General features: G+C 40.0%; 10 protein-coding genes and 2 long non-coding RNA genes across 29 annotated transcripts; 6 read left to right on the top strand and 6 right to left on the bottom strand.

Annotated features, from left to right (window-relative positions):
• Positions 1–10,936: 10,936 nt before the first annotated feature.
• nr0b1 (nuclear receptor subfamily 0, group B, member 1) lies at positions 10,937–12,897 on the top strand. The gene is made up of 2 exons (XM_056389354.1): positions 10,937–11,832; positions 12,321–12,897. The coding sequence occupies exons 1-2, from the start codon at positions 11,136–11,138 to the stop codon at positions 12,560–12,562; spliced, it is 939 nt and encodes a 312-aa protein (XP_056245329.1). The 5' UTR covers positions 10,937–11,135; the 3' UTR covers positions 12,563–12,897.
• A 4,606-nt stretch (positions 12,898–17,503) lies between these two features.
• il1rapl1a (interleukin 1 receptor accessory protein-like 1a) lies at positions 17,504–262,194 on the bottom strand. 7 transcript variants are annotated; one of them, XM_056389348.1, is made up of 12 exons: positions 261,807–262,194; positions 154,591–154,693; positions 106,669–106,954; positions 101,048–101,234; positions 99,644–99,797; positions 69,962–70,036; positions 31,418–31,550; positions 26,984–27,129; positions 23,177–23,320; positions 21,563–21,733; positions 20,572–20,616; positions 17,504–20,013 (listed from the first exon to the last, which is right to left on the bottom strand). In XM_056389348.1, the coding sequence occupies exons 1-12, from the start codon at positions 261,858–261,860 to the stop codon at positions 19,292–19,294; spliced, it is 2,220 nt and encodes a 739-aa protein (XP_056245323.1). In that variant the 5' UTR covers positions 261,861–262,194; the 3' UTR covers positions 17,504–19,291. The 7 variants fall into 7 exon arrangements, with proteins under 7 accessions (XP_056245323.1, XP_056245322.1, XP_056245327.1 ...); XM_056389347.1 differs by having other exon boundaries at positions 23,177–23,323; positions 261,807–262,192; XM_056389352.1 differs by lacking the exon at positions 261,807–262,194 and adding an exon at positions 175,914–176,706 and having other exon boundaries at positions 23,177–23,323.
• Positions 262,195–294,100: 31,906 nt separating this feature from the next.
• LOC130177845 (uncharacterized) lies at positions 294,101–296,252 on the bottom strand. Its single transcript, XR_008829074.1, has 2 exons — positions 296,029–296,252; positions 294,101–295,223 (listed from the first exon to the last, which is right to left on the bottom strand). It is a non-coding gene; the product is annotated as an uncharacterized LOC130177845 (long non-coding RNA).
• On the top strand, positions 295,648–329,638 carry cmss1 (cms1 ribosomal small subunit homolog). Its single transcript, XM_056389827.1, has 10 exons — positions 295,648–295,771; positions 326,127–326,260; positions 327,425–327,496; positions 327,621–327,756; positions 327,855–327,914; positions 328,005–328,107; positions 328,199–328,259; positions 328,362–328,449; positions 328,538–328,626; positions 329,331–329,638. Exons 1-10 carry the CDS (start codon positions 295,732–295,734, stop codon positions 329,412–329,414), a joined length of 867 nt encoding a protein of 288 aa, XP_056245802.1. The 5' UTR covers positions 295,648–295,731; the 3' UTR covers positions 329,415–329,638.
• Positions 297,364–314,792, bottom strand: LOC130177846 (uncharacterized). The gene is made up of 3 exons (XR_008829075.1): positions 314,629–314,792; positions 312,731–312,909; positions 297,364–297,491 (listed from the first exon to the last, which is right to left on the bottom strand). It is a non-coding gene; the product is annotated as an uncharacterized LOC130177846 (long non-coding RNA).
• Positions 300,790–305,283, bottom strand: LOC130177843 (filamin A-interacting protein 1-like). The gene is made up of 2 exons (XM_056389826.1): positions 305,168–305,283; positions 300,790–303,727 (listed from the first exon to the last, which is right to left on the bottom strand). Exon 2 carries the CDS (start codon positions 303,406–303,408, stop codon positions 301,159–301,161), a length of 2,250 nt encoding a protein of 749 aa, XP_056245801.1. The 5' UTR covers positions 303,409–303,727; positions 305,168–305,283; the 3' UTR covers positions 300,790–301,158.
• A 439-nt stretch (positions 329,639–330,077) lies between the features above and the next one.
• tmem30c (transmembrane protein 30C) lies at positions 330,078–333,715 on the top strand. Its single transcript, XM_056389316.1, has 7 exons — positions 330,078–330,398; positions 330,643–330,759; positions 331,096–331,203; positions 331,669–331,759; positions 331,854–332,000; positions 332,106–332,318; positions 332,455–333,715. The coding sequence occupies exons 1-7, from the start codon at positions 330,201–330,203 to the stop codon at positions 332,640–332,642; spliced, it is 1,062 nt and encodes a 353-aa protein (XP_056245291.1). The 5' UTR covers positions 330,078–330,200; the 3' UTR covers positions 332,643–333,715.
• dcbld2 (discoidin, CUB and LCCL domain containing 2) lies at positions 333,699–350,936 on the bottom strand. The gene is made up of 15 exons (XM_056389315.1): positions 350,581–350,936; positions 348,234–348,458; positions 347,372–347,509; positions 343,018–343,069; positions 342,854–342,926; positions 340,008–340,141; positions 339,717–339,757; positions 339,277–339,489; positions 338,107–338,231; positions 337,445–337,592; positions 337,209–337,358; positions 337,018–337,111; positions 336,889–336,938; positions 336,656–336,790; positions 333,699–335,782 (listed from the first exon to the last, which is right to left on the bottom strand). Exons 1-15 carry the CDS (start codon positions 350,681–350,683, stop codon positions 335,364–335,366), a joined length of 2,100 nt encoding a protein of 699 aa, XP_056245290.1. The 5' UTR covers positions 350,684–350,936; the 3' UTR covers positions 333,699–335,363.
• A 14,476-nt stretch (positions 350,937–365,412) lies between these two features.
• On the top strand, positions 365,413–387,728 carry col8a1a (collagen, type VIII, alpha 1a). 2 transcript variants are annotated; one of them, XM_056388549.1, is made up of 3 exons: positions 365,413–365,534; positions 383,225–383,528; positions 383,818–387,728. In XM_056388549.1, exons 2-3 carry the CDS (start codon positions 383,234–383,236, stop codon positions 385,752–385,754), a joined length of 2,232 nt encoding a protein of 743 aa, XP_056244524.1. In that variant the 5' UTR covers positions 365,413–365,534; positions 383,225–383,233; the 3' UTR covers positions 385,755–387,728. The 2 variants fall into 2 exon arrangements, with proteins under 2 accessions (XP_056244524.1, XP_056244525.1); XM_056388550.1 differs by lacking the exon at positions 365,413–365,534 and adding an exon at positions 374,036–374,126.
• Positions 387,729–388,316: 588 nt separating this feature from the next.
• jagn1a (jagunal homolog 1a) lies at positions 388,317–390,697 on the top strand. The gene is made up of 3 exons (XM_056389487.1): positions 388,317–388,431; positions 389,188–389,288; positions 389,407–390,697. Exons 2-3 carry the CDS (start codon positions 389,200–389,202, stop codon positions 389,867–389,869), a joined length of 552 nt encoding a protein of 183 aa, XP_056245462.1. The 5' UTR covers positions 388,317–388,431; positions 389,188–389,199; the 3' UTR covers positions 389,870–390,697.
• Positions 390,698–390,791: 94 nt separating this feature from the next.
• Positions 390,792–406,219, top strand: tfg (trafficking from ER to golgi regulator). 4 transcript variants are annotated; one of them, XM_056390058.1, is made up of 8 exons: positions 390,792–390,922; positions 393,050–393,263; positions 393,498–393,581; positions 396,421–396,567; positions 397,462–397,629; positions 398,909–399,052; positions 405,496–405,573; positions 405,683–406,219. In XM_056390058.1, exons 2-8 carry the CDS (start codon positions 393,080–393,082, stop codon positions 406,081–406,083), a joined length of 1,206 nt encoding a protein of 401 aa, XP_056246033.1. In that variant the 5' UTR covers positions 390,792–390,922; positions 393,050–393,079; the 3' UTR covers positions 406,084–406,219. The 4 variants fall into 4 exon arrangements, with proteins under 4 accessions (XP_056246033.1, XP_056246032.1, XP_056246031.1 ...); XM_056390057.1 differs by having other exon boundaries at positions 405,680–406,219; XM_056390056.1 differs by having other exon boundaries at positions 405,496–405,588.
• Positions 406,220–425,805: 19,586 nt separating this feature from the next.
• Positions 425,806–452,634, bottom strand: LOC130177738 (target of Nesh-SH3). 8 transcript variants are annotated; one of them, XM_056389666.1, is made up of 23 exons: positions 452,252–452,634; positions 445,048–445,227; positions 444,839–444,907; positions 444,603–444,735; positions 443,979–444,169; positions 442,731–442,774; positions 441,918–441,966; positions 440,632–440,697; positions 440,349–440,426; positions 436,975–438,819; positions 436,371–436,448; positions 435,784–435,960; positions 434,961–435,026; positions 432,264–432,326; positions 431,025–431,147; positions 430,563–430,652; positions 430,190–430,399; positions 429,543–429,648; positions 428,755–428,834; positions 428,176–428,205; positions 427,909–428,067; positions 427,373–427,495; positions 425,806–426,995 (listed from the first exon to the last, which is right to left on the bottom strand). In XM_056389666.1, exons 1-23 carry the CDS (start codon positions 452,358–452,360, stop codon positions 426,880–426,882), a joined length of 4,185 nt encoding a protein of 1,394 aa, XP_056245641.1. In that variant the 5' UTR covers positions 452,361–452,634; the 3' UTR covers positions 425,806–426,879. The 8 variants fall into 8 exon arrangements, with proteins under 8 accessions (XP_056245641.1, XP_056245640.1, XP_056245642.1 ...); XM_056389665.1 differs by having other exon boundaries at positions 434,961–435,029; positions 452,252–452,633; XM_056389667.1 differs by lacking the exon at positions 440,349–440,426 and having other exon boundaries at positions 434,961–435,029; positions 452,252–452,633.
• Positions 452,635–454,757: the final 2,123 nt, after the last annotated feature.

The following is a 454,757-nucleotide window of genomic DNA, read 5'->3' as shown; positions in this document are numbered from 1 at the left end:
TACTGTTCTTCACTATCAAACAAATTTGCAGTAAAAGAAATATTCATATAATAATTGCCACACAAAGAACCTGAGGCCTTTGAGCCCCCTGAAAGTCTGGGGCGGTTGTTACAGTCTAACTTGACTGTTCTAAATACATGAATTTTTATTTGAAAGTCTTGAAAATATAGTGACTAAATACATGTTTAAGACCTATGCTGCCTGCCAAGGTAGCTCGGCAAAAAAGTGCCTTCTACAAACAGGAAGTTCAACAAGCTCAACAGGCATTTAGTGGAGGCCTTGGCCTTGGCAAAAGCAAACATATTTGTCAAGCAACACCATGAAAAGAGAGGGAAATTACACTGGTACAAAGAAATTGTGAAGAGGAGGCAGAATGATGTGCTAAAGCAATTTATCCAGTTAAGGAAAGCCAATGGATGGAACTTGAAAGGGTAGAAAGGAAGGAAGCATCACAGGAAAGAACCTCGTTATAAAAGAATCTAGGAGTAGATTAATAAGGGTGAAATGTGACGCTTTAAAACCTCTGTCAGCTGTCAGAGGTGAAGAGCCTGCTATGCTTTGTTTAGACACAATGCTTACAGCATTCTTGTCAGGAAGGGTCATTATACTCATATATAGACTTCTAATCAACAACAAGTTAAGCTAAATGTGACCTGTTATTGACCTGTGGTCCAATACTCCATATGTGAAACTCACTGTGCAAACTAAACATAGAAAATTGAAGATAGGACATCTGAAAAATGAATCATATGCATACTGAAATAGCAGGCGAGGCTGTAAAAGGCAGGAATGTCGTGGCTTTGTTCGGCCTCGCCGGTCTGTATAAAAGGTATGAACACTGACAGGGCAGACAGTGTTGTTCCGGAGGTAGTCACAGAGCCTGATTGATGTCTGTTGCACCTCATGCGTCTGATCACACACTGGGGGCAGCATTGTGTTGGCTTCATTTGATTCAGTGTAAATAAGCAACAGCGGCATAATGAGAGGTCTTCTTAATGACAATATAGTGAAATCTCTGTTTAAAAGGGGCTATACTTTGTCTATTGATGCAACCAGCGGTGCTGGCATCAAACCTGTGTCCACTTCTGCCTGTGATGAAACAAACTGATTACTTAAGTGGCATGTGGGCTGTTCAAGCCAGTACAGCACCGTCAAAAAATGTGAAGTGTAGCTCTTTCTGATTCACTCGCTGTAGATGTGCTTGTGTGTGTGTATATGAATATGGTAGTTCAACATTTGAGAGAGCTGTAGTTCCAAGGGAAAGTGTTGTTTTGACGCGAAGATAACGTGATGAAAATATTCTAAACTAAGCTTACATTTAACTAATATTGGATTGTTTCGGTGGATGTCTTTTAAAATTGTCTAAAACACGTTTTTTTTCTGCTGGCCCTGTGCACAGTAGCTCATGGCTCTACTAGTGTACTGTGTTCCCTGCTGCCTCCCCTGACTGGCAGCACACTGATCTGAATCTACTGCAGGTAATACACTGACTATGCATGACTACCTCACACAACCCCACATCAAATAAGCCGAACTATCGATTTAAAGCACAACAATTGTACTGCTAGATAACACAACCAGCCAGCAAGCACCAAACCACACAACTACTGAAATCTAGAATCATCCATTGTTCAACAGGGGTAAACCTTTAGTGGCTGCAGTAAATAATGGAAGCATGCAAGCAATCCATCCAACTTTTTTACACCTCATTTTCTCCTTTAAGTATAATCACACTGGCTCACATGAACTCCTACAGTCTACAGTCCTAAACTCCACTAGACAGGATGGTAATGGATTGACTGCAGCAGGTTACATTGTTCACACACTGCTGCCTCCTGGCCTATATTTGCTCATTTACTGACAACTTCCTGTCTAGCATGAGGGGGAACTACAAGACTGCTATATCTGGTCTCCTGAGGGTGTCACTGCTGTTTCCTGAGCTAAATACAGTCCAGAACAAGAGTTGTTTGAACAACAACATCTAGGCCTTACCGTTTTATGAACTAGGATGAAATGTCTGCCTGTGCACAGTGATGACACCCTGTAAGTTTGATGCTTAGTTCTACTCAAAAAAATAGAAATAAAGTGATTTGTTCAGTACAGAACAAACCATTGACCTGGCTTCATCTCGATGAACATGGGCACTGTTGTTTATTTTGAGTCAGTCTCACATGCGCCATCCGTCTTCCAAAAATATTCAGTGGCAAACCAAATCTACAGCTGAAAATAGTCCCCAAATAGACTGAGGAAAACTGTATATTCATGACCTGTTTTAAAGGATTTCTGTCTTCATTAGGAACAAATGTGCTTTGGGCTGAGAGCAACAGACAGTGTAAGGAGGTCAGAAAGTACATTCATTGTTTATTTCAGTCTTTTCATGGGATTTGCTGACAATAAGGAAAACATAAAAAAATCATTCATACACAGTTGAAAGAAGCTCTTTCCCACACTTTTCACAAGTATTATATATCCAAAACACTTCAAATCAAGGCGTAGTGTTGTAGTGAAATAAGTTGACCATACTATCTGTTGCAGGAATCTCTGTTCTTCTTGTTACTGATGATAGATCTTAATGACTCTGGCTGTGTGTTTTGATTTGTTGTCATGCTCCAGAATGAATTTGGGACTGATCAGACGCCTCCCTGATGGTATGTGTGATGAAAATCTTTATCTACAAAACACCTGCTAACTAAAACCATCAGATAAAGAAAATGGAGAAGAAATATGAAGAAATTAAATTGTACTACCCTCTGACAAGTGGTAGACTAGAAGTACTATATACTGCACATAAGATGCACAAAATAATTGTACTTGGAAGTGATTTCACAGCATTTCAAATGAGAATACTTTCACGTTGGCATATTAAAATATATAAAGCATTGCAAGTATGACTGAAGCAAAGCCAGACAGCATGACTCATAAGCCTGCAGGCTAATTGCTTACAGTCTGAAAGTGTTTTTCTTGCTACTTCAGGTGTGGAAGTCTCGATGAAAAATATCTCACTGAGTCATCTTGCAGCATTTTAACTAAAGAAAAAAACATTTGTACTCAAAAAATTAAAAAAAATTAAAAAAGGGAAATGATTGAAATTTCTTAATATCCTTTATTTTGATTCTAAATGTGTGTTACAACCACAACTGCCTCACCTTTCTGTTTTTCACTCTTCACCCCTTCACCCTCTCCCATGTCTCTTCTTGTCATACCAATGTTGTTATTAATGTCATAATTTACCTCCTTATGCAAACATGACCCTGTCCTCGATATGCTGAAAGGCAAAATATTCATACTGTAGTCACTGTGAGACCAATAAAGAATGAGATAGGAGGGACATAAATTATTCTGCCATAGCTACAGTATTTCATATTTCACTCAGTGGCCTCACCACACATCACACAGACACTGCATTGCATGTGTGTCTCACATGTGTTTCCAGTAATGGCTATACATATGAAAAAGGAACATTATGTCATCGTGTGACACATATCTGGATAAGGTGAATAAATCAGCAAGGGTAAGCAGAGAGGAGGCGAGGAAAAGAGAGATGAAGGCCCTTAAATGGAAAATGCAAATAGGAGTCAGGTGAGGCAATCTGCATTTTAATCGCTGTTATGTCTAAATATATTTTTACGACATGACTGTTGAGTAAATCCTTTGTGACTTCCTGGGACGACACAGACAGAGTGAGATAACTGGAATGAAGATGTGTGTTACCAAAGTGGAGATGGTTTTAAACAGTGAGGACACTAAACTGAAGTGAACCCATCAGCGTGGCACCGGGGCACTACTGTGCTGCATGGATTCGGTAGCACATACACCCTGGCGGGTTTGACCTTGGCAGCCTCTCCTCCCTCCATGTTAACGCCCCCCCCCACCAATCCCCCAGGGTCCCACTCAACCTTGGCTAATTATTTCATGTCCCAGTGGCATATGTTCAACACACAATTTATCCACAACAAGGACATTACAACTGCAGTGTCCCGCCTCTGCACTGCCTCCTGCTCACTCCCTCATGTTATTGGCATTCTGTTGTAGCATGGATTGGTCTATGTACAGGTATGACACAGGTAATAATACGTTATCTTTGATGCCATAAATCTGACTTTGTGTGTACCTGTTTTGTGTCACTTAAAGCAGCTATAATCAATACTTTTCATATTAACAATGGGTCAAAAAACTATTTGATGTGATGATGTGAATGGTCAGGCTCATAGTGATGAACATAAAGAATTATCACCCAACTCAGCAGTTCTCCTCAGCTCTTTTTAAAAGCTCATGATTTACAGTGCAATGAAAATCAACATGTTCCACAGTCGCCACACTCACGCCACACATCCAGTGTGTTCCTGGCCTTGAAATAGTGCACTTCACGAGACTGGGACAAGCTTTAATATCGCTCACTCATCACTACTTTTAAGACAAGAATTTCCCTAAAATAAAGTGTGAACAGTGTGAACATACAGTACATGCTCAAATACAGTTTGCTCAGATGCGGTATAAGAGTTTAAAAGCCTTGGCCTTTAGTCTATTCTTCTCCTCACAAACAACCAATGACAGTGACTGTGTGACTGACCCACCAACATTATTGTTCCTATATCCTCCATAGCTTCTGTGCTTCCAAAGAGCCTCATAAACCTATCCGAGTTTCTGACATGATTTTGGCTGTGTTCACAAAACCTCTGAACGTCTGAACTCCTAACTTAATATCAAAGATTTTAAAGACTTTAAAAAGACCTCTCAACTAATCCTTTAATTCAGTTTAGATCACTGAGCACCCGTCTGCCTCATTACAAGGTTAATGTTAAAATGAGTCCTTTGATGAGAGCACGGCTGGTGCACCCATCTAACCAATCTCAGCTGAAAATGACCTGCAGATGAACTGCGAAGATCTCAGTCATCCGTGGGTAGAACTCCATGCTACAAACCCTAAGTACCAAATCTCCCATAGGTTTTCACTGTAGATTTTTTAGCTAAATAAATGAATGAATAAATAAAACCGCAACCTGGATTAATTGGTGTTGATGTGACAAACACTGCACAATGAAAAGATGAAAATAGTTTGACACCCTGTGAAATACAGTGTCTTTACACAGGTGGTTCTTGCTGGTAGTTGATTGCCAAGTGGTCTGGCTGAGTTCAAGACTCCCGTGCTCAGTTGTAGAGTGACCCAAGGGTGCAGTTTGAGGGGCATCATGCCCCAGATGTCAATGTGTCTCATCACTCCTTGTATTTAACCTACAACTGGGATCTGAGTTAAAGGCTCCCTTCATACTGAGCAGCAGGAGTTCCTCTTTCTATTATGATGTACTGTGTGTTAACAAAATTTTCACTCTTTGAATGTTTTTTTTGTCCTCTCTAAGTAGCCAAGTTGAATGCAGCACAAGGTTGTTATACTGTCATAAAATTTGTGACAGTATATTGAGGGTTGTGACGTTGACAGGTGTGAATTTTATGAGAGACACTCCAGTTCACACACCTCTCATCCCAATACAACCATGTAAAGACATAAATACAAATAAAAGGTAGGTTACGTGTGTGTGTGTGTGTGTGCTGTCTACCTACATCCAGTGAGATGTTGACAGCTGACATGAACAATGAGACAAGCTGTGTTTGTTCATAGAGAGCTTCTCTGCATCGCTGAGTTGTTTCACTTACTGATGTTGTTACTACATAACACCTACTACACAACTGTTAAAGAACATCTCTGAACAAAGGCAGTGGATCCCCCACCCTCCGCTATATACGATCACGTATCATCACAGTGTGGTACTTAGATCATGTGAAGACCATGGAGCTAACTCCGTGTAACTGTCTCCTAGAAAATATGTTTGTATACAGGTAATTAGCAAATACATTTTGAAAGAAACATAATGCAGACTGGATTACATTTTTTATTAATAAATATATCTGATTTAGAAATATTATATCCACTTGTAGTGACTGCAGCATTATTAAACATTTTTATGACTGTCTGGTTAAAACCAGCTGAAGTGGATCTAATTTATACTATTCCCAAATCACAAATTTGTATCCAAGGCTTAAAGGGTATTTACACAGGATATGATTCAATAAGACAGAACAGACAAGCCTCTGTTTTAATCAATACAGATGTTTACACTGATTGTGCAATGACTTGTGTCTGACTCACACTTTACATGTGAACCATATGTCCATCATTCAGGCTTGAAGATTTTCTTTCATCTTGTGCGTGTACAAACAGTGACTGTGCATCGGGCTGTGAGGGTACGTAACGGAAATACAAGGCTTGTGTAAATCCTAACGAGTATGACCTTGATACAACAAATATGATCAATGATTTGTGTCTCAAAAACAAATAGATGGCAGTCAAGAAATAAAATACTAAAAAAGTAAGATACTTGTTGACATCATATAAGGCTGCATCGGCAGGGTCCCGAGATATTCTAGCCACTGTAGTTCATTTTGAGTCAATCCAACATACACCATGTGCAGCTATATTCACAAGAATAAAAAATGTGTATTAAATCAGAGCTGAAAATAGTCCCCAGTAAATGCCAAACATATAGGTGAGCCGAGTTTAAAGATTTATGTCTCAGGAGAAGCAAGTGGTCTTAATGCTGACTAACGCAAACAGGGGAGAGAAGTCTGAACGTTTTTAGGAACTGACTAACACTGGATTTGTTAACAGTAATAAAAATATAGAATAACATGGGCCTTACCCTCTGATGTGAAATGATATGACTTACAAGACTTGTAGTGATCACTTTACAGCAGTTGACACCATTATAGGAAAAGAGACTACTGAGATTTCTAATATGACCATCATTCTTATTATTTGTCGTGCTGTGTTGTCTTTTCACGTTTTGATTTTTGGATTCACTTCAGTGTTTGTCTGTTTCTGTATATGCATTATCTTTATTGTATTCTCTGATTCACAAAATAAATCAAGACAAAGTAAAAAAAAAAAAAAGAAAAAAGGTTTTTTACCTCACTTTTTAATCCAGCACATTGAAAGCAAACTTGTCTTCTTTCTTCCTATAACACACAAACCCACTCTCACACACACACTCATACACTTTCACTCTGCTGTAAGTTGGTGACATGAGTCCTTGGAAAGTGCAGTATTCAATTTGTAACTATTATGGAGACAAGGACACAGTCCTTTATGTGAGCAGCCACAGAGAGAAAATGGAGGCAGTCACTATAGCAACCGCCAGAAGAGCGCCCAACAAATCAACAAACAATGGAGTACAAGACTTTTCCAGGGGAGCCATTTAATGCAAAGCCTTGAATCATACAAAGTTGTCCTCTTAAGTTTCTGAGACCTGTCTTGGAGTGTCTGTGGGTATCTAAGGCCCGAGTGTTTGGTAAAAAACCTTGTGTTTTTCTTCACACTTGTGTTTCAAGGACATCTTGGCTGAATTTGCCAAAGAGCTGTCTTCTTGGGTCATGGCAACCTCAGAGTTTCATTTGTGTGATCAGCCTTCAGGAAATGCTCACTGTTGCAAAAGTACATAACATAAGAATACTCACTTATTGAAAACACTTTGTGTATTTGCCTGAGCAATCTCCACATATTGAAAAAGTCAATGGTTGGAGTTTCAAAGTAATAGCTGGAAACGTAGATTAAACATCGTCAAAAAATAAGTTTGTCTTTCCTGTAGTCAATTCAGCTAAGAGGCTTTGAGAAATGCTAATGGATATTGAGACAAATTTCACCTTTTAATATTGAGTTTAATCTTTAGAATTTACTTCGTCTTTTCTTCCCAATTTAATTCTCCTTGTTGCTCTTACATTCCCATGCCCCTTGTCTGAGTGGCTTCTTTGGTTCTGACCTTGCTCTAAATTTCAGACACAAAGCTGCAGCATGGCTGATGCAGTCTGACTCGGACTGTCTGGGTGTCACAGCAATTAGTTTGAGAAGTACAGATCACAGACAGATGAGTGTGTGCGTGTGTGTGTGCGCGTGTGCGTACATATGAGCAATTAATTTGTTTTTACACTTTTTACTACTTTTTTGAATTAAAAGAAAAGTAAATTCTTTTGGTGTGCTGATATTTGAGTGCAGATCAGTCATTGATTTGAGTCAGTGATGCTGGAATATGATGGTTTACTAGTTATAGACAAATACAATGTTAACAGGGTTCTGTGTTTTGTAAGAAGCAATGCTCATATCCTTAAGGTTATGTGATAAGGCTGTGAAAGGGCCTCCCCATGCAGAGCCTTTTTAAACTGGGCTTGGGACCAGCAGGCACAAGGCCAGAGAAAGAGTCTGCTCCATATCACAGAAAATTAACAACAAATTGGACTTTTGAAGCTGATATCATATCTCTGACTACTTTATTTGATGGTATAGCTTACTGAAACAAACTTTTTTGGCAATGAGTCCAATACACAGTATGTTTTTGATGTTAAATCTAAACTTTCTGCCAAAAAAATCATAATCTATTCGATTTTTTAAGACATCAAACCTCGGCCATTCCAATGAACAGGATTCAGACTGGCTACCTACATGAGGGATTCACAAGAAACAATACCTGCATGTGACCCAGCTCATTTTTATCTCTCTTATAGCAGCCTCCTCCTGCACTGTTATTAAGTGTTTAAAATATGAGTGTATAAAATCCTGATCTTTACAATTTTTAGGTCTAAACAAGACATACAAATGGGTGTCATTGCTGTAACAATGGGCAAGTGTCAAATAGCATGACGAAGGGGTAGCAGATACAAACTGAAAAAATAGGTCGTATTAAGATACCGCTGATGCAAACATGAAACAGTTAAACTAGTAAAACACAGGATGGTTTTGAATATGAAGCAGCCACAAGACACACAACATATTTGTCATTGTGGTTCTGCTGAACATGATTAGATTTAAAAATGTTTCTGTAAATTAAGACAAGGGTAATTTCCAGCAGTTTTCAACAGCGGAACATTTTTAAATGTTGTGGGGAGTAATGTAGTCTCACTTAGGTACACCTATCTCCACAGCGCTGTCAGCGTTGGAGAATGATGCTGCACCCATTACCTTTCTGCTATAGGTATTTCTTAAACCAATCACAATTGTTTTGGGTGGCGTCGAGCCCAGGATACGACGACGGTTCTCCTGCAAAATAGTATCGGGGGAACTTGTTTTGGTCAAACATTTTCATGTGAGGAGACGAGGACTGTCATGGCTAATTCCCCGCAAAGCGCAAAGAAAACACCACAAAAAGTAGCAAAAGATGAATGTCTACTGTGATCACACCTTCATCAAAGCTTGAACTAACTTGACTGCGCCCTCGTCTTGTGTGGAAAACATCTTGCGTTCTGCATAACACAAGTCCTCCAAACTAAGTGACCATAAGCCGAATGTGCACGTCATGAGACTGGCGTCAGTGGAGTTTTTAGTGGAGATTTTTAAAAAATAGACAAAAAGACATATTTTATTTGGTCTGTCAGAGGGAAGATGGCGGTGAGCTACTTAAGAACACTTTGTGCAAATTTGATACATAAACAAAGGAAGAAAAGGAGGGCCCGTGAACAAGACAAAGAGTGACAGAGCACTGTAGCTGTCTTTTCAACTCTGTGCTTTTGCAACAAGACATAATGTAATCTCTCCTTGAGACGGAAAGATTTTTATAACCTGCACTGGCTGGGCCTTGAGCAGAAGAAGAGACAGGCTGAGTGAAGGCTGTTTATCCCACGCTGTCCTTGATATAAACATGTGAAAAATCTCTCTGTTTTCTCTCTCAGCTAAATCAATACAAAGACATTTGGCCTCTGAACAATGTTGTAACACTACTGCAAATGTTTTTCATCCTGCCTCCATTCATAGCCGTGTCCTTCAGCGAAAGAGAGCAGGGGACACTGATGTCCTGCTCACAGCTATTTCATTAATGTTGCCATGCACTCAATGTCATCCTTTCTTTACACCAAAGACAACCTTCTACTAAGACCTTCGTGTGACAGTGTGACGGTATTTGTTAGGTGGCCACACCAGAGTTGCATCTTTTGAATCTTTGGACCTAAAGTCAGGAAATTTGCTCGAAACTTCTGCATTATTCTTGCACAATTTTCCTCATTCTGACAATGTCTGTGCTTGGTTTCTTTCTGGTTAAACTCCTGTGTAATCACTTTTGATTTTCCCAGAGCCCTCTCCCTCTAGCAGTCAACCCTAACCTGTGATCCCTCTTAGGAGAAATTAAGATAAACCTCTAATTCATCTGCTTTATCCTGACCTGTCTTTCTCAAGTCTCTCATTCACTGACCTCCACTCCTCCCCTTCTTCAAACCCCCCCCCCACCCCCCTTCTCTGCTGCTTCCCATCCTCCTTCAGTGACAGAGGCAAGGAGAGCATTGAATCATGACATCATAATTCACCAGCTCCTGTTTTCACGGTTAAATCAATATCAGTGTGTCCGAGTCAAGGTTGGAGGCTGGCCTTCACAGCTCAGCTCTTCCTACTTCTTTCTCATAGAAAATCATATAAATTGTCCCTAAAATAATTAAGCCTTCAGATCTGTCGCTGGCCTATATTTTTTACCAGCTCCTGTCTGATAAACAGCACTGCCAGAGAGTCAAGGTAATGCTGAGAATAGAACCGGGCTCTGATTCCTTGTCTGTCTGTGCCTCTCTCTTCCTTTTTCCTTTTCTCTCATAATCAGTTTAATTAACCCAGCCTATTCACTACTGCTGTTCACCTCCAGTGTTTCATTTTACACTTACACTGTGCCATCAGGTTGAAATGTCACATATTTAATATTTTATTTGAGCCTTTATTAACCTTTCACAGGTGAGCAAAAGATAGTTGGCTGATTTTATATCATTGTCTGTCTACTGTCTTGCAAAAATGTCCTTTTATAGGGCTGTGTATTTAATATGTGAGAGAACTGAAAGGTGTGTGTGTGTGTGTGTGTGTGTGTGTGTTTGTGTGTGTGTGTGTGTCAGATAGAGAGAACAGGAGAGGAAGAGGTAGGGAAGGAGGAGGTGCCTGAGTCTGGGGAGGCGGAATATGCAGAGAGTCTGAACAAGCTCGGCAAGCGCAGGGACAGACGGGAGCTAATATAAATGTGCTGCCCTTCAATCGGGGCTATCAGGGGCTAAGAAAACAGCGCTACCTGTGTCACTGACCTCCGGCGCTTCAAAGAGACAGCGGGACGCGCCTAGCTCCAGCGGCCATGGCCACGCTGGATGGCTGCCGCTGTCGGGGTGCCAGCGGCCGAAACAACAACAGCATCCTCTATAGCATTTTAAAAAGTGACAGCCTTGCGACCGCCGAGGAGCAGCAGCAGCAGCAGCAGCAGCAGCAGCAGCAGCAGCAGCAGCAGCAACAACAACATCCCCAACAACAACAAACACTGCAACACTTGTTCCACAAGACTTCCTCTTCCTCCTCCTCCTCCTCCTCAGCCCCAGCCTCGCTGCAGGAGCTCCGGCAGCAGGCTTGCTCCTGCGGCTCCACACGGCGCCGAGGTGTCCTTCGCTCCCCGCAGGTGACGTGCAAAGCCGCGTCGGCGGTTCTGGTGAAGACGCTGCGGTTCGTGAAAAACGTCCCCTGCTTTCGCGAGTTGCCGGAGGACGACCAACTGATGCTGATCCGAAGCGGCTGGGCACCCTTGCTCGTACTGGGGCTCGCACAGGACCGAGTGGACTTTGAGACCACGGAGACCGTGGAGCCCAGCATGCTGCAGCGCATCCTCACGGGTTTACCGGACAGGCAGAGCGAGGCTCTGGCCGGCCAGAGCAGCAGAGGAGCAGTCGGGGTCTCTGTCGTAGATATCGAAGCTATCAAAGCTTTCCTGAAGAAGTGCTGGAGTGTGGATATCAGTACGAAGGAGTACGCGTATCTGAAAGGAGCCGTGCTGTTCAACCCAGGTAGGTCAGGGTTTTCATACCTGTGCATCAAACGTCTTTAACACAGGTGACACACACTGACTTATAAGTGCAGACCGTCAGAGCATTATAATGGCTATGTCATTAAAATATGCTTATTGATAAGCTATTATGCGACTGTGTCAGAAGTTTTGTTTATTTGGAAAGTATTGACCTAATATTCATGGACAAGATGAATACTTACTTATTACTTAATGTATTCTGAAGTTTTCTATCAATAACTTTGTATCATTGAAATTGATAGAAGGTGCCATTAATCCACACAGGCCTACACAAGTCCACATGTTGTCATTTCACATGTAGGAGTTTAGATAATAAACAGGTTTCACCTCTTACTGATATTTGCTTATATTTACACCATGCTGTGTGGAAACCATACTGAACTTTCTCCACATTCTCACTTTCATCTCCCTCTCCATTACACTTACTCTCCTCCCCCTTCCTCTCGCCTCTCCTCATGCTGACCCCAGACCTGGAGGGCTTGCGCTGCCTCCACTACATCCAGTCTCTGCGTCGGGAGGCGCACCAGGCTCTGAACGAGCATGTCAGGCTGATCCATCGCGAAGACACAACACGGTTCGCCAAGCTGCTCATAGCTCTGTCCATGCTGAGGGCCATCAGCCCGCCGGTGGTCGCCCAGCTCTTCTTCAGACCCGTCATAGGGACCGTCAACATAGAGGAGGTGCTCATGGAGATGTTCTACGGGAAGTAGGTCACAGTCCATAGAAGTCTGAGGTGAATTCAGCAGATTCAGCTGCCAGGTGGACTGAAATGCTCCAAGCTCTTATTGGGTAGGGGGTGAGGGCAGATGAAGAGAATATTAGTGACTGAATTTGCAACTACTGTGTGTGGAAGATCTTCAAAGGCTGTGAAAGGACCAACACAGGCAAGAGACTGTGTGTGTGCATGTGAGAATGAAAGAGAGCGTGATGAGGGTAAGAGATGTGTTATGAGAGAGGAAAAATACAAAGCAGCTGCTGGAATTCCTAATTTATTTGTTTTTATATATAATATTTTTCTATAATAAAAAGAATACTCTCTGAGCTGTTTATTTGTTATACTGTACTTCTACCCTTGTGTGTGTGATCTCAGCTCTAATTGCAGACACACTTTCCAGTGAAGCAAGTGTGAAATCAGACCTAGACAGAATCTTATGTAGAAGATAATAGTGTCACCGCGTAAATCTGACGTATATCACCTTGTAAAATCTGACCTCAACTGATTCATGTCAGCTACTGTTTACAGAAGTTATTGACATAGAGTTTTATTACGTCAACTAAGATGAGAAAGCCGCAGTTTGGTTATTCACACCAGCTGTTCACTGTCCAGTACAGCAGGTAAGTCAGAGAGTTCACGTGTTTGTGAAGTCTGTATTCTAGTTTTTCTAAATAGTAGCGACAGGCCAGGTTAGACCAGAGTGCAACAGTATACCACAGACATCACCCTCCACACACACACACACACACACACACACACACACACACACACACACACACACTGAAGTAAAAAGCGCCTCAGGTAATGTTCTACCTGTTCTCCAACTCTGGCCACTGCAGTGTAATTTTGTGGATACAAACTAAGATGCCCTTAGCGTTAAGTATCTAGGGAAAGGATGGAGGACTTTCTCATGAGAAAAAAAAAAATCTATCTATAACCTGCAGAGGAAAAGCGTCTGGAAATTGCACAAAAAGGCAACGGTAGTTAGATTAGGCTTGTGGTATCATCATTATACAGCATTTGGTTACATTTATTCTATAAAGACTTACCTGATGAAACACTGTACAACGAGAATATTCACCTTGGACAATGGGGCAAAGACTTCCTGCTGTTACAGTACACACAGTCTGACCAAATGGTTTTATGAAACTGAGTCCCTGGACACCTGATTCCTGCTTCCAGCAGGTAGAATACTTAGTCACTGTTCAAAGGCCAGATGGCCTGTACCTGTGCTCGGTCCCTGTGGCTTTGTTTTGGCCCACTCTGACAAAATAACCTGGCCAGAAGGTTAGTATTTTACATTTAGATATGCCATGCTCTGCCTGCTTTAGGATTAGGAAGTCCTCAGGTCTTTTAGCAATACCACAATGTAGAAACACTCTGATACAAGTGCTGCATTCAAAGTAAAAGTACTGATGTATAAGCTTAAAAATATACTGAAAGTACCAAAAGTAAAAGTGTTTTTTATTAGGGATGCCACGACAAAAAGCAAAAGACTGCCACACACACACACACACACACACACACACACACACACACACACATATATGAAACTATCAATTAAAAAAGTCAGTGTTATATATTGACAGACTGAGTGGTAATGACCCTGCTAATGTTGCACCCTGCTAACATTAGGAGCTGTAGCTAACTCTTAGCCTAAACAAGCTAACGTTAGCCTCTGTGAACGTTGTGTGAAACATGGCTACAACAGATGTCAGCTCTCACAATTCACAAACAACAATGGTAACAAGTCAGGACATTAACACTTTGACGACACGTTGTTAATACAATTTTAACAACTGAAACTGACTCACCCCCGAAGTCTGTGTACAGATGCGGACGTCTGTCTTTGAGCTGCTCAGATAAGTTTGAGCAGTTTCCTCCTTTCATTTGAAACGCTCTGTAGCACCGTGTTGCAGACTGGACGTGACTCCTGCTTGACTTTAACTTCTCCCTGATGGTCCGAGTCAAATACTAAATATCTCCATGCACCAGCCTTGCCGTGTTTTTATTTTTTTTTATTTTTTTTGTTTACAAAAGTAGTGGTGGACCTGTTGCTGCCATTTCACGTGTTGTTGTTATTGCTTACTGGGCCTGCTTTCTTCTTCTCTTGAAGTTTGTTGTCAGACCTCGAGGCCTGTGCGTCTATTATACTGCCCTCGTCAGTTGGAGAAGAATCACACCGACAGTACCTTTGGTACATCGACTTGGTATCAAAGTATCGGTTCTCGTGACATCCCTTCTCATTATGCAGAATTTCTTATTTCAGAATAATGTGTATTATATTATAATTATTTATTTATTTATGTGAGCGTCACTTAAACATTGCAGTTAATAACTTTATATAGCCTACTGCTGGGTAGCGTGTATTATCATCTCTTAATTTCTAATGATACGTCATAATTTATTTGTTGATTATATTTTGTATAACCTATCTGAACCTGCAAAGTAACTGCTAACCATACAATTAAATAACTGAAAATAAGGAAAGTAAATAAATTTAGTGGAGTAAAAAGTACAATATTTGCCTCTAAAATGTAACGGAGCACAAGAGGAAATACTCAAGTAAAAGTACAAGAAACTCGCAATTCTACCAAAGTCTAGTACTTTGTTACGTTTCAGCACTGTACAACAGAGGAAGAAAAAATGAAGTAATGAGAAAGAGAGACATACATCTTCTCTGCTGAGAGGAAAGTTAGAGAAAGTTTTCTCTCTCAGTCAGAGAACCACCGGATCATGAAATGGCCTCTTGTTTCTGTGTAGACATTAAAACTGGGAGCATTGCCATCAGTGGCTGTGCAACAGCAACAGCATATGGATGCTGACTGTGTGTGTGTGTTTGTGTGTGAGAGAGAGATAGAGATAGAGAGAGAGAGAGAGAGAGAGGCACAGAGTGAAGGGCAGGAGGAGGTATATTGTCACACAGTCACATAGCAGGAGGGTTTCAGCAACAGCCTTATTAAACGCTCTTTGATGTGGAGTGAAAATGAGCAGTGAGAACAATAGTATCATCAGCCACGTTCCTGTGCCTGACGGGGGGGGGGGGCACAGCCATTAACCAGTGTTGTATGTTTATCAGCTAGAAAATCGTCTGTTAGGACAAATGAACAAAATAACAAAAATTAATTGCCAGCAATTTCATCAAATTGCCATCTAGTTTTTCAACAAAAAATCCATGAAGAGATGTTTACAAGAACAGTAGGATCTTCATGTGGACCTCAAAGTACCAGGCTTTGCCCCTGGCCTATTTTTGACTCCAGTTCAGCACAGACTAACCACGTGCAATGGAAATGGAAAGGCACTGAAACAAAGGAGGTGCAGACACAAATAAGCAGGGCCATGAAAAAATGAAATACCAATTGATCACACACCTCCTGGTGGTCTGATAAGACATTGCAGGAAAAGATTAAAATGACACACACACACACACACACACAGACACACACAGAGACAGAGACACACACACACACACACACACACACACACACACACACACACACACACACAAACAGAGAGAGACACACAGACACACACACACACACATGCCACTGTGGACTTTGCTCTGAAGACATTCTTATTCCTGTCTGCCTCCTCTATGTGTTCCCTTTCGATGGGACCTATTTTCTCTCCAATTAAGTCCTTAATTGCTCTGGGTAATAAAGACTCTATTAATTCTGTGTCTGCTAATAAAACTCCAGCTGTCTGGTTCAGAGGCTGCCAACATGCAACAGTCACCAGCTCCAGTTGCGGTTGACAACATGTTGTGTGTGCGTGCATGTGTGCATGCCTCCAAATGTCGGCATCATTTATTAAAAAAAAACAAAAAAACACAGCCAAAGTAAATTCCAGAGGTTGTGGTTCAATTATTTTTCATTGATGCTGCTAGCACTGTTTTTTTTCTTTGTGTTTGCATAGTCTGAAACCATCTTAGCCCCTCTATGCACCCTAGCACGAACAAAACTGTCCATCCTCTTTCTTTTATGGTAACAAACTCAGTCTTCATCCCTTCCTCTGCCTTTAACTCTGCCAGTGTGTCCCAGTCTTTTTCCTCTGCCCCAGTTTCTCTTTTTTGCTCTTCTCTCCTGGGATTGACAGAGAATCAGTAAATCTGCTTTCTGTTTCTGTGTTTACCCCTTGTAGGTAGTGTTTATCCCCAGGAGATGGCAGTGTTTGGCAGCACTCAAACACTGTTGTGTTTTAAAAAAAGAAAGTCAGGCATCAAATGAGATTTCTTGGCTTTAAGCCAAAACATATTTGGCAAATATCAGTCTATTTAAAAAAGAAAAAAGAAAAAAAGAGGTGATCTTTTTGTGTTTTCTGCTGCTATCTGGCAGGATGGAGAGATACATGGGGAAAATGAGGAGAGAGTAACAGTGATGGCACGTAATAAATGTGCCCAGCCAGTAATGAACCAAATGAAACGGCAGTTGTATGATATGTGCTCTAGCCTACTACGCCTCAGAGAGTTATCAGCACATTTTAAACAGTCAGATTCCTATCATAAGCTCCATTATTACACACTGTGCAAATTATGACCTTTCTTTCTTCGCCCACTGTATTGACAGTCTGCTGTTAAAAGGGTATGGTGTTATGTTATTTGTTTCTTACAGTGAAAGAATAATTGGAAGAACACACACAGTCCAAACATACATATGGACATTTGCTCCTTCTTCTGTCCTCTGGGCACAGTACAATATACGCTCCATGTTGTATTGTTTGCAAAGAACATTTCAAACTGTCCCCTTAGACGTTTGTTTTCGGTGTCTGGATTTAAATTAATTCACCTTGTGGTTATTTAAGAATATAATCAGAGAGAGCAGATGGCGTGAAAAAGTACATACAAGCACACACAGTTTTACGCATTAGCCACCACAACAGCAGTTGGCAGTTGTAGGCGCAGTTTTGTTGTGTACTTTTCAAAGGAATTTCATCAGGAGACAATGATGCTTCTTTATTTTCCCAGAGTCCAATCACTGGTTCAACTGACAAACTCACTTTTCAACCCATTAGTTGATGATCATAGAGATCATAAAGCCGTCATAGAGTGTGATGATTTTTCCATTAATGTGCCGGCTGAGAGAGTAATCAGATGTGTAATGGGTGTTAGAAAATACTGACAACAAACAGTCAAAGGTGGACACAAAAGAAAAACATCAAAAGGAAATCAATGTTTTTAATGTGCAGTGAGAAAGTAAGGGCAACTGATAATGATTGTGTTTCTATAAAGATAGACATTTCTTTCCAAGTGAAAATTGTGTTTATATATTTATATAAATATCTATATTATATATAGAATACATATCTATTTGCTATGCATACTCAAAAATCACACCTTCAAATATATTTAAAAAGTCTTTCAAAACACAAATGTTTTCTTTTCTTTCCTTAAACATGAACTATCCATATGAACCAAAGTAATTATCAAGATGGGAATAATATTGTGTTTTAAAAACCAAAACATTGAAAATGCTTTACTTTTGAATCTAGAACAGTAGAGGACATATTTTTTCATGTTGGATTCAAAAGCCACCTTAATCTCTTAACAAACCAGGAATCACATTGCAAGGATACAAAACCAGCATAACACTTATACACAAATCCCCTTTCTATGGTAGATGAAATGCAAATAAGTATGACTTTTCAAGCAAACTCTTTTCTGTTATAAAAATAGAATTCTTTTTAAAATAATCTACAGATTTCTTTTTAAGGTGAGGCATTTCACTATCACTCTAAAACAGCAAGGCTGTTTGTTTCAATAGAAAATATGAAGCTTTAGAGAGAGATCTGCCAGTCTATCGGTCTATCTGATTGGAGAGGACCAGCACTGTCCCCCAACCGCTCCGCCTTCTCGCTGTCACAGGACGGTGTGTGTTTGCCAGCTCCTCCTTCTTTTTGCATATTCTATGATTTTTTTTAAAAGTGAGTTTCCTTTTAAACTAGATACACCTTTTACAGGTAAACAAAAAGAAGTTTCAGCTCCTTGAAGCTCCTGAAATGTCCAGGCAATTCCAAAGGTGTTAAAAAATGTTCTCTTAAACTACATAAAGATTGAAAAACAAACAAACAAAAAAAGAAATACAACAGCGCAGGTACATGGACATACTGGTTTTCCAAACAAGCGCATTGAAATAAGAATAAAAAACAAACTAAAAAGAGAAAACAATAAAAAATATACAACTCTGTATAACAAGGTAAAGCAAAGTCCTACAGTAGAGAAGGCAACAAACATGATTGAAAAAAACAAAACAAAAGAACAAAACAGGAAAACACTGATGCTACAAAGAAATTGAAATATATGTACAAGACCCTGTTTTCCTTGTGTTTGTATGTATGCACATTTGTGAGTGTGTGTGTGTGTGTGTGTATGTATGTGTGTGCGAAATTGCCATAGTGTGTTGGTTCTTTAATATGGAGTCCTTGCAAGTCTGTCTCTTGCTAGTTTGATGAAACATTGTTTTCTTAATATCTCCTGCAGTTTCACATAGAAAACATCCCCTGTAACACAGGCGCCGTCCTCTTGAAAAAACAAGGGTAGCAGTGTCCAAAAACCGGCTGCATCTCCGTGACTTGCTGCTAGTTAACAACAGGTGGAATCAAATGGATCCAAAACACTTTTCACCAAAGTCATGAGCATGAACTGTGTTCCACCGTGTGTACCAGACTGAGCCCAGCCACGTCTGACCCTGACTGATCCTCCTACAGCCGATGCTGAGCCGGGTCATCATTACCAGATGACGCTGGAGATGCTGGTTTCTCTTGGCAGCAGAGGGAGCATGGCGTTGTTAGCATGTGCCTCCTCCAGGCTGTGCTCTCGGCTCTTCCCAGGAGGCCTCTGTCCATTCAGCAGTGTTAGAGGGATGTTGCAGTAGGTGTGCTGGTTCCCCAGAGAAGAGAGAGGTGGCAGGGTCCCGCCTGGGGGTATGTCATACTCGTAGCTGCGGTAGTAGTGTTTCTGCCTCATGGTGGTGTGGTAGGTGTTGTGGAAGGAGGAACGCAGCTCAGGGTGGGCGGTGGCCATGGCGGTGGAAGTGGCTGCTGCCATGGAGATGGCGGAGACGGTCTGCAGCTCTCCGAAGGGGCCCTGCTCGCTGACGTCCAGCGCCGGCTCGTGGGTGAGCATGGGCACTGTGCGCCTGAACGGCATCTCGTACTGCAGCTGCTTCCAGAACTTGGAGTTGAGCTTGTTGCTCTTGGGGCCACGCCACTTGATGACGGTGAGGGTTTTAATGGTATGCTTAAGAGCCTCTACCTCCTGGTAGTTCATGATGCCACGCAACTCGGCGCATTCGATCAGGATGACTTTGATCTCGCCAGTCACCAGCATGTTGCGCAGCCGCGTCTCCAGCTCAAAGATGCTCCAGCCTCGCCGCACCACATAGTTGGGTGTCATAACTATAATGAGGCGTTTGCTCTGGTCGACACAGCGTGCCACATCCTCTATGTAGGCTGAAGGAAAAAAAGAAAAGAAAAATAAAAAAGGCATGAGAGAGGCAAGAAAGTTGAGTAATGTGCATTTAAAATGTTTTGAGTTAAAGATGTTAAATGAGTGCAGGACCACAACACTGAACAATGATAGATGAAGACACAGCACCAAACACAAAACACGAGACAGTGACAGGTGGTTATTTTCTAGCACTCATTTTAGTCTGTAGTTTATAGTGTGAACAGAAAGACAGCAACTGCATATGTGTGTGTAGACACATATCTAAAATCATGGTTCTTTGTGAAGTTGAATATGTCTTTAGCTCTAAAGCAGTGTAAAGTATTATTCTATGTATTGTAATCAATTGTCTGAGTGGAGAGCAGCCCCAAAGACCAGTGCTGCGCTAAATAGCGTCAGATTGATAAAGCTACACAGTCAATAAGACTAAGCTGAGTTGCTGTCCATTGAAGTTGGCCTGATGTTTCAGATCACAACAACAGAGCCACTCTAAGTGTCTTTTTGAAACTGGAGCAGGTAAATGACAGCAGCTGACAGGAGAGGAGAAGACTGAGGGCGAGTACCTCCAAAGAGTCGCGTGTCATCCTGGTAATGCTCATTGGTGAGACCTAAACATAAACATTTTCACATTCAGGTCACAGGCAGAACACAGTACACAGACACAGAAACATACTCAACACAGTCGAGAAAGTGGCCGCCTCTCCTCTCACTCATCTTTTTTATTTCACATATGATTAATCACATTCCATGTTTCCCTGATTGGACATTCATCTACAACGATTTTGCTTGGCACTGATGCTGGCGGCAATTTTCTTTTGATTAAAGGAAAGGAGGCAGCTCAGTCAGCAGGGCTCAGAGCCTTTGCACATTTCCCACTGATGTTTAATTCTGTCTAGGACGTGTTTGTGTTTTATCAGTTCCACAAGAAGCCTACAGTACAAACACACAGCATCACTACTAACTAGAGCACACTGTGTACCGCTGGCACAGACTGGCACTACTAAGCAGAGTTAGCACGCATGAGAATATGTTCAGACAGAATTTTCATGGATTTATTAATGCATGGATGAAAATCAGGGAGGATGATAAATTTGTTCAATACAGCAGCTCTCGGTACACACTACACACTGCGTTCCAATATCTGTAGTACATAGCCTGCGAAGAGCCAGTGAAGAAATACCATAATCTTCCCATTTCATCCGGAGAGGTTTAAGGGGATACAAGAAACACAGTTCTGGCTGACAGTTCTGGGCTGATTGTGTTTGATTGTTTTCTCCCTTTTGCCTTAATTTGGAAATCTGGATTAATCATCTAGTCATCAACTGTGAATATACTCAGCTGGAATCTGCCCTACGAGCACAAAACACTGAAACACAAGACAGTGACAGTGAGAAACAACACTGAAGACAAACAACACACAACAAACACTTAAAACTTTGGCAAACACTACAGCAGCTACAGCAGCTGTTAATGCCCTCACACTCCACTACGGTATGTTACATGAACATACAGTATGTGTGCTAGCGTGTATACACAGCCGGTCACAGTGCTTACTTCCTGTTGGAATCAGGTCTCGATCTGGGATGAAGAGTTTGTAGCCGTAATGTTTCTCCAGGACGTCAGGGAGGATCTCCAGGGCAAAGCGTTCCTCCTCCCTGGTCTCTTGACTCCACTGGTCCGGGTCCACTTTGGTGTAGGACAGGTACGCATCGTAGTCTTTGTTTTCTGAAAAACAGAAAAATCATTTACTGAATATCCTGCATCCCTGTCTGACTTTACAGCAGAGTTCATACGAGACAAAAAGAAAATTTGGATGTAACTTCACTCCATCAGTTTATTTCTCCTCTTCTGACAAAGTTTGTTTTTCAACAAGACACAAAACCTTCGGTGTAATTTAGATATTACTGTAATATGCCTCTATAAAAGCCTCAGGTCAGGGCTCTGTGCAGGCCAGTCGAGTCCTTAACAGGAACAAAGTGACCTGGTTCAACAAATAGGCCCAGACCAAGAAAAAAAAAACCATTTGTGGACAGTGGTGTCAGTCTACTTTTGTCCATTCAGTTTATATGAGAAACAAATTAGAGTAGACACAAAAATACCCAGATCATGATTCAAGCAATATCCTCTTCCCCACCTCAAAATGATTTCCCAGAGGAAAGGGGGAAGAACTGAAAAAGCAAGAAGATAGACGATGGGGAAAAAGCTCTACTGGTGACATGTTCAGTAAGCCCTAGTCATTATGCTCTGTAGAAACTGGAATGTGGGCCAGCCAAAAAGGAAAGAGAGGGGCTTTTTCACAGAGTCTTTGAGGAGCGCATGCAGCTTTGAAACTCACTGGAAAGGCCAGGGCTGTGCTCAGAAAGGATCCAAACATCAAACAACGCTTTCAAATTAGCAACCAACCTTGCAAATTAACCACCTAGCAAACTTGGAAAATCAAAAACAGCTTGTATCAGTGGTCCCTGACGGTATGACTTAATCATGTGGAAGTTTGAGTCAACAAAACAGTGTGTAATAGATAATTCATGCTACTGTAGAAACAATCCAGTGATTTAAAAATGAGTTCAGTCTTTCCAGAATTTTTGAAAAGAAAACAGGCAAGCTCAAAATACAAAGCAAAAAAAGAAAGATACTGGGATATAAACAGACAAATCCGTTACTGACGCTAAAGTTAACTATGTTCTGTAAAGAAAACAAAAAGTTGCCCTCCAATTTCAGGCTGTTTATGCTCCTATTTGCCGTTCAGGGAAGGAGCTTCGAGCCTATCCAGTCCCCTTGTACCACAATCTGGCCTTTGACAGCAAAGAGTGGGCATCATTCCATGACTTATTGAGACTGATCTCTTTTTAAATGGGCAACAAATTGAAAATCTGTCTCCGCTGTTCCCTATGCAGCCATTGTAGCAACGTACACACACCATCACGTGCAGCAGGAAGAGACACACACACACACACACACACACACACACACACACACACACACACAAAACCGTATTCACACAGGTAAACAGATAGACACACACATTCACACACATGAAAACAAACCAACAAAGGCACATACACAGTCATCAATGCTTGCATGACATTGAAGTTTGGACAAGAAAGACCCGATGAAGAAAAATGGGCCTCGGGCAGAGAGAGAAATTTTTTTAAGACGCTCTGTCTCTACCTCCATCCACGTCCTCGCTGCCAAAGTGCCTCCTATAGAAAAGCATCAGCTCGATCTTGTAGCATTTGTAGAGGGAGATGAGAAAGATGAGCAGCAACAGGATCGCTCCCAGCCCTCCTGCCAGCTCCACCGTGTACATGAGCTCTGCTGAGGACAAAACACACAGAACAGAAGATGTTTAAAAATGCTGAGACAATCATGGGTCGAACTTCATTCACAGTTACGTGTGTTATGAATACACAAAAAGAGGTTATTGATTCGGCACCAGGTTGGACTCGAGAGTTGTTTTTTTTTCTTATTCCTTTTTTTTCTCTCTCTCATTAGACTCAAAGAATGAGGCAGTTAAAGAACACATTTACATTTGCGGGGATGCTGAACGATCATCAGTACTTTCAGAGCTCAGCTCAAAGTGAAGGAGCATCAATCTTCAGTGGGAAGAGACACGAGGCTCATAATGAGTTTGGGAAAAATGAGAGGGCACAGTGCAGGGAGACGTGGGGGAAAAAAAAAAAGATTATGAGAAATTGGATTCATTTCTTTGGAGCAGCGCAGCAATGACACAGATCTGCACCTTGGCTGTCGTCCATAGTGGGACTTGTGACAATTTTGGACATGGATGGAGGCATTTTCAAAACAAGAGGCTTCAGTTTATTCATCTCACTTACTCTTCCTCTCTCTCTGGCATTTCCATCCCTCCCTTCTCTCTCTGTCTTTCCATTCATTTCTCTTCTCTATTATCTTCTCTCCATCTCCCCAGAGATCTGGCTTGGGGAAGGATGAGTTATGGTGTGTATTAAAGCAGCATTTACCTGGTTGGCTCAGCTAGAACAGTTTCACCTTATATCTCTGTCACACTGTGGGCTGGAACCACGCACAGCTGCCATAGCAACTGCCAGGCACTATCTATACTATCACAGATTATGTACCTTGTACAGGTAGGTATTTTTACAAATTATAATTGCATCAGTATGAAGTCAAGAAATATATATAATTATATTAAAACAAGTTCAGATTGCACCAGGGTTATGAGATATTCTCATTTGTTTTCAATTTTACTCATTGTTATTTACCTGAAGTAGTTTCATTGTTATTTTCAAGATATCACAAAGAAAACCACTAAAACATGAGGCTGCATCAGAAAGAAGTGATGTTAATCAATCACACAGTCCATTTTTTGTTGTTTAATAAACAGGTAAAGATTTATTGTTTATCTTTACCCCAACCAGGTTTAATGTAAGACTTTACATTTGACAAAGTAATGACTGTGTTAAAGGCATAGTTCAAGATTTTGGGAAATCTTGTTGCCAGCAGCTAGTTAGCTTAGCTTATCATAAAGACTGGTAACAGGGCAAAATACGTAGCCTCGTTCTGTCCGCTGTAACAAAATCCACAGTTCAGCACATGTAAAACTCAATAATTTACCTTGTTTGCTTAATCAAACAAAATCCTAAGTGTGGAAATGATATGTTGTGGTTTTACAGGGGGTTATGTGCCCAACTATTTCTGGACTAGGCCATGTAACTTGTGCTAAGCTAAACTAACCGGCTGAATGTGTTAGCTTCATATTTACCCAACAGACATGAGAGTGGTATTGATGTTCTTACATAACTCTATGCAATAATGCCAACAAGTACAGATATTCTGGATGAGTTTGTGTAAAATCCTTGATATTTTTTCATAAACTAACACTGTCTCAGAAAGACAGCACTACCGTTTAGCCCTCTAATATGCATTTTTATTGGCTCTGTCCCTAACTTTAATGCTTCTAACTAATCAACAGCAATCATACTCAGTCTCTGAGTTGTTTATGTTCCACTGACCACCACTTCCCTTCTGCCCACTCTCTTTCCATTTTTCTCTTTCTTCTCAGATGGAAGGAAAGGCAGCCTGCAGGGACATTCATAAACCTGCTGCAGGGCTTATGAGTGATGCATTCTGGGAGGGGAAACATGAAATAAACATGAGAATAATGTGGCAGAGAAAGAAAGACAGACAAAGAGAGAGAGGGGAGAGAGAAAGAGAGACAGCGATTTGAAGTCTTTCTTGAAGCCTTAGCATCCCTCTCCTTGGAAATGCTTCTTTGACAGAAAGTTAAATGAAGCTGTCTCCAGTCTACAAAGACCACTCAAAAGGAATTGCGCCGTCTATAAAGAATGGTCACAGAGACAGAGATTAAAGTGGGGGGACAGACAGATAAAGACTTAAAATGTAATTGTATGCTGAAGTTATTGGCCTGTTGGGAAAAGCTGAGGACCAATTTGCTGTTTAAACAGCCTCAAATTACCTCTCTTTGTAGGGTGACAACCAGTGCATGAAAAGAGCTTCAGACAAGTCATGCTAGAGAGCCAAAATAGCTCCACAGCTGCAAGGGTACATGTAGAGAGGAACAACACAACTAAATGGAGCTTGAGCACAGATTGTTAACAGAAGAGTGGATGGGAGAGGAAATAAAAAATGAGAAACGCAGAACAAGAGATACTGTTTTACAGTTTGCTGTAATGTCTGTGCCCCTGCTCATGCCTGTAAGTCAAGAAGGGGGGGTCATATGTGACGTTATTTAATCACACAGCTGACTTGATGTTTATTTTACTCCCTAATTTAAGACTTAATATAAGACTAAATAATGACTACATTAAAGGAATAGTTCCACATTTTGGGAAACACATGACTTTGCTTTCTTGTTGATAGTTAGATGAGATAATCATTCTTATATCTATCTGCTTAATATGAAGCTACAGCCAGCAGTTGGTTAGCTTAGCTTAGCATAAAGAGTTAGTTTCCAGTCTTAGAGAGTTATATCGAGTAATATATAGCTTCTTATATAACTGTATGCACAATGTGAAACTAGTCCTTTAAAAAAAGACTTGGCACATAATACCTGACATTTTTTCATAAACACTGTGTCTCAGAAAGACAGCGCTGCTGTTTTGGCCCTCTAATATTCATTTTATTGGCCTTTTAAGGTATGCAGGGGATATATAAAGTCTTCCTTATCCTGTTAAAAAAAAATCCAAAATGTGATATGTTCTTAAAGAAACAGACATGGTTGTAGTGTGTACACCTGAAAACTTTTGACAGGCAATAACTGATTTTTTTTTGGGCCATTTCGGGCAGTAAAAACAAGCTGTAAACACAAAATGTATCTCTTTAGAAGCTAAATGCTCCACCTTTGATCAACAGCTACTAACTACTAAGACTGACTGTGTGTCAGTCACAAAGGTAGTGGGTTCTTACAGCTTTTTATCTGAGAACACTTTCCTGCTGTTTTCGAGAATGATGCTGATGAGTGCAGTTAGACTGAAACCACAACAGTAAAGTTGAGAGATTCAAAATGAATACAAAATAAAAACACTCCTTAGAGCTGAGGAGAACTGCACAGTCAGAATTCTCTGTAGGATCGTCACTATGAGCAACTCCTTTCACATTGCACACTGACTGTTAATATGAAAATATTGATTATAGCAGCTTTAACCTTTGACACACTGGTCAACAGAAACAAACACATGCTGTGCAGCTAAAGTTTGCTTAATTTACTGGAAATCTCAAAGTTTCCACAAATGCCAAATGTGTCAGGCTGAATAAATTATGTACAAGACATCTAGAATATTTGTATTTGATGAAATGGCGCAGCCAGGCTTTTAATCTTTCATTCATCATATAGCTTTAATGAAGAGTTGGAACAAGCTGATACAGAATATATATATGAGGCTGTCAGACAGTGAGGAATAAGATGATTTTTCCAACCTTAATGCTGCTTACAGTAAAAGAAAAATGCAAAAACACTCCTCAATGTCAAAGAGCCCTTACCCCGCCTGAAGAGCTGGATGGTAGCTTGGCGACGGCCGTTACCATTTTCCACATAACAGGAATAATTTCCCAGATCCTCCTCCTCCAAAGAGTCAATAGTCAAGGAAATTGCCACTTCCTGTTCACCAAGATGCTCTTTGACCACCCTGCAACACAAAAAAACAAACATAAAAGAAATGCAGCTTGTTGACTTAAGTTCCCCTGACCTGTATGGATATACAAGAACATGCAATCAGTGCAACTGAATGTGATGGCAAGCAGCATTTATGAGACGTGGTTCAAGAGTCATGATCCTGAGTGCAGCAATCACAAAACATGTGTTACAATTCAATATGATATATGTGATAGAAATGCCCATAAGCAGCGTCTCTCTGTACACCACATGTATTTGGATGAAGACCCTTTTGTGTTACTGCAAGTACTTCATGGTATGTTAATTTCTTTCGCTGCGCGCAAAACATATGAGAAATAAAAATCAATAAGGACTCTTCCTTGGCGTGTGAGGGAGGGAAATCAAATAATGGCGATGAGAGGAAAATCTTTTTATAGCGGCTGCCATGGTAACGGAGGGAAGGAGAGAAAGTAATATTCCATAAAGTAAATGAGTGTCCCCCGGTGGGCTGGTTGAGCCTGATGGAGGAGGAAATGGGGAGATAATGCTCCCTCGTACCTTAGACACACTACTTAGCCCACTTTTACAGCACCCTCAGCACAAATGACACTTTGGAGGAAACAAAGTGCAAATTATAAAAAGATCACCTCTGTCTGGCCGTGTGTGTGTGAGTATGTGTGCACGTATACGCATCATTTACAGTACGTGTTAATAACAACTATGTTTTGAGAAGGAGGAGTGGGATGAGGAAAGAGGAAAGTGACCGTGTATGTGTGTGTCTGTGTGTCTGTGTGTGTGTGTGTGTGTGTGTGTGAGAGAGTATGTGTTTGAGTGTGTAGGGGTATAATGACTCTCAAGCATCTCTCTTCTCTCTCACTTTCAAGCCGATAAACTGCGCATAAGGACAGCTTGTTGGGGAGATTTGGCATCAGTAAATGAAAGTGTATCATGGGCTTTGCATAGAGAGGCTGAGGCAGTGCTGATGATATTTGTAGTTTCTGCTGAGTTTGTTGTGCAATGTGTTGGGGGAGGTTTGAGTCGCTGAGGGAAGGAGGCAGGGGAATAATTCATGTGTCTCCAGGGAGTGGTGGGTACTTTGAAGCCTCCCATTTCACATTATCACACTATATGAGCTGGCACAGCTCGCTGCCATACAACCTGATGGATAACGACCACCGTTGTACAACCTGAGCCTCAAATGGAAATGATGAGGACCTAAAGTTAAAGTAGGTGGATAACAAGGTGCAGGTGAAGCACACAGATACAGATGAGAGCTGAATGACAGCTCATAACACACACACACACACACACACACGCACACGCACACACACACACACACACACACACACACACACACACACACACACACACACACACACATATCAACAAGCAGCTAGGCTGAAGAGTGAGCTCGACATATACCAGACCATGACCATGGAGGCATCTAATGCAATTTTCCTGCTTGTCTGAATCAGAGTCAGATCTGTAGAATTCCATGTAAATCTTTGTAAAACTCTGTAAAATCCTCTGCTTTCTTCTGGGTGATTGGGTTTATTGATACAGAGTTAGCAGAATGAGTTAATCGTGAACTCTTTCTCAAACTATGGCTGCTGCAGGCACTTTTTCTTATTCTTCAATATTCTTTCCCTTCCTCATTAGCAAAACCTCTGTGTTTGCTCATTTAGTGATCAATTTCTAACTTATTCATTCTTTTTATCCATTCACTTCGACGTGCACCTGCAAAACACCAACTGAACTGGGTCAACAATGTATTGATCACCTCCTTTATTATGCTGAGCCAGATCTGTTTTGCTAATTTATTAATCTCTGCATGCTATGCTAATGTCCAGTCATCCGTGCTATGATAACAACAATAGCCCTGTCCCGCTGGCGCAAATGAGAATTTATGGGCTTGGGTTACCATAGAAATGAACTCCTCCAAATCAATAGGCTGCGAGTTGGGTAAATAAATGCCTGAAGAAACTGTGAGCCCGATGTATGAGTGCTCTTCTCTGAGCTCAAGTTTGGCTGCTGATGCATTAGTAATAAAGCTAAAACTGTGTGGGTGCCAGCCTGAAGAAGGAGGTAACCCTTATAAACATGCCCACTGTATCTGTCCACTCTGGTCTAAATGGGAGGCTTGGCTGAAGGGTGAGCACAGATTTGTTCATGTTTAGCTTCTCCTATGCTTACTCTCCATTTCTCCCCGTCCTTGCCCGGTCTGTATCCCTGGCTGCCTTCATGGAAGTAAAACGAAGGCTCTGGCTGGACCTGAACATGGCTGGGGTAGCAGCATCAGCAACAGAGAGTGGATGATCAAATACATTATTGATCTGCTGCATGAAATATTGGTATGAATTATTGAAAAGATAACCCCTCAGCTAGTGAGTGGGGGAATCCTGGTGTCAGGGAGTAATGGAGGAAGAGAGAGAGAGACAGAGAAAGAAAGACAGGAGAGCAGCGGTGATGGTTAAAATTAAATTTGTTTCTGTCGCCTGTTCATATCTGGGCACAAGCAAACTCACTATTACAGATGTGTCTTCTTCACTATCCTCCTCAGTGACTTCTACCATATTTCTTTCTCTTTGCACTTCTTTCCTGTCTGCTCCCTCTCTCTTTCTCAACCTCTCCATCTCTTCCCCTCCTACCCCTCCTCCTCACCTCCCCACGGACCATCTGCATGCTGCTATAGGTGGGTGCAGCAAGGGAGATAGCGATAGTGGCGGCGGTGTGAAAAATGGCGGTTGTTAACCATCTGACAGGGCTGTCTCCCCAGAGCTGCAGCCTCTCCAAACAGCCCTAATGGGAAACATGCACATGGACCAGCGAATGGACTTGTTTAAATGTGTTACATCAGTAGGAGGGAGAGACATGGAGATGAGCTTGTTTTAAATGTCTTTAGAGGCCTGAAAGTCTGACTTGCTGGGTAAATTTTACAATGTTTCACTGAAATGAGACAGAAAGAGAACATTTAACATTTAGTACATTCATGTGTGGTGCAAAATTTTAATGTGTTTTAGTTACATGTATGTTATTAATACCTACTTAATAAAATATTTGATACAGTATTAACACTTTATAAATTGAATGCACCATACAACATATTTTACTTTTCTTTATTTTTGTATGTAGTTTCTCTGTTTTGCAGCTTTTGTTTGTTTATGCTTTGGCAGCACAATTTCTCAATGTAAGTGTCACTGAAGCTGAAAAATGAGAGAGAGCACGAGAACTAGACCATCGGCCATGACAGTTTGTAGAGCATGCCGTAGTTCATGACAGCCAACAATTTAAAGGACAGTAGTGAACCTTACATAACGACTGTGTCGGCTACAAGACTGCGTTGGATAACCCATCGTGACACACAATTCAAAAACCTTTATTTTGAATTAATTTTCAGATCGTTGTCAGATGATTGTCAGTTGTAATGCAGCTGCACACAAGCACCGGTTTGAAAACTCTCTTTTTTGGAGTGTCCAACCTGATTTCAAAGAAACAAACCTTTTAATACACTGTTTTTTTTTGTCTTGTGACTTGATTTTTTGACAATGTAGCTGATAAATGCAGTGAGTGGCTTGGGACAAATAATCAATAGGGCAGTGCAGCATGATACACTACGCTGGCATCGATACTGTGATATTTTGTAAAGATACAGTAGTGGTGATATTGAAGTGACACTGTTCAGAACTCAGAGTTGCTTGACTTTCTCGCAGTGCCGCAGACCTTTAGTAGATGCTTATACACGAGAAATGTTGATGTGTGTGTGCTGAAACGAGCCTGCACACTTTGTTTTTCTGAAACTGAAAGCATTTCATGAAGCAGTAACTATAAAGTATTGCTCCTGCAGTTTAAAGGGTACTTTGCCACTTTACAGCCATATGTTCATTTTCAGTTACACAGATCCTGTGATGTATAATAGATGATTATCATGCCGTGTATGTGATGCATGCTGTTCTATTGTTTCCTTGCACAGTGTGGAACATTATGAGTCTTCTTGTCTCCAGGTGCATTTTCACAAAATTTAAACAAAAGACTTAAAGTGACAAAATGAATGAGTGATGATCTAAAACAAACCTAAAGTCTCTGCATGATGTTCATACCATAGAAAAATAAATGGAAATCAGCAGCTGCTTGGAAGGCAGCGGATAAATCTCTGGAACATGGTTGGTGGAGTGTATGCAATTTGGAGTTAATGGACTAAAACATGCAAAACCATTGGTATCGTCCTTTAATATTCTCCAGTGAATTTATCCACAGCTGCTATTAATTCCTCATTACTGCCAAGTCCGATGAAATGATTTCAACTCCAGCAGTGTGTGTCTTACTTGATGTCGCTCTCCTGGACTCTTTCTTCGTCCAGGTCCTCTATGAACTTCTCTCCCTTCATCCAGTAGATGAGCGGGCTGACGTCACCGCTGTAGCCAAAGAACGCCCGGCAAGTCAGGTTCAAAGCGCTCCCTGCAAAGACAGAAGATGATGTGCTGTCATGCTTAATTGTCCTGATGGCTTTTTTAAAGATATGTATTTTATGTGCACAGCCCGAAAAATGTATCATATCATACAGGCGCATTCAGAGTCACTCAGTGACATCAACAAAAAGGCTACTTTGTGGGGACATGTGCATTCACAGTTCTTTGTGCATCATACACACATATGCTAGAGCAACATTAATACATGTACACACATACAGACACACACACAGATACTTGCACAAAATTCATGTCAAAAAACGGTTCAGTGAGGGAACTTGTAAGTTGGATGCTTTTGCGCCCTCAACAAATCTTCAGGGACGTACAGCTGTGATTAAAGCAGACAGTCTCTCCTTTCACACAGACTCAAGGGGAACATCTCTGGAAATGTTTTGATTTGTTCATGTCAACAGCGCACACATACACTATACTGATCTGAAAGCAAGTAAACAGTACTGAACACATGAGGGCACTCAAGAGCTTCCCAAAACGCCCCTCGAGACCGTGTGTCCATGAGAGAACAGAAGAGGCTGACACTAACATTATTTTATTTAAGGCTGCTGCTACGTTTGAGGGAAGGTCAAGAGTCAACATTTGCAGTTTACTGAGAGTTGATACGTGGAAGATGAAGTAATTGTCACCGAAAAGCCAACAGGGTCTTTGTTCCATGAATTGATGGATTATCTCCTCGGTTTATCCGAGAGGGAAAGAGTGAAACTTTCTGCACCAATGTAAAACACCTTAATTTCAATAACGCAGGTGGTGTTACTGTGCAATGTGAGAACGATTCATAATCACAGAAGAGCTAAGAGCTAATGTTACATGTAGTCCTGTTGTGAGCCGAGGCCCTTTTTTAGCGCTCATGCAAGACCGCCAGTGTCTAAGAACTATGCATGTATTAAGCCGGTGAACATAAAGATAGAGCATATACTATGCATATGTTTAGTTTGCATTCCTCTGAAGTGGCATTCTCAAAGGCCAGCAATCACATGCTGCTGCCTCTCAGTGAACCACACAGCAACATGTAAACAACACACAGATCAAGAGGAGGGGAGGGTGGGGAGGGAGGCTCATTGTACAGCACATACTGTAAACTGTATGGACATTCCTCTTGGGAGAGCCGGTGCTGTGACTGGCTCCGAGGTGTGTGATTTTGGGAAGCACGGGGAGAAAAATGCATGAAGGGGATGATGGGGGTGAAAGAGATGTCAGTCCCTTTCACAGCAGGATTTATGAGCAGGGGAGCAAAGGTAAACTGTACTGGTATGGGGGCATGTTTTCATTAACGTTGCTTAGCAGGCTACAGCACCATGGACAGCTCCCCACAGTCGAGTGCAGGGAGTAGATGGTAAACTATAGCTTTACAGCTTAGAAAAAGAAATACGTTTGAGTCAAATATTTTCTGACACAGTCCAAACTAAATGCTTAAGTATTTATAGCAAGACTGTTCTAGTGGATTCAATTACATTTTACAAGGGTTCATAATTTTTTGGTCACTCAGTGTAATGAATCTTTGAACACCACACCGCTTACAACTCCTTTTTTTCACACGCCGTGACCGTGACTGTGACTGTGACCGGTGGCACACGTCTTCAGAGTGAAACTGGCAAGGTTATTTTTGAAAGACTGTTGCGTTTGAACTTAGAGCATGTATCCTATGTATTCCCTCTGCCCAACAACCCAGCCACAGCTTCAAAAGATTTCAGTAGGTCACTCTCAGCACAAGGAAAGTTATATGGCGTGCAGGGAAGGAGGCTGGGAGGACACCCAGGAATGAACTGATAGTACTGTCAGTGAGGAGCAGTGGCTGACATTTCCAAAGTTCAACAGCCACTCTCAGATTGGTATTTGTGCACAGCCGGGCCCTATAAAAGCTACATGCTGTACCTACAAAACAGGAACCTTCTGTGTGTGCTGTCACACACATGCACACACACACACGTTGTGGTGCTGTAGCACTTCACTGTACAGTCACACTTCAGTGTGAGTAGCAAATGTGGAAAGTAAGCGTACTGTGCAAATTACATAATGTACAACTATATATGTGTCAGTGTGATCCAATGCTTCCCTTCTCCTCTGTTTAGAAATCTCCCCTGTGATGTTAGTTTATTCCACAGATCAATTGCACACAAGGAATGTCATGCTGCCAGCAGCTAGTGCCTGGAGAGGAAGTTTCCACTGAGCTCCCTGGGAATCACAGGAAATTGTTGAAGGCCTCATGCTGTCTCATTCTAATCCAAGTGCAGCACTCCCCCTAATACTGTCGCAGCCACCTTTGTTAATCAGTAGGTAGTGTCACATCTGCAACACCGCCGTCACATTCAGTGATGCATTATGGGAGCTGGACATTGTGTTCCTTGATTGTGGCCATTCACGTTGGGAAAACAAGACCACAAGGTGTATTATCAGCCTATTTGGAGCTTTGTATCATATCACATAATCTTCACCTGCAGATGGAGTTTGGTCAGTTATCATGACTATTTAGATTAAATTTGCATCTCTTCCATTCATCTATGTTGTCTTAAAAGTTTTGATGATCAAGATTGCAAGTTTATTCCCGAGAAGAACAAATGAAGAATGTTCTTGAGACCTAACGGACCTTGTGTTGAGATTGTTTTGCAAAGCACTGTTTCCAAGGTCAAAAATCTCAAAATATAATTTTTTGAAATAATATATATAGTTGCACTAATTATTCACATTCAGCCACTCAAGATGTTCTGTCTACAGATTAACAGACATGTCTTTTACAATGGTGGCCTACGGGGAAAATGATTGTTTCGTATCTGTGCCACGGCAGGCAAAGGGGATATATTTTGGCAGCAACGTTTACACTGCTGCACTACTACAGTATTCATCTCTATTAATACATCAATGGTCACAAAACGTCCTGTCCCTGCATTTACTTCACCTCTCGCGAAAGAAAAAATAAGATGTTTTTTCTCCAGGTGTTACATATACAGTGTTTAAGCAGAGCTGCAGTTTAAAGTGACAGGCTGAAGAGCATATGAATGACTGTGTTTGCAAGGCTGTTGAAAAAGATGTATAAATATTAGCCAGGCATAGAGAGGAGACAGTTTTACATAAGGCTGGCATGACTCTGTCATTAGCCTCTGAGCCAGCAAACTACTATGATGTCAAGCCGGTTGAAGTCTGAACAGATGGTGGGAAAACTATTAACAAGGACTGGAACAATGAGGTGAATCATTTGCACACTATCAAGTTACAGAGGAGGAGGAGCAGCTTTCAAAATCCCTCTGTTCTCTCCTGCTGTCCAATCTCACAGCAGTGTCGTTGTTATTATAATCTATTATTATCCTCAGAGCAGTCTGTAACCCTTGGTAACTAACAAGAACGATGTGAATGTGTCTGTGAGACCACCTTGGGCTTCATAACAGAATAAACACATACAATCCTCAGGTAATTAAAAGCCCACTGGTCCATTTAAAAGAGGAGTGCAGTCAGTTGCAGGTAAAAACACCACAGAGGGAAAACCAAAGAAAGTTAAATAATGAATTTAAATTCGGAGACACTTTTAAGAAACCAGCATGAGAAACAAGGACAAACTCGACATGTAATGTTCCAGCAAAAACTGTAGACGAGACGGGAATATAAATATACATATACACTGAACAAAAATATAAATGCAACACTTTTGTTTTTGCTCACATTTCTCTTGAGTTGAAATTGAAGATCTAAGACAGGTTTCTCTCTCTCAAATTTTCTCCATAAATGTGTTTAAATGTGTTAGTGAGCAAGATAATCCGTCCACCTGACAGGTGTGGCATATCAAGATGCTGATTACACAGCATTATTACTGCCCAGGTGCCTTGGGCTGGTCACAATAAAAAGCCACTTTTAAATGTGAAGTTTTATTTAAAAATACATTTATTACTGAACTGGTACTGAACTGTGGATTTCACACGACATGACACCCATGGAATTTTGTACCGCTGCTCTTCAAAGGCTGTGCAAAGTTGCTGGATAAAGGCAAGAATTGGAACATGCATCCCAAACTAGCTCAATGGGTGACATGTCTGGTGACTACACGGGTCATGAAAGAACTGGGATGTTTTAAGCTTCCAGGAATTGTGTACATTATGCTGCAATGCTGCTGCAATGGCACAACAATGGGCCTCGGGATCTCACCATGGTATATCTCTGTTTGTGGTGTGTGTGTGTGTGTGTGTCTTCTGTGTTAATAGAACAAGTCTTAGATCTTTTATTTTTCAACTCATGAAAAATAGGAGTACAAACAAAAATGTTGCATTTATATTTTTGTTCAGCAGGCCTATATACATACATACATACATACATATATATATATATATATATATATATATATATGTATGTATGGTGTGTGTGCTTCCCCTGCTGTTTTTAATTAGTCTATTAGTCACAAATATGATTCAAGCGGCGCGTGGGACTTTTACAACTTCAAGCTCCTGAAACTCCAAACGCTTTCTGTCAACCAAAGCAGAGCTGAGAAAACGAGCCTTTATCCATCTTTAAAAAAAAAAGAAAAGTGAAGGCCAAGTGAAAACATAACGAGCCAAACGAGTCGTTTCCAATGTCAGCACCAAACCAGTAACATTCAGAATAAAACACACACACACACAATGTTTGAAAATAGTGAAAAATGTCCTTCACAATTTCTTAGGCCAGTAAGATGTCTTAAATTTGTTTTGTCTGAGCAACAAGCATTAAGCCTGAACAAGGTCATGTTTGGCAGTTTGCTTAAAAATGACATAAACATTAATTCTATTTTCAAAAGAGTCTAATATTTTTTTCCTCCTCTAATACATTTGCACTGAAATTTGAATGTTTTGAAGCAAATAACTGGTAGTTTAATATTAAAAGCCCTATAAACAAACAAACAAAAAAAATTTCAGTTGATTTTATCTTAATTTTCTTGTGGTATTATTATCATGACGTTTTTCTTAATCATTATAATCCTTCAGTAAAGCTTAATATTGAAACAGAAAAAATAATATGAGCTCAGCAAAGGAAGATTTGACAGGGTGCCAGCGATATCAGTTCATCTGCCCTTCTTTACATGTGATACCTCCTTGCCCCTCTGTCTGTGGATTAATATGCTACCTGCCTTTTGGTAAACACTCAAAAATTCAGGTCTGTGACTGTGTCATTTTTTTGATGTTCACAAATAAATGTGCCATTACAAGACTTGGCAAAACTTGGTGTGAAAAATATTCCCCGCTGACTGAATGTGTGCCTTGAACAGCACAAGAGCATGATTAAGTGTTTTCATGAGTGTGTGTTTCTTTATATGTGCACATCTTTGTGAGTTGTTTCTGCCTTCACACGTGCGTGGGTGTGGAACAAATCCATGTAATCTGAGTTATTGACATCCTCCCCCCAGCTGAGCACTGGTTACAGCGCCTGATGGAAAGGAGACTTCAGATCCGCCCTTTCTTTTATTTCTGCTTGCTCTTGAAAGCTAACAAAAATAATAAGTCAATAGACATTTTGGGAAATATGTTTATTTGCTTTCTTGCTGAGAGTCAGATGAGAATATTGATACCACTCTGATATCTGTAAGGTCAATGTGAAGGCACAGCAAGCAGCTGGTTAGATTAGCTTAGCCTGGAAAACGAAGGGAAACAGCTAACCTGGCTAAGACCTACAATAACAAATCACCTCCCAGCACCTATAAAGCTCACTAATTAACACGTAACATCTTCTTTGTTTGGCCACTGTGACTTCCTGGAGTCTTGTCATCACCTTGACAGCCACTAAGCCCATTGATCTTCTAATCTAACTCTTGGCAGGAAAGCAAACAGACGCGTTTCCCAAAATGTCAAACAATTTCTTTAAAGAGCAGCTGAAGATCCTATTTTTGTTAATATTCACTCACCTTGCTGCAGTGATGTTTCCACACTGTGTTGGTATACTGTGACATCACTTTAGCCTGTTTTCACAGGTGCTCCTGACTTTTAACCAGAAATGCTGCGTTTCACTCTGGTATTAAATTACTCTTTAAAAGTGATGAATTGTTCAGTTTTTGCAGTTGTAGCTGTTATGCTACGTTACATGCATTTGGCAGATACTTATGTCTAAAGTGACTTACCATAACTAAATGAATGAGGTTACTGAATGCACTTCTCATAAGTGCATTCAGGCCAAAAAAGGATATAAGCAAAAAAAACAAAAAAAAAAACAAAAAAAAAACTGCATTATTCTTTCATATCATATTATTCTTTTCAATCATAAAATAGGCCCTCGGTTAGAAAATACATTCAACAGCCAAATCTAGTTTAACACAAGCAAATGCTGACATGGGGCAGCTCTTTGGCTCTCTTTATTGCATGGCCAGATGAATGAGTGGGTGAGTAAATGACTGAGTGAGTGTGAAGTTGATTTGCATCAACTCTTGGTGCATGTTTAGCTGATTTCACAGTATTTGGGATAATTAGGCTTCACAGAGCTGGCACTCAGATTCAGACAGAGGAATACTTTCCAAGCCAGAGGAGAGGAAAACAAACCTTGCACAGAAAACACTCTGCAGATGCTGTCCAAATTCAGCACAGACGCACAGAACTCACAGTGAGATTGACAGATATGCAGACAGAAGGGCAGATGAATGAACAGACAAGCAGAAAAACAAAACAAAAAAAACAAAACAATAAAACCATGCGCATACAAACATGATTATAAATGAACAGACACACACATGCACATCAATGTCATTTCTGTCTTTTCTGTCTCATCTTTTTCTCCTACAATCCACTGAATAGGACCCTTGTCTTTCACATGTCACTGCTTGGAACAGTTGGTTTGTGCGTCTTTTTGTGTGTGACAGCCACCACCATGTTTTATTTGTAGAATAAGCTACAATCTGGAGTGCTTTTTGAATAAGTCATAGTCAGTGTGTTTGATGTTTCATAACACTACACTTCTTCAGCACAACCCAGTGTTCTCTTAGTGCTCTATTTTCAAGGCGGGGGCGAAGCCTGGCACAAGAAGAGATACCACATGTTAGAGTTTTCCTCACCCTGAAGTGAACTTTGCTCAATGTGCAGGAGGGAGTCATAATGAGCTGGGAATTTGATGTGAACCAAGTAAGTTGAGATTTTGATAAAAATAAATAAATAAAAAGAAATCACCAGAAGTATCTATTCAATTTTCATTTAAATGTCTCTGATTTTGGAATACTATCATTATTCTAATTATAATACACACATGATAAGTGTTATGGAAATATGCATGTCATAACAAAAAGGCTGGATAATATGAGTGCTCAAAACACTGCAACTTCACAAAACACACACAATCGAATACAAAATAAACCCAACCAAACACAAATGTGTAAAAAGAAAAGCTTTGACAAGCAGACACAAGTAAATAGGTTTAATGCAACTAGGATAAGAATGTATATGGATATGTATGGAAGGCTTTAGTTTCAGCTTATAAAAATCTCTACAGTGTGTTTCATCTGCAGATACTAAACACCAAAACACAGTACCTTCACTTACAATGATTAGCTACTTTGATGAAATCGTGCACCACAAAAACACACCACCACAGTTTAACTCAATAATCTCCAAATTCAGAGATGTTTAGAGCCTGGGGATACAGCACTTGCAAAAAGTTTGCACAGTTGACAGTGAAAAATATTATAATTAGAAAACTAGTCTCCTGTTGCCATCACATCACATCCTTGGGACTGACTGTTCCCACCAGTCTTCTCTCAGTGTACCCATCCAAAAACATGAGGTTACCAGGGGAAACAGCACCGTGCATCATCTACTTTTTAAACAATCTTGTCTGACAAAAGTACTTGTTTGGTGGTGTTGGCTATGTGGTTGTGGACAACAGGCTTAGTCAAGACCAGGGGCCTGATTAAGCCCCTGGTCACAACCACTTTCCATTGGTTGTTGCAAGTGAACCATAATATTAAAAACACATAATTTCCACTTCTTTTATCACAGACATTTACTTGATGCTACTTCTTAATGTCTGCCAGTTTGCACCCACTCAGGTTTAGTTAGGATTCTTTTTGGAAAGGTGGGGCTCAGATGATCAGATTATACTGGTAGAAACACACAGAGACGGATTTTTGGTAAAATATTCTTTGAATGTCACTGTATTAAAACAGAATAAAGCTGTCTTGTTTCTAGCTTGAATTTATCCAGGGAGATTTTGAGGGGTATTCTAGTTCAATTTAAGGCCATAAAAACCTTCATCTGAGGTGAAAAATCACCAAAATTTGAGTTATTGTATGAGGCTTTCATGCAAAACAGTGATATTCTACTCCCTAGCTTTTGACAGAGACTTTAATTTCAGAGTTTGGGTATTTTAGGCATTTAATTAAAATGGCCAAGTAGAAAGTGCTTGTGTGTGCATATAATATGAGTGTGTCTGTCTGAGAGAGAGTGATGGAGAGAGGGAGAGATGGAGAGAGAGAGGGAGATAGAGACGGACAGTCAGACAGACAGAGAGACTGTTTGTGAAGATTTCCTGGGGATATCGCTGCAGGAGAATCTGATACAAGTCCTGTCAGTCATGATTCTTCCCCCACAAGGTGTGAAACAAGCATGAAAAAGTGCACATGCTACTGTGTAATCCTTTTTCCGCACATAGGAAGGATAAGAGAGCAAACAAGACAAGCAGTAAATAGACACTCTCGTCAAGGGCAAGAGAGAGCGAAAGAGAGAGTGAGAGATGAGTACAGAAGAGGCAGAAAGTGATAAAAAAATTTGGGCTTTGAGAAAAGATGGTGAATGACAGCTAGTCAGCATCAACAACAACCCCTAGAGATTCCTTGAAATTCTCCTTCCAGTCCCCCTTGCTAAAAATATCTGATCATGCTTCTTCGTCCAGGTTCATCTCTCAATGCAGGAGGGGAAGAGGGGGCGGCACCACCAGAAAGCGATACACGGAGAGGTGCGTTTGCCGTTTCCTGGTTGTATCAGGAGTGGGGTGTTAATCTCAGAAAAGTCCAAATCTGTCATTCCTTTTCTTCAGCCTCCTGCAGGTTACCATGACAACACCTACTGTGCTGGGTAGGAGCGGCTCTGCAGGCTCCTTCAGGACAAAAAAAAATAGAGTAAAGACAGGTAATGTGCCACATTAGGACCACTGTGGATTTGTGCCAATGGCAAGCAGCAATCTAAATCTGCTCTAATTTGGAGGAGGGCAAAAAAAATTAATTGTGTGCACATAACCAGAAAAGAGAAAGTAGTTTGCCTTGTTTTATCAAGCAGCTTTTAAAACAGTTTAGAACCACTACCTGCAACTAAACCCTACTGCATGTGATGGAAGAAGGAAGAAGGTTCGGGAGACCCAGAAGCATTTTAATGATGTTTGATGCATCAAAGAGAAGGATGAGCTCAGCTCTCCTAAAAACAGACAGTAAACTGCTGTCTAATAGTAAATGACATGTGAATGACCTGTGTGCTGATATTCCCTGAATAAGAGAAGACAAATGTAATGAAAGAAAATAGACCTAAAGCAGGAAAATTCCCTCACACTGTGTGATAATGATGTGGCTTTTTGTTCATGGCATAGAAGTGAGCTGATGTGAAACAGCGACGATGGGCTGAACTTTTTACTCTGCATTGCGGAAAAGTGCAGGTCGCTGTGAGACGGGGGAATTGGAGGGGTGAGAAGTACAGTAAAAATGTGGATTGGAGGATTTGGGCAGAGTAAGTGGAGGAATGAGTAAGGGCAATGAGAACATGAAAGAGTTGGGGCCCACCCCTCCACCACCTCAGCCTCTCTTCTGTTCTAATATTGTCCCCTCTCCAGAGACAAGCCCTTAATTACCATTACAAGCCTGAGAGCTTTTAACAGAGGAGAATCCTGCTTCTTTTCATCTCTGTCGCTCCTTCTCCCCATTTGTTCTGTGGCCCCAGATGATCCGTCACGGAAATGTAAGCCTTTAATTACCGGTAAAAATTACGGCCTTTGTGAACAGGTAGTTGGTGCCCTCGCTTTCATCTCCCCTTTCGTCTGCTAATCGTCCCTTTTTGATGACATAATAGGTGCTCTGTCCAAGTCAGTGGAAGACAGACTCCCATTATATCGTGAAAGGCATTGTGGGGGATTATATGATCATGTGATGATGAACTAAATAAACGCTCCTTTATCTTTCTAGCAATTTCACTTTGATTGAGGATTCAACGTAGAAAAAGTGCCAGTACCCGTCTTCCTCTTGACAAAACATCCTCATTCATATCCCATGAAAGTATGAAACTGTCCACCATGGGAATGGAAATAAAATTCCGTAACACACCTTGGCTCACCCATGTTGTGAACCCTTGCCTTTCTAACGTTTCCGCACACTTCAACGTACTTTAATTCAGACATTTAGAAGCTATCGTGTCTTGTTTTCTTAAAAAGAGTCTTTGTCACTCATGTCTTATCATTGCTGCAGGCTCAACAACCCTTTCTTTTATACTTCTTTCAATTAAAATGCCGGAGGGTTTGGGGACCACTTTTCTCACTGCTGTGGGTTCATGTGAAATCTCCTTTTATGGCCAAAATGAGACCAAAGAGAATGTAATTTTCCTCCGATGACACTGGGTGCCATGCTGCTAAAAACTGCTTTCCCAGCGACTTGAGAAAGCCGGGGAATTTTGCCCTCACATTGGCCAATGACCAAGAAAATTTTTTGAAAATGAGAATTAAGGCTTATTCAAGGGATTGTGAAAATGACAATTTGAAGGAAAAGAAAAGAAAGAGGTGGACAGAAAAATAATAGTAAGAACAGTACAGCTTAAAGACAAGTGAAGACATGCAGAGCATAAGAGAGAGGGAGCTGTAATTGGCTCTTGTCCAGGGGGCTGGAGGCCAATTAAATGGTGTGATTTGAACACTTGACGAGGAACATCGCTTTAACGGATGACCCAAGAGAGGAGTGGCTGCAGGCACTGACCCACTGACCAGAATACCAACTGAGCCCAGACTAACTCAATCAAAACCAGCGCTTACTGACCAAGACCCAGACAATCCACTATTAACCACATGGACTCAGAGTGGCCTTTATCACAACCCATTCACACACTTGTGTCATTTTACTTCTGTCAACAGAGAAGCTCTCTATTCCCTCACTACATCATATTTCCGAACTGAAATGGGAACAATATTTCCTGTGAGGAAGGTAGGCTATAATTTCATTCATTCATGAATGTCACACAGCTGCAGAAAAAAATATGAGATCAGTGTGGAATTATAAGGAGACTGTAATGTTCCTCAAACTAATACATCATTATTTCCACCATGTTTTCTAAATACTTTTTCACCTCTTTTGGGTTTCATAGGCGCACTTTTCATTACGTCATCTTTTTGCGCCCTCCTCTTATGCAGCAGTTTAATGGCACCTGACTGGAAAATTAGTGCCGCCAGCTGTTTGTCTCAGTGAACCAACTGCAACTGCTAATTGTCCTGCTTAGCAAAAACCCTTGAGTTCCTATTAAACACTCAACTGTGATCATCATAAAGGATTTATATCATGCCATGGCACAACACCTGTATTATGTTGATATTGTTAATACTCTGGACAACTGTGCTACAGACCTATGCAAAGCATTTGATGCTTTTGATAATAATATTTTACTAGAAAAATGATTTCAAATGTTGCTATAGGTGTTCCACAAGGATCTATTCTTGGTCCTCTTTTATATACAACACATATCAACATATACATAACTAATATTATCTCTCCTGTCCGAATTGTAATGTTATGCTATTGATACTGTTTATACATAATACAACAGTTAGTTCTGACCAAGTAATTGGATTGGACAAGAGGGATTCCATTAGTGCTGATATATAGTACAACAGCACTGGGACTTTTAACTACATGTATCACTCCACTTTACAGATGTTTATCTATTAACCGTTAATTAGCTTTACATTAATGGTTGTTAGCTACCTTTGAGAAATAACAATTGGTTAAATTATGTGTCAGAAGAGGATGAAGGAAAGAAACCTGGATACTTCAGCGCACACCTGAGGAAATGTGTAGACAAAGTAGCAAGCTAGTGTACACTGTGCAGGTCAGGAAAATGTTTATGTGTTGCTTAGCAATAGTCCAGTATCAGTCCAGTTGCTGAACTATTTGTGTTGGTGTAGCCAAATAAATGATGAAATCATGCTCGAGGTCATGCTGTTGAACTGAATTTCAGCATGGCTGTGATTCAGTCATAGGTACGAAACTGCAGTTTTGAGGTAAAGTATTCCCAATTCCACTTGTATTTGCTGCTCTTAATGTAAAACTCTAGTTAGTATAGTAAGTATAGTAAATATATATATATATTTATATGTTAAATCAATGACTGTGTTGTACTTCCTATGGAGACATGATATTGTTCATTCACTGGTGATACTTTGAGTCTTAGTAGCATAACTAATTAAGCATTTGATCTATACTTTTGTGAGCCAACTTATTACCCTAAAAATTCATAGTTATTATATCTTAAGTCTTATTCTTGCTTATGCTATCTGATCTTTTTCTGATCTGTATGCACTATCGCTGAATTTATTGTACTGTTTTCACAATTTCACAGCTGCTTCCAGTAAAAACTTCAAAGGCTAGCTCCTGCCTTCAACCTCTGCTGGAGGTGTGTTTGGCTCATTGCATAGCTGTGCACCCACATGCATAGTGAGGGCAGAAGAAATGATGTAACAGAAGATTAGAGATGTATTTTTGTCCTGAGCCCATTATAATTAATAAATGAGAAGAGGTATTTCAAAATCAATTCATTAGTGCAACTAGAGAAGATGGCGGTGGCAGTGGGAGGCTCAGCTGTGAAAGTGTGCAACGCTGTCACTATGAAGCAACATGTTTTTGAGAGATCATTAATGCATATTCAGTTAATAAGGATCCGAGGATCCATGTGCTGCTTGTTCATATACTTTAAATAAAGTAATAAAGTAACTAATAACTGTAAGACTGAAATGATTAACAATAACACTTATTAACCATGTCATAGGTGAGGTTTGTGTGCCAACCCCACCATCCATAATAAAAGAGAGATGTTTAGACATTCAAGCCAATTTGGACTAAAAGATGTTCATGGCTAATTTAAAAACATGAAGACATATCAAGCTAATTAGCAGTTTAAGAGCAACAAGCCTGTGCTATTTGTACCTAAATGTAATAATTTTATGCACAATTTGTGATTTATATTTTTTTGCACACCCTCTGGATCTTTATGCATACCCCTGGTTTACGCTCATTCCCTGTCTTGAGAATAGTAGATCTAAGGAATTAATTTACTATTTCTCTTTTATCTCCGCTCTCCATGCGAGAGATCACATTTCTTCACTTGCTAAAGAGAGGGACCCTCCGTATCTCTTCGTTATCCTCCAGATATGTCACCCCTAACCTTTTTCTGGGTGTTCCTATAGCTATTTCCTCCTACCAAAGCTTTGGCTTATCTTCTGAACATCACCCAAACCCCCCTTGTCCTATTTTTTTCTCCATTACTTTCCTTCTTTTTCTGTTCTCTGCAAAGTGAACCCCCCCCCTTGCCCCCCGCCACCCTCCTCTTTCTATAACACAAAGGAGACCCCCTCTTCACCTCCCACACCTCAGCCTCTTATCGCACCTCTACCATTCGCCACCCTGTCCTCCCTCTCACCGAATGGTTTTGTAACCAGACCCTCAAATCTCAACACATCACTTCAGCTACCGACTACCTACCCCAACCCCTCTTTTTCTGTTTGTCTCACACTTCACTCTCTTTCGCTTTCCCTCCTTTTCATCTCGATCTCTTCCCTATTTCAATAGCTGATTCTTGTTGCCCTCCATCACATCACCGTCACCCAATTTTCACATAAACCCTCCTTCCAAATCCAGCAAAGAGCATGTCCGGTAAATTCAGGGCTTTTGAGTGGGAGTGCAGATTGAGCTCCAGCCGCAGGAGGCCCATGTGTTGATAAATCTAAATCAAGGCTGACAAATGACTTGTGCCGAGTGGGCTGGAGACATTGGGACGGGGGCACCGGGGGGAAAACAGAAATGTTTACACTCTAACACAGGCTGATGATGTCCCCTGGTACTTGCCAAGCGTTGGGATAATTTCACTCTGGCAAAAATACCTGTGGGAACAGTGCAGAGCTGCCTCTTAGGGTGACTTCCAGCCAATCAGTGGCGACGAGGGAGCACGCTAGGATGTTAATTATGGCAATGATTTCCTGTGAGGAGCAGGCTGTTTGATTTGTGTGTGTATTTGCATGTGTGTGTCTGTGTGTGTCTACCTACAGCATATATATGCTACATCATAGCAGAGGGAGAGTTCAGCTTCAATCAGCGCCTCCTTGTCTCAGACAGATCAAATAAGCTGCACTGCACAAATCCTCACAATGATGACTCAGTTTCTGTTACTTTGACCATAATCTTCAGTTCTACTGCCCTCTTACTGTAATGATATCACTGGCATAAATGTAAAGGAGCATCTTCTTGATGATCCAAACTATGCCTGGACTCTATTCTGAGGACATCAAAACACATCACATCACATACATCCAATTTTCACTTTTCTCCTTTTTGTCCCCAAGGATCATTACTTTAAAAGAATACAATTGGGATCTGGTTACTATAGTAACAGAAAAGCTCACTTTGCCTTCAAAGCTTATCCACGAACAGAGAAAAACAGGCTTTTAATTATCACCAGAAAATTAAGATTGTGTGCATGTATGTGCTCATACACACATTCAAATAGACAATACGCCTGACTGTAAGTTAAGTCAACTGGTTAAGCTAACTATATTATGTGTCCATACTGTTTACTGTTTACACCACATGCTTGTAACTGTGTATTTCACCCCGCATAAAATTTACATTGTGTAAAATACATGGTGTGTGACATAAAAAAACAAACGTTTACTTTTGTGTAAGGCAGCTTGATGTCATGTCCTGTATTCATGTCTTTCATGACAGATTAAAGACCAGCCCTGTACAGTTTAGCTAAGTGCATATACTGACATTACACATCACATTTCCCCATGGTTGGCCTTCACCAGCCATCCTTCACATTTTCTAACAAACTCTTTGTTTAAAAAGCATTTGAAAGCCTCTTTTCCATCAGCATTTGTGCTGCTTCGGTGTATAATGATTTATAGGTCAGTGGCATATTTGTGAGCATTTTTAATAATTGTTAGGTAGATATACAAATCATGTGATGGGTCATTCTTTGACTTAAAAAATTATTTTCTTGTACTTTTATGAATATATATGCAAATCTTTTTTTTAAAACCAGATTTCATTTCCTGTCATATATCTGGGCTATGTAAGGAGGAAGTACAGTGGTGCCATGCAGTAAGACAATATCACAATGGAAATTAACGCTGCATTACCTACCGCCAGTCTCTGTTTGCCCTGTAACCATCATGGACGTACAGTTTTCCTGGATTAAATCTGTGACTGATGATTATGAGGCCAAATCTGAAGTCATACATGTTTTGTCTTTTACCCTCGTTGGACATGGGAGAAAGAGAAAAGGGTAAGTTTAACTGATTCCAGATATTTGTGAGTGATATACTGTGTGTTCCATTTTGACTGTTTTGACTCTAAGAATAAAGACCGCAATTTTTGACTTGACTTTGTCCTATGTACCATTACAGCAACCTGCTATTCTATTCTAGTCTTCAAATGATAAATAAGGGCCATTCCATCACTAAACTATACAATAGCCTAGATTTACCCATGGTCCATTGGGCTCAGAGAAAGAGTGAGTGATTATTCTCTGTGAGACAACAGACGCTGTGCCTTGGACTCTAAATGATTCCATAAAGAGACAGGTATTACCAGTGCGGCAGCATGGTAATTCATTTCAGAGACAAGTGGCTCTGAGATACACTCAGAAATATACACGGCCAGCAATCAAATGGTATGTGCATTTGCTTATGTGTGTGTGTGTGTCTGAAGCTGTTCATGCACAATACATACAACACAATACATGCTCAAGTTACATTTGAAGAATTACTGTATTTCCTACTGTATTAACACATTTGTCTTCAAGTGAGGCAGGTTCAGCTGGGAGATCAAATGTGAGTGTTGCTGCAGTCTTGACTCTCATAATATCTTTGGATTCCTAGAAAAAAAGGGCTATTTAAATGTGTGGTTGCATGATCGTGTACTGTGTGTGCACTTTTATGTGTGTGCTTTTGCAATAGTAGATTTGGGGTTATGAAAAGTCTTAGGTCTGACGTTCAAGCAGAAAATCTGATGTAAAATCTCTTCACATGCTAAAAGCTTGTTAAATTCCCCATCAACCTTTCTCCTGTATACCTCTGTTCATCCAAGGTAAACATGTTCTGTTAGCATTTTCTCATAATGACCATGACCTTGCAAAGGTAAGCACTAGTGAATTCCTTTAACCATAATGCCATTGGATGTGAATACACTAATATCAAGACTTTTAAATGTAAAATGTAACAAGTGTTAAATTAATTCTATTAAGAGTGAAGATCTGCACCAATGTCCAGCTGCGCAAACAGCTGAGATTATTATAAAGAAAATGCAGACCCCGATTTCCAAGCTGGTCCATGTGCTCATGTTATATTAAAGTTGTTAACTGAGTGGTTTGAGAGGAGAAAGGCAGGTTCTATGGCTGTTATATTTCATTCAAATTAAAATCCATGACGCATATAAACTGACGCATGGATTGACACAATGGATCTGAGAGTATCAAGTATCAAATCTCTTTCAGCATGCATACAAGGTGATTGGATCCCAAAGCCTCCATTGTGTGTCAGCCAGTCAGACAAACTTCTCTTAGTGCCTGTCTAGAGAGAAAACACACATGGTCTCCTTCAGCTATCACAGGCTAATCTCTGGCTGGTATCATTAGCAAAGAATTACACAAAATACTGTAATTACCAAATATTGTTACATTTCTGCTTCCTCTTCCTCCTCATGTCCTCTCTTTCTGTCTCCACCTCTCTCTCTGTCTTTCAGTCTTCTGGAAGTCAGATGATGTTCAAACACCAATATATTTAAATTAATATCCACCCCAGTTAAGCAAGTGTAGGCAGCGTCCACTCCGTGTTCAACCCAGATTGGGAGGAGGGTCAGGAAGAATGTTTTCCCATTCAGATAGATCACAGATTGACAACACTTTTTGTGTTGTGAGCCTTTATAACCAAACAATGCCTACTTGTCATGATTCCTGCCTTGGTCCTGTTTTTGTTGTCTCTGCCTTCACTCCTATTTTCACTTCCTCAGGCTCCTGCATTTCTCTGGGATTTTCTAGTCCCTGCCATTCTCTATCCAGCCACCAGACACCCCTGGACCTTCACTCCAATCCCCAACACCTGACCTTCACCTGCCTACTCACACACCTGTTACCCTATTTTCCTAGTCTGCATTCATACCAGTCAGTTACACCTGCTCTCTGCCAGATTGTGTGTTATTCTTCATGCTGTTCATGTTGTGGACTCCTGTTCTTGCCAACCTGCCTGTTACTTGCTCTGTTGTTGTTCCTTTAACCTAAAGCTGTTCCTGTACTTGCCCCTGATGCTCCACACAGTGTCGTGACACCTATTTGTGAATCCTCGTTACAGGTTGCAATTGTCTTTGAGGTGTGAACAATTCTATCAGAGAGTGATTCTCCTTCCCAGATTGTTTTGATTTAAATCGTTTTTAGAGCTCAGAGGTCGTACAACTCTCCACAGGTGCAGCAGATTTTTGGCTCAAAGTGTCTGACTCATAGGCCAACCATGAACAAGAGACTTAAGGATATTGGAGATTAGTTTGTACTTAAATGGACGGATATAAGGCTCATGTTACTAACACCAGTAGATGCTGTCGTGAAGCTGTTTTTAGCCCATTTATAAGACTTTATCAAAACAGCTAGATAGTTACATGTTTTCACAACTAACAGGAACGATGGCCAAAAAACCCTGGGTGAAAAAAATATAATTTTCCCTTAATAGCTTTGAGTGGGCCAGTGGTTCAGCGTTTCCATTATTTCCAACAAACCATCTGCTGCAAGCTCACACCCACCACAAATGTAAATCTGAGTTAAAGATTCAAGGCAGAGGCCCACTAAAAAGCTGTTAGCTAAACTTTGTAATTACTGCACTGATGTTGCTATCAGATCTTCTATCACACATATGAAAGCTGGAGGTGTTCTAAGAAACCTGGGACTATAACAAATATCAAAGGGTGTATCATAATTGAAAATAAAAAATAGGCATAAAGTGCCATGAAGCAGCATCTTGGTTGGATGAAAATGGTTCGAGGCTCTTCTGGTGTGCGGCGTGGAGAACTTAAAACCTCTGGTTGTTTGTCTGTATTTTGTGATTGTTTGATAGATCTCGCTCTGGCTAAAAAAAAACTCATAAAAAGAAGAAAAAAAATAAACCGATAAAGTTTAAATAAAATTCCTCTGAAGTTCCATATCAAGCCATCCAATGTCACTGTGGTGCAGGAAACTTCACAGATACCGCTCTCGTTCAATGCAGGGGTTAAGATGCAAATGAAGCCATAGTGTGAGGCTCCAAACACAGGCTGGCAGCAGGGCTCATCTTAAAAAACACATACAGCAAACACACAGGTCCTGACTCATGGTGAAAGCAAAAGCTGACTTTCTTTTCCACATTATTCAACCTTTTTTGCTTCTATCACTCACTCTGTCTCCCACTCTTATTTGCCTTCCTCTTCCCCATCCTATCAACTGCAGGCATTTAGTCTGTGTGGAATCTTGCTGCAGTACTCTCTCAGAATGCTAATATGCTGGGCTGATGTGGGTCAGGACTTAATCCTGTAGAAATGATTATCGCTGCACGACTGGAACTTCTCCTGTAGGATATCATTAGCATTCTGTACTTTTCCACTGCACTGCACTAACATTCCCACCACATCATTCCAGAAAACCTGGAACAATCAGAATGAAATGTATATGTTGTAGCGCCCTACTGGGAAATCTTCTTTCCCTTTGAGTATTCATTGTATAAATGTTTAAATATGCATGTGTTCATATGTGCATGTATGCTACATACAGCATGCATATCTGTATGTTAAAAAATCAGGCAAAATGCACTTGATGGCCTCCACAGATAAAAATGATTATGATACTAAATTACTGGATGCGGATGAAGGCAGGATGGAGCTGTGTGCATCTTTGGAGGTGAGACTGTCAAGTAAGCATGATCAAGGTCAAAGTATATGGAGAGAAAAGAGTATTAGTGTCATTAGCATTCTAAGTTTATAAATCTAAACGTTCGTTGTCCTTTTAAACGTCTGAAATATATGTAATTTGTTTCCTTTTTTCACAGATAGTTGAGTGTGTGCACAGATCACCTGTCTCATGCGGACTGTTTTTTTTTCTTTATATGGAATGTTCTGGTGTCATGTGGCTTTAATTTTGCCAACTTCAAATTCACTGATTGTACTGCTTTTGTCACATCAAGCATGTAGAGGCTGGATCTCTTTCCTGATCCCTACAAACAATGCTAATCAACTGTCTCATCAATTGAAATTGTGTTTTAACATTATCTTATGGCTAAATAGTAAAGGACAGGACTACTTTCTTTTCACAGAGTATCACAGAGAGCAAGCAGCTACAGCTAGGGGGCAGACTTCTTCATCTGTGGCAGGACATCCAGGTTGCTCCTCTGCAGTGAGTACAAGCTGAGCGATCACTTTAATGAAAACATGCATGAGTTTGCATATGAACTATAACCTTAATTTGTCAGGTAACATTACATAATGGTAGTTTAAGTTTGCTGCCCCACGTTTTGCCTTGTCTCACTGTCATGTCACCTCACTGTCATGTCTGAGGTGTTACACACACAACAACAGGGAGGAGACTCCAGGGACAGTCCTACAACACACTAGAGCAACTACTGTATATATACACGACCTGACATGGAAATGCCTAAGGATCCTGTGGAGAAGGATGTGTAGGAAAATGGGTCGACAGACAATCCATCAAACGACAACAATTATTCTCAAATTAGGCATGGCAGTGTGTGTGCCTGTTTGCATGCATGTGTGTGCTTCCTAGTGTGTTCACCAGCGTGTGCACTTAAGCCAAGCTACCTGCAGAGCATGGGGAATCTGGGTAATGGAAAAGTTATGTTTGAACGGCCACATAAATGAAGGAAGAGGGAGCCTGATACAGGGTCTGCAGAGCTGATGCAGTGCCCATATACACGGTAAAAAAAAAAGCTGTATTATCAATGCTTTCACTAACCAGCCACTGAACATTAACTATAGTCATAAAGCCAGGCCTATAGCATATTAAAAAATATGCTTACTCTTAAATTACTTTCAATATAAATATCACTCACCAGGGAGCAAGGTGTATGGAGGGAATGAAACAATTTATTTTTAATACTCAAAGGGAAAGTAACAAAAGAAAACATAGAGATTAACAAATCCAAGTTAATTTCACTGCTGAACTTTGCAGCAGCACAGTGAATAACACTACGGATATGTCTGCCTCAGATGAGGGTTGTAAATAATAATGTATGTATGAGGACTACTTACTTGCCACTTTGGCTTCAGTGAAAATTTGTTTTCACATATTTACTCTGGGACTGGGAATCGCGCGAGAGAGAGAGAGAGAGCGATAGAAAGAGAGAGATAAACTGAAAGGGTGATAGAGTTGGAGAACATATAGGCAAGAGTCCCAAACCAATGAGCAGCAAAGATTGTGATGAAGAGGAGCACCATGACAGAGTGAGAGCGACAGATTACTTGTGAAACACGGTGTGATCTGGAGGCCTGCGCTACTCAAGAGAATAAGCGATTAGGTCAGAGGAGTCTTTGTAAACTTGGCTACACTTGCACATATGTAAAAGGTGATTCATTTTCTCATTTTCCAGTTGAGGACAAAGAGTTGTAATGGCCCTCTTTGGCTGAACTTCGCAATGGAGCCCACTTTAGCCCCACATTATGCTCCACTTGATCCACAGCTGTTCTCAGTCTGCCTCACTCTTAAAGGTCACACAGGAAACTGCCAACAGGCAAAAGGTCATGTTATCTCTAATAGGGGAGTGCATGCGATTAGAAAAGCCACTGAGTAGAAGAAAATTTAAGTAAGAAGAAGCGAGACGAAGAGAGACGGAGATTAATACAGAAGTAAATCAGTAGAGTGAGCTTGCCAGTTACGGTCTGTCTAGCCAAATATAGAAAATACCATGCTTATATCATGATACTTCAAATGGGTCCATAAGTAGAAAAAGGCTTTGAGACAAAGAACGTTGAAATACTCAAATGATACTTTTCATATCTAAATACAAGGGTTATAACTTTGATTTTACTGATTTACACACTAATATGTTTTTAAAAAAAATGACCAGATAAGTATCAACTGATTTTCAACAAGATTTGCAAGGAGTTATATTAAACTCGGTTACAACGGTTATTTCAAACAGGGCTGCAAACTATGCACCTGTATCTGTAAGTAAAAAAATAAGTAAATAACTAAAAACAACAAATAATGTTCCAACATTGTAATCAGTACTTTTAAATCCCATGTTCACAGAGATTTTGCAGATTTTTTTTTTTTTTTTTTTGAAACCAAAACTAAAAATAATAAATCTATAATGCCATACAATGTCAACAGACAAAAATGTGGAGGATTAAAGCGAAGAGTCAAATTCAAACAACTCTGGCGGCCGTTGGACGTGCAGAGTCTACACAACAGGCAGGTTCTGGTGCCAGCAGGCAGCGATGGACAGATGGTGAGAGCTCTGCAGGAATTTAAAAACACCTCCTCTGAGTGTTGAGATAGACAATGACAGGAACTTGAGGTGAGGGTAAGAGAGGAGAGATGACAGGCCAGGTAGATTCACGTACAGTATGTGACGATGTCTTATGGTCAACATTAGACCTGGAGAAATGCCTTAAAATTCACTAACTGGCAAAAAAGTTCTCCTAATTAAATAACAAAACAGTTTATGTATTAGTTCCTTCCAAAATGATTTATTTAGCTATTCTCTTTCTTATCTGCCACTGCCATGGTTAGGATTTGGTTACATTTCGGCAACTAAAACTACTTGCTTCTGTAAGTGTTGCCTTCATGGTTAAAAGTTGACCATTGATAGGATATGAGACACAAACCAGAGTCTCAAGGTTCAAAGTAACATGCTTTACAGTAAACATCACATTTCCTCTGTGCTGGCTGGATTACATTCAGAGGACATGTTTTAAAAAAAATAATAATAAATGAAGCGTTAGATTTATCGATGGCAGCTGAGTCTTGAGAAGGTGGTTGAGGTGGATGCTGGGTCTACCAAGCACACGACTGTCACACCAGAGACTGGAGATCAAATCCAACAGTTCTGCCTGTGGTTAGGTTTAGGCAACAAAAGCACTTTGGTCTAAATAAGGGAAAGATGGCGGTTTTGGTTAAATTCAACTAAACATGCTTTGTTTGAAGTCACTGTGAACTATTTCTGTATGAAACCAGATCACAATCTTTCCCTGTTGGTGTCTAAACATCACTAAAAAAAAGTTTAATAACGCCATGGTCACTGTAAGTGAAAACTGGACGATCGGATGCTCAGTATCAACATATTTGCACCTTGAAATAGCATATCCTCATTACATTAACCTAATCCAGTCACAATTATGTGTCCTACAAAATGAGTTTGCCGTTGCAAATTAGTTGTTTATAAACATTATTTGTAGGAGACAGGGTTGATTTTTTGTTGACGACAGTATCCTAATTGTACAGAATAGCACGTAACTTTAATGTATGAGCAAAAATCTCCCACTTAAAGACACTGTTTCTAAACTCTCCCTGACAGTAACAGCTTATCACGATCAAAGCTGTTTATAGAGTTTTCTTACATAACACTGTGTGATGCAGCACTTGGGCTAAGGGTCTACTCGGGATACTAAATAGAGCACTTTCTGTTTTGGGTTGAATCAGGCATCATAATTGTAAGCACCAAACAGCACAAGCATCTCTCCACTGTGCTCCTGAAACACACATGCTGTTAGAAAGACAATTCAGATAAGGCTGCAGACATAGCTGTTACAGAACAGTTCCCTAGTTGCATTATTAGCAGGATTGATGCACATGTAATACTCATTAGATTCAGCCTAATATTGAGATTGAATGCCAAATTGTGTCAGGTTTTACGTTTGAAAACAGTTTAATTTGACATATTCAATTGAGTCACTGCATTCAGTGCTGCCAAGCACAGCTATCAGCCTCTGCTTTCCAGTATCCTATGACCAGTCATAAAAGGAATTAGTTCTTTTTTTCATGATAGAATTAACAAGAAACAATGATTCATTTCAGCTTAGCAGCTGGATAACTACTTGCAAAAAAGCATCATGAAAAGGGGCTGGTCCTTGATAAACAGGCTAAATAAGCATGTCTGTCTAAGTCTGTATGGATGGAGGTTGCTGATGCTGTATGAATCTCTAAATGTAACTGAGAGAGGGAAAGTTTGAGAAAGAGAAAACCGGTTTCAAAGCACAGGACTGTAGATGTTATTGGTAGAACTGAAACTTATCAAAAATGTGACTGGTTTGGTAGATTTTGTGGACGTACCTCATTTAGTTGAAAAGAGGCAATAAAAATAAAAGAGATCTTGGTTAAGAGATAATTAGGAAGCTTGCCCCCATTGTCACAGTCTGTAGCCTGAAACATAAAAATGAGATAAGAGCACAGAGAGGCAGAAGCCAAGGCAGTGTGAAAGCTGGCTTTTATCAAAACCAATCCATACTCCTAATCTTGCATACACACTGAGTCACCAAGATCAATGTTGGCTCAGTATGAGCCAGTTAACAAGTTAAGTGGTTATTAATGACAGTAAGTACGTGTTATTGTGACATGTGGCCAGTGTTATTGGCCTACAGGGATGGCAGGGACTAAAGGAGTTAAAGGATAGATTGTGATTTTAATATCGTACTCACATATGTTGATTGGCTACTGAATTTGCTGGATTGGTATTGGCACCAGCATTGACCTTATTTAGTGGATTGGGATTGGCCAGACTGTAATGACCAGATAGGAAACGCTTTCTTTGTGGCGTCATAGTGGCCTTGTGGTTAAGTCGCATACTATAACAGCAAGAACTCCAGTTGCTACTTGTTACATGTTGAACCCATTTCTCTCTCCCCATCTCTCCTGTCTATCACCTGTCATGGGCAGCTGGCAAATAAAGACAAAAATGCCTAAATACCTAGAAAATCTTTTAAAAAAGTCAATGTCATTTTAAAATTTCCACTTCACCTTGCATTGAGTCAGTCGGTAATGCCTTGCCTCATGCCGCTTTACTGTTCGTGATGACGTTGGATTGATTGGCAGAGTTGAGGTATGAGAGAAGAAGTTTGTTCTGTTGCTGTCATTTTTCTTTCTCTCTATAGTGGCAATGAAACAAAACCTTCTTAATGTTCCTCTCTCAAACTCCATAGTAAAGACATACATTCCAACATTCAGATGAAACTAACGTCAGGCTTAAGCTGTCTGGTTCTCTTGTTTTCCTACACTGTTCAGTTAAACACATCCTAGCAATCACATATATGTTTGTTGTTTTACATACAACACCATGAATGAACCCACGCTCGACTGCCGAGATCAAAATACCCACGTGATTTGGAACTTGGCTTAACTTAAAATGCATTTTTGGAATCATGGTTTTTGTCCCCCATTTTCATTTTAGTCTCGCTATGGAGGGGCGACTTCAAGACCAGCAACAATGGGCAGAGTGATGACATAAACTGCGTGGTGAAAATTTAGTGCTGTGTGGCGAGTTCGCAACACACACACACAAGCATATGCACGTATTCCATTACTGTCAATGTTAAGCAGAAACCTTGAAATCTCCTCCAAATCAATATTAAGGAATTATCAAAAATTACAGTGAAAAAAACAAATTGGTGTAATGGGCTGTGAATGGATTGTTTTGGTTTAGCTTTGGTCACTTGCCTCGATAAAACAAATGCAAGCTGTGAGTAAAGTGGAAAACACAAAACGCTGAAACTGAAGAGAAAAGGTCTGCAATCTGTAATGACATGTGCTCAACTATATATATGCAACAGAGAGAGCGCACCCACTCACAAACAGAAAAACACACACAATCCCAGCTGCACGCTTATTACCAGTAACCCAAGGAGGGCTTTTTCTTTTGTTTCAAAGGGGGTAATTATTACCATTGAGGGTAGTTATTAAGGAAAGTAAAGCTGGTACTTAAAATGCCTATTCTTCCATTGTTTAATACTAATAACACATTTCAGGGGATGAAGAGAGTAGTTAAGGGAGGAAGGAAAGAAGAGGGGAGGAGAAAAGAGCAGAAAAGAGGGAAGAAATTGCAAGGAGAGGCTAAAATAGCTAAAAGGAAATGAGGGTTTCTTACATCCTTCCACTGGATAAATTACAGTTAAAAAAAGGTTGATCTGTTTTTTTGTTTCAAATTTACTACAATTTCACTTTCATCCTAAGCAGTGTCCTGAGCAGTACTGAGAATAACAACCAATATCAAACAAAAACAACAGCTGATTGCAGCCGACTATACTCTCCCTCAAGCATCACCCCAGGGTTGCACGGCTGCTATTCTTGAGAACAGAGTCAGCAGCAGTCATTCATAGTCAATTCAATAATGTTTATGGTAATGACAAAATTGAAGATAATTATCCACCTAAAACTGTGTGTTTATTCATGAAATTATGCAGATAAGCACAAAACCACCTCTATACTGCTTCTGCTGTCACTGTGCTCTGCAGTATATGTTTACACGCACTGTGCAACGTTTGGCGGCCCTGTGGAGTTACAGAGAGGGATAGAGCGAGACTGACAGAGAAACGGCGTGGTGGAGTGAAAGGGAAACAAGAAAGACAGAGATAGGGAAACTCCATTAACCCACTTGTAAATGAGTCGCAACTATTTACCCCACGCTGGGCTTCTTGAAATACTGACTGTGTTCAGGATGTAGATTGCAGATGGCAATTAAAGATGAACAGCGCACAGACACAGACTAGAGAGTTGTGCACTGACGTAAGCTTGCATACACGCTCCCTAAGGCAGCAGTTTGGTGCAGATCTACTGATCTCCATAGCAACATTCACTGCCGTGGGCGACGGTGACATCATGAAGATTGATTGTCATAAAAAAATCAACAGTACAGCAGAAAGAGGGCAACATTAATATAGGTCTTAGCTAAAGTGCAACGGTGCTCCTCTCTGCTGGGTGAAGTCGTGGCCTCCAGATGGGGGGTCTTCTTTGGTTAATGAAGAACAGACATGTGTGAGGGGCCTCAGCTAGTCCCCAAATACTTGTCACCAGTGAGGATGAAGTCATGGCTTATGTAACACGGAGAAAGATAGAGAGCTACTGTAGATAGCTCTCTAGGGTTCAAATGATCCGCGTGGTCCCTCTCCTCTCCTTTGTTTATCTTCCCTCCTCCTCTGTTTCTCTCCTCTTTCTCCTTATCTTTTCCTGTCTGATCGCCTCCTCTCAACCCTCCTTTCTTGTCTCCCTGTCTTTCTGCTTGCTCCTTTACCCTTCACTCAGCACCAAAGCTTGGTGCAGCTCGGTGTCTAACTCCAGAGTCCAGATACAGCCACTCGCCTGTTGGAAACATCAGAGCCCTGAAGTTTGGAAGTTCTGTCTTGCCTTATTTTTTCCTTTCTCCACCCTGCCTAGTTTTTTTGGCACTTGTTTTTCTTCATTTTTCTGTTACGTAAGACAGACAGAAGTAGAGCAAGCTTCAAAGTGAATGGCAAAGCCATCTTTTCCCCTGCTCGCTTTGCTGTTCATGCATGTCATTCCAGTGCCAGCTCCCTCCCCCCCTTCCCTCTCTCTCTAGCCCTCTCTTTCTTTTCTCACTTCTCCATCCTTCCCTTCTTATTACTGTCCATCCATCTCAAACTGCCAAATGGCTCAATTACTCAATTTTCACTGCATGTAGCTCTATGTATGCAGTCTGTATGTCAAGTTGTTCTTTTAGATGATATCCCCTGACCTTGTTGTTGCCACCCTGACCAAACAGAGTCAGCTGTGACTGAGCAGGAAGAGGATGAAATGGCAGTTTCTGGAAGCAGAAAACCTCTGAAAAGGAGACAGATCTCATTATGTCTACTTCTTGCTCCTGTCTGCCCTTGTTGTATCAAATACAAAGTGATGCAGGGATGACTGGGGCGCTCCTTCTCTTTGATTACCTGTCAGTGAGTCTGAGCATCAGAGCAAGACAAGGTAAAAGCTACCATTACCTAAATCATTTCTCTTTAAAGACATCCCTTGGCTTAAAAGGTGGAGAAACTCTTATTTGTGACTGATTTAACACAACTGCTCAAGACCTCCTGAATAATGGTTATGTTAATACCAGCAAACACACAGAGACACGCATGCACAAACACATGACTGACATAGCTGAATACACACACTGACAGAAAGCATAAAGTTGAGCTCAGGACAGAGAGAGACAAAGCAGATCTGTTGTCCCTGTTGAGGGCAGATGTCATGGACGTGACACACCAAGCGGAAAGTGCTGACAAAAACTAACTGTGTCACCGCACGTCGCCACACATATTCTAAGTAGCACATGAACAGCTGCATGCATAATCTTCATGTATCTGACAGGAAATAACAAAATTAGTAGCTGGTGTTTTCCATCTCAAAAAGCATTACAGACAAACAAACGCAAAACATCACCTTTCACATCAAGTCAAGTCTTGCAAGAGCCATACACGCTTACAAATTACATATTGAGATTCACACATTGGTTGGTTAGCTGTACCTGGAGAGGGAGTGGCCTACGGCTATAAAAGGGTTTCTTTCCTAGAAGTATTTTTTTCCTTTTTGTTGTTGTTGCTGAGCAGCCAGAACGCCTTCCAGATGACCTTGACTTTAGATTAGTTTGCTTTTGTGTTATTTTCCTTTACTTCTACCACCCAAACTGCAATCACTGATGCCTAACATTCCCATATTTCATTATGAGTTGTTATGTTTAGTGTAATAAATACCTTTTTCACCTTTCATTAGTGTGTGGACTCTCTCATTTGTTACAAGTCCTGTGCCAGGTTTGTAACAAATGGGGGCTCGTCTGGGATCAAAGGATCTCTGGTATAGTATTTGATAGCTGCTAGTGCTTAGTATACCACTAGGGGTTTATGTAAATCCTCAGGGATTGTCTACTGTGGTGAGTACAGAGATAGTGACTGTGTTATTGTTTTCTGTGTATCTTTGTAGCTGTAGCCTAAAGCAAGTATTAGCATTGGGGAGAGTCCCACACACTGTGAAAGGGTGGTTTAAGTGTTTTCAGTTTTGTGTGGATTGAGGTTCAGGTTTTGACCATACCAGTAGCTTGGTGGATACCTGCCTGAGAAACTGTTTTTTCTTTGTGTTTGCATCTGATCTGGTGTGATTTATATATAGTTAGTGGATGTCCTTTTCTGATAGGCATTAGAAACGACATCCATTTGACTCGATGTTTGCTGTTTTAGTTTGTTGTTTTTGTTCATTAGTGTGGCCAGAGAATTCTGCTGAGGATACACCTCCATGACTGTCCAGGTGGGTCGCCAGCATGTCGGTTGAGTGGCCAAGTAATTTGGCTCATCTGTGTTTGCATGAGGACTAGGGTTGAGTCAGTCGGCTAGTTCTCGCGGTTCGGTAGAGAGCCAGGGGAGTGGATGTTCCACACTGTGGCTGTTACTTTGGGTTGGGGGTACACTTTTGTAGTCAGTGTCTTTAATTGGCAGGTTAGCCTAGTGTTTGCATTGTAGCCTTGGGTTTTCATGACAAGGTACATTTTTTTGGGTGTTGTGCTTTCTGGGTTACCGGTAAGTGTGGTTTGGCTACTGGTGCTTTGGTGATCATGTCTGAGTGAGAGTCTGCTACATGCCTCCACTAAGGATCAGTTGCTACAAGTGGCAGAGCATTTTGAAATCGAAATCCCGAGTCAGGGACATAAAGACTGTATTTTGGGTGTATTCAAGGAAAGCTTGATTCAATTGGGGGTTTTATCCGCTGTGGTAAAGGGCACTGACACTCACATATGACTTCTCAGTAAGATCCTTGATCCCTCAAAAGTTAGTTTTGGAACCTTGTGGGGGCAGCTCTTCAAATTTTGATGTCAGCAAAGATACATTTTTCTTGTTTGAAAGGGTGGCTAAAACACAGATCCTGCTGCTACAAGGGAAGACTTTTTTGTGTTGTGGTTGTTGTTGGGAAGGCTACTGGGAAGGCTCAAGAAGCTTATCCTGTAACAGACAGTGAAAAGTATCTCAAGGTGTTTTAAAAGCATATGAACTAGTACCTGTGTCATAAATTCAGGGGTGTAAAGAAATATGATAAAAAGACTATGTAGAGTTTGGGCATGAGCTGTCCACTCTTTTTGGTTGATGGCAGCTGGCCTCTGACGACTTTATGTGAGTTATGTGCGGTAATCTTGTCGGAGCTTTAAAGAAACTCTTTCTGAGCATATGGCTTCCTATCTGAGTGAGTGAAAGGCAAAATCTTTGAGTGAAGCAGCTGTCATAGCAGACGAGTGTGCCTTGACTCATAAAGTATGCGGGGACTATGGCCACAGAGCTAGCGCTGTTGGTGGTCATCAGAAAGGATACGGGAGTGAGCTTCCTTCTTACAAGTCAGGCAACAGTGGTGGCAAGCTGGATTTAGGTCGGACTTCTAACTATTACCTTGGTAAGGGTCATTGGAAAGCTGAGTGTCCAATGCTGAAATCAAAGCATCAAAGCACAGGTCCCAACCAGGCAACCACCCTGTAAAACCTGTAGCCCTTTCTGCTTCGGCACGATTGTGTGAGAACGCTGAGGCTTTTGCTGCAGTTCAACAACACAAAGTGAGCCGCAGTGGCTGTTCACAGTTCCTTGTCTGCCAAAGGAAAATCTGTGCCCTCTCCTGGGGAATCACCTGTGCTCTCCTCCTCTAAGGGTGGAACAAAATATTGATAGAGGAATATAGTGTATTGCTTCCTCTTGTGATAGGTCATCAATACAATAGCGCTAAATATCATTGTTTTTACTAAAACACGCAGGTGCTTTAAACAGATTACCCTGTCAGTTTGACTTACTAGAGTCACTACTTCATGACTCCTCATGGTGTTGCCTATCAAATGAATGAGTGTAAAATTGCAGAAAAGATAAATCTCATAGACAGAAAATGGTGGAGAGCCGGGGAAAACAAGTGAGGGACGCACCATCATCTTTCAAATCAAGTGTGGTCCCAATTCATGGCAGAAGTGATACAGGGGGCTTCAGAGGAATGGAGCCTTGCTGAAAAAGACCCAGTAGTCTTTACTGACAACACATCGAATATAACTGTGGCTGTTGAGCTGACTGGATATCAACACGTTTTGTGCATGTACTGAACCTCACATCATGTGAAACAGACAGCTGTTGCGCGACTGCTTGCCAAAGTTCGGAGGATTTCCAGCTTCTGCCATAGACTTCCACATGTGCGTCCACATAGCTGCGGACGCACTGAAGAGAAACCAGAGAGTGCTGGACCTTCCACAACACAAGCTCATAACAGATGTTGTTTTACAATGGAACAGCGCTTATGAGATGCTCTCCTGGTTTCTCGAGCAGCAGCTCGCCATCTGTGCTGTCCTTTTATCTCCTGAGGTAAATTGTTTATTGCACATTGTTTCTGACAAAGAGTATAAAAATCTATATGTAGCCTATGTATTTGATTTGTTTGTATATCATACATTCAATTTCAATGAGGTTGTGAGTGATGTAGCCTAAAACGTAGTGAGTGCCATCCTCTGTTTTGCATTAAAGCTTAGGTAAGTTGACTTTTAATATTGACTTGGTTGTTAATTATATAAAATATAAATTTAATGTATTTTGTTCAAGTCATAATAAAAAAAAAATCAACATATCTAAACTTTAATTCACGAACAGATCAGAAATTCATATTTTAGACTAGATCATTCAGAATATATACATTAAATCAATGTTTTTAATGAAAGTGCCATTCTTCTCTATTCTCTGACTAAAGGTGAGAAAGAGTGTCGCTGACTGAGACAGACATCTCAAATGTTGAACAGGTGTTGCGAGCCCTCAAGCCAGTGCAGGTGGCAACAAACATCATGTGCGAGGAGAAAAGCCCGACAATTTCAGTCATTGCTCCACCTCTCTGAACTTTTGAGTGACACAATCAGCACCATTGATGATTCTCCTTTTGTCAGAAAAATATAGAGCACCATCTTTAAAGCCTATCAAAGAGATACGACTCTGCAGAGGAGAGAAACTACCTGTACATCTCAGTACAGTGCTGCTGAATGGCATGACACCAGTGAGAATGGGAACAATCCTGCATTCAAAACAAAAAAGAAAAACCTCGCCCGGATGTTCATGAGTTTCACCTCTACCACTGACTGATGACCCCATGGTGGAAGTATCAGGCATAAGGGCAACCTCTGTTTGCCAAGCAAATGTGCCAGGCACAAATGTGTCCTGGGGACTGGTGTAGCTGCAGAAAGAATCTTTTTGACTGCTGGTGACATAATCACCACTCAAAAGAAATACATTTTGCAACTTTTTTTTCCAAAAAAGAACCTACCGAAAAATCTAGCGACTTTTTGCACAAACCTTCCATAGAAGAGCTGCCAGTATTGATCTGCATCTAACTTTGTCTCTGAGTGATCATTTTACTGATAAATATAGCCAAAATCACAAGACAGCCATTATCTTTTACTCATGTGTATGGTGAGTTTAGATGTGCGGAAGTGACTGCTTGTTAACACGTAGTCTTAATGGGCCTTGTTTTAGTCATTATTTCACATTGTTCCGTTGTCTGATAATAAAAACATAAATGAGGACAGCTTTATTGGGAATTCGGCTGTATTGAAATACTGTATATGTGAGCACAGAGAGCAGGAGAGACACAAAAAGATGAAGGGCTGAAACCAGCTGACACTAAGCAGAATGCAAATGACCTTCGACGCAGTCCAACCATATTCTAGGTTTTGACCTGGTCTTGTTCCGCTGTGTGGTTGAGGCAGCCTTTCGGGCCCTCATCTTTATGAGGGGTGGTGTGACGGTCTCTCTCTCGTTCTCTCCAGGAGTGCCAGTGTTAAGAGGTCTGTCAGTGTTCGTTGGCTGCACCTGGAGAGGGGGTGGCCAAAGGATATAAAAGGGCTGCTATCCTAGGAGAATTGTTTGTGTTGTTGTTGCTGAGCAGGAATATCACCTTCCACATGTCCTTCACTTTAGATTAGTTTGCTTTTGTGTTTTTTCCTCCACACAAGTTTTACACCACTGATGCCAAACATTCCCATAGTGCATTATGAGTTGTAATGTTTAGTATTTAGTTGCAAGCCCTGAGCCACACTATGATTCTGTCTTTAAGTGCTAGTATAAAGGTGCAGATATTTACATTATTCAGAACAGGTGATAGTGCCAGAAGACAGTTTTTAATGTGTACAAGTGAAAAGGTTTAGGAAGAACGTGGTGCAAGTAAGATGTAGAAAAGTCTGAATTCTGGATCAAAACAAGCTTTTGACTATTTCAAAGTATTTGTTATATTGGTAACAGCATGTAAACAGGAATACAGCATCATATCTGAGATGTAACTTTTGCATCAGTACCTGTCAAGTTGTAATCTAACCCTTCAAATAAACCCTCATTAAATCTTTCCCCTGCCTCCTGGACTTATGAGTATGCTGGTTCACTTCACAAGGAAGTTGGATTAATTAAATGGGAAACGAGTCAAATATAAGGCAATGCTTTTCAGACTAAATTGGACAGAAATGTGAATGTTTGATAAAAAAAAAAAGTTTGCACTGTCAATGTAAAAGTTTTGCTTTGCTTTGTACTGCTGTTCTTCGCTCTTCTGTCTGTGGGAGAAGAAAAGGCAAAAAAAAAAAAAAAAAAAAAACCTCAATGAATGGGTGAAATCACTGATTCCCTGGGCTGAATGGTGGTCAGACAGCCTCTTCTCACCATGTGCCTCTGCAGCTGATTCAGCTGTTGATAAGGTCTATTAAAACCAACCCTGCTAAACTACAGCTGCTCAGAGACAGCGCCTGACAGTCCGACGTCACTCGGTGCCACTGAGAAAAAATAACCAAGAATCTGGTACGAATCAAGACGGGGTTCATGCCTTTCTTGCATCTTCTTACCAGCCTCACTGGGTGTGGTGAGTAATGTCAAGGCAGCAGTAAACAAGCCTCTTTATGTGATGCACAGTGGGGTGTTGTGTCAGTCTTTATTGCCTGCTATGTGGTCCTGTTTCTGTCTCTCCCTTTGTGTATTTTCTCATTCCCTGCTCCCTTTCCTGTTCGGCATGTGTAGAGGCCGTCTTAGTTCATTTATCATGCTGCAGACTCCTGCTCTCAGCCCCGGACTCCATGATTAATGACGACCGTTCACACACTTAAACATTTAACTTTGTTTCGCTGACACACTAGTCACCACACTGGTCACCGTTGGTTACTTAACGCTGGGTCACCGTGGGACTGCAACCAAACTGAATGCCGACATACACACAGACACACACAGACACAGACACAGACACAGACACACACACAAATAGTTCACCCTATCTGCCGTGTGACCTTTAAGGGCTGGTTTCTCTTTGATTTTTTCCTTCTGTTAGAATATAAATATGTCATTTATCACAAGAAATTAACTACACCGACAAAGCCCAAAGAGCACAGCACAAAGATAAAAATCCTTTGTGGCTCTTGCCCCTTAAAAGATATAGATACATGTACTTGTTCAGTTCTACTCTCAATAGATTTGTTAATGAGTAATGTGATCATCAAAGCACATGATCTTGTCTTTTTAATGGGTTATCTGTCTGATTACCAACCCTGACACAAACTCAAATTCAAACATGTAAGTACACCACTATGACCATGTTTTTACCGATACCTTCACGCATGTCTGAGCTGGAAAAAAAATGTGACAGGGACTGAGGCAAGAGTGAGTGAGAGGAACTGTCGTTCAAGTGAGGAGGGAGTGAAAGAGTATGTGTGTTACAGACTGAAAGAGCAAACGAAAGAGAGAGAGAGAGAGAGAGAGAGCAAGGGTAATTTAGTGAAGTGACTCTGTGTTGACCTTTAGTAACTCTCCAGAGCAATGTCAATTTCAATTTCACCCTTCTCCATGGCAAGGTGACAAGACTGGTGTCACAGCTAGGTGTCCAAGATCAAGAAAGTGTTGTGAAAAGAGGAGAGGAGAGGAGAGGAGAGGAGAGGAGAGGAATGGAGAGGAGAGGAGAGGAGAGAAGAGGAGAGAAGAGAAGATGGCGGCTGTAAGGAGAGATGCGAGGTAAGGGAGAGGACGGAGGGAGAGAGCAAGAACATAGAGAGGCAGAGACAAAGAAAAAAAGTGAGGTTTTTCACCTGCATATCCATAGTTGAAATATCATAAGTCAAACTCCTCACTGCTTCACTATTTTAGCTTTTATGTAACAACATCAGAGTGTCAGTGTCCCATAAGCATAATAAGCCAATCAGTGTAGGTTACCACAGTTTATTCATGAGACTTAGTTGTACCATCAACTCTTGTCTTGTCACTGACTATAAACCATGCTGCTTCTAGTCTGTGGTGCGGCTTATACTCCAGCAGAGACGAGTTATATAAAATCAGATGGAGCATCATGGCTCATGTAATATCTTCTTAAACCGTGCACTGTCAGGGTCTCTGTTTCACCAACTGTCAGATTGTTTGTGGTGAAATCTGCGCATCAAAGTTCATTAAAGTTGATCCCTAGACGAAGCCCCCGCATGGATTCACTTTGCTTGAATGAGTGGATTCACTAATTGCAATGATTAAATTAAAATGAAATAAAACCCTGTCCAGTGGAGGGATGTCTGAAGGAAAGAGTGGGATGCCCACCCTGCCTGTCTATTTTTCTAAGCTTGTCAAAAACATATTGAGAAAACACTGGGAAAATCAGTGCCGTCAGCATCTTCCAGTGTCAGTCTATCACAGATGGCCACCACTGACCGTGTGCGGTGCGAGAACTTGTGCGTGTATGTGTGCAATGGCTGGGTTTGTGCCTCTATGCTGAAATGAAGTAGTTTGAAGAGTCATTTCCCTCTTGCCGCCCTTACCATGCTGATGGGCCCTGCTCTCTGAAATAATGGATTCTAATTCCTTTCCACTAGAGTGCACCCATCTGCTGGCTTTGGGGGACAGTAAAATCCTCTATCAGTTACAATTATCCCACGGTTACTGAGGAGTGCTCCGCAAGCATGTGTGTGACCTACCCATCCCAAGTGTTGTGGGGTTGTGCGAATAACTGTGTGTGTGTGTGTGTGTGTGTGTGTGTGTGTGTGTGTGTGTGTGTGTGTGTATGAAAAACAGGGAGAGCTAGCGAGACAGAGTGGAGTGCTGCGTAAGCATGAGTTGAATCTCTCCACCCTCTGGGACTGCGAATCCATGACAAATCATCCCGAGGGAATCAACACCAAGTCAGTGAGTCTGTGTGTTTTAAATCTGGAGCTATGTGTAATATGTCACAAAAAGTAAGTGTGTGTATTTTCCCTACACATAGACACAAATTCAATCCCCGCAATATGAATCATCCTCCTGTTCTGGAAGAAGTGGAAGTGGACTGCACCAACTCTCCACTGGGGGACAGCAGTAAATCTGGCAAAAGCAAAAGCGGATGGCTACTGACAAAATCCAAGGCACTCTACACAACCTTGATTTTGTCTCCTTTGGAAACCACATAGAAAATGTCAAGTTGTCCAGAAGTAATATTTGCAGGCCTGCTCTCTGCATGCACACATCCCTGGAGACTCCTGAGGCCCTGAAGCTTTGTGGATCTGTGATAAGAGCTACACACACATGCATGCACGCACGCACGCACACATGCACACACACATGCATACACACACACACACTATTAGTTGGTGGTGGAGTTGGGGGTTCAGTATGATCTGTAGCTGTGGGATTTTGGGCCTTCATCAGAAAGGGACACAGGCAGAAACATGCAAGGAGACCTAAGGAAAGCTGGAGAGGGGATACTCTGACAAGACAACCCTTCTCCTAAGACAAACAAACTCCCTCTGATGCTGCCGTCTCTTTACCCCCGTCAATTTTTTCCCTTCTTTTCTCTGACACCCCTTTTGCTTCTGTGACCACTCTGATGCCATCATTTTTTTTTTTGTTTTGTTTTTTTGCTTTCAAATTCACGGACATCTATGTTCTTCTCTCTGCATCATCCACATTGACGTTCCTTTACATCCCAACTGTGTGTTTTCAGTGAGTGATTTTATGTAACATATGTGTTTTATTTATGTCTGCGCGTGTGTCTGGTGCGTAAAGTTGTCTGTGATGGCAGCTGTCTGAGACCTCCACTGGTCGCCGCAGCAGAGGAGATAAAGTAGGTCTGTGTTTCCCGGCACTGCTGCAGATTTATCTCTCTGCTTACGGCTCTGATTTTACTGCCCATCCCCTGGCCTCCACTGGATCCCATCTCTTTCTCTCTCTCCCCAACTGCTTCTCTCTGTACACGTTCTGGCTACTATAAATCTGCCACGTTGCTCCATAAAGCTGCTTAGGGCATGACTCAACAAATATTAAGGAAGAGGAGAATAAATAAATAAAGCTAAATAAAAGAGAAACTCTCATCTGGAGGGAGAGACAACTTTTCGGCACACAAAATGGAGCCCGGCTGTAAAATATTTACCTCAGTGTCTCTGTGCTTTAGACTTTCTGCTGGGAGTCTGTGGAGGCTCACTACATGACATCACATGTCATTTTTCTTTCTCTACTTCTCTCCGTTGCCTGTGAGTCTATTTTTGCGGTAGCAGTGCCAATCCCTTGTGCACTATAATATTAGAGGGCAGGCTCTACTGCTTCTACATATCTCGATCAGTTTACAAGTCACAGGGAGCACCGACTAGTCTGTGTGGCTCTGGATCAAGATTTGTTGAGTCTAAAAAAAATAACCCCAGTGTGGTCACCTAGTTTATCCTGGCGTGGGCTCAGAGACAAACTGCACAACAGACTGGGGACATGGGAGTTTCAAAGACACGTGCATTTATCAGGCAAAGGGATGTTATTGAACTGCTTTCACAATTCTCTCTCTACTCCCTGTAGTCAGCTGACCACGGAGATGATTGGTTGACCAATCATATTTCGCCATGATCTCAGCTGTTGTTGCTGTCAAACATTAAATCTGCTGTCTCTTCTGCTTTCAGCTTTCATTTCAGGCAGATTGCAGTGACCCTCCTCCTCCCCTTTTACCTCCAGTCTTCATGTCCAGCGTGAAAGCTGAGCTCATCCTTTTGATTCATGACATCACAACGGGGTCTAACCACCAAAGACTCTTAAATCTCACTCAAAACGTCTCTCCTGATTGAAATGTGCATACATGGAAAACGTATGTCTTGGGAGATTGACGCACACCAGAGTCTAAAAGTCAGGATCTTCTGCCTCTGCTGCCCCGATTTACACCTTTCTTTATTTTAAAACTTTCTTTTACCAGTTTCTCAATTTTATGGAAACGCAACACTAAATCACTGCACAGTACTAAATGCACCAACCCTTTAATACACGCAGACACACATGCACGCTTCACACTACATGAAAACACTCGCACTGCAAACATGAGACCGAACTGACAGAGAGGCTTTAAATAATTGCGAGACAGTTTCAAAAGACGAGCCAACCCTTTCTTCAAAATCTCAGTGGAATCGAGATAGAGACAAACGAGACAAATAGCTGAAGGGCCTGGCCGCATTGTGCAACCTGTTCATGCATGGGTGTGAGTGCGCTGACATGCGAGGCTGCGCTTGTCAGTTTATCAACGGCAGCAATTTTTCACCCTTGATCAGCCAACCATGGAGGCATTTTAAATGAACTATACCTGGGTCCCAATAGCATCGGATAGAAGACAAAAGGTAAATGCTCAGTGAGTCATTGCGCCGTCTTTGTCTCTGTCCCCACCCCCTCGCTTTCTGTCACATACTCGTCCAATCCTTCCCTGCTTTCCAGGCCTCTCAGTCTTGTCCCATTGGCTTCACCATGACAGACAAATTAGCCATTCACAGAGCGGCAAGCACCATGTGGACAGTGGACTGTGCCCAGAAATCAAGCAATATGCTGTCACAGACAGAAAAACCAAACAAAAAAACAAACACAACCACAACCACATGCATATAGTCACCCACGCACGTATGCACACATGATAGGCCTGACGTGACCCCACGTCAAAGAAGACAAACAACGGCAATAGAAAGCGGCTGCCTCTCCATGTGGCGAGCCAGCGTATGGAACTCTATGGCACCATATGGGCTCTCCATTGTTGACAAAACAGCCTTAGGGACATTAACACCCACAATTTGCATATATGGAAAACACTTTTACAATTGTTTTTTTGTTTTTTTTTCTGTTCCTCCAGCAAATAAAAGTGCCATCATCAATCTGCATTCATCGCCTGGAGGTGTGTTGGAGAGGATTTGAAAAGTCATCCATTTCCTGTCATTTGGAAATGACACAGATAGTACTGACTGCAGTTGCAGGAAATCCTGTGATGTTCTTACCTAGCTGCAGCTCCATATTGCTAATCTTGTTTTCTGAGGGAAACAGGATCTTTGGCGGCTTGTCGGTCAAAGGAGCTGAAAAGGAGAGAAGAGACAATTTAAATATGATACAAGACAAACTGACAATACAGGCAAACTGTCACTGAAGAATAATAGTGAGAATTTCAAATTGTGCTATTTTTGCTTCCCAGTACTTTCTTTATATCCCTGTGTGCTTTACATAGATTTGTAAGCATTTAAGGAGAGAGCATAGACAGGCGTTACCTCTTACTTGCTCTCTAGTGTCTATAGATCTTGGGTTCTATTCATTTGACCTACTTCCAATCATAAATACGTCACAGTGTTAGAACAAACCTTCATTTAAGCTGCATGAGTGTTTGGTACTTGAACAGCCATCATGGAGAGTGTGAGTGTGTATGTGTGTGTGTGTGTGTGTGCGTGTGTGTTTGTGAGAGGGAGCAGCTGATACTCTAATGATGCTAATCATCCATACGGTGGATGTCAGACCTGCTGCTGAAGTCCCTCCTCTGGGGAATGCAGCAGTTTTATTGTTGTTGAAAGTCTTTGTGTGTTCTGCAAGAGAGGCTGTTCTCTTCAGGGTTAAAAAAACAGAAACAGGGTCTTGTATGTACATGACTGAAGACACACAAGGGGAGAGAAATGTTGAGGCTGTGTCAACATGGAAGATGAAATGTTTTGATCATGTGGAGCTTTATCTCTCCCTCAGAAAGACAAAAAAGGCTTTCAGACAGAGATGTTTTTTCTTTAATTTTGAATGTGTGTTTTTTTTTTTTTTTAAAGCAGCATCCGTCCTCACACTCACTTTGTCTCACAGCAGTGAGTTGTCCAGCAAAGCATGGCTTCATAGTTGGGGTATTGTGGGGGCGCAGGGGTGGAATAACCAAAATGTTCCCGCAACACTGACGTGAATGTGCCCTGGGGGTCCTGCAATCTCTGTGTTATTTTTCATTTGGTTGAGCTAATTAAACTTTCACTGCAGATGAGATCACTGGATCATAATTGAACCAAAATAATCATGTGACACGCAGTTGGAGGACAATAAAATAGGTGTAATTTCTAATATCCACAAAGTATACAGCTTGCACCAACTTTAAACAGCGTGATAATTTTGTGATTTATGTGGGTGTTATAGTGTAGTTCAGTACACACATTACGGTCTCTCACATTTTGGTACAGCATCATAAAGATAGTGTTTTTGATGGTACGGACTCAACTCAGCTTGACTCTACTCGCTTTTGGTACCAGGTACTTTGTTTTCACTGCAGATAGTACCCCCTAAATGCAATTGTTTCTGTAGCGATGACGCACCAAGCTATCATGATGTCATCTTCAATTTGACACACACTTGAACAATGGAGGATATCAAAGGGATAGCAAAAAAAAAACAAAAAACAAAAAAACAGTGCCAGGTATCAGGTACTATACACAACTTTTGCCTGATGGACTGGAATAGATGAGTAGAGTCGAGTTGAGTCAAGCCGGTACCATGCAGTGGGAAAGGGCTAACAGTGTCCTCAACTACAGTTATGTGGGGATTATTTTTTTATTTATTCATTTAATAGGAACGATGCAATTTCACAGTTCCAATACAGAGCGTGAAACTGATGTAGAGTTTATTGCTTTGACGAATTTTCAACTCTTGACCCTAATTGTGCTTTACATATACAGCGTAATAGAACGAACTGTATCAAAGTATTGTCGGCATTATTAAATATGCATAAATAAAAGAGCTTGAGGCCATCTTATTTTACCTTTATGATATATTTACTCGCATACGTGTTTTCTTTCTTGCATGTTCGCACACCAAGCTTTGTTAAATGGCGGTGCTGCTCAAAAGTCTGGAGACCACTCTGCAAAGTTTTCTGGACCAGAGCATGTGTTACTTTTTAAATGATGTAAAGCTATGCTTTCTTCTGTTTGCGCATTGCTAGCGTGATGGAATATAACCGCTATTCTTGGAGCTGTGTGCAATGTGTATCCGCCCAGTGCCAGTTTCTGTGAGTGCATTCACTTTGAAACTTCGGACCAACCATGGTCATTACCGTGACAATCATTTGAGACTGTAAGTCAGTGACGTGAACATTATTGCAACTGAAATGTTAACTAGCATTTGATGAAGTTGATGAAGGAAACAAAATTAAAAAGGGATATTAATTGATTTGGCCACAGTCCATCAGAAAACCCATGAGGTCTTACAGCAGCTGTTTGACCAATGAACACTTGGATCAGTGCCACTCACATTGAAGTCACACTTTTTGTACCAAGCTGCTAGGCACTTGTTACAGGTACACTGTGTCTCTATGTCAAGCCACCACATGTAGTTTTAGTTCAATTATAAGAATGTATGAAGTTTTTGTTTCATCAAGGACAATTTTTTGACTTCTGGACCTCTCACTTCATGTTCATTAGATATTTGCACATTTAACAAAAAACCCTACTTCATGACAAGTATCAGCACAACTGGAACCAACGAGACCAGTCAGACTAGCCTATACCTGTAGACTTATATTTAAATAGCTGCATATTTGCAGTGCTATGTGTGCTCCCATTTATATAAAAAAAATCAGTCATGCACATGTTCTTTCTCTGCGGATTTTAACACTGTGTTTGATTCAAACCTACAACACAATTTTCTGTTGCTGTACCATTACATCATGAAGAAAAATTGGGGCATGCTAAGCTCATTATAACCCACATTTCACTGCTAGTGAGCATGACATGTTTGATATCATCGCAGACCTTACAATTTCTTCATCTGTATGAAAATGAGTGCAGAACTTCACCATTGTAATTATAGCACAGTCAGAGATAAAGGCCGGAGATAAAGACAGTTTACCGGAATGAAAGAGGTTAGATATATAGGGAGCATGTAGGCCTGCAGGTATGTCTCTGTATATAGTGAATGTATTTATTTATGGTAATAACTCTATGCATTACATTTTACAGTAGGTTAGATAACAAGGGTATGACCTTTGACCACATGCACAGCGGCATACTACACAGAGACAAAGATAAACAAGCACACACACTGAGTTCAATCATATGCTCAGGGGGAAGCAAACATTAATTCTGCACTTCCAGAAAAAAAAACAACCCTTTATTGACTAAAAACAAAGGCTAATCCCAACAGCAGACCTTTCAGGCACATCTAATTATTTAGTGGTGAATTTGCAAAGGTGGCTTATTCAGGCCAGTCTATAGCCCGGTGCTTTTATTAAGACATTTCCTTAAAACTGTTCTCACAAGCCCTCTTCAAGCCTTTACTTTATTATAAAACCTCTCTAACGAGCTGTTTGAAAGGCCTGCTCTGGTTTGGTGTCTGTATCTGGGAGGAAGAAGCCATGCAATGTCGCTGTGCTTATTCATTCAGCACAAAGTGTGTGGTCTTGTCTCAAGTAAAGTGCGTGGTCTTGTAAAGCGCTTGGTTTAAGACTGAATGATAACATATTTAACTGCTCAAGCCGTCAGAAAGAGGTGATGTAGACCAAAGTGTAAATGTTTGATATGTGGGGGTCTGAAAGGTGTTTCCTTTGCTCGGATGTAGCACCTGCTGGTATGTAAATACTGACAGAGAAGCACAGTGACATCTATGAGAGGGGCGGTCATGGGCTTTTAGGCACAACTGTTTGCACTGTTAATAGGTAATCACACAGCACAAATTACACTGGATACTGATACAATTTTAATTACATATCAAACTGCTATACATAATTACACAATGGGTGATCCTATAGCTAATTATGCACAAGGCAAACAAATGAGGACAAGCTGTGGATGGGAGTCGAGAGGGGAAGCAGATGTGGTAAGGAGAACACAGATAGGATGCAGGCATCAGTAGACTGAAAAGCAGAGCTGGCAAAATGAAGAGAATAAAACAGGAGTGAGGATGGAAAGGAAAATTTATAAAGCTTAAGTGAACCAGTCAAGAAACATGCTTCCCCTCATTTCTGCATGCAATGCTTGCTTCTGAAAATCTCATTATCTTAATTACCAGTCCTTTATGGGAAATACATCAATTATCACGGTTCGGTTTGGCGGGTTGGGGTTGTTGGGGGGGGGGGCGGCATTTAAAATGTAGAGGATAGGAAGCAACTCCTAACAAAAGGAGAGAGTCTCTGCTTGCCATTACCAGTGGAATTAAGTAACCATAGACAAAAGCAGGTAATTAAACATGGAAATATTTGTAGTGCGCTGTTAACTTGGAAATTAATGTTTTATGTCTATTTATGTTGTATATCTTATTTCTAAAAGAACTGATTATATGCTATATATTCAAGGTTAGAATGAGGTTTTTAATTCCACACGTTTGGCTGTCTGCGATTTGTTAAACAGAAAAAAGACACTATTGTACTGTATTCATGTGGTGGTTGTAAATTCTAAATGGTCTGTACCACTTCCAGGTTGGGCACTGACTGATATTCATTTCCTGCATGGCAAATGGCAAAGTGACTGCACTCATACATCATTTTCTAACGTTGCGGACAAAGCGCTTTACAATCCGCCTCTCATTCATCCATTCACACTCATGCAAGGCGCTGTCTTAACCATCGGGAGCAACTTGGTGTTGCTGTAGGACACTTTTAGAGGAGGAGGAGCTTGGCATCAAACCACCAACCCTGCAATGAATGGACGACCCCCTCTGTCTCTGAGGACATAGGCCCCACCCACTAAATCATGAGCACAAATAAAATTTTGCAGAAACTGCAACTTTTCTAGGAGTCCCAAATGAAGTTCGCTCAAATGTTTGAGCTCTGGCAAGTGTCTCTTCATTGGCACTGTGCAGGTACAACATGGTTATCTTCGGGGGACCAGAATGGCTGGGCTGGTATGCTTGTGCAAGCATACTAAACATACTAAACACTGATGTCTGAGTATCCCTCAGAGCAGAAGAATTGTGTGTTCTCTGCATCAGAAGAAGGCTGAATTCATTTCAAGAGGTGACATTAAGTATCTCTGTAAACTCTGCATTCATTAAACCTTGGGATGGATGCTACATGTATAAAGTCACAGAACTTGTAACACATAGAGTGGAAAATGACTGAGCTTCTGCTTCTGCCTAATTGTGTGAAAAACGTAGCATAGAGTGTGTCATGTGTAAAGTAATTGCAAAGCCTAAGATTCTTTGACACATGACAGTTAGTATGAAATAACTACACTGCTTCAATGTGTGTAGGTTTTAAGTGCTACTGAGGAGAGACTAAGTCAAGCTTTGTGTGTACAGAATGTGTGTGTGAGAGTGTGTGTGTGTGTGTGTGTGTGTGTGCGTGTGTGTGTGTGCATGCAGGCCTACATGTTGATACATTAACACAGAGTGGGACTCTGTGGATATAAGCTTTGTGATCAGTCATCCAAAATCCCATTTCTGCTTGGTGGCGGAAAAGCTCACTGGACTTTCCAGATGGATTATTCTGGGTGACTGACTGTAGGGAAACAGCAAATTAATGAATTAAAGATGGAGCTGAGATACTTGGATCACTGGGCTTTCTTTCTGTTAGTTGTCTCATTTGTGGGGGTCAGTGTGGAGGATTTGAAAGGAAAAAATATGCTGTCGGCTAATTGGTGACAAAGGTGAAAACAGGAACAAATCAAACATATAAATTACTGCCACATGCAGTATATGGAGACGTAGGTACTTACTTACCATACAGGCATACAAATGGACTTGGGACTTGGTAGTCGCAGTTTTGGACATTCACACACAAATACATTCATGCATGGACTGACACAAGCAAACACATGCATGTGAAGTTGTGAACAAAGGTCTGCATTGTCCTTTGGTCTCAGGAAATTGGCTCCCAAAGGTTTTCAGTATTTTAGCAACACAGGCCGTCAAGCTGGAGAAGAAAGGCAAAAACAGAAGGAAGGAGACTTCAGCAAACACAAAGTCCTTGTGAGTCTCCCATGACTGCTAAGCTTGACTAGAGAAGTCTCAGCTCTCCTCTACGGCTGGTAAACTCCTATATTGTACTGCAGGAGATCACCATATATTAACAGTGACCTTCCTCTGTACTGTTGTCACCTTTGAGCCAGTTTCATTACATTTTTGATGGTGCAATAACCATCCTGTATGATTCCCTTATAAAGTCACCTCTGAGTATACAGAATTCAATTCCAGAACTGACCATTTCCCACATGAGAGAAGCTGAGCAGGGAGCAGGATGGTGTCATCCGGAGTAAGGTAATAAAAGCAATTATATTCATTCTAAACCACATCACGCTTCCCCACTGTGCACCACTGTTGGGCTCTCTAAGAGTTCTGCCTCTGGCAAAGCTGAAATACATCAAAGCAACAGGAGTGTGTGTTCTATCCCGCAAATATGGTTAGACAGGTTCCTGCATCATGGTCACACGTGCCGTTAAATGGCTGTCATCACCAAAAGTGAGAACAATTGGCCTCTTTTTGCCAAGTGGTCAGTCAGGCTTTTCTGACGAAGCAGCTCTCTACGAGACCTTCTGATAATGGAACATGGCAGCGATAACGCTGTTCAAAGCAGGGTTCCCGCTGTGAGGCCTCAATAATCCATATCTTTGTGAAATAATATGAAAGAGCACATTAAAAGCCAGGGCTTCATTTGAAGATGTTAGCTAACCAATGGGAACTGCATTTAACAATTCATTACCTAATAGCACTACATGGAGGCCAATTAGGGATGAATTTGACTAAAAGAGGAGAAAACTGTTCGAGAAAGTGAAAGATGAAGTGTGAGAGTGATGCAGAAATCGAGACAGCGAAAGAGACATAGAGTGAAGGGAGCAGACTGAGAAAATGTGTTATTGATTGCTGGAGGTTTACCATGATCCTGCCCTCTCAGCAGGTGTGTGTGTGTAAGTATGTGAGTGTACATGTGTATACTCATGCTTGTGTGTCTGTGTGTGTGTGTGTTCGACCACAGATCTTTACCCCTCATTAACGCTTGATGAAATAATCTCAATGGTGTCCTGACTTCAGGCTTCCCCTTCCTCACAAACCTAAACAGGCATTTTACCATAACTCCACGTGAATTAGTGAATTAGCCAAAGCATCTTCTTGAGTCAGGCTTCAAGTGGCTGCAAAAATTAATGCTCAGAAAGTATATGCCTCTGCACAATATAATAATGTATTATACACTACTTAAAAAGCTACCTAATTAAACTCGTCTTAATTTTTTTTTTTCCAGACTCTCAACAAGGATTATGCTTTCTGCAGGTTGATAGAATAAGTTGCACTGTGTTCAGAGCAAGTGGTTCAATTAAGCAGCCAGGGAATGTGAAGAGTGTTTGAAATGAATGAGGAGCATTTTATGGATCTGTTGTTTACGGAACAGAGAGCGAGGGAGTGTCAGAGTCGTCCTCAAGATTTAACGGTCTCTGCTGCGCATCAGAGTCAAGAAGAAAAATGAAAACGTTTGTATACATACGTGCATGTCCACAAACACAAAAAACAATAATTCATTTTAGAATTCATGGACTGTATGTAGAGAAAAACAGAGGGAATTTGATGACTGATAATAGGTGTCGTTGTCGAAATGAACTGACTTCGTCTCTCGGTTTAATGAAATGAAATGAAAGTAATCACACCGATAAAGCAGGTAAAGTACCGGCAAACCTGACAGTCTCCCTCTCTTCCGCTTCTCTCTTACATGTACACACACAAACACCTCAGCCACACACCAAACACACTCTAACAAACAACTTGTCCAATCATCTCTTCTTCCAGTCCATAGGGATCTGTGACGCATATGGCATGCTGCACTGCCATGTTACAGTATCAGATATGTTCTGTTCCAGCTTTACAGTTTGCAGACACTCTGTGCCAAACAACTTGCATTTGTAGCAAAGCCTGAGATCCGTAAGGCAGAATTCAAACCACATTTTTCTTAATATTTCATAAAATAAAGTAAAATATAGTAAGACAACAGAGATGACAGAAAACCCAACAAAACCGCCGCATTGAACACAGATTAGATTGTGCTTGTGTGTAAACTCTGCGAGCGAGAAAGCAAATCTGCATGTTCAAAACCCCATGCAAATGTGTGCTCGAGCGTGTGCACTCATGCATGTTTATGTGCTGGGAGAGAAGGCTGGCGTCTACAGAGAGAGAGGAACAAGGTGTGGGAGAGAGAGAGCACACACTGCTTGATTATGATCTTCACAGGGTTATGTGCCTGTGAGGAAACACAAAAAACAGAGGATGAGGATGTGATACGATTCAAAGTTCAAATGAGCATGAATAAATGGGAGGGCAAACCACAACAAGCATGTGTATGTATTTGTTTTGTGTCATTTGGCTGGATATGAGGTGGAAAGAAAAAAAAAAAGATGAAATTCAGGCAGAGGCAAGGACAGAAGAAGAGAAAAAATAAAGACAACTTGCTGGGGAGAAAACCGTGTCCTCAACCTGAACTTCATCGACGATATCGACACATCAACAATCGGTGTGGGTGTGGCTTAGCACAGTCTGCGTTGTGCCCTCTCTGAGCACAACAGCTCACTCCTTTCATCTGTCTCTGACTCTTAACCTCTCTCACTGGAGCATGGAGTGATATTTTTTTTTCATTTTATCTCACTTAGAAGTGCGGCCCTTTCTCCCCTCAGTTATCTTTTCTTCCTTTTGTCACTGTCCCAAAAATTGGCCCCACCACAGTTTTTTTTTTACCTTTCACTAAATCTTTCGGTTCTTTTCTTCAACGTCTTTTCCTCTGCACTCAGCTTACGCCCCTGCCTCTCCTGGACAGCTTGTATGTGTGTGTCTCTGCGGTGTATCTTGGATAATATCGCTGTGAACTTTAATGTTCCCCAATGGGTGGAGTGTACACTACACTGTTCTTCCATTAGGGCTCGGCTCACAAACAGCGTGTACACATTCAATAATGCAGGCCGGTGCTTAACGTCTGCCAGTGTGCAAATTCAGCACACAGCCTGACTACCTGGTGTTGCACAAATGCACGCACGCACACGCACGCACATGCACACACACACACACACACACACAGAAGCATTTGCACGTGTTTCTGTTGCGTACGTAGGCTGCTGATCCTTGCAAGCATTCTCACAATCTAACAAGCGTGCACAACACACTCTCACACAGGACACAGACTTTCCTGTCAGCCTCAGATAACAGAACCCAGCGGTGGGCTAGCGATAACGAAGTAATTCCTGCTAAATAAAAGAGTAAAATGTACAATAAATACACCTGTGTGGAGCTTATGCAGATAGGCAGAGAAGGGGACTCGACAAGGGAGACATGTGACACACGACCGGAAAATACAGACAACAGACGAGACAGATATTGACCATCAAAACATCCAGCAGCAAGTCCAACAGTAGGCAATGACAGGAGGATTAGCTCTCTAATCAGTGCCGATCTCTGCGGGCAATTCAGAGGGAAGCCCTGGTGGCCTGGTGTCCATTCTGTTGCTCTGTGAGAGCAGGAGGACAAGGCTAACCCAGTCAACTGCAGGGGAGAGCCAGAGCAGGTGGACACGCACCTGAGGGACAGGATTAACACAGTCCTGGCACATTACAATCAGCATGCACAGCGTATAATCCCACTGGAAAGGGGTGTTTGTCTGTGTGTGTGTGTGCATTTTTTTTCATGCTCTATACCAGCCTTAGGTCTATCCAGGTGTGTAAACACACTGGCAGTGCCAGTAAGACACCTGAGGTGACACATATAGGGCTACATGAAGTAACTGAGGAACAGATAGGCAGCCTGCAGGGTCACCTCACTGCCATCTGCTCCTTCAGCTCCTTTTGACCCATCTCCACAGCAACCTCGGCAGATCCCAGAATCCACTGCTCCTCCTCATCTGTGTATAATAACTATGTGATAAATGTGCACACTTAAACAAGACAAAAAACCCTTGCCGATACAGTAATTTCACTGTGCTCTGCGTGATTTATCTATACAATTATTTAGTGCATTTTGCCAAAGATAAAATATGTAAATGAATGAAAACATGGGGAGCCACAAAGTTTCCTACACTTGAAGTGGGGATGTCGTGATCACATGTATTAGTTCTGAACACCAGAACACCTGCACTTTATCATAAAAAACAGAATTATACTGGTCACTGTGTATACTAACCTGTTTTTGTTGTTTGTATTTATTGTGACAATGTTTAGATTCTTGAAAACCTTTTTTAAATTCTTTTTTTATCTCAATGACACATTTTTTCTGGTTAAATAAAGGTAAATTAAAAATGAAAATGAATCAAACTTCAGCTTCTTCATCAACATTAACCAGGCTTACGATCTACATTTAATTAGATTAGCAATTTGTTATGTTTCATGACTGAATAGATTTGAATAAATAAAATATAAGCTGCATCACAGCATTTCTTTAATGCTTTCCAATAACATTTAATGCAGTACCCTATATTATTTTCTCTGCAGTCTGTATTGATCTGTTGTCTCGGGGAGGTTTGGGCAGGATTTAAACAAAGCTGCTCTTCTGGAGGAATTCCTAATTTTTGACTTACCATTTCAAATATAACCAAAAGCAGTTTTAAAGATGAAAAACTTCAACGAGTGAACAAAGACATTGCGTCATTACTCATCATGGGAGAACTGTTTGTCAGCAGAAACAATTCCCTCAGCACACCAAATGATTTTTATATATCTCCCTCAGAGCGACTTAACGTGAATTGGCACCATGTTGGGTTTTTTCGATAGGGCAGAAAATGGATTTTGTTCCGGCAAAACAGGTGGTGATGTTCGACAAGCTGATGAGGACAGCGCGGACCACAGGCACCTTTCACTATGGGGAGGGTTAGCTGAAGAGCAGCACAGAGAGGAGGCGAGACAACTCGCCGGCTCTCGCTTTCTGTTTAATCTGTCAATCAGCACAAAGCTTAGAGGAGTACACCTCCATCTGACAAACACACAGAAATACTTGAGATGCAGTACATCAGTGGTGCAATATTGAATAATAAGCCAAAATAGTCACACAGAACATTTTGTGATGGAATAGCTGGGCCTCTGTTTCTTACGTAACACATTTGTCTTGTTTCTGTTGTCCATTCCACTGCAGAGAAAACTCCTACATACTGAGAAGATGCTGGTTAAAGACTATATTAAAGACTGTATTCTCAAGGAGAAAGACAGTGTCAGTCATTTCAGTAAGTGCCCCAAAAACAACATATGTTTATGTTCAAGTTACAAAGGCTGATAGAGAGGATGGATGGGTCAAAGAAACGTAAAACTTTAATACAGAAAGCAGCAGTTTATTTCCTATTTCCAGTCACTGATAGTCACTGTTGGGTTTTTAAAGCATGACCACAGTCATTCTTTGACCTTGACCATGTTTTTATTACTGTCACCATGACAGCAAAGCTCCTGTAACCTTAACCCTCTTAACCAAACTACGATGTTTCCCTAAACCTCATCTGCTTTATTTTTCAACAGTTTTGGAAGCCAAAGACAAGATCAGAAAACACCTCTGTGTGTTGTTGTAGAGGACATGAAGAAACAATGTATGTTTTTGTTTAATTCGGACGACTCATAGGACTTAATCAGTTTATCCAATAAAACAAAACTAACTAGACAAAGCAGAAGAGATGACATTCTCTTAGCCAGACAAAAACACGTACTGTGTGTGGACCCACTTATGCTACACACACTCCCTGTCCATGTTACAGCCACTATAGAGTGTCTCTAGTCTGTGCCATATTCTTATTAGAGATTCAGTAGCCTCATTTATGATCATAAGAGTAAGAAGTGCACATACATGAGCATCAATACATTCATACATTAACACAGACACACTTTCACACACAGACAAAAACCTAAAATAGACACTGGCATGCATACAGTAAACAAACGCACTGTTACAGGAGTCACTGGAAAGCAGCAATCATCAGCATGACACGACTGATGGTCTAAACTGTCTCTAAGCTGCATTTTACCAGCTGACTCAAATGAAGCCAGACACATAACACAGTGCCAGGGTGAGATCTGCAAATCATGTGTTTGTTTGCTTCCCCTTATTCCAAAAGCCTAACGATGCTCCCCTCTCCCAGCCTCCTAAGACAGATGGAGATCATTAGCTCCTTTCACTCCCCTCTCTCTTCCTTTCTCTCTCTCTCTCTCTTTCTCTCCATCCCTCCCTTCCTCCTTACTCTGTTCGATCTGTCATGTCTAAACCATAGGCGCTCCTTGTCTTTCCTTTTCACTCATCTCCTCTGTTTGGCCCTAACTCACTGTCTCTGTCCATCTTCCTCTACACAGATTTATATCTAAAGGTTTCAAACTCCAGCAGAATCTTACAACTTTAACAAGTGCTTCATCATTCTTGTCAGAAGTAGTTACAGGAGTCATGACACACACTTCCCAAGACAGGAGGAATTGATGAGAAGCCATTAGACTCTGCTGATCCTAGAGTGAACGGCAAGGCCTCCATCACTGTATTCCTCTCCTCCTTGACATAGAAGCATGGGCAGCTGCGGTTCTTTAGACACATGTCAGATGCACCATTTCTTAACAGACGTGCACTGAATTTCTTATTTCTTTAATTTTTAAATTTAAATTCAATTTTAATGAGGAACTTCACAGCCAAAGCATCTGCCAAAAGGTTCAGACAGCCATTCCCCAGTATATCGCAAATATGCCAGAGGCGTGAAGAATCTATTATTTGTTAACGAATCTCAGTCACTGATGGTGTTATTAGAAGACACGTGGCTAAATAAATAGCACCGAGTGTGGAGCGATGTGGTTTACTGTTGGCACGGTAACAGTTTTTACTGCGTGACTGCAGCAGTGTTGAAAAGTGTTAACGGAGCCTCTGCCTCGCCTTACTGCACTGGTGACCATCTGGACTGAATCCATCACTTTGTTCTGCACTTCCTTCACGGCCCCGGCTCCTAATTTCTCATTATGACACCGTGGTTACAGGACCAGCCATAGGAGGGGGCCATTTAGCCAGAAGCCGATGAGCTGACTGTCAATGTCATTATCTTTTGTCTTTGTGATAACTAAAACGTTTTTAAAATGTTATTTTCCTGATGAAACTGAAGTGACTGAAAAAAGTATTGATTGGAATGTATCCTTACACCATCACCACACAGATTATTTCCTGTGTGAAGTAAAAAAAACACCATACAATCGCCAACCATACAAAACCATTTGATCAAACATTGGTCAAGCTAATTTTAACATGCCCGACAGGTTGCGTGGGAGCTGATGATAACCTTTGTAGTGCTGACCTGAGGTTATTGCTGCTTGCAGTGGCAGGGAATGAACATCTGCCACATGCAGCCACTTGCTGTTTTGGTAAATTGAGGCACATGAGTGTTGTTCTTGGACTTTAATTAATTGTAATAATCTTCTACACTCTATACTCTCACCTATAACTATAGCTCTCTTATCTGAGGATGGATTAGGTCACCTGTTTTGCACTCTCTTGTTTATGAGATTTGTGTGAACTCATTCTAAAAAAATATTTGGCTACACACAGAGAGCTGCTATTTTAGCATGAAGAGTAACTGGATGCAACCACTGCAGATGAAAAGTTGATTCAGTTATATATTGCAATAACAGCATTTCAAGGTCAGACGTTAGTTTTTGGCTACAACAGTGATGCGTTAGCATTAATGAGATTTGCAGAAGGTATCTGTCGGTCTTCAGTAAGTGAACATGTGCTACAACGCCTGGCTTCCATGACGTATTTGTCTTGGGATAATGAAGCAGATTTTGGTGGATTGTCATTAAATACTTGGATCACAATTTGTGGAAGTCAGTCCCACGACCCTCCCCCCACCTTTCTTCTCTGCTCTACATTTAGCCACTGTATACAGTATGTAACAGGTTTATGCAAATGTATAAACCTCCACATGTATGCACAGGTGCATACAAGAAATACAAGGGTATACGTGCTGAAGATCAGACCAGCAGCCACCCTCTTATCAAGATTTTACATTGAATCCTAAGCTAATAAAAGTGGTGGAGCTGATTGAGTGCTTTGACCTCCCTGAGGGTGGTCGAGGTTAAACGGGTGCAGGGCTGGGCTCTCTTTCTGTGCTTTTAAAAGCCTGACATGTTCCCTGCAGGATGTCTGACCCTCTCTGACCACAAATCAACCGGCAATTACAAGCCTACAGAAACCAACTCACACACACAGAGTACACACAGGCGCACAAACACACACACACACACACACACACACACACACACACACACACACACACACACACACACACACACACACACACACACACAGTACTCCCTGACCAGTGCTGTGGTGTGAATCTGAAACAAAAAGGCAGGGAAACATATTTGTGAAAGAGGCAAAGTGTAATATCAGAAAAAAAACATGAGATAAATGAGAGTCAAAAGCATGAGATGTGAGCAAAGGAGAGGCCAATCGAGTATAAAGAGCTGATGGTTTGGCCACGTAGTGTGTTTCACCTCGTTATCTTAATTGTGATGGTAACATCTCTTTTGCGCCCATCAGTGTAATTCTAAAAGCCAAAAAAATATAGTTACCGTAGGTGTCATCCCTCTAATGTTTCAGTCAGTCTATCTAACTGTGCCTGGGATATTGTAAGTGAAGAACCAAATGGACTAAAAATGATTTATACTGCTCCACCCAAATACATTCATTGGCAACAAAAAGCACTGGAGACTTAAAGTCTGAGTGGCGGTCATGTTGGGCTGCTTTATTCTATGGCAGCGTTTTCACTGGTGTCTCATAAATAAGGCACGTCCCAGAGGGCTGGAAAGCCCTCCTAAGTCACTGCTTTGTTTCAAGACAAAGCCCCTTTTTATTTCACATGGAATAACTTGTCACAACAAAGCTGAACCCAAGGTGCCATCCTATCAATTTCCATGGTAACAGGGATAGTGGCATTGGCAAATGTAGAAAGGAGTAGAGTGGGCAGTTCTTTAGGACAGAGGCTATTCACTTGAGTCTCAGATGGAACAAAATAACTATTTTATTTTTTCATGTTTCATTTCAGATGCAAAGTGTTGTTTTTTATTTGAGTAGAACATCACTTCACACCAGTATGGACAACAACATTGAGTACAGCGATCAATAACTCTTTCAATGTACATATGGGCATGTGACTATTGTTCTTTGATAGACAGATAGATGGTTCAGCCACTAATCAAAAAGTTGGTGGTTCGATTCCCGGCTCCTTCAGTCAACATGTCGTTGCCCCTGATGTATCATTGGTGTGTGATTGTGTGTGTGATAGAAAAGCGCAGTGTCAACAGAAGATGTGCTGTATGAATGTGTGTGTGTGAACAGGTGAATGTGGCTTGTAGTGTTTTGAGGAGTCGATGGGACTAGAAAAGCGCTGCAGCCCATTTACTTACCTAACCTTACCTTTACTAACCCAAACCAGTCCCTTCAAGTCCCAAGAATCTCTCCTAGAGACCCTGTCAATTTACCTTTTCAATCAGATTGTTACTGTAAGTGAAGGGGCTCTGAACACACTGTGTTTGAACAGTTTTGTTATTTCCATATTTGCCTGTTTGTCTGTCAATTTCTCACTGATGGGCAGGACTTTCCTGGAAACATGCGATGTCACGTACCACCAATCAGATTTTAGCAGGAGAGGAGAGGAGTAAATAGTGAGCATACACAGGAAGATATAAACTGGTATGACATTCCTGACACCCACATCATTCTGCCATTTGAATCTAAATGCGATAACAGTAGTAATAGCCATCTTAACATCCTTCTGTGCATTTATAATTCACACAAAACCCCATGTGAAGTAAGTGTAACAGGCACCAATTTCTCCAGCTCAGATAAAAGGGAATAAAACAGTAAACATTAGACAGCCACTCCATACAGTTATGTCTAAGAGAAGAAGCACCATCATCACTATCACATTCTCTAAGAGCTAAGAGACACAGAAGGATGTAACAATATATATGCGTTATTTGCATTTTGGTTACAACAACCTGTTAGCTTCAAAGCATAGCAGCAGAGGGAAACACAGAGGCTTTGACAGTAATGACTAATCATGGACCAGCGATACAAAGCAGGCCTCTTCACAGGGAGCCTTTGATGCAGGTGAATCACATCCTAAACATACTTATTAGCTGGAGTGGGGGAGGAGAGTGAGGGAGGAAGGGCGAAAAGAAGGGGGAGAGAAATTTGTTCCGCACGTTAGCTGGCATGCTTGGGTGCACGAGAACAGAAGGTTGGCATAATGAATTCTGGCGTGCAAGTGGCTGTTAATGAAATAAAGAACCCCACCCACAGCAGAGGTGCGAATGTGTGTGTGCTGGAGTGTGTAAGCATGTGTGCAAAAGAGAGACGGAGGGGACAAGTCTGAGGAAGTTAGACAAGTGAGGAGAGGAAGAGATTGGTGAGTTTACAACAGTGAGGAAAAGATGGGAGAGAGAGGCTGCGAGGGTAAAGGAGAAGAAAAGTTTGCATGAGCAGGTGTTGTGTATTTGTGTGTGATCCTGTGTGGCTTTTTAAAGAAAAAACATTGTTCTCTTTAGCTTTGGATGTATTGGTTGCTTATCTCTGTAATATTTAGTTTGAGGGAGTATGGGGACAAAGAGAGACATGTACTGCACAGCATGAGATATTGGACTGCCATTGAAAGTTATTTTGCTCACGAGTGTGGTAGCTTCCAGAAAGAAAACATGCCAGGTGAAGTTGTATTTCTTTATGTTTTAACCCACATCACATCCAGAATCTTGCATATGGCCCCCTGTTGCAGATAGATCTGCAACAGACCACTTTCAAACTGAACATTATCAAAACACAGTCTTTTTTTTTTATCATCTGTTTACTCTCAAGATATGTATCATAGGCCACCAAGCTTTGTAGTGGCTCAGATTATAAATCAACGCTTTTTGCTAAAACGACAGAAAGCAGATCTTACTGGAACACATCAACCCTTTCTATCCCAGACAGAAGGAAGGATGAGAAGCAGACGCTAGGTTTGATATGTCAAAAATAAAGGTATAACAGCTGGAAAAAAATATAATTTTAAAAAAAGAAAAAGAAGATATTGTCGATATAGAATATTGTGGACAGAGGCATGAGCTTTAAGTTTGTATGGAAGTGAAATACAATATGTTCTCAGTAGGCCAGGTGGTGGATGAGGCTCTGATGTGATTTCTAAAGCCTCTGAAGACGGTCTGTCCCCACCCTCTCAACACGGGTTGCCTAATTGAGTGTTAATTTGGTGCTAATTATGTAACATGTTATCCCAGTGAGACGCCCCAGATGCCACGAGATGAAGGCGTGTGGAAGAGTGTGCAGAATCGCAAAGCAAAGCATTTAGGGAGACACTATGTGTCTGTGTCTCACGGTCTGCATCTGCTTCCTGAATTCACTGAGTCACAGTGCAGAAAAAAAAAAAACCATCCCAAATTAAGAAGCATTCAGTCAAGTCAAGATAAACACTGAGGATTGTGCGTTTTTCAGAAATAAGGCCATCTTCACATGACCCACAGCTGATAGTCAGTTAAATGACAGACAGTTAAACAAATACTCAGCACATTTCTTTTACTGTAAAAGTATTAAAGGCTGAAGCCTGGCTGTCTTTGCAGGCAGAAAGTGGCTGGGCTGGGAGAGTGCTGTGCCCCCCCCCCCCCCTCCTTTACAACACACACTGCAGGGGCATGGGCACCAGAGTGGGGTATTAGGGTTTAGAGATGTGTGTGTAGTGGCAGCTTATTACATGTGTGTCCATACATTTCGCTATGTGTGTGTTTGAGACACTTCAAATCAAAAGATATGGCTGTCATCTTCTATATTTTTGTTAATGTCAACAAAATCCATGAAAACACCAAATGTAGCAATACATTACTGTGTCTCTCAGTAGTTGCTGCTTTCTCTGTGGCACTCAGCCTCAAGCCAATTCTTATTATTCCTTCTTTTTTCCTCCTATTCTTTTTTTTCCTACTGAAGATGTTTTCATTTTAAAACACAAAAGGCTGAGTAATTCAATAAACAGCTGGCCAATGGAATTATTAGCCAATCTTACTCAAACAACAGTAATAGCCCATTTGTTGGTGACTATTTTCAGCTGTGGATGAATACTCATTAAGTGCAGAGTATCTTGAAAACCTGGATGTCGTATGTGTGTCTCGCTCATCACAGACTACCAATGTGCCCATGTTAATTACACCCACTGCAATGTTGTAGCCAAGGACTGTATGAGGGAAATTTAGTGAATGTTTAAAAAGACAAATTCACAGCAGTGGGGACATATCAGGTAAAAAAAACCCCATCATGGTAGAGAGAGGATGCAGATGAAGTGCAGTGCTGCCACAGGCCTTTTCCAAGACTTATGGAAAACACAGTGGCTGAATTCCATTTAGCTGCTTCAGGTTCAGGGTCCTGGTGTTATGTATGCTGGGTCACTGTCACACCGTTATGGCTCATGGAAACACTTGAATAGAACAGAGCCATTGTTATTGTTATTACACAAACACCTGAGCTTTTCCTGCTATGACCAGTCAAAATGTCTGCTGTGAAAAATGCACATTGACAGCTGGATGCCATATTGAAGTTATTGTATATTGATGGAGGAGCATATATCTCTGTAAATATAGGTACTGGCCCCTGTATCATCTGAGTCATGCTTTTATTGCATTAAACTAATCTGATACCTAATTCTTTTTCTTTCCTAATAGGTGTGTGTGAGAGAGAGAGAGAGAGAGAGAGAGAGAGAGGGACAGGGAGCACACCACTTGTTTCCTTGTGAATGCAGTAATGGCAGGGGAGATGACTGTAGTTAGTTCAACGCGAACAGAACTCAGCAATCCCTCATTCAGCACTGAGCCTTCTCTGCATTCACTAATAGATTTCCTATTCTTGTCTAATTAAAAAGGGAAGCCTTTTACCCCTGAAAGGCTCCCAGAGCTGTACCGAGAGGTGGAGAGGTCGCTGGGAATCCATCAGATGTGATGCAGTTAATCAGCATAAAGCCTGCTCCACTGCACTGCTAAACAACAACTGCAGGAATGGACCCAGCCCTCACAATGCGCCACACTGGGATTCAGAGCCACACAGGCACAGAGGTGAAGTCGATTTCTAAAAAAATGTATATACAGTATTTTCCAGATTTTGTCTTGAAACTTCAATACCTGGTAGTTTCACTATACTCTAAAACTGGTAATTAGAGCGGATTTAAAAATAACTACAGAGACAGTTGGAGAGAGCAAGGTAATGGGGTTTGTGGAAGAGAATAAAAAGAAAATGAGAGGACAGGGAAGCAGCCCTCGCCCACAGTAATTACCTGTCTCTACCTCCTATCTTTTTGAGCGACAACAAAAGAAGTTTGGAGAGAGAAGTGGTGACAGGAGACAGGTGAGAATGAAGGAGATACAATCTGAAGGACACCATGGAGAGGAGAGGAGAGGAGAGGAGAGGAGAGAGGAGAGAGGAGAGAGGAGAGGACAGATTCGTGAACATACACAGGAGGAGAAAAACTAGTACGACATTCCTGACACCTGCATCAATCAAACATCAGCAAACTGGGGAGTCAGTAACAATGGCTGACTCAGCCTCCTTCAGCAGTGCACATTTTACCTTTCTTTATGTTCCCCACACCTATGATTAAGGTACAGTAGGTATCAGATCTTGAGTTAGACACAGCGAGCAGCAAGGAATCATAGACTCATTTACTGAACACCCTGTAAAAAAACTACAGCTTCAGAATATCAGCTCTTCTTGGACGAGACAAGACATGGGACTTAAACCTGTGTGTCCAGAGTGGCAACCTGCTTCAGGGATGAACAGGTGGAAGAGAAACTCTGCCATCCATTTCCACTTATCACAGCAGAGCAGGCATGCATGGATGTGGATGTTCAGTATACACACACACACAGGTATGTACGTACAGGAGATGTACATTTGCAGTGATGAAATGCCCCCCCCCCCCCCAAACACCCAACAACACACACACACACGCACACACACACAAACACACACACGCACCCACCCGCACACACACACACGCACACACACGCACACACCCACACACACCCGCACACACCCGCACACACACACACACACACAACACACACACACACACACACACACACACACACACACACACACACACACACACACACACACACACACACACACACACACACACACACACACACAAGCAGAGGAACAGATACTGAAAGCAAACTGTAGAGGCTGAGACTGGCTTTCTGGACAGCCTCTCTAACTGTGCAAGGATGCCAGAGGAGAGAGAGAGAGAGCAAGAGAAGCAGCAGTGCTGTTGTAAAGACATCATTTCCATTGTGTACCAGGGAAAGTGGTGGCAACACAAAATGGTAATGACAGTTAAGGCGTTTAGTCACGGACTTACTGGAAGGAACTGAAAAAAACCCTCATTTTGACATAACTGACATTCTCTGAGGCATCGCTACTGGGTCCAAAATAACTACGGTGTAGAAGGACATACACACTGTATACTATTCAGTGCACCTGAAGAGAGTGGGCAGGATAACGCAAATAAAATGATGCGTGCACAAAAGCACATGCATGAACAGCACTATATGCACACAGTGAGGGCTTCTTCTTCTGCAGAGAGTCTTAACAGAGATCGCTTTGTGTCTCCACCCCAGGCCTGAGAGGCATTGACTGCACACTATATGTATGATTTAGAGTACTGAGTGACAAGGAAAGGGCGAGGGTTGCATCAACCTTCTGAAGGGAGAAAAAGAGCTGGGCGTGGGGGTTTAAGCGCCCAGACTGAGAGAGAAAGAAAAACACTTTGTGTATAACATGTTGTTATTCATATTCTAAAGGTGCACGTATACATTTGACCACATGCCTAAAACTGCATGCAAATATGCCCATAGATGCCCTTCATTAATTTCGACACTTCAGAGCTTGCTGAAGAGTGTGTCCACTGCTGCTTTGTGACTTAGATCAAATATATGAATATCTCTCTATTTTCTGTCACTGCCCTCTGTGGTTGTTAATGGTCACCTTCTTATCTTTTAATTGGAGGGAGGGTTTTTTAGAGTGTTCTTTTCTTAAGGACACTGTATAATAAGAGGGTTAGTTGTGGCCCTTTAATTGACCTTCAGCCTTTTCATATCCTGTCAGAGGACCATACTGCAGCTGCAAGTGTGAATACAACAGAACTGTGAGCAAATTTCTTCTATTGAGACGGCACCTACAGGAAGCCAAAGTTAAGTGGTCACTGCTGAGGAGAGGAGAGGAGAGGAGAAGAGAGGAGAGGAGAGGAGAGGAGAGGAGAGGAGAGGAAGGGAAAGGAAAGGAAAACAAAGGAAAATGTCTGCAGGGGGAAGTGACTCAGGACGAGAGGGGCCAATTACCACTGGACTGATGGCGTGGGGAACAGGGGTTGCAGAGAGATCAGAGTGACAAAGGCCATAACATGATCAGTGTCAACATTGTATTGTAACTTCATTAGTGGACATGTAAGAGGGAGGGAAACCGACAGAGACGGAGGAAAAGCACTAATGTCAGTACAAGGTTGTACTGTCACCCTCAAAACTTCCCTGCTTGTCGTTCAATTGAAACCTCACACTGAGGTCATTAGTGTTACTGAAGCTACCGCTGTGTTAGAAAATGAGACCATAGGACCGTACGAGCCTTGCTTTAAGGTACAGAACTTTACAGTGGAGACATGTAGGCTTCAAACTTTATGTGCACGGCTATCCCAGCGTGCAGTTCAAAGGGATTTTGTGTTTTCTGGACACAAAATGGAGGCAAAATTAAAGTGTTACAGAAGCTGCTTGAAAAGGCACGGTAAAGTAATGGGCTGCATACAAAGGAGAGAGAGAGACACGCACACAGAGAGAGAGAGAGGCAGAGAGAGAGAGAGAGAGAGAGAGAGAGAGAGAGACAGAGAGAGAGCAGAGACTACCTACACTGTTTCAGCTGGCTTGTATAAGCACCCACTCCTGTGTATAGAAATGAGACAGCTCTGACCCTGTTTTAAGGAACAAAATTGTACAGTACAATGTGACATGTAGGCTTTGAACTTCGTGTACTCCATTATCTTTGTGCACAGTTCAAAAGACCTCATCTTTCAGAGCAGGGACTGGACATTAAATTGAAGCAAAATTACAGCTTTACAGAAGCTGCTTGAATGTGCATATTCAGGTAATAAGCTACGTACTTAGAGGGAGAGAGAGCGAGAGAGAGATTTTTTCCTCTCCAGAGACAAAGGATTGAAAGTAAAATGATGCAGTAACATGGCTGATTTGTGTCAGGGGGACAATATATGTCAACAAAGGCTTTGTTTTTCTATTCACAAGGCTGGATGTACTGTACCAGTGAGTGGTAGGCTTACACCTGCAGGGTTTCAGCAGGCTTACTTGAGACAAGACAACTTGGCAGACAGCAAGCATTTTGAAATGCTTAAAAAACTAAGCTATTTTAGTTCATAATAACTCAAAACAAATAAAGAAATATTAAAAGAAATATTAGTGAGGCCATTATGAAGGATATTTAAATCATTCATCACTCAAGTTCAAATTCAATCTCAAGCATAATCTCACTCAAAATTAATTCCAAGTGCTTTACTGTTTGATTCAATTCTGGGTTTTTGAAGGAGAGGGCATTCTCGTGACCTGTAAACTCTATTGGGCATATAAAAATTAGAAGAAATAATTTACAATCGAGGGCCACATGATTAAAGGGAGAGTTGAATATTTAGGGAAATATACTTATTTGCCTTCTTGTCAAGAGTTAGATAAGAAGATTGATACCAATTTCATATTTGTGTGATAAATATGAAGCTGGAACCAGGGGACAGTTTGCACAGCTTAGCAATAAAACCGGAGGCAAGAAGAAATACACTTGTATTTTTACAGCGGGTGATGTGTAGGATGTTTGCAATGACTTCCTCGACTCATGCGGTCTCCAGCAGAGAGGTCATTATGCTCAATATTCACATCAGCATTAAAGTTCACACTGGACTTAATTTGTAGAGCACAATCATACAAAAATCCTTTTAAGAGCTGTATCCTTTGAGCGAACTCTTGAAGTCTGGGGCCAGACCATTACAACCTTTACAGATCAGGAGCAGAGCCTCAGTCTCTTCTGTAATGGCGAATGGGGTTGTTTAAAAACCGGGTTGATATGATCCTAGTCACGATACAAAAGAGCTGGAACTATTGAATTAATTTACCAGAACTACCAGTAAATAGGATGTAGCAGTGATCTAGGCTGTGTTTTTGAATCTGACTGGAATAGAAAGCATCAAATTTCTTTGGATTCACACTCAGCCAATAAACTCTCTAAACTTTTGCACCCAACACTAGAATTTCCATTTTTTTCTGTTTACTTGCAAGAAGTTTTGAGATATACAGACAATGTCTTTCCAGCAGTTGAACAGCGAGTCAAAAGTGCTCATGTTATCAGCAGATAGTGAAATGTAGAGTTGTGTATCAAACGCATATTTATGACAAGTAATGTCAAGTGCTCTTCAGCATATTTCACTGCTACAATAAATATCTCATCTCAACTGTGATGCAGCTTTTTAATGAGAGAGGAGCATTCCACTGGTCTCTAAATTATAGGCGTAAAGTATGTCTCTTCCAGATGTGCATTACCAGCCACACAGAGAGAGACTATTGGCCTACACTTCAAAAGGCAAGACAGAATTATAATTTTAATTTCACTCCAGCCCTATATGCCTAGATAATGATTATAACCAGAGACTGAGAGTGTGTGTGTGTGTGTGTGCGTTGGTGTATGGGTGGAGTGGGGGTAGGTCAGGCAAGATTAATTGTGGGGGATGTAAATTTCATTCGTCACATGCAGATTGGTGTCAATTTTAATTGAATTAAAACAATGTGAACCCTGGCCTGCTCACAGTCTACGAGGACAGCTGGTGAATAGAGATGAAGTGAGTTGGAGAACACTTGAGAGGCGGGAGGAGGGGAGGGGGGGGGGGTGGAGAGGTTAGGGGGCGAGGGAGAGAGACACGGAAAGAGAGAGAGATTAGTTAATGATGAGAGTGATAGTTGACCTTAAAGTAATGAGTCATTCTGCTCCACCCGGCGATGGTAATGCTCGTTTCATGAGTAACTCAGCCGCTCATTAAATTTATCGCCTTTAAAAATGTGTGGCTCCATGTGTCCTATAGATATCCTCACGCTGGACTTTCTACACAACGAACAGCAGCTTGTGTGCACTGGCACCTTTCGGGTGTGATTGATGTACATGTGTGTGCACACAGGTGCATACTTGTGTGTAGGTGGAGTCAGGAAAAATCAACTGCTAGACTAACACTTATCTCAGGTGTGATTTTATCATCATCTCCCCAAGGACATGTAGCTGAGACCTGAGTGTTTAGCGTGCACACGACAGGCCGGCACTTTGCAGGCGGCACAGGTGCAGCGCACTCACGCCAGGCTTAAGCATATAGACTCAGAGATGGAGAAGGTTTTGGTCGAGAGCAAACCCATCTCATTTTCTCACCCTGCACCTCTTATCTCGCCCCACTCATTCCACTTCTCCCTGCTCTCTTGGATAATATCAGCGCTAATCGTCGCCTCTCCATCCATCTAGCCATCTTTAGACCGACAGACAGGAGACCAGACGGAGGAGGTGTGGAAGCCAAAGTGTCTCCGCTGACTGCTTCTGCCTCCACCTTCGCCTGCAGTTTCACGTCCGCTGTGGTGAGATTACACCCGGCTGGCCAGGTAAAAGTCAAGCTATCGCCATAATAAATAAATAAGATAAAATAAATAAATCACAGTCCTGCTCACACATGTGCACACAGGCAGTAACATTTTATAAGGTTGTGAAGTGTTCATGCTTCTGAAGGTGACCCTATAGCCGAGGAACTGCAAGGAACCTTTTACTGCAATGAGACGATGTCCTGGATCACCTCCCCACACCTCAGCTCCTCATTACACGTGCAAACAACACTCTTTCTCTAACACACACACACACACACACACACACACACACACACACACACACACACACACACACACACACACACACACACACACACACACACACAGTATGCATGTTGTCTCAAATGTGAGCTCTAGCCCTGGAGAAGCAAGGGCAATCAGGTTACTGCGAACCTTGATGGATGAATCTTAAGTGTTGGGCGCCTGCTGAAGAATACATTCCGGTAGAGTGAGCAGGGACTAAAGCAAGCGCCACATGTAAAATAGACCAAACACAGTCACATATTTTATTTTCACACATACACAGTACATATTCATCCACAGTACATAAAGTGAGCTTCCCCCAGCATCACCCCACCCACTACCAGAGGTAATGTAAGGCAGATGATTCCTCTCCTCCCCTCGATTTCCTCTTGCCCTCTGCATCTCCAATTCACTGTGCCAAATGGTACATTTACATTGGCCATAACCTCAATCACCATGCTTGCAGGCTATGCTGAATGTGCAGACAGACATTTCTACAATGAGGGGATGCAGACAGAGGTATAATGGGAGCAATAGATAGAAACCCACGCCCGAGGCATCCATCAAACCAAACGACTCCATTACAGTAAGTCCGACAGAGGCAAACGGTAATGTGCACTGTGATAAACACTAGGATAATAGTCTGTTTATAGTCCTGGACACACTGTTTCTGCCGAGAAACACTGGCAAAGAATACAGATAAGATACAGGAGCAGCAACTGCTCTATCTTTTTCATTCTTTCTATCTCTTTTCCTCTCTCTCCTTTGCTGTTATCAGTCACTTTCACTCCCTTGTTCTCTTTATCCTTTTCAGCTCTCTCTGTATAATATTTTCCTTCCTACAGAACGCAGAGTGAGCTGCATACATCAGCTGAACAGAGCTTTTATCTGGTGTTACAGTATAGTAGCATTACCATCACAGTGTTGAAATGAGGCCTGGGAGAACCATAAAAATACAATAGAAATGATTCAGATGTTCAGACATATCACACCAGACACTTGTAGGTATGCATATATAACTTTAGGAAGACAAACACACAAGCACACACACAGAGCGGCCTGCACTGTACATGCATGTATCAGTTAGTCCTGGTTGGGTTGTGGTTTCAGCCGACGCGTTGCTTCTCGTGTCTCTGATAGTAGAAAGGGGGTAAACACAAGAGTAGACTAATCTGACCACGCTCTGTATTCCACAGAGGAACTGGGAAATAGCAAACCTGCTGCTGCTATGAATCAATTATAAGAGTACACAAAAAGGCACTCTCTTTACAGATGGGAGGTTGAGGTGAAGGTCTATGGAGGGGAAAGAGAAAACAAAATCTTTCCATCTGTTGATAATGGTGTTTTTATCCTCAGTACACACCACATCGCTGAACAGGCTCTACCTCCTCGCGTCCACATGCTCAGAATGAGATAAGAACATTTAAATGCACCTTGACATAAACGGGAAAGAGCATTAAAAAAAAGAGGCAAAAGGGGGTCGTTGTTTCTTTTACATTTCTATTAACCTGAGGAGCATCAGCGCTTGATTAAGGCGCTCCTGGATCAGCCTGATCTGGGCGAGTCTGTGTTTATGCCCATAGTTAACCTCTATTACAAGACTGACCTCAGTCCAGATAGTGGCTGCTTCTGCTTCAGATGGAGGCTGTTACATGGTGCAGCAGGGTCAGAACAGAAGACATACACAGACAGACACACACACACACACACACACACACACACACACACACACTGCCACACCCACACACACATTTGTGACAATCCGGGGTCAAAGCAAAGGCCAGTTTCTATTGCACTATATTTAAGATCAGTTAAACTTAATGACCTCCTTCATCCTCTTTGCCTATCAAATAAACTCCAACATTAGCCCTCAGATCTCAGACGGAGTTTGGCCTTTTATGCTTGCCGTCCAGGCAATGTCGGTTTTAACAGGATGTGATAAAGTGTGGGTAATCTCACGCCCACTTGAGGGCATGATGGTGTAGGTTTATTAAAGGAAATGAGCCTATGGTGAGGATGAGCTAATCTAATTCTAGCAGGATACTACAGCACTAAAAAGGAGGTACCCCACTGCTATGGTAATAAGGCAAAATGCAGTGGTAATAGAGCAAGCCGTATTTTTATAGCAGAAGCAGCACAACTGATGACACAGAAGTGGTGACTGAGACAGGCGCATATTGAAAACTGCTGCCAGCAGTTTTCTAATAAATATGGGACACTGGGTCAGTCACATTCAGTCAGTTTACAAGGGGGCATTGAGCATTGTCTTCATTTTGGAAATATGCTTCATGTAAATTATTTCATGTACTTCGAGAGGAGAAACAACTGTGGGATCCCCACATCAACCTGCTGCATTAAGGCTACACAGCATTGCTCCCTGTGTATCAAATAAAATTACTTCCTCCAGTTTGATGACTTATAGACATTTCATTATGCAAAACATGCATCAAAGTATCTACAGACAGTGTGTGGGTGTTTCTCTGTGGCTCGATACTATATGTGTGTACGCAAGCATGACTGAAAGGCATACAAGAAACTATGGGTGGCTTAGGAAGAATGATAAGAACACAGAACAATGGAAAATATGTTCAGAGTGAGAGATAATCAAACGTAAAATTACTTATTGCTTTTCTTCTTGCTCGCGGACTCACTCTTGTTCACAGGGTTGATTTTACCAAAAGCATTCAGTTATATATTTTCTAGTGTTATCGCTCCTATTGTTCAGCCAGGCACTTTGTGGATTCATACCTCACATTGCAGGTAACATGGAGGGCTTTCATACAGACTTGACCAGTGTTTCTTTCTCTTTCTTTCTGCCTCTTTCTATATATTTCTCTCCCTTTTCCACTCTCTCCGTCCGTCTGTATCATTAATGTTCACTGTGTATATTTATAACCCAATAAAGTTTTTATGACCATCGTCATTAAAGAACATCGAGGTCATGCTGACAGGCAAACAGACACACAAGGATACAGCCAAAGTACATACAGCATAGAGTCAACATGTTATTCACTTGCCAAACATACAAACTGTGTAACACACAATCTAGAACTATGTTTTCACATTACAAATAAGTTTAGCTAGCTACACTGAGCTATTCTGGGTAGCTCAAAAGGTAGAAGGGATTTACTTTGTCTTGCTCAAAGAATGAAAACACAGACACAACATCCCGCTAAAGTAGTCCACAACAAGGCATGTGGAGCACTTTGAGTAACTGGGATATTGTCTCTGGAAAAACACGCTGCTCCAGAGTTCTCTATATTTTTCAGTGCTGGGAGCACCACAGATTCTATTGATGTCTATTGTATTTGGTAGGTCTGATAAGTCTTAACAGTATATTTCTCAAAACCTGAGCAAAAAAGAAAGAAAGAAATGAACAAGAAACTGCATGGACAGAGATAGAGAGGAAATTATTCTTCCCCTGAAATGGGTGAAGTGACTCTTCAAACTGTAGCACAGAACCTCAAAATAGAAAAGGACCTAACTGCCTAACCCAATGGTACACTGGTGCTCACGTTATATGGTGATATTCTTCTCATGCATGTCGTGAGGAATTCTTCATTTAGGCTCCTTACAGGAAAATGCTGAGCACAGTAATATTCTACTCTGATGGTAACAGTGATGAAATTAAATCTAGTGCATCTACCTCCTACCTGTCTCACACTTACTGAGCCCCACTGAGGATGAACTGCTGACCCATCAATCACAAGATCAACCAGTCTCAGAGCCACACCTCACAGGATCACATTTTAGCCTCATCCAATAGTAAGCCTTGCTCAGGGTGAGGCATGTACGTATCTTTCTGTTTAATCTTTGTTAGATAGCAAACAGCCTTTGTACCACACACTGCTATCACCCTCATATCACACGAGAGCAATGACCAGCCACACAAATAAATACCGCACAAGATACTAATCAAATGCTAACACTGGGGGGGGGCACTTTTTTGAGCTCACCACCTCTAATCCATTAATCCTAAAGATATATATTTTCATGACACACACCTTCCTCTCAAACAGATGCGATGAGTTTTGTAATTATTTTCATATTGGTGGTTGCCATATGATTATCCCAAACTGGAGGTCAAGCAACGCTCATTTAATTTCCTAAAGCATCACTGCACCCAATACGTCCACACTTTTAGGCTTTAATTTTAATGATGTGACCCCAGTGGGCATAGTGTAATAGGTGGCATCAGAAAAATGTACACTAAAATACAATGAGTTGCACCATCGAAATTGTCTTGAGAGAAAAAAAAGGACAGAAAATAACTGGAATTGACCTTTTCATCAACCCTAATCAGAGCAGTTGACCTGGCACAACAGTCACTCTCATAAAGAACACATGAGGGCATTTATTTATGTGCTCACCTTGCAGGTGTACAAGGCAAAGACAGAGAGAGAGAGATGGATAGAAACAGAGAGAGCAGACTAAGTGTACTGTAAATCTCCTGACCTTGGTCCTGGCTCTTTAGCTCTCTGTGTGAAGGGGTTTAGCCCATAGCCTTAAATATTTCAACACTGCTTGGTTGGCGGGAAAGTGCTGAGTTAGAAGAAGGGAGAGAAGCCAGGCCACAGCATTCTACCTCCCCCAGCAATTAACAGAGCAGCAGGACACCGCTGCAGTGCTCAGTGGTGTGTGTGTATGTGTGTGTGTGTGTGTGTGTGTGTGTGTGTGTGTATTAGTTACTATCCATTTCTTTTCTGCAAGTACCTTTGACAGTTTCAACTGCTACAGTAAAAATTGTAGACACCTCTAGAAACTTCGGCATATACAAAATCACACTTTCTTGTGTTTTTTTTCCTCCAAAAAACTTACCAGTTACTGTCAGCTCAGTTGTCCTCCTCACAACAAAACCACCAAACTGGATTTCGCAGGTATAATTCCCAATGTCATCTTCCTTTACTTCCTGGATAGACAGAATGTCTCTCTTCTGGATGATGCTGGCACGCCACTGCTTTGGACGACACTCCTGTGCATTAGAGAAGGACGGGTAGGTCAAATTCAAAACATCAACCCAAAATTCATAATGGATTACATCCACAACATTTCAAATGGTTTGAGCTGGACACAAAAAAAGCTTTGAAATGTCATGTCAAATGTTAAGAAAGTGGATGGAGTGCTAGCGATGCATAGCTTGGCACTCTGACATAAAAATTCCATAAGGTAAAATGATACGGCTTAGCCATTATCCTACTTATCTGATCAAGATTTATTGCACTGAACTGAATATTCTCTATTCAATACTCCGGTATATCCAGAGAGGACAGAGAATGTTATTTACAGTAGTCTCTGCTGGCAAAATAAGTGTGTTTATGCTGCGTCTGTGTGTGTGTGTGTGAGTATAAGTATGTGCAGGCACAATGAGTGACTCCACGACATGATCCCCTCTCCAGCCCCCTCGGTGCTACGGTAGGGACAATGATGGCTCGGTGGATTCTATTCCACCATTGCTCCCGGCAACCTTCAAATTCAATCACGGTGGCTCCACAGTCATCCAAATAACTCTGGGTTCCAGGACTCCCAGTCATTACCCAAGCCGTAATTGAATTCTGGAAAAACCTAGAGGTCGAGCCCGGCCAGCTAATCTACTGCTGATCTGCCTGTGAATAGTCTGGCCTGAGCCCTTCTCCTGATGCACTGTGTTGTCCGCAGGCCGTGCCTGACCTGGGAAAGGCAAGAACCCAGGTGAAGGAGGAGAGGGCGCATGCTGAATAAAGATCAGGGACGAGGTGTATTTGGAGGACATCCACTCATTCCTCAGGGCAAAGAGTGACATTGTACAATTTTCTCCTCATACAAGATTTGTGTTGATTATAAAAGCCACCTCTGCTCACTACTTATTCTCTTGACTATAACTATGACTCCGACGGTGGCACACAGCAAACATAGCAAATATAGCTTATGTAATTCATTGTCATCATTTGCATCCATACATAATCTGCCTAAGTGATCTGGAACCAAGTTTCCAACAAGGCTTTTAAACATAATCAGCCAAGAAATTAGATGAAAACAAACCAATGAACCATTAAAGAATATTTCTCGGTTGTATAATCACAAAGACAGATGCCCCCCTTATTACTTTTGCCTGACACATAGCAAATACAAGTATTCAAGACATACAAAAAACACTGAACAGTGAATCTTCACGCAAATGTACAAATAATACACAAACCAAGAAGAGATACAATCACACATGAACTGCTCGGTCAGAAAGCCCACCTTGTACCAGGTGATGTCCAGCTCTTTGCCAGGTTCAACATAGTCATCTATGTCAGGGCAGAGAATGTCTTTACTCTTGCTGAGCTCAGCCTTCTCAGTTCTTCTCATGTTGGAGTTGTAGCACAGATTTGTGTCATTTTCCGCCACAGTCAGAGACATAGACACCTTCATGCAGTATGTTGAGTTCCTGTGGGCAGAGAACGAGAACAGTTTACTTGTCTGATAGTGGGAGTTCACTGAGAAAGCACCATTAAACAGTACAAATGTTACATAATAGAAAGCAAAACAGATAAAAGACTTTCTTAATCATGTTCATTCACACAAACAAAAAACACTGATACTCTTACTACATATCGTCAAACAAGTGTAATTTTATGTTCACTCCCTTTGATACCCTTTCAGTTATTTGTATCCTATTCCATCCGTCCTCTGTCTCCCTCCTCCTCTCATGTTTGTGGGGTTAGCAATAATGACGTGTTCAGCAGCTTTACCGAGTCAATGACTCACGCTCACGACCATTATTGGATTTATGGGGGGAGTCAGCCGGGCCTGGGAATGCTAATCAGAGAAGAGACAAACGCTGAGAGGGCCTCACGACATGAAGGATGGGAAAGCTGCTTGGTCATCACAAGGAGTTGGTCCCCATTGCACATCCTCCCTCGTCTCCCGGCAACCGTGAGCACACTTCACCTCTGATGCACACAAGCTGGCAGAGGTGAAGGATGCCTCTCTCTCTCTCTGTTATCAATGTTGTCGTAATCATCATCCTTAACCACCATCAGCCACCATCATTTCAGCCCCTGTCACCATTGACACAATGCCATCCCATTGCACTCGCCTCCCCAAAAGTGACTGTGACAATGTGTTCCCTTCCAAACTTACGCAACATGGCCAAAAGTATAAGGATCCCCACACAAAGTATGTTGACACCTTTGCTGCTTTGACAGCCTCAACTCTTTTGGGGAAAGTTTTTCCACTGAATTTTGGTGCTGACATTTGCTCTCATTCAGCCTCAAAAGCTTTACTGACAATGGCCCCTGATGTCCTGGCTTGCAGCAAGTGTCCCAGTTTATTCAACACTTCCACCTCACTCGCACTGAGGTCAGGGCTCTGTCATGTCAAACTTAGAAAACCATTTCCTTATGGACCTCACTTAGTACATTGGGGACTTTGTCATGTTGAAACAGAACAATTATTTCCGAATTATTGTTACAAAAGTGGAAGCATACTGTGAATAGGTGTAGCATTAAAAGAGGCTAGGTGGCAGGTGGTGGTGACTGTTGCTTGACAGGAGCTTCGGCCATTGTTGTGTTTACGAGACAAGAAGTTTTAATATGCCCACTGAGCAGCACTATGTCTTCAGGGCAGATGGGCTACAGTGAATTGCTATCGAAGAAGATTTCCCTTAATTGGAAGTGAGAGGCCTTACCCAAACCATGAACATCAGACCTAGACTAAAACTACTTTATAATGTAAGTCTGTCTGCGTTTTTAACCTCTGTCTCCTGGCCCAGCCTGACTGCGATCTGACTAGGTCAGCCAGTTGGTTGGTCACAATGGGAAGCTGTGCGTAAAGCCATATGGGCTTTCATTTCATTTCATTACATTACATTTACGGCTTGCCAGATGCTCCCATTCACTGTAAATGACAGGGTTTCATATGATCTACTCAGGTTATGGAAGCAATAAGGGAGTCACCCTCTCTCGTATAAACACCTCTGACCCCCTGGGGCCATAAAACACAGGTGCAGACACACACACGTGTGTGCACACACACATGCTAAAGAGACAAATGCTGCTGTGTGCAGCTGTGGAAGACTGTAAAGATAGCAATGAGGGGAGCAGAAACAGAATAGCAACTGGGAATGAGATAAAGAAGATGCTATATAGGTCTACTACATAGAAGATGACTAAAAGGGCATCTGGAAAATGCTGTAGGAAGCAAAAGTACGATGCAAGATATTGCAACAGAGTTATGCCCTCTTGGTGCTGAAATCTAACATTATCGACTCAATGCCTCCTATCTAGAGGGAACAGAGTGGGAAGATGCGATGCTGTAGGCTTACAAAGTACACTTGGACAATATATTTAGTTAAAGAAAAAATACAACCATGCAAACACACAGTCACTGATAGACATGTGGACACATAACATGCACATGTTGGCAAATTTCCCCACCTACAAAATCAACCCACAGAACACCAACCCGCTTGTTAACATAACAGGGGGATGATCAGAAATGACCTCTCACAGTAGTGCACCTGAGCCACTGAAGTCTCCAGGGAGCTGATAGGAGACATCTCTAATGTTTAAATATTCACAGCCGGCACCCTGTGGCATTGTGGGAAGGTGTCAGCAGTGCAGCTTGATTGATGGACAGCCGGGGGTCAATGCACAGTCCTGCGGTGTCTTTCACGTCTGTCACATTCTATTTGAGTGTAGCTGGTTATTAGTTGCAGATATTAGTCTGCGGCTCACGTTAGCTGTAATTCTCCAAATATTATCCTACCGTTGGATAATGTAATCATGGGAAGGAAATACACACGGTGTCAGCCACTCCAGAACACAGACTCATTACTAGAATTAATATAAAATAATTTATCCGGTCAAACATAGAGAGACTGTGGCGGTGTGTGTGTGTGTGTGTGTGTGTGTGTGTGTGTGTGTGTGTGTTTGTGAAAGAGCAAAGAAGACTTCAGACCTTGTGTGAGAAGACAAAGGAAAGGACAGGCGGAGGAAAGAGAGGCAGAGAAAGAGCAAAGAAAAAGAGAGAGAAAGCCAGAGGAAGCACGCGGAGATTGATGTGTAAATGAAGTCACCTTCACATGAAAACTAGCGATTAGACTTAAATTTCCAGACCGAGAAGGACAAAGATAACTATTCACACGCATGCACACAAAGAACGTACGCATACGCAGCACAGAAAGACACACACTTCAGTGAATCAGTGTGCCTCCATATCTCTTTCTGAGAAAAACATCTGGAGGGCGGCAGTAGAAAGCTGAACTTAACACAGAGGGATTTACCTACATTTATAGACATTATGCAACATGACCAGAGCTACTGGAAACTATCCTGCCATACATAAAGTGCAGTCAGAAGGCATTAGGGCATTGACACATTTTTAGTGTGTTGGCTTTTTGTACTTCAGCGATCACTGGATTTGAAATGAAACAATCCCTAGGACTTTAGAGTGCAGACTATCAGCTTTAATATGAGGGCGTTTACATCAAGATTAGCTTTAACTGTGATACAATGAAATCATTGAAGTAAAAACTGCAGTCATTATCGCTTCTAAATGGATCGTTGCCATCACTACCCCCAAATTTCTGGTATGCATTCTTCACGTTACTCATGCTGAAAACAAAAGCATCCTAATCTGATCAATTACAGTCAATGTGCTCAAAATATCTATGTATGTAGCCTTGGCATGTAGATTCATTTCTCAAGTATATTTTTTTGGGCTTTTATGCCTTTAATGGACAGCACAGTGGAGAGTGACAGGAAACAGGGAGGCAGAGAGAGGGGGAATGACATGCAGTGAAAGGCCGTCCGATGCGGGATTCGAACCGGGACCGACTGCAGCGAGGACTGTAGCCTCTACACATGGGGCGCCTGCTTAAACCACTACGCTACACGACGCCCCGTAGATTCATTTCTGAGGCAGTGTATTAGGTCCTGCATCATCCTTGGCAATTTGACCAGGGCTGGGGGGCCCATAAGCTCACCCACATGTTTATTATTGTAACCATGATGACAAATGCCTGGTACACCTGCTGCCGTAGGGGTGCCATTTCAGCCCTTACGGGTTACATCAGAGCGTCTGGAAAAGTACCATAGTGCCAGTGGCACTTTATGTTTTAAATTGCATGTAATAATGATGAGATTTTTACAACCGAATAACTCATTATGCTTTTGAATTGTTATACCCACTGAGCTGCAGTTTATTAGGCACGTATTAAGTGTATCAAATACCAAACCATTACACCAGCCCTGCAATAAAGCACTAACATTACAAATTTTATATATCCAATCATGTTACAGAGGTGTTGATTCAACTCTCTGGTCATATGGTTGTGTAATGTTTGTCCATCACCAGTAATGTCATTGGGGGTGGTTTTAACATTAGGTGTAATTCAGATGTCTACGGTATGGATAAATGAAGGTCTGCTGCATGTACTGTATGAAGTCCGACTGGGGCGAAGAGAAGATGAAGGCATATTTTTCCTGTCTTTGCCTGCGGGGAGTTTCAGGGGAGAGCGGTTGGGTCATATGTGCTAAAATGTGTGACTCAAAAGCTTACTCCCTAACAAAAAGAGAATTGATTTCAGCACAGAGGCAAATCTCTCGCAGTGTTCTGATTAGGGTATCTGAGCGGTTTGAAATCCCCCAAGCTCAACACGAGCAGGCTGAGAAACACAGACCTGGGGGCACTTCTTACAACTGTAGGGCTCTACAGAATTACAGCACGCCCTGAATTTCAAACACAACACTTGAATAGGAACATGGCCTTGTTAGAAGAAATGGTCAATAATCAAAGTCAAGCTTAATTTACAGTAAGACAGCATTACAAAGTATTTGTGCCAGATTAGTTCTACAAAGTGTGTGTTCATGAAATACAGGCTGGGATATCACTGCACACAAGCACACTCCCCCCCCCCCCAGGCACACTCCCAGTATCCTGCGAGCATCTCAGGGTCTTTAAAAGGCCTTTAACTGGGTTTATTAAAAAAACCTCTCTGAAATGAAGAGCTGCAATGAGCCGTTTATTGAGGGATGTTCTCCACTGTAAAGGTTAATAAGTTTCTGCCACATAATTATGCATCTTGTATTAGTAAGAGTCTCTCTGCAACGGTTCACTGAAGTGAGTGTGTATATGTGGGTGTTTGTGTTTGTGCTTGAGTTTGTACTCTGTTGTCTGTCTTTGTGGTTACATCTACCTTTGCCATATCACAAAAGGTATGTTTACATGGAGCCTAATAATCTGATTATAATCGGTTTAAAAGCCCAAACAGAGTAAAAATGTTCCATATAAACACCTCAATGAAGTTTAAACCTTTTCATAAAACAAACAAAAGAAAAAATTGTACAACGTAACCAATTTAACTTGATTAGTTTACTGCGCTTCAACATTTTGCGAAACATAGTTATTTGTTTTCTTTGTGTGAGTTAAGTAAGAGGATTACTACTCCTCTCATATATACTCACATGTCTTTTTATGAAGTACAGAGCAAAAGCCGGAAGGCAATTAGCCTGGCTTAGCATAAAGTACAAACTTTTATGGGGCGCTCTGTGTTGAAACTATTTCATCGATTCTTCTCATCACCTTCAACCAAAAATTGTTGTTTTCACATTTTTGTGTACAGATTCCATAGTGTTACACCATGTTCATTAGAAAGTGTTAGAGGTGCAGGTTGGTGTGTTTCTGAACTTTCCAGAGAGCAAAGGGAGCTACTTCCCCCTGACTCCAGTCTTCATGCTAAGTTAAGCTGTCCTCAGGCTCCAGCTCTATACGTAACGCACAAACAAGTGATTGGTATTAGTTTTATCATCTAAATCCCTGTAATAAACATTTGAGAAAAATCATCATCCCTAGTAATTTCTGTTTTTCCCTCCTCCTACCGTAAGACACAGGAGTAGAGGCCCACGTCCTGGAGATCAGCAGGTCTGAACCAGATGGCATCTTCCTCCTTGCTCATGCGCACCCCGTCGAAAGAGATGGGCTCCTCGAAGTCGCTGTGGCCAAGGCCAGAGCTGCGGTACCACATGAGGCTGAGGCCCACACTCTGCGCCTGGCTGTAGTTAGCCCGGATGTAACCATAGAACAGAGCGCACTTCAGCCGCACCGGCTCGCCCTGCAGCACCCGGTACTTAAGGTAGTCCACTGACCAGTCTGTACAGCCGTCCACTGCAGAGAAACACACACAGAAAGACACACATTCAACAACACATTACAAGGGTGTGAGAGAAAATAATAAAATTTGAATATAATATGAATGAGCACATATAGCACTGGTTACAGTGTGATTACTGCACATATAAAGAAATATTACATTTCCAGCAAAACAATACAGCAATATTATGCATCTTCAAGTTATTTTACAAGAACATATGAGAGGGATGAAGATTACCAGGTAATAAACCACCCACAATAATCCTCTTCTTACTTATTAGAAAACACTCTCTAAAATAGCTTTATTTGTAATGAGACACTAAGCTCTTTATAGTATACAAGTAGAATACTGCATGGAGATACAATGCATGGATATTAATGTAGTTCAGTTCTTTTGCCCAATATTGTGCTGAGTTTTATTGTATTTGAGCTTTTGGGTGATTGCAGTTTTACAGTGGTGGATCCATCTCCTCTCCCCTGTTGTTGTCTTGACGCTGCTCACACATTCAGGGCATGTGAACAACCTTTGGCTCTGCAGAGACAGCTTAGACGCTCTCCTGCAGTATCCAGACATGCAACCACTGTGACATTTGGGAATGAACTGTAAAATATCTCCATAAATGATGTCAGGCTCCTCCAAGTGCTGAGGATGCAGCACAGCTCCGGTGTCACAGAGTGCAAGGCTAGTTCATTAACTGGAAATACGTCTCAAGCCCTTCAAACATGGCATGTTCCTTGTCTAACAGATATTTTTCCTAAGGCTCTTTGTCTCACAGTTTTTTGTCCAGAGCTAACAGGTTAACTCAGCTAGCATCCAATTCATACGTACTACAAGCTACTTTACCCTGACTGGACTGAGATAGATTGGCCTACATGTCCAACTAGGTTAGTGTGCATACTACAGTGAAAGTCGAGTAGCTCATTTGATAGATAAAATCACAAGATAACACATGTAATACAGATGGAAACTGTATCTCCCAGCCTAATTTGTGAAATATATACTTCAGTTGCTACAGTATAACAAAGTGCAGAGGAGAAAAAGGGTGGCTAAAAGGACATTTGACAAAAAACAAAGACACTGGCACAGCCCCTCAGGCACACTCCTCTGCTCTGGATCAAGCAAGCAGATCTCACTCAGTTCCCAAGCTACCGAATGTTAACCCATGGCCAGCTATCAGTCTCTGACTAATTATCTACCATTTGTTTATCCAGCAGGTGTATATTAGAGAGTACATGTGGGTGCATGCGTAACCGGAGAGCTTGAGAAAGAGAGGTGGTGATGGTATGGTGAGATAAAGTAATAAGAACCCTGCTGCGTGCCAGTCTGTGAGTGATACAGAGCCTCATGGGGACAGCTATGCTTGTAATTAATACTCTTAATTACCAGGGAAGTAATGTGTGTCTTTCTGTGTGTGTATGTACGTGTGTGTGTGGTTCCATGAGTGTGCATTCCCTATACGAATGGCTGTGTGCCTAATTATGTCTGTTAATTACCAGTAGGCTTATCCACAAATATGTGTATGTGCTTACATTCGAATTTGTGAGAAACACAAAGCGTGTGTGCGTGTGCGGGGTGAAATGTGTGAAACCCTAATTATCGCTCCTAATAATGAGAGCAGAGCCCCCATAGATGCAAACACACACGCTCATATGTGTTCACATGCATTCCTCGCAACTTTAAACTTGATCGATCAACTGTTGAGCATCTAACTGATGAAAACTATTAACGGTGTAAGTCCTGCAGATAAACCTGTTTGTCAATAGAGATATATTTTTTCAAAATGAGAAAAAAATAAAACAACATTTTCCATAATTTCAAAAAAAAAAAAACACACAATCCACTCACATTTTGTGCATTTATCCTCTTTGAACATTTAAACTTTAAATCAGATATAATAATCAGGAAACACTAAACCACAGACAACTACTACTTCTCTAACATTAGTGTGAATTTCCATTGAAGGCAGCAGGTAACTTCTCTGCCCTCTCTGCATATCAATCAGCTAATCAGCAGGGACAGTGGAGGCTTCATTCAGCCTTTTCTTCATTCACCCTCTACACCTCTAATGGATATGACCTCTGCCTCTCTCCCTCACAGGCTCCATTTCTACCCTCTCTGCCACAACAAAAACAGATTATTCTAATGAGCTTGTATCCTCCGCAATGAAAAAACATTTCATTCAGTGGGAGACTGTCCTCCTGTACAAAAAAAACCCAAAAAAGAGCCTATATGTGGTCGGTGCAAGCCGCTCATGATGACCTTGTTGAGTGACCTCTAGTGAACATAGTAATGATAATGTGAGCAAAGAAGGGGGCCTTTTTGTGCCTGAACCTAACCAAACTGTTCCACAACTTTAATCATGTTTTTATTATTGTTACAGTGACGTTGGAGGTCCTACCCTCAAAGGTTGTAATCCAAGGGACAAGCGACCTTTACAGTTGTTTAAGTTGGAGTTGTCAGTGGCAGTGGTGTGCTGTCCGAGAAACAAACTCCACAGGCATGCGGGTATGGACACCTTTCATTCCTAACAGACCTCCCCAATGGGAGTTACCTAATATGGTGGCCTTTTGTGGGGGGAAACCATATTTACGTCTGAAACTTAAAACGGTTTTATCAACTCAATTAGAGGCTGACATTTCCCTCATCCCCACGCTGGGCTGGAAAATCAATGCTTCCCGCTGGAGGAATACTGCAGTCCCCACCTCTCACTCCTCCTGCTGACAATAGATTCTCTCTCTCTCACACACTCTCACACACACTCTCACACACACACTCACACACACACACACACACACACACACACACACACACACACACACACACACACACACACACACACACACACACACACACACACACACACACACACACAGAGGATCTCTTTGGTTTCCTCCCTGCACCTCTGGGACATCACACCTTTGTAGTGATTTTGTTCAGCCACTCTTAGACAAGCCCGTAGTGTAAAGGATGTTTTCCATATGGACACATTCCCACGTGGCTGTCAGACCGGGGGAAACTGACCTCTGCTCCACTGAATCTTACTGCAGCACTGTAAGCTGCAGTACTCCTTCACTGGCCACTGCTGCTCTGCTGCTGATGCCCTAACACTGCTACATCACATGACGTGTAGGGCATATGTATAGCTGGTGCAAGGAAGCAGCAAGGAGAGAATGTCAAGCTATAGGATATATGTGTGTGTGTGTGTGTGTGTGTGTGTGTGTGTGTGTGTGTGTGTGTGTGTCTCATAGAAAACCTTATTACTTTCTGCACCGCGGCAGACCTGTCCGTCTTAGTGTGACACTAAAGCAAGGCAATAAATACAGACCCCTGAGCTAGAATAAATTTACCCACATTCATGCATAAACACCCATGGAATCACACAAACAAGCAAACACACACTTGCAACAACCCAATGCACACACACACATACACGCAGTGGGCTACTGCTTTTGTTCCCCGCATAATCAAATTCCCATTATCCTTTCACAACAGTATATCACTCCAGTCTGCCTTGCTCTCCTACTTACATGTCTCTCACTCGCTCTCATGACGCTCTCAGTGGTCGGCCTCCTCTCTCATCACTACCTGCTCTCCTAATGAAGTATAATTATCAGATGTTGGGTGGGCGGCAGGGTTCTCACAGGCCATGAAGACATTCAGTGATCTATATGTGGGAAAGGACTCTTAATAACTTTCTGTCTCTCTCATTCTCTTTCTCTCCTCCTTAGTTTACACCCACTCTGCATACGTGACTCCATCATTATCTCCCTATCCAGCCGACTCGATCCCTCTAACTTGGCTTGGTTGATGATTTTCGTCCTCCGTGGCCTATCTTGTTTTTTTCTAACTGATTTCTAGAACAATGCTGTTCATTCTGTAGAATTTACTTTCACTTTGAAACAAACCATTACCTTACACAACAAACACCCTGTACAACCAGCAACGCTGGAGGCAAAGAAATTACCAACATTTTCCACTATGGAATTTCACCAATGTATTCTCGGCACACTATGGATCACCTTGATTTTCTGGCCCCATAAGTGCAGGTATTGTGGGAAAGAGCGTAGATCTCTCAAGGTAATCTTGCAGAATCTATAGTATATGGTTCACTGCGTTAGTAAGCCCTATAATCACCACCTATCTTCTGGCCAATTACATATGACTCTCCTGTGCTGAAGACTTGACTATTCTAAGTGCACTGAAATGAGGTAACACATGATGACTAGATATTCAGAGCAGTAAATGTGCAACAAAACATTCCTGCATTAATCTTCAAAATTGGCTCAGGTATCTTCTTCTCTGTTGGGCTCATTACCTTTCAACCTCAGTCTATCTCTCTACTTCAGCCTCAAAACTAATTAATCAAGGATCAACACAGCTAACTACAACCTGAGACGTACCCTGTAGCAGTAGAGTCCCGGCTGTCTCTGGAAATCACTGGCTTTGTCTTTTGAGCCAACAGTTCCGCTGTGTGTCCCTGTGTGTGCCCTGACTCTGAGTCTTTCTTGTGAGGCTGAGGCTTGTTGGTATCGCATTAAAGGTAGGTGTTTAAAGCGCCTAACCTCGTGTGTTACTTAAAAATGCGTTTCCTTCCATCTGTCTCGACATGGATTTTCAATCTGCACATGAAAAGACTAACTAATTCTAAAAAAAAAAAAGACTTGGCTGAGGTTGAAAAAGGTGTGTCGATAAAAACCAAATGTGTTATGGTAAATAAATTGTGACATACATGAAGCGTGTGACTTAAACATAACTCTAGCTTGAGTACACAGATGAAGAGACTGTAACATCCCTCAAATTTTACATGAAACAAACATTAATGCTATATTTCCATACCATTCCCCATGTTTTTCTAGTGTTTGACTGGCCTTGTCAAATGGTTTAATGGCACATGAGAGGGGAACCAGCACCATCAACCGTATATCTCAATGCATCAACTCCTAATATTTATATAACACTCGTTGAAGGAAATGTGGATCAATTCACATTTTTAAAAATCTGTGCTACATTTGTATGGAAATTGGAAGAGAAACTTGCGTTAAGGAACTGACCATGTAATAGTAACAGTAACTATAGTAATAGCAGGGAGGTTCAGGTTATTATGGCTGTGTTGTATACGTAAATGTGATTGGACATTACTAGTCAGCTGAGAGCCACAGCTGTGAATGAGTCAATGATTGTGAATCATGAATGAAACATTTGATGCTAATCAGCAAATGCAATCAGTGCTCTGCCTGAACTAACAAAATGCTTCATTCGTTTTGTCCTATGTTTGTTTTAGTTCTGGTTTTGTTTCCTACAAAAATGTATTATATATTTCTCATGAACATAATCATTCTTAGTCCAAATCATGAAGCTCATAAACAGGACAGTCAGATCCATTTATATAAGCGCTCCCGTGTTAATTGTCAATTGATTCAGCTCAGAAAAAAAAAAAAAATTGTGTAAGCTCAGTTACAGGCTGAGGCCTTTGAAGTTGGTGAGGAAAATCTGCTTCTGCGTCAGCCATCTTTGTTGACTAGGATCCACAGCACTAGAACTAACTCAGTTTATGTAGCCTGTTCCTGTTAAACCGAGATCTGGTTTAACAAGGTCTGACATGGTCTGAATGAACATTAACACCAGACCTTTTCTGCATGTGTTTTTATAAATTTGTGAAGTCTACATTATTACTAAACACACATACAGTATATGTTTTTACTGAAGTATGACTGTGTGTCAGAGAAACTTGCTCTCTTCTTTCCTGTCTTTCTCCTCATCTTTGTAACTACTATAAGAAACTTGATATGTGTCTTTTTAATCTCTCCCTCTGTGCTGTGCCACTCCATATTTCTGTCTCCACATCCATCTCTTTCACTGACAGTTCACCATTGTTCATTTATATGCAAATGCAGACCAATACAGATAATTTCTCACTACCTTTGCTGTTTATCCAAAAAACAGAGTTAGAGTGGAAACAGGACTCTAGTTGATATAAATCTGCCTTCCTCTTTATCTTTCTCTTTCTGTCATGATGACTTTAAATCAATGTTTTCCCAAATCACATATTTGATATTGTCAACATGGTACAATAGGTAAATATTTTATCCTTCTTTTTATTCTTTCAACTGATTTCACATCACGTGATTTTAATGTCACTAAATATTAATTTGTTTTTTTCTCTACAGCAGGAGTGTTTCAGGCAGCGGCACCCTGATATTTTGGGGCTGTTCAAGCAAGTGAATTTCGTCTCTTCTGCATCCAAGCAAATCCAATTTCCTAAAAAGGTTTCCTGAAATCATGTTACATCCCGATCACCGATTACTTAAAGGCAAGTTCGCAAGGAGGAGAATCATGAGGGCAGGTGAAGCAGTGCAGGCGTCACCTGATTATTACAGGCTGTTAAAAAGTAATAATTCATGTTACCAATGAGAAGTCAGGGCTGAAAGTAATGTTCAACCACAAGAAGTGGAAGGGACCAGTGATGGAGAGGATCAGAGTCAGAGTGCAGGACAGAATGAGGAGTCAAGGTGAGAGTATTCAGTTGCCAAGTCATTAGGAGCGTTTGAGGCCGTTTAATGCCACTTTTTATAGTCACATCTTACCTAAAGACATTTTAAAATACAAATCCTCCTGAGGCCTGGAATAATTAAAGTTTGTGTATTTTAGATATTGTTAGATAAAGACAACAATGGCAGAAAAAACGTCACAGTAATACTCAGTAAAATTTCAATAAAATACTCCTCCTCACTGTGAAATAATCAGACAGAATTTTGGAAGAAAACATAAACAAAATATTTTCATTCTTGATCTGTTGATTATCATTTTTCCAATTCATCATTCAATTTAGTCTTTAAAATGCCATGGCACTCACACACACTCTGAGTCATTAACCTGCCAAATCCGAACACACAGCCAAGTCATGGTACATACATTTCTAGATTCAGTGTGACTTACACTTCCTGAGGATATCATCATCCCCGATGTCCACGTCCCACGAACAAACGTCCACATATCCGCTTAGAAATCATGGAGAAAAGCTGCTCTGCATGTAACTCCAGATTACGCCAGAGAATGATAACGTTTTAAAATTTTCTTCAGTATCAAAGTAATCAAGTGATAGCTGTCTGTAAATCCATGCGTACACTGCAAACACAAACTGCTAATAGCTAATTCGGGATATTTTTTAATGATGCCTGGTTGCCAAAATGTTGAAAAGAAATACGCTAAAAAAAAAAAATGAGACTCAGGGTGCAGCCCACAGCCGAACTATCAACTCCATGGCAACACTCCTTTACATCTCCTTAAAAGCCTTAAATTGCAGTAACTGTAGTTTCAACACGTAGAGCGTTTTATCCCCTAAATAGAAGCAAGAAAAAGAATAATAATAGGTGTTAGGAAGTGAGCTATAAAATCAATTTGACCTCTGACTATAACTGCCCATTTTTGCTCTGATAATATCCCAGTACCATTCACGTTCTTGTAGTGTCCTATTACCTCAATCTTTTAGAAATGTGTTACCTCCACTTTGGCTGATTTACCGGTATTACAATTATCATTATGTTCTAGACTCTGGCTTACGTCTGTAACAACAAATCTTTCACTTGCTGAGCAAAGGATGCTATTTTCTGGCTTTACCACTACTGTCAATAATATAGTTTTATTCCCGATTTTAACACAAAGAAAGAGTCGCTTTTTGGGAACACTATATGTGTCACTACAAGGTTAAATAAGACCCACCCTCAGACTGTACGAGTAAATGTATAATAATGAACCTTCTTCGTGTATGCTGTAATAGCTATATGCGCTAGTGGCTGTATTTCGATGTCCACTTTCTTTTTGTCTTCTTCTGTTTATTTATTCAGATTTTATTTTTTTCTCGATTGTTGCTCTATATTGTTTCTATTGTGCCTCTAGTGTTTGGAGTCAAGTGGAAAATACAACTAAAATGATCACAACAATAAAACAAAGACAATGAATAGCTTATCACTGCTTCTATGTTCCTTCAGGCCATTTTCCTCATTCATTTCTGCTCAGAAATATATCCTGCCCATACCTGTTCGTGTGTGTGAGTGCGTCCACATTAGTACGACACACTCATCATATCCTACTGTATGCAAATGAAATCAGAGCTTCCACTTCTCCTCATCTTGCTTTGTTATTTTTTCCTCCTGAAATTATTTCTATGCATAGACCGTAAATTGTGCTGTAATGCACAACAGTGTTACGTTAAACCACTGAACCTGCACCTGAGGACCATAGAATAGGATATAGGAACAATAGGGAAATGAAGTAAATCTAATTTCTGGCAGTAGATGTTGACATTTACATACATATTGGCAGAGTAATTTCAAAGGCAGGATGAAGCTTTGAGAGATAAACCAAGAACAATACCTAAAACTGAAGCAAATCCTCAACAGTGAGATTTAAACCACACAGTCTAAGCAGGTGTTCAGAAGGAAACTGCAGGCAAATGTATCTGTGGCTAAAACTGCTACAAAAAGTAAAACAGGATGGAATCCGTAAGTCTACTGATTGACTACAGTATTAAAAGTAATTTACAGGCGAATCAAACAAACTTTCAAGTTTGCCTGAAGGTGACAGTCCTGTTTCTATTGTTTCATATGGAAACCAGGGTGGGTTTGTTGCCCTTGACCAAGTTCAGCTCACTCAGATCCTTTTAATAACTCTCCAATTGACTTCAAATTAACCAGAACCCGTTATAGAACAGAAATTTCCCCTGTTGTGTGAGAAAGGGTGTCACTGAGACATTAGCTTTTTGACTTTCCTCTCTCTCTCTCTCTCTCGCTCTCTCTCTCTCTCTCTCCGTCTCTCTTTTTCCCTTGCTCATCCTTTCTTCCTTTCTCTTGATGATAAAGGGCTCTTTTTAAGGAGAACAGAAAGCTTGTCAGGAATTGGCCAGCTGGAGAAAGTCATTTGAGGCCCAAATTGATGCACTCGGGACTCTCAATAGTATCTCTCCAATAGTGGGGGCAGGATAGAGGGAGATGTGGTGGCCGGGACATTGTTCCTCGTAAATGGCTCTTTATTTCATGGGCGAAGTTGGGAAATGAGCAGCACCGCTCATGGCTGCCGCCATACAGCGGAGGACGGCCATGCGTTAAATAGAACACTAAGAAACAGGAGCCCCTAATATCTTAACAACTAAAAAGTCTACGCCTCACCTACATCATGTGCAGTTTTACTGGCAATGGGAACACATGCAAATAAAGTTCCTATAAGTTATAAAGTCGAGACTGTGTGTGAACACCATCCATCATGCTGACAGTGTGAGGGCAGGCTACATGGACATGAATCCATGCACAGGCTGACTGGCTGAACAAAGCCCCCTGGACCATGACTAGGAAGAAAGGCCTGAAAGAGGAGAAGCATTTCAAATCCCAAATCCCAAATGTAAAGTGTGTGTGTGCATATGTTTCTTCTTTGGGAAAATCTGTGTCTATGCAGGTGTCAGTCTGCTATGTAGTACTGAAATACCAGTAATTTCTTCTCTCTCTTTCTGTGTTTGTGTGTGTGTGTGTGTGTGTGTGTGTGTGTGTGTGTGTGTGTATGTGTGTGTGCGTGCTCTCCATTGTGCAGCTGTGATCCATGAGATTCAGGCTGAGCTGTCACTCCGCTAATCTCCCCCAGTAGAAATACAGCTTGGAAAATGTCATCCGAACATTCCGAATTGTGTTTACACTCGCTGCAGGTTCCATCGCTTCTAATTTGACAAGTCATTATCACCCATGCTCCTCTCCCTCCTCCCTCTCGCTGCCTGAGAGACAACAATAAAGAGGAGGAGGAAGGATGAAGGAGAAAAAACAAGGGCATTAAATTCCACTCACAGACACACAATTGTGCTCTCAATAATCAGGTAATCCAAACACCTAGGCTAGAACAGGAAGTATTATTGTTATTTTCATTTATTAAAGAAAAACTTCACTTCACATCTTTCACAAAAATACATTCCCTAAGGCATGCTTATGTTTATAAAATATAAAAACTAGACAGGAAACTCTCATGGTGAAGCTGTTGGCTGCTAAAAAAAAAAAAAAAAAGCAGCTGGTGGCTTCGTGTGTATTGGGAGAGGCACATTGCTTTCAACACCCTGAGGCCCGCCGTAAAGTTAGCAATGACAAGGACTGCAGTACAGTGGGAATTCACACAACAAGTCCTCCAAATTAAACAACAAAATACATTGTTAGTCTTCCAGAATGACACATATAAGCCTTTTATTTTCCTCACACCGCTACTGACAGAATACAGTGCTGTTTTGGCAATGTGTAAACTCTAGGTTTAGGCACAAGAACAACTTGGTTAGGATCATGGTTTGGGTTAAAACAACCACCTGTTTAAGGTTAGAAAACAACCACAGTCATGGTTAAAAGAATCTAACATTGTGGCCTGTCAGTAGTTGAATGTCTGATGTTTAGTCAACCTATTCATCCACCCTAACCTTCATTCATTTTCTTTTCTCTCCTTATGTTATGTGTGATTTTATACACATATGACTGTGACCTTGTAAGGATGATGTCATTCAATAGTCATGCCGTAGCTTGATCTCTTTTGTAACAGATTTAGACAGATAAAAGCCGTCAGTAAACAAACTGCAGTGACATAAATCTTGCCCATGCTGAAAAAACTTTCTTTTCAAAAGTTTAGTGGGCAAGTGGATTTTGTATTCACAGGGTTTGTGTAAGAGCATTTCTCATGACCTCTATTTCCAGGCGTACAACTTACAGCCTGGGGGGAAAACTCTTAAATACGCAATCTAACTGCAGACAAGAACATACAGAGGTAATGGGATCTCGAGTAGACATCACCACCACTAATGGTTGGGACTAAGGTTCTGGTTGACTGTGCCTCTCCCAGTAGATCGGCCCTTTTATTTAAATTTGTGCTCCGTAGTGACTGTATCCAGTCGCGCTATCAATGATGCTGAACACTTGTGGATATGATGCGTTAGTTATTCTGATGCAGACCACAGAGTGCAATATTCATGGTTATATGCATTGGTCTCACTTGGCTGTCAACTTGTTTATTACTTTGGTCATCAGAGTGCATTTTTCATTATTTACCATGTTTCATAATACATTGGGATGATTTATTCATCGGAGACATTAAACATCTCAGTGATAATGTATGTATGTATGCAATGTCACTATAGAGACGTTAGGACGTTACGTTTACTTGGAAGTGAAATGCTTATGTCTAATTTGCTTCTTCAGTTTCTGACATCTGTTTTTGTGTAGAGAGGATATGTCTGGATGATTGCATGCTAGTTCAATTTTGAATTGTTTTATAGTTAAAACATGGCATAATGGATATGATGACTTATTATGCATTTTTCCTGTTGATAGGGGTTTGGTCTTTCTTTTCACACTGATATGTAAAGAGGAAACCTGTGTTCCAAAAAGAAAGAAAGAAATAAAATAATGTCCATAATAAAAAATGTGATGTTAAATCAAGGTGATAGCAGAAGAACTGTCTGCGAGAGAGAGGATGGGAGAGCAGTGGAGAGGCAATGACCCATCCATCCATCCAGTCAGTGGAGAGACATCTCCAGTGATAGCAGCACTCGGGGCCAGAGGAGTTAATGACACAGTGCCCTAGGCCTAGACCCGGGCACCATGCCCATGATCATAAAAAGACGCGCGCACGCACGCACGCACACACGCACACACGCACGCAAAACTCAAGTGATTTTTATTCGAATTTGTATTCTTTACTGACATGACCCAAAAGAAAGCAAACTGCCGTGACGGACTAGTACAACGTGAGAGTGAGGTCTATCCATCAGTCAACAGTGACATCATCTGATGCTGGTTATTGACTGAGAAAAACACAAAGTTGAACAGGTCAATAAAAACCTGTTTGTCATATTCCATATCATTCACTCTGCTCAAGTGATGCTTCGCTTCACTAGCCCTTAAATGATTTCTGCTTTTTCACCTCATCCTCTTTCTGTCCTGTCATCCCCTTTTGTCAATCTATTCTTACTCTCTCACTTTTCTCTTTCTTTTACCCCTCAGTTTTATCCACTTCCGTCTTTTATTATTTTCATTTTAGGTGCTTCCATGCATTAACAAGGTCAGAGGTCCATGGAGAGTGACTACTTAAGTAACAAGATAAAAACACGGACTAGCAACACACGCATTCACAAATATGTGCATTACAGCACTAAAAGTGTGATGTTGATTTGATAACTTTGGCTTGTTACTTAGATGCCTCCCCCTGAACTCTCCACACGGGGGATGATGAAGCTACGAAGCCTCCCGGACATGCGCCCTCCATCATGACTTTCAGTCCCTGGATTTCTCACCATGACATCTTCGAGCTTATACCTAACATTGATCATCAATCGACCTTGTGCTCCTCCATCAGTTAATCCCAACTATCAGGCTCCACCCCTCCCCACCCCCCACCCCAACGTCCCCCACCTTTATTCCAATAAATGGCATTGTTGTTAGTCTGAGAGCAGATACAGCCTGACCATCAAGTGACAATAAGAACCAGGTGCAAACTCTTGAAAGTTAGAAAAGCTGGACTGGGAGTTGAAAAGTAGAATAATGAAGATACACTGAGTCTTGTCTTTGCATGTTTATCCGTTTAATGTGTGGGTTGTGTGTATCAGTACTATTGAGTGTATATGTGCTATCTACAGTATATGTATGACACCGTTTATGTTAAGGGAGAGGATAAATGAGCAAGTGCTGAAGATGAAAGAACATTTTCAATTAAGATGAGTATGAAGCCTGGTTCATTAATAATGCAAAAATCATTACCCCTATTACGATAGCGCCCCAGTTTAAAGACACTGTATGTGTGCATGTGTGTTTGCTTGCCAGCTTCTGCTTGCAAGTGTGTGTCTAGTGTGCATGTGGAATAGATTCCTCAAGTGATTTGATGCCAATAATTCATCCCCCTTAATGCCCAAAGGAAAAAAGCCATAGAGCTTCTCAGCTTGTGAACACAGAGAGTGCATGCTTTGGTGCACCTCCATGCATGCACGGGAAAAGGCGGGAGGAGAGAAACAAAAGAGATGAAAAAGACGGAGTGCAGTCAGATAGGCAGACTTGTCCGATGCGCTCCTCTAAAATATTTATGTAGCTGGAGATTTCTGTCCCTGATTCTGAGTCCAATTAAAGCTCTTCTCTAAATGAATGTGCTTGTGCAGGAGCCAGGAGCCAGGAGAGGAAACAGCAGCCGTCTGCAAAAGCAGCAAACACAACACTGCAATACAGCCAGTCAATCTCACGGTCTATGTTTCATAAAAGCACACAGGTCCACAACCATGATACGTACATGCTGCAGTAACATACAGTAATACATACAGAAGAGATACAGAACAAATACACGACAAAACACTTTTGTCCATGAATGAAATAAACACTAACAATTCAACATCATGTGCTTATTTGCTATGCTTGCGCTGACATTATAAATCACAGCCTGCGTTTAATGCAACACACAAAAGTCCTGACATTAACTTGCCAGCCTGGAATTAAAGCAATCTCCTTTACATCTGAAACTGCTGAATTATTCAGCAGCTCGCCAATAAGGAGCGGTGCTGGAGAGGATAGGGCCTTTGGGTGGGCATTTCTAAGACAAACGACACATATGCTAACATGCACCGCTCTCCAGTGGCAGACACATTACTCTCATGAAGCTACCTCATAAACATCCAGGGAAGAATAGGAGAGGAGAGGAGTGATTTAAAAGATGAACTCAGCGACAGAAATGAACGGAAATTATACGGACTAACATAACATGAACTCCTTCTCACGCTCTTCTCGGCCTGGAGAGCAGGGAGGGCAGTGCCTGTGCGGCAGCTTTAAATAGGAATTAGCAGCATTTCATTGTGATTGTGATTGAGTAGGGGTCCCTGGGGTGGGTCTGGTCATTGTTACGAGGCTTTGTAAATCTACAGTAATCCTCCCAGTGCAAGCCAGAGGCACACACATACACACACATGAATATTGCACATACAAAAAATGCATCTAAGTATGTGTATGTATATTCATGCTTGTTATTTCCAACAAAAAATTATAATGACTGAATATAAAAAATAAAAAAATCATCCAGTAAGACAATTTCATTCACTTGCATGCCTGGCATGAGCAGGAGAGGTTGTGATTTTTAGATTCTGTACATCAATCACAAAATCTGATTCAGACTTCGGTACTAAAGCTCGTGTCTCGTTGTCAGAGTGAATATGATTAGAATAATTATGTTACCCAGAGTGTGGTTCTCATACTGACGACTGTCCATACTACTTTTCCTTAACATTTGGCCTCCACCCACTCTTCCGCCCGCACAAACATGCAGACACACGGTTGGTGAGACAGCCCGAGTGGAGAATAGCTCGCAGCCTGCTGGCTCTATCTCTTGCAAAGCTTTCCGCAGTCAGGGTTCACCTGTCTCTGCACTTCACGTATCTCTAAATCTTGGCACCAGTTTGTGAACTTCAGCCCTGCGCAAAAGATCACCGCAAAAGCCTGGTAAGCCAAAGTATGTAAGCACTTCAGCCTAAACTGGATAGGTGAGAAGAGGTACTTGTTCAGTGCACAGTGAAGGGAACGGCGACTTTAGAGGAGCAAAAGCCACAGTCAATTAAACCCTGCTCCTTGAGGGGTTGGGACACAGAATTAGTATTCCAAGCTGACACATTAAATTCCTCATATGCTTTCTGGGCTTAAATGTCTAAGTATCCCAACATAAACTGACCCTGAGGCTAGTGTTAACAACAGAAAGGTCAAGCGGGAATCGACTGTAGTTAATTTCATAATTTAAACATTGTAGCTTTGAAAATGTCCCTTCCGTGCATTTCATAAGCTACAGTAACTCTACAATCCAGAAGACCTACATTTAAAATAAGTAATTTAAGTAAAAATACAACATGTAATAGATATATGAAAAGCATGACACTTTTCAGTGTTATGTCATCATATGCATCATATAACTCTGTCATCATTACTGGTGGTTTAACGTATAAGCAGCATTGTAATGTTGCAGTTGGTAAAGGTAAAGCTGATTTTAAGTGCTCTATTTAGTATTGGTAGTTAAATCTGTAACAGTGCGTCATCTGTAATAAACTATGCATATGTAAAGTAACTCCAGCTGTCATAAATAATTAAATAGATAAATGTAGAGGAGCAGAAGTATAAAGTAGCAAAAAATGCAAATACTGAAGTCACTCAAGTTCCTGAAAATTGTACTTGAAAAAGTATTTGAGTCTTAGTTACATTAATATTATATGAACATATCCAGAAATTATTTAATTAAGTAATGGACATTGTTTGTTAATCCAACATTAGACCTATCTTTTTGTTAGAATAAACCACAATAATCCATTCTAACAGAAGAAAAAGAAGAAAAATGTATTGTATTATGTAGACCTGTGTAATATGATCCCAGTCGTTTAAAGCACAATATAATGCATTTCATAAAAATATGTATAACATAATAAATCCAGTCCCCATCTATTAGCTTGCCCTGCCCTCATATCAATGTGTACGGACACATCTGTGCCCACAGACACACAGAGCCAGTACACAAGCCCACACTGAGAAACTGTATCTGCTGCTCTCTCAGGCATGTACTTTATATACTATTTTCATATTTAAGTGCACAGTGGGTAAAGGCTCCTCTCCGGTGCACAGTAGGTGTTGTGGAAATAAATATTTTATACTAGAATCTAATTGCATTTTGTGGCCCTGAGCGCCCTACCAGACAATCTGCAATACCGCTCTAATGGCTATGCTCCTCAATGTGTGTTGGAGGGCGGGCACGCACGCACACACGCACACACCTTACAATCTGGTTTATGAACTCAGCATCTGTGTAACTCTCACACATCATACCAGCAGTCGCTCATATAGGTCTATAGGTCATAGAGCAGTGTGTGTTTATATGCATGTATGTGGGTCTGTTTATGAATGCAACAGAAGCAGAATTTACTGAATCCCTGACAGAGTCTGTGAAGCATACCGTCGTCTCACACAGGACTGAGTGCGCCGTTTCTGCTTCTGCTTATTGACCGGAATGGCCTTGTACATCCCACATGAGAGGGTTCTGAGGTTACACGTAAGCACATACACACACATATACATTCACAGACAAACTGTAATAGGCTAAACTTACATAAGATCATAACATGACACAAAATTAGATTAGGGTGTTTGTACACCAGTAAGGGATCTATGCATCCTAAAAATATCAACCATTCAGTTTTAAGAACCAACACAAACACAGTGATAAGTAAATCCTGTTTGCGCAACACAGGCCACAGAGATTAAGTATTGTCCTCCAATGATGACCATATTGACAATCGACAGAGCCAGACTTGTATAATCTGAGAGAAAGGCCAAATCAATATCCACTACAGGATCCAGCACACTCAGATGAGGGTTTAACCCACTCAAAGAGGAGCCTGGAAAAGCTCTATCAACCCTGGAGGCCACTATACCAGACAAATCCCAAGCCCTCAGTTTTAATAAGGGAATCAAAATAATCGTCAGGGTACAGGCTGGCCTTGGCTTTGTTTTTGCGTCTTTCAATATGGGCTGATGGAAAGTGTGAATAGTGGATGTCAGACCAACATCTCACTCCATACACAGACAGAGCAACAAACAGATGGTAATTTTCTAAAGTTCAAGCTGTTAAAACAAAACAAGTCAAAATATTTTTAATAAATACAGTGCACAGTGAGTTCATAGCTACTAAAGTCTGCTGCAGCCTCACCTGCACCCAAGCCTATGGCAGGACTGCAGACATCAACAGAAATCCCTTTAGGATTACCCCTTATGGCTGTATATGTATATTGGTGATTCACAGTCACAGGGTGGGCTCAGTGCAGCGCAGAACTCCAATACAGTTTTTTGCTGGCACACGGCCAGCATTTACATATGAATAAATATCAGGAAAAATCAAATAAATAAAGGGACAGCAGGAAAAAATAATCCTGTTAAAGATCAAACAGCAGGCTCGCTTTCTCCTCCTCCTGCCGTTCTCTCCTGCCACAATTTTTCTCCAATTTATACCTACATTCCTCAGCTCATCAGCGCTCTCACCTTTCTCTCTTTTTCCTCACTTTCCTCACTCATCTTCTAGGCTACTATGTGTTCACGTTTAATATTCATTTTTCTAGTTCTCCTCATCCCTCTTTCTCTCCATCGTTTCTCCCTCTTCCCCCATCCACCATCTCCTTTTCCATGTCATGGCCAACCATATCTTTAATCTTGCTCTTCCCCGTTTTCCCGTGTCCAACGCTCCCTCGCCGCCCTCCCTCCCTCCCTCCTCTCCAGTGCAGAACTAAATGGAGATTAATGAAGGGAGGAAGATGTGTCTGTCATCCAGGCAGTCTGATGCAGCCACAACCAGTAAAGTACTGGAGCTATTCAAAACACACCAGGGAAAGCTCTGCACTAATACTGCTCCAGCTGAGAAGAACTACAGATTAGCTCTCCACTTCTATTTAGATGATTTGTAAATACTAACCATACCACTGACGCATGCATTCCTTTTTACAGTGATATGAAGTATTTGGTATATGGGTTTTCTCCCCTCTCTCTCTCACTTTTATCCTATCATTGTAGGATATTCAGAGCACACCCCTGTGTCTCATTTCCTCCCTAAGTTTAAATCCTGACAACTGACGGCCGCTCGCTGCTCATACGCCAGTCAAACAGCTCTGATAAGCCCCGCAGGAAATTGACTCGTATTTTAGAGTTTCATCTCCCACATCACATCCTTCCACCACCCATCATGCCCTTGGTTAGAGGTCAAGCAGCTTTCACTAATCTCATATGCAAATTTGTGCATGGTACAGTGTGAACATGAGGCTGATGTCCATAATTCATGCACCATTACCAGTGACAAGTTACACTTATGTCTGAACACAAGTTTCTGCTGATATTAGCTTTCTTAGTAGTTAATGCTGGGCAGAAAAGAAGTTGAAAAGTAAGCTGTCATTTGTGTGTATAGAAAACATGTCTGTGTGCATTCAGAGGTGGACGAACAGGACAGTGTTGCATGCTGCATGAAATATTTAGCAAAGATGCCTTTAATGCTCTAGACTTGCCTGTTCATCCTCTTAACACATGCTAACCTGTCTCCCTTTATATTTCCACGGCATTACTATGCTGTCTTACTGAGGTGATGTCATACAGTGTATGTGTGTGCGCGCATGAGAGAACAGGGGACTGCGCTCATCTCAAAACATTACACGAAAGGCTTCAATTAAAAGTAAACATTCTGATGAAGATGATCCATTTACTCACAAGGTAATTACAAACATTAATTAAAATCATCCACAAACAGGCCTGTGCATGCCACGCTTAGCACTACAATCAGCTGCTTATACCCACACACTTATCAAGGCTCACATGGCCCGTGTGGATTAGCATCTGTTTATGTGTGCTATATATTCATCTATCTATTGTGTTCCTTCTCTCAGCCTGGCTGGATGGTGCTTTCAAGGCGCAGACATCTCCTCTGGAGCTCTTCTGTAGCAGTGTGCGCAGCAGTCAGCGGAACGCAGCAGGGGGACCGGGCTCATGTGACTCTACTACTGGTGAGAAAGAGGCAGAAAACTGACAGGCTGGCATACACAACTGGGACTGCAGTTAAGTCGACAGGAAGACTCCTGCTAAGCTGCTGGAGATATGCTTGGAGGAACTGGAGCTGAATTACATGAAAGCATCTGCCCAGTTAAAACAGATTCCGTTTTCCGCATGCTTCCAAATTGACAACAAAATAATAGCTTTATCAGGTAAGACATAGATGTACTTAACAATGCGATACCCTTGGATACCTAAGATGGTGACCCTCCTCCTGTTCCTTTTTCTTCAGAACGCGACAGCAAGAATCAACATCGTTAATTGTCATTGAGTGATCTCTTCACTGCATCCCCCACCTCCTGTTCTTTCTTTCCCTACAAGCCTTCATCCTGATCAGCCTGGGGATGATGCCTGTCAGGTTTACTCATCTGTGATTCTGAACATGGCAACTGCTGAGATCCTGCATCCAACTCATATACTGTATATTCACATTATCATTATCACATACAACTATATTACTGTATTGCAGTCTGGAAATACATGCATACATACATGCATATGTGTGTATATATATATATATATATATATCAACTTGTATATACAGACGGGTGACAGTTGAAAGGAAAAACCTGCATAAAACCTGAATAAATGTGGAGTGGAGAAACATAATGAATGCAGGAGCTACCACACAGGTGCACTGATTGGTACAATTAAGCAATTAACATCCAATCATGCTCTGTGGCAGGCAAAAAATCATCTTCACAAGAAAGCAGTTTATTCTGATTTTGTGTCAAGATGACAAGAGGTAAAGATCAAAGTGACTTTGAAAGAGGGTTCATTGTTGGGGCACAGATGGCAGGAGCCTCAGTCACAATGATGCTCAGCTGGATAGTGTTTCAGTAGGAACAGTGACTACAGTGACATCTGTATTTAGATCTATGGGAAAGTCGTCAGTATACAGGGTCTTTAGTGTGGTTGACAGCGAACATTTGATGACCCTGATGCTTGTGCTTTAGTGCGATATGTAACAAAAAACAGAAGAGCAACTCTTCCTCAAGTGACTAAGGAAGTGAATACAGGATGTGATCAGTCTGTCAGCAAGAACAGTGCGTCAACAGTTACATAGAGAGAGATATTATAGTAGGGTTGCAGTGCATAAACCCCTCATTACTTAGATGAGTGCACAGAGTTCAGAGTTCAGTGATGCAAAAACCATAAGCACTGGTCTACAGAGATAATGTGATATGGTCAGATGAGTCATCCTTCACCATATTCTCCACAAGGGGGTGAGTGCATGTGTGACGTACACAGGCCTGAATGCTTGACCCCTACAGTGAGGTAGGGTGGAGATCTACTGGCTCTGATAGTATGTTGTGGGGGGGCTTTTTGCTGTCATGGTTTGGGTCCACTTGTCCCCAGTGGGAAAGATCACTGCAAATCAATACAAAGTTGTTCTGAATGATCGCCTTCATCCAATGATGAAACATTTCTATCCTGATGGGAGTGGTCTCTTCCAGGATGACAATGCCCCCATCAACTGGGCACAAGGGGACACCAACAACACCTTTTGGACCAATGTCTTAGACTATTCACCTCCACCACCAAAACACAAAATGAGGGTGTATCTTTGGGAAGAATGGTGTTCATCCCCCAGTAGAGTCCAAAGACTGTCAGAATCAATGCCATGGTGCAGTGACACTGACTTACTCACTTTAAGTTGGGTTTTCTTCCATTTTGTAGTTATGGTAAGGCTTTATTTTTGGCTTAAAGGCTTTATATAAGATGAGTATCGCAGAAATGATTCAACACCAATACCTTGATTAACTGACAGGTATTTTAATAATTCTCCTAACTACAGTTCATTTCAATCAGATAATGAGCAATTTAACTCAATGCAAGTGATGAAATGTGGGAGTAATGAACCAAAGGGTAGAACATAACTCTCCGAACATGGCGAAGTTTTATGAATAGTAAAGGAACATTTAGGTTTGACATACAGCAGTTCTACACATTATTCCAGTTAAGTATTTTTAACACTTTACTCAACAACTTGATTACAGTACATCACTAGAAATGAACCAATTAGCCACAAGCATCTGCTGTCCGCTGAGGCAGAAGAAGACAGGATTGATGAACCTCTCCTCTTGTCTCAAGTCAACAATCTGCTATCATAAGTGATCGATTTGATAGTTATAAGATTCCCAACAATGGTTACAGTCGGATAGCTTTAGATTCAACAAGAGGGCTTACATCAACAGGAGTCCGAAAGCTAGCGTTAATGTTATCAACTTGCCAGCAACGTTTTGTGGAACAAACGTTGTGGACTTCCAGCTATCGTAAGGTTTCTGCACTTGTGTGCGTGTCTCTCTCTAGCTGCCGCTGTGCATTTGTGTCTGAGCTTCAATACACCGAGCTAACAGAGTGTTTATTGAGAGAAAGTAGTGGATTTGAGGGACAGGATCTTTGAACTACCACACTGTTGTCACCTCTCGTCACTTGGTAGCTTATATGAGCAGGTTGTGCAATGCAAGTGAACAAAGTTATCATTTTTTTAATGTCTTTGATTGCTTAGATTGGTTTTTTGGCTTGTATCTGTCTAAAAGAAAAAAATAATGTTTCAGTACAGTTTTGGGAAGGTGGTGAAAAACGTTCAGGCCCTGGACTGTAACTCTCATGGACTCTCAACAGACAAATGTTTGCCTGAATTATCTCAGTCACTATTGTCTCTTCTAAATGTCCTAGATGGTACCAAATCTAATCTAAAACTGTTACTCACTAGCATTAAATACACATTATGTTGAGTTGCAAAATATAACATTACTGTTAAATAAGTACTATATATCAGCCATCAGCCGCCCTGCTCTCTAAATATCAGAATCAGCCACTGAAAAGCTCATATCGGTCGATCACTAGTTTAAAGATAACAATCTGTACACCTTACACAAATCATGCCACTGCTTTCTCAAAGAGAGCAGGTGGGAGGTTCATCGACAGCAGAGTGAAATTAACGCCTCCTGTAGCCTCTGCAACACTCTTATCACCACCGTCTGTTCTCTAATCGGAGGATTAAACGAGGTAAGGCCTGCTGGCGTCACAGTCCAGCTCACAGTCTTATGCATGGAAGAACGGTACTGTCGGCCTTCTAATCAGGCAGGAAGATAGCGAGTAAGAAAGCAGAGAGGAAGATAGAAATGGCAGAAATGTCGCTCAATATGTCATTTTTAAAGTATTGTAACTCTGGGATACACTAAGAGTCTGAGCACATTTCTGTACTAAATCAGAAAGAGGCGGGGACAGCAAGTAAACACAGTCGAGGGAAATGTATGTGATGACCAAAAATGAAAATGTATCCTGAGGTGAATCCTATAAAACTGATATCTTCACTTTAGTATTTACCTCAGTCTCTCTGTGCAACCATAGTGCTCCTTCTTTACCATTTTATGTATCATAATGCTGTAACATTCCTGCTCTATTTCTCTTTCACGTAACACACAGTTCTGTGTCATTCATATGCTAATATTCTTATTTTCATTCCTTTTTTCCCTCCCCTTTACTTGCAGTGTTCACTTTCTCATCCACCGTGTTAATATCGGCATTCCTCTGATTCCCCTCCCCCCCATCCTCTTTCTCTCGTCTTCCCCTCCTCTTTTGATCTGTGAGCTGAATTATTCAATCTTACCCGGGCTTTTAATTCTCTTGATTGAGCCAATTACCTTCTGGATGGATCAATGTGGGAAAGGTAATGATTTAAATGGCTTCCGCATAAAGCCGCATAACCACTTCAGCTGGTGCAAAAGGAAAAGGGAGAGAGAGGGTGAAGAGAAGGAGGAGGAGGAGGAACGAGCAAAGGAAGGTGGTTTAACAGAGGGAGGGAAATGAATATCCTCTCTTTAACACAACCGTGCATGATTCAGCATGTACGTTTAAGTGCTTCATTTTGTGTCCCTGCCTCTACCTGCTGTATGCTACAATGTAAAACCATGCAGGAGAGGCAGACTGTGCAAACCCAGTTTCCTCAGGGATTATCTAAAATGTATGGGCTCTGTGGAAACTGGGTCACTCTGATCCTAAATGGTGCCATCGTAGCAGAAACCCACTAAGTCAATATCCTTCAGTATCCCACAGTCCCTCACTTGCTTGTCATCCTAACTCTCACATGCACCTCTAGTTCATGTAACATGTACAACCTGAATACACACATTTACATACTCTACATGTGCACACACTAACACACGCACGCACACACACACACACTTTGCCCCATCTTTGCGACTTGTCATCTCCTGTTGAGTGAGCTGTCCCATCCTATTTGGCCTTTCTTCTTCATCCTCCTATCTATTATTGATGTAATGGAGCATTGTATCTAAATGCAGCTCTGCCTGTGACAAGCACTTCAGCCCGGGGGGAACCGGGGAAGCAGGCCAACAGTTGTGAGCTCCTGCTGGGTTCGCTCTGGGGGCGAGTCAGCGAGGAGTCGGACGAATGGTTGGGCAGGTGGTTATCTTGGGCTTGGACTTGGCCTGACACGTACTTTGGCAAAAACATTTCCGCCTCATTTGTATAATCTAAGACCAATTTCAGACGGTGGAATATGTAACGATGATGGCTTCATCGAGCTGTTAAAGAAATGGCTTTTTATAATTCCAAATAGGTGTCTGTTATGTTGATTATCTAAATGTTCCTTATGGCATTATTTGGAAAAGAAAGAAGATCTACAGACAAAGCCACAGCTCGAGAGGGAGCAGGGTCACTTCTGAAAGACAGCGGTGAGCTAAAAAACTTGACATGAAGAAAGACCAGTGTTCTGAGTTCTCTCCCAGGCTACGACAGTCAAGGATTTTATAACTTATTTTGCTGTGTGTGGTACACTCGACCTGCCTCTCACAATGAACGCCCCTAATAAACTTTATCATCAATACCATCATGTATTACAGAATTGTGCTGTCTATCTAATAGTCTGTCAGTGCTCGAGCAGAAATGATTAAAAAAAAAAAAGTTGAAAATACAAGAACGAGGACAGATGGTCTGATTACTGCAGATATACCAAGTTGATTTTTAACCTCTTTTTCCTGCACTGTGAAGGAGAAAAAATTGTTTTATAAAACAAATCAAACACTGGACCAATCTCCTCAATGATTCACTCTGATAACTATCTGATACATTTATAGATTGCTGCTAATATGGAGAATGAGGCGTTTGTTTAATTATCCCCTGTGCATGATTTACCTTCTGCTGCTTCAGCCTTTAAATTGTTCTGACAGCATTCAATTCAGACCTGTTGTCACGGAAATATGACTATGTCCAACCTAGTAGGATTGCAGTAGTGGCATTTTGTTTTATTTAAGTAACTTCCTGGTGTCTCTGGCCAAAAAATACTTCGGCACAGAATCCCCTGTAAAATGGCTGTAAAGTAATTTTTACACTCCGGTGTCTGTTTGGATTAAACAAATAAGGTGTAAAATAACACTTTAATTCGTGAGTATTAGAGGTGGTGGAAAACATATTTTGTTACCTGAACCAGAACCACGATAGGGTTGTGCTGAGAGCTTATTCCTTTGCCAATGTCAAGACGATATCTGGCTTGTTTTCTCATTAATGAAATAACTAAGGCTATTATTGTTATTTGTAGTATTAAATAAATTTTTCATTTAATTTGCATTGCCGTAGTTTTATGTCGGCATCTCCGCATATAACTGATGCTTGCCTGCACTGTGATTAAACACAGCGGAGGAGATCGAGAGACAGAATATGTCACGTAGTTCAGTTTCTCAGCTTGCTTTTTATCATGGTTGTAAATAAAACTTTCGGCCGTAACAGGGAAGTGAGAGAGAGAAGTGAGAGAGCGAGCAATAAACAGCTGTTTCTATGCGCCTCCACCTGCTGATTGAGTGATTATTGTGAACACTCTGATTATTAAATGTAAATAATTAATGCTTGTTTGTGATGATAATTTTGTTTAGTTTTAACCTAGCCATAAAATGTATTTGTCATCCTACTGTCATCACTCAGGGTATCCGAGACAGAGCGACTCGACAGTCTCTCTCCCTCTTTGGTTGCTCTTTCTCTCTCGCTCACAGGGTAGCTGTGACATTATTTGCCAGACAGATTTGAGGGAGGTGTTGATCTTCTTATCCAATTCCCGACGACAAAGTGAATCAGCGTATTTCTCAAAATGTACAACTAGTCCTTTAACATGCAAGAGGAGAAAATTGGATATCAGCTCTTCCATCACCGCAGCTACAAACCAACCAGCAACCAGCACAGTAAGATATGAAAATTTAAATATGGACATAAGCTTGCAGATTGTTGTTCTCTTCATGGGGTGAGCGCAGTAATAGTGTTACAAGCGTATGACAGAATTAGCAGTAAAGGACAGAGGACTAATGTTTTTCCCCAAGATACACTGGGGCTAAAATAACCAGTGAGCTGCCAATAGCCGATCCTTATTTAATTAGCACTGTTTTTAATTACTTAAAGCAAATGCAAATTGATTGACAGCAGTAATTAGTTTAGTGCTCGATCTCTTGTGTGTCCCTTGTCTTTGTTAGTCCTTTTACTTCTTGTACAGTGTTTCTTTCTCACTGAAGTTTCCTCAGTAAGTTTGGAACTAAAGGCTTAGGATTTGTTCCATCTCAAATATTATTTTTTTACGATCCCAAAGAGACAGAAGTAAACAGCACTACTTCATACTTATTGTGTTTGGGGAAAGCCGCTCATCTCATCGTTCTACTCAAGGAATGTTGGGAACTTCAACTGGGATCCTGTCGCTTTTTTCTGATCACACACTGACTAAAGTGCAGCACCTCCGCGGGCCATTTTAAGTCCAAAGTCCATCTGAGCCACTTGACTGAGGACGAGGAGGCCAACAGCAGATTTGGTTGCCACAGCAACTAGAGACCAGTTCTGTCGGCGGGGTCAGCAGCTATCGGTTCGCTTCAAGGGAGATGATGTTGAAGAGGCAGTGGAGGCTCAGGATCAGTATAACTGCCTCTCCAAACCCTTCATTCTCTATCTCTGTTGAACAGGACTCTCTTTCTATCCAGGTGTATAAGAGACCGTAGTTCACCTCGACACCTTCTTCCCTTATTTTTATCCCTTTTATATCCAAACTCTCTGTTTCTCTCCATTGATTTCTTTAGTAGAACTTTGTGTAAACTTTTAAAAACGAGAAACACTAGTCTATACATCCAAATCATATTGAGGTCACAATGTATATTTCACTGTTCTGCATCTACTGCACATTCTTGCTTAATTTCTCTGCCCTCCTAACATGAAAATAAATAATGAGCCTAATTTTGCATGTGTATATTCAATATCTGCATGGATATAACTCACTTGTGAAATGCCTTCAGTGTATGTATAACAAGAATATGTACTGAGAACTTGACCTTTTAGTTACCCCTGGACCAGAACTAAGATGTGTGCAGAAGCAGCTTCTATGGAACAGCCTGCCAGAGGAATTTCTCAGCTCTACATTTGCATAATTACATAAATCAGACCAAGTTAAAGTAGTTTTTATTTCCTTGGAAAGCCAGTTGCTCTACACTGAATCATAAATAGCTCCCATGGTGCTATTTTACTTCAGTGGTTTACCGGTATTTGGTGATTAACAATGTTTTAAATGTTTTATTGGTTGCTTTCGTTTAAACATCATATTGATGTACAACATTTATGTTTTATGTGCATCACCCCTTGTTTGTGTATTTTGTTTGTGTTCACAAGTAATTACTTTTAGAAACTGCCTGCATTAAGTAATCTACACCAATCAGTCGCCACTTTTAATCAGTTACCGTTCTTGATGTTGTGGCTGATCAGTGTACGTGAGTGTGTGTGTGTGTGTGTGTGTGTGTGTGTGTGTGTGTGTGTGTGTATATATATATATACAGTATATATATACTGTATATAGGCTACTGAAGCTACATTCCATTACGCAATAGCAATGAACCTGAACCTTGAGCACTACAAACACAAACACACTTTCCAAAACCTCCAAAAGAGATTGACCTGTGACAAAAAACACCTATTACAACCCACACTTCCTGCTGTATGTATTGATTACCAACGAGCCAGTTCTCCTTATACAACTACAATCACAGATGTATCCAGAGTGTTCACTGCCATCAAAGCTGTTCACCTGCAGTGGACACAAGGTATGAGAGACCAGGATGATGTGTAAATGCTTTTGTACTTTCAAACAGAGTGCTACTGTAAGCTCATCTCCCCATGAATGTTGATTGATTTTTCTTAATTGAAAGTGTGCAGTGTCGTAATTAAATGATAACCTTGAAATCAAAATTCATACTTAATCTGAATGAGAGTGACAGCATCATTTAGTTGATCAACAGAAAATGAATTGGCAAATATTTCTATAATCAATTAATTGTTTAATGAAAATGCCAAACATTTGATGGTCACAACTTCTCTCTCTTCTTCTTTTTAATTCTTTCTCTTGTCTTAATGTTGTTGTGAACTGAACATCTTTAAGATGTGGGCTGTTAGTTGATGACATTCACTTTTTTTCAGTTTTTTGTTTATTTATACACTCAATTATTAATTGAGGAAATAATCAGCAGATTAATCAAGTATGAAAATAATCATTAATTGCAGCCTTAATTTGAATGTGTGCATTGTTGACATGTATACATCCTTAATATAGTGCTGAAAGTGTGACCATTAAATATATAGTTATAGCTCCTTCCTTTTTGTGAACAAGATGGAGCTCATGCCAGTGAAGTATTTAAAATTTAAATTTACAGGAGTTTGTGAATACATCACCCAACAATTCCTTTTCTTCTTACATGTGCACAAATTCAATTGTTTTGTTTCATTAATTCAGGATTCTTCTCTGTTCTGCATAATCCCTCACTTTTCTGTCCACTCTGCAACTTCAGGCCGTTCGCTCTTTTAGCATCGCTTTTCTCTACTCAGCATCCAATAATCCTGCAGTACACATACCTTCCCACCTGCCCGCATTCCAATTCTGCATTCTACCCCACTTCCCAGCTTGCCCCTCTCTGCTTCTCAGCTCCTGCCACTTGCCCTCAGATGGCATAATCCCTGTCATATTGTCACATTACAGGAGTTCAGATGCTAATGGCTGCACTGCTAATCCAGCTGCCGGCAAGCCTGGACAAGCGCCCATACCCGCTCTGCCCGGCTCTGAAACAGCTGTGCTTTGCTCAGTCATGCCAATGATGCACTGGGGATCACAGACAAAAAGCAGGCAGGCATGAGGTGGGAGAACTGGATGCTAAAATGGACATTACAGAGGAAGCAGGAGGCCTTCAGATATGGTATGAAATGCAGGAAAAGATATGTGCTGGACAAGAGGGGAGAGAAGCTACATGCGCTGACGGAGCTGAAGATAGTGGTTGGAGGCGGCAGGTCAGGGAACTTGAAGGTCACTGTGCAAAGGCTGCTTAGGGTGCGATAAGATGCAGGTTGTGGCCCTAAAATGACATTTGTAAGTTTAAACAAAAAAAAAAAACATGCTGAATGAGACATGGAAAGAGCAGGAGAAGGTCAGGATTCACTAGAGGGAAGCAGATACAACCAGTAGCTGATTGAGTTGTGGATGTGAATGAGCCTTGGCAGGCAATTATGGTCATTACTGTCTCTTACAATCTTTGTGAAATAGAAATTTCTCATTCCATGGGAAGCAAAGAATGTTCTTAAGCTCCAGAGCATTGTTTGTTGTGAATTTGTTCCAACAGTTCTGCCATCCATCAGCGGAAGAAAATCTGTTTGCCTATAATCAAAGTATAACAACACTTATCAAAAATTTAAAGTGAATTAAAAACTCCTCCTTTTCAATAAAACATCTGCCTGAAAGCATCATCCCATTAGTGAAAAGCGGGCATTCAGCTACTTCAAAAATAATTCAGCTAATTTGGCTGAAACCATGGGTTCAATTATTGAAACCCACAGTACAAGAGCAGAGGATGGAGAGGGACACATAAGTGGACTGAATACATGATCAGGGATGTGAGGGCTCTTTATGGAGGGGTGGTGTGCACGTGTGGTGAAGAGCTGTTCTTCACCCTTTCCCCTTCAACATTACACTCCACTTTCCCACACATTTTCTCTCTCACACACACAATAATGATGAGTTTTTTATGTGGTTGATCAAAAGCATCTCCTCTGACAGTAGCAAATTTTGTGTGTGTGTGTGTGTGTGTGCATGTGTGTGCGTGTGTGTGTGTGTGCGTGTGTGTGCGTATCTGCTGTTGTTGATGGCAAATGTCCTGTTAAAGGATGCCTATAATACATCAAGATCAATTCGCGATACCAGTGAGTTACGACACAAGCTGAACTGCTCTGTTAATCTGAAAATCAAACCTAAAACAGGGATGGGCAAATCAAATTTCAAGATTTAAACATAATTATCAGATATCATTAGTTATAAAATCAGGAAGCAGAGGCTCCTAATCTCTTACTTTGAAATTGGCCTGAGAGAACAGACACACAGCAGCCCTTGCATAAACACACAAACTCTCATCTCAATCTTCCAGTGTGTACAGAGGGAGACCTTTGACCCCCGTTCTCAAACAGAGCAAGGTTTGGAGAGTGGATGCACAGCCTGTGTACTCAGCTCTTGTGCACACAACCGTCCGTCTCCTGTCTGTGTGTTCATGTTGTTTACCTTCCATTAGACTAGGAGATGTGTCTATTACAGTAAGGGCCCTTGAGCTGCGAGTGGTATTCGCTTTCCATCATAGTTTACTCCTCACTACCAAGATTTAACAATATAACAACAGGATTTAAAAAGACACAATGCCAGTGGATTTGGACAAAAGGACAGATAATGTAATGTATGTGTAGAGGTAGGAAATTCTGCTATGGTTTTAATCCTGGTGAAGGAAAATCATTTTAAAGGTAAAATATGTGACCATTTCTCATTCAATATTCTGTATTTCAGAAGACGAAGAAGAAAAGAGAAACAACAGTAGTAGAATATATTAAGTGTCACTCTGCCTTCACCATTACATGAACAGCTCGTCATTACGTCACTATACAACATACGTTACAAGGAGACAGAGCTATGTAGCAGCTGGCTAAAGTGGCCAGTTTTCAGGGAAATTAGCTGTTTGTGATGTGCTCATTGCGTCTTTGTTTCGTTTGAACATTTTCCTCTTCCTGTTGCTCCAAGTTCATTCTGGACTACTGTGGGGGGGGGGGACTAGGTGATGAGTTCAACCCAGAGTGAGAGGGAGATTCAGAGGGTCTTTTCAAATAGAAAATTCCTGAGAAAAAAGAACACTGAGGGGAAGAAAAGGGGAGACTTGAGTTCTTTCCTGTTATTGTTCAGTCTTTATTCCGGGTTTGAAGAGAGTGTCTTGGGGTCAGAGTGGTCGGGAATGTGCGCTGAGAGGGCTGAAAGGAAGAAAAGCCGTCCATGATTGGCTGAGATTCCCAGAGGAAAATCGGTGAGGCTTGAGGAAACCTCTGAGGCTAATCTATCATTAGCATTCTAAAGGAACTACAGGGACTTGTGCAGAGAGACACAAACACACACACACACTCACACACTCACATCAACATTAGCCTGATTGCCACATTATGAATATTTTGCAAAAAACAAGCACACATGAATGTGAGCAAACATTATGCTGAAACAATGCTCACAAAACAGACATTTGAATAAATAAGTTCCCCATTAAACCCTGGGTGAGTCCACAGACGCAGTAATTTATTCAGTCTAAAGCTGCAATGAAACTATTTTGACAACGGCTAATTTTTAAAGTCATTTTACAAGCAGATATGCCAAACATTTGATGGTTCCAGCTTCTCAAATGTGAATATTTACAGCTTTTCCCTGTTTTACAGTATAGTAATTTAAATATTAGACTGTTGGTTGGAAGAAACATCACATCTGAAGATGTCCCACTGGACTCTTGGACATGTTTCACTACTTTCTGATGTTTTATTTTAACCAAACAATTAATTTAGAAACTAAAGGCAAATAATAATTAGTTGCAGCCTTAATTCAATAAATATAAACTAAACCCAGAGAATATTTATTCCAAATAACATCCGACTGAAAGTCTGTAGTAATGTGAACACAGTAAATCCACGACATGAAACAATAAATTAAACAATAAGTAAATATCATGTAGGGGGCAGGAGAAAATGGCTAAAGACAATAAGGATGATATCTTATTATGCACTAACACACACAGGCTGACAAATACACATGAACAGAGTTCCCACTAGTCCATTGTATGGTAAACACAGTGATGTCTGTTTCAGTAATGAGGGAACCCAGAGCTGTATTGATCACATGCAGTGGATCGCAGGACCTCTGTCAGTCCCTCAGAGCCCACTTTATACAGCCAGAGAACCTGACACAATCCCCTCTCATTTACCACTTTACATCTCTCCCTCTCTCTCCCCCTCTCTCTCACCCCTCCTGTCTCTGCATCACAACTTGTCCTCTTGATCCATTTTAGAGGTTCTGCCTCCTTTCTGCCCTTTCGTTTTTTACCCATCTTTTGTTGCCTCGTCTCCTCTCCTCTTTGCTTTCTCTTTTGCTTCTCTGCTTCCATGTATCAACCTCCTTATTTATGTAAATCCATTTGCTGTGAGAATGAAGCTTGTCTAATGTCCTGAACACTGCTGGATTTTATGCCATTTCTTCCCGGTAACGGTAGAATAATGAAAATGTAAATAGCGTTAAGCTGGGTAGCTTAAGACAACCTCTTAATGAAGGCAGAGAGAGAGAGAGAGCGAGAGAAAGAGAGCGACAGAGAGGGAGAGCATAGGCATTTTTAGCTTCAAAAGAGTCCCGACGTCACACGCTACAATATCACATACAGCAAACCAGTGAAGCATGTGTATGGGAACCAGCAAGAGAGGAGACGTTATAGGAATTCACGATGTGTGGTAAGAGCTGCCTTCAAAAAAAACCTGAAAGAATATCCTTTCAAGTGACATTTCAACTGGTATGCTCCAAACACCATTCATGTGTCTCTCACACTTGTTTGTTTCTTCAGGCTTTTCCTATGGTTGCCAGTCAATCTCAAAGGAACAATCCTGGACTGTAATCTTTGGAGATGTTAATCAGGCTTTCCTTTTTGCTTCACTCTGACACGGCTGTCCATTACAGGGATAACCCTAATATTTAGTAAGCAGTGATAATATCAATATTCCCTCTGCTTTGAACACTCACGTTGCTTTATACACATGCACTTATCCAGGAGAGTGAGGGGGAGGCGGTTATGTAAGAAGGGATCAAGGAGGGCTTCCCTTGAGCTTTGGATAGAAAGTGAAAGAAAAGAGCAAAGGAGATGAACATGGAGAATGTGAACGGAGAACAAGACAGGAAATGGGGCAGAGGTGCACAAAGGTGACCCCTCATGTGCTGCTGATGAAAAGATTAAGTCAGACAAGAAAGAGGGGGGAGGGGGAAGGAAACAGAATAAACCAGAATAATTAGTGATTTGAAACACTGATTAAAAGAGAGGGAGTCAGGCAAAGGGAAACAATAGAGGCTGAGAGAATAATTAAAATGCAAAATTTATTGAAGTGAAAGAGAGGTTTTGCTTTTGTTTCAGGAGTACTTTCTCAACCCAGATAAGTGTTTGCCGTCACCTCTCTAAATGTCCCATGCCTCTTTATAGATTGTGGATCTACATAGACCGCAAAACAGCATGTGTGTCCTTGCTATGCCGCTCAACCTTGGGATAACTCTGCATTAGCACATCAGGCTGTTAAGTCAATCCCAGAGCTACTCAGCCAAACAGACCATTGGCTTGATCTTTGATTGTAAAAGCCTGCCAGGCTGGCAAGTTAATCCTGGAGCGTAGTAGGCCAATCAAGTTGTCAGGCCAGGCTCACCGTCAATAACACATTTAGGTCAAACACAAAGGCACAGAGCAGACTTGATCCTCTAAAGACATACCTTCATCAAATCAGATATAAATATCAAACAGTCAAAGTATGTAGCTAAACATATGTGCAAAGAAGTATATGCCTTTAAAAGCTCCTCATATATATATATATATATATATATATATATATATATATATATATATATATATATATATATATATATATATATATATATATAAAGATATGTAAATCAATATAGGATCTGGAATTTTGCTGGACAACTTGTTACAGCTGCCTTTTTTATTGATCGCCATCTGAGCTCAGGCACTTGACAACGTGGAGCAGTAGAAAGGTTATTGTGCAGTCACCAGAACCACCCACATCTGCAGTGGCACAGAAAAATGAACTCAGAAACAGAACAACTAGACAGGAGTAGAGGAAACGGCAGCAGTGAAGGACAAGGGAGGTGCTGTGGCAACGAGAGGGGTGGAGAGAGCAAGAAATGCAGAAAAGGTAGAAAAAAATAGAGGGATGACGGAGAGAAACAGAGAAAGAAAAGACTCAGAGGCAGACAGGGAGACAGCACTATTTACGGTAGATTAGTTGTTATGGTGATAAGCAGAAGGGAAAGGAGGGGATGTAGTTGTCAGGGTGATGGGGCTGCGCTGGGCTACTAATGATATGTAAAAATAACTGCTCAGAATTCGCCCTACCTTTGAAAAAAAAAAAAGAATTGCCAACACACATACACACACAAACAGATGAATACACACAAAGACAAAGCAGTCTGTTGAAACAGGCTCCTCTCATTAGCATTTGGAGACGTACTCAGATTCCTCCCCCACAGTCTCAGCATGGAGCTCACTTTTTTGTAAGTTTTTGCTTAATGAGGGATGGTAGCTAGATACACACAAAAACTGGGGATGTGAGTGTGAGTGTTTGCTGCTACGTGTAACACTTGTACTTCTGTGCTTCTGAAGGTCTAACAATGGCAACTGAGTGCATATCACATTGACAGAAGGAGATGACAGAGGAATGCGGGTAATTGTAGTTCAAATGGCCTGAAGGGGTTTCTAGAACGCTGGTCCTTGTAGTTTTTGCTGCTTGCGGTATAACCTCTGGGTTTTTCAAAAACACCTGATGTCATGACTATCAAATAACAATCAAACACACCTTCCTATGCCAAGTGCCAAAAATAAATAACTTTAATTCATGTCAATAAGTAAGCATACTGTACGGTGTGGTGGAATGTAACTGTACAATTCTGAAGAACTTTTACTTTACTTACTTTAAACCTCCACTTCACAACATTTTGGAGTCAAATTATATATTTTTGACTCTGACAGCTGGAGTTACTTTGCATTTTTGGATTTTACTTACAAACGGCTATAAAATGTGGCATATTACTGATTATAGAAATGAACATTATAGTTAAAACAAACTCTACCTGAACAACTACAACTTTACATTGCTGTTTACACTCAACTAAGTAATACTCAACTAATATAATATATAATAAATTAACAATGACATGGGGTATTCCATTATTCTTGATACTAAATTAAATGTTGCTGGTAATACCTGGTGCTTTTACTGAAGTAGCATTTAAAATGCAGGACTTGTAAAAGAGCTTTTGTACTTTTACTTCAGTAAAGAGTCTGAATGCGTCTTCCATCACTGGCTGTGTCCAATATTAGACAAAACACTAATAAGAAATCTAGGAAATTTTAAACCCAGCAGGAGAAACTCAGTCGGCACATGAATTACATATTCATACTGATCAGTGAGCATAAATACAACAGTCACTTCTGGGTAATCAGATATCACAAAACACTTACAAACAGAGCAGACACCCTGCCGCTATATCACAACCAGTTAATGTGGGCTAAATTGCCTTGATGTCTATAAAAGCATCTAGTGGCCCTTCTCCTCATTTACCAATATTTAATTACCTGACAGTCTATTTCTGTAGTATATACTGTATAAATCCACTCACTTAAACACACTCACGCACCATTCACTGCAGTGCACATGCTGAATATTTCATTATATTCACTTGTACCACAAACACAAATTTTTCCCCTGCTATAATTGCAATCAATGAAGACACACATATATCACACCACATGTCCCTCTAATGGTCTGATCACTTCCTCCCTCCCCTGCACACTGCACCCATCACACACATACAAACATACAGGAAACACGTACGGCATCACAAATTCATACAGGGAATTTCCCTGAACTTACATTAACAAGAGGGAGTAACAGCCCAGGCTGTAATGGTCTTTAAATGGAAACCAATAGAGTGTATTTTAAGACCTACTGTTTAAGAAATACTTCCTGTTGTGGTTTTCTCAAGTGTAACCCCTCAGCCTGACTCTTGACAAAATCTAGCGTGTATCACTGGAAACATTTACACATTTCGTATCATTTTGAAGAACTCTTGCCTCACTTCCGCGCATTGATGGCTTTCATCAGAGGCAGACACCAGTAATCTAACAATTCCAATCTTTGACAGGTGATCCAATCAACTTTAGTAACCAAAATAATGAGGCAGTCAAATGTAATCCTACGCTATAACAATCATTGTATCATGGCTTGATGGCCTCTGTATGCTGGCCTATCTTCAGGCTCTGCAGCGTGTGTGAACCGAGCAAAGGAAACAGGCTTCATACGTATATACACAATGCACCATCCAGGGCCGGTTTGGCTATCCTCAAGAAAGCCATTTAATATCCAGTAGTCTGCATGTGATCAATCTCCCAGCACAGCGTTACTGCCGCACAGGCCATTCCTCATCATTTAGAGGGAGAGGTATTGACCAGGCCAGGACAGCCTCTGTGGTACATTTGTGTGTTGTGAGCCAACAGCAAAGAATGAACAAAATTGTCCAGTGCACTAAATACATCCGTTTTTTTTTTTTTTTTTTCTCCATTGTGTATTTGTATCTGCATGTTTACATGTTTATTAAATGTGAATGTGTGTATATCACAGGGGCAAAAACAACAGTCTAATAAATATTTATTTGTTTATGTTCACATATTTTCCTGTGAGCGGGCTTGTTTCCATATTGATGTCTTGTGGGTTGATACAGGTAGCCATAATGTCTATTTATTATCAATGCATCCCTAGTTAGACACCCCTGCTTAACGGCTCACATCAAGAAAACAGACACCAAGGACAAGCAGAGCATTGTTAAAGAGCATTAAATGCAACTGGCTTAGCAAAAAAAGAAAGAAGGCAGAGAATGAGACTACTCTTGAATGTGTAGCATCATTTTAGACCAATCAAGTTAAAGGCTCAGGGTGATCAATCGTTTAACATGGAACTGGCTGCCATCATACATTAGTGTGTACGGATGTCAATGTGGACAGCTGATCTGTCAATAAACTATTACACTCTTTTCCTCCACTAGAGATGAGAGGAATGAATGTTCAATACAAGCATCTAGGAAGCCTCGGGGGTATGAGACAGGCATGACAAGTAGAGACAAGGTCTCACTACATCTTATTTGTGTATGTCATTTAGCCCATCTGCTTGACAGAGGAAATGTATAGGCAGGCACATTTCAGTTTTCAAGTGTCAGAGAAACTGCAGCAGTATGATTTGTGAAATGAAAGGAGAGCGCCTTGACAAATAAATTAACTGACTGACTGGCTGGATTTTGTGTTCCTGTCCTCACACTTATCGTGGGGTTATTCAGGCGTCAGCTCCATGGACCTCATCCCCCACACTGCCTTGGGGCCATGTCAGATTTACAGTTATCCATGACGGGCTCTTATCAGGAATTTGGAGCGGGACTTTGCAGAGTCATCTAGAATACTGGCTGTATCGTTTTTTATCCCCGCTCAGAGAAACAGCAAGAGGCCATGGTTGGGATATCACAAGTCACATAAGGAGAAACATTCAGACGAACGCAATCACAAAGTGCGCAGACAGACAGACAGACAGACAGACAGACAGACAGACATTCCTGACATCTCCTGCTAGGATCATTGGGTAGCAGTGCCCTGCCATATCAGAGTATATAGACACAGGCTGACTGCAGAGGCTTTAGGGACACTATGCTACATTACACCAGCAGCTGCAGCTGGTAACGTTCTCTGCAGCAGTTTAAAGCAGGAGTTTGTTTTTTTTGTTTGTTTGGTTTTTTTTGAGCATGTAAATTATAGGTTTTTCACATGCATGTACTCTACTGCACAGTTCTAAACAAATAAAAGAAAAAATAGGTTTTATTGAAGTTATATTGTTTCATGATGTTAACAAACCTTTAAAACATAACAAAGTTGTGTCCAGTGCAAGTCCTTGTATTGAAATACATGACAATCAATCTCAGAGTTTAAGCAGGTTGAGATTTTGTGCAGTCAGGGCGTCCTTTTATTTACATTGTACCTTTAATGTAGTCAGTCACCACCAGGCAATTGAGCCATCTCAAGCATATTTACTCTAAGATAGTGCCTCTGCTGAGCTGAGTGTAGGACATAGTGAGGCTCCTATTCTCACATTTGAGCTGAGGGCAGAATGTTGTTTTCCACTGCAGCATGTTCACTCATCCCTGCAGGCTGTGTTTAAAAGACATTATTCCAGCTAACAGACCGGTCAGCAGGCCTTGGATGTGTTTAGTAATGTCTATTGTCTGGCTCTCTCATGACATTTGGAGTGCATAAATGGACAAAGTGTTCATGCAGCGTTTTATTTTTTGCCTCTGTATGGGACAGCAGAGGCGGCAAAGGCTATGATGCTGCAGAGGCGCAGCTGCAAGCAATTCATAATCAGGGCTATTGTTTGTTTATGTCCTGGCAATGAGTCTGGGCCAAGAGGCAACACACACATTGGGCCCTGTGAATCATCCTCATGATGATACACTAAACTCAACCTTTGACCAACTGACACTGATTGATGGGCAGGTGGTACACATCCCAGCGCAGTGCTCACCGCCTGCACAGGGTGAGCCATCTAGAAAACCTGTGGTGCCTAAAACGTGTAAAGAAGCAATTTAGGTTCCTGATCAGAACCCCATGGATTTTGAACCTAGTGTGTGTAAAAGACATAACTGCATCACAGCGCAAATTTTACACAATTCTGATGTGAGCTTTCAGAAATGTGGATGGTATAATTCTGTTCAGACTGATCCTAGATGTGTTTGAATTTAGTCGGTGAGTCACCTACTGTGCTTGCTAGATGCGACTGCTGGGCTAATGTAGCTTACCAGGTTAATAAGCTTAAATGTGGTACCTCCTATAATAACAAGATGAGAGAGGAATCTCATTCTGCCAATTTCTGGCCTGACCAGGTCTATTGAGGAGCCTAATGCTACTGAAATTTGGCTCAAAATTACACAAGTGGCCCTTTTGGGTAACATGCAATTATGCTGACATTGAAATTGCACACAATGACAGGTAAACACTGGCCTTCACAATGGGAATCAAAAGAGTGAGTTTACGAGCATTATTGGCTCTGTGATGATTTTATTATACTGGCCACAGCCTGAATTGCAAGTCATGTGATTAGTTGGGGCAAACAAGATCAATACAGAGGAAGCACCTGTAAAACAATGAATACCTTTATGTGTGTCAAACAAAAATATTGCATTATCACAATATGAGCCAATATGGTCAATAAAAAGTCTCAAAAAGTAATATCATGCCATGATATTTAAATGTGCATGGAATCAGGAATAAATGAGCTACAGAAGGACTGCATGCATGCAGCTGGCAGCTTTCACGTGAATACACAGGGTGCTATTATTTAATCCAGTTCTCCTATTTAATCTTAAAGTTTACAGCGCAGCTCATATAGCCCCCTGCCTTTTACATTTTTACCACCACGCCAAGCCATATGATGCTCATATATCATGACTACAACAACCTTTGGTGCGGTCATGCGCAAAAAGCCATGTGGCCTGAGTACAAATCCATCAAGGCTAAATTAAAGGCTTTTATTCAAACAGTATCAGTTCCAAGAGCCTGGTTAAGCCCCATTGTTACGATACATCATAGTCCAATCAGACTACACGGTTCTGTGTGTATTCCAGGGGAATGAATGAGGGGCTTTGATACCTCAGTTTAATAACCAATCAAATCGATCAGGCTATGCTAATTTTTTGGCCACTAGATTTGACCAAAGGATGCTGGAAAATTATCTGTGTCCTTTATCCCGCAAAGCTATTCCCAACTTAGTAAACATCCTTTCAGGTTTCTCAGATCCAAGTGCCCACTTTTCAAAGCCTGATGGATTTGCTCCTGAGTGCTTTTTCATGTGCCCTATCTGGAGAAGACAGTCAGGACTCAACCAAAAAATTGTGCAGATCGGAAAGGGATATTCCTTAGTGTTGAAAGCAGGTGTGTTTGAGAAGACTGAGGGAAACATTGTCTGCCCAAGGCCCGAATCTAAAGTGGAGATGTGGTTTATTCGACTGATTGTCTGCTACTGCCACTTCATCCCAAACTTCCCACAGTGATCATTTCTTGACTGATCTCTGCGGAGACTCTGATCCAGTCCAGTGGACAGAGCAGTGCCAACAGGAGTTTGAATCCACAGAGAGATACGCTTAGCTTTTTGTTTTTGTTTCCAGCAGTGGACTGGGAGCTAGATATTTTTCCCTGGATAGATAGAGAAAATAACAATAACAAACCAACATCATTTTCAGCACTTTCTGATTGTTAACATTTCGATAGGAAGCTCATAAATTTGCCTGTCATATCATCCATTGTACCAGAACATATTATTCTGATATGCCATCCTTCAACATTTAGTAAAATATGCAGAGTTGTATAAACAGCATGTTTGTCCTAAACATTTCTGAAACGCTCAACATTTGTCTTGTAAATCTGACAACATGGGACCAGTTACAACAACTAAGCAAAGTAAGTAAGTAATTCTAATCATGCTAGAGTGGCTGCTAAATGCACTTGGTAGAGCACCACTGCAAAGCCATGGTGGGCACACAGGAGAAGTGTTTGCCATGTATGACACATCAAAATACCTGCACCTATTGTTTTCCAACCCACGCACTGGCGATGTGTGTTATTGTGAGTTAACGTGTTTTATCACATTTGCTCCCCCAGATTAGCACTAGTCATCTACTGTAGCTTTACTGCTTCTTCTGTCTGTATGTCTCATCCAGTAAGTGCAAGAGGCGTCAAATTGAGGGGCACACTCCATGATGCAGCCGTCACATAAACACCTTCTCATTACACTCCTCACAAGGCCAAAGGAAAGCTGCAGGAGATTTCTGACTCACCAGAGACACTCACTGCTTCACCTGTACTTGATAAACTTGATGTGTACAATACTCTGAATCAATGAGTGGATTCTTCCTAAGCCACATCTTCTTCCTGCAAAAAAGTGGATAAACTTGCTCTGTGTAAAACTCTGTCAACTGTCTCGAAAAATTTAGTCCCACTCTAGTGTTATGTAGAATAGTTTTTCTAGTAGAATAGTTTTTATCCTCTATACATGTATGTAACTATTTTTGCCATTATCGATTGACTCGTTGTTTGTTTTTCAATTAATCAATTAACTTTTAGACAATAAAATTACAGATGTACATGGGGATAAATCTTACCAAAGAAAGAAGTCACTGTCAGATATGCTTGACATTTCTACTTGATAAACTGACTGTTGATCTTACCCATTTATTCCTTCAGCACTCTTACAAACAATGTTTGACACTGCAATGTGTTATGGTGTGAAGACCACTTGGTTTTTCTTTTTATCTGAAAGCTCTTACCCATATTTAACATTTGTCAGTGTGGCTTAGAGCCTGCTGCACACTGGTAGTTGGGTTTGAAGGCAGGCCGAGACACAAGTTAAAGAGTCCCTGTCTTGTCTGATTTAAGTCTGGCTCTTTATGGGCTGATCTCCAACCGAGAGGCTGGAATGGGCCTGCTCAGACTTGATTGGGCCAGGTTGGACCAAGATGGTGACAACTGGAGTCTGATGGATGGACCTTGACAGCTTGTCTCTGTCAGAGACCTGCTCAGAGTCCCTGCGAGTGAATCTCCCGTAGTGTCAGCATGGCCTTGGTCAGTCCACTGCACAATCACAGCGAGGTGAGAGGACATATTGAGCAAAGCGCCAAGAGTTAAAAACCTCATTTGCTGGAGCAGAGCATACACACTCCGAGATGTGGGTCAAGAACGACCGGCTCATCCGTGCATCTACAGACGAGTGCACACACATATCACCAATCACAAACCAACAACAGCAATCTACCCCAATTGATACCCAATTCTGCAGAGCTGCACTGGTCATTAAAACCATGAGCAGTGCCAAGCATGGTGCAAACAATGAGGGAATAAAAGACACATGCAGCCTCCGCACCTTTGGGAAACTCATTAGTCTGGGTAATACAGACCCAAGCAGACTCCACATTGAATAATTATAGGATTTTGGAGTGCTACAAACTCTGGGAATGCTGTCTGGACATCGGGAGGGAAAATCAATTGAATAGCTGCTTTATCCAGTGTCTCTTGAGGCCTAATCAGGCCCTCAGAGCTGATCCCTCAACCATAACTATTCAAGGTTGTGGATTCAAATTCCCAGCTCTTCCAGCAATCCTACAGAAACAACAGAGTATTCCCATCTGATACTGAAGGCTCCACTAACAATTCATTAGAACAGCGATCCAAACAAAGGTCTTGTTCTTTGTCTCAAACTTTCTTTTTGTCCCGTTGAGTTGGTTTGGATTCAACAATAATAGCAAGCTCCTACAAATGATTATGGCAAGGGTCAATGTTGGACACCAGAGGTGGTCATCTGAAGTTAATTTAATAGCAACCACGAGGGTCCAGCTGCTCCATCACTTTCATCTCTCAACACATGAAGACAAACGTCCCAAACCTTTGAACCAGAAAACAATCACCCACCAGGGGCTTTATCAGTCAATTAATCTTCTTTACTACTACATTTCATCTTTAACACAGACACCTAACGTCCATCCTGTTCGATTTGTCAGAAACTAGTACTGCAGAGAAGAATAAAGGGGGTAGAAAAATTATTTTGACTGTGAGTGTGGAAGGGCAACATCATTTATTGAAGTAAAGTAAAAACACCAGTGTTCACAGTATTCAAGGTTGTGGTACCTCCTTGTACATTTATAGGAACAGATGTAAACAGCAATTTCCTCAATTTAAATCAAACTTCAATTTCATTGCAAATAATTTGATTAAAATTAGCATTTTAAGTTGCCAATTCTAGCTCAATTTTTCCATGAATTTTTCTCACTCGGATTTAAAAAAAAGCATATATCTATTCACTGTTTTTTGTGTGTGTTAATTTAAAGTAGTAGTAATGTAAAGTGATGTAAATGTGGCCCCAAGTGTACAAGTACAGTAAAAACACATGCAAGAGAGAGAAAGAGAAGGTAACAGCATGTCCCAGATTACAAGCTTGTCTGATTTTGCACATGCCTCCATTTATAATCTTTCAGCTAGACAGAAGACAGAGAAGCCTTTCAAAGTGGTATTAAACAGCTAAACTACCCAGTGACACTACATCACCTTTGACCCCACAGTTGGGGGGTAATATTGACTTTACTGCTATCAATATTTGACTGAAAGACCCAGAGGACCCACTTGATTGATCTGATGTGTTGTCCTAGCTCTGATCTATATGGAAATCCTCCACGGACCAAAGTATATAACCACTCAGGCGCTCACGTGTGTGTGTGTGTGTGTGTGTGTGTGTGTGTGTGTGTGTGTGTGTGTGTGTGTGTGTGTGTGTGTGTGTGTGTGTGCACATGCAGAAGACACAATCACACGCGTGCACTTTAGCGACCACATATATTTGCACAAACACCAAGTCCGACTTAAACCATGACACAACTGATTTTACAAATACACACACATACACACACATACACACACGGGCTATAATTGAACAGAAATCAAGTTAAATTCTATTAAATGTGTCTCTCATTGTGTTATTGTATGCCATTACCATAAGGCAGAAAGCTCGTTATGACAGCTAAATGACTGGTATCACATACTGTAACTGAGGTGGATGATAATAATGCAATAGATTTTCACACACTGCAAAATTGCTGAATCAATTATATTCAATTGATTTTTTAAGTAGTCTGAGTAGCTGATTTCATTGACATGAGTTTAGCCTTCTGTCGAACCTTGTTTCACCAATTATTATTATCATTACCAGTTAGGTGAAATTATTGTCTTAACACATTTATTATAGTGCAACATCAAGTGTCAATGTCTATAAATCATCTACTTCTTACAATGTAGCAACTTTCAATGTTAACATTTCCAGATACCTGGGAGATATGACAACAGAGATGTACCGTAGAGTACAGCTTCTACAAACTCATAAGAACTTTTAAGTGTTCAAAATGTTCAGTTAGCGGCTAAAGGAGAGGGGATTTCACTGATCCACTGCCTTAAAGTAAAGAAACCGTGGTAACAGTACTTACATACAAAAGTGGAAGATTTGGAGAAAGGAAAGAAAAATTCCCACATTTGAAGAGCTGGGCCGAATCCTTGGGACGAGACCAACAGTTTGTCCAGGGGACCTTGTCTAATCCTATGACAGTAATGTTTCCTCACAGACTCCATCCTTGACTCCTGTCGGTGTTCCCAGTTACACTGGAGATTTATAGCTAAACAGCGAGTGCATATTTGATATAAATAGTTTGATGACCACAATTCTAATTATGCACATGTAAGTGTTTCATTATATCAATTATACAATGAATGAAGCAGCAGGGCTGGTTATGGCAACTGCAGCTTCTCTGTACGGGACTAATAAACTTCAGTTTTAGTGTTATAGTTAAGACCACTGGTTAGGCATGGCCTACAGAACAAACAGGATTATCATTCCATGTATAACACTTACTTTATTAATTTACTTATTTTAATTGTGCTAATCATTCTATAACTATAAACTTCTTATATATTCACAGAATTCATTGATTCATTTCATTGATTGATTTCTTTGCTCTGTTTTGTAGGTGCTTTCTTAACGTTGGCCTGAACATTAACTTAATGTTTGGAAATAGGCAAAAAATATATTCATTAACAATGCATCTCATTGTTCAGAGAACTGTTATTTTTTTCTGTACAGGGGAACTTCCAACAACACACCTAAATATAAAGAAGCAAGTGAGCCAACTGCTACAGCTCAGGACACGTCCTCTGATAAAGAGTACATTGATGCTCCACAGAATACAAGCAGCAAGGGCCATAAAGGGCAGAGTCAAGGCATCAGTGAAAGGCTGGTCATTCCTGGGGCTCAAGCAAAGAAATGCAAGCCCCCAACTAGTGTAGTGGGCAGTAGACTTTAGGCTTACTTGGCTCAGCAGAAAAGGAAGCTAGAGGAAACGTACGAAGCTGAGCAGAGACATCAAAAACAGGAATATGATGCCACTGACAGACTGCTGAGGGCACATCAGCATACAGAGGAAAGGAGAGTCCAGTCTGTGCAAGCCAAGCAACAAGCAAACTCTCAGCTAATAGGCACTGCTCTCACTGCTTTGTGTGCTGGTCAACAACAGAACACACAATGCATCACTCACCTGTGCCACAGCAGACCATGTCACCTATGGCCCAAGGAATGATGTCTACAATCCCCGTGTCTCAACAGCTCATGCAACCACCCACACTGAAGTGGCTCCAAAAACAATGCTGACATGGCAACCCATCAGTGTCATTTACATTACATAACACTAACACAAACCAGCATTTCTACAATTTGGAAATAGCTGGACACTTAATAATTGGACCAGTACCAACCAGTGGATGTGTAACACAATTAAATGTGTGACTGCCTCTAGCCAACACAGTCAGCAGTACAATAAAAGATTGTGCCATTGTTGAATCCTTACATTACTAAGCTATATCCTTAAAAATTAGGCGCACAATGCCGTCATCTTCATCATCTTTGTCATTGTCTCCCTCGTTGGATTGTGATCCTCAGAAAAGTCACGCGATACACAGCAGGTAGAGACAATGCGTCAGACAAGGGTAATGTCTGTCTCATTTTGTTTCAGACTCTCCCTCCATTACCCTCTGAGGTGCCCGGAGCCCCCTCTCTACAGTCGGCCAATAATTAATGTTGAGCTGTGCAACCGTTGCCCCTCTGGTTTCTGAAAATGGCTTCATACGCCAGAGGAGTAATGGATGGGCTAAATCACCCAGGATGACCAGCAGCACATCTACTCCTCAAATGTTTCTTGTTGTGCTGGTCTCTATCATGTAGCGATGAAAGAGCAAAAAACATGAGCATCACAGACTTTGCCAGGTTGTTCAACGTGTATATGCAAAAATGTAATGTTATTGTCGACCACGCCTTGTGAAATGACCGAATGCTGGCCCGCCCAATGGTAATTGTCTGCTGGAGCATTGGACGGAGCTTTGATGTTAATGTGTGTCACAGCAAATGGCACGAGCAATTTGTCCACTCCATTTGTCATGAGACCTTGTGCTATTGTTCTCAGCTCAGCTCTGTCAATATGATGCATAATTCATACACGATGGCCAGCAATTCAGTTAACAACTAGCCTACAGGTGGATTCAAAAGGGACATCCACAAACAGCAAAAAGACAATCAATTACTCTTGTCTTATTAATTATGCTCAGTATTAGCTCCCTTCTTCTGCTCAGTCACATGAAGACAGAAGACAGAAGTCAAGATGTTTCCTCTTATAACCTTCATATGTGGCATTCTGCTGCCCTAGGTTTGCCTGATAGATTAATGCCACTTGTGCTGCTGTCCAGTAGGGCTGAAAGATATGCAAAAAAAAAAAAACTCATTATGCAATTATTTTGGCAGATATTGCGGTTGTGATATGAGTGATAATTTCAGTTGGAATGGTAATTTTTGCATTTCATTTTCACTGAAAAAAAAAAAAAAATGATGACGTGATTTCTGTTGGGTCACGTACCAAAAAAGCCTGTTCCCTTGTTTCAAGTTAAACTTAGCCACACGAATTTGCTGTATTGACCAATAGCAAGCTGCCTTAACAGTGCTGATGTTTGGGAGAACATGGAGCCAAAATGGAGGACACTATCATAGCCTATTATCTTGGTTGCACCACCCAGCTTTATTTAACTTCCACTGTCAGAATATTAACTCTCCACAAAAAAAAACTGCTCCAATGAAGAGAAATGGGCTTACAGGCAGTTATGAGACAGGAGTTGAGGGCACAAATACATTGTGTGAACTTATTGTGCCATCAACTTACTGACAGTTAGAAGGCTTGTTAGTTTGGAGAGCTTTTTTCCCCCTTCAGTAAGTCTTTATTGGATGAAATGATGTGCAGTCCTGAGAAGAAAACGATTGGGAGGGAATGAGCAGCTCAGTACAGAGAAAATATGAAAATATCATTATTGGCTAATGCTAGTCTGGCTGGGTGAGCATGTTGGCAATTACCCCACTTGCCATTTAGCCCCGCAAATACTATACATCAGCAAGCTTTTAAAATCACACACATGAAAGTTTCTGTGCCACCTTTTTGGTGTAACCACGTCTTTAACACCTTTAACCTCTTAAAGCTGAGGTTTGTGTGTTTTCAAGTTTGTTTCCTGAGTATGTTTTTTTTTTTTTATTTTAGTAGGTGTATGGGTGAGTGTGTCTGTATTCTGTGTCAGTGACCATCCTCTTTGCTGGTTGAAGCACATAATTCATTGATATGTTACCCTTCTGCTCTTGTCTAGTGAGTTTGCTTCCTTCAATATAAAACCTTTAGCTAAAGGTCAGTCCTTAAAGCTTCAGACTCATGTCTGCAGTACAACACACCCAGACACACAGAAAGACATAAATCCTAGCATGTTAGGAGCACATGCACGCACACACACGCACACGCACACGCAAACACACAAAATAAATGTTCCTGTATGCTATTGGTATACAGCTCTTCCGCAACCTAGGTGGGTTTATTTATATTTGACGATGCTATTGAAAATAATGGTAAACATTAAATGTGCTGTGTATGTATGCAAATCCACCTGGGTCTAACATAATAAAATATACTTCACCTTTCATGACCTATAGCAGAGATGAAGGAAATGGAACTACCTGCCCTCTGACTGGACTCTGCTTTGTGATTGGACAGTCATTGTCCAATTAGATTCAGGCGTAAAAACAGGGTCAAAATCCATACTTGAAACTTGAACTTCAACTCTGAGCTCTGAGTTTTACACGCAGTTTTCTGCTTTGTATCTGTACAGAGGTGATTACAAAAGAAGATTGTTTTACAACTACAAACTTTGGAATTATTTGTGAACGTCACTTTACAAGCTCAAAAATCTTTTTGACCATAATTGGAGTCCATAGTGTGCAAGCAATGAATTTTAGAATGAATATGTCTCATGATCAAAAGACTGGCACATGATTTGTGTTAAATATAAAAGAAAATAATTTGTGAATACTGAATGCACAAAATGGCAACATATATTCTCTGTAATGGCCGTTTGTCTTCACAGTGTCTGAACTGACTGCTTGAATTCCTCTGTATTCTTGTCATGAAAAGTTTCTACCTTCAATCTTTTTGCTCTCCATTTTCTCTTTTGACCTTTGCATTCGTTCACAATTGATGTTCAATTTGCTGGCATTTAGAGCCAAAATGAGTTTCACATTAACCCTTAGTGAACCAGTCACTGAGAAACTGGATCATTTGGTAGCTGTCACTCTCTCTAGATTGAGGCAGGTCTAGCTAATTCTAAGAAGTACATTGTATATCTTTTCATTAATTCAAAATCTCTTCACCTAAGACGCAGGCCACGCACAGCACTTACAGCTAAATTGTTCAGCAGTGCTTATATTTTTCTGTTAGTCATTCTCACACACAAGTGGGAAGGGCATCATTTTTTGCAATTACCTGTCTATCATCTGTCTCAACAAACTTTTTTAAAGCACACACTGGAACGCACACACATCATACACACCACTGTTTTTCCAGTCGCACCAGAGGCCTAGAGAATAATTAAAGATTTTTCACCAGCTTAACAATCCAACAGTGACAATGATGGCAACATAAGTTCTAGGCGATTAACATTTAGTGCCGACAGAAGTTCACAAAACAACGGCACAAAAACGATTAAATTGCGTCAGTAAAATTCACCAGAAGTCCCCAAATTACATCAACAACAGCGCCAGCCATTGATGGTTGGCAGCTACCATGGTGTGAATAGGAAAACACTAGAACACACTCACAAGTGCATAAAAACAGTCACTGACGTACATGAATGTACAGAAGGGACATGTACAGGCTTCACACTGGAAGCCACATAGGAAGCGGGAGGATGCAGTGCGTGAAATACCTGAGCCTCTCTTAGAGACCACCTTCACACTCTTGGACAGCGTGATGTACAGCAGGATCAGAAGAGGGCTGGGAGGTCTCATCTTCCCCCCCTTCCTCACAGCCTGAAAAGATAAAGGAGAAGGAGGGAGAGGAGGGAAGGCAGAGGAGAAAGAGAAAAAGAGCCATCAGTCACTGCTTGTACACGAGATCAAGTGCCTCCTTGTTTCTGCTAGACAAGAGTAAGTGTCAGTGGGGAGGGATGTTCTGTAACAGCCCAACACTACAGCAAGCAAGCACACACACTACTGCACAAACATTTACACGCCCACATGCGCGCGCGCACACACATTTACTTGGACACTCACATCAACATAACAGTTTCCACATTCCCCTGGGGGACCTTTCTTGTAATGATTTTCTCTCATGATTGCAATTGAGACGAGTTATCATAGCGGGGGATATATTTCATGAGAAACCGTTCCCTAAGATGCTGACAAATCAATAAGGAAATAATTACATGTGTAAGAAACACCACTTTTAATCGGCAGCTTCATTAAAAAAAAGAGGGAGACCTTGAAGGGAATTTCAAATTATGACCTGGTGACTTGCAGAGATGTAGCAAATATCCCACCCATATCCCTTATCTACTCATATATCAAATTAATTGATGGAGGTGACTCATTCTCTACTCCTCATCTTCTCTGAGTAAATGACATAATCTAACATGTAGTAATTACCCCCTAATACCCAGCTCCTGAAATAGAGCCAGTGCTGCTGTAAAAAATGAGATGTTAAATGAAAAAAGATACATCAGTACTCAATAGAAGAAACAATACTCAATCAAAATACTCATCAAATAAACAGTAATTGCAATAACTGCAATGGAAGCTTCACACACAAAAGAAGACACAAATTAAGACATGACAAAGTAAAATTAGTAAAAGTTTTAAATGTTAGTCATGTTAGGGGAAAAGTTCAACATTTTGGGAAATATGCTCATTCACTTAGAAGATCAATATCATTATTACGGTGCCAGCAACTGTTTAACTTAGCTAAGCACAAAGACCGGAAATGGGGGGAGGCAGCTAACCTCTGTCCAGCAAATCCACCTACCTGCACCTCTAAAGCTCACAAATGAATATCACGATTTCTTGGTTGGTGCCAGTTACTTCCTGTACTCTCCACTGGTTGCCTAGCAAATGCTCCCAGCCAAGAAGCAATTTAGCACATTAGCCCATTTTTATACTTCAGTTTGTACAAATTAAACGAAGGAGATATAACATGTTAATTTGTGAGCATTAGGCAGGCTGGTATTTTGTTACCTTTGGTCAGAGCAAGGCTAGCTGTTTTCCCCTGTTTCCAGTCTTCATGCCAGCTGCTGGCAGTAGCTTCAGAGTTACCATACATACTTTTTTTCTTTAAGTTTGGTAGAGATCCATTGCCTTGTGATAGAGGAGACACAGTCAAAGCTCTCAGTCTACTACAGCTGCCAGTTTGGGTGGTTGCATGTCTGAGAGGTACCAGACAAAAGCAGGTAATAGGAGGAAAGGAGCAGATTCACCGCTGGTCGGACCTATGTTTCTGTCAGTCTAACATATAAGAAAAGGGGAACATAACACACGGCAAATTAACCCAATGAACCAGAAAGACGAAGATGGCACCGTGGCCTTAGGAGACAGAAACTAAGAGAGGCAGAGCCAAGAGGGACCATGGAGTCTGCGGCAAGTCACGTGCACTCCAGATTAGCATAGCTAATGAAAGGAGCCTCTCTCAGTGTGTTTACACGACACTCACGAGGCTCGCTCTGAAAAGAAGCCTTTCTCTCCTCTTCAATCACATTCTACTTGGAAACAGCGTTCAGTCGATAAACACCGCTCTGCCAATAACATTCTGGCAAATGCCACATATGAAGGATTGGCGCCTCTTTGTTCGGCTAAAAGGCATTTTAAAAACACTTGCTGATAATCTCGTCGGTTCTAAATGTGTTTTTAGCTGCACTTGTAACCCCTCGGTCAGTTCATGGTATTGTGCACACACATATCACCAACCAGAAACACTCTCAATCATCCAAATGCTTTAAAGGTCAATACAGATTTTTGGAGTCCTCAGTCCCAATGAACATCTCTCTCGTTAAACAAAAACACATCCTACACATGGTTTACCCTAGGATTTTTTCAGCAGGATCAGCCCCAGCGGGCTGGAGTTTGGGATGTGGGTTAAACTGTGGCTCATTTCAAAGGTTATGTAACCACTTTTCCTACGGTGGAAATTACTCATACATTAGTCGACTATAACTGACAACACGATCAAAAGTTAGACTTTATGAACAGTTTCGTCATTATTATTTATTATGCAGCACTCAGCCAAACATCTAGCTAAGTAGTATTATACAATACCATGGATGTAGAAGGGTGTAAATAGAGTGGCATTAGGCAAATGTAGGTAAATAAAAACAGGAAGTTTGTGTTTTGAATAATTTCATTTATTTACATGTGCTGAGCAAATGAAGCCGCATTTAAAACACCCATTCTCAGGAAAATTTGCAGTGCAGTCAGAGGTCAAGCTCATCTAATAGGTTAGGCTACGAAAAAGTTGCTGATGAATGATGAATGAAAGGATGTTTTGCTGCCTTTTCATCTACCTATTAATCTATTATTTAACGATGACTGAAAAGAACAATAGTTTAATTCGTAAATTAAATTAAAAGAATATTTGGTTTCCTAACTTCAAGAAAAAAAAGTGATGCACATCGTACCAGTGTGCTCCAGCAACACTACGCCGGTGAGCCGGGTCTGCGACCATGCACGCCGCACATTCTCATGTGCACCCCAAACGAGGCACACAGAGAGGGTTAGTAGAGAGACTGACGAACAAGGCCAGTAATAATTTAATGGATTATTTGACGGCCCACTGGCATTTTTCCCAGTATGCCCGATGGCTAGTCCATGTATGAAGTGTTTTGTTGTACCTTGGTAGAGCAGGCGTAGTATGCCAGAGGTCGGAGTGAAAATGAAAAGGTAATAAAAACCAAACTTAAGGTTAGCTAGTTAAATCTCTTTTTTTTCCCTCTTCCTTCTCTTTCTCCCCAGTCTTGCCTCAGGGATATGTCACCACGACTGTTTTATCTGTTTTTTCAAATTAAAAGCCCTCAGCAGAGTTGTGTCATTTCAACTTCATGACATTGCAGTGGAAGCAATAATGTATGTAAGCTAAACACTGCTACAACTTGCTGCAATGCTGTCACACAATTTTAACAAGACAAGCGTAATGGAGGGACTTGCACCTACCAAATACACGGCGATGAGGAAAAATTTGAAAAGTCAAGAAACGGAAATTTCACTGAGACCACATGCACACGTGCACAAGCAAAAGAAAGAGATAGATAAATATTTAGTTTTCAGTAGCTACTTACTGAGAAGCACTAGTGGGCAACGTTATTCCCTGCTCTATGTAAAATTCCTTAACCTTAGTACAGCCCTCTTTCTGCACCCGTCTACCCAACAGGCACCGGATGTCAGTGTAATGTCAGAAAGACTTTGGACTCTAACAACTTTAATGTCAGACAGACATTACATTTTGGTTGGAAATGTAAATCGGGATGACGTTCAAACCCAACGTTTGCTAACTGACATTGTGACGTATCGCAGATATTTCATATGTCAAGATGTCACTATTTATATAAATTATCATTGGCATTAGACGCTGCCCTGACACTGAATCTTGGTGCCCAACATCACAAACTACATTCAAGCAAATATAAATATCAATGTCTAACCATGTTGGAGGCCAACTGCATGCCAGCAGGGTAACTTTTAATTTATAATTTTCTAATCTAAATTAATCATACTGTATCACTCAAAATCATTTAATTATGAGGTGACCGGTAGCATAGGGTTTCAGACATGCATCATACTGTGTAATCACAATATCCCTGGTTCGAATCTGCCTGCACACCTTTGTTCCATGTCTCCCCACTCTGTATCTCCTGACACTGCAGGCTGTCCAATAAAGGCAAAGTGCCAAAAACAGATCATTTTCAAGCTGCTGACACAAGTTGATTTACTTAACATAACTGGATGATTGGCAGGTTGTGTTTCTGTGGCGGCAGGATGGAGCACTGCCCCCCCGTCACAGCCTGATTCAATACAACAATGTCAGCGACCCTCCTCTGTGTCCCAATCATGTCACGCCTTCACAAGCTCAGTGGGCTTTGGTTCTTGCCAGCCATGACATCACCTGCCTGCCATCCTAACTCACAGAGGGGCATTGTGCGCCTCACACGACCCCCACAGACAACCAACATACCTCGTCTCCCCTCACCTCTCCTCCCCCTGCATCCCCCGCATTCTCACCACACAGACGCTCCAACTGTGACAGAAAAATGCTCAAAAAAGTCAAAACCACAATGGCTGCCAGGTCAGACTGACTTCTGAGCGTACTCCAGAGAATAGATTGCTTGTTGATGGACAAATTGGAAGAAAGCATATCAGTCTGTAGACTCAGTAAAGCTTTTCAACTGCCTCAGTTTAGTTCCTATAAAACATGTAGCTATTAAGAATTTGCAGTAAGTAAGTGGAGAGTCAAGCTGTTTTTTTTTCTAACTCTCCATCACTCCACTCTCTCCACTTCTTTCATCATTTTGTTATGCTCAAGCAGAGAGCATACACTGTGTCTGAATAATGTACCAGTCACATTTAAGGTTTACCACCCCCTGCCAAGGCCAGGCCGAGCAAAAAAAGGGTCTGTCAAGTCTATTTAAACTATACAACACAAATTTCTCTTTGTATAATTGACTCATCTAACACTTGTCTGTCCTTGTCTAATAGTATCTCAATGCAACCAAGTTATATTGTTTCCAGGGCAACATGGCAAAAAACTCTAATTCAACCTCACTGAATAAAAGAAGGTGGTTGACTATAAAAGGAGTAAAAAATAAAGAGTATGAGTAGCACATACATGCCTTCTTTTTGTAATATAACATTCTGGCTTTGTTCGTGTGATTAACCATAGCCAAGCTTTTTCTCTGAGGCGTCAGGAGCAGGTGTGTCTGAGGAGGCACACACACAGAGGCATGGCGTGATACCCACGCTTCAGCGATGCATGAAGCTTGCACACATCACAGTAGCACACATGCCATTTGCCTGCTGCTTTTTACCAGAAAATGAGGGGCTTGGCCCAGCACTTCCTGCTGACTCGGCCTGACAAAGGGGCAGAGGAATTTACTGTCTGTTGCCATTGTTATGGGACTGTATCTCCCAGGATAGCTGTATCTCTTCCCGTCTTCCCCTAATGTTTCCCAAATTCAATTATCACCTCACGCTATTTGTTGCAAGCACACTCTGTCTGCTGCGTGCATGTGGTCTGTCTGTGTGTGTGTGTGTGTGTGTGTGTGTGTGTGTGTGTGTGTGTGTGCGTGCGTGCATGCGCACTTGATTCTGTGTATGTTACCAATTTTCTATCCCTTGAGACTGCACAGGACACACAGATTCACAAATTACAAGCAGAACCTAGCACCGAAAACATCGGCTTTGCAGCTCTGTTACTGTTACTGTAGTGTGCACTTGTGCCACCTTAAAACACAGAAAGAAAGCTCCGCCATCTTGGCATAGCAAGCTGTGGATGATTGATCATGTTATTTAGGGATTTAATCCAATTTGAAGGCAGCCTGTGCTGTGGTCTTAGGAAAAGCACATCTTCATAGCATTTACTAGACATGGCTCTGTGCCCTGACAGGACCAGAGATGCAGACAGTGAAAATGTGCATCTGAAAAGAGTTAATCTGAAACATCTCACTGATTTGTTTCAAAGTAGAAACTATGTCATTGTGTTTTTACTGTAATGAAGTAACTGTTTCAAGTAAATGCAGTATTACATGTCAAATTCTATTTTTCTTCAGAGTAGTTTAAAAAAATAAAACTGCTTCATTTCTTCAAGCACTGTTGAGCAGATTACAAATAGTGTATTTAAATGCATTTGTCTTGGCTGTTCATTCATCTAAGGATGAGGTTTGTTAGGACAAGCGCTTAAGGAGAGAGTGTGAGTGTCTGTATCTTAACTGTCTCTGCTGAATGGAAGGAGGATGATGGACTTAAGGTAAGGTAGCAGAACAGGGCCACGACTGTACCACTCCCATGTACACAGTTGTAAATACAAGGAATAAAAATTTCTCTCACACACACATGACAACACCAGTAGTGGTTTTTTGATCAATATTGCATGAGTAATAACTGCTGAATATTAAATGAGAATTCGGCAGGTGGAAAAATACTCTACAGCAATATTCAGATTATAGCCCTGGTGTCATGAGACTAGAATATGTATGTACGATATGTGTATACCATCCTCCATTCTATGAAATAATACATTATTTATATGCTCAAGAAGCCAGTGACTGCACAGAGTAACCTTTGAAGCTATCCACTGAGAGAGACACATGAACTAACTGATAATACTGAGCAGGTTCAACGCTGGAGTCAAACACTGCTATTAAACAGACAGTCAGAATTATTTAAAAATGGAAGTTTGTTCTGCAGATGCGCCTCTCTCACTTTCACCGTTATTCTTCCTCCACCTGTAGTTTTAGCTTTGCCAATATCAAATGCGACACCAACGTACAGAGCGGCCAGACATAAAGATAAAAAAGAGCTGTATAAACACCAAAAGCATAGACACAGACACACACAGACACACACACACACACACGCACACAAGTGTGTGAGTCATAGGTGGTTTTGTGTGTCACTGTGTCAAAGAGATTCATGCTGGGATTGCTAGTAAATGGCACAGCACACTGCAACTATGCTTACTGTATGTGTACGTGTGTGTGTGTGTGTGTATGTGCCTGTGCGTGTGCGTGTGATCTGCTGTTTGCCAGATGTGTCACAGTGTGAGTCAGGTCCCATGAATATTATTCTGCAGCCGTAAAGCGAATCACTGCCTCAGAATAAAAAAACATCAGCTTGGTGGTAGGCTGAGTGAGTATTCGTTAAAACACATTTGACCGCTTTTGACCATGGGCAGCCCTCGTTAATCTCCAGAGGCTGGCCATAGGTGGTTAGAGTTAACGAGCAAGGTGCGATGAGCTATGCCCTGCCTCAGTCCCAACATGCACCTCTTCACTGAGTGAGATTAATTACCACACGATTCTGAACCAATCCACACTCCTGTTGTTCTGCTCACCTCGAACACACACACGCAGAAACTGTACATGCACTTAAAGAGCCCATTCAAGCACATAAAATGCAACACTGTGTACATAATTAATTAGAGAGAGCTTGGAGGCAACTAAAGCCATTTGTACATGATTGGTCAAGAGCGGAGCTGTGGGTTGTTGCGAGTGAGGTCTGGGTTCAGACACATTCCACCAGCAGTGAAGCATTTTCCTCCAGTTGTTGTTGAATGCTTTCAGCCATGTCCCCCGTGCCCAGGCCCACTGTCAGCTGTCCAAGGATGACTGGCTGCAGAGACGCTCTCATGCTTCCAGTCAATGCTGCCTTTGATGGAGAGCAGGGACCAACACTCTCCTCACCCATTTAGTGTACACACCCCACTGGGGGCAGCCGGACCACTACTGACACACAGATAGACTAAAAACACTGTCCAACACAAGCACCCCCACCCACACACACATGCACAGACTGAGAAACATGTTCAGCTACACACACAACTTTCACATGCATTCAAAGGTTGGTTGCACCTTAATTTTTGTCTTTTTGATTTATATATATTATTATTCTTACACAATTACAATTCTTACATAATTCATCTAAACAACACAATATATCTTTTTTGCATAATTAGCTACATTCATATGTAGTTCTTCCAGTCTGTTATTACTCTTATTCTTAAGAGGCAGTTTAGCATACTTGTATTTGGTAACTGTTAATGTTGATTTTACATTTTATGTACCAGTATCATTAAAGTTCGCACTATAGTATCATGTATGATTTGAACAGTGCATTACAGCTGAACTCTGCTAAGGTTATGCAACATTTTGTATTATTTTCTTCCTTGTGTGCCAGACAACAGCTACATATTTTATTGTCTAGCGGTTATTCTGTGCAACATAATCACAAAATAGTTATATTACACACAATACTGCATAGATATATACATTTAATCACGTTACATTTGTGCTGTTTTACTGTAAATCACACTTACGGTAAGACATACTAACAGCAAAATAAATGTAAAGGGGTAATTGCATTATTACTGTAAAATTACAATAAAATGTCTAACAGTGTAGAGTGTAATAAGAAATAAGTCAGGTTGGTAATTGACCAGTATGAGATATAGCTTTGTTTTGGATAAGATGCACCTGTGTTACATTTAAGTGCTTTAAGTTCCTGATAATTATCCCTGATATTATTTTTATTAGTTGCAGTGGTAGTCGTATATACACTGCATGCAATATAAGCATATAATCTTATGTACAATGTATTCATTTCTTTTCTTTTTCAGTCTTTAAGCAGCCGGAAACATACTCCCACAACACACATGTGGGGGGACTGAGGTCAGTCTTTACGATAAAGTAAGTTCCCCTTTTGAAGAGAATAATGTATCCAGGCAACAGAGGCCGGTATTGTTGTAGATTTGCTAAATTGTGTCTTCCCATCAGCTTAAGTGAATAAAAAATAGCACCCAATGCTTATTGATTTGTTTAAATTGATTCTTATTCTATCAGGCATAGAACATAATGTCCTTCATTTGCCAAATTGCAGTGTGATATTGACAGCTGCTGTTAGAGGGCATCCAAGTGTTCAGCGTATTGCCAGCACACTTCTCTCAATATGTAACTGTTGTTTTCTGCAGGCAGAGACAACATGTCTCCATGTGTGCATGTCAATTCTAATCCTACCATTTTGTGAGACCAAAACAAGACTAACTGATGCCAGCTTACAAACCTTGTGCCCAAAATGTTGCTGCTTTTAGTGATGGGCATTTTCAGTAATTTCAATATAGGATTCCTCTCATTACCTTATGAACGAGAACTCGATTACTCATAATTTATATATGTATTTCATTTTATATAGTGTGTGTTCTATTTTTTTTTACCATTAAAAAAAAAGAAATACCGGAGGTCCTTCTCCGACCGGAAACACAAGCAGAATGTTAAGCTTGTCTTTCCCCGACCAAGCCTCCTGTTTGGCTGTCGGAGAACATGATATGCAAGTTTAACGCCACATATCTTGAACTGCACGTTACTGTCGTCTTTTTTATCAAAGTATTTCCAGACATCACTTTTCCTGGTCAGGGCTGCCATGGTGCACGTAACGGCAACTGAGTTGAACTATTGTAGCCAAAAACAACACGTGCGCAAGAAGTGAAATGCTATTAAAATAATGACGTCAACAACGAGTACTCGAGTACTCGTACCCATTCCTAGCTGCTTTGGTTTGAAAGTATGCTCATCCCTTCTGCACCTCAGTGTTCCTCCTGCATGTGCTCTGGTGCATCACATTGCTTCCCTCTCACGCCACAACACACAGATTTGTTTCAGGATAATGTCAACATAACAGACATTTCCAAATTGGAGATTTTGTTACTTCATTAGTACATGATTAGAACCTAACTGTAAGCCTGAGGGGAAACATGTGGTTCCTGGGACTCAATAACACAGTACAAAAGTTTCATCAGTTCAGTTTGATCATCACATAATGTGCCCATGTCTGCGATAAAGTGTAGCTGGAACTGCAGAAGCTTCCCTGAAACCTTTCAATCCTAGACAGAGAAACAGTGCTGTGATTGGTTGTGTACGCTGCCTGAGGTTTCTGACTGACATACAGCTGCTATAGAGGAGCGCAGTCCCCTGATGAGAAAATCAGCAGCCGCTGTTTACAGTAGGAAAAAATTGCCATATGTTGCAGACTGCACAAAAACTAAGGCAGCGATGAAAAAGTGAGGGGGGCACTAAATAGCATGGAAAAAAATCTAGCCTGTGGCTGTGAAATGTTACTGGTTTATGGAAAGGGAGTGTGGTCCATCCTCTCAAACCGACAGGGTTTTTTTTAACCAAAGCTCCCTGAAGACAAGAAATGCTGGCTTGAGATGTTTTCAGCTGGAATGTGCATTTACGCTTTGGTATCCATGTCAGAGTCTATCCTATTGTCTAGAAGAGCCATCATGGTCGCAATGGAGCCTAAATGAGGCCAATAATGGTTCTCTCCTCGGTCCCCAGAGTCTTGCCTGTTTAAAAATCGATTCTCTGGTTGACTAGGGACAGGCTGGGAGTAGAGAGAACTAGAAGAAAATGGAGAGGAAAGTGGCGGAAAGAAGAGGGGGGATGAGAAAGGTTATGAAAGAGAAGAACAATACCACAAGAGAAAAATCCAGCCACATGTTCAATTATCAGTTAGTTATTGTATCAGTGTTTCAGAAATGAAAACAAAGACATTATTTTGAAAAATATTATAAAGGGAAAACCCACATTTTTTAGCATGCAATAGGCTAATATACTGGTTATCTTTCCTTGTCCTATTATTCAAAAGTAAATATTCAAAATCCAACACTCTTCGATTGTCATCATTAAAACAATATTCGTGTACTATACAAATGTAAATACATCTGTATGTACATATACTTTATACATCATTAGATGGACACCTATAGTAAACAGTATATCATTGTACTACCCACACAGTGGTTACTTTGAAAATAAAAAAAATTCTCTGGATGGCACCATCTTACTCTGCAATGTATGTTGCCTGTGTGTCCAGGTCTTAAAAGTAACAACACTGAATGCTAACTATTTGTTGCAGGTTTAACTTTGTAGAAAAGACACTGAAAACAGTGAAGCAGAATGCAGAAGTTGAACTCCACCTCATGTCTCATCTCGGCTCTCACAATGTTTCTGCGGTTGCACATTAATATGAAACAGTGACTGGAACTTTATGTTCGTTATGAGCAAACTTGGTGGTAATTGGCTCCTACTGATGGATTACTTCTACCAACTCAATTAAACTTCTAAAAATGTTTTCACTGATATGGAGAAAATGAGCCCAGGAGTTTCGTAATACTACAGTAATTACAAAACTATCTGAAGTCATGCACTAAACAGCGTGGAGATTTACAATGTAAAAAAAAATTGCATATAATCAAATCATTTTTGAAATAATCTAGCAACACATCATCCATGAGAACGTCAGCCACCCCAAATAGTACCAACAACTCACTTTGTTAAAGCCAGACAAAGACAACACACACATAGCAACTTACCAAACTGAGGTCACACCTGACAGTATATAACAGACTCAAACTGAGGTGGAGAAGTCTTCCCTGCTACACTTTGCTGCCTACAAGGAGCCTAAGATGCTGTCAGTTTTGGCAGAGAAAGATATATAGGCTTCATCAGCTACTGAACCAATGAGAGAAACTTGTGGGTGTTGCAGAACAATAGCTACAGCCAATCAAAAGTCCCAAATACACACACACACACACACACACACACACACACACACACACACACACACACACACACACACACACACACACACACACACACACACACACACACACACACACACACACACACACACACAAAGAGATTTATGGGAGGTAAATAAAAGCCCTATCACACACATGAGGTCCTGTTGAGCGGACGGTATCACACACTTGCTAGAGACAAGGGGATGGAGGGAGGACGGGGAATCAGAGGATGTTTAATTCAACATGTGTTCACCTCGTTATCTGTTGCTCTTATTTACACCAGCCCTCCATCTCACTCCTGCTCTCCTGTGCATGAATCACAGCCCATAAGCACGTCTCAATGACCTTCAACTGTCTCCTGTGTTTAAACCTGACAAGCTCACCTGTTTGTCTAAACCTGACCCCCTTGTGTGTGGGACACAATGGGACTCTAAAACCGATATCCAGTTCAACTACAATAGACAATACACACCTATAGATTTCTTATCCTTTCGCACAAATGATGTTGAGGCGCAAACGGACAGGTTTTGCAGTGTGTTTGCTGAACTGACACCTTTTTTTGGACACACTGAACACCCAGTTGCCACAATGCATTTTAATTTTTTCACATTTGTTTCTGTATTTTTTATAAATGATGAAAACAGGATGCAGTCAAAGCAATCTGGCTTGTTTCAGTTAAACTGTTCTGGCCAGTCTGAATTCAGAAAGGCTGTTAAACTTTAATATCTAGTGACCACAATGGCTGGTGATTCAGAAATTGTATTTAAAATCCCGGGTACACAGACACACACTCACACACACACACTCAGTATCATTGATTGTTCTCAGACCTGTATCCATTCTACAGTGCAGCTGCTGTGGGTCTCAGAGACGAGAAAATGCCCTGCAGGGAGCAGTCCAGTTATCTCAGATGGAATCTTATTACAGGATTTATGTGAACAGAAAAAGAACTGTAAGACTGAATTGGTGTGTGTGTGTGCATGTGTGTATCCCTGCTGAAAGGATATCCAAGGTTTTGTCTGAGGAATGTGGAAAGGGCTTTGTTGATTGCTATCGTGGCCTGTGAATAGCCACAGTTCTTCATAGGGCATGTGTTCAGCATCTCTTGTGTGGCATGTTGTAATTGGGTACATAATACTACCATATTACTGTCATATGATAGCAAAGTATAGCAAAATGAGCCAGAAATGAGGAGGCGGACCGGGAGAGCCAGGGTGTACGTCCAGTCAGCTCTCTTTCTCTTTTTTTCTGATACCCTGCAAGGCCTGGGCAGGCTGATCTGCAATGGTGTGTGGATGGAGGGAGAAAAGAAGGATGGGAGGAGGGCGGAGGAGGAGAGGCAGCAGGAGAGACACAGAGAGAGAAAGTGAGGGGGAGAAGGGGAGGCATGGCAGGGGCTGCAGGACTAGGAAAAGTGCCAGATCACTGCTGGAGCCAAGAACAGGACTGACTGGGCCTGTGTGTCAGATCAGTGCGCACAGGCATACAGACACACACACACAAGCATATGCAAGATGAGCAGACACATAGATGTCACTGACCTTCGACAAACACACTGCAATGTCACAGCTCTAACAAACTGAGACGCTACCACTTTGTGGTCCTCTTGTAAAGACTCACATTTATTCATACCGCATGTTACCATGTTTGTGCTGGTTTATTATGAGCTCTCATATCCAAGAATATCAGATTTGAGCTCATCCCCTAACAAGGAAGCCATCTGCTGTTCTTAAGTTCTTGCCATGTGTGTGCGTCTCCCTGAACTCGAGCGGATGGGTGTTTAAAGACTTAACATTTGGCTGCGACTCGTACCCGCTCATTACTGACCAGTGGCACTAGCAGCCATCATCCTGAATACAATGTGCGCCTACATCAGAGACGGCTGTTCCACACAGGACAATATTTATTGCAGTCTCTACTCCTTGGAGACTCATTGCACCATACCACAGACCACTGCAGCTGACAAAATAAGAGGGCAGAGTGTTTCAGCTTTAGGAAACAACAGAAATACCTCTCATTCTCTCTTTTCCTCTATGTCTCTGTGTCTTTTGTCCTCTCTCTCCCTTGCCAATTCTCGCATGACCTCGTCTGTGTTTTCGTCTTTCCTTCTTTATAGCTCTGAGCTGGGACCATCTGAGTGGATTTCATAGACAAGTTGGCAAGCCAAGCAACAGAAAGCTGTGATAAAGTCTCTATCTCTCTCTCTCTCTCTCTCTCTCTCTCTCTCTTTTGTGGTCCAGTCCACCGAGAGATCACGGCTTACAATTTCACTGTTGTGAGCAAATCTGATCTTGAAAATTCTGACAACTTTCTTTACAAGTAACTGCCAGCTCGGAGATTTTCAACATCTACGTCTCCAAGGAATGCTACAGCAGTGATTTGCTTTCCACACCAATTCTAGAGGAAAAAAAAGGAATGATTAAATTACACCTTTAAAATGCAATTTCATCCTGTAAGACAAGGCAGTTATCCGAGACTAATCTTGTGTGTTTAAGTGCTTGTGTGTCACAGAGAAAGACAGAGAAGAGAATGCATTTCTTTATTTTACAGGCCTGCACTCTTTTCCATTTGTGTGTGTTCTGAATGGGCACATGTGGTGGGACTGTTCATATCTCATTTCTTACACACTCGCCCATGGGACATTGGCAAGATTTTCACGGAACCAATAGAAAGTGACAGCTGAGACAATGATTCTATTACTGCTGGTGAGGTCTAGCCTCTGTGTTTTATGAAAAGGCCGGTGGCAACATGTGAACAGTAAGAGAGAAACCTAATAAGAATAAGGTCAGAAGTACGATGTATTCTCGCTTGTTGGCTTGCCAGACATGATCGTATGAGAAATAATCAACACTGTCCCGAATGTTTTTTTTCTCCTAATGGGCTTGGTCGTCACTTTCACTAGGAGCGGAAAGGGCCTCACCTTGAGAGTCTCTGTGTGTGTGTGTGTGTGTGTGTGTGTGTGTGTGTGTGTGTACTAACACAGAGGTAGTTTTGAGTGCTTTGGCAGGGGTTTATGTCTTTGTCTCAACAGTTTTTGACGGAGTGTTGGCATCACAACCTGCAAGATGCAGTCACAAAACTTTACAAGTGTGCACTTGAGAACAAAATGAAGGGAGAGTTCAAAGATGGGTGTGGTCCGACCCATAAGTATTGATTACTCATGTAATAATTTAGTAATCACTGTTGAGTCTCTAGTTTTATCCAGTGTCTGAGAGTGGACAGGAATGATTGAAACTGGGACACAGGGATCGAAAAGTTACGCCAGGGCCATAAAGTCCTTATTTCCTACCCCACTACGTCCAGCGCCTTAGCTTGGACCACACCCATTTAGACACTCAGCTACCCACCTGTAAAGTTTTGTGACTGTATTTTGCACTGTTTTGCACACAGATTCTGTCCACAGATAGAAAGACCTACAAAACTACTCAAACACACCTCCGTGGTGGTTCATGCTACAGGAGGTGTCTTCAGGACTACATTTTGCCATAATGAGACAAAATCATAGACTCACAAGGTTGAAACAGTACCAGCCCCCCTGTCACGGCTGCTAAACATGCTTATTTATTTATTAAGAGTTTAATGAACTCATCACAAACCTAAACCAAAATAGCATTGATAGAAATAGAATATTCCCCTCAAACACATGTGCTCTTCCCAGTCTCTTCGTCTTATCCTTCGAAGTCTCACTCTCTCTGTTTTGTTTCGAAAAGACTGATTCAAAGCCAGTGGAGCAAATAAGAGCTCCAGCTGTACAGCAAATGAAAACAAGCTTGAGCACTTTCTTTCGGTTTATTACATTTCCTAATCCTCTCATCTCTGCCTCTCCCTTACTACACTCCACCCAACCCGCCTCCTTTCCATACTTCTTTTTTTCACCCGTCTTTAATCTCGATCTGCTTTCCTCTCTTTTTCCATTCCTCGTCCATCTCCTTCCCTCATTGATTTGGACTCACTGGTTAGGTTGCATGAAAGCTCTGCATACATATCTATACATAAAGGACATTCCCCTGGCAACTTAAGTGATTTCAAGCTAAGAAAGAAAATCAACACCACTTTAATCCAACTGCTGTAAATGCTGACAGGTTACTATTTCAAGTGAGTGAATTAAAAGGCCAGGCTTATGAAAGTGACTTTGACGGGCCCGACTTTGTTTACCACATCAACAGCCATCATGGTATAGTTGAAGAAGGGAGTTAAGTTTTCTGAGAAAGTGCTCCAGGGAAGACGAGTAAGAAAGAAAGAAGAAGAACAGGAGTGTCGGTGGAGTGGGATCTCTGCTGTGTCTTGAGTGAGCAATAGTGTCAGAGAGGTTATCAGTGGAGGTGAGTTCAAGCATCCATTGTCAAGTATCCTGTGGTCTCCTGTCTCCATCTTCTAAGTTTACAGATCATTGACTCCACACATTTCACTGTTCAAGTTATTTTCTGTATCTATCTCACTGTCAGCTTATAGAGCTGATATTTCAGGTTAGCTAGTAAACTATAAGTTAATTTTTATTTGTTTCTTTATAGAGCACGGTAGACATTAATCAACAAATATTAGCTAACAAATATTAGCTAACAAATTAAAGTCAATGTATAAAAGTCTCAGCTCATTCCTAATTACATAAGTGTGGAGTTTTGGGGGCGTCGTGTGGCGTAGTGGTCTAAGCAGGCGCTCCATGTGTAGAGGCTACAGTCCTCGCTGCAGCTGGCCCCGGTTCGAGTCCCGCATCGGATGGCCTTTGCTGCATGTCATTCCCCCTCTCTGCCTCCCCATTTCCTGTCTCTCTACTATCCTGTCCAATAAAGGCATAAAAAGCCCCAAAAAAATATACTTTAAAAAAAAAAAAAAAAGTGTGGAGTTTTGACCCTACTTCATGTTTCATTTTAAAGATGAGTGTAATTACACAGCAATTAAATTAAAGTTAAAATGTCCTCTTTTCTGATAGAAATCATTCCAATTATTAATTCCTTTACATAATGACTGGGTCAAAACTAATCTAAAATACAGTCTGTTTTAATATCTCACTCATGTCCAGGTGGGATGGATTGAGCAGATCAGCCCTGCACCTTACATCAGCGTTCCCAAGGAAACGCTATGATTCACAAAAATAAATAAATAAAGTGCAGAATAACAATTATATAACTTTATGGGATACTTTGGCAGTTGAACTTGGTATGTCTGTGCTGCATCTTTCTTCATCCCTCCCTGTCATGCCAACAACAATAGGATAGAAATTTTAATCTCAAGTCATCACCAAACTTGACCTGTGTGTGCTGTGGAGCTATTACTATTGTAATTGTCTACATTGCCTTGAATACGCAAACATTTTACAAAGGGGAAATAGGGGAAATAAAAGGTGTCAAGTGTTTCACCCCTCACTTTGCCAGTCTGCAATAACAGTGTTAATATAATGGACCAATAATGTTGGGGAAGCCTTCCCTTAACCACTGTACCATCAGAGGGTTTAACTCTCATTTGGATGCACTGTACAAGCACAAATGCCTTAAGAGTTCAAGCATGGGTGTCTTCAAACCTGCATCTAAATACTATCGTCCTAATTTGTGAGATGGAAACTTGATTTATTGCATATGTTTGGTTCTTCTGAAAGGCAGTTAATCAAGTAGTATTCTCTCTGTGCTGTTTATTGTTCCTTTATTGTCAATCAATGTGACAAGGAGGAGATGGTCTTTTAAAAAATGACCCTCTTCCAAATATCAATTCCAGTAGTTCAGCGATGAAAACAATGTGCATGCGAGTGAGTGTGAGTGTGTGTATGTGCTCCAGTGGGTGAATTAATGAATTAGCTGTCAGGCCCAACCTATCCTCAACCTTTTCCGCAAGAGGGCCACAAATCACTGACCTGTCCTTTCTGCTGTGATCTGAGGGGCTTCATCAAATGACAAACAGGCTAAAAGCTTTTATTCCCTGACATCACTCTGTATTCCACATCTGCGTGTTATTATTATGTGATTGTGTGCGTCTGTGTGTAATTGAACATTTTGAACCTTTGAGCCAATATGCCTCAAATGAATCCTCAGCTCCCACATCAAAATGATTATTTCTAAACAAACCGTGTTTAATCGACTGCGTGCCACTCTCCATCTGGAGGATGCTGCGTGACAGCTTCCCTTAAATTACAAATATCAATCTGCCACAGTGGGAGCTCAGCTGCCAGTGGCCTCATGGGGGTCCACGTCAAAGCAACCAGCCTTCAAAACAAAGCCATCAAAATGTCGAGCTCACTAGATGTTTTGTTCTCAAACAAACACGTCCGTCACAAGATCAAAGTTCTACTGAAATCACCAAATAACTGAGCAGCAAGGGCTTGCAGTACACAGCCCCAGGATGATGTGAAAAGCTCCTGATAATACAAAGACAATAAAAGTCTAAACTGAGCTGGATTCAGTAATGAAGCTGAACTGAAGTTGGCCCAGTGTGAGGTTCTGGGTCAGCTCTGTGTGGCTCCACCCCTCTTTCCCCCCGCTGCAGGGACCGACAGACGCCAGCACCAAGGGCTCCCAATCTGCTGTGTGATCAGCGGGACTCTCCCTAAGCGTGTTCCCCCTCCTCATCACCGGCTGTCTGCCCACGGCAACACTACCACTTACACTCCATCCACCCGCTTATTGATACACTTCACCGCAGGATCGCCTTCGAGTGCTCCTTGGGAAAGCAATGGGTCTGCAGGGTGGCCTAATTCAATCAGTGTTAGGGGAAAACACACACATCATTCATCACCAACACAGGACTAGTCCGGGAAGGCCCAGGAAGACTCTAGCAGCTCTTCCTTCTTACTAAATGACCATTAACACACAAACAAATCGTCTTGCTGTTGTCCCACAGGGCAGTGAGCAGCCCAGTTAATCCAGTACAGATTACATGAGCAGTGTTTTGTGAAGATATTTCATACATATTCATTCACATACATTGATATTGGGCAATAATAATCACAGAAATGCAATGCAGTCAATTATTAGGGATGTGCTAGTTGTCATGGATTCCCCAGGGTTAATTTGATTTTCACTTGGGCTGACTATTGTTTCCCGGACTATGCTTATTACAGGCATGGAGCGCACCCTGTGCATTACAAAAGCTCAAGGGGTTTTAACCCTTTGGAATCCAAACAGAAAGAGAAAATGATTTCAGTAAGCACAATCAGTGTATCAAATGTGTCTCAGTAGAATTTTACTTTAAGGCATATTAATAAAAATGCTACAGTATAACATGTGGCATGATATGAGCAACAGAAAGAATCCTTGAATTCAATATCTGAAATACTAAAAAAACTCTTAACACTGGCTTCAAAGGCTTTATGTATGTCTCATCATGTTTCACACACTACACACAACAAGAGCAAAAAATTCTGTATTCTATGATTGGATTTGCATTAATTATTAGCATGAAAGAAAGACTGAGAAGAAATTATTTCTTTCAAATAAATATTATATAACTGAGTAGCATGGGCTAACATAACTGGCCCTCAAGATATTGCAATTCTGTTTGTGATAATACTCTTTTTTATACTGTTGATATGCTTGATTTTCACAAAGCCGAATCTTACATGGCCAAGCCCAGCACCACTTCATGATGATCAGCTACTGGATTTTAACAACACTCAGTACCAATGCAGATGAAATTCAAAGTATACAGGGTTGTGCATGTCAAAACTAAAAAAAGCTTAGGGCACAGGATACATGACATGTGTCATTATACCATGAGCAGTGCAACAATGGGACATGTGTTCATTATGATGAGTAACATGTAATATGTAAGAAACATGCTGCTTAATTTACATGATGGTAGAATGAATGCCATTATCAGAAATTTAAAAAATAAAATATAAATGCAGCTCATTACTAAGACCCATTGCTTTCTTATGAATGCACTCTGACCTCATATGTTTACTTGTGACAGGCTCAGAAAGACATACATGCATGTGGCTCAGTAGTTGCTCAAATATTTAAAGATAAAATGCAGTGAGACAGAGTTACTGCAGCCACTGAACATTTCAACTTACAAAATCCGCCCAGAGTTGAACAAAGGAGCTGTCTGTTTCAGCACCACAGACAGTTCCTGTCATCTTCCCTATGATGAGGTGCTGCTGGCAGCAGCGACGGCCTGCCACTTTTATCTGCTGCACGTTGTAACATCAGACACAAGTGACTTTACGAATTCATTAATGCAAGGCTCTATGCTCATAAAATTTACACCAAAAATCCAGATTGACGCGGAGACATTTTCTTTCATGACTTTCTATTGGTTAACAATGTGAATTGAAGCTGTGGCTCACCTCCAAACGGCCTCTGGCATGTCGTCTCTGCCAGCACAGATAGATATAGGTCACCTGACAAACTAGAAAACACTGTCTGCTCTGATTAACAGTGTGTAGGCCAAGGCTTGGTGTCTTCTGAAATTGCAGTCCAGCGAGCACCGGTTGAGTTGTATTGAGTTTTAAGCAACTTAGACAGCCTCTATTGTTTATGAGTGTGAGAGAGACAGAGAGGGAGAAAGAGAGAGAGCCTACCTTGACACAAGCATGCGCTCACACACAGCACATACTCAAGATGAGCCCAACAGCCCCTGACCAATAGACCACCAACAATCTGTCCTCAAAACGACTTTTTGCTGGATCCAGCAAAGACAACATAAAAAAAAAAAAAAAAAAAAAAAACAAGAAAAAAAATAATGTTGACAATTCCTGAGGGTCTCGACTAAAAAGTGGAGCCGCTCAAAGTGCTCCAGCATTTCTGATCCAGGCGCACTTCCAGAAATAGGATCATCATCAATCACCACTCAGATACCTGCGTCATGCGTCGGTATTCACGGTTCCACCCAAGGGACCGCGCTGTTTGTCCCCATGGGAAACTCGTATACAGTCTAGGTCGAAATGGCAAGGGACCCGAGTCTGTTAGAGTACAAGCTGATGAAGCATAGAGCTGTCACTCTAATACAGTTAAATGACCGTAATTATACGGAAACTCTTAAAAAAAGATGACAGCGTGTGCTCGTGATTTGGCATCTCCTGTAGTCTGTGTCTCCAATTTAGACTCTGTAACTACAGTGACGCACTCTCTCACACGCGATCATTTCAAACTCAATCACTGTGAATGTGTGCGTGCACGTGACACACACACAGAAGACACACACTCACATGCACGCACACGCGCGCGCACACACACACACAAACACAAACACACAGGGAGAGAGGGAGAGAACGAGCATGATAAGTTCTTTTTTGTGGCGCAACCATTAAAAAAAACTTGGATCTATTTTGTTGTTGAATCGTTGCCTCGATGCCACCAGCAGCCTGTATCCACGGTATAAAGCCGGGATTGTGCTTATAATAAGGCTTACTGGTAGACTGTCTTCAGGCAAAGCTGCCGCTTCGTTTACACCTTTATCTAAATCCTCTCCTTAGTGAGCTCCAGTGAGCCCGGCGGCCGGTGTGTGAGACTGCACTGCAGAGGGCTTCTCCGGCATCTCAGTGACTGAGCTTAGGAGCAAACATATCGGGAGCCAAATATTCAGAATAGTGACATTCACTCCTAAAACACAGACATTGAGATCCCCTCTCACTCTGCCACACGCATACATTGTACTCTCATTTCTTCAACTATGCTTTCTGGATGTTTGTAGCCTCCAATGATCCGTGTTCGACCTAATATCATTGCTGCAACAGTGGCAGGTGCTGAAGTTCTCCTCTTTAAAGCATTAAATTGGCCCAGAGCCTTTTTAAACTGATGAGGATTAAATCCTCACCACCTCTTTTTTCTAGAATAACTGCTGCAAGTGTCCGACAGAAACCCAGTCACAGGCGATCGATTCACTGCCGCAATAGTCGAAGAACCAGTTAAATTGAGGTCTGCCAACTTTATCAAATAATCAGGGAAAAAGCCGTGTTAGGTCGGCAAGCCAAAAGGAAAACTGGCCTACCTTCAACTCGATTCCAAAATGGTACAACGCTGTTTGTCAGTCAGTGGGGAAGGCTCTGGACATCACAACTCCAAGTCAATAGAGAAAACACGTTTCCATGAAATGGGTGCAAGCCAGTGATAGTCTGTGTTTCTGCGAGGTCACCCATTCAGCCAATCGTCCGGTTTAAATCCAAACAGAATAATGGAGATCTTGTCTCTGTCTTTTGGGGAAGAAGTGCGCCAAGCGCTCTCCTACGCAGATGTGACTTTGCGCGCCTGAAATAAAACGATGATGGGTAGAAATGAAAAAAAAAGAAAAATACTACTACAACCAATAAAAAAATATATATCAAAACGAATGGGGGCGAAGCTGCGAAATGATCACCCCCCCTCCAAAAAAAAAAAAGAAAAAAAATCTGACAGCTGACTTTTGCGCAAATCGGTCTTAATTACTTATCCTCTCCTGGGGGCTTGACCATCCCAGACGCACTGGTTGGTGCGATCCTCTGCACTCAGCCGCGTCGCGGTGGAGATGGGAAAAAGAAATGTATGGATATAATGGCCAGATCCGATGGGGGGTTTCCTCCACAGCTCCGCTCTGTAGTTGCGATGCACACGACGAGAAGGATCTCTCCCCGGTCCTAGTGCACCACACACCGTCCCCTGCTGGATCTAACACACGCCGCGGCTGCACCTGCACTCTGTCATTTTCATCGATTAGACAGTGAAATGGATGAGGGGGAAAAATTCCAGCAGACACCCATAACTCAGCTCAAAGCTTCAGCGCTGAACAGAGCGAGAGGAGCAGAAAGGGTCCTCACTTGTTGGAAGAGAGGCATGGCGTGTGTGTATTTGTGCTTGCGTGCGTGTGTGCACGTGTGATGGTTGTTTGGGGGTGGGACGGAGAGGGTATGAGGCTTCAACAAAAGTCTGAATTCAAATAAAGTTTCATTCATGTTAAATGTCCATGCAAATTAAATGATTTAGTTCCAGACAGTGCTCCATGTTTTTTCTCCAGTTTAAATTGTTTCACTGCTGCAGTTCAAAAAAAAGAAAAGAAAAAAAGAGCAAAGGCAGGGCTGGATACTGTAGTCAGATCTGGGCTGCAGCATGTGGCATAAAGCAAAACAGAGGTGACTGATGAGATGAGCAACATGGAAATCAATCCAGTCAAATGTTATCATAAAGTTAGCCAGTGATCAAAGGATCCTGACAAAAACTGTGGTGTTTATAAAAGAAAACAAGATGTCAAAATGTGACCACTCTTGACCGGACTTGTTTCACTGTGGGAGTCATAAGAAGACACAGGAGAAACAGCTCTTTCAGCACATCTGAAGCAACATTTGAAGGCATTTTACTACGGTGTTGGTTGTGTTATGATCCTGCTAGAAGTCTATAACATGACTTTAAGATAGTCACAGATTGTACAGTTTATGAACAATGGGGCCCTGTGGGCACATATAAGATAGGATATCTGCTGCTCTATGGCCGGATTAACCTGTTGGGGGTAAAATGTGGTCAATATTGACCCCCACTGTGAATGGCAGTTGGTCACCAAGAAATACTCTACTCCTGAAATGATTAGTTAATTAGTTGATTAGTCAAGTGACAAAGATTAATTGTCAACAATTTTGATAATTCCATCCATGATCCATTGTTTAAGTCATTTTAGGAAAAATGGAAATATGAGAGTTTTATATGATAGTTAATTAACTAACTGACTGTTGGTTAAAGCTATTTGAATATGTTTACATGGGCTTCTTGGAATAGCGATGGGGCTTCTACCACTATTTTCTGCCATTTTATACATTAACAAATCAATCAACTATTATAGAAAATCATTTTCAGTTGTATTGACAATGAAAATAATTGCCTCACAGTTCTCCTATGATGGAATTATACTGCCTTGCACTAGGTTTTGTGAGTCTTAATAACTTGACACACAATTTGATAAGTTGACAAAACACTCTACTGCAAATGTAGGAAAAATAAAAACACTAACAGTCTAAACACTAGAATTTCACAGTGGATCTCTTTATGGCTACAAATTGGGGGATGGAGGACCCGTCATAGTTACAAAAAGATGAATATGTTTATTTCTTTTGTGGTTCATTCAAGACTGTCTCATCTACTGCATGGGAGACAGCCCCAGAAGCTCACAGAGAACTATTTGAAAACACTTGTTATAAAGCATAAATCTCACCCTCGTGTCACTTGTCTACATTTGTATTCAAGTGTGTAGTTGGCTCATTGTTGCCTCTAGTGGCTGTTGGCGTATTAAAAAACAAACAAAAAAACAAAAAAAAAAAAAAAACAGCGGTTCTCATCAACCGTCAAGTACCACAGCCTCAAGGGGCAGTGTAATGAGCCCATTGCTGCACGGCGCACCAGACCAAGGCAAAGAAGACACCACACTCGAAAACAGACTTGGAGGACCAACTGATTGGTTCTGCAAATGTTTGTCTCCCAAGCGGAAAATGAGACAGTCCCGAACATGGCTATTGTTTCCTATTTGGCCACTGAGCTATTTTGTGTGAGGGAAAGATATACACTGACGTTTGAGTGAGCCGATAAGTTACAAGCATCTACAGTTGCACTAAATATTTTAAAGTCTGACAGAAATTAAATTGCATTGTTTTGTCTGTTGCAGTCAACACCTATCAACAGCAGTAGGGTCACAGTTCAGTCATAGGCAGACATCATACTGTCTCACATCCAGACTAAACTCTGCTAACACAGCACAAGAGCCACAAACTTTGGAACAACTTTGGAAATCTTCTCCCACACCTTAGCTCATTGAAAAAGCAACCAAACATAAATTCATTACTAACTACCTCATTATAATGTTAGTTTGCAGGCTACAGCTAATTAGTAATTAAACTTACCTAGACCTGCTGCTGTCAATCAAACACAGATCCCTCCAGCTGAGAAAAGGAGCATTTTTGACATTTCAAATACTTTTTTTCTTCCTTTTAACTGAATCAAACTATTAATAATAATAATAATAATAATAATATAATAATAACATATTTTTGACCGCAAAACATGACCTTTTCTATGTTTACAATTTATGATATTGTCATTCTGATTTTCCATATAATCTTGCCATCTAAATCCATCTGTCCTGGAAAAGACCACTGGCTAATGCTGGACAGATTGTAAAGCCCCCTGAGGCCAATTTGGGATTGTTGATATTACGTTAAAGAAATAAAAATTGACTAAATGACTAAATTTAATTTCAGTTGGATTTTAAAGGCACTGCACACACATGGTGAAGCCACACAGGCGATTTAAATATTTCAGCTAATTAGACTCTCCTCTGCTTGACTGACATCTCGTTGACTCTCCTGTTAATTTGTTGCAGCTGTGAGAACAGGACAAACTATCTCCTTTTCAATATCTTATCAGGACATGAAGTCCAGTCATTTCACTTCATTTTCCAACATACTGTTGTCCCACGTTCAACCTGAGCAGAGGTCTACATGTAATCAACCAGAATAAGGTGCAAACACCTCTGTGGGTGCACAGGTAGAAAAACAATAGTGGATGATTCAGTTCTGGTGTTCATCACCGGTTGCAGATACATTGTTACCTCAACCAAGGAGGTTATGTTTTTCAACTTCATAAAAAAAATACTGAACCCAATTGCACCAAACTTGGTGGAGAGATGGGGCATGGGCAAGGGAAGAACCCATTAAACTTTGGTACGGATCTGGTAAAAGGGGCTGATCCAGGAACTTTTATCACTTTCCTCAACATAGCGAGTTAGGGCATTTTTCAACATTTTCGTCAATATTTCGCCTTGGCTGAGATATACAGTCTACTTGGTGACATTCCTGTTTTAATGAATGTCACTGCTGTCTGAAAAATGACTCTCTCTGTCTGTCTCTTAGTATTGTGTGTGTGCGCGCAGAAAATCTGGGAAAAAATTGTTTTTAAAACTTTACTTAAAGGATTATTTAGAGGTCTGAACCATGGTCAGGACAAAACCAAAACCTAACACAAACTAAGCTGGTATACAGTATCATATGGGTTAATAAACTAACCTCTGTTAGTGCTTGAAATTCATCAATCTAAAAACTTTACTGATTATTGCAAAGCATTTGAAACAGTAAATTATTAATATCCTCTTGATAAACCCTGGATGTAACTTTTTTGCCTCTATATGTATATGAGGCAGCAGTCTTCTATATGTAGCTGTTCAAGATATTTTTCCCTTTTCAAACATTCATCATCTACATGGCTTGCTAGAACTGAAATGAATATGAATACAGGTCTATTAACAGAATCTCTTTTCTTAGCCACTCTTTCTTTGGCAGAAAATATTGAAAAATGTTGTTGTATTAATTATGATCTCTTGACACGCTGCAGTGCAGGAAAGCTGCTTAAAACAAAGTCAAGCCGGTACCCTGTGAAATTTTCTTATGAAATAAAAATGACAGCTGAGAGAGAATATCCACTTTGCCATCCTAGGACTTTTGTTTTGGCTGTCAATCACTTAAGAACACATCAACCCTTTTCAAATGGCAGTCATCTCAATTGTAGGTATTATCAGTAGGTTTACATGTTATCCATTATAAGTAAATTACCACCAGACAACAGCCATGGTGGCAATGATGTTTCGAAAAAAGAAGACTGGAAAAGGAATACAAAATAAATGAATGTTTTCATGAGTCTGACAGCGCATAAGTACAAAGGAGTGCACATCAGACACATCAATATGAGGATAAACAACCCCTTTTATCACATCCCATCTGGATCTGTGGCATCTGTACACTAGATGGGAAAGAAGAGGGCTGTCTTGTATAACTGCACTTGCCCAGGGCTCAGGAAACTCGTCACAGACGTATCTGCCTCCACAGTTTTTCCTTTCAGAGTATGAGTAGGTACCTGACCGTTATCCGTCCTGCAGAAAATATAGAGGCTGACTGATATGACATAAATCCTCCTCTTCACTCTCCTTAAAAAAATCACTCTCTCACTCACTCACTCACTCACTCACTCACTCACTCACTCACTCACTCACTCACTACATTGCAGCCTTCTGAATATTCAGTTGATAAATGGTGCATGAGTGATGCCATAGAAACTGTTGGGAGATCACAGGACCCCATCACATCTTACTCCCACATCTCTTTTTTTTTTCCTGCTGCTGCTGCATTGTCGAGTTTCCTTCAACTAAATGGTTCTGCACAGCAGCTTCTTTGACAGTACAGTAACAGCTCCATATAAAAGCTCTCAATAAGTTCAAAAAGGGACCAACTTTGCTTTAAAAAGCAATATCTTGAATTAGCATCATGATGTCCCACTTTCCCACAGAGACGAAAATAGACTTTGCATTAGAATGCAATCAGATAAGGAAACAATTAATTCCTTGGTTAAAATTGAAAATAAGAAAGAATAATGTGAATTCTCACTGGAACACAGGATACACTAGAACAGACGTAGCCATGGCTTGTGAAAAATGCTGGTACCACAAGGTTAGACCGCACACAGAAAAAATTGATCCTAAGATAAAAGTGCTCAATCTGTTCCTTTCCTCTTGAATATTTTTTGAAGTTATGATCTACCTGGATAAAGATTTCCTCCTCACCACTACGGCTGCAGTTCAATACATTCAGATCCCCACTGAATACTAATGAAAAGTGGATGGATGCATATTCAGGAATGCTCATGCTAAGACATTACAGTTTATCTATAAACGAGCTATTTGTACTGTACTGTATCTGTTTACTACCAGTCTAGAAGAAACGTTGTGAGTCCATAATCAAACTTCATTCCTTTACTTGCCAAGATCTGTCTCCAGTGGTGGCAACTTCTTCTGCTTCTATTTCTATCACTTCTTTTCTTCTACTGAAGATAGGATGTCAACCAGCTAGCTCCGGTCTGGTTGGCTCGAAACCAAGTCACTGTAGCGTCTGGTCTGCACTGAAGAAGTAGCACTGCTCAGAGGACGTATCATAACCTCTTGTCTTAGCTGAGGCTCTTGGCAAGACTGGTAAGTAAACAGCTGTTAATGCTAATTCTGGCTATGTTGCAATAGCAAAATTTTATCTTGATTCAGACATGAAAACATCATTGGTTGTGTGCCCACTTGGGGCCAGCACAGTGTAAACACAACATTGACATATTGTCACTGTTTAAAGTTGTCACGGTAAAAATAGTTGATAAATGGTACAGTTTATATATTCTCAGATGGGAAGCCAGTGAGGGATCATGCCAATTTTGCTGCACTAGCGACTGCCACTGGTTGTTTGGGACACAGATGAGGCTGAAATCTAAATGCAACACACAACGTCGCAGTGTATCATTCTCAATGTGAAGCTCCTCACAGACATAGAGATACAACCAACAGGTAAAGGATCACAGTAGAGAGGAATAGGTTGTTCGAAATTGGTGAACTAAAAAAAATAAATGATGAATGATTTGACGAAATAGTACTTTCACATTAAAGTAAAACAGTCCATCAGTTTTGTGCTATTTTCTCTCAAAAAGGACATAGCTAATAATTTTGTATTTCAGTTTAAGAAAAACAATTCTGTCTCTCATTAACCTGTTTCCTCTCCGTCTGTCATTTGTCTGTCCGTCAATCGATATACATCTATCTTACTATGACACAAGCAAATATGTACCAACACACACACAATCACACAGAAACAAGCAGATGTTTCACACAGAGTGCTGACTGATACATGCCCACTGCCTAATTGCAGGTTTATGAAATCTGCAGGTTGCGAGTGCCAAGCAGTTTTCAAACGGATGCCAAGCAGTTGCTGTGACAGCAGGTCGTGACCTTCCTGTAATTGTAGAGATGATGCCATCTCCCCTGCTCATCTGGTATGCACATCTGTGCCAACACAAAACCACTGACAGCCAGAGCACACAACTGAAATAAAAGCAACACTTCAGAATGAGAATCAGTGAATGAATCCCTCAGAGGTTTGCTTGCAAAATTTGAATTTCCTTTTCAAAACCTTCCACTTATGCCTAATGTAGTCTTGCAATAACTGGTACTGATACTGCCATCATGTACATCTCTGACCTTTAAAACATAAAACACTAACCCATACAAGAGATCTGATAGTTCTGGGACATTTCCTTGTTCTTGATTATTTCATTGTTTTGGCCGATTCATCTCTTTGATGATGTGATCACCTCTGTCAGCAGCTGGAATACAGTTTTCCTTATCTGAGTGGCATCTTTTCGTATCACAGTGCTACTACCTTCAAGTTGGCCAGTCCAGTGCAGCTGTCTGATGTTGTAGTGTGAAATGGCATGAGCATTCAATTTCACTTGATCAGATGCTCATTCGGAGAGAAAGTGAACTGTCATTTTAAAATGCAGAACAAGAGAAGAGAGAGCGTTAAGGGGAAGTACAGGACTAGGACACAGAGGGGTGAACAGCTTGTCTGTCTGGGCTTTTTACAAGAATGCACCACCCACTGTTGGATGTTCACAATATAAAAACACTCATCATGTAACAGCTACTGTGGCACTTTGGTGAGATTTAGTTATAACAGAAGGTCTTTGAACATAGCTTACATAATTGATATTTGAATGTAACCCAAACCCCCAAAAATACATTAATTTTTCTCTCTTGAAAATGAAATTACATTTTCCTCTTTGAAAAAAGCCCTTCACTCTCTGTGTCTTCTGGAGAGTAAAGTTGTTTGTTTTTGTAACAAGACCTTGCAGGAATAACCACTGTATTGGTCTTTCACTGTCTTGTTATTTTATTTTGCGCTAAGAGTTTATGAGAAGCCAGAGTAACATTCAAGCCATTGTAAAGCTTACAGTAGCTTCATTCCGCATGCTGAGCACTGTTAAATATTTCAACAGGGAACTAGATTTTCTCCCTCTGCAGCTTCATCAACAAACCATCTCCAACCCACAGAAATTATCACAAGAAATAAAAACCAGTGAAAGCAAAATCTCTTCAAAACAGTGGGGTAGAGAGGAGGAAAGAACTCAGTGAGTAGCACTCTGAAAGCACTGCTTTGAAAATGCATTTGTGAGTGCCTGTGGTGGGAACTGCTGAGACACTTGGAAGGAGAACAGTTGTATGCACATCACACGAAGGTGCAAGGCTATTTGAAAACAGCACTGGTGGAAAAAAAAAAAATTAATGCACGCACACTGACTTCAAACGACAAATTCATTTAGATAAACAACACTGTGATCGCAGTTGGATTACTGTCAAAAGAAAATGTTTAAAAGAGGTTATCAATAAGCTGACAGGCTGTGTGGTGACAGTAACAATTAAACCATAGAACCTGCCCAGGGTAATAAACATGTCAAACAGATAACAATTCAAACAGGAAACAATGAAAATTGGTAAAAAAAGAAAGTGACAGTAGTACAAATATACAGTTGTGGGCGACATGAAAGGAAGCTATCAAAATATTTAACATTTCACAAAAAAAAAAAAAATATATAAACTCCAAAAATATTATACCTGAGTATCTTTCCACTTAGCTAACATATTTTGAGTTGACATACATCAACAAAAATGTATGTTATATATAAAGGTGAGACTATGAAACACTATCAACATGCAGCTGCACCATATATAAATTTAGCATATTCTTGGTTCAGATGTTTTGATGTTAAGAGACTGAAGAATTTGACTGTATGCGAGTGCAGTAACCATTTTGAAACATTTTGACCGACTGCTATGTTGTTTATCTAAATGAATTTGTGGAACGAGTGAGTATGCAGGCTTTTTCATCAACGCTGAGACACTTGTCAACATCATTAGCCAGTCTCATTAAGATCTCCCATCTAACCTGAATTATACATCAAGCAGCCTATCAAAAGCCTGCGTGCAGAGCCGTCATGGGAGCATTCCTGATGATTCCCAGTTGAGGATTTTCCTTTTAATCAGAAGACTGGAGCAGGATCAGCATTTTCCATCCAAAGGGATACAGGGAAAGGTAGAAAGGAGACAGAGGAGGATGGAAAAACAGGGGGACGGAGAAAGAAAGGGGGAGGTGGGGTGATGGAATCCCACAGGTGCAGCAATGTAAAACTTCATACATACATGCTCCATCTACATGCTCCCCATGTGCAGGGTTTGATGTGTGCATGTAAGTGGTGGTGGGTTTTCTAAAAGAAAATTCAAAACATGGCTTATATAATGATATCTATTGGTCCATTTTTTAACTATGCCGTCCTTTCAACAAATTTGAAAAAAAAAAATATGCCAACACCAAAAAGCAACAGAATAAAGAAAACAGTTTTATCAACGTACAGTTCAATTTAAAAAGAAAAAAAAATAAGTCTAAATTGGCTACATTTGTTATGTTACATACTTGTAGTGGTTCTTTAAGAAGAGAAACTAGACACAAACAAAGAGTGTGAAGTTCTTTTTAAATTAGCTGAATTCATCATGGTTGTAATATCGTCTTTTATAAAGATGTAAATGCTGGTAATGGAAGCTTTACAGCTTTGTTGATAGCAAGTTGTTAAAAAATCAGCAGTTCTCAGAATTAAAACTACAAGGCTGACTTGGACGTTTTTTTTCGACTAGGCTGCTCATAATTACAGTCTGAATGAAATCACATGAACGTGGAAACAAGAGATGCTGGCCAAAGCTGCAAAATATTTCAGGGCTTTCCGAGTGCTTTTCCACCGCATGGTACCAACTAAACTCGACTCCACTCTTATCACTTTTGGTATTAGGTACTAATACTAAACATGAGTAATTTTTTTTAAAAGTAATGAATATGAATAAGTGGGTCCTAGGGTGCACTTTGACCAGCTCCTTTCACAGAGGGGTAAGCAGGAATATACAGGGATCAGACTGATGAGAATGGAAAATAAGAGAGGAAGCAAAAGGAACCGTAAGAGACTTTTAGGACTGGAGATTTAAGAGTCCGTAACTTGTCACTATTTTCTTCTCGGATGGTGTTTGATTGGGATCTATTTGAGACAGTGTAGAGTTTTACAATACTTTAACATAGTTATTACAATAAATGCAATAAAATGACCCAGGACACATGAGAAACCATGCTAAAATACAGCAATAAAAGTAAACCATTTGAGGACATTTGTATTCTTACGTCTTTTATTTCTCTTTTTCAACACAAGGTTACTTAACAGTCTTTTAATCACGTAACTCCTCTTCGGAACATCAACTTTGTCTGAAAACAATTGTCAATTATCCCTGTCCCTCCCTATTGCCTCTAGTGTTCATTAACATAGAAATTGATGAGCCACAATTGATGCTCTAAAGCAAAGTTCAGACAGCAAGGTCAGCCAAGAATCAGTAATTAAGCCAGTCCTTAAAGTGTGGCGGATCTGCTTATTAGTCGTGCAGGCCAGGACTCATCCACATAGAACTGAAAATGGAAATAAAATCCATCTCATTCCCAGAGAAGCCCGCAGGACGTCAGCACTCAGTGTAAAACAATTACAGACTATTACGTAGGGCAGAGAGGGATGAAAGTGGACTCCTGGTCTCCTTGCCTCTAACTGCCTCACACCCTGTCTTTTGAGAGACACAAAGGCTCTCTCATATACACGCTATGAGTATGTATAAACAGTATGTCTGAATCTGTCTGTCTAAAGTTTTCACACAGACACAGTTCCATCATGCTCTATGAGAGAAATGTGCTATCTAATGATGTACCTATGTCCTAAGATGTGAAGTAGCTTACCTGCTGCAGCCTCAAAGCAACAGGAAATCCTCAACCCTGAGCCCCAGTAAGAACACAGTCTGTCTTTCGATATGCTACTTAGATATGCCCACTTACCTGCCATTTCAGGCCCGATTCAGGTCAGAAAGGAGGGAAAGAAACAAGAGCTCCTCTAGTAACTTTCTCCTTCTACTGGGTCTCTCTACCTTCTCTGCTCTTTCACATTAAACAGCAATAACAGCAAGAGTCTGAATGGTTTGAAGGACAAAAGGGGTGCTTTTGAGTGCAGCAGAGATGATTTATTCATTGTTTTAAGCTCCATTGTATCAGAGGCCCTACAGCAGGGGGTAGAGGCATGCTAGATGTGCACTTAAATTGTCCGACAGAGGCGTAGGCAGGAATACTACACTGTTATTAGCAGTTACCTATCTATTTGATCATATAATAAGTACACCTCTGTTCAAGTGGTTCTTATTTAGGCAGGTGAAGTCTGTACCCCTTGTCCCTCCAGTTGTGAGGAGCAGATGAACAGAGAGCAGCAGAAATATATTAAGAATTCAGTGACAAAGCAGGAGAAGCCACACAGCTATTTTTCCAGCAGACTCAGGGTCTGGTTACAGCCTCTAATATTGAGTCCAATCATTATATTGGCAATATTTATGCAGGATTTAATGTCATTATAGTGTGACTCGAAATATGGTATGTAAAAAGGATGTCATCTAATTTCATTCTGAGGAAGTGCATTTGTAGCCTAATTGTTGAGGTGCACACTGCATACCCACAATGACCCTGGTTTAAGTCCAGCAAGAGACCTTGTTGCATATCATACCTCTCTTTTTTAATTTCATTCAAAGTTCCTGGTCTCAATTTGATTTGACAGAAATGATTTTTCTTTAAGTAAACATTCAGACAGTTGCTGTTACAAAGCAATCTACCAGGATTGTGTGCTTACGTGTATTTGTTCAGCCGATGCAGCGCCTTGCTGAATGATGTCACATTGCGTGGCAATGGCAATGTGACCCATGGTCAGTTTTTTTGCTAGAAGCCCTTCGTGTTTGCACCCTGTCTGGGTCACTGGAGGGGTCCCATTCAGATGAATGAGGAGGCTCCATTTTTTCACACAAAATGCTTAAGTCGGTCTGAACTTGAACAAATTCACTGAAAACTAACCTTTAAACTACTCAAGGAACCCAACTTTTGAACTCAGAAAATAAGAAAAAAAAACCCCATCCCGACTGCGTTCATAGGCATGAAGCAAACAGTCCTGTGGAGGCATGCAGTTTTTCTCTGTGTTAGTGGCAGAGCATCTGAAGACAGCTGTTGGAACATCTGCTCACACTGTGTCACTCATGCATCAAGTGTTACTGGTTCATTCTGGGCTAATGGCTGAGAGAGACGGGCAAAGATACAATGTCAAAGCACCCGAGCTGCCAGCTACAATTTCAATAATTACAGTGGAAAGTAGTCGATGACACTCCTCTTTGTCAGTGTTCGGCAGCTTCATCATTGTGACACATTTCATGTGTCACTGTCATCGCCCTGTTTGTCTGGAAAGAAAAAGGTTGCAGATGTGGTTGAGACAACAAACATCCAGGTTTTTTGTCGCTCAATGTATGCGTGACCATTCCAATCAAGAGTCTGCTGAGCCACACAAAACACAATCAGGCTAAGCCGAGTGAGACCGACCGATGCCCACAGTGAGAGAATTCTCCACTGCATCACTGTAACAATGTACATCACTTGTTTTTAAGCGCACTTAATTACAACATTAATCTAACATACCTTTTTCTTCGTTGTCAGCACAGACGCAGTGCCTGAATCGAATCAGTTAATGTGGCTTCTTCTCTCTCCCTTTCTAAAATAAACAGTTAAAAAGAACCAAGGCACAGATGTACTGGAAAGGCGGAGAGGCGAGAAGAAAGCTCTAATCAGCCAACCGTAACAACACACACAGAAAGGACAAATGGAAACACAAAACCTGGTGCGGTAGCGGAAGGCAGCAAGTTATTGAAGGTCACAAGACAGAGTGAGCGAGAAGGACAGAGGGAGAGCACTATTAGCCTAGAGTGACAGAAGGAGGAGTGTTAGATGCTTGCTCACTTTATCATTTTGCTGTGAATGATTTTGCATGAATTTGTGTGATGACTCATGATACGCTGTGATTGATTTTCTCTGCAGCCAAAAGCTTGTAATTAGTTAGTGAACTTGGAACAAAAAAACCTGAAAGAAAAACCCACCATGTGGATGACTTTCTTGTAAAGGTTAAAATAGTTTCTTGTTTGTGTATCGCTCACGTCTTCCCTTCCAAAGTATTTTTATTCACCTCCCTCATGAAGAAAGCTCTTCTATTCACAGTTATAACAAATCTCCCCTTAATATGGAAATGTATTAGATATATACTTAATATTAAGGCATGTCTGGCCACTCATGCTGTTATTGTTGCGTTCATTATGGTGGGATGGAAAGCTAGAGTGGGTGTGTCATTAGTAGTAAGCTGATCCGGAGTGAGGGAGCAGTAGTCTCCCCCTGCCTCGCTCATGTCTGACAGCCAGAAGATTAGTATGAAGGATGTTCTTCATTTGTTAAGTGCTGATACTAATCCCATCTATCCACGTTATGAAGTGACACGCTGTCTTCATATGCCCTGGACAGCGTCTCCAAGATCAACACTGACGGAAATTAAAACCAGAACCTGCTGCCTCATTCAGCCATCAGTTATTCATGTCTGTGTAGTGTCTGCTGTGAGAAAGACGTGTTTTGTTTTGGCGCACAGGGATACATGTGCATAGCACAAGGGTTAAATTGAGGCCATGTAACTTTTGAGGGAAAAAATAGGCCTTTTTTTTTCTTGAAAGGGAACATTTTAAAAGCATCCTTACTCAGCTCAATAGACATGGAGGTTACAGCATTACTTGGTCTGGTATGACCAATAGCTTACTGTGGCTCAGCACTGTTAAGATAAATTTTGTTGTTATTTTACCATGGCCCCTGTTATCCATTACAACCATGAAACATATAACTTGCCAGGTATTATACCTTACAGAAGTGAAATTGCGGAGTCAGTTTGCTGATCCAGTGACACTTCTCTTCTTGTGCTACTATTATACTTTGGGTTAAAGGAGCTGTGCGGTTTGCTATTGCTACATAGCCAGCTTTAGCATTAACAGCTGTTTCCATATCAGTCTAGAAGAAGCCTTACGAGTTCAGCATCAAACTTTATTACTTTACTCGCCAAGAGCTGTCTCCACAGAGGAAAGCAACATCGATGTTAACTCAAATCACATCTTTTCTTCTGCTGAAGTTAGCATGCTAACCAACTAGTGTTGGCCCCATCACTTTCTCATAGTGACTCACTGTAGCCTGCGGTCTGCCCTGAAGACGTAGTGCTGCTCAGAGGGCGTATTATAACCTCTTGCCTTGTAAACGCAACAATGGCTGAAGCTTGTGTCACCACCTGCCACCACCTGCTTCCAGCAAGAAAACACATTCGGAAGGCGGAAGCAGAGAAAACTCACAAATTGCCCTGTAAAATTGACAGTGGCTTCTGTAGAGTAAAAGTTACAAAGTCTTTTCCTTTTTGTTGGTTGTTTTTCCCACTTAGGCATAATGGGTACGGCAGCAGTGTTTAATGTACTGTAGCTCTCAAACACTAAGTCAATAGAAAATGACATTTACAGTCTCTCCAATGTGAGAATTATCATCGTGAATGTAATACATTTGGCTTTTTAACTGTTGTTCAAACAAAATATGATGTAAATTCTAAAGACATCAATTTGGTCTCTCGTAATTGAATGCTTACATCTATCATAAAATTAACTGATAATAAAAAACAGATCAAACCAAAGTCATACAATGACAAAAACAGAGAAATACAGCAACTAAACAATGCTGTCATAACGCAAGACAAAACAGCAGAGCATCCATTACTTCAAAATGTTACAGTTCCGGAGGGACCATAATATTTAAGAAACAGAGGGTGTTGGGACGTTAATGTGCCGAGCAATGGAGGTGGGTTCATAAATAGTCTTGTACTCTGACACACTGAGCTGGCTGAGGAGGTTTGCAAGGCTGCTGAACTTGGAAGCTCCTTACTGAATGAAAGTTCAGAAAGTGGTAAGGCCCTCCTCCACTCTGCAGCCCACACAACCAGGCCTTCACACCATTTTATGTAACCAGAGATGGAGAAGAAGAGAGGGAACGAGAGGAAGAGAAACAGAGAGGTGGCAAAGAGAGAGGTAGGAAGAGAGAAAAAGATGGGAGTCATAGAGAAGAGAGAAAAGTATATATAGAAAACAATGAATAATAAGATGCACCCTCACTTTTCTTAACCCCACATGGTATGATCATCTTTCTTTTTTTAAATTAAAAGGGCCTAGTCATTTTCTAAAACAACTGGGTACTGTAGTTTTTAGAAAATTCACTCAAAATTACATTAAAAATGATTTGTTGGGGACTATTTCCTGCTGTGGATTCAAATTTATTTGGTGCACTATTAAAGCAGTAGGATGGTCTATTTGGGATTGGCTAAAAATAAACTGCAGTGCCCATATTCATTGTAATAAAGTAAGATGTCACCCAGTGAAATCTAATAATAGTTTCTATAGCACAGATTAAACATCGCTTTTTCAAGGGATGTCAACAAAAAGAAGATATAGACTGAAGCCTTATCCGTTAAAAGAAAAACAAAACCGACCAATTGGATGAAAAATATTGACAAATCTTTTCCCGAAAAGTAAGACGCACTGATATGGATTTGAATGTTAGACGTTACTGACAGTATAACGTACATCAACTCGTCATGTCCTCAAGAGATGAGCTGAGGATTTATGAAGTCAGTGGTCCGGTCATTTCCAGAGATAGGGAACGTTATTTGAAAGAAAAAAAAAAAAAAACTCTCTCACACGCGCACACACGCACGCACGCACGCACGCACGCACGCACGCACGCACGCACGCACACACACACACACACACACACACACACACACACACACACTCACACTCACACTCACATAGCCTAAGTTGTGATAGGGGTGTTAGGATTGGGCTAAATGCCAGGCATCTCTGCCTGAAGAGATAAACTTTTCTGCTCACAGTCTCTCCACTTACTTATCAAACAGTCTTAATGATCCCACTGTGGGTGAAGTGAGGTCATGTGTGTCTGAGTGTGTGTGTGTGTGTCTGTGTGTGCGGAAGTGGGTTAGGGGGGAATGCTTTGAGCAGCCGTGGCGTGTGTGTGTGGCTTGTGACAGTCGACTCTGACCTCTAAAGTTGAAAACACTGCGCAATGGGCTTCTGTCTACCAGAACACAATACAATAGAAATTATTTTTATAAGATTGTTATCCAGACTGAAATTATGTATATATAGTATATACAAAAAAAAGTTTTAATAATTTTTATTTATAATTTATATATTAAATTTAGTCTTCCTCTCGTCATTATGTGGTAAGGAGAAAAACGTGACTGGATACTCCTCAGGTCTCAGCTCTATTGCAATCTTTGACTCACTGTAGTCACACATCTCCATCAGTATTAGTGTTTTGATTGTGAGTCATAAAACGCTGTACCTAAGGCTAACAGTAATTTCTGGGTAACTGAATTGAGGCCCTCAGGCAAACCAGTACTTGATACTTATCTGTATTATGTCATCTACATACAAATCCAGGCACAATAAACCATCTTCAAGGTAGTTGGAGGTGGCATAACGTTCTTCCTCATGTTGCTGCTCTGTGAGGGATCCGCCCATGTCAGCGTTTTTAAATAGAGTCTGTTTTCTCTGTTGATACTACAACATTAGATAAGCATGTTCAAATTTGTCCTCATTTCCAAAAGCTTAGTTTTCTCTTCTTTGTTCACGTCTGCAGCAAACAGCGCTGCTTTGACAAGCATTAAATTTCAACTATAACTAAAAAGTAAGAGCTAAATAATGTCATTTCAGAAAAGTAATAGAAAGTACTAAGTAAACCTTATGTAAGAAGAGAAGGATAAATGTTGTTAAACCAACTTGAACCATGTTGACAAATGCTTAATGGGAGTTTGACTCAATTTTGAACACTACTTCTATGAATAATATTACCTCACAGATCCTGTTATATGTGCTTGTAAGTATGTTAAACAGCACTTTTTTGATGATTTTTACAACACATCAACATGCTGATGAGAACATTAGAATAATGGCTACCTCGAGGATCCTTTCTTACAGTTGCTATTTAATCAAGGCCTCTTGAAGCACTCTACATGTGGTTCTTGGGAGAGGAGCTTTATTCCCAACAACGGGGCATTCAAGCCCCTCTGCCATAATTAGGTGGTATTTTCCTGAGATAAAGTGAATTATATATGAGCTGCAACCAAAAATGAAATTCTTGACCAGGCACCAGTACTCGGGGACCAGTCTGGAGTTATGAATTAAAATATGGCAATTGGAAGAAATTGCAATTCTTGTTGTTACTGGTCATAATAATATATAATAATAAGTAGTTTACTGCAGGTCTAAGAAGATTGTGAGAGGGGAAGCTCAGGGACCTCAGGAGCTCAAACATCATCAGGCACAGCACGTACTGTATACCAAACAAAGGCAAACGTTCCTATATAATAACAGTTTCATACACAAGACGCTGGATTTGCTGGGCATGTTGACTGCACACACAGGAGTTAATTTAATAGCAGTTTCCACTGACTATCTGTAAGACTGGTGAGTTGTCGGTCCTCCATGGCTCAACCTTCTAATGCACCGTAAGCTTTGTAAAGTGGTTATGAAGAGCAGGAGTCATGGTTTCCAGTGCATGGAACAGAAACATTGTCTCCACAGAGCCCTAAAAATAGGTCATGCTCTGCTCTCTGATCTACTCCGCACTGTTACATAAAATACACTCTGCTTTGTACCAAAATCGCAGTTTCTTTTTCTCACTCTCACACAGACATACAGTACACAAACAGAATCCACATGTAGCAATTACAACACACACTGTATGATGCATTCATTATTAAGACCTGACAAGTATGAGGAATTTAAGGCAGGCCTTTATAGAAAAATGCACCATTATGCTTTCAATATTAACACATGGCTGAAGATGAGTGTCATTTTCTAGACTCTAAAATATCACAGGTATAGTATAGTATCAGAGGTACAGTAGGTTAAATGTATTGAAATGCATCGTCTACTTGTTCACGGTTATACCATGCATTTTTTTTCTTCTCATTTTTCATTTGAGGTAATGGGATAATATCAAACATGGCTATCCAGTGATGATGACTCACACTGAGAGCTAACAGGATCGTGATGTGAAGGGTTTCTATGGACTTTTGAAGGACCACAACAAAGGAAATGTTGTCATCAATACACCACTACTCTTTATAATTCACTACCTCTCACACTGTCATTTGTTTTCTGAGCCTCAGTGTTTTCTTGTCTTTGGGTGCTATTGTCCTTCCATCAAATAAGGCTTATACACTAATCGCAGCGGTAATTGGTGATAATGCCATTGTTTGTTTTCGGATGAAAGCCGCTGAGATGAGAGACCAGCTTAATACCACTGAGAAAAGATCATCTGAACCTTTCAACCTTTTCTATTGATTCCTGAGCAACATGACGCCCATTGACTATCAACATCTGATAAATAAACACAGTTTGACACCCCGAAACTCAAACACAGAGGAATTTCTTCACCTACTAAATGTTAAATGCTGTTGTTGTGTAATCTTAACTGCTTGGTTGAATATACATGAAACAACTTTTGCAGTTTTGCAAGTTGCTTCGAGGTCATCCAGCTGCAGGAGCCAGTTTAATGCCCGAATCCATTTGTAAGATGACGTTTGCTCAAATAATTGCTTTTATTTCTTGTCCTTAAACTATCCACTGATATTTAACCTCACAAACTAGAGTTGAATGTTCTGAAAACGACAAAACAAAACCGGCTCCAACTGAAAAAAAGAAAACATGTTAAGTATTCATGGAGTCCCATCTCTACCGTGGCAAGATAAGATTAAGGCTGGTTAAGAATCTAAAGTCAACATCCAAGTATAATGAAGAACTGCATCACTGCATGAATCTAATATAATATGTAATGTACCTGTATAATTGCATTATTTATTTGGTTCGTTGTGAATCATGCACCCTAGGTAAAAGTAGTTACAGAGCACAAACTCAGCTGAGACATCTTTGAAGACCTAAAATTTTAATTTATGAATACAGAATAGATTATGTAAAATAACATGTGGCGTGTTTGAAAATAATGAAGTATTATCGCAAAGGACAGACACTGAACACATGTTGTCCGTGACAGTTACCTTATCAGTTTTCTATTGCCTATGCCGCACTAGGCCATGTAATGTGACACATTTTCACCTGCTTTGGAAAATGTCTAAAGTCATAAGATATTGCTGGAAGCATGCAGCAAAATTAATGTAACGTTGTATAGACAAATACAATATCTGTAATTTCCAACCACATTTAAGGATTCATAAATATCATCATAAGTAGCCAGTAAATGTGTTAATGAGTTATAGTTAAGTACTAATGCCAAAGACAGAGAACACATTTGTAAACAAACCTTTATTGTTGATACACTGCAGAGCCTGTTATTTGAATTTGTGATCTTCAGAGGTATGAGGAAACATTTATGTGTAATTTACGATGTGATTTGCATCAATTATTCATATTGACAATAAATACTGTGTTTTGTTTAATAACTGATAACTTTGATTAAAAGTTTGCATGCATTCAAATATTGCTTGTGTAAGTGTGTGTGTGTGTGTGTGTGTGTGTGTGTGTGTGTGTGTGTGTGTGTATGTGTATGTGAGAAGGTGTGCTAATTTTTCAAGATTTAGTTGTTTTTGTGGGGGTAACAAAGCTTTGGACCAGGTCTGCGCTGTTTTTGGAGGCACGGGAGAAGATCTCTGACCTAAATTTACATTAAAATTGCATAGCACTTCTTTTTCAATCCCTTATTCTGTGCAAAGTTGAATATATTTGGCCCTTAATCTCAGAATATATACGCATTCAGAGGATTTATGAAACATACACAAAATAAAATAACCACAGCTGATAGATTTTTAAGAGCTGACTAATGTGAAAACTCAGTCCTACATTAGATAAATGCAGAATCTCCACTTTGTTAGATGCTGTCCCGTTGATCCAGAGGCAGCAGAATGCAGCAACTGAAGCAGCAATTGAATGGCACCCCCCCACACCCCTAAACCCTCCTATACGCACCCCAGGCAACCCCTCCCCTCACCACTTCTTCTCCCTCACTTCTCACCGCAGGTTCGATTAACAGCATCTGCTTTGTTCTGACTCCCTGGGGCTAGTCCTGTTGCAGGGTACCTGTGTATGTGCATGTGTGTGTGCGTGTGTGTGTGTGTGAGAAAGAGAGCGAGTGGAGCGCAATGCAAGCATAGAATAGAGCGTCTTTGAAGAGAGAGAGAGAGAGAGGGGGAGAGAGAGAGAGAGGGAGAGAAAAGAGCAAAGGACATGGTGCCAGAAATGGATAAACACAAGAATACCAAGGGACAAAATAAACCTGTGCTGTTAAAGTTATTTTACTCAGAACAGGGAGGGTGTGGAATGGTTTCCAAAGAATAAGAGCACCGCATTGAGGCAAGGGTGTATGGATCAAATGATCTGAGGAGGGACAGAGTGTAGATACATTCATAATAACCAGTCACCTCTCATGTGTCATCTGTATGTGATGTGTTCTTACGAGTTGAGGAAAGCCACAAAAATAATAAAACATTAATGCATGTGTTCTACTGTTCTGCAGCTCTGTGCGGCGTGTTTAGAGTGAAGCAGCTGACATGTAATTACATAACTTGTACCATGTCTTGTGTGTGTGTGGCTGATGTAATAACTTTTAAGACTACATGATGTTTACAGGTAATATCGCTCACACACTATCTGCATAGGTTGTTTAATGGGCAGGATATGTTCCTATACTTACTATCCCAGGGATTTTCCCATTCTGAGACGCCTGCAACGAACAGCGAGCCATCAATAAAACTGCATGCATATGTACCTAAATATATTCAATTGTGTGTATGTGTGTATGTGTATGTGTATGTGCATGTGCGTAATGCAGTACAAGTGAGCCAGACAGAGTAAATCATGCTGTGTTTGACTGCCTGCAGAGACGTTGGTGTTTGCTATATAGAGGCACTGAAGGCCTTCTGCTTACTGGCACAGCAGGATAAAATACACAAATCGACAAAAATGTAGAGAATCACAAAGCTTTGAGCGTAAACAAGTGTTATCTTTATTGCAGCTTCCGGTAGCGTTAGCAACATAGGCACCAGTTGTCACTGTCTATTGCTGTCATTTCCTTCCTCAAACAGAAGTGAAGAAAACAGATAGATTTAACAGAGAAATAAATAGTTCAGCATCAATTGAGATGAAATACTTATGGTGTGGATTGTTCAGTTCAGTCCTTATACTGTAAATACACTAGTGTGTGACTATATTTATTTCAAATCATTTCTCATTCATTGTTTTCATCTGAGGAGAGAAGAGCTCCACTGTATTTGACAGAGGAAAGATGGGCCACTGGGAATAAAAACATGCTTTGAGGCTCGCAGACATGCGCACACACACATGCACTCTCTCTCTCTCTCACACACACACACACACACACACACAAACACAAACACAAACACACACACACACACACACATTAAGTCAAAATCAAATGATGTGTGGGACATGTGATTAATAACCTGTATTCATCATACCCTCATACCCCCTCTGATCAATATGTCCTATATTAGAATAAATGAGAGTCATGGCACATAGGCCACATCTCATAAATAGGCTACCCACTCATCACATACAGAAACACATGGACCACCACCACCACCACACACAGACCAAAGCAAAAGCATCCACAAATACTGTATATTCCTGTGGGTATTTGAACATATCGCAGAGATATCCACACATGTCAACACTCACAGCGTCATCACCCAAGACAAATCACGTTGCTCTGTTGTGTGACCTTGGAGACTACCACAGTGAATCCCAATAAAAACAGCTTTAACAGGTCAAAATGCAGACTGGCCCCAGCAACTAAACCTTAATATTTTATGCAGTGTTCTATATAACATATACCATATGTCATTTTACCTACATTTAGCATTTTACTGTCTGCATGCAATACATGTTATCTATTGAGAGCTACATAGTACACAAAAACTCTAAATGTAATAAAAGCAAGTCAGCAGACAGAAACTGGTGGAAGATGAGTTGGGAGATTGTGGGAATCTGGGAGCAGTACCTGTGATAACCTTGTAAAAAAACAACCATAACTGACAAAATAATCCGACATCAGACACTGATCTACATAAAACATCAACAGGTTAAAACACTTAATGTTAGTGACATTTCTTGCAACTTGAACTTAAGCTTTTACTGCAATATTTTCTCAGTGCAAGATGAATCGTTTCATGTCCAATTCATCATCAGTGTACCCTGCCCTGCCAATGATATGTATGCTGTGCGATGACCAGACAAAGCTAGCTAAAATTCATAGGCTACACACGTGCCTATTGGATAATAGGTCACCGCTACACACAGTGTACTTCACTACATGTGTAATTGCTATAATCATTATGGACAAATGATAGTGGCATTTGAAGTGTAATATTTTCATCTTATCAGTGTCTGGAGTTATGACAACAGAGAGATGCAGCACAGGTTTGCTGTGTCTGATAAGACTACAGAGCCTCTGGTTAAAAAAAAACATTATGACAGGACGTGTTGTGACATAATGTTTTCATATGGTCATGTTGTATTAATATGATCATGAATGAAACTGGAGTTAAAGACATACAGTCTGTATCATCTTGAATACGCTGTCTCATGTATTCATATTTAGGGATGTTTTTAAGTTTTTCAAACATCAGAGTTGCAACATGATAGAGTGGAAAGACTTGAAACATATGACAAAGTTATAGTAAACCATCAATTACACTATCAACATTATAGCTAACCATCAACAACTGGTGATTGCACATTAAGTTACTGTCATTGTAGAAACTTTTATCATTCTGATTGGCTACTTGGTCATGTGACATGACGTACCTGCTCCTGAAACCTCTAACGTACCGTTCTGGAGCAAAATTCCCATTCATTTTCCCCCTAGACAATGTTACGTGGTTCACAGTGGAAGCACTTCTGTGGCTTCGATTGGCATGAAACTCTCCTGGTTAAAACATAAGTCCAAATGTTTAACAACTGTGTTACAAAATATCTGGTTCTTTGATAAAAAAACAAAAAAAAGCAGCTATGGCATCATGTTTTGTTAACAACTGCATTAACGAAGCATTTTGAGTTTCCCCTCTTCTCCGATTCGTGCCTCTCACTGGTTTCTTGTCCATAGCAATGGCACCCAAGGCTCATGGGTATTGTAGTATTTAGACCCGTTAGTCATTGCAAAATAATGGACAAAACATGAAATCACTTAAACTGGTGGCAATGACAAACCTATAAGGTCATTACTTTATCCAGGTGAGTCCCTTGTTTTTTATGTTCAGTAACATTGTCGTTTAAAGAAAAACTTGAAATGGGAATACATAGAGCAGCAGAACCAGCAGAACCTCCCACTTAACAACTACATTTCCGCAGCCCAGTAAGTCTGTGCTCGTACTTGCAACATAATGATGTTAGAACAATTTTTTGATTCAAATTGTTTGTTTTACCCATTGAAACTCTGAGTAGTCCATGTCTGAAGCTACATCCAATCCGCTTCCTTTTTACATGGATGAATGCCCAGTGCACGTGAATGGTCATGTGATATGCCTTTTCAGGTGTGTTAATATGGACGGAGATTATTTCTGATACGGAGCTAAAACATCTGGATGTTTTAAAATGTTGAAGTTAGATGTTTTAGTGTAGATGTAGCCTGAAACTACCAGAGCCTGGAGGATGGAGATCCATCAGAAGACATGACAGAGGTCAGGAATGTTGCCCATACAAAACACTGAGATAACAACGTATTTCACACATTACTTACCCTGTATTTTCCCTTGGAAAGATTCAATGCAAGCAGCGGGTAAATAGAAATCTTCTGGACTGAAACCATTGTTGCAAAAAAGGATATTTCAAATCTACAGACGTGGAACATACTGTACATAGTTTCTGCAGTAAGTCACAGTTGAGAATATAGTGTTATTGATGTACATCAAAAATCCTTTCCACTGCAAGAGACTAACAGCATTAATATTGTTACTTTAGCTGTACTCATTGTATTCAGTATTATTAGCATACCAAGTATAGGTCATTTCAAAAAAGGGGAAATTTTATTTTTGACTTTGTCTGTGTTTAAAAAATCATTACTGTCAATTTTGCCAGTGGCACAACACAATGAGTTCTCTCTCTCTCTCTCTCTCTCTCTCTCCCCTGAAGCAGAAAGATCCACACCACAGTGTAGCCTCTCATGTTGGAACATGGCCTTTATATAACTTAATGCACAGCCTACATTTGGATCGGCTGATTCATTCAACTCATTTACATTTTCCCAGTGACCTTTCCTGCTCTCTCCAATCCCACGCATTCCTAAATACAGGGTGCTGTGTCCACACATACGTAGGAAAATAGCAGAGGAGAGAGAAGGGGAGGCGCTGAAGTCTCACTCAATGCACACACACAGGCACAGACTCGTGTTTTCAGGAAAATGTGATTGTGCACACATATGCTGATGCCGTACATCAAGACGGCCATTTTCTGCTCATTTGTCAAAGCAGCACTAATCACTTTCATAGAGCTTACAGCGTCTCATTTTACAGCATACTTCAGAGTATGGACATGCATTTGTGTGAATGTCTGTGCATCATTCCTCAGCACAACCAGATGTGTTGCATGTTCCATATGTACGTTATCACTGCTGGCCAGCCTGGCAGAGCCTTGTCATAGTCTGACATTTTGTGCGAGGGAGTAATCCCTGATTGTGTAGGTGCGGATAAGTTCCGAAAAGTGTTTTTCTCTCCAGCTTTAAGTGTGGGGTGAAATGAGACTGGTAAGCCATTTCTGGTGACGTGCTTTTCTTTTCTTCTTTTTTTTTTTTTTTTTTTTCATGTTCTGTGTTAATGTCCCCCCCCTTACCTTGGCTTCTCCCTCTCATGTCTGTATGTTCTTTTGATATACAAACTTATTTATTTATTCTTCCCTTTGTGTCCTTGCTCTCTCAATATACCATTTTCCCTGTCTGTGCTCTCTCACTTCGCATTCCACTCTTTTTTTTCTCTGAAGCTACTGAGCTGAATCCTTTCCATTAGAGACTGTGAGAGGGAGATTAGTGTTGTATCACTTCGTATGTGTGTGTCTTCGGGGGTGCAGACCTAGGAGAAAGGATTTCCAAGGCTTTCTTAGTAACAGTAAGACGACAACCAGGAAAACCATCATTGTCTAGAGGGGTTTGAGGGGGATGTGGAGAAGCCAGGAGATGCTCATTTATATCTAATGTGGCTGGACCCATTTCATATCGGCTCTATCATACTGTGTAATGTTACTCATATATACAGTATGGTCATGTTCTGTAGTCATCAGGCTTGGCTGCTTTACTTCTGCTCAGTTGACTAAACCAATATACTTTCTGTGTGCAAAGGAAAGCAGACACCAATGCACATGCACACACATACATGAGTCACAAATATAAGCATGTAAATCTACAGGACCGGAAGCCTTTGCACACACACACACACACACACACGCTACTGCATCTGCAGGGGCCATCAGCCATGAGACAAGCGTGTTGCTTGGAGACCAAGAGGTCACCCCAACAACAGACATCACACAAACCAGGTGTGACATCTGTTCCAGTGTGGTGGCCACAGCCAGCACTGGAGCCCTGCCTGCTCGGAGCATGCAAATGTAGAACACCCTATGGCTGCTCAGGAAAAGACATTTGTCAGTGAATATATTTGGAGGCACCATAGAGCCTTTTTTTAATGCTTTCACCAGTATCACCAAATAACAAATCACTGGCAAATCAGTGTAAAAATTAAAATAGATCTTTCTCTACATGGGAATGATTCTTTTATCGTATTTTGTCACGTACTCAGCTGGAGACCTCAGGCAACCAAGAATGAAAGGTGATGCATTATTCTGTGGATGATCCTTTAAAATGTTGCACATGAAAATTTCAGAATTTTTGGCAAAATACAGTGCAATTAAATGCATTTCCATCTACCACCTTTCTGCAAATATATTCAAAAGAACATATACTAATAGAGCACTAGTAAGTGATTCTGTATGTGACTGCATTTTATTGCTGCTTCCCATCTACAATGACAATTTTCTTTTCAATGAAAGAATGTTTTCTCTTCTGATTCTACTGAGGCTGCAGCAACATCACTTTGACTGGCAGCATAACATAAATGTTTGTCTACATTAGACAAGCAGAAGGTACCACAAAGTCAAGGCGTATTTGAAAAGTCTGTTTCCTCTTCTCAATAGGGCAACTCTTTCATGTCAGCACAACGTAAAAACCTTTAGCTATATTTCATTTCTGAAACTGAAAAAATGCACAAAAACAGGTACGTATGAACCTGTTAATGTCCCTGTGAGCCTGGAAAGCACAGTGCACAATAGAAAACTAAAATGCTGAATATATAAAATAGAAGAGGAAACCTTTGGTTTGGTTTGCTATTGGTAAAATGTTAGGAGGTATTGACATGTCGGATTTATCTGTAAAGTTCCTTTTCGAAAACCTCTTATTTTGTCAGGCTAAGCTCCACATCATCAGACTCTCCTAGACTTCAAGTTGCATATTACAGTTAGCATGTGGAAAGTTAAGCTTGCTATTTTAGCATTCACCACAAGGTACAGCAATGGCTAGTTGGATTTTTTACCATTAGTTTTAGAAGTTTTCTGTCATGAAATGTTGCACAGGTAGAAATTTTTAACTTATGACTGTGCTAGAGTCAGCTGATCGCCATAGTGATTAACACTGATCATCTGGTAAACATGAATATCAGTACAAAGTGGCAATAAGCCCAATGCATGTAGAGATATTTCAAACTGGACACGAGTGTTTGAGCCATGCTGCTAACGTAGCCATTAACAGGGAATACTTACTGTCTTTTGCTTATGAGAGTTTTTCCTCTGAGAATGCTTGAAAGAAGCAGCTCCTCGATCACCAAAGTTAGGCCAACATCAGTTACAGCTTACATCTGCATTTAGCATCTGTATGAGCTGGTGAATTGGCATGCTCACTGAAGCATTTGAGAGACATCCATCTGCAGTGCCACTCCAGAGCAGTGAAGTGCGACTGCAGTGACAAACGTGCTGTCATCCAGTTTCCCACACCCAAACAAACATGCACACACACACACACACACACACCCTCTCATAATGCTTTCCTCCTCTCACTCTTCCTTTCCTGTTCCATCATTTTCTCCGTCTTAATTTCTGACATAATTCTTAACAGTAGTGCAGTGAAGCAGATTGAATATTCAGACAGCTTTCAGAAAATTTGAAAGAGTTGAAGAGTGTAAGTTGTATCAAACAGCCAACATAATATATAAACATTGTTGCTGTACAAAAAGTGGTAATAAATAAATAAACTATAAATATACTTTTTCATTGGAGTTCATTGGAGGCACCATAGAGCCTCTTTTAATGCTTCTAACGTTTTCCAAGTTGTACTGAAAATATTCACTTCAAACTAATGGACTGCTGTTAATACACATTCTGCAGCAAAATTACTGCCGAGTTATTTTTGACACTCAGCTTGCCAGATTAAACAGCTCAGAATCCCTACCCATCCACCCATTTACATCATACTTGTCGTGTATTTGTCTTTCTGTGACATATCACCTGTGCTTTGAAAAGTTGAGACCCACATTTGCAACTAAAAACATATCAGCCAATCGGTGTTTTGACCTCCCTCCCTCTTCTTTCTCTTTCACAGTTTCTTTCACTCTTGTTCCCCCTCCCTCCTTTTGCATGTTTCTGTCCGGCACTCGCCATGACACCAGACCGGGGCCACCAGGTGACCCCACAGATGGCACTTTGACACTCAGATGTGAAATCAGGTGTTGTGCTGTACAGATCTGCATATTTAGTGTCACATTATACGCTATATTAACACACAATGTTTGCAATTCAAGGTAATTTCTAAGTCAACAGAGGCAGGCAGGGTGAGGAAGGGGAGAGGAATAAGAAATAACTTTGTGAATAAATTGCTTCATTCCTCCTGTTCACTTTTCAAGGGTAAGACTGGCTTTGGTGTCAGGAAAACAGGAAGTATCGCTGCTTCTTGAGGGATTGTTTATAGATTTCTAATCTAGGCCAGCGAGTTGTAATTCTTTCTGTCTTACTCCTGCTGTGCATTTTCTCATTAACTGCATCAATGCTATGCTCAGCAGGCCACAGCAGGAATACAAGAGACCAGGAGACAATTTATCTTCTTTGAGAGGAAAAGATTGAGTGGCCGAGACATTAAGGTCACACTGTATATGCTGACACGTGAATTAACAGCGGGGAGTCTGTGTGTCACACACTTATCAAAACAAATGGTGAGCCTTGGCAAGTATCCCTCAAATACAGATGAAGCAAAGAGACAGAGACAGAAGGCAGAGATCATGATGAAGGGAAAGGTTGTGATTTGTACAATTGGCCATTTGTCTGAGCTCGACATAGTTCATGTTCTTCCAATCAGCCCCGCTCAGGCGAAGTCTCGCCAACAAACAGCTACTGTTATGATTACATGCACAAAGTTGAGTTGTTTATATTAAAAATGTCCATGTATTATACCCCTTTAATACAGGTGAGGAAGGTTTATTGAACATCTATTGAACCCATGCTTGATATATTGGTAGGACACATCTTCTTCCAAACTGATCAATACAATACAACATCCTTACTCAGAACTGCAAGTATCAAAAAGAGTTAACGCTCAGTTTCTCTTCAAACATGAATTCCCTCCTGCTCACGAGCTTGTGTGCTCTGTGTGTCTCACTCTCTCTTACTCTCCTTTGTTAGATGAGTCAGGCAGTTGGGTTTAAAGACATTTACACATCATTAACATTCAGTTAAATTCCATAACAGAAACTCCTGCACATCTGATCTGCTGAAAGGAGGTTCACAAAACCAGGTCAGAGTACAAGAGATATTGTTGTTGTTTACCTTGCATTCCTGTGCCAGTCTGCAATGGGTTTCACTGTAGTCTTTGAATGGGGTCAGGTCACAGGAAGAAAAGAAACAGATGACTCACTTCCTGATGGCTGTATGACCACAGAGTAGTTTGGTTTTTTTTTTTGTTTTTTTAAAGTTAAGTATATATGACTTAGCAGTAGCAAAAAAAAAGTAAATTCTACTTCAGCTCTGTGAGGCGATACTTCATCATAGCAGTGTTAAGAATGCCAATATGCTCACAATAACAATATAAATGTTAGCAAAACATTTTTGGGATTTCAATTTCATGGCAATCTAGTTGTTGAATGAAGTGTTGTTGAGACATTTCTATAAAAAACAAAAGGTCAACCTCATGGTTGTATGACATTAAAAATATGGGAAACACCAATGTCCTTAGGACTTTTTTACACATTCAGAAGACATGGAGCAAAATCAGGTCTAACTCAGAGTAATGTTTCCCACCAACTCATAAATTCTATACCCACTCTCCTTTTAACTGAAAGCTGGTCTTTACCAAACCTCTAAGTTCTAACTTTATCTGTCAGCTGTTTGTCTGCAGGAACATGATCAGCAGGTTGATCATGGATTATATGCTTAAAACAGCTGTTGTAGGGGTTAAAGGAGCTATGTGTGAGATTTGCTATTGCTACAGCCAACGTTAGTATTAACAGCTGTGTACTCACTAGTCTAAAAGACACATTGCGATTTCAGCACCAAATTTCATTCATTTACTCGGCAAGTGTCTCTATCACCTCTTTTCTTCTACTGGAGTTAGCACGTTAACCAGCTAGCCCCGGTCCGTCTTGTCACTTTACCATAGCAACTCACTGCAGCCTCCAATCTGACCTGAAGACGTAGTGCTGCTCAGAGGACGTTTTATAACCTCTTGTGTTGTAAATGCAACAATGGCTGAAGCTCTGGTCGTGCGACAATAACCTCCATCTGCTCCCAGCAAGAAACCACGTTTGACAGCAGTGAAAACTTAAAAATAGCTCCTTTAATGAGACTGAACCATACAGTAAATGTGCCCGCTGGAAACTGTTAGCTAAAAGAGGTTTAAAACTTCTGCTGAGATGCAGAGTTGTGATTTAGTTTGCCATGTGCCATCTTTCACTTCACACAGAACAATTTGAATCAATTATATCAAAAATATTTATTATTACAGTATACTGTATATTGATGTAGGTTTAAATATGTGTATGAACTGGTTTCATCTAGAGAATGTTGAAATATTTGTAAGAGCTCCCAGTACATAGTGTAAGCCCCTTAAACTAAAGCCTAATGATAACCAGTGGAGTCAGATAACTCCATGATGTAGAGAGCGAAAAAGAATATGTTTCTGCTGGAAAGTGAGCCAAAGATTGATGAGATGATACTCTTCTGGCCATTCTCTATTGTCTTCTTCTGGCAGGCTGTATATTCCTGTCTCCCTTTGGGCTTGTAGGAGGTTTCAGAAGATTTAGATGAGAAGGCAAGCTGTTGGAAACACCTCACAATCACACTCCCACTGGGTGCTCCATCAACAGCAACATTAATCTATATGCACCTCGTCAAATTACCTGAGGTGGTACTTCCAATAGCAGATACACTCCACAGTCAGACATACAAAGAATAGAAATACTATGATACTGAATCTGAAATTGATAGGCATTCATTTGCTTCATGGACCAGAGCCTTGAGCTCAATCTGCAACCGAGTAGATTTCATACTTTAATTTACCTACAGTATGTGAGACTAACATAAGATGACTGTTCTCCCATCCATGGACATTTATTTGGCTGTTTTGACAACCAACCCATAAGACAAAATCTTATGTACTTCATACTGTGGATAGCACTCTCCAATAAAATCCATCTTAGTCAGTGTGTTCCTAATCCAGCTCTAGGTTTACAATAGCTTTGTAGCTGGTTTAAGAAAAAGGTTGAACTCCTTTACCAGCAAAGAATCATTAATTCCCCGGTCACATTTCTTGCTTCATAGATCTTGTTATGCCAGTCACCAGCCACACTGAAGGTTAGGTATTGGTTTGATTGGAATCTGTCCCCGCCACACTGAACTCCACAATCCTGTCAAACTCTGATTCATGGGTTTGTGCCTGCTGTCGCTTAAGTTTTATGGCCAGTATTGGCAGGGTACTTTTTCACACATTCAGAGCCATTTTAGGGCCTCTTCTCTTTCTTTCTCTCCCTCCCTTTAGCTTGGTCCATTTCTGCCAGCATGAATCAGCATCCCACTCTCTTTACCGATATACACAGTGATGCATGATGGGGTGAGGACAAGGGAGATGAAGAGGTAACCTGCTGTCTACACCTTGCTCTCCACAATCCACAATCCCTGCTCTGCCTCCACAGTCTCAGTGTTTGACCTTTTCTTTGCCTGTAAAGCTTTCGAAGGGCTGTGTAAAGCAGGGATGCTGAAACAGGTATGCTGCTGCGTGTCTATGCTTGTACATACACTCCAAAAGCCCACTCAGTTCTGACCTGTGGTTTGGCTTTAACTGCTGAGTAAATCTGAGCAGCACTTTAACAGGTTGCTCACCTACGATGCTCCTCAGACACATCACGTCAAGGGAGAGCGCTGGTCTGTGTGTCTGCCGGTACACAGCGCCATCCAACAGCCCCAATGGTGATCACACTTTTTATCATAGAGCTGCACCAAACCTGCGTGAAGGCAGAACATCCAGACACCATTCATCTTGTGTCTTACATTTGTGAGAAAACTGCCCGAGTCTGTGAAGCAGAATTGGGAAAATTTAGGGATATTCCACATGCAGTGTAGAGATTTAGTGCTAGGGTTAGTGTGGTGGTAACATACTTAGCACTTAGCAGCCATTTTAATAACATTAAAACAGGAGACTTGCTCGACTACCTGAGAGTAATAAAACAGACTCCATACAACTACACCTGCTGGAGCTTTCAGGCTGATATATAGAGGCTGTATTTTACCATCAGTTCCAGAGGGCTGTGTATCACACAGTCACACTACACTGAGGCTTAAAGCTTTTCTGTGTGTGCCTGTATTTGGCAGTAGAAGATATCATGCTGCACTTAAAAGAAACTACTCTGTTAATACATACAATTTGTTACTTCCCACTTATGAATATCGACTACTCTTTATCAGTTGTCTCAGTATGAAAACACTACCCTACAACTATGGGCTGGTTTATGATAATAATAATAATAATAATACATTTTATTTATAGAGCACTTTTCAAAATACTCGAAGGCACTCAACACAAACCTAGACAACTAAAAAAATAAACTTAAAGGTAGCACAGGGCATCAAATCAAACACTAAAAGGGAGATTTGAATAACTATTGGCACTTTCATGATGTGCTTTGGGAGAGAGTCCGAGAGGGAGGGAGGAGGCCCTTTCAACCCAGGTCAAGTGCTTGGTCCTAGTTAGTTGGGACGGGAGGTTGGCATCAGATGAACAGAGGCCACAGGAAGGAGAGTGACAGTGGAGAAGGTGAGTGAGGTCGGAGGGGGCATGGTTATGGAGGGCTTTGTTAGTTAAAAGACTGATCCAAACAGCCACAGTCCAATGAGGGGTGAAAAGCTGGCCATCATGAAAGGCGGCAAGAGGCACTATCATTTAAATATGGGGATGACGGTGCACATTTTCAGACAATCTCTGCTGGAGGACATTCACAGTTTTGCACTTGGTTGTTCAAACAAAAGTATATAAAAAGTTCAGAAGTTCAAACCCTTCTTACTTTCTCACAGCAGAGCTGACTAGTCATGACATGCTGCAAACCTACATCCAACCAAATATCAGCGTCTCATTACGTTCATGGCCAGCTGCGTGCCAGATGGAGCATGGTCTAAACAGCGAGCATGGGGTTCACTTTAGTGTGGTCACTGATAATACACAAATCATGACATTACAGTGACATATACATTAGATGATTAAAACAGAGAAAGAAATAATGGGCTGTGATGTCAATGAGGAACATAGGAAAAAGATGAGGCTGAAGAAGAGAGGAAGAAAATGAGATGAGGAAGAGATGAAAAAGGGTTTGCAGTGCTTCTAGTTTAAGAAAATAAAACACAAAATGCAGAGAATTTTTTTTCTCCAGAAAATACAATTTTCATATTTAGATAAACAGCTCTTATTTCATTCAAAAAGAATGACTATTGCAATCATGTTTTCAGCACAGCTATATTTGGCAATAACAATAAAGTATGTTTTTCTAATACACAACAAAAGATGAGGTGATAAAAATTCAGCTACTGTATGACATTGAGCCAGCCGTTACTATCCATCCGACCTGAGTATTGTGCAGCAGCCTCCATCCCTGCCTTTGTTTGTAAGAGCAGCAATTATCACTGATATAGGTCAAGGGAGAGGTTTGAAATGCTAAATCTGCCCAGCATCACAGTGATGTAAAACCTGATGCACTGAGTGTGCACGGATCATTCTGTGAAGAGACAGAAAGTCAATTTTTACCTTCACTAATCAGAAAAGGCATGGCGGGGTGGGGGTGGATACGGAGACCCCTGCCTGCCTCTGCACACTCTCCCAGAGAGAGGGCCGGCCACTGGGCTACCACCACAGATCAATCACCTCCCCCTCTCGAGACTTGTCTTGAGATCACATAGTGATTCCATAACTCTGACCCTGTGCCACACAAAGGTTTGTGTCTTATATATTACAGGGTGGTTAAAAATGTGCATGAGCACGTGCAAGCATATTCACATTCATGAGGGTTTGGTAACCAGATGGCAGCAAGTTTAAATCCTCAAACCATCAGAGAGTAAAACAGCAAGGTCTTCCTCAACCAACAGCACCAAACTCCAGTGTAGCTGCTGAGCAACAAGACAGCAGATGTCCAAAACAACTCACCTAAATCTCTAATCCTCAATGATTCTTCTGCCCTGCCAGTATAAAGAATTCTCCATCCATTGCACAGTAAAGTAGATTTTTAATCCAAGTTGCAAATAATCTAAAACAAAAACAAAATGCAGATGAAAAACAAGCAGCATAGAATAAGTCTTGGGGATTCTGGATATGTCTTCAAAAAGAATCAGCCTGATTTCTCAAACTGTTTTTATTCTTTAAGAACTGGAAGAACATCTTTACCATGTGTATGCTAATATGACACATTTCTAAGTAAAATGGAATATTCAGGAAGGGTATAATTTTGAGATTGATTTAGTCCAGTCATCTAAGCATAACTTAGAACAGTCTCTGGAAAACATCAGTGATTTCCAGCTGCAGAGAACTGGCTCTATCTACACCCTGACTCATCTGCATTGTTACATCAGGAGTCAGAGGAAGATCACAAACACACTCTTTAGGAAATCTAAAAGTTTTTGCTGACTCATATCCAAACACACACACACCGAACCCGTGATATTTCTGCACTAGTTTCTACTAACCTCCCTAAAATATATGCATCCAATCGGATGTGATTTGTGGCTAACCAGCTAACCCTTTTCATCATATAACTGAACCTGACTTTGTTAGCTTTTGGTTCATAAATAGATACATCTATTAATATCAAGGCACAACATTAATTACTTTCTTATTGCAAAGATGTAATGACAACTTTAAACATATGAGATGTGCTCTACAATGACTGGTGTAGATAAGAAGAAATCATTTTCTTAATTTATCAATTTCCTAACGTCTTTGGCCTGTAGAGCCTTAAATGCAGCATCTATTGTGGAGAGCTGAGTAGAAAAAGAAAGACCCAGAGGTTGCCAAAAGCATGGAGCTGAATAGAGGAGCGGTCCCTGTCTTATCAAACAAATAGCCGAGGGCAGAAAAATGTCTATTGAAAGCTGAGCAGATATCATTTTGACTTCCTGTTCCTGGATTAATGCATGTGGGTAAAGGGGGGATGATTTTACCTTTATCAAATATGACTGCCTTACAGAATTTAACGAGATATGAATGGAGCTTCAAGAGAGGTTAACTGATTAAGGATGACTTCAGTGTGGACAGCTGGAGGGAAGATTAAGTGGTCTTAAGAACAGCCCTACACACATCGACAAACAAGTCAAACACACAGGTGATTGGATTAGGCTACAGTACACACCTAACTTTTGCAGGCATGGATCAGCAGCATTGTCTGGGTTTGTATAATTAATATTCCAGTGGGACTCTTAGTCTAGTAATTAGGTGCTGAAGCTCTACAGGACTCCATTAATGAAAAGTCAGTCCCAACGCTGATGAAAGATTGATCATCTCTTAGTTTGCCAAGTATGTTATCCAGCTATCCTTGGTTTGCCTTTTAAAATGTTACCCTGCTCCAAAAAAAAAAAGCGTCTGTAAGGAGGCACCTGTGTGTCCTTGATGGATTCCTACACAGGCCAGAAAAGAGTGTCTGGACCTTGAACAGTGGGACAGAAGGGAAGTAGAGGGAGCAGTGAAAAATGCCCCTTGTCATGAGACACTCAATCCTGCCTCGTTTGTGATGACATATTAAAGCAGGGACTGTAGGGAGGCCATAAATACAGTGACCATGTCCTGACCCAACACTGCTAACCCCTCGACCCCTCCTGAGTTCATGTAGGGAGGGCAAACAACAACTAAAGGAGAACGATCCCACTGTAAGCTAACTGAACAGAAAGTTGTGACTATACCTCTTATGATGTTGAACAGGTGTTTTTACACTTGGTGGAAAATATGACCGATTTACTTCACAGCCATTCCTAAAGGTTGTTTATCATCAAGGAGCAGGAAGGGTTTTTTTTCAAGATTTTATGACTGCTGATGGTGGTTTATGACATAATGGGTGTTTAGAGTTAAGGGTGCTGGAGGTACGAAGAGACCTGGACACGGTACAGTGATTAAATCTTGCTGCCAATCTGTCCCAAGTTTGTTTTTGCTCATACTGAATACAACCATTATAAAAGAGATCTCTTTAAAACCGTAGATAGGACCTCCAACTGCAAACAAGGTAAATTTTAATTTATATCAAGCCAAAAGATCGACTTATTGTGTTATTGCTCTTTGTATTATATACACTTGAAGGTTCGATATTTAAGTAAGTAAAACTTTCCCAGACTCTAATGCTATTTTATATGCATGAGATCTCATTGTAAAGTCTATAGGGCAGCATAATGTTTAGCCTTAGTACAAAATTACTTTTCTATTTACAAAAATCCAAGAATGTTATTGCCACCAGGAAGCAGAAGACACATTAATGCCGTCGCATCATTGCTTATCCATGGACATGTCTGGAATTTTGAAACAGCGTGACTTGTAGGAGAACCAGAAAACTACTTAATTTGGATGGGACACTTGATCTTGCCTTAACATAACTTGTTTATAGCATGCCTCATGATGCACTGAATTCTAATGCTCAGCTAGTCGCAGCATGAACTCTAATCCGGATTACACCAATAAATTTCTTCTTGCAGGTGGTGTGAAATTGTGTGATTCCCACAATTCCCAGACCACAAGATTAAGGGCCCTGACACATCAAGCCAACTTCCAACAACTGGTCCAGACAAAGAGAAGCTAATGCACCGGCTCTCATTGCCTTCCATCTTCTCTTAGAAGTTGGACTTAAACACACCACAAAAGCCATCAGTGATAGACAGCTGACTGCTGACCAGCAAAAAGCATCCTGAAGAAATAACTAATAAGTCGTAAAAAAGAGCATATGTAAATCTGTAGTTGAATATATGTAAGTCCTTATTCATACCACTGCTTGGATTTACACAGCTGCTAGCCAGGGCTGAATAGATCCATCAATACTCGATATACACCACAAATACTAAAGTTGGCCAAACACAACAAGGCTCAAGAAATTCCCACCATTTTCCAGCAGAATGTGTCATAAACTACACACACACACAAAGTTGCAAAAACTATAATAAAACCTCATATGAAATACTAGCAACTACTTTCACTTCATTGCATGCATACAGGATTTGAAAAGTAAAAATAAATATTAGCAAATCAACACCAAAAGGGACTCAATGTGCACCTGTGAGATACTTCATACTGTACCATCTGTTCATGATTTTTCTGCCTTTGAAAAAACATTCAAAAGTGATACATCTCCCAACGTAATGCCACCTCTACCAAACATGAATTAAAACGAAGTAACAGCTGTGGAAAGGTGTGCAATTAAAATTTGCACAGCGTGAAATACACTTGTTGAACAGCAAAACAAACTGTTGCACGTCTCATTAAAGCAGCCAGATACATGCGGAAACTGACTTACTATCAACCGAGTATTTTTACCTCACCCGTTTCTGAGGAAAAGAGTCCAACATGTTGTAGTGGTTCCTAATTACAGTGCACTTGTAAAACACGATTGTTCGTTGTTGTTGGTTTCTTAGCATTTGAGTCCTGTACAACAGGGACAAGCCCAATTGGTTTGGTTCAGTTTGCAATGGTTGTGAATGTGTATAGGATAAGGATCCTAATTAATACACATATCTGACAAATAAGCCTTGTATACATTTTGAACACTTTCAACCCATTACTTTTTCAATAGGTGCAGTTTATTTTTGCACATCTCCCCTTCTCTCACCATTAACCCCCTTCAGTGCAGTTTATTTTCTGCCTTCTGTCTCCTTGCACACCATTTTGTTTGTCACTAGTCACACTCTCTCTATCGCCCTCATGCTCTCTAGAATCAGTCGCTTTCTCTCAGCCATATGGGCGTACCTGAGACCAAATAACGACAGATGTTTGTGTGTTCAAAGCATGAGGTCTCACCCTGTGACCAACAGTGAGGCTCAGGAGAAGGAGTTGGGCTGGTGGAAATGAGGGAATTCACCACAGTCACCTTAATCCCACAGAATTTAACAGAGCTTTTCAGGGCTGGTCAGCGCTGAGAAAGGGAAGAGCGTATGGGAGGCTGGAGAAGAAGAAAAAGGATCAGAACAGAGGGAGTTTGAAATCTAAGAAAAACCTCTACAGTTTATGCCCCCAAATCACTTCACAGTGACAGATTTACTGAAAGAAATCTAAAACCTGCAATTAATAATGATCTCTTTCATCATTTTATTACCTGGAGGATTCCTAAAAATGTAACACAAAATGAGAAACACTGCAAATCTATAATAATCCTAAAATGTACACTGCAATTATCAATATCTGTGATACCAACTGTCATAATCGCCTTTCAAACTTTGACCCATAATAATATGAATATGCAAGACATATCCTCACACCCAAAATTATGCCATTCACATCACAAATAGGGAGTCTTTAGGGAGGAACTAAGGGAAAAAGTCAGCTGTGATGACTTGACAGCCTCACAGGCGGAGTGGAAAAGCCTGCTGAGGAATGTTTCTAAAGCACCACTCTAGGTGAGTGGGTGTTTGTTAGCATCCAGAGAGTGTCTTGTCTTGTCAGTGTTTTTCAGTTTTTATTGCCTTACTTACTCTCTCTCTCTTTTATGCCGTTTGCTCCCACTGGTTTTTGCTACCATGGAAGCACCTGACCCTCGGAAAGCGAATGTCCGTTAATGCTTATGTTTGACATCCTCAAGACATCCTTCAAATCCAACCAGGTCCTACTTTCCCTACCCATAGAAGCACACTACAACTTTTGTTGGCTATTTGCCAACAAAATGCTACATACAGTATAAAATCAACTTGAAAATATTTTTGATCTCCCTTTTAAAATAATCATAAAATATAGTTTCTGGCCCCAGAATTTCTGCTGTTTTAGTTGCTAGGCAACATCTATCTAAACAGGAAGAGGTTCACAAGGCTGGGCTTCGATATTTAAAGTCTTTTTTAAATTTTGGGGGATAAAGACAAATTTTACTGATCCAACATAATCGACCAAATATGTTGTTTGTACCTATCCTTGGAACCACAGTGTACCAGCAGCAGGCATGGTAACAACAATACAACCTATAAAAGTGTACCGAACCTTCGTCATCATGGCAAAAATAATAAACACACGGTTAATGTTGAGGAAGGTCACAGTTTGGTTCAGTTCACGCACAAAAACTACTTGGCTAGGTTTAGGGAAAGATCATGGTTTGAGTTGCAATAAGTACTTCTCTGAGGTTAAAAGACCTTCGTCGTCATGGTAATCATAATAAACATGTGGTTAAGGTTGTGGAACGGTGACGAAGAAAAGAAAAAACAATATATAATTTTTCACACAGGAAACACAGCAGTCTCCTGTGTGAAACTCCTGCCCTTTGTTGACCCATCCTCCTCCTAACACAGACTTTGACATTATACAAATATATCACGTCACCTAACTTCCTCCTTTGCTCCCATCACCATTACTACAGCCATTAGAGGTCGCCCAACAATAAAACCTAACTATGGGTTATAAAAAGCAGAAAAGCAGAAAACCTATGGGCTTGTTTTTTTTTTACAGCAGGACAGTCTCTTAAAATCAAAGAGAAACCTTTCCAAAGTACAATAAACTAAATGTCAGACAGAAATCAATTTCAGACTCAGACTGAGCTTGGGCCAACAGTGCTTTCTTTTAAAACCTTACATGGGAAATAATCAAAATAATAAGGAAGGATTTGGACACTCTCCATTATACAGACCTTTAGCTAAACAGAGAGCTTTAACGTAAGAGCAGCAGATTACAGAAATAAACCAATGCAGTATCTAATCTCCATCAAGTCTCTGCTACACTGAAAAACCTATAAAAGCATATTCTGAAATCTCGATTTCATATTCTGTAAATGTGTCAATTCATGATTAGGTTACGTTCGAATCCGTGTCCTGGTGCAGTCTAACTGGCTAGTGGTAATCCTAACCTGCAGGTTTTCATCAGTTTGTTACATCACACTGGCTTGGTGTCAAAAGAATCTTTTCTTTCTCTTTGGCCAAACATAACACAATTTGAACATTTGAAATTGAAATGATGGCCTACTAGAGTCACATGTCATTCTCAAAGCGTACTAGTACACAACACTACAAAGGAAAATTGTAAATTCTTTGTCACAGCATGAACTAAACTTACAGATAGACAGTGTTATAACTCTGCCAGCTACAAATAGCTCCCACAGTATTTGTAATAAAGACAAGATTTCAAATGATAAATTCCCATTTACACCTACACACTTTCTGTTGCTAAGAAACTTCACTGAGCTACCTGGTAATCTTCACAATAACTAAGCAACCACTCGGCATGATCCATAGATGTGAAGTTGCTATTTGTTGACAATGTGGTAATTTATCTAATACAGACTCAAATTGCTTATATAAGTTTAAACCCTTTTGTAAATGGGTTTTCACTTTGGATTGAGCCATAATATTCTGATTATAGTTTGATGAACTGATGTAGGGATTAGATTTAAAAAAGATAGTAGATACAGTTGATACAAGATTTGAAATCATTAATTGATGACACCCCTTAGAATGATTTATGTTATTAAATTCTTACAACCACAAACCAGAATACACTACTACAAATCTTCCATTTCAAACTCAAGCAATAAAACCTATCACAAAAAGTCGACTCCTCAGCTCACACTACTGAAACTGCGTCATTCTCATTCTGACATTTTGACTTTAACGTCTTATCTGCTGTGTGCTGTCAAAGCCCGACGTTTGCCCCAACATTTCGACTCTTCATCACGCTGAGTCAGTTAAACTGTGCAGCAAATGTAAGGTAAGATGGATGCCACTGATTGAGCTGTTCACCTTGCAGAATGAATGAAGAGGACGGTTGTGCAGATACATGATTTCTCCCCCCTCTCCCCCCCGCTCCTCCTGCCCTCCAAAATCCATGCTTTATCATCTCTCCCCCGTAAACCTGGTGATTTGTGACAGATGCTGTTAGAGGCTTAGGTTCAGCTGTCGAAGCCTGACTGAAGTTTTGTGCTGGCGAGGGCCGACATAACGCTGGGCGGGCACACAGGTGTCACACTCCAGACCAGCTGTTCACCGTTGTCAGGACAATGTTTGCCCTTTTCTGGTGCGTCATCATCTCTCCAAACACCTGCTGTCCTGTCATAACCACAGACATCGCTCTAAACACAGATCTGATCTAATTATGATACAGTGGATATAATTCTAACAGAAAAGATTCCAAAAAAAAGATGGAAGTCTCAAAGAGAGGAATTCATTTACTGTCTCAACTCAACAACTAACTTGTTAAATGTAGAACAATTTTAAAAACATCCACTGTCCTCTTGTGAATACGCTTGTTAATTAATGTGGTTTTCTGTGTGTTTTAAAGTATTTAGAATTTGTCAACAATTATAACTTCTCCTATGATGCCATATTCTACATTATTATAAATGTGTTTTACTATATTGTCATTCATTCATATCTGTTTATACATCAGCCTCCACTTATGGGTGACCACAGGTTATAACGGTTGACAAATACATCAATAAACACTTATATCTGCTTACAGCCGCATTATAGTAATGAATTTGTTTAACAATTATAAACATGTTAAGATAAAGTGTTAACGAGTTTCTCTATTGATCTTTTACAACACAGTCTTTGATTTCCGCATGTGTGGAAACTGCGGGAGAGATGGTAGGCGAGAGAGAGAGACATGTGTAGGTAGAAATGTTTTTTAAGGACATCTTTCATTCAGTTTGAAGAGTGTTAAGAGATCCTGTGACAAGTGAAGTGCATCAAGGCAAATAGTATTAAACAATGACGATGCAAGTTATTATCTTTATGAGCCTGCATACATTTTGAGGTACACTCTTTTTTCTCTTTCCATCCTATGTCCATGTGTTAATTGCTCAATTGTTATCTCTTATATGGGGAGGAAATTATATTTTAGTACATTTATACCAAAATTCCCCTTTTCAACAATAAAATATTTTTGGTGACTCGTCTTGAACTTGAAGTGTATAAACAAGTGTATCTAGTCAAATGTAAGCTAACCCCACCAATCAGACAAAACTAAAACACCTGTAAGCTTGTGAGTCATAGCAGCCAGCAGAGTGACATCATTGCTCAGAGGAGTGTGTTTGCATCTCAGTCAGCAAAAAAAAAAAAAAAAAATTCTAACATTTTTTTTTTTTTTTTTTTTTTAAAAGGATTGTTGAGGTCTAATTCATTAATTTCCATCTGTTCTCCAGCTCCTGATCACACAACATAGATGAGGGAGGTTTGGTGTGTAAGTGAGATCTGTCCTCTATAGCTCTGTATTGCTCCATATTCACTGAACCATGCCCACGTTTGAGTAATGCGATCAAATCTGAAGGATTTTTATCTAAATCCCTATCAAAAAATAACCCTACCCACTTGTAAAGACGTCACACTATGGAAGTTAAAGATACTTCGGCTCCTGTTTCAATGTGAATTTAAACATCCATTGAGGCCTGATGCAACAGATCCATCAAATGCTCCCAAACTGTGGTTTCTATTTTTGTGAACCAACAGAGCCCACCACAAAGTGCAGTCAATAACACTAAATAACACACTTTCACTGGCACAGTATTTGCATGCTTTAGTTGTGCTCATTTCCAGCTCCACTTCTGCTTCACTCCCTCACAGTGGGGGATAAGTGCTACGAGCCTGAATATTATGGCCCTGTGACAAGAGAGGAACGTGTCTCGCAACAGTGTCATTACTGTAAACTGATTGGTTCAATATGTTTGGTCATGCAAGCAACAAGACAGACAGGAGCCTCACTGTCTCCTGACCCACTGCTGTTGAAGCTGTAATGAAATTTGTTGCTATGTTTTTGGCTCTACTCAGTTCTCTTATTGAAATCTGCCCACCAACAAGCCACTGCAAGGCTTTTACTATGAAGCAGCTTCAATGAGTGTTGACTTGGTTAGGCACTGCCATCCCTGCACACAAGACAATCGCAGTCCAGGCTGTTCTCATGTGTGGTTCCCTGATGGTGGAACAAGCTACTGAATGCTATCAGAGCTTGGGCATCCTTCCTTTCACTTTCGCTGCACTTCTCTACCTGATCTCCTTGCACTCATTGAAAAGATGTAGTACTTACTATTTACACCAAGGTCTCCGCCTGCACTGAAGCTTTAGTGTTGTCCCTCACTTGTAAGTCACTTTGGATAAAAGCATCTGCCAAATGAGGAAATGTAAATGTAGTTACCAAGATTAGCAACCGAATGCTAAATCCCTGTTTTACACAAACAGATCTTTATCTAGCTTTGGCAGGTCAGTGCAGCCATAAGTGAACTGGTGAGATGAAAAAATGCAGATGTAATAAAGCTTAGGCATACTTAACAGCTTAAACAAGTCATCATAGTCATCATTGCTACTGTCTACTGTCACTTTTGTATTGTTTTTATTTTTATATTTCATTTTTATTGTTGTTAATTAATTCTTAATATGTTTTTAATCTCAATTTGTGTAACTGTGTACGGTGTCCTTGAGTGCCAAGAAAGGCGCCTTTAAATAAAATGTATTATTATCAATCCAAGCATACCATTCTCTTCAGATGAATTGGCACTGTGTCATGCCCACATCAAGGTTTCTACTCATAAGGGCATAGGTTATGACCAACTGAACTACCCATTTTGTGATGTGTGCAGACAAGAAAAAAGCCATTACAAATAAAATGAAATCCTTTATAGAGGTTACAGAATCACCATTAGTAATAATGCAATACCAATATGGACTTTAGACTAAACAAGCTTCGGAGGAGGTGAGATATATGGTTGTTCTGGTCCTAAAGATTCATTGCCAATTGTAAAACAAAATAGCTCAGTCGCATTCAGAGCCACATACTGTAGAAGTGACAGGAGGGAGTTTTTCTACAGTAGAACACCATCAGCCATTCACCTATATGTGCAGTCATATTTGTGTATTGGGGAGCAAACTGTCAGTTGTATAAAAACAATCATTCACATCACCACAAATGCATACTTAATTTTTGTTTGTTCTGCTTGATGTATTTATATCAAATTAATCAGGATCTAATCTACATACAAATCTCTGTAAGCCTTTGAATAGGATGTGTTCTCACACAAATGCTGCATGCACTTTTGCTCTTATGTGGGAATACAAAATCATGGTATTCCTTGACAACAGGAATATGCTGCACCACCTAATCATAACTGACACACTGCCTACGGAGCCTTTCCTCCCACTGTGATACCATACCAAACAGGCGAAGGTGGAGAAAGCAGAAACTCTGTGCCAAACAGAAATGTGATGCAAAGCCTCATCACGAGCTACAATGAAAATGCAGCCTTGGATGTTGGCTAGCTAAACAAAAGATTAACCTTATATTAAACTCAGGTAGATTTGTTTTTTCATCACAATCTGAAAAAGGAAACATTTTCCTGTCTAATTTTGGTTGGTTAAATTCATTATTCGAGTAGTATACTAATTCTAGTCCTGCCAATATTTTCTCAGTCATTATGGTTTATATTGTTTCAAAAATCCAAACAGTATTTCTTTCTTTTTATTGCTGCCACATGTTTTAGACACTGTTCTAAAGTACAATTTCAATTGGTACTTAAAAGCATAGACTGTGTGTTTCTATGAAGCTTTAAGGTCATTAATTACTTTGTTGCAATAGAATGAGATACTCTATCTTATATAAAAACAGGTGTGAATTACTAAATATAATCAAAAAATCAGAGATGAAACAAATAACCCTTTTGGAACAAGAAGAGAATAGATGTCTACTCCACATCTTGTAAAATTGTTAGTAAAGAGGTAACAAGAAGAACCTTATCATTGAACATTAAACCCCTTTGAGAGACCTTTTAACCTGTAGTGCCTCTCATCCCAGATTTACGCTGACAATACTGGACTCTCACATTTGTCGCAGTCTTAACACTCATGAACACGTGCTAACAGCTCAGAGCCCTGTCTCTTCATCTTTGCCTCTACAAGCTTCTACTCCGACGGATGGTGGGAAGCACGAGGGGAATGACAAACTAAACTTGAGAAACTTGTGAAAATGGCTCATAATATTGCAGCGTTATGTGTTCACTCTGGTCCATATCATCATCATGCTAGGTGTTGAAATCTGGTTTCACTACTGCATCACTACATGTGAGAGACAACTGGGAAACATCCTCATGATATTATACTAATGCTATAGGAGAAAAACATCATAACCTCACTGTTGAGTATCGAAGACAGAACACAGGTTAGTATATGATGTGATGAATTAGAATAATATCATGAGGTATACATATAAATACAAGTAACTGTAGGAATACTTTAAATATTACTGTGACATGGGAAATACAGGGCTTGAAATGATACATTACTCAAACTAATGCTGTTTTCTGATTCAGTTCTTTCCCACCTGCATACTATTTATGTTTTTAATGTACTGCTGCTGAATAATACAAAACAATCATAACTCATTTCACATTTAGGCTAGTTGTTATTTTGTGCGCACTTGGTAACTGAATTGGTTAAATAAGCTACCTTAGACACAAATTATTAATTTGACAGTGTGTAGACTCCTTATTTTTAAGTTAATGGACAGAGTGTCTGTCCTCAATTTTCTGAAAGGAGCTGTAGGAAATTATTTTTTTTGTCTGACAACTGATGGATCCGAGTGGTGAACCATCTAAAATCAAGTACTGTTAAACAAGACTGTTATTGTGTTTAAAAAAAAAAAAAAAAAAAACAGAAAAAGATCCCATAGGTCATCAAGCAAGGAAGTGACCAATAGTTAAGTTTTATTGTTAAGTGTCCTCCAGCAGCCGTAGTAACTGTGACGGAAGCAAAGCAGGAAGTCAGGTGACGTAGTATAGAGAGTGACAAAGTCTGTGCAAGGAGGAGGTTGGGGGGATGGTACATCTGCTGCCGGTAGGCACCTATGGGTCATATCCGAGAGTAGGGACAAGAGACCTATATGGTCGTTTAGGTTTGTGGACTTGTTGGTTAAACTATGGAGAGTCTAATGATATCAGTAGCTGATAACGACATAACTGATTACACCCCTGTGCAATATCACAAAAATATTAAATGATTCAAAGTTGTACCATCTTACAATAATTGTATCACTGTATTTCTAAGATGAGCTGTAGCTATTGGAACTTATATATTATATATAATAATAATAATGACAATTTAAAAAAAAAAAACAGTTACATAAACTACAAAGGATACAGCTACGGGCGTAGTTGGTTTGTGTCTCTTGAAAATTTGGGCCCCAAAGTACAACCTTGATGCAACAAAAGTGATTACAACTGTGATTTCCAATTAAGACTAATTGTATGAACAAGGTTATAAAATAAGGTGTTAACACCACAGCTTTCTCTGGGTTACCTCCACCTAGGAGGTTATATTTTCACCCATGTCTGTTTGTATTTTTGTCAAGTTACTTGTCAGCAGGATCATGAAAACTACTCAACTGATTTGCACCAAACTTGGTGGAGGGATGGGGAACTATGAATTTTTAATTTTTTTCTCTGACATCGGGTGTTTGTTGTTTGACAATTGCCTTTGCGGAGGTATGCGTTATGCTGAGTGCCATTCTGGTTTCTAATGCAACATGGCTCTACATGGTAATGAAATGCCTGAACAAGTAAGAAACCAGACTGTGTTCAATTTTGCCAAAAAGAAAACACGAAAAGAAGCATGAAAGTTGGCAGCACATTGTTTAGTCAGATGAAACCAAAATAAATTTGTTTGGATCAGACATGGTCCAGCGTGTTTGGCATGGACCTAGCCAGTGACTGCATAGCACCAACTGTGATACATAGAGATGGGAGTGCGGTGATATAGGGCTGTATGAGTGTAAAAGGTGTAGGGGAGATGACATTTAAAGCTGGCACTATGGATGCAACTGTGTGTACACAAATATTGAATGAAAAGAAAACTCACAGTCTCAAGAAGCTTGGCAGGAGAGGAATTTCCCAATGTGACAATGATTCCAAAATCACTTGAGTTTGCAAAGAAAACAAAAGTTAAAACTATGACCTGACAAAGTATGTCCTCTGATTTGAAACCAACACAAGACCTTTGGAGTATTTTAAAGTGGAGCGTCAAGGCAACAAAACCACTCCAGCAAAGAGCAGCTGAAAAGAATAATTTGTGAAGAATGGCATCTGGCAAATGTGAAGAATGACATCTCTCCACAAATCTGTGCAAGACTGGTGTCATCCATGCCCAGGAATATCAAATCTGCCATCAAAAAAAAAGGTGGACATACAAACTATTAGAAAAATAAGAGAGCAGACTCTCACTAATGAGGGCTGTACTGTCTTTTGTTGCAGTTGGTTCTAAGATATAGAGCTTTCATTACAGTTTAATTACTCAAATATTTCAGTTTTTTCAAATTAATTGGCTTCATTCTACTTGGGCTTTGGCTAAAAATAAATAAAACTGTATTACATGTACAGGATTTTGTAATTATATAACATTTTAGCGATAATGATCATGGGTGTACTTAGTTTTGTTGTATACTGTATCTTGTACAGGGACACCAGCAGCTCATTATTTCTGATTAGCCCCACCATTTCAGACTTGTTTCTGTTGGCTTTGCACAAACTGTCACTGCTCTTTCTGCCAGCACATAGCACCATACCAGAGAATTAGTGAGTAAGAGGAAGACTGTAAAACTGCATGTTTTGACATCAGAAGTTCACTGTTTTCTGTTGCTGTGGCTGAAAACCCTTGCACAGGAAGCTGCTCTATGTCAGCAAAGACAAAAGAAGCTGAAGCTGACGCAGTGTGTTGACGTGTGAGGGAGAGGACGGGGTCACACCACTACACAGAGGCAGGCAGATAAAGGGAGAGAGTGAGAACGCACAAGAAGCCCAGGGGATCTGACAACACACAGGCTTGAATATCAAGTTTCTGAGAGAGGCCTCAGAGCTTTGACAGAGATGATAGAGCCAGCCTCACATTGGCTGGAGCACACAGCAGCCATCCAATAGAACCTCAGGCATGCATCAGAGGACCTCAGCTCCAGATAAGGCTGGCAGCATTACCTTCCCTTTGACATGAATCTGTAAGCTCATTCACTAGCTGTTAATCATCACACACTGCACATCTTGTCAAGATAACCAAAACTATGCATGATATAAATCACATATGAAATTTTCAATGTTGTCGTTTTAGTTATATATCAGCCAGCCTGAATGTGGAAATGCCTCTCACCATTTGATTGGTTACAGCTAAACGAAGATGGCGACAGCCAAGTGGCTCTGAGACAACTTATTGTCTACTTTCATTTCCAAGATTTCACTTTGCAAATCATCCTGTTCTTTAGTCATCTGTTTTTCCCAGCACCCTTCAGTCATATAAAGCTGTCGTGGCATCTGGTATTTATTTCTATTTGAATGCATTATCAGAAGGCTCTGCGACTATCACATAACATGAACAAAGGATATACAAATCTGATAGTGATAAAAAGTTGTTAGTTGTAAAATATTGCTAAAATGTTCTCCCTGAGGGCTGAAATATAAACTTGAATGGGTTAAATTGGAACAAAGGGAAACATTTCCACATAGCAGCTTGAGTTTAATGTAGCATTTGTTTCTTTATTTTGTCCCCTTGCACACTGATACAATAATTTCAACTAATAATGATCAACATTTGGCAAAGTGCGTTCTACAGGACAAAATACTTTGGCCCACAAACAGAGTTTTAATGCCCCTGCATTAAAACAGCATGAAGCTATTTTCGTCAAATAGATTGATTCCCGAGCTAATTCACAGCCTGAGCAACAGAGTTGATACGTTAGCAAATGATTGTCTACATATACGTATATCTGGCTAAATCCAAGTCGAAAAGTTCTTTTAGTTATAGTTTGGTCTTCAACCATCAACAAAAACATCTTGAAAGCTCCTGTGCTGAGAGCTCATGGTTCGCTTTGGTTTTGTCAGTCTAGAACAGCCCCTTCAGGAAGCCATGAGTCTTTTAATTCAATGTTAACAGAAAGATTAATTTTCTTCTCATCAAAATTTTGATAATGATAGTTTTTATTTTTAAAATAACATTGTCAACATAAGATTTTTAAGACAAATCCTGAGTAGAAGATGGTTTGTGAGCAAAAACAAATACCACTGGAAGTGTTACTCAGTTACATCCTCTCATGTTTGTGAAGACAATTTACCCTATTAATTGTGGAGGAATCCTGCATGCCAAGTGGCTACTTTCAAGCACCCCAAAGTGTTTAACGTCACTTCACATCTCCTATGAGACTGTTGTTCATTAAAATAACAACTCAAAACTCAAACAGCCTGTTTATCAGAGACTACAGTGGATGGCAGTATGAACAAATTGAGGTGTAATTATAGCGTTGGGTTGCAAGAGACTTTTCATCACCGCAGAAAGCACTCCACGCAAATTATTCAGTGTGGAGATGTGAAGAGAGGGAGAGAGAGAGAGAGAGAGAGAAAGAGAGAGGTTTCACTTGCTGATGCCAGGAAAACAAGCGCAGAGCTTTTCAGCTTCAAAAGTCTGAAGAGTGGGAGCCATTTGTAAACAGGATCCCTTGAGGGGGTCATATTTGGAAAAAGAGAGAAGGAGACTCACAGAACAGAGTGAGAAACATGTAACTATCAGATAAGCTCTTTGCATTAGCACACTAGAGACGTCTTCCTTAGAAAGACTCTGTTAGCTTCCAAAGACTAATCAACATCCTCACGACAAATCAGAATTTAGTTCAATTATCAAGAGGGTTGAAAATTACAAAAGGAAGAATCATTTTCAATCAGGATAAAAAGAGTTTTCATCCTGATTAGAAATAAGACAAAGGCATGGAAAGATTATGAGAAAATGGTACCCCGGGCAAAATCAGGAAAAAGGCCCGTCACCCCTCATAAAGGACCCCCAGACTGAAAGAGACACAAAACAACCACAGATGACATGGTCATTTTGAGTCTCTTTTTAGTCCTTTTGTGCCTCTCTCTAGTCATTTTGCATCTCTGTAGTCATTTGTGTCTCTTTGTTTTGCATCTTTCTGAGGTTGTTTTGCATTTCTCTGTAGTTGTTTTGTGTCTCTTTGAAGTTGCTTTGTGTTTCTCTGTAGTCTTTTGCTTCTCTGTGGCAATTTTGTGTCTTTTAAGCGAATTCAGTGACTTTCAATCAAAAATATTAACAGTTGCTTCATTCGGAGGCTCTGTCCCAGGGCCCCCCAGACAGATTACAGAACAGGCGTTCTGAGCACAGGTAATCTGTCCATGTGCAAAGGTGATGCCTGCTCGAATATAGGAAACACCAGCTAGAACAAGTACACTCAAATTGAAACATGTTTCATATTGAATGACAAAAAAAAGAAATTGATAACTAAGACATTTTGTTTAGAAGGTCAAACAATAAATATGAACTTTTCAGGCTGCCTTATCTGTTACAAAAATGCCACCAAAAGCAGTTCTCTTGTACCCTATGCTGTTTACAACTATATTAGTCTGTATTCTTTTATTGACAGTGGATCAAATTACTGTGTGTAATGTGAAAGTGGTCATTCGTAGTGATTAACCCACAGATTATTATCGCTCAACTTTGCATCAATTATGACTTATATTAGTCAGATTTACATTGTCCAGAAACACAACAAAAATGAAAAAGAAAATCTGCTGGGTGTGTAAATACATTCTAACTTTCCAACACATTCACTACAACATCTCACGGTGATTATATGTCAGTATTGTGTTTACAGATTGTTCTGCTGTCCCTGAGATGCAAAAAAATCCATTATGGCTGATTTACCTTTACAATGAAATAAAAAAAAAAGAATTAGATTTGTGCTTTTCTTTTGAGCAAAAAAAATCTATTTTGTGCTCAGTTAATTTATGTATGTGTTGATATGACAACCTCTTTCACTCATTTTTAATCATTTGCCTTCCCTCAGTGTTTCTGCTGTGTGCTTGCAAACCCCAGGACACTCACTCACAATGTTTCTCTTGCTCTCTTGACATCGCTGCTGTGTGCACTGAAAGGGAAAAAACTTTTCCAGTCTCAAAATGTCCCATCATGCACTCAGGACTATGCACTACTATCATGTAATGCTATCTACTGCACCAGCCCTGTGTTTCATCCCACCTTTATATAGTTCATCATATTCTGTTATTCTAGGCTGTGTCAGAGGTATCGATTAAACTCAACCATCTGTAGTTTGTGTTGGTATTGCATTAGATTGAATTATATTGAAAAATGTTTCCAATATAAAATACTAGTTGTAAGTGCATGTATAGAGTAGTTACAAGTTTGATAACTTAACTTACTTAACCTTACTTAATCATTATTCATGAAAGTGAAGTGGTTTGATAATTAGTACCTTGACCAGCAGTGTTAATTATCTTGTACAATCAAGTAGTCTTGAATACTTTCTGTGCAGGAAAAACCTTGGCTATGTTACATGAACACATTTTTTTTTTTTTACATTTAATGTATCCTCATTAGCAATTTGGCTTTTCTGAAGTATAAAAAATTGGGATAAGTAGAAACAGGTACCGACATATTTCCTGAGACCTCCACATTTAGGCTGCAGCTCTCTCTGAAGGGAAGGGAAATATGAGGGAGAACGTGGTGAGAAAATAGAAACAAACCAGGAGTTGGTTAAGTGTGAGTGCATGCATGCTGGTAGATGTTGTACATGTTGTGTGGGTTTGCCTTTGTGAAGTTTGCATGCCTGCGTTACATGTGGTGAGAGAATCTTGAGAACGAAAGCTTATGAAGTTACAAGCAAAGATATGGATACAAATAGAAACGCAGGGTGGAGGAGTGGGGATAGAGGCAGTCAGAGAGAGAGAGAGCCTTTGTATCTGTGAGGACCGCAGAAGATACGGACCTGAATATTAACTCACAGAGACCCTATAGAGCTTTAATTATTGATTACCGATGAGCATTCACTGCCAAAGATAGCACGTGATATACTGACAATCAGCTGAAAGGACATTAAAAAGCAAATGAAGCAGAGTGTACAGTACCGAGAAATTCAAAAAGCAAAACCATTCCTCAAAAGTTTTACATAGCACCAAATCTTATGAGACCCAGAACACTGAGATCTTACAGCAAAGTCCCGTGTAAACCACAAAGAAAAGCTCCGGGAGAGGGAGAGGATGGTAGACAGTACAGTAACACCGCTCGTGGCCGGTTTTGTTGTGATGAGCATTTTCCTGAGAGATGGATTACAACCTGCTGTCACAGTAGAGTGAAAGGTAAACAGATGAAGTAGATGGATTTCAAAACTCTACTAGTTCTGGAGCAAAATACAGGAAGACAAGAATAGTTTCTGATACCGGTTTATGTGCTGTTGAGTCATCTCAGTGACTGTTTCCATCTCTCAGTTCTGCCTCTCATCAGCCTACTGCTACTAGTGCTGTCACACTGCATCGTGGCAGGCGATTAATAACGCTTAATTTCATTTGTCTAATTGGAAGCTAATTCTCACATGCTGCAGATGGAGGCTAAAAGGCACTGCAGTGGCCCCAAGGTAACTCAGTGGTAACCTCTCCGTTTTATTCCATGCTCAAGTTCAACTTAGCTCCAGTGACTTCATTTCACACTTCATCTCCCTTCCAGTCACATCCTCTCACACACACAAACACATAAGTACAAACAGATTACAAGGATGCACACAGTTTTCATGTTCGCACACACACACGCACATGGACTCAAATGCACAGAAGGGTCCAGTTGCAATTTATGACATTTCCAGAGAATGTTCGAATCAAAAACAATCAAAGTACACAAATTACGCTGCCACACTTGGCGGAGTACAGCTTGATGCCTGCATTATTACATTAAACAGCTGTGAGTGTATTTTCCTTGCTGATTTTTTTCTCTTAGACAATGATTGCTTGATTGCTTTTGCCTTTTTTCCTACTGAAATGAATTATGAAAAGAACTTCAAGTGGCATTTCAACTGCTTTAGTTCACGGCCTACAAGGGAATATGTGGCACAATGTCAAACTTCTATTAATTTGGCATGGCATTCTGTCTGAAATGAGTGAAATGTACAAATTGGGAAAGCCACAATGCTCTGCAGTCCTAATCCATCTGTTAGAGAGCTCACAGTAGCAGGCACTTGGACTCTATCTCTGTGTCCTCGTGATGCTGAGAGGCCTCACAACACAGCGCTCATGTTCAGCCTGACCTTAGCATGGCCAAATCAGAGTAGATGGCACTTTACAGCATGGAGCCACTCAGAACCCTGTCGGCCCAGCACATTGAAAAAAATCTGGGTGGCCATAAGCAAGGAACATAGTCGAAATATGTGATAATATGTCGAGCCTATCCCAGCTGACACTGGGCACACACACACATCCTGGGAAGAGTTGCCAGTCAATCACAGGAATGACACAGACAATCACCTACTGGCAGTTTAGAATAGGTTATTAACCTAACCTGAACAAACTATTCAAAGGTCAAAAATAGAAAATAACACAGTAAGTACATTAGGGGCAAAAGTGCCAGTTGTTTTCCTCATTTTTAAATAAAATTGTTTGCGATAAAACCCATGGCATTGAAAAAAACAATAAGATAGACAATTGGTGGTAATGCACTATGTGGTAACATAGCAATGCAACCGAAAAAGGCAGGGAAGAAGCACAAAGCTAGCTAATAGACATGGATGTAAACAGTCTACAATTTTAAATATTTTCAAAAAATCAGTTTTTGGGAATGTTTTATGAAGGAAATGTTTTCAACATGTTGGTTTAACCCCAAGGACACATACACACAATCTGTAACACTTGACAATAGGATCCTTGTCATCCCAGTTGATCTTCTTCTGTAACTCTTAGGGGGAAAAAAAAAAAAATCAAGCTTATTTCCCCAAAATATAAACTATTCCTTTAAGAGGAATTAAAAGGCAGAAATGATATGTTTGAGAGATTAAGTCAACGTTCAGTCTTATGTTCCAAATACTATGACCCTGTAAATGATCTGACAATGAAAAATTGGCTCTTAGCAGTGATGGCTAATTACTGAAAGCTCACTTGAGATTAGCCAGGTGAAATGATGATGTGTTTAAGGTACATAGTTTAGGGCTCATACTGTTGTCCTCTCAGTCGTCAGGTGATTTAAGGATGGTGGGGTGAGCTTAAAGTGAGTCATATGGTGCCTGCGGTATGTGTCCTTCAGGCAGTTTGAATTCATTTTTGGTGTGTGTTTGTGTGTGTGTGTGTGTGTGTGTGTGTGTGTGTGTGTGTGTGCGTGTGTGTGTGCGCACCACCATCTGTGGCCTGGTCACCCGCCCAGAGTGTTTTTTCTGCCAATCGTTCCCTTAAAGAAAGATTGTTAAGGGACAGGTTGAGAATCATTGCTGATCCCCTCTCAACACACACCAGACAAAGATATCTAAATGTCTACAATGAGTCTGAAAATGGCTTCTGTGACACAAACATTCAGGGTTGAAGATGTTAAAGAAGCTTGTGTATCCATCCTATTGTTCTATTTATCCTGTTCTTCCCCCTTTGCCCCCTCTCTCTGTTATATGCCGCCAAATCCCAAAGCGAGACACAAGTGTCAGAGTTTCTCCCAACTGTTCTTATCAGATCAAAGAGATGAATATGAGTATTTAAAATGGCTCGGTCTCTTCAATCCCATTTCAGCGATACATTTTTTCCTGACAGCTTTGAGGCTGAGGAAGTGTTTTGCTGAGGAACAGGGCCCGAAATCACTCTAATGCTGTGTCGGCTCATAAATAGTGAAGCGCTATAAACTTATCTTTTTACTGTTAAGGGTCGAACATTTACAGTATTTCATTATGGATGTTAGGGAGAGCTCAGATATCATAGTGTTATGATGTGGCTGAGGTTTGCTGCTGAAAATGAGAGAGGTCCCTGCCTTGTGTTGAGTTTGCTACAGTATGGTAATGGCCATCTGTTGGTGGTGCAGCAGTGCAGTAAACTACCTCTGATAGTCAGACAAGAGGAGGCACACACAAACCTAAATCTACACACACACACACACACGCACGCACGCACACATACAAATCCAAACCTTCAAAAATGCACCGTGTACAACAATGACATCTCTCGAGTCAGAGCAACAAATGTGTGCGACTGTGCGTGTGTTTCCATGGCTCGTCTACAATGCTCTGGGGTGAGTCAGACAGGGGACAGAGAGGGATTGGGCTTCAGCATGAGGATGGTCATGAATTTACACTGTTGAGAGCATAAAATGTTTAGAGGACACACACTCTCTGTCTGGCCAGCAGAAAACATCCTGTTGCCTGAAAATTACATTTATATACTTCTAATTTGCAGAAGTACATTTGAAGGAAACTAATTCCACCACTTTGATCCAGACTGAAATATCTCTACAGCTACTGAATGAATTGCCATGAAATTTGGTACAAACATTCATGTTCCAGCCCCTCAGGATGAACTGTAATAACTTTGATCCACTGACTTTTCATGTAACGTTTTATTTTTGGCAAATATTAGTATACTAATGTGCTAAACTGAGATGGTGAACATGGTTAACATTACACCTGCTTAACAACTGTTATTATGAGCATATCAGCAGACTGAAGAAACTTTTTCTTCCCCTTTTAATTGTAAATTTCAGGTTATTTATTTATTGCAACTTATTAAAAATGATCCAAACTCACATGGACTGACATGTAACTCAGTGTCAATGACCTATCATCCTGCAACTTAGTTTTTGTGACTACTAACACGTCTTGCCTCACTTCAGTGTGTTTGAACACTTTATTTGTCTTCTAGCCTCATTTCAAAGAGCTCAAGGTTGCAACAGGCTTCTGAAATCCAAGCTCATATATTAGGGCTGTGTCCAAGCTTAAAATTCTTACATTAGACTGTTTATATTGTAGTATATTATATTTGAAACATCCCTACTAAATCTTAATATTAAAATTACAAAACCGTGATGACGATGTATACTCATAATTTTCTCCTGATTATGCACCTAAATGATACAATCATTCTTCTTGAGAATAAGAATTAAAATTTGAAATACCTTCCAAATCTGTAACTATGGGTAATAGAAAGAGAAATGATCCCCTGTCCTAATGGGTGGAAGAGTTAATTACACTTTTAATTACAATTCTCTTTTCTCTTTTTTCCCCCCAATTTTACACAAAATAAAACAGAACACTCTCTGAATTAATTCATTTTAAGTAACATCATTCCTCAAATACTGAAAATTACCAGTTTCCTGTTCCTTATGGTGTAGAAAAAGCAGCTGCAATGCTTTGTCCTGCAGAAATAAAATCCTCCCAGCAGTTTGCCTGGTTTATCATTAAAAAGCCCCATACTAGTGACAAATATCTTTAGCTACAATTTGTTTTTTTCACAGAGGTAGGTAATGATTATTGGCAGTGTTAATGAATATAAAAATGAATTAGGAAGATGGATATGCAACGTGAGATATTCCTGTGTTTGCACAAATAGAAGAATGATACAAAGAATTAGGGGTGTCAGCTGCACATTCATGTTAATTCTGTTGTTACTGTGTGTTATTGTATAACACAAAATCAGTTTATCGTTTTCAGATGAAGCGTGAATCGTCATTAAACATAATGGATTTCTCAAAATACAGTTTTCTTAAAGAGCCACAGAGATATTTCTACATGATAAGAACATGTTTACTGCGCTGTTTGAACTTTGCATCACCGATGTGTAGCAAACAATGTATTACAAACTGTTTCATAAGACAATGTCTTGTGGTTTCCGTGTAGGCTCTGTACAGTATGTCACTGGGTGCACCCTGTATATCCAATCATGAGAGAGAGAGAGAGAGAGAGAGAGAGAAAGATGATAAACCCCTGCCACGTTTTGTTATTTAATCCAAAACACTCAAGGTAAATTGGAAGCATCTAACATTTTTATCTGTAGCCCTCAGATGGGAGGGACATGCACCGATTCACTACTTCAGCTTATCTACTGCGAACTCTGTATAGACAAATCCCTATTATTATACCTTTGACAAAGCTTGGAAGCTTTGCACTTGCCAGAATGTTGTGAGTGTTTTGTCTCACAGAGCAATGTGACATTCATATCATGGTGTTTGGAAAAATAACTACAATGCATGAAGATACAAAATCACACACATATACTTCACAACATGCCCATGTAGCCAAGCAATAAACACACACATATGTGTGACAGATGAAATAATGTCATAAGTGCTTAAATAGACCAAGAAGACCACATCATATTACCAAGTAACTTTTTTTCTGGTATGACACAGGATAACTTTTGTGTTGTTATGTTTTAGGCTTACAATGATTTTTTGGCAGTTGCAGTGGTAAACGGTGTTCTTGTTTTTTAAACAAGTCTTCAAAATTAAACAACAAATTATGTAATTTGTCCATATCCAACAACTTGAGTAAGCACTCAATGATCTGACGCCCCCGTCATCAGATCGACATCATTTGTGCTTTCCCAAAGTGTTTTTTCTTTGGTCAGGTTTGGGCTCACAAAACAGCTCGGTTAAGTTTAGGGAAACATCTTGGTTTGGGCTAAAATTGGTTAGGGATCCTATGTTCTCATGGTTACACCTGGTTATGGTTTGGGGAGGTCCGTGCTTTAAACAAAAGCAATGTTGACTGTTGGTTGGAATGGGAAAAGACCAGTGGACTCCTGTGTTTAAGTGCAACATCATCCCACCAGGTCCCATCATAATTTCTATGGCATTAGAGGGTTTTGTCACCTGAATGTAAACATACAAACATATATTTTGTTTTGGGGCAGTGGCAGTAACAATAGATGCTGTTATTCTGTTTGAGAGTACATTCTTCTTTTAGCATGTTTGATGCTTGTAATATCACCCTAACACCTGAAGTAGTAAGATAGTTCCCCGAGGGCTCCAGCAGAGGAGTGTAGTGCTTTAGAGCTGTATTTTGCAGGATCTCACTCCCTTTCATACAGATATAATGAGTCTGTACTGTGATTCTTAATAACAATGAATACTTAATTACCTCATATCAACGGTTTATGTTTACTTGTGTGTTGGGTGACCATGTGCACTTTTGGACACCAATTGTGTTTTAGTTTGGTTTTGTCTTGACAATGTGAGTGAGCTAACTAGTTTTTTCTACTGGTAACCACACTGACAGAAGGTTATGAATACAGCATATCAGTTATATCCTCACCTTTATCACCTTTTAAGTTAATAGCAAACAATTCTGCAGCAACACTATCATTCATTTGGATTTTCTGGACACATTTCATTTTGGTTTCCACCAACTCCTCTGGGAAATATCTGGCTCTTTAGCTGCTAAATGCTCCTCTATGTTCAGCAAGTAGCTAACTTAAAGAGTAAGAATTCTCTGAATCAAATTGTTAAATGGTCCAGTAAGCTGATTGTTGAGTCACAGCTTAACCTATCGTCCCTGTACACCAGACAGCTACAGCAGATAGCTGGCTCCATTTCACATGACGACTTGCACCATTTCAACAGTAAATTTCAGCTTCCTCTTTCTGGACGAAGGTTCAAAGTCACAAAGTACAGAACAAAACGGTATAAAAACAGCTTTGTTCCAGCAGGCACCACTCATATGAATAAGCTGTCATAAAACTGAATAAAATGTTTAATTCATTAATTCATTCATTTATTTATTTTTATTTACCATGTGCACGTGGTGTTGTCTGTGCTGTCTGTTAAATGTGTATGTGTAAGTCACCTGCAGTTGTATTTGTATTGATTGTATGATGATATTTTGACATACCAGACATAACAGAGATGATCTCAAAGTGCATTGTGATTTCTGATACCCCTCTTTTCACAGCTTTTGCACACTCACATACAAACACAGGTCAAGGAGAGAAACTTATATTTCAGGGTCGATGTTACTCAGCATATTTCTAAACATTTTTCAACACTTTATGCAGTTCTCTGAGGATGACTGACACTTTTCATATTAAATGTCACCAGATGAATGCTTCCACGGGCGAAAAAACTCTTGTTGAACTTAAGTTGTTACGCTCTGTTCCCTATACAATACAGTTTACCTCATTCAAAAAGTGTCTACAACAACAACACGCTCCTTATGGCTCAACTGTTTTTTAACTCATTCACACTCAACAACAGAGACAGAAAATGTGTGGAAAAAGTACAAAGGCAAAACCTCCACCAGGGCAGCAGAAGAAATGGAGGCAAGTGTGGGTCTGATTTCCCATGGTGGACTACTTTCATGTGCTGCGGAGCTTGTGGTGGTGTTGACTGATGAAGTCTGGCTCTGGCTCACCTGTGATGGCCTTCTCTCCAAGGTTCTGAGCCATTCTCACCCCAGCTCTGCCGACTCACACACACTACAGCCTTCATTATAATTGCTGTACTTCCCAGTTTCCAGTGTCCCTGTAACTACACTCCAGTTCCCAACATCTCCCAATACCCCATTTCCCACCTGCTATTCCCATTATCATTATGAGCTCCTCTTCTCCACTGAGCCTCGTCTTCTTGAGCACCAGCTCCCACTTTAACCCCGGCAATTTATCACATCCTCCCCTACTGCCCCCTTTAACATCTAGCAGGAATGTACATCTATGTCTTTGGTGATTAGCCCTTTGGTGCAGTAAGAACATAAACACCAACATCATCTATGTGTATTAAGAATAATTTTTTACTATTATGAAGTTGTAAGCAGATTTAATGATAATTACCTGCAGATAATTACAAAATGAATTTGAATTAACAAAAATAGACTTGAATTTGTTAGGTTTATTTGATGAACAGTGATTAAACCTGTATTTAAAATATATCTTCCATTCTGCATAGAAAATAGCACCACATATAATTACACACATTATAAAAGGTGCAATTAATTATTTTTTAGCATATAAATTGCAGGTATTTTCAAATGTATTATCAAAGATTTTTACTTAAAATGAAGGCCTATTTAATAACCATTTAGCTGAATTACATAACATTAATAACTTCGGTTCTTGTCTAATGGTAGTCAGTTTATTAGAAGATCTGAGCGACAAGACTGTGCTTTGATTTGGGAGCCAGGGTGACCATTATGTTGATATTTGCATCACAAACTGCATTTAAGATTATTTGCTATTTAGCGACTTAGTTTGGCTTCAGACCTCTTCATCTCTGTGTACACTATGTGTTTGCAGTGATTCAAATAAGTCTGGTGGTGTTCTGTTAACAGCTATCTCCCTTGTCAGAGAAAGAAAAAGTAATCTAAGCTTTGTAGGCAGTAAGGCTGCACAATTATCATGGCAAACAGAATTCATATTGTAGCAATATCTATTGAAAAATTTGAAAAAGAAAAAAAAAAAGTACTTCTATCAGTCAAATTCACCTTTGACTTTGTTTATTGTGTGTTTTGTCTCTTGTTTTGGCCAATGATGATGATGATTAGACTCAAATACAAGTGCAGGGAGATGGAGAGTCTGTAACCTTAGCTGTAGAAAAGCTTGTAAAAAGAACAATTACACTTACTGGATAGTGAAAAGGCACCCAGAGGAACGAATAAATAAAAGTATAAATAGCAGAGCTCTTATTTTAGCCTTACTTTGTGCCTCACACATAGCCACTGGTAGCATTAGCTGGCCAAACACAGGTACCGACACAAAGAAAGCTCCATCAGACTAACAACATCTCTCCAGCAGAGAGACAGAGTCCAACTGTAACTGTAACCACGCTGCACTGAATGCTGGTCAGTGAGTGTCCCCCCGACCCTCCACATCATGCACAACCTAGCCACGAGGTGCGCCCCTTACAATCACTGTTCACTGACTCCTTATTTGCATTTTTTTTTTAAAATATGCTGGGAGAGAAGCTTCCCGCAGAATTTGAGGGTGTAGTTACCCTTTAAAGATTCAGCTGCCGCAGCTTCTGTGATGGCGAATACATCCATCACTGCTGATTCATGAATTTTAATTCTAGACCTGGATAATCAATTCAAGAGTTTGAATTTATATCACTTATGTAATTTCTCCTTCAGTCAGTTTAATTCTCCTAAACTTATATTCCTTCAGTGCAGCTTCTCACAGTCTCCTACCTAAAAAATAATCAACTGAGAGGATGCTTGACTGATTATGTGGGAACAAACGGTCAAAAGGAGACTGAGAATAAACTGAAGGTGTCCTCTCACCCAGCACCAGTCCTCTCACAGTAAATATTCCTGACTTCTCTCAGCTCTGACAAGTGCAATTATGCATACATAATCACTGGTGTTACACAACTAAATGGGTTACTGGTACATGAATAATTTGTATTTGATACTCAGCCTTCATGCTCTGAGTTTTCTTTTTTGCCATTATTTCAGTCTCACTCTCTTGTTTTTTAAATAGTCATCTTATTATTGCAAGAGGTTTAGTCTTGTTGTTAGTATATACTTTGGTCATAAACTTGTAGACTGATTGTGGACAGCAAAAAAAAAACATACATAGCCATAGCCATCATAGCCATAACTCTATCAGGAAGCTTAACAGCTGTTTAGGACAAGATGATGAAGAATCACAAACTGTATGCATGTGTGTGTGTGCAGGGGGTTTAAGGATGATGTTCAGAATGACAGTAAGGTTTGGCATCACGGACTATTTTCTTGTAAATTACAGTCCTTCTGATATGATTCATGCACATACATTTTATTCAGCAATAGCCATTCAGTGAATTCACATTCTGTACTTCCCTCTCCATGTAGTAGTTTTCAGTAGTTTTGTTTACAGCAGAGTCCGCCAGTACCAGACTGGACTCAATTTGCTCCCTTCACACAAGGGATTCACTAGAAACATGCATGTTAATAATTTAGCATTACTGTTTTTTAATTTTGTCTCATTGACATCAGTCTTGGTATTTACTGTTCACTCTTATACAGCTGTATCAGAGCTGTATTACGTTACTGCTATATGTGAACAGAAAATTTTCCTCTCCTGCTGCTTCATATTAAAAATATTAAACTGACAGAACATGGGTGGCTTTTATTGTGAAGCAGTCACAAGAAACTCACTGTATTTATCAATGACGTTAACACTGGCTGGAATCATTTTTGAAAAATCTCTACAAAACAAGTGAACAGTCATTTTCAGCATTTTCTTTTACATACTGCAGAGTAATGGAACAGGAAGGAGGTGTTAGATAAAGGGCTGCAGGCTGCACACCTCCAACACTGTGGCAAGAGAGAGAGAGAGCAGATCGTGGGTGCAAACTTTATTGACTGACTTTTTAATTGAAACAATGTGGGTTTCTTTGGCTGCTCTGTAAATAGATACACCAGTTGCTCCTCTGTTGTATTTCTGACAAACTAGCTACTTAAGAGGTGAGCTGAACTGCATTTGCTCTTACTACCACTAACCATGGTTGTGGCAAAAATTAGCTAGGACTGAAATCTTAAGCAACATGCTTTTTGATTCTACTTATTAGCTCCTGAAAGCAAACTTCACCATATTTACCATACTTTATTCTACCTTGCCTATGACTTATGTGTAAAACACACATAGTGTTATGCATTTAAACACCAAATGTCTATGCGTATTTGTGTGAGTGTTTGTCTATTTGGACCCTAATGAGGTGTCCAACTGTGGCAGCCATCTTTCAAGGTGCTTCCTTTGACATGGAGATGTGAGGGAGACAATTTTAGCAACTTAAAAGACACATGTCAGCAAGAAACTGCACAAACAGACACTCACAGACAGATAGCATCATCCAGATTTTGATTGTGCAGTGTGAGAAGGCAGGAGCTGCCCCTCTCCCTATGCAGTATGTAATTAGCAGTGCCATCTGTATGCTGTGGGCTGTCAAAGACTCAGGGGTGAGGACAGCACAGGAGGAGCACGGCTGTCCATCCTCATTTACACTCAAATCATTACTTTGGCCTATTCATCCTCTTTTTTCGTTACTCCTCTGCTCTTTTCCCTGGAAAATGCTCTTCCAGATTAAGCCATCAACTCCAAACTGCTCTATTTCCTCTGCTGTGCCATGCCACCTCTCCGTCCTCTTTTTGTGGTATTCAACCTCTCAAATGTCAATTCACGGCTGCCGTTTTTTCACCGTACCACATTGGTCTCCTCGCATCCTCTCAATGCCATCAAGCACATTTTCATGCATGTGCTGATTTCACATCTTTCTCTGTCTGTGTCCTGCTGGTTGTCATTCTGTCTCTCTTCCCTCTCTCTCTATCTGTCTTTAGGTGTCTCTGTTATTTGCTCTTCCCCTCTCTCTCTCCCCCTCCATCTCTCTGGGCTCCAGGCAGAAGTGTTGGACTCTCAGAGGAGAAGTACAGGTTTAAATGACGGGCTTGTTAACGGGGTCACTGATAATTCTGCTAATTAGCTGCCGTATCACCTTGAGCTGCGGTCCCAGCAGCTAGATAAGAGAGACAGCGAGTGAGTAAGGATAAGAAAAAGAAGACAGAAAAGAAACAAACGCTCAGTGTCTGGCAGCACCTAAAATCAAGCAACCGTCACCCACTTTTAAAATAGCTTTTAAAAAATCACAAGCTAAAGATACAATAATTCTAAAGAAACACTGCACTGAGTGTTATTATATTATGAACTATCATTTCAGGTTAAGTTAATTGTGTGTAACGAGAAAACAGTGTTTTAAAGTTGTCACTGAGAAAATAATGAATTCAATTTAATTACCCGTTTAAAAAGTCAAAAAGTTGAATTAGTGTTTCCTTCAAACAAAGAACAAAACAAAGAAACTGGAGTCATATTTCAGTTTGTGTAATAGATTTAATGCTACACTGAATACTAAAACCCAGTCCCACACTATGGCTGTTAACAATATTGATATAGTTATTCGTGTGAGTGCTGACAATTAGCATGGGTCGCTAAAAAATTGACAAAGCCTTGTCGTCATGCCAGAGGGAAAAATCATCACGTAATTAACCTGTTAAGTCAATACACAGCAGACTGTATGCAAAATGAGAGGCCATGTCCCTTATTAGCAGCAGAGTTCAAAGCGGATCCCTCTGTTGTACCATTGGCTGCGCAGGGAGGCACCAGACCTCCTATTGGTCCTGGCAACTTGTTAATGAGCTTCAGATGTCCACTTCACTCAGTGGGATTATCGTGGTGTTTAATATTGATATCAGCCATACTAATTACAGCCTATTAATTATGGAATAAATAATTGAAAGCAAAAACTATACTCCAGTTAGTGTAATTAAAGAAGACTAATTAATGCATTAATTGATTTTATGTTAATTTAATTTTCCGTGAAATTAGAAGAATCTTGGGAGAATGACGCATAGTGAAATACAGGCCCTTGGACAAGGTCGATATGATTTGGCACGATTAGAAATACTTTTTGAAATGGCACCCCTGTCTAACCTTGCACAAACAAAGGAAAAGTTACAGAGTACAGTTTGATTAAAGAGTGATGAGGACGTTCATGTCAACCAATGCTGTTCTAAACACACACTCATGTGGATACCCAATGCGCATTTTTTTTTTTTTTTTTTTGTACTTTTTCCTAATTGGGGAGCATGCAAAAACCGGATTGCGTCCTTTCATCAATTTGACTCCAAAGATCATCTTCTCCAACCAGAGGGATTTTATCTCAAAAAGCCAAAACCACAGAAATAGTAGAAAATGGTGGAAATGCAGAGACGAGTGGTATGGAGGCACATATCTGAGGGCTAGATGAGCTTTGTTCTAAAAAAGAGAGAGAGAAGATGAAAAACCTTCTTCGTCTGGGATCTGGGTCAGAGCTCTGTTTTGCAGCAGTGTTTTTTCCGTGGCTCTGCGCTACGCACTGTAATGACTGTATCTGTCTCTGTATAGGCTAGGAGACGAATCTCCCTGGCAGAGCATCACTGAGCAGATCAAGCACCGACATACTCACAGTCTACTGTAATACACAAACAGCAATCAGAATTAAAATACGCCTTCACACACAGACACACTCACACACATGCACACATGCTCAGCCCTGGTCATTATATGCTGAGATACAGAGCCAATGAGGCGAGAAGCCATATCGGGTTATGAGACGGTGACTAGGCCAGCTGAGGCAGACTGTTCCTGCCGTGAAAATCTGACCCCCACCCCTCTGCTCGCATGATCTGCTTCCTCTAAAATACCACAAGAGGGATTCTCAGAGTTAGCTGCAACACAGATTTCTACTCTCCGCCAAGTTTCACCCCCCCCCCCCCCCAACCATAAGTCAGCCTCTATTAGATTAGCAGCACGGTGAGCTAGCCAAAACCCCTTCTCCAAACTGCATTATGAGAAAGCATGTTTCCATACGACTTTGCCTTTGCAGGTCACTGCACTCATTTTTGCGGCCACAGGACTATAACGCATACACACTTAATTCACTAACATATGCTGGCACATAAACACATGGCAAACACTTGAGACACGTACACAAAAGCAGCCGCTGCGGTATAATAGAAACAACAGAGGCATTTGATTGACATTAGCACGGCGACTGTAGATCTAATTTTCTCAGCTTGGTGGAGAGGAACAGCAACGGAGAACGCAGCAAATCAACCTGTCAGTCAAAGTGGCTACCTGCCCCTGCTCGGGTGCCGTTACTGACTGTTCCCCCGCAGCAGAGCTACAGCGGGAGAAACAGCAGCACAACAGGTGCATCAGTTGTGCTGTTGAAGCAGAAAGGATTAATCCAGAAGTCGTTATGACTAATATATTGTTTTAATTGAGCCAATCATTTGCAGAAATTGTAATGACTTCAGGAAAAAAGCAATATTCAGTGAGTAGGAACAAACAAGGAGGTATTCATTGTTTCCATGTCAATGCCAGTGCATTCATTGTGACTTGGTTCCACTCTTTTAAAAAGGCCTACAAATGTTTGTAGACATAAAAATATTGTTTTGAATAATTGGTGTATGACATGTTTTTAAATTTAAATATATATATATATATATATATATATATATAAGGTTAAGCTTTATTAAAAGCACATGCACTCACTTTCCCTTATTGAAATATCCAATCCATCTACAAAGGACTGCGGACGTCTCCTACTTCACTGTTTAGTCCATTGTCAGTGTTTGTGCACTGGAGGCATCAAGTTTTAACTTAACCACGACTGACTGCCAAAGTAGTTGTGATGTCATAAAATCACACTGGCACATAGCATCTTAAACTCAGATTTTAGGTTAGCAGAGTAACTTTTTTAACAGATGAATGCGAAAACAGCCCTCTAGTGTCAAACTCTGCACATACATAATTTTGCCAAGTTGAGCTCGATCATGCAAATGAACAAAAAGCAGAATACATTTTTGCGTGCAGGGGGGACTGTAAGCTCTCCTGATAAGAAAAAGCACTTTTTTTATTTACTCACATGTTGTCAACCTGGTTGTTGCTGTAAATAGCAACAGTGTGTTTTTCTTTTTCTTTTTTCCATGACATGAGGTTATCATCAGGCTTTAAGTTTGAATGGATTGTAGGTTAAGATTGTCAGCTGATTGTTAATCCAACAGCACCTTGGGGAGGTTAAATGATGTGTATCAGATCGATTTAGCTGCTTATAGAAGGGGACTGAGCAAAGAAGAGGTGGTGCTGTGAGGCCTGAGGCAGACAGAATAAGATCTCAGTTCTAGGTATCTGCAACATCTCTGCTCCTCTGGCGGGAAAGAGGTAGGTGTCATATATGCTGTTATCAGTAGAGTAGGACTGCTTTCCATACCTCTGATATCTCTGTTTTATCATCAGTATAAACAAAAGGCCCTTTGAACAATAAAAAAAATGGCCTGGGGACGAGAGTAGCCATCCAACCGGTTTCTTTTCCCCTCACTCTCTTTTCATTTCTTTCCTCTTGGTTGTCACAGTGAGGAGACCAGACAGGAAATGTAGCCACTCAAAATTGACAGCCCACACAGATTCTAATCTTTTCTCATTTATCCATTCCTCTTTAAAGAGCCTTTGTCGTGGGTGACCACAGGTGAAGGACGTCAGCTTCTTAGCTCTATCTTGTCTTCTTCTTTTTTCTTTTTCACTTTCATCAACCAATGAAAGGAGTGGATGGGCAGTGGTTTGGGTCGCAGAAGAAGACCACAGAGTACATTTAGAAATCTAATTTAAAATCTAATTTTGTATGCAGAATCAAGGCCCCCGTAGCAGGTAGCACGTGGGCACAGGTGAACTGGACTGATTGAAGGTGAATGAACATCTGAATATCTGTAAAATATCTTTTACAGTAGATTGTGCCTGAAAGTAGCACTTTCCTTTGCGTGAACAGCCATCCCCTTGACTTCTGCTTTCATTAACCTCTCAGTGCGCTTCATCAGAGAGAGGGGAATGTGCTACAATAATATCCTGGTGACGACACGTGGGTCAGGACCCCTCTGATCCTGAGAGGGGAGAATATCTCATTAAGAGAGAAAGCCTCTGGGACACTAAAGCAATTTGGTTTGCCCTCTGTTCTTAGGAACCAATTAAAACATTAGCCTAAACTATCGCAGCACTCACAGATGTCGATGCGCAGCCATGACAGTTGTGTGCGTAACACTGAAAAGTCAAAGCCGTAGCAGCGACTCCCAAGGCTAAAACAGTAATCAGAGAAGGTGACAAATACACTGCATCATGTAAATTAAAATATTAAAGGAGAACGTGAGAGATGCGCTATAGTTATAATGCATATGTGACTTTTTAATGGCTTGTGTGTCCGTACATCTTTGTGCCAAGGTCCCACAAGTTGAATATGTGTTCCTTTTACAGACAAATATGAGCAGAATAAAATAAATCCAGTGACTAAACCTCAATTCAAACTGCTTCCTGACTACTTTCTTTCTACTACTGGAGTTTTTACTCCATTTTCCATCCCACAATTTGATTCCAGGCTATTAAACTGTGCTTCCAGGCCAACTGAGAAAGTCTCAACAGCTTCAATCTGTGCTAATGAAACACAGCCTGTCCTTAACCAAATCTCAGTCTATGAAATTCCTGGATAACATTGGTCTGTGTGGAGACTGGTCGTCAATCTTTCCTCCGATTGCTAACACAGTTTAACAATTACATGCAAATAATCCACAGATTACAGTCAATAGGCAGAAAGAAGAAAGTTCAAACCAGATTCATCCACAGATGAATCCATCCATCCATCAGCTTGTGAATCAGACTTTTTTCTTCTTTAATTCCAGCTTGGATTTCTTTTCTAGATTCTAAATACTTACTTTTTCTTTCTTATTAATATTTACGATACTAAACAATCAATGTACATCAATGTACAAACTCTGTCCAAAAGGTCTTTGCCATCATCTTTTCACTCACTGCAAAGACAGATCAGATGCTCATCTTTCAGAAATCTCTCAAAAAAATCTGATTAGTCATGAATACAAGGGTGAGTATGCTTCGCTGCCGTGTCTTTCACAAGCTATAATCAGAGGTGAATCTGTCTTTCCCTGATAAAGTGTGAGTGAATGCAGAGTCCTTGAGTCAGCTCGAGTACGAAACCATGAGGACGTTCTTTTCTTATGTCAAAACAATATTTACAACCATTCAGGACATCCTGACAGAGTGCGGCAAAGAGAAAACATTTAAGCATCACCTCTGACCGCGCGTTCCCTCCTAGTTGATATGATTGACAGGGGATGAGTGCAGATATGCTGAGTCCACTGGGCATCTCCCTGTGCTATGTCACTGTGGGGTCATGTGATGACAGTCCAGTGTAGTGGGCCATCTACCCCCCGCCCTCCAACCCCTGAGCTGAATAAACAGAGGAGATTCACAATGAATCCTGCAACTCACCGGAGTGAATGACAGACAGAGGCCGGAGTTACTGGGTTATCCCTGCACCCATGGCTGCCTACGAGAGCTACAAAATAAGAGCACTCCACTGGTGCTGAACATTAAACACTTCATCAAACACATAAACCCAGCCAAGAGGCTTCAGAGCTGAGCTACTTTTGAGAGTTTTTATCAGCACAGTAACTATATTCACATTATTCACAAATAGATGATGTCCCATTATCCATGCAGTTAAACAGGCTGATCATCACTCTGGAGGTCAGTGGTCCAATCACCCTCGACCTCATGGGAGAGTGTTCGTTGGATGCAAGCCAGCGCTTAGAGACAGGCTGGCATTTCACCCATAGCGCCTAACATCCCTGCCAAAAGCATGCCTTTGTGCAAGGCCCTTAACAGCTACAGATCAGTGCTCCAGACAGGGTGGTTTTTGGCTGACCCACTATACTGTGACCCTGCAGTGGAGGATACTGATATGTGCGTGTGTGTGTGTGTGTGTGTGTGTGTGTGTGTGTGTGTGTGTGTGTCTTAAAGTGGCTGGTGATGATGAAAAAGCTAATTCTCACTGTAAAAGTATCAGAGTTTTCCACCAAAATTAATTGCATATACAAAAATCCGTTGTAAGAAAGCAAACAGTAAGAAAAGCAACATTTTATTACCCAAAAATTACAGAGCAGTGGACGATTGGTCTTTATAATTTTGATTTCTGCAGTTGTATGAAGCTGTACTTTGGCACAACAGAGCTTTGAGGTAAATGCTAACATCAACATACTACCAAGCTAAAAAGTTACTATGCTGTACAATGTTTACCATGTTCACGATCTCAATTTAGCATGATAGCAAGTGCTAACATTTGCAAATTAGCACTAAACTCAAAGTATAGCTGAGGCTGATGGGAATAAGATTAGTTTTGCAGGTATTTGTAAATATTCATAAAACAAAGTATTCACCACATTGAAATTTAGAGCAGATGGTGGCGGTATATTAAAGGTTATGGGATCGTCAATGTTACTACAATTCATCCTGAGGGGGACATGACTGTTGTGACACAGCCCAAGCTCAGTGAGCTGGCTACAAAGAGGGACACCATACTGAACTTAAAAATAATTCAAGTAATATTCCATTTGAAATTATGATTAAAAAAAAGCTACACAATCGATGAATCTGTAGTTTGTTAGCCAGTAGTGGTTGCAATATGGACTGTGAAGTATCCAACAAAAGGGTGGATGATTATGGTGTGAGAAAGAGACAGAATGAGGAGCCATGCTTAAATTATCTAGGCCTAGCCTGCCCAGGTGAAAGACATCAGGTTAGTTGGCTATTCATCTCTACCTGCAGGCAACCTGCGAAGGAGAAAAACATGAGACAGCAGGAGGAGCACTGACAGGGACAGCGGCTGTCACAGCACCAAATTCTGTGGCAATTTATCCAGTGATTCATGAGACATTTCACTTAAAAACACAAATGTCAACCAGAGAAAAGTCTGAGGCTCATCGAAGTCATTAGGCTTCATCTTCTGGAAACCACAAATGTCCAAATGTACAAAATTTCATGGCAATCCATCAATAGTATTTGGGATATTTAAGTCTTGACCCTAGTGTCGGACTGACCGATCAACCAACAGTGCCAATCAATGCCATCCCCACAGCCATCCTGCTAGCATGTCTAAAAATAAATATATATTTTATATACATTTACATGTATCATTTTAAATTGCTTTTCAGTAACTCTGTTGTCCCATTAAATTACTTTCATTTCCTGCAGTGAGAACTGCTCTCCATATGAAAGACAATATTAAAACTGTAATAGGTTTTAATCAGGAAATCTGTTGTGTAACTGATATAGGCACACGTGACAGTACACACATACATACAGAAAAATACCCTCGTAAACATACACATTCAGAGACACATGCACACAGACACATAATACGATCCCTCTTGGCAATCTATGACCCAAATTCTCTATGAACCCCTCCCTCTTGGCTCCTCCACTTCTGTTTTCTCTCAGTCTGTCTTTCTGGCAAGGGATTGGGACCTCATACATACAGTTACAATTTTTTTTCCCCCAATCAGTTTGAATTTTACATGAACAAAGATGCAAGCACAAGCATTTCTCACCAAACAATGAACATTTTCTACATCTCTCCAAGCAGAAATCCCTGTTGTTGTAACTAAAATAGTATCTCAAGTTCCACATGTAAAGAAGATCTGTGCTCGTCCGAGGACATAGAGGGGTGTATGAGAGGAAGGAAAGACAGCAGCATCCTTCCTTGTGTGTCCCTCACTGATCTTAATAGTGTTAGATAAACACCTTCTCCAGGCACTCTGCTCTCCAGTCAGTCAATGATGTGATTTCTATCTGTCACTCTCTTCTCTTTCAGAAAGACCTCAACATTTGTACCATATCACCAGTCTCACCTCTGAGTCAACGGCTCCCTCCCCATGTGAAAAAGACCAGGTGTCCAGGAGGGAGAGAGGCTGCTGGGGCTGCAGAGGGTTAAATGCTGGCTCTGACCCCCACTGATCACCCTGCTGAGTCTATAATGCCACCCATAGACAGAGGGCTCGGGGAGACGCATGTGGTTCTGCATTGAGAATATAAACTAGGTGAGATTTCTGTGGGTTGAAGGGAAAAACGGAGGGAAGGGATTTCAAAGGAAGTCTTCTGAGAGTTGCCATATGCTCAATAAGCCCTTTAACACCTGCGCTCTTTACCATAAGCCGTCACCAGGATGATATTCACAGAGTGAACAGACACCTCAGAACTTTCCTCTTTTTAGCCTGCTTTGAGTACATGCACAAGGCGTATTTTTAATGCATCCTTAAGCATACCAAAGCTGGATCTATTACCTCTTTTAACCTTAAAATGAAATTGTTTATTTGCTCAGGGGAGAGTGTACGAGTGGCAGAAGAAGTACTCATCTCCTTTACTTAAGTAAAAGTACCAATACAGTAAAAATATTCTATTACTCTATTAGTATCATCAGCAAAATGTACTTAAAGTATAAAAAGTAAAAGCACTCAATCTGCAGACAAATGGCCCCTATGACTGACAAATTATTATATATGACATTATTAGATTATTAATATTGATGTAGCTGAAGGGGACTAAGTTTTAACTACTTTACATACAGTTAGTTTAATTTAGTGGTTCACAACCTAGAGGTTGGCCACTTCTAAAGGATCATATATTAATCATCATGAGATGATTATATGAGATGAAAGAATAAAAAACACAGTTCTGCTACATGACCTTAGATTCATTCTTTTACTTTCACTTATTTTTGCATATTTTGGGAAAACTGGATTCAAACAGTAAAAACCATCTGAGAAGCTCAGAGAGGAAATGTCTCTTTGGTTGAACTGCTAATCGCTAAGAGACATCTGAAACATTACAAGGAACCCAAACTAGACTGAATGAAAAGTGAGAATTATTAAATGTAAATAATTAATGCTTTGTATGTAATGACAGTTTTGTTTAGTTTTAACATAAAATATCATCCTACTATGGCGGTGGTCACTCCGAGTGACAGAGAGAGTCCAATTTTATTCTCTGGGGGATGATAGGATGATCTGACTATGAATAACATCGCCCAACCCTTATAAATGTACTTAGTAGTTTTCCACCACTGGTACGACTATACAGTATTCTGTATGTGTGCTAGTTCCTGACTTTAATGACTGAACAAGATAATACTCACACACAGTACATCACAACAGATCTCAGTGACCACAAAAACAACAGCAGAAAGGTCAGTGTGAATCAACACAATAACTCACGAGCAAACACAGCCAGACCAACAACAAAGCTCTAATCAGCTGCTCTGCCTTTCTGGAAATTATTCCATTATATGGGCAACTCTCTGATGAAGTAAGGAGACAAGAGGTGGGAAGATAATACACTCTTGCACACTGTGTGGTGGGGTTACTAATATCCACTCTGGACCGACAATGATGAATGAGATTCCTGGGCTATGTGGAGGTGTATTGAGCACGGGGTAAGAGAGAAAAGGACGCGCAGAACAGAAGAAGGCAGTTGGGTGATTAACCAAAGGTTGTGTGAATGGTCCCTCTGATAGTTATTTCAAACATGTATTGTTAGACTGGTGCTCGACAGTGCTTGAATGTGGTGTCTTATTATTCTCATGGCAGATATCCAGACACTCCAGGACGGGGAGGGAACTCTTTGTTTGACCAGGCAATCTTTTTTCATGCTTGGCTTTACTATTAAGTTTTCTTTGTGGTTACAACAAAGCAGTTGTTTTATATATTCACTAAGCAGCAATCAATATTTTATCACTCATCTGAATTAAACTCACCCATGAAACTCTGCACCGGGTCTGGAGACTAATGCAGCTGGTGAGAGTTGAACACCTACATTTTGTGCTGTGTGCAGGCCCACTGAGTGATAAGATACAATATAAATAGTTCAATCCTTTACACAAGGCAGTGCTAAATTATTTCAGAGGGAAATACTGTACTTTTTATTCCACTACATTTATCTGACAGACACAGTCAGTGATTACTTTTCACACTGAGACTTTATATTAAAGAAATATATGATAAGCTTAGAAAATACAATGCATTTTAAAGATTATGCAACGTTTAATACTTTTAATCATATCTTTAGAAAGGCAGTGTCTTCGGAGGAGCCTTTTTTTTCCAGATTTTTTTTTTAGATGTCTGCGTCGTTAGCAGTTCCACAAAAAAGTGATCTCACCATATAAATCTAAATGTATTATATGCATCCGCTGAGAACTACTGAGAATCCCTAATAACCTGTTACAACTACAGATTATTTTCAGTATTTTAGAAGGTTTCCCAAACATTAATTAACATTTTTGATTGATAAAGGATTTAAATATTTAATCGATTCTTAAAGCCGTTGCTGATTAAGTTCCTAAATATCAACCAGTGGATTAATTGTTTAATTTTTCAGCTGTGCAATATTATACCTTATTGTTTGTCTAGTACAGTACAAAGCTGGTTTTCATAGCAGCCCTGGGAGGTATAAAGCAAAGCACCTTCCAAATACTTTGAGCAAGTGAGTAACACAGTCAGTGTATAGTAGGATGGTAAATTAAAGGGATTTGTCATTCAAGGCACAAATGTCAGTGCATTACAAGGAAGATACAACATACTGTTTAAAGTGCTACATATTTCAGACTTGTGCCTGGCACACTTCAGTCTGTTTAAAGTAAAGCTCTTCTCAATTTGACCTCATGGCTATTCTAAGGATGTGAGAGCACCTTCTCAGATCTATAAATGGGTGTCTCATAATGAGTATGATGACACCAAGCAGAAATACTCCTCTGTTTCATCAGGGAACTCGCACAATCTGATTTGTTCTGTTCTTCTGTGGCAGACGCACTATAGGAATGTTCCTTTGTGCAAAAGAACTGTTAAATCACCTTTGGAAAAAACTTGGAAATTGGCGTGGGAAATTCAGCCTTTGAGCTGAGAGATAGACTTCTAAAGCCATGTTATCCCATTATGTTGCATCTTTAAAATGTACTGTTGAGAATGTTGCATCACTTCTGGCCTTGTGATTTAAGATTCAGGCCTCATGTGTTTACCTGAATGCCACCCAGCAACCAAGATGTTTCTCTTAAGCTGATTCTGACCTCTGACCCTTAACCACAGTGAAGGGGGGAGGGAACAAAGGCTATCACCATAGGAGATGCTCCTGCTGCAGGTATGACTGCACCTTTGATACATGATGACAGCGGTGTTAGAGGTTTTCAGATTCTTTACATACATAAAAGTAGTAATACCACAATGTAAAAATACTCCATTACAAGTAAAAGACCTGTATTCAAAATCTTACTTAATGCACGTACACACAAAAATGCTCATTATGGAGTAGAAGCCATTTAGAGTGTTATATTATATTATAACATTTTATATTATCTTATTTGATTATTGTTGCAAATATGTTACCATGTAAACAGTAGCTAACTGAGGCTGCGCTAATTTAGCTACTTTATATAGTATTGTGTATTGTCATCTATAAAAATGCATCATATTTCATAAACATATATGTTTTATATGCAATATCTCAGTCTGTATAAGTAGTATATGACTGCATCGAAGAATAATTTTTAATATTGAATATTTCCATTATTGATTAAGCTGCAAATCATTTTCTTGTGTAAATGATTCATTGTTTTCTGTATAAAATGTTAGAAAGTGTACACCCACAGATGTTCATTTTTGTATCACATAAGACAAGGGATCATATACAGTAAATCTGTTGTAGGCAAGTAGCAGCCCATGGGCCAAATCTGGCTCGCCAGCAAAAATATTTGGTCCCCTGACACTTTCACATGCCTTTTCTCAAATCTACTGCAGACAAAAAAAGTAAATACAAAACTCATGTAATTCCCAGCAGCCGACTCATAGTGCAACACAGAAAATACATCCTCATATGAGTCATTTTTTGCCAAAGGAATTATAACAAGTGCAGCTGTAGCTCTGTCAGTAAAAAAATGATATCTTCTCTCAGACGCAATCCTAGATTATCCACTTTTATGAATGAATTTTATTTTTTAACGAATTAAAAGAAATAAACAAAGGGAAAATGAACATTTCCACCGGCACTGGCCCACAACTGAGACTAATTGCTGACCCCTGACATAAAACAATCTGTACAGCTGAGATGTTGGAATTGACAAATAATCCTTCATCAATACATCTGCCAATTCATTTTTTCATGATCTTCTACTAGATTTAACTCATAAAATAACTGTAAAGCACCATCAAATACTTAAGTTAAGTACAAGTACCTTCAAACTATACTGGAGTAAATGTACTTATTATGCAGTTATTTTCTATCACTGCATGATGAAGCTTTCCAGTTAACAATCAGGTGTAAAAGAGAGTGGACTGCAGTTTGAATGTATAGTAGCCTCCTCTGTAAACTAAAGGCACACCAAAAGAGAAGATTCAGTTTTCACTGCAAAGCCCAGAAGACACTGTGCTGATTATCGCTTAAATAAATGAGCTAGAGTTATTGATAGATTTAGCTTTGGTGAATGCGCATCAGAGTGTGTTTTATTTTCATTACTGCAGTTTGTGCATGGAGGGAGGTTATGATGATTAATATTGCCTCTGCATGAGCCTGAGTGATGGAGCTTGGGAAACAGAGAGACAAGGACAGGACATGAATGCTCCACTGCATGTCGGCGCCGGTTAACCCTGCAGCCACACAGGTTGTGACAGAGAGTGAATATATAATAAATGGGGAAATAGGCCTCTCCACTACATTATTGTCCAGGTCTTCTGTCAAATACTGTGTAGAACCAGGACTCAATGTTGTGTACCGATATTGGAGGGGGTGTTGATGTTTAATTTTTATAGTATACAAAGTACTACCCACAGATTTAAGCAGATCAAAAGCTGAATGGAATGGCTGAAGGGAAACCTTGGTGTATTGATGAGAGAAGATTAGATAAAGGCTGCTTTAAAAAGTTTTCACCTTATTGCTGCCACCCACTCTTACTAGCACCATTTGATTGGAATCTACCTGTAGCAAATTGAATTGATTGGAAACAGTTATAGGAGCACCCACCTGTGTATAATATAAGTTCCCACAATTCACACTGCAAGTCAGGACAGAAACCAAGTCATGAAGTCCAAAAAACTCTCTGTAGACCTATATGATAAAATTTTAGTGAAGCATAGATCAGGGCAAGGGTATAAAACCATTTCGAAAACTTTGAGTGTTCCCAGGAGCACAGTGGCCTCAGTAAGTGTGAAATGGATGGAGTTGGCTGTCCAGGTAAACTGAGAAACTGAAGAGCGTTGTTCAGGGAGGTGACTAAGAAGCCATTGGTCCCTATAACAGACCTTCAGAAGTCTTCTGCAGAGATGGGAGAAACTGCCAGAAGGACGACCTTCTCAGCAGCAGTGCATCAATAGGGGCTTTATGGTAGATTGGCTAGACAGAAGTTACTGTGAGAAATTATGGAATGAGGAAAAAGATTATTTGGTCTGATGAGATAAAAATTTTAATATCTGGACAGAGCAACACCCGGAACCAGAACCAGGCACCGCTCATCACCTGGCAAATACCATCCCTACAGTGAAACATGGTTGTGGCAGCGTCATGCTAAGGGAGGGCCTTCTCAGCGGCAAGTACAGGGAGACTGGTTAGTAACTGAGGGAAGGATGAATGCAGCCAAATACAGAGAGGTCCTTGAGGAAAACCTGCTCCAGATTCCACACGACCTCCGACTGGGGTGTTGTTTCACCTTTCAGCACGACAATGACCTGAAACATACAGCCAACACAACAATGGAGTGGCTTCAGGACAAGTCTCAGACTGTCCTTAAGATTTAAAGGATCTGCCACAAAGATTGGGATAAACTGCTCAAATCTAGGTGTGCAAAGCTTGTAGAGACTTAAAAAGTCTCAAAGCAGTAATTGCTGCCAAAGAGCCTTTATCAAAGTACTGAATTAAGGGTCTGAATACTTTTGTAAATGAGAGATTTCCGTTTTGATTCTAACAAATTTGCAAAAATTTCTAAAAACATATTTGCACTTTTTCATTATGGGTTATTGAGTGTAGATTGATGGACAACAAAAATTGCAATTTTACCCATTTGAAATGAATCTACAACACAATGTATAAAGGGTGAGGAGGTCTGAATACTCTCTGAAGCTGTATGTACTTTTACTTAAGTAAAGATTTTAATGCAGGACTTTTACTTGTATCAAAGTATTTTCACACTGTGGTATTGCAACTCTTACTTATTTCGAAATTCTGAGTATTTCTTCCGCCAATTCCACCAGTCTCTGTTCATGGCCATATGTACAAATGAGTGGTGTCTGTCCAGGGAAACATGCTGTGAACTACATGCATGTAGTAGAAAATATACCTATATTGTCTTTGTCCAGTAACCTCCCCCACCAAGAGGGCTCACTATGAGGCAGGCTGCAAATGAAGTCATTTACCCAGAAATCTGACGCTGAATCGTTTTCATCCACTAAATTACAAAACTAATTAACTGTAATTAATTGTCGATCAACCATTAACTGTTAATTCTGCTAGCACTGGGCATTGTGACGCCATTCCACTATATGCTAACAAACCGCATGCTTCATGAAAGCTGTGTTTTTGCATTGCTGATTTTTTTAAATGACAACACAATATTTATATTTTCTTCTGCATGTACAACAAAGGTGAAAAATTAAATACACAAGACATGGAGCTTTTAGATTACAGAATTTCAAACTATGCCAATATAACCGTAGTCACAATTTTGTTCTCTGTGTTGCTTTCAGCACATTCACACTCAAGTATCTTCAGGTCTATCCATGCAGGTGTGGTGTGTTTGCCACTGTGTGTTTTTCAATAATACCACTGGGGGGTGGGGGAACCAAGTCCAAAACATTTCACATATAGTAGCTTGAAGGTTAATGAAGCGGAATAAAGATTAACAAAATATTATCTTGGTTAAAGAAGGTGATGAATTGTCAATGAAAGGTGACATCTTTATGAAAATAGAATTTTGTTTTATTTTCAAAAAATAATATATTATTTGGTTCTTTAACAGTAAGTCATTTTGTCATCACCTTTAAGTTGATATGTTGAACCTGTTTTCAGACAGTTGCTTATTAACAAATCCAGTAGTTATGAAGCTACATTATCATCACTGGGAGTCATGTTTCTGGACACTTGGCGAATATAAATCAATATTAACTCTCATTTTAGCTCTGTTTTTGGTCTCTATCAACTCCTGAGGGAAACATATGGCTCTATAGCTGCTAAATGCTCCACTATGTTCACCGGCTTGTCACTCACTGTGTCAGTCTGCCATTTTGTGCTTAGCAGGAGATGTACAGTGGGTTTGTTTTCACTATTTTGCCAAAAACATCTGACTGCTGAGGCCAAAAACAACGCTATGAGAGTGATGAACCAAAACAATAAAATTGCACGTCGGTCACCTAAACAATGAGCTGAAACATGACAATTCTCTCTAGTTTATCAGTGCAAGCAATCCCTTTCACATTGTCACATTGATTTCATTTTATACATTGTTATTATAAAAATACTGATTATAGTTTCTTTAGTTACTGACAGAGTATAGAACTATTGATGTCAACAAGATAGAAATAGAAACTAGGAGGGAGGACACAAGTTGAAATATCCTGATATATCACACATAAAGGTCTGCCTACGTCAGGTTATCTCCCCTTGCACATGTATGTCTCAGTCATCCTGCTCTTACGTGTCTTTCTTTCTCTAAATCCTTGCTTCTTAACACATCCTCTTCCTCATTCGACATTCCTCCCTCAGTGTCTCTCCATCTCTCACACTGCAGTCGTTTGTTTCTAGCTGTCTTTGATCATGAGCTGAGGAGGACAGTAATCTACTGGAAGCCAAGTGTTTATATCTAGGACAGCTAAGAATTGGGTCACACGGGATTTCTGCTGCCCTAGGACCACATGGGCTACCTCTAAGTTTCCTCATGATTGTCTCTCTGTAAAGTGCCCGAGTTTGTCAACAATGACTCAGCAGAATGGATGCAAATGTCCAGCCAAGTGTCAAGGTGAGACCATTGTAAAAGACAGCTGTCCTGCATAATGCTCTGTACTTTCTCACTATTTAAATCAATATCATGGCAGCATGCCAACCTCAAAGGTGATTACAGTTATTTAAAGTAACAGCCCATTTACTACTGTCTGCCTCTGGTTTATATAATATAAAAACCATAAATATAGATTGTATTTTCAGGGTTTTACCATTGATTAATTTTTTGACATTTTTAGCCATGCTTGCTGCACAGCTCTAGGGAAGGCAATGTCAGTATGTTTGTCAACAGCTTTGGTCCAGACTGAAATATCTACACAACTATTACATGATGAAGAGCGGCACAGTGGTGCAGCGTTTAGCAGTGTCACCTCACAGCTAGAAGGCTCTGGTATGAACCTGCTGGTGGGGGCCTTTCTGTATGGAGTTTGCATGTGCATGTGGGTTTCCTCCAGGTACCCCCATTGTCCAAAGACATGCAGGTTAGGTTAATTGGCGACTCTAAATTGCCCATAGGTGTTAATGTCAGTGTGAATGGTTGTTTGTCTCTATATTTAGGGCCTGTGATAAGCAATCTGTCCAGGGTTGCCCAGTGTCAGCTGGAATTGGCTCCAGCCCGCCCATGACCCTCAAAAGGATAAGCAGTATAGCTGATGGATGGATGGAAGGACTGACTATCAGATCATTGCCATGAAATCTGGTTCAGATATCAATGTCCCTATCAGGATGAACTGTAATCACTTTTACGATCCCTTAACTTGTCATTTAGCACGACCATCCCGTTCCAATCAGTTAATTACTTAATACCAGAAAAACAAAGAATTAGCAAGCTTATTTTAACATTTAGCATGTTGCTGTGTCTCATCAAGGACTACACTGAAGCAGAGAAGTGTTTCCATTACCCTCTCTACATGTTTGGTCACATTTTATATATTACAATGGTGCTTTGAAATGTGCCTGCAGACACAAAGCAGTGGGATGCCTAGCTGGGTGTCTTGAAAAGGCACTACCAATGCTGATCAGTAATATGGAAAGACATAGGCAGGCTGGAAAAGAGTGAAAGACATTTTGTAAAGCAAAGTTATAACATCATAATAATGCTTTTGTCTTTACATAGTTACACATAATGCTGCTCTGCTCTTTCTTCACTCCATCAGGCAGGACACCAACAGACATTAGGGCACTGGCCAGCCACAGTGTGCAGTGATGTCAGAGAGCACCGATGCACGTGTGCTCCCGCAGATGTGCCGGTAATTATGGGGGAATGAATAGCGATGTTTTAAGAGGATATCAGGGGCAATTACAGTGATTTAAAGCAATGGAGCCAGGCCCTGAGCACACACCTTCTAATTACCAGGCACAATCTCAGATCTCAGCGCGAGCACGACAGATTTGGCATGTTTGCATAATCAAACAAAGGCTGCTGTATGATGTTTATCTTTCAATATTTAAAAGGTCTTGATTCTGCTTGTGCATGATAGTGCATTTGCTCAGTGATGTGTTTGCTTCTGCTGCCGCTGTTGTCGCTGTTAATGACTTTGAAAGAGGTTGGTGATATATTTAGCTGCTAATCAGACAAAATTAATCTAAAGTCGTTTGGAAATTTTGTTGCATACCAATAGCTTGCGGGAATGCGTTAGATAGGAGTGCATGTGAGGGGGTATCCACAAGAGGCCAAAACAGGGATATAATTTCATTTGATTGCCACACTCATCAAGTCTAAATGAAGATTAATGAACACATGATGGAGAATTGAAAATAATAATATTCCTGTTGTCTTTAGGGCTCTAATTTGTTTGAGAACATGCTGTCACGCTACAGAGGGCTTATTGGCATTTGCTAATGGATTGCTCATTGCAATGGAGATGGGGGGGGGGGCATCTGTACACACTACTCAGGCCATAAGCTATGAAGAGTAAGAATAGCAAGTGGTGCGGCAGTGTATGTGTTTTAGAAGTGAGGAGACTGTGATGAAGGGAAACTTAAACATTAGTGTGTGTGAGCAGGAAAGAGTTAGTGTATGAGGAGGGTGCTGGCCAATTCCCTAAATAACTTGTTCATTGATCGCAGCAAGTAGATGCAGTATTGATAGTGTTGTTCGCCCAAAGGACCCAGATCCACTAATAATTAATTGCAATAGAATAAGGAGGGAGGGCGTCTATACTGCATTGCAGCTCTACACACAGTACATTGAAGACAGAGTACTGTATATAAGAGTCCATTTTCAACCGTCTCCCATATAATATTCATTTCCACCAGAAAATACATGTCGAGAGAAAAGTAATGCAATTACAATTTTTATCACCATAACAAGGAAAAAATTTTAATGGTGATACCTGCCAACTCTCAAAGTGTTCTACTGAAGCCTGATTAACATTTTTTATGGTTATGTCAATGGGATGGAAGTCATTGCAGATTAAAGAAGCAGTATAACTTCCTTTGTGTGAATTTTGAAACTGGCTTGCTATAATTTACTGTTTGTTCTGGATAATGTTCATAAATCTTATAAAAGTTTGTAAATTAGTAAAATAATAGTAATATACAGTATACAAAAAAAACTGAGTACAGCCCTGGTCAATACAACAAAAATGTTAAGGAATTACAAATCCTCTGCATTTAATTGAATTTTATTTTTTTTCAGCCAAAGCCCAAGAAGAATGAAACCAATTAATTTGAAAAAGAGAAATGTTTGACTAATTAAACTGTAATGAAAGGTCAAACTGCAACAAAATGCAGCACAGACCTCATTAGTGAGATTCCATTCTTTTAATTTTTTTTTTATATTTTGTATGTCGGGCTTTATTTTTCATGGCAGAGTTGATCCTCCTGAGCATGGATGACGCCAGTCTTACACTAATCTGTGGAGAGATGTTCTGTCATTCCTCTACCCTCTGCTTTACAATCCTCCAAAGGTTTTCTATTGGATTCAAGTCAGTGGACATAGTTGGCCATGTTATTGTTTAGAGTTTTTCCTTCTTTAAAAACGGATTTTTGCAGTATGTTGGGATCATTGTCATGACAGAAAACCCCATCTGATCCAAACAAATTTATTTTGGTTTCATCTGACTAAACAATGTGCTGCCAACTTCCATCAGGCTTCTTTTCATGTTCTTTGCCAAAGTTTAATCTTGCAGTTTTGTGAGTAATGGTTTCTTTCTTGGACGCCGTCTGTAGAGGTTGACGTCATGCATTGTCCTTCGCACTGTCTGATCAGTTACTGAAACATCAACTTCAACAGATAATCATTGTGCCAAGCCAGGGGCACTTACCCGTCTGTTTTTCAGTGCAAGGTTGCGTGGCATCTTTTTTCTAGGACAGCCACTGCGCCTTCTGTTATTAGTAGCATATCTGCTCCTGTACCTCCTAACCACTGCTGCAGCTGTGTTTATGTTCAGTAGCCTGCTGATGCTCTTTTACCCCGTCCCATCTTTATGAAGTCTTACAATCTGGTTTCTTACTTGTTCGGGCATTTCCTTACCATGAGGAGTCATGTCATATTAGAAACAACCCAGGCCCAAGGTGAGGAAGCTCTGGTGTGCACAGGTATTTTATAACCTTGTTCATACAATTAGCCTCCATTGGAAATCACAGGTTAACTGACTTTTGTTGCATCAAGGCTGTACTTTGGGGCCCACATTTTCAATTTCATCTACCTAGTCTGTGTGTTTTTAATTATAAATCACATACCCTAAACTTCAACTTATAAATAATACATTATTGCAAGATGGCACAATTTTATATGTTTTAACATTTTAGTGATATTGCACAGGGGTGGGCATTTTGATATATACTATAGTACTGTGAGATAATTTAATTCTGTTATGAGCCATTTAAGCTGTCTGTATGTTTGGTTACTTCATTCTTATTATATTTTGTTCTTGTTGTACAACACACATGCTTCAACTCTACACTTGCTAGCTTAAATGGTAAATACTGTGCTAAGGGAGAGCAGTCAGTAAGGAAGAATTAAGTGCATCCTGTGTGTTCTGACTGACATGCCAAGGTGAACATCACTTCAATCTAATCAATCAACATCTTGAGTTTTTCCATAAGACATAACTAGCAAAATAATTTTGTAACATTCATTTCTAGGCGGCAGAGTTACATGTTGTCTAAACAAAATTCAAACAATCACGCCTGGTATTCAAAGGGCACCAATTTAATGGCTGAAAAAGCCCTAGTGTATGAAAAACACAATGAAAAAGCTGTAGGTTTGGTTTAATCTTAGATTCTTGGGTTATATTTACAATATGAGGATTCAGTTTCCATAGACTCCAGTTGAGTTGAGCAGCAGAGTGTGGGTGCTTGTTCTCCACCCACACAAAATGTTATAGGTGATCCATACTGTAGATGGAGAACACACTGGAATAGAATATTTACTTCAGCATGACACTGACACCTACAATTGTGTGTGTGTGTGTGTGTGTGTGTGTGTATACAATACACAAAGATTGAATAAACTAATCAGTCAATGCTGCCTGAGCAAATACCTCACTATACTCTATCAACAATGCATGTGTATTCATTAGATGGAAATCTCAGTCATTTATTAATGCAATCCCTCAACACACAAAGTAATGCCCTATTTGAGAGGACTTACTGACATATTGAAGCCTTACTCAGGGTCATTCAGTTATAAGGTTCAATGGAATGGGCTACAATCATTGTTTGCCTCCTCTCATCTGTTTAAAGCAAGTATCATTCACTGTTTGTAAGTAGCACAGCTCAATAACGACATACTTGTGCATATGAGTTATTAATAACAGGGTGCTCTTGATGCTCATGCTCTCAGCTCTCACCGCCTGACACTACAGCTGCACAGTGTCTTATTCCAAGCAACGTTGTCCAAATTGAAAGTACAAAGATGCCTGAGGTTTATGAGTTCTGTCACAGTCAGGGCTGGGGGATCACGTCCAAGTCGCAGCTCAGATGAAATGTGTGATTCGAGAGGAAGGAGATGACATCCCTATTATTTCCTGAGTCATCAAGTATCCACTCTAATACCTTCTGTCTGTCCTTCATCTCATCCCTCCTTTCACTCTCACTGTGTGTTTAAAATGTAAGCCTAACTCAATTATTATTCTATTAACTTTTCAGCATAAAATCATTTAGGAAATGGGAGAGACAGAACATAGTGTGCAGAGCTTATCTGTTCTGAGCTGAGTGCTGTATACAGTGTATACAGTGTCTAGCACTGTTATTTTCATCCTGTCTGAGCCAAAGGGTCACACGGACAGACTTACACATAGGCACATTCACATTCATGCACAGACAGCAAGATTTCTATTACTACCTTACTGATCGCCGGGGGATAATGTGTGGGTGGACCCTCAGGCAATATCTGATCCCTCACACCACCCGAGACAGAAAGAGAAGTTGAGAGAGAGAAAAACGAGTGCAAAATCGAGAGAGTGTGTGAGTGGTTGTGTGTGTGTCTGTGTAAAAAAAGTTTATGTAAGGTATGTGAGAAAAATGTCAGCTGTTGACATCTTGCATGACCTGAGCATAAGGATTCATTGCCTATAGAACAGAATAACATTAATTAAACCATGTAGAAGTCTATTTTTAAGTTCAAGATTCTGGAGGAGATGGAGAGAGGAATATCTGAGGAGACAGCGAGGATGTCAGCACACTAGGTAATATGTTTGGCCATGAATTTGCAACAGGACTGCAGTAAGTTAGATGTGTTTTTATGGCTCAGCGTCAGCAATGAGTTTGGGTTGTAAACATAGTATCTCAGGAATGCCTTGAGGGGATTTCTTAAATTTGGAACAAACATTCACTTGGACTCAAGGATGAACTGATTCGATTTTGCTGGTCAAAGGTCATGGTCACTTTGGCTTTGGTTTTTGGCTATAACTCAAGAACCCATAAGCTAATTATAACAAAATTTCACACAAATGTCTAATAGGATAAATGATAAAGTCCAGACATTTTATACCCAAAAGGTCAACTTCACTGTGACATCAGAATGTCGAAACACTTTTCTGGCCAGGTTGGCAAGTTAGTATCTCCCTGGTTCCCTCAACAAAAAGATAAAGAGATTTTTCCTCTGACTTTTTGAATATTATTGAACACCAGTTCAATGATAAACAAGAGTTTATGATACTTCCATGTATTGTGTATTTGGAGTGGAGGAGACCTGTGATGATAATTCAACTCCCACTGAAAACCTCCTGAATGTCTGGATGACAAGTTATCAGAGAAAGAAGCTGTTGCAAACATTAGCAACTCAGCTCGCAGCCCGTTTTTGTGATGATTTTTGATGTCAAACAGGTTTATTTAGTGTTTCTACCCGTTTTGATTACCTGGTCCATTTGTTTTGGAGAAGAGGAGACTTCTGTGGATAATTCAGTTTACAGAGTAAACTTCCTAAGCAACTGACACCAAAGGAATCCAAACCGGGAGTAGCTGACTGCAATGACTGCAATGGTCATGCATTCTGCATCAGGGAGCTAATCAAACACTTGCAATAGATAAAGGGGCCATTAAGGAAGACAAATACAGATGTATTTATCACTTTTGCACATGTTAAGCCCAGACTGTATTAAATCACAACCCATGTAAACAGTCAGGCGTGGAATAAAAATGCACACACACACACACACACACACACACACACACGCGCACGCGCGCACAATCCAGACTTAGAATTATAGGATCTAAAGAGAGGCTACTAGCTGTTGGGAACACCTGTAGCTTACACATGATTTACAGTGACAGGTTACAGCCTATGATCACAACCTGAAGGACGATATCAACACCTGTAGATATAATCTATCATACAGGATTTATGCCCAATGATTGCAACAATACTTTCTTGGGCTAGCAGCAACAATATCAGCGCATTAGCCCACAGTGTGTAGCAGAATGGCATACACAAGCACATATTGCCAAACTCCACCAACACAGTTTTATGATTCAGACTCTTCCATCAATCTCTCTCACACAAATCCACAGTAATGGATTCATACTGCTCTGTGTCAGCAGATCTATAACACATAACATAATACAAGCTGTATCATACAGGATTTCCACATCACACATCCTGGCATAGAGACACTATGAAACAGCTAAATGGTTTCCTCAAACAACCAATGTCAACTACTTCTCATTGTATAAACACAACATATTGGAGATTAAAAAAAATATATATAGACCTTAAATAAGGATAGTCCATAATGTGTGAGTAATAATAATATGAGAGAAAGCCTACCTCATGCAATGGTCTTCTCTCTGGCCTTTCTCCTCCAAAACTCCCCCACATCATGAAAGTCCAGGACTCAGACAGGCTCGGCTCTTGGAGCGTCGGTGTCGGGCTCAGGTAGAGATGAAGGTGGGGTAGTTGAAGAGGGGTCTGTCACAGGACTGTGGCTCTCCGTCTGTTTCATGGTGACGATCAGGTGAACTAATGGTGGCTGCTGCATTACTGTCCTCCCGCTCTCTGGCGTTAGCATCGTCCTCTTCAGGCTCTTTGCTAATGCTAGCAAGTTTACTTTTGGAAAAAAGAAAAAGTCGAGATAAATGGTATGTTTTTCTGAATTTCAATTTCTCTGATATTCTTTTCTTTGTTTCGTCTCTCTCGTTGCTGCGCCACCTTTCCTACGTTTGTTTTCCATGCTGTTTTGAGAAGCGTCTTTTGCACGCGACCGCCGGCTTTGCAGCAAATCTCCCATGGTTACCATCGGGGTCACCTGATCTGACCTGACCTGTCGTCATCATCACGATACAGAAACAGCAAACCAATCATAAAGTTTACCTTATTTGCAAATTAAGTAACTCTGCATTCGTTGGTTCGTATTTCAGCAAAGCCACACAATTAATTTATTTGTTTTGATTTAAAAATAAATAAAAAAATAAAACTTTTTTTTTTTTTTAAAGGCCAGGAGAAGGCCCTCTAGAGGTCGGAGGCCACCACGCACCAGCACGATCGGCCTTATGTACACTTGCTTGCTTGTATGACCCGTAGTGGAGGCACCAAGTGCACTTTGTTGCACAGCTAGCATCAAGCTGCGCAGCACAGCAAAAGACTGGCAACTTAAACCCAGTCGATCATATTACAGAGGGTGCACTGAATAAACAGGTATCCTGTAGTGTATGTTACGTGTATAAAAGTAAAATTTTCGTTGTCTGCCAAAATTTGCTCACAGGCTTCAGGCCATTAAAAAAAAAACATTTATTTTAGCCAGAAATTACTTTAATTATGTCAACCTTGTTTTTATTGCTTTTACAGAAGTGGCCAAAATTGCTGGTACTGTTCCACTTTAATAAAAAAAACAAACAAACAAAACAAAACACAATTTTCTCTGAAATAAGTCGAAAGTAATTGGAATCCAATATTTTTTATTCTATATTTAATAGAACAGACACATTGATTTTGATTTTCGAAACATTTGGGACCCTTAATATTTTGTAACACACTCTTTTGAGGCAATCACTGCAATTAAGAGCCTTTTGTAGTTCTTAATTAGACCTCTACACTTCTCAACTACAACACTTCCCCATAGATGTACAATTGGATTAAGATCAGGACTCATAGCAGGCCACTTCAAAATGGTCCAATGTTTTCTTTTCATCCATTCTTGGCTGCTTCTCGATGGATGTTTTGGGTCATTATCCTGTTGGAGGAACTATGACCTGCAGCTGAGACAGAGCTCTGTGACACTGGGCACTATGTTTCGCTCCAGAATGCTCTGATTATTTTCAGATTTAATTGTGCCCTGCACAGATTCAAGACACCGTGTGCCAGACGCAGCAAAGTAACCGCATAACATAACTGAGTCCCCTCCATGTTTCACAGTGGAAATGGTGTTCTTTTCTTTGAGAGAGCTGATGTGACCAAAAAGCTCTAGTTTTGTTTCATCTGGCCAAAGCACATTCTCCCAGAATGCTTGTCAACGTGCATTTTAGCAAACTCCAGTCAAGCTTTTTTTTTTGTTTCTCCTGTTATGTTTCTGGGTCTTCTTCCATGGAGCCTGCTTTCATTCAGAAAATTACGTATGGTGCAACCACACTCTTGTATCTGTTATGAAGTTTTCCTTGGTTCTTTTTCCACCATTTGAACTATCCTTTCATTCAATCTGGGGTCAATTTTCCTCTTGAGGCCACGTCCACAGAGGTTGGCTACGCTCCCATGGACTTTAAACTTATTAATAATATTAGCAGCTGTGTTCACCGAACCAGAAAGCTGCCTGGAGATTGTCTCTGCAATTATATTCTTCCTTTTCTTCTCTGACAACGCTCTTCTTTCTCACACAACACCAAACAGCATGATGGGGGCTTTCTCCATTTAGACTGAATGAATGATTATAAGATTGAGGACACCTGTGATACAAATTTAATACAATAGTCTGCTTGAAATATCACTGCACTTCCCAGTTTAACACCACTTCTGAGGGGTACCAATAATTTTGTCCAGGCAACTTTAGAAGATCTTTGTAGAATAAGCAAGAATTCAACTTTTTTTTCATATCTTCTTTGTTTTATTCTGTGGCAAACCAAAGATGCACAGGTATGTATGACACAAAAGGAAGGACAGCACATTGTTTCAATGAAGTGTAAGGGTGCCAGCACTTTTGGCCACGTCTGTATGGGCACTTGCTTCCACACTTTCTCCTTGTTATTATATGCCCTTCTACCCTTGGTATGTCTCACACTTATCTGATTACATTCTTTTAATGCAGCACCTGTTGTCTCTCGCCTTCACACCTTGCTGCATTATCTTTCTTTTTGTACAGTATGTGCACTCCAGGCACATACCCTGTTCTGACCACAAAGAGGAAATTGTTGCATGTCTTGATTCATAGTTAAAAGACCTTTTCATCTATCAGGAACAAAACTGAGTCAGACATTGAAATGTGTGATGAGCCACCGTCAGTGAACCAACACACTTCGCACCATCACAACTAATGTTTCTGTGGACGCTCACGCCTCAGGACTGGTGATGTGTGATCAACCTGAGGACAGAACAAAAGCATACATCAAACCTACTACCATTGTCAGTAACAAGATATTGATTTGGATCCTTGCCCAAGAGAATGATGATATGTGTCTGCTTGGTTTGGCCGACTGACAACAGTGATTTTTTTTCGACTCCCCTACTTTCCCTCCTTCTTCAGTCCCATCCATGCCAAACATCCCTGTCTGTCGTCTCTCATCCATCTCAGGTGTGAAAGGGGACCTGAGAGAGTGGCAGGGGCACCTGAGACATGGCATGAAGATAAGGGTTGTAGTGCTCAACAGACAGTGTCTGTCTCTAAACCCCTCAGCCAGATGGCCGCTGTCTGCCAGGGAGATGGCCAGTCCCCAAGGGTCACACGTGCAAATTCAAACACACATTAACACACACATGCTTCTGTATTACATTTTTTCTGAAAGGAATGCAATAATAAAAAGAGGTACAGGAAAACAGGAAAATGCATTGTGAATAGTTAAAATATCTTCTGACTGAAACTGCCATGTTGAGGCCAAAGGTGATGAAAGCTGTGCAACACTAAAAGGCACACAGACATTTAAGCCATATGCATTTTCTGTGGCCATATGCAGTTTTGTTGTCCATCCCATGGTTGGCAAACACATCTAATATGCTGTAACATGGCAGCCATGGAGCACAAAGCCAGGAAAGTGAGACAGTCTGTGTTCAATGATATCCGCCCAAGATATCCCTCTCTTTTAGGGGGAGATGTAACGGTCTTTGAGCCCCCCAGATCCACAGACAGATGGAGACTCTCATCGTTCCCTCCTCCTCCTCTCCCTGTTCTCCCAGGCAGAGCTGTTCATCCTGCCCCAAGGAACATATGTGCTGCTTCTAGGAGAAAGTGCAAAATCTCATATAGGGGCCAACTTTGAGATTTGGCATATTTCCCGAGGGGCTTTTTATTTTCCTGTTGGACTTTCTGTTTTGATGGACAGGCTTGGAGTCGGTGCCCATGTAGGAAAGGGCACAGTGCGACCTCTTCTGTGGGGTCAAACTTCCACTGAAGAATTAATACAACACAGAGAAAAGGCTATGAGCAGTTAGGATACTGTCTGTCAGCAGATGAGGCGGCATTGTTCAACTCTGGTGAACATGATGCAAACTGCTGGTCCTTTCACATTGACGTTGAAAGCCAATTACCACTTCCAATAATCATTTGACTTTTATAACCGCTGAGGATGATTAAATGCGATTTTCATAAAGGTAGTGGACTATTAAATGGCACCACCTCTGCCTCTCTGCGATCAGCTCTTCATTTAATTTTTCTAAAGAAGAATAAGAGCCAGAAAGAACTGAAAGTGCAAGATGGCTGTCAGGTATTTTCAAAGGTAATAATAAAGTTAACCTATTGACTTTTGGGTATAATAGTGTAGTTATAATTGTGCTTATCCCTTTTTCTTTCTTTCTATCAGAAAATTTCAAATGCAGCAAAAATCTTGTGTCATAGGTACAGTTTTCATAAGCATCAATAAACTATGATGGACTTTCTTCACTCTAGCATCCAACAATAGTATATTCAAGCTTCAGTGCGTACAAGTGCTGATCATGTTACCATAAGAATTTCTCATCAAATTATTAAATTAGGAAAAATAGCTGAAAAATAAGGTGATAACAGAATGTCATTTATTGCAATGAACATTTAGACCCTCAGGATATCAAAAAGTCCAATGTCTATCAATCAAGAGGTGAGAATCAGGGATACTTCAGCATCAATATTATTTGTACATCTGTACATTTGATTGTTCGTGAGCTGGTACAACAAGTACAAGTATTTTTGGATCTGGAGGCAAGACTCATTACTTATGACATATAGGAGCCCCATAATGTTCATTCTGCATAGGCTACTCTGGCACCTGTGTCTGGGATTCATGACAGCTTGCAAATTTGTTCCACTACAAGTGAAACTGTGAAAAATGTGTAATTCATGAACTGCTGAGAGCTCTTCAGTAACTCAGACAAGTCTGCAGTTATCTTCATGCAAAAATGAAGCATAGTTTTCCGTTCCAACCAATCAGGGAAAAGGATACCCTGGTAATTAGAGACATCAGAACAACAATTCTTGTTGAACTCTGGGCTGTAACTACTTGATTATGAACCGAAGCATTAAAATGATTTATTTCATATTGTGGAATAGAGAAAGTATCTACTTGGCCAAATCCTCCATGGATAAATGTGAATTTTTGTTGCATTTTATTGCAACAGCTCAGTCATCACTGTGGAATTCCTGTTGCTATAGGGCTTATGTAACAGTAATTGTACTGATCTTCACAAAAATGACACTGGAAAGCATTTTGAAACTCTGAAAGACTCTGCTGTTGATGTTATTATTTAAATGTCTGGTTAAGAAAGTTCCTTGACATTAATGCATGTTAATGAAGTATGACCAGATTCTGACATCTTTAACATGATAAAGCAGTCATTAAAATGTAATCTTTTGTGTCCATATTGTTGATAAATAATTGGTATTTATCTCAACTGTAGTTAACACTGATTTTGTTAGAGATAGATGTAATGTAATTGCTCAAGTGAAGCTCATTGTTTTGGGATTGTCTGTAATTGGAAAAAACATAGTGTATCAAATATTCAAGGCAAATGTGAACTATTTTCATATGTTTGAAATATTTATGTATTTTGTGAGTGTATATTTAACACAATAATAAATATGCAGTGAGTCATATAAGTGTGAATGTGTATCTTTAAAGTGCATTTTAGTTTATTTTTAAGGGGCATGAGGATGTTCTACCAGTCAATAGTGATTTAAAAAGAAATGGAACCAAAGCTGTTCAAAATAAAGAGAAGTGCGTGTGACCAGAAATGAGCAGAAACTTGATGTCATTAATATTTTTACCTCAGGTAAATGGCAGTTTGAAAGATGTGACTGCTGTGTAAGCAAATAAATATAGTTTTCCTTTATACCCTATAAAAGCCTTAAAGTAGTGGATGCAGCTTCATCAGGATATGTGAAAATAAGGTTAAAAAGTACTTACAGAAAACTGTAAGTAACTTGGGACAAAAGTGTCAAAATGTGCCAAATGAATGTACTGTAATGTCATGTAATGTAAAGTAATAAACACACTTCAGAATTCTATTTTAGATCACTATTGCCATGACAAAAATTAACAGTAACCACAGGTAATTGATGCGTTTTTCTACGCCTGTAGTGTTGCCTTGCTTCAGAGGTGCGTGCAGGAGAACTTACACTGTGTTTATAAAGTAGGTAGAGGATTGGTAGATTGGTAACCAGAGAAACACCAAGTGTGAACCAAGGGCAGACCTGGGCTGAGTACAGATCATACAAGTCATCAGGGTTCATGACTGAGTGTGATACTAAGAGGGCGCATGGAAAATTACCACACAGAAAATTAACTCAGCAGAGTGTGATTAAAAATAATTTTTGTGAAACTAATTTGCACTTACTGTAGCATAAAATTAAGGTTGCGTTGGAACAGTTGGTTCAATTTTCAGAGGACCATCAGGACTTTTGAAAATTTAATGAGGATCCAAATTGCCTCTTTCTCTCCCGTCCACATTATGTATTTGTGAAAACCCAGTGCTGTCTCTGTCTGGTAAAGACCAAAGAGCCGTACAGCAGCGACGCGTTAATAAATGCACAGAAGTCCAGGTGGATCTGGTAGGCAGAATTTAGGAAATCATTTGCTCACTTCAATGACTGTTATTCTGTGTTTTTTGTTTAATTCTATTTTTAAATTGACTACAGCAGACAAAGAGGAGTTCATCTGATGGAAATAATTGAAAAAAAAAAAGGATTAAAAATGCTACCAAGTCCGTCTGTTCACCAGTCATATGATGTCAAGAGAATAGCTCGATGTTAGAGGTCAGAGGTTACGGGTCAGGAAAGGGTTAAATGGATGACCTTTCAACTCTTGACTCCATTTACAACTGCTGAGAGCAAGGATAATTTTTATCCTAGTAGCACTTTGTTTAGAAATCAAACCACTTCATCATCCATCCCATTCACTTAATCTTTCCAACTGCTCAGATGGCATTTAAGCGGAGAAGAGTAAAAATCCATATCGGACATAATATAATCTTAATGAATATGCATGTAATCGGCCATGGAAAATGGCCCATGGCAGTACAATTCACAGTTATCACAGTTTAAGTTTTTTTGAGGGCGAAACACTCTGTCAGTGAAATTCAGTTTTGGTGATTCACCATTGAGTCTTGCACTTAGTGTGTGTGCGTGTGTGTGTGCGTGTGTGTGTGCGTGTGTGTGTGCGTGCGTGTGTGTGTATGTGTGTGTGTGTGCGTGCATGGTACTTTTCACCCATATGGCTGGCACAGGGATTGGCTTACTTGAAGGGACAACAGTGGATCTTTATGAGCTCCTCATGATAAGGCAGGGAGACATTAGGGTGACGGGTGTTCAAAGCCGTCCTCCTCATGGTCATTGTGCGGAAGAGAAATGTTAGAAGATGACAGCAGCGAGAGCAAGCAGAATATTATCATCCTTTACTTCAACATGGCCTCCATGCAACAGAATGGACATCCATGGTCTGTGTGAAATGACAGCATAAGAGGCCATGACTGATTTTGATGAGTGCTTGCCTGCACAGTGTGAGTCCATATGAACAGGCGTGCAGAGAATTCACCAGGGAATAAATTCCTTATTGGTGTCTCTATAACCTGGTTCTATGGGCTCAAATTATGATCAAAAAGATTTTGACCTTGCAAAGTGATGTACACGAATAATTCCAAAATTTGTAATTGTAAATTTATCTTTGTAAACATTTAAAAATAAATCAGCAAGAGAAAGTCAAGTCTGTGCATGTATAGAAAAGATTTGTATGTGTTAAAATCAAAAGAGACTGTGTGAATAAAATCAAATTTTGTCAGTGGTAATGTTACACAAAGACACTGTGAAAAAAGAAATGTGTTTGTGAACATCTGTGTATGGATACAGAGCAGAAACCTTCATCTCTGCTGCAGATCATGGAAAGTGTAGCTGATTGATGATTGTTGCTGATTGGATCCACAAACCTCTACCAAGGGTCATAAGTCTATCTACAGAATTAATACCTCTTAAAAAGATTTTCTCTTCATTGATTTGAAAAAGGTCAAGTTAAATCTGTAGTAACGGGTTTATTGGCCTCTTGGAAGTAATGAAAACAAAATTGTGAACACGACATTGACACATTAAAGAGACAGACACTTCCTTCAGGAGTTTATAGTGGAGACCAAATTAGAGCAAAGGACAGAGAATCAGGTTTAAACTTAAAAGGTAATAGATTGAAAATGGTGCACATGTTCACCAGCTACTTGCTGACTTTGTCTGTCCATCAGCTTTTTCACTTAAAACATCTGCCTGCTGCAGCTGAAATCGGATGTTGATTAGAGCAGTGAGAAGGAACCAAAACATTAAACATGTGAGCCAGAAACCAGAATAATGAACTAAAGCTGGCTGAAATGCTCCATAGTTCTAAGGGGCTCAGGGTCAGGTGATAATACATGTTGGTTTGTTGCTACCAACAACCTTGAACCATTCTTATGATAAAAACATTGATTATAGCCAGTTTAACTACACCTGCAAACCTGTACTAAAGCTTCTGTATCAAATGAAAATAGCATTGGCAGCACAGCTACGTCACTTGCTGCTAACGGATTAGGGATTTAAACAAAACAAAATAACGACCCTACTAATAATAAGACATGAGCTAAATATAAATATGAGGTAAGGGTGAGTGAATGAATGAAGTGAAACAAAGGGGCAATTCAGTCTGATCATCTAGTTATTGCTGATAAAGAAGCACTCAGCTAAACAAAAAAATGTCAATGTGTGATGAGTGTGTTTTTCATTTCCCTTTCTTAGGTGAGAAACATCAAATAGTTCAAAGTGAGCAACAGCAAACTTCAAAATGACATAGCTGATCTGAGTTCAGGTCTTCGTCAAGTCTTACACTGGCTGAAAATCGTGAAGTAGGATCAAACGACAGGTGAACCCAGATCTGTGGTTGTGGGTAACCTTGTACCGACAGTGAATGAGTCACAGGAAGGCATGTCTCTGCCTCAGGGTGGACACCTGCAGTTGAAAGACCTGAGCTTTGATGTGTGTCAGAGGGAGCGGGCTGCAAGGAGGGGAGGTGTCTTCTAAAAACGTATTTTTACACTTAGTATGGTTCAGCTGATGCGAGTTTGATACAGCTTGTTAATGCTATTGCACATTTGAAGATGTTCAACTCTACTTAGTCTTACTTAACTTTCCAATTTTGAAAAGTATATGACTTTCCTAATCTTTCTAAATTATATCAAAATATATATCGGTTGAATATGTCTCTTTATTTCTCTCCGTTTGAAGTGTGTGGTTGACTTGTCCTGATCTGCGCTGCTGATACCAGCACTGCATATAAATCCCAGCCTCCAGAGACCTGAGAATGCTTCGGCAAAGATAGAACCTAGTTAACTTTTGCTGCAACCAACAAGTCCTTTAATTTAATTGACCATGAAATAAGTTGCTCAACCTTCATTGTCATAGTAACAATAATACAACCCATAGGTGCATACCAGTGGCCTTAGTCATCATGGTTATGATAATACGGTCTGTAGGAGTGTACCAGCACGACGCGTACAAGCAAGTGATGTTCCAGGTAGCCTGTTTTATAATGTTAACAGTGTAGTTGTAATGTTTTCCATATGATCATCAAGACAGAGCATTAAAATGATTGCTGCAATGATAAACTGTCAGAGATGTAAAATCTTAATACTTAATTGGATGGTGCAGCCAGAATTTAATCATGACACAGAGCTTCTGCTTTTACTTTATTATGCCAACAACATGGCTCCTGGCTATCTCCCTCTGTTCCTCACCGCCACTTCCTGTTTACTAGACGTGTGACCTATTTAACCCAATACATGACAGAATGTGCCGCTGAAACTGGGTTTCTTGGATTGTTCATCTTCTCACTGTACTTGTAGCTAAGTGCTCATGTCAGTGCAGTCCCTCATTCTTCTTCTAATAAAAGGTTTTAGTTCTTCATTAACAAAAACTTTGTGCCTGATTTGTTCCCAGGGGCTTGTGTTCCCCTTTTGTAAAGTATTAGCCCATGTATATCTATCAATAATCAGGGCAGGTTCATGACCATGAAATGAAACGAAAATTAACTATTTATTGTAGAAATGAATGAAATGCTCATTACAAAGCGTTTAATTTCACCCCATGCTACATAAGGAAAAGTAACACTAACAAATCATTTTTGGCTACAGAACTGCAGTGGACTGCATTTATGTAGCAGCAAAGTTCTTTACTGTTTGCTTCTCATTCAACAATTCACACAACAATGACTGCAAGCAATCATCAGCAAGGCGCTGGTCTAACCATTAGGAGCAACTTGGGGTTGTGTGTCTTGACAGGACAGGAAAAGCTCGGGGTTGAGCCATTAATGCTGCAGATAGTGGGTGGCCTGCTCTTCCTCCTGAGCCATGGTAAAAAAAAAAAAAAAAAAAACACAAACAATGCCCTGCTGTTCTTTCTGTTTATTCCCAAACACCAGTGATAATGTTTATCATGTTCAGTCTGGTTTGGTCAGCCACCACCTTTTGTTCACTGCATCCAGGGCCATCGCGGCCACAAAAAGTCCCATGAGAGCTTGGGCTTTCAGTGACCCATGAACCTAGAGCTTTGCCCCTGTCACACTTTGGTCACTCTGCAGGCCTCACAGCTACAGGCCTGGCTGATCTCAGCTTGTGCTCCTTCTCTCCTCTGTGACTAAGTCTCTTCCACCCAAAGTTAATTTTTAATGACACACTTTGTTATGTGGGTCCGTAGGGGGCCCTTAGTGACTGTGCTTTAATAAAGAGAGTCTCACTGCTTGCTCCCTTTGGAGTAGGCTTCATTAAAACCGGTGACAGAAAAAAAAAAGTCTTTCAAGTCCCAGATTTGAGCCCATCCAAACTTTATATTTCTCTGTCCATCTGTCTGTCTGGTGTTTTATGAGTTTATTTTCATTTTTACATCAGTGGGTGCAATAAACAAACAAGATATTTTGAAGGACAGATGATGTGACCCTCTACGGGCCACTTCATAACATAGTGCAGTGAGTGTGTGTTCCACAGGGAATGGTGTTTGGGGTAGAGATAGAAGGTACAAATGCACAATCAGTCTTCATCAATAATCGCTCATCGTCATCTTTATAATATCCCACTTTATCACAAAACTAAGAGATGCATGACAATGTTTTTGAAGCTGAACTGCTGCAAAAATGTTTGGATTGCACACTGCAACAATAATTTACGAATGTCTAAAGGGTTTCTAAAAAGAAAGGTAATTCAAAATATCATTATATAGTTTTACTTGTCAAAAATACTGAAAAGAATAGTAAGTGTGGTTTGGGTTGACTGAGAATTCACATTTTTCTAGCAGTTTTAGAATTACTTAAATGGCATTTTGATGACAATATTTTAAACATGTAATAGATTCTACAAAATGTCCTGGACATATTTCTTAGCAGTTAAATAGTAAAATCCTCTACATATATTATAGTGTTATCAGCTTAATGGTGGCTTATTTACTTCCACTTACAAATCCAAACTGTCTATAGAAAAAGGCCAGCCACACCCCAGTTCATTGTGCTTACAGATTGTACCCTGAGACAGTATGGTGGGTGTCACTGAGTAAATAATGGAACAAGAGGTTTGTGTATCACAACAATGTAGAGAACTCAGTTTCGCAACCTCTAAGTTTTATTGATAAACAATACCCGACCCTATTCAGATCATGTACGATGCACAATTTGCTGGTAATTAGTGAGTAAAATTCATTTTTGCTACTAGAGATGATCTGAATCCACTATAGAGGGTGTAATATTTGTCACAAGGGAATCTGACAACTCCATGAAATAGTAGATACTCTATATAGCAGAGCGTGTGAAAAGTGAATGATTTCAGACACAGGCTGCCATGGAAACAAGTAGGCTTCAGATTGGTCAGTGGGGGTGAAGCATCCTTGCTGTTTTAAATGAAGTGAAAGGGAAAAGTGCCAATTGAAAGACAAACTAGCCTCGGCATCACAGCCATAGACGACCGGTCCGGCTTTTTATTTGCTAAGCACAAAACCTCGTTTGATATCCTTTTCCTCCAAATCAATGTAATCTACCATTAAACCACCAGGACTTAGTGTAGTTGGGTCATGTAATCTGCAGATAAAATGAGGTTCTTCTGCTGTGTAGCTCACAATATTAGGTACAGGTTACAGTACCTGTTTTTAATGATGAAGAAAGAACTCGGAGTGGAGCTACTTGTAATTGTTTTCTATTGCTATGAAGACTTGCGCTTGTGTGCCAGAATGAACACCTGGCTCTTGGCTTGTTGCTATAATAATCAAGGGGGAAAAACACTGCAGCTGTGCTATAGTTGTATTTAGCCAGTAAATTAATAAATATCTTCTACAGGCTACAACTGCCTTTAATTGCTGAAATTGATTAGACAGTTTATCGGACGTGCCTTCCTCTTTTCCCATCTGTGAAAAGATGTAATTTTCTTTTCCCACACTTCTCTATCAAGAAAATAATTACAGAACAGAGAGATGAGAAAACTAAATGAATGCTATCAGTAAGACGGTAGAGAAAAGGTCATTATTTAAGGATTGGACAATTGAGTGGTCTGAGCAAAGTAGGGTACATGGGACCAGTCATTGGTGGTAAGGTGGCAATAATAGCACGTTAGAGCAAAGCTAGCACATGATTCTTCATTATAACCTACCCTTTGGTAGAATCCTTATCATTTCATGTAAATCTCCCTACATGACTAACAAGGGAATTATACTATCATTAAGGAAACAACTGAGGTTATTGGTAGCAATTACAGAGTCGTGCCATATTTCTACTATGGTTTGGAGACAAAATTATAGGAGGAAAATTTGAAAAAACCTTATCAGCATCGTAATTCTCTGTTGAGATACAATAAATTCAACATACAACATGTAATATTTTCTAACATTACATTTGTGTGTTATGTATGTACACATCTGTGCTCACAGGATGTGAAAAATCCAAACCATGCTTTGGGGTTTTTGCTGGTATAAAGAGATCACAGAGTCAAACACAGAATTTCACTGGTGGGATCTTTGAAGCTGTTGTACTTCAGAGGGAAGACATCAAATATGGAAATTCAAGACAACACAAAGAACAACAGATCTTTCTTTACGTATTTACCCTACACTATGTTCTACACTATACACTATAGCACGGGGATTCTGCAGAAGGATATTTTCTTGATGCACATATGTATGCCTGCTATTCACACATCCAAGAATCATTTTTGAGCCTCACTTTAAGGAATGAAAAATAAAAGGTAATTTCATTATAATTTTGCAGGTAATAACTCTTCTAAGAATGAAATCCTATTAGTCATCTTCGAAGAAGCTGTTAAAAATGACAAAACATGGATGCATTTATGTCAATTATGTTAAATAATTTCAATTATACTGCAAAAGAATTTCTAATTTTGAATTTTTGATTATACAGTTGCCCTGCTTGTACTCCTCATTGATTAAAATAAGTGAGTGTTTTATAGCAGATAAGGATCAGGAGTAGGTAATGATTTAAGAAAGGCACAGCTGGTACTTATAAAAGGCATTATGTGTCACATGCGGCTTTTGCATGTGCTGCACGGGCAGCGGTCTGTGTACTCTCCATTTATTCCATGTGATTTTGCACTCCCTCCTCACAGGAGAGGAAGAGCTGATTGCAGTGTTCTCCCTGTCTTTCTCAATAAGCCCGGCACTGTCGCCTCCTCTTTCACTCAAACTCATGTGTGGAGTGACTGTCAACCCGCCAAGGCCCATTCACTCCAGCACACACCAAATCCACCACAACTCCCTGTGCTCTGTCTGCATCACAACTCCTCCCCAGCTCGCTCTCAGCTCACAGTCACATTCTGCAGCTTTGAACTACAATTTAGCTCACCTCCAGTGTCTACCCTGCAGCCCCATTCCACTTCCCCATGCATCCCCACTCTCCTCCCAATCTTATATGCCCCCCCCCCTCCAGCTCCACTCGGGGCTACATGATAACACACTTTGGAGGGAACCGCTTTCCCCCAGAGCAGCCCAAACTGTGAGCATATTCATTCCATCATAACAGCACTGTAGCAAAACTGCTGTCACGCCGAGTTTGCCATGCTAATGTGGCTCTAGGCGCCACTACCCTGCCCTTAAAATACTGTGATGGAGGTGTGTGTGTGGAGTGTTTTGTGGGTGCTGGGGGGGGGGGTTGCTGGTTGGAGAGGCTAAATAGCACAATGCGGGGGTTCTGGGGTGTGGGAGTGAATGTACGGAGAGAGGCCACAAAGATAGTACACATCAAGGGAGCAGTTGCTCTTGTAGCTAAAAGCAGTTAAATTCCCAGTAAGGTAAACACTGCTTGATGTATGGCAAAATGTGAAACCACTCGAGCTAGCTCCTCCTATTCTCCCCCATCAAGCCTTTGAGAGAGGTGAGAGAAGAGGCTTCAAAGGGCTTGACTGACACCTGGTATTGCTTTGAACTATGTCCTTGAACTGTCATATGAAAAGACAGACACTCCCTTTAATCACCCACTTACAAACATCATGTATCAAGACATGTGTACTCAGATAGTACCAACATCTCATTGCCTCAGTCTCACACACACACACACACACACACACACACACACACACACACACACACACACACACACACACACACACTCACACACACACACACACACACACAGCATTCTCTATTGCTGCTGCTGCTGCAGCTACAGCGAGGAACTGATGGGAGTAACAAGGATCCTACCTTCCTCCAAATGAACAACTGCAACATGATGCAGTTGTCTGCAAATCATTGCGACACCAAGGAGGGCAATCAGCCAATTACCATTACCACTGTTTTCCAAGTCACAGGCTCCAGATTACTCTAAAGCACATGTGGGATACACAAAACAGATTCCTCCTGCGTCTGTTTGCCTCACCTTTGATGTTCTGTAAAACTCAGAGATTCCTCTGCATGTGCCAAATAGATATTAGCAGCTTTGTTTCTCACGTATGGAGTTCAGTGATATATCACCTTGTGACCTGCACTGTGGTCTTAGACTAAGATTGTTTTTTTTTCCAAAGGAATAGTGGAGGATTGAGGGCTGGACTATTTCTTGGCCGGGCACAGTTACTTTACTGCACCCATGGCCGAGAAATAATGTGGCACACAACCACCTGTAAAACCAGATGACATTTTTAGGGTTCAGTTTTTCAACAGCTTTATCATACTAGATATTACATGTTATACAGTAATTAGTGAGATTTAGATGTGTTATTAAGTGTATTTCTCAAAATGTCGAGCTATTCTTTTAATCCTGACTCTTACCTTTAATGGGGTCTGAAAACGAAGGATTCTCCAGGTACAGCTTGTGTGCACTTTTTCAGTAACTCAAAATTAAAGTTCAGCCACCTCTCCCAGCAGTCCTGACACAAACCCCATTATTTTACTATAGCTTTTATCCAGTCCATTTATTGCCCTTTTCTTCCCAATGTATTTCTCATTTCCCTCTCTTTCTATGGCAACTCCCAGACCTTTTCATCCTGCCATTGCATTTCCCTCTCTTTTCTTTTTTATTGTTAATCTCACCCAATCAGTCCATTTTCTTCTTTCTAAAGACATACCCACATTAATCACATAATTTCTGTCCAAAATATTTCAGTCAGGAGAGACTAATAGAAAAGAGGGCTTTAAGTGTAATTAAAGTGTTATTAAGAAAAATTAGAAGAAATATGTGAGGAGTCTTTTGGTGCCAATTAGACACCATTGTGACATCATATTTTACGTAATATCTACAACACCAGTGGTGGTGGTAGTGGTGACAGAGTGAAGAACAACAGCTTAAGGTTTGGATGGATGTGATGAGGGGCTGGATTTTTGATGAGTTCACTAGAAGTACACTTTGGACAGCTGGTTCTGACTTTTGCTAAGCTTTCAACAAAAATAATACCTCCACTAGCATGCTGCACCTACCAGCATGCAAGACACCCAGTGGATCAGATATCTCAACCTATCTTCAGTTTCATCTGCTCATCACATCAACTTTTCTGCATCACCATTCAGCTACTGAAATGTCTGAGTCAGATAGTCTCCTGCAAATAATTCAATTTTAATCTTCAGCTGCTCTCCCCTAGTTCAATTGGAGGAGTAGTGCAACAGTACAAAGACTGTGACTGTGTTTTTACATGTTCCAGTCTGAGTTCCCCAGGTCCAAGTGTTTCCTTTGTCCGTATGTTGACGTGATGAGGTTCTCACTTCTCAAGCGTCGTCTGTGTGTTTGCGTGATGCACAAGTAAAACCAGAAGCAGGTCAGGAGTGAAATCAACCATCAGGTTGTTGGTGTGATGGAAAATAGGTGATTGTTAATTCATGTTGCTGATGAATAAGTGATTGGCTCCAGCGTTGGGGGCCAGGCTTAAAGGCACGGGGCATATGGGGAATGAGGAGGGGCACAGATGCTCCTCGGGGCCAGAGGGCTGATAGGCAAACTTAAGAGGGACACAGAGAGGGGAGAGAAAACACCGGGGCAAGCATGAGAGACGAACACAAAATGTGAAAAGTGAAAAGAGAGCATGCTTACCCGGCCTCAAAAGCAAACTCTGGTCCCACTGTGCAGAACTATCCCCCTAACTCAGCTCCCGAACCCTGGGTCTGAAGTGCCAGTTCACAGCAGAGGCCTGAAGAGACACTGCTTTAAGAGGTTTGCCTCTGAGAATTAGGCCCTGTCCTACTCTGACCTCCAACAAAAGTAAACAGTTCAAAGAAGAAAACTTCTGCATCCGTGTCAGTGACAAGACTGACCTCATGGGAGTGAAACTGAGATATCTACACAAACACACTGTAAGGAAAACACACAGATACTGTTATCAAGATTCCCATCTATCCCTTTATAATCCCTTTAAAAAATATCAATGTTCAGTCAGAATAACACACATGCAGAAGACATGCACACAACACACACACACACACACACACACACACACACACACACACACACACACGCACATACACACACAACACACACACACGCACGCGCACGCACGCACGCACGCACGCACACACACACACACACACACACACACACACACACACACACACACACACACACACACACACACACACACACAAATGTACACATTCTGCAGAGCTACCCCTGGAGCACAGAGAGGATCTCAGCTCCATCTACTGGTGGCATTTTGAATAAGCTGCTTCACTTTGGCTGAGGGGAAATAAACACCAACTCAGTTCCCTGAAATCATTTTCTCCACAGTCTTTGCCAAGCCTCTCTCTCTCCATTTACACCTCCTTCAAGCCAAGAAACTAATCTGACATGGTTAGTCACAGTTTGCCAGTGCAGCACTATGGTATCTTTTATCATCCACAAAGACCTTCTATTATATCACAGGTTGAGGAAGGTATTTTCAAATTAGATTAGATCCAAAATTTGATATCAAGCATTGCACATGGTAATGTTTATAAAAGATGATTAAAAACACAAAATCTCCCCCAAAAATAGATGACACAATTTTAATTTTGCAGATGAGCCTTATGCTAAAATTGTTTAGATTAAATTTTTACCTCATCAATCGTCACTCAACACCTCATAATGACAAAGCAAAAGCTGATTTTAAATTTTTTTGGTTAAATGTATTAAAAACAATAAACTGAAATGTCACATTGACATTAGTTTTCAGCCCTTTCACTCAGTGCTTATTTGAAGCACCTTTGGCAGCGATTACAGCCTTGAGTCTTCCTGGATATGATGCAACAAGCTTCGCACACCTAGATTTTGGGGATTTTCTGCCAATCTTCTCTGACAGATCCTCTCAAACTCTGTCAGACTGGATAGGGGCCGTCTGTGGCCAGTTTTAGGTCTCTCCAGAGATTTTTGATTGGGTTCAAGTCAGAGCTCTGGCTGAGCCGCTCAAGGACAGTCACTGAGTTGTCCCTAAGTCACTCCTTCATTAAGGATATCTCTGTCCTTTTCTCTGTTCAGCTTTCCCTCAAACCTGACCAATCTCCTTGTCTCCTTGTCCCTCGTAGTACGATATCACCACCACACTTTACCGTTGGGACGGTATTGTGCAGGTGAAGAGTGGTGCCTGAATTCCTTTATACATGATGCTTAGAGTTGTGGCCTAACAGTTCAATTTTGATTTCATTAGACCCGAGAATGTTGTTTCTCACAGTCTGAGAGTCCTTTAAGTGCTTTTTTGCAAACGCCAAGCACCTTTCATGTTTCTTTCACAGGATCCGTCTGGCCATCGGGTGTGGTAATGATGTTGTCCATCTCCACAAAGGTCTGGCACTCAGTCAAGGTGACCATCAAGGTTTTGGTCACAAACGATATTATAACAAAAAAATACTGCAACTCTAAGACCAAATGTACCTTCCTTTCTTTCCTTTCCATTTTTTTAATCATATATTGCACATAATAGGATAATGATCATTTTTCTGGCATACCATCCAACTGGCTAAATGTCTTCATACTGATGTTAAACTCTTCCCTGTCCATCATTCAGACACACCTATTCTTTTCTATCAATTAGTTTCTCTATTACTTCATCATTTTCATGTGTTCTTTGTCCTCCTCAGAGGATACTATGTGCATTAAAGTCTCTACATACTATTGCTTTCTTGTTATCCTTAAACGGTTTCCAAAGAATATAGTTCAAATTTTTTACATAGATTACAAAAGTAAAGTATAGTGAGAGTATCTTTACCTGTAGATACTTGCACTGCTATTCCACTTCTTCTTTGCCTAATTCCCTACCCACCACCACCTGCTCCTCCTCTATCATATTTCACTTCTGTATATCCATGTATAACAAAATCAAATTTGGCTTAAGCCATGTTTCTTGTACAAATATAACATCCAGTTTTACTCATCTTAAAATTTTGTCCATTAGCCGGCAGACTTACCATTTTTATTGCATACCTAGTTGATTGCTCTCGTGATTGCTCTGCCTGGGTAATAAGATCATGTCTTACTTCTTCCCATGTCAGATTTGTCATTCCAGGATGGATGGTTGCTGCTTTCACAATCATCTGGATTCACTTTGTTTTGTGTTTCAGTTTATACGTTCCATTTATCACTCCTGTTATGAAGGTCTCAAGCTTTTTAGCATCTATCTTTATCATACTGCCATTCATCGTCTCATCAGGTTTCTTACCTCTCTGATCATTAAGTGTATCAATCCCTGCGTTTTTGCTTTCGAACCGGTTTCCCGATTCTCATTTTTGAGCCTCCCCCTTCAAAATCGTAATAATCTCAACCACCATATGCAACACTATGTTGTCCCCACAGCTGCAGTAGGTAGGAACCCTTCTTCATTTCCCATATTCATGCTCTCCTCCACATCTGGAATATCTTTTCTTTTGTCTACAAACTGTTGCTAGATGTCCAAATCTCTGACAGTAAGCATCTTAGTGGTTTTGGGATGTACTCTCTCACTGAATCCAACATACTGTATATGGTCTCTGGCATGACTCTGCTGTCAAAGTCAAAACTTTTGTAAACACACATTGCTTTAATTTTTTTCCCTTTGCAAATTCATCATAAGTTCCTGAGCCGACCCTCCCTGGAGCTTGGGATGTGATCCCAGTCTCCTCCTCCCTTTATCATACCCTCTAATTATTCTGGTTAGACTGCCATCTTGGTCCAGGGTTCAGGGTTAACTGAGCAATGTTTTTGTCCGTTTGAAATCCAGAGTGTTTCAGAGTGTAGGCGTGTGTCCAGAAAGTTCCTATGGGCTCTGTTTCCAAGCCAACACATGTAGCCATGACATGGTTCTCGAAGCCTGGACACCATTCACCAGAGCAGCCTTTAACAGCTCACTGTATGCCTTATTGTCTGGGTCGATGCCGGAGTGCGCTGCAAAGACAGTTTCCATATGAGTATGACAGTCAGCAGCGGACTCACCTTCCTGTTTAGTATGTGGATCTCAAGCCTGCAGACTCTCGGGGGGAAAGCGCCATACAGCCTGTCCATCATAGTGACAAACCCCCTTGATCCAACTGCTGGGGTCGTGGACCAGATGGCAGGTCCAATATTGGTCCATCAAATCTTGAGACACCTATGACACACTGCCTCCACCTCCTGCAAGGTTTGATTATACATGGACAATAACTGTTGCATTGCTGTGACCCAGTTCTCACCTCCAGTGTTTTGTGGGTCAGGTAGTTCCCCTGTAATCTCCTTTAATTTGTCTGGCAGCCATGGCCTGTACACAAGCTCTTCTGGATCCCAGTGGGCCTGTGCCTGTTCATCCGTCGGCCGCGGCTGGGGATTGGGAAGCATCATCATGGGCATCTGGTGCACATCCCCTCCGTCCCCTCGGTTCAGAAGCCAGAAGTCAAAAGATGCTGCTATTGGAGAAAGAGACTTCCTGGGAGAAGCTTGATTAGTTTTCTTTCTTTTTCCCAGTCTGTCCCTTTCAGAGAGAGATTGGACAGGTCAGGGAACACTGGTTTCTTTTTCTTCCTGGGATTGTTTGGCTGCAGGGATGATATCCACTGAACGTGGAGGAGGTGTCCTTGGTGGAGGAGGGGCTGTAGGTATGGAGGCAGCATTCGGAGGAGGTAGAGCCCTATCTGTGGCCCTATTGTTGTTTTTCCTTCCTTCCTTCTCTCACTCATTCTTGCATCTTCCATTTCTTCTTTCAACATTAATCCTGCCACTGACATTTCTCGCCTAAATTTGGCTTCTCTTCTGAAAAGCTTCCTGGTTCAATACCCTATGAGACTGTTTAGTCTCATCAAACATGTTCAATACAATAATGTACAATAATGTCTGGCAGCTCTCAGGGATATAAAACGGACTGGTGAACCCAATAAAGTAACTGTTAGAAGAACTTTTACTCAAGTAGAAGTGAAATTACTTGTGTAAAAATGTACTCAGATAAAGTACAAACTAAGTCAGTTAAAATGGGCTCTGAGTAAACATTACTTTGTTACATTTTTAAAAGGGGGAAGGGGAGGCGTAAAAAATGTTGTGATAAAACTATTAAATTAAAGAACATCTTTCGGCTACCAGGCATACATGCAGGCGTATAGCATTTCAATGCATATACACCATTCCCAGGTGAGAACAGCATGAAAGCAACCAACAAATTCCACTCTGACACTTTGTAGCCTGTACAACTGATAATTACAACACCACGGCAGGTGTCCCTAGATTTTATGCTGCAACATTAAGCTACATAATCAAATTGTTCTAACAGAATTAACACCAAAATGAAACAGCAGAAATGGCAGAGATGTACAACAGACTCCACAACACAGACAAAACACTTCATTGCCAGGTACCTGTCTGAACGTCACTCTGTAAGTCTTGTGCACTGTGAAGTCCTCCAAAATGTGCTTTAAATCTAACTGCTCGGTCTATCTCAAAACAAAAATACACCCAGTCCACTCAGCGTCTCTGTCCTCACTGTGTTCCTCTGAGCAGCATCACAAAGATATACAGAAGCAAAGAATGATCGATAAAGATGCATTACTGAGATTTAAAAAATGAAATAAAATAAAAAATACACACCAGAAAAGAAAACCTTGTTGTCAGTCCAGGAAGCAGTTGGAATTTAGAGTTGTAATTTAACTCTGTGGTTTAAATTAAAACAAATGTAACAATAAAGTGAAAGTGAAAATATGTTCAAATTTAGTTTTTAACGGCCTTGTAGGATTGTGAGTACCTGTGTTTTTTCAGTTTCCATGTATAAAGTTGTGGTATAGTTATGCAAAATAACAAAATATTTATTTCTTTGGTCACCTATCTTTTTTTTGCAATTATATGTATATTTAAACTGTGATGGAATAGCGGTTGGCGCCAATGTGACGTCACAACCTTGTCTCTCCATGCCCTTGTTTTTTAAACTCTGCTTCTACAATCACGAAATCCAGGCAAGCCGAAGATGAGATAATCCTGATCATCATCTGTTTTTTGTTTGCTTTTGTTTTTGTCAAGCTCTGGAAAGCTCCCTCTAGATCCGCAGAATACACTGAACAATTCTTGTCCTGTGTGTGACATGTAAACTGAAGCTGATGTGTAAAAGTGACAGTGCCCCTTTAATATGAATATACAAATTAATCACAAAAATAAATAAATAAATGATAACAGTGTTGTGTGTGGGATCGATTCAGTCATTGAGCTCATTTCTAAATGTTTGTTAATGTTGAATCATTAGCTTAATCTCACAATGGAAGTACTGACTTTGAGGGACAAGGAGATCTTCAAATGGAGTCTGAGGTCATGTAAAGTAATTTCTGACTCATGGAAGGTTAACGTTGTAAATGCACATCAGACAAAAATGATGTTTCAGAGCTGCAGTCACTGGGGGAGGCTTGAAGCTGGAATCTCAATTATTTGACTGCTTTATGTAGATGTAGCACTATTTCTGGTAAGATTCTGCTGGCAGTGTGCTTTTCTTATTCTTATCACCACCGACAGCAGAACAGCGGAATAATAAAATCTATTGTGTAGCTACTTGTAAAATTCTCCTCCCAACAGCAAGAGCTTGTGGGACATTTCCTGAGATTAACTTTTTAGTTGACATGGAAAAACATTGCATGACACTCAACATTTCAATGCAAGGGTTTCAGATAACATTCACTGAATATTTACATAGGTAAAGTAGGGACTAGATAACTGCCCCTCTGAATCAGTGTATAGCAGCCATGAGTCTGTCTGTGTGTGCATGTGTCCAGGTTCTCCCATCTTCCTAAAATTACAGACAAATACATCAATTTGTTATCAATGGAAGCAGCTGCTCAAGAACTGATTGTAAAATGGTAATAAGCTGCGAGGACCTGCAGAGAATGGTGACAAGACAAATCTCCCTCTTAGGAACATCTTTTTAGAGACCACAACCTGGTCCTCTCACAGTCACTATCTCTTTCTAGATCAGAAAATGAATTGCTGCCGTACGTATAAAGGATTCCCTCCTTTCACCAACAGTCCTACACACTGCATTATTGAACAAAGCATGCAGCAACACACCGGTCTTTCTTAACTCTACATGAGTTCAGGGCAACAGCACAACAGGATCTAATAATGTTGTTCATGACAGCATTTTGTTAGTGTCGAAGAAGTGAGTTAATTTGTGTGCATGAGAGTCAGTCTTTTCCCTTTCTGATGAGGAGAACATTATGTACCGGTGGAGCAGAGATTTCCTTGATAATATCACACTCTGGCATCACACACACACACACACACACACACACACACACACACACACACACACGGTTACAGAGGGTGGCAGTGACGGGCTAATAGCTTCTCTAAGGATGAGATCCAACCTAATTTGCACCATGCATATTCCCTGTGGTGCCTGCACCTACAAGACAACCATATTAATGCTCAGTGTGCGTCTGTGGACTTTGCTGTCAGGGATAGAAAGAAACTACAGTATGTGTGTGAAGAAAGAGAGAGAAATAAAAACAAAAAAAAAGAGATGGAAAAAGGGAGAAAGATGTGATTCAATGCTACTTATCTCTTTGATATCCACACTGTGACTTTCTGTTCCAGGCTGAGAAATGCCCAAATTATTCTTTTCGTCTTTTATTCATGACCTGCGGGACATCCTGACTTACCCTCTTACCGCTTTGCTCCGAGTCAAACTCGATCTCCCACCCTCTCTCTCTGCTCCTCTCTTGCATTCTCCTCATTCTTTCATTTCTCATCTTATCATCGCCATGTGTGATATCTCATTAAGTTTATGCATTCATGAGTGATTACTTATTTACATAAAGTATATAATGCAGTATTGGGGGTGGGGTAAAAAGAGGCAGCCCTAAGAGCATTAGCATGTATGTTTTTTCATACTTATGATTGCCGGTAATTATACATTGATGGAAGTAATGTCCATTTGAGAAATTAATCATGATTATTTATGACTAGCAAATGGATTCCTGCTGTTACATTATATAAGGATAATTGGTTTAAAAATCTTAAAGTAACTGATTAAACATGAAACTTTTATTTGTGCAAGTGAAATTATTCAGATGATGGTAAAATGTTGGTTTAAAATGTTTTGCTATGTCATGAGGTTATTTCCAAACTGATTATGCAAAAATTAATTCACATTTTAAGCATGTTAACAAATTGTCTAATTTGCAATCCATTTCTTGTACTGCACAGACGCTTTAGTGTTTTAATAGAATATTTCAGATTCTCATGGATTAGTTCAGGTGAAACAGTAATGGCAAGTTTTATTTCAGGTACAACAGCAATATTTGATTGGTTTACTTTTCATAATCTGGTGCTATTGAAAGTTTAATGTCATCATGCTGCCTTCAGACTACGAGGTGAAAGCAGGTATTAAGCCACAGTGCAGATGCAGCTTCTGGGATAATAAATCATCTTGAACCACAGGAGCAAGTGCACACCAAGAAGTAGATGGTTTATCTTGGGGGGGGGGTATCTCCTGGCTGTGTTCGTATTGACATTGTTATCAACTGAACAGGTTCGATATTTAATATCTGCATTTTTATGCTCATAGACAGCTGTGTGAATATTATAAACTATTTTGTTGGTTCAGCGCCTCAAGCTCTTGCAGTCCAATAACCAACTATGCAGTCAACAGCACACAGGAGTAAACAGAAATTCAGAAGCACAAATATTTCTTCAAATGTAATGGCACAAACATTTAATAGAGTCACTTGATGAAATGTACATGTAAACGTTTGTTTTTTTTGTTAACCTTCTACTGCACTATGTACCCTTTTTTTTTTTTTTTGCAACTTCCTGATATTTAAACACATTTAAACACTGATTGGCCTTTACATAGAAGGTGGAACATTTCTTAACCACTTTTGTACTTGGATGACCTCACATGAAAAACCCCCTGATATCTTTCTCTTTCTCTTTCCCACACTGTCGATGACCTTGAGTCACCTGAAGAAGAGATCCTCGACCTGCAAAGATTTCTTGAAAAATACTGAAAGGATATGTAGAAAGTTATGACCTGTTTTTATCATGTAAATCTTGCTTCAATGTAATTATTGTCTTTTTACGCAATATATCAGGTATGTTCCCCAAATGGCAACAGTGAACTATATACAGTAGTCAGTGCAGCCAGTGGATTCCTAAGTTAATAATACCTGAATCTTCAAATTAGACAGACAGATGGATGACAGATATGCTTACACTTATTTTTTTCTACTTATTCTTAAGAATATGAACCCGTCACTGTTATGTATCTGGACCACACTGTCCCCTGGCTTCAGATGCCTGCAGCAAAAGGGAGGTGCAAAACTCCCGGCTGCAAAGGCATCGTCAGCGAGAAGAACTGCTTCAACAGCTTTCACACTCAGTGACATACAGTATGTATGCATACACACATACACACACACATACACACACACATACACACACACATACGTGCACATTCTCTAGCGCTCTTAGTGTTTCTTCATACTAAATTTTCAATAAGGACAATCAGTTCATTTGTCCTTAATTTTGAACAACTGTTATTCTTGAGTGTGTATACTGTACAAACATTTCTTAGTTTCTCTTGGTTTAAGTCACAGTGTTTTGTGATAAGATGTTACATCTAAAATGGAAATGCTACGTCTTTCAAACCAACTGCAGAAATTACTTTTAAAAGTTGAAACACATAAACCTGAAGACAAAAATATGTTCTGTGCATGATTTTGCAGAAAATATGGGATTTCATTACATTTAGTCAAAAAGCCCGTACATGTATTTGTAAAAATGAATGTCAATGAATTTCATGTATTCTGTTAGTTATTTCTAAAAAAGAAAAAAAATTAAATGTTAATATAAGTTCATTTTAAGTCATAAAACACTGTAACATCATCCCATGATGGCAGAATAATGTGGGCTATAGAGGGTCATCTATGTTTTTCGATTAATTAAAAGCCATTTTGAAGTTTTCATGTGTAAGACTTTGATGGTGTTGACAGAACAAGTAGCTGCTCTGGAGCCTTTGATCACATCACATGATCTTAATGAGCAGATTGATTTTACTCTGTTCCAGTGGTAGAAGAAGTACTCACATCCTTTAAGTTAAAGTACCAATACATCAATCTGAAATTACTTTGTTACAAGTAAAATCCTGTATCCAAAATCTCAAGTAAACATTAAGTAGTATTTCAGCAACATGGTCTTACAGTACATTAATAATATTAATACATCAATGCATAAGTAACATTTTCTTATGTTAGCTGCATGGTCGAGGTGGAGCTACAGTTAGGTATAGTTTACTCCAGTGATTCCCAACCTACAGCTTGGGCCTCCTCCAAAGGGTTAATATAAATCTGAGGGGTCATAGAATGATTAATGGGAGAGGAAAGAAGAAAAAACAAAGTTCTGCAACATAAATTTTATATTACAAGTATTACATAACTTGACTTCTTTGGACCTTGAAAAGTTATCTAAATGAAACTTTAAAGTTGAGAGGGGAAATGTCTCTTTTTCTGGAACTGCTAACAACTCATAGACCTCTAAAATGTGAGAGGGGACACTGCTTTTTTGTGGGAGAACACGAACCAAGAAGGTTAGGAACCACAGGCTTAATCTTTAGCAGTACATTATCATATGTTATTATAATGTAAAATCTTCATTTCAATCTTCATCTATATTTTTCAGATGAATTCAATGGAGTAAATAGTACAATACTCCCTTGCCTATGACGTGTAGTGGAGTAAAAGAATGGCATAAAATCAAAATACTAAAGTAAGTAGTAGTAAAGTGCAAGTACCTCAGAATTGTACAATACTTAAAATGTATTTCCACAACTTCCCAGTTCTCATGGAGTTTCGTATGTCTAAATTTCCATTTTTCTATAAGGACCTCTCATCCATTTGGCTAAAAGCTGTAAGTCCATTCATTGTGATCACCACGTCTTCCATTTATTCATTCTATTGAAAGCATCGGGCTACCATTTACAGAAACAGTATGTCTCCCGCTGCAACTCATGGGTAAACAGTTTCACAACAGAGAACATAAACTCAGAGGTCTGTAACAACGGAGTGAATCAGATTTGTGTAAATGTCAACTCTCTATTGTTGACCAACAATCGATAGAAGCAGACATTTGAGGCATTTGGTCTTTTCAGGGTCTAAGTTTAATTCAATAATATTCACACTGAGTTCCCGAGCAATTGCTATTGATGGCTACTAAGAGCCTGACAATGAGCTTGCACAAACTGTTCCGAAGATTTGTTGGTTCTGAAGTGCATCAAGTAACACTGTATATATGGTTGTTGTTACTCTTTCAATACAATTTGATACTGGATTTGATCTGAATCTTTAGGCGATTGTATAGTTGGTTTGTGTGTCAGCTTCCCTTTATATTTTGGCCACTTCTACACAATTTCCACAATAAACTAAAAGTATTCAGTAGTCAATTAATTTGAAGCTTTGGAAGGTTAAACTGAGAAAACACTCACATAATCTAAGTAACTCCAAGACTGAACAAACGCAATTTGATTTTTGATGAATGGTGATTAATAACGAAGATTACAAGGTTACTCTTTGTTTTGTTAATATGTGGCAGGCTGAGTAGCAGGAGTCTCAAATGTCATTAGAAAAGGTGTGGGTTTGTGTGTTTTCAGATATGAAGATCAGAGCATATTTTTTTTAGATCCAAACAACACTACATCTTTCCTGCAGTTACAGAAGCAGTATCAGCCAGTTCATAAGCAGTTTGTATCCTAGAAGCCTCATCTCATTTAGCCAATAACACAGCTGTTTGTTCATTTTTCAACTGTCCTGGCCTTCCTCTGCTGGGTCACATAACATCACACGGGCAGTAATGTCCTAGTTGACAGGTGCATTACCCAGAAGTCCCCTCTAACCTTGTTTTGTGCCTGTGTGTCCCCTCGGTGATGTATGTGTTGAGGCAAAAATATGTATGTGTCGCTAAGCTCCCAGCTGTGTGGATGGCCCTCAGCCCTTTAGCACCGTGACTTCTGCAGCTTACAACAATCACCCTCTTCACATAACAATAATTAGAGAGGGGACAGGATGTCATGTCACTCTGCCCATGCTGTAGAGTCTCTGCTGTCTGCAGCACCAACAAGCTGTGTCCAGACACTCCGAAGTCTCACACATGGGAGCTGATACTCTGTTCCATCTGCTGGAAACAAAAAGTGTGAATAAGAAGACACATTTGGCATTAAAATGGATGATCTCTTAAGAACAAAGGTCAAATTTGAAAACAAGTGAACTAGACTGTTGAAAGTTCTGACAAGTTTTTTTCCTCTCATTGTCAAGAAAAGCTATGTGCCAGATGCAATTAGACCCCATATTTGCAATTATGATACAGCACTTTGCGATCACCCATATGAACTCACATAATGCTTGTAAATGGTAGGAGGTTGTGTCCTCAGTAATAACTCTGGAAATCTTTGAAAATATATTTGAACAGTAGTTTTCATAAATAAATGTTAGCTTTAGTGTTTTCCTTCACATATTCAAGAAAAAAAAACTCAATTCGGTTGGTGGCTCATTATAAAATTCTTCTGGGGAAACTTGGACTTCACGGAGCTATAAGGTGAATGGTGACTTCACACTTGAAAAGGCGTAGAAATCAGCAAAAACACTAAGCCTGCTGGTTTTGAAATGCCAGCATGTAATTTGAGATCTGAGTTGGACATGTCATGCTGTAACATCTAAGCTGTCGTTTCCTCTCCAGGACACTTTGCGGTGTATGGCCTTAAAACTTCCATCAGGTGCAGGCTGACCCATGTGGTTAGACAGTTGGTGAGGCTGACAGTGACTGGGACCTATGCCACGATGATCCCTGCTCTGAGATAACTTCTGTCTTACCTCTAACCCCCTGACACATCAACAGGAAGACATTCACTTGTTAATCCCATCTGTGGCCGCAGATGCATGAACATATGACCAAAAACTGATGCTTACAGACAGAGCTCTTCTATTATATAGAAATATATTATGGTATAGAGTAATTCCAGTAAAATGTATGCTATAGATTCACATATATTAACATATGTTGCGTTTGCCAGTTTGAGATATTTCTAATCAATATGTATATTTTTTTAACATCTTTCATCTTTTACCTCATAACACACACAAAAAAAGCCTTGAAAACCAAAAAACATGACAGAAAGCAACAGCAACAAATGAATATTTGCATTTGTGTTTAGAATGCAGCACATCTCCATGCAGGTCAAGCTCAGCCAGATGCTCATGAATACAGTTGTAACTTGGAGACTTGCATGGGAAGTTATGTGTTGTGAAGTTTTGGAAAGCTCAAGGTCACTTCGTGTTTATTTGCACTTGGTCACATACTGGCTGTCAAGCCACTGGCTACTTTGCTGACCCCTCTATTCTGGATGTGGCATACTAACATGACAGTTACTGTATTTCATTGCGTATTCATTTAAATCATCATTTTGTTCTTCAACTCCCAGGGCTGTTGTTGTTAACTTCATATTTAACTCTCTTTGGATTGTTCACTAATTAGACAAGGGTACAGGCGCAATTAGGCAAGCAATAAAATCAATTAATGCCAACTAACCAATCATTAATCTTTATAGACTACAAAACACTCATGCTGCCTCTTCAGTCCCTCAAACAACTGTAATCTGTTATGGAAAAAACAAAGGCAGATGATCTCAGTGCTCCTCTAGCTGGCAGAAACAAATGAACACAAACTGAAATGTATATTCTTCAGTGGCTAAAACAAAAGAGAGGAATTCAGGAGAGAGAAGAGGCACTGTAAAGATCGTAGGTAAAGAAGATAGGGTCTACTTTCAACACAGTGGAAATGCAAAGCATGAGAGTAGGTAAGAAATAGATGTCTTTGTGGATACATAGTAATTAGGACTGATATTTTTCAAAGCCGTAATTAGTCTGTGTCCATTTTCACTTGCTTGTCCTCCCTCTCTTTCTCCATGTTCAGCAAAAAAAAAAAACACTCAGTAAAAGAGAGGAGGATGGCAACCAAAAATAACACAACTTCTTGTGATCATTAAAATGAGAAAGTGGAGGAACAGCTGCTTACAACAAAATAAACACATTAACATCAATGCTCCACAGTGTGCAATCACAGAGGCCTGAAGAGACAGCTGTCCGCCTTTAATTACAATGACGCTCATCTTCTCTTTCACTCTTTTTCAGTGTTCGCACAAGTTTCTGGACTGTTATTGTCATTACTTAGATCTTTTTGGATCATAATTTTTTCCCCCTGTGTTGTTACACATAATGCATGCAGGAGCAGTTTGCTCAGTGTGGGGCAGTTCAGACAAATGACCTCATGTTAGGAGATAATGTTAGTAGAGAATAGTTTAACATTTTGGGAAATGCACTGACTATTTTTCTTGTAATGTGTTAGGTAAGGTGATCAATACCACTCTCAGAAGGACTGGAAAACCAGGGGAATCAGCCAGCAGTCTGTCCGAAGGCAACAAAATTCACATACCAGTACCTTTAAAGCTCAATAATTTACTACTTTTTATGTTTTTGTTTCATACATACAAAAATTAAAGATTAAAAATGGCAAGTTGAGGATGTGGAACTACTCGTTTTAAGTAGAACTGAAGACAGAGACAGTCGAGAAACCGAGACGCTTAATTTCTGATTATTTCCTGTATCTGTGTCACGTGGGTTTCTCCACCTCCTCGCCCCTTTAGGAGACCAGAGGCAGGTCTGAGTCTATTCATGGGCGAAGAGAATGAGATCACAGATTATGACAGATTCTTTCGCTCCATAGTCACCGAAATAAATACTGGATCCATTTTTCACAAGCTACACGTCTTCAGAACATTCTGACATCAAAATGACATTTTTCAGATCAACAGATCAGGAGAAAATTAACTTTACTGCCTCTGTCTCAGAGCCATACTCTCGCCAGATCTGTAAACTGTCGACATCTTTTGCCAACCAATAACCAGATGTTAAGATGGACCAGAGTTATTTTTGGATTCACTTACTTATACGTGAAACCATGGATTAAATTTTAAAACTTAAATAAACATGTTTCATTGCTTAACAACTGCTAAAATAGAGTATTGGCTTATTAAACTGACTTTGCACTGGGGTGATCAGGTGTCATTAGTAGATAAAAACAGTGGCAAAAAGGCGCAAATTTGCATTTGCAATTTGTATCGTCTATTGTTGTATTCTTTTGGCAGGGATAAGTAATACATCAGTTAGTGTTAAAAATGCCAAAGCTTTGTGCAGCAATAGGCTGTAATAACAAGAAAAAAGTATCTGTCTTTTCTTTCCCATAGGATGCAGAGAGTTGAGTCTAGACAGGGATAGATTTTAATATTAGCTACTGTCACATTTCATGCCAGGTGCCTTGGCTTGAGGGAGGGGTTGGGGGACAACGCTCACTTAGGAGACCGGAACTGTGTCCCATTTCATACCACTGGTGCTGCCTGTAATGCAGCATCTTCTGTATAGAGGATCTTTGCTGAAGATTAAGGATCAAATAAAATAACAGGTTTTTAACACTTTAAAAGACACTTTAAGATATTCTAAATAACTTAGGCTATGTATTATCCATATTTCATTCCCCATCACCAAATACATACAAGCACAATTTTCTACCAACACTTTCTCAAAAGAGCACATTAGCATAATACCCAACATTTCTCTTTGACCTCTTCTTTACACCAAAATGTTTGGCTTAGATTTATTTTTTAAAGAATTGTTACATTGTGAAACATCCTGTACCCTTTTCTCTTTCAAAATACACTCTCTCCTCCATACACAGGTTGGCTGATTAACACAGGAAAAGCAGATTTAACAAGTTTAACAAGTTTCCCTGGGGTCTCAAGGCAAACAATTGTGCTTTTGCACAGCATATTGTTCCTGGTGAAAATACAGCCAAACGATGAACAGAGAGAATGACAAATGAGGAAGGGGCCTGTGTTTTACAGGAATGATGCTTAATTACATTCAAAGCTGCCATTTAGGGTCCATTGTCCTGCCTGAATGTTGTCAGACCTCAGCACAATGTGTTGACTGTATCCTTCCTTTCTCTTTCTTGATTTGTTTTTCTTCCCCCATTTTAGGGTTACACAGCATAACCATTCTGAACCCTTTATAATTTCCCCAGTAATCAGTCTGTTCTTTTTTTTTTTTTGCGGCAAAGCTTTAATCAAACATCTCACAGCCTCTACCAGCCAGAAATCTGTTATTCTGACTAAAACACAAAAAAGCATGCAATTACTCCCAGAGGACCTGTCCCTCCTCTCCGCTACAGCTGCAGAAAAGAGGGCACTACTCCAAACACATCCTCCTCCTTTCTCTCCTCTTTCTTTTCTTCTGTGTGTTGGAAAATAAGACCACCCAGCCCAAACCATAATGACAGAGAATATAAAGATGTGTTTTGTAATGTAGGAACACTCAGTAGAGCAGTAGGTTATATTCTCTTTTTCTGTGGAAACATCACCTTATGATAAATAATGAGGATTTATCCTATAATTGCACATGCCATGTAAAAAGGTTTACATTTAAGGTTTATAACCTAAATTTAACTTATGGTGCCCTTTTTATTTGAAATATAATTAAATGCCAGAGAGAACAAAAGTAACGTAAGGAAAGTGATGCCTTTATTCCTTCTTCATTTCCAGAAAAATCTCTTATGGCAGGGTACAGTCAGTGTGTGGGGAAGAGAGAGAGAGAGAGAGACAGAGAGAGAGACAGAGAGAGAGAGGTGTATGCATGCAAAACTAATTATTTTGTAAACTGAGTAGACATGTTTATTGCTCTGCCATCCCAACATACCCCATTCAATAAACATGATCTATTGGATGGATAACCGTGACCACCTACAGTAACTTCAACTCAACACGTGAAAAGCTGCTTTAATGCAACTATACTGGCAAGACAGTGTCTGACCTAAATTGCTCTCTCCTAAAACATGTCCCCATTACTTCCAACATCAAATACAATGGGAAACACAGTGAGGCGTTCAACTGGCCCAGACAGTAAAACAACAAAGAAGATAGAAAATCTCCTTGCTTGCAAAATTAAAACTTCTTTTAAGCACTCATAGAGCCAAAGGCAAACCTACATGGAGGCAGGCAAATTATTTAGCATAGATCATTGCTCTCAGTGCAAGACAGGGAGCACTAAACTAGCCTCTCTATACATTCTCTCGTGCTTTGAGCAATCTAGTGTTGATATGTGTGCTTCTGACTTTTTACAATTATGTGGCTCTACCTGAGACAGATGACAAACAAAATGATAATTATTAATCAGGTTCTGTTTGTGCAAAATGTGCATGTTTTGCCAAATCATATTTAGAAAGACTGTTGCCTTGGCGCACAGTTTCCCTTTTGCTATTAAAAACATTTTTAAAAATTGAGCTATTTTCCAAGTAATCATGTAACAGCTTTTACATTACAAATTCAATTTGGCATTATTTTGCTTGCTGGTCCCATTATGAAGACAAAAAAAAGAAAAAAAGAAAAATATTTGCAGCATTAAAAGCATTATGTGTATGATCAGAGCCATATCATACAGTACTGTGCAACCACCCTTAGCACAGATCCTCCTCGGTACACTTTCACAGTTTTTCAATGCATTTGGCAGGCAGGTTGTTCCAAGCATCTTGGAGAACTTGCCACAGATCTTCGGTGGATAGGCTGTCTTGGTGTCTTCTTTCTCTTTGTGTAATCCCAGACTGACTCCATGATATTGAGATCACTCTGTGGAGGAAAGGCAATCTGTTGCAGGGCTTGCTTGTTTTTCTTGTTGCTGAAGATAGATCTTTATGACTGGCTGTTTGGGGTCATTGCCATTCTGCAGAATGACATTAGGACTAATCAGAAACCTCCCTATCGAATGATGACTATAAATTTAAATATTTTAAATGCCTAAAACGTTTGCACAGTACTGTATATACATGTAGAAAATAGATTAGATTATGATGCCTTGACTGTAATCACGGCAAATGCATAATTATAAACTAGCAAACGTGTATAGAGTAAATTAAATTATATTTTTAATTGTCTAAGGCGCAATCCCACACCTATTTACCATTTTATAGCGTTAGGATTATACAGTGGGGATAAAAGTACCCTGGAGTTTGGGGTTTAAGTGTCTCGTTGACGTTTTAATCTACAGACTATATTTTCAACGTGCTGCTTGTGAACACACCCCTGCCATGCTCGCTCAGCGGCAGATTTGGATTGGCCACACTGCTGGCTGAGGAAAATGGGAGACGACTTGGGCGACGAGTGGTGGCAACACGAGGGTAATTCATTTACTCCCTTTATTGTCGTATCTTTAATTGTAGAGTGTTTCTGAGACTTGTGGTCCGGCAGGTTTGGCTGTAGCCCAGCTAGCGGATTCTTAACGTTAGCTTGTAGCTGTCGCGAGCAGTGTCGGTTGGTTATAGCTAACTGTAAGCTAACGTTTACTAGCCGGCAGTGGCTACTGAGTTGGCGTTAAGTTTACTTTATAAGAGCAGGGTAGAAACACAAAGTACCAGTAAGCGTGTGTATAGCTTACCTCTGACTTGCTGGCAGGGAAAGTTGGCATTTATTGCACATGTTGTCACGATCGGAAGGTGTGTAAACACGTGTGTGTGTTTGTGGGGGGTCATTGGGAAATAAGTAGGCTACATAAACTTTTCTCTAACGTCGCCTGTCCAGCCACGTACCTTCCACTGAACCTCACAGTGAACTAGCTGTCTCCCACGTCTAAACTTTGTGCATTTATCCTGTTCATCTTGCTTTTCCCACCCTCATCTCCATACGTCAACACAGGAAGTTCCCATAGCATAGCATCATGCTCTCATGCATACCAATAGAGGGCACTCATGTACTTTAAGGGGTATTGACCCGATTGTGATGAACAGCGAATTTTATTATCAAGAGGTATTAAAATGAAACGTCTTTATTAAGCTTATTAAGACATATTATTTCTCTCTCTCACTCACACTCACACACACACACACGCTTACACACATGCTCATGCACAAACGGTACACATCTAGTTCAGCACTTGTGCACATGAGATCCACCTTGCGAAAAGTGGATGCTGCAGTTACAATTGAATTGTATTACATTATAGGTGGACAGGACAGGTGTTACTATTATTTTGGCCACCTCACTTACTTGAGAGTAAGCTAAGAGAAACACTCCTCAGTTGAACCAACAATTTTGATTCAACTTTTATAAAAACTGAACATTATAACATTAAACATTACATGTTTAAGCTTGATTTTACCTGATAAACTTCCAGCTGAGTCTATATGTAGCAACTGTATGAAGAGAAAAGTGATACAAAGTCATACAGCCTGGTAAAAGGAATATGAACAACAGAATATGTTTAATAGTCATTTTTTTATTTTTTGCATTTATCCTTATTGGCCCCAATTAAACTAAGCCATACTTGTAATAATATTCCAGCCCTGTTTTCAACCAAACTCCAATGTGGAACAATTTACCATGCCTTTTTTTGTGAATGTCAGAAGTACCAACTTATTACTTGTTAAATAAATGGTCTATGAGCTGTTTATCCTTACAGGTGGGCAGCAGCATTAAATTTACACATTTTTTATTGGTGTTTGGCCTGACTTTCTTTTCATACAGGAGAATGAAGCTTTGGTAAAATATTTCCACTTAATGCTCTGAAAACTTATTTTTTATTTGCTAGTACTTGTTCATGTTTTTGTTGCTGTATCCTCCTGATACTGGCTATGAATTATCTACATAAAAATCAGAGTTTTTCCATTTACTTTGCATTTTTTCATCATGAAAGTTTTTATTTTGTATCCTCTAGCTGCAGTGCTAAGCATGATGTAGTTGTGGACATGTTGTGCATTCTCAGGTCAGTGTTTTCCCTGTATGCACTGTGGGAGGTTTTCTGTTTTTCTGTCCTGTATTGAGAACTATGTTGCTTCTTCTGTTTGTGGCATATCCTTTGGTCTTGGGAATCTTTGTTGGCTTCTGCAGTGACCCCAGAGGAATCTGATTGGAGAAAAGAGGCATAACTATCAGTTAGGCAGCGTTCAACAGATGTTCACTCCTGGACATTTTTTTTTCTTTTGTTGAAGCATTTGTTGTTTGTGTAAAGCTGTTGAAGTGTTGCGCTTTTGAAAGAAGAACATATGGCTTGTTTCCATGCGCCTGGTACAGTGTGTTTTAGCCATGTCATAGTGTAATGACCCATGATCATGTGCATCTTTTTTGCTGATATTACAGTCCATATTGGCAGCAGGGCTGACTTGTGATGATTGCTCTCTGCATCAGCAGGGGTATTCCATTATTAATGGGCCAATAGATTGGGCATTAGGGCTGGAAAAAAAAAAGTAACTTCCAGAATAATCCTGATTTTTACTTGAACGATGCAATATATCAATTTGTACAATTCCAAGATCAATCTTTGCATTTGCACCTTCTCAGTACTTGAAACTGATTCAGTCTGGGCTGGATGCTGTGTTATTTGTCTACTTTGTAGAAATTGAGTTATTACAGCTTGCACAAAAAGGTTACTTTAAGTTAAATAATAACATGGATTATAGCTGGTTACATAAATTGCCTTGAGTCATGGCAGTTTTGTAAACTGCGACATGAATAACTACAGTTTATACAGACCCACTGCAGATCACATCCATGAGAGGGATAGACTGGGAAAAAAGACTTTGCGCATTGATCTGAGCTCTGTTTGTGTTTGTTGAAGAGATAATATCTCTGGCTACGATATGTGAGCCTGTGGAAGTTGACTGAACAGCGTGTCCCTGCCGGGGAGCTAACACTATAGCTAGCAGCTGTCTGCAGTGATCAGGCTGCTGTCTCGTCAACACAAACAGTGCAGATGAATTAGTGAGCAGACTCTCACTTTCTGCCCTGTCTGTGATAATTAAAGTGGATGTGCTGTACTTAGTTGAAACATATGCTCCTGACAGTCCACACATAGCTTCATGGAAATGCATTTATTTTTCAAAATATGCATAATGCTGACATCCTTGCAACTGATGCAAGTTTTTTTTTTTTAATTTCTATTATTGTTGCTCAACCGTTTTGTACATGTGGGCCAAAAAATATTAATGTGTCATTTTGCATTTGCCAAGGAAAATGAATCCTCAGTCCACAGTTTTACAATCGGTAATTAATAATTTATAATAATAATTGTTTACAATTTAGAAAATTTAAAATCTGTGAAGCACTTGGTGCAACATTGGTGTTTATCTGATGTAACTGAATCATCAAGAATAAAATAGAAAACAGAAAAAAGAAATAGATATAGAAGATCTGATTCTTGACTTTGTGAATCAAACTCAAATCAGGAGATCAGTGTTGATATCCTGTGCTATTAGGGATACACACCGATAACCAGTTAATGTAAGCATGTTCTTATTTGTTGAAGGTGGCCCCATCATAAAACTGTAATTAAAAGCAACATGCATCCATAACTAACTGGGTCACTGCACATGTTTTGCTATGTAGAGGAATGTTTTTACTGCAACATGTTAGACTCAAGCTTTTATGAGATTACTTATATAAACCCATGTACTTTTTATATCGATAGATTTGTGCAGCTGTTTCTCTTTCTATGTTGGCCCCTTTACCCTGACTGACATCCCATCCTTACTCACATTTGTATGACAGAGACACTTGACAGAAAAGGCTGTGAGGCTGACTGAAAACTGACACAACAGAAAAGGAGGGGCTGACGTCTATTAGATAAAGCATTGGATTGCCTTTGAAGTTTTAAGAATGGAGCAGATAGTTGTGAGAAGCTGTATGACGTTCATGGTGATGTGTCTTGTGGCTAAATGCTCACACTAATGAGAGAGATTCTCATGAGAGCCTCAGTCATACTGCAGTCTGCGCGAGACTGTCATCAAATGCATCCTCTGGTTTCCACCTTGCCAACTGGTGATGTCAGAGTAGTTGATCCTTCTCCATGTTTGTCATCATATAACTGCTATGTTGTCTCTCTGCCAGCCTTTCCTTATGGTATCCCCCTATACTGTCGGCTAGTTTCTTATTCAGATGGAAACTTGTCACAACTTTGGCAGTAAGAATTTTTTCAACCAAATATCTTGGACCATTTATTGCTGTTACACTATGTAACCATATATCTTGTGGTGTTGACCTTTAAAAAGTTGATATGATGCATGTTGTGTTTACTTAAAACTATGAATGCTCTGATACTAGTCTTCAACTTATTTAAACAAATGGGCTGACCTAAATACAGAATATAAATTTGCTCCTTTTGTTTATCCTCGTTTCGTAATTTTAGAAGTTGGACACACTGAGACTATATATTTCTTCAAAATAAATTGTCTATACTGCTCCTCGTTAGTGTGCTCGCCTTTAGTGATGCACACTCATATTTTTGTTTACAAATATAATAGAAAATAAATAGACATAACAAATCATTTTTGAAACTGTGTCCTTCTTACCTTTTAACATTCTGGATAGGACTCTGTCTCCAAATGCCTTACATAGTAGTTTGGACAAGTGAAGGTTAAAGAGATGTTTTTGCAACAAGTCATAAAAATGGTCTGCTGTTTCACATGTATTTTACAGGAAGGATAATCTAGTAAAGGAAACAGGAAGTGTTCATAAAGTCAGCCTTTCAGCACAACCATTTGTGACTTTACCTGATGTAAAATGAGTCTGAAACAAACTGTATGATTTATCTTTGCATAGGGAGGTTTGGCTGGCAGGAGATGACGTGCTGAATGCTTTGCCTGCTGAGGCAGCATGAGTGGCTAACAAAAAACTGACCAGCTCACATTGTTACTTTAAGGGTTATTTTTTATATATTAAAAGCAGAAAAGCTGCGGAAATGTGTTTAATTTATTTATGTAAAAGTTGAAAAAAGGATTTAATTGTATATTGTTTGTCAATTTCAAGTTAGTTAAGATCATTACAGTTTAAGTATAGCATTTATACTCAGAATGGCAAAAACTTTTGGTAGTTCATTCACCATAAAACCTGAACAGCCTTAACACTACTTGGTGTTCAAGGTTTTATTGTGGCAGCAGAACAACATGAGCTTAGTATTCCAGTGCGTATTTGCTGAGGGTTACACACACACACACACACACACGCACACTGAGAGAAAGAGAGTGTGTTGTAAGGAATTTTGATGTGGTTGAGATAGTAGACGATTAATTTTTTATGACTAATTTTTTTTCAAACTCAGAGTTTGTCTATTAATAACCAAAATCATTCTTGATTGAAACTATTTTGTATTTATTTGGTTAGCTCTGTTGATGCCATATCCATCTCAAAGATATTCAAGGTGAACAAGTAAAAACAACACAAACACTTTTAATAAACAGAAAAAATAAACATAAATGAAACACAAAATTATGAAAAGCACATCACACATTTGATTGTGTTGATATCTCCCCTCTCATACAGGTAGTAGACACACATGTCATACAAACAACAAACAAAGGGTTGTTAAAGTCAGTAAGTCTAGGTACACATTATTTAGATAAAGTAAGTTTTACAAATGCTCTTGTAGGACTAACACCACAAAGCATTTATATGCTCATTATTACCAAATACAACAAATTCTTGGTTATTATTAGAGGAAGTGTGTTGTTCTAGTTAACTAGTCCAGGAATGTGACTGAAAACATAATACTGCATGTTCAGAATCTATGTAACTTCACCTAATCACAAAGGCCACTTACTGTAATATTTGAAGAGTGTGAGGCTGGAGAGGTAGCAGGGGATATAGTGATGCTACTTGTAATCTTGCCAGCACCTTTGACATGACAGCCATTGGCGAGCACTTGAGTCCTTTGCTCGTGTCGAAGATAGTACGGTCCAACGGGCTGGGGGAGGCTGTGTGTCAGGCCGTTCAGAGACTGGATGTACGGGCTCCCCAGATGGATATGGATCTTGTTATCTTCTGTGGTAATGATACTGGGACTTGTGTCGGTACTGCTGGACTTCTGATGTTGCCAACTGTTCTGCCACTCTGGAGTCTTGCAGAAAGAAGCCTGGTTTGCAGCGTCTACTGGCTCTGGAGAGCAGGTCCTGACTGTAACAATCTGAATTGGGGAGTTGCTGTGGTCGGGTGTCACAGAGCGTGATGAATTTGGGCTTAACATCCGATTGATGGTTGTACCCTGAAGCGGGGAGATGGTGCAATCAGGGCTTGACGGGGGGGTCTTAGTACTAACTGCAGGTAGACCTGAGTTCTGGATGATGGTAATTCTCTGCTTGGGTGAGGCTCCACTCGTTGGAATGACAGCTGTGCTGGTGTAGGATGTTGCTGTGTCTCCAGTGGGGCTGCTGATCTCAAGTGTGGCTGTGTTGAGTATATGATGCGGTGTTACCTTGATGTGCAAGGGCTGCCCCGGTGTGTGCGTTAACATCATCACCTCTCCATTAACCGTTTGGTGCATATCTATGCCATTCCCTGAATGGCTGCTGTATTGGCTTACGTTGTTATTTGCGCTGTTCAAGCTGTTGAGGTTGTTAACGAGAGAGCTTCTTCTGTTTATGACTTGTCCATTGTGGTTTGGGTCCTTGTCATCATTTTCTTCATCTAGTGTCTCATTGTGCTCACTGTAGTCAGGAGGCAGGCTGTCTTCTGGCTCAGTTTGCACCTCTTTGGTGGTCTGATGGAGATCTGAAAAGTGTTGTCTGTTAGCACCATGGGTCAGATTCTTGATTCGTCTGTATCTGTCTAGCTCACTACTCAGTTCCTTCATCTCTCTGGCCAGTTCTCTGTTCCTGGCTTCTTGTTGGGTCAATTTCCTCTGCAGTGAGGAGTGATCCGTCTGCACCCTGCAGATGGATTCCTCGGTCCCTGTCAGCTTCTGCAGTTTCTCCTTCAGGGTATCTACTTCTCTGGCCAACAGTCTGGACTTAACCTGCTCCTTCTGAAGACGACAAAGGAGAAGGTGTTCCTGACTGACCTCCTGCTTCTCGGCCTGCTCGTATCTGGAAAGCTCCCTCTTTGCCACCTCTAGTTCCTCTGTTAGAGCCCTGGACCTCTTTTGTTCATCCTTGAACCTCTTCTCCAGGGACTCAAAGTCCTCTTCCACCTTCAACAGTTCTCCCTCCAATACCTCCTTGTCCTGGAGTCTCTTTCGCAGCCTGTCTAGCTCCTGGGTCAGTTCTTTGACTTTGTTGTCCTCTGTTTGGCAGTGATGGTTAGTGTTGTTTTGAACAGAGCTGTGTGTGTACTTTTCCTCTTTTTCTTTCCTGTTTTCCAAGACCTGTAACCTTTTCTTCATGATAGTTATTTTATTCTGTAGCTCTCCGTTCCTCCCCTCTTCTGTTTGCAGTCTGTGTTGGAGCTCATCTTTTTCCCTTGCTATGCTCTTAAACCTTTCCTCTAAATCCGCTTGAGATCGCAGTGCCTGCTGCCTCTCCTCTCTCAGTCTTTCTGTCATTGTTGCCAAATTGCTTTGCTCATTTCTTTTGCCCTCCTTCCTGTTGAGTTTTTCCTCAGCCTGCCTCAGCCTCTCAGTCATGGTCTTTCTGTCCTCCACCAAAGCTACAGTCAGTGACCTGAGCTTTGCCAGGTCCTGTTTAATCGTCGCTTCACTCTTTTCCATTTGGCCTTCTGCAGCTTCTAGCTGTCTCACCCTGACTTTCATAGTGTCAAGCTCACCCAACAGCATCTTGCTCACCTCTCTCTCTCGCTCCAAGCTGCACTTAAGAGTACTACAGTCCTGTTTGCTCTTAACTAAAGCCTTCTCTATCCTGTCCAATTCACTGATTCTGCCACTGAGGCTATCCACCTCAACCTTCAGGCTACGGCAGTGGCTGATCTCCCTCGCTAGTCTGCGGTCCAGGTCTCGACACTGGTCCCCGATGCGTATCAGCTCCTCATCCTTCCCCTCCATTTCCACCACCCTTCTCCTCAATACCTCCACCTCTGACAGAAGACTCAGGGCTGTCATGGTGATCTGGTTTTGGTTGGAGATGGAAACTTGGTTGTGGTGCTCCACCTCCAGATGCAGGGATTCAAGCTCCTCCTCCTTTGCACTGGAGTAAGCAGCTCCGACGTCCTGCTTGATGTGGTCAGTGATGGCGGTCAGTTCTTTGACACTACGCCTCTGTTCCTCCACCAGCTCAGTCAGACTCTGTTGCTCCTTTACAACTAGCAGGGCGAAAGCCTTCAGCTTGGTCAGCTCCTCTTTTAGAGCTGATACTTCTCTTTCGTCTATCTTCTCCTTTATTTCCTGGTATTCTTTTTCCTTAACAATCAGGAGTTTGAGTCTGTGAAGAAAAACAAATGACTCTTATGTCAAACAGAATCTTGTGGCCTGGTTTTATTGTGTAATTTACTCTGATTTCAACCTCCAAGGACCCTTTCTAGTGTTTATGCTTAACCTCTTGGTCGCAGCTTTTAAACACAAATAACTTCCTAAGTTGTGTATTTCCAGCATAAACATTTGTTTTCATATTCAGAAGAATTTAAATCATAATCGAATTTAGCAAAGCCAGGATTATTTTTTTTCTCTCTTTTCCATGTATCTGTGTGTGTACATGCCTCACTTGTGTCTGTGCCTACCTGCAAGCCCTAAAACATGTAGATATGTCCATGTATTTCCTTGTTGTTCTGCCTTTCTCTAGGCAGGGGTCTGTAGGATGTTTTGACTAGCATGGCAGATGGTCCCTTGGCAGGGAGCGTTTGTTAATTAAGAAGTTTCTCTACTCTTGAGTACCCTCAACGTTGCACCCAATCACCCTCCCTCTGTGCGCCTCGAATGCTATACCCCCATTTCCAGCTACAAGAGGCAAGACCCCCCCGTTCCATAAGTAATTACAGACTGGCTACAATTACCCAGTGCTGTCACTCCTCAAATTCCCACAGACACATACCAGCAATGTACAAATGCACATTGTACACAGTTATGTCATGTGTTACTGCAAGAGAGGGACAGTTGAAAGTGATCTCTCCCCCCTGCATTTTTACTATTTAGAATCCATCATATAATTTTTCAGATTGTTTGCCGCAAGTGCCAACATTTAGGTCTACTGTTTATGTTCAAAGTCCACACATGATGTTTGTCTTATAGACACATGCTGAAGGACTTTTTGTATTTATTTATTTTTTTACATTTTACAAGTGGTATGTGGAGAGTTGCTATTATTTTGTGGATGAGAAATACGACCTTGCACATTGTGTTTAAGGTTTTTAAGTGAATGGGGACTTGAAATTTAACATTTAGAGCATCTGTACTTTTTATATTAAAATACATGTCAACCTTCAGCCAGGGGTTAAATTAGAAAAGATTTGATATTCTGAATGGAATGGATGACAAGTCTGGAAAATGATAGTATATTGCTCTAATGCATAGATCAATAGCCTACACTACTTAATGTCAAGATTTGTTCTCATATTCATAAGTAATGTCTTGTCAATAATGTCTCTCAAAATGCAAGAATTGCAAAGACTAAAATTAAGTTAGGAATTAAAGTTTCAGAGTGAGACTTAAGTTAATGTCTTTAAATATACAACCTGGATACCTTTTTGAAGTGTGCTTTTGGTTATCTAACAGCAACTTGGCATTACAAGATGATCTATCTATCTAATCTATGCAGAATTGCCCAGTGGTTACATTATCCATAACAGCTCATCCTGGAGTTACAAAACAAGTTTTCTTAGTGGCAAATGTTTCTAAACACACATTTGTTTCCTTCCGATGTTCCTACCTGTGCTGTGCTGTTGGCCTCCTGTCCTTTAAAATCCTCAGAGAATAAATTGTCTCTAGTCTTTCACCTCTCCCTTTCCCGGAGATCCCAGTGATGTGGACATTCCATCCGGAAAACCAAACATTATGAGAAGTGCTCTGCACACGGAGAGTCTCACTCGCAGTCAGTGGCGCCCATTACATCATCAGCAAGTCCTTATATGGGACTGTACAGGCTCCACTGTGTGTGTGTGTGTGTGTGTGTGTGTGTGTGTGTGTGTGTGTGTGTGTGTGTGTGTGTTTTTACTGGAGTTCAGCCCATTCCAGATGAGGTCATTGTGTAGCCATGCCAAAGAGGCTAATGGGAAGGACAGAGTGTGTGTGTGTGTGTGAAGAAAACTAAAGCTTCAATCACAATTCAAACTCGAAAGGCTAACACTCTGCCTGTAGGATTAGCCTGAGCAAACATGTTGACTATGCTTCCAACTTAGCATGCCCTGCTCATCTAGCATGCAAACTTTTTATGTGTGAGTGTGTGTCTGTGATGTTCACATATGTTTTAAGAAGAGACATGTTTTGTGAGTTGTCGCTGCTTTGCCTGGGGCCTGATAACCTGACTGGGAGATGACATCATCAGTTCATCGGCTCACAATTACATCCATATGTCTCTTTCTCTTTCTCTCTCTCCTACCCACACGCGTTCTCAATCTTGTTCTCTTTCTCTTTCTGTCACTTAGTTCCTCACCCTACCTTTCTGCTTCACGTTATGGATTTATGGATATTTTTTTTCTTTTGCAAGTGCAATTTCTACCTTTCTTGTTGCATCAATTTCTTTTGTATCCCCGTGTTCTTTTGTGGCATTACTCAAATAAATCTATGTGTTCAGTGGAGCAAGGAGGGATGACAGATAATACTCTCATTATTCTCACTGATAGATTTGTCTGTCACAATAAGAATGACAAAAGTCATAAGGGAAAAATAAATGATATTTTAGCTTGCTATATGATAGGACTACCAGTACTGCAGGACAAAACAAACATACAGGTCAGCGTGTGATATGTATTCCCCTCGGGGAGCACTTACTAGCACTATGTCGCCTAGTTCCAGCTTTCACTGTGAAATATGCGGCGGGTGGTATTTCTTTCTGTCAAACAAACCCATCTAGTCCCCAATTAAAAGGAGAACTATTTCCCCTGTGTCTTGTTGTCATCACACAAGAATTTGCAGAACAGCCTACAAGACACACTTACACTTCACTTTTTAGACATTTATGTTCACAAGCGTCAATACATGAAGTTACTGTCTACGCCAGTTACGCAAGTTAATGATGTCGGGCCTGTATTCTGCGCCTTTTTGGCATTCTCTTTAATCCATTAATTGATTCAGCACAGAACTGGCTGCGTGTTTCAGAGTCAGAGATTACTGTTTGATAACATTTCATCTCAATGGTTTGTGATGGCGAGTTCTTGATGTTGAATACACTTGTTAATTATTGTAAGGCTGTTGTTAGAGAAAGTTATGTTTTGTTGAAACTTTCTTTTATAGATATTCTGATTCAACTTCTGCAGGCTGTAATTTGTGGTGCTGTTGAATTTTATTGCTTTATATTCAGCAGAGTTTCTAATATTTTGTCTTACCATATGAAATAAAGTGTAACCATTTTATGAATGTAGGATTCATGCAAGGCTGTTGTATGGGGCTGTATAAGTTTTAGCTAGGTGTACCCAATAAAATGGGGAGTGTCTAATCTGCAGCATACAACCATCTGGAGTTATGTTACTATTCCTCCCCTAAGTCAAGAAGTTGAATCTCATCTGGTGGCTCAGTAGTCTTTAGGGGTAAATAACACAACACAAACAGTAATTTAATTAAAGCATTAGACGAAAATGGCCACTTCAGGCACACACCAGATGTTGTTGAGGTGTTGCTTATTGCCTTGTACTTGGAGTACCAGTTTATTCTACTTTTATTTTCATTTTTGTTCTTTTGTGAACTTTTAGTGTGAAATGGAAGTGGAACATGAAAATGCAGAAAGTTAGCACCTCAGTTCCATTGCATTGCTAAACACAATTTCTAGTCAAAACTGACTGACAAAACAAAAGATAGTCTGTGATACTGGAAATTGAAAACAAGTGATTGAAATGTTTCCTAGTCAACTGTTTTTACATATGTGTGTGTGTGTATATATATGTATATATATATATATATATATATATATATATATATATGTGTGTGTGTGTGTGTGTGTGTGTGTGTGTGTTTAGTGAGAGAGACCCATGTTAGTCATGCAATATCTTAAATATTAAGAAATTGTTCTTCTCCCAAACCACTTGCAAATTGATTAAAAGATGCAGATCTTATTAGTAAACTGCAAATCGCAGGAGGGTGTGGTTAATAAAACAACCTGCTTGATTATTCTGTCTTGACCCTCAAGACTCTTTTGTAGGGAAAACTCTCAGTAAGATGAGAAATTTCTCTTGTTGTGGGATGTGGGAGAAAAATCCTCCTCATTCCTTGCAATTCCTATCCACGGGACCAACTCCAAAACCAGAGTTCATGAGGTCCCTTAGAGGAGGGGCTGGCATCTGCACCGCTTGTCCTCAATTACAAGCATGATCCAATCCCTCAAAGGCATTTCCAAGAAAACCCTCAAACATTGCCGATATGTAATATTCCCCTTATATGAGAGGAGCAATCCCTCTTCTGTTGTCATAGCTCCTATTTTCAACCAGGGGTATAATTTAAAGATATTGAGGTTTTTTTGTTTTTTTTTAGCTGCTGCCTTTGACAAATACTCTAGTTGCACTAAACACTGCTCTATAGGGTCATAAAAAGGCATAGTGAATATACAAAAAAGGAAAGCAGCTGCTTAGGCTATCTGCTGGCTTTCTTCTTATTTATCAGCACGTTTAATAAAATTGAAGAAATGACTAAACTGACCTCATATACTCAGTATAGCTAATAAATGGGCCCAACAGCTTGCAATCAGCACTGAAGTTCTGGTCTGAAGTGATGCACTGCCAGACTCCTATGGTAATTTATGGAGATCTTCCTCTGACACATTATTGGCTGAGCGGGCAGATGGTAGATATGTTTGAGAGTGAGGGATGGACGGAACAGCTGTGGGTTTCCGCTACTGCACAGCCAAGTTTACTTTGTCCTTTTTCTTTGAGCAAAGTCTACAAAATGTTTCCTCCACCGTGTTTCACCAAGCCGGAGAGTTTTTTGTTTGCCATGAAATTATGTACAGATATTCATGGTCTGCAGAGGATAAACTCTAATGATGTTGGTAATCCCCTGACTTTTCCTCCAGCCCCTCCATGAGGTCAGCATTTGTGGTTTTGAGTGAAATATCTCTATAACTATTAGATGGATTGCCACAAAATTTGGAACAGATATTAATTTCCCCCTTCAGGATGAATTTTAATGACTTTGGTGATCCCTTGACTTTTCGTTTAGCACTATCATCAGGTCAGAATTTAAATTTGTCCAGTACTGTGGTTTGTGACCAAATGCCTGCAGACCTAATGACATCAGCTTCAGGTGTACTTGTGTTTAGTGCTAATTGGCACTAATATTTGAAACTAAAATCGGTAAATGCAGTAAACATGACTCTAGCAATTCGTGTCAGTGTTGCTGTGCCCAGGTACAGCATCACAGAGATGTTAGCATGGCTGTGGATGCTTAGTCTTGTAAAGTAATCTTCTGTAGATCATGTGTATTCCTTTCTCCTACATCTGTAGCATTTATTGATGATGTACTTATGAGAAGGCCACATCAGTTGGGGAGTGAAAACATTATGGAGTTTGAAAGTGGTTTGCGGGTGTAGTATAGAGTCTGTGAAGTGTTTGTGATTCAGAACACAAGTGGACAAATGAGAGCACTGATGTCTTTTGTAGGTTGAACATGTGTGTGCGGTTAATGCTGAGATGCTGTCAGCCCAGTGACAGACCATAGGAAACACATGCAGGCATAGAGCATGTTCAGATAGCTGAGGTTGGAACAGTCAGATTGCTGCATTGTGATGTGCAGATGTAATCATCCTCTGACACGCAACAGGGATCATACTATGGCATAAAGTGATTATGTGCCGTGACTGGAATTTACCGAATAGTTCACAGCTAAAACGGGTCATCTGCTCTGCACATGGCACCTTGTGGAGTTTCTTTTTCAGGGAAATAAAAAAAGAGTGGTGTTGATTTTAAGTGGCTCTCTTGACTCAGAGCACACGCTTTGAAAAGCAGCAGCAAGGGAGGTTGAAAGATAGTTGAAGAGGATTTGGAGTAGGAGTGGAAATTCTTTCAGTTAAATATTTAGGCTACTGCAGAGCAAGATGTAAGAAGGAGAGGATGGCGAGGGAGATGAAAGGGACAGGCGTATCACCATGTGCCTTGTGTTGTTTACCCTGTGGATAAATGCAAGCATTGACTCAGCTCAAACCTATTTGCACCAAGCTCAAGGAAGTGCAGTTGGGAATGCAAAGAAGGGGAATATGAAGTATTTTTCAAGTGTGCCTCAGAACAAATATAAATATATACTGGCAAGGGAGCATTGCTGTGTGGATTGATTCTGCATGTGCAATGAGGATTAGATCATTTATTGGCCAGCGATACATCCCCAAATGTCAGGGATAGAATTTATAATATAGAATTTAGTTTGTGATGAAGTTACACCATTGGTTGGCTGAGTGTTGACTTCCTATTGGCCATTGCTCTTTCAAAATGATTTGGCGTTAACATTTTCTCTTACATCATGAGGGGAGTTTACAACTGACCCAAAGCAGTTTTCACTTTCAGACCCCTTTCAGCACCCAGTGACAAGTCTCGTGACTTTTTGGAAAAACCTTAGCTTCTTTCCATAGAAGAAAGCTGCCAGTATTGCCCTGCGAGCGAGAGGCACAACTCTCTCTGTCTACTGTGTGAGAGACAAAATAAGTATGAATATTCTACTGCTTCAAATTCTCTCTCTGAATGATAATTTCATGAGTAGATATAGCTAAAATCACAGCACAGCTGTTATATTTAACTCATGTTTATGGTGATTTTGTCAGACAATGTCATGGCTATAAATCTGGATTTTAGCAGCTTGAAAATGGTTTGGAAATGACTGCTGGTTAAAATGTAGTCTTAATGTACCACTATTTCTGTTCTGTTGTCTGACGACAGAAACAGAAAAACATGTTAATCAGAACAGTTTTATTGTATATGTGAACACAGAGTAGGAGAAAAGCAAACAGATAAAGGTCCGAAACCAGCTGACACCCAGCAGAATGCAAATACAAGGCTATTATATTATGAATATGCTTATTAGCATATTGCATCATCGAACGACAATTAGAAGCTTTTCCACAACATGTCCTCAATTTTGCACATTGACCACACGGTCCAGCCCCATACCAACCAGTGGCGGCTGCTGGTCTTATGAGGAGGGGAAGCTCATTTTCGGCCTACATCATAAAATGTGTCCGTTTATTTATATGTAAATTCATAGAGTGACAGAATAGAGTCGCCAAACACAACGCTAGTCGTTTTTAACAAAGAAAAAGTTGCTGAGGATCAGTAACGTCTCCAGATCAACTCCGAAAAACGGAATGAAAAGCTTGAAAAATGCTCCGGTGGATGCTTATACTTCAAGATCGCTGATTCGCTCATTTCGCTGTCAATCAAAAAGGGACTCAGCCTCAGACAGATCATCCAATCATCATGCAGAAGCCGAGCGTCCGGGCCAGCCCACTGCCCATAGACCCCCAGAGACGCTGAGCGTCCGATGGGCGGGACAAAGCCCAGCATTTATCCAATGACCGTCTAGTTTCGCTGCAGTGGAACAACCCACTCTATGCTTCCCCATTGAAGTCAGTAGACGCTCGGCGTCTACACTGTGTAAAGCACTGTGGCGCTGCGGGGATGAATGAGAAGGAAGTCGTGTCGGTTACCTGTGATAAGTAGCTGATTCTGAACAAAAGATGAACGTGTTCTAGCGCATATTTAGTCAATGAAATGTACACACAACACTACATATTTGACCACTTATTTTGTTGACATTTTAGGGGAAGCTGAGCTTCCCTTGCAGTCTTAGAACAATCGCCAATGATACCAACCTAATGTTGTTTAGTTTTAAGGGAAATGGTAGAAAAAAATTATTTTCATTATCAATTATTCTGCCGATTATATTCCAATGATGTGACCAATAAGATGTCAGGAAATAATGAAAAGGCCCATAAAATTTTTCTCAAACCCAATGTGATCAGGTTGATTGATTGATTTATCCCTTAAAATTTAGAAGTAGATCCTCCTAGATAATGTTTGGTATTTTTGCTTGAAAAATTACAATTAATCAATTATGAAAATAGCTGTTCAGTAATTTTCCATCAATCAACTAATCAATTAATTGACTAATTACTGAAAACAAGTGTTTCAGCCCTGTTAGTCCACACTTACGTTAATGTGAAAAATTAAAGTGTGATGTTTCAGAAGTGTGTTCTTAAAGGGAATTCACAAAGGAGGGCAGGCAAGGAGATGAAAATCCTCTGTGTTTTAGCAGTCAGGAATGTATGAGCCACACAGGGTTCACACAGCACCACAGACATGCTGTCTACTCATGTATTAATCATCATTAGGCCAAGATGAACCACAAAGCCTTTATGTGTGCATGTTTAGGCTTTCCACATTGTATTTGAATAGACAGAATTCTAGTAAACTTAATCACTCTGCTGGCATGACTATTTTTGGTTTTTAATTGTGTGTGTGCCTGTGGTGGATCAGTAAAGCGTTTTCACTTTGGCACACAGATGCAGACAACTAGTCTCCTCCCAAGGCTGCAAGCCCAGTATGGGTCCAGTCTCTATACAGCTAGATTACAGAGTGGACTCTGGTGGTACATGAGCCGAGAAAACCCGGGGCTTCAGGACAACAGCCCTGTTGTGGGCCTCAAATTGCATAGGAGAATCAGGGGCCACCTTCATGTTAGACCTAGCTATACCCACAGGCCACATCTAAATGTGCTCTCTATTTGGGAACCACCAGCAAACCCTCAGCCCATTTACTTAGTTTAGAAGACGGCTTCGTCCTTTGCTGTGTGGTATTGTTGAAGAGTGCCAATTTAGACTGTACATGTAATTGCATGTGAGTGCATGTTTATGTGTTTACAAGGGAGAGTGAACAGAGCCAGGCTGGCCGCAAGGTTTAACCAAGTCCAGGATGTAATGGACTGTGTCTGAGTAGAGTAAGTCTAAGAACAGTCTTGAGGTCACATACACTGTCTCTCAGAAATGCAGCAGTCAACAGTGCCTTTGCTCTGTCACTCAGCCATGAAGAGCATTACAGACGAACATAGACTAAAAGAATCTAAGCCTGCACAAGTGTACGTCAGAGAGCTCAGATCTGGCTTGTTGCAGTGCTGAAATACTTTAATCCCTTAGCCTCTTCTACACTAGCCGTAAATCCTCATCTCTTTTACATCAGGAGGGATTCTGAAAGGCATAGGTGGATATTCTAGCTTCAATGCAGGCTACCAATTTAGTGGGAACTATAAAATATCAGTGTTGGTTTTTCTTAGGCATTCAGCCTCTGGGGTTTGGTGCACCAACCTTTCTCTGTCCTGCTCCAGTAGAGTGGTAAGGCAGTTGCTCTTGTGAATAAAAGCCCTGTGGCTCCTCTCTTGCTCCTCTAGCCTGTGTAGGGTGCTGCTGTGAAAGCCGGACACCTCTACAAGCCGTTCCAGCATCCGTTTGGATGAGCACTTATGGGCCTCCACCACGTGGTTAAGCTGAGGGGAAAAAGGGGAAACAAAACAGGGGGCTGTGAAGAAGATGTCAGTGTACCTTGACTAGAGGAAAGGTTGCTCAGGGTGAGAAAGAAGTGCCCACATAGTATGTAAATGTGAGAAGTAAAACTCTTTCAGCAGTGATGGTATCACTGATACCGTTACAGTACTGATACTTTGTACAAAATACAGTAAGAGGAGAGGAATCGACAGGTATCAGAGGTTTGCTGTTTTTCATAGAATGCTGTATTATTCAAATTGAAATAAAAAAAAATGCCACTGGAATACATAATGAAAAAAATAAATGCCATAATAAATACATACATGAACCAATACGTACATTTTGAAATAATCTTTTAGCTGTCAGTCAAAACAATTGAGACATCATCAGCCTGCATTTAGTAAGGTAAAGGTTGTTGCCTGTAAAGTAAATTAATTTAAAATGGATATGCAAGTGTCATTAATATATACATAGTATTGGCAATAGAATAGGTATTTCAGCATTCTGGGCCTTGAAAATAATAATACAACAGAGATATATTTTATTGAACTGGTGTGAGGTGATCCTTGGGACACAAATTTCACTACAAGCTGAATTCAAAAGTTGCAGCCCTGATCTTTATAGCTGTTTATTGTAGCATTTATTTATTTATTTATTTCATTACTTACTTCATAGCCATATTTATTAGCACGCATATTTATTTATTTCAATCTGAATGAAACGGCATTCTGTAGTTTTAAGAATGGAGGGAACTCTGTTGTTTGAACATCAACACAAACTGAAGCCTAGACAGATGTGGATCACTTTCCCACGGACAGTGACAGTTGCCAGTAGCTACACACTCTCTCTCCCTCTCTGTACCTGCATAATGTCGGCCATTGACGGACTCGGTGAGTGAAGTCTGTCTCGCCCTAGCACCACCTCTCCTGTTCTTCAGACCGCCACTGCATAACCTCATTATATTCTGTGTTGTGATTAAATCTCAGATGCTTAACAAGGTTTGTGGTGTTGCCACAGTACCTCACAGTCCTCCCACACACAGCATTGTTGCTGTTCTGAGAACTGAATAGGTTCCACACGACACCACATTTACAGTCAGCCTTCATCAATGTCAACGCTTAGTTCAATGGCTTATGTATTTATAGAGCCATAGTTCACATATGACTATCACAAACGGAAGGAGAAGTAGTTCCCATCAATGTGGGTATTATTTAGACTAGAACCTGGTTATAGCGTAAGTACTTTTCTACTGTGTCCCTGTTGGTGATAAATGCACATTTACCCTAAATTACCAAGTTTAAATATCGATCTTTTAAAATGAGAATCGATCCTAGAACCTAGTATCCTAGTTTTTCTGCTAAGCTTTTCAAGATTTAAGACTTTCACCTCAATTCAATTGGCATAGATGATATTTCATTAAAACAAGGTTGTGGTTAATCGCCAAACCATATTCTCCTTAAGAAATAATCATTACAAAAACTGACAGTGAGGTCCGTAGATTAGTGTAAAACAAGAAAAAATAGTGCTCTAGTTGACAAATGCATTATCATCGCTGCAGAATAGATCCAGCGCATGTTAACACCTGTAGTGCAAAAGAACAAATTTGTGCAATGATGCAGGAGTAATAGATGCTCTTTTGTCAGACAGTAATGCATTCATCTCATTAAATTTGATTATCTGCTCCATATGGTGTCTGGTTTCTTACTATTGGCTGTTGGTACCTTAGCAATTGGTTTTTCGTACACATCCTCCAGGTGGTCCTGCTGGGCCTGGAGGGAGTCTCTCTGCAGGGCACGGAGCACCCTCTCCGGTCCACTGAAACCATAGTGGGCCCCCAGTAGAGCCGAGTCTGTTGTCTCTGATTTCAACACAGTGATTACCTCATCTCGGGCCTAGCATGACAAACAGTAGTAGAAAGTAGAAAATTTGCTTTACTTTAAATATATTATGATAGCTGCTGTTAGTCACAATGTCAGTTTTTGCAGTTTATATGACTTTCGAGTTTCACATGAGGTGAATTCAACTACAGAATGAATGTGTTTGTGGGAACCAATCATCCTACCTGTAGTTCTCCCTCCAGGATACTGAGCAGAAACAACAGGTCATCACGGGACAGGTCTTCTCTTGTGTGTCTGCCCTCCCACCTCTCCTTCTTGTCTTGCATGTTGTCCCTCTGGATAGGAGACTGAGAAATGACTGGGGGTGGCACTTGAACATTGAACAGCTTCTGATCAAAGAGGTTAAACAAGGTCATGTACTGTGTCCTTACAGTACAAATGGTTATTCTGTGGTTTAATAAGCAACCGTCTGATGCAGATTATATAAACCTTTCTGGGCTAATCCAAAGTCAGAAGGCCTCTTGTCATAACCCTTGGTGTTAGTGAAACAGATAAGTGTGCGCCTGGCATTACTTTGTGTAAGGCTTATGTCATCTCATAGTCTTAGCACAGTTACAGCAATCACTGTCAGCATTACAGACAAAAGGACTAAAGGTTGCCAAAAAGTAGGATGTTGATTACTGACCACATAAGGGCTAAATACGTGTGGGCGGGATGTGAAGCAAATCACATCAGCTAAACAGTGTTAGCTAGCCAGCTCTCTCTGACTTGATGTTTGCAACCCAGATTTAGAGAGAGAAAGCAAGTAGGTTTGTATTAGTGAAAGATGATGTCATTTCTCTGTTCTTCAGCTCTGCTTCTCTAGTCCAAATGCTCACAGAAGCCAGGAACCACCTCTTATTCCCTAGTTGTTGGTCAAGTTTCTTTGGAAGTTTCTAAAGGCCCTTGTGTTTTCCTGTCTTGTGAAAATTGAGAAAAGCAATTAGGTGAAAATTATTAAAACATCCAGAGGTTGTGTTTTTAGTGCAGTTGTTTAGGACTGCGATTAAGACCTCAGACCTTTTTACTGCTGCTTGTTAGACTTTCTGTATCTGAAAAGGAAAGCTTGTCTCCCTCTCTATCATCAGGGCCTGAGAGCAACCTTGAGACTCTGTAAAGAAGATGAACACTGGTACATAAAGGACAAACATTGTGCAAGAAAAACAGACCAAACAGAAAGGAAGCCCTTTAGCTGATTCAGACTGTAGCCAGTAAAATCTCTCAGATATTGAATCCTTGTGAGAGTGTTGGTTTACTTAACTGGATGGCGTCTGCATAGAGGTATTTTTTCTCTTGGCCTCTGTGTGGAAAGAAAAAAGTGTGACGTTCTCAAACTCCCTCCCTTCCTCTTAATACCCGCTCGTTATCAATCAGGAAGACAGATGAAGCTGCCTTGGCTGTCCTTGTGTTCCTTTGACCCACATGTTTGCAGCGACAGGAAAGGATGATGGAGGCTCTTAACGCAATTGCGAAGGAATTTTCATTAGGTCCCTTTTAAACTATCAAGACTTACTGCACTCAGGACTCATATTCTAAAACCGAGTTCCCACAACATAGAGGACACACTAATAAATTATATGAACACAAGCTGTTCTGTTATTTTCGTATTCTTTGTTGAGAGGCCCAGATTCAAAGATAGGGAATGGTTGAGGATTTGAACTAAAGACAACCTTCATCAGTCAGCCTGAATAGGTTTAGCCCGAGGTTGGTACAGGATCAAGATGAAGACATGCAGTAGAGCTGTGAGATGGTGATCTTTGGCACATATTTTCTGTGGTGGCCTGGGGTCTGTTTTCCTTGGACAGAGTCCGTATATACTGTATGTCTTTACTCTGCCCATTCGACGGTGCTGTTAATGTGAGCAGTCAAGCCAAGACACGTGCCGCTGTTTCCTTGCCCTTGGCCTTCAATTGACTAATGTTGATGGGGTCTGACCACCTCGCAATTCTCTCTCTCTCACACAGACATAGACATAGACATAGACATAGACATAGACACAGACACACACACACACGCGCGCACACACACACACACACACACACACACACACACACACACACACACACACACACACACACACACACACACACACACGACATGACTCAGACTGTGTTCTTTCTTTGGTGAGCTCACAGTGTCTAGACAAACACATGCAAATGTATACTGATGTCTAAGCCCACTCCCACACAATGCCAGGCATGTGAAAATACCTTTTAAATTCTGGCTCTGAGCCAGACTCAGCCTTAATAGTGGTTGCCAGGGTTGCCCCACAGAGGACTGTCCACTGGCAGGCACGCTGGCTGCAACACATGTGGCTGGCCGCCTCTGTTTATATGTCTGAACACCACCCAGGGCAGCATGCCTGCATCCCTCCTGTCTACTCAAAAGGGCACCGGCTGCCCTTGGAATAAACTATTAACACTTCCAAAAAATAATTTCACTCACTGCGTGCTCTCCCAATCGAAAATCCGGTCTACGCATACACACAGATGGCATTGTAACAATAGAGTAAAACATGGTAGTGGGAGTAGTTACACCTGTTGTTTCACTGTCAAACCAGCTCTGTAATCAGTTGAGGTTTGTCACCTTTATATGCAGATTTTATTAGAGCAGTGAGTGGGCTTGTCTGTACAAAAAAAGGTATTTGGGATTTTACAATTTTTAGTTAATTTTTCTACATTAGATTTGGTCTCTTATTTATTCATGTAAAGGTACACTGTTGACCACTATTGGTATCATAGAACAGGGCTGCACTATATAACGTTTCAGCATCGTTACCGTGATGTGAGCATGTATAAAAGTCACATCACAGGACGTGCAAGTCCATTAAGGCAAATGAACTCAAACATGTCATACTAAAATGTTTTCTCTGTTTCATACAAAAGGAAAACTTGCATAGTACTCCTTTAATGTGACTACAAGAGCAGTATCTACTCTGATTTAAGGGTGGTTGGATACAGAAAGTTTGTTGTTAGTCAGTGACATGCAGGGTTTATATGCACAGCGAACCCCAATCACAATCATTCTTGATCAGTTTATCAAAGGCTAGCCCTCGACCACAACCTGAAAAGGGTTGAAAGGAAGATTTGCTTGCAAAAATAGAGGCAATGCCAGTTGAATGGAATCATTCTGGCTTCTGAAAGAAAGAAAACAGACGAAAACAGGTATTCAAGTGATCTGTGTATCAGTATCAAATATCACGCAATTCTACTGTAGAGTGTTTTTAAGAGTGGAGTCTAGTCTGTTAGTATCGCTCATGCACGCAGGTGTGCAAGCAGGTGATGTGATTTTGACTCTTGACAGTGGTTCAATGCTGTTGCGCTTATCGACAGTTTGTAGTGGTAGCATGCCAAGAAATGTAGGAAGACAAAGGGAGGGAAGACAAACACTTGTAACAATATGAAACTGTGTTTTTTTCAAGGTTTAGCTCAGTATTACTGTTTCCTGCCTCAGCTGCAAGGAGAAAGCCTCTCTTCTCAATGAATACAATCTTAAGATGGATTTATACTCCCTCTGAACTACATGTCGGATGGTTGGATAGTGTCGGACATCTCCACCACGCACAGACAAATGCACGCATGCACACACAATGTTGTCATTTGTTACATGGTAACTATTTGTGGCATTTGTAATGTAAACAACTCGGGTGTCTTCCTTGAGAAATATGTGGTGTTATCCTGGTGTTTGAACAAAGTCACGTCTCCTTCCTCTCTATCATGGCTGACTTTTCGCTCTGTCGTCTACTGTGGCTGATGGTAAAAACTATAAACAAATTTGATGCATGTTTAAAGAAGTAGTGCTGAGAGACTATAAACTGACCCTTACTCTACTAAGCATATTAAGCAGTATGCAAGGTACAGGGGAGAGGAGAGGCAAAGGAGCATGGCTCAGCTTTGCAGTAAGTACAATGCTTTAAATGTATTGTCAGAAAAAAGCACTGTATTTTTTTCACCTGAATGTTTTCTCCCCCCACCTTAGGAGCAAACAACCTGGCCAGTGGCCCCCATGTAATTTATGTTTGAGACCCCTGCCCTAGCTATTCATTCCCAGCTGGCAGCTCATATCCACTTTATATCCACCTGTCATGGGAGGCTGGCTCGGTCTGTGCCCTGGAGTCATCTTCGGCCTCCAGTTTCCAGGGTCAAGTTGGCACAGCACTCTGTAATTCACATTCTGTATGGCTGATGTATGTTTTGGCAGGAGCACAGTACTGCAGGCATGGTCGCTAAGAGCGTTATAACAGAGAAATTATACAGTTAGCAAGCCAGCTAGAGAGAGCGGGAGATGTTGAACAGCCTATAAATTTATTTTGTCACCAGCAATGCCGCTGTTGTACTTTATGATTATGAGTGTGGTTAAACTGCACATTGCTAAATGATTGATGACTTTAGCATAAAAAGAGGGAGCATTAGATGAAACAACCACCTTCATTGCAAGTGTTATAATCACTGTCCCTAATGACTCTCTATGCTCTGTTTAAAGTGTTAGACTATTGAATTTTCATGGCATGGGATTTTACAATAGTTTAGAGCAGATTTTACTCCGTTTTGACTCTTTGTTTCTTTGACTTTGTACCTTTACTCAGAGGCAACAAAATTGGTTTTAGGGGAGAAAAAGTGCACTGGTGCAACATAAACTATTTAGTTATACCATTATTATTGAATTCTAATGCACCCAAAAAATAAATTTGATATGATGTTTCATTTCTTATGCCTTATCTTGGACTGTAAATAGTTATTTTCTGCCTTAAACCTTGTTCCTTTTCATTATTTTGTGTGTGTTTTGTTTGATGGACAGGTTTGGCTTCTATTCCCCTTTTTATCGCCAATGATAAGTTTTCAGCATCAGATGTGACAGTGTTCCTGCCATCTGTGCTGCTCTAAGTGCTCAAGGCTTTCAGGACTATTGGATGTTGGGTTTGGGGTTGATGAAAGAGTGCAAACATTTTCCTATGATATAGATTCCTTTGAAGGCTTCACTTATAATCTGAACCTTTGGTTCCACTCGGAATTAAATATTTTCCCACTCACAAGATGTGTGAAGAAAGAGCACACTTTAGTGCAATCGTATGCTGCCACACAGCTGTCAGGCCATAAGTGATCTTTGAAGTCTAGATTATGGTGGTGTTGGTTGGACTGCAAGTAAAATAAAACTGAGAGTGAGCTAAAACGTTTTAACAGTATGAGGTAATGCAGTACTGTGCTGTGGTTTTATGTAACTGACATACATTAAAGTAAAATATCTAAGTTTTATTTATGACAGCTGACATTAGACATTTTTATAATTGTTTTTTTTTTTATTTACTTTACAAATCAATGTATTTTGTTATTTGTGTTGTATTGCTTAATTCTTGTAGGTGGTCTTTTCTAAATGAGGTCATACATAAATCAAATGGTAACCATAGTTGTGGAAAGCAAAACAACAACCAACAAAGCAGCCTGTGATGTAATGAAGTATGGTCACATTGTTGTGTCCTTATGTGAACTGTGTCCTTAAGGAGTTATTTTTGTTCGTCAAGACTCTGTGGCAGGAGATTACTCACTGAATAACTAGGATGTGAAATTCTACCATTTACCGTTGATTTTGTGTTCACTGGTGTCCGTGCATAGGCTTTTACTTTTCACACAAACACATGTAACCCTTCCTCTAACTCTGATGTCAGATGCTAGATTCCACGTGTGTTGCATCACAGTCTTGCATTGATGATTGATAGAGGATGAAAGATGAGAGTAGTGTTACTAATATCATCCATGTGATAGTTACCACTGGGGGATTTAGAAAAGAGCAAGAGAGGAATAGATGCAAAGATTAGGATTAGGCCTGTGCATAAAAAGAAAAGCAGGCAAGACACAGAGCTGTAATTTTAATATGGTGCCAAAGCCTAATTATTTAAGCTAAAGTTTGGGTTGATTAGTTTTAGCCAACAACAATACCCACATTACATAAGTTGCAGTATGCTGTCAAGGTGAGGAAAGGGTTTCCTCGTTTTGTCCTTGTGAAAGCTTAAAAGCTTTGCGTTATTTACATAACCTCGTATCTCTGATTAGCACCTCCTGTGCGACATCATCAGGAGCTCCTATCACACTCTGCCAGAAAGGATTGGCTTCACTTAAACACATGAATATCAGAGTGCGCCAGTATGAATTGAAGGAATATACCACACAGATCAGTCAAAAGACCAAAAAATGACTGACCACTCCTATAATAATAATTTGTATAGTATTTTTCTTTGCCCTGACAGCAAAGGCCATGTCTCCTTTGGCTTTCAACCTAGACTTTACAATGGCCAGAAACGCACTACCAGGGTGTCTCAAACTGCATCCTGGCTCATAGGGGTGAAATAGAAATATAGGGAGGGGTCAGCCCATGTCTGGCCTTAAAAGCAATTAAAAGCATCTTAAGATCAATCCCAAAATAAATGGGCAGAAAATGCAAGGATGATAGAACGCATTTTGTGGACTGAGTTAGGAGCCAAGCTGCAGTATTTTGAACCAACTCTAGGAGGTGGATTGATTTCTGACTGAGACAGGTATAGAGGGAGGAGCAGGAGTCCAGGTGGGAGGAAATAAAAGCATGGATGACTTTCTCCAGATCTGTGGCTGAAATAAAAGACTAAACCTTGGCTACATTTCTCAAATGTTAAAAACATGACTGAACAACTTCCCTCTACCTGGTGTTCAAAACACAAGTCCTGATCAGAAATTACACCAAGATATTTTTGGCTGAGGACTTTACCATGATTTGCTAGATCTTATGAGACTGAAATCCTCAGAGGAAGTTGTTAGAGGTCAGGTCATAGAAAATTGAATAAACCAGACACAGAGGAGGATCAGCTTAGACATGGCGATGCTTACACAGACCCACACATATCAGATATGTATGCACAAATTCAAGGTCTCTTTTTATTATTCAGCCAAGAGTTACAGTCATGCAAAACAGTTGATGGGAAAATTGAAACAGAGACCACTGGTCTACACTGTCCTTGAATCAGATGTAGTTTTACTTAGATGAACTTAAAGTCAACTAGAAGTTCCTGGCTCAAAACCAAAACCTGCATGCTGTTGAACACCTGTTGCATGTGAAGGTAATTACTATCAGATTTCGTGTGTAGCTGTTCCTGTCTGTGTTAAAACATACTAATTAATGTTAGTAGTTTTTGTGTGTTTTGTTTTCGAGCAGGAAAAGCATTTGGTTTATTTATCTAGATTTCATAATGTAATAGGGATTGAGACTGTGTGAGTGTGTGTGAGTGTGTGTGTGTGTGTGTGTGTGTGTGTGTGTGTGTGGTGTGTGTGTGTGTGTGTGTGTGTGTGTGTGTGTGTGTGTGTGTGTGTGTACTATCACAGGAGTTTCATAGCATGTCCTACTTTGTGTATCCAAAATATGGTTGTAAGAATCCTCAATAGTTGTTGGTCTTACTGTGAATCCAATACTCCTCCTGCTGGTGATACTCCATCCCTGCATTTTGTCTTGTCTAAGCTATGAGCATTATTGACAAAAGGTTAAATATCCTAACAAACATAAGAGCAAGAAGTGCCAAACAACAGCTACCAAAAGTAAAAATGTTAAGACAATGGCCTGTATGGGCTGGATAAGCGTTGGAAAAGTGTTGGAAGCCAGCTGAATTTGTAACCAGAGGCTGATACTCTGCGCTCCCTTTACTCCAGTCATTCCACCATAGCCCGCTTGTTAATTTTGTGCATGCATCCTAAGGTCCCCATTGATTTAACAATAACACATGCTCAAATTGCGGTTTAAAAGAAGCTGAAGGCCTCCAAAACCAATAACTGCTACACCCACTCACCCACCCACACCCCTCCCAAGATCAGCCAATAGTTCATGTCTTGAGATGAGTTATTGATTGTTGAAACAAGCGTATAGCATTTTGTTTTGTTTTTTATTTTTATAGAAGCACCAATGTAACAACAAAAATACTACACAGTATCTTTGGGAGAGGAGGGGGCGTCCATTCCTGTATAAAACAGGACATGTTGGGTTTACAGGAGGATAAAAGGTGTAATTGGTTTGTCTTATTCCTCTGTACAGGCCAAAGTGGTATCTAGAATCAGACTAATAGTGTAAACTGCTGCGGTGATTGAGAGCTTTTCTGAGGTCACGGCCAACAATGTTTTCAGCAGATGTGTGGGCACGTCGCCAGTTTATGTAAGCGAGCACATCACCCTTAAAAACTAAGACCCAAATCTGTGTGCCTTTTGTGTGAAACCGAAAACATGCAACTGTTCAATCTTGGAACTAGTCAGTAGATCCTCATTACATCCAGTCTCTGCAATTGACCATCCATTAAAAGCAGTCACCTCTATTGATCAGCCATTAAAGATGACCAGGCAGCCCCATTTCCCTGCATGTGACTCCTCTCCACAGCCTTTGACTTTCATTGATCTCTGGTTATCTGAGCCGTAAAATCATTGCCTTGGATGTCTTTGAAAGGATACACTTTTCGTCCTCTAGCCTCCACCATCTGGCTCAACTGTGGCATGGAGAGTATTGGGGATAAGGTTTAGGGGAGTTGAAGATACTGACTGTCTCATCAGTCTTCTTTTAAGCTCTGGCATGTTTTGTTCTGGCATTGTGTGGGTCCACTTAGAGGGAATGACCACAGCAAATAAACAAGTTATACTGAGTGTAACATCACTATCCTGACATCCTCAGGTTGTGAGTGGTCACTGAATTGTCTGATGAGTATGAAAATGAAGTGAATATTCTGCTATGGTCATCGCAGTCAGTATATCTCAACCAGACTGACATTATAGACAGCACTACTGTCATTATAATATAATTATCTAGCCAAGCATTTTGGTTTAATTTCACCAGGTTTTGATCTGTCTCAAAATGTCTGCCTCCCCTCACAGCAGTAGAGAGAAAAGAAATGTCCTCCCAACATTAAAAAGTTATATTTAAAAAGTCCTTTAACAATATACAGTACATGAGTGCAGATAGAGTGTTCATTAAACTTTTAATTCTACCACATTAAATATTCCATTGTGATGTGGGTCAACCAACCCTTTACTGGCCATCTGCTTTCCTCTACATAGCAATTTCATGCATAAATGTTAAAGGCAGTATTGTGGCAAATGGGGAAACAAAGCCTCTGATGCTTTACAACCTTTGTCATTCTAAATTGTTGACACATATCTATGCACACAATGAATTATCCACATGGCCGATTTCCCCACGTAACGCCAAATGAAAAAAATGCTGAATCAGCAACCCATCACCCTCAGAGTAATGCTGAGTGGTTCCTTGACCAGTGTGTTAGGGTTTCCTTTGTCGCACTGGTGAGATTGGAAATGTGTTTCAAGCCTAACGCCGGCGTGGCTGCCCTGTCAGCACCTTCCAGTCCTCTGAAGGTTTGGTATTTCACAGCTTATTGAGCACAGAACAGCAGAGGCAGGTGATTGCATTTTGTGTTGTCAATTCAAGCACATATGAATTGTGCCTGTGGATGAGGTGAATCACATTAAAGGTGAATTAATTGTAACTGTCATGTTTCATACTTAAATACTTAAAGATCAATAGCATGCTATTTTAAAGCACCTTTTTCTTTAGTGAATACAACTAAACAAAGCCAGATACAGCCAGTACCAGTCCCAATAGGGGGGGGGGGGACTTACCTGGTGTAGCACAGGTGGACTGCTCACTTGACTCTTCTTTGATAATGGTCCGTTCGTGAAATCCTCCTCACCTCTGTAATTAATCCTACTTCTTTCTGTCCTCTTCTCCTTGATCTTTGGCACCTGTTTATCCTCACTTTCCTTCCAACAGTCCAGAATAAAAAACGAGAAAGGGATGAGCAGAGGAAAGAGAGAGAGTGAGTGGTGGTGAATGGTTGGCTTGACCCATCAATATTGGGGGTGGTCTTTCGGCAGAAGGGGTGTACGCCCGGACAGATGACTGTAACAAATAAGGATGAAGGTCTTGGAGTGAGGGATGAAGTGGAAAAGGGGAGTGGTCGTTGGTGATAGAAAGAAAAAGACCTGTGAGGGAGAATGTGAGAGCAAGAGTGGACAAAGATCCCCCATCTGTCATACTGTCTTGTCTCTAATGGCCTCAAGGAAGAAGAGACAACAGTTGAAGGGTGTGATAATAAGGATTGGATGAATCGATTGTGAGATGGGAAATCAGAGGACAAGGCAGAAAATCTGAGGTCAGGTGTTGGATGTTGTGTTCAAGTGTTTGTCATTGTTACACAGAGCTCTCCCAGACTAAATAGCTTCTTCTTTTTGTTGTTGCTTTAAGTATTGCTTTAGTTTAATAAACACTAGGAATGCTGCTTTATGCTGCATGTGTTTACATGGAGTGTTGCATGGCTATATACATGAAGCATGGTTAGCCCCACTGTCAGTGTTGTATTCACATTGTTTTAAAGTAGCTTAAAAGCTACTTTTGCAGTATTTGGAGCTGTTCTCGTTAACAAGTAAAACTACATGCAATACAACTGATTGATTGATAATTAATATTGGAATTTATTTAAATGTAACCGCTAGTGATGGTGGCTTGCAGCCATTTTGCCAACAGTTTGATTAGACGTCTGTGCTTCTTTTCACGGAGTGGGCGATATCGTTGCCAACTAACAATTATTTTCATTCTGTCGGTTATTTTGTCGATTAATCGACAAAAACAATTTTGTCTATAAAACAACATAAATTTGTCAAAAATGTCCGTCACATTGTCCAATAGTCAACAGTTTACTGTTCTTTGATATTGAGGATTCACAGCACTACAAAGTAAAAGTACCAGTAATTTAAAAGTGCATATCCAGCAAGGACACTGCAATAAAAGCTGCAGAGTTCTTTCTGGCATCTGTTTTTAAAGCTAAAATATTTTGAACAAGCATGCGGATATACCAAGGGGTCTGAGCATGACATCATAGCATGAGACAAGAGGTATGCACTGAGAAGTGGTAGCAACAGAGAGGCTAAATATAACCAGATGCTTTGTTTGAGGTCTGCTTCATTGTTTTTATCTCAAGTTGCGTTTGTGTGTTTCTGCTTTTCTGTACTGATCGAAATGTGTACTGGAGAAACAGTCAGAGGCGTAATGTACAAATGCCAAACCTCTGGTACAGGGGTTAAACTGTGGAAACAGATTCTTATGCCATAAGTTTGTATTTCATGAGAAGTGTCTGTTTCCAAGATGGCATCATGGCTAGTCATGTCTGTTCATAGGAAAATCTGATTTCAGCTGATAGAAAATATATTCTTTGCTCTGAGTTGCCTCATCTTGACAGTTTCCTCATCTTGCACTACTCCCAGTTGCAAATTAACCCCATAAATCCAGATACATGAAGGACATTTCTCCCTCTTTTTTCTCTTATTTTCCAGATGCATGTGAGTCAGAGGAGGAGACAGAACAAGAGAAACAGCCAACAGAAAAAACAAAGACGGAGACTAAACCAGAGAAGAGGAAGAGGATAACAGAGAAAACAGTTAAAGCCAAGAAGAAAAAGAGTGAACAGGTATTTCTGTCGTACCTGCTTATCCAGTAGGCTTTTGTTGTCTATTTACAGTATCTACTGTTTTTTATTTGTATTTTACCATTGCATCTCTACTGCAATTGAATTAACTTTGACCATCCCCACAGTGTACAGTGTATAAAACATGCCCAGGCAACACACCTGCAGTCATCAATGTGGTCGCAACCACATGCTTGACGTTTGTGTAGTGTATGTGCAAAAGCCAAGGGCGGGTGCTCAGTGCTCACACAGCAACAATATCATCATAGCTAAACCTCCCAAATCTCAGCCTGAGGAAGAATCACAAAGCCCATACTTAAGCAGTTATTGTAAACCAAAGCTGACATTCCTTGCACTTTCTCATAAATAGTGGAGTATTGTATGTATGACCTGTGAACAAGTAGCCACTTTTTGCAATAAACTCAACAGAGTGGTATCTTGTGACTTCTTTGTATTATATTTTGTTGTAATTTCGTATTACATGTACATTGTCAATTTTATCATTTGTTAGTTTGAACTACTTTTTCTAAGTAGGTCTAGTTACCTTAACTACATTGCTGCCTAGGATAGCTTTGCTGTAGCTCAGCTTCTACCAGTGTAAAGTAGTTTCTCAAAACACTGCCCACAAATAGATGAACAACAGGCTCAGACACTGATTTACTGAGTAATCTCACTTGCAGTTTGAAGCTTTTTCATTTACTAATTTATTTGACATCAGATGGAAAAAGGTTCTACGGTGTTTCAACTATACTTTTATTCAGAAAACATATTTTTTACAAACCACTACTGAAATAAACAGGAGTTATGTTGTTCGATCGAACACATTTCAGAAAATGCATCAAATTAAGAATGCCAAAAACTACTTTATAATTTTGTGCAACATGAAGGATAGGAAAATGAACTGGTGTTAAATATATGAATGTCATGCATTTGAATTGTGTGTGTTTTTTGTGGTGAATCATTTGGTGTGGCATCCTGATGGATTTTGCATGCTTTGTAATACAATATTGGATGGAATGAATTAAGAGATTTGAAATACATCTAATGTATTATGTGGAAATAAAATTCTTACCTCTGAGAATTAAAATGCATTAAAGCACTGATTTATATTTGTAATATATAAGTACTTTGCCTGAATTGTGTGTTCTGCCTGTCCTCTTTTCTCAGACCGAGTGTGTAACTGCTCAAAAGAAAGAGACTGAGGATGAAAAGTCAACTAAACCCAAAAAAAAGAGGAAGGTGAGTTTGGCGACACCTGCTGTTGCAGAGAGAGACAAGAATTATTGCTTGAACTGTTGCTCAAAGCAGCGGCAGTCACTGGGCTTTGTCTCTGAATGGTTCATCAATATATTTTGTTTTCCAGAAAAAGAAGACAATTACAGAGGTCTTGGCCACATCTGAACCAAAACCGGGCTGTCCGGCTGACCTGCAGAACCTGGTCACACAGTACTTCTCAGACAAGCGCTCTGTGATCGAGCAGGAGGAGCTGAAATTGCAGGGTGAGTCAGGGCAGCTCCCCTTTAACTTGAAAGTTCAGTCAATATCTGCTGATCTGTTGATTCACCAAGGTCACCGTCTGCCCCCCTGCCTCTTCCAGACTCCTGTTTCCTGTCCAGTAATGACCTGACACACAGCCTCTCCTCTTATCTGAAACAGGGTGAGTGATGTTTCTTGACTTAGTTTGAATGAATCCTCTTATCATTCGTTACTTCTAAACATGTGTGTTTCTTTTTCCTGTTCCCCTTAGTTTGTCCCAAGTGGGCAAAGATTCAAAAGCAGCATACAGGAAAGAGTTCGGTGGTTCTGCTTATCGTCTGTAGCTCTGCTCTCCGAGCCATCGAGCTCATCAAGTAAGTGACACCAGTGGTGTTTGTTAAATTTTGTATGTTACAACTTCTTAATTAGACTTACATGAGAACTGTTTGTTCTTGTCACTCTCAGGCAGCTGACCACGTTCAAGGGTGAAGCCAAAGCAGTAAAGCTATTTGCGAAACACATCAAGGTAATCTAGAGGACAGTTAGTCACCATGATGCGTGTGGCTTGTATGCAATGACTAGTTTCATCAGAACAGTTCTCTTTGTGTGTGTCTTTCAATCGTTACAGATAGAGGAGCAGGTGAAGCTGTTGCAGAAAGGCGTCACCCACATTGGAGTGGGGACTCCGGGCAGGATCAGTGCTCTTATTGAAAAAGGTAAGTGTGGACAGGATAGTCTCACTGTTTAACTTCAATGCTTTAAAGCTTTCCTAATCTGTGGAAATTCTTTTTATTTTTTTCCCAGAGGGTTTGAACTTGCAGGCACTGAAGTACGTGGTTCTGGACTGGAACTGGAGGGACCAGAAGCTCAGAAGGATGGTAGACATTCCTGAGGTGAGCTACTGCCCCCTGCTGGACTGAAAAGATAATGACCAAACAAATCACACAACTTTTATGAAGTATTTGACAGTATCTAAATATATTTAAAGTCTTCCTACACTCAAAAATGTGTTTTTATTAGTATTACCATACGTATATGTTTGACCTTTACTGTGCAGAATATCTTAAAGTTTGTTTTCACATCTGCCGAAGGGGAAAAGTTTAATTGTGCTCACCTTTTAAAACTGAGTTTAAGGCATGTACATACAAGTAAAGATGAAACGATTAGTCAGTTATTAGTTGCTTGGCTGAAAATGAATGGATTGTGGATTGTAAATTGAACAAAAGAACCTATGGGAAGATGTAACCTTGTGTGCTAGGAAATTGTGATTGACATTTTATTGATTAAATGATTAATCAAGAATGAAAATAGTTTTTAGTTGCAGAGCTACATGCAGGTGTAGAGACAATGACTTGTTTTTTTAATCTATGTAGGAGGAGAAATCTTGTGTTCAGAGGTTGAACTTTTAAAATAAAAAACATTTGCATATTCATAGACTCTCAATTTTTCAATTACCGAGAAGGTGTGATTTAACAAGGTAACTGAACTTTATTCAAAGCGGAGTATTTTATATGCCTTAAAACATGGCTGGAGAGGATCTTCAAGTTTTCTTCCTAGCGACTGTATGTTACACATCATGTATGACTGTGTCTTTCAGATCAAACTGGACTTTATGAAGCTGCTGGAGAACGGTATCTTGAATGGCTGTAAAGACGACAAAGTCAAAATTGGACTCTTTTAAGTGTATGTTGTAAACCTGCTGATAATCCACATGAAGACCTGATATCCCGACAACATGCCGAGCGGCCTCATCCTGTTTGTTTTCCCTTTGTGTCGGCGTGAAACCTCTGCTGTGCTTTTACTATTTTCAGAGGCCGTGTCAAATATGTGGTGCTGTTTGTTCACTCTTGTTGTCCAACACAATGTCTCAGTGTGATGGATTGAATAAATGGACTCAGAATGAAACGGCATCCTTCTGTTTGTTTACTCTTGACCTTGGGAAGTCCCTCCTACTGCCAAAGTGAGATCATGTGTTTACTTGCCCACTAGGAAGCCCCATTTATCGTAACATCCTTTGATAAAGTGTTTTAAAGCAGCACAAAGGCCAAGAACCAACATATTATGTCCCTCAGCAAATTACAATAAAGATATAAAATACTCTACTTAGTCATTTTGATGTAAATAAACAGAAACCTGTGGGTTTGTAGGAAGGAAGAAGCAAAGAAGAACAAAAAGTTATCAAACAAAACAATATGGAAGTAACAGAAAACAGAAAGAGGTAGTTAGTAGAAGATTGTGGTTAATAAGTAACAGGCCACAACGGTCTCCCCCGCCCTGCAAGGCCTGCTGGGAAAATCTCTTGGCAAGCAGAGTTGAGTGTGTGTGTGTGTGTGTGTGTGTGTGCACACAGAGATATCGCTGAAATAAAGAACAGGAAGAGAAGATAGCTGTGCCTTCTCATACACAGTTTTTGGCTCTTTCGCTGTGCAGCAAGTTCCTCTCCTGTCCACAACCGAAGGTCCCTCTCATGGGAAGAGTGAAGGGCAAGTCTGGGCCCTTGGCCCGGAGGCCAGACAACTCAGCTTTCAAACAGCAGAGGCTACCTGCGTGGTCTCCCATGCTGACAGCTAACACTGTGCTGCCTTTCTTCTACTTTATGGCTTTGATATGCATGCTGCTGGGAGTATGGCTGCTTCTCACGGTACAGAGCACACAGGAAATGAAGGTGAGTTTTTGTGCAAATTGTTCCAACTTGTTAAGTAGTTTTTTTCATATATGTGTAAATATTGTATTAAAATACATTTGGTATATGTGTGTAAGAGAGGCAGGGAGAGGAAGAGACCGAATGCCCTTGTGTGCAATAAAAAGGAGTGACGAGATGAAAGGTCCAGGGTTAGGTTTCGAATTAGGTAAACAGGAACAACTTGCTTACAGTTTACAATTAACATCATAATCTCCTGTCTTTTCAGCTGGACTACACAGACGCTTCGACATGTAATAAATGTTTTGAAAAGCGTAAAAATGTGAGCAACGCAGGAGAGAGCTGCAGCTGCACAGTGGTGTTTTCTATTGAGAGACCATTCAAGGTAATTAACCTTTTAATTTGACAATCATATCCAATATTACCGAAGGACCCGTGTACAAGCTTTATGCACAAGTGTTCACCTGCATCACCAGGTCCTCATAAGTGGATGGAGTTTGCTCAGCTGTTGAAGCATGGTTTGAATGCTTTGAAAAAGCTTTTAAATTGGCCTTCAATTGAGATTATGTTCTGAAACTACCATGGTGATGAATTAACTTCACTCAAATATATAATTATAATATACTCTAATACACATAGGGACTATAGTGAATCAAAGGCACAATTAAGCATTTCTGTTTGCACTCCTATGCTGATGATCTGTATCCTGCTGCTTTTCCAGGGAGACGTCTTTTTCTATTATGGCCTGAAAAACTTTCATCAGAACCTCCGTAGATACATGGACTCCAGAGATGATGGACAGATGGTTGGCAGGAAGAAAAACTTGAAGGTAGCTCCACAATATTGCCTGTTAATTCATCACGATAACATTGTTAACACTTCACTTAATGTTAGATTTAGTTGACATAAATTATTGCATCAAAAATCCTTTTTGTCTCTAGACAGAAAGCTAGTTTGAAATGGAAATTGTTCATATGCTGCTTTGTTTGCCTTTGGTGCAGTGGAGGTCAAATCATTTATTTCAGCTAAAGCAGCAAGACTACAATGTAAAAAAATACCCTTTTACAAGTTAAAGTCCTCCATTCAAAGTCTTGCTCAAAGTGCATAAATACTGTTTAATTTATAATAAAAAATCATATTCATATGTTTTGCTTGTAAAGCCTGTTGTTGGAATACTTAAGTAACATAAACCTGTACTTAAACACTTAGCTACATCCCACCACTGCTTTCTTGCTTATTTCGAATTGTTAAATAATCTTCCTGGGTTTCTTCATAAACCTTGTTCCTTCACTAGAATCCCAGTTCATATTGTGAGCCGTTTACAAGAGACCAGAATGGATTGCCCATTGCTCCCTGTGGTGCTGTGGCCAATAGTATCTTCAATGGTAAACGCCATTGCTTACACATATGCCATCAATTGTCGTATCCCTCCTCCACCTTTCCTCTCACTGCACCGTTAACTCGCTTCTGTTCTCCCAGACTCCTTCACTCTGACCTATCATGGATCCAATCAAGATCCAGTTCGGGTTCCTTTGTTACGTAGAGGCATCACCTGGTACACCGACAAAAATGTCAAATTTCGCAACCCCAGGATGGACAACTTGTCACTGGCTCAAGTGTTTGATGGTAAATAGAGATGTAAACTTGGTCAAACTCAATCTGTATTTCAGTTTCTGGTCAGTTCTCCAAGTATGTCAGCTCTCCTTCAATGAGTCTGATTTTACTCCTCAGGCACAGCAAAGCCACTGTACTGGCACAAGCCAGTGTATGAGCTTGATCCCATCGACCCGACCAACAACGGCTTCATCAATGATGACCTGATCATATGGATGAGGGAGGCAGCCTTCCCCAACTTCAAGAAGCTCTATGGGGTTTTGCACCGAGCCAACAAGCCCTTCACTCAGGGGCTTCCAGCCGGGAGTTACAGCATCGACATATCCTACAGTATCCTTTCGCTGCTGTCAGGGATGGCTTTATGTCGTCCCATTGTGTGCACCTGTTTCCTTTGTCTTGGGGACTATTTTCCATTGAGCATCCCTTTGTGATCACCTATTTTTGGCCTTGACCTTTGCCTTTCCAGACTTCCCTGTGCAGTACTTCCGAGGTAGGAAGGAAGTGGTGCTGACGACGCTGACCTGGTTTGGAGGTCAGAACCATTTCCTGCCCATTGCTTACCTAGTAACCAGCAGCCTGATCCTACTGATAGCTGTCATCCTCACGGTGGTCTGGTGTAAGTTCGGAAAGAATGGCAAGAACATGGAGGAATGAAGGGTAAGAGGTGCACTGGGACGCTGAGGAGTGAAAAAGAAAACTCACAAGCAGCTGAAAATCGATAATTGTTGTGCTGCTTAGGAGCTGCTTTAAACAGACATCGAATCCTAAATGACAAGAGCACTGATGTGAGCAAATAAAGGATAAGAATGGTTTTAAAAAAGAATGTTAATTTGGTGCAATACCATAACAGCATTTGCAGGAAAACCAATGAAGAATTTAGTTTGACATCTGGAAATGACTTTCCCAATCAGCTAAATGATCCACATGTGTGACGGCTTTTGTTGTGATGATGTTGTTCGGAACAACCACTTGTGAAAGCTGGGTGCCTTTTTACTTGATGAACTTTTGCATTTTTTTTTGTAACACACACCATTTTGTTCATGCACTGTTAATATTTATTAAGATAATTATAATATACTTATTATAATTATTATATTAACAATTAGTCAACTCCAGTCACTGTGGTGTTAAAGCTGCATTTCATGTCTTTATGGCAAAGTGGAAAAGCTACACTTTAATTAGTGTGATGTAGGGTGGGCACCAGCCATTAGACAAACCCTGTAACGCTACTTCCTAATACTGAATAAAGGTTTTTAATTAAGGTTTAAGCATTAAGGTTAGCCAGTGCAGCTAATATTGCGTCTATTTAGTGTTACATGGTACAATAGGTGCTTAAAGAAATGCTTGTTTTTAGACTGCAGCCATGCTAGCAGCTCTGTGAGAGCATGGCAAAGCAAACATGAGGCTTTGCAGGTACGTTTACCATGTTCACCATCTCACTTTAGTGTGTTGGCATGCTAAATATGCTAATTAGCACTCAACGCAAACTACAACTGAAGCTGATGGGAATGTAATTTAATCAGATATTCAGTCATAAACCAAACCATCACAGAACAATGATTTTATAAACCAAAACAATGATGCAGTTTAGATCTTTTTTGTGTAAGTATGGCCATTGTTGATCAAGGGGGAAAAAAAGGTTTATTTAACTGTATTTGCAGTGTAATTGTGGAGTCTGTTTTGATGACAGCTGAAGATTGGAATAAAACATTTTCTTTTAAAAACTCTTTATTTCTCTATATACAATCAGTGAGAGCCACATAAACACAACCCCTCTGTGACCAGGGAGCACCAAAACTCTGCATATTGATCGCCTTGGTTATTGAGCATAATCAAAGCACGACTGGTGGCACAGCTGTGTGAACAACACCTTCCCTCAGGGTCGGGGGGCGGCTGCTGTTCTCTAAAAAGGTATAAAGCAGCTTGTTCCATTTTTCTCTACCTATACTCCTGCCACGTTGTGTTTGGTCAGGTCAGTACCACAGGTGGACAGGAGAGGAATGCAGTCTACTGGTGCTACAGACAATGGCTGAACACATCCTACTACAGCTATAAGCCACATCATCACAGTCCGTAAAACAAAAAACACACAGGACTGAATTATGGAATCAGCTTAGCACACATACAGATGTTGATGCACATAGTTACAAGGAAGGAACAAGTCACACCCAAATGCATTAGGACAGATCAAACACCCATTTCAACACGAGACAGTCACCATGATGCACAAATAAACAAACACAAGGGAGAATTATCAGCTGTAACAGATTTACCCATCTATCTCGTCTCTCTGTACCTTTTCTCTGGAACATCCTCTAACTAGGTATTTAAAAATGCTTCTTCCTACGTTAAGACTGCTTTAATGTTTACTTGGCTAAACTTGCGATGTTGGCACAGGTTGTTAAAGTCGAATCTGCTGTGAATCAACATTGCATAAACATAGAAAAGGCAACATTTGGTCTCCAATACTACAAAAAAGTATTTTCGCTTTGGGGAGTATGTTGGATTTGATTCTCCCGATCGGCCTCTTCAGGTTAACATACAACATCTCTGACAAGTTTTAAAAAAGAAAAAATTAAAGAAAAATGCACTGACACTCATTGTCAGTCTACAACAGTGTAACCACAAATTTCTGATCTGTCGTCAGTACGGGTAGTGGTGGGGTATTTTTTTTTTTTAATAAGAGTCTCTCCTTATCAGCAGGATGTGAAATAAAAATAAATATCAGTAAATCACTTGAGAGTTTTAACAGGTTTGCATTAATGGAATTACTAGAATTATACACAATTTCAAGTCATGCTTTAAAAAAAAAAAAAAAAAAGTAAGACAAAACGTACCATGAAAACTAGAGTTTCTCTAGAAAGGAAGAATTGTTTGACCATGACTGTGGACTACTTAATGCAACATGCAATTCATAGAGAACCATTAGATTTGATGAAAGTATATCATGAAGCACATGTCAGTCGATCCTGGTTTAGTATGTAACAGAATAATAAAGGGAATCATGGAAATCACAGTTTCACAGAATGCAAGAACTACTAAGAATCACAGAACAGGGACAAAGTCTTTTAGCAAATAGTAGTCAGCTTTCTCCTTTTCATCCCTCCGACGCTCACACCAGGCACAAACACATTCATCTTTGTGGTTTCAGTGATAGGACTGTAATGGCACTACACAAGCAGATTGTGGCCATGCAGAAACAATTAGGCAATACAGACATCTCCAGATGAATCTAAAGCTAAGGTAGTGTTCATTCAAGACTCAAGCCCAGGCTCCAGGGCTCACAGGTTCACACCTCCTCATCCTTTAACAACCCGCTCTATCTTTGTCCAGTGGGTTGCGCTGAGCAGTGATTAAGGCAATGTGCATCCCCCTTCAGCTCTGTCCTGCTGGTTTCTGAGAGCAACTCTGAGGCACCTGATAAGTCAGATCCTCAGTGGGTGTGACCTGTCCAGTGGCATTCTTCGGTGTATCGTACGCCAACCTCCCTGACTGGCCACTGTCTGTTCGTGTGAGCAGGGAGGCGGGCCCGGCGCCCATGAAGCTACACACAGTGGTGGGCTGGTTCAAAGAGGAGCCCCCTGATGGGTGGCAACCCATATCAACCACAATGGGTGTAGCATATTCAGATCCCGAAGCTGGCAGGGGTTCTGCGTAGGCGTGGTACACGTCTGGTGAGATGGGGGCGTCATACAGGTCCGGATCTGAGTATCCTGGATCAGGCCCCTCGTCTGGTTTAAAAGTTGATCGTGCACCTAATGTTGTAACACCGCTCACCAGTGGCTGGGCATATTCTGCAGAGACAGCATATTATATTATATTAATAACCAGGGATATCTTACTGTTTTCTACATGGTGTCCACACAGTCAGCAACCAAGGTTGTGGCTCCCTGTTAAGTTGTATTGTGCATGTGCACGAGGTGTGCAATGCATGCAGGTAGGTGACATGATACATATTCCAGCTGCCAGTTTCAGTCTATTTGCACTCTTCAACAGTTGGTGAGAGTAGGTGTTGCCATGTGGCAACAAATCCAAACGAAAAGACAATGACTGCAAGTTGTAGCAGTAGATATGGATGTAACAATGTACAACAACTTGTCTATGGATGTTTTGAGGAAATACAGTCAACACTTCTGTTAGACTCTGAAGATACACACAGTGTGTTTCGGTAAGAAATGCTGACTGTAAACAAGTTTTCCTTGTTTACAAGAAAACTCCACTGTGCATCTTTAAGTCATCTAACGTCTTAGCCAATATTACTGGTGTTTACCTCAAAGACTAGCCATGTCAAACAAGAACAGTTGTAGGACATTCCTCATTTCCACACAGTTCTGTATACAACGGTTGGTGGCTGTAATGTCCTTTTAAAGACAGAACTGCTGAAATAAACGTTTCACAACACTCAAAAATAAAGGTTTTACAGTGTTTCAGGAGATAAGAAGTGCACTCAGCTTTTACATTGTGCTGTAAGGACACACAGATTGCTTTTTGGTGACCAACACTGAATGTAATTAAAATGGCTTTTAACACTCCACAGGGTACCTTTTAATAGCCGTGAGCACCCGACACAGACAGATTGAAAACATCTCTCACGAAACACAAAAACAAGCTGCTTTTATTAAGAACAGTTACTCCAGTAGTCACCATGTTGAACGGTGAGTGTTTACCTGCAGGCTCAGCATGTAGTCGCGGTACAGCACCTCTCCCCGTTATCCGGCCCACCTCACTGCTGCTGTACCGAACTGAATCCTCGGTCTCCACCATCTTGGACGGCAGCAGCTGCTTCATGCTCTTCCACCAGTCTACAGCAGAAGCACAATGAGATGCACAGAGTTGCACCAGGAAACTCTCACGAAGCACATGCACAGCTAAGAGCCTATAATGCAGAGAGATGACGTACCTGTGCGATCCCAGTGAGGAAGATCGTATGTTCCTTCAGAGCTCTTTTTCCTGAGGAAAACAAAGTTAATGGAGGAAAAAAACTAAAGTTTTCAGGTTATTTTTTTTGGATAACGAGAACAACACATACCTGTTCCTCCAGTGCCAAGCACAAACCACAGTCAAGATGAGAGCAGTCAGAACCATGACCAACACGGGAACCAGGACTGCTGCCAGGGCCACATCTAAGAGCAAAGATACTACAGTAAACACCAGATGACAATTGCCTCTATTAAGGATCAAACAAGCCTTTTTTTTCTTTTTACTGAAAGTCTGACGCACCTTTATTGGTGTGGGGAGGCATAGTGGTGTTTCTTATGTCTGGGGTGTGTGTAGTTTGGCCAAGGTGAGGCGGGCGTTTTGTACCCACAGGGGGTGGAGTATGACGAGAAGGGGGTATCATCCTCGGATTCAGCTCTGTCCTCCGCCTCGCTGTCCAAAAAACAAACAAACAAACTTACATCTGAGGTTCTTGGAACATTTATTTGTTTATATGCTCATCAACCAACTTTGTTTACCTGCAGGAATTTGGCAGCCAAGCAGCTCCAACTTGAGCGCGATTCTCTGGTGCCATAAGGTGGGATCTATCCTCACAAACCGGGCCTCGATTGGAGGAATGAAGTTATTCCTCACCTCGTGCAGGTAGTTGATATTGCCTTGGAAAATCTACCATAAAAAGGAGCCAGAGATTAAAACCCAACTGCGGGCCAGTAGTAGTATTTTATAAGAAAGTTCATCAGAGCAATTCTTGTTTCAGGCTGGACTGTGAACAATTACACTATAAGCCATAAGCTGATTAGTCTCCAACTTGGCGAGCTAATAACTACTTTCCTCCACACAATAAGAGCTTGTGAGAATCCCAGCAGAGAGCAGCTCGTAGACAGCAGTTCCAGCCTTACTATCCGGCCACTAAATCCATATCCATTCATTATTAATGCCCAAGTGTCCTGACTTGTCTACCACAGCACTTAACTCAAACCACTGACTGCTCTTATTTCCTGCCATAAACATCTCTGAGTCAATACCAGTTGCTATGGACACAATCCAACTATGTGTCCCTGCAGCCTTCTAAAGTGACATTTTTGTCCATTTGCACTAATCTGAAGAAGAAAAAAAAGCATAAAAGCCAATTATGTAATTGTTGAGGAAGCATGGTCTATTGATTTTGTGATTGTATTACCTTGTCTTGTGTAGAATTTGTTTCCCTGTAGTTGTACCACTGCTGGCCATCATTACTGTACAGGACCCGGTATGCTGAAACATAGTACTGATACTCTCTCAGGGTAGAGCCTGTGGTGGCGATGCCTGGTTGGACAGAGACAAGATGATAATGTACAGCTGACTCGACTGAAAGCTTAAACAAGACTGTGAGGCTGCGTCCAGTATTACTCCCTACTTACTGGAAAGTGCACTGTATTTACGGTAAACCACTTTACTTGACTGAGATGAGATTGAGTGTGTAAATCTGCATCTGGAAAATGCTGCTTTCATATAAAACATCCTCAAACATCACATTTAAAAAAAATGTTTAATCAGGAATCTAATTGTTTTTAAAAAGCCAAATTTCATCTCCCATGTGTATCAGGTCTTATTTTGTCATGCTAAATGTGACTGTTGGAAATAAGTGATGTGTGTTCTTATGTAACCATGCCATACCCATCTTGCACTAGCATAAATCTCAGCTTAGATAATTTATGTATGAGACATCCCAGTTAAATTAAAGAAATGTATGCACTATATATAGTGCTCCCAGACATCACACAGTGGAACAAAAAGTAGCATCCGTGGCTAACAATCAGACAATGTAACGTGTCACATTTTATAGAAGTGAAAATTACTGTTGTGTGACCCCGTCAGTGATGATGCAAAGTGACAACTGTGTCCAAAATCTCAAGTCACTGCTTGCTTTTGAGTAACAGTCACACAGTCACAGTCATGGTCAGTAGAATTTTTTTTTTTTTTTTTTTGCACAAAACTTCAAAGCAATCAATCTATTCGTTATTGAGATATTTCAGTCTGGACCAAAGTGGTGGACAAACCCACTCTGCCATTCACAGAGCAGTTCTACGAGCATGACTTAAGACCTGTGCCTTCACCACAGAGGATTTCTCTAACTTCTCAGTCACATTAAATTGTTTTCTTTTAGCTTTTTGTCTCCAGAACACACACTTGATATTTCAGTCTGGAACAAAGTGTATGGTAAAACCTGAGGGAGTTTTTGTTTGCTGGAGTGCCTTATTCCTGTTTTACAGTTGAATTAAAGATAATGGTTAAAGTGTATAGTACTATCAGTGAGTGTGTAGTTTTACATAAAAGGTATCTTTGTGATTGTGTTCATGTTGTTGTGTACCTGTGATCCTCTTCTCCCTCTTGAGATCGATCTGCAGCCACTGCTGCTGGTCATTCTGAGAAGGCGCCCAGGGCAGCCCTGCCTTTTTAAGGCGAGCCCCCGATGGCACCCACTCGCTGTGCTGACCAAAGATGTTCCACTCCCACACAGATGAAGCAGAGAGCTGAGTGTCTGCAACACCACCAGACTCTAATCCCAGCGTCCCATAGCAGCCTGCAAGCACAGAGACCGTCACCATCATTAATAACAATACAAAATGTTTGGGAAACTGAAAGAGATTTAGGAGGTCTTAATAGGACTTATTTTAAGTGCTTGTAATTCCACAGTTTCATTTGGTTAAAGGATGAGAGACCCTGCTCATGGCCTGGACACAGAAGTCCAGATGCAAACATTTACAAAACTATTATACCTCATAATGGGGCTTTATAAGAAAAACTCACCATTGGTCCTGAAGGTGAAGAGGCTGTTTGACAAAGTTCCTCTGAGAAGAGAAGTGCAGGATTAGAGGATCAGACACACAGTGCATAAAAATTCAAACACATTCTGTAACATGACTTTGATCTGTTTTTGTTTTATTGATAAGACTCACATTCTATTAAATTTAAAATAAACACTGATACAGTTAAAGTTCATTCAACGTACATGTGATGAAACAGCAGGAGCAAACTACCAGTGCATGAAGAACAGAGTGAGAGGCAGGATGCGTGAGCTGTAGCGACTAACGATCTTACCCAGTGGAAGTGACATTGTTAGCCAGTGTGCCCTCATAATGAGGGATGCCTTTGCTGCTGACCACGCTGATCCTCCCTCCCACAGCGTTGGACACCACACCTGCATGGATGGCTGCCACACACAGGGGAGACGACTGCAGAAGGAAAGATTACACAGAGATTCTGTTTATGTAACTTACTCTGGTTAACACAACATAGTTTACCATCTGTATCTGATGGCCTGTGAAGATTAGGCAAATTAAACGGATAACAGATCCAAAGGAAAGGCTTCATTTGAAACAAAACAACACAATCACTGAGTTGCTCTTTGTAATTCACTTGTGTGACTGTTTGATGTTTGGTTGGATGTTGGAAAGCAGATCTACAAATGTAGAAAGGGATATCACCAAAAAAAGCAAGAGAGTTGTCTGGTTATTTGTCTGCTGCAGTATGAGCTGTAACAGCTTCAAAACCATTAGCAGATAAAGCTAACTGAGGTTTTTCTTGCGTTAGCCCACACACACATTTTTATCTTATCAGACTCGTCAGGAAGTTGGCTGCATGACTTTGTTTTAAAATCAGCAACGTTGCAAGAAATTCCCATCACAAGTCCTAATATTGACACTTGCTGCCAGGGTTTGTTTTTGCAGCCTGAATGAATACTGAACACGTTATAGCAGCCACGAGGCTTGTGGGTGGTGTCTTAGTCAATGTTGTAAATCAACAAGGATTTCTTAATGGTCATCTTGGATTTTATAAAATTTTTTGTAATTAATGAGCCGGATTTGAAAGAATTGGCCTTTAAAACAATAGTCAGGTGTCCATATGAAGATTGAACAGGATGTAGTTGGTGTAATCATTCCTCCCGGTCCCTTCCTAACGTGCTTTCATAGTAAGTGACGAAATCAAGATGAAGAACTTATGAGACTTCAGCAGTCTGAGTCAAAACAGAAAGTCACTGTCTTTTTTATTGTAGAATTCCTTCTTTGTGTTTCCCTGATGAGCCGCAGTGGTAGACAAAGAACCAGAAAATGGGGTTGTATTGTTCTAAAAAGACTAAGACTTTGGAAAATATCCATTTGATTCTTCTAACTCAAATGGTTGTAGCATCATATTCGCTTCAACTTTTCAATAAATTTCTACACAAGAGGAAGACTGCAGAATCTCTCCATCACTTACATTTGGAGCACATTAGCAAGGGATGCGATTACAACAAGCAAAAACTGTTTCACTGTTCATATGGGCAACTGACTGTGGCCCAGGCTGATTGAACCTGTCCTTCAAGTAAATGGTACCGTTTGGTACTGCTGCAAACTGGGACCGTTTGCAGATAAGTGAGAGAGAACAGTACTGTCAGCTCTTAACCTTCAGACTGAGGCAGATAAAGGCCGATGAGTCAGCATGAAGTCACCTCTCTGTGGAGAGAACACCAAGTGGCACTGGTAATGATTCACTGCCGGCTGCATTCCTGTCCAAACCTGCTGCCACATCACTGGGAAAAGGACAAAACCTGAATCCTCTCTGGCCACAAGCTCCTTCCCATGAACAGCTGCTTGAGTGAGGTGGAATTTTATTACTGGAAAAGGCGCACACTGGAATTTGCAGCCGACAAGATTGTGGGAAAAGCATATATACACACATGTACACATGTATTCACACATGCTCACACACATGCTCACACACATGCACGGCAGTCGAATGCTGCCACATGCAATCAACACTTGCCCTGTGACTCTTAAACTTCCCAAAAACACACACCACATCCTAACGCGAGCCATACCAAACCAGTAACACAAACATGGTGCACTGCTCCAAACCGCCGCACCCTGACTCCAACAGAGGAAACCACACACACACACACACACACACACACACACACACACACACACACACACACACACACACACACACACACACACAGATATGATAAGTGGGATGTGGAAATATCAAAACCAGCACATGGATCACAGTAAAAGATACTGAGAGAGAATGAAGAAAAGCTGCAGAGTCTGGTCTGGGTGGGGCAGCTGATCCCTGTGTGATACAGACTCAAGTATGCATATTAGTTTATCAGGCTTCCATAATCACCATAATATTACAGCCTAGTGACACACGAACACACCCCCAAAACACAAGCATGAATGAATCACATGCTTACATACACAAAAGGAAAAAAAAAAAAAATCCCGACATGCACGCACAGACGTTTTCTCCAACTTCTCAATCACACTCACTCTCTCCAGCCTCTTGCCTCTACAGAACACACACTCAGCAAACAGCTCTGCTCTGCACCCTCTTGCAGCTGGACTGGATTAGAGGGTTATTATTTTCGGCCAAACTATTATCTCACCTCCCTTTCACCCGCTGACCCTGCCCCTCCTCTGTTCCTGTGGGGCGCCTCACTCCCTGAAGCACACCCCGACACCCCCCCCCCCTTGTCCTCCATCAGCCAGCAACACCCCTCACTCCCTCCCTCCTTCCACAAAAACCTCAAGCTCTGAACATGAGGTCATCAGCCAGAGACTCGGCACCCATGACCTCACGCACAGCGGGGGTGCTGTGAGGTCATCAGCCCAGGACTCGCATACCACAGAGCGGGGGCCCGTTTACACAAGGAATAAAAGGAGGCCCTTACTGAATCAAGCTGGAAGATACACAAACCTGCAGCACAGTAATGAGACAAAAGATGTGAGTAAGCAAATGTCGATGATGTGGTGGGTTGTGTGCGGTTTTGCTGGGGGTTGTGACTAAACAGCAGGGGACCAGTGGGCACCATGACTCACCTGGAAATGTGATGCTGAAGATAGCGAATACCAACAGAAAGAAAACGACTGCAGTGCATGCACATGTGTACTGTATGCACTCACCTCTCTGTATCCATTTGGTATAGTTCCAGAAATCTCCTCAGTAGATGTCAGGCAGCCTGCTGGACAGTATTTACTGGGCAGAGAGAGAGAGAGAGAACACACACAATGAATATCTGACAGCTTGATCACTGCACAAATATCTGCACAAAGCAAACGTTATTTACCTGAACTCTGCCTGGGGGAAATCAGTTCCTTTGTCCAGACAGGTGATTAGATCTGCAAAGGCAAACAAACATCATCAGAACTGGTTTCTCTGCCTGTTCCTGCTAACTCATCACCCGTCACTGCCGCTTCTTCCCTGTTTCTCTCTCTGGTAAGATAACAACTGTCAAAAAAAAAAAAAAAAATTGTGAAAACCAAAAAGATATTCTGTTTATATATAAACCAGGAGAAAAGCAGAAAACGCTCACATATGAGGCTGGGACCAAAGAATATGGAACATTTTTACACCATTTTTGTTTGAGAAATGATTCATAGATGATCAAAATACTTTAAAAATGCTTCTGTAAATTAACTTATTCTAGAGCTGAAATTATCATCAATTAGTCTCTAGACAAAAACTTCATGGCATCAATTTTGGTAAAACAGTAATCGTTTCAGGCATAGATTAATTACTGGTTCCAGTTTTTCAAATGTGAGGACTTGAGCCCTGTATTTTATTTACTTATTATTCCAGTGAATCGTTTAGTCTATAAAATTAGGGAGAAAAAAAAAAACACCCATCAAATCTTCCCAGTGCCAAGGGGAAATATTTAAACTGCTTGCTTTATTCAACCAGCAGTCCAAACCACTATTGGTATTGATACTCACTTCAATATCATCAAAGAAGAAGAGAAAATATTCAAATTTGAGAAGCTGGAACCAATTATTATTAATTTTTTGGCTTAAAAAAAAATTCTCAATTATAAAAACTGTTGACAGCTCAACTCCAAACACATCAAAGTGGCTCTGCATGAAAATGTGTTTTGGGGGTTCCTCAGTGTTCCAGTAATGAGGCACACTACACACGTCCAACAGGATGGTGGGGGCTGCTGGGAATTGTATGTAAACCCTGCGGTGGTGGTCAGTCTCTGTGAGTCTTGACCACATTATCAAAAAAAACCCCAAATATCTGTTAAACTACCCTCTGAGTCAAACTGACAAATACCCCCAACCACCACAAGTCAACATGGTGACGGTGTTACTTAGCTATACCAACTGTCTGCCCATCAGTTACATGACAAAGAAAAAACATGCATCAGTACTTTGGTGGAAAAATGAAATGACGGACTTGACGGACTTGTTTGCCTCCCAGTGTGATTCAGTTACACCAAGACGACCACAAGACAGAATTATTTTCCTCCTGCTCACACGTCACTGCTTTCCTCTTCTTGTGGCTTCAATTATCCGTTTATCTGAAGTCACACAAATCTTTCCACATAACAAAGCTCGCCCTTCAAAAACAGAAATCACGGTGCTTACCAACAGCATTCTTATTAAAGAGATAATCCGTCAATTTTAAGACACCAGAATCTGTCAAGTGATTGAAAATTAATTGCCAACAACTTTCATAATTCATTATTCAGTCCAGTGATTTATCAAGAACAAAAGTGTCAAAATTCTCCCGCTCCATTTTCTAAAATGTGAAGATTTGTTGCTCTGCTCTTTGGGTTTCAGTCTGTTGCTCAGACAAAACAAGCATCATCATCATCAACGTTGATCTCAGGGAAATTGTGATGTAATTGCCATTTTTATGTCTTTATTCTAGATCCAGCGAGAGAGAGAAGGGAGGAGGACACGCAGCAAAGACCTCAGGTCGGATTCGAACCCGAGTCGCTACGGTTAGGACCAAGCCTTAATGGTCCGCGCTCTACCAGGTGAGCCACCGGGGCCCCAGACGTTCTGCCTCCTAATCAAAAAAGTAAATCAACAGATTAAACTATAATGAAACTATTTAGTCACAGCCTGAATGTAACGGTCTTCTTCATTGTTGAGTGGCTGAAACACTGAAATATTAGCCAGGACAAGATGCACCAGAAGACACAATGCAGACCGTTTGTGAATAGACATACCGGCTCATCATCATGTGTTTTGGTTCAAGCCTTTTCTCTCTGTCTGTCTGTCTCTCTGTCTGTCTGTCTGTCTGTCTGTCTGTCTGTCTGTCTGTCTGTCTGTCTGTCTGTCTGTCTGTCTGTCTGTCTGTCTCTCTCTCTCTCTCTTCTCTCTCTCTCTTCTCTCTCTCTCTCTCTTCTCTCTCTCTCTCTCTCTCTCTCTCTCTCTCTCTCTCTCTCTCTCCTCTCTCTCTCTTCTCTCTCTCTCTCTCTCTCTCTCTCTCTCTCCTCTCTCTCTCTCTCTCTCTCTCTCTCTCTCTCTCTCTCTATACCTATAACTTGTTTTTGTTGTCATACAGGTGTTAAATACATTATGTGTTTGGGAATTGAAGTTATAGTTAAAGATGGTGTTATACTGGACTGCATGTATGTAAATGGCATGGACGAAAGTCCAGGAACACATCCCCTTTAACTATGACCTCAGTAATAAATATAGTTGAAATTACACTTTTACATCAATGTGACCAAAAAACCTTCATAAAAGGCTAAATGTTATGGCAGGGCTGTTGTACTGGACTACATTAGATTATTTACGTATACCTTGGTGTCCAGATTAGCTTCATATCCTACAGAAACGATGATTCACCACTGTTTTTTTAATGAATCGTAAAAGTCTATGTAAGGAAATAATTATAATATTTATGTCTACAAACCAGTGTTAGGATGGGGTGACAGAAACTGTTTTATCTCATAACAGTCTGTCTATCACATACACTTGTTAATTATCACACTGTGATATCACAACAGAGGATAGTTGACAGCTTCTCACAGAGGGGAAACTTTATAATGAAACCACAAAATATTACCACTTTTCACTCTCGATTACTCTCACTTCCTCACGCCCCTTGTTCTCTCTCTTCTTCACTGGCTTCATGTTGTCACTGGCTCTTTTCACTTCCTGAAATATCTGTGTGCACTCTCCTCTACCCCTCTCTGGCATCTTTTACCAGCCACACTCCACTGAAACCCAACCTACAACCAATAAACGACAAATACATTAACAATAAATTGGATCTCGGTTCATATTTTGAATTTGTAGACATGGAAGTCTGTTAAATTGGAATCTGACAGAGGCCAGACACTGACACATTCACTGGTGACCAGGGACTGAGAAAGCTTTTTCAGCAGCTATAAACACACCTGCTGGTGCTGCCCCTCTCTGGTCAGTGCTGTCTGTTCTCTCATTTAGGTAAAAAATAAAAAGAATAAGCAATGCCCCTAAGCGTGACGACCCAACACACTGCAGCTGGATTTCCAGATATGTGGCTGATCAGACTTTACCATTCACCAAAGAGCAGCACCTTATCTGCTCTGTGTGTTTAAATGCACACTCAATGGTGAGCAAACACCACATCGTAAACGCTCCTCTTAGTTGCCCTTGGGTATCATCACAACCACAAAACTAAATACACAGTCCTCCATTCAACTCCAGTCATCCTTAAACGTTAACTCTCGCTTTCATTTTATGAACGGAGGACACTGTTTGCTTACAGGATAATGGGAAATGTAATTTGTCTGCTTTGATCCAATAATATATGTTGGCCCTGACAACAAAACATATTCACAAAACAGGAAATACAACAGCATTTTATATAAACAAAGTTTGTAACCAATACAAGACAGAACGGTTGGAAAGCCAAACCCAACGTACATGACGTCATTTTCAAAAAGATGCCTAATCCAAAAAGAGACCAAAGAGAGGACAGTCAGGATCCAAATTCACCCAAGAACAAATAAATCAGACCAGATCCATAACACAATCAATGCAAATAGGAGAAGCACTTTCCCTCTCACTTAAAAAAAAAACACAAATGGCGATGTGGCTCTGAGGACAGCAATGCTGCACACTCACTAAACTGCTGCGCCAGTTTTGTCCAACCTGAATAATCTATATATAATCTAACTAATGGATGGTTTGCTGTGATTTAACTTTTCCTCTAATGACACCACCAGCTGGATTTTGTTTTATGACCAACATGGTAGAGAGGCAAGTGTTGCTGTCAAAACATTTGTTAGCTCCAATTTCCATAATTTCATGTTTTCAACTTGTAATATATATATATATATATATATATATCTCACGTACGTTACATAGCACAGGAAAAAACTGCAAAACTGCACAGTGATCAAGCTGCAGACATGGCTGTTTTTCTTTAAAGCTGACATAAGGACGAATATAAAGTTTTCACACGACAACAGTGATTAAGCTGCCAGGTCTTTCCAGGACAATGTAATTACATCAGAACTGATAAAAACATAAGAATGTGGTGCAGAATGAAACAGCTGTGACTTACACAGCCACACACGATCTCCAAAGCAACTTTTAGACCCAGGGCCAAAACACACTCAAAACATCAGTGCTGAAGCCCCTGCAGGCTGGGACATACGGATGATCAACAGATGAGACAGTCAGGTGAGAGCTTGTTACCTGTGTGTTCAGTGGTGGAGTAGGACAGGTAGAATCCACGTCCAGTGTGGTGGGTCCCACTCATGAACTGGACAGTGACTTGGTTGCCAGTGGACTCGATCGGCTCTTTAACCTTCAGACCCAAACCGCAGTACTTCACTGTTAAACAGCACAGACACAGGAGACACAGCCTCTGGTTACTTACACAGGCCCGTTTAGTTTAACAAATATAACAACAGACGTACCATTCGGCATGCATTATATTGGATAATAAGGATAATAATAATAATACAGCAGGTATCCCTGTGTAGTGGCTGGTGTAACTAACTGGGATACACATCACAAGAGCCAACAACAGAGTTTCTCCCATATAATCTGGCGCAGGCTGACGCAGCTGAGGTGCAAGTGACTACAGCAAATGTTTCTCACAATCCAATGATTGTCAGGGTTTCTGCAGGTTCACTAAATTACAGACCTTTTAAATCACTTTTCAGAACCACATAGAATGTAATTTAACTTCTGGTTTTACTGAAAAACAAGGAGGAACTACATGGCCAATAATTATTTATCATTATATCACATTTTACAGTACTTCCCAGCAGTATATAACAATAATTTGTAATGATATAATTAATTAAATTAATGTGACTTTTTTTTTTTTTTTTTTTAAATCAAAATCAACACTTTCCTATTATGGGTTAATGAGCTCTATAGCTCCTGCAAGACGCAGTAGTGACAGTGTCTGCTATAGGTCTGATGGTGCAAAAAAGTTTAAACAACCTCCGGCAAACACAATCAACGGTCGCAACAATCTGACTTTTATTTTCCTGACAGCCTGCAAAACCAGTTCACGTCCAGTTCAGTGGCTACTCGTCAGTCTCACCAATTTCACTCCTCTCGGGTCCGATGCCGTTGTATAGGCGGAGGTAGTTGACCTGGCAGTCGCTGTTTTCTATGTCCAGCTCAGCAAAGCGAAAGTGGATCCTGTTGCCACGGGGCACACTGATCTCCCATTCACACACCGTGTTGTTGGGGTATGTCCCTGGGTAACCCAGAGAGGACAGAGTCCCACTGCTGGGGCCAAGCACACTGGGGCCACAGCCATCACCTGCAGGGCAAACAAACACACAGTTTCAGGAGGAAGGAGGCAGGAAGAACGAATCTAAACCAAGAGCTGATTTCAGACTTTTAAATCAAGATTAATTAACCAAAACCCTTGCACTTTTTTTGTAATCTAATAAATAAATAAAATGTTATAATAATAGTAACACAAATTGGAACACGTGCCATTTATTAATCATGTTTATTATTTTTAAGCACAAATGCTTAATGTTCTCTGTATTCAACTCTTCCAATGTGAAGACTTGCTGCTCTTCTTTATTTATATCATCATATGGTTAATATCTATCTCTTCTCAGACAAAACAAGGCATATGATGATGTCTCCTAGCAGTCAGGAAATTGAGGTTTTGTATTTTCTCACATTTTACAGAGAAAAGGAAAATAATTGTTTGTTACAGCGCAAATCTAACATTACGTTTCTCTTTTTCGAGGCTTTGGTTTGGGATTTAGGGATTTAGGTTTGTGGATTTGTTTAGGTTTCTTTCTGCAGGTCAGGACATCATGCAAGTGTAAAGGTGGCAGAACAGCGCTTGAAGTGCAGCACATGAGAGATACTGTATCTGGGGTGGCTGTAGCTTTAGTCATCGGGTCAGAGGTGAGACACTCGTCCGCATGTTGAGGTGCCTTTGAGGAAGACACTGAACCAGATTGTGTGTGAATGTGGGGTAAAAGGAATGTGATATGCCATGTAATAATTGGGTTCAGCAGAGCGCTGAGCATTAGGTTGGCTTTGCGTTTTATAACCATTCAAACCCTTTGGCTGGTGTTGCGCAGAACATCCACTAATTCTGACCAAAACATGAAATTTAAGAAACAGCTATCTGATTTTATTTGTTTCTGGCAGTTAAAGACCACATCCTTAAAATCTAAAAGATAATTTAATGACTCTAAAATTCAATTTTACAACAATCATGACCTCAGACTTTTGAAGAAGAAGTTTTGTTTTGGTGTGTTCTGAGTTCTGAGCTGTCAGAAAGCACAGACATGGTGTCTGTTGATGCTGTGGGCTCATGAGCTCTGAGATAACACTCAACAGTCACGCTTCATGGTGCTAAGTGTATGTTCTGTGGGCCTGGAGTTATGTAAGAGCTCCTCAGTGGACACTATCCAGATGAACAGGACAAAAACAAAACTGCCTCCCTCACTCTGACTCACAAATGTTTCTGAACAACTGCATGGTATTCAACAGGAGTTCCTGAAGTTACACCTCATGCTCAAAAACAAACCAAAACGCAACTTAATATAGACAGAAATTCAACCATTAACTTCTATCCATATAACACGAGACAATTAATGAGGAAAAAAAAAAACAATTATAACTCGTGAAATTTAAGGTTATGACAAACTGTGTCCACGTGTTTACAGTCATACCCCCACTCTAGCTGCTTCCCCTACCCCCAATCTCTGACCACCTGAGGCTGGCTCCCGGCTCGAAAAAAAAAGAAAAACCTACAAAATATCCGTGTTTAAGTACAATATAGTCTTAAGTAAACCCTCAACAATCATAACGTATAACAAGTTTGACGTGGTTGTAGAATCAGGTCCACGGTAAAAGTCGAAACCGGGCTACCTGGAAGGACAACAAGGCCACAAGCTCCCAAATGTGCTGTTGTCTCGTACACAGGGAGCTTATAGCCAGACTCCATTGAAAAATCTAGCAATTTAAAGGTACCAAGCGAATCAGACAAGGTAAATAAGAAATAGATTGCGATTTAAAATTTTTTAAAAAATCATTTAAAAGCCGCATGTGAATTCAGCAAGCAACTGGTCCACAGATCAGCAGTTACTCCTTCACTATCAAAGCCTTTTCAGAACCGGTTTGCCTGGTTTTAACTGCACCCGTCTTTCACTAGATAAAAAAAAAAAGAAAAACACACAACGACGGGCGGCGGCAAGCGGTGTAAACCAAGCGGAACTCCACGTACACACGGCCATGTAAGGTGGGTTTTAAGTTTGGCTGACAATAACAGCACACCGTTCCTCAAGCTTTATCTCTAAACACCCAAAACGGTCTGTGTTCACACTTTTAAAACCAGCATGGCCGCATGTGTCTGTGGCTGCACTCGGCTCCTCCAGTTGTCACAAACGCAGCTGTGTGGTGGCACCAACCTTTCTGCGCTCGACAGCTTTCCGTGGTGAGAATGATGAGAATCGACAGGACGAGAACCCCGGCCCCTGTCGGTCCCCTGCCCACCATTACCGCTCTGCCCATAGCAGCCTGCAGTCTGAATGCATACTGCTCGCTTCTGGACCGGCTGCACCGCTTCAACCTGTACCGAGGAAAATTAAAAACAAAAAGGAAAATCTACTGATCTTCAATTTTCTCGAGAGCGAGTTCCTCCTGAGGATGTCCTTTTATTCCTCGTTTCACAGTCCAGTGGTTGGCGACACTCTCACTATGGAGTGAACTGCTCCACACACACACACATACACTCACTCACACACATACACAGATCCAATCTGTGGAGCTCTACTTCCTCCACTCAGGCTCCTCCTCCCGATCTGGATCTGGGAGACCCGAGTCCCCCAAGTGGTCTGAATGATCCCAAATTTACCAACGACCAAAATTGGTGAAGCAGGCAAGTGCATCGTGGCCCAAGATCCTCAGGGGCCCCAAAAGCCCCAGGTTTACTTTATATCAGTAATTTGAACCAGTAGTCATGTGAGTCTTATGGCTGTGGTTTTGTAGAGGAGCAATATCTCAAAGTTACATTTTTTAGTTTTATTGCTTTAGGACTGTTATTAATTTAGTTTATACTGTATATATTTCTAAATACAGTGCATTTTATTTAAAGTAATTAATACAGAGAAAACCAGGTGTAAAGTATAATTATTCCAGCATAGGAGTACTATGGGGCTGTAACTTAATTTAAACTTAATTTATAACATTTTTATAACACTAATTATTACAGTTTGCTACTTTTACATTTAAAAAAAAAAAAAGAAAGGTCAGTGTGTCAGTGTTCTGGTACCAGAGTTGATCCTGACATATAGGCTATATGTATATGAGGTACTGCTTTAGTGCATTCTGGATGTGAGATTAGCTGTTGTGCTGAGCTGCATGTTGGTGAGTGAAGAGTTTTAAAAATGTGAACTCAGTATATGTAAATGTCAGTTATCATTTAATAATTTATAATTGATTAATCATTTAAACAATTCTCCAAAGGGCAAAATGTCATCTTGTTTTGTTCAACCAGCTGTCCAAAACCCAGCAATATTCAGTTTAGCATCACACATATGGGAAAATTAACAAATATTTTTACAAAAAGATTAACCCATTGTGAAAATTGCTGTTTTTATTTCACAACTCTTTGCACGGTCAGAACGAAGCAACAGGAAAAGCAATAGCAACATGATTTTTTCATCATGTTGGTGGGAAGCTTGAGCTGGAATATTGTTACGTAATTGATGAGTGATTATTATCATACACCTCATAAACCTCAAAGCTAAACCACCACTTCTTTCTCTATTCATACTGCCTTTCATTTCAGGTTCTACCAGAAGTGTGATATTATACAATTAATTCAGCTACACAGTTTATACAGTGTTAACTGATCCATTCATAATGTCGTTTCCATGCTTGTCTTATGCAGCATTTGTAAAGTATAATAACATAGACACACCTTCCTTTACAGTTGCTCAGTTACAGCTGGCACACTGCACTTCCATTAATACTTGCCTTCTTTTGCACTTTGCACCAGACTTTATTCAATTAATTGTAAATCAATTAGATGTATTCACAGATATGTTTTTATTCATGGATTTGTTTGTGTATTTGCAGATCCGTTTTATATTTGCAAGATATTTTTTGTGAGTTTAAAAATGTATTTTTTGTATTTGTGGAAGATCACACATTTACACTCTGATTGTCAATCTGTTCACACAAATAATATTGAGACAAATCTACCTCCATACCTGTCTCTCTGCCTCACATCTCATTTCCTCATCTCTCCTTCATCCTTTTCCTCCCTTTCTCTTTCACTCCTTTCCTTTCTACTTTCTTCTTCACTCTTCAAATCCAGACTTCCTCTTCTGTCCTCTTCTCACCCATTCTCCACTCTTTTCCTGGTTCTTGATCACATATTTTCCTCCTCTCTCCTCCTAACTTTAGCTTTTCACTCCTTTCTCACTCTCCTCATCATCTCTTCACCTATTCCTGCTTCCTCTCCTGGTCCACAGGTTGTCCTGTCCTTTCCCCTTGCTCTTCCCTCATGGCTCACCAAAATGAAACCATCAGGTGTTTTGTGTCAACCCCCAAATGCTCTGCAAGTACAGTAGTAAAAGAGCTCCACTGATTTACCGGTCCAGACAGAGAGTTTAAGTTAAATTAGAAATTTCATATAAGATTCTGGGCTTTTAGGAAAACATCCGGGGCTGGAGTCCTATAAACCACCCCCTGCTACGCCTATGCTTTTGAGTGCTAAAAGTGCAATAATCTCACTTAAACAACAACATAGCAGGAAATAACTATTTTCTATGCAAAGATAAAGTGGAGTAATGGCATCCTGAGTCAAGTTCCTTCTGTATTTGTTGATATCTGTGTTTTGCTGTTCTTTATTATGGTATCCATGTGAGTGCATTTACAGTATGTGTGTATTAGTGCACGTGAATCCCTCCTGTTAAACTGTTGGTCAAACTATATGTACACAGTGAACGCCCACATCCAAGATGGCACAGAGCAGTAGGCAGAGTTCAGGATCCTCCTCAATCCGAACATCCTCCACCGAAGAAGCCATGTCATCATCTAAACAGGGTTCACTACAGAAAGAGATAAACCCAGAGCACAGGCAGATTGGCAGACGACTCAAATCCCCATCGGTCGTTGGCCCGTGAAAGTATCCATAAAGTTGTGACAGGCTCCATCGGTGTCTTTACTAGTTCCGCGAATGTCCTTCGTGTAGCGGCCCCATGAAGCCAGTAAGTCCAAGGCTGAATTTAATTCCCAGTCCTACCTTGGAGCCAACACTGGCCTCGCTTTACCAAGATGGAGAACACTGAGCAGCTAAGGGGCTCCAGCTCGACTCGGAACTGGCCTTTTCTTCTCCTCCACATGTAAGTAATTAAATGGCTACACACAGTTACATGTCTGTTTTCACTAGTTACCAGCCGGTAGGTAATGATAATGTTAGCTAACTTGCTGTTATCCATAGTATGAACGTGTGAGGCAAAAATGTTGCTATCGCTAGCTAGCTTATTGCCGGCTTTGCTGTGGAGCATATCAAGGCAATGCTAGCTTTGGGCTAATGGTGGATGTTGCGTTGTTTTTTTTTGTTGGCTTTCGTGCACAGAGGATGACTTTCTTCAATTGTGCTTCTTGTTGTGTGTTTAGTGGCCGCTTTCACCGGGCTGAGAACATGAAGGGAGGGGATGGCGAAGGGGTTGAGGTGGAACGGAAGTCGGAGGTATTGTCGAGGAGGCATTTGTTTTGGTCTGAGATGCTGGTGGTCTATCGTGACATCTAGTGGCAGTGATGGTCGTTTGCAGAAACTTTAATAAATCATATTTTAAAATGTATTTCCCCTATAATGTAGACGTGTAAAAGTATTAAGCCCCACGAAAAATAAGTACAGTGTATGAGGGAATGTGCACTGCTGCTTTCCATGTCCGATGAATAACAGCAGAAACATCAGCCTAACTATTGTGTTGTTAGTCAATCACTGGGACTTGGACTGAGCTAATAAACCGCCCACCCTTTATTACGCCATTAATGTGTTGTGTGTTCATCCAAATCTGGCACAAGAGACTATATGTGCTGGGATGTTAGAAAGGTGGTCCAATACAGAGTTATTAAAGTGAGACTGTACAGAAACTGGGTGGCACACACATCATATGTCCAAGACCAACCAAGCAATGTGAAGAGACTTAAGAAAATATCCACTTGTTATTGTTTTACAATACACCCTAACTTGGCAAAGAGCTTGGATGTGATGCAACTGTCAAGAGTAACCAATAGTAACATGTAGCAACAAACACAGTTTTTAGCCTGTAGCCTATGAGTAATAAGTCGAATGATTCTGATTTTTTTTAAGTCTGGATGGATGGCCCAGTGTGTGTGTGTGTGTGTGTGTGTGTGTGTGTGTGTGTGTGTGTGTGTGTGTGTGTGTGTGTGTGTGTGTGTGTGTGTGTGTGTGTGTGTGTGTGAGAGAGAGAGAGAGAGAGAGAGAGAGAGAGAGACTGTGTGTGCACATACAGTATCTGTGTGCAGACTGTAGGCAGATGTCCATGAGGGTGTAAGAAAGTGTAATGTTTAGACAAGGAGCCAAATATTCACTCATGCTTAAATTGTCCACTTCTACACAACCCTCGCCTCCCTTTTTTTAGTTTTTACATTTTCTATCTGTATTTCTATGACACATTTGCACAAGGGGAATTCCAATATATTCAAAGTGGCAGGCGTATCAAGATGGGATATTCTTACAAATTTCCCTAAAATCCAATATACTATAAGCAGTTTTCAAAAGATAAATACATGTTCAGCCTAATTCAACCCAGTGGAATATCCCTGCAGAAAATATTAGATTAAATTTCTAAAGATAGTTTTTTTTTTTTTTTTTTAAAACTATCTTTAGAAACATAATACAACCCATGAGTTTGGGTGACATTTTCCCTTAAAATGTTTGTTGTTGTTTTTTTATTATTATAAAAACCAAGTATGTAGATTTGATGACCTCTCACTTTGCTGCAAACTGGTGACAAAACACAAAAATGACCATAAAACATGGTTATTACATCAAATATGGTCATATTTCACGTGATATCATGTGATATGGGCTATACATGAGTAAATATACTCAGTAGCCAGTACATTATATTGAGAGGATCCAAATGGACTATGGACACCTCCCACATGAAAATCCATTGCAATTAACCATGTTTTACTGTTGTGCTGTTAGTCATGTTTTTTTGTTTTTTTTTATTGTTCCCAAACTATAGTTTATTCAGCATGTTTCTCAACAAATATTCAACATTTTAAGCGCCTAGGAAGTAGTTATTTATTGCATGGCTACTCTATGATATTGCATTAAATTGTTCATAAAACTATGTCCAACTCTTGGAATAAATGACATAATTTTCAGCCCGGGAAGTTTTGCCTGTACAATGACTTGTCTTTGTATTGATCATATGCTGCCTTGAGACTGTTTAGCATGTGATTTATTTTACAGGAAGTAAATACCTCATGTCAAAGATCTACTATCTTGCCAACAACATCCAGATATGTATTATTATAGATTTTCTTTTGGCTTGGAGTCACACTAGTGATTTCTGAACTGGTCAATTTTGTGATACTCGCTAAAGCATTCATATTTTTAAGCAGCTGTCATTATAAAGACAGGTAAACTGTTACAGCGAGGACCCCTGCTGGAAAGCTGCACATTTTGTTAGAGAGGTTGACCAGACTCAAACCACTGAATTGAGACTGTGCCACTCAGTGGTCACAAAGTCTCATGACAAGTTGGCAACAGCTGGCCATTTGTCTCACAGTGCTTATTTTATATGATATTGATGGTTAGTTGGTTATGTCTGTACCTGCTTCTCCAGGTGTGGGCAACAATCAGCTCAGGAACAAATACAGGAAATAATAGGTACAACCAAACTTTCCTGCACTTTTGGTAACAACAAAAAACACCAGTAAAGGTCCTGCATAAGTAAAGTCCTACGTAAGTAAAAGGATAGAAGTAAAATCAGCTAAATATACTCAAATTATTCTTAAGTAAAAGAATTTGTTCATAAGGGGTCACAAGTAAAAAAAACTGTTTAGCTATAGCACAGTGTTATAATTTATAAAATTGTTAAATATATTTTTATAAAATCAGAAAAGAAACTAGTAACTTTACCTGTCAGTAAATGTAGGGCCAAGAGAAGTAAAAAAACTAAATTATTTCTGAAATGTAGTAGGGTAGATGTATGAAACTTAAATTCTCAAGTTAGATACAAGCACCTTAAAACCAAAAAGTTGCACTCCACCACTGACTTAAGATATCGATCTGCCCGCACCCACTACGCTACTCATACTTAAAAAAAATTGTGATCACAGTTATCAGAGAGAGAGAGTCTATCATCAGTGCAAACTCTTGAAGTTGCATTTGAACTTCTTGATGATGTCTTTGTGGAACTAAATAAATGTTGCTATTTGATGTATCCAGATCATTTAATAACAAAATTACTGCCCACTGACAGGATAACAGGATAGCAGTCATAAAAGCAGTGCAATTAAATCTTTCAAGAGTAGATGACATCTATATTCCTCAATTCTCTCCTAAATGGAAATGGGCAAATACGACCTTTGAAGGACATAAACGAGGGAGCAGACTGCACAAGGTTATAAATGATATTGACCTGTTGTTGTGGGAAATTAATGGAATTTCCTGCGAACGTTTGAAGTCTCAGCATGTAGCTGTTCTTGACCGGTCAGCTCGAGAAGGTCAACAGATGCAGGGGAAACCTGATTGGTATTCTAACACACTCAGCTGCAAAGTGCATTGGACTTCAAAGAATTCATCCAAGGTCCTGACAGTGACCATAGGGTCAAGCGTTTCCATGGTGACTCCAAATGAATAAAGGAAGGACTCTCACTGGTTTACATTAGACCTATATATTGAATCCAAATAAGTGCCCTCAAGACTGGACAGTGTGGATGTACAGCATTTTCACACAATCAGAAATTAAGAATTTTAATGTATTAATGTATTAAATGTAATTTCATTCAACGTGTTGCTATGACAACTTTGTTGCAGTTCTTACAAGTCATTGTATTGCTGGCAGTAAAATCCGTGCACTAAATAATATCTCCACTGGGAGTCAGTATAGGGTTCAGACAAGTGCAAACCAATCACCATGGAAATCCTTCTATGCCCTCTCATTGATTAAAAAGCATCACATAGCCTTCAGCTGTCTCAACTGAAATGTGTTTCTAATATGTGCAAAATAGCCACTGGTTCTGAGTGAGACTCTGCATGGATTTAGGCAAAGACAAGCAGACAGTTACTTGGCCAAAGTATCCTCCTAATTTCTTTCTTTTTTTTTTTTTCTTTTTTTTTTCATTTCTTTGGTCAAGTAAGTTTGAAGAGATTGCAATTTACAGGTTAACTTCAGAGCCTCTTGGATGTTAGGCGATTGATGTTGTCTTGTTTGAGTTTGGGAAATTTGGGGAGATTGTGGCTGTGGGTTTGTGTCTGGTTTGAATTTGTGTTAATTTGAGCGTTTGTAGTCGTGTGTTTGTAGTTTTTGGAGTTATTGCTCCAGGAAAATTGACTTAACTGTGTTCAACAAATACAGTGTATAAAAAAATAAAAACCATGCATATGTGTGTACAGAGGTTTTAAGTCATTTATTTGGCCATGTTAATTGCAGGATATTTCAGGGTTACAGGTTAGGTTAAAAGCAACATTTCTTTGGTCATAAATCATTAGAAGTTAGCTCAGGGTCTAGTTTTAGTCTACTAAGACAAGTATACGGACAGCATGTGAACAAACGTGTGTGTGTGTGTGTGTGTGTGTGTGTGTGTGTGTGTGTGTGTGTGTGTGTGTGTGTGTGTGTGTGTGTGTGTGTGTGGTAACTACAAGTAAGACTGCATTTAAATTAAATTTTACGTGAGATACTCGTAGATTCCAATAGGAGCTACATCTGAGATAATATTAAGTCTTTTAAGGCAGTAGAAGTAGGCTCAGGGTTAAAGATGAAGGATATTGCCTAGTTTGAATTTGGGTTATGTAGTGTATGTTATTTGGGATGTTTACAGTTTGACGTGAACTTTTTGGTTGTTAGACAAATGTGCATGTGAACACTATGTGAGCATGCATGTGTACAGACATGTAATGTCACAAAGTATATATATGCAAGTATTGCACCTTGGTCCAATTTGCGGCACTTGTACTTTGCTCTTTGTGAACTTGTGGATATGAAAATCACATATCTTGCAAAGCATACTATACATTTAAAGGACCAATGTGTAGGAATTAGTGGCATCTAGAGGTGAGGTTGCAGATTGTAACCAACTGAATACCCCTCCCCTCACCCTCCCTTTCCAAGCTTGTAGGAGAAACTCTGGTGGCCTTTAGGTATCATAAAAATGCAAAAGGCTGTGCTTAAAGCCAGTATTTGATTTGTCCTTTCTGGGCTCTATGGATAAGGACCCACTCACTATGTAGATATTCAGGGCTCAATAATGCAAACACAACCATTCTTAGTTTTGGGTGATTTTATAAAATGAAAACATAATTATGAATATTATATTCGATTTCTGCCAACAGATCCTTGGTCCTTTTTCACACAGAACAAAGTGCAGGGGGAGATGTAAGCTAGACCAATGATACATAACATCCTTGATAATCAGATCAGAAGTCTTTAAAAACCATTTGTGTGATATTGTATAGCTGCATTGCACACCTGTGTTTCAACTGATTAATATATTTGATCTAAATGATTATTGTCCTCGCTTAGATTTATGTTCAACTTACTGAGTATGTGTGTGTGTTTCAGTGAGTGACTGAATCAGCAAGTGTTTTCATGCATGTGTACCTCTGTTAGTGTGCAAGTGTCTGAGTGTATACATGAGTGCTGTGAGTTATGTGTCGTCCTCCATCCGTCATTATAAATGTTGGGCAGAGGAACAGTACAGTTTAAGTGTCTAAGGGTCTGTGGTTGTCTGTGGTTTTAGAAATGTGGAAGGAAATGTGGATTTCTAGCTGCTGGGTTTTTCCATATTTTTTGTTCCATTAAATAAACACGTGTGACTTGATGAGTTGGTCTCAGTATCCTCCCCATGGCCTTAAGGGAGATCGTGGCTGGTGGTCCACCGCTGTACAACCATTAACCACATTGTCTGTTCACACCACAGCACCCTCCAGTGGGACAGTCGACATACATCACATATTCAGCTTCCTACATACCTCCCCACACAAATAGACAGTTTATGGAAGACATACCCACAGCGGTAATCAGACCCGGTGCACAGATGGTTGTCTTTTAACCTGGAGAATTTCCTTTAGTTTTCTAAATAATCAGAAAACCACAGCACCCTCCAAACCAGAGGTGAATGTAAATGATGGGTGTCATTTTGCCTCAACTAGGATCCCATCTTCACTGGGAATACATATTAATAAACAACTGAACAAGGAGCTCATTCAACATTATGTGCATACACAAATACACTGCAAAAAACAAAAGAGACATTATAGAATATTAAAAGATGTACTGAAATGGTGTAATAAGAAACCACTGATAGAAAGCATGTTAAGAACAACAATATATCATGTTTAGTGATCTTCCACTGCTTATTTGCACTAACTGGGACTCCAGTATCAGAATCCTGTGCTCAGTATGCCCACCATCCATTTTGACTTCCCTGCAGCTATAACCTCTTGCAATTAAAAAAACTTTAATTCTACTGTAACTAGTTTGCTCATCAATTTTAACTCGGTCCAGGTTTTATATGACATACATAAACTATGAGATATAAAGAGGGTGGTTATTAGATCATACATTTAGATTGGAGGATTTGATATCGCTTGACATCTTTTACATTTTGAGGTTGAATTGCGCCAAGGAGACCTTTACAAGACAATTTTATAAGATGATGCTTTCAATGGCTCAAAATCTGGGGCTATCCCTTTTCTGAGTTGTTTGTACCTTCCTGTCAGTTTATACTTACAATAAGACAAACTTATATTTATCTCAGACAACTGTTTATAAGTCTTAAGTTCAATTAAAGACTGTCAGTTCCACTATGACAAACCTCTAATCACTGAGTGGGCCAAACATATTTTTTCCATTTTAAAGAGAGACACCATCCTTTAGTTATTTCCAAATCTGTTTTATCCCTTTCAGGCTTTCACTGGAGCATATTCACATCACATATATCTACACATCTTGTGTAGGTTTAACCTACATATGTTTCTGTAGTATATTTAATATAATGGTGTACATTCACTAAATGTGCCAATCAGCTGTCAAAAAAGAAAAATTAGGATGTGGTAGACAAAGGTGATGAGAGATCGCTGGACCATCTTCTATAAACTTTACAGGCCTCACACATGCAAGTATGTAGTGATGACATCCACAAAACTCAACATCACATGGATGGCCCTTTTCTCGTTTATATAAATGAGATCAAATGAATTCTGCTGTAAAAATGAATGAACCATTTGTTGAACGATGCAGTACTCTGGATTTGCACAGTAATTGTTTCAGTCATTTATCGAGCAAAAATCCCATTCTCTGGATTCAAATGTGATGATTGATGCTTTTCTTTGGTGTGGATTACTGTAAATTAAATACTTTCAGACTTTATCTGTGACACCTTGTACTCAGGGAAATTGTGACGCGCATTTCAAACTATTTTTTGACATTTTATAGTACAAATGATTAGTTGATAAATCAAAGAAGTAAGAGATTATAAATACATAAATAGATTAATTGATGATGAAAACCCGCAGACTGAAAAATAGAAACTCCCTGTACATAGAAATAAATGCTTTTTGATATATAATATCAGTTTTGATTGTTTATAACATTGTGAAAGAGAGGTGTTGATTCAGCTTTATATTAGTCTGTAGTTAGTGGTGTTATGATGGATAATATTACAGTGTGCACATGTTTTTGTTTTTCTCATCTCTCAGTGTTCACTAACGTACAGATTTACAGTATGTGATTGAGGTATTTTAATGTAAGAGTTTTACAAGCTATGGTTCTTGTTTTGATCTGTGACAAAATTTCAGTTTGAATCTTCTAGAACTGGGACAGAGTTTTAACTGTGGTTTTTCTGCCTTGAAAAGTGTTTGGCAATATCGAGTTTTGGTTCAAGGCCCAGAGCTTTTCTTGTGGCTGAAATATTTGGACCTGAGCTGCATGGACTAGCTCTCTCTGACTGCCCAGGATCCATTCTTGGCTTTCTGGACACATTCCTTGTCCAGGTGCTGTGTATTTTCTTTTTCATTCTGCATGAGCACCTCGTGTAAACTTTTCCAGGCCAATTCATTTATTATTCAAACACACAATAAAAGGTTTCATCTTTCTGGCAGCCAGCCCTAGACTTCATGTTTTTTAAGATATTCTGGTCTAACCATCAACTCTGCCCATTGAGTCGGCTTCAGAGGAAGAATGGAGGACATCCGTTAGGGGGAAAATTAATTTCTTAACCCAAATAGTAAAAAACAGTTTTCATGCAGGCCATACATCATTCAAGGCAGTTTAGTTTGTTACGGTACCAGTTCAAAGGTCAACTTGTAGGAGGTCCGTCTGTCCATTCTCAGCTCCCTTGTGCTGTGTATAGAAGATGTTTGCATATGTGTTATGTGTGTTTCAGGGCGGCTCCACATTGTTTACAATATAGGTTTTATTGTGGGGTCTCCCAAGTAGTAACTTGCAGCCCAAGAATACATCAGTGATTGACAGAGAATGACGAGAGAGAGGGAAGTCAGACAGTAGGCTACTGCTCCTATGGAGTTACAATATACAGTGATGCTCATAACTCGCCCCTCATTTATCTCTAAAATGAAGATACTAGTAGTGTAAGGAATGGAGTGGTAAAGTGGTAGGACTTGTTTGGGTTGACACAGATGTGTGAGCTCTACACACGTTGATTGGCCTGGCACCAATTCACATTTGCAAATGGGTCCTGAACCCCTCGGCTCATTTTTGATTTCCATGTTGCATTACCTATATACTCACCGGATGGAAGTCATTTGAATCATTTTTAGTTGAGGTAACATGTCGTCAAGGATTGCAGGGGATCTTTTAATGTGACTTATTTAAATTTGGACATTACCTGAGTTGCTGTATTCCTATTCATCTGGTCTAATTTGGTGTCTCCAAGCTAAAGAAAACGCTGTAGGTAACCTAAAACAGGTCTAATTTTGTCCAGTTTGCTCTCTGATCCTTTTCTGCGGTAAACTTGGGCAATATCTCATCTGTATGAATGTAGTGACTGTAGGGGTGGTTTGGCTTTGGTGGTGAATTTTCACTCCAGCGAAGCGAACAGTTACAACAGTTTACAAAACCTGAGAACTAGAGAGGCTTTTTGGCATACACATCAACACAGTTGGGCTTGGTTTGGTTTTCTCAAAACCTCTTTGTTTTAGTATGATATCCAGCTCCTGCCAAAGATTTCAGTTACTCTCAAACTGATTTTGCCTCGTGCCCATCTTGACATGCGCTTAACTGATATTGCTTAAGGTGTTTGGGGAAAAAAGATGATTCAGTGGACTTAACAAATATAGCGTTAAAGGTTTTGTAAAGACACAGAGGAACAGTGGGCTATGCCATTACATACTGGATCTTTGAATAAATCTTAATCTTTAGTCACTGGCTATTCAACAGAGATTTAATTTGAGAAGTAGTAGGATTAGAAATAGAATATCAACTATGACAGATACTCCATCCTCCATCTTGTTGTTAAGATCTTAGCTGTTTGTATTGATTGATTATTGTAATGTTGTGCTTTATCTATCAGTACACCTGAGACCTGACAGTTTTTTCTCATTTGCCCATCATTATTCCCTGAAGCCCAAAGTAGTAGTTTTTTAAATACTTTCTTTCTGACCACCACTCAAGAACCCAAATATGTTGAGTTTCCTATAATATAAAACTGGTAGCAAATACTCACAATTGAGAGGCTGGTAACAGAGTCCCAGGTACCAGGAATCTTTTGCTTAAAAAATACATTATATTACATACAATTAAACAAATATCAAAAATATTAGCATTTACTTTTTCAGTCAACCAACCTGGTATCTGGGTGCCTGGGGAAATAATGAAAGTACCATGTATAGTGAGGGTCAGTAGGGGTCTAACAATATATTTTTGGCCCAAGGCTTCCTAGGATGTTGATCTGGCCATCTGGTCACTTGACTGAATTTGTTTGGATTGCTTCATTTTCTATTGTTTGTGTGTTCTACTGATGTTTATTTGCAATTTCCATTTGGGATTAATAAAGTACTCTACTCTATCCACTACTACTGCTGTTACAACTCTAACTATAAGTTAACTATATGTTAGTTTATTGCAGTTTTAAACCTAGGGCAATAATACCAAACAAATGCCAACTAACACTCTGTAGGTGCATGAGAAGTATAATTCATCTGAGATAGTTCATACATGGACCTCTGTATATATAATTTGCAGATAATGTCATGTAATTATCTTTAAACTCCAGGAGAATCCTTTTCCTTGATTGAAGAACTGACCCATGTCATAAAATACATGGTATGTCAAGTTTATGTGGGTGAAATTGTTCAAAAATTGAAACAAACCAAATGGCACAAATAAAGGTCACAGTTTTTAGAATAAATTTCAGAGCTGCATTTGTTTCAAGCATATTATACCTGGCATGCATGCATGCATGCCATGTCAGAGCCCTTGGTTTGACATTTAATGATGGCAACAGTCTGTGTAGTGTTAAATAACACAGGGTAGTGCAGTGGGCTGCCTAATATATGGGCCATTTGGGACTGTGGACTGTACATTAGCTGTTCTCCCCAGCTACGAGGAGTGCCAACATTTACAGTCATTATACAGATTATTTCAATGTGCGTTCAGTCACAAGGTAGACATTAAATAGTGCTTTTGTGTAAGCTGAGCACCGTTTGACACAAACCATGATGGGCGGATTGGTTTCAGAGCATAAAATGCATGAAATGAAGTGAAACAGGCTGTGAATTCACTTACTGTGTACTTATTGGTTGTATTGTTTGACATGGTACCATGGCAAAGAAAAGAGGAAGAAAAAACGTTAGGGAAGAGAACCTGCTCTGTCTATCCTGTTTTCTTGGATCTATCATTTTAGATTTAGCACTAGATTTGGCACTGAGTTAATCAGTGTCATCTTGTTTTCATTATTCATTAATAGTAATAAGACGTTTGTCTTCTTTTGAGTGCATCAAATGCATAAATATTTCATTTTCTTTAGGTACTGACCTCGCCCTCTTACAAATACTCTGTTTTCTGGCTGCACTGTTGCCAACGATCAACACTTAGGAGGCCTGGCAAACTGCAGAAGCAAGAGCTCTCTTGTCCCCATATGCTGCATCCCAGCATGCTATCTGTTTGTCCCAGGTCAACACTGAGTCCCATGAGCATTCCACACATACTAACACCTCACTGTAGATACTCTGCCCACAATGCCTTTCAGCAGGCACCTGTGTTTATAGCCCAATACCTTACCCTTTCACCTAGTGAGAAACATGTCTGTATTTTTTCTCTTGTCTAGTTAAAAACAGCAGATAACGGTGAAGCAAGGCACTATGAGTGGAGTCAGCATCATAAGAAATATTTGTATGTTAGGATCAACCTCAGTGTATGTGAGTGTGTGCTGCAGCATGTTTACAATACTGTAACATGCATGTGGGAATATACAATTTGTGTGAAGCTCCAAGCTGATATCTGTTAAATAGCAAGTCAGGATAGTCATTTAACCTCTGACCTTTCAGCACCTAAATTCTGCAGTGCCTGTGTGTGGTCACATCCTGCTGTTTGCCCTGTGCTCTGACAACATGCATTCACCCCGACCGTCCTGCTCATTCTTTAGCTCATTGTTGCGATTACTATCAAGCTATGGAAAGGAATATTCCATATAACACAACTCTCCAGAGCCACAGAGCACTGTCATTAGTTACAGGCCTTAGTTAAAGGAATAGTTTAGACATTTTGGGAAATACACTTATTTGCTCACTAGCATACACATTATATTGTATCTTGTTTGTTTAATCCATACAAAGACCTAAATGATTTAAGTTTTTTAATTTTATGGGTGATTTTGTGCAGCAGGGTGAGGTACCTTACAGGTGTGTCCACCCATAGCCTGAGAATAAGTTAGCAAGGTAGCAAATAGGGTCTGTTTTTTTTTTGTTTTTTTGCACTTCCATGAAGTTGGAAGAAATTAAGAGACAGAGTCAAGCTCTAAAAATGCATGATAATACACTTCTCTGCCAGGTCTCCAAGCCCAGTCCAAGCTAACCCTGATGACATCACCATTGTGACTCTCTTCAGGCTAATGTTTCAACCAGACTAAGAGAAGCGTCAACATCTCCAACAACTGCCTGCTTAGGGTGGCTCCATCATCTTGTCAGGCAAGTACAGTTTATTACTGGCTTCTGTGGTTGTGGAAGTTGTATTTCATAGAAAGAAAGGTTGCTGCAGGGGCTGTGTCTGACTGTAGTTTTATTTCAGTATTTCACAATAAAAATGTGACCGATTTAGGGTGTGATCGGCTGCTGTTCTGTGCCTTTCCGACGCTTCCAGGTCTCTTATCATTATTTAGCCGAGGGATGTGTTGGATGGAAAATAGGTGGGAGGTAGCGACTCTGCCTTGTTCGCTGTGTTCCGTCTGGCTTTACCAGTGACCACCAAATCAAGTAGCATGGTTGGGGTTTGAGAGGGTCTGTTAATCCTTGCAGAGTATGTGGGATTTATACACAGCATGACAGGAAGTGTTGCCTGGGAGGGTCATCTCAGAGGTGGAACATCCTCTTGCCTTAGACAAAGTGAGAGACGTACTTGCAAATAGTACATAAATCAGAGTGTCATTTGGAGGAGTTGAAATCAACCATCATCTGTACACATTGTGCATGTATTGGCACAAAGCTATGAAGACTATTAATCACGCCAAGGCAAATATAAAATGTTGACTTGTGCTGTCTATTTGTGTGTGTGTGTGTGTGCCCATGTCTGATTGATTATTTTCAGTATTTAAAGCACATTTTTAAAGGTGAGTGAATAAATGAATCTATATTTAATGCAGAATTTAAAAGTATTAGATGATTCAGTCAATCAGTTATTTACAAACAAACACATCAGAGGAGAAGACAGGACAACCAGAGGACAGGAAAACAAAGCAGATCTGTAACACCTCTTCACTTTTTCTGTCCATGTCTGACCTTGTACTAAAAAACTTTATGCCCCATACCCCCCTGTAAATATGTATATCTGTCACTAATGTGTTTCACCCACTCGCCTAAAATCTGACCAGTAAATCAAACGTGAAGAATCTACAGACTGCCTGTCTCCCTCTGATATGCCTCACAGTATACCGCTCATATCATTCATTCTGTTTGCCGGGTTGTGGATGCAGGTGTCTAGGAACGAGGCAGTCGTACCACAGTGTGATGAGGGAGTATGGGGGGGTTCTGTACATATGTGTGACTGTAGGCTGTTTTGGATTATCTAGTAGGTGTGACTTTAGATTCCCATAAAGATTTCCTCCACTAACAAAACCTGTGCACAAGGCCCATGCTCACAACAGCAGAAACATATTTTGGGAAATATGCTTGTTTACTTTTTTACCCCAAGTGAGATGAGAAAGGGTGTCCAGGTGATTTGATAACTCAAGCCAGTTGACTTGCTCATGTGAGGGTTAAAAAATACATCCAGGGTCAAAATAGTTTTGTATCTCTTACATTTACATCTCGTTATCTTGAACATAGATTTTGGCTGATGTGAGGCATCTACATTTTAATGTATTTTAGCCACTTCTGTATTATTTGGTGATGCATATTGGAGTTTTAAGAAAAGTCTGACTCTCCCAGCAATAAGTACCATATTCGCCAAAATATAAGCTTACTGATCCTTTTACTTCACATTTTTGGAAAGAAATTAATTCACCAGAAATCTTTTTTTGTCATGGCAACTTTTTTGAGTAGTGAGGAGTGCAAGAGACTACAATTAGAAATTCATTAATTACATTACAGTAACTAATCCCAGTAACGCTGGCTTGTTCACTGTCTTAACAGGAGTTTGATGGAGGGTTGATGTCAGTTTGGTCTGTATGTTTTAATGGGCAGACTGGTCCAGGAAACTATTGAAGTGCAGCGTCTGAACCAAAAGCGGAGAGATGCAACTCCAAAGTTGTCATATTTAAATCGTGTGTGTTGGTCAGCTGATGTGGAAAGTTTTAGCCACAGGTACATTTTTTAGAGGTTAGCAGCTGGATAGTCAGTAAACCCCCCCCCCCAAACTGTGTGACTCTCTACTTCCTGCTACAATCTCTCTCTATTTCTTTCTACATGCTTTGAATACAAAAAATGCAGCGTGTGGATACTGAGGATGCTTAATGGATGTGCCAACTTCTCTGTGACACAATCATAGCCTGGACTGTTATTAATATTTCAATTGTCTTACATTTACATTTCTGTTTTATGTGCATCTTTAGAAACAAGATAATGTGGAAATTAATCAGTTTAGGCACACATGTGAAATTGGCATAAATCTGCTCATCTCCCCCTCGGATAGAAAGCAAATAAGTGTATTTCCCAAAATGTGAACTATTTTGTCAAAATATACAGATCACAGACATCACTCATGCTCACATTCCTCTCAGACAAAGATACATCTGACAAAGATGATTCAGCTCTGTTTGTTTTTGATGTCCTGTTATATATTTCATTTGGATAAACTGCTGTTTTTACAAGGGTCCATGAGAAAGAGAGAGCCTTTTGAATCAGACTCGACCAAGCCACCTCATACCTTGTAAACCCTGTACCCGTCTCTCTTGGTGCAGTGATGTCATCATTGGACAGCCCCGGGTGAGAGACAGGAATGTTACAGCCTGTCGATTGAGGCAAAGGATTGTGGGCTGGCTGCTGTGTATGCATGTTTTTTAACATGTGGTATGAAGAGAGACTGTGCATGTGTACGTCTCTAGTATGTGCATGTATAGGGGGCTTTGCTGCGACACTGCTGTGTGAAGACTTGTCTAGGTACAACCAGCTGTGAGCGGGGGAGTGTGTGGACCGCCTGTACATTCACAGCAAACTCACAAAGCTAAATAAACACACTACTCACTTAGAGACGCAGATACATGTACAGTACAGTAGGATGAATACGCAACTGTAGCCACAGGATTTGTTGCTGGTTCCCTGGGTAGACAGAGTGGAGACTGTGGTGTTTAGGGTCATAATGACTGGTCATGGTGGTTGGGCCCGAACCATGGGAGCCCCCTGTGAGGAATACATTACACATTTAGTTCCACTTCGGGAGAAAATTAGCTTAAATGTGTGATCCAGCAGTTTGTGTTGTCCAAATCCAAACCAATCCAAAATCTGTACAAATATTGTATGTATGACAAATGGCTGATAATTTTGAGATAAAGTAAAGGCTGTGGGATTTTGACTTTACTGGAACGCCTCACTTTTTAAAACCCCACAGTGTGCATCTGTTTCATTGGGTGGAGGTCTGTGAGAGAGGGAGGTGGCAGTACAAGTCCTGGGAGCCCCACTGTGTGAGCAACAAGGTTGTTTTCTTAAAAAACTGAATAACAAACCTCTGGCCTTGTTGGTGGTGAGAGGGGTATTTTTGAAGTGACACAGGGGACTCTTAAACCCAATGATTTATGACTAGACCTGTGGTAGGGGGGCAAGGAATGAAAAGTACCCACCCTGAGTGTAGCAGGTGTGGGGTGAAAGCTGCAACACTGATGAAGCCAATGATGAAGAGAGGGCAGGACTAAACTAACCTGAAGGCAGCTGTAGACCTACAGTAAATCTGTTAGCAAGCCTCCTGTGAAGGAAAATATGAAGATTTACATTGATTTTACTACATCAAATAAACAGTTCTGTGGATGGTAGATAGAAAACAACAAATACTATAAACTGCTATGATATTCAGCCGTAGGGAAAACCTTCATCTGATCATGATTGTTTTTTATTTGGTCTGTTTTCACCTAAAAGTCTCAAAAAAAGTGCAAAAAATTCCAATCCAGTGAGATTATTTCAGCCTTTAAAACTGAAGAAATTAGCATTGGTATCTTAAGACATAATATGGCAAATTCTGGTGTTAGCATTATGAAAAATGACCCTTGATTCTTGAAAATTCTTGAAGGAATTTGATTTGTGCTAGATACTGGTAAAACTCATCTGGTACCTACTTGTTTATTTATTTTTCACTCATTTTAGGAAAACAAGGTTTTGGTATGAGACTACAGCTATGCTATACTAATGTCAACACTGTTTACCATGTTCACCATCTACAGTATTAGTATGCTAAAAGTTTCCGATAAGCTGATTAACACGACGAGCAGCCGAGGCTGATGGGAACATTTGCGATAAACCAAACTACTGGTTCATTTGAAATTTTGACCAAATTGTGGCAATAGAGGAAAAGTCAAAGGATCACCAAAGTCATTCGGATGAATGCTTTGGTGACCGCAAAATCCTGAACCAAACTTCATGGCAACCCATCCAATAGTTGTGGAGATATTTCAGCATGAGCCAAAGCGGTGGACCGGCCAATAGATTGACATTGCCCGTAGAGCCATGGTGCCAGAGTGACTCTCCTCCTGACATGAGTCTTTTTGGTTTACCACCTCCATTGTCCATGTGTAGGGTTAGTTCAGTGTGACATACGGGGTCAGAGAAGGAAGGTCAAGGTTCACTGTTCTGGGCACTGGGGCAAAAGTTCAAAATAGTAAAAGTCTAAAAAGAAAGAAGCTGATCACACACTTGTTGAAAAGCATTGTAGGTATAACCCTGATTTACTTGTTGTCTGCTGAAAGAGTCCCCCAGCAGCTGGATGCCCCTGGGTGACATCATGAAGAGGTAAATATTAACTCAGTGTGAGATCAGAATCTGGCAACGGGGACATAAATATTTTCAGACTATATTTAGGAAATTACCCAGTATGGAGATGATTTTGTTTAAATAAAGGAAAACAGCAGTTTGATTACTGACAAGGAAGGTATTATGAAGATTGGCATTCCCATGTTGATGGCACTGATTGATTAACAAATCACTAGTATTTTTGGGTGCTTTCCAGCAGAGCTAAATTCCACAGCTCTCTGTCCCTACGGGTGAGGTGACATGGACACTTTCAGATGTTTACTTTTGTTTGCACTGCAAATTCCAAGATTGCCTCATGGTGAAGAGGGACAGAGTAAGGAATGTGGACGACTTACAAACTCAGATGCCGTAAACTCATCTGAAAATGTGACAGCACTATGGGACCGCAACTCAAACTCATCTTACACTGTTAAAAACAGATTCTTAACAGAGAGTTACTGTGGTGATGGGCTGATTGTCTCCGCTTTATGACTGTAAAATGTAAACTCAAAGCAGTGCAAATATTTAGAAATACATCTATAGTCGTCGTGCTGCACTGAAGCTTGCTGGGACCCCGTAGGCCTTTGGACAACATGCGCATTCATTCACAAAACACAAGCATGCACAGTTTGAGGAGCAGAGGTCATAGAAAATAGTGTGTGAAAGTTGGAGACCATGAGCAATAGATAGACAGTGATAAATGACAGACTGGGCACAGATTGCTCTGTAAGTTACAAATACTAATAAGAAAACTTCAGCACATTTCCCCACACTGACAAGCATACTACATCTTCTGCCTAAATGCCATTCTGTCTGCCATCTAACTGTTTGTACTATTAATACGTAGTATTTATAGTATGACCAAACAAGTTTTTTTCTCAGCCTCTAAGTGGTGCGCCACTGGAACGCTTAGGCTAAAACACAAATACCTAGTGTAACTCTCATCAGGGGCTCTGGACAATGTCATACATAATACGCATCATAAACTTTCTCAAGGCACAGAGGAGACGTGCCAGCTGGTGGGAAAACAAAGACACTCTATCTTATATACTGCATGCGATTCTTTGTTTGGATACGTGCAAACGAAATATGTTGTTAATCATGTATGTGTGTAGATTCTGGGTTATTCCCACTCACAATATGTCTAACACAGGAGCGAAGAGCTTCATGCGTCCGCCTGCCTCTCATGAAGACTCACTTGTGTTTCTAATCCCAAGACTGCAGCCATGTGCGACACTTTGGGGCGATGCAACAAGCTGAACAACATTTGAATTCTTATGGAGTCATGTGGTGAATGCCAGAGTATAATAGTAACTCGTTTTTAGCTCTGTTTTGGTCTCCACCAACTCCTTACCTGCTGAATGCTTCACTCTGTTCATCAGCTGGTTGCTTACTTTGTGTGGTTGCTGTTTGTAGCAGGACAGGTTGTGGACAGTGGGTTTATCAGAGCTTTTATTCTGAAAACAGCTGCCTGCTGCTGCTGGAAACAAGGTTAAAAAGGTTAACTCAGCAGAGTTGAAGAGACTGTATAATAGGATGATAATTATTTGTAGGTTCACTACTATAAGCAACTCCTTTCACATTACATACAGTAACTTCTTCCATTGTTAATATAAAAATAATGATTAATGCAGCTTTAATTTGTGGACCCTTTCTGGTAGAAGAACAAACTGAATGCTAAGATGACATGAGTCAAAGAAGAGGACTTTGCAGCATTGAAATAACAGCACTGAAGCAGTGCTCAGGACCTGCTTTCACATGCTGCAGCATACAGTACAACAGGTGCAGGCCGGATGGTGAGAGGCAGTTGTGAGGCCCATTGAGGCTTCATTAATGGAACAGGAAGAGATTTGAAGCACAAGGGCAAACACACACAACTCATTACCCCCTGGCTATCGTGTACCTTTCACACCGCAACTCAAAGTGTGTGCCTGTGTGCGTGTGTGTGGTGCATTCATTGCATTTATATGAGTTTTGTGTTTGAGTGGGCGGGTGGAAAACAATTACAAGCTATGCCCCTTAGAGATGAAAACTGCATTAGAGTATTTGGACTTTAGGTTGTACGTTACGTTACATTTACAAACACCGTAGCATTGAAGCTAACATGATGACTTTAAAATGATTACCTCATTAATGAAGGATGATTTCATTAGAGCGTTTTCACACAGATATAAGACAATACAATTTTATTAGTCTAATGTTTTTGGTTTGTCGTATAAACTCGACTCGAAGCAGTAAAAATGTTTGATCCTGCTGAGACCATCATTGAGGCTGACAGTCCTCAGCTACCATATGACGCCAAAGACTGGTAAGCTGACTAAGCTGACACCTGGCTGTTGGAGATACAGCAAGGCATCCACCCTTTTACGCCACTGTGTCACTTTGGAACTGCACGCATCCACTATCTCTCATACTCACGCACATTAAGCCACCCTTAACCACGACCCTCGTCCAGGACACACTGCTGGCCTCTGTTCTATAACTAAAATCCCAAGAGCAAAGAGTGCAGTGATTTACGCAAAGGAAATAAAACAGAAGACACAGACATCATAGCACAGGTACAATATTGTTCATACTATGTATAGTTAGGTGACAGGACGTCACAGTTACGAAGTTGTTGTACACAGGTGTCAAAACTGCCCTGGAAAGTATCCGTCGTCACAGACCAACAAAGAACCTCTGAGAGAAAGATTGTTTTCAGTCTGTGGCTGTGACTCAATGCTGCGTCTGAGTGCTCATCAGACAGCTTTTCACCACGTTTAATTCTGACTAAAGTTTTCACCCTCTTGCTAAAATAGGTGTAAAAGCAAGAACGTTATTTTTCCCTCTGCTTTTAGACACATGCAGATGTTAAATTTACACTGGTGGTGATCCTCGCATGTTCGGGAAAAAAAATCATGGCAAAATAGACTTTTTGTATGTTTCAGCGGTAGAACAAGTGCTTAAATAATTTACTTAGAAAACTAAAGAAGTAATACCACAATGAAAAATTAAATACACTATTATTGTATATATTGTTCAAGTGTTGCATTCCCATTTGACGTAATTAATTTTAGGGTATTAGTATTAGAATTAAAATATAGTTAAGTATCAAAATGAAATGTACCAGAAAAATGAAAAGTTGTCACTTCAGAAAAATTTTAATTATTGATATATTAATGTATAATCTCTACTTTGATGCTGTATTGGTCAAGGTGGCACCAACTCTAATAACACTATACTGTTAGATTTGTCTAACTGCAGCAAAGGATCATGTTTCCATAGTTTGTTGCCTATTTTTAACCTTAATTGTTAGATTATAATGATTATATAATTATAATTATTAATAAATAATAATTATGTTATAAATTAAGTAAGCAAACTATTATATTTATATTATTACATATATATGTACTGTGGGACCATAGCTGTCAGACAACTGTAATAATATAATATAATTTGGAGGATTAAAAGTAAAACTTACAAAAATGAATACTTGAGGTACCATTGTCACTTTCATAATACATATATTTAGTTACCTCTCCCCTCTGAGTAAAATTTTAATTGTACAAGTGCTATAATGTCTTTACATGCAATAGTTCACATGCGGTAAATATAGTCCCTGGAAATACTTAATTATGATCTCAGGTGTGTATATGTATGCATCCTTGGCAGTTTTAGATGTTTTTTTCCCAGGTGTGTGCCAGGACAGGTGATCTTGAACAACCAGCTCCAGTGTGTCTGTACTCAAACACAAGGTTAATGATTTATTCTGCTTTTTATTGCATTCAGTGGCCAGTATATCACAACATTAATGAGGGAAAAATTCCTCTTTATCATTGTCATCCACTGTGGGCGCTCAGCAGGGGGATGTGAGCATTTTTTGCCACTATAAATTATGGCATACCATTTTCGGGAGCTATATTTATTCTCAGTCAAGTCCCCATTCCTCCCTTCCTCTCTCTCTTCCTCTCTCTCTCCCACCCACCGGGGTGGCTCCACCTTCCAGCAGATATAAGCTGTGTCCACAAGGTGTGCGCCTGTTATGAGCACATATCCCAGGGTCCCCTCTGTGTGGTTTCTGTCTGCCTGCTATTCTGTCTGTTAGTCTGACTGCAGTGATTATTTCCCCATAAACGGCCACTCACAAAGGTAAGCACTGCTATATTCTCACAATATCAAGTGTTTCACAGGCATTTGATTTTAACCGATTATAGCAGTTCATTTGTGATTGATACAAGCATTTTCTTTTTCTTTTGCATGAAAGTTTTGTTTTATTGCCTTTAATGAGTTGTTTGAGCATTCTCTGACTTAGTTTCCAGTGTTGTTCATTACATACTAACCATCCAATAGATCTTCTAACAAGTAAACTTAGTCTGCTTTAATTCTAACTGTAATTTTGCAGGAATGCATAGTGAAATTATTTGAGTTTGACTGGTTGAATTGTTGATCACAGAGCGACTCATTACAGAATTCAAAATGCCCCCTTCCCCACTATTTTAACATGGTTCCAATTTCAGATTTGATCAACGTTTTAAACGAAAGCGCCAATATAGATATATCAATGAAAATAAATGTTAATTAATGTACATAATTCTTATTTCTAGTCCAAAATCATATGTGTGTTCTTCATAACAGAAATGAAATGAAGTGTCAGTGATAGCTGTTTTGGGCTGCTGTGGGATTTGATAGGCCTCACAAATCTGGCCTTTAGCTATGGAGTTAGCATCTTCTCTGTACACCCTCCTCCTGCAGAGAACATGTCCACAGCAGCAGTGGGGTTTTATCAGGCAGCTGCATGTACAGCATCCCTATAGTTAAGCTGATTTCTCCGGGGCTTCAGAGAGCTTAAGTGTGTGCTGTACATCCCTCTGTGAGAGAAAGCCTCTGCTGAAGGCAAATATACATTCAAATGTTTTGTGTGCATGTGTATGAGCGTGTGCATGCAGAAAGCTGAAGCCAAACTGTCAGATGTATGTGACTGGGGCAAGACCAGCAGTTTGGTGAGAAGAGGCTGCAGAGCAAACGCGGTCTTTGGCTCTGAGCAGCTCTGTCTCTCAGTCCTGATTTGCTTTATGATGCTCTTTCTCTGACAATGCTCCTCAGTTTGGGGCCTCATCCGTCACAGCAACTTTTAAATGAGTCACTTGCTATAAGCTAAAATCTTCACCACTTGATTTTTAATCAGTACGACTCCTCTTGGTCATACTTTTAGGAGGAGTGTGCAACCTGAGGAATACATCAGAGGGCTCAAAAGCCTGAGAAAATGTAGGTTTTCAGGCCTGTTGCTGTGAGGCTGTAGCTGAGAGGTGATTTGTACTAGTTAGTAAAACATAAATGTTCATAAAGCAGTGTGGGTTTTCAGGACTGTTGCTGGCCATTCATATGATTCCATATCCATGCAACTCAATCCTTTTCCAGAAACTACAGTCCTTTAGTTGCATGTCCGAAAATTTTAATGAAATATTTTGATGCACTTTGGTTATGGGGATTGGCTGTTAGTATGTGGCATCAGTGCATGTGGTATCTGCAAGTTTTACTGTAGTCTGACACATTACACCGCATAAAAATAAAATCTATTAAACAAGCCCTTTTTTCTATTGATTACAAATTCTTCCTTTCTCTCTCATTTCTGCACATTCCGTTTCTTTCTCTCTTCATACTGTAAAGTTGATGTATTGGACCTGCACTGACCTTAGATTGTGAGAAGTGTTACTACAAAAAAAGACCTTAGATATGGATGGTCCTGTGCACAAGAGGTAAACTTTCAAATGGTGTGTGTGTGTGTGTGTGTGTGTGTGTGTGTGTGTGTGTGTGCGTGCGTGCGTGCGTGCGTGCGTGCGTGCGTGCGCATGTGTGCGCATACAACATTGTACCTCCCTGTATACATTATTCAACAAACTTTAGGAATGTGCAGGACAAAAAGGGACAAAAAGGCCCAATGAAAACCAAGAATGATGGTAGGGTAAAGGAGAGGGAAAGAAGTAAACACTTTGGTCATTTAGCTGCACAGCTGTGTACGTGTGTGTACGAAGTTTGTTTGAACGGGTACGTTTGTAGCGTGACTTGAAGTGGTGTTAATTTTACGAGGTGTGCTTTGTGATAAAAGCTGCGTTTAGGGAGCCGAGGAGCTGCAAATGTTTTTCCCTTTCACTGAGAAACCACAATGTCAGGACACTTACCAAGATTGAGTGCACGGGTACAGCTGGCTTAAGTATGAATTTGTAAATGGTTTGCAGCACAGGGAGGAAGGCAGAGTGGTTTGACAAACATGTTCTGTGGGATTTAAACACTAGTTTTTGGTCAGGCTTCCTGTCAGCAGGATAAACTACAGTTTATGTAAGACCTAACTTGGTTGAATAAGTGACTATTTCTGCTTTTGCAATGCTGTCTTTCTACACACACAAAAATATAGCTCAAGCAAAATGTTCACATAAGATGATCCAACCTCAAATCTTTGCCCAAATTTAATCAATACCTCCTGCATCTCATCACCTCTGGACTTTGCTGTAGTTCTTTTCTTTACTCTGTTAGCAAGGTGGATTAAAGAGACATGCTGTCTCGCCCTCTGACCTCCACTGCAGTCTGCAAGGTCACTGAGTGGCTCCAGGTCACTGAACCGGGATGTTTCCAAAGTGAGAAAAAGGCCAGTGAGGGCAAACAGACAGATGGAGACAGAGAGGAGAGAAATGAGGCAGAGGGTGAAGATGGTGAAGAACAGACATGGCTCTGTTCACACAGAGACATAGGAAGAAAGGGAGACTGTGGGAAGAGAGCCGTCTGTATCTGACAGAGGAGAGAGAATAGACAGATGTGTCTGGAGACGTGAACACAGTATACCCAGGTTATATTTCCAGAGATTAAAAAGTGCTTGAACTAGGCACACTGCTTAGTTGTGTTTATTCGGTAGTCATGTCCCATTAGCTGACACACTGTGTGTGCATCAGATTGTGTAAGCTAAAATGCGTTTGCGATTCGTGTGCGTTCGTGTGCGTTCGTGTGTGTTCGTGTGCGCGTGTGTGCATGAGCAATACAAATCCAGGGCACCAGATTCAGTTGTGTTTCCTGAGTGAAAAATCGGCCAGAATTCACTCAACCACTATGTGTACTTCTTCCTGACCCACATTGCTGAGGTCTGACGTGTATGATGGAAATTACACCAATTTAAAAAGACATGAATTACATTTACCTTATTTACAATATGTTTACAATATGTATGAAATTATTCAGGTGACACTGCACTCCAGAGCTCACTGTTACACAATATAATTACCACCTAAGTATTATGTTCAGTGGTAGTCCTGACACTACAAGAATTGAAAGGTAATTCAAAGTAAATTAACTTCTCAGTAGCTTTCTTGAATAAAATTAAGTAATTTTTTCTCTTTTTGTAATGAGCTAAAAACACATTCTTCCACGATGTTTGAGGAATTTTTTTCCAGTGTTCTGTAGTTTTGATATCCTTATTCTTTCTTCACACATTTGTTCATGGGTTGGCACAGCTGTGGCGGTTTTAATGACATTATGGAGATTGCAGCTTGTATAAACTGCAGTAACACCTCAGCTTCCGCCGGCTGAAAGTTGACTCAGCAAAAAAAACAATACAGCTTACAAACATATGATACCCATGAGTCCTCTCAAGTCGCACACCTGATGGACAGTTTGCTGTGTTTGGTTTATGTAAAATGTCAAAAAGATGGACATCTGGAAGTAGTCGAGGAAACAGAGGCACATACATACGCGTTCATACACACACGACACATAGACATACAGTGTAGACTGCTTTCAGGTTTGCTTATTTTTGAGGCTGTCTGGGCCAGGCGGGACATGCTGAGAGCTCAGTGGTGTATGACCCGCCACACATGATTCTGGCAGCAGATGTTGAAAAATTCGGGTTTGAACCACAGATATTTGTACCTCTTTGTCCCCTTGGGGTTGTTGTCTAATGGTAAATGTGTCAGGTCAAATTTGAATTACGGGATGGGATGTTGTGAGTGTGAAAAAGTAAATGGAAATTTTTGTCAAACTGTTTATATTATAGTGATAGATACAAACAATTATAATATATTTTTTTAACAATCAGCACATTTCATACCATTCACAGCCTGAGCAAATGTGATAAAGTTGTCCTACATGGGCTTTTTGAGCCGTGCTGGCAGCATGGTTCCAGGGAGGGTCAGCTGGATCACCACTTATGTCCAAATTGAAATACTGTATCTAAACAACTACTACTGCTATGAAATTTTGTACATACAACCATGATTCCCAGGGGATGAATCCTTGGGACTTTGGTGAGTTTCGTCCAGCGCCACCACCTCTCACAGACTACGACAAACAGACATTCATGTTCACCCACTGAATTGTAATAACTTTTTGTCCAATTTGTCCAATACTTTGGTTTATGACCAAACACTTACAAAACTAATGGCATCCCCGTCAGCCTCAACTGTATTTTGTGTTTAGCACTGATAAGCAACTATTAACATGATAACACACTAAACCAAGATGGTGAACATGGTAAACACAAGTACTGCTTCACGGAGCCGCTGGCATGGATGTAGACTTTCAGTACTATGTAGTGCAATAAAATATAAATATGTAATTATACAAGACACAGGTGATTTTTTATACCATACCATACAATAAATGTACCATTAATTTAGAGGAAATCACTTGATTAGTCATGAATACATTACTCTTCGCTGTTTCAGCTTGACTTTAAAATGATCCCAGTTATGATCCTTTTTTGAAAATATGTGTCCATTACACAGGATGTTGTGCATGTTTGTGCATTTGTCTACAGTTCTCTCAGTATTTTTTCAACTGTGCGTGTGTCTTTTCCTGTTATATTAACAAGCTAGTATGGGAAGGGTGTGAACTGAATGATATACTGGTGAAATCTGCCTGGTATGAAAATGTAGAACATGGTTTCTGTTCATGTTTAATTACTGTTACAAATGACTGCTTCTCAGAGAATCGTCATTGAGGGAGACAAACTGTTTCACACTTGTGTGTGAAAAATTAAACTGTAAATCCTGCAAATGTGAGAAACCGCTCACAACACGCTACTCATGCCATCACAACTTCTCAAAGCTGTCGCACATTTATTTGTGACTTCATGTCTGCCATAGGCATGAATATAGATGGAGGGATGACACTAGTGCTTGAAAATAAATGTAATGGGTATAACAGACTTCTTTATAGTCACTTTGTTGTACCCTTCTCTCTTTCTGTTTTCTGTAATAACAACTTAACTTGGAAATTGCTGGTCAATGTTTATGTCAGAGTCTGAAAGTGGCTCTACTGTATGAACAAGTCACTCGGGAGGCAACACTTATGTAGAATAATGTGTTGGAGAAAAGCACACCAGGTAAAGACACAAGGTGTTTCCATCACTCTGTGGTCACCATGACAATGTTATGGCGTTGCTATGTGACACTGAACAGACCTTCGTTGTGCGGGTCCCTCTGATCTGTAGTTGCAAGTTTTGTTAGAATATTTCCACCCCTTTTAAAAACACCTATGCACACACACATACCAACACTGAGCTGGGACGTTCCTAAAACGTAATAAAACCGTCACATTTTCTTGTCTGGATAGATACACATTATATATCAGCACTATATCACCAAACACCCTGCCATCTCTCTAATAAGCTAAAAAAACAAGAAATAAGCATATTTACATTAGATACATTAGTCATTACATTACATCAGAATGTGATACAGATGGTCTAAATGTCTAAAATGACAATGGTTAAATGTTTGAAAGGTGGTCTTGTTACGAGAATGTCAAAAGTGATGAAATATGAATTTTGGTGTAATCAATTAATTCAGCTGCATGTATGCTATAAAAACTTCTTCATCCTGTTGTGGAAAGTAGAGGAGAGTGAGTTTTTCATTTGATAGTGGATGAAAGTTTGCACCTTTTTCACAAAACCTCAAAACGCACTCGGGGTCTTGAAACACTTATGAAGGCTTTCTCACCTCTAAGTATTAGTTATCAGACATGTCTGATTATTTTAACCTGACAAATGTCTCAGGATCAATGCACCTCTTTCACCGACCCCCCACATCCAGTCTCCACTCTTCGCAAGTCTTTCATTTACAGTACCCGAGAGTATGTAGTGCGTACAAGTACAAAGTGTCACCTTTTGTAAGGAACTATCAACGTTCTTTGTTGTTAAAGACAAACCAATTCTAAAAGATTAAAGTGCTAATGTGAAATGTTTTAATGCTAGACTGTTAACAAAACAGGACACATCTTCCCCCCTCTCCGCACATATTTCCATTATCTCACTATCTTTATTAGTCATTGTTGTCCTGTATAATGTCCGTTTCAGCAGCCTGGGAACCTTAATGCAGCCTCACAAACACAATGGGAAAAGGTTTAATGCTAGGGTTGGCCTGTCTCACACTCAGAGATCAACTTTACTGGCCATTCCTCCACTTCTGTTTATTGTCTGCAGACCTCACAGATTCATAGAGCTGATCAGGGTGCTGGGAACAGGCCACAGCTTCCGCTCGGTGGTCAAAAATAGGTTCCAGTTCTTGTTGGGAAAAATCGGCAGCATTCCTCTGGACTCTTTGGCATGTCTGGCCTCTGTCGTTGTGGAAAATAGGTGGGCTTCCTTCAAAGGCCAGCTCTCATTAGGGGAGACAGTGGCACAGCCATGTCAAAATCAGCAGTCGACTGAGAAAAGGTGAAAGGGCGGAAAAGATCCAAGGAGTCAGTGATGGAGTGGACAGTAAGGATGTTGTTTAGGATGTGAATTAGAAAAGCTACAGATGAGTTGGCTGTAATAAAGTGTGTGGTGGGAGATGAGTCGATTATGGCTGAGCTGGATATGGTAGTTGTGAAGAATGACCTAATAACACACGCAGACACTCAGAGGAGCAGCTGGGATTCTTATTCATGGGTTGTGGAGCCAAGGAAAACCTCTTTGCTTCTCTCTTTTACTTATTTAAAGCAGAAAGCTCAGGGGTTAAATAATGCAAGTAAAAAATAAATAGCTTGTCTGAACTGCTTAGAAGGATGACAACTCTCTTCTCTCAGAAATGTACTTGCTGGACCAGATGTCTGAATGCTGGCCAAAATGAGAGACATCAGACAGGCACTGTCACATGAGTGGGTTCCTCCTCACGAGTTTTGAGCTGAGAGAAAGTCTTGTTTTGAGGTTTGACATTGGGTGTGTGTTGCTTGTAGTCCTGACATGCACCTACTCTAGTTATTTGTACTAAGTTATTGCAATTACTGGGCACTTTCCTGTGTCATCTTCTTACTTTACTTTTAATGCCATTAATGGGGATTTTCATTTTCTTGGGATTTATTTGTTGGGCAGATGCCTGACTGAATCCATTTCAGTAATGCAGGAACGACAAGAATGCCCTTATTAATACCATTGGAAGTGGTGTACACACCAGTGAGTTAGCTAGGAGGTGGCAAAAATACTTCACACACTTGTAAAACTTAAAAAATAAATATAGAAAAAGCTTAAGTGTCAAGAAAATGAATGCATGTTCATACAAATGTTCTTATTTTAATGTCTCTACACATCATGTTCATTTTACAATTCAGGCTATGTAAATCTTCTTTGTCATGTACATTGTCCTAACTGTCCCTGTGACAAAAAAAATCTGTATACCTTGTAATAATGTGCACATCAGTATGTTACAACCACAGGACTGCACACCTTACCTCTGTGAAGGTGCAGTGCATTATTGGAAACGCAGATATCAGAAAAGATTCATCATAGCACCACCAAAGTTTCAGCCCAGCAATTGAACATCAGTTGGAAAATGAAAAAAAGATTTTTTTTTTTTTACATTTAGTATAGTGCCCTCTTGTGGACCACTGTGGTAAATGCAGCTTACCCCAGCCCAGTCTTTGAGAGTGACACATTGTCATTTGTCTCATGTATAATTTTAGAGCGAGGTTTAAACGGCATAAATGGCATACCACTGCTTACAATGCTTACCATACACATTTTACCTTAGACTCAGCCAAAGTTGAAATCACTAAAATATGAAAGTACAGAGCCAGTAGACATAAAACATAGGCAGTTCAATCAATAAAGACCATAAATAAGCAAAAGAACACTATTGCGTTATATTGTTACTTGAACACATTTGTAAATCAGGAAATTTGGCAAAATTTGCTGCAGAACACATAATCAAAAGCCTGCATACAGTCATTTAATTTTTCTGCACCATCTTAGTTAGGAGTTAGAGGATGTCAGATTTAGAACAAAGGCAATTAGAGACATGTCTGAGAGGTTATTCCCAAGAAGATTTCCTGAAGTTCATATTCCTGTCCTATTCAAGTCCATGTGATTGTGCTTTTCATTAGTAGAGATATACAGGAAAGGACTGATAGTTCAGTCCGAAATATATAAAAAGTTGGAGCAATTTCAGCCCTGCCAATTGTGATGTTCAAAATTTGCCAAATTTACTTTTGTTGTTGCTGTTGTCATTTTTATTGTTGATGTTTGTTTGGCACTTACCTATTACCCCCATTCATATGTGTTTAGAAAGGTACTTAAGGAAATAACAATGAAGTTAAGTGGTCTGACCAATAAATGTCATTTAGGCTTTAAAACATAAACAACTTTTTTTTCATTGTTTTGTTATGTAAATTGTTAATGGTTTCCAGTAGGTTATATTGTTTTGGGGGGTTTTATAGAATAGTAGAATAAGTAGTTCATAGTGGGAGAAATGCTTCAGTCAATTGCCAATGGAATACACTAAACCAGCCCAGATACTCATTAAATCTATTTTGTTTATATTTATGAATGCTGAACAGAGTTGAGAAAAAAAGAACTGAAAAACTTTTTGATTCTTGTCTGCCTATGACAATATTACATAGGTGACACAAACTGAACAGAAACCACTGTTCACAAGACCAATGTGCAATGTTTAGTTCCAATGTATAGCCAGCTGAGGGAGACAGAGTGTGGCCTGCAACAGCCTTCACTGTGCAAATGAGGATGTTCACTTGAAGGCACTTATGATCTTTCAAGAAATTCTAAACTGTTTTTATTATTTTTTATTGTGTTTTTAATCTTCTGTAAAGTGTCCTTGAGTGCTGTGAAAGGTGCTGCCAAATAAAATGTATTATTATTATTATTATTATTATTATTATTATTATTATTATTATTATCATTATTAATGTTTGATGTACTTACTAACATACAGGATTTACAAAGAGATACACCCCTGCCTCATATCTTGTCTTCTCTACCTTCCATTCAGGCCTTGGCCATGCCTCCCCTCCCTGCCCCCCTCTTTCTGACACTGCTACAATTTGTAGTACTTACTTGTGTGAGTGGTGGGGCATACTACGCACACAAGCAACACCCTCAGCAATACCAGCCAGTACAACAATTCCAACACATGGGGATGGGCAAAGATGGCTTTACCCAGCAACAGTACCATGGCAAAGAAGTGCCCTATATGCAGTATCCCCATTATAGAAAGGAGCTACCCCAGATGCCCATGCACAAGGGCAAAGAAAATGCTCGTAAAGGGGCCGGATATAATGGTGGTCAAGACAAAGGTGAGAAAGTTCACTAACCAAGAATCTTCCATGAACATTTACATTCAGTTCTTGAACAAATGTGACATGACTTACTAAAACATGCCAAGGCCACAAACATTTCTTTATTTTTCATAGCATATAGTAAATAATTTATTTGTATTTGTTGTTTCCTCAAGTGCCGGAAAAAGACACATTTATAGAAAGTATTTTCCAACCAGCTGGCAACTTTGGCAACTTGATAACCTAAACTTTGTCCATGTATTGTCAATTTCATGATTTCTAGTTTAATGTTTCTCATTCGTCACAGGTCAGACAATCCCCAGTGGAGCTGAGGGAATTCCTCAAGGGGAACCAGGCCCAGCTGGGCCACCTGGACCAGAGGGACCTCCAGGACCTCCTGGACCTCCAGGAAATGGACAGCCAGGACCCATGGGACGACCTGGACCTCCTGGTCCACCGGGAGTGCCTGCTGTGGGGAAACCAGGTTTGCCAGGACTGCCAGGCGAGGCAGGAGGAAATGGTGAGGCAGGGCCACAAGGAAAAATGGGCCCAAGGGGTGAGGAAGGGCCATCTGGACAGCCAGGACCTCAAGGTCCCCCAGGACCACCTGGGCTACCAGGAATAGGTAAACCAGGGGTGCAGGGTTTACCAGGCCAACCAGGGCCAAAAGGAGAGCCAGGTCACAAAGGTCTGCCGGGACTACCAGGATTACCAGGACCCAAAGGAGATAAAGGGATGGGTCAGCCAGGACAACCTGGTCACAAAGGGCTCCCAGGGCCCCCAGGACCAGCTGGTCCAAGAGGACTGCCTGGTTTTGGAAAACCTGGATTGAATGGGGCACCAGGCCCACATGGGCCACCAGGAGAGAAAGGTCATCCTGGAGAGCAAGGGCCAGCTGGGGCACCTGGTGAAGGAGGACAGCCTGGTCCACCAGGACTACCTGGTCAAGGAAAGCCAGGTCAAAACGGTCTGCCAGGACAGCCAGGCATGCCAGGTGCAAAAGGTCATCCAGGACCACCAGGTTTGCCAGGAAAGCCAGGACTGCCTGGATTTGGTAAACCAGGACTCCCAGGACCAAAGGGTGATAAAGGTATGGGTGGGCCACCTGGACCTCCAGGACCAAAAGGAGATAAGGGCCATGGAGGACTTCCTGGTATGCTTGGACCCCCTGGACCAAATGGTACACCAGGTCCTCCAGGGCCTATGGGAGCCCCAGGAGGTTTAGGTGCACCTGGCCCCAAAGGAGACTGTGGAGAAGGAGGGCCTAAAGGGCTTGATGGAGCCAAGGGTGATGCAGGTCCTCCTGGGATACCTGGTAAGGATGGTCTGCCTGGAGACCGTGGAGAGCCAGGGCCAAGAGGTCCTCCAGGACCAAGTGGTGCCAAAGGAGATGGTGGGCATAAAGGTCTACCTGGTACCCCTGGTCCTCCAGGACTTCCAGGGCCAAAAGGACAAGGTGGATTGCCTGGTAATGTTGGACCTCAAGGTCCTAAAGGAATTCCAGGAATGGATGGCACAGCAGGACCATTTGGGCCTCCTGGTCTTCCTGGGCCAAAAGGAGATAGTGGTCCACCTGGTCTGCCAGGTATTACAGGTGAGGGCAATCCTGGTCTTCCTGGTCCTATAGGACCACCAGGAAAAGAGGGCGTATCAGGACCCCCAGGGCAAGCAGGTCAGCCTGGACCACCTGGCCAACCTGGCCCACCTGGATCACCCGGTCTGTCTCCTGATATGGCTGGAGTACTCTCTGAAATGGGTCCTGGACTAGATGGTATTAAGGCTGGTAGTTATGGTAAGAAGGGCAAGTATGGAGGCAATGATGCAGAAGTAATGGGTGCCAATGGATTGGAAATGCCAGCATTCACAGCTGTAGCAACAACTCCCTTTCCACCTGTGGGCACTCCAGTTGTCTTTGACAAGCTCTTGTACAACGGTCGCCAAAACTACAACCCCCAGACAGGAATTTTTACCTGTGACATGCCTGGAATTTATTACTTTGCCTACCACATCCACTGCAAAGGAGCTAATGTTTGGGTGGGTTTGATGAGGAACAATGAGCCAGTGATGTATACATATGATGAATACAAAAAGGGTTTTCTAGACCAAGCGTCAGGGAGTGCGGTATTACCTCTACAACCTGGAGACACTGTGTACCTTCAGCTGCCCTCAGATCAAGCCTCAGGACTTTATGCTGGGCAGTACGTGCACTCCTCCTTTTCCGGGTACTTGTTGTATCCAATGTAAAACCACAAACTGCAGGGAGAGAGAGGCTTCAGTGAGAACAAAATGGGAGCATATTTTTGTATAATATAAAATATGATCATAAGTTACCTTAGACTGAGCAGTCTTTTTTAATGGAAAGTCAATCAGTCATCACCAGAGAAGAGAGGACAAGATAAAATATTTCAAGGAAAATATCAAGTATGACGGTCTGTATGTACAGCAGTTTTTATACTGTAAACCCTTATAGCTGTTTAATTGGGAGAGTAAAGATTTATTATTTTACAGCATGGAGAAAAAGACATTCAAAGAACACCTAAAGATAGCTCCAGATGTATTTTCATACATAAGAGTGAAAAAAACTTAAGAGTTTAATTTGTTATCAGGTGCAAACACATGAAGGGAATGTGTGAAGTGTATACAAAAGAAGATAAAAAATAAACCATACAATTCTAGTTAGGCTGTTGCAACAGTGTCAAACGTTGTCCCTGGACCTCTTCAAAACTGGCAGCTACCCCATGTGCTAAGAATGTGAAATACGGTAGAAAACATCAAGACATTCTGGTAGGAAATTTTTATTTTTGCATGCATACCTTTGTATAAATATAGTCTATATCTCTCAATTGATAACAGCAAATATGTAAAATGACAAGAGAGAATGACAATGCAGATCATTAACAGGTCTACATGGCAGCAGTTTGTATGTGTTTGTGAGGTAAACACATTTCTGGTTCTGTGACCTGCAAATGACTGAGTTTTGGAGAAAGGTTAATTGTATACACTCTAATTCAGATTTTTAAAGGATCCATCTTCCAAGCTCCCCATTGGATTACCAAAAAAAATTAAACTTACAAAATATGGGTGGGAGCAACCTAAATAGCTTTCACTTAAGGTGTGTTACATACAACAGGGGCAACTGTTATTGGTGATTCACTAATAATGGTAATTAATGTGCTCACTTGAGGGAGCACAGAAAAAATAAGATCAAAATTAAGTAATCACACATGAAATGTTACCAAAGCAAGTGTGTTGCTGACTGACAATTGCTCCCATGAGTGAGAATCAAAGAGTAAGAATGTATTATTCATTTTATGTTTTAATGTTTGCATATAGGTTTATGGGTGTAGTGCTGTATAGAAACTTTTATGCTAAAACTCAATGGTCAAACAAACACACTATTATCCCCTGAACTATGAAAACCACTCCTTTCACTAAATTTAACACCACAATATACAGTTAATACAATACATTACAGCATTTCTGTGTCACTAACCAAGCCGTAGTATTATACAGGTGTAGGTGACAGATGCTGATCTGTGAACATGAACAATTGTACAATTATTACTACAATGAAATGTTATGTACAGTGACTCTGCATTTGATTAGCTTCTTTTCAAAGCAACTTGTCACCTGGCTGATGTAATTTAAGATTCAACTGTTAATATTCTGTAACTTGTTTGTAAACGTTGATTTCAAATTAGAAAAACATCATACATAATCATTTTGTAGTTGTAATGGCAGTGTAATACTGTAAGGAAGTGTCATATGTGAAGGATTATACTTTTGAAATTAAACTCTTAAACAGTGGGACTTGGTATTTAACTAGTTCCTCTTGTATGATTTGTTTAGAGGTGAGATAACTAAATTAGGTTCCATAGTATCCATTGTGCACTTCATTCAGTATGTCTTGCTGCCAGGTTTGTGGAGAACACATATAAAATTGCCTTACAATGAATAGACTCAAAGAAGGTGTTCAATGTTTCAGCAATTCTTAATAACAATTATGTCAATAATTTATTATTTTATCTGCTGATCACTTACATGCTTTGAAATGAACATCAAGCACACATAGTTTTAAAGGAAAAACAAATATTTCTCTATTTAACCGTGGTGCTAATATTTTCAGTGTAACCAATGAATTTATGTCTTAATGTTTCATGTTTGTTATTATTGTCTATGTTGTTTTTTCTAAATAAAAATTGTTTAATTAAAAAGAAATTGTTGACATCTTCTTTCTAAGCTCCCAGAAGGGAAACCCTTTTGAAAGAGGCTGGTATATCAACTAAAAATTCAATGTGAGGGCTTATCCATGAAAAAGTGCGAGAAAAGCCAATTACTGAAAAATGTTTAAGATAAAAAATAAGATAAAAATAAAATAGGAATGATAGATACAATAATGGTAGGTGGTACTGGGTGCTGTGATGTTGTGGAGTCTGATGACTGATGGCACAAAAGAGTCCACTAAGCGCTTTGAGGCACGTGGCTGGATTACAGGATTGTCGGGTCGCATCTGTCCTGGTTGACACTTCCAAAAAACCTGTTTGGTTTTTTAACATTGATCCATCCATCTAATAGTCAGGCTCTGATTTCATGGATTTTTTGTCTTAAAGAAGGTGTCAGTTTTTTGTATAGCTAATTAATCTTATCTGAAGAGAAAAAAACCCTATATGGATAAATGATATATATGATAAAATCAAAAAAGAATTGCTTCTAAATGGCTGGTACAGTAACATCCAGGAAAAGGATTTAAACCGTGATGAGAGGAGAGATGCTGATGCTGCGTTGGAGGAGGGGGACTTCCTGTTTGAAGAGGTTGAGCGCATGCGCTGAGCTGTTGGCTACAATCCATTTGTTACATCTTTTGTGAGATCAGTCGAAATTTAAACAACGGATTTGATCAGACGTAAGGAAACACGCAGCGGTAAGATTTGTATGTAATCTATATTTCGCAGCGTCGTGTTTAGTGTCATACTCTGTTGTAATTTCTTATGATAAAACGACGCTAACCCTAACAAAAACAGTACGTATTATAGGTAAATATGCTGAATTGGGTTATTTAGCAACAGCAGCTAACGCACCAACCTACTTATAACCTGTCTAACGGCCCAAATAATCTGGGTGAAATTAGTCATTTTCAGTTTGTATCACACTTAACACCTTGGTGTCAGAATCAGACAACAGTCTGGTTTATTATGGACGATTTTGTGTCATTATTTACTTGATTTTCTCGACTCTGATAGCATCTTTTTTTGTCTTGCAACATTTGAACTATGGGTCTTCTCATACTTTGACAAAAGCAGGTTAAAAGTTTCAAACAATTAGTTAATTTTTCAATTAAATGACTTACTGAAAAACAACTGGCAGCTATTTTGTTAAATGATTAATCATCTAACTCATTTTTCAAGCAAAAAAGACAAAGGTGGTGAGCATTTGGTGCTTTTCTGTCTCATGTTATAGTAAATGAAACATTATTGAATATTTTCATGTTTTGGTTTTGAACTGCTGACAAAACAAACAATATGAGACATCACTCTGCGCTTTCGAAAATTGTGATAGGCATTTTTCACTATTTCCTGATAGAGACAACATAATTGAAAAATGTAAATAATTGTTAGTAGCAGCTCATGTTCTGTCAGGTTTTGGCTTCTGAAATAGGATGGTTTTTGTGTGTCAGTAGGTTTCTCTCAACATGACATCACGTGTAGGTCCTAGAGCTGAGGGTACCAATGGTACTCACTTTAAACACAGAGAAAAGGTGGCGCCACACTACCAAATGAGGCAAGTAAATTTGATCTGTTTCTGATGTTGCTCATTAAATGTAAATTTTATCTACAAATAGCAGATATATGTTCAAGGATTTCCAACACACCCTGACATTCTGCTTTCTATTTTGCAGTGCTTCTCTGAAGTCAGAGGTGCGGAAGTTAAACTTGGTCCACCTTCTGATCTGGCTGCTGGTTGCTGCACAGGTGACTGTCAGCCACCTCAACCTAGTGTCACATGACACAGTGTCCATGCCATACCAGTGGGAGTACCCCTACTTGCTCAGTCTCCTTCCTCTGCTCTGCAGCAGTCTGTCACTTCCAAAGAACAATATCAGTTACCTGGTCATATCCATGATCAGCGCAGGGCTGTTCACTGTTGCACCTCTTATTTATGGTGGAATGGAGATGTTTCCTGTAGCACAGCAGCTCTACCGCCATGGAAAGGCCTACCGCTTCATTTTTGGCTTTTCTGCAGTGACAGTTATGTACCTCATCATGGTGGTTGCTGTTCAAGTGCACGCCTGGCAGTTATATTACATGAAAAAACTGTTAGACTCATGGTTCAGTGCCACAGAGGAGAAGAAGAAGAAATAATGGAGTGAAGAAAGCTGTGACTGGGCAGAACTGTGTTTTTTAATTTAAAAATTAGTTATGAGACTTATTCATGTCTATTTATTCAGTTATCAATATCAAAACATACCGTAGAAACCAGTGTTCTCTCACAGATAGATATAAGATGGAGTAAGATGTATAATTTATGCTGAAACCTGTTTTTTTTGTTGTTGTCACAATTATTGACAAGTGTCATTGGAATTCAATTACCTTGCACCCTCTCCATCACTGAGTCTGGGCTGCTGCTTTTCTCCAAACAGAAAAAGAAGTCATTTAAGACCACATCATTGTTGTCATCCCTATAAAGATGTTGCCATGATTTGAACAGAAGAGATGTAGAGGTGTTTATACTCATAAAACAGAGTGAAGGCATGAACTGTTCCAACATATACAGTCATGTGCAAAAATTTTAACCTCCTCTGATGTTTAGATTCTTATCCATCATGCAGTACCACCAGGGAGGTGTCTATAAGGTGTCACAACAGATGGTATGGCCCTCACAGTGGCCTGATCTCAACATCATCCAGTCAGTCTGTTTTTAAAAACATCCTAACTTTATTTTTAATGCCTAAAACTATTGCACAGTTCTGTAAAGTTTTCTCAGAAAATGCCACTGTATGTTTTTAGGAAGTTTCCATTGCTGCAGGTGTCCTGATTTTTTTCTCCTTCATTAAATCTACCTCTTACAATGTCAGTTATGTTTTCAGTTATTTTTGTTCAGCATCAGAAAGCCAGTGTATTCAGCCTGTGCACATGGATAACATATGTATTGTAAACCAAATAAAATTAAACGAATGCTCTTCAACTTTTGATGACTGGTGTTTGTTATCTTTATAATTAGGTGTGTCAGTCACACCGCACTTTGGTCAGATGGTGTGCGGCTGCGCACAGTGAATGCCACGTACTGGCTGACGTTGACAGTCTGGAGGACACTTCCTGATGCTGGCCCGGGTCTGGCTAGGCTAGCTAACAGATTTGATTTTCACGGTTAGGGGAAACCTGTGAAATACAGCGTGGTCAAGTCGTCTGATTCAGGTAAAAGGCTTTCTTGGGTTTGGGTCCTAGCTGTATCATCATTTAGTTTTAACCACACAGCGGTTACTATGCTATCACTGTTTGACTGGTATGATGCTAACTAGCAAGCGAAGTAGCTAGTGTTAGCTGACTAATGTAATGAGCTAACGCTAAGCTAACTCGCCCAAACAGGTGCAGACTGATTTATGGGAAGTTATCTACAAAAAGATGCGTAACTATTTACTCTTATTTAAAGGACTGAGAAGTTGAAACATTAGTTCGTTAACAATATGTTGGCTTACTTAGCCCTTAATGCCTATTAAAAGCAGCTATTATAAGTTAACCAGGAAATCGCTTTTTGCCGTCCTACTTCTAAAAAGTGAAATTAAGGCATACAGTTTACTCTTAACTCATGCAATTCCACTATGATAGATTAAACATATTGTTGCCTTTTAGTCAGGATACCTGGTTCATATTGTGAACAGTGTTACTGTAGTGGTGAGGCGGCCTAGTAGATGTTAGCAGTTAGGAGGGGACTGCTGTTTATGGGCCACTGACAGATGACTCTGCGATTGAGCGTCTTTCACAAACAGCGTTAGCTAAGTTGCGTTTTAATGACATTTAAATGTTAAGTGTGTAAGAGTCAGTATCGGTAGATACTCGTTTGTTGTTGTTCTCATTTAATATAAGTGTATGCTAAACGTTAGCCACCAGACAATCCCTAGCATCCAGCCAATTATTCATCTGGCTAGGACAGGCAAAGCCGCAGCATTTCTGGAATTAAATTCACAGTAGTAAATTGTCCAGCCTAGATCATTGGCAGGTAACATCGTAATTAATCCAGCTGGTGACTACACACAATCAATGAGAGACATGTTAAATTATCACAGACTAAAAATGTAGGTCTCAGATTGCATACCAAACAAATTCTGGTAGTTTCACCTATCTGGCATACAAATGATCACATTACATTCTTGTAAAGGATACACTCAACTTGGTTGAAAGCTTTGACTCTCTTTATCTAACTGGTTGTTATTTGGGTCAAAGTCTGTAAGGAGATCTACAATAGCACAGAATAGGTTTAGCCACCTCACAGGGTGGTGTTTGACCCTTAGACTCTGCAGTTAAATTGAAACTGTGTGATATTGTTACTGATGGAGACTGTCTGATTAAATCCTTAGAGTGAAGTGCAGCTCGCTCCTTCATTTTTTAAATGTCACAAGGTGCCTTCAAGGAAGACAATAAAGATCAGTCCAGAGGATTTGCTAATTTCATCATAATCTCATTGTTGTTAAAGAAACAACCACAATTTAATCATGAAAAACGACTCTCACAGCAACCACATCCCCTGACCTGTTAACCTACTTACACAGACCAAGGCCTCAATGTGACTATAATGACAAATACATGTAGCTGTTATTAATTTATTTCTAATTTTGTGTGATGATGTAGTGCACTTGGATAAATCAGGCTATTAGAGTAGATGAATTGTCTGTTTATTTTGTCCAAGTTCTGTAAAGCATAAAGACACACCAGGATAACATAACATGGCAGCTCCATGTAAACTAACGTAACATCAATATTTATGATTCCTAAAGATCTCTAAGGTTAACTTATAATACATGCAATACATCAGTTTCTTTTTCCTAAAGATTAGTGCATCAACAGCAAATTAAAATTTAATGAAAACTCATAGTGGGATGGGTGTTACCCAGCATTGTATTGTGTCATATTGTCCGTAGTGTCCAGCAGACAACTTTGAGAAGTCCCATGTCATGCAGTATTTGCAGTTACTGAACCTCTTCTGTGCATGTTTGACACTAATAGAGTACCACATTGACAACATGTTTCATTCTAAAGGTAGATGTACATATAAAGATAAATAATAGACGTCTTTAAATACTGAGCCGATTGATTGTTATTATTTTTTAATCTTAATATTACTTTGTATTTATTTATTTTTTTTTTTCTGTTTTTAATCGGCATGTGGTGAAATTAAAATCAACCGCTGCTTATTTTGTTATACTACAGAAGTAAAACTGAAATGGCCTCTAACTGACAGTGAGAAAGACTGAAGGAAAGCTGGGGCAATAGGCTTGTTGTTTAGTTGGTTGTTTTTCAAACTACCTCTCCTCCTATTCTGTTAAGTGGTGGGAGCAGAACAGGTCGGACGGCACCATGAACGGCCAGCTGGACCTGAGTGGCAAGCTGATCATCAAAGCCCAGTTGGGTGACGACATCAGACGCATCCCTATCCATAATGAAGACATCACTTACGATGAGCTGGTGCTGATGATGCAGCGTGTCTTTAGGGGCAAGCTGCAGAGTAACGACGAGGTTACCATAAAATACAAGGATGAAGGTGAGTCAGGACACTGGCCCTTTGTAAATGTTGACAATATGTTTTTTCTCAGCCCAGCTTATTTATTGTAAACTAATATATAGTGTATGATGTATTTGAACACTTGACAGCGTAAATCCAATAAGCGAATGAAGTCATTGTTTGTTTGTTTTTGTTTTGTTTTTTTGTTTTGTTTTTTTTGGATAGAGGTAATTTTCAGTACAATACATCATCTGGTCTCTTATATTTTTGTAGATGATGACCTCATCACCATCTTCGACAGCTCTGACCTCTCCTTCGCCATCCAGTGCAGTAGAATACTCAAACTGACTTTGTTTGGTAAGATATTTAAGCATTTCCTTTCTGTTGCCCCTTCATAAGCATACACAGTCGTGCAAGTGAGGAATATAAACTGTAAGTCTGTAGATGTTGAAAGTATTTAATCACGTGACAGTGTTGATAGTGTTGTGAACTGTAAACCAAGAATGTTCCACATCAGCTGTTACAGCAGCCAGTCACTGGAGGGCAGTCCAGTTTCATTTTTTGGCACAACAAACCTCACCTCCTCAATGTCCTTACAAAAGTTGTCTGCACTCCCATCTGACTAATTTTGGGTGGAATTTCTGTGTGTCTTTTAGCACTGGCTCAGCAAACAAACAGTGTGACAGGCAGTAGATATACTGACAAAAGATCTTTGTGCCAGTTATACCAGTTCCTAGTCTTAATTTTAAATATGTGTCAACCAAGCTAAATCCACAGTCATTCAGTAGGCCTTCAGGTTTATGACATAGAAGAATTAATCACATTAGCCAAACAGCCAGTAGGCCTCACCCTAACAAGTCAGTTGAGACCTGTTTTTGCCAACATGTTCCATAAAATTGTGTTCAATTTTTCAGTTTTTACAGGACTGATTACATACAGTGCATTGCTTGATCAAGAGTATGATTTTGATAATTACATAGGAATAAAAAATGTGATTGCACTTAAAACCAGGAGTCCAGTAACTATAGGGTAAAATAGCCCTTTTACAGACATAAACGACTAATACCTATAAAAAAGCTCTCACTCAGTTCAACTGGTTTTAAAATGTAATCTATTAGTCAATTAGTCTTTTTTTTCAACATGCTTTAAGGATAAAAGATTTTCACTTAACAGAAAAATATGTGCATTCAATTAAAGAAGGCAGACACACAAAGTTAATGCTGAAGAATATGGCATGTCATTAATTGAATTGCACTGATCAAATATGCCATCTGGGATTGTTTTGTTTCACTATATGGTTACCACATGATTTTAATCTGTAAATGTCAAAATACAACTTGATGCTTTCACTGCTGATATCTCCTGGCAGGCCACTTCTACATTACACATGTTTTTGTTAATGCTCATGAATTATTCTATTTCCTGTAAATGTTCTTCATTTAAAGGCAGTATTACGTCCCAGTGTTTAGCTGTTGGATAGACAAAATGGTGTTTCGGGGCTTTGTCCTTTCTGCAAGGGCATAAAGTTGTGGTGGAGATTTACCTGTATGGGAATATAGACATAAACGAAGCCCAACTTTACAAGTCTACAGAATATTGCTGTCAGCTGTGAAACAAAACACGTCTCAAAACCATAACACACCATGGCATCATGGAAATTTAATAATAGAATTTGTAATGACAACATGATGTTGTTTCTTTTGCTCTGCTCCGAGTCAGTCTGTTCTCCTGTTGCTGCTATTATTAGCCAGGGGGCTGTAAGATATATTTTTCTTCTTTTTAAAAAAGTATTTTACTTCCTCCCAATCAAAACTGAGTCCTGGCTCATCATCACATGGCATGACCTCACGTGGAAATGATATCCTCAGACATGTGTCGAGATTCAAAGAAAGCAAGTGTAGCTGGATTCTCATAGCAGCCCGTGTTTCAGCTCAGTACCGCATGACCCCATGGATCTCTGTTTAACATTATCAGCTCAAACAGAGAAACTTATGTGAGAAAAGAATGTCTGGGGATCTCTATTCTCACATTCATTCTTCAGCAATAGAAATTTCACTCCTTAATCAATTTGGAACAGGAAAGTAAAGGTTGGAAGTAGTTGGAGCAGCCAACATGGTACAGGTCAGGTATGGCTGAAGATTGTGAAGAAGTTTTTCTTGTACATGATTGCTTTAATTTTATTTCATAAAATAAGATAAGATATGCACTGAAGTATGTTGTCCTGTTAAAAATGACATAACATTAAGTAAAATCACCACATGTAGGCTGACAGTTGGACGATAAACCAGAGCCCTCGTGCCCAGTGTTCTCAGCTCCATTGTTAGTTAAATGCCTATCTGGCAGGGTGTGGTGATGATGATGAAGCTCTCACTCCCTCTGTCAGCCTGGCTGCTGTTGTGAATGGCTTTGTGAAGTCAGCCATGTGATAGATGATCCCTGTTATCCCAGGTTTTCAGAATGAGGAGCTAACAGAATTTGGACAGATCATCATTCATAATGTGCACATACTTAGTGTTGAATTAACAGCTTTTCCAGACCAGTGAACTGCAGAAGGTTTTACATTAAACAGACGTTGCTGTATGTTACAGCACTGTTTTTTTTCTTTTCTGACTAATGAGCTACTTTAAGACTGTCCACTGACCCATTAATCATTATTTACCAGAACATATTTCCAGTAGTTGACGTGCCTCTCCATGGTAGCAGTATATTGTCAGTTTTTAGGCTCATACAAACAAGTCAGTCTATATGTCCAGTACTCTCAGGGTTTCTCTGGGTGTGAGGCTCTGCTGGGTGGTATTCCTACCACATTTTATTTGATTTACTATCTGCTAGGCTGCATTTTGTACAGTCTTACCCAGATATTCCAGGGAGCTCATGGTTGTTACTCAGTTGGAGACTGTGATCTATGTCAACAAGCAGTTCAGACAAAATTGTCCCAAGTAGGAAACAGTTGTATTAAATGCGATTCAGATTCAGTGATGCACAAATATTCCCCATTAATAAAGGTATGAACTAGAGGAGTGTTGTATTCTGTAAAAGCAATCAAGACTCAGGTGCTATCAATCATCCTCCTTAAGGTCTAACACACAAAAGGAGATTTAGAAATGACTTTGCTCAAACATATTCTCCAAATTAATATTAAGGATTTGTCTGATTTGCTCACATGGTTCCCCTCCCTCCATCTTACTGTCCGCAGTGAATGGTCAGCCACGGCCTTTGGAGTCCAGTCAGGTGAAGTACCTGCGCAGGGAGCTCATTGAGCTCAGGAATAAAGTCAACAACCTCCTGGATAGCCTGGAGCCCCCCACAGAGCCTGGCCTGGCTGCTACAGCACCGGACAGTGGTAAGTACTTTACACATTGCAGTTTCTTGCAACATTTGCAGTCTTTCCTACAGTATGTGTGTGTGCGCGCACAACTGCTCTTTGAATTGTTTTAACATGAGAACTCGTAACTTCTACCGATTGATGAGGATCACAATACAAGACACGATTAACCTGCTGGGTCCACAACAAGCATTATGCCCCATTAGGTACTGGCAGATGTGCACAAACACAGCCAACTGTGATTTGATTTATTTTCTTTTTTTCATTGTAAACTTTGTGTTAAGTCTCTTAATCCTGCTGAGGAGCACTGCACGGCCTCCTTAACAAGTAACACTTGTTCATCTTCCACATGCTCACTGTCAGACTTGTAAGATCTGTATCCCACATGGACACAGGCACCAGACTGAGACAGTTTATGAGACTTAATCATTGTTTGTCATGTTTTAATATTAAGATTTGTATGGAATTGTATGCTACAATTCTATCTTTAATTTTATACTTCATACAGCTCAGTCCAGTTTGATTGTGGCCATCCACCCACACATGCATGGCTCAAACAAAAATACACCATTCCCTTGTCATCATGACTGACCAAAGCATTAATTTGAGGGACATGTGCTGTCACATTACAGTATGATTATAGGCATTGTAGGCTGCTGTATTAAAATGTTTTTCGTGTTTTTTGCCACCATCTGTGAGCTGTAACTTTAAGCAATTTTTTCATTTATAAACAGGCATTTGTTCCGTGTACTACATGTTTTTGTTGATGGTGTAACAAGAAGTCTCTTTATAAGTAACATGAAATGGTACATACATGAATTGCATTATTGCAACATTTTCTCTGCTGTTTCTTTTTTTTTTTTTTTTTTTTTTTTTTTTTTTTTTTGAACATTTCTCTACCTGTATTTCTAGAATCAGTGGATGTACGTGAAGGTAAAGTTGTGGCAGCAGACCCCACAGTGAAACAGGCAACTCCAGTCAGTGCAGCTAGCATGTCAGCCTTCGACCCATTAAAAAACCAGGACGAGGTCAGCAAGAATGTCATCTCTGCTTTCGGCCTGAGCGAGGACCAGGCCCAAGGTATTGCATAACTTCAGAAATTAAAGGTGCTATCTTTATATACAGTCGTAAAAAACTAAGTGCACCCAATGGAAATTGTTGACTTTTTCAACATATTTGAAAAAGTTGGAAGTGCAGGTGGAACCTTTCTTATTTAAACCTCTGACATCTAGGGTCTGGTGTTCTCTTTTGCTGTTGAAGTGTGTGGTATCATCATGCCAAGATCTAAAGAACCCTCTAAGGCCTTCAGGAAAAAAAAGTCTGGCAAGGCATTTAAAAAGATCTGCAAATTATTTTAAATAAATCATTCTATTGTATGTGTAATCATATACAAGTGGCATAGATTTCAAATGTCAATATGTCAATTTGTCCAGGATTTGGGTAAATTCAGCCCAAGGGCCAACAGTATGATGCAAAAAGAAGTCTCCAAGACCCCCACAATTTAAATTGCACTTTGACACCAATAGTTGAAAGAGTTACCAGCAGGAACTCTCGCAACTGTTGGTGTCAAAGTGCATGCGTCAGAAAGACATTGCACAAATTTGACCTGTACAGGAGGCGTGCCAGGAGAAAGTCATAGCCGTCCAAAAAGAACATTAGAGCAGGACTACAGTTTGCCAATGAACATATAGCTAAAGACCAGGCAAGACCTTTTGGAATAATGTGCTCTGGACAGAGGAATCAAAGATAGTTGTTTGGCCACAGTAACAGCAGTTCCTGCCTCAGGAACTGGGCAGCTTGCAGTCACTGATTCAACTCTGAATTCTGCGTCATAGCGAAGATTGCTTGAAGATAATGTGATGCCATCTGTCCAAAGTTGAAGTTGAATCAGAAGTGGCCCTTTAAACAGGACAATAATCCTGAGCACACAATCAAATCCACCCAGGAATAGCTCAAAAAGAAGAAATAAAGGGTTATGTAATGGCCTGATCAAAGCTCAGATTTGAATTCTATTGAAATGCTCTGTGGGGATTTGAAATCGGCAATACTACCGTCTGAGGCCAAGGGTCTGCTTAGTTTTCCACAGGGAAATATTACATCTGTTAATATTTTTGTTGAATAAGTGAATGAAAAAGCTAATTTTCCTTGTGGTTTTGTTCAAGTATATCACCTTTATCTATAGGCACTGTATCAAAGAGGATCAACTGTTTGCTTATTCATGTATGTTCAAAAAGTCAACAGTTTCCATAGGGTGTCCTCATTCATTTACATGACTGTATTGTTTAGTTTCAATGAATAGCTGTCATAAAGCATTCATAGCCACACTTCAAATCTGTCTCCCTCTGTGTTACCTGAGTAGCTCCCCCAGCGGTTGCTGCAGAGGAGCGCTCAGGGACCCCTGACAGCATCGCCTCCTCCTCGTCTGCGGCCCCTCAGCCAGGAGTGCCCCCCCAACAGGCTCCTTATCCTGGAGTACAGCAGGGACCCGCAGCTGGCATGGATGGTGAGACACATGCACACACAGATGTCCCCAGAAAGACGTCTTACATAACAGAGCATATAGGTGTTAGGGTTAGTCAGATATGTGTGTGTAAGAAAGTATGCAGAAAGGCGTAATGTCATAATGACCACAGGGAATCGGAGACCCTGCAGTGTGGGTGGTTAAGCAGTTACTTATGTTTTACAGTTGTGCTGTTGTATTGGATAAACATCCCATATTACCACCAAAGTAGCCTCATTAAATATGACCCCCTGTTGAGCAAGACAGTTTGAACATGTTGCCCTAAAATACCGATCCAGGATTATTTGTTTTCCAAAGAATAGTTCTGCCTGGGATCTTGTAAACCTATGTTTGGAGGCCTAGAAATATATCCCATGGTAACATTTAGCTTGGTTCGCAGGCCAGATTGTTTATCTCTTAAACACTGCATTAGTAGTATTGGTTCTTGCAGTATATTTATACTATATTGTTCATAGTTCAGTCCTGTCTAAACTGTAAATATACTGGCTTCATTCTTTCGTTCTTTCTTTCTTTCTTTCTTTCTTTCTTGGCCTACTTTTATTCATGTGTAATTTAGTTACTTGATAGATTGGTATCAGAGTACAACAGACAATATTATAAGACTATACTGCCATTGTTTAGTGAGCTGTGTTGATCATATTAAACTTACCTTCTTTTGATTTCTCTTTGGAATACAGAAAGTATCACTTTCATCCCGCCAGTTATCCTTAGTTGATTAAATTAAGTGGAATATACAAAGAAATTGAGAAAATGCTGCATTAATCAGAAGATCAAATTGAGGTTAAATCATTCATGGGAAGAATATATGCTCAGGATCTTTGTTAACCAATTTATACTGACAGATGTTTGCAGCCTACAGATCACACAGTGGCATGTACTGTAATCTTATTACCTTTTTTGGTAATCAAATTCATTCTTGTTGATGCAGCAAGTTTTATTAAATGAGAACTTAGCCTTGACTCTCACCATGGTTGAGTCTTAATCAACACTATGTAAACATGGAGTATCCATGGAATTAGCATTTATCTTACTCAGAGCAGACCTTATCACAGCTCTCCCCCATGTGCAATTTTTAACACTGAAGTGTTGGATCTGAACCAAAGCCGTAGATAAAGATAAATGAATAAAGGATCAGGCAGTATTGGCAAAAACAAACAGGGCTTATTTTACTTAATTTTCTCAGCACAGTGCCTCTCTGGGATGCAGCTCGGGGGGGCTGGATCTTCTGTGCCAATGTGCCATAGCTTTTTTTTTTTCCCCCTTTCCCAAGCTTCTCACTTAACTTTAAGGAATTCTCTGGATTGTTTTCTGTTTTGTTGTTAAGAAAGGCCCAAGCAGGTGCAGCCATAAAGGTGAAGCCTCTTGTATTGTTTACCACATTGCTATAAGCAGATTAGATTGTTTTCAGCCTGTGGTTTGGCCCAGATGAATGTGGAAGCCACTGGAGCAAAAAAAGATGCCTCATGTTGCACCCTCTGAGAGCCCTCTGCTCTGAGAGCAGTCACACCTGCAACACGGAAAATGAACAGAACTGGTGGTTTGTGGTTTGGCCATGATTGTATTGGGCCTGTCCATAGGGCTAAATAAGAGTTTGGTTGGTCCAGAAGGAAGCCTTACTCAGTCACAGGGTTAGCCAGCGACACAACATGTTGCACACAAACATCCAGCTCAACAGAAAACTGTTCATGGTTCTCTTTTCCTTCCATAACACAAGGACAGGGAGAAGCCAACAGACTTTGTTGTCTAATAGGCAACTTGTTTTTTCTGATTTGATGTTTGATTCTGATGTGGTGATGGGGCCATGTCATCGTGGAGGTCTGACAATCAGTCCAAGCTCTGCATGGGTTTAAAATTGGCAGCCTGGCTTAGCTTACTGCAAGGAATGACAGGACATGTTTTTGTGGAATTGTTATTACTGAGTAATAGTTTCAAGTTGCTCATTACACTGCATTTCGATTGCTCTGTGATGATTGTGTATAAGTTCTCATCATGTCTTTTTTTATATTATAAACTGAACTTATGATCTTCAATAATAAAAATATGCAGGATTTGGAAGAAAATAAACAAATAGGATTCCAAATTGGTGTCAGGCAGATCTTTATTTTTATAGTCACAATAACCTGTAAACTACCAGATAATTTAAGGCAAATGCACAGGACACGCCTATCATAAACCTAGATCAGTTGTAAGGTCATAACACAGTCTGATTCGATTGAAAATGCGTGAAAACTTTTTACCAAGCGGGCAGAGAAGTTGAAATAAATCACAGAAAAAAATAAAGCTGTCCTGAGCCGACCTGGGCCGATTTCAGGAGTCAGTTTTAGGAATTGCAGTTTATCTTTCATTGATATCATAGGATAGGTTTTTGAACCAGGACCTTCAGTATTTGGATCAGGTAGCTTGTGAAAAATACCATGTTTCATCATAAGGCTACTGCTGTTAGTGTAATATGTTGGATACATATTTGATACGTATATACATACACAATCAGTATAAGCAGATTTCCAGTGATAAAGGAGAAGGATGAAGATAGGGGCCAAAGAAACACTTGATCAGGAAACCCCAAGATAAATAGCTGAAACATTCAGCTTCTGCAAGTGGTAGTGCAAATGAAAACTTCACCCAACCTACTGACTTCAGAATCACTGTCTTGTATGAACAAGTTATTGTAACAATATCCCCATGTTATAATAATAGTAATGTTAAACGACATCCAGTTCATTGTAAGTAAAACAAATACATTTGGAACAGGACAGGTAGTGTAGATGAAGGGGTTCTTGATCCCATCTGATGGTTCTGGAAGATCTTGATGACTGGATGTTGGAAGCTAGGTGTGAGTATTAAGTAGGCTGACCGGCCATTAGTGTAGGACACGCATTCAACAGAAGAATCAGGTGTTAACCATTCTGAAGTTAAGCAAGTTAACTTTGACCTCCCTGTTAAGGGAGACAACTAAAAAGGAAATATACCCACTGACATAAATAATATATTTTTACTACACATTGGCAGCTTTGGCTAGTTACCGTCTCTTAATCTTATGGCCGGTTGTTGGATACGTCCAAGCCCAGCAGTGGATAATGAACACTTTGTCCTCCCTGTATCGTTCCCCTCTTACAGTTTCCCTTCTTCTCTTTTCTTACTCCTAAGGCTGCAGATGGTTGGCACACAAACACATTAAACTAGATCCTGCCCAGCCTCCCCTCCCAGTCAACCCTTTCCTCATGCTTTTTCCTTGCATTATTCCTGTCTCATGTTGCAGACTGTTTGTCAGTATGACATCCTCAAGGCAAATCAGAACAGCCAGTCGATACACAAGAATTTATAAAAGGGAATGCCAGCACATGAGATTAGACACCAGCTGAGCATTTGTGGCCTTTTAAAGGTAGCCTTAAGCTCACTTGTAATGTACTTAGATTACTTGTTACCCTAAGAATGTCGCTAACAAGATCCACAGGCATATGGTAAAGATTTCAAACCATTGTCTCTCAGATGGTGATAGACCCCTTGGCAATAATTTACATCTGTGCAGGAACAAAACTGTAAACGTGTGTATGAAGCAGCAACTGAGACATTCGCATGAGGCTCTTTATCAGATGGGCAGATGTGCGTTCGGTGTGAAATGTTTATTTTAAAATAGGACCATATTCTCATGACTCTCTCTGAAGGCATGCATGGAGGTCAGCAGAGCTACAGCCAAATGCTTCTTTTGTTTCAGTGAACATCATTCTCCAAACTTGGGGATTTATTTCCTGGAGCAATGCTACACTGTCTTAAGCGAGCCCCCAGTCAAATATCTTTGTCCCCAATAGCTGACCTCTTGGCCGTGCTGGAATCAACTGAATTCCCAGGCCAAAGAGGTCTAACAGCCACACATCCTTCCATCACTCTTACATAACAGTCATGATGGATTACAGACTGGGGAGAACAGGAGACAAGCCAGTTTCACACACATGCCTTTTCACACAATAAAGAGCATGTTAAAGGTGCTGTCAGTGAGATAACAGATGGTTGCCGCATCACTTTAGTGCTTATAAAAAGGCACCAAACAGGTTCACTGTTTCTAGCTAAATATTTAGTTGTCAAGTGTCTCCCCGAGCAGTGAAAAGTAATATGACTTGTTTTCTGCCACAGTGAGCCTTAGCTGCCTGGACTATACAGAAAATAAACTGAGTCAAAACATTGTGACCAACGCTGCCTAATAAGCTGTTGGTCCTTCGCGTCTTGCCAAAACAGCTCCAACCCATTGAGACATGGACGCTACAAGACCTCTGAAAGTGTACTATGTTATCTGGCTCCGGTATGTTAGCAGCAGATCCTTGAAGTCCTGAAAGTTGCTAGGTGGAGCCGCCATGAATTTGGCTGGTTCCAGCACATCCCTCAACTCCCTGTTGCAGGGTTTGTCCCTCCCATCCTCATGAGCCTTGTTGTTTTGGAGATGCTCCAACCCAGTCTTCTGGCCATAGCGATATGACCTTTGTCAAAGTAGCTCAGGTCTTTGCACCTGCCCATTTGTACCATTTCCAACATGTTGACTGTGAGAACCAACTGTTCACTTACCATCTAATATACCCCAGACCTTGACATGCAGCATTCTTATGAGATAATCACTGTTATTTGCTTCATCTGTGAGTGGTCATAATGTTTTGGCTCCTTGGTGTATATTTATTTCAATGTGCCAACATTAAGTGAATTCTCTTGTACTGTCCGTGCTGCGTAGAATGGTTTGAATTATGAACCACTGGATACAAAGTAAGGACGGAATAATTTAATAGGAGTTCATAGTCTTTCAGCTTTGCTCTGTTTTACTCTCAAAAACTGAATGTTGCCACAATATCAGCCCCCCCAAAGAGTGGAAAATCAGCACCAGTTTTACCAGCGCTTGAAAAATCAGTGAACCCGGATCCAGTCCTTTTTCATTATGCCTTCTCTCTTTGTACTTTTCATGTGTCGTCACTCCCATTTATATGCCAGGCAGGAGATTTGGGAGTAAGATTTAGGCCTTGTTAAGGAGGAACACTAGTTTGCCAGGTCTTTGCATGTTTGCTGAAAATTCTGGCATTCAATGGAAAACTTGATGAGCAAATTTGAAAAAAACAATGAAAATAAGTTTCCTGTTTTTGAAACAAAAACGTTGTGCAATGGCATCACTGTCAAGCAAAAGACTGATTACAGTCATGCCATTGAGATGTGGTTAATATGTTTAACTGTTGCTTCAGGCTTCTTGGATATTCAGAGGCCTTTTTAAAGAAATACTATTTAAAGTACATGACTGAGACGACTGAAGTTGTAGAGATGATGATGACTATCCTCCACATGTGCACGTAGGCAGTGCGGATTGGTGAAATCATAGTTTATAAAAGTGCAACAGGAAGCCACTGTCTGAAGACTTAGACATGTCTGGTGCTGCAGAGGACAAACTCTTGTCTTGATGCAGGAAAATATGCCTCTGTTGTGAATGTCTGTCCTATAGGACCTCAGTAGTTGATACATGTGTCAGCGACAATGTAAGGAGAGGTTGTATGTATGTTTACATCTGCTCAGGCACCTGCATGCTGCTCTGTAGCTCAGAGCCCATTCTTACTGTAGCATGCCGTAAAGATTTCTGTGGGCACCAGACTTTTGGCAACAAATACTTATATCAAAGTGGTTGCAGCTGTTTTTGTTGAAGCACTTGTGTGTTATTCTCTCCAGATGCACAGGTATGTCTGTGAATATACAAGCCTCACTTTACACTTAGTCACTTCATGTGTCTTGGGTGAACTTGACAGTGATCTGATCTCAAAAAAGCAAAGTGTAAATGAAACCCAAAAAGCATTCATTATTTATTTGCTGTTCGATTGCATTCCTGCCAGATGTTGAAACGGGGTAAAATGCATCCATCTCTCCAAGACGCATACGTAGTCTTTACTCCTCCCAACTGTAACTATGTAAGTAAAGCGTCTATGGAAGTGGCCTCTACAGAGCTAGAGGATACTTGTGATAATGGCAACTACAGTTACACTGAAATCACACTAAGATTAGCCATCTAAAAGCTGCTTCAGAATTCAACACATGCAATCATTGAGAAGGCGCACTGAGCTGTTGAAGCATTCATCTGATCCCTGAGAGCCTGTGAAGGCTTGTAGTCCACTAATGGGAGTCATGTAGGATGTGTTTGGCTAACTAGCTAAGATGCAAGACAGCCTCAGGTGCATTACCACTACCCACTGGAGTGGAGTAGCACTGAATGATGAACTGAACTTGATGAACCAAGATGGATTACATTCAGATTTTTCATTTGGCCAATGGAGACTCATATGTGTCACTAAGTGTAAATGAAAAGTGCATTAAATCACATCTGCATCTCGGATGTAATGGATGATGAAAATATTTTTTCTTGCTTTTTTATTCTTGTGTATTGATGATACTTGTTTTTGTCTCTTCAGGTCAGGTGTACCAGCAGTACCAGGCTCCAGGTGGATACCCGCCTCAGCAACCAGGTGCCCCACCACAGCAGCAGTACAGTATGCAGTACCCTGGTAAGAGTAAAAATGGTCAAGATTTAAAAAGGTGACCCTCTGTCTTCTCCAGAGTGAATAAGAGAGACTTCTCTCTCCCTCCCTCTCTCAGCAGGATACAGCCCTCAGCCCGGGGCCCCTCAGCCTGGCCCACCACAGCCTCAGCAGCAGCAGTTTCAGAACTATGCGCCTCCCTCCTCCCAGGCTCCTGCCCCTGGCCCGGCCCCAGCCCCAGGCTTCCAAGGTGGCCAGCAGCAGCCTCATCCATCTCAGGGAGCCCAGCAGTATCCACCAGGAGCCTTCCCTCCCCAAAACTATACCTCCCAGGCCTCCCAGCCCGCTAACTACAGCCTGCCGCCCAGCTCCCAGCCTGGCTCAGGGTATCAGCCCCGCCCAGCATATACTGCACCTCCAGGCAGCACCGTCACCCCTCCGCCAGGAGCTGCTAACCCGTATGCCCGCAACCGCCCCCCTTACGGCCAGGGCTACACTCAGCCAGGCCCTGGATACCGGTAAAAGGAGGACAGCTGATGTTACTGATCCTCACACATCCCCAAACCCCCCTACCCTCTATGTGGCTCCAGCTGTTTGGAATGGGTGCAGGAAACATGGTTTACTGCTCTACACCCCCACCCTTTCCCCCCTCCTCCCCTCTCGTACAAATATCAAGTCCAAATATGAAACAAGCAACCCCCTGCCCCAGTCTGATGGTTTGTGTTTGTATGCTGTCTCTTCAACACACCACTCTGTTCTGGCCCTGCTGTATGTTCCCTGGTCTTATTTTCCCTTCTTCTTCCTGTCACCACCACTTGTCTGCTCTGGCCTCTTGTACCTGTCATTGTAAACATGTAACCTGTCTGTATGCACACACCTGGGAGACCAAAACAGGCTGTTGCACAAACTGTATTGTTCTTTCCGTGGTAACACTTCATTTTGCGAGTGAGATCAGCATCCACATTCTGCATTTGTGACAAACATCTCAGCCGGTTGTGTTGAGTACTGTGCATAGATGCATTTATAAGACACTAAATGAAATGTTACCCCTTTGTCGTTTTGTTTTGGTTTTTTTTTTTCTTTATTTGATCAATTTTACCACCATGTCGGTATTAATGATGTGTCAATGAAACTGACCCGTGTTGGGAACACTAGCTAAGTGACGGCTTGTGGGAGGTGTAGATCCCAGTGTAATGAAGAAGGTTTCTTTTGTTTAGCTTGTTATATCACCTCCAGTACAGCTTGCTATTCCTCTCTTTTTCTCTTATCACCGGTTTTTACTAATATCAAATCAAATTCCACCTTTAAATGAGATTAGTTGTTTATGTATAAACTGTAACATTTTTTTCTTGAACCTAATAAATGATTGAGACCCAGCTGGAGTCCTTTTTTTAATCTCTTTGTTTTGTGTTGCTCTTCGCCAGGGGCCAAACATCATACTATAGTAAGACAAAAAAAAAAAAAAGCATAGAAAAGTTATTTTAAGACAAAAAGTCATAAGGCAATAAAACACCATAAAATAGTGACAAAAAAAAGTCATGGAGCAAGACAAAAGAAAAAAGTCATACTCTAGTGAGGCATAAAAAGGTGATAGTACAGTGAGGTAAAAAAAAAAAAAAGTCATAGTATACTAAGTCATAAAAAGTCATAAAAATGTCATAGTGACGTAAAGCATAAAAACGTCATAGTATAGTAAGGCATAAAAAGTCATAAAAATGACATAGTATAGTAAGGCATAAAAAGTAATAAAAACGTCATAGTAAAGTAACGCATAAAAAGTCAGATAAACGTCATAGTATAGTAAGTTATAAAAACGTCATAGTATAGTAAGGCATAAAAAGTCATAAAAATGTCATAGTGAAGTAAAGCATAAAAACGTCATAATAAAGTAAAGTATAAAAATATAGTATAGTAAGGCATAAAAAGTCATAAAAACATCATAGTATAGTAAGTCATAAAAATGACGTAGTATAGTAAGGCATAAAAAGTCATAAAAATTTCATAGTGAAGTAAAGCATAAAAACGTCATAGTATAGTAAGGCATGAAAGGCATAAAAATGTTACAGTATAGTAAGGCATAAAAAAGTCATAAAAACGTCATAGTATAGTGAGGCATAAAAACTTCATAATGTAGTACGGCATAAAAACGTCACAGTAAAGTAAGGCATAAAAAGTCCTAAAAATAACATAGTATAGTAAGGCATAAAAAGTCATGAAAACGTCATAGTAAAGTAAGGCATAAAAAGTCATAAAAACGTCATAGTATAGTAAGGCATAAAAAGTCATAAAAATGCCATAGTATGGTAGGGCATAAAAACGTCATAGTATAGTAAGGCATGAAAGGCATAAAAATGTCACAGTATAGTAAGGCATAAAAACTCATAAAAATGTCAGTGACGTAAAGCATAAAAACGTCATAGTATAGTAAGGCATAAAAAGTCATAAAAAAGTCATAGTATAGTAAGGCATAAAAAGTCATAAAAATGTCATAGTGAAGTAAAGCATAAAAACGTCATAGTATAGTAAGGCATAAAAAGTCATAAAAATGTCACAGTATAGTAAGGCATAAAAACTCATAAAAATGTCAGTGACGTAAAGCATAAAAACGTCATAGTATAGTAAGGCATAAAAAGTCATAAAAACGTCATAGTATAGTAAGGCATAAAAAGTCATAAAAATGTCACAGTATAGTAAGGCATAAAAAGTCATAAAAACATCACAATAAAGTAAGGCATAAAAAGTCATAAAAAAGTCTTAGTAAAGTAACGCATAAAAAGTCGGATAAAGGTCATAGTATAGTAAGACATAAAGACGTCACAGTATAGTAAGGCATAAAAAGTCAAAAATGTTACAGTATAGTAAGGCATAAAAAGTCACAAAAAAGTCATAGTATAGTAAGTCATAAAAACGTCATAGTATAGTAAGGCATAAAAAGTCATAAAAATGCCATAGTATGGTAGGGCATAAAAACGTCATAGTATAGTAAGGCATGAAAGGCATAAAAATGTCACAGTATAGTAAGGCATAAAAACTCATAAAAATGTCAGTGACGTAAAGCATAAAAACGTCATAGTATAGTAAGGCATAAAAAGTCATAAAAAAGTCATAGTATAGTAAGGCATAAAAAGTCATAAAAATGTCATAGTGAAGTAAAGCATAAAAACGTCATAGTATAGTAAGGCATAAAAAGTCATAAAAATGTCACAGTATAGTAAGGCATAAAAAGTCATAAAAATGTCAGTGACGTAAAGCATAAAAACGTCATAGTATAGTAAGGCATAAAAAGTCATAAAAACGTCATAGTATAGTAAGGCATAAAAAGTCATAAAAACGTCATAGTATAATAAGGCATAAAAATGTCATAGAGTAAGGCATAAAAAGTCATAAAAACATCACAATAAAGTAAGGCATAAAAAGTCATAAAAATGTCATAGTAAAGTAACGCATAAAAAGTCGGATAAAGTCATAGTATAGTAAGACATAAAGACGTCACAGTATAGTAAGGCATAAAAAGTCATAAAAATGTTACAGTATAGTAAGGCATAAAAAGTCACAAAAAAGTCATAGTATAGTAAGTCATAAAAACGTCATAGTATAGTAAGGCATGAAAGGCATAAAAAGTCATAAAAATGTCATAGTGAAGTAAAGCATAAAAATGTCATAGAGTAAGGCATAAAAACGTCATAGTATAGTAAGGCATAAAAAGTCATAAAAAAGTCATAAAAATGTCATAGTAAAGTAAGGCATAAAAAGTCATAAAAACGTCATAGTATAGTAAGTCATAAAAAGTCAAAAAAACGTCATAGTATAGTAAGGCATAAAAAGTCATAAAAACGTCATAGTATAGTAAGGCATAAAAACGTCATAGTATAGTAAGGCATAAAAGGCATAAAAATGTCACAGTATAGTAAGGCATAAAAAGTCATAAAAACTTCATAGTGAAGTAAAGCATAAAAACGTCATAGTATAGTAAGGCATAAAAAGTCATAAAAAAGTCATAGTATAGTAAGGCATAAAAAGTCATAAAAATGTCATAGTGAAGTAAAGCATAAAAACGTCATAGTATAGTAAGGCATAAAAATCATAAAAATGTCATAGTATAGTAAGGCATAAAAACTCATAAAAATGTCAGTGACGTAAAGCATAAAAACGTCATAGTATAGTAAGGCATAAAAAGTCATAAAAACGTCATAGTATAGTAAGGCATAAAAAGTCATAAAAATGTCACAGTATAGTAAGGCATAAAAAGTCATAAAAACATCATAATATAGTAAGGCATAAAAAGTCATAAAAATGTCATAGTAAAGTAAGGCATAAAAAGTCGGATAAAGGTCATAGTATAGTAAGACATAAAGACGTCACAGTATAGTAAGGCATAAAAAGTCAAAAATGTTACAGTATAGTAAGGCATAAAAAGTCACAAAAAAGTCATAGTATAGTAAGTCATAAAAACGTCATAGTATAGTAAGGCATAAAAAGTCATAAAAATGTCATAGTGAAGTAAAGCATAAAAATGTCATAGAGTAAGGCATAAAAACGTCATAGTATAGTAAGGCATAAAAAGTCATAGAAACGTCATAGTATAGTAAGGCATAAAAAGTCATAAAAACGTCATAGTATAGTAAGGCATAAAAAGTCAAAAAAACGTCATAGTATAGTAAGGCATAAAAAGTCATAAAAATGTCATAGTATGGTAAAGCATAAAAACGTCATAGTATAGTAAGGCATGAAAGGCATAAAAATGTTACAGTATAGTAAGGCATAAAAAGTCACAAAAATGTCATAGTATAGTAAGGCATAAAAAGTCATAAAAACGTCATAGTATAGTAAGGCATAAAAAGTCAAAAAAACGTCATAGTATAGTAAGGCATAAAAACTTCATAATGTAGTACAGCATAAAAACATCAGTATAGTAAGGCATAAAAAGTCATAAAAACGTCACAGTAAAGTAAAGCATAAAAAGTCGGATAAAGGTCATAGTATAGTAAGACATAAAGACGTCACAGTATAGTAAGGCATAAAAAGTCATAAAAATGTCAGTATAGTAAGGCATAAAAAGTCACAAAAAAGTCATAGTATAGTAAGTCATAAAAACGTCATAGTATAGTAAGGCATAAAAAGTCATAAAAATGTCATAGTGAAGTAAAGCATAAAAATGTCATAGAGTAAGGCATAAAAACGTCATAGTATAGTAAGTCATAAAAACGTCATAAAAACGTCATAGTATAGTAAGGCATAAAAAGTCATAAAAACGTCATAGTATAGTAAGGCATAAAAAGTCAAAAAAACGTCATAGTATAGTAAGGCATAAAAAGTCATAAAAATGTCATAGTATGGTAAGGCATAAAAACGTCATAGTATAGTAAGGCATGAAAGGCATAAAAATGTTACAGTATAGTAAGGCATAAAAAGTCACAAAAATGTCATAGTATAGTAAGGCATAAAAAGTCATAAAAACGTCATAGTATAGTAAGGCATAAAAAGTCATAAAAAGTCATAAAAAGTCATAATATAGTAAGGCATAAAAACTTCATAATGTAGTACAGCATAAAAACATCAGTATAGTAAGGCATAAAAAGTCATAAAAACGTCACAGTAAAGTAAAGCATAAAAACGTCATAGTATAGTAAGGCATAAAAAGTCATAAAAATGTCATAGTGAAGTAAAGCATAAAAATGTCATAGAGTAAGGCATAAAAACGTCATAGTATAGTAAGTCATAAAAAGTCAAAAAAACGTCATAGTATAGTAAGGCATAAAAAGTCATAAAAATGTCATAGTATGGTAAGGCATAAAAACGTCATAGAATAGTAAGGCATGAAAGGCATAAAAATGTTACAGTATAGTAAGGCATAAAAAGTCACAAAAAAGTCATAGTATAGTGAGGCATAAAAAGTCATAAAAATGTCATAGTGACGTAAAGCATAAAAACGTCAAAAAAATGACATAGTATAGTGAGGCATAAAAAGTCATAAAAATGTCATATTGAAGTAAAGCATATAAACGTCATAGTATAGTAAGGCATAAAAAGTCATAAAAACATCACAATAAAGTAAGGCATAAAAATTCATAAAAACATAGTATAGTAAGGCATAAAAAGTCATAAAAACGTCATAGTATAGTAAGGCATAAAAAGTCAAATAAACGTCATAGTATAGTAAGGCATAAAAAGTCATAAAAATGTCATAGTATGGTAAGGCATAAAAACGTCATAGTATAGTAAGGCATGAAAGGCATAAAAATGTTACAGTATAGTAAGGCATAAAAAATCACAAAAAAGTCATAGTATAGTAAGGCATAAAAACGTCATAAAAACGTCATAGTATAGTAAGGCATAAAAAGTCATAAAAACGTCATAGTATAGTAAGGCATAAAAAGTCAAAAAAACGTCATAGTAAAGTAACGCATAAAAAGTCAGATAAACGTCATAGTATAGTAAGGCATAAAAACTTCATAATGTAGTACAGCATAAAAACATCAGTATAGTAAGGCATAAAAAGTCATAAAAATGTCATAGTATGGTAAGGCATAAAAACGTCATAGTATAGTAAGGCATGAAAGGCATAAAAATGTTACAGTATAGTAAGGCATAAAAAGTCACAAAAAAGTCATAGTATAGTAAGTCATAAAAACGTCATAGTATAGTAAGGCATAAAAAGTCATAAAAATGTCATAGTGAAGTAAAGCATAAAAATGTCATAGAGTAAGGCATAAAAACGTCATAGTATAGTAAGGCATAAAAAGTCATAGAAACGTCATAGTATAGTAAGGCATAAAAAGTCATAAAAACGTCATAGTATAGTGAGGCATAAAAAGTCAAAAAAACGTCATAGTATAGTAAGCATAAAAAGTCATAAAAATGTCATAGTATGGTAAGGCATAAAAACGTCATAGTATAGTAAGGCATGAAAGGCATAAAAATGTTACAGTATAGTAAGGCATAAAAAGTCACAAAAATGTCATAGTATAGTAAGGCATAAAAAGTCATAAAAACGTCATAGTATAGTAAGGCATAAAAAGTCAAAAAAACGTCATAGTATAGTAAGGCATAAAAAGTCATAAAAATGTCATAGTATGGTAAGGCATAAAAACGTCATAGTATAGTAAGGCATAAAAAGTCAAAAAAACGTCATAGTATAGTAAGGCATAAAAAGTCATAAAAATGTCATAGTATGGTAAGGCATAAAAACGTCAGAATAGTAAGGCATGAAAGGCATAAAAATGTTACAGTATAGTAAGGCATAAAAAGTCACAAAAAAGTCATAGTATAGTGAGGCATAAAAAGTCATAAAAATGTCATAGTATGGTAAGGCATAAAAAGTCAAAAAAATGACATAGTATAGTGAGGCATAAAAAGTCATAAAAATGTCATAGTGAAGTAAAGCATAAAAACGTCATAGTATAGTAAGGCATAAAAAGTCATAAAAATGTCACAGTATAGTAAGGCATAAAAAGTCATGAAAACGTCATAGTATAGTAAGGCATAAAAAGTCATAAAAACATCACAATAAAGTAAGGCATAAAAAGTCATAAAAACGTCTAGTATAGTAAGGCATAAAAAGTCAAAAAAACGTCATAGTATAGTAAGGCATAAAAAGTCATAAAAATGTCATAGTATGGTAAGGCATAAAAACGTCATAGTATAGTAAGGCATGAAAGGCATAAAAATGTTACAGTATAGTAAGGCATAAAAAGTCACAAAAAAGTCATAGTATAATAAGGCATAAAAACGTCATAAAAACGTCATAGTATAGTAAGGCATAAAAAGTCATAGAAACGTCATAGTATAGTAAGGCATAAAAAGTCATAAAAACGTCATAGTATAGTAAGGCATAAAAAGTCGAAAAAACGTCATAGTATAGTAAGGCATAAAAAGTCATAAAAATGTCATAGTATGGTAAGGCATAAAAACGTCATAGTATAGTAAGGCATGAAAGGCATAAAAATGTTACAGTATAGTAAGGCATAAAAAGTCACAAAAAAGTCATAGTATAGTAAGTCATAAAAACGTCATAGTATAGTACAGCATAAAAAGTCATAAAAAAGTCATAAAAAAGTCATAGTATAGTAAGGCATGAAAGGCATAAAAATGTTACAGTATAGTAAGCATAAAAAGTCACAAAAATGTCATAGTATGGTAAGGCATAAAAACGTCATAGTATAGTAAGGCATAAAAAGTCATAAAAACGTCATAGTATAGTAAGGCATAAAAAGTCAAAAAAACGTCATAGTATAGTAAGGCATAAAAAGTCATAAAAATGTCATAGTATGGTAAGGCATAAAAACGTCATAGTATAGTAAGGCATAAAAAGTCAAAAAAACGTCATAGTATAGTAAGGCATAAAAAGTCATAAAAATGTCATAGTATGGTAAGGCATAAAAACGTCATAGTATAGTAAGGCATAAAAAGTCAAAAAAACGTCATAGTATAGTAAGGCATGAAAGGCATAAAAATGTTACAGTATAGTAAGGCATAAAAAGTCACAAAAATGTCATAGTATGGTAAGGCATAAAAACGTCATAGTATAGTAAGGCATAAAAAGTCATAAAAACGTCATAGTATAGTAAGGCATAAAAAGTCAAAAAAACGTCATAGTATAGTAAGGCATAAAAAGTCATAAAAATGTCATAGTATGGTAAGGCATAAAAACGTCATAGTATAGTAAGGCATAAAAAGTCAGAAAAACGTCATAGTATAGTAAGGCATAAAAAGTCATAAAAATGTCATAGTATGGTAAGGCATAAAAACGTCATAGTATAGTAAGGCATAAAAAGTCAAAAAAACGTCATAGTATAGTAAGGCATAAAAAGTCAAAAAAACGTCATAGTATAGTAAGGCATAAAAAGTCATAAAAATGTCATAGTATGGTAAGGCATAAAAACGTCATAGTATAGTAAGGCATGAAAGGCATAAAAATGTTACAGTATAGTAAGGCATAAAAAGTCATAAAAACGTCATAGTATAGTAAGGCATAAAAACGTCATAGTATAGTAAGGCATAAAAAGTCATAAAAATGTCATAGTATAGTAAGGCATGAAAGGCATAAAAATGTTACAGTATAGTAAGGCATAAAAAGTCACAAAAATGTCATAGTATGGTAAGGCATAAAAAGTCATAAAAACGTCATAGTATAGTAAGGCATAAAAAGTCATAAAAACGTCATAGTATAGTAAGGCATAAAAAGTCAAAAAAACGTCATAGTATAGTAAGGCATAAAAAGTCATAAAAATGTCATAGTATGGTAAGGCATAAAAACGTCATGGTATAGTAAGGCATAAAAAGTCAAAAAAACGTCATAGTATAGTAAGGCATAAAAAGTCATAAAAATGTCATAGTATGGTAAGGCATAAAAACGTCATAGAATAGTAAGGCATGAAAGGCATAAAAATGTTACAGTATAGTAAGGCATAAAAAGTCACAAAAAAGTCATAGTATAGTGAGGCATAAAAAGTCATAAAAAAGTCATAAAAACGTCATAGTGACGTAAAGCATAAAAACGTCAAAAAAATGACATAGTATAGTAAAGCATAAAAACGTCATAGTAAAGTAAGGCATAAAAAGTCATAAAAAAGTCATAAAAAAGTCATAAAAAAGTCATAAAAAAGTCATAGTATAGTAAGTCATAAAAAAGTCACAAAAAAGTCATAGTATAGTAAGGCATAAAAAACGTCATAAAAACGTCATAAAAACGTCATAGAATAGTAAGGCATGAAAGGCATAAAAATATTACAGTATAGTAAAGCATAAAAACGTCATAGTAAAGTAAGGCATAAAAAGTCATAAAAAAGTCATAGTATAATAAGGCATAAAAAGTCACAAAAAAGTCATAGTATAGTAAAGCATAAAAAGTCACAAAAAAGTCATAGTATAGTAAGGCATAAAAATGTTACAGTATAGTAAGGCATAAAAATGTACAGTATAGTAAGGCATAAAAATGTCATAGAGTAAGGCATAAAAATGTACAGTATAGTAAGGCATAAAAAGTCAAAAAAAAGTCATAAAAAAGTCATAAAAAAGTCATAAAAACGTCAGAATAGTAAGGCATAAAAAGTCATAAAAAAGTCATAAAAAAGTCAAAAAAACGTCATAGTAAAGTAAGGCATAAAAAGTCATAAAAAAGTCATAGTATAATAAGGCATAAAAAGTCATAGTATAGTAAGCATAAAAAGTCATAGTATAATAAGGCATAAAAAGTCATAAAAAAGTCATAAAAACGTCATAGTATAGTAAGTCATAAAAACATCACAATAAAGTAAGGCATAAAAAGTCATAAAAAAGTCATAAAAAAGTCATAGTATAGTAAGCATAAAAAGTCATAAAAAAGTCATAAAAAAGTCAAAAAAACATCATAGTATAGTAAGTCATAAAAAAGTCATAAAAAAGTCATAAAAAAGTCAAAAAAAAGTCATAAAAAAGTCAAAAAATGTCATAGTATGTAAGGCATAAAAAGTCATAAAAAAGTCATAGTATAATAAGGCATAAAAAGGCATAAAAAGTCATAAAAAAGTCATAAAAAAGTCAAAAAAAAGTCATAGTATAATAAGGCATAAAAAGTCAAAAAAAAGTCATAAAAACGTCATAAAAACGTCAGAATAGTAAGGCATAAAAAGGCATAAAAAGTCATAAAAAAGTCATAAAAAAGTCATAAAAAAGTCATAAAAAAGTCATAAAAAAGTCATAAAAACATCACAATAAAGTAAGGCATAAAAAGTCATAAAAAAGTCAAAAAAATGACATAGTATAGTAAGGCATAAAAAGTCATAAAAATGTCATAGTATGGTAAGGCATAAAAACGTCATAGTATAGTAAGGCATAAAAAGTCAGAAAAACGTCATAGTATAGTAAGGCATGAAAGGCATAAAAACGTCATAGTATAGTAAGGCATAAAAAGTCAAAAAAACGTCATAGTATAGTAAGGCATAAAAAGTCAAAAAAACGTCATAGTATAGTAAGGCATAAAAAGTCATAAAAATGTCATAGTATGGTAAGGCATAAAAACGTCATAGTATAGTAAGGCATAAAAAGTCATAAAAACGTCATAGTATAGTAAGGCATAAAAAGTCATAAAAACGTCATAGTATAGTAAGGCATAAAAAGTCATAAAAATGTCATAGTATGGTAAGGCATAAAAACGTCATAGTATAGTAAGGCATAAAAAGTCAGAAAAACGTCATAGTATAGTAAGGCATAAAAAGTCATAAAAATGTCATAGTATGGTAAGGCATAAAAACGTCATAGTATGGTAAGGCATAAAAACGTCATAGTATAGTAAGGCATAAAAAGTCAGAAAAACGTCATAGTATAGTAAGGCATAAAAAGTCATAAAAATGTCATAGTATGGTAAGGCATAAAAACGTCATAGTATAGTAAGGCATAAAAAGTCAAAAAAACGTCATAGTATAGTAAGGCATAAAAAGTCAAAAAAACGTCATAGTATAGTAAGGCATAAAAAGTCATAAAAATGTCATAGTATGGTAAGGCATAAAAACGTCATAGTATAGTAAGGCATGAAAGGCATAAAAATGTTACAGTATAGTAAGGCATAAAAAGTCACAAAAAAGTCATAGTATAGTAAGTCATAAAAACGTCATAGTATAGTAAGGCATAAAAAGTCATAAAAATGTCATAGTATAGTAAGGCATGAAAGGCATAAAAATGTTACAGTATAGTAAGGCATAAAAAGTCACAAAAATGTCATAGTATGGTAAGGCATAAAAACGTCATAGTATAGTAAGGCATAAAAAGTCATAAAAACGTCATAGTATAGTAAGGCATAAAAAGTCAAAAAAACGTCATAGTATAGTAAGGCATAAAAAGTCATAAAAATGTCATAGTATGGTAAGGCATAAAAACGTCATGGTATAGTAAGGCATAAAAAGTCAAAAAAAGTCATAGTATAGTAAGGCATAAAAAGTCATAAAAATGTCATAGTATGGTAAGGCATAAAAACGTCATAGAATAGTAAGGCATGAAAGGCATAAAAATGTTACAGTATAGTAAGGCATAAAAAGTCACAAAAAAGTCATAGTATAGTGAGGCATAAAAAGTCATAAAAACGTCATAGTGACGTAAAGCATAAAAACGTCAAAAAAATGACATAGTATAGTGAGGCATAAAAAGTCATAAAAATGTCATAGTGAAGTAAAGCATAAAAACGTCATAGTATAGTAAGGCATAAAAAGTCATAAAAATGTCACAGTATAGTAAGGCATAAAAAGTCATAAAAACATCACAATAAAGTAAGGCATAAAAAGTCATAAAAACGTCTAGTATAGTAAGGCATAAAAAGTCAAAAAAACGTCATAGTATAGTAAGGCATAAAAAGTCATAAAAATGTCATAGTATGGTAAGGCATAAAAACGTCATAGTATAGTAAGGCATGAAAGGCATAAAAATGTTACAGTATAGTAAGGCATAAAAAGTCACAAAAAAGTCATAGTATAATAAGGCATAAAAACGTCATAAAAACGTCATAGTATAGTAAGGCATAAAAACGTCATAGTATAGTAAGGCATAAAAAGTCATAAAAACGTCATAGTATGGTAAGGCATAAAAACGTCATAGTATAGTAAGGCATAAAAAGTCAAAAAAACATCATAGTATAGTAAGGCATAAAAAGTCATAAAAATGTCATAGTATGGTAAGGCATAAAAACGTCATAGTATAGTAAGGCATAAAAAGTCAAAAAAACGTCATAGTATAGTAAGGCATAAAAAGTCATAAAAATGTCATAGTATGGTAAGGCATAAAAACGTCATAGTATAGTAAGGCATAAAAAGTCATAAAAATGTCATAGTATGGTAAGGCATAAAAACGTCATAGTATAGTAAGGCATAAAAAGTCATAAAAACGTCATAGTATAGTAAGGCATAAAAAGTCATAAAAATGTCATAGTATGGTAAGGCATAAAAACGTCATAGTATAGTAAGGCATAAAAAGTCAAAAAAACGTCATAGTATAGTAAGGCATAAAAAGTCAAAAAAACGCCATAGTATAGTAAGGCATAAAAAGTCATAAAAATGTCATAGTATGGTAAGGCATAAAAACGTCATAGTATAGTAAGGCATGAAAGGCATAAAAATGTTACAGTATAGTAAGGCATAAAAAGTCACAAAAAAGTCATAGTATAGTAAGTCATAAAAACGTCATAGTATAGTAAGGCATAAAAAGTCATAAAAATGTCATAGTATAGTAAGGCATGAAAGGCATAAAAATGTTACAGTATAGTAAGGCATAAAAAGTCACAAAAATGTCATAGTATGGTAAGGCATAAAAACGTCATAGTATAGTAAGGCATAAAAAGTCATAAAAACGTCATAGTATAGTAAGGCATAAAAAGTCACAAAAAAGTCATAGTATAGTAAGGCATAAAAAGTCATAAAAATGTCATAGTATGGTAAGGCATAAAAACGTCATGGTATAGTAAGGCATAAAAAGTCAAAAAAACGTCATAGTATAGTAAGGCATAAAAAGTCATAAAAATGTCATAGTATGGTAAGGCATAAAAACGTCATAGAATAGTAAGGCATGAAAGGCATAAAAATGTTACAGTATAGTAAGGCATAAAAAGTCACAAAAAAGTCATAGTATAGTGAGGCATAAAAAGTCATAAAAACGTCATAGTGACGTAAAGCATAAAAACGTCAAAAAAATGACATAGTATAGTGAGGCATAAAAAGTCATAAAAATGTCATAGTGAAGTAAAGCATAAAAACGTCATAGTATAGTAAGGCATAAAAAGTCATAAAAATGTCACAGTATAGTAAGGCATAAAAAGTCATGAAAACGTCATAGTATAGTAAGGCATAAAAAGTCATAAAAACATCACAATAAAGTAAGGCATAAAAAGTCATAAAAACGTCATAGTATAGTAAGGCATAAAAAGTCAAAAAAACGTCATAGTATAGTAAGGCATAAAAAGTCATAAAAATGTCATAGTATGGTAAGGCATAAAAACGTCATAGTATAGTAAGGCATGAAAGGCATAAAAATGTTACAGTATAGTAAGGCATAAAAAGTCACAAAAAAGTCATAGTATAATAAGGCATAAAAATGTCATAGTATAGTAAGGCATAAAAAGTCATAGAAACGTCATAGTATAGTAAGGCATAAAAAGTCATAAAAACGTCATAGTATAGTAAGGCATAAAAAGTCAAAAAAACGTCATAGTATAGTAAGGCATAAAAAGTCATAAAAATGTCATAGTATGGTAAGGCATAAAAACGTCATAGTATAGTAAGGCATGAAAGGCATAAAAATGCTACAGTATAGTAAGGCATAAAAAGTCACAAAAAAGTCATAGTATAGTGAGGCATAAAAAGTCATAAAAACGTCATAGTATAGTGAGGCATAAAAACTTCATAATGAAGTACGGCATAAAAACATCAGTATAGTAAGGCATAAAAAGTCATGAAAACGTCATAGTAAAGTAAGGCATAAAAAGTCATAAAAACGTCATCGTATAGTAAGGCATAAAAAGTCATAAAAATGTCATAGTGACGTAAGGCATAAAAACGTCAGTATAATAAGGCATAAAAAGTCAAAAAAACGTCATAGTATAGTAAGGCATAAAAAGTCATAAAAAAGTCATAGTATAGTAAGGCATAAAAAGTCATAAAAACGTCATAGTAAAGTAACGCATAAAAAGTCAGATAAAGGTCATAGCAAAGTAACGCATAAAAAGTCAGATAAAGGTCATAGTATAGTAAGACATAAAAACGTCACAGTATAGTAAGTATAAAAACGTCATAGTATAGTAAGGCATAAAAAGTCAAAAAACCGTCATAGTATAGTAAGGCATAAAAAGTCATAAAAATGTCATAGTATAGTAAGGCAGGAAAGGCATAAAAATGTTATAGTATAGTAAGGCATAAAAAGTCATAAAAACGTCATAGTATAGTGAGGCATAAAAACTTCATAATGTAGTACGGCATAAAAATATCAGTATAGTAAGGCATAAAAAGTCATAAAAACGTCACAGTAAAGTAAGGCATAAAAAGTCATAAAAATAACGTAGTATAGTAAGGCATAAAAAGTCATGAAAACGTCATTGTAGAGTAAGGCATAAAAACATCATAGTATAGTAAGGCATGAAAGTCATAAAAATGTCACAGTATAGTGAGACATAAAAAGTCGTGAAAACTTCATAGTATAGTAAGGCATAAAAAGTCAAAAACGTCATAGTATAGTAAGGCATGAAAGGCATAAAAATGTCACAGTATAGTAAGGCATAAAAAGTCATGAAAACGTCAAAGTAGAGTAAGGCATAAAAAGTCATAAAAACGTCATAGTATAGTAAGGCATAAAAAGTCATAAAAATGACGTAGTATAGTAAGGCATAAAAAGTCATGAAAATATCATACTAAAGTAAGGCATGGAAGGCATACAAATGTCACAGTATAGTAAGGCATAAAAAGTCACAAAAACGTCATAGTATAGTAAGGCATAAAAAGTCATAGTAAAGTAGAGCATAAAAACATAGCATAGTAAGGCACAAAAAGTCACAAAAAAGTCATAGTATAGTAAGGCATAAAAAGTCATAAAAAAAGTCGTAGTAAAGTAGAGCATGAAAGGCATAAAAACACAGCACAGTAAGGCATAAAAAGTCATAAAAATGACGTAGTATAGTAAGGCATAAAAAGTCATAAAAAGTCATAGTAAAGTAAGGCATAAAAAGTCATGAAAACGTCATAGTAGAGTAAGGCATAAAAAGTCACAAAAACGTCATAGTATAGTAAGGCATATAAAGTCATAAGAAAGTCATAGTATAGTAAGGCATAAAAAGTCATAAAAAAGTCATAGTATAGTAAGGCATAAAAAGTCATAAAAAAGTCAAAGCATAGTAAGGCATAAAAAGTCATAAAAACGTCATAGTAAATGAAGGAATAAAAACGTCATAGTATACTAAGGCATACAAAGTCTTAAAAAAGTCACAGTAAAGTAGATCATAAAAACAGCGTAGTGAGGCATAAAAAGTCATAAAAACGTCATAGTATAGTAAGGCATAAAAAGTAAAAAAAAATGACATATAGTAAGGCATAAAAAGTCAAAAACGTCATAGTATATTAAGGCATAAAAAGTCATAAAAATGACATAGTAAAGTAAGGCATAATAAAGTCATAAAAACGTCATAGTATATAGTAAGGCATAAAAACATCATAGTATAGTAAGGCATGAAAGGCATAAAAATGTCACAGTATAGTAAGGCATAAAAAGTCATAAAAATGACATAGTATAGGAAGGCATAATAAGTCATAAAAAAGTCAAAGCATAGTAAGGCATAAAAAGTCATAAAAACGTCATAGTAAAGTAAGGAATAAAAACGTCATAGTATAGTAAGGCATAAAAAGTCTTAAAAAATTCATAGTAAAGTAAGGCGAAAAAACAGCGTAGTGAGACATAAAAAGTCATAAAAACTTCATAGTATAGTAAGGCATAAAAAGTCATAAAAAATGACGTAGTATAGTAAGGCATGAAAGGCATAAAAATATTACAGTATAGTAAGGCATAAAAAGTCACAAAAAAGTCATAGTATACTAAGGCATAAAAAGTCATAAAAACGTCATAGTAGAGCATAAAAACAGCGTAGTGAGGCATAAAAAGTCATAAAAACGTCATGGTATAGTAAGGCATAAAAAGTCATATAAACAAAGTATAGTAAGGCATAAAAAAGTCATAGTGTAGTAAGGCATGAAAGGCATAAAAATATCACAGTATGGTAAGGCATAAAAAGTCATGAAAACGTCTTTGTAGAGTAAGGCATAAAAAGTCATAAAAACGTCATAGTATAGTAAGGCATAAAAACGTCATAGTATAGTAAGGCATGAAAGGCATAAAAAAGTCTTAGTATAGTAAGGCATAAAAAGTCATAAAAAAGTCAAAGCATAGTAAGGCATAAAAAGTCATAAAAACGTCATAGTATAGTAAGGCATAAAAACCTCATAAAAAATGACGTAGTATAGTAAGGCACAAAAAGTCATGAAAACGTCATAGTAGAGTAAGGCGTAAAAAGTCATAAAAATGTCATAGTATGGTAAGGCATAAAAACGTCATAGTATAGTAAGGCATGAAAGGCATAAAAATGTTACAGTATAGTAAGGCATAAAAAGTCACAAAAAAGTCATAGTATAGTTAAGCATAAAAAGTCATAAAAACGTCATACTAAAGTAGAGCACAAAAACATAGTATAGTAAGGGATAAAAAGTCATAAAAACGTCATAGTATAGTAAGGAATAAAAACGTCAAAGTATAGTAAGGCATAAAAAGTCTTAAAAAAGTCATAGTAAAGTAGAGCATAAAAACAGCGTAGTGAGGCATAAAAAGTCATAAAAACGTCATAGTATATTAAGGCATCAAAAGTCATAAAAACGTCATCGTATAGTAAGGCATAAAAAGACATAAAAAATTCATATTATAGTAAGGCATAAAAAGTCATAAAAACGTTATGGTAAAGTAGAGCATAAAAACATAGTATAGTAAGGCATAAAAACGTCATAGTATAGTGAGAATAAAAAGTCGTAAAAACGACAGTATAATAAGTCATAAAAACGACAGTCTAGTAAGGCACACAAGGGATAAAAATTACATAGTATAGTAAGGCATGAAAAGTCATAAAACGTCATATTATAGTAAGGCATGAAAAGTCATAAAACGTCATATTATAGTAAGGCATAAAAAGTCATAAAAATGACAGCAACGTGAGGCATAAAAAGCCATAAAAATAACATAGTATAGTAAGTCATAAAAACTCATGAAAACGTCAAAGTATAGTAAGGCATAAAAATGACATAGTATAGTGAGGCATAAAAAGTCATAAAAACAACAGTATTGTATAGCATAAAAACTGCATAGTATAGTAACGCTTTAAAAGTCATTAAAATGACATAGTATAGTAAGGCATAAAAAGTCATAAAAAAATCATAGTATAGTAAGGCATAAAAGGCATAAAAAGTCAAAAGCGCCACAGTACAGTAAAGCGTAAAAATAAAAATGTCATAGTATACTTTAGAATAAAAAGTCATAGTATGGTAAGGTATAAAAATTAATTGAATGGCAAGGCAATAGAGTCATCAATTGACTTATTGTGCATGTCTATGTGAGGAAGACGGAGTACCCACCAATGAACCACGCAGGGGCAGGGAGAACATACAAAGACCACACAGAAAGGCCCCAGGCCTGGGCCTCAAACCCAGAACCTTCTCACTGTGAGGCAATGGTTCTAACCACTGCTCTCCATGTCGCCCAAAATTATAGTAAGGTAAGGCATAAAAACATCATAGTAGGCATAAGACATAAAAATGTCATAGTAGTCATGGTGACATTTTCATGGGATTTCTCGACAGAAATTCAACTCATATTTTGATATATCCACTATTTTATGTCTATTCCTGCTAGCAACCTGACTGCTAGCCTACAGAAGACAGATGGCAGGTTTAGCTCGCTAATTAACCCTAGCTCACATGGTTAAATAACATCAGTTGACATTCTTCTGGTGACGTTAGGTACCACTGTGATAATCTCACAACGTGAGGCTTCAGATAGCCCCCACCCTTTCAGTCAATCAAATGCTAGTATGCCTAAATCGGTTGTCTTGGAGACGTAGCCTCTTGGAGGGCACATCGGAATGATCTAATATGACTTCACTCCAAACATAGTGTGAACGAGTTCACTCAAATATTGGTAGGGACAATTCTGTCCTCCCAAAATATTGGTAGGGACCTGTCCCTATTGTCCATATGCAAACCTACGCCCTTGCTCTTGGCACTGTTGTCTTACCGTCTTTCTCTTAACACCCGCTCCATCTCTATTTGTGGTTTCTGAGTTCATGTCTCAGTTAAGTTTGGCTTCTCTCTTCCCCTCTCCCCCCACATGAATTTGGAAAAGTGTGGTAATGCTGGTATTCCTATTTTGTTTTCCTGCCTGTGGGTTGTGGTTGGCTGGGACATGTGGCATGGGAGCATGTGGTTGGTCTTTTCATGTCAAACTGTCTCACTGAGTGCGAGGAATTACTCACACACGGTTTATTAAAGATAATTCAGAGAAGTGTGTGTATTTACTCTCCACGTAGTCTGTGCCAAAGTAAAATCACTTTTTAGATGAGTTTGTCCACTGTAAATGGTCTGCAATATCGATAGTTAGTCAGCACAGTTTTATGGATTTATGAAGTCTGGTTAATGTCCTCTACCCCTGGAGTTGAATTCTGCATTACATCCTTCATCCTGTGGTGCATCCATTTCAGGTCAGAGTTTAAGAACAAAAACACCAACCAGTACTCTACATCTGAAGTGATTTTGATAAATGCTTAAGTCATTTTTAAGCAACGTTGCAGGTACTATCTTATCAAATGTAAATATTTCCCCAGCTTTCTACGATAGTAAACTCACAAATTTGAGGTTTAAAACTGTGGGTCAGACAAAAACAAAAAGATTTGAACACATTAACTTGAGCTTAAGCAATTAATGACCCAATTTTTCCCTTTTTTTCCTGATATCTAATACCCTAAACAATCAATCGATCATTTGAGAAAATAACTGTCAGGTGTATTGATAATGAAAACATTTGTTTTTGTGGCCATACAGGTGCTTCTATAAGATGGAGGACTGGGCATAGTTGATACATCAAGTTGCAGAAATTCCTAAATTGTGTATAGAAATTATATGAAGTAAGCCTGGAGCATTTGGAGGTCCTGGGGGCAGTTGCCCAGGGGTCCCAGTAATCCAAATAATCCCAGTAATCCCATCTCTGTACACTAATTTAGGTTGGTTAGTCTGGCTCTGTGCACCTATCAGCACTACTAAAGCTCACTAATTGACCAGGTGCATGTTGTTCATTTAACCTGTACACTGAAAACTGAGGTATAAAAACAAATTGCTTTTTTAGTCAGAGTTTGGTATTGGACTATTTCTTGGTACATAAACTGGAGTCTCTTCTTGTTGCCTGGCAAATGGTACTGACCAAGGAATAGTTCAGACCCTGTAAAAAAAGCAAATTGTAGTTTTTATACTTTTGTATGGATTAAACAAAGAAACAACAAAGAAACAACAAATTATTAAATTTCAGAATTGCTGCTGGTGGATTTTATTGACAGAGCCAGACTAGTTGTTTACCAAATTTTACCCAACAAATGTGAGAGTGCATATCAATCATCTTATCTAAATCTTCGCAAGACAGCAAATAAGTGTATTTACCAAAATATTAAACCTTTAATTTGCCATAAAAGGCACTGAAGTCAAATGGAAATGAATATCAGTAAATATAAAAACAAGATTTATTGCTGGAAACATACATGATGCATCAAAAACAACTGCAGTCATGACAGATGTGGAAAAACCACTTTGAAGTAAGTTTGAACACAAAAACATAAATTATGTAATTTGCTAATGTCATTTCCACATTGAAGCTCAGTTTATTTATTTCTATTTTTACACACACACACACACACACACACACACACACACACACACAGACACGCACGCACGCACACACACACACAAACATATATATATTTCATTCTTTTATCAAATATAGGACTGCACGGGCATGAAAAATACAAAATTATTTTTTTTCTATGTGACCCCATAGAAACTCTGGGCTCAAACTTGGGTTTTCTTACAATAGATCAACAATTTGGCTTAAACTGTTTTATCTTTTACCTGTAATGTATCAAACTATCTGTGATCACTGGTATATATACTGTATTTCACACCATATACATATATGAATAAAAGTTTAATACTGTGCAAACTGCAACGGCTAATAATCCCTTAGGGCCAGCAAAAATCGACTCTGCATGTCTGTGTGTACTTGTATTTTACATAGTCAAAATGTACAATGAAAGTATGATTGGCATCTTTCTGTATACAAATGAGCAATGTGTGTGCTCACTGACATGCCAGTACTGGGAACAATTTTTACTTATTTCAAAAGCCTGAGCACACAGAATATTCAATAACAAACCCTTGATAAATAATATCATACACGTCATTACACTTTGGGAGCCAGCTTCCCAACATTTTCTCTGTAATTACTGAATATTCAACACTTTGGTTCACTTAAACTCCTGCATTCTTTTCTCTGTTGTGATATTTTTGATAAATAGAGAAATTGAGACCAATGTTACAAATGCACTCAATAGAGTTTTGCGACACCTAATAGTCCTAGAGGTTCACACGTGAGAGTAAGCCGAGTTCAAACAGACAGACCCATCTACAGTGTCCATGGTAACATGAAAGAAAGGCCCACTTCCCTTCAGGGCTAGATAGGCGTCTTCTTCTTCCTCACCACCTAAGAAGTCATCCTCCTGGACAGCTCTGTGGGGTCTTACCACTTTCCAGGTATGGGTGTGCCACATTCATACCAGCCTACATAGGTAACATGTGACTTTCCCCCAATCTCTCCAAAGCTGACCGGTTCCTGTCTCATTGCTCTGTAGAATCCTGATACAAAGACAGAAAGGATGGCATATAAAACTGCATCATCAGCATAAAAATGAATATTACAATTTGGAGGGGCAGCAATAATATTTTTTTATGTATATGATGAATAAAAGACGACCGTGAATAGATCCTTGTGGAACACCTTTAGTAACTTTAAGAGCACTTTATTTGGCACCATTTGAACCTACTACCTGGGTTTTCTCAAAGAAATAGTCAGAAAACCATTTAATGGGCTCATTTTTCTAGCAAAATATTATAATCAGCAGAATTAAATGCTTTACATAGGTCTATGAAAAGTGTTTTTGTCTTTAGAAACAATCACAGTGCACACAATGAAAGACACTGATTGTGTTATTGACCAATGCAAACTAAAATACCTAGCTTGCTTGGTAGCTCATCAGCAAACATCTGGTTGCCAGTCCGCCCATCCAGGAAGGAGTCTACAAACTGACAATGGTCCTCACCATGCCCCGTTTGATCTCCAATGTTGTAGAACTTCCCTACAGAGATGGAAGAGGCAGCTTTAAGTATTTGGCTGTTGAAAAAATCATGTCACATCACTGATCTTCTAGCATCGATTTTAGCAATTACCATCAAGGCAACATACATCAAAAAATGTAATGTTCCATGTCAAGTGTGAAACATCTGCTGAAGAGATTGTATGATACAGCTGAAAGTAGGCTATCTACTAAATGGGTCTTTTGTTGAAATTGTTTTATCACATTCTTCACTAAATGTTCCTCACTGGGTTAGGTCAATTTGAACCCTTCAGGCAGATAAAACCTTCTGGATACTGATGCCAAAAATGCACTGTTACATAACTAAAACAAGAAAGTTCCAGCATTGATGACATTGATCTAATGTCTTCCAAAGTAAGCAGCTGGTTGCTGCGCTCACGTTTCGGTGTGATTACCATTGAGCGAGTCACTCAGGTAGATCTTGTATCTGAGGGAGTTGCAGAGCTGGATCCCAACAAACTTTCGGTACCAGGTTCTCTTCACATACTGCTTTCCACTGCATTCAGAGTAGGCGTCTGCTTTAAAGGGGAACTGAGTCCAAATGGCATCTTTGCCTGTGATTAAATCATTAGAGGGTGAGGTTTAATAAGGTTCAACATTTAAAACAGTTCAACATTAGTGGAAAATATTAATAATATTTTCAAAAAGAGGACAATATTTACCTGAAACATGTTCACTCACTCGTGGATCCGCTAGAGATTTGAGAGAAAGTTACAATCAGAGCAACTTAGCACTTAGACATAGTCATGAGATATCGTGACTCATTGTGCTGGACAAACCTAGACCTACAATGTTGAGATCCAAAAGGCAGGGCTTTGATTGCATGAGGACAAGAGGACAATTATGCAAAGCTTTCCGCTCTCTGTGTTGTTTTTGTCAGTTTAAAAACACAACATTTGATCAACTGCTTTACGACTGGTGCAAATTTGACTTTGTTCATAGCACTCTGATCACCAGGTGGATGATTTATGTCTGTTACAAATGAGCCTCAGAGGACATCTGTTGAGCTGACAAGACCCTAGAGTCTTAATCAGTCACACCTCAGTGCCATGTTGAAATCATTAGACTAACAACTGCCTAACAGCCCACCCTCTGAGATTCAAAGCAATGCTAATTGCTGCCTCATAATTAGCAACATGTACGGTGGCATTAATGTGCAACTAATCAGTCTCCACTGTCAGAATAAACACTTCAGAGTTATCCACTAGTGTGACTTTAGTGGATTAGTATGTAAAACTTGCCTGATTCGGTGCTAAAAGACACAGGATCACTGGAGGGCCCTGTTCCCAGCTCATTCTTTGGCGTTACTTTGAATTCATAACTGAAATAGAATACATATTAAGAAAAAGAAAGTTCAGTTAGATACACAATAAAGGCAATAAACCAAACTTTTCAATCTGAATTACTCCCAGCTCCAGATCTGGGACGCATATTTTCATTCCTCTGACGGCTAACTATGGGTCACTCATTCTCTTTCTCACTCACACACACACACACACACACACACACACACACACACACAGCTGATGGTTATTCCACGTGCTGCGTTCAGATGTCCTGGCAAAATCTGGGACAGCAAACCCAGCCCAGGGGTGGGTTCTGGTGAATTTTGAGACTCCAGATGCCGAGATCTAATTAAAAACCCAGTGACCCTCTCCACCCATATTTCCTCAGCTTTTGTGTCACTTTGGCCATCTGCATGAGCTGCAAGAGCACAAATGACTCTGAACAAACCCTTAAAAGTAGCTCACTAATAGCTCTTCAGTGCAGTATATTACCTGTCTCTCTCTCTTGCTACAGCAACCCTTACTTATGTAATCATCCAGTAGTTCAAGCATACACTTTTCATTAAGCGATGGGTTTATTTAGACAGCCTTACAGTAATGTAAACCTTGCACTTGCTCCCAAAGTGTGCACAGTAAGAGTATCTGAACTGGAAGTCTAAAGGAAGAAACTGTAAATGGCAGGGTGTCTATCCTGTTTTTCCATGACATGATTTGTCCAACATAGTGACGTCTAAGTCACATACCTGCTCTCCGGTTTGAGATTCTCCACGGCCGTGTGTGTCTGGTTGGTCGTCAGTATGGACACCTCCTCTCCATGTGGTCCTTTTGTGGTGGATACAACTTCATACTCTGACAAAGGAGGCAGAAAAATCCTGAGGGATCTTCTAATAACACAATTTTACATTTCAGCTTTGAAACGCGACAAATAATTTAACCTCATTGCTTTGTTACCAGTTGAAAATGACAATAAAAAAGTGATTTTTGAACAGGGTGAGACATTTTGATGAGAGAGGCAGGATGAGAGATTTGGGTTTGGGTCTGACATTAAAAGGTTTAACAATTACCGCTGTCTAGTAACAGTTTTTACTAACGGTTAGGAAATCATGTGTTAATGCTTTTTTAGATCAATTATAACACTTTATCAAGTCTGGCTTATTGTGATCCATGGCCATCACTTAATTAATCTCTTGGAAAAATGTTTTATGAGTGACAGAGATTAACTGATTGTCCAATGAAGTACTCATCAAAACAAAACTAACATAACAAGATCCAGGCACCCAGATGCAATTTGAATCCTGAAGACTCACCGACATAAGGAGATTGGGAAGCTGAGAGCAAAGCCTAGTTCTGTCAGTCTTTAAAAATATTAGCATGTTTGCATGCACTATACCTCTGGTCTCATTGTCGGTTTTCTGCCAGTCAAGAATGACAAAAGACGGGCATCCCTCCACAGTAACCACAGTGACGTTAGAGGGTGGGATACGGGGAGGGCCGGTTATATTCAGATCACTGCCCTCCTCATCAGGGAAATAAGCGAGGGAGGAGGTGATAGAGCATGGCTCCTCTGGCCTCTTATCAGTCTTGTAGATCACATGGGGAGCTGTATACAGGAACAATAAAAACAGCAGTTATTAATTTATGCATGCTACCTTTTCCACCATTTTGTTTATTCATTGTTTAGTAGTGAGTAGCATTGCTACAGAGCTGACGTGAAGACTTTAAACCTGCAGTGGAGATGTAAAGGGGCTCAGATGATTTCTTACCTACAAACCGCTTCTTGCCCATGAAGTCTACCTCTGATGCTGGCAGGGGCCTGAATATGGATGAGTTTTCATATATGTCAAAACGGCTGCCTGAAAAGGAAAGAGGAGAGAGGAGTTGGAGTTCAGTTGATGTGCCAGCAGTCCCTGGCAGCTCTCGCTGTCCTCATTTTTACAGTTCTGGCCCTGGGGAACCGCCAGCAGGCCCAGCACCTGCTGTGGCCTGCATTGAGGCTTTTTGTCTGCCTCTGAATATTACAAATTTTCCTTTTCTTTCTCTTATTGTACCTGCAAGCTTAATCACCAATATATCCTGAGTATTACCAATGTGCATGTATTGACTCATACTCTCATTCATAGCTTTTTCAATCACATATTTTCTGAAGCTCACGGAGGTACTCGATTTTGTATCAAGGTATAAAAGCAGTTCCTTTGACAACACATTAAAAGTTGTGTTACTCGTACTGTTTAGTGCTGGGACAGAGGTGGTTGTTGGCGGTCTGCGCTCTTGCTTGGGCTTGGCTGTGACGAGAGGGAATGGCTTCAAGATGGCCTCCTTCTCTCCTTGTTTCAGGTCCATGGGTTTATCTGAGGACAGAGAGGAGTAGGAGGAGGAGAAGTGATCAGTTCTTCACCCTCCTCATCATCTGACTCACAGTCTCACACACAGTTGTGGTCCATCTGCTCTGGCCATCTTCACTGAGCAACTCAGTGGCCTTTTTTCCTGGCTGCTGAAAGATCAGAGATTGTTTGTTGAGTAATATCTCTTGTGTTCTTTAAAGGGGAAAAAGGTCTGCCAGAATACATCTGCTGAGACCAAAGATGCCCAGATGCTCAGAACCATGCACATATTCACACACATGAACACGCACACGGGCTGACTTATGTGAAAACAGTGAAGTCCAGAAAAAGCCTTAGCAATAAGGCAGCTGAGATATGCTGTTCCGTTATTTGCAGACAACAACTTAAGATAGTGGCTCTGAAACTGTGAGGGGTGTCGAGGCAGCTGAGACTTTTTGACCTTGTGGGAAAATGTGTAGTGGACTAAAGTTGAATAAATCATGTGGGACAAATAAACAAAAAAGGGTGTTTTCACAGTGGCAAGGCATCTGGACAACAAAACAACATGTAAAGTACAAGATCGATAGATTTTTGACGCGATGCTCATCCAGAGTCATGTCAAAGATTTCATTAAAAAAAAAAAAGAAAAGCTACAACCTGCTGTTGTACCCTGTTAGTTTAGATTGGCAGGAAGAACAGGGGAGAGCAGCTAGCCTGTCCAAACATCCATTTGCTTAATCTGTACAAGGACACAGATTAAAAGCAGGTGCTATTAAGGACTATTCCTTGGCTGGGCGCAGTGACTTCATGGAGTCTAACTCCTGGTGGTTAAGTGAATAAAGGTATTTCCCTAAATGTCAAGCTATTCCTTTACTGTGCATATTATCCTGATGAATTTAAAATACCAACTTGGGTTGTTTTGTTACTTACATCTCCAATATGGTACATAGTTGAATTAAATCGGTTTACAGAGGGGCAGGAATAAAATATTTTCTTAACTTAAGGAGTGAGCGAAACACACTTTTTTAACAAGCAGCTTAAGTCAAGTATTCCCCTTGGCTTGATGTTGTATGTATAGTTACAGTATATAGGACAAGGTGCAGCAGTATTCAGTGGTCAGTACATCCATCACTGTGCCCTCACCATGGTCACTGGGTTTCCCCACCAGGTTGGGTCTCTTGTTGACAGGAATAGGGGGACGCAGAACTGCAGGGAATCATGGGAAACAAGAGTCCATTTCAGATTAGAAAATCCAACTGAAACAGAACAGCAGGTGGTTGGCACCTAAGAGGAGATACAGAACTGAAAACAAGTGCTGTTGGTTATTTTAATAGTGCAATAATGATGAAAGAACATCAAGTTTATAGATTCATGAAGAGACATTTGTGTGTTGAATAAATGAGTGTACAAACACAGGCGTAACAAAAGCAACAATGAAGCACATAAAGCCAGGCACATTGCATGTGAAATGCTGAAAAGTCACTTTGTGAAGTGCTGCCACAAAACACTGCCATGGTCTTTAACTAATGAAAACCAGTCTGTGCTTGATAACCTTGAAACAATAAACCACTGCTTTAACCACTTTTACTAAAATCCCCAGAAGAATAACTCAGGAATTTAAAAATCCTCAGTGAATCTTAAAACAGGAAACCAAGGTATCAGGTCCAGTAAATTTTTTTCTATGATTTCAACTCCCTTGAATTAAAATTCTTTTGGATCTGATGCAGTTTGACCACCAAATTTTCAGGAAAATCCCTAGAGCACAAAAAGTACAATAAAATAACGATCAAGCCAAGCTATGAGATAAAGACCAGATCACTTTCACTCTGGACTGCTTTAATGAACAAAAGAAATGAATTGGCTTAACTGAATGGGATAAGTTATCACAGGGAAGAGCAGGGCTTTTGGATGAAAACACCTTTGTGACAAACTGTCAAACTCTTATTTCTCAATGTGAGGGTTCTGCCATGATTTAATTCTGTTGAACAAGCATAATCTTCCTTAATCTTTGTTGTGATATCTTAGAGGAGGTAGAGAAGCTCTGGAAGGCTTGACTCATTAAATATCTGTTACACGTTGTATTCGCTTAGTGATATTCCATTTTAAGTGAAGGGTTCATTTCCAGAGCATCCACTCCCCTCAACATTTGTCATTTTCTTATCTCAAAGATTCATTATTGGTCATTCTGTTGACAAGATTCTGTAACTGACTGATCGTTGATGCCAAAACACCCCAAAAACATTTCTTTTGGATTCGTTTCCTCCTCTCTGGAGCTGACCTTCCCCTTGTCGGCATAAGTAAGTGATCTTTGGCATCTCCTCCCTAGAGAAAAGAGCTGAGGCTATCAAGACAAACTGAAACATCTGCACTAATACACTTGAGTAGAGCCTCTGATTCATACATGGCAAAACTGACAGCTAATGGCAATCATATGCTCATATATAAAGTCACACAATAGGTTGATGAAGTGTAAATGCCAGCCACAAAATACACAAATACATAAGACAGAGGTACGTGAAGTATGAAGAACTGACAGCTCAAAAGGGTGATGTCATGGTTAACTGGGCAGGGAATGAAAACACAGCATTTTGATGTAATGTGATAAGATGGGATGTCAACAATATGTATGTCTCCGATGTATATAAAAGATTCTAGTCAGGGTACGACAGTTTCTTTTTTTTGCCGTCTCGCAATAAACTACTCAAACAGCAGGCAGGGCCTGTGCTCTGTGATTTAAAACAGCAGCAAGTGGTGTGAGTGTGGTTTTTGTCAGAAAACTTCATCCCCAGGGCGAGAGTGTGAAAATATATGCGATCAAGACAGATTATTATATATATTATACCAGTACCGCATTGCAATGCAATATAGTACCGCACTCAGATTTCTCAGATGGACACTGTCCTTTACACACGGCAGTCCACTACAAGCAGAGCCTTGAAACTATTTCAAGTTGAAATGCCAATGTGAAACAGAGCTCTATAAAACTGTCGAGGACGCACTCTAATTCACGTTTGCCAGAAGCACATTCTGTGCCTGCGCTTGTGTATAATACAAAGTTGCAGAGTGCTGTTTGGAATAAGTAGTAATAATTTAGTTGCATGTTATTTACCTCATGGAGGCAGGAAAGTAAACTATATGAAGATTACATCTTCACTAGGGAGTTTTGTGCTTGGATGTGTGTGCAGGGTGGCAGGCAAAAAAAAAAACTATTCTTTTCTGTAGAGTTGCTTCCAGAGAGCCTTGCGACTCCTTGAAGACCTCTGAAACTGTCCAAGTTTCCAGAAATAACACACACCAGCTGTGACATGGGACTGAAGCACAACCTGTCTTCACAACTCCCAACAACGAGGAGTGAGCAGAGCGTCACAATTAATAAGATGTGGTGGTTTGCATTACTACTTGAGATGGAGTCGATTACTCTAATTAACTGAGCCTGTCTGGCTGAATGGAAACAATGTGATTGACCAAAAAAAGGGGCAAACCACAGTCACTTTTCATGAGAAGCAGGCTAAAGCTATTCTCAGACTAATTCAAACTATTTCCTGATTATAGGTCCATATGTGCGGTAGTAATGTGGAGAGGAAAGGTGTATACCAAAATTAGAATGATATAGAGCTTCAGTCTCAGTCAAGTATAAGCTACTGGGACTATACATATTGGACAACACAGACAACAGACACAAAACATCACACTGACAGACAAGTTGAAAAATCACAGAGCATGAGAGGATTGTAACAAAAGCACAGATCAACGTGACTTGTGTGGGACGGGACATAACAGTGCCTCTTAGGTTAGTGAATGGGGAACACGGAAAAGGTGATCATCTTGGTTTGTCTTTACCAGGATTTTCTTTGGACCACACCACAGGTTTAGGAAGAGCATTGCCCCTATGATGCGCCCCATCGGCTGCTGGAGGGAGAAAAAGGTCCGTTATAAAATGCTTTGTGTCAGAGGAAAGTCAGAAGGAAAAAATGCCTTTTGTCTTTCTGTCTCACCATGTATTTTCTTACTTTTCTTACTGTTCAATGTTAGCAACAATAAAGCTTGAGAATTGTTTGTGTTTTCAACCTGTTTTTACAGATGTTCTGGATATACAAATGGACTATTTCTTGACATTTCTGACTTTCTGTTCTTCTGTAACTCTTTGGGGAGTTTGTGAGTGTGTTGAGAGAGGAAGAGAAACAGAGAAAAAGAGAGACTGGCTGCAGCGGCTGTACTGTGTGCACAGTGCTTGGCTTGGCATGGTTGGTGTAAAATGTGGTGTGTCCTGGCCAGTGCTGTGGCTAAACTTCCCGCCCGGCCAGCATGAGGGACTGTAAATCATGTTAACGATCCTGACCCCCGAGACGCTACTACTGCTTGTGGTAAAGGTGTGAAATACACACCAAGCACATGTGGCACAGCGTGGAGAACATATGGACTGTGAGAGGAGGTGAAGCAGAAGATAGAGCTAGTGAAAGAGAAAGGCACAAGCATTTAAATGTCTATTGTATGCATTCAAACACAGATCATGTGCTAAATCAAGAGGCATGAGTTTGTTTGTCTTCTCCTGTGGATGCACAGCTGCAGACAAGAGCGTGAGTGAGTGCTGACAGGAGAGGATGACCTGAGGTAGTTGCTTGGGAAGAGGGAATTAGAGGAAGGGAAGTGAGGACTCCATTACCCCCAGGTGTGCTGGAGCTGTGAGAAGAGGTGAATGTCTTGGATGGAGAGATTGGTCTGACACCAACACGAGTGGAATGAGTAGGAACCCGTGTGGTGTTTCTTCCTGCTGCAGGAACTGATGAGTTAATGGGAGAACGAGGATCTTCAGCAATGGATGATCTGAGGATGCCAGTACCTACGTATGCAGAAAGGCAATTGTGGATGTTAGGTTAAGGATGATCCTCTTCAGAGTTTGACAGCTTTACCTAAATGGAATAAATGATAGAGCAAATCAGTGAAAAAGAATGTAGAGGAGTGGACAATGAATGAAATGACAGTGAGGAATAAATGAGATCAAAAGTTAGCCAGACTGGTCTGGTTGTGAGTGGGCAGGGGTGAGGTGACTGTGCTGGACTGAAAATGGAGGCACATATGGAGGCAGGGGTAATGGATTGGGTGGGGTGTGTAGGGTGGTAGAATGGAGATGGAGATGGGGAAGCAGTGGTATCATCCAGTGGTTTGAAGTACAACTGAAAGCACTGGGCTTCCATGTGGCTTGACAAAAAAGCAGAGATGGTAATGCGACAAACATGTCATGGTGTTTACCATGATTGTTACTACCGGCTTTCTCTGTAGCCAGGGCAGGTCTTGGGAGAGGCTTGCCCTCTTCTGGTGGACTAGGAGCTGTATGAAAGAGAACTCACTTTTTAATCTAAGATAAAAATGTATATGAAAATATTTTTTACTTTTAAAGGGGGCATATCCTACCCTTTGTTAAAACACAAGGAGATGATTTTTTAAATGAGGTTTTAAATCAATGCAGCTAGAAAGGGTGTTTGTTTTGGTCATGATATCCATGAAGAGTAAACGCTTACATCTACTCAGACGATTCTGAACTCTGGAGGACCACCTTATGTCACAAGTGTATATGAGCTCAGTTTGTTTTACCAAGTGAGAACATTTAATCATGTTTTGGAGTAGTTTCTAAATATAAAATCTATTGGATGGGGATATATTTTTACCAATTAATTGAGATTACCTGAAAAGCTGTGGAATTTATTAACCGGATTCTGACAATAACTATCTGATTTTGTATTCTGCAAAAAGTTCAAATTCAACTGAAATTTCAATCAATATGCCCCTTTTAAAATGTAATTTGAGATAAGGTCTTAATGCTCAATTTGCTTATGGCAAAATGTAGGGTCTTTACCCGTAGGAACTGTCTGCCTTGGGGTGACCTTGGTGGGATCAGAGTAGGTCCTGGTCTGAGACTGAAATGGAAGCCCAGGTTGAGGTTGTGGTTGGGGCCTAGATGCAGGGTGTGGCTTGGGTAGATGTTCAGGCTGGGATTGAGTCTGGGTCTTTGGAGGAGGATGTGGTTGTGGACTGGGTTGAGAATGAGGTATGGGTTGGGTCTGGATCTTTGTTAGAGGCTGTGATTGGGGCTGTGTCTGTGTTTTTGGCTGGGTTTGTTGTTGGTCCCTGGTTTGGGCCTTTGGTTGAAGTTTTGGTTGCCTTTTTGGTTGAGGCTTTTGTTGCTTTTCTGATTGAGGTTGTGGTTGAGCTTTTGGTTGCTTTTTTGGCTGTGGTGGTTGAGGCTTTGGCTGTATTTTTGGCTGAGGTGGTGATTGGGGCCTGGGTTTGCCCTTTGGCTGAGGCTGTGTTTTGGGCTTGGTTTGGTCCTTGGGTTGAGCCTGCGTCTCAGGCTTGGGTTGGGAAAAAAATATCTTTGGTTTAGATGTTGGCTCAGCCTGAGGCTGCTGCTTGATGTTTAGCTGATACTGTGTGTTGGTCTTTTGTTGAGGCCGTGTTTGGGTTTGTGGCTGAGCTGTAGAATGAGATTGCGGTTCAGGTTGGGGCTGGATATGAATTTTTGGCAGTGCTTGCTGGGTATAAGGTATTGGCTGGGGTGTTATTTGAGGTGTGTGATGATGTACCATAGGTGTGGACTGAGGAGTTGGTTGAATTTGTGATCGAAGCTGGATCTGGGTCTTTAGTTGAGCTTGTGTTTGATGCTGGGCCAGGTGTTTGGGCTGGGGTGTTGGCTGAGGATCAGCCTGGAGCTGGGTTGTGGTTTGAGGCTGGGATTGGAGATGTGGCTTTGGCTGAGATTGTGACTGAAGCTGGGTGTGGAGTTTCGGCTGGGGTGGTGCTTGGGGTTGTGTTTGACTTAGGGTTTGGGGTATGGGCTGAGGTGTTGTTTGAGGTTGGGTTTGAGGTTGAATCTGGGCTATGAGCTGGGAATTTGGTTGGGGTTGTGGTTGGGTCTGGGGTACAGGCTTGGATGTTGGTTCTGGTTTGGTCTGGGGTACAGGCTGGGATGGTGGATGGGGTTGTGGTTGAGATTGAGCCTGGGGTATGAGCTGCGATCTTGGTCGTGCTGGCGGTTTAGTCTGGGGTATGCGCTGCAATTTTGGTCGTGCTGGAGGTTGAGTCTGCGGTATGAGCTGGGATGTTGGTTGGGGTTGTGGTTGGGTCTGGGGTACAGGCTCAGATGTTGGTTTGGGTTCTGATTGGATCTTGGGTATGGGCTGAGATATTGGTTGTGGTTGAGTCTGGGGTATGAGCTGGGATGGTGGTTGTGGTTGTGGATGGGTCTGGGGTACGGGATCGGATGTAGGTAGAGGTTGTGGTTCGGACTTGGGTATCGGCTGAGATTTTGGTTTGGGTCGTGGTTGGGTGTTAAGTATGGGCTGATATCTTGGTCCAGGTTGTGGTTGTGTCTGGGGTTTGGGCTGGGATGTTAATTGGGGTTGTGATTTTGGGAGTTTGGGAGATGGGGAATAGGGTTTTGGTTGAGGTTGAGCCTTCCCATGGGGCTTTAGTTGAGGTTGTTGGGGTTGGAGTTGCGGGTTTGGTAAAGGCTGTGAGAGGGGCTTTTGTCGTGGTTGACTCAGAGGGTGCCCTCCATGTTTATCCGCATTTGTCTGGAGGAAAGGCACAGACGCCATGGTGGGTGTAATGTGTGGTGGAGGGTGGAGCTTGGAAGCTAATGGGATTTCCAGGAAAGGAGGCAAGACAGATCTGGAGAGGTCTCCTCCTCCTCCTGGGTTGTCTAAGAGAGAGAAAATATGGCCATTAAGCCACAACACTGTGATGTAAAATATAATATTGTGAGTGAAAGGATCCTTTACAAAATGAAACTAAACAAAATATTATTTTATTATCTAGAAAATTATGAAAACAAGACAAAGACAGTTTGGGAACAGCTGAAATTTAGATCAGCAGAAGTGCCAACAGCTACTGGCCCAAGAACTCACAGAGCTGATCTTGGACTGAAGCACAGGTTAAACAATAACTCACAACTGGCAAGAGTCTGATAGAGGGGGTCCAATTTCAAAGGCAGACAGACCATATGGAGGTATTTGCAATGTAACAGCCGTGTTACTACAGACAGACTCAGCTACCATGGCCAGGATGCTTGTGAGTGACAGCCATCCAAATCCATTGGCTGTGCCTCTAAGATACTATAACACATAAGGGTTTTATAGTTGGCGATTGATCGCTTGCTGTGATTTTGATGGACTATTCTAAATTGTTGATTGATTGTTCAATCTGATCAGGTATTCACCTCAGCGAGAGAGAATCACAGAGAAAAAGGAAGGAAGAAAATAAGAACATAAGAGTAGATAACAGGGTATTCCAGGCATTTGGAGCCTCTTCTCAATTTAATGCAATGTAATGTCTAAAATACCTCTCTTTATTGCCCACCAGCATTTGTACAGGCAAGACAAGTTTGATAAGAACCAAGGTTACTTGAGAATATAATAGCAGAAACATTTTGGAGAAGGGGACACAGGAAAACAGGGTAATACAGGTTCAAGAAAAGAAGACGACATTCTGATATTCCACTGAAGTTCCTGCTGGAGAGAGGGATGTCTAGTGCATGCAGTTTTCTCATGCAGACTACACACCAATGCCTGCGTTGCATTGAATGCAAAAGCTTCAGGTTTGTAGTCAGCAAAACTCTCGAATGATTTTACTGAAAATACTAAAAGAAATATGATGGATTTATAAGTGGCAAAGAAATGAGAAGCAGATACAGGACAATTAAGAAAGACAATGAGTATATTTGAGATATGACTGATCTCAAAATAGCACCCAACAAGGTTCTCAGAGCTGGCTAAAAGTCAACTCTTTCTCAAGGACTGGGAATGGTCCTCAACAGTGCTGTTGGCTAGTGGGCTTGTGCAAAAGATTTCCGATTCAAGTCATTTCCTGTGATTAAATTGTGTAGATTATAATGTGCAAATCAGTCATTGTAAAAATAACTGAAAAAACAGATCATTAAAACCATCATTAAGACTCCTTTCAAGCTTTCTTGTTCTAATAAAATGCCATGCAGCCAAGGCCACCTATCTTGCGCTGATTGCAACCTAAATAGCTGACAACATCAGCTGGTTTCCACTGGGAGGGCTGAGCTACTGTACTTACTCATAGCATGCCACTCTCGCTCATGCAGCTAATTACGAAGAACACTGTAAAGCACTGACAGCCTCTCAATTACAGTCCACTAAGTCTATGATTGCAGCCGCAATGAGAGCCGTGAAGCTTTTTCAAAGAGAACTATGATTCACTGTTTACCGATTGGCTGTTTGGTGACCACAGGCAGTGTGGGTCCAGGGGTCGACAGAGATTCCTGTTTAGTAGTTGTGGTTGGAGCTGAGAAATATATTGTATGTTAACAGACCTTGGAGAGAAGTTATCACTCCCATAGAATGTACAAAAAAATAGTTCATGTACAGTAAACAATGAGCTGTAATTTCCAGCAGGATAGTAATAAAAAAGTCAAGTGCAATGGTCAGACGTAGGGTCAAGAGTTTTTTTCTGACCGTTGAACTCTGTTTTAGGTCAGAAAAGTCATTACCAAGAGTTGTCTTTGGGGCTATGTTCCGTGAGACGGGCAGTCTGCCCTGGGTCTTGTTATGGAAAACTGACAAAGACAAAGGAGAAAAGATTAAAGTCAAAGAGTCAACTTAAGATGCCTTCAAAGTCCAAAAAAAGGTAAAGGAATTATGTTAATGCATTTATATTTCTTGGTTCCAACAAGATCCATGGCAGGCATGTTAAGAACAATATGGTTAAATAAACAATCATCTGCCACTAGGGGGCAGCAGAAACAAGCTGTGAACACAACTCTAATACTGTCCAGTATATTGTCACATTTTAAGGTGATATTGAACTTGTTAGCAAACAGTTGCATATTTCCACATCCAGCAATTACAGAGTAACAAACATTTACTTGAAATTGTGTTTCTGTCTACCTGGTGAATGTACAGTGGAGTCCAAAAGTCTGAGACCACTTTCCCATGAATGAGAAAGTCATACTTTATATTCACTCTCATTTTAGCACTTTTTCAGGGCTTCGCTAACTCCTGGAGGAACATCCAGCTCTTCAACTGCTAAAAGCTTTTTCACCAACTGCTGGGCAGGTACTGTACTGTGGGTGTGTGGAGCTTTTTTTTGCTGAAAACAGCTGCCTGCTGGGGTGAGAGTGAATCAAACAGAAAAGATATGGGCCGTAAAACCAAAACAGAAGTTTTAACTATGGAGCTGAGGGAAACTACTGAGCAGGGTGATAATTGCCTTTGGGCTCATCCCTATGAGCGACCATCATTGCATTACACTGTCAGATTTGTTTGATCCATTGTTGATTGTAGCTGCATTAAATCTCTGGTAAAGTAGGATGTCTCACTAATGCAAAATAGCTGTTATATAGCTTGTTATAGACTTGGTTGTGTTTATTGTCTATATACTGTATGTCTGTATATTGGCCTTCATATAATAATACGATCTGAAACAAATCTTGATTTCTTTAGCATAATATTTTATGCAAAGCCTATCATCATGGACACACAGTTTAAAAAAAACTTTACTGTACTTGGCATCTGCAATAAACCCGCAAAATCAAAATTGTGAATTTAAAAAAGGGCGAAGTGAAAATAATGAGGTTCTGTCTGTAAAAAAATAATAATCAGAGTTCTAGTTAAAATTCTTCCAGTGCTGAGTCTTAAAGCAGGGGTCAGTAAGAAGGGCTGAAACAGACATTTCTGAGCAGTGATAAATCATAAATGTTCTGCTGCTGTATTAAAAAGTATTCAGTGGGTTTGACCAAAGCAACGCAACCAAAGCAGTGTGTTCCTGTTGGCTTACCATGGCGAGAAGCAAAGGGGAAGGAGTCTGGACCTGGCGTTAAAGGTTTCTGGTGGGTGACAGACAAGAAGACAAGGGGAAGAACTGGTCATTAGTCATAGTAATGAATGCAACAAGTCCAAAATCCTCAATTTCATCTCTTTTTCTCTTTGTTGCCTAACTCTTAGGCCCTCGACTCCATGTCGAATTGGTGATGTCTCCGGTGAGAAGCTTGTTATTCAAAGTTTCCTTCTAGAAAGGCAAGTGTTGCGACTGATTCTCAACAGCTGTGATGTTTTATGGGTTTGGGGCCAGGAGCACGTGACACAGCAGCCATGCCCTGTCAGAAAATCAATGCCACCTTTCCCCTTTCAACTCATTTCCACGTCGTTATCCTTCCTCTCCTGTCCCTCCGTCTAATCTCCCTTTTTTCCTCTCTTTTATTCTACTCCAGAAGTTAGCTAGCTACAAACTGTTCTCTTGGCTTGGCCAGACCTGGCTGCACTGATGCTGTTTCCATTGAGCAGTTGGATGGAAAATTAATGAGGCAAACAAGCCTGAGAATAGCATAAGCTCACTAAAGTGCACAAAACAGACTCCAAAGTATACTGCATGTTCCAAATACACACCCTGTTCCCAAAAATATTTATTTTGAATAGAGGAAGTGTACCTGTGCAGTCTCACTTCCCTCAGTTTATTACACTTATTTCATTTAGCACATAACTATTACCACCTGTATCCACATATTAATACAATAAGATTCTAATGTAACATGTCATAAGATTAGTTGTAATGCCCTGGTAAGAAATTTTAAAAAGTGTGTCCAATACATACCACAGGAGTGAGAGGCCGTTTAAAGATTTTCCTGATGGCCTTCTCTAGAAACACAAGAGAAAATTCAGTAAAGTCAGTAAAGTGGAACTAAAGTCAAATAAAACCATATTTCAAACATACTTTGCTCAAGATGTGTATTAATCTTAGAACAAGATAGTTTTGATTCAGTAACACTGTCTGATATCTCAGTGTCTCAGGGATTATACTGCGTATATACATGATGTCACGATGGTCACTAGCACTGACTAAGCATCGGTGAACACTTAGTCAGCATTGGCCATTATGTATTCACTTGACTGACTGAACAAACAGATTTTTACACAGGAAAAGTCATGCAGAAATGTTTAGACTATTACAACTAGACAGAACAGAAACAACATGAAGTGATGCTCTACACCAGTGACTAACAAAGCACAGGATTTTCCTAATGAAACATGTAATAAAATCAAAATATTTTGTGGCCACAGGCAACCAGAAATCCTCCTGACCAAATGATAAATCTGGCTGAAAATAGAAGGGGCCCTTCCTGCTTTGACCCAAAAATAACAGCAAGACTTCCAGCATTTTCTCACACTAATTATCAAGCTGTGCTTCCATTTATGATGATTAAATACCACATTAAAGCACTGACAACTACCCCACTATCAAAAATGTTCTGCTTTTATTCTGAAGAACAGAAGAACATATAGGAAATATTTTTGTTGTTGATGAAACCCACCTTTACTCTTTTTTCTCAAAAACTATATATACACTCTACCATATATGCATATACATTGATGAGCCATACCATCATGACCACTGCTGCTTCTTAAGTCCATGCCTCAGCTTCAAACCGCTGAGGCATGGACTCTACAAGACCTCTGAAGGTGCCCTGTGTTATCTGGCGCCAAGTTGTAAGTTGAGAGGCGGAGCTGCCACAGATCAGACTTGCTCCAGCACATCCCTGTCACACCTTGGGCCACTGTTGATAGGTACTCACCACTGCTGACCAGGAGCACCACACGACTTTGATGTTTCACAGTCATCTGGCCATAACAATTTGGCCCTTGTCAAAGTCACTCGGGTCTTGCTCATTTCTCACTTACCGCCTTGAGACAAAACATCACTGATCCTAATGGCCTTTAGTTTTACAGGATACTAGGTTGTTTTCCCTGTGATATTATTCCCCTCTCCATTCATAGCAAATGGTAGCTTGGCCACTCAAACGGGGTGAGGGGATTGTGTAAAGAAAACTGACATCAAACATACCCTCAATGCCCCCCCTGCTAATGTTGTGAATGACCGGCTTGCTCCACGTTCCAGTAGTGTCCTTAGAGCTGGGCTGGACACCAAACTCATACACTGTGTTGGGCTTCAGATTGTCAATAACCGTGTCACTCGTTGGGCAGGTCTGGTAGTTCCATTTCCTGTTCCTCTCACGATAACGCACTGTATAGTGTCTGAGACAAAGACAAAGGACAAGAGATGCTGAGAAGATGCTGTGTAGTGTATTACTGTATATTACTGCCAGAGTATGAACCGCACAGTTACTGTATAATGTCCTGATGCTGGGACAGAAATCTTCTACCCCACCCACAAAATGACTAGTGTGTATGCCTCTATGTCTTCATTCAGATTTATTCCACAAGGCGAGATGAGACCAAGCTTTTCATATAAATACAGTGAATTATTTTAGAGCAGGAAAACTGGGTCACATTCAGTAAACTGTGTTATGTGGATGAACTTCACCTTTTCACCATCTGTTTCTATGCTTACCAAATGTACAATACAGCCAGGGTACATGAAGTGAAAAGGCTGAAAAATTTCCATGCACACGTGCATCTGTACTCTGTGGCATGACGTGTGTGTGGGTGTGTTAGTGTGAAAGCTCACCCATCCTCCAGACATTCATTCATGATGTTGCCTTCATAAGGGGTTTTCAGCAGTGTCCCCCAGGATAAGAGGACTGAAGTGGGTGTCACCGACCCAATGACTAAGTGTAGCGGCTTCTCCAGGTTCACTTTACCTGAGAATGAATGGACGCATCTTATACATGTATACATGTCCATCTTAATGCAAGTCACTTTGATGGGGATTTTGTTCCAGTAAAATTCTTGTACAAGCCTTACCTGTGCACTGCTTTTTCACCTCATTGGTTGGGATGGGCTGAACAGCAATGAGGTACTTGGGCTCAGCATCTAAAAATAGAAGAACAAACTAGAAGATAGTTACTCTGTAGATCCTGAGCATGCGCACTTGTCTCCCTTTCAGCTGTGACTGAAAAGGTCAAGATACAGTTAACATAAAACAAGGCAAAACACACAACAGCGTTTCTTACCAAACTCAGTCTCATATGGCTGCCCATTCTCAGGAAGTTGAATGAACTGTTTGGAGAACATGCTGCTGCCGTAGCCCAGGATGTAGCCCTCAAGCTTGGTGTCAGCGTTGGGACGCAAGAACTTCATCACGATGGTATCTCCTGTGACGCTGATGCGAACTTTCATGTTCTGACGTCGCACTGGTGAGGCAAGAGAACACACCGTTGTCCCATTTAATTTCCAAATATTTTCTGGACATTAGGCAATAGAAAAGGAGGCTGTGCCCACTGAAGTCCAATGGAACTATTTAATGATAAAATGCTTTCAGTCACTGAAGGCCGAATAATTGCCCGGAGGAGTTTCAGAGCTTCTAATGACATCAAATACAGCACACCTGTGTTTTTTCATGCAAGTATCCATAGGAAATGCAGTTTAATATCATAGTTCCTAAGTTCAATATACATAGGAAATGCCACAAATACAACATGACAAAAAATTGGGATAAATTAACTCAGATCAGCAAATCAAAATCCAAAACCCTCAAACAATCTTCTTTCTCTTGAATGGAAAGCTTGCAAGAAAGAGTTAGGAGTTTCATACATGTTTTCTAACAACCTGCACCTTTCCAGATTCAACACTTCTCACAGTCTGTTCTCCATCATTTCACAGGTACACTCTAGGAGTACATTCAGTCAAATTGGATTTGCTGCTGGTTTAAGTTTTGCGGAGGTGTAAGTTTTACTGAGAGCTAATAATGGTGATTTTATTAAGAAAGCACAATGCTAGAAGAAGTACGTAAAAACACTTTTTATTGAGAGCTTTCTAACCGAGTGAGAACATTACTTTTATATAGAGAACAAACATTAAGGGTCTGCCGCCTACAAGCATCACTGTGTATGCTGCAGCTTCTATATGATCTGTAAGTGGGTGCAAGACATGCGTCTGCTGTCAGAAGTGGCTTTTGAAATGGATATCCTGTTCCTGTAAATCTGAATCTGTGAGCATGTGCTATTAAAACTTGAGGTCAGAAAGGCAACGTTAAGCTTGTGTTGAGTTCATAAGACCGTGGTTTGAGAATACATGCACAGACAATATTCTTTCTCTTTGTCTCTCACATTCACACACGCACACACTGATGTCACTTTACAGGAAACTGCACATTTTCTGCCAGACGTGACTTCTACAGAATACAGTCCTAATCAGCAGAGCCTCCATGGGGACAGATATCAGATGAGGACAGGCATCACAGGGTGGATTGCAAAGCTGAGGATTTAAAAAGGCTCATTCATCGACAACAAACAACAGAAAGATGACATATTTTTGAGACTGTTTATATTTCTATTAGTGGTGTTAATGGTCTTTTATGGGTTTAGAATCGCCCTGTGTTCCAATTTCCAGAGGGGGGTTAAGATTTTTGTAAAGTTCAGACTTTAACATTTTTCTTATTACTCAGTTTCGGCAGCATCTCTGCCAAAGGCAGGCTGAGGGATGATAGTCTTCATTCATCACAGCTCTGTATGCCATTTAAGTGATGAACTGCAGTCATTGCCAACTAACCAAACCCAAACATTCTTCCCTGTAATTACAGCTAAACTGAATTGATCTTTGAGTCTGCATGATAGTGAAGCACGCCATAGCTAGTCAACAGACAAGCAACTCTTAAATCTCTGCAAACACAATGCATGCAAGAATTTGTTTATTTTTTTCTCTCATTACTTGCCTCTGCCATGTGTCCTTTGAAACTAGCCAAGAATTGGGTATGCAAACAATTAGCCAGTTTGTAACAGGCATGCATGCATCAGAAAACACAGATGAATGCAGCTGGGCCAGAAGTGCGACTGACAGTTGGCTTGTGCACATGCAAAACAATAAATAGCACCAGTGAATACTTGATGATACGGGATGATAAATAGTGACCATTAGTGATAGAAAGATAGACAGGTTTGTTAAATGAAACCTGCTTATTTTATTGTGTTTCTGCTTTTTAGAATCGGGAGGAATCCAATAAATTAAATCATATTTCCATCTCCCCTGTTTCTATCATTTTTATACCACAGTGGAAATTACAAATGAGTCTATGGGGGCTTAAAACTCCACCTCCTATAGGCTACAAGGCTTAAAACAAAGGACTTTCTGCCTGGATTATGACTTGTACTATATTTCTCCACAGCACATGTCCTTGGCTCAGATTAACGCTTCATAGCATTAAATGAAATAGTGGAACTTTTCATAAGGAATGATTCCAGCAGCTGCCAGATGCCAGAACAGACACTGACAGTGGAAGAGGGGGAAGCCCTGGATTTGAAAAATACCCTCATGCATTTCCAGCTATGTGTTCCCTATCAAAACTGCATTTGTTTTGATTTTCTCATCAATATTTCCAATAAAACATGAGTGAGACTGGTTTCAGAGGGAGAGGGGAGAGTGTATGTAACATTAGGAAACTTTTGGCAGCATGTTTTAAACTCCAGTACAAGCAAACACTGGCTCGGTCCCACGACAGCCCATCCAAGGCCCGGCCATTTGGCCCACACACCATTTAGGGACTGTTAAGACTTATCAGTATTTCCAGAGTAGAATGAATAAAGCTTTAGGAACAGATCCAGTCACAGACCTGGTGATCAATCAACTACGGTACAGAGGAAAATGACTGACATTTTTCTAATCAGAAAAAAACTGCTAGGCCACAAAGTCATGTTGTAAGTTTTTGTGACGATGAAATGTGAAGAAAATAATGAAAAAACAATTTGAATTTGAATTCTTCATGAGGGCAGTTCTGCTGGTGACTCTGACCCTGTCAAACACATGAGATCACTGAAGAGTTACAACCTCAATAAAAGACTTGCAACTAAAGTATAATTAAATCCACAGTCCTTCCCTTTATAGCTACGGATGGACGACTGAAAAGGTCTGCTAGGCAGAACAGAGCTTCTGTTTGAAGTTGTTAACATTTCTTGTTGGAAAGTCGATGCAACGACTATGAGAAAACACTAAACGAATACAAAGAGACGTGTAAAAGGAAAGCAGGAGACAGCAAAATGTGCACAAAGAAAAACATCTACTAAGAGATGTAAAACTACACAAAAAGCTATACCAATGAGACGCTAAATGACAAGACCCAAAAAAGATGCAAAACGGGGACTAAGAGACACATAATGCCCACCAACAAACTTAAAACAACCACACTGAGACCTAAATAAAAAAACTACATAGAGAGACAAAATGGTTTGCAGTCCTTTTGTGTCCGTATCAATCTGGTGTCTTTTTTTTTTTTTTTTTTTTACATGTCTGTGCCCAGGGGCCCATCGTCTCATAATCCATCAATGTTAACAACTAATCTACCACAGGGAAATATTTACAGCAGCAGAAAAATATGCCACTATGCCATAATACAGGGAAAGAATAAATCTGTGTTTTAATAGTTCAACTTTATGTTATGAGGAGTTGGTGACAGATTTTGGAGACAGCTTCACAAAACAGTGCCATTCACAATGGGGATGACAATCTATTTTATTAAATACTGTAATCTCACAGTGAAGACTAATCCCTTCAATTAAAACATCATGACACACAGTCTATCCCCCTCGAGCAGAAAGCATGACTAATTCATAAATTACTATACAAGCCGATCCATCATAATTCTGGCAGTCAGCCAATAAACACATCAGATTATGCAATAAACAAATGCCACATCGTTCAATAAACATTTCACCATTGTATTCATCCTGTTTTGGACAAATAGCCAGACAATGTAATCCTGCTGGCCTGAAAAAGAGAAACACCCTGAAACTGGAAACTCAATCTTGGCTGAGCGGAGAGGTCTATCTTGGCTCATCAGCAGTGATGGATGATCCTCCGGGAAAGGGACTAGGTTAATGGGGTTGTCAGGATAACACGCTCTCTTCATATTTTCATATTTTCTTCATATATTTTAAGCACATTCTGTGTTTAAAAATAAATATTCCAATGTGCATCTGTACAGTATGTGCACTTTGGGCATCAACACATCCTGATTTACAGTCTGACATTATCAAACCATAGATTTCCACCATCGGCAGCTCTCTCGTGCTCCACTGTCTCTCTCTCCTCTCTGGGATCAGATGTGGAGAAGGACTGCAGTAGAGTAAACACTTTGAGAATAAATTCACTGAGATCATCTCAAGACTTTCCGACGAGGCTGATGTGTAAACTAATGAACTATAAATATCTGTAGCAAAACCTCAAAAAAAAAAAAAAAAAAAAAAAAAATACAAGGCTTGTATTGTTTTCACAATATGCAATGGAAAAGAACCTTTTCTGCTCTTTGTTGAAATTAAATCTGGTAGTTTTGGTGGATGGAAGTGACACAGTAATGAAGTCATGTCAGTTAGGCTTGAGCAGCTGGACATTGCAGCTGAGCTGTACAGACTGTAAATCCCTCTGAGCAAATGAGGCTCTCTAGATTGGGGAAATATATTGCTCAACAACCCCCATGTATTACACACTTACATATCCATAGAATCAATTTAATTCACTGTAGATGACACCCTTCCCACCACACTTACATACACACACACACACACAAACACACAATATCATGCCTTTGCATGCACGATGCCCTGAGTCAGAGTGATTTTACGCAGCTCTGGTGTACAGTATTTCAGCCTCTCAAGTTTCTGTCTTGGAAGAGAAGAGATGGAGTGGATAACTTGGCTTCCTGCACAGCAAAGACAGAGACAGATGTTTTATGGCCTTTGGTAAAACAGGCACCTTCATTTAAGGCAATAAAGTGTGAAAATCTCTCTGAGCCTTGTGCCAGCCTGATCAGCAAGGGTTTGAAATAAGTTGGTGAGCAAACGAGCTGCAATGACATATATTGGCTCTAATGGGAATAACCTGAGCCTGCAGACTGGGGTAACTCAGCCCTCTGAATATCTATTGTAATTCACCTGGAGCCTCTTTGATCCCATCCTTCTCTGGAACAATCACATCTCTTGGGCTCACAAGAGGCCTCACCTTGTGCCCCAAGCGGGAAAGAGCCGTGTCTGGGATTGTACTCCCACATTTTCCCCCCTGCCTTGGCTGCTTCCATGCAGGTCTCTCTGGTCTCACTCTATATATCCCCCCTGACAGATTCAACGGAGCAACAGCTGTTTTCCTTTCCCCTGTGGCATTACTCCATCCCATCCTTCCCCTCCTTCACTCAATCTCTGCTGTCCTTTATGTGTCACCAGCCATCTTTCCATCAACCTGATCCTATTTCAACTTCCTAAAGTGCTTTGAATTCATCTGTCTTGTCCTCTAATCTCCATTGCTTTCCACTTTCCTTTCATATTTCCCTCTCATTAATGTGTACAGGACATGAGGCCATGTTCTTTCTTGCTCAGCTGCAGTTTCTACATCATATATTATCCTGAAGTGAGTTAGTGCCAAATAATGTCTTGCATTACAAGAGATTCAACTCATTCTGAAGTGCAGATCATCAAACAGTGCAACTCTGACACCAGCATATTATGCATAATATCTATGACACAATAAAGCAAACACACTTTTTGCATAACATGTTTCCTTCTAAAACCATGTGCTGATCCAAGAGGAACAGAGATATGGACATTTAACTCTCCTCCCAGAGCAAAAACACAGACAGCCCCTTTCATCTGAGTCCCAAAGCTGCACACTGAGAACTGTCTGCAAGCCAAGTTCAGCCAGCAAGTTATACACACAACCCTTTCCAATGTGCCCTACCCTTTTTTATACTGACTCCAGTCTGCTCACCTCAAATCACTTTTACTACCATCACAGTCTTCAAAGGACGTCTAAGTTTAACTCGCAAAAATAAAGCATGGCTGTGAAGCATAGACAGAGATGGAAAGCAGAATTCAGTGTCTATGCATGAGTGTGAGTGTGAGTGTGTGTGTGTGTGTGTGTGTGTGCGTGCTGACACGGCAGTGGGATAATGAGACAATATGGAAAACGTATGTGGAAAATGTGCTGTTTTCCATGAATGTCATGAGATTCCTAATCAGACTGAGTAGATTGAATAAACTATAATCTAGTAAAATCAGTCTTGGTTATGGTTTTCCTTTATGGTTTGTTGGGAAAGAAAACACTGCATGGGGGGTGAGGCGCTCTTACATGAGTTGTCTTCAAACTATTGATAAAAACCTCATTGATTTTGTCTGTTATTATATATAATGCATGGTGATGAAAGGTGATGTGATGACTCCCCATGTTGCTGTTGATACTTTGGAAACCTTTTGGACATATGTAGTTTTCACTGGCCAAAGAATTACGTGTGTACTTCACTGCCTGTGTTTAATTTTAAAGACTTTAAAGACTGTTTGAAACAAATAAAACAATAAAAATATCTTGCCTAAAGCAATAAATGAAAATAATTAGCCAACTTAAAAAAACTCATCTGATTGTCTGCTTGATGGACACGGTTCCTGGAAAGCCATCCCATTGGGTTGTCTACAAGCCTAACCCCCTGACCCCAAACCTGGAGGAACTTTTTTTTTTTTTTTTTTTTTAACAAAAACAGTATCTGACCTATTTCACTGCGTCTGCCTGATCTCCTCATTACAGGGAAATTTGGATAAACCACAGGGATTGTTAAAACTGTTTTTACAGTTTCTAATCAAGGCAGTGTGAAAGCCTGACAGGTGGCTCAGGACAGGAAAGCTCCTTTTAGAGTTGGGGTTCAATAGCATTTTACTGAAGCAGAAGACAGTATCGAAACAGCTCTTGGAACCTATCTGCATATTTCATCACTTTTGTTCATCTTGTGCATTTGGGGATTTCTGCAAATTAGAAACTGCTGATAACATTTTCATTTTTGCAAGCAAGGCATTTCCAACGTTCTTTATGATATTAGAACGAAGATTTATTAAATTGCATCCATTACTTAATGTACTTTGCAGTAAATGGTTGTCTTTACTATTGTCATATATCCATCTTACTATGACATTATCTATTCAAGCCTATCTGAGCATGCATTTGGCAGAGGGCAGAGACCATGGAACCACCAAACCATGGAAAAGCAATCAGTGCATCACAGGGCTAACAAAGAATGACAATCACTTTCACTTGCATCGATCTTGGACTGTAAGAGGACATCCACAAGCAGAGAAGACCATTATGACCAAGCATTGGTCCACACAACAAATGCATAACATGTGATCAATAATGTTTTCTGTTGTGGATATTTAAGTACAAGACAATAACATGAGTGCAGGTATCACCTACCTCTAATCCTGTGGGGAGTTGAGGGACCAGACAGAACTATCCCAGTGAGGAACACCATGAGGAGAAGGACCAGAAAGGTGTGTGAGTGGTGCATCCTCATCATCATCATCTCTGCTGTGGCCGACTCTGAGTCTCAGGTGCAACAAGCTGCTGTGATCTGATCTCACAACAACACAGACACAGAAACACGAAGTGGTCACTCGCTGATAGAATAAATCTTTAGTAACAGGTTGAGGGTACTGTGTGCTGCAGCTGCAGGAGTCAGACTGGATGTTTGTGGAGTGGCTGGACTACTTCTCTGAGTTGGTGGCTCTCAGGACTAGTGCAGCTCACTGGACTGGACTTGTGGATGCAGCAAGCTGCTCCTGCACCATCTATACCTCTATAACAGAGGGAGGGGATAGTCAAGACTCAGACACACCCACTCTCCTTTCCCTCCCCCATCTCTCTTTTTCTTTCACTCTCCATCTCACACACTCTTTCTCTGGAAAAGGAGTGAAAGCTTTCTCCAAGCTCCCGCCCTCCTCAACCTTCTTTTTGTTCTGTTTTTTTTCTCTGGTTAGTCTAGTGTGTTCCCACAAATCCTGCTTTCCATCTGCAGAGACCTTTTGACACTTTTGTTTGTTTCTTTCCTCTCTCAAAATGCATGTTTACATGCACTTTAATATCCTGGATTCGATCATAATCAGGATATGATGTTTACACGGACCTTGAGAAATCTGGTTATTTATACCCATGTAAACACGGCTCTAAAAATATCCAGGTTTCTCATCATACGCATCAACCAGACAAAACATCAATTTTGGAAGAGTCTGCAAAACCATGCTAATTGCCAATGCATTTTTCCGACCAGTGCCAATGTCTACAATTGTTATCTTCTACATTATCTCTACATGACAACTTTGTTTATGGTTGAAATTAGGGAAATATTTTGGTTATAACAAATACAATATGGTTAGGATATGGTTAGGGGTTAGGAAACTAAAGCACTTGCTTAACCTGTTACAAGCAAACACATTTTTGTCTACAAACACTAAAATAATGTACCCAAAATAAAAAGGTTACCGATCTTCAAACCTTTTGATTACAGTCATAATCTCCTTTGAAAGCCCTAAATTCTACAACTAAATTGTCAGAATGATTATAAGAGATACTGAACCAAAATTATGAAACTGTCCTCCTGTAAGAAAGGAGCCCAGGTTGGGGTGCATGGGTGGGTCAACAAAACACAGAAATTTCACACAGGAGACTGGTGTTCAATAACAGTGTGAAACTAGAAGTTTCTTTATTTTATCCATGACCGTTCAACAAACTTAACCACATTGTTGTTATTGTAACCATGACAACGTGAGATTGTGTAATCTTAAGGAAGTACTGAAACCATGATCTTTTCCTAAACCTAACCAAGCCATTACCTTTTATTATTGAAACCATGGCGACAGACGGTCCGTCTGTAAATCTGCCTCGTAGGGGGTAACAAGGCCAAATGAAAATGTGAGAAATAATAAATAAATTCTGGTCTTCTGCATGAATGTCAGTCACTCTTACTTTCCGCTTTGCAACATACACTGCCACTACGTCCTGTGCTGGCACTAAATGTTGACATCGGACACAGATCATGAGGAGCGAAACTGTTCAATAAGGACCTAAGTCCTTGGATACTGGGCTGCTGCATGCAGATGTGTCTTTGACTCCTTCACATCTCAACCACTTTATTTTTTCTGAACTGCCTGACTTACCTCAACACAGCTGGTTTCTGGTGGCCTGGTCACTGTATTATTATGGTATGTAATGTAATTTTAATGCAAGCCTAAGGTGTGCATTGTAAGCTGTATAATGAAGTAAAAAAGAATTAAAATAAATATTGGATCATAAATTGAGGTCAAGGCAACCATAAGTTAACATCTAATACTGATAACACATGCAGGCCAGCACAGAAATGGCAAAGCCTGTTAAATGAGGAGGAGTCAAAGATACTCACAGATACACAGATGATCAGAAACCTGATAATGCTATAAACAACCAGACATATCAATAACCAGGGTTCTTATATTCTTCATTATATCTTGAACCTGATAAGCCCCCGACCTCAACTTCAATCCTAACCTAATAACCCTAAAACAACTCTAATTCCTTAAAGGAACCGTTACATTCAGGAGTACCACAGAACACACAAAAGAGACAGGCCTCTATAGCTTGAGTGGTCTCCCAGATTTGAGTCACCAGTTTGATATAAACACAGACACACACTTAGTCAAGATAAGTTGAAGGATAATTGGACTAGTCTAGCTGTGTGTATTTAAAAAAAAAACAGAAAAAAACATTCAATGGAAACAATGTCTCTCATCTTCCTATCCATAAATATATTTTCTGCCAATGGCATAAAACACTAACATCACAAGCACCACAGACCAGCTGATTAAAATGTGCCACTTGAAGCCATGTGTCACACACGCAGACAAGACTTTCTGGTGCATCACAAACACATGATGACAGTGTTGCAACA

The sequence above is a fragment of the Seriola aureovittata genome, chromosome 11, assembly GCF_021018895.1.
Source record: "Seriola aureovittata isolate HTS-2021-v1 ecotype China chromosome 11, ASM2101889v1, whole genome shotgun sequence".
Taxonomy (NCBI): Eukaryota; Metazoa; Chordata; class Actinopteri; order Carangiformes; family Carangidae; genus Seriola; species Seriola aureovittata.
This window is presented reverse-complemented; position numbering and strand designations above follow the sequence as displayed.

What these genes read in the sequence shown, in the direction of transcription:
- nr0b1 (XM_056389354.1), top strand. Translation starts at nt 11,136, where the DNA reads ATGGCCACGCTGGATGGCTGCCGCTGTCGGGGTGCCAGCGGCCGAAAC. An exon ending in AGCCGTGCTGTTCAACCCAG is followed by an intron (nt 11,833 to 12,320) that starts GTAGGTCAGGGT and finishes TGCTGACCCCAG; the next exon opens with ACCTGGAGGGCTTGCGCTGC.
- il1rapl1a (XM_056389347.1), bottom strand. Translation starts at nt 261,860, where the DNA reads ATGATGTGGGGGAGTTTTGGAGGAGAAAGGCCAGAGAGAAGACCATTG. An exon ending in TGGACATCACCTGGTACAAG is followed by an intron (nt 99,798 to 101,047) that starts GTGGGCTTTCTG and finishes TCTAATGCACAG; the next exon opens with GAGTGTCGTCCAAAGCAGTG. An exon ending in TGACACGCGACTCTTTGGAG is followed by an intron (nt 20,014 to 20,571) that starts GTACTCGCCCTC and finishes TTTTTCCTTCAG; the next exon opens with CCTACATAGAGGATGTGGCA.
- cmss1 (XM_056389827.1), top strand. Translation starts at nt 295,732, where the DNA reads ATGGGAGACGACTTGGGCGACGAGTGGTGGCAACACGAGG. An exon ending in AACCCAAAAAAAAGAGGAAG is followed by an intron (nt 327,497 to 327,620) that starts GTGAGTTTGGCG and finishes TTTGTTTTCCAG; the next exon opens with AAAAAGAAGACAATTACAGA. An exon ending in CTCCTCTTATCTGAAACAGG is followed by an intron (nt 327,915 to 328,004) that starts GTGAGTGATGTT and finishes TGTTCCCCTTAG; the next exon opens with TTTGTCCCAAGTGGGCAAAG.
- LOC130177843 (XM_056389826.1), bottom strand. Translation starts at nt 303,408, where the DNA reads ATGACAGCCCTGAGTCTTCTGTCAGAGGTGGAGGTATTGAGGAGAAGG.
- tmem30c (XM_056389316.1), top strand. Translation starts at nt 330,201, where the DNA reads ATGGGAAGAGTGAAGGGCAAGTCTGGGCCCTTGGCCCGGAGGCCAGAC. An exon ending in GGCCAATAGTATCTTCAATG is followed by an intron (nt 331,760 to 331,853) that starts GTAAACGCCATT and finishes CTGTTCTCCCAG; the next exon opens with ACTCCTTCACTCTGACCTAT. An exon ending in ACTGGCTCAAGTGTTTGATG is followed by an intron (nt 332,001 to 332,105) that starts GTAAATAGAGAT and finishes TTTACTCCTCAG; the next exon opens with GCACAGCAAAGCCACTGTAC.
- dcbld2 (XM_056389315.1), bottom strand. Translation starts at nt 350,683, where the DNA reads ATGGGCAGAGCGGTAATGGTGGGCAGGGGACCGACAGGGGCCGGGGTT. An exon ending in GAGGGAGAAGAGGATCACAG is followed by an intron (nt 338,232 to 339,276) that starts GTACACAACAAC and finishes CTGTCCAACCAG; the next exon opens with GCATCGCCACCACAGGCTCT. An exon ending in TCCTCACTGGGATCGCACAG is followed by an intron (nt 336,791 to 336,888) that starts GTACGTCATCTC and finishes CTTCTGCTGTAG; the next exon opens with ACTGGTGGAAGAGCATGAAG.
- col8a1a (XM_056388549.1), top strand. Translation starts at nt 383,234, where the DNA reads ATGCCTCCCCTCCCTGCCCCCCTCTTTCTGACACTGCTACAATTTGTA. An exon ending in TAATGGTGGTCAAGACAAAG is followed by an intron (nt 383,529 to 383,817) that starts GTGAGAAAGTTC and finishes CATTCGTCACAG; the next exon opens with GTCAGACAATCCCCAGTGGA.
- jagn1a (XM_056389487.1), top strand. Translation starts at nt 389,200, where the DNA reads ATGACATCACGTGTAGGTCCTAGAGCTGAGGGTACCAATGGTACTCAC. An exon ending in GCGCCACACTACCAAATGAG is followed by an intron (nt 389,289 to 389,406) that starts GCAAGTAAATTT and finishes TCTATTTTGCAG; the next exon opens with TGCTTCTCTGAAGTCAGAGG.
- tfg (XM_056390055.1), top strand. Translation starts at nt 393,080, where the DNA reads ATGAACGGCCAGCTGGACCTGAGTGGCAAGCTGATCATCAAAGCCCAG. An exon ending in CATAAAATACAAGGATGAAG is followed by an intron (nt 393,264 to 393,497) that starts GTGAGTCAGGAC and finishes ATATTTTTGTAG; the next exon opens with ATGATGACCTCATCACCATC. An exon ending in ACCCGCAGCTGGCATGGATG is followed by an intron (nt 399,053 to 405,495) that starts GTGAGACACATG and finishes TTGTCTCTTCAG; the next exon opens with GTCAGGTGTACCAGCAGTAC.
- LOC130177738 (XM_056389665.1), bottom strand. Translation starts at nt 452,360, where the DNA reads ATGATGATGATGAGGATGCACCACTCACACACCTTTCTGGTCCTTCTC. An exon ending in AACTCCCCACAGGATTAGAG is followed by an intron (nt 445,228 to 452,251) that starts GTAGGTGATACC and finishes TTGCCTCACCAG; the next exon opens with TGCGACGTCAGAACATGAAA. An exon ending in CCCCTTTGCTTCTCGCCATG is followed by an intron (nt 440,698 to 441,917) that starts GTAAGCCAACAG and finishes TGTCTTTGTCAG; the next exon opens with TTTTCCATAACAAGACCCAG.